General features: G+C 61.0%; 28 protein-coding genes, 3 long non-coding RNA genes and 1 pseudogene across 80 annotated transcripts; 13 read left to right on the top strand and 19 right to left on the bottom strand.

Moving 5' to 3' along the window:
• Positions 1-4,199: 4,199 nt before the first annotated feature.
• On the top strand, positions 4,200-11,512 carry PANX2 (pannexin 2). Of its 2 annotated transcripts, none has more exons than XM_045834916.1 (3): positions 4,200-4,425; positions 8,340-9,782; positions 10,258-11,512. In XM_045834916.1, exons 1-3 carry the CDS (start codon positions 4,200-4,202, stop codon positions 10,599-10,601), a joined length of 2,013 nt encoding a protein of 670 aa, XP_045690872.1. In that variant the 3' UTR covers positions 10,602-11,512. The 2 variants fall into 2 exon arrangements, with proteins under 2 accessions (XP_045690872.1, XP_045690873.1); XM_045834917.1 differs by having other exon boundaries at positions 4,205-4,425; positions 10,297-11,512.
• Positions 11,513-14,486: 2,974 nt separating this feature from the next.
• TRABD (TraB domain containing) lies at positions 14,487-23,156 on the top strand. 3 transcript variants are annotated; one of them, XM_045834882.1, is made up of 10 exons: positions 14,487-14,584; positions 19,056-19,122; positions 19,474-19,552; positions 19,851-20,017; positions 20,232-20,372; positions 20,899-21,009; positions 21,103-21,242; positions 21,486-21,658; positions 21,746-21,857; positions 21,989-23,156. In XM_045834882.1, exons 2-10 carry the CDS (start codon positions 19,090-19,092, stop codon positions 22,164-22,166), a joined length of 1,134 nt encoding a protein of 377 aa, XP_045690838.1. In that variant the 5' UTR covers positions 14,487-14,584; positions 19,056-19,089; the 3' UTR covers positions 22,167-23,156. The 3 variants fall into 3 exon arrangements, with proteins under 3 accessions (XP_045690838.1, XP_045690837.1, XP_045690839.1); XM_045834881.1 differs by having other exon boundaries at positions 19,474-19,606; XM_045834883.1 differs by having other exon boundaries at positions 14,563-14,584; positions 19,474-19,512.
• A 1,487-nt stretch (positions 23,157-24,643) lies between these two features.
• SELENOO (selenoprotein O) lies at positions 24,644-40,212 on the top strand. 4 transcript variants are annotated; one of them, XR_006785228.1, is made up of 10 exons: positions 24,652-25,297; positions 29,854-30,057; positions 31,299-31,479; positions 32,173-32,303; positions 32,760-33,040; positions 35,553-35,763; positions 38,235-38,385; positions 39,195-39,380; positions 39,504-39,660; positions 39,758-39,891. XR_006785228.1 is itself a non-coding variant. In XM_045834879.1 (9 exons), exons 1-9 carry the CDS (start codon positions 24,717-24,719, stop codon positions 39,938-39,940), a joined length of 2,055 nt encoding a protein of 684 aa, XP_045690835.1. In that variant the 5' UTR covers positions 24,660-24,716; the 3' UTR covers positions 39,941-40,212. The 4 variants fall into 4 exon arrangements, 2 of the variants coding, with proteins under 2 accessions (XP_045690836.1, XP_045690835.1); XR_006785229.1 differs by lacking the exon at positions 35,553-35,763 and having other exon boundaries at positions 24,654-25,297; positions 39,101-39,380; XM_045834879.1 differs by lacking the exon at positions 35,553-35,763 and having other exon boundaries at positions 24,660-25,297; positions 39,758-40,212.
• Positions 39,342-55,628, bottom strand: TUBGCP6 (tubulin gamma complex associated protein 6). Of its 2 annotated transcripts, XM_045834878.1 has the most exons (26): positions 54,509-55,628; positions 53,243-53,406; positions 50,583-50,793; positions 50,140-50,313; positions 49,101-49,222; positions 48,397-48,460; positions 48,172-48,281; positions 47,917-48,008; positions 47,672-47,811; positions 46,511-46,660; positions 46,068-46,149; positions 45,887-45,975; positions 45,677-45,792; positions 44,617-44,755; positions 44,239-44,310; positions 42,834-44,043; positions 42,652-42,710; positions 42,378-42,528; positions 42,087-42,267; positions 41,558-41,699; positions 41,277-41,471; positions 41,067-41,199; positions 40,775-40,988; positions 40,486-40,685; positions 40,287-40,399; positions 39,342-39,473 (listed from the first exon to the last, which is right to left on the bottom strand). In XM_045834878.1, exons 1-25 carry the CDS (start codon positions 55,247-55,249, stop codon positions 40,308-40,310), a joined length of 5,043 nt encoding a protein of 1,680 aa, XP_045690834.1. In that variant the 5' UTR covers positions 55,250-55,628; the 3' UTR covers positions 39,342-39,473; positions 40,287-40,307. The 2 variants fall into 2 exon arrangements, 1 of the variants encoding a protein (XP_045690834.1); XR_006785227.1 differs by lacking the exons at positions 39,342-39,473; positions 40,287-40,399; positions 40,486-40,685 and having other exon boundaries at positions 40,851-40,988; positions 41,284-41,471.
• A 219-nt stretch (positions 55,629-55,847) lies between these two features.
• On the bottom strand, positions 55,848-61,874 carry HDAC10 (histone deacetylase 10). 4 transcript variants are annotated; one of them, XM_045835127.1, is made up of 20 exons: positions 60,949-61,859; positions 60,745-60,879; positions 60,441-60,537; positions 60,100-60,197; positions 59,908-60,012; positions 59,685-59,753; positions 59,381-59,507; positions 59,139-59,288; positions 58,937-58,996; positions 58,768-58,857; positions 58,562-58,668; positions 58,419-58,486; positions 58,075-58,339; positions 57,872-57,956; positions 57,417-57,508; positions 57,202-57,258; positions 56,883-56,961; positions 56,498-56,680; positions 56,257-56,416; positions 55,848-56,102 (listed from the first exon to the last, which is right to left on the bottom strand). In XM_045835127.1, exons 1-20 carry the CDS (start codon positions 61,005-61,007, stop codon positions 56,092-56,094), a joined length of 2,097 nt encoding a protein of 698 aa, XP_045691083.1. In that variant the 5' UTR covers positions 61,008-61,859; the 3' UTR covers positions 55,848-56,091. The 4 variants fall into 4 exon arrangements, with proteins under 4 accessions (XP_045691083.1, XP_045691085.1, XP_045691084.1 ...); XM_045835129.1 differs by having other exon boundaries at positions 59,139-59,204; positions 60,949-61,852; XM_045835128.1 differs by lacking the exon at positions 59,685-59,753 and having other exon boundaries at positions 60,949-61,864.
• A 949-nt stretch (positions 61,875-62,823) lies between these two features.
• On the bottom strand, positions 62,824-71,266 carry MAPK12 (mitogen-activated protein kinase 12). Its single transcript, XM_045835053.1, has 12 exons — positions 70,985-71,266; positions 70,769-70,898; positions 68,338-68,396; positions 67,455-67,566; positions 67,327-67,356; positions 67,021-67,068; positions 66,381-66,495; positions 66,117-66,188; positions 65,869-65,948; positions 65,712-65,790; positions 65,448-65,621; positions 62,824-63,427 (listed from the first exon to the last, which is right to left on the bottom strand). The coding sequence occupies exons 1-12, from the start codon at positions 71,107-71,109 to the stop codon at positions 63,348-63,350; spliced, it is 1,104 nt and encodes a 367-aa protein (XP_045691009.1). The 5' UTR covers positions 71,110-71,266; the 3' UTR covers positions 62,824-63,347.
• A 1,718-nt stretch (positions 71,267-72,984) lies between these two features.
• Positions 72,985-79,725, bottom strand: MAPK11 (mitogen-activated protein kinase 11). 9 transcript variants are annotated; one of them, XM_045835123.1, is made up of 12 exons: positions 79,627-79,725; positions 76,789-76,918; positions 76,640-76,698; positions 76,449-76,560; positions 76,328-76,357; positions 76,169-76,216; positions 75,958-76,072; positions 75,558-75,632; positions 75,332-75,411; positions 74,987-75,065; positions 74,715-74,888; positions 72,987-74,353 (listed from the first exon to the last, which is right to left on the bottom strand). In XM_045835123.1, the coding sequence occupies exons 4-12, from the start codon at positions 76,539-76,541 to the stop codon at positions 74,271-74,273; spliced, it is 777 nt and encodes a 258-aa protein (XP_045691079.1). In that variant the 5' UTR covers positions 76,542-76,560; positions 76,640-76,698; positions 76,789-76,918; positions 79,627-79,725; the 3' UTR covers positions 72,987-74,270. The 9 variants fall into 9 exon arrangements, with proteins under 9 accessions (XP_045691073.1, XP_045691079.1, XP_045691077.1 ...); XM_045835121.1 differs by lacking the exon at positions 79,627-79,725 and adding an exon at positions 79,092-79,216 and having other exon boundaries at positions 75,958-76,045; XM_045835122.1 differs by lacking the exon at positions 79,627-79,725 and adding an exon at positions 79,092-79,216 and having other exon boundaries at positions 75,558-75,629; positions 75,958-76,045.
• Positions 79,726-83,385: 3,660 nt separating this feature from the next.
• On the bottom strand, positions 83,386-111,061 carry PLXNB2 (plexin B2). Of its 6 annotated transcripts, none has more exons than XM_045834728.1 (39): positions 110,924-111,002; positions 100,533-100,586; positions 100,080-100,134; positions 95,793-96,882; positions 95,390-95,572; positions 95,178-95,306; positions 94,495-94,595; positions 94,262-94,388; positions 93,774-93,948; positions 92,968-93,082; positions 92,774-92,882; positions 92,579-92,680; positions 92,090-92,179; positions 91,750-91,834; positions 91,499-91,659; positions 91,235-91,383; positions 91,000-91,108; positions 90,742-90,878; positions 90,364-90,534; positions 89,868-89,997; positions 89,529-89,756; positions 89,168-89,344; positions 88,921-89,060; positions 88,263-88,363; positions 87,938-88,167; positions 87,676-87,857; positions 87,297-87,363; positions 87,021-87,167; positions 86,663-86,819; positions 86,430-86,530; positions 86,254-86,338; positions 85,980-86,134; positions 85,638-85,798; positions 85,414-85,561; positions 84,951-85,015; positions 84,764-84,839; positions 84,360-84,434; positions 84,139-84,281; positions 83,386-83,952 (listed from the first exon to the last, which is right to left on the bottom strand). In XM_045834728.1, the coding sequence occupies exons 4-38, from the start codon at positions 96,867-96,869 to the stop codon at positions 84,177-84,179; spliced, it is 5,550 nt and encodes a 1,849-aa protein (XP_045690684.1). In that variant the 5' UTR covers positions 96,870-96,882; positions 100,080-100,134; positions 100,533-100,586; positions 110,924-111,002; the 3' UTR covers positions 83,386-83,952; positions 84,139-84,176. The 6 variants fall into 6 exon arrangements, with proteins under 6 accessions (XP_045690684.1, XP_045690685.1, XP_045690686.1 ...); XM_045834729.1 differs by lacking the exon at positions 110,924-111,002 and adding an exon at positions 103,745-103,834; XM_045834730.1 differs by lacking the exon at positions 100,533-100,586 and having other exon boundaries at positions 110,924-111,018.
• A 1,046-nt stretch (positions 111,062-112,107) lies between these two features.
• On the bottom strand, positions 112,108-123,335 carry DENND6B (DENN domain containing 6B). 3 transcript variants are annotated; one of them, XM_045835059.1, is made up of 19 exons: positions 123,053-123,335; positions 119,228-119,266; positions 119,112-119,154; positions 118,425-118,537; positions 117,892-117,972; positions 117,158-117,263; positions 116,988-117,067; positions 116,841-116,903; positions 116,507-116,562; positions 115,868-115,990; positions 115,682-115,777; positions 115,498-115,592; positions 115,309-115,374; positions 115,014-115,168; positions 114,872-114,925; positions 114,481-114,590; positions 114,258-114,360; positions 114,108-114,182; positions 112,108-114,028 (listed from the first exon to the last, which is right to left on the bottom strand). In XM_045835059.1, the coding sequence occupies exons 1-19, from the start codon at positions 123,212-123,214 to the stop codon at positions 113,906-113,908; spliced, it is 1,743 nt and encodes a 580-aa protein (XP_045691015.1). In that variant the 5' UTR covers positions 123,215-123,335; the 3' UTR covers positions 112,108-113,905. The 3 variants fall into 3 exon arrangements, with proteins under 3 accessions (XP_045691015.1, XP_045691016.1, XP_045691017.1); XM_045835060.1 differs by having other exon boundaries at positions 114,481-114,560; XM_045835061.1 differs by having other exon boundaries at positions 117,892-117,930.
• A 704-nt stretch (positions 123,336-124,039) lies between these two features.
• LOC123816212 lies at positions 124,040-127,315 on the top strand. Of its 3 annotated transcripts, XR_006785235.1 has the most exons (4): positions 124,041-124,457; positions 125,966-126,475; positions 126,591-126,659; positions 127,064-127,315. It is a non-coding gene; the product is annotated as an uncharacterized LOC123816212 (long non-coding RNA). The 3 variants fall into 3 exon arrangements; XR_006785234.1 differs by having other exon boundaries at positions 124,040-124,457; positions 125,966-126,659; XR_006785236.1 differs by lacking the exon at positions 124,041-124,457 and adding an exon at positions 125,152-125,403 and having other exon boundaries at positions 125,966-126,659.
• A 6,465-nt stretch (positions 127,316-133,780) lies between these two features.
• Positions 133,781-194,904, top strand: PPP6R2 (protein phosphatase 6 regulatory subunit 2). 3 transcript variants are annotated; one of them, XM_045834818.1, is made up of 25 exons: positions 133,781-133,995; positions 148,036-148,162; positions 154,901-154,977; positions 160,774-161,016; positions 165,314-165,500; positions 173,457-173,594; positions 174,847-174,912; positions 176,617-176,729; positions 176,931-177,044; positions 178,026-178,152; positions 179,062-179,214; positions 186,243-186,446; positions 186,869-186,933; positions 188,235-188,350; positions 189,267-189,352; positions 189,538-189,618; positions 189,899-189,996; positions 190,540-190,597; positions 190,767-190,891; positions 191,013-191,164; positions 191,525-191,687; positions 191,777-191,865; positions 192,247-192,409; positions 193,871-194,062; positions 194,143-194,904. In XM_045834818.1, exons 3-25 carry the CDS (start codon positions 154,955-154,957, stop codon positions 194,192-194,194), a joined length of 2,808 nt encoding a protein of 935 aa, XP_045690774.1. In that variant the 5' UTR covers positions 133,781-133,995; positions 148,036-148,162; positions 154,901-154,954; the 3' UTR covers positions 194,195-194,904. The 3 variants fall into 3 exon arrangements, with proteins under 3 accessions (XP_045690774.1, XP_045690775.1, XP_045690776.1); XM_045834819.1 differs by lacking the exon at positions 154,901-154,977; XM_045834820.1 differs by lacking the exon at positions 192,247-192,409.
• Positions 194,905-195,945: 1,041 nt separating this feature from the next.
• On the bottom strand, positions 195,946-219,370 carry SBF1 (SET binding factor 1). Of its 2 annotated transcripts, XM_045834800.1 has the most exons (41): positions 219,154-219,370; positions 213,672-213,757; positions 213,157-213,294; positions 212,848-213,006; positions 212,624-212,734; positions 211,959-212,064; positions 211,737-211,869; positions 211,540-211,648; positions 211,342-211,455; positions 211,148-211,225; positions 210,707-210,820; positions 210,505-210,633; positions 210,333-210,431; positions 210,036-210,240; positions 209,845-209,957; positions 208,911-209,060; positions 208,586-208,654; positions 208,356-208,514; positions 208,022-208,284; positions 207,764-207,936; positions 207,612-207,685; positions 207,334-207,529; positions 206,975-207,102; positions 206,447-206,625; positions 206,211-206,347; positions 205,846-206,053; positions 205,508-205,704; positions 205,295-205,432; positions 203,468-203,545; positions 203,047-203,228; positions 202,793-202,972; positions 202,304-202,405; positions 202,030-202,215; positions 201,824-201,950; positions 201,622-201,752; positions 201,314-201,544; positions 197,692-197,799; positions 197,390-197,601; positions 196,659-196,746; positions 196,447-196,578; positions 195,946-196,354 (listed from the first exon to the last, which is right to left on the bottom strand). In XM_045834800.1, exons 1-41 carry the CDS (start codon positions 219,206-219,208, stop codon positions 196,256-196,258), a joined length of 5,676 nt encoding a protein of 1,891 aa, XP_045690756.1. In that variant the 5' UTR covers positions 219,209-219,370; the 3' UTR covers positions 195,946-196,255. The 2 variants fall into 2 exon arrangements, with proteins under 2 accessions (XP_045690756.1, XP_045690757.1); XM_045834801.1 differs by lacking the exon at positions 203,468-203,545.
• A 3,826-nt stretch (positions 219,371-223,196) lies between these two features.
• ADM2 (adrenomedullin 2) lies at positions 223,197-224,164 on the top strand. Its single transcript, XM_045834734.1, has 2 exons — positions 223,197-223,306; positions 223,840-224,164. Exons 1-2 carry the CDS (start codon positions 223,197-223,199, stop codon positions 224,162-224,164), a joined length of 435 nt encoding a protein of 144 aa, XP_045690690.1.
• Positions 224,165-227,519: 3,355 nt separating this feature from the next.
• On the bottom strand, positions 227,520-231,055 carry LOC123816223. 2 transcript variants are annotated; one of them, XR_006785238.1, is made up of 3 exons: positions 230,812-231,055; positions 230,382-230,538; positions 227,520-227,809 (listed from the first exon to the last, which is right to left on the bottom strand). It is a non-coding gene; the product is annotated as an uncharacterized LOC123816223 (long non-coding RNA). The 2 variants fall into 2 exon arrangements; XR_006785237.1 differs by lacking the exon at positions 230,812-231,055 and having other exon boundaries at positions 230,382-230,792.
• A 1,313-nt stretch (positions 231,056-232,368) lies between these two features.
• On the top strand, positions 232,369-234,763 carry MIOX (myo-inositol oxygenase). Its single transcript, XM_045835082.1, has 10 exons — positions 232,369-232,448; positions 232,817-232,897; positions 233,124-233,204; positions 233,330-233,492; positions 233,602-233,669; positions 233,792-233,901; positions 233,985-234,052; positions 234,145-234,194; positions 234,284-234,396; positions 234,488-234,763. The coding sequence occupies exons 1-10, from the start codon at positions 232,434-232,436 to the stop codon at positions 234,594-234,596; spliced, it is 858 nt and encodes a 285-aa protein (XP_045691038.1). The 5' UTR covers positions 232,369-232,433; the 3' UTR covers positions 234,597-234,763.
• Positions 234,764-243,737: 8,974 nt separating this feature from the next.
• LMF2 (lipase maturation factor 2) lies at positions 243,738-248,431 on the bottom strand. Of its 2 annotated transcripts, none has more exons than XM_045834872.1 (14): positions 248,289-248,431; positions 247,531-247,784; positions 247,349-247,377; positions 246,998-247,215; positions 246,745-246,923; positions 246,158-246,299; positions 245,866-245,991; positions 245,687-245,792; positions 245,513-245,609; positions 245,245-245,427; positions 244,942-245,110; positions 244,742-244,822; positions 244,569-244,665; positions 243,738-244,476 (listed from the first exon to the last, which is right to left on the bottom strand). In XM_045834872.1, exons 1-14 carry the CDS (start codon positions 248,380-248,382, stop codon positions 243,756-243,758), a joined length of 2,496 nt encoding a protein of 831 aa, XP_045690828.1. In that variant the 5' UTR covers positions 248,383-248,431; the 3' UTR covers positions 243,738-243,755. The 2 variants fall into 2 exon arrangements, with proteins under 2 accessions (XP_045690828.1, XP_045690829.1); XM_045834873.1 differs by having other exon boundaries at positions 244,027-244,476; positions 244,742-244,853.
• A 176-nt stretch (positions 248,432-248,607) lies between these two features.
• On the top strand, positions 248,608-260,184 carry NCAPH2 (non-SMC condensin II complex subunit H2). Of its 6 annotated transcripts, none has more exons than XM_045834894.1 (20): positions 248,608-248,831; positions 253,267-253,368; positions 255,473-255,528; positions 255,620-255,701; positions 255,779-255,847; positions 255,973-256,052; positions 256,130-256,257; positions 256,475-256,558; positions 256,967-257,097; positions 257,733-257,804; positions 258,022-258,088; positions 258,462-258,569; positions 258,658-258,711; positions 258,851-258,921; positions 258,997-259,090; positions 259,184-259,255; positions 259,365-259,417; positions 259,500-259,601; positions 259,692-259,841; positions 259,908-260,184. In XM_045834894.1, the coding sequence occupies exons 1-20, from the start codon at positions 248,724-248,726 to the stop codon at positions 260,046-260,048; spliced, it is 1,824 nt and encodes a 607-aa protein (XP_045690850.1). In that variant the 5' UTR covers positions 248,608-248,723; the 3' UTR covers positions 260,049-260,184. The 6 variants fall into 6 exon arrangements, with proteins under 6 accessions (XP_045690850.1, XP_045690848.1, XP_045690849.1 ...); XM_045834892.1 differs by having other exon boundaries at positions 259,362-259,417; XM_045834893.1 differs by having other exon boundaries at positions 259,181-259,255.
• Positions 260,185-260,309: 125 nt separating this feature from the next.
• On the bottom strand, positions 260,310-262,241 carry LOC123816130 (protein SCO2 homolog, mitochondrial). Its single transcript, XM_045834896.1, has 3 exons — positions 262,178-262,241; positions 261,424-261,495; positions 260,310-261,149 (listed from the first exon to the last, which is right to left on the bottom strand). Exons 2-3 carry the CDS (start codon positions 261,435-261,437, stop codon positions 260,336-260,338), a joined length of 828 nt encoding a protein of 275 aa, XP_045690852.1. The 5' UTR covers positions 261,438-261,495; positions 262,178-262,241; the 3' UTR covers positions 260,310-260,335.
• Positions 262,242-262,523: 282 nt separating this feature from the next.
• On the bottom strand, positions 262,524-266,002 carry LOC123816030 (thymidine phosphorylase). Its single transcript, XM_045834751.1, is given in 10 exon segments — positions 262,524-262,681; positions 262,772-262,888; positions 263,003-263,253; positions 263,329-263,477; positions 263,954-264,072; positions 264,394-264,516; positions 264,940-265,050; positions 265,450-265,659; positions 265,818-265,959; positions 265,991-266,002. Coding segments are annotated over 10 exon segments (1,392 nt in total).
• Positions 266,003-266,409: 407 nt separating this feature from the next.
• Positions 266,410-268,092, bottom strand: ODF3B (outer dense fiber of sperm tails 3B). 2 transcript variants are annotated; one of them, XM_045835107.1, is made up of 7 exons: positions 267,984-268,092; positions 267,595-267,798; positions 267,246-267,350; positions 266,976-267,097; positions 266,692-266,842; positions 266,632-266,645; positions 266,444-266,542 (listed from the first exon to the last, which is right to left on the bottom strand). In XM_045835107.1, exons 1-7 carry the CDS (start codon positions 268,090-268,092, stop codon positions 266,453-266,455), a joined length of 795 nt encoding a protein of 264 aa, XP_045691063.1. In that variant the 3' UTR covers positions 266,444-266,452. The 2 variants fall into 2 exon arrangements, with proteins under 2 accessions (XP_045691062.1, XP_045691063.1); XM_045835106.1 differs by lacking the exon at positions 266,632-266,645 and having other exon boundaries at positions 266,410-266,542; positions 266,702-266,842.
• A 10,345-nt stretch (positions 268,093-278,437) lies between these two features.
• Positions 278,438-283,207, top strand: KLHDC7B (kelch domain containing 7B). The gene is made up of 5 exons (XM_045834750.1): positions 278,438-279,437; positions 280,173-280,375; positions 280,491-280,507; positions 280,557-280,903; positions 281,169-283,207. The coding sequence occupies exons 1-5, from the start codon at positions 278,438-278,440 to the stop codon at positions 283,205-283,207; spliced, it is 3,606 nt and encodes a 1,201-aa protein (XP_045690706.1).
• A 1,156-nt stretch (positions 283,208-284,363) lies between these two features.
• SYCE3 (synaptonemal complex central element protein 3) lies at positions 284,364-291,059 on the bottom strand. The gene is made up of 3 exons (XM_045834969.1): positions 290,723-291,059; positions 290,206-290,314; positions 284,364-284,671 (listed from the first exon to the last, which is right to left on the bottom strand). The coding sequence occupies exons 2-3, from the start codon at positions 290,312-290,314 to the stop codon at positions 284,514-284,516; spliced, it is 267 nt and encodes an 88-aa protein (XP_045690925.1). The 5' UTR covers positions 290,723-291,059; the 3' UTR covers positions 284,364-284,513.
• A 2,306-nt stretch (positions 291,060-293,365) lies between these two features.
• CPT1B (carnitine palmitoyltransferase 1B) lies at positions 293,366-301,367 on the bottom strand. Of its 2 annotated transcripts, none has more exons than XM_045834850.1 (19): positions 301,178-301,367; positions 300,598-300,757; positions 300,099-300,238; positions 299,671-299,848; positions 299,360-299,461; positions 299,038-299,175; positions 298,875-298,952; positions 297,905-298,012; positions 297,749-297,833; positions 296,979-297,174; positions 296,529-296,714; positions 296,339-296,444; positions 296,133-296,249; positions 295,709-295,873; positions 295,495-295,629; positions 295,248-295,400; positions 294,577-294,690; positions 294,032-294,124; positions 293,366-293,894 (listed from the first exon to the last, which is right to left on the bottom strand). In XM_045834850.1, exons 2-19 carry the CDS (start codon positions 300,736-300,738, stop codon positions 293,811-293,813), a joined length of 2,319 nt encoding a protein of 772 aa, XP_045690806.1. In that variant the 5' UTR covers positions 300,739-300,757; positions 301,178-301,367; the 3' UTR covers positions 293,366-293,810. The 2 variants fall into 2 exon arrangements, with proteins under 2 accessions (XP_045690806.1, XP_045690807.1); XM_045834851.1 differs by lacking the exon at positions 301,178-301,367 and adding an exon at positions 300,920-301,171.
• A 460-nt stretch (positions 301,368-301,827) lies between these two features.
• CHKB (choline kinase beta) lies at positions 301,828-305,008 on the bottom strand. The gene is made up of 11 exons (XM_045834852.1): positions 304,557-305,008; positions 304,350-304,458; positions 304,004-304,117; positions 303,716-303,849; positions 303,401-303,496; positions 303,184-303,242; positions 303,018-303,099; positions 302,806-302,914; positions 302,579-302,682; positions 302,270-302,351; positions 301,828-302,107 (listed from the first exon to the last, which is right to left on the bottom strand). Exons 1-11 carry the CDS (start codon positions 304,778-304,780, stop codon positions 302,033-302,035), a joined length of 1,188 nt encoding a protein of 395 aa, XP_045690808.1. The 5' UTR covers positions 304,781-305,008; the 3' UTR covers positions 301,828-302,032.
• Positions 305,009-305,092: 84 nt separating this feature from the next.
• LOC123816225 lies at positions 305,093-307,804 on the top strand. Its single transcript, XR_006785239.1, has 3 exons — positions 305,093-305,189; positions 306,275-306,506; positions 307,463-307,804. It is a non-coding gene; the product is annotated as an uncharacterized LOC123816225 (long non-coding RNA).
• A 3,960-nt stretch (positions 307,805-311,764) lies between these two features.
• Positions 311,765-320,885, top strand: MAPK8IP2 (mitogen-activated protein kinase 8 interacting protein 2). 2 transcript variants are annotated; one of them, XM_045835187.1, is made up of 12 exons: positions 311,765-311,923; positions 312,795-312,900; positions 314,125-314,394; positions 314,505-314,598; positions 314,787-315,881; positions 316,104-316,179; positions 316,284-316,456; positions 316,533-316,642; positions 317,241-317,345; positions 317,432-317,502; positions 319,740-319,838; positions 320,191-320,885. In XM_045835187.1, the coding sequence occupies exons 1-12, from the start codon at positions 311,859-311,861 to the stop codon at positions 320,261-320,263; spliced, it is 2,337 nt and encodes a 778-aa protein (XP_045691143.1). In that variant the 5' UTR covers positions 311,765-311,858; the 3' UTR covers positions 320,264-320,885. The 2 variants fall into 2 exon arrangements, with proteins under 2 accessions (XP_045691143.1, XP_045691142.1); XM_045835186.1 differs by having other exon boundaries at positions 314,682-315,881.
• An 8,396-nt stretch (positions 320,886-329,281) lies between these two features.
• ARSA (arylsulfatase A) lies at positions 329,282-332,257 on the bottom strand. Of its 3 annotated transcripts, none has more exons than XM_045834938.1 (9): positions 331,944-332,257; positions 331,577-331,829; positions 331,209-331,449; positions 330,904-331,122; positions 330,653-330,822; positions 330,268-330,392; positions 330,048-330,175; positions 329,780-329,882; positions 329,282-329,691 (listed from the first exon to the last, which is right to left on the bottom strand). In XM_045834938.1, the coding sequence occupies exons 2-9, from the start codon at positions 331,792-331,794 to the stop codon at positions 329,372-329,374; spliced, it is 1,524 nt and encodes a 507-aa protein (XP_045690894.1). In that variant the 5' UTR covers positions 331,795-331,829; positions 331,944-332,257; the 3' UTR covers positions 329,282-329,371. The 3 variants fall into 3 exon arrangements, with proteins under 3 accessions (XP_045690894.1, XP_045690893.1, XP_045690895.1); XM_045834937.1 differs by having other exon boundaries at positions 331,990-332,257; XM_045834939.1 differs by having other exon boundaries at positions 332,117-332,257.
• A 16,715-nt stretch (positions 332,258-348,972) lies between these two features.
• Positions 348,973-394,407, top strand: SHANK3 (SH3 and multiple ankyrin repeat domains 3). 4 transcript variants are annotated; one of them, XM_045834844.1, is made up of 23 exons: positions 348,973-349,257; positions 349,593-349,796; positions 350,648-350,719; positions 352,612-352,720; positions 352,795-352,946; positions 353,042-353,209; positions 353,374-353,490; positions 353,862-353,939; positions 354,611-354,677; positions 359,986-360,259; positions 362,930-363,150; positions 364,159-364,272; positions 369,250-369,325; positions 369,579-369,661; positions 370,186-370,310; positions 370,413-370,545; positions 371,493-371,573; positions 375,672-375,695; positions 378,836-378,966; positions 379,449-379,533; positions 383,548-385,804; positions 391,040-391,067; positions 392,027-392,156. In XM_045834844.1, the coding sequence occupies exons 1-23, from the start codon at positions 348,973-348,975 to the stop codon at positions 392,045-392,047; spliced, it is 4,905 nt and encodes a 1,634-aa protein (XP_045690800.1). In that variant the 3' UTR covers positions 392,048-392,156. The 4 variants fall into 4 exon arrangements, with proteins under 4 accessions (XP_045690800.1, XP_045690797.1, XP_045690799.1 ...); XM_045834841.1 differs by lacking the exon at positions 391,040-391,067 and having other exon boundaries at positions 392,027-394,407; XM_045834843.1 differs by lacking the exon at positions 392,027-392,156 and having other exon boundaries at positions 391,040-391,968.
• Positions 394,408-398,806: 4,399 nt separating this feature from the next.
• ACR (acrosin) lies at positions 398,807-404,097 on the top strand. The gene is made up of 5 exons (XM_045834749.1): positions 398,807-398,883; positions 399,725-399,922; positions 400,126-400,409; positions 402,899-403,044; positions 403,483-404,097. The coding sequence occupies exons 1-5, from the start codon at positions 398,807-398,809 to the stop codon at positions 404,095-404,097; spliced, it is 1,320 nt and encodes a 439-aa protein (XP_045690705.1).
• Positions 404,098-418,914: 14,817 nt separating this feature from the next.
• On the bottom strand, positions 418,915-428,409 carry RABL2B (RAB, member of RAS oncogene family like 2B). Of its 4 annotated transcripts, none has more exons than XM_045835073.1 (9): positions 428,299-428,409; positions 427,008-427,150; positions 423,992-424,021; positions 422,971-423,050; positions 422,308-422,387; positions 420,674-420,785; positions 420,417-420,514; positions 420,039-420,122; positions 418,915-419,861 (listed from the first exon to the last, which is right to left on the bottom strand). In XM_045835073.1, exons 2-9 carry the CDS (start codon positions 427,112-427,114, stop codon positions 419,772-419,774), a joined length of 681 nt encoding a protein of 226 aa, XP_045691029.1. In that variant the 5' UTR covers positions 427,115-427,150; positions 428,299-428,409; the 3' UTR covers positions 418,915-419,771. The 4 variants fall into 4 exon arrangements, with proteins under 4 accessions (XP_045691029.1, XP_045691030.1, XP_045691031.1 ...); XM_045835074.1 differs by lacking the exon at positions 428,299-428,409 and adding an exon at positions 428,150-428,282; XM_045835075.1 differs by lacking the exon at positions 420,674-420,785 and having other exon boundaries at positions 422,308-422,424.
• Positions 428,410-429,463: 1,054 nt separating this feature from the next.
• LOC123816027 lies at positions 429,464-445,799 on the bottom strand (annotated as a pseudogene).
• Positions 445,800-456,218: 10,419 nt separating this feature from the next.
• On the bottom strand, positions 456,219-469,711 carry LOC123816101 (histone-lysine N-methyltransferase PRDM9-like). Of its 2 annotated transcripts, none has more exons than XM_045834848.1 (9): positions 469,649-469,711; positions 468,472-468,592; positions 467,375-467,484; positions 466,887-466,936; positions 464,490-464,591; positions 464,019-464,290; positions 463,539-463,606; positions 462,206-462,399; positions 456,219-460,061 (listed from the first exon to the last, which is right to left on the bottom strand). In XM_045834848.1, the coding sequence occupies exons 5-9, from the start codon at positions 464,572-464,574 to the stop codon at positions 458,545-458,547; spliced, it is 2,136 nt and encodes a 711-aa protein (XP_045690804.1). In that variant the 5' UTR covers positions 464,575-464,591; positions 466,887-466,936; positions 467,375-467,484; positions 468,472-468,592; positions 469,649-469,711; the 3' UTR covers positions 456,219-458,544. The 2 variants fall into 2 exon arrangements, with proteins under 2 accessions (XP_045690804.1, XP_045690805.1); XM_045834849.1 differs by having other exon boundaries at positions 456,219-460,058.
• Positions 469,712-484,790: the final 15,079 nt, after the last annotated feature.

Genomic DNA, 484,790 nt, shown 5'->3' with positions numbered 1-484,790 from the left:
GAGGGGCAGGGGCACCAGCCCCGGGGTGGCGGTAGGAGGTCCAGGCCAAGGGGCCATCCACAGGGGTGGGCTCGTGCCTGGGCCTTCAGCAGGAGGCTCCACGGAAATGGCTGGTGTGAGGGTCCCGGCCTGGCCCCCTGCCCTGGCAGGTTTCCAGAAGCTTCTCCAGAGACACCCAATGTGTCTCCTAACCTGGCGTCTCTGTAACCCATTTCCTAGAAAAGCAGCCCCTCCCTAGAGAGGCAGCCCCCTTCCGTCCTCCAGAGCTGGGGTCCGTCCAGGGACTGGCCGGTGCCGCCCACCTGCCCACACCCTGGGCTGCGGCTCCAGACGAGCGTGCACCCGTGGGGGCCTCGTGGTCATTCTGGGCCCCAGGACGTCGTCTGGGGCGCTGCTGCTGCATCCGGTGTCAGCCCTCAGCCAGGCAGCGGGCTGGCCGAGAAGTCCGTTGCGTGAAATAAAAGACATTTTTCATTTTCACCAATAACTGCTGATTTGGTATCTGAGTATGTCGGCTCCCTCCCGCTCTTGGCTTCAGTGCGGAGAGGCCAGGGGTGCTGCTCCCCGGCGTCCAGTGCGTGAGACGGCCCCGTGGCAGGGGATTCCGTGGCCCAAGTGTCAGCAGCACCGAGAAACCTCGCAACCCACTTCCGACATTCGCTCAGTCACAGCACCTTCTCCCTACACCGCACACATCTTCTTGCTTTTCAGCTGCGTTTTTACTTTTCTTGAAATAATAAAGCATGATACACTGAAGATGTTGCATATTTTTTCCCATCTTCAATATTTGAAAGGCTGCACAAAAATCCACCCATTTTGGTAAGTTTTAAATGCACGCTGACAGGACAGCGGTCACATTACAATGTAACAGAATTGTTCGGAATGAAAAAGACAACTGAGCGCTACTAGAGCCATTGTCCCGGAAAACCCACGTGAACTCGGCCGACCCAGCAACGGGCAAACTGGGTGGAGAGCTGAGCAGGGCGGTGCACCCGGCTTGGAAAAGTGGGCCCTGGAGGGGCCCTCCTTCGCGGGGGTGTCACCTGGGGCTGGGCTGCGACGGTGCCAGCACACCCTTCCCGGTTTTCCCTCCTCGGTGACACGGGAGCTGGAGGAGCTCGCTCACCCGAGGGTGGGGGGGCGGTAAAGTGCAGCCACAGCCGTCGCCTGTTCTTCCAAAACCCGAGCGTCAAAAACCACGTGTCAGTGTGAGACACACCGCTCCCCCAGTGGGGCCCGTCCCCCAAAACCCGCTCCGGGACACGTCCATGCAGTCGGGGCCACCACAGCGCTCCAATGGCTGGTGTCACCCTGTTCTCAGTCCTTTCCCACGTGTCCTCTGGGGGAGGGGACCCAGGAGGCAGGGCTGGGCTCCGGGGTCCCCACGGGATCCGAGCCCCCGTGCAGGGTGTCGTCCAGGGCCTCCGCTCTGGCCCCCCTGGGCCCCTCCGAGTGAGGACGGCGTTCGAGGGGGCTGCCACGTGGTGGGGCCAGGCTGCAGCATTCGAAGTCCAGGCCTCAGCTCTGCCCGCCCCCCACCTCACCTGGTTTGGCTGCTTCCACCTGCCGGCGTTTCCTGCCCCGTGTGCACTTGGGTGCCTGTGCCGAGCACTCAGTGTGTCCCCAGGGCAGCCCCACACCTGCTGGGGCCAGGTCCGAGGTCAGGTCAAGGTCAACAGCGTTCCCCTACCAGAGCGACCACCCAAGATGCATCACAGAAAACGGTGTGTGGGAAGCAGCCTAACCGCCCCCCCCCCCATCTGTGAGACCTGCACAGGGGTCACCCGATGCTGTCACGGCAGAGAGAGGGGCGAGTGGGGGGGGTGCTGCCGTCAGGGTGGGCTCCCACAGCACAACCCACCTTCCTCGCTTACCAGACATGCGGGGCAACCTCCCCGTCCCGGCCACACGTGACGGAGCCCCTGCAGAGCACCTGTGGAAGAGGGAAGGTGACAGGTGCCAGGGCGCAGGGGAGGAGCAGGAGGGACGAGGCCCATGTTCAGAATCCGGCAAAGCCAGGGTCGTGCAGCCACAGAGGGACGGCCCTCCCGGAGGCGGCGAGGACCCTGCTGGCCCAGGAGAGGCTGAGTGTGTCCACGGCGCCTAGCTTTCTGAGAGCTCCAAGCGGCGTCCCTGCCCTGACAGAGGCCTGCAGACGGTGACCAGGTGACCCGGTGACCAGCGACCCAGCCCAGGGGCGAGGCAGCGTGGCGTCTGCCACGGCTGGGCCTGGTGCGGCGGGCTCCCGGACAGCAGGGTCCTCAGCGGAGGAGCGGAGGGGGGGCCACAGGGCCCGTCCGGGAGGGACGCTGGGATGCCCACTGCCTCGCCTCGCAAAGGAAATCCAACGCTGTGCACATTGAAAAGAAGGGGTTTGACTACATCGAAGTGAAGGATTTCTACTCACACCCGATGGATGCATCGGGCCGACACGGTGCTCGGAGGAGTGGGGACGGCTGACGGACAAAGGAAGGTCCGAGAGCCGGAGGGACAGCGTCTTGGGAGGGGCCGACGGCCGGAGCCTGGCACCCAACGCCCTGGGAGGCGGAGACCGGCACACGCCCGCCTCAGGGTGGGAGATGCCTGAGCGCCAGCCACGTGGACGGCGCAGCCTGCTGCGGGGACAGAACCCCCTCCGCACGGAGGGAGTGTGGCCTGGCCCCTCTGGAAAGCACCAAGGAAGACCCGAAGCCCCCCCACCGGGGGCTCCCGGGAGCCTTCCCGCTGTCTGTGCCAGGTTGGGGGTCTGGGCTGACAGCTGTTGAGACCAGAGGTCACCTCACTGCCTGGGAGCTTCGGGCGAGAAAACTGGGGGCAGCGGCGGGGCGCGTGACTGAGAAACACGCAGGCGTCTGAGACGCACGTGGGCCCTTAAGAACCCACCGGCACAGGTGCGGGACTGTGGCGCCTGCACAGGCCGCCCTCCCTCCCGGCCCTGGCCTCCACCCCCCCAGCCCCCACCCACCCCCGCTGGCTGACTCGCTCCTGCCCTGAGCGACCCGGGCTGCAAACGCCTGCGCTCAGCCGTCTGTCTGTCGGGTGAATTACTGAGTGCAGCTAAAACCCCAACCACACGATTTTTTTTTTTTTTTACAAAGCTGGCACGTGCATTTCCTACCACCGCGGCAAGGGGACCCGCGGGAGCCAACAGAAAAAAACGCGGAACCTCAGCGAGCCTTGCTGGCAGCTGCGCTGTGCTGAGACCTAAGTGTTGTCGCAATTGTTCCGCGGGCGACGGCGGGAATGGATGACATGGGGGGTCGCAATGGGAGGGTGAAGGGCGCAAAGGCGGCAGGGAGCCGCTGCCAGAAGCACCGGGACCCCAGCGCCCACCCCAGGGACTGGCTCGGCCGCGCGGCGGGAGTGACGCCTGGGGTGACAGCCGGAGGTCAGGACGGGAGAGCGGGCGGCCCCGCGGGCAGGTGATGTGGGGACGCTGGCGCGCGCGGTGGGCACCGCTGGGGGCGGAAAGACGCCCCGATCCGGGGAAGGGGTGCCCAGTTCCCCCTCCGTGTCCGCAGCACCCCCGACTTTGGGGGGGCCCGGCACCCACAGTGGCGGCCAGGCTTGGGGTAGCGAAGAGGCGACAGCGCAGGACGCAGGACGAGGAGCCCCGTCCTCGCCGGGCTGGGCGATCCGGGCCCGGGATGCGGCGGGTCGGGCCCCAGCCCTCCCCTCCCCCCGCCCCCGCCGGCGCCCCCGCCCCGGAGGGCAGCCCCGACCCAGCCTCGCCGGACGCCCGCGGTCCCGAGGGAGAGGAGGAACCGGTCCTCGTTCGTTTATCTTACGGAATTTAAACCTTTTCTGCAAAGTCATCGCCGGCGCCGCATTCTGCGTGGCGGGAGGGGGGTGGGGGGCGGAGCCAGGCCGCGAGTCGCCGCCGGTAAACAGCCCCCTCCCCGCGGCGGGAGCGGGGCCGCGGCCCCAGCCTGGGACACCGCCGCCCCCGCCGGAGGACACGCCAGGCGGGCCGGGCTGCAGCCCAGCGGGGGCGGCGGGGCCCGGCGGCCCGACCCCTGCCCGCAGGGGCAGCGGCGACGGCGGCGCGCCCCCCACCTCGCCGTCCGTCCCGCGCCCCCTGCGCCCCTCCCCACGCGCCCCTCCCCCGGCGCCCCGGTGATTCCCCCGGCGCCCCTCCCCCTGCCCGGCGCCCCCGCGCCCCCCGGCGCCCCCCGCGCCCCGCCCCTCGCCCGCCCCCCATGCACCACCTCCTGGAGCAGCCCGCGGACATGGCGACGGCGCTGCTGGCCGGCGAGAAGCTGCGCGAGCTCATCCTGCCCGGCGCGCAGGACGACAAGGCGGGCGCGCTGGCCGCGCTGCTGCTGCAGCTCAAGCTCGAGCTGCCGTTCGACCGCGTGGTCACCATCGGCACCGTCCTCGTCCCCATCCTGCTGGTCACCCTGGTCTTCACCAAGAACTTCGCAGGTGAGGCCGCCGGGAGGGGCGCGCGGGCGGAGGGGGGGGCGCGTCCGCAGGTGTCCGCGGGGGCCGGGCCGTGATGGCCGCGCCAGGGCTCTCCCAGCAGATCCTCGCCACCACCCACCCTTGTTTGTGTCGCCGGCCGCTCGGGCTGCTCCCCCACCCCCCCCGCCCGGCGCCTCTGCTCCATGTATCGTTTTTACCTTCCGTTTGCTCACCCGCAGCTCAGGGCGCACCCCACCCTGGGCCTGGACGTCCAAGCACAGATGAGACCGGGGTCTGGCGTGGGAAGGGAAGACCGGGAGGGGGAGTGGGCAGGGTCTGAGGAAGGAGGAGGGGCCAGGTGAGGACCAGAAAACGACGTTACAGGTGATGGATGAGGATAGCAGAGCCGGCTGCTGGGCGCGCGGGGCCTGATTGCACCGAGGTCCCCCGAGAAGCAGGCTGGTTCTGATTAGCCACAGGGTGAGGCCACCCCCTGCCCCAGGCCAGCGGCTGAAGCCCGGAAATGTCCCCCTAGAGTGGAGCTGGCGAGGGGTCTCAGGACCCGGGTGTCTGAAGGGGCCCCTCCCCAGCCCACCCACCATGTTTGAGGGCCCCCTGAGCCAGTGCAGGGCACCCGGGGACTCCTGGAGGAGGGAGGAGGGCCATGTGGCTCTGCCCCCCGAGTGACATTGGCACCGTTCTTGCACCCTGCATCGGTTCCCTCACAAAGGTCTCCCCTTTCAGGGGTCCCCGTGGGCAGAGGACACCCTACCTGAGGGCAGACACTGTCCAGGCTGCTTAACCCTCCCCCCCAGGCTGGGGGGCGAGCGCCAGTGCCCACACACTCCTGGGGCGGGGACATGCGCACAGTGGGTGAACAAATCGGTACAAACTCGGTGCTCAAACCGCAGAACTTGACTCCCTCCGCCGGGTCCGAGCTCCCAGGACCTCCAGGGCAGGGCCCCGCCTGCCTCCCCAGCCCCCGCCGCCGCCCCCCGCCCCCCCGCCGCCCCCCCCGTGCTCGGCGTCACGGAGGCCGCACCTCCCCGTTTCTGTCTTCTCCCGGGCACCTGCTCCGTGTGCGCCTGCATCCAAACTTCCCCCGACGACGCGTGAGCTCACCGGTCGCCAGATCGGGGACCACTCCGGGTGCCCTCGTCCTGCTTCCAAACGAGCTCATGTTCACGGATTCCGGGGGGTGGGACTTGGACATCTCTTGGGGGACGTGATTCTCCCCACCCCGGATGCACACAGGAGGGAGGGCAGGTCCAGGACCCGGTTGCCCTCAGCTGACCTCCTGGGACGAGGCCGGGAGTCGAGCTCAGCCAGGTGGGGCCTTGGCTCCCCTCCGCGTCCAGCTGGCCTGCGTGCATCCCGGCCCTGGCAGGCCCGCCCCTCGGCGCCCACGGAGATTCGTGTGCGCCCGCCTGGGCCTGCTGCCGGTGTGGGGAGGGGGCCCGGGGCTTCCAGAGCAGCGGCAGATGGGTGCTGGCACCCGCCCCCCGGCCCATGGGACCCAGGTCACAGAACGAACGGAGGGGGGTTGGCGGCGGTTCCTCAGGACCGCTCTGAGTCACTGTGCCGCTCTTGTCCCTGCCGCCCCCACGGTTTGGGAGAACAGGAGCTGCTTCTCTCGCTCACCTGGACTGCGGTCCAGGGAAGACCAGTGGCTCCGTCAGGGCCTGCCTGCCTGGCACTCGGGGGTCTCAGGTGCCTCAGGCAGAACTCAGACGGGCCCCACGGCCCCTTCCCCAGACACAAGGACGACAGGGGTGCAGGGAAAGGGGCCGCGCAGGGGGGAACCACAGGTGAGCTCCCGGGGCCGCCCTGCTGGCGTGTGGCGCCAGAACGGGAGGGTGGTGAGGTCAGAAGCGCTGGCCCTCGGGGGGGACCCCTTGGCCCTCCCCCCCTCCCCCCCTGGACAGGAACTGGTCCCGGGACCCCATCCCCACGGCACTGGCCAGCATCTGTCTGCGAGCGTCTGAGCCCACGGCCTGGGGCCAGCAGGCCGTCTGCTGCCCGAAGGACCCACAGCCCGCCCGCCGGGGGCCCAGCCTGAGCGGGGCCTCCTGTGCTCGCCCCACTGAACACACCCGGTGGGTGTCCTGGGGCAGGGAGGTCGACCTCTCTGCGTCCTGGCTCGCTCGTCAGGGACACGTGGGGCGCACGCACTGGCGCTGGGGGGGGGGGGGCGGTGAGGGGCCAGTCAGGCGCTGCTGGCCTCCTGGCCGGGGACCTGCCCGAACATCAGGGCCTTGCATCCCCAGCCTTGGGGGGGCAGACGGCGGAAGACCCCCACTGCTCTCGGCCAGGGCTGCCGTGACTCCCACCGCAGGGACCACTCATGGGTGGCGGAGGGGGTCAGACGGGTGTGTGACCACGGGTGGGGGAGAGAGTTGAAGGGTTACTGGGGTCCCTGGACGTTGTGCAGCCCGGGCAGGTGACCGACGTCTCCTGAAACAGCCCGGTGAGCAGGCCCCAGCCCAGCCCTCCACCTCCCTCTTCTGAAAGGACGGGGGGCAAGTGATCTGCCCCCCAAGGACTCAGAGCTGCAGGGCAGGCCTGTGAGAGAGGAGCCCCCACCCCCCGCGCCAGTTCTCAGGGTCTCCCTCGCCCTCTCGTGTGGCCCCGCACCCTGGGAGCGTGTCTGTTCGGGCCCCTGGGGGAGGCTCGGGGCGGGGGTCCTGGGGGCCGGGGGGAGGCCAGCCACCCCCACAGGCACAGCCTAGAGGCCGCCCTCGGGTCCCTCAGCTCGGGAGTCAGAACCGAGTGGTGTGGGGCGGAGACCCCGGGGCCAGCAGGGCCCCTTCCTTCCAGAGGCTCCTGGGAGAACCCACCTGGCCCTTCCCGCTCCCAGAGGCCCCCCCACCCCTGGGCTTCCGGTCCTTGCCCAGCCTCTGTCTCCTTCCCTACGCCTCCCCAACTGGAGCACCGACCCTCCGGCCTCCTCCTCACAAGGGCCCCCGTGACCACACGGGCCCCTCGATGACCCAGGCCCATTGCCCCCGCAAGAGCCCGAACCTGACCCGCCCGCAGTCTGTAGACAACCCGGCTGCAACTTCTGGGGAGCGGCTGCAGCACCCCGTGCGGGGCCTGCAAGGGCTGTGGGGTCCGGGAAGGGTCCGGACCTCCCCTGGGGTGAGGGGCTGAGAGGCAGAGGTGGGGGCCGTGAGCCAGGCCTGGGGTGGCCGGGTGGGGTCCCGCTGGCCCAAAGAGCAGCCTCCTTGGAGCCGGGCACTGGGAGGGGCAGCAGCCGGCAGGGCACCCCAAGGCAGCGTGGAGCGAGTCAGCTTCCCCTGGGGACGGGCGCGGGCGGTGGGGTGCAGGCTGGGAGCCCGACGTGGGGGGTGGGGCTGGGGGCCGGGAGCACTCAGAACCCCGGGGGCAGGTGTGCGCTCGGAAGCAGGGGCAGGGTGCTCCTCCCCGGAGCTGCACCTCCGGCGTCCGGCTCTCCTCCGACAGGGCTTCTCGGGGTGCTGCCCCTGGCCCTGGGCGCGCAGCAGTGGGGTTTCCAGGGATCCCTGGGGCTCTGAGGACCCGTGGGCCACGGTGTCCCCTCTCAGGGGACAGTCAGGGGCACCGGGGGCAGTGCAAGGGCAGGGGGCTGGTCCAGCGGTGCCACTGGATGAGGGACCCTGGCTGAGGAGTGTGGCCTGACCCACTCTTCTCGGGACTTGGTTTCCCCTGCGTACACGCCAACACCTTGCGGTAGATTGGTCCTGCAGGTGCAGGGGGCACCGCGGTGTCCCTCCTCACCTGTGGGGCAGCCGGCTGCCGAGTGTAGGGGGTGCCCAGGGTGCGACCCCCCCACAGCTGGGACATGGGGCTGGGGAAGCCACCAGGCTTGGGGCGGGCGTCGCTGTGTGGGAGGGGCCGGGGGCGAGCGGCGGGGGCGGGGTCTGGCGCCCCAGCCCGCGTCTCCTCTCTGCCCCCAGAGGAGCCCATTTACTGCTACACCCCGCACAACTTCACCCGCGACCAGGCGCTGTACGCCCGCGGCTACTGCTGGACGGAGCTGCGGGACGCGCTGCCCGGCGTGGACGCCAGCCTGTGGCCGTCGCTGTTTGAGCACAAGCTGCTGCCCTACTCGCTGCTGGCCTTCGCGGCCATCATGTACGTGCCCGCGCTGGGCTGGGAGTTCCTGGCCTCCACCCGCCTCACCTCCGAGCTCAACTTCTTGCTGCAGGAGATCGACAACTGCTACCACCGGGCGGCCGAGGGCCGCGCGCCCAAGATCGAGAAGCAGATCCAGTCCAAGGGGCCCGGCATCACGGAGCGCGAGCGGCGCGAGATCATCGAGAACGCGGAGAAGGAGAAGAGCCCCGAGCAGAACCTGTTCGAGAAGTACTTGGAGCGCCGCGGGCGCAGCAACTTCCTTGCCAAGCTGTACCTGGCGCGGCACCTGCTCATCCTGCTGCTCAGCGTGGCGCCCATCTCCTACCTGTGCACCTACTACGCCACCCAGAAGCAGAACGAGTTCACCTGCGCGCTGGGCGCGTCCCCGGACGGGCCCGCGGGCGGCGGGGGCTGGGCGGTGCGCGTGAGCTGCAAGCTGCCGTCCGTGCAGCTGCAGCGCATCGTGGCGGGCGTGGACATCGTGCTCCTCTGCTCCATGAACCTCATCATCCTCGTCAACCTCATCCACCTCTTCATCTTCCGCAAGAGCAACTTCATCTTCGACAAGCTGCACAAGGTGGGCATCAAGACGCGCAGGCAGTGGCGCGGCTCCCAGTTCTGCGACATCAACATCCTGGCCATGTTCTGCAACGAGAACCGTGACCACATCAAGTCGCTCAACCGGCTGGACTTCATCACCAACGAGAGCGACCTCATGTACGACAACGTGGTGCGGCAGCTGCTGGCGGCGCTGGCGCAGTCCAACCACGACGCCACGCCCACCGTGCGCAGCGCCGGCGTCCAGACGCTCGACCCCAGCGCCGACCCCGCGGAGCCCGACGGCGCCGCCGAGCCGCCCGTGGTCAAGCGGCCCCGCAAGAAGATGAAGTGGATCCCCACCAGCAACCCGCTGCCCCAGCCCTTCAAGGAGCAGCTGGCCATCATGCGCGTGGAGAACAGCAAGGCCGACAAGCCCAAGCCCGTGCGCCGCAAGACCGCCACCGACACGCTCATCGCGCCGCTGCTGGATGCGGGCGCGCGCGGGGCGCCCCACGACAAGGGCGGGGGCGACGCCGGCCCCGCCACCGACAAGAAGCACGCACGCCACTTCTCCCTGGACGTGCACCCGTACATCCTGGGTTCCAAGAAGGCCAAGCCCGAGGCCGTTCCCGCCGCCCTGCCCGCCTCCCGCAGCCAGGAAGGGGTCTTCCTGTCCCAGGCGGAGGAGCGGGGGCTGGGCCTGCCCGCCCCACCCACCAAAGGTAGGAGGAGGGGCGGACCCTGCAGCGAGGTTCCAGGACAGGGGGCACCGCCCACCGCCTTCCCCAGACTGGGCACCTGGGAACCCTGTGAAAGGGGTTAGGGAGTCAGCCTGCTGGGGGCAGGGGGTGGGGGGCGGCGAGGGGAGCAACCGGTTGCAGGCGGCTGGGTGCTGGGCTGCGTGCGGGCAGGGCCTAGAGCCGGGGGAGGCGGACAGGTCGAGGCCTGGCCCCGAGGGCTGGAGGGGACGTGGGGGAAAGGTTGCCTGGGCCCTTGAGAATGTGCTGGAAATCTGGTGCAGCGGGTCTGGCCCAGCCCCTGCCTGCCCGGCGAGGCTGAGAGAGGGATGACGGATCCCTCCCAGGACGCTTCAGAGCCACCGGCCCCAGCTGGTCCTCGGTGGGGACCGGGAGGGGCGGCGGAGGCGGACAGACGGCCCGCGGGGCTGTGACGCGCCTGTGTCCTTGGCTTCGGCAGACGCTTCGCTCCCTGAGAAGGACACCCTGTACCCAGCAGAGCCCGCCCGGACCGCGCTTCCCGCCGGGGGCCCCTTCCGCGTCTGCACGCCCCCTGCCGTCCCCGCCGCGGCGCCGCTGTCGCCGGCCGGCCTGGGCAAGGCCGACTCCCTCACCATCCTGAGCCGCAACGCCACGCACCCGCTGCTGCACATCAGCACCCTGTACGAGGCCCGGGAGGAGGAGGACGGGCCCCCGCGGGCGTCCCCGGAGGTGGGGAACCTCATCACCATCCCCCCGCCCCAGCAGATCCTCATCGCCACCTTCGACGAGCCGAGGACAGTAGTGAGTACAGTGGAGTTCTGAGGGGACAGGGCTGCCCGCCCCCACAGGCCCCTCTGCATGGCTGGGGCGCGCCACCGGCCCCGGCCCCGGCCCCACGTGGACACGGCCTCGTTTCCACCCGGCGCTGCCCGCCCCGGCCTCCCGTCCGCATGCCTCAGGGCTCCGCACCCGTCCCTCCTGCCCCGCACGGCACTCCCAGGGTGCCGGCTGGGCCAGGGGCTGGCTGTGACCCCCGGAGCCGCCCCTCCCCCCTGCATCAGGCGCTCGGCTGTGAGATGAAGAGTTTATTTTTGTAGTCAGTTTGGTCTTGGGCCCGGGATGCCGGCCATGAGGGGATGGTCTGGTGGGGGGACAGCTGGGCTCCCAGGTGTGGAAGGAAGCTGGGGACAGTGGCACCGCAGGCGTGGGCACCCCGAAGGGGCCGTGCTCAGGGCTCGCCCTGTCAGGGACCTGGAGCCCTGGGTCAGAGGTCGACATGCACTTTCTCCTTGTACCCGACTACCTGTACTTCACCATGGTTACTGTAACTAGCGAGCATCTTTACTGTCAGGAGACTTAGGGTGCATTTAACACAAAGGGTGTGTGTGCGTGTGTGTGTATGAGAGTGAGTGTCGGGGAGGGCGCCTGTGTGCAAGTGGATGTGTGCGAGTGTGCAAGTGGGCACCAGCATGTAAGCAGGTGTGTGTGAGCAGGCCCAGGGGAGCGAGCACGTGTGAGACCGGCCGTGGGCGCCGGCGTGTGAGCGAGGAGAGGAGTCTAACGCAATAACCACGTCCCCCACTGGCCTCGGCCCCCCGGCCCGGGGCCCACTCGGTTCTCCGTGGGAGCCCAGGGCCGGCGCGGCAGGCCTGTCCCTATTACCTCAGCCACGGCGACAACGGGACAGTACTAACAAGGTAGCACCGAGCATATCAATAAATGCTATTCTGATACTGCCTGCGTCCCGCATGGTCCATGCTGCAGGGGGCTGTGCTCCAGCCCAAGTCTCCTGTGTCCCGGCACCTCCTCCCAACTGCATGCCCACCCCTGACCTGTCCCAGGCCGTGGGAGGCACCCCTCTGCCCTCCAGGACGCCCTGGGGTCTGCTGCTGCTGGCCCACAGCAGCGCTGAAGCATGTGGCCGTCACTCATGCTGGGCACGTCACGGCCTCTGCCGACGGATGCGTGCACCCTGGGCCACGGGCATCGGGCGAGTCCTCCGGGGCTTGTAGGCTCAGCAGAGACAAGACACGTGCCCCCAGGAAGCAGTCCCCTCTGTAAGATGTGTGGGGACGGGACTATCGGCTGCACTTGGCTGAACAGGCTTCCGGGCGGAGGCACCTTGATACGGCGTGGAGGTGCTGCTGACGTGCTGGGGGGATCCGGGTGCTGGGGGGATCCAGGACAGGGGTCTTCACCACCAAGCCCAGGACTCAGGTGGGCATAAAGCTGAGCTTCCGGGTGCACCATGGAGACACACGCCCTGCAGGCCATGGCAGGTGACCCTCGGGGTCTGAGTGGACACTCCGAGCAGGCAGTCACTGGGGCGCAGCGGGGCCAGAGACCCACCGGGGTGAGAGCAGACGGGTGCAGGCCTCGGAGGCAGGGAGGGCTTCGCCGAGGGCGCTGCCCACACAGGCCTGCCTGCCTGCCTCCCCGGGCAGCCCCTCGGCACCCGCCCCCAGCAGCCCTCGGTGGGCGGGCGGACGGACCCAGGAGTCGGACGGTGGATCCTGCAGGGGCTGTACCCACCGTGTGTTTGAAATGTGGGTTTTACCGTTCGGGTGGGCCAGGCCACAGAGCAGGGGACACCGGGCCATTGAAACAACAGTTGACTCACACAGTGCCCAAGAGGGGGCCACATGGGCGGCAGGTGTGGGTGGGTCAGGAGGCAGAGGGAGCCTTAGCTGGGGCTTCCTGGGGAGGAGTGGGCTGGGGGCAGCAGGCTGGGGACCGGCCGTGTGAACGATGTCGGGGCTCAGGCAGAGGGGCTGCCCCTGGTGGTCGGGTCCCTGGCCCGGGTGCCGAGGGCAGGTGCAGGGTGGCCCCAAGGAGAGACATGCCCCTTGAAGCAAATGCAGTGACCCTGGTGTGAGCTGGTCTTGTGGAGTCAATGTGCCGCAGGAGCAAACATTTCACTGCAAGGGTGTTGGGGGGTGCTGCCTCGCCCCCGCCTGTGCAGGGGGGTGTCTGTGGGCTCCAGGGTCCCTTGACACCCTCCTGCTCACTCCTCTTGGCCCCTGGCAGGGTGAGTGGAGGCTGCTGTCCCTCTCTCGGAAGAGGAGAGGCTTGGGGGAAGCCACGCAGCCTCTCCTGCAGCCAGGCCCGGCACGGGCGAGCCTCTCAGTTGGCACTTGGTCAGGTGCCCCAGAGCCCCCCAGGGCACGGCCCCAAGTGAAACACCACTCCTCTCCTGTGTGGAGGCAGCCAGCGTGGCCGGGAGGGCAGAAGTGATCTGTGCTAGTAACGACTAGAACCAGACAGAAGGCGGGGACTGGAGGCCTGTGACCCAGGAGAGCAGAGACTGCCCTGAGGGCAGCCAGGCCCCTTGGGGACTAGGAAGCTGGACTGGAGAGGTGGTGGCAGCCTGGCAGACAGCCCAGCCTGCTGGCCTGGAAGGATTATGTCCCCCGTCAGCCAGAGCACAGGGGACCACCCGCAGACTCGGACGTGGGAACCTGTGACCCCTCTATGGTACCTGGGGCTGTCTTCCTGGAACCAGAAGGGAAATCCAGCATCCAGCCCTGACTGCTGGTGGGCTGGACCATCCCTTCCCTCCCAGGGCGGGCAGGTGGTCCTCTAGCTCCAGGCTGAGGGGAGGACAACCTGATGGTACAGTCGTGCCAGGGACCCCAGAATGGCTTGTCCTAGGGTCCCTTTCCCTCCTTTTCTAAAGGGAGCCCCTTGCACTGGCCGGCAACCCTGCAGGACACAGCAGCTTTCTGCAGTGCCCAGGGTCCTGGCCCAAGGCTGGCACAAATCCGAATCAGAGGGCGCCTGGGCTGCGGGCAGTGTCCAGGTGGTGGGCACGCGCTTCAGGGGAGCTGGCTGGAGGGCGAGGCCGCAGGTGAGGTGCACGGGCGCGGCCCGGAGGAAGATATCAGCAGGCCCACCACCGTCAAGGCGCTGGGTCCCCGTGCCTGGGACGGCCCCTTGAGGCGGGGGATCGGGGCCGAGCAGGAGTCGGGCAAGTGGACGGGCCTCCGGTCGTCCCCCTCGCCCGCTCGCCCCCGCGCTCCGAGGCCCTGGACGCTACCCGCTCGGCCCAAAGAGGACAAGTGTCCAGCGTTATGGGGTAGCCACGCCAGCTCGGGCGCTGCGGAGAGAGGAGGTCCAGGGACCGTCCGCTGGCAGCGAACCGAGGGCTCCAGACCGCCAGGTCCAGCCGTCCTGAGGCCCCACCGAGAGTTGGGGTCCCGGGACCCCCGCCGCGGCGCCGGGGGAAGGCCGGGGCGCATTCGGGGCGCCCCTCCCCGCGCAGCCGGCCGCGCGTCCCGAGGGCTGGCCCCGCCCACGGGGCGCGCTGCGGAGCTCGAGCTCTCCGCTCCTCGCATCCTCCCCGGGGTCGTCCCGTTCGTTCTGCACCACTGGACGCAAAGCCACCGTGTGGACACCATGCGAACATCATCCCCATTTTACAGACTGGGGACTGTCATCAGAGAACTTAATGGCGCTTCGCAAGGCCTTCCGGCTCGGGCGGCGGGCCGGGGACTCGAAGTTGTGTCACCAGAGCCGCTGCCTGCGTCCTAGGACCGCAGGGTCCCGAGCGAAGCGGCGCTTTCTCTCGCACGGCCCTCTGGGAATTGTAGTCTTCGTACGTTCGCGCGCCGCCCTCTGGGAAATGTAGTCCGTAAGTGCGTCGCTCCGGCGAGCGGGCGGCGAGCGGAACTGCGCTTCCCGGCATGCCGCGCGCTCCGGGCCCGGCCGCCGGCCTGTCCGGCCGCCCCGCCCCGCGGCCCCGGCCCGCCCCGTCCGGTGGGGCGACTAGCCGCATGGAGACCGGCTGAGGAGCGCCTCCCGTCTCGGTACGTCGCGCGGGCCTGGGGCGGGGGTGGAGCGGGCGCGGCGGCGAGGGTCGCCAGGGCCCGGGAGGCGCAGCTCGGGAGGGGGCGGGGTCCTCGCGCGGCGGGGACAGCGTCTCGCGGGGACCCGGGCCGTCCCGGCGGCGGCTTCGAGCGCAGGGAGAGCAAAGCGGTGCTGCCATATGGCGGGGGAGCCCGAGGACCCGGTGGCCGTCGGGGCTCGCCTCGTCTCTGGGGAGCAGCCTGGTCGACATGTAACTTACGGGCCACAAAGTTCGCGTCTGCGTCTGCGTCTGCGTCCTGGTGCAAAAGGGCCCGAGAGAGGGAGTCGGGGCTGCCGGGGCAAACGCACGTCACAGCCTCGGGGATCTCGCGGGGGAGCCCTCGGCTGGCTTAGGGGGTCGGGACAAGCTCTTTCGGGACTGGGTTGGTGCGGGGGGACCCTCCCGGAGAAATAGGCCCCGGGCCCACTGCGCTCGTGGGGTTCCCAATGGTTTTTGCGGCAGCTGCCCCCCCCCCCTTGCAAACGTGATCGGCAGGGAGCCCTGACCCTGGGGTCCCCGGTCAGCCTTGCGGGACGGCCGCAGTGCTGCGCGTCTGAGGCTGCCGGGCAAAACTGCCAGGGGAGGGCCGGGCCGGCGTCCCCAGTGCCCTGCAGTGGTGGTCAGTGTGGGCACCAGCCCTGGACAGGTTCCTGGAGGGCCGGCCCAGGTGTGCTGGACAAGGAGCCGTTGGGGCCTCCAGCTCCGGCTGGAGCTGGCGTGTGTCTTTCGCAGCGACCGACCGCGAAGGTGGCCGCGCCCCCCTGAAGCCGGGCCCGCGGGGCCGGGTCTTCTCCAGGGGCCCAGGCTCCACAAGGGGGGGCAGAGGGCAGGGCCTCAGGGCACCCTGCTGTCTCCCAGCCAGTCGGTCCTTCCGCTGGTCTGTCCAGTCTGGGACCCTCGGCTTTCTGAGCCGGCCCGGAGAGTCGATCGGGAGACAAGTTTTTCTGGAAACTGCGTTCGGTGCTGGTCAGTCCCTGGGAAGCCAGGCCGGCGCCCGGGAGGCGGTTTCGGGGCGAGGGGAAGAGCACCGGCGTCTCGGTCGTCCTGGGGCCACAGCAGAGCCCCACAGCTCCGGAGGCTGGGGGGCCGAGACCCCGGTGTCGGCTGCCTTTGTGGCCAGGGAGGACCTTCCTGGCGGTGGACAGCTGGCCGTTTCCCACTGTGTCCTCAGTCGGCTGGCTCTCGGGGGCCTCCCCTCGTGGGCACCGATCCCCTGGGGGGCACCGATCCCCTGGGGGGCACCCCTCCTGACTTCATCTGAGCCGACACCTGCCAGGGACCCCACCTGCCGGAACCGTCACGTGGGGGCCAGGCTCCCACGTGTGCTGACAGGAATGTGCGGGATGGAATTCAGCCCCTCACAGAGGGGCTCAGGGGAGGGGACAGCTGCCTGGGCCGGACAGGTGGGAGCCTGTGGCCCGCCGGCCCTGCAGCGAGCGGCCTGATGTCCTGGGGCTCTGCCCCGTCCCCGGGTCACGTCGTCCCACCCAGGACAACTGAGTGTGTCCCTCTGCCGTGTCCCAGGGCTACGCGCCCCGGGGAGGGGGGGCCTGAGGGAAGCGGGGCCCCTCCTGCCGCTGGAGTCCGCGCCTGCAGCGGTGACCTCGCCGAGACGGGTCCTCCGGGCTGTCGGGAGTTCCCACGGAGTCGGAGCTTGTTTTCCCGGAAGCACGTGGGCGACCCCGCTGCTGTCCTCTGTGGGGGTTACCCCTTCCAGAACCAGGCTCGGGGCTGGCCGTCTGCCGACGAGGTTCGACCCAGCGGAGGGGTGCCCAGAGGGTCCCGAGTTCGTGGGCCGACATGGCGTCTCAGTGGGCCCTGCAGCCGGGGGCGGCCCCAGGATGTGTGGACAGGTGGGACAGCCGGGTGGCTGCTCCAAGCGCCCGGGCCCTGGAGGCCGGAGCTGAGCCTGAGCGAGCACACACGTCCCGCCCTGCCCAGGGCCACGCAGTGCCGGGCGGGGGCTGCCCGAGTCCTGGCTGACCCCGTGGCCGTCGCCTGCAGCCTGGTGCTGGCAGGTGGCAGAGCAGCCGGCCCGTGTGCCTGATGGACTGGCTGCCAGGGGCCTTGCTCAGGGAGCCCCTTCTGACAGCCGTGCCCAGCACCCGCCCACCTGGGCTGCGCCCCGTGGACAGGAGTGAAGACCAGGTGCGGCAGGATTGTCCTCCCGCCGCGTGCTGGGCCCCGCAGGCTGCCTGGAGTTCTGCCACGGGCCAGGCCTGGGCTCTGGACCCTGGATCTAGGAGGGGCACCTTGATGCCCCCTTGCGGGCGTCGGCCAGGGTGTGCTGGCCGCTGCAGCGCGCAGTGGTGAGAGGAACTGCGGGGGCCCTCAGCCCAAGGCTTCGAGGCAGGAAACGGGGAGGGACGCAGAGGCTCCTGGCCCGGCGGCGGGGGCGGGAGATGAGGGTTGGGCCCCTCCGCTCCCTCCAGGCTCCCTCCAGGCTCCCTCCAGGCGGCTGGGACAGGCTCGGGGCCCCGCCGTGTCATTCGGAGATACACAGGAGGGAGCAGGGAGGGGTGGAGGGGTACTGCTCCCCTGAGTCACGTCCTGTGTGGGCATCCCCAGGCCCCCCCCCCCGCCCCCGAGGGCAAGGGGCCAGGCAGAGTTAGAAGGTGATGTTCGGGCATGCTGGCGTCAGAGAGAGGTGCCGCTCAGGATCAGCCTCGGTGCTGACAGGGCCTCGGAGGCCTCCCTGCCTGCCCCTGCCCCTGCCCCTGGGGAGCGGCTGCAGGGTGCGTAAGGGGACCCAGGTCCTGGTGCTGCAGCTGGGTGGCCCGGCCACCACCGTGCTTAAAGCCTGCCCGGCCCCCACGGGCTTCCGAGGGCGGGTCTGGCCGAGGGTGGGTGAGGGCGCAGCCCCGGGGCCCCCGAGGGTGTGGGAGAGCAGACCGAGGCAGCGGGTGGCCTCCTGCCTGGTGGTGCCGGCAGTGCCTTTCTGAACCTGCTTTCGTCCTCGGCCGCCTTGTGGCTGCTCGGAGTCAGGCCTGCCGCCCCCCCAGCGCAGCAGGGTGAGGGTGGTCCCGCCCCACCGCACCTCGGCGGCTGGGGAGCCTGGGCGGGGACACCCCGCCCCGCTGCGCACAGGCCCCGCTTCCTGTCTCTGTTCCGGCGGCGCCCGCGAGGGGAGGGCTCTGCCCTGGCGAGCCGGGTGGAGGCACTGGGAGGGGCGGGCCCAGGTGAGCCACGGCCCTGGGCCAGGGGCCCCGGGCGTTCCCGCCAGAGGGACCCCCAGCGGGAGGCCGAGCCAGACTCTGCTCCGCCGGCTCCCCTTGCTGTTCCACCCGCTGCAGCTGCAGGCGGCAGAACGGAAGCTCCCAGGGGCCCTGAGCTGCCAGGTCGCGGCGGGCCGGGCACAGAGCCTGGGGTGTCGCGCTGGTTCTGTCCCTGGTTTTTCCTCTGAATCGTGAAAGCTCTGGAAAGCACAGCGCTGGCGAGCCTGCAGTCAGCCCTGGGCACTCCTGCAGCCGGGGGCTCCCCGCACTGTCCCCCAGGGGCGGCCGCAGAAGCACGTCCCAGAGGTCAGAAGGCAGGTCCGACGGGCTCCGGACCAGACCACGGCATCGCACCACTGAAGTGGAAGGGAGCAGCCCCGCCTGCGGCGGTCCAGGCCCTGCGGGTTCTGCGGGGGGCTCTCACTTCAGTTCAGCGTTCCCCACGAGCCCTTTCCACTTCTGCGTGCCGGCCGGCGGGGCCCTGGCTCCTTCAGGCCTGGGCCAGGGAGGGGCAGGGCGGCGATGGGACAGCCACGCGGCCAGAAGCATGTGCCGCTCCCGCGGCCCTCACACCAGGGTCCCCGGGGAAGGGCCAGCGTCCAGGGAGCCGCACCCCGACACACGCGCCTGGCCCAGGGGCCCCGACAGCCCGCCGTCCGCGGCCGCCCTGTGGTCTGGGCCTGTTTCCCCCGTCCCACCAGGCCCGCGTCTCGGGGGGACCTCGCAAGGGGCTGGCGCACTGCCAGGGTCTGGTCGGGGTTTCGAGGGCTCTTCACGTTCGCCCACCCCCCGGCCAGACGGCGAGCCTGGGCTCCGCGCGTCCCGGCCCCCGCACGCCCCCCGAGTCTGTCCCGGCACCGTGTGCGTGTGGTGACGGCGTGGCGTCCGGTCACTCGCACTCAGTGTGGACGGCAGCTCCGTCCCCAGGCCCCGGGACGGCCCCCGGAGGGGGGTGGCCAGCCCTGGTGGGACCAGCAGACGCATGTCTCCTGCTGGTGTCTCTCCTGGCGGGGAGCTCTGGGGACTGGGTTTCAGTCCAAAGTCGGGAAGGGGCCCCGTCCGCCCGGCTGTCGTCTCCCGCTCCGGCTGGACGGGCAGGGGGGTGGCGAGCCGGGGCTGCAGGGCTGGCCCCGGGGACTCTGGTGGCTGGGGCTCCTTGGAGATGGGCCTGTGGTCGCCGGGGCTCCGGGCGAGGACACACCTGTGTCTCCTCAGGCTTCACTGGTCGCGCCGGAGCCTCCAGGCAGCCATGGAGGAGGGGGAGGAGCAGCCGCCACAGGAGGTGAGAGGCCTGGAGGGCGTGGTGGGGGGCAGTGGGGGGGGGGCCGGGGCCTGCTCCCTGACCAGCCTCAGGCTCCGGCCAGGCCAGCTTCTCGGTGGGGGCCCAGAACGTGCCCCCCAGTGAGGCCCTGGGTTGTTCTGGGCGCCCCCGTGTGTGGAAGAGCCTCCTGGGGCCTTGCTGGGCAGGCGGGTGGCCCCAAGAGTGACTGTCATGCAGAGACTCCCGTCCCAGGGGGTGGGTGGCCGGGGCCCAGGAGTGCACGGGCGGCACAGGGGGAGGGCAGACATGGAGCTCGGGCGGCCCCGGGGAGGCGGCGGGCACCCCACCCGAACCCACCCCTGCCCCCTGCAGGCCAGCGCGGAGCCCGCTGCGACCCCAGGAGCTTCGGAGGTGGTGCCCAGGGTGCTTCCCGGAGAATCCCAGAACCTGTGTTTGTGTCCCCAAGAACACTCAGTGCTGGGCAGCAGGGGTGGACAGCTCCCAAGTTGGTGGTGACGGGCCCGGCCACCCTGGGGCGTTGGGGGGGGCCCTGAGCCCAGTGGGTGAGCAGAGCTGAGGCCGGCTCCCCGGCGGGCAGCCGTCCTGGGCGCGCCCCCGGGGGGTTCTGCTCTGAGCAGGGCCGCCAGCCCCGAGGGACCCCCGCGGATGCCCGCCCCCCCCCCCCAGTCCTGTGTGCGTCCGGGCTGCCCGGCGCGGCGCCGCCCAAGCTGGGCCTCGTGTCCTTGCAGCTGACGTGGACGCTTTCAACCTGCTCCTGGAGATGAAGCTGAAGCGGCGGCGAGAACGGCCCCGCCTGCCCCGCACGGTGACCGAGCTGGTGGCCGAGGACGGCAGCCGCGTGTACGTGGTGGGCACGGCCCACTTCAGCGACGACAGCAAGAAGGACGTTGTCAAGGTGACAGTGGCCTGAGCCCCACAGGACCGGCTCCCCCGGGTGCCCCCCCTCCCCCCCGGGGCAGCCGGGCCTGTTCCGGAAGGAACTCGCTCCTGGCAGTGGCTTGAAGAGCTGAGTTGTCACCACGGTCGGGGGGCCTCACTGGGGCCGCGGGGGGCCGCGCCCCGGGGCCGGGGGCGCGGGGCGGGGCCCAGGGTGACGGCTGTCCTTGCAGACCATCCGGGCGGTGCAGCCCGACGTGGTGGTGGTGGAGCTCTGCCAGTACCGCGTGTCCATGCTGAAGATGGACGAGCGCGCGCTGCTGCGGGAGGCCCGGGAGATCAGCCTGGAGAAGCTGCAGCAGGCTGTGCGGCAGGTGCGAGCCCCGGGCACCGCCCGGTCGTCCGCCGCGCTGCCGACCCCAGGGGGTGGACGGGTCACGTCCCCCGCTCTGCCCGCCCTGGGGCTCCGTCTGCTGCGCATCCTTCCCTGCCGCCTGTGGGGGGGGCGGGGGGAGCTCTCGTTCACCAGGTGTCAGGCAGAGGAGGACGTGGGGGCCCCGGGGCCCTGGGGATGGCAGTGGTCTCGGTGCCGTCTGGCCCACCCGCCAGCCCGAAGCAGTGGCCACAGTGCGTCCCCCGCACGTGGGCCCCCAGCGCACGGTGCGCGCCCACTGCGCTGACGGTGGGTGGAGGGGCCGGCTCTGGGCTGGAGCGGACAGGAGCAGACAGAGACGTCCAGGGCAGAGGCCGGGCAGCCATCCCCGTGGCGGCCTTCTGGTGGGCCTGCCCTGGGAAGGCTCTCCAAGTGGCCCAGAGGGGCCTCGGGGTGTCTGTGGGGGGTGTGGGCCCCTTGCCCGGATCCCGGCTCGCAGCTGGCTGACCCGGGCCGTCTGTCCGCAGAACGGGCTCATGTCCGGGCTGATGCAGATGCTGCTGCTGAAGGTGTCGGCCCACATCACCGAGCAGCTGGGCATGGCCCCCGGCGGCGAGTTCAGGGAGGCCTTCAAGGAGGTGAGCCTGGGCTCGCCCGCGGTGTGGGGGCATGGGGCTTGGGGGCCGCCCCGGGGCCTGTGGCCTCCCCGCCAACCCCGACCTCCGTGGCAGGCCAGCAAGGTGCCCTTCTGCAAGTTCCACCTGGGGGACCGGCCCATCCCCGTCACTTTCAAGAGGGCCATCGCGGCGCTCTCCCTCTGGCAGAAGGTCAAGCTGGCCTGGGGCCTGTGCTTCCTGTCCGACCCTATCAGGTAGGGCCCCCTCAGCCTCCGGCCCGCGGGCCAACGGGTGGCTGCAGGGCTCCGGCCCGGGCGTGGCCAGACTGCGCCGGGAGGCCTGGCCCCATCCCCTTGGCTGAGCCTCCAGCGGGGCCTCCCAGCCCCTCCCCGCACGGCAGCCCGAACCACGGGGTCTCCGCCCCAGGGCGGTGGGGGGGAGCCCCAGCCCCGCTGGCGCCCGTCCCCACGGGGCTGCAGCCGCCCTCCCGCCCCCAGCAAGGACGACGTGGAGCGCTGCAAGCAGAAGGACCTGCTGGAGCAGATGATGGCGGAGATGATCGGCGAGTTCCCCGACCTGCACCGCACCATCGTCTCCGAGCGCGACGTCTACCTGACCTACATGCTGCGGCAGGCCGCCCGGCGCCTCGAGCTGCCGCGCTCCTCCGACGGTGGGGGCGGCGGCCCGTGGGCGGGCCGGGGGGGCCTCGGGGGCCCGGCGCTGACGAGCTGGTGCTGACGGGTTGCTCCCCCCGCAGCTGAGCCCAGGAAGTGCGTCCCCTCTGTGGTGGTGGGCGTCGTGGGCATGGGCCACGTCCCCGGCATCGAGAAGAACTGGACCACCGACCTCAACATCCACGAGATCATGACGTGAGTGCCGCCCGCCCCGAGCGCTGAGCTAGGCTGGGACGTGGGGACGGTGTGGGGGACGTGGCAGGGCCTGGGCCGGGGCTGGGGCCCACGTTTCCTGAACCAGACCCCGCCTGCCCTCCCTCCCCCAGCGTCCCCCCGCCGTCCATCTCCGGCAGAGTGTCCCGGCTGGCCGTGAAAGTTGCCTTCCTGGGCCTGCTGGGCTACGGCCTGTACTGGATGGGGCGCCGCACCGCCAGCCTGGTCCTGTCCCTGCCTGCCGCCCAGTACTGCCTGCAGAGGGTGTCCTCAGCCCAGCCCAGCAAATAGGAAGGACCAGGGGCGCCACCGCGGCCGAGGGGCCGCACCAGCTGAAGGGTGCAGGCCGGCCCCCCGAGGAGCTCCTGGATGCCACCCCCATGGGGTCCAGCCCAGCCTCACCTGCCCTCCCGACCCACCCAAATAAAGAATTATTTAACTGCTCTGAGCTCAGGCTTCCCAGAGCCCTCCCCCCGGGGCCGTTCATGGGGTTTGTGGGCGTCAGGGCGAGGGTCAGGGGAGGGGCTGAGGTGCACGCTGCCCCCTGGGCTGCCTGGCGGCGGGCCGAGGTGGGTCACTGCCGGCCAGCCCCTCCCTCACTGTGCCTTCGCGCCGGGCGCCCACGGCGGGAGCGGGCCTCTGGGTTCTGCCGCAGCGTTGGGAAGGCGTGGCCGACCTCGGTGGCCCTGATGCGCACCAGCACCGCTCTGCCTGCAGAGATTGTGTGTTTCGGGCTTTTTTAAAATTCTGAAATTTTTCTACTCAGGAAATTTTAACTTAAAAAACTGAAGCAAACGTCAGGAAACACTAGCCTTATGTCTGGCGTGGACAGAGAAGGTCTCGGCCCTGAGGGGGCAAGTGTGGAGTGGGGTCGGCCTTGGCCGTGGGCCCAGACACGGCCCCTCCAGCTGCCCCTCCGTCTGCCCCCTGCCCAGGGACACCAGGGGCGGGGGCCTGCCTCCTGCACACCTGCTGGGGGGCCCTCCTGCACGCCCACCCCAGGGTGGCAGAGACAGGCTCAAGGTCGGCCGGCCCCGCATGGCGCTGCTGGCACCTCCGCCAGCACTGGTGCCTGTGGTCACTGGGTCCTGGCTGTCTCTCTGTGCCACAGTCCGTGCAGCCAGCTGGGCCACGGTCGCTTGTGCTGACCCAGTGTCCGTCCAGATCTGGCGACGCCCTGGCCACAAGCTGGGCGTGGGCGCCTTATGCCGGACTGCGTCCTCCCTGTCACTCACGCTGGTGTACATGTTCCCTGGAAATGAATAAAAGCTAGTTTTTGAAGCTCGTTATGTGAAGTGTGTGCAAGTGGGATGGGGGTGTCCTCGGTGGGCTGGGGGGCAGGATGCCAGGGCACTGCCTTGAGTTCGGAGAGGCGTCACGCCAGCACCCGAGAGGGCGCAGGGACCCTGGCACCAGCACAGATCGCAGGCCAGTGAGGGTGCGGCCAAGGGGAGGTGCTCTGGGAGGACACTCCTGCCCTGGTCCGTGCCCACCCTGGCAGCTGGGGGCGGGGGGCGGGGGGGCGGGGCAGGGTCCAGTGCCTTGAGCAGAAACAGAAAGCTCATCAGGGCCCGGCCACTCCCACCTGCCGAGAAAGACCACAGTGAGCACAGGGTGGCTCGGGCGTCTGCAGGCAGGTATGGAGGGAGCTTGGCTGGTGGGGTGGGCCCTTCCCCTGGGACGCCTGCCCTGTCCTGGGCCTCGCTGCTCTCTGCTGCGGCCCTGGTGCAGCACCAAAGTCCAGGAAGAGGGGCCAGCAGGCCAGGGAGTCTCACTAACCCAGGGTGGGCTGGGGGTCTCAAGCCTCCCAAGATGGGGTCTTCTCCCATAAGTCCAGGTGGTGTGGCTGGAACACAGAGGTCCAGTGCGTGTTGGGCAGCCTCTGAGCTCTGACCCCTCACCTGCAGGTCTGCACCCTGCAGGCCTCTTAGTTCCCATGAGACCTGCCTCGGGGAAGGACAGACATGGACAAGGTCCTGCTCTAGGCAGGTGTTGGGAGGGGCTGGCTGGGCTCGGGGCAGCACCCAAACACTGCCCAGCCAGGAGGAAGGGAGGGAAGTCCAGGCTGACCCTCCAGGCACCACAGGTGAGGTCCCTGCTGGACATGCTGGGGAGACGTGGTGTCCGGGGCTGAGGGGGTGGTGGCTCCCTGTCTGCCGGGAACCGGGTTGTGTGGGCTGCTGGGTTACCATGACAGCCTGTGGGGGCTCTGGTCCAGTCACCCTGAGAGCACTGCCCCTTCCCAGGCCCTGACCCCTCCTGGCCCTCATCCGCCACTGGAAGGAACCACTCTCAGATCTGGACCAACCGCGGGGCTCCCAGTGGGGCTCCGCCCTGAGGCTCTTCCGGGCCAGAACGGCCCTCACCGCCCCTCGGCCAGATCTGGGGAAACGCTGCCCCTCCGGTCCCGGTGCACGGCGCTGCAGACTACAACCAGGGCCCGACCCTCGGCATCACCCTCCTCTGGCGCTCAGCCTGGACTGCCAGGCGTCGCCCGGGTGGCACTTCCAGGGACCTGCCAGCTGTTACGCCGGACAGGCATTCTGGACGGCCGGGTCCCCTCTGCCCAGCCCAGCCCCCGGCCGCAGCCCTGCGGACCTGGGCGCGCGCGCGCGCGAGGTCCGGGAGGCAGGACCCGAGGCAAACCCTTCCGGCACGGCCGCGGTGCCAAATCGCAGAAGCGGGCTAAGGGACGACATAACCAATCAGAATCCAGCTTTGGTGGGCGCGTCCCGCGCAGGCGCAGCGACGGACACCGCCCCTCCGGCTATTGGGCCGGGAGGCACGTGGGGTGGGGCTTCCTGTCGGGGCCGGGAGGTTTCCGCCGAAGCGGCGCCGCTTATGGCCTCGCTCAAAGCCGCGATCGGGGAGTCTCTCGCGGCTGCCCGCACCCTGTCGCCGCTTCTCGGCTGCCGCCCGCCACCCGCGCTCTGCTCCACCTCGGCCGCCGCCCACGGCGCCGCCATGGAGCCGGCGCCCCGTTGGCTGGCGGGGCTGCGCTTCGACAACCGTGCACTGCGCGCACTGCCGGTGGAGACGCCTCCACCGGACCCTGAGGGCGCAGCGACCGTGCCGCGGCTGGTGCCCGGGGCCTGCTTCAGCCGCGTGCGGCCCGCGCCCCTGCGGCAGCCGCGCCTCGTGGCGCTGTCGGAGCCCGCGCTGGCGCTGCTGGGCCTGGGCGCGCCGCCCGCCGACGCCGCCGCCCGCGAGGCGCGCGAGGCCGAGGCCGCGCTGTTCTTCAGCGGCAACGCCCTGCTGCCGGGCGCCGAGCCGGCCGCGCACTGCTACTGCGGCCACCAGTTCGGCCAGTTCGCCGGGCAGCTCGGGGACGGCGCCGCCATGTATCTGGGCGAGGTGTGCACGGAGGCCGGCGAGCGCTGGGAGCTGCAGCTCAAGGGCGCCGGCCCCACGCCCTTCTCCAGGTGGGCGCCTCTCCAGGTGTACGTGGGGGACGGACACGTGCTCAGAGTTATCCCCCCCCCCCCGCGTTGGGGTGAGATGTCACTCCGGAAAGTTCGAGCTAGGGACGGAGGACTTGTGGGTGGTGGCGTCCTGGCGAAGGGAGCAGCTGGAGGGGAGGTTCAGGCCTGAAGGCAGGCGCTGGGCCGGGCTCCTGCCCCGGCTGGCCTCAGCCCCGCGGAGCGGCTGATCCCCGCAGCACGGGCAGCGCCCACGCTGTTCTCGCAGGCCGTCCGAGGACTTGAGCGCGGAGCGTACTGCCCACGGGGAGCGCGGGGGAGCCGGGGTGACCTGACAGGCAAACTCCGGACAGGCCTCGCTGGCCCTGCTCCGCAGGCTGGGGCCCCAGCGCCCCCAGCCTCTTGCTGCGCCCAGGCCCAGCCCCTTCCCAGCAGAGGATACCGGCAGCAGGTGCACCCCAGGCGCCTCCACTCCACCTTCGTTTCCCACCCGGTGAGATGGAAGTTGTGCTCCTTGTCTTCCCACAGAATTCCGTTCTATTCTTGGAGGACTGTCTAAGGTGTTGCAGACGCCTTACCGCGTGGGAGTGTCCTGGGCCAGGCCTGGCTCTGGAGCGCAAAGATCCAACTCGTTTGTTTGGGTGTTTGTTTGCTAGAGGGGGCTCCCGGAGGTCAGAGCGTCCAGCCCCCCGATCTTACAAGGAGGGTGGAGAACGTGACTCTTGGAGGCCAGCCGTTCCCGGGCTGCGACCACTTTCCTTTTTCAAGTTAAAAAAGCAATAGTGTTTCCAGTCCAGCAAATCTCCAGTTCGTTTGGACAAGTAGAAAGTGGAACAAAATGACAAGCCGACCCTCCTAGCTCTGTCAGAGAATGCGCAGGGCACAGCTCTACCCCCAGGTCGCAGAGAGTGATGGGCAGAAACGGAGAATCACAACTTTCCAGAGTAGGGTGGCCCTCCCAGGACCCTTGCTCTGTAAGTGATGGAGGCTCGGTGTGGACAGCTCACTTAAAAACTCCAGGGGGGCCGGTCGTGAGGGGGCGCCACAGCTCTGTGAGTTTTCCCTCCTGGAGTTCTGTTCGGGAATAACCCCTGCGTTTCGGGAAGGGGCGGGGAACTGCTGGGAAGTCACGGCACTGTGTCTGACCGTGCTTGTGTGTGTACACTTACGTGTGCCTGTGCCAGAGTGAAACTGGCGACATAAGGGATGGGAGGGGGCAGCTGGGACTATTTTCTTGTTACAAGGCAGTCACACTACCCGGAAGTGGTATAGTGTTATTTCAAAGCGGACTCGGATTAGTGGTGTGTATTACAAAATCTAGGGCAACCACCTTAAGTAAGTAGAAACGTGTATAACTATATGTGTATGACTGATACGGTAGGAGAGAACTGATGAAAAGAGAGAAGAACGGAATCACAAAATGCTCAGTTAAGACCAGAAAAGGAGTGGAAGACAAAAACAAAACAAAAGGCGACAAACAGGAAATAACCACAGATGTGGTGGAATTTAATGCACGTATGTCGATGTCACTGTGAATGTCAGTGGTCTAAATGCCACAATTAACACACGAGAGGTTGTCAGAGTAGATAAAAAATTAGGACCCAATACATGTTGTCTGTAAGAAACCCGCTTTAAATATGAAGACATTGAGGGTTAAAAGTAACTCCACCACGCTAATCAGAAGAAAAGCTGGGGCAGCTGAATGAACTCCAGACAGAAGACGCCAGAGCTTGGGGGGCGGGGGGGGGCAGTGCTCCGGGGAGACGTCATGGTCTCTGATGTGTGCGCCCGCCCCTGACAGCGGAGCGCTGGCCTACCTGGGCCAGACACAGTGGAGCTGCGAGGAGAAACACATGCATCCAATATCATGTCGGGACTGCAAAACCCGTCTGTCGGAAAGGGTCAGGTTCAGCAGCCAGAAGACCAGTGAAGGTAACTGAATGCAGCAGCACCGCCAGCCAGCCACGTGGCCGACGTCTCCGGACCCCTCCCCCCAGCAGCAGCAGCAGCAGCGCAGGCCTTCTCAAGCCCACTGAACACGCCGCCCAGGCCGAGCGTCCTGGGCCCCGAGCTCCCCTGGACAGATGGGGACGGGCAGGAGGCAAACCGAGTCTGCGCTCAGACACAGTGGGAGCAAACTAGGAATCCGTGAGAGAAGGGGAAGAAGCCGGGAGATCCCAAAGTACTTTGAGATTAGGACACACATACCTGGTCAAAGAGGAAATCTCAAGAGAGATTCTTAAATATTTTGAACGAAATGGAAACAACTTAAAATTTGTGGGAAATACATAGCATTGAATGCAAATGTTGGTAAGGAAGAAAGATCTAAAACTGATTATCTAGTCTTTCACCTTAGGGAATTAGAAAAAGCAAATCAAACCCAAAGTAAGCAGAAGAAAAAAAATAAAAATTAGAGCAGAAATTGAAATAGGAAATAGAGAAAATCAACTAGACCAGAAGCTGATTTTTTAAAAAGGTTTTATTTATATTTTAGAAGTGACGGGAGAGAGACAGAGAAATATCATTGTGTTGGCTCACAACCCAGGCAGGTGCCCTGACTGGGGATCGAACCAGCACCTTTCCAGTTCACAGGCCGGCGCTCAGTCCAGTGAACCACACCAGCCGGGGTCAAAAGCCGACTCTTTGAGCGGAGGAGTGGAATCGGTCCTCCTCCAGCCAGGCTCACCGAGAAAAGCGGAGGACACCAACCACCAGTGACTGCAGTGGGAGGAGGGTGTCCCTGTGGACCCCAGGACGCCGAGAGGACGGGGCAGGAGTGTTCCGGGCCCCACTGTGCCCACCCACGCAGGGGTGACGACAGGATGCAGCGGACCACGTCCCTGAGAGGCGCGACTTGCCAGGACTCTCGCGGGACAAGGGAGACCACGGCACAGGCCTACGGCTGTCTGAGCCGACGGTTAACAAACAGCCTTCCGGAGCAGAGAGCGCCCGGTCCAGGGGGGGCCCCGGTGAGCCCCCCAGGCACTCCAGAAGGGGCGGTGCCGGTTCTGCTCAATCCCTCCCCGAGTCTGGGGGCAGAGGGGAGGCTTCTGGCTCGTCCTGGGAGGCTAGTGTTACCCAGCGACACCAAACCCGGACCGAGAAACACGGAACACGGCAGAGCAGCATCACACATGAACACGGACGCAGAATCTTCAACGGAGTTTCAGTAAAGACCAGGTCCCGCCCTGTGTGAGGGGAGCTGTGCCCCACGGCCACGCGGGGTTTGCCTCAGGGACGCCAGCCGCTTCGGCGGTCAGATGCCGGTCACGTGACCCGCCCCGTCACCGGGCCGTAGGAAGAAAACACACACAATCATCGCAACAGAGGCAGAGAAAGCGTTTGACAAGATTCAACACTAGGGCTGGAGGGAAATGCCCTCAACTTGATAAAGAACTTCTACGAAAACCTGCAGCTTACAACCACTCAGGCTGTAACTCCTCGGCATTACCCTGGAAGGCCCAGTTAAAGCAATAAGATAAAAAAGGAACTCAACCCTGGCTGGTGCGGCTCAGTGGGTTGAGTGCCCACCTGCAAATCGAAGGGTCACCAGTTCGATTCCCCGTCAGGGCACAGGCCTGGGTTGCGGGCCAGGTCCCCAGTAGGGGGCGTGAGAAGGGCAACTCACAATGATGCTTCTCTCTTCATCCCTTCCCCTCTCTAAAAATAAATAATTTCTAAAAGGAAGTAGTGTGTGTGTGTGTGTGTTTTAAAGAAAAGACGAGGAGGACACTAGCTCTGACGACTGAGTGAGAGCAGCCGTCTGCAGGGCCCCGCACACGGTGCGACTCCGCTCTGGCCTCTGGGGAGGGCAGACCCTGTGGAGACTGGAAGACCGGGGGCCGCAGGGCAGGGCGAGTGGTCGGCTCCCGGGACGTCCGGGCAGCGAGGCTCCGTGTGACGGTCGCTGGTGGGGGCAGCGCGTCCTCCCTCACGTCTGCCCAGCCCCGCAGAGTGCAGGGCGGCCGTGGCGCCTCTGGGCTGCGGGCTCGCCCGTCCCGGGGGGCCACCTGGTAGGCACGTCGGCGGCGGGGAGGCTGCGAGTGTGGGGGCGCAGGGCGGGTGTGGGAGCTCTCTGTGCCTCCACCCGGTTTTCCCGAGACCCTGACGCTGCTCTGGGAAGCGGCCTGTCAGAAGTAACAGAGGCTTCGCGTAAAACACCTTGAGGTCGCAGCGGGCTGTCCCAGGTGGCCTGAGGTCGCCCCGCCCCCACTGCAGGGCGTGCTGCCGTGCGTGCGTCCCTGGGTGGCGGTGGCGAGCGTTTCTGTGAAAGGGACGCGTGAAGACAGCCGCAGGTGCACAGGCGCGTGTGTGGGGGCGAGGGGGCCAGCGGCTGGGCCCCGTGTCCTCGGCCTCCAGCCTCGGGCTGGGGCTGGCCCTGCGGCCGCAGACCCGGGCCGGCGCTGGGGCCGGCCCGCACCTGCTGTCCCATAGGAAGGGCTCTGGGTGGTGACGTGGCCGCTGCCCGGGACGCTGGCGTGCTTTCTCTCCCGGCCCCCACGCCTCCGTGCGGAGCAGCACCCGCCAAGCCGTGCGGTGACCCCCATGTGTGCTTCCAGACAGGCCGACGGCCGCAAGGTGCTGCGGTCCAGCATCCGGGAGTTCCTGTGCAGCGAGGCCATGTTCCACCTGGGGGTGCCCAGCACGCGGGCGGGCGCCTGCGTCACGTCCGAGTCCACGGTCGTGCGCGACGTGTTCTACGACGGCAACCCCAAGCCGGAGCCGTGCGCGGTCGTGCTGCGGATAGCCCCCACCTTCCTCAGGTACTGGGGCTCCCGCGGGCCTGTGCCCACGTGTGCGATCCCCCCACCCCCTCCGTCGCAGGAGCCGTGCTTAGGCAGCTCAGGCACACGCTCGGGGCCGGCCCTGGCCAGTCCCTCGAACAGTGGAGCCAGGACGGCCCGGGCAGGAGACGCTCTGACCCACCGGTGGGACGTCCCAGCAGCAGGCACCTGGCGGTCCCTGGGTCAGAGGCCTTGTCCTGCGTGGGGACAGCCGAGCCCAGCCCGCCCACCGCCCTGGCGCGGGGCCCTGTTGCCGCTGGGAGAGCTGGCGGTGGCGGCTGCAGCGCCCAGAAGCTCCAGCGAGGGGTGCGGGGCCTCGGGCCGTCAGAGGCCGGGCTGTCCAGGCCGGGCTGTGGGGAGGCGGTGGACAGCGCTGTGGACGTGGGGTCCGTGACAGGAGCCACGTGAAGCCCACCAGGGAAGTGGCCTCGCGTGGCCATCCCGAGAAAGGGGCTGTTCCCGCCGGGTGCGCCTGCGGCCTGCCCACCTGCCCACGGACCCGACTCCTTTCTGGCCCCGCCCCTGACGTGATGCCGCCGGGTCGCGTGGCATCCAACCCAGAGCTGTCAGAGGGCCGCAGGGCCTCACTGACCCTGGACATGCATGTCGTAGCAGCCAAGGTGGCCCAGGCCGGTCTCTAGTGTTCCCTCGGGTCACCTGGGGATGGCAGGAGCCAGGGCAGGGGCCGGGCCCAGGAGAGGTCCCCCCACAGTGGCACCACTGGCATCTCGGCCCATCGCCCTGCGCTGGGGGGCCGGCCTGGGCCTGGTCGGGGGCCGGGCAGCATCCCTGGCCTCCACCCCCCGGCTGCTGGTGGTGGCCCATCAGGACAACCAAACACGTCTCCAGACAGCCCTTCCTGCCCCCGGGGACAAAGTGCCTGTGGTGGAGAACTGGGTGGTGTCCTGCTGGTCACTGCGCTGCCGGACGCAGAGGGACAGACCCGCCCTAGGTGTGGGCGGACGAGCCCAGAGCCCTTCCTGTCGGGTGGGGTCGGGGGCAGGGACAGCTGGGGCCTTTGGGGGTGCGTGGGACCTGGCGGAGCCCGAGGTGGGAGACAGTGGGCACCCGGAGCTGGTTCTGCGTGGATCAGGGCGTCCGCTCCTCCCACTGCTGGCCACGCATCCAGCAGCCGGACTTCTCCCCCTTCCTTGTCTCCCGGGGGACGGGGGGGTGGCGCACACGGCTAACCTGTTGAAAACCTGGCCCCCCCCCCCCAGGTTCGGGTCCTTTGAGATCTTCAAGCCCGAGGACGAGGACACGGGGCGCGCAGGCCCCAGCGTGGGGAGGAACGACATCCGAGTGCAGATGCTGGACTACGCCATCGGCACGTTCTACCCTGAGATCCAGGCCGCTCACGCCGGCGACCCCGTGCAGAGGAACGCCGCCTTCTTCCGCGAGGTGGGCGCCGGAGGCCGGCCCGCCCTGCCCTGCTTGTCCCCGAGCCCCTGCTGCTGCACTCCTCCCCTTCTGTCTTGCTGGGACGGTGCCAGGGTGCCAGGCCGGGGCGCCATGTGGTCCGGCGGCTGCGCCGTCTCCGTCGGTGAAGCTCGGGGCGGGGGTTGCTGCCCGTGCCTGGACTGTCCCTGCCTCACGCGAGGTGAGGCACCTGCAGGCCGGTGTCTGGGCAGTGGGCAGTGGGCTGCGGCCTGTGGGGCCCCTGCTCTCCCTGTGGCCGGCACGTCCTCGGGGCTGTGTGGGGCGCCGGGCGGTGGGCCCGGGGGGCAGAGCACAACCAGGGCCGCGGTGGGCAGGTCTCGCCCGCCAGCGAGGTGACGTTCTTGCTTCCACGTGTCGTCCTGCTGGGCGTGAACCGTGGGAACGCTGGGTTCCGGGGCGTCCCGGGTGGAAGCCGGGTCAGCGAGCACGTGCAGCAGGTGGGTGGCGTGGGCGGTGCCCGGAGCCCTCGCACGCCGCTCGTCCAGAGTGTGCTCCCGGGTGCCCTCAGGCGTGCCCCCGCCCGGCCCAGCGCTGGTCGCCGTGGCGGGGTCTGGGACGGGACCCCTCGAAGGGGCACAGCTCTCCAGGGAGGGAAACGGCGGGCGGGGGGCGGGGGGGGAGCTGCAGGCAGCAACCAGGCCCGTCCCGCCCCAGGTGACGCGGCGCACGGCCCGGCTGGTGGCCGAGTGGCAGTGTGTCGGCTTCTGCCACGGCGTGCTCAACACGGACAACATGAGCATCGTGGGGCTCACCATCGACTACGGGCCCTTCGGCTTCCTGGACAGGTGGGCGCGCACCCCCACGGCGCCCACGGCCTGGGAGCGGGGAGGGCCTGCAGGCTCACGTGGCTGCCCCCGGGAGCTCCTGGTTGGTGTTCCCGGTGTGGAGTCCCCCGAAGGGCCTCACGCCGAGAAAAGCACTTTAACGGGTGCCCCCCCTCCCCCCCGGTGGGCGAGGAATGGACGAGAGGCAAGGACAGAGGCCGGGGGTGCGCAGAAAAGGGCGGCACCGGCAAGGGGCGGGGCCAAGGCGCGTGCTTCCTGCTCCCACGGTGCAAGCGGCAGGGCTGGTGGCCGGCAGTGGGCGGGGGAGTGGGGGAGCCACAGGGCCCTCGAGCTGAGCCTGCAGGGCCCGGGCCCCGGGGCAGCACGCGGGAGCCGTGGCCGCACGAGCCCTCTGGGCACCCACCCACAGCCCCCTCGACAGGCCCCCGTGGGCGGCGCCTTCCCCCCGTGTGGCAGGTACGACCCCGACCACGTGTGCAACGCCTCGGACAGCGCCGGGCGCTACGCCTACAGCGAGCAGCCCGAGGTGTGCAAGTGGAACCTGCAGAAGCTGGCCGAGGCCCTGCAGCCCGAGCTGCCCCTGGAGGCGGGCGAGGCCATCCTGGCCGAGGAGTTCGACGCCGAGTTCCGCAGGCACCACCTGCACAAGATGCGCCGGAAGCTGGGGCTCGTGCAGGCCGAGCGGGAGGAGGACGCGGCCCTGGCGGCCAAGCTCCTGGAGACCATGCAGCTGACCGGTGAGTGGGGCCGCGCCTGCGCTGGGGCGAGGCGCACCTGGCGTGAGGTGTGCCCTTCGGACCCCTCTTCGTGCACGGCGCAGGGGCACCGTGCGTGTTACTCACACCGCAGTGCGGCCGCTGCTGCCACCATCCATCCAGAACCTTCCATCGCCCCCAACTGAGACTCAGACCCAGTAAACACTCCACGTGACCCTCCGGCACCCACCTTCCTGCCCGCGTCCCTGTGAACTTGACCCCTCTGGGCCCTCACCGCGGTGCAGTCCTGCGTGTCCGGCTGATGTCACCAAGCGTCACGTCCGCCAGGCCTGTGAAGGCCAAGTGACACTGCCTGCCCTGACGGGCCTGCTGTGCTCAGCCCCCGCCCGCCACCCATGGGTGCGGTGGGGCCGCCGCTCCCTCAGCCCCTGTGGAGTCGGACGTGCAGACGCCCGCGTGCGCCTCCAGCCCTCCGGGCCGCTCGCCGACGGGTGGGGCCTCGGGCCGCGTCGACTCACCCGGTGCTCTGGCTGGCGCTCTGGCTGGCGCGGAGGGGAGGCATGCTGTCCTCTACCCCCCCCCCCCCCACGGCCTCACTCTGGGCCTCTCGCGCCCTCGCGGGCCCTTCGCCGGGTTCCGGGTCTCCTCCCATTTCCAGCTTGTTTGTCCCCTTCCGCACCGTGGAGCTGACGCGGTCTCACTCCTTCACCCGTGGCTCCTGTTAACCCACTTAAGCTGCTGGGATGAGTGGCCACAGCCGGGGCCTCAGGGGACGGGCATGGACCTCGGTCCTGGAGGCCGGGGGTCCGAGACCGGGGGCCAGCACGGGGGGCCTGGTGACGCCTCTTCCTCGTTCACAGACAGCCGGTCCCGTGCGGGGCCCTCACAGGGCAGGGCAGGGCAGGACAGGGTGGATCTCTGTGTCTCTTCCTTTTTTATTTTAATATACTTTATGGATTGTGCTGTTACAGTTGTCCCATTTCCCCCCTTCACTCCCCTCCACCCTGCACCCCCTCCCACCCACATCTCCCCCCTTTAGTTCATGTCCGTGGGTCATACATATCAGTTCTTGGGCTTCTACATTTCCTACACTATTCTTGCCCTCCCCCTGTCTATTTTCTACCTACCATCTATGCTGCTTATTCTCTGTACCTGTTCCCTCTCTCTCCCCCTCCCCGCTGATAACCCTCCATGTGATCTCCATTTCTGTGATCCTGTTCCTGATCTAGTTGCTTGGTTTGCTTTTGTTTTTGTTTTAGGTTTAGTTGTTAATAATTGTGAGTTTGCTGTCATTTAATTGTTCATATTTTTTATCTTCTTTTTCTTAGATAAGTCCCTTTAACATTTCCTATAATAAAGGCTTGGTGATGAACTCCTTTAGTTTGACCTTATCTGAGAAGCACTTTATCTGCCCTTCCATGCTAAATGAAAGCTTTGCTGGATAGAGCAATCTTGGATGTAGGTCCTTGCCTTTCATGACCTGGAATACTTCTTTCCAGCCCCTTCTTGCCTGTAAGGTCTCTTTTGAGAAATCAGCTGACAGTCTGCTGGGAACTCCTTGGTAGGTAACTGTCTCCTTTTCTCCTGCTGCCTCTAAGACTGTTTCCTTATCTTTAATCTTGGCTAATGTAATTATGATGTGCTTTGGTGTATGCTTCCTTGGGTCCAACTTTTTGGGGACTCTCTGAGCTTCCTGGACTTCCTGGAAGTCTATTTCCTTTGCCAGATTGGGGAAGTTCTCCTTTATTATTTGTTCCAATAACTTTTCCACTTGTTTCTCTTCCTCTTCTCCCTCTGGCACCCCTGTGATTCAGATGTTGGAATGTTTAAAGATGTCCTGGAGGTTCCCAAGCCTCTCCTCATTTTTAAAAATTGTTTCTTCATTCTTTTCTAGTTGGATGTTTCTTTCTTCCTTCTGGTCCACACTGTTGACTTGAGTCCTAGTTTCCTTCCCATCACTGTTGGTTCCCTGTGCATTTTCCTTTATTTCACTTTTCATAGCCTTCATTTTTTCATCTAATTTGCAACCAAATTCAACCAATTCTGTGAGCATACTGATCACCAGTGTTTTGAACTGTGCATCTGATAGGCTGGCTGTTTGTCGCTTAGTTGTATTTTTTTCTGGAGCTTTAATCTGCTCTTTGATTTGGGCCTTTTTGTCTTGACGCACCTGTTACATGGTGAGGGGCAGAGCCTTAAGTGTTCACCAGGGCGGGCAATGCACATCTCCGCATTGTGATGCTGTACGTGGGGGCGGGATCCGAGAGGGAACAATGCCGCTTGCTCCGCTCTCTGCTGGATTCCAGTCCCTTCCCCCACTTCCCCACAAGCACACTGGGCCCTTCTGGTGCTGATTCCCGGGTGGGTGGGCTTGTGTACGTTCCAGGACCCTGTGGGTCTCCCCATCAGACTCTCCTGTGCGGCTGGGAGTTTGTACAGCTGCCTCAACCCCCACAGGTGTTTCCAATCAGTGGCTTGCGGCTTTATTTCCCTCACTGGGGCCCTGGATTCAGCGGCCCATCCCGCTTCCCAGGTGTTTCTCCTGGTTTCTCTGCGCACAAACGTGGGACCGCCCAGTCTGCCATCCGCTGCCTCGCAGGGTCCGCCTGCTGCTGCCTTGCCGGCCGGCTGGCGCCGTGCAAACCCCGCTCCACAACCCACCACCTCCCCGGGTCCTCCAGCCACCGCCTTGCTGTGAGTCCGCTCTGCCCGGCTGCCCGTCTCCACCCCTCCCGCTGGTCTGGGTGAGTGTGTCTTCTTTAACGCCTTGGTTGTCGGACTTCCATGCAGTTCGGTTTTCTGGCAGTTCTGGTTGTTTTTTGTTTTTAAATCGTTCTCCTTTCGGCTGTGCGAGGAGGCACAGTGTTGTCCTCTCGGCTGTGCGAGGAGGCGCAGTGTTGTCCTTTCGGCTGTGCGAGGAGGCACAGTGTTGTCCTTTCGGTTGTGCGAGGAGGCACAGTGTGCCTACCTACGCCTCCATCTTGGCTGTGTCCCTTCTTGCACGGACACGAGTCCCTCTGAGGCCCCACCCTCACGGCCTGCCGGCCTCCCTAAGGCTGGCCTCCTGACCCCGTCCCCTTGGGGAGGGAGGCCCCGTGCACGGACACGGGGAACACAAATGTGCAGCCCACGGGACGGCCCCGTGGGGTCCTGGGACAGCCCTGGCCCCTTCTGACGCGCTGGCTGTGGTCTGCAGCGTCCTGCGGGGGACTTCGCCCCCGTGCTCCTCGGGCTCGCCGGCCCGCAGTCTTCTCCCCCTGCAGCGTCCGCTGGCTCTGGGACCAGGGCCCGGCTGGTCTCGGAGGGAGGGAGGGAGGGAGGGAGGGAGGGCGGGCTCCCGGTGTTTTAGGCGAGTTTGGGAGGCGTCGTGTCAGTCCTGCCGTGAGTGTTTGACGGAACTCCCCGGAGAAGCTGCAGGTCCCGGCTGTTCCGGCTCGGGGCACTGGGCCAGCGAGTCTGCGTCCTTACTGGGCAGGGACTACCCAGATTTCCTTTTCTCGCGTCGGTCTGATGTGCTTGTTGGCAGGACTTTGTCCGTTTCACCTGTTACCTGATTTACTGGCGGGTAACCTTTCATTGTGCGCTCAGTCTCCTACTTCCGTGTGGTCAACAAGGTCCACACTTGGGTTTCTGACTTGGGCTGTCTTCTCCTCTCGCCGGTGTATCTGAGTTCGTCAACTTGGCTGACCTTTCTAAGGAACCGACTTTGTCTCACTGACCCTTCTGTGTTTCGTCTCTCTGCTCTGATCATTCTTTCCTTCCGTTCTGCTGACTTTGGTCGTGCTTGGTTTTCCTCCTCCTCTAGTTACATTGGGTTTGGCCTTGAGGTTTTTCTAACCGACACGAGACGTGCAGCACGTTCACCTCAGCGACCTCCGTGGATCGCATCTCACCACAGTGGCCACTGGCTCTGAGCTGAGACCCGCCCTTTCCGCGGCGGCGTCTGCAGCCCCGGGGCTGTGCGCAGTGGCGTGCACCTTGCTTGAGTGTTGGATGATCTCCTTTAGAAGCTCTTTGTTGGGCCCGTTGGTCACGTGGATGTTCACACGGTTTGTGATTGCTAGTTCCACCGCCCCGTGGCTGGAGAGGACACCCGTCCTTGAGGGGAGCGGAGCTCGTCCGTGGCCTCACGTGGCCGTCAGGGAGCCTGTGCCTTCAGGCCCGGTGTCACGGTCCAGATGGCCTGCCGGTCAGGCTCCCTGTGCCCCTGCTCTGTCCGGACGCCACACCCGCTCGCTTGTGTTTGGACCCTCCCCCGGGGGAGGGCGTGTTTGCGGGCGTGGGGGGGCGGGCAGAGAGACACCGACGCGGCGCTGGCCCACTCCCCGACGGGGCGGGCCAGTGAGCTCACAGCCTTCTGGTGTTCAGGACGGTGCTCCGGCCACGGCCCCTGGCCAGGGCATCACACCCACCCACGGGTGAAAGTGGGCCGTGCCTGTTGCTTCTCCCTCCGGTCTGGGGATGTTCGCCTTGCGGGTCCCGGAGCTCCGCTCGGGGTGTGCGTCCACAGACATTGGACTCGAATGCTCTTCCTCGTCTCCTCCACGCTGCTCCACGTAAAGCCCGTTCTGCCCGACGCTGGAGCCTCCGAGCTCTTCCAGGTCGTCTGCACGGGCCATCCCCCATCCCTGCACCCCCATCCCTGCACTCGCACCTTCCCGGGGCCCAGAGGACCACTTCCAAGTCCATCCCGCCAGTCTCCGCTTTCTGGTTGGAGTCCAGCTCCCCGCCAGAGCGATGACTGACCGGGAGGCACACGGCCGTCTCGCCATCCCACTCTGCGGCGGCTCGCCCCTCGTCTCCTCCATGACCGCGCTCATGCTCAGCTCGTTTTTCGGTGGCAGCAGCATGTGGTCTCCCCCTCGCTTCCCTGTGCACTTTTCTGCTGTTTCCTTAGGGGACGTGGTGACCGTCCTAACCAGTCAGGCTGAGGCTCACGGACACTGCGGCTCGAGGGCCCGGGCCGCCCTGCTGCACCCCCTTTACAGAGCAGGGGACCGGGGCTGGAGGCCTTGCCGTGCCCAGGGTGGTGCCTGAGCTGGGTGGCGGGTGGGTGGGGGCCAGGGAACAGGCCAGAGGAGACCCCGGCGCTGGCGCAGAGTGGAGTTCCCACCGCGGTGGCAGGACAGGGGCGGGCCGGCCTGTGAGGACACGGAGCTACAGGAGGGACACGCGGGACCCGGGACCTGGCCCCCAGCGCAGCTGTGTGTTCCAGGTGCCGACTTCACGAACACCTTCCGCCTGCTGAGCTCCTGCCCCATGGGGCCGGAGCCCGTGGACTTGGCCGAGTTCCTGACCGCACTGACGGAGCAGTGTGCCTCCCTGGAGGAGCTGAGGCTCGCCTTCCGACCCCAGATGGACCCCCGGTGGGTGCTCGAGTCTCGCTTCCTTGGAATTTGCGTCCGGAAAGGGGGAAGCCTTGAGAATGGGGGAGGGGTGCACACTTGCAGGCCCAGTTGGCCACCCGGCTCCCCGGAGCAGTGGAGGGTCAGAGGAAGGGACCACAGTGCTGACCGGGGGCGGGGGGGGGGCCAGGTGACACGGGCTGGGGCACAGACGTCTCTGCCCTGGGGAGGCTTCCCAGACCTGCTCTCAGGTCTGCCCAGGGAGAGCCTGGGGGCACTCAGGTCTCCACCAGGCCATGCTTTCTGCACAGCCTCCCAGGTCCCTGGGGCGCAGCCCGCACTCTGGACAAGACACAGGAGATAGCGCTGGATTTTGACAAACAAGCCAACAGACTGAGATCAGGGGGCCTTTAGTGCAGCAGTGGGGGGAGTGGGCCGGGAGCTCCAAGCACACAGGGAGAACCGGCCAGCAGGCCCTGTCCTCGGCGGCAGTGACCTCCCAGGTCGGTGCTGCGTGGGACAGAGGTGGGTGCCAAGCAGAGGTGGTCCCGTACCCTCCCCCACCCCCCAGAGGTCTGCACCTAGTCGGTCACTGGCATCCACTCTGTGGCTGCTGCACACGGCGGGCAGCTGGTAGGTGCCTTTGCATCTGCCAGGCCTGCACGCCCCCTCTGGTCCAGCTGCAGGCAGCGGGTTAGCAGGGCAGCTGAGGTCATTTCCTCCTCCTCCGGGACAGCCTTCCTCGAGGTGTCCAGCGGTCGCAGGCCACGGCCCACAGCCAGGGGTGGGGACGCTGCAGCCTCCTGGACTCGCTCGTACCCCGCCCCCAGGCAGCTGTCCATGATGCTGATGCTGGCGCAGTCGAACCCGCAGCTCTTCGCGCTCATGGGCACGCGGGCCGGCATCACCAGGGAGCTGGAGCGGGTGGAGCAGCAGTCGCGGCTGCAGCAGCTGAGCCCGGCCGAGCTGCTGAGCAGGAACAGGAGCCACTGGGCCGACTGGCTCCGGGAGTACAGGTGAGGCTGGCCTGCCGCCGCGGCGGCGAGGCGCTCCCCTCCCCCGGCACGGTCTCCAGGGGCCAGATGGGGGGGGCGGGGGTGCTGCAGCTGCTGCAAAGGTGGGTGTGGGTGTCATTCTAGAGCCAGACTGGAGAAGGACAGGGATGCTGCCGGTGACGCCGACGCCTGGCAGGCCGAGCACGTGCGTGTCATGCACGCCAACAACCCCAGATACGTCCTGCGGAACTACATCGCGCAGAACGCCATCGAAGCTGCCGAGAACGGCGACTTTTCAGAGGCAAGGCCACGCCCACCCCTCTATCCCTGGGTCCCGTGGCAGAGGGGGACCATGGGGGGAGGGGCGCCCCAACGACCTCCCCCTTGCTCCTCTCCAGGTGCGGCGGGTGCTGAAGCTGCTGGAGGCCCCGTACCAGAGGGAGGGGGAGGCCGCCGAGGTGCCCGAGGTGCCCGAGGCCGCCGAGCCCGAGGGAGCCGGCGGGGCGGCGGAGAGGCGGCGCTCCTACAGCAGCAAGCCCCCGCTCTGGGCGGCGGAGCTCTGCGTCACATGATCCTCGTAACCGCCTTGGGGACCTCCACCCGGGGAGGCCCCCAAGGCCCCAAGTCCTGCTGAGCCCACGAGGCAGGCCCAGCCGGGGGGCGGGGCAGCCCCCCCGCGCCCGTCTCTCCATGACGGCAGGGACGTCCAGTCGGCACCCGATCCGTCCCTGTCCGACCCGGACTCGGCACCTGGCGCGGGCCCGCGCCCGCACCTGCCCCAGGAGGAGCCGCGCTGTGCCAGGAGCGCTCTGCGGGGCGCCGGGCCCTAAATAAAACAGTGGCTTCCACGGCCCCTCTCCGCGTGGTCACTCGACCCCGGCCTGGCATGGGGCCCGCCCAGGAGGGGCGCCTTCGAGGGGCGCGTACCTGGGCGCTGCGGAGCGGGCCTCAGGCGTCCTGGTAGTAGTGATTGAAGTTGATGCGCAGGAGGAAGTCCTCCAGGTGTGGCTGGTAGCCCCGGTTCACCAGCTTGGTCACCACTGCGGGGGGGCGGCACGTGGCTAGGCCAGGCCCCTGCGGGCCCTGCCCTCCAGCCCCAAGCCCACCCGGCAATGGGGACGCTCACCTTTGAAGAGGAAGTGGGAGTAGTACTTGAAGGTGCTGTAGGACTGCTGCATGAGGGCGAAGTTGGGGTGCTCGGCGCCCCGGGGGCCACCGGCGGGGCGCCAGGGCTGGGAGATGAGCTGGCTGCGGAACTTGAGCACCAGGCTGAAGACGCTATGGATGACGTTCATGACCGGCGCCGCCTTCTCCGTCAGCAGGCCCCTGGGGAGCGAGGGGCGGTGCCGCAGGTGGGTGGCCCGGCCTCGGGCCGACGTCGGTGCCCTCCGCACCCGACGCGCACGCGCACGCACCTGAAGACGGCCTTGTGCAGGTATTCGGCATGGGCACGCTGGATCTCCTCGAGGTCGCCCACCGCGGCCAGCCTGGCCCGGAACTCGCACCAGGTGACGTGCAGGATCTGGTTGGCGATGTAGCCCTGGATGACCTTCACGAAGTGCTGCATCTCGTGCTTGAACAGCTGCAGCTGGCGGAACTGCACGGAGCCGGCCGCAGGGCTCACCAGGGCTGTGCAGGGGGTGGGGGTGAGCTGTGGGCGCCAGCTGCCACCGGAGGCTGCGGGGCGCAGGCTCACGCAGGCCTCACCTGTGCGCTTGAGGTGGAAGCAGACGTCCTTGAGCGTCCACATCATGAGCTTCAGCTGCAGCAGGAAGGAGAAGATCCCGCTGTACCTGCTCAGGCAGCTCTCGGTGATGACGATGTTGAGGGGCCAGTCCACCTGCGAGAAGGCGGCTCAGTGGACCTGCAGGGACGCCCGGCCCAGCCCGGCCCGCCCCTGCTGCAAGCTCTGCTGACCTTGTACCTGAGCTCCAGGCAGCTCAGCACGTCCGGGGCATTGGGGACAAAGGCCTCAGGCAAGAACTTGAGGGCGAAGGAGAGGTTGGCGGCCAGCGGGGAGTCGCCGTGCAGGCTGTACTGCAGCGCCCTGCGCAGCACCGTGTTCAGCACCAGCGGGTTCAGCAGCTCCCCGGGTGTCTGCCCTGCTCCCAGCTGCGGAGAGCCGCAGGCGCAGGGTCGGTGGCGGTCCGACACCCCGCGCCTGTCCCCGCAGCCCCACGGCCAGCCCCCGGGCTCACCTTCTCAAACAGCAGGTCGCTCAGGGACTGCGCGAACTCGCCATCCTCCATCAGCAGGAAGTGCCGCAGCGCCTCGAAGTGGGCCTCCAGCTGCAGCTCCACGAAGAAGTAGTCCACGGCGGCCTTGTTCACCAAGGCGACGCTGAGGGGCGGGGCCAGCACAGGGCGGGGCCAATCAGAGGTAGGGCGTGGGCACTCACTGGGCCTCCGGGGGCGGGGCCAGGCCAATCAGAGGTAGGGCGCGGGCACTCACTGGGCCTCCGGGGGCGGGGCCAGGCCAATCAGAGGTAGGGCGCGGGCACTCACTGGGCCTCCGGGGGCGGGGCCAGGCCAATCAGAGGTAGGGCGCGGGCACTCACTGGGCCTCCGGGGGCGGGGCTGGGGCGGGGCCAGGCCAATCAGAGGTAGGGCGCGGGCATTCACTGGGCCTCCGGGGGCGGGCCCAGGCCAATCAGAGGTAGGGCGCGGGCACTCACTGGGCCTCCGGGGGCGGGCCCAGGCCAATCAGAGGTAGGGCGCGGGCACTCACTGGGCCGCCAGCGGCGCGGTGACCGAGTGCTTCATGAGTACCGGCAGCGGCAGCAGCTCGCTCAGCTGCACGGCAGTCTCGTCCATGGCGTCATCCGCGTCCGACGGGCCTCGGGTGTCCTCGGGGAGGGCAAAGGCCCGGGGGAGCCCGTGGTGCAGGAGGCGTGCGACAGGAGGCTCTGCTGCGGGGAGAACGCAGCCCGCTGTCCACCCCAGGACTCGCCGCCGGGGGCTCGCCCGCCCGCCCCCGCCCACCCCCGCCCACCCCCGCCCACCCCCACCTGCCGCTCACACATGGCCTCGTAGCTGTCCGGGTACTGCTCCAGGCGGTACTGCCTCGCCAGGCCTGCCAGGTAGGCCTGCTCCTGGCCCAGACGCCTGGCCGCCACTGCCTCCTCCGTCTCCTCGCCGGGGTCTGGGCTGCTCGGGGCGGCGGCACTTTCCTAAGACGACCAGCCTTGAGACAGCTGCCCCTTCCTCTCGTCCGAGGGGTGGGGAGGGGTGGGGAGGGATGGCGCGGCCGTCCCAGCACACGCCCCCGCCTCCGCCCGACCGCATCCACCGACCTGTGGGCTCGGAGGCCGACCCGGAGAGCAGTCCTCGGTGTCCCCGCTTCTCCCTGCGCCTGAGGGACAGGGGCGGGTCGGAAGGGGCGTCAGGGCCCAGGGCCTGCTGTGGGGTCGCACCTCCCCGTCCCCAGCCCCACCCCCACAGACACCACCAGTGCCAGCCCCGAGGCCCCACTGACCTGGCTCACCGGGGACGCCGTCCTCCGGAGCAGCAGGCGCAGCAAGTGCAGAGGGCGGGGCCTGGGCGCCGCTTTCTTCCGAGGGGACGGAGCCCGCTGCCTCCAGAGCGCAGCCGTCGGAGGGCGGTCCTGGCAGCAGCTTCGACTCGCCCTCCCAGGCCGGGCTCTGTGCTCGCGGGCTGAGGCTCGCCTGGGACTCGTGGTCCCGGGGCCTCCACAGAGGCCTGGGCATGTCAGGCTGGGCTTCCCCTGGGAGCACCCCCAGTATCACCTGGGACTGAGACACATGGCCGTGGGCATTCCACCGTGGCCGGGAGGGGGCCACGTCCCACACGTTCTCCCCCACCCTGATGCTGGCGTCAGACACGTGGCCGTGGATGTTCCACCGTGGCCGGGAGGGGGCCACGTCCCACACGCTCTCCCCCACCCTGATGCTGGCGTCAGACACGTGGCCGTGGGCATTCCACCGTGGCCGGGAGGGGGCCACGTCCCACACGTTCTCCCCCACCCTGATGCTGGCGTCAGACACGTGGCCGTGGGCGTTCCACCGTGGCCGGGAGGGGGCTATTCCAGAAGCAGAATCCCCTGTGAGAATACCACCCTCTGGCACGTGCCCAAGGGGCCGCCCCGCAGCTGGGCTGCTCCCCTCCTGGGGGCGGCTGCTCCTGGGCAAGTGTGGATAAGGCAGAGCCACCTGCCCATCTGTGACACAGGTGTCCAGCTGTGTGTCGATGTTCCGCCACAGCTGCAGCTCCTCACAGCCGAAGCTGCCTCCTGGAGTCTGGAGGGACCCAGGGGAGGCTGAGGGGACCACGGTCGGCCTCAGGACGGTTCTGAAATCGTATTCCTGTGGCGTGGAGCACCCTGTGTCCGTCACTGCGGAGGAAGCCGAGGCAGGCAGGTCCGAGCCGATGGTCTGCAGTGCCTCCTCCAGGACAGAGGCCTCCTCAGTGTCCACAGGCTGCCCCACACCCTGGCCCGTGGGCAGGAAATCCTGGATGCTGAGGCCTGCAGAGAACAGTCGTGGGCCCTCCACCTGCCCCGGCTGCGACCCGGCTCCCAGCTCTGAGCCGCAGGCCTGCGCGGCTGGAGGCTCCAGGGGCTGTGGCCTCGGCGTGCTCGGGCCCTCCCGGGCAGCCACGTGCTGCTCTGCACACCCAGAATCACAGCTGCCACCTCCGCCGGGGTGCTCGGGACCTGGAGACGAGGCCTGAGACACAGTGCACACCGGTGCCTCTGGTCACCTAGCTGTCCCCGAGCTCAGTGCTGCAGCCACACCAACACCCGCACACTGGGGGCCGCGGGGATGCAGGGCAGGCACCCACTGCGCTCCCCAGGCGGCACCAGCCTCAGCGCCCAACTCAGCTGCCCGCTACACGCCCTGGGTCCTGCCCCGGCCGCTCACCCGGCAGCGTGCACTCGGCAGGGCCGTCGGTGGCTCCGGGGGCTTTCCCTCCGACACGGCTTTCAGCAGGGCCTGCAATTCAATTAGCGGGATGGGAGGCAGCAGCTGTGTGGGGGAGGGGCGGGCCCGACACTCAACCCAGACCACCTGGCCCAGAGCCTCCGCGCCCACCAGCCACAGCTGCCGCAGCAGCGAGACACGGCGAGGTCTGCGCAGCACCCTGCTCTCGGCCCACGCAGCACGCACAGCCCCTTCCCGGCCACGTCTCCGAGCAGCTGAGGAGAGCCACCCCCCGCCCCAGAAGGGCGCACAGGTCTCCGTGAAGTTGCAGGGGACCCTGAGTCCCCCAGCCCAGGGAAGAGCCGCCCCAGCACACACCTGAATGCTCTCCTGCTCGTCTCGGAGGAAGCGAGCCCGCGCACCCGCCAGCCTGTGCCTCTGGATCTTCCACAGAGCCCTCTGCTCCCGACGGGCCGCCTCGGCAGACAGCTTGCTGTAGTGGTCGACCAGCGCCTGCCTGAAGCCATGCCCAGAGAGTGCAGTCACCAGTCACCCCACAGCACACCGTCCAGCTGTCTCCCCACGGGGGTGGCTCTCTACGACAGAGGCCCCCGTGGGTGGTCTGCACAGCCTGGCACCTTCCCCAGGCCACCAGCCGGCCCCTCCACACCTGCACAGCTCCTGCAGGGGACCCAGCAGGCTGGTCATTCCGCCCACCGGGCAGCACCCACCCAGGGCTTGCTGAGTGAACGCCAGGTGAGTCCCTGCGCAGCCTGAGGCTTAGGGCCCTCGGCAGCAAGGCCTCCCTTTCTCAGCTGCACAGAAAGAATAGCACCTACCACACACACACACCCACAGCACACACCACACAGACGTGTGCCACACACACATGCAGACGTGTGTGCCCAGACACAGGCATGTGTGCACATCGCTCTGGCTCCAGGCCACAGCTCTGCAAACAGGATGAGGTCAGAATGGCCCAGGCCACGAGCAGGCAGGGTCAGCCCCTCCCACAAAGACAGACGCCCTGAGGGTGGTTACGGACACCTGAGCGTGCAAAGGCCCATGTCCAGCACCACTGAGGCCAAGTGGATGCTTGGCGTCAAGATGACTAATTGAAATTGTCAAATTAAAAAGCAAAACGAGCCCTGGCTGGTGCGGCTCAGTGGACTGAGCACCGGCCTGTGAACCAAAGGGTTGCTGGTTCGATTCCCAGTCAGGGCACATGCCTGGGTTGTGGGCCAGGTCCCCAGTGGGGGGTGCACAAGAGGCAATCACACACTGATGTTTCTCTCTTTCTCCCTTACTTCCCCTCTGTCTAAAAGTAAATAGATAAAATCTTTAAAAAAAAAAAGGTTAAATGACCATCACGAAGGTCAAGCCAGTCACGTGGCCCTGCCCCGCCCTCACCGGAGGAGGCCCGGCCCGGCCGCCCTACCGCGCCCTCCTCTCCAGCTGCTCCTCCAGGGCCTTCAGTCTCCTCTCCCGGTCCCGGCGCTCTCGGGCGTAGCTGAAGTCGTCGTCCAGCTCCTCCTGTCGGGCCGCCCGGCGACGCTGCACAACACGCCCACATGGGGCCTCCTCAGTCAACCCTGACCCCTCCCGACCCTGGAGCCCGCCCCTGCCCCCAGGGCCTGCCCCGCCCCACCTCCTGGTCCTTCACAAACTGCTCCTTCAGCCTCTGAAACTGCTCTCGCTTCCGGGCGTCCAAGGCCATCCGCTCGGACAGCTGCCGATCTGCGAGGAGACGGAGAACGCGCCAGTGAGGGGGGCCCCCCAGCAGGCGGCCCCCAGAACCCCGGAGGGGGGAGCACCTGAGCCACACGCACCGCTCAGCGCGCTTAGGACCCTGGATGCGGCTTCTCGGGCCTGGACGATTAGCTCTTGCTTAGCGATTTCCATTCGTAATTCCTGCAGAAGACCGGCAGCGATCACACCCCAACCCTGTCCCCTCCCCCAGGCCGCACGGCCTTCTTCGAGGGGAGGCGCCGCGTCCTCAGCCCCGACAAGGACGGCTCCCAGGGCAGCTGGCACGGTCTTGCACGGCACTCCGGGCCAAGACCCCAGGCCTGAGTGTGCTCGCCTCATGGGCGACCAAGGAGCTCAGGGAGTGCCTGCCCCCTCTCCAGCGTCCGGTGAGCCCGGTGGGAGGAGGGCAGAGCCCCTGCCCCGGGCAGCCCACCCACAGGACGGAGACCCCCAGGGGCAGGGCCGGCTGCGGCCCTGGGAGGGCAGGACGGGGCCAGGGAAGGCCCCGGCTGGGGTCCCGGACCTTCTCCTCCTTGCTGACCGAGCTGCGGCAGGCCACCCTCTCCATGCGCCCCGCGTAGACGGCACAATCCTTCTCGACCTCCTTCAGCTCCTCGAGGGAGAAGACCACTGAGATCCGGGGCACGGGGACGTCGGACCAGCAGAGGTAGTGCTGCGAGGAGCAGGACCTGCCGTGAGCCGGTGACATGCGGCTCCGCTGCCCGGCTCCTCGCCACCCACGCGGACGGTCCGCTCCGCAGCCGAGGGCGCCACACCCTCCCCGTCTCTGAGGACACCGGACCGGCCGCACGGGCCCTGCCCAGGGCCCTGCAGCAGAGGCACATCTGCCACCTGGACGACCGTCCGAGGGTCCTCCAGGAACGGGAGGTCCAGAGCCTCCCTCACCGGGCGCCACCCACAGAGACTGGGCAGACCGGGCCCTGTACCAGGCCACCCCCGGAGGCTCACTTGCGGCCAATCTTGGGGGCAGCTCCTGGGTGCCCCCCTGCCAATCTTATGTGTATGGCCCCTGCACCTGTCCTGGCCACTCAAGTCTGTTCCCAGCCCAGCACTGGAGGGACGCCATTGGCCACAGGCTGAACCTGCCCGCCCCCCCACCCTGGCCCAGACCCTGCCCAGCCCCGCACTGGCGCCTGGTCTGGCTTCCACCTGCTGGGCCTGGCGCCCCAGGTCCACACGGCCAGTCCTCCCGCCTCTCTGCTCAGATGCCACACAGCACCTCCTAGCAGAGGCTGCCCATCCACCCACGCCCCACCGCTGCCACCTGGGCCCTGGCCACACAGACGCTGGCACAGGCCTCGGTCCAGGCCTCTGCTCCAGAGCACGGCCAGCCCCCGGGCCAGGAGACACAGCCCCCTCAGCCAGCTGGTCTGCCTTCCTGCAGCTGCAGCCCACCCACCGGCCAGGAGGCCTCCCACGAGGAGGGTCGGGGGAGGAAAGGGCCCACTGCCCCTTGGCCCTGGGAATACCTGCGATTCTCCTCCCGTCTTGGACCAGGTGCCCAGAGGCAGGGCCCCCCGAGAAACTCCCAGGGGACACTGAGGGAGAAGTCCCCACGCGCCCAGCTCCAGCGTGCCGGCCCAGAGCTGAGGACCAACGGCCAGGTCTCGGGGAACGGGGGCAGCAGGCTGCAGGCAGGCGGGCGTGGGGGGGCCCTCCTCACCCGGGGGCAGCAGAGCTTCAGCAGGTTGATGGTCTTCCCGCAGACGTAGGCGTCGCGAGCGACGTGCTTCAGGAACTCGGGCGCGCAGTCCCCCACCTCCTTGGAGACGAGCACGTAGCCGTGCGTCCAGTAAGACTTGTCTGGACGGGGGCGGGGCACACGGCTGTCCTGCGTCCCGGACCGCCCAGCCCACCTGACCGCCCAGCCCACCTGACCGCCCAGCCCGGGAGCTAGCCGCCACCTACCTCTGCAGCCCAGGTACTCGTGATTCACCTGGATCATGAACTCGCCGTAGGTGTCTCTGAAGACCCCACTGTACACCCAGTCGTGGATAAACCTGCCAGGGAGAGCGTGGTGGGCACCAGGGTGGGCGTGGCAGCCAAAGGGTGGGGCAGTCTGCCTGGGGAGCCAAGTCCTAGCCCCCCCCCCCCGCCCCCCGCCGTGCTCGGCAGCTGTCTGCCGAGCCCGAGCGTGGCCCTCGCCCCGGGCCCCGGCCCCACCTCGTGTAGGGCTCGCAGCTGGTCTTGAGCAGGGACAGCAGCACGGGGTAGTGCTCGTTGCTGCAGTTGTCCAGGGCCTCCTGGTAGAGGTAGGAGAGCAGCTTCACCCCCTGGAGACAGCAAGGAGGGGGACTCAGTGCGTGCGCTCTGCAGAGAGGGGGCCTGCCGCCCCACCCAGGCGGCCACGCCCGGCCATGCCCCCTCCCTGGAGCCAGCAGGACTCACGGTGGGGAAGGCTGCCCTGGGCTCCCCTCCGCAGGTGCCGACACCACACAGCTCGGCCAGGTACCTAGACACGGAGGCCGGGGGTCAGACGGTGAGCAGGCACAGAGGTCCCACCAGGTGAAGGCAGAACATGGCGTGGGCCCTTCCCTGCCCAACCTCCTGCTCCGGCGTTACGACCAGCTGCACCGCGAGGGTCTCAGCTTCCAGCGTCCCGCTGACCGTGCCCACCTGGGTCCCCTCGCAGCTCGGCCCTGGTCCCTCACTCCGAGCGCCGGCCCTTCCCCTGCCCCAGCTCTGCCCCGAGCCCCTCCTGTGCCCCCCCTCAGGCCCTCGTCCTCCCCGCCCCCTGGGGTCCACAGCAGCACAGCACCTGCTGCGCCCCCACTTCCCTCCCTGGGCCCGTCTCCAGCCCTCGGGGCCTCCACGCTCCTCCACTCAGCCTGGAGGCTGCCCTCCCACTGCACCCCCTCCCAGGGCCCCCCACCCCTCCCTCCCTCTCCTCCAGAGGGCACCTGGGCCAACGAGCTGGTCCCCGAGTGCCAGGGCCAGAGCTGTGTGGACCGTGTGCCCTCAGGTGGGAGCCCCCACCGGGGCGAGCCGCCGGCACACCAAGCCCAGCCCTGGGGGAGCCCAGCTGGTGTGGGGGCCGGCCAGACCCCACGCTGGGGGTGGGGGGGAGTGCGGCCCTCCAGGCCGCGGCTCACCTGAGCTGCCGGCCCAGCTTCTTGAAGAGAAAGCTGATGGTGAGGAGGCTCAGGGTGGACGGGGTGGAGAGCACGCAGGCCCGGTAGTACTGCAGGTACCTCCTCAGGCCGCTGGTGAAGGCCTGGTGGGCGAAGGGACGGAGGGGCTGTGGCCGGGCACGCAGGCATGGCCGTGAGCTCGGGGCTGGAGCTGGGGACGGGCCTGGCTGCCTCCCTCCAGCCCTGGGCTCCGCTTCCCCGGGAAGGGGCGCCTACGGGCGCCCCCCCCCACCCCAGCGAGGACCCAGGCCCTCTGCAAACCCTGTCCCTGCAGCCTGGGCCAGCCACACCGGGAGGCTGGGGACGGTGGGTCTCAGGGGCACGTCCGTCCCAGGCAGCAGGCACTGCGGCAGCAGGGCCCCCCAGAGCTCACGCCTTTGCAGGGCGCCTGCAGGCGACCCTCCAGACCCCACACCGTCCACCCGCCGGCGAAGGGACGGCTGTCCCACCCTCACTCACGCCCCGGATGGAGGGCACTCCTGCCGCGTCCGTTCCCTCCTGCCTCCTGCTCTCCATGCCAGGCCTGCGCCTGGCCCTCACGGTGTCACCCAGACCCCCCCTGCAGTGCCCGGGGCACAGTGCCCGCCCCCTCCCCCCTCCCTGACAGCCTCTGTCCCAGAAGGCCCAGCGCATCTGGACGCCCACCCCAGCCTCGAAGCTGCACCTGCTGTCCAGGGGCAGGGCCCAGCGCAGGGGCGGCGGGGAGGCTCGCGGGGAGACCTGGCTCAGCCCCAGCTCTTGGGGCTCGACTCGACAAGGGGGGGGGGCGTGTGTCGATCACCACCCGTCTCCTCCCTGGGGACCCTCGGGGAAGAACGGTGAGTGCCCGCCCCGCCCCCACCCCACCCCCACCCCACCCGGGCCTCGCCCGGGCCCCTGAATGTGGGCCACGCCTGCCTCCCACTGTCCCGCGGCCCCGACGCGTCTGCCCAGGTCTGCGGCAGAGTGACGGCAGCAGAGCACCAGACCCTGCAGCCCCGGGCGAGGCCCCGGGCCCTACCTGGAACACGAGGCCCTTGCTGCACGAGGCGTCCAGCACGGGCTGCAGGGAGAAGTGGCTCAGGCGCGCGTAGTGGGTCCCGCACTCGGCCACCTCCGCCAGGAGGCTGCTGACGCTCTCGGGGGAGGTCCCCAGGACGTGGACGCCCCGCTTCACCACGAAGGCCTGTGTCAGCTGGGGCGGGGGGGCAGGCAGAGGGCGCTAAGGCCAGACACCCGGGGCCCCTTCCAGCCACGCTCCAGCCACGGCTCGGCCCCGACAGCCCCGGGACTGGGGGGCCCGCGCCCAAGACGCAAGCACAGCAAGCTCCAAAGGCAGACCCAGCCGCCCCCCCCAGCGATGAAAACACTCAGAACCAGGCACCGCTTTGCACTGGCTGCGCCGCAGGGCCCCACCACCAGGCGCTCACGGTGCCGGCCCCCCTGCCCGCGCCGTGCCCCTACCTGGCAGAGGGGAAAGGTGGCAGACACGACCCCAATCAAGACGTTCAGCGCGTCCTTCACCAGCTCGCACTCCTTCACCAGGACGGGCTGCGCAGCGGCTGGCAGGCCCGCGCCCAGCGCCTGCAGCTCCCCGCGGCACAGCCGGCAGAGCCTGTCGAAGGCGTCCCTTCCCGCCTCCGTGAGGTAGGGCTCCTCTCTGCGGCCAGGGGGGCTGTGGAGACAGAGCCGCGGGCACCTCAGCTGCGTGAACAGAAGGCAGGAGGCGGTGACCCCGCAGCGGGCACCCCTCACCAGCCGCCGGCCTCCCGGTCAGCTCTGCGGGCTCCGCGGGAACCGCCCCCCACGCCCACGCAGGACGCCCCCAGCACCAGGGCGCGCACACGCAGGGCGGCCCTGCGGGAGCACAGTCACCGCAGCGGGGCCTCGGGCGAGGGCAGCGCCAGTCTGCACGCCCGTGCATCGGGTGGCCCCCGGCAACGGCCCACAGGCGGAGGCAGCCTGCGTGCCGTCGGGGGTGAGTGGCTTGGAGACGTGACCCACCCCCGGGACGGGACACTCGGCGTCTGCCCCGACAGGGACGGGCCATGGGGCCCTGGGGCTCCGGGAGCTCCGCCGGTTCCCGCGGGGCAGATGCCGCAGCGGACCCCACTTACGGGGGCCCCTGCAACGGCAGGTTCGGCACGGGGGTCACCGGTGTCCAGTGGGGACAGAGTCTCGTCTGGGGAGGCGGGAGGTTCTGGAGACCACGGTGTGAGGGCCTCACAACGGCGTGAACGCGTCTAACGCCACTGACTGTCACTTAGAAACGACCGAAGTGTCCAGTTTTATGTCGCACAGACTTTACTCGAGAGACAGCACAAGGGGCGAGCGTGGCAGAGCGCGCCGTGCTTGCTTTAGTGCAAAACGAGCTTGCGGCCCCCCCCACCCCGAGGAGCTCGGCTCGGGGGCCCAGATGGCCCCCAGGGGCTTCGCCTCCGCAGAACCCGGCGCAGCAAGTTCACCCGACAGGCGTGCATTCGTCTGTCCAAACACGGGGTCTTCAAAACACGCCTCTGAAAACCCCGAACCTCTACTGGAAAGTGTGAAAGCTGTCTTTCAGAATCCACCGGGAAAGCCCTGGCCGGGCGGCTCAGCAGGTTGGGGCGTCGCCCCGTCCGCCTGAAGTGCCGTCCGGTCCCCAGTCCCGGCGAGAGCCTGGGCTGCTGCTTCAGTCCCCGGCCAGGGTGACGTTTCTCTCTCTCCCTCCCTCCCTCTCTCTCTAAGACCCGTAAACATATCGTTTTAAGTTTTTTAAACCCACCCTGGCTGCTGTGGCTCAGTGGACTGAATGCTGGCCTGCAAACCAAAGGGTCGCTGGTTTGATTCCCAGTCAGGGCACATGCCTGGGTTGCGGGCCAGGTCCCCAGTGGGGGGCCATGAGAAGCAACCACACACTGATGTTTCTCTCCCTCAATCCCCCTTCCCCACAGTCTAAAAGTAAACAAAATCTTGTAAACAAATGTTTAAACCCACTGAAAAAAGTAATTTTTTAATAGAGCCTGACAATACAGGCCTTTCTGAACACTTTCTTCTCATTTTCAAATCCTGACCAGCTCTTTTCTCCTCCTCCCAAAAAACCCGTTTTTCAGTCTAGCGAATCAAAACAGTGTCATTCGTTTTTCAAAGACAAAACTCCTTTTCCACGGGGCGGGAAACGGGCCTCAGGCTGCGGGGGGCATCCTCCTGTGGACGAGACTCGGAGCCCCGGCCCGCTTCCGCCTCCTCGCTGGCGCCGCGCCCGGGGCTCGCGAGCACCACATCTCAGGACGCGTTCAAGTCTCGTGCTTGCTTGCCGACGATGCCCTGTGCTGCGCCCTTCACCCCTCGCCACCGGCCGAGCACAGGGGAGCTCCTGCCCCCTCTTCCAGGGTGGCCCCCTGACTCGACACAGAAGGAGAAGAGCCCGTGCGGGACCCACCAAATCCCTGCCCGCCCCCGCCGAAACTCAGCCCCTGACGGAGGGAGCGGCTCCCCCAGAGTGGCTGGCAGGGCGGAGCAGCAGCAGAGGACGTCCTGTGGACCGACCGGCTCCAGGGCGGGTGCAGGGGCAGCGCTCACAGCCCTGGGGTGCGGGTGGACAGGGGGCTCTGCTTCTGGCGGGAGCTCAGCTTCCCCGCCCGCCCGAGGGTGGCTGGGGTTAGACGGGAATGAGCTCTGGAGACGCGGCAGAGGCCCTAGACCCGGAGAAGCGGCGGTCAGGGCGCTGCCAGGACCACAGCCGGCCGGGGGGCAGCAGCACGCCCGTCCTCCCACACGTGCACGATGGTGGGCACGGGTTGTCTCCCCCCAGCTGCGGCCACACTGCCAGCCAGGAGCCCCCGGACGCCTCGGGCTGGGAGCCCTCCTGGGGAGGACGCGAACTCAGGTGCGAGGGACGCTCTCACTGCAGAGTGTGATCTGCGGAGCTGCCGGCCTCCGTGAAGCCCGGAGTCCCCGCCCCAAGCACTTCTGCCAACTCCCAGGGCAGAGACAAGGCTGCGCCCTCCCCCAACCAGGACTTCCAAGCCCCCCGTCCCGTCCCAGCAGCTTCTGCCAGAGCTGCCGGGGCTCTCGGGCAGCGCGTGCCCTAACCCACGCGCCGGAGGAGGCCAGCGCCTCCGACGACGGCAAAGCTTACGCACCAGCCGACGTGCTCCCAGCACCTCTGCCTGCTGGGCTCGTAGGTGAGCGCCGCGTCCCACAGGTCGACCTCGGGGGTCGTGCCCGGCTCAGACTGGGAGTCGGGGGTCAGGTTGGATGCCGACTGGAACCCTTCATCTTCGGACGGATCCACGCTCTGAGGCACCTGGGGACAGGGGAGGAAGGGACCAGCACGTGTGCCTCTGGGTCTCAGCCTCGCCCGTGCGATGGAGGCGCAGGACTTCACGCGCTCGCTCACCCGGGAAAGGCCCGGCAGAACGCCTCCCTGCTTCTCTCTCTGGCACGCACGCACTACTACCGTGTTTTCGTATCCATTAAACCGTCTAAGGAATTGAACTTAAACCACAAAGGTTATCAGTTCACGATTCCATGCAACACGTAAGCCCCGACACGCCGTGCAACGAAATGCGTCCAACCTGCAAATTCCGTTTGGGGGAACCCCGCACAGGAACCGCACTAGAGACAGAAAAACCGGCGTAGGCCAGGCTGCTCGCTGCAGCCCCGTCTGAGCCTGCAAACCCCCCGGGCGTCTCGGAGCAAGGGGCCAACGGGGGCGCGCCCTCCGGGGACACGCACGCAGCCATAGAGCACAAGGCCCGAGGCCGACACGCTTCATCCCGTAGGAGAAGCCCTTGTTAAAGGTGCGGAAAAGCACCGAAAGCTGCGTGGGCAGTAGGAACAAGCATTCTTTTTTTTTTTTTTTTTTTGCCACATGTGGCTGCTAAGCACTTGAAATGTGGCGTATGCAACCGAGGAACAAAACTTTTTACCTCACCTTAGTTAACTTAGGCCCTGGCTGGTGTGGCCCTGTGGACTGAGCGCGGGCCTGCAAACCGCAAGGTCACGGGTTCGATTCCCAGTCAGGGCACAGGCCTGGGTTGCAGGCCAGGTCCCCAGCAGGGGGCGCGTGAGAGAGGTAACCACACATGGATGTTCCTCCCCCCTCTATCTAAAAATAAATACATAAAATCTTAAGTAATAATAATAGTAATAACTAACTTAGGCTTAAGGAGCACCTCTAGGGGACAGAATGAGCAACTTAGCGACATGTCCTACCAGGTACCTGCAGGGGTGCAGCTGCGTCCTTGCCCTGGAAGGTGGGCGCCAGCACCGGCCTCACCACGGCGCAGCCACCGAGTGGCGGGCACTCCACAGCTGTCCTACCCCTCCCGTGACAACAGGAAAGTCAGGGAGGCACTTCCAAGGGCCCGGGGGTGGGGCCCAGGGGCAGGAGAGCTGCACCCTACCTTTATGGTCAGTCCGCAGAGGTCCGCGCTGTCCGGCACCGGGGGCAAGTCCAGGCGGACGTCCATGTCGTAGGTGCGACTGTGCACAAGGGCTCCGAAGAGCGACAGGCGGGTGTCCCTCTCAAACCTGTCACCACAGGGCTCACCATACGAGAAGAGCTGGGCAGTGGGCAGGCCGGTGCCCGGCGCGGCCTCCATCACCTGAAGCGCCTTCTGGATCGCGTCCTGACACAGATACTCCTCCCTGGAGATCCGAGTCTGCACGTCCATCTCGAACACACTCAGGTCATAGCAGTCGTAGCCGCTGTAGGGCACGTTCCTGCCGACGTGCTTGTTGTGGAAAAAGTAGTCCCGCTTCCGGGGCAGGACTTGCGGGGGCCCACTGCCCGCCAGCTGCACCAGCAGGTCCAAAGCCGACCCCACCTCCACCAGCGGGCAGCCAGGGGCTGCTTCGAGTTTCTCCACGAGCTCCTCCAGCCGGTCGGCCTCGGGGCCCAGGCCGCCCACTCTCAGGTCGAAGGACAGCATGAGGATCTTGTTTTTCACGGGGAGTCTTGGGGGGTCAGGCTGCAGCTTGGGAGCCTCGTCTTGGAAAAGATTTGCGAACAGAGCGTTGTAGGCCACCCGCTTGAGGCTCTGCTTCGCTCTCCTGCGGCTCGGGCCGCGCTGGCCCAGGTGAGCCTTCGCGGCCGGCAGGAGGGCCTCGCACAGGTCGTCCAGCAGCTGCGTGATGCTGGCCATGCCCACCGCTCTCGGCTCCCCGAGGCCTGACAGCCGGGGGCGGGGCCGACTGGGCCGACAGGCAGGAGGCCTTCTCGACGGCGGCAGAAGGATCCGAACTGGAATGAAACCGGGCCCGCGGTGGCCCTGCCCCCGCCGGCGGGCCCGCAGCGGTCCGCAACCCGCCGCGCTCACAGAAGCGCGACAAACCGCAGGACACGCGCGCGCGCCGTACGCAGCGGACGCGACAGCTCCGCACTCTCCCGGGGCCCGAAAAGGGGCGGCCAGGAGAGACGCCGCCCGTGGACGGTCCGCGGGGACCGGGAAGGGTCCGCGGGGTCAAGCCGCAGGGTTGCCCTCTCACCACACCTCGGCCGGGGCAGCGCGCGCGGCTGCAGCTCCCGCCGCCGCACGTCACTGCTGCGCGCCCTGCCAAACCGCGGGAGCCGGCGCGCGGGAATTGCGTAACGGAGGTGGGCGGTGACCTGCGTGAAGGGGGCGGGGCCTTGGTGGCCGCCGTCGGCAGCGCACTTCCGGCTTGGGGCCCCAATCCCGCGAGTGGGAACGCTGAGGCCGGACGCAGCGGGCGCAATAACGGAGGCGGAGTCAGACTTTCGCGTAAACGTTTACTGATTGGAGCGGAGGGAGCCGGGGCGGGGCCTTCCGTGTGGAGGCGGGTGCACGGGGTGCGGACTCTGCAGCCGACAAACGCTCCTGAACCTGCGCCCGCGCGCGGGACGTCGGGAACGAGGCCCCGGTGTGCCAGTGAATAATGTTTAACAGCGGGCTCCGGTCTGCGGTGTCATTTCCAGGGTGCAAATACCTCCACCCTGGCTGGTGTCAAGCAGCCAGGTCAGCAGCACTCAAGCGGGAGCTGCGAAGAGGCGCGCAATCCGCTTGGCACTGCTGTGCCGGTTCAGGGCAGCGCCCCGCTCTCAGGACGCAGCCCCTGTCCACACGGAGCTCTAAAGCAGGATTGTCCCCCAGGGTCCCAGGCATTCCGTGTAAGCCGTATCCCCTAGTCTCACCGGCCACCTGCAGCATCTTCCACCGAGACTCCAGCTGCCTTCTCAGGTGCATCAGGGCCTGCTTGTCCCCTGGGGAGGCCACGCAGAAAGGGCCCAGGCTGGGGGGCGCCTCTCCATGCAGCACCTGGGCCAGGACGCCTGCCAGCTGGGGTGCGGATTCCTGGGCCAGGGGCAGAGTAAAGCGGTGAATCACTTGTCTCCCCGTCTGCCACCCCACAGCACATCCACCTGCCCACCTCACCTCAACCAGGAGGGCCAAGACTCGGCCCCCTGCCGGCACCCGCAACAGCGCCGCCAGCAATGCAGCTTGGGACTCCCGCAGGCCGTGGGCTGGCCCCAAGGCCAGGAGCACCAGGTCGGGTTGGAAGCCATAGGCCAGGGGCAGCACCAGCGCCAGGACAAAGTTCAGGAACCCACCAGTCGTCTGTGTGAGGGACAGCAGCATAGCCCCCTCCCCTCATGCTGGCGACACCCCTCCCACCAGCTCAGGCCACCCCACCTCCAAGGATCAGGTGGGCGGCCACACCATCAGGAAGCCAGGAAGGGTGGGTGAAAGGCCAGGGGCCTGGCCCTCATGATGATGCCAGTGAGCAGCCACAGCCTGCCCCCGGGACGCCGACACTCACCCCCGGCAGTGGCATGGAGACATGGAACATGGACAGGGCAGCTGCCTCCTTGCCCCTGACGCTCAGCCACAGAGTCCTCCTTCCAGGGGAAGGTGGGCATATGGACAGGAGTGGTGTGAGTGAGGTACCCACCCTCCAGAGCCAGGGTGACAGAGGGGGAGGTGCAGGAGAGGTTGCGGGTAGGGGTCCTGGGAGGGCTCACCCTCTGTGCTGGAGACCCTCCTGGCCTTGCTCCCAGGGCCCTTGGCCCACCCACCCATCTCTCCCGGGGACCCACCCACAGGCAGGACTGGATGTACACATGACCCAAGGGGCATACCCATCGTCAGCAAGGTCCGATGGCCGATCCAGCTGTCCCACGGCCACGCAGAGAAGCCTACAAGGAAAGGTGGTCCCAGGACGGGCAGTACTCTCCCCACTAGGAGTCCGTTCTCAGATCCCGCCCCCCCGCCCCCCGGCCCCCGGGGCCCAGCCAGGGTGAGGATGCCCACAAGCCACGCCTTCACACGCTCAGGCCAGCCAGCTGCAGCTCACCTCTGGGCTCCCCGGGAAAGGCCGTGCCGGAGGGCCACGTCCAGAATGGCCGTTGCGGCCGGGGCCAGGGTGGCTGCGAGGCCGCTGCTCACCTGTGGGGTGGATACAAGCAGGGGAGGGCCACTCCCAAGCCAGGTCAACAGACCCATCCTCAATTCTTCCCTTGGTCCCTGTCTCTGTGGCTGTCATCTGTGCACTGAGGTCAAATCGCCCCATTTCTGAAAATAAGGTGCTTAAAACCATTTAAAGTCTCCGCCTTCCCTCCTTTGCCAAAGAGCATTTAGTTGAGGGGGCCAAGGGACCGCTCGGGACTCTCTAGGGGCTCTCCTGGGAAGGGTCCCAGGCACAAGGCCACACTCATGTTCACTTGGTCCTGCACCCCCATCCCTCCCCTGGACAGGCCACCTATCATGGGCAGCTCCACAGCCATCCCCAGCCCCTCCTGGTGCCCCCACCTGCCCATCCAAGATCCCATCCAAGAGATACAGGATCTTCCCAAGGGCAGTGACAGCCTCCTCCGTGGCCAGGGCCTCGTGTAGCCTGGGGTGGGCAAGCCAGAGGAACACAGACACCGGGTGACGCACGGGTCACAGGCGAGTCATGCGAGGGTGCGTGGTGGGCACGGCCCCACTTCTCTCCCCAGGCCCACTCTGCCCACCTGGCCCAGGCCTGTGTCTCCTCCTTTGGGCTTGACCCCTCCTGATGGAGGACATTGGGGGGCAGGACCAGGGCAGTGTCCAGGGGAGTCAGAGCAACAGCTGTGCGGACAGGTGGTGTGGGGCGCAGGTGCAGCTGGTCCAGGAGGGCCCTTAGTGCCACTGTGGCTTGGGCTGCTGCAGCCTTCAGTTCAGGGCCCCCAGGCAGCAGAGGCGAGGGCCTCCCCTCCGGGGAGCAGGTGCTGGGACTCAGGACAGGGGCGGAGTCTAGGAAGTGGCTCGGAGTCACAACCACGTTGTGGAAGCCCGAGGTACAATCCCACCACCCGGCCCAGGCCACACTGACCTTGCTGCTGGAGGCTCAGCCAGTGAGGGGCATGGGCTGCCCGCACGCTCTGGATGGACTCCAAGGCACTGCAGGGAGAGGCAGGAGCGGCAGTGAGGCCTGGCCTTGCACCCCCCAGCCTCCCAGCCTCCTACCCCTTGCACCTGTAACATGGCACCATGGGCCCTGACAGGGGTGGGGCGGGGTCACCCAGCAGGGCCCGCACCGTCATGCACACGGACTCAGAGAGCGACTCCAGATGGTAGCCACCCTGGGAAGAGGCAGGAGGGCAGGGTGTCACCGGGGCAACAGGCCTCTCCAACTGACCCTCAGCCTCTGGCCCGTGGACCCTCCCTGTGGCCACAGTCACCTCCAGCATGGCGCAGACCCGGCCGCCAGCCAGCACCTGCAGCAGCTGCGTGAGGTGGGCGAAGCACTCTGGCGTGGCCTGCATCTGCCCCTGGAACCAGAGCCAGGTGTGACGGGCCCGGCTGCTGGACGCCAGGGGCCCTCCCGGCCAGGCCAGGCCAGGCCCTCACCTCGGGATCCCCGATCGCTGAGTCGAATCCTGCTGACACTAGCACCAGCTCAGGATCAAACTGCAGAGAGGGGGTGAAGGGCAGACCCCTTAGAGAGACCCCTCCCACCCTCATTCTGTGCCCGTGGCGGGGGGTGGGGGGACTCTGGGCATTAAGCCGCCCCCTCCCTCCTGCGGTCGAGGCAGCCCCCCCGCATACTCACCTCGAGAGCCAGAGGGAGCAGCACGTGCAGGAAGGCGGCCACGTAGTCTGCGTTTCCCATCCCGACCTGCAGCCACAAGCACCGGCGTTGGGCCCTGCCGGGGCGGGCCGTGGGGCCTGCACCCCCGCAGCCCAGGCTCCGGGGGTGGCCCTGGACAGACACCCTGGACGACACTCCGGAGGCCCAGAGCTGTGGGGCGGGGGATCGGGGTGGGGGGCAGGAGCGGGTGGGGAGGGCAGCACCTGGTTCCAGGGCAGGTTGACCGTGAAGCCTCGGCCCCGCCCCTGCCCGACGGCGTCTGCGTCGGACTCTGGCAGGTAGGGCCAGAAGCGCCCGTGCTCGTAGCGGTGCCAGGAGAAGTAAAGCACACTGCAGACAACCAGTCGGGGTCAAAGGTCAGAGGTTAGGAAGCACAGCCCCATGGCCCCTCACAGAACCCCAACCCTTGAGCACACAGCTACGTCCAGCTAGGAATTTCCCAGGCCAGGCCGTGTGCCCCAAAGAGCGGGGTCAAGGTGAAGGATTGTATCCCCACCCCTAACTCACCTGGGGTCGTCCTCAAAAATATACTGGATGCCCTGGCCATGATGGATGTCCCAGTCAACAATGAGGATCCTGGGGACACACAGCACTGGGCTCGTGGTGCAGGGGGGACAGGGCCCCGCCCAGGGTGGGGAGGGACTGGGTGTGTCTTAGAGAAGCCTGCTCCTCTCAGCCCTCCCCGTGAGGGCCCCCACCCCCGCCAGCAGCCAGCCAGCCCAGCACACACCTGTGCAGCCCATGTTCCTGCTGGGCGTGCTTGGCCGCTATGGCCACATTATTGAACATACAGAATCCATTGGCGGCGGCCCTCTGGCTGTGGTGCCCAGGAGGCCTGAGGGCGAGAGGGGGCATGGGGCATGTCAGGGTCCTCCTGTGCCCACATGGGGGGGGGCAGCCAGGGCAGAGGGGCAGCTCTCACCTCACCAGGGCAAGCCCGTTGTGCACAGCCCCCGTCAGCACTGCGTCCACCAGCTGCAGCCCAGCCCCCGCGGCCAGCCGGGCACCGTGGAAGGTACTCTGTTGGGGCAGGGGAGCAGATGAACCCCGCACCGGCTGCTCCCCACAGACTCTGCCCAGGTCTGTGCCAGGCCGCAAGACACCAAGTGCTGAGTGCAACGGGCCAGGACAGTCCCAGGTGCCAGCAGCAGCAGGTGTGCAAGGCACTGGCACGTCCATGAACACAGGGACACTGGGCAGGTGGGCGGCCATGGCCATGAGCAGGCATGAGGATGGGTGGGGGGCGTGTCCCAGGGTACACACCGGATGGAAGTAGACAGCATCGAACCGTCCCGACAGTGCCTGGAGCTCCTCCGTGCTCAAGGCCTGGGTCCCCCGCAACAGGGCCACATACTCTGGGCTGCAGGGGGGGCAGGGAGGCAAAGCAGAGTCACCAGCGGACCTGGAGAGGGGAGGACCGCCCACCTCACTGCTCCCTCACCCACCCACCCACCCAGTGGTGAGGCTCTGGGGGAGGGGCACTGGCTGTGGGGCACTGGCTGGCAGGGGGTGGGCTCAGGTCCCAGGGTGTGTCCTCCAGGACCTGTGGCCTCCCCCCGGGTCTGACCTGTGCACCAGGCCCAGCTCCGTTTCCGAGGCCTCTCGGGCCGTCAATCGTAGACACCTCTGCTCCAGGCCCCGCTGCTGCAGGCGTCCCAGGGCAGTGGTCAGGCGCTCAGGACACTCGATCTCACACTCGGGACTGAGTGGACAGAGAGCTCAGACTCAAGGGTCCCCTCCCCAGCCCGCACCTCTGCCAGGTCACACTTACTCGTCCCAGAGCAGCCTGGCGGCCTTCATGTCCTCGTGGTACACGAGTGCCGTCCTCATGGCTCAGACGTGGGTGCGAGGGCCGGACGCCCAGCCCGGGTTGACTGCGTTGTCCGTCCTCACCTTGCAGCCCCAGGGAGCAGCGAACGTGTGGCCACAGCGAGTGCGGCCAGCACCCAGCCTGGGCAGGAGCACGCAGCGCCCAGGCAGGAAGGAGTCCCAAGGCTACAGCCCGGCTGGGACGGAGTGGAGGTCGGCAAGGTGGCACCTACGGTCAGGCTTCCGGCTTCCTGCGAGACTCGCACTGGAGCCGTCCCGCCCCCTCGCCGCTCCAGCTCCTCCTACCTGGAGCCGGGCGGGTCGCCGGCCTCGTTCCCCTTTAGCGATAAGAGGGGACGCGAGTGAGGGCCGAGGGCTAGTGTGCCCGGACCCACGCGGAAGTCTCGGCGGTCACACAGCGTGCCATGGACGGTGCCCCTGCACCCCAACACCCCCAGACCCATGCGGGCTCCAGGAGCAGCAGCGAGGGAAGGAGCACGGATCCGGGGCCTCAGGAGGCAGGCCGCGCGGCAGGAGAGCGCCCCGTCGCCCGGGGCCTGGCCTGGGCTGCCCGCTACAGGGCGCTGCCCCCGGGGTTTAAGAAGGAAGTGACAAAGGTCCGATTTAAGCTCCAGGAGGGTCCCCGGCCAAAGAGCTGGCGGCAAGCTGGCCAGGAGACGCGGCAGCGTGGGGCGCAGGAAAGGCGGGCGGAGAGAGGGTCTGGGCGAGGGGTGGACGACTGAATGATGAATGAAGCCAGCGAAGCCTGCGAGTACCGCAGGAGCCGGGAGCCCGAACCGCTGGGCTCTGGAAGTGGGCTCTGGGGGCGGGTCTCTCGGAGGAGGGGCGTGGGCGTGGCGTGGTGGGAGATGGAACCCTGGGGGCGTGGTCCTGGGCAGGGCCTTGGTGGGAGGTAGCGCCTTAGAGCTAGGGTGCTCCCCCGTCGCGATCCTAGGTCGTCCCGACCCTACAAGGGGCTCTGGGAAGACTCCAAACAGGTCATTTGGGGTCAGGTGCACTCCAATCACGGCGGGGCTAGGGAATGACGTGCTCTGATTGGCCGTCCTGGGACACGTGTCTACGGGGGCGTGGTCAGCGGCCGGAGGCCTTACTTGGCTGCTGCAGAGCAGAGGGCCCCAGCAGGAGTCTGTCCCAAAAGCACGGGAAGACCTCTGGAAGAGAAGGCCGGTGTCCGCGGCGGCAACTCCTCTGGCCAGCCTGTGCCCAGCCCAACTCCAGGCCGGGAGAACCCCCTGGCCCGCTTCGGGGGCACCTACTCCGGGGACAGGTGGGAGGAGCCAAGGCGGGGACAGGTGGGAGGAGCCAAGGCGGCCGCTGGAGCCCTGGAGTGGCTACCGACTGCGCTGCCGACTCTCGAAGACGTCGAATGGCCAGCAGAGGGCCCTGTGGGCTCGGCGATGGCGCTGGGAAGTGGCCGTGAGAGAGAACAGAAACCCTTCTCTCCAGACACACCAGGCCCGAGGCTTGGGGTGCCTCTTCCCGTCCAGCATGGCTCCCCCTCCCTAGGAACCTGGTCTTGGAGAGAGCAAGGACTCAAACGGCTGGGAGTGAGCCCCAGGTTGGACCCTAACCACCCCAATTCTCATCAGGCCCTGCCCCAAGGTCGGGCTCCAGAATCCAAGCCATTAGAGGAAGGCCACCTTAAAAGCTCCAGGCTCTGGGCTCCCTGGCACAGGCCAGGGGAAGTGGGCACCAGCTTTGTGGCCCAGGAAGCAGGGCTGAGGCTCCCAGGCTGGCCTCCTTCCCCTGCGTAAGGCTGCAGCTCAGACGCCTAAAGGCGGAGGTCCAGCCCAGGAATCAGGAAGTGAAGCCAGAGTGGAAGCGCTACAAAAGGGTTTATTTCCTCCCAGCCTTGTGGGCACACGAGGACAGCTTACATTCCGGGCTGGGCATGCAGGAGAACCCACACCAGCGCCCGCCCCCCCAGGAGAGAAGACCCTGAGTCAGCGCCTGCGCCCTCCCTGTCCTTCCTTCCCAGCCGCGTGTGCTGGGCCTCAGCACGGTCCAGAGCAGGCAGGGTCCGAGGCCAGGCCTCGACCCCGAGCCCCCCACCCCCACCCCACTCCGAAGGCTCTGAGGCCTCTTGCAGCCGCCTGCTCAGGGGACGGCTGCTCAGGGGCTCAGAGGCCAGCGCGGGCCCAGGGGGCAGGGTCCGGCCCAGAAAGTCCAAATGCTCCTCCAAGGTGAGGCTGAGGTGGGGCCTGACAGCAGGGTCACAGGCTTGGAATAAGGAGTCTCCTGGGACGCAAGCACCAGCCGAGGTCACCGCATCTCTCTTCCGGGTGGAAGCCCCCGCCAGGGTCCCCACAGCGTCCCCACCACCCTCAGGGCCCAGGGTCTTCACAGGGCCGTCTCCTTGGAGGCCTTGGCCCCCAGCTGCCGGGGAGGCTTGAAGCTGAGCACCTCTTTGTACGTGTCACCTGGGGTGGGGTGTGGGAGAGATGGGGAGTCATGAGAGAAGGGCCCCAGCCACCCATCAGAATCAACCCCCCTAGCTCGCACCACGTCCAGCAACAGCGCCCTGGGGTAAGCACGGGGCCAGCCTACCAGTGCTCGCCCTGCCCAGCGAGGAGTGTCGGAAGACCCCACTCAGAGTGGTAGTGGGCAGAGCTCCCAGGCCCAACCACTGACTAGGAGGCCACTGCCCCCAAAACCTCGGGGTCAGAGGTCACCACTGGGGTGTGGCCGCCAGGTGGGCTCCTTTGTCCCCTCCATGTGGCTCCCTCCCAGACCACAGTCCCTGTCAGCCCGCCAGAGTTCGTCCACAGCGCCTGTCCCCTCTGAGGGCGCTCCTGGAGCTCAGAACCTCTGTCCCCGAGGCCGCGGCCCCACAGCCCGCCGTTGTGGACAAACAACATGACCCGTGTGCTCACCCAGGCCACTGCTCGAGGGCCCATGGAGACACCGCCCAGTCCCTGGATCCAGAGTACCCAGGGGAATCCCCACCAACGACCCCAAGTGTCCGCCTTCCTTGCCAGGTGGCCACGTTCCCTGCGCTGTGTGCCTGGAGCCAGCCATCTCAAGGCGGGGGAGGGGGGCCTGCTCCACCTGCCTCCGCCCAGTCTGCAAACGGGCAGGTTCCACTCTGCCCACCCCGGCCTTTCATGCTCAGCTGGCTAGGGGGGTGCCAGTCTGGGGGACACAGTCCTCCCCCAGCCCAGCTCAGGACACACTGCCATTAGAGGGTCTGTGGGGTTTGCTCTGCCTGCGGCTAAGTGTGTGCATTCCCTCCGACCCCACAGTGGGGGCCACCGGCACAGGGAAGGGGTGTGGGAAGAGGCCCTGCCGCAGAGCTGGCTTTTCCCAGGGAAACGGGAGGCGATGAAAGCTTGCATCCTGACCTGGGGCTCAGCCACAAACATGCCACGTGTCCGCCCTGGGCTGCAGTCAAAGCAAAGCTCTCAGCGTGGTTTGTGTGGGCGGGGACCACAGAGAGGATCCTGTGGCCCGTGGTTTGATGAGCTCTTTTTTTAGCAACAGAAAACTTTCATCAAACCAAACTTACAAACACAAAACAGCACAGATAAGGCTGGAGCCCCTGCTGAAGCCGTCAAGGACCCCGGTGGTTCTAAGGAAAGATGGTTCGGGAACCACAACCGGTCTGGCCCCGCCCGCACCCCCAGTGCAGGAGGACTAAGGCCCTGGGTCTGAGGCAGAGTCAGGAGAGGCCTATGACCGTGGCAGCCATGTGAGGTGGTCCCAGTGGTGCTAGCTGCTGCCCTCGGGGATCCCTGAACCCCCAGGCAGCTCCAGCAGCCACCGGAAGGCACCTGGCCCAGCCCCCATGGCCCGCCATGGGAACAAACGGACAGATGGAGGACAGACGGACAAGGCCAGGTCCAGCACGGGGTGTCTGGGCCACAGCTGAGGGAGGCCTGGGGCCTGACTGCAGAGCCACCCTTGACCCCGGCGTGAGGCTGAGGAGGTGTAGTTTGACCCCCAGAAATGAGAGGAGGGGCCGGGTGTGAGGGTCTGGCCGGTGCAAAGCCTGGAGGTGAGGAACAGTGCCGGGGTCTGAACTGCTCAGAGGGCGGGAGGGCGCCGGCCGGGAGGGGCAAGGTGCCGTGGGCGGGCCGGGTGGCCCTCACCCCACGGGTAGGACACGAGGGGTGTGCAGTTGTCCAGGTGACAGGGACAAGCAGAAGGCGAGTTCCAGAGGAGTGAGCAGAGGCCTGGGGACAGGCGGGTGTGGAGGAGCCGGCCTGGCCAGAGAGACGAGGTGTTCACAGCCGCCCCGCGCTTGGGCTGGCCGCGGTGAACCCCAGAGCTCAGCTCAGGCTCCTGCGTGTGCCTCCACGCCCTTCCTTCCATCCCTCGGCTCCGGCCAGAGGTCACCTGGCCAGGATGCCCCACTGCCCTCTGACCTCCTGCTGTGTCCCTCGCCCGGCCACCTGTGCACGGTCCACGGGGCCGCAGGCCCCGCCCAGAGCCCCCACTCACGCTTCCACTCGTCCAGCGTGCGGTCCACGTCATCGAAGGACTCGTCGTACTTCTGGGCCTTGGACTCGTCCTCCGCGTCCTGCAGCGACTCGAAGTAGGGGTGGGCCAGCGCCTCGGCCGCCGTCACCCGCCGCTCCGCGTCCAGCACCAGCATTTTCTCCAGGAGGTTCACGGCTGCCGGGAGGGCGGGTCAGCGTGGGCAGGGGGGGGCGCCACACCCCACACCCGGCCACTGAGCCCACGCTCCCCCGAGTCCGGCCCTACCCAGAGGGCTCGCATTGGTCAGGATGGAGGCAAAATCCTTCTTCTCCAGCTCGGGGAGGCCCTTCATGTAGTCCTTCGCCTGGGCAGGAAGAAACAGTGAGGGGCCGGCCCCTGGGCCTGGCCGGGGCCCCCCAGCCCCTGCCCAGCCCCCACTGACATCGGCACTCTTCAGCCTCTGCACGAAGTCGTCCGGGGGTGTCCCTGTCACCTTCAAGATCTCCTTCAGCTGGTCCAGGTCTCAGCCGAGCTCAGGAGCTCAACGTGGGCTAGGGTGCAGGGCTTAGCACCGCCCCCCCCCCAGCCTGGACAAGGCACCCAGCCGCCCCCCGACCCGCCGGGCCCCGCAGGTGCCGGATGAGCCCCTGAGCCCCGCCCAGCCCGCCGGGCCCCACAGGTGCAGGATACGGTCGTTGCCCTTGAACAGTATCTTCCCTGTGATCATCTCAGCCATGATGCAGCCCGCAGACCAGATGTCCACTGAGACAGAAGGCCCCTCGTCAGGGCTCTGTGGGCCGGGGGAGGGACGCACGGGGGGACATGGACATAGGGGCCATCTGGCCTGCCACACCCTCCTAGCTCCATCCCACCTCGGCGGGCTCCAGAGGAGCAGCCTCGGGCCGGGAAGGTGGGGTGCCCGGGCGGTAGCCCCATCTCTGGGCAGTCTCTCACCTGTCTGCGTGTAGTGCATCCAGTTCAAAATGACCTCAGGTGCCCGGTACCACCGGGTCACCACATACCCAGTCATCTCGCTGTCTGCCTGCCTGGCCAGGCCGAAGTCCAGGATCTGCGGCCAGAATCGGGAGGGCGGGGCAGAGGGGCCCCCGGGGAGTGAGTGAGTGGGCCAGCCCATGGTCCGGGGGGCCCCCAGGGACTGTGCACACCGGGGTTCCTGCCAGCCCTCTGGGGCCTGGGGTCACAGCCACAGAGCCACAGCCTCCCCGTGGGTGCCCGCCCAGCCAGTGCACCCAGCCCCACAGAACCCGCCTTGGGACCCCGCACCCCAGGGGTCTCCTCTCCCTGGTCCTCCACTCCCTGCTGACCCCCTAGGTCCTGGCAGGCACCTCTGAGGAGGCCTTTTGGGCCCTCCCTGGCTCAGGCAGGAGGCACTTGGGGGCTGCCTCCTGCCCCTCACCTCAGGCAGGTGCGGGAATGGGCCCCATGCTGCCCCATCAAGTGCCTCCCCAGGGTGCATCTGGCCATCAGCCGCTGGGCCACAGGCTCACAGCCAGCCCTCCTCCAGGTTCGAGGACCAAGAGCGCCGTGGGCAGGCGGGATGGTGGGAGGGGGCCCAGCTGCACCGGACACTCACCTTCAGCTCACAGTCCTCATTCACCGCCAGGTTGCTGGGCTTCAGGTCCTGCAGGCAGAGGAGAGGTGGCTGTGTGGCCCGCCCGTGGGGGCGCAGGGGCAGGAGCCGGGGCAGCGGCTGAGCCCGGGAGCAGGCAGACTGGGGAGGGCAGGGGGTGCCCGGGCCCCAGGGCTGTGTGCAGACGCTGCGTGGCCTCCCCACGGGACCCCCTCATGCCCCCTGCGGGGAGAACCAGAGGCTCCCAGGAGTCGAGCCCCTTGAATGCCCACACGCATGGGGGAAGCTCCCACCAGCTCCGGGACTCACCCTGTGAATGACGCCGGCAGCGTGGATGTACTGTGGGGACAGAGAGAGGGTCAGCGTGTCCACCCGCTGGTGCCTCACAGCCACAGGCCAGCCAGCAGCCTCCCCGCCCCCCACCAGTTCACCCTCACCTTCAGCCCCTTCAGCATCTGGTACACGAGGAACTGGATCCGGTCCTCGCTCAGCTTCTCCAGCTTCATGAGCTTGCCCAGGTCGGTGCCCATGAACGGCATGACCAGGTAGCTGTGGGGCAGGGCCGGCTCAGGCCCCGAAAGACCCCCATGCCCACCTCCCAAGCATCCCCACTCCCCAGGACGGGCAGGGACTGTGCCTGCTGAGGGTCTGGGGACGTCTGTGCTGACAGTGGGGGGAGGGAAGTGCCTGTGGGACAGCAGGACATCGGGGTCCGGAGCCAGGCTGGGTGGGTGGAGGGAGACGGAGGGGCGGAGCCCTCAGCACCCAGCCTGGACAGTGCAGCCTGGACAGTGCAGCCAGCGCGGGCCCTCGACCTCTGCAAGGCCAGGCAGCAGGAGGCCGGTCCTCCCGCCCTTCACAGGCCGGGACCCTGGCTCTTGGCCATCAGCAGCGGGAGCCCAGGGGCTGCTGCCCCGGGGGCAGGCGCCCTGCCGCCCTCCAGCCAAGGTCAGCAGCTCCAGTTACGGCCGCACACTTAGTGCCTGGCCCAGAGCCTGGGACCTGCCGGCTCACAAACCCCAGGTCCAAGGGTCACACCTCCAGTCCCAGACACAGCCCGGTGCCCGGCGTGACGAGAAGTGGAGGCCAGGGCTCCACCTGGCCGTGCCAGTGTCGTGGGTCCCGGTGGCACGTGGAGGGGAGTGGACTGGGGTGTGAAGATGGGGATGGGGTGGGGGGGTGCCTTCCCACCCCCATCCCGGCTACAGGGGGACGCCTGCCTCCTGCTGGCCCTCATGCCAACCCAGAGCCCCAAACGGGCACCCAGGGGTGACCCAACACCCACCCGCCCTGCCCAGCCAGCCCCAGGCTGGCACTCACAAATCTGTAAAATCATCCAGGGTCTCGTCGGGCGTGAACACGTCCAGCAGCCCGATCACCTGGGGAGGAGGCCAGGGCACCAGGTGGGATGGGTGGGCCACCCGCCCGGCTGGCACTGTGCTCCAGGCAGGAAAGTCCCCCACAGCTGTCCTCGTCTTCCCCCACTGTCCACAGCGCCGGCTCTGCCCGCTGGCAGCACCGCCCGGCCTGGCACACCTGCCCCAGACGCGGGCTATTTTTGGCCGGTGACAGCTGGGATCCTCTGGGGGAAGGGCGGCCCTGAGTCTGGATCCGCGCCCGGCGGTCCAAGGAGCTCCAGTTCCTTGGCCCTCCCTCCCTCCCCGTCTTCCTGTCCCCATTGAAAACCTGGGACCGGGGTGGGGACAGCCTCCCGGGGGAGAGCCAACATCCGGCAGGTACTTCCCGGGGCTGGGCCTCTGTGGGGGAGGCCCGGAGAGGCAGCGCTGTGACCAACCCAACAGTCAGGCCTGGGCCCGCAGACCCCTGGTGGGGGCGAGGGGCAGCAGACAGGGAACGTGGCACCTGGGGCCCGGGGCTCAGGGCGACAGGGACCCGGGGGGCCTGCGCATTCGAGCAGCAAGCAGAGGGACGGGCAGGTGTGCCGTGGGGGCAGGGGCGGGGGGGGGACGACACCCGGCCGGGGCCACGAGAATGGTGGCGGAGGCAGAAGGGAGAGCCCTCGGAGCGTGCGAGGAGCACGGGGAGGGAGGCCGGGTGGCCAAGGCCCGGGCCCGGGAGAGCCAAGCAGAGGCCAGAGGGAGCCCGAGCGGGCCTCGCTCGCCGGACCCAGGCTTCCCTTCGGTCCCACAGCCGAGGGGGAAGGGCTGACGCAGGCATCACACCAGACCACGGCGGGGCGAGGGGGGCCCCCGAGGTGAGGGCGTGGCCACGTGAGCACCGTGGCCTCCGGGGGCAGAGCCACAGCAGGCAGGAGGGAAGGGGGCGGGTGGGACGTCCGGAGAGGGCTCTGGAGGCAGGTAGGGCCCGGGCGCCGGGAAGGGCTGAGCAAGAGGAAGACAGAGTCCTGGAGGTTCGGGGCCACGGGGTGGGAATGCCTTAGCAGCGCCTGAGGCTGGAGGCAGGGGCGGGAGACCTGCCGTGGGGGTGGGGGGCGGCGGGGTCTCCGGCAACTCCTCCACCTGCCACTGGACTCAGCCTCTGCAGCCGGTTTCCTCTCGGGAAAGGGCGTCCGAGACAGGCCGAGTCTCCTCGCTTGTGCGCGGGTGCCGCGGGGGCGGCAGCACCCACCCGCTGGTGGGGCAGGAGCTTGGGGAGCATGGCAGGACCCACTGGCACTGTGGAGAGTCCCCCGGGGGCGCAGGCCCAAGGCGGGGCCCGCCAGGGCAGGGGCAGGATGAGCAGGACGGGTGGGTGCGCCTGGGGGCCGGTGAGCGAGAGGCCGGATGAGGGCTGGGGCTGGGGCAGGAGCCTGCCCTCGCCAGGACACGGCTCACGTGCGAGCAGGTGTGACCCAGAGGGAGTGCAGCCCAGCCTGGGCTGGTGTCCCCCATGAATGGATTTCACCCCAGGAAGAGGGGACCAGTTCCCTGGGGGACTCCTTTTCCAGAGGGGAGGCTGGGGTCTGGGTGCCCGCACCACCAGCCCTCACCCTGGGCCCAGAGGGGAGTGAGGCAGGTGTGGCCGGGGTGGGGTCGGGGAGCAGAGTTCTTGGCCCCAACGGGTCTGCCCCGAGATGGTCCTCACAGCCACCAGAGAGGCCCGCGCTGCCGAGAGCGGCGTTCTGTGGGCCGGTCTTTTCCCGGTGGGGACCCAGATCCACCACTCCCCACTGTGCACGAAACCCCAGCCAGAGACCTGTGTCCAGTGCCCTTCACGCACCAACCCCGAACCGTCCCTCACCGGGGACCCCCAGTGCCTGGGTGACAGGACCAGGCTGCCCGCTCCCATTCCCTGTCTACCCCTGTGTCCCCAGGGTCCCCAGGTCCTCAGGCCTCGTGGGAGGCGGACTGGGGCAGGGAGGCTTCCACAAAGGGCTGGAAAAGCCACCTGGGCTGGGGCCGCAGGAGATGCCCGGAAACAGGGAAGAGGCCGAGTGGCCCTTCCAGAAAGTAGGTCCACAGAAGTTGAGGTGAGACCTGGGCCCTTCCCTGACCAGGGCCTGGGCTGCGGAGCTGGGTGGGGCCCGGCGAGAGCATGGTGGGTGCTGTGCCCCTTCGGGCCTGGCCTGGGCGGAGAGGACTGGAGCCCAGGAAGCAACCTCTCTCCCGGGGAAGGCCCCGGCCTGCCCTCCCCGCCTGGAGCACTCCGGCTCCCGACAGTCTGTGGATGCTGCCCTGATCCCCGACCCGGGGATGCCCAAGTGGCCGGGTGAGGGACAGGTCTTCTGGGGCAGATTCTGGAAGGGACCCCGGGGGGGCCCGGAGGCGAGCAGGGGCGCCGGCGCACTCACGTTCTCGTGGCGCATGTGCTTCAGGAGACGCAGCTCGCGGTAGGCGCGCTTGGCGTACAGCTCGGACTGGAAGGGTCGGTACAGCTTCTTGATGGCCACCTTGGCGCCTGTGCGGCTGTCCACGGCCGAGCTGAGGGACGCACGGCTTAGCGGGAGGGTCGACCACCCCGCCAGGCCACCTGCCCTCGGCGCGCCACCCGCCCGGCCTGCGCTCACCACACTGCGCCATAGGCGCCCGAGCCCACGGGCTGCAGGTCTTGGTACACGGCGCGCACCTCCCAGGCGGTCTTGGTCACCTCCTGGCGGTAAAAGCCCCTGCGGGCGGGCGGCGGAGAGCTCATGGATCGGCGCGACTCCCCGGGCCACCGCGCTGGCACTCCGCTCCCAGTTCTTCCCTCCGGCGCTCCGGAGCCGCCGACCCCGACCCGGGCCGGAGTGGCACGCGGTCCCACCCCGGCCGGCGGACCAACCGGCCCCAGGGCCGGGCGCACGTGACGACCCGCCCGCCTGCCCGCCCTCCGGCCCCTCCGGAAACCCGAGGCGGCGGCCGCCGGGAAGGCCCGGGGCGGGGAGAGGGGGACGCGGGGGGAGGGGAGCGCCGCCGTCTGAGAAGCCCCAGCTGTAAGCGGACGAGGGCCTCCGACCCGGCGCCTCCGCGCTCAGGCTGAACTGCGGCTTCCTGACCCGAGTGTCTTACGGGGGTGCCAAGGGGCCCTGTCTCCTGCTTACTAACCATGCCCCCAGGGTGCGGGCCCACGGGACTCGTATCTAGGCCTGGTCACTGTCGACCAGGTCCGCCGGCTTCCACTTCCCCTGACCCCGGTCCCCTAACTCTGAGGTCCCTGAGCTGGGCACCGAGTTCTTGCCCCTGTTCGGCTCCCCACACCCCAAGATGCCCCCCTCCCCTGGGGCTGACGCGACCAAGCCCCAGGTGTGCGGCCCCCCAGGGTCTGTCTGGTCCACATCGTCCTTTCTCACGGGGCGGCCGGTTGTGTCCCACGCGTAGGCTGCACCCCCAGCACCCCTCCCTGTGACCACTGACCCCAGGCCTCCCCCCCCCACCCCCAGCCAGAGGGGTGATCCTATCCTGCAGGGCCCCCTTGGGCCCTGTGGGCACCCCAGCTCCCTCCTCACCCCTCAGGGGGCACTGGGGAGCCTGCTCCAAGCATTTGCAAGTCCGTCTGCCTGTCCAGCCCACCCCCCGCCCATTCGCCCCTCAGAGTCCTGCCTGAGCCTCCCGCTCCCTCCAGAAAGGTGCGCCTGACCCCAGGTGGAGGGCCCTACTCCAGCTCAGCGCCCCCTCACTCCTCTCCCCGGGGGCGTCATCCTCCCATGAGTCACACCCCACGAGGGACCAGGGGTGTTTGAAGGGCAGAGCCCCGGGCCCCCTCCCGTGTCCTCCCCAGCCCAGCGACCCAGGTCTGAGCAGGGTGGGCTGCCAGGGTCCCGGGCCCCTGCCCGCCCTCTCTGTGTGCTGCCACCATGAGTCAGCAGCTCCTGCCCGGCCAGAGCAGCTTTGCACCCGGGGCGCTGGCTGGTGAGGCTGAGCGCTCGGAGCTGGGGGTGGTCAGCAGGGGCCGCCGGGAGTCACCGGAGCCACAACTGCCTGTGCCCCGAGCCCTGCGCACCCTGGGCTGTGGCTGGCACTCCACCTGTCTCCTCCGGGAGGCCCCCAGCTGCCCCCCTTTGTTTATTCAGAGGGCCCAGGGGTCTAGCAGGGTCCCCATGGGGACCAGACCCCCAGGTGGGGCGTGCCCCAGTTCTGCCGGCCCCCACCCCCAGGACTTGGCACAGCTGGGCCTCCAGGGGTTCCCAGGACCTGAAACCTGGTAGCCACACTGCCCAGGACCCTGGAGATTCAGCTCCCGGTGGTCTCCACCCCCCAGGCCCGGGGTGTGGTGCGGAAGGTCCCCGTCCTGGAGACACTCCGCCCGACACTCCCTGGGGCCAGGCCCTCGCCCACCCACCCGCACTGCTCAGGCTGTGCTGGGAGCTGAGGCGGCCTCTTCCCCTTAATCCGGGAGGAAGCTGTTCTCTCCCCCCTGTCCAGCCCCAGGCGAGCCCCACTCACCCCTCAGCTGTCCCCCACCACACACAGCCTCCCTGGCCCCTGAGTGAAGGGGCAGGTCCGGATCTGACCCCATGCAGGTTGGTCTGTGGGAGGCCGTCACACCGCCCCGCCCCGGCCCCCTGGAGCCCCTTGGCCTGGGGGAAGTAGGGAGGGGGCTGAAAGACGGCTGCTTGTCCGACTGGGACCCAAGGGACCTGGGTGTCTGGTGCGGCTGGGCCAGCTGGGGGTGTGACGCACGGAGCCCCGGCCGCCCCTCCCGGCAGCGGGAGGGCAAGACAGCACCCGGCGCCGGGACACAAGCTGAGCAAGAGGAAACCTCCTTTACTGAGACTCTGGTGCAGGCACTTGACAGTCTGACCCCCCGGGGGGCGTGCGAGGTCGGAGGTCACCACCCGAGGCCACACCTCCAACACCTCTGGAGCAGGGCCTGGCCCAGAGGTCACGGGTCAGCTCCGTCCCGGAAGGAGCGCAGCGCCCCGACTGTCGGCCCAGGGCCAGCGAGCGGGCAGGGGCGTCTTCACCAGCCCCCGGCCCCGGCCCAGGGCCCAAGTCCAAGTCCGCCTCAGTGGGTGCCAGCCCCCCACGCCTCCCCCCGCCCCCCCTGCTCGCCAGCTCCCCGGCTGGCTGGCTCCGCGCCCTGGTGCTTGGGACCCCGAGGACAGCGCCCCGGCTGTGGTTCCCGAGGTTGCTCCTTGCCCACCTGAGCCCCTCGAGTGGGACACAGCACATGCCCCGTGACGTCAGACACTGGGGGGGCGGGGGGGAGGCACGCAGCTACCCCACCTTGGGCCTCCTGCTGGCCACAGCCACTGGCCCTGGGACACCGTCGCCTGCCTGGACATGTAAATGCCAGGAGCACACATGCCACACAGCTCCGGGGAGCATGTGGCTGCAGGAGGGGTCCGACTTGACACTTTGTGGCTGTCGCCACCCTGCCCCCCCCCCAGGGAAGACCCTGTCCCGCTCTCAGGGCTTTGGGTCTCAGCATTTCTCAGGGTAGCCCCCAGTTCCAGGCTGAGCAGCTTGGACCACAGACACTCCACCCTCTGAGTCTCCAGCGGGCCCTGGTCCCAGTGCACCACCTCCCAGAGACAGCCCGCTGGGCCTGAGGTCCGGAGACAGACACGCTGCCTGGGGGACCGACCCCTAAGCATCCAGGTCCTCTACGGTGAGGTCCCAGGGGAGGCCCTGGTTGTTGGGAGGTGGGAGAAGGGCCAAGGACACGCTGTCCATACTCCTCCGCCCACGGCTTGCACAAGGGCACACGTTCATGCGTTCATACGTGTGCGCAGACTCCCACAGGGAGCAGCATGCAGACCGGGGGTCCCAGGACAGGGGTCGAGCGGTGGGGGCAACCCCCTGGCAGCTGGGGAGCCGGGGGGGGGGGCAGGGGGCAGGCCCAGCCCCACTGTGAGCTCCGTCCGGCGCAGCTCACTGCTCGACGACGTCCCGGCCGCCCGGCGGCTGCGGTGGCTCCGGGGGCTTGAAGCTGAGGACTTCCTGGTAGGTGAGTTCTGGGGGGTGAGGGGGAAGGCGAGCTCATGCTGCCGCCGCCCGGCACTGCCCAGCACTGCCCACCGCTGTGTGGTGCCAGCCGCCCGGCCCAGGCCCACCCCCTGCTGAGGCTGCCCCAGGAGGCTTCCGCATCTGCCCACGACCCTTCCAGAGCCCGGCCGGTGCCGTCCCCACGTCCTGCCGGCCCCACCAACCCCATCTCCGCCTGCTGCACCCTGGAGCGGGGGGCATGCCGTCCCCCTCCCAGACCACCCTGAGCAGGGATGAGCAGGACACAGGGGACGCCGGCCTCCCTGGGGAGGCAGCCCTCGGGCCCCGGGGCTCCCCCGCCCCCGCGTCCGGCCGCCCTCCCCGGCCCACCCTTCCACTCCTCCACAGAGCGCTCCTTCTCCTCCACGCTCTCGTCGTACGGCTCGGCCTCGGGCTCGTCGTCCGGGTCGTGGTACTGGCTGAAGTAGGCGTGGGCCAGCGCCTCGGCCGCACTGACCCTCTGGTCGCTGTCCAGCACCAGCATCCTTCCCAAGAGGTCCACGGCTGCAGAGCGGCCAGGAGGGCAGGAGGTCGGCAGGTCAGCTCCGAGTCCAGGGCCAGACGCGGCGGGAGCCCAGCCCCGACCCGGGGCCCGACCTCACCCAGGGGGTTGGCTCCGCGGAAGATGCTCCGGAGGTCCTTCTGGGGCATGGGGGGCAGCGACTGGAGGTACGTCCGGGCCTGTGGGCACAGGGGGCCTGTGGGGGCTGCTCCCTCCCTCCCTCCCCTGGCCCTGTGCCAGGCCGGGGCCACCCCCCCACCCAGGGCACTGCTGTGGGTGCTGCCATTTTGCCCTCGCTGTCCCTCAGGCCCGGAGGTCTTCCCCGTGCCCCCCCAAGGGTCAGGTGCTGCCCGTCCCGTGGTGGCCCCTGCTCCCAACCACACTGCCCTTCCTCTCGAGCTCGGGGGCGGGGCGGCCTGGCCGGCCGAGGAAGCTGGTGACTCACATGTTCCGACGATATCTTGGCCAGAACCTCGGGGCTGGGTGTGCCCACCACCTCCATGATGCGCTTCAGCTGGTCGATGTCTGCCTGGCTCAGGAAATGCCCGCTGGCCAGGCGCGAACCCTTCTCGGGCCCCCAGACCCCAGGCCCCAGGCGCTGCCTGGACCCCGCTCTCGGGAAGGCAGGGCTCCTGGCCCGGCCCCCCCCCCTCGCCCCGGGCCAAGGATACAGTCGCTGCCCGGGAAGAGGGCCTTCCCCTGGAGGAGCTCCGCCATGATGCACCCCACAGACCAGATGTCCACTGCTGGGGGCGAAATCTCCATCAGCCTGCCCCCCCCCGCAGTCCCTTCTCGGGGAGCTGGGGGGCTGCCTGGGCTGCGCCAGCCCCGCGGGCCCAGCCGGACCCAGCCCCCCTCCCCCTCTAGATAAAACCCTGGGCAGGGGGAGGGGCTAGCCCAAGACCACCAGGCTCTGCCCCCCTGAAGGTCAGTTTCTGAGTGCCGGCCCCAGGCCGGGGGACCCACGAGATTGGAACCCCCCATCCTCGGCTTTGCCCCCCACACCCTGACTCCTGGCCTCGGCATGTGCTCTGCCCGCGCACCCGGCCCCACAGTGCGGGGCGGCGTCACCTGTCTGGTTGTAGTGCATCCAGTTGAGCATGATCTCAGGGGCGCGGTACCAGCGGGTGGCCACGTAGCCGGTCATCTCCTCCTCCGCCTGGCGGGCCAGCCCGAAGTCCAGGATCTGGGGCCAGCACCCCGGGGGGCGGGCGGGCGGTCAGGGCCCCAGGAGCACTTTCTCCACGCCCTGCGCCCCTCCCCCGCCCCGGGGGGCACTCACCCTGAGCTCGCAGTCCTCATTCACCGCCACGTTGCTGGGCTTCAGGTCCTGCAGGGTCGGGTCGGGGTCAGGGTCGGGGTCGGGGTCAGGTGGCAAGGGTGGGAGCACGGGAGGAACGCAGGCGGCCCCGCGGAGCCCGGCCCTCGCCCCCGCACCTACCCGGTGGATGATCCCGGCCGAGTGGATGTACTGCAGGGGGGAGACGGAGGTCAGGTTCCCGCCCCCACGATGTGCTTGCTCGCCCGCCCGCCCGCCCGTCCGCCCGCCCGCGGGCGCCCACCTTCAGCCCGCGCAGCAGCTGGTACACGAGGAACTGGACGTGCTCGTCGCTCAGCACCTGGCACTTCACCACGTTGTTCAGGTCGGCGCCCATCAGCGTGGTCACCAGGTACCTGGGCCGGGGCAGCGTCAGGCCCGAGCCCCGCGCCCCGCCCCACCCCGCACCCCCGCGCCGCGCCCGGGGCCGCTTACACTTCGCTGAAGTCCTCTACGGAGGTGGCCGGGGTGAAGACGTCCAGCAGCCCGATGACCTGGCGGGAGGGGTCAGGATGGCCGAGCGGCCCAGGCCCACCCCGCGCGCATGCGCAGCCCCCGCGGGGGTGGGGGGGGTCCCCGCTCACGTTCTCGTGCTTCAGGTGCTTGAGCAGCCGCAGCTCCCGGTAGGTCCGCCTGGCGTGCACCAGCGACTGGAAGGGGCGCGACAGCTTCTTCACCGCCACCTTCTGGCGGAGCCGCGTGTCGTACGCCGAGCTGCAAGGGGGCAGGCGGGGCTGCACCAGCGCCCGGCCGCGCCTCCTCCGGCCGCGCCTCCTCCGTGGGGGCCGGCCCTTTCCGCCACCCCTGCCCGCGCGCCCTCTGCTCCGGCGGACCCCGGGGGCTGGGCCGCCATCCAGGTGCCGCTCAGGCCCCCCAGGGATGAGACGGAGACTGGCACTTCCTCTGAACCGCCTCCGGCCCTGCTCCTTCCTGGAGAGAAGCTGATCCCCCTCCTGCCCACCCCTGCACCCAGGCCCTCCCAACACTCAGGGCCAGCCCGTCCCACCTGGGAGCCCCCTGGAAGGACCCGATGTCTCGTCCTTCCCCCCACTGACTCTCGCCCCAGACCCAGAGCGAGGCTGGGGAGTCTCCACCGGCCAGGGTGGAGAAGACACCCCAGAGAAAGAAACAGCAGGAGCTGTTCCCACAGCGCTCGGTCCCCCCACCCCCATGGGCTAGGGGTCCACAGGCTCCTCCAAAGCCTCTGGCATCACTGCCGGGGACAGCGAGGAACCAGGCCCCAGGAAACATCCAGCAGGGGTGCGGCCTGCACCCACACACCTATCCCCGCCGAGCCCCAGCACACCAGGTCCCGGCCCTCCACCCCCACAGCCACCTCCTCACAGGGGAGTCTGCAGTCACTGGCACCATCTCAGAAGCAAACAGCCCAGTCACCGTCCCACCCCCCAGTCCCACTGCACCCCCTGGCTCTGGGGTCTTGCCCCCCCACCAAGAGTGAGCTGCACCCACACAGTGCTGGGAGCCGCTCCTGCAAACCAGGGGTGCTCGTGGGCCCAGCTGGGGGTGGGGGAAAGCCTGGGGCCTCTGTCCCCTCCCCTCACGGACCACCGGCTGGGGAAGGTCCAAGTCCCCCTGGGGGCGGGGAGTGGGACTGGCCCCTCAGACAGAGCAGCCGATCCCTTTCCCTGACCCTGGCTGTGCACCCTCGGGACGGCGGCATCAGGGGAATGGGGAAGGACCACGGGAGCCACGGCCCGCCCCAGGCGGGCGCAGCAGCAGAGAGGGACCCGGGCTGCCCTCAGGAAGCTCACACTCCCGGGGAGCCCTCCCCACCCCACCAGGATACAGCTGCAGCGGGCGCTCCGTCAGGCCTCCCAGAGGCCCTCCCCGCGCCCTTGGTGTCTCAGAGATGAGGACAGAGGCCAGTGGCTGTGGCCCTGCCCAAAGGGGCCTGCCTGAGGCTCCCGACCGACAGACCACAGGATCAGATGCGATCGGAGCCACTGGGGCCTCACGCCCCTGCTCCAGGCTCCAGGCTCCAGGCTCCGGCTCCGGGCCTCAGGCAGGGCTCGGGGAAGTCCCCTTCTTAACCCTCTGCCACAGCCTGCGGCAGTGGTGTTTCCCTGAGGGCCTCGGCGTCCCCACCCCCATGACCCCTGCAGTGGACAGTGGCCACCTGTCACTGGCCTTGGTGAGGAACCCACTGGGTGCTGTGGGAGGGGGGACCTCTCCGAACATCCACACCCACCGTCAGCCTCGGGCCAGCATTCCAACCGACAGCAGGACTTCCTGCAACCACCTCACCGCCAGCCCCTCCGGCCTCGGCACCCCCCCAGGGCAACAGGCCTCAGCCAAAGGAAGGGCGGACCCTCCTCCCCGCCTCCAGACTGTGTCCTCCGTCTGGGCCCCAGGGCCTAACTGCAGGGCTGTAGTCAGAGCTCTCTGGGTTGGAGAAAGAATGCGGTGGGGTGTAGAGCCCCCGAAGGACTGTAGGGGTCACGACAGCGTGTTTTCTTAGCCCGAGACCCCATCTGAGTTCCCAGGCAAAACGGGAGCCGCCTGAGGCCATCCTAGGGGGAGGGGTCTTGCCCTGGGCCCCGGCTTTTCTTTCCCCCCAAAGAGCAGACCCACCCTACGGCGGAGCGTCTGCCAGAGCCCGGGGCTGCCTGACCCTCCACCAGGAGCACTTCAGGCGCGCGCTCAGACCTTCTGGCCCGGGAGACCCGCCCTTTCCCCGCTGCTGTGACGCCGCAGGATTAGGGCCTGGTGGGGGACACTCCGGAAAGACGGGGCAGGAGGACGACCGGGCGCGGCGTCCGGTAGGCAAGTTTCCTTCACGCTCCCCACCCCCCATTCATTCCACCGACCTGCCAGCCGCGCAGAGCCCGGGGTTCCCGGCCCCCGCCCCGCCCCGCCCCGCCCCTACCAGACGGAGCCGTAGGCGCCCGAGCCCACCGGGCGCAGCCCCCGCAGTCGCTGCGGCACCTCCCACACTGTCTTGTTCAGCTCCTGCCGATAGAAGCCGGCGCGCGGGCCGGACATGTCCGCCGCGCCCCCCGCCGCGGCGGAGCGCGAGCCGGGCGCACGGAGGGCGGTGCACGGGGCGGGGCTGGCGAGGGGTTCCCGGAGACAAGGCGTCTTCCTGCCCCTCGGAGGCGCTGCCGAGCGGAAACCAGCCCTCCTCTCCCCTCCCGGGGCGGTCCCGGGAGCAGGGCCGCGGGTGTGGGGGAGGCGGGGGCGGCCAGGGCCCCACGCACCTCCCCAAATATCCTTCCACGTCCGGTCCCGGCCCGGGCGCCGCGGATCCAGGCCGCCGCGGATCCAGGCCGCCGCCTCCACCTCTCCGCCCCACTCCCGCCCCGCACCGTCCCCCCCCGCCCCCGCCAGCGGCTCCCATGAAATCAAGATGCCAGTGTGCACCGTCGCCAACTTGGAAAATGACACCTAACGCAACTACGCACCGGCCGGCTCTGGAGGGCCCCTCTACGGTGGGCAGATGGCGCCACGGGTCCCGGGCCGCCGTCCTGGCCGTGGTGGGGCGCGGCCTCCGGCAGCCCCTCCCGACTGGCGGCCCACCGGCGTCTCCCGGGGCAACCGGGACCGCCCCGCCAGGCCTGGAGACCTGCCCCGTCAGGACCAGGGACAGCGCCACCGCCAGGGGGCCTTCGGGGTGTTGTGCCCACAAGAAACTTTCCCCAGATGGATCTTCCTCGGTGCCTGGCATCCTTCCTCCTTCTGCGACTGCCCCCCTCAGCTGTCACCTCCTCCAGGAAGCCCACCCTGACGTGCCTGGGTTCAGAGGAGCCCCTGGAATCAGCACCCGCCCGTCCCCAGGGGCTGCGAGCTCCTCCCGCCCCGCGCTGCGCTCTCGCGGTTCAGCCCCCACCAGCCGGCCTGCCCGGCGCTCTGGGCTCCCGCTGGTACATCCCGCTGCGCAGTGGAGAGAGGCGCCTCCTGACCCCCGCCCTGGGCCGGCGGAGAGATGGAAACACGCTAAAGCCTGGGTTTTTATGGAAGTCACCTGATGTGTAAATATGGACGAACAAATGAGAGTAATGCATGCCAAAGCAGTACCGGGCAAATGGGCACACCGGACAGAGGGTCCGGACCCCGGGGCAGCGGGCCCTGAGTCCCAGCCGCAAAGGCCACCCTCGCGTGACCTCGGCCCAGTCCGGAGCCGGCCCCGCCACTCCCGCCCCGGCTCCAGTTTCCCCTCTGGGAGCGGGGTCCCTGCCCCCGCGGCCCGCTCTGGGTCTCCTCGAGGGCCCCGCCCTGGGGCGCCCTTCTCCGGCGGCTAAGGTTTTGTGCGGAGTTAATGAGGCTTCAGCGAAAGCCGGGGGAGGGGCGGGAGCGGGGCCCAGGCTGTGGGAACCGGGCCTCGCGGCCGCCGGGAGACCAGCCTTTGTCTGCACCCCAGGCGAGCTGGCGCGCGTTCCCGTGGCGACCGGCACCGCCCCTGCGCGGGGCTGGGGCACAGCGACGCTCTCCCAGGGGTTGGGGTCTGCCCATCCAAGGGAACCCCCGCCGGGCCTCCCCCGGGATCCGGGGGGTGAGTGGTCGAAGGTGACTAGAGTGGGGGGGCCTCCCTGTGGGGCTCAGGGGTCCTCGGAAGCACAGCTCCTCTCCTTCGAGGAAACCCGCCCTGGACACACCCAGCCCAGCCTGTGAACCGGCCTGGGGCAGACGGGCGCCCCTCACTGCGTTCCGGGGAGGGCCCGGTTCTAACTGCCTGGGAGTGACCAGGGAGAGTTTCCCGGGGGTCAGGGGCAGGGAGAAGCCCCCTGGAGAGGTGACAATGGACAGTCCTGCCTCTCAGGACAGAGCGTGACTTAAGGGACTGTAGGAGGGTGGCCCCGCAGGGAGCTGTGGCAGACTGGGGGCAGCCACGGTCAGATTTCGGAGTTTTGTTTCCTGGGGGCACGGCTGGACATTTTCAGTGTCACGCAGGCCAGCAGGTGAAGGTTGCTTTGTCTAGGTGAGAGGGCTGGGCTCGGGCTGTCGGCCGTGTGGGGTGGGGCGGGGCACCAGCCAGGCGTCGGTGGGGGGGGGGGCACAGGGGTGAGTGTGGGGGGCTGGGAGAAGGGCCTTCTACCCAGGCCTGGGCCCTGGCCTCCCCCACCCTCTACCGGGCGGGACTCAGCGTCAGCCCTGAAGGTGGAGAACCCAGCCCTTTTCCCCATGTCCACTGTCCCCTCCACTGGCCCGGGTCACCCCCTTTCCAGCCCCTCACCAGTCTGGTTGTCCTTCTCCCTGAGGTTCAACTGAACTCCCTGACAACGTGCTGGTCCGCCTGTTTCCGGGGACAGGGGCCTCGTGCTCTTCATGAGCAGTGGGGTGTGCCTGCAGTGTGGACGGAGAGGTCCAGGTTGCTGCTGGCCGCCTCACCGAGGCCAGCGTCCTGACCACCCAGGGCTGGCCTGCCCACCCTGTGCCTCTGAACCGGGGCCCACGAAAGGACAAGCCCCTGGATCCTGTCACGCACCTTCCTCCAAGGGCGGGGGCCCACCCGGGGGGGCCGCCCGCTGGACCTGCAGCCCTTCCCCCGTCTTCTCGCCCAGCCGCCCAGGCAGCAGCGGGCAGGAGTGGCCTGCTGGGGTCCGGCCTGGAAGCCAGGCCTCCAGCCCCCCTTCAAGCTCAGCACTCCCAGACACCCCCCTGCTCTGACTTCCTGCCGTGCTGGGTGTCTGCCAAGGGGGGACCCAGTGTGGACCACAGCACTGCAGTTGCAGGGGTCCCCGGGGGGCTTGTCTGCTGTTCGCCCAGTGCCCTTCCTTGTGGGGACACCACCCTTGCTCCAAGCGGCTTGACTGCGGCTAGGCAGCCGGGCTCCTGACCCAGGCCTCCGCGCGCACACCCCCCAGCCACAGGAGTTTGCCCCAGGCGGAGGAGTCCCTGCCTGGTGCTGCTTGCTGCCCAGGACAAACCAGCAGGTGTCGGGAAGAAGTTCGGACTTGTGAGCACCGGTCCACCCATCGCTGGGGCTGGACCACCTCCTGTTCCAGAGCCATCACACCCCTTTCTGCGTCATTAGTATTCATTTTAATCTTCACTGGAGGATATGTTTATCAAATTTTTAGAGAGAAACATCAACGGGTTACCTCCCAAAATTGCCCTGACCGGGGATCCGACCACAGATTGAACCCACAACCCTCTGGGGTATGGGACGACACTCCAGCCGAGTCACCGGCCACTGAAAGGTCGCTGGTTTGATTCTTGGTCAGGGCACACGCCTGGGTTGTGGGCCAGGTCCCCAGTTGGGGGCACAAGAGAGGCAACTGACCCATGTGTCTCTCTCTCCCTCCCTTCTCCTGCCTGTAAAAAATAAATTAAGTATTTAATGAAGCGACCCTGAAACACACTGATGGTGTGTGCGAGCATGCACACTGTGTGCCCAGGGCCACAGGGTGACACACTTTATACCTCCTGCCCTACATGGGACTCAGGCTGGGAGCAATGCTCCTTCCCCCTCACCAGATTCCCAGACAAGCACCAGCAAGGTGCCACCTGCTCCCAGGTCCAGGGCCCTTGAGCCCTACTCAGGCCCTGAGTCACCCTGGGGCAGTTCACGGGACAGACGCCCACCCCAGTGGCCCCACAGCCTCGAGCAGGGGGACGCAGGGCCCTCTATCCCGGAGCCACCCCAGGGCCCCGTGGGTTCTGCATACAGTAGGGGCTTACTAAATGTGCACTGGATGGAGCATGCCTGTGAGGTGCCCCCACGTCAGGGAGGAGGAAACAGGTCCCCGGGCTTAGGGGGGTTTATTCGGAGATGCCACCAGTGAGGGTCTGGCTCTTCACACCCGCCCCTCAGCCTGGGGCGGAGCTCAGCATAACAAGGAGGACGGGGGTGCTGTGGCCACCTGTGGGTGCCCCAGCCAGCCCAGCCCCCTCACTACCCCACCTCCTTGCACCCCTCTGTCGCCATAACCCGTTCCAGGATCACCTCCAGGCCCAGCGTGCCCCAGCTCCTCTCCACGCCGGAGGCCGGGCCTCTCAGCCCTCGACCATCCTCCAGGGTGGACCCCACTCAGCTCCCGGCTGTGGGGACAGTGGCCGCTGCACGCCCCACCCCCGCCCCGCCCAGGGCCTGGTCCAGAGGAACTGGTGGGGGAGGGGAGTAAAGCCACAGCAGCCGACCTGAGGGTGAGGTCTCTGTCCGAGGGCCAAAGGGCGTCTGGGGCTGAGGGCTGGACAGGCCCAGGAAGAACCCAGCCAACCAGCAGAATGAAAAACACAGCTGTATTTGATTTACAATGAACAAGATTTACAAAAAGGGGGGAGGGGGGGTGACCTAGCTGAGCTGCCGGCCCCCCAGACAGGGCAGAGCCTCCAGGACAGCCTGTCTGACAGGCTGAGGCCAGGCCCCCCAGTCTGATGGGTCCCCTCTGGCCGCCTGGGCCTCGACGTCTGACATCCAGCTTGACCTTCGAGGTGAGGCCGGCGGCGCAGAGCCCGCCCAGGGCGCCGTGGCGCCGCAGAGCGGGCCAGGTGAGGTCAGGAAGGCATCGTACCGCTTTTCTCCTCCCGTCTGGGCGGGCGGGCGGGCAGTCTGGGCGCGAGGGCCTGGGGGCTGCAGGCACTCAGAGCCCCGAGGAGGCCAAACCCACGTGTCTGAGGCGGCTGCTGGTGCTTGTCGGGAAGGGGGCTGAGGCCCGACCGCCCCTAGCGACGCAGGCGGCGCCGGGGGCTAAAGGCACATTTGCGAAGAGCTCAGGGGACTCCACTCGGAGACGGCGCCCGGTGCTGGTTCTTCAGGAGGAGCTGGTGCTGGAGGGCGCCGGGCACTGCTGCTCGGGGGAGAGACGCCGTGTGGCCGCGGACGCGGAGGCGGGGATCCCCTCCGCGCGCGCGCGCACGCGCACCCGCACGCCCTGGGGGGCTCCTCCGCGGCCAGCGAGAGGGAGGGGCGGGGCCCACCACCCGGGTCTCATTGGTCAGGGCACGCAGTGCCAGCGGCGTCCGGCATCACGCACCTGCGCCCCGACCGAGACCACGTGGCGGGGCCTGAAGGTCAGAGGTCCGTGACCTTGTTCTCGAGTGCGGCCGCGATCTGCTGCAGGCGGAAGGCCAGCTGCATCTTCTGGGCAGCGGGGTCCTCCTCCAGGGCGTTGATGATCTGAGGGCGGCTCGTGTCAGGCGCCGGGTGGGGAGGGGGCTGCCCGGCTCGGCCCCCCAGGAGGGCGGGACCACCTACCTCGTCGTAGTACTTCTGTGTGTACTGGTAGAGCTGGTGCAGGGCCACCAGGGTGTTCAGGGAGTCCGTGTGCGCCTGCGGAGGGGGCAGTGTGACCCAGGGCGGGGCGGGGCAGGGCAGGGCAGGAAGCAGTCCCCCCGCGGAGCAAGCCGCGGGCTCTGACAGGGGGCGCAGGCAGACACAGCGCCACAGCCTCAGAGCACGCAGACGCGCGGGGCAGCCACGGCCCCATCCACGCCGCTGCGTAGCCGATAAGGGCGGCTTGTAGCCGACCGTCCCCCAAGTGCACGCGTGGCCACATACAGGCCGCGGCCCAATGGGCATCGCCCCCTGCCTCTCTCCTGGGGGCAGGACACCCCTCACCCTGCAGTGCAGTCTGCTGCCCGAGAGAGGGCCCCCCTCACCCGGGAAATCTCCGCCAAGTGTGTGTTCATGTCCTGGTCGCTGACTTGCACCATCTGGCGGATCCCCTTGTAGTAGCTGCGGGAAAGGGCGGGTGCAATGGGCGCCGGAGTCCAGACCCAGCTGCCCAACAGGGTGCTGCTCCCGGGCCCGCAGGGTGGGGGCGGGGGTGGGGGCGGGGTCACTCACTCCTCCACCATCTTCTTGTAGGTGGAGATCTCCTTGGCGTAGAGCAGCTTGTTGCTGGGTGAGTCCTATGGAGGCAGAGCCAGGTGACGCCCGGGCCAGGGTGGGCAGGCGGGTGTCCCTGCCCACGGGCCCTGAGGGAGCAGGGCCCCACCACTGGGGAGCAGGAGGCAGGACCCCGCCCAGCTAGACCGGACCCACGTCCCACACCGACATCAGTTTTCATCTGCAACAAAACTTGGTTTCTCTGCTGGTGTGAGTGTAGGGTCCCCACGGAGGGAGAAAAGGACCCGTTTACCCCGCACCTGCCGTCTCCTGAGCTCCAGTTCCAAATGCACAAATCGACACCCCAGACAAAACCCCCGGCCAGGCCCGGCCCCGCCCAGCCGCGGCTCTCCCGTGGGCTCTGCCCCGGGCGGCCCTCCTGCCCCGGCCAGACTGTGGCCGCCGCCGTGGGGCCACTCACGCGGCTCAGCTTGTGCTCCGTGCGCGTGCAGGCGTCCATGAAGGTCTGCGCGATGACGGACAGCGAGGCGTCCACCACCTCATGGACGTGCACGTCGAAGATGAAGTGGGGGTTCTTGAGGATGTTCACCCAGAACCGCAGCGGTAAACTGAGGCAGAGAGACAGCGGGTGAGCGGCCCCCGGGACCGCGCGGCGGGCGGGGGGCGGGGCAGAGGGACCCCCACCTGTTGGTCTTCCAGATGTGGATGGTGTCCTCGTCCCTGATGTCGTGCTTCTCCGCCTGCTCGTCCAGGAAGTCGAAGAAGTACTTCACGGCGGGCGGCACGGCCAGGCCGGGAGCCAGCACGCTGTGGAAGAAGTTGTCCACGAACTGCTGCAGTGTGCCCTGTGGGGGGGAGGGGGAGGGCTCAGCGCTCTGGCCCCGCCCACTGCCCGCCCTGTGGGGGAGGGCTCCACCCTTTGGTCCCGCCCACTGCCCGCCCTGTGGGGGAGGGCTCCACCCTTTGGTCCCGCCCACTGCCCTCCGGCAGCCTGCCTGCCTGCCTGCCCGCCCGCTCTTTGCCCACCTTGACGGAGAGCAGGCGGGTCAGGTAGATCTCCGTGATGGCCTTGGTGCGCTCTTTCTCCTTCACGCTGCCGCGCTTGGACTTGCCCTCCTCCACCTCGTCCGCCGGCCGCACCAGGTGCCACACGCGGTTCTCGTCCTCCAGGAGGGCGTGGCCTGTGGGAGGGCGCACACCGAGGGTCGGCACGGGAGCACCGGCCCCCAGACGGCACCTGGAGGTGGACGCTGGTTCACGCCGAGGGGCCGGACACAACAGGCAAGAGGAAGGGACTCACGCTCCCCGGGCAGGTCCTGCTGGCTGTCCTCAGGCTGCTGGGAGACCCCCACCTTGGACAGGATGAGAGTGGCTCCGTCCCGGACCTGGGGAACACAGGCAGGTGGTGAGGGCCCGCCTGGCCCTGCAGCCCTCAGGGGTCCACGGGGAGCCTGGCCCCCAGCCGCCCGCACTCACGTTGTAGTGCATGAGGGTGTTGATGCGTCTCCACCGGCCCTCCCGCTGGGAGGTCAGGTCCAGGTCCGACAGGATCTGGGCGGTGGACCCAGGGCGCCACTCTGCGGGGCGACACGACACGGCCGAGCTCCTGGGACCCAGCCACAGAGCACCCGGCGGGGCCCCCTGTGCTGCCCCCCCACCCCGCCCGCCCCACCGGCACGAGGAGCGGGGCACAGGGGGCCCGTGCTCACCGAGGACCACGCTGTCCGCCTTGGGCCAGCGGGAGCACGGCTGCGTGCGGTACACCTGGTCGATGATCTTCTCCTTGACCTGTGAGATGGTGTCGCAGTTGAGGACCTTGACGGGGACGGCGTCTGCCCCTTCGTCCTGGACGATCACGTTCACCGTCTGCAGGGAGGTGGGACGGACATGGGATGAAGGACCGGAAGGCGGGCCCGGAGCTCCCCACACACACCCTGGCCACCCCGGCCTCGCCTCCCTCGCGGCCCTGGCTCCGCCGGCGTGCCCTCGCAGCGCACGCAGCACATGCCAGCAGACGCCCTCGGAGGAGCCCGGCCCCACCCACGCGGGCAGCAGGTCGGGGCTCACCAGGGGTGCGTACTCCACGTCGTCCCCCAGCAGCCCTGTGTCGTTGAGGGTGTACTTGGCCTTCTTCTGCACGGCGTCCACCGGGCCCTTCTCCACCTGGTGCTTGATGGCCTTGAAGAGCTTGTACAGGGGCTCACCAGCGCTGTCCTGGGGCAACATGGGCTGCTCAGCCGCTGGTGGGGGGCTGACCACACACCCCCGGGTGCTTCTGGGCCACTGGCTATGGGGAACAACACCCCCCCAGCCCTGACCCCCCGCCAGCCCCATGAAGCCCACCTTGAGGTACTGGTACAGGCAAATAGACATCCAGTTGGACAGCATCCTCTCCACCACCGTCTCAGACCTGGAGGGGCAGGCAGGCCTGGCACTGAGGGACCCCGCAGTGCCCCTTGCCCAGCTGGCTCTTCCGGCACCCAGACCAGCCTCCCTGGCCAGGCACCTGGCAGGATGCCCACGCCCAGCTTCCAGTGACCAAGTGCCCAGCCCCCTTGTGTTGGGCATGTCGCTGCGTCCTGCAGAGGGCTGATGCTGAGGGGGGCAGTCAGTGGCCAGTGGGGACGCTGCCCCTGCTGTCCCTCGCCCGACTCACTCAGGGGCCCTGGCTGCCCCGGCCAGCACACCGCCCGCTCGGCCTCCGCGCCCTGCCCCCACGCACCTGCGCAGCATCAGCTTGGGGTTCTTGGCAACCACGTACTGCTCCATGAGCTCCAGGAAGAGCGTGCGCATGATGTCGGTGTAGTACTCCAGCTTCCCGTGCAGCGCCACCGTCAGCAGCGACGCAAAGTAGACCTTGGCGCGGGCCGAGAACTCCCGCTGGTTCTCCAGGGTGTGGATGAACTGTGGGGGCGGCCGGTCAGAGCCCCCGTCTCCCGGCCCTCCGCCCCTCCCGACCCCGGCCACCCACCCGGCCCGCTCACGTTGATGAGGAAGGACTTGCTGTTGAGCAGGTTGGAAAACTGGTAGAGGGCCTGCTCCACCACGGGCCGCCGGGACTCGGGGATGTCCAGCTTGCCCGTGATCATCACGTCCTTGTCGCCGTCCTTGGAGGGCAGGAAGAAGACGCGGTCGGTGTACGTCTTGTAGTCCAGCACGGGGATGCCCGCCTCGTGCACGTCGCTCGTCTGGTCCTCCATCTCAATCATCAGGTCTGGAGGGACAGCGCCGCTGACGCCTCGCCCTCTACGGCCGCTTCCCAGGCCCCCCCCCCGGGCGCCCCTCTCCCCGCGTGCCCCGCGGCCGCACCCGTGAACTCCTTTTTGCAGCGGTCACGCACGCTCTCCTCCAGGCCCTCTAGCTGGGACTTGATCTTCTCGTACTCGCGCTCCGCCTGCTGGCTCTTCCTCCTGCGCACAGGGAGGCTCCTGGGACCCGGCTCGCGCCCTCCCAGAGCTGGGCGGGGGGTGCGGCCAGAGGGCGGAGTAGGAGCGGGAGGGGCGGGACCGGGACCTGTGGGGGCGGGGCCGAGGCTGCGGGAGGCGGGGCCGAGGCTGCGAGAGGGGCGGGGCCTAGACTGAGGGGGCGGGCCGAAGCTGCGGGAGGGGCGGGACCGGGACTGTGGGGGCGGGGCCGAGGCTGCAAGAGGGGCGGGGCCTAGACTGAGGGGCGGGCCGAAGCTGCGGGAGGGGCGGGACCGGGACTGTGGGGGCGGGGCCGAGGCTGCGGGAGGGGCGGGGCCGGGACTGTGGGGGCGGGCCGAGGCTGCGGGAGGGGCGGGGCCGAAGCTGCGGGAGGGGCGGGCCGAAGCTGCGGGAGGGGCGGGGCCGGGACCTGTGGGGGCGGGGCCGAGGCTGCGGGAGGGCGGGGCTGAGACTGTGGGGGCGGGCCGAAGCTGCTGGAGGGGCGGGGCCGAGACTGTGAGAGGGGCGGGGCCGAGGCTGCGGGAGGGGCGGGGCCGGCTCACCAATAGCAGTAGACAAACAGGGCGATGAGGACGCCCATGGGCAGTATGACCAGCGGCAGGATGACACCGAGAGACACTTCACTCGCACGGCTGTCATACTCCACGCGACCCAGCACCCACTCCCGGGAGCCAAACTTCACCTGCGCGGAGCGGAGAGCTCAGCACGGGGTGGCTGAGGCCAGGGCGCCCGGCGCCCAGAGGCACAGCCCGGGGCCCCCCCGCCGGCCCGGCCGGCCCCCACACGCACGATGAACTCCGGCAGGTTGAGCGTGGTGTCTCGCTTCTGCCGCCGCTTGGGAGGGGGCTGCACCTCCGGCGGCTCGCAGTACAGGTCGGTCTCCGTCAGCGTCTTCATGATGCAGCGCTCGGCACCCACGAAGGCCTCCGCCTCGTGCAGCGTCATGGCCTTGTTCAGGTTGGTGCCCTGCGCGGGCGGGGCGGAGCAGGGCGGGCTCAGCGCGACCTTCCCGGGAAGGACGCGGGCACCCCCGGACCCGCTGCGTCCAGACCCTGAGCGGCCTCCCCATGGGCACGGCCGGCTGCCCAGGACCCTGACCCCCGGACCCGCTGCCCAGGACCCGGACCCCCGGACTGCTGCTGGCCCTCACCTGGGCGTGGATGAGCTTGTTGACCTGCTTCTTGACGCCCCCTGTGAAGTTCTTGAAGGTGGGGTCAGCCACGTACTCAAAGGCCACAGCGCCACACCTAAGCGGGATGCGGTGCCCGTCCATCTGAAGGAGCACCGTGAGGTTGTAGGCCTCCGGCTCCACGGGGACGGTCGGGGACAGGAACACGACCCTGGAGTCGTTGTAGAACGTGTAGTCCGTGCCCACCACCTGCAGGGCGAGGCCAGGCCGTCAGGACCCTCGTCACAGGCCCCGCCCCTCCCGCGCCGGTCCCCGGCGCGCAGCTGCGGCGCTGAGCCCGCCGCCGGCGGCAGCACTGACCAGGGTGGGTTCCAGGGGTCTGGCGTCCCGCTGGTGCCGCCAGGGCTGCAGGGGCACGGCGAGGACCACCATGGAGAACTTCTGGATCAGGCTGAAGCCCTGCCCGGTCACGTTGATGCTGCGGCCGCCGCTGTGGGGGCGGGGAGCGCCTGAGTGAGCACGGCTGGCACAGGAGGAGCACGGCCGGCTCCAGAGCAGGCTCCCTGCGGGGCCGGGCCCCCAGCTCCACGTGGGCCACGTGGTGGGCTCGGGAAGGCAGGATTGGAGCCCCAGACCCAACTCCTCCGGTGGTGGGCGCCCCCACCGGTCTCCGTGAGTGTGTGTGCCTGCCACAGGGCGGGGCGTGCCAGGAGCACAGGTGACTCTCCCTGGGCCGGCCCCAGGCCCGCCCGCCCGCCCGGTGTTCTAACAGGGAGCCAACCTGGGGGTGCCGTGGGGTTTCCCAGGGGCTTCTGGAGGGGAGGGTGGGGGCGGGGTGGGGCGGGGCGGGGCACACCTGACGAAGCTGCGCAGGGGTTCGAAGGTCTGCAGCACCGGGTTCTCGCGGTAGGTGAAGGTGACCCCGGCGCTGGGCACCTCGGAGCCCCCGTAGTCGATCTTCAGGGGCAGCTCCCCCAGGGCTGCCTGGGGGCCGGTGACACACTGGAGCTGCGCCCCGAACTGCGTCCTGGAGGTGCGGGTGGCCGGTCAGCCAGTGGTCGTTCAGTGTCACCCGCACGCTGGGACCGCCCGGCCCCAGATGAGGTCGGAGCCGATGGGCCAGGATGGGGGCAGCCCTGCTCCCCCCAGGACCCACTCGGGGTCGCGGCCAGAACACCCCCCCCCCGGGGACTGGGGCAGACCAGAGCTGCGCTGGCCCGCAGGTGACACCCACACATTACAAGGGACGTTATTGATGGTCACCCGCACGTCTTCCTCGGAGCCTGTGTCCAGGTGGGCGCCGCTGATGGTCAGCGTGGTGCCACCCGCCTGCGGCCCCTGCCTGGGCTCCACGCTGAGGGGCTGGGGCTCCTGGGGGAGAGGGGGCGGCACCGGTGTCAGGGCCGGGGCAGCAGCCCCACAGCTGACCTTGACCGTCGCGAGAAGGCGGCAAGGGCCCAGCCCGCCCGGTCCTCGGGCGCCAGGTACTCGCCTGGTAGGTGAACTGGACGTGCGGCGGCGAGCGGCCGAGCTTCCCGTTGACGTCCACCTCGACGCCCCCCGTGAGGGGCGCCCCCGCGGCCTCGACGGCGCACACGATCCTGGAGGGCAGCAGGCGGTGGGGGCGCGTTCTCCGGGGACACGGGTCCCCCCGACGCCTGCTCCCGGCCTCCCGGGGCAGGGGCCGCCCCGACCCACGGGGCCCAGGCCACGGGCTGCCCACTCACCGGGTGGACACAGAGTACCGTTCTGGGTCAAAGGCGCAGTCCCGGCCAGCCACAGTGACCCTCTTGACGTCGTCCGCCCGGACCCCCAGGTTCGAGCCCAGGATGGTGACGCGGACGCCGCCGCCCAGGGGGCCCGTCTCCGGCTGGATCTGAAACCCACAGAGCCCGGCTGACCCAGCGGCGGGGCCGGCGGCGGCTCTGCAGCCGGGCCGGGCTCGGCCGGGCCCCCCTGCCCCCCACACTGGGTGGCCCCCCGCGGCTCACCCTGGTGACGACGGGCGGCGGGCACTCGGAGGTGGCGTTGCTGCACAGCGCCTGGTACACACAGCCGCTCCGCCCGCCGCACCACACGCACTGGTAGGCGGGGTCGGCGGCCAGGCACAGGCTGCAGTCGCTGCGGCCGAAGGAGCAGTTGTAGAGAGTCACTGCGGGAGGGGACGCCGGGGGTCAGCAGGGCCGCCCCCTCCCTGCCCAGCCTCCCCGCGCCGACCGGCCCCACCGCCCGCCCCGCCCACCTTGGAGCTTGCTGTCCACGTTCCTGCCGCCGTCAGACTTGACGTACAGGTTCAGGGGCAGCGTCTCGTTCCCATTGTGGGACAGCTGGGGGGACACGCAGGGACACACTGCACTCCGCTGCCACCCGAGCGCTAGCGGGGGACCTCGTGGCCCCCCTTCTGGCCGAGGGGCAGCAGAAGAGGGGTTAGAACCGCAGAGACACCGGCGAGCACTCTGCTCCCCAGAGACGGGGACACGGACACCCTGCCCGGCCAGCCACCCTGCTTTCTCCTCCCCCCGGAGGTCACTGGGCTGCCCTCGGGGCCCAGCAGCCCGCCCTGCCCGCCCTGGGAGCCGTACCTTTGGGGTCCGAAAGAAGAAGGTTCCTTTCTCCCGCGTGCTCACCGGCACCTCAAACTTGGGCGAGTCGCTGCCCACGACCAGGGAGCCCTGCGAGGCCACGCACATGGGCACGCGGTGAGGACGCCCGGCACAGGCCGGCCCTCCCCGCCCCACCGCTCACTGCTGACGCCGGCCCACGTGTGCCCCACTCCCCCGGGCCGGCTCAGGCCCTCCCACCCCACGGACCACCAGGACACAGCCCACCACGGTCCAGGCCCCAGCAACGTGCTGCCCCCACGCGACGTGGCACTTGGTGTCCGGCCGTCGGCCGCCCAGCCCGCCCCCTCTCCTCGGTGCGAGTTTCCAAGGCCTCTCAGAGAGCCCCCGCGCGGCCCCGGACCTCTGCGCCTCCTTCCGTCCCCAGCAGTGTGTTCACAGCGCCGGGGGCCCCAGCATGCCAGACACCAGTGTGCAGGGCGGGGCAGCACTGCGCTGAGGAAGCCCCACCTGCACCGTGTCCAGGTTCTTGCCCTGGAAGACCACCTCCGTCTCGTGGTTCACGGGGACGACTAGCGGGCTGGGGTCCAGGAACTGGGGGCAGCTGTCCTCCTGTAGAGGGAGGCTGGTCAGGTGCCACCGGGCCGCGGCCGAGCAGCCAGGCCCCCCCCCCCGCCGCCCCCCGCAGCCCCCGCGGCCCCTCACCGTGTGAGCGGGCACGACGCCGTCCTCGGGGTCGCTGGAGGCCTCCTGACACTGGTGGGCGCGCAAGTCCCACTGGCAGGTCCAGCGGCTGCTGGCGCAGGAGATGCACCTGGGGGAGAGGGCGGCGGGGAGTGCGGGGCCTGAGGCGGGGGCGGGCGGGGGGCGCTGGGGGCGGGCGCGGGCGGGACACTCACGGCAGGTTCTCCGCCAGGCTCGTGGCGTTGCGGCAGTCGTAGAAGGGGTACTGGTGGGAGGTGAGGAAGATGCCGCCGCGCAGGAAGAGGAGCTGGATGTTCACGTCCACGTGGTCTGCAGCGGGCAGGCGGGGAAGGGGTCAGGCGGGGGCCCCCGGGCACAGAGGGTCTACAGCGTGGCGGCCGTAGGGGGCCGGGAGGGCCTGGACCTGGGCCTCTGTCAGCCCGAGTCCTCCTCTGCTCACGGCACCCAACAGGCCGCCACGCACAGAACCTGAGCTGGACGGTGCGGGGCCCCGGTGTGGGCCTCTGACGTGCGCCCGACCCCACGACCTGCCACCCGCTGTCAGATGGCGGCGGCTCAGGTGTCAGCACCCACCCTCGGGGTCCGCACCTCCAGCCTCCCCGTCCCTGCAGGGCTCCTCCGTGTCTGGGGCAGAGCGCCCGCCAGGTCCCTGCGCGTCACTGCACGGCCCCCGCCCATCCCAGCGGGCTCCCGTCCCCGGCCCTGAGGGCTCAGGGGACAGAGGCTTGGCGCCTGCCCTGGCCCACTTTCACAGCCCGCCAGCCGCTGCGGGGGCGGGGGGGTGGGGGGCGGCCCCGAGGAGATCTGGCAGAGAAGCGCAGGGAAGGGCTCGGGAGGCCCCAGGGAGGGGTGGGGGTGCGAGGCTGCGCAGCCCGGCAGCTCAGGGCACCCAGAGCCCCAGCTGCCCTCGGGTCCCTGCCCTCCCTCCGCCGCAGCCTGCACCCCCTGGGGATGGGGTCACGGGAGGGGTCGATGGGCGGGGGAAGGAAGGAGGACGTACCGGGTGGCCGGCGGGCCTCACCCTGGCCGGGGGGTGTGCCGGGCACGATGCTGGTGGAGTTGCAGACGACCACGTCGCCCTGCACGAGGGCAGGGTGAGGCGGCGAGTCCCCGAAACGGCACAGCAGCTTGTCCTCCTCGCCGAGGGCCGGGAGGGGGCTGACCGTCAGCTGCACCTGGGGGAGGCCGAGCCACTCATGCCGCCCAGTCCGGACGCCGCTGCCCGGCCCTGGGGGCAGGGAGACCAGCACCCGCCCCGTGACGGCTTCTCCGGCAGGGCCCTGCGGGCGTGCAGGCCGGCCCCCAGAGGTGGGGGACCCCAGGACCTGGCCCTGTTGCCCCCACCTTCCCAGGACAGGGCACACAGGGGCTGGGGGGCTCCCCGGCCTCAGGCTCAGCACCCAGATGCTGTGGGGGTCTCCCGCCCGCCCCAGGAGCTGGGGCCCCAGCCCGGCTCTGCCCTGCGCCCCGCCACAGCCAGCCACGCACCTCGCCCCGGGCCCACCAGCTCATGTTCTGGGGGCGGGCCCCAGTAACGGTCACGCAGGCCTCCCCGCGGCTCCACAGCCAGTGTCCGCTCTCGTCAGCCCGCGAGCACTCGGCTCTCCTGGTGCACCTGCAGGGGCGGGGGCAGCCTCAGCCCTGGCACCTGCCCACCCCGGGACAGGGCCCCCCCTCCCCGAGTCCCCAGGGTGGGCCGGGACCCCGGCCATGGCGCTCACCGGCCCTCCACGATGCACCAGCCGCAGTAGGGGTCCTGGGAGCCGAGGCACTGGGTGCAGTTTTCGTAGCTCAGACACTCCTGCACGGGAAGCCGGAAGGCCTGGGGACAGCGGGGCAGTGAGTAGGGCCACAGCCCCGGGGACGCCCTCAGGCCCCGGATTTTCCTGGGGCCACCGGCTTCACCCCCATCCGTATCTTGAAGCCTTTATTAAAGGCCAATGAGGGATCCATGTGGCCCTGGCCCGGTGACTGCCTCTGCCCGGGACGCACGGTGCCGGATCCCAGGAAGCCATGGTGTGCAGGGTCCCGCCACCCCGAGCCCAGGCCCTCCAACCCCAATCCCTGGGAGGGACCCTTGGGTGCTGCAGTTCTCCTGAGCAGCCCCTGATAGGCCGCCCTGTGTCCCCACTGGTCAAGCTCACAGGGGCTGCAGGGGGCCCGAGCCGCTCTGCCCACTGTTGGGGAAGCCCGCTCAGAGCCCTGCCCCGTCGCTCCCACCAGGGCGGGGCTGGGGCGGGACCAGAGACACGGCATGGACAGGGCAGGGGCCAGTGACGGGGACGGAGACGCTGCCAGGACCCCAAGGAGAGGAGTGTGGGCCCCTCCCGGTCCCCGCCTGCACCCCCAGGCCCGTCGCAGTGGCCCGGCCAGCAGGCCGCCCCTCTCGGGCCCCGAGCCCCACCTTGTCCTGCGTCATGGCGTACAGACTGGCCTGGTCTGCAGACAGCACCAGGTCCTGCTTGATCCTCTTGTTGATCTCCACGGGGATGGAGCCGTACTCCACGAAGCTGCCGTCCGGCGCCAGGTACACCTGCCGGCGGCGGCGGTGTGAGGCGGGCGTTCGCGCGAGGGCAGCCCCTCCGGCCCCCGGCCCGCCCCCGCCCCGGGCCTCACCTTGAGGACCTGGCCGTCGGAGGTGCCCAGGAAGGCGATGGTGTGGCCGTTCTCGGCGGTCACGGTCACGGCCGTCAGGTTCAGGCCTCGGCGCTGCAGCACGGCCGTGGCGGTGAGGCCCTCCCGGCTGCCCAGGGGGTAGGGCAGGTGCTCTGAGCCGCACAGGAAGCTCTGGCTGGCGTCCTGCGGACCATGGCGTCAAGAGCGGGCACAGACACCCCCATCCTGCCGAGGCCTCTCCCCACCAGGGCTCCCAGCGCTTTCGTGGCCCTGCGCAGGTCCCCGAGAACAGGGGCCCTGCCTGCGCGTGCCGACCCCACCTCGGAGACCCCGCCCACGGGCACCCCTCCCACGCCGGCAAGGGCTGGGACGCGCCCTCGCGGGAGCCGCCGGGGCCACGTACCGGGCCGTGGCCGCCACACTGGATGTCGCCGTGGAAGGGCTTGTAGAAGGTGTCGTGGCCGGCCTTGGCGTGGCCCGTGTAGCACGCGTTGCGGTTGGCCTGCATCTGGGCGTTGACCTGGGCCAGCGGGAACAGGCAGAGGCCCGCACGAGGCCCCCCGCCTTTCTGCTCGTCCCTGGTGAAGACGGCGTAGAGCACCCTGCCGGCGCCCGACGTGGCCACCGAGGCCGCCAGGCAGGTGCTGAAGGCGGCGGCCGGGCCGTCGCCGTCCCCGGGGTCCAGGCACCGCAGGTCCATCTCCAGGTAGGAGTAGTAGTAGGAGTCGTCCTTGCACATGCGGGCCACCAGCGTGCGGTTCTGCGGCGGGTGCTTGTCGTGCTGGTTGAAGACGAAGAAGACGTAGAGGCCGTCCTCGAAGGCGGCCACGAACTGCTGGGTGTTGCTGGACATGTACCCGGCCTTGTAGGTGGCCTGGTCGCTGTAGGCCTCGAAGGGCTCCCGGCCGCCGGCCCGGTCCAGCAGGCGGGTGCTCACGATGACGCCGTTGTCGAACGGCCCGTTGCCTTTGCCCACGAACAGCAGGGGCTCGCGGCCGGGCTGCGGGGCGCTCACCAGCCCCACCGTGGCCACGCCCTCGTCGTTGCTGGCCACGAAGGAGCGCTCGCCGCTGCTGTCCTCGTAGTGGAGGCGCACGGAGATGTTGCCCGGGGAGCGCAGGGCGCAGATGCCCTTGAAGAGGCTGCCGCACTCGATGAGGCGCCCCCGCAGCGGGTCCAGCAGCAGCAGCTGGTTGACGTTGTCGGTCAGCTCGGCCTCGTGGCACTGGCTGTGCTCGATGGGCGGGGTGCACTTCTTGTGGTCCAGGGCCGGGCCCGTGGCCACCTGCTGCTCCAGCTGCAGGGCGGCGCTCAGCTGGTAGAGCGCGTTCACGGCCCCCAGGTACACCGTGCCCGACGTCTCATTCACGGCCAGGTGGTTCAGGTCCGTCTCGCTGCGGAAGAAGTCCAGCTTCCGGGGGGACTGCAGGCCCGCGCCCGCCAGGCCCAGCAGGGCCAGGGCCCAGAGCCGCACTGCCATCGTCCCCGGCCCCCTGTGGGGAGAGGGGCGGGTCAGAGAGGCCCAGCCCGGCGGGCCCCCCTTCTGGACCCTACCTGCATGACCAGAATGCCGGCCAGGGAGGCGCACAGCTGCCCAGCGTGCCCTGTGTGCCCAGGCCCGTCCCCACCTCCCACGAGCGGCCAGACACCCCCCCATCTTCAAGGAGACCACCCCCAGCCCTTCGCAAGAAGCCCGCCGGGGAGGCTGCCCCGTGACTGGGGCCCGGCCCCCGCAGCTGCTCGCTGCAGGTGCAGCTGCAGCCGCCCCAGGGGACGGTGTCCCGGCCTCTGCCTCCAGAGGTCTCCTGGGCACACCCCCACGCCCCGTGACCCCCAGGAGCTCCAGGTGGTCCGAGGGGCACCATCTCCAGAGTGTAAGCCCTACCAGAGGGCCAGGCTGACCGGCAGCCGTGGACACGCACACAGGTGGACCGCACGCCCGCCCTGCACCTGACTCTCGGGCACAGGGTGCCACCTGGCAGCAAGCAGACCGGAGCTGCAGCCTAAAGGGAGCTGAAGCTCATGCCTCTCAGACACGCCCGCTGGAGCCGCTTGGCCACAGCCCGGCCCTGCCTCCCGGACCCCCTCCCCCTGATGACCCAGCCAGGGTCCACTGGGAGCGGCTGAATCCACAAGGCCTAAGACCGAAGACCCCGAAGACCCCGGAGACCGTGGTGGGGGCGCCACCTGCAGGGCGGGCAGGGCGAGACGGTGTGCGGGTGTCTGCCTGAGCACCGTCCCCCTGCGTGTATTCAGGCCCCCACGCGTGTCCGCACGTGAGGGATGGACTGCTGAGGCCCAGGCTGGCCTCAGGCTCCCCGAGTTGGAGGGCGGACCCAAGGCCCCACAGGCGGCCCCAGAGCGCACCTCTCCCCCCAGCGCAGGCAGGGCCACCCTGCCCCTGGCCTCTTCCACCTGGGGGCAGCCCCACACGCCCTCACGCTCAGGACCCCGTGTGCTGTCCTGGCCAGAACCTCCGCGCCAGCGCCCCCTGCTGCCCCCACGGGCTACCCTCTCCTGGAGCTAGCACCAGCCCCGGGAAGCCAGGCCTGACACCTAGGGCTGCCCCGCACATGCCGTGAGCTCGCTCAGCGGAGGGTAAGGAGGGGCCAGCACGGCCCAGCCTGCACCTCCAGAGTAGCTAGTGCACCCCCTGCGGCCACCTCAGACAGCACCCCCGGGCTCTCTCCTTCCCTCCAGGAACAATCGCTCTTCCACTGCCCTTGGGCGGCGCTGTCCCCTGCCCGCGTCCACCCATCGCCTCTGGGAGCGCTCTGCGGCCCGGAGGTTTCCCTGGGGCACTGGCTGGGGACTGTGGCCGCTGGAGCAGACCCTGCACCTCGCAGCAAGTCACAACTTCCTTCTTCGCTTGGGCCGCCGGGCAGCCCCGCAGCCGGGCAGCTGCCACCTCCTGCCCCACCACTGGGCGAGGACCCCCGGCGAGCAGGAGGGTGGTCCAGGAGGGGACAGGGCAGGGACCTGGGGAGGAGCCCCTGACGGCCCGCAGGCAGAGGCTGGGCGGGGAGAGGAGAAGGGGGCCCCCAAAGGGGGGCCGTCAGAGGAGGGGCCCGGGCAGGGAGGCGACGGTGGCTGTGCTCGGTCAGGACAACGTCGCGAGCCCCTCAGGGCTGTGTCGGCGGGATGGCCGGGCCTTCTACCGGTCACCGATGACCGGTCCCTGCTACCACTGCGGACGCTGCCTGGGTCTGGCTGCCTGTCCAGAGGGTGGAGGGGGGCGCGGTTGGGGAGATTCCCCGAGACTGGGGCAGGGAGGCCCGTGACTCAGACTCTGCGCAGAACCGGGAGACCGGGAGCGGCCCTGGACTCTGGGGCACCAGCCGGCCGTCACGCCGTGGGCCCTCCCGGGGAAGGGAAGGCCCTGCCTCCCTCACGTGCTCGCCTGGGTCCAAAGTCCACTGGGCGGCGAGGTGCCGCCAGGTCCCCCGGCCTTTAGACTGGGCTGGCCCTCCCTGCCCGGCCCCACTCACCCAAGTGCCCCCGTCACAGCGGTGACCCTGCCCGCTTGGCTGCCGGCTGCGGTTCTGGCCCAGGGAGCCGGGAATGAATGGAATGTTCCCTGGCCTGGGAGGGAGCCCTGGCGGCAGGGGCGGGGCAGGGGGTGGGGCGGAGCCAGGCCAGCCAGAACCCAGCCCCCCCCCCCAGGCGTCTGGAGCTCCCAAGCTCCCTCTGCGGGTCCCGGCCAGCGTGCGAACCCGGAGCCACCCGTTGGGGGGCCCGGGGGGCACCCACCTTCTGGGAAAGCTCTCAGCTCTGGCCCAGGGCCCGCCCCAGCCTCGCCGGCCCACAGCGCCGCTGCCCCACTGTGTGGAGAGGACGCTGAGGACTCTCTCCGGTTAATGGTCCACTCGACCAAGGCCCCAGGACTGGCGACCCCGCGTGCTCCGCGAGCACCTCCCGTGCGGCCAAGGAGCTGGCCCAGATGCCAAGCCACCGCCCAGCCCCTCCCCTCCCGGGGCAGCAGGCAGGGGCGAAGCCGGGCTCCCTGCCCCAGGGACCCTTCGGGCTTCAGGCCGAGGGCAGCGGGCGTCTCCACCCCCCCTGCCGGGGGAGCCCAGGCCCCTCGGGTTGGCAGGAGGGGCTCGGACAGGGGGGTGGGGGTGGGGGCAGCGGCTCTCCTCCACTTCCTGAACAAACAAAGCTTCAAGTGACCTGCCCGGCCGGCCCAGGAGCAAAGGGTGACCTGCCAGCCAGGCTTCCTGCCGCTGGAGTTCCTGGAATATGGGCGCTTCCTACGTCGAAGGTGGCGGGACCTCTGCTTCCCCGGCAGCGGGCAGTGGGGATTTCCTCGGGGGCACCAGAGGCCCTTCCTGGCTGGAGTCCGGAGGTGCGCTTCCCAGAAGTCACACTGACTCCGGCCCGCGGCTGGCCCAGAAAGCGTCTGGACGGGCGCCCCTTCCCACCGAGCCCAAATTCCCGGCCCTGATGTCCCAGAACCTAGCACTCCGGCGCCCAAACGCCGCCCCGTCTCCCTGCGGAACCCTCCACCCAAGCGAAACCTGGCTCAGGAACCTGCGGGCCCCGGCCCTCGGGTTGGGGAGCAGGCATGCCCACACGGGTCCTGGCAGGGCCAGCGCCCCGACACCTCACAGCCGGGGAAAGGCACCTCCGGCCGCCCTGAGCAGCTGCGGCGCCCGCTGCCGTCCCCAGGTGGGGCCCGGCCCCCACTCACCACGCTCTGGCGGTCCAGCTCAGGCTCTGCTCCCCGCCGCCGGCATCAAAATCCTCTAGGAAGCAAAGGAGAGGCAGCGGTCTCACCACAAGCCTGGCCTGCTTCCACCTGTCTCCTCCGCCCCATGTCGGGGACGGGGAGTGGTCCCGGGGACCCCAGTGGCCCCTGCCACCCCGAGGCAGAAGACCCTCAGCCTCCTCTGCCTATTCCGTGCCCCTCGACCGGCACCCCACCGGGGGGCACACACCCCAACTCCAGAAGGCAAGCCCGACACTGCTTTCTCTCCTCTGCTCAAAAAGGCAGAAAAAAAGGGGAAGGAACCGTGTGCTATTATTACAAGTCTATTGTCACTTTCCGCCTTCTAAAAGTAGGCACATGTATCACTCAGATTAAAATAAAATGGCTTTTTTAAAAAAAAACGTGCACACCCGTGTCCCCTGCAGTTCTACTTACTAGCTGTGTGATCTTGGGCAAATTACTTAACGTCTCTGTGCCTCATGTCCCCATCTGTGAAATGGAGACAGTCACAGTGAGCTCCCCCAGGGGTGTGTAAGGACTGAATGATTCATTCAGGAAAAGCCTCTGGAGAGCTTGTTACACTGTAGCACTGGGCAATGCTTGCTATTGTATCCTCTCCTGGATAAACACCCCAGGATACCCGCAGGGAGGACCCGTCCAAGGATACTTTTCAGCGTAGTTTATTACACTGAAAATCTGGCAACTACCCAGCCTCCAAGCCAGGACCTGACGCAGGTGGGTGGTCCACGCTGACCTCCAGGGCGCCCAGCATGGCTGTGGCCCAGGACTCTAGGTGTGCCCACAGGTGTCTATGTGGGCACCCGGGGTTAACTGCTGAGCTGTTCGAGAGGCTCCCTTCCTCCAGACAGAAAACAGCGGTAAAGCCCAAGGGGCAGGGGGGAGGAGGGGCTAGGGCAGCAAAGCAACTTCATTTGCCACTTTCTGAAAGTTTTTATAATTTATTCATGCATTACTTGACTAAGTAAAAAGAGAAGTGTTCCCCGTCCCCCCCGGCTCTACTTTACCTTCCGGGCTCTCGAGGACCACGCCCCCGCGGGACTCCCCTGGCCGGTGGCAGCCCCCCACGTCCAGGCTCAGCCACGAACCCCAATGGGGTGCCACCTCCCCCACCAGGCCCAGCCCCCACCGGCCTACACTCCCCAACATGGCCGCCCTCCACCCACACCCCGGGGAGCAGGACGGGATCCACGGTGGGTCCCGGGGGCCACAGGGCCCCAGGAGGGCGGCGACAGCAGCACTTCCCTGTGGCAGGAAATCCTTCCGGTTTCCTCAGCCCCTGGCTGAGCAGGAAGGGGTTAACCTGGACAGAGGGACCCAGGAGAGACCCCCGGAGGGGAGTGGAGGCCGAGAGGTGTCCTGCTCAAAGCGGCCTTTGTGAAAGGAGCAGAGGCCGCTCCCAGGCAATCAGGGGCCAGACCGCAGGGTGCTGCTGGGTCGGAGAGTGGGGCCTGCCTGGCCTGGGGCTGAGGCAGGAGCAGGTGGAGGCGGAGCTCGGTCAAGGGCACAGCCCACGGCGACAGGGCCCGGGGCGCACACCCGCCACTCTACAGGGGAGGTCGGGTCGCCCCCCTTCCGCGTGCCCCTGCGCCTGCAACTCCCTCAGCCTCCTTCAGCCCCCCACTTGCCCCCAGCCCTCCACTGGCCCATGGCCTTGGTGGTGTGTCCGCGGCAGGCAAGGCCGAGGGAAGCTGGTCTCTTCCAAAGGACGTCACCCAGAGCCCTCCCATGCCCACCCACCCCCACCCGGGGCCGGGCCCACCGCTCAGCCCCGCAGCCCCGAGCTCCTCCAGGCCACGCTTCCCCCAGAACGAGCCTGGCCCCCAGCGCTCCTGGGCCCCGAGTCCTGGGGCCGCCCTAACTCGGGGGGCCGGCTCTCAGCCACCCCGTCCCGCCCCAGCGCTCCCGGCTGTCTCCGCCCTCTGCCAGGAGCCGGCCTCGGTCTCCCCCCACAGCCCCCCACACCCCTACCTGGGCTGCACGCAGCGGCCTCAGAGCAGAGGTCACAGCCAGGCTACGGGGTTCAAACCCCGGCTCTGTCCTTTCCTCCCTGGGTTCATGGGCAAGGCTACGACGCCCTGCCCCGGTCTCCCCGTGCGCGACCAGGGTCAGTGGCAGCCCGAGGGACCCCGTGTGCGGACATCCGAGCGCCATGTCTCGGCCTTCACTGTGCCCCCGGGAAACTCCCACCCCAGCCCCAGAGCCCTCGGACTCTCGCCCCGTGGGCCCTGTGCGCGGTCACTTGTCCTTCACGGCCTCTGGTCCTCACGGACGGGCCCTCCGTGAGCAAGGTCTGAGCTCAGGACCCAGCCTCTGTGGGTCCGAACCCGGAGAACCAGCAGGGGTGACGCGTAGGGGAGGGAATCAAGAGCTGTGGGCCCCCTGCAGCTGGGCCCCAGACTCCACCCACACAGTGCGGTCTGGCCCCCCAGCCAGAGCACTGGGGGGCGGGGCCTCTCCTCCACAGCCCTGTCCCCCTGGGGACCAGTAGGAGCCCCCACCGGCTCCGCCGTGGCTCCCTCCTCAGGTCCCACCTTCCTCTGAGCAGCGGCGGCCAGGCCCCTGGAACAGGGGGGCTCTGCCCCCACCCCAACAGGCGAGGCTACACGGAGGTGCCCAGCGAGGAAGGGCAGAGTCCTCACTCCAGACCCGGGGCCAAGGCTGTAGGCTGTCCACCGCCCCCTTCCCCAGGTCTTCCCGCACCCGGAGGACGGCTCTGGGGTGCAGGCTGCAGTTGGGGGTCTCTCGGTGCCACTGTGTTCAAGCAAACACGGAGGGAGCGACTTCTGAGCACAAAAACCAGAGCAAGGGAGAGCAGCAGGCCAGGGGAAGCAGGGCTCCGGCAGGGGCAGCCAGAGGCCGCGGGGGGGACTCGGGACCTGCGGACAGGTATCGGCCGGGCCAGGCAGGCGCAGGTGCCCGTGAGGGCAGCTACAGCACCCCCCCACTCCGCGCTGTGTGTGTTTGGGGGCGTTCCCAGCGCTGTGGCGGCCACCGACGACCTGCGCGCGGGGGAGGGGCGAGGGGGCCAAGCGGGACAAGAAGGGCGGGGCCCGGCCCTCACCGGGCCGGCCCGGGGCCACCTGGCCTCGGCGGCAGGGCCCACAGGGAAGCGGAGGCCGCCCCTCCCCCGCGGGGCAGCTGGCGGCCTGGGGACCCGGCCTCCGTTCCCGCGACGAAAACGCGGATCTGCAATGAGCCGCGAGCGCAACACAAATCAGAGGAGACGAAACAGCCCAGCGCCGCCACCTCGGGCCTCGGCTGTTTTCCAGACCAGCGCCGGGTGGCGGGGGGGGGGAGGGGGGGCTATCTGCGCGGCTGGGGTCGTGGCCCGGGTCGCAGTTCGGCGCCGGAAGCCGCCCCCGCCAGGGAGGCCGGTCCTGCGCGCCGGTTCCCGCCAGGCCGGGTGGCAGAGCCCCTCCCGGCGCCGGCGCCACCAGACTCCCCGGGGAGCGACCCGGGGCCGCGGTGGCTCTCGGGGCGCCGCCCCCGCCCGGCCGCACACTGGGAGGGGAGCACGTGGCCGCCGCGCGAGCCTCACTCGCGACCCCGGACGCGCCGGACCTCCACTAAGGAGGACGGCGCAGCGGCCACGTGCGCGCACGGCACCGGCCCCGCACAGCGCTCACCTGCAGTCTGGCGCGGCCGAGCGCCCGACAGCCATTACCTGCGCTAGGCCTCTCGACTCCGCCCCTGGCCCCGGGGTCAGCCCCGGGGCTCGGCCCTCCGCTGCCGGCCAATCCCGCGCGACTTCGGCCCCAGCCGCCGCCTGCAGGACCCACAACCCCGGGCTGCGTGCGCCAGCGACCTGACTCACCCGAGGAAGGCCAAGGTCTCCCCGAACCACACCACCTAGGAGCCGGGTGGGGCTGGGCGGGGCTCCGGGGACACTCTGACGTCTAGCCCGTGCCTCGCGCCCGCGCCACCCGAGCCTCCCCCAGGACCCCTCCCAGGTGTCGAGTGTCACCGCCCCCTCCCACCAGCCCCGGCTTCTGGGGCCGGGTGCTCGCTCCAGCCCAGCCTGGGCTGGGGAGGGCTGGCCAGCTCTCCCCTGCCGTCCAGGCTCTGGGTTCCAGCAGGAAGAGTCGCCCCAAGCGGGTGGCAGTGAGAAGGTCCCAGGCTGGACACCAGAGGCCACGGGGAGCATGCCCGGAGACCCGCCCCCCGCCCCCCAGGCCCCCGCCGCGGGCTCAGCAACAAGGGCCAGAAAGCCCCGCCCCTCCCAGCCCTGAGGTCCCGCCAGCGAGGAGGTTTGCATCTAGCTCCCGCCCTCAGGTGTCTCCAGAGGGCGCGTGCTGGCCCTCCTTGTCTCTGTGACAACCGCTGCCGCAGTGACGACTGTGACCACCCAGCCTGGGACTCGCTGCTAGCCACTGGGCCACTCTCTGGTCCCCGTCGCTGCCTAACTGCTGGCAAGGGCGGCCCAGAAAAGCCTGGAACACGGTCTTAGCACATTGTTCAGTCACTCAAGAGTAACCCCATGCGCCCCGCCCACCCAGGACAAGGTAGATCCCCCCGGCCCCGACGCCTGCCCCCGCCAGCCGTGCTGGAGGCCCACCTCTCTCCTCACCGGCCCTGCCTCCATCGCGTCCCACCCGGACACAGTGTGGGGCCCCCTCCTTGGTCTCCCCACCCCAGCCCCACCCCGTGGGCCTCCTCCGGGAGGCCCTCCCCTGGACGGGAACGTCTGGCAGTTCAGTGCCCCCTGCGACTTCCCCCTGAGCACGAGGAGCACGAAACGGGCCTGGTGACCTGACCCGTCCGCCGGGCCCAAAGCTTCCTCAGCACTTCCTGCGTGCCACCCAAGGCGCTGTGCCCCAGCCAGGGAGAGGAGTGCCGCCCTCTGGTGTCCGGTGTCCGAGAGCCCCTGCGGGGCCCCAGCGGCCGGAGGGGCCTGGGCACCCGCGGCGGCAGCTCCTGCCGGGCCCGCACACGGCAAGGCTGAGAGGACGGGGCTGGCCCTGAGGCAGGTGTGCACATGACCTCGAGACACCCCCCCAGTCCTGTTTGACGGGGACAGGAGGAGGGAGTCAGAGGTTGGAAGGGGCCAGGCTTGGGCTGGGGCCGGCGCGGGGAGGAGGGGGCACTGCAGGCTGTCCGCAGCGTGACCCAAGGTCCCCTCCGGCCAGGCCACCGCTGGGGAAGAGGCAGTCCACAGGCGAGCTGGGAGAGTCTGGGGGCAGTCCCGCGGGCAACTGGGGGTCCACGACAGGCACGGGCCCCAGGTGTCTGCCTCCCTGCCCAAGGGCCCCCACCCCGCCTCTGAGCCGCCTACACAGGTCTCCTCCTTCTCAGGCTCACCTCCCAGCTGGCTGGACGCTGCTTGCCAGGCAGCCTGAGGCTCCGGTGGCTGCAGCTGGCCCAGAACCAGCCCCCGCCTGAAGCCCCCTTCCTGGGCCCTGTGCAGGCGGTGGGGGTGGGCGTGAGGGGCCGGCGGTGAAGGGCGTGCGCGAGTGGGGAGCACGCGAGGCCTGTAATCTCCCCATCAGGCTGTCAGCGCCTCGGCGGTCACCCCGGCCCTGCCTCCTCCATCACAGCCGAACCCCACAATTAGCCTGGGGCGCTGTGCCAAACTGGCATGCCAGCCCCCACTCACACCCTCGTGACCACACATGTGCAGGCACAGGGGCCTGTGATGGCAGTGGGGGCCCTGCCCACACCCCGAGAGTGTCCCCAGGGCAGGGAGCCGAGGGGAGCACCCCAGACCCAGGTGCTTGAGCTGTGGGAGGCTGTGGGCGGGAGGCGTTTGTGCAGCCCCGGTGCTGGGTCAGCCCAGATGCCCAGGCGCCCCAACCTGACCCAAGGGTGCTGGGAGCTGGCCTGGAGGGAGGGGCCCGCTGTGGGAACGGCGGGGGCAGAGAGAGAGGCGCCCGGGACGGTGCCAGTCTCCCTGCCGGAGGAGGCTGGGTGCCCGGTGAGGTACATGGTGCTTGGGGTGCAGGGCAGGGCCTGGAGTCCTGGCTGGTGGGACAGCGGTCAGGGACCCACACTTGGGGAGCGCAGAGGCTAGGGCTTCCCAGTGAGGAAATGCCCCAGCTCGGAGGGAGGTGGGCCCCTGGCGGGTTGTGGTAGAAGAAGAGAGCCCCGGATTGCATGGGAGGAGGTGGGCACCCCGCCTTCCCATGGTGCACCCGGGAAGGAGCCCCCGCTCCCTGGGGTCAGGCCCTCCCCCGTCCCCATGCAGTGGGCCACTCAGCTGAGCGAGGAGCTGCCACACCCAGGGGTGCGGCCAGAGGCCACCTCCAGGGAGCACCTGCCGGGCTGGGGAGATGGGCCTGCCTGGGTCTCCCCCAGGTCCCGCCCCGGGGCTTCCCACCCCCAACCCTGACATCCTCTCCTGGGTCCTCAGGTGCCTGAGGGCAGCCCCCTAAATCAGGCCGGATGCCAAGATGGATAGGGAAGGCCACGCCCCCCAAGTCCCCTGGCCAGGGTGGGGAGCCTCTGCAGGGCTGAGGGGGAGCAGGGGGGCCAAGCTGGGGCCCCTCCACCCACAGCACCCCCCCCCCCGCACCAGCCCCCTGGCTGGGCTGAACACTGTTCTCCCCTCCTCCCCCTCCCTGCAGAGGGCGCCAGCCTGGCCTTGCAGTGTCCCGGGCCCCATTCTGAACACACCGTGGGGTGGGGTGGGGGATTAGAACCCACAAGGGCTGGAGCCTCATGCCCACCTCCTCGAGCTCGGCCTGCACTGCCAAGCACCACCCATGGCCTCTGCCCCACCACTGCCCCAGGCCCCTTGCACCACAAGACACAGCCATGGTCCCTGGCCTCTCAGGGCTGGGGCTGTTTCCAGGCCCCACCCAGCACCCCTTGTCCAGTACTCAAAGACCCAGGTGAGCACAGCCCCAGCCCCAGGTGGGCACCAAGCCAGTCATCCCTGCCCCCGGTCACCCACATGGCCAGAGTGCTCCTGCCGTGGCCTCTGGACAGCCTCAGCCACGGGCAGCCCAGCAGGGTGTCTGGAGGAGGTACCCCTCGCAAGGCCCCAGCCCCCAGGCCGGAGCGGAAGGCCGGCAGGCCGGCCAGCCAGCCGGCGGCATCCCCGCCGGGGAGCAGCCGCGCCAGTCTGACCGCTCTGTTGACACAGGTGCCTCCTGCAAGGCCGACATCAAACCCTTTTCCGCTCCCTTGCTCTTCCTGAGGGGGGGCCCAGCTGCGGCAGAGATCTGCTTGCCACCGGGCCTCTCGGCCCCGAGCTCCCGTGGGAACCGCCGAGGGGACTGGGGGTGGCACCCAGGAGTCCGGCATCCACGCCCAGGAGTGAAACGTCGGGGGCGGGGCTGACGGCAGAGCTGGGGCAGAAGCTGGACGGCTCCCCAAAGGCCCCCTGCCCTCCGGTCGCCAAGGCCCTCGGCCCCGCCTGGGCCAGGACCCATCTGGCACCCAGATGGGGAGCCTTCAGGAGCCGCACAGTCTCAGGGGAGGAGGAGAGGCCGTGGGCGCCGAGCTGGGCCCTGACGCCCTGACGCCCTGCTCCCAGCCCGGCCCGGCCCACTGGGTCCCAGGCGCCGAGGTGGGCAGAAGCCCCGGCGGGGGGTGGAGGGAGGGCAGTGGTCGGCGAGCCATCTCCGTGTGCAAAGGGTGGAGAGAGGGTGACAGGGAGGGTAGGCAGAAATCCCAGCCCCAGGCCAGCCTGTGGGGTCACACCCGGGCCGCAGCCGACGGGCAGGTGTCCTCTGAGCAGCCTGGCCGCCAAGCCTGGCCAAGGCCACGGGGCTGGTGAGGAGCAGAGCAATGCCGACCCCACTCGGGTGGGCCCTGGGGCAGAGCCACAGAGGTGGCCGGCCCTCTGGGTGCCGCAGAGGTGTGGCGAGGTGTGGGACAGCCGGCGGTGAGCCCAGGATGTGGCTGGTGGCTGGGTTCTTGCCTCAACAACCCCCCCGCCCCCCGCCGCCGGGGTGGGAGGCGGGAGCGAAGCAGGAGCCTGTCTAGGATGTGAAACCACCAAGGGGAAGAGCTGGAGAGAAAAGGGAAGGCGAGGTGCCACCCCCGCTGCCCCCCACAGCCAAAGACAGGCCACGGGTCCTACCTCCCCCAAACCCGGGTTTCAGACCAAAGACAAGTAGTTGGAGGCCCCACCCCAAACACAAATAGCCATTAACCTCGGGGAGAGGGACTCTGTCCGGCCCCCACCTCCCGAGAGTGACTCAACCTGCTCGCCCTGAACCTGCCTGCACCTCACAGAGGCAGTTGAGGCTGGGAGGAGGCGCTCTGGCTTTGCTGGGCCAGGCCTGGAGGACAGCTCCCCCCTCCCCAGCCCCTCACAACGGGCCCCCCAGCTCTCCTGGCACTAGTCCAAGGCGGCTCCACAGGGAAGACAGGCTCGCTCCCTCCCAGCCCAGGAGGCCAGGGGCCTGGTGCTCCAGCAAGAAGGACTGAGGCAGGACGCGAACTAGAGCCTCCTGCTCGCGGGAGGACAGCCCTGGTGGTAGAGGGCCTGGCGCCTCGGTCCCCCCCCCCGCCGTCAGGGCACCCCCAGCCTCACCTACGTCCCTGGGGACCACTGGCCGGGTAGGGAACAGGACCCCCTGATGCCTCCAGGATGGCCTGGGTCCCGGAGCGGCTCCTGGGGGAGGGGGCCTGTGCCATACGGACCCTCGCCAGGCTGCCAGCCCGCCCCAGTGCCTTCCAATCCCATCTCTTCTGCTCCACTGGCCTGGGCCGGGGCCAGGCCCCTGGGCTCCCTGCACCCGGCCCAGCTTTTTGCTCTGACTCTCCCGAGGGGTCCCTACAGGGCTACGGGGACCCAGGGAGCCCAGTCGGCAGAGACGCATTAATGGTCTCGGTACCCTCGGCTGTGGGACCGGCGGGGAGGCCCCACGTCCGAGGTGGGCCGCGCGAGGGGCGAGAGCTGGGTGGGCAGAGCAGCTTGGAGGGAGGCTGCGCACGTCAGCTGCCGGCCAGGTGGGCGGGTCAGCCAGGGGCAGGTGGGTGGCCTGAGCTCCGGTGCCCACGGGAGACCCCGGCGCCCCACCCCAGGCGGCCTCAGTCACGCCGTACCTGCTCCCTGTCATCTCTGGGAAGCACAGGGTGTGAGGAACCCACCACAGGCGTGGCCCTGAGCCCAGCTCAAGGCCACGGCCCCGGGGCCTCTGCGGACGGAGGGGGTCCTCCCGCTGTCCCCTTGGGTAAGACCCAGGGCTCCTTCTGCCCCCCAGGCCCCCCCAGGCTGGCTCCACAGGCCTACCGGGGCCAACCTTGGGCTTTCTCCAACCCGAGGGTGACGCATCCCCTCCCACCCCGCCCCGCCTCCGACCGGCTGAGCAGCTTGGGAGGGCCTGGGGGAAGGGGGGAGCTGCCCAGACTCGCCCCTCTTCCTCCTGAGGCGCTCACCCCACGGCCCCGGAAGTGGGTCCCTCTCTCCCAGGCTGCAGCCCCCCGCCCCCCCTTGGGTGGCTGGACACGGCTGGATAATCCAAAATAATTCCTTCTTGGCAGGCGGCCGGTGGGGGAGGGTGACTCGAATGCCAAACCCTGTTTTTCTCAGTAACTTCCCTCCCCTTCTGTGGCGAGGAACCCCTGGTCAGACCCCGGGCGCCCCCCCACCCTCAGACGGGGCCCCCAGTAAGCACGGGGGGAGGGGGTGGGGGGCTCAGATTGGCTGGGCCCACCTGCCTGTGCTCAGTCTTCTCTGGGAATTCCTCAAAGCTGCCCCCGAAAGACCCAGCAGGCCGGCCTGTCCCAGGCAGACCTCACCCTCCCGGGACCGTCCCACCCTCTGTCCAACTCTCAGACCTTCCGAAGGCTCCTCCTCCAAACTGGGGGTGACATCTGGGCACAGGGGTGGGCTGAGACCGCCCCCCCACCTCTGGGAGTGCAGGGGCTGAGGTCAGACAGGAGAGGGGACCTCTCCAGAGAGCCTCTGGAGCCCCAGAACATTCCACCAGCTTTCAGGCCCAGCCTCGCCCTCAGTCCTGAACCCCACCAGGAGCCACGGTGGGCCCAGAGGGACCCTTCACTCCTTTTCCAAGTTGCTAGGAAGAGGAGTCCGCTGGCAGGAAGCTCGGGCCCTTGAGGCCAGGGACCCCCAAACCAGCCGCACAGCCTGAGCACAGAGGGGTGGGGAGGGCCTGCCTGAGAGAGCTTCCTTCCAGAGGCAGTCAGAGGCGCGGGGCCCAAGCACTGCCCAGTCCTTCCTGGGTCGCAGGGGGTCCACCCACGCACCACACCAACAAAACACAACAGGAACTGTCCAACCAGGCCCCGGGAAGAAGCAGGCCCAGGGCCCCGGCGCCCCTAGTCCCAGCCCCGAGCCCTGCGCCACTTTCCAGCCTGGACAGGCCCAGCCCGAGCCCTCCTCGCAGAAAGTCCCAGGGAGCGCGGGGGCTGCCCGGCCCGCCGACAGGGCCGGCCCCTGGGAGAAGCCGGGCTTGGCCACCCCGAAACCGCGGCTGGGTGGGTGGGTGCGTGAGCTCAGGCACCACCGGGGCGACCTCTGCCCTGGGCAAGGATCTCGGATCTCGGCGGCCGGAGAGGGGGCATGGGCGGGGAGGGAGCCTAGGAAATCAGAGCGGGAGCAAGACGCTCTGGAGAGACACAGGCGGCGGGAGGGGTCCCTGGGGACCCTCGGCTCAGCCAGACCCGCTCCCCCCGGCACCGCAGCCCTCGCCCCGGAAGACAGTGGGTCGGGAGCGGCCCGTCCCAGCCGATCGGGCACATGGACGGGGCCGAGGCCCGAGGTACCCTGGGCAGAGTGCAGCTGCCCCGCGTCCCCGCGCCCCGAGCGCAGCAGGCAGGGCGCAGCAGCGCCGATGGCGAAGCCCCCAGCCCAGCGCGTCCGCCCCGCGGGCCCCGAACCGGGATCTCGGTACCTGCACGTCCTCCGCCAAGGCTCGATGGCGCCCGGGCCGCGATCGGCGCTGCGCTCCGGCCCGCGCGGCTGCCATGGAGACGGGCCTTTGTGTGGCCGAGGAGGGGCCGGAGCGCGCGGGAGCAGCGGCCCCGCCCCCAACGGGGGGCGGGCGGGGCGAGGGCGGGGGAAGGAGGGGCGGCCGGCTGGTAGCGCCCTGCGCGCCCCTCGCGCCCCGGACCCCAGTGGGGCGTCGCAGCACCAGGCAGGTTCGGGCCGGTTCGGGCCCAGGTTCGCGTCAGGCAGCGACGCCCGTCGGCCCGACCCACACGCCGGGCGCGCCCGGGGTCACAGGGGAGCCCAGTCCTCGGCGCTGCGGGAGCGCGCGGGGCCAGAGGCGGGCCCGGGTGCCCTCGCGGTTCTCTCCGAGCACCCCAGCCCTCCGCCTGGGAGTAGGCCAGCCACACCCTGCCCTTTCCCGGATGGCGGCTTCCGGGCCTTAACCGTTCCCGGGAGCCTCAGCACCCCAAGCTCCCGGGGAAGGCAGCGCCCGTGAGTCTCCTGGCAGACGAACCTGTGGCTCCCGGCTGCCCGCCCGCTTTGGGCCCCCGGGGACGCCCCGGGCCCCACCAGCGGGTCTTTCAGCGCCCGGAGGAAGGTGGTGAGCCCCGGGGCTGTGAGCTCTGCGCTTGAGCTGGCCCTGCTTCTGGCCTGGGGCCTCCTGGGCTTGAGAGGAGGTGGGGGCCCTGCCCGCTCCTGCTGGCTCCTGGCTGGCCGTCTCAGGACAGGACAGGACAGGTGGCAGCAGCTGGGCCCAGGGGGGAAGATCGGCACCATTCCCCAAACCCTAACCCGCACCCCGCACTGGACACCCCCTCCCCTCCTCGGGGGCCCTCCCTCCACCCAGACTTGTCCCCTTTGCAGTCAGTCTGCTTCCTCCCGCCCGCTCCCCCCCCCCCCAGGCATCTATCTCCTCCTCCCAGGGTGCTCCCCACCCCAGACCTGCCCCCGGAGGAAGCATGTAGGCCAGGAGGCTGCCCTCCCGCCCCAGCCAGCCAGCCAGCCAGCCCTGCCCGCCTTCAGCCCTGAACCTCACCCACACCGGCCCACCCAGCACCCACCACAAGGCCCCCCAACACTTCCAGTATCTCACAGGGATGCCAGCTTTTATCAAAAAAGGAAGTTGAGACAAGCGTTGTGGTCACAGGACATTTTACTACCAAACATGTGGGAAGGCCAGTATCCCAGACTAAAGGAATCTTTAAATAGAGCGCAGGAAGCTTGGGGGTGAACTGTCCTTCCTGTCCCCAGGGCGACCGGCTGCGTCTCTGCCCCACCCCCCCCCAGGCCCTCCAGCCTCAGGAGGCCACGGTGGGCCCACCAGCACTGGCCACCCCGGGGAAGTCACCCGGCTTCTGCCCATCTGGGCCCTTCTGTCCCCAGGGCTCTGCTAGGGGCAGGTTTGCTGCTTCTGGCCCAGCTGCCCCTTCCTCTCCCCTGGGTGGCCTCCCCACCCCCCCACAGTGGGTTATAGTGAGGGGCCGGGCCCAGGACTGGCACCGCCTCCAGCCAGTGGAGTTAGGTTTGAGGTTAGGGGTTAGGGGTCAGGACTAGCTGAGTGAGGGCAGCTGACAGTAGGGCCTCACAGTCCCCTCAGCCCTTTCCTGTGGGGGTCGGAGAGCCCACCAGCCCTGAGGACAGTCCGGTGTCCTTGCAGACTGTGTGGCAAGCGCCCCCCCCCCCTCCAGAGCACACAGCCGGGGGCAGGCCCCGAGAGTGGCACTCAGGGCCAACGGGGGACCCCTCTCGCTGCGGGGCCTCCAGCCCGTTCCCTCTGCAAACGTGCGTTTGCTGCCTCTGCTGTGCTCTGTGGAGTGGGGCCCGTGACAGGCCGTCCTGGGCGGAGGGCAGGGCCAGGCAGGCTGGCAGGGGAGGCTCTGAGACCATCCGGCCCCGGGGCGGGGGGCGGAGGGGCGGGGAGCGCTCTCCCCCCACCCCCAGGCCTGGGCGGAGTGGGGCTTCAGAAGCGACCCAGTGCCTACCCGGCCGTGCCCACCCCTCACTCTGCGAGCACCTGCTACAGCGCGAGGCCCAGCGCCCCCTCTAGTGAGGGGCCTGAGGGTGGGGGGCTGGGAGGCGGCAGACCTGAAGGCCCACACCTCTGGGTCCGTGCCTCACACCCGCCCTCCCACTGGCCACTGGGTGCTGAGTCCTGACAGTGCTGCGGCAGCTGGGGGCCTGGCTGGGGAGTGGACCCCCCTCTGAGAGCTCGGTGCCAGAGGCTGCCTCGGCTGTGGAGGGCCCTGGCTGGGGGGTGGGGGGGGCAGGGAGGGCTCAAGTGTCACCAGGGGCAGATGCAACAGTCCCTCCGTGGGGTGCTCCGGGGATGGGACCTGGGACAAGGCCCCCGAGGGTGGGGGACCCTGATGGCCGGGCCCCACACTGCCCCCTGGTGGCCTCCCCAGGAACCACATGGCCGAGCTCCTCACCCTCCCAAGCCCAGCCAGTCAGGGACTACCCCAGCTGCAGTGTGAGGGGGGCAGTCTGCTGGTCGGCTGCCTCTCCCTCTCCTGAGCCCGGCGGCCTGATGGGGCTCAAGGACACATCAAACGCAGCGTCTGGGGACCTGCTGGGCTCGGGCAGATGGGTGCCTGGAGGGGGCGGTGGCCCCAGGCCCAGAACAGCAAGGGCTCGCAGCCAGCCCCGCCCCCCCAGCCTGCAGCCCTGCAGAGGGCAGCTGGGGCTCCGGGGGAGGTGAGGTTCTGGCCAACAGAGGGCCCGCCACCAGTCAGAGGCTAGGCTGTCGTTCCAAGTGCCACCTTTACTGCGGGGACAAAGCGGTGCTTTGGGGTGCAAAGTGGTGCTGCGGGGCAGGGGGCCCGGATGGGGGAGCTCATGCCTGATGCGGGGCCGCCCCTCCCCACACCGGGCCAGTCCCAGGCCCCCCCGGGGGGGCAGAGAGGCCCCGTCCCAGGGCTCACCCCGACCTAGGGCTGGGCCCGACCTAGGGCGGGCACAGGACGGCCTGCAGGTCCTGGGGCAGGGAGCGGACGGCGGCCTCGATGCGCAGCCGGGCCCGCTGCAGCGTCTCCTCCTTCACAGGCAGCTGGTGGCCCCGGGCCCGCACCTGCAGGGGCAGGGCTGGTCAGGGGTGGGCGGCCCGTGCGCACCCCGGGCCCTGGCGGGGCAGGACGGGAGCCTCTCACCAGCTTCTCCCGCAGCTTGAGGACCAGGTCCACGACCTCCACCTCTGACTTGCCCTGCATCCAGGTCTCGACGTTCTGCCTCGGGAAGATGGGGCCACCCGTCACCGAGGCCCCCAGCCCCAGGCTCCCCTCGGCCACAGCCCTCCTTACCGCCTCACAGATGGCCTCCAGGTGCAGGGCCTCCAGCTTGCGGGCCATCTCTCTGCGCCGCTGCCGGTACCAGCCATCAAAGTGGGGGGACTTGAAGAACCGCCTGTGGGTGATGAGGGGCCATGGCTGTGGGTGGGGCCGACTCTGTGCGCCGCTGGGTGGGCACGGGCACCCTGCACCCACAGCAGCAGGAGCCTCAGGCCCCCCACTGGGGTCCACCCACCTGTAGAGGCCCAGCCAGTCACCCTTGAGGATGCAGGTGAGCTGGGGCCCAGCATGCTCCAGGCTGCACAGGAAGTCGTCCTGGTGGAAGGGGCGGATCTGGGGAGGAGTCTGAGACAGCGGCCAGGTGAGCCCTGGTGCCCAGGCAGGTGCAGCCTCACAGGCCTGTGTGTGTCCCAGGCCCTGGACACGTCCCAGGCCCGCGCCTGGGCCGCCTCCCTGCTGGAGACAGTCCCTCCGTGCCCCCCCCTTCTCCGCGCTGTAAGGGAGGTCCGCTCGGTGCGGGGACTGGGGCCCAGTCTCCCCTCCCAGACCTTCCCGCCTCTAGAACTGGGACTGCAGCCCGCCCGCCCGGCCCCTCCCCCATGGCCCCACCCGGACCGGACACCCACCTTCCAGGGCGTGATGCTCTTCTGCAGGGGCATGAGGCTGGCCACGTAGTGCTCCTGGGGCGGGGAGGGGAGTGAGCCCGGGGCCTCGGCCCAGGGGCCTCAGCCCCAGCGCCCCTGCCCCTGCCCCTGCCCTGGGCCTCACCAGCGGAATGATGAAGCTCTGCGTGAGCTCCAGGAGGTGCCGCCGCAGCAGCGTGGTCAGCACCCCTGCCGGCCGCTTCTTCTGCAGGCCCTTGAGCAGCCGCTTGAGCAGCGCCTTGTCGCGGCGCAGGTGCGCGGTGTACTCGGTGTACAGGCCTGGTGGAAGGGCGGGGCTGCGGTCCTGGGGCCCCTCCCACACCGCCACAGCCCGCCCCCTCCGCTACTCCCGCAGAGAATCCCGGCCCCCCATCCCCCAGGATGCAGAGCCCCCGCCTGGGTCCTGGAGAGGCCCACACCTGGTTTGGTGTCGAGGGTCTTCAGCCTCGAGGGCTTTTTCAGCTTGACCTGTTTAGGAAGACCCCCTACAAAACAGGAAACACTGGGGGGCAGGCCTCAGTGCCGGCAGCTCGGACCAGGGTGGGCCTGAGCGGCCCGCCCTGTCCCGCCCCCCCAGGACCGCGGAGCAGGGGCCGGGCCAGCCTCACCTGACATCTTGGGCTCCCCGACGCGGAGGATGTGGGGCCAGTGCTGGAGCGTCTTGATAAAGAAAGGGTTTGTGACTCCCAGGACCACGTTGGGTCTAGAGAGAGGAGAGCGAGGAGAGAGAGGGGGCCGTGGCGGCTCAGTTGGCAGCCGGCGGGGGAGGGGCAGAGGGGACAGGGCACTTACGGGGCCTGCGTGCGCGTGGTGAACTCCTTGAACTCGCTGTCGTGGATGGTAAAGTAGGGGCGGTAGTCGCAGCAGAACCTGAGGGGCTGCAGGCAGCTGCGGGGGCGGGTGAAGCAGGCAGCAGGCCGGTGAGCTCAGCAGGGCAGGCCCCGCCCCCGCTGACGCTCCGCCCACCCAGCGGCCTACCTGGTCAAGGCCAGCACCATCTCCGAGGACACGGCCGGCGAGGGCGCCAGCACCACCAGGGGCTCCCCGAGGAGCATGAGCTCCCACAGCGTCTGCACGTGGGTGAGCACCGGCTGCAAGCACCTGGGCCGGGCAGGGGAGGTTGGGGGTTCAGGGCGGCTGGGCGGGGCGGAGGCTCCTCCCCAGGGCGCAGGAGAATGCACTGCCCCGATGGGAACAGGGCTCCCAGATGCGGAGGGTGCACAGAGTCCACCGACACGGACAGTCCACCCAGGTTGGCCTGGCCCTGCGCCCCAGCCTGAGCCGGCTGCCCTGGCTCCCGCGGGGCCCAGCCCGGTCTCCAGCCTGGCTCCCTCCAAGAGTCGCCCGCAGAGGGGCAGCCTCAGGCAGTGAGTGCCCCCCGACACAGCCCTCCCCCTCACGCCCGCCTGCCGGCACCTCCCTGCCCGCTGCGCCCATTTCCTCGCAGCGCAGACACCAGGCTCTGGGTTCCTCTTCTGGACTTTTCCGGGGCAGAACTGGCCCGGGGTGAGTGTCCGGTAGGCAGTGTCCCGGGAGCTCCCGACCCTGCCCAGGCCCGAGCCTTGTGGGCTCCCCCAGGGTCTATGTGGGCAGCAAGCAGCAGCCCACAGGGCTCACCTGAGCAGGTCCAGCTCGTGGACACTGGTGAGGACCAGTGGCGCTGGCAGCAGGTTCTGCGGGGGGGGGGGTGGCGGCGTCAGGCTGAGGGCGAGGCTGCCACGCCCCAAGCAGCCCCCTCACCCCAGGGACGGCAGCCCCTGTCCCCGCAGCTCCACATCCCCACCCCCGAGGCACAGGAGGGGACGTTCCCAGCCCTGCACCCACACACGAGCCCCTGGGTCTGGCTGGTGTCTGGCCACCCCAGCGGGCCCCCGGCAGGTGGGTGGGGAGGCCCAGACAGGTGGCAGGGTTGATGCAGGTGCCGTGCCACTGACCCAGGAGGGGCCCCCACCTCTTGGCCACACTGCGTCAGAGGACTGGACTCCGGCTTGTCCGCCCTGGATGGGATGTGCACCTGTGGACGGAGGGGGCAGCTGCCGGTCACCAGTGGGCACCGCCGTGCCCTCGGAGCCTCCTGCCCCAGCTGGCCAACCCTCACCTGCAGGACGACTCCCACGACAGGGAGGTTCAGGGTCTGCCCGGGCACGGGGGCCGGCCACTGGTCGATCTCGTTACACACTGCGGGCGCAGGCGGTTGGCGTCAGGGGCCTGCAGCCGCAGCCGCTGGGCTCTGCGGCCGACGATGAGGCCTCTCTGGCGGCCACTCACCTGCTTCCAGGCAGGGTGCCAGCTTGTCAAAGAACTCGGGGGCCACCAGGCTCAGCAGTGCCTGGAACAGCCGGACGAAGGGCAGACGGGACACCAGCACCAGAGACTGCAGGGCCCGTGGGGCCGGAGAGAGGTCACCCAGCCCCTCAGGAGTCTGCAGGGACCCCTGAGGCCTGGCTCATGCAGAGCCCACCCAACTACATAGGACAACTGTGCCCAGGACGGCCCCACGCAGACCTCAGGACCCCAGACAGGAGAGGGCCCCAGTGACACCAGGGAGGGCTGGACCCTGGCTGTCAGAGGGAAATGCTCGTGGCCAGGACGTCTGGGGTGACCTCCTGGCAATTAAGCAGCTTTTGCTTTGAGAGTCTGAGTTCAAGGCTGAAGTTGCCTAATCCTGGAAGAGTGACCAGGCCCCCTCTGGCCAGCAGTGAGAAGGAGGGGTGTCCGGGGCCCAGGACACAAAGGCCATGGGTGCCGTGCTGGGCAAGGAAGGGGCAGTGGGACCCACACACCAGAGGGGCTGCAGCGAGAGCTGGGCGCCGGGGCAGCCCCACCACCCGCCCGCGGCCCAGGTCAGGTGGCCCATGGGGCCCAGGGGAGTGCGCTCCCCTGGTACCAACTGGCTGCAGGAGGGGTGCTCCTGGAGGCTCGGGACCCCAGCCCCTCAGCCCCTCCATGGCCACCGGCCCCTCCTCTCAGAGGTGCCGCCCCAGAGGGACCAGGTGGCTCACCTTCTGGAAGTAGCCCCTCTTCACGGAGCTGTCCTTCACCTGCCGGAAGTACACGTAGCCGAAGTAGTGCGCCGATTCCCTCTGGAAGAGGCAGTCAGCCAGGCTGCACCCGCTCTCCCTGTGCCACTCCCCCACCCCCGCCTCCCAGACCGCCCGCTCTGCAGCGGCTGCCCCACCCACGGACCCCACCGGTTGTGGGGTCGTGGGCTCAAGCCTGGGCGTCCTGGGCTCCGACAGTGGGCACCACCTCTCCAGGGAGCACCTCCCAGGCACCGTGGGGAGTGGCCCGGGCCAGAAGCCCCCGAGGGCTCCCGCAGGCCTCTGCACACCCAGCCACACCCTGCTGCCTGCGTGGTACACGGAAAGAGCACCAGGGACCCCGGGGAGTCCCCAGGAGAGCAGGCCCACCCCTGTGCCAGGAGGGGGCTGGGGCTGGCCAGTGCCTCTCCTGCCACGTGGGGCCCCGGCACCTGGGAAGAACCGCCCCACCAGCCTGTCCCCGGCTGCCGGCGGCAGAGGCAGCCCGCACGCACCTGCAGCGTCACGGGGGCCTCACTGTCATAGCGCCCGTCGTCGGCGCGCCAGGGGCTCCTCTGCCCTCCGCACTGACGGATTCGGAAGCTGAACTGCGTGTCTCCGAGGCAGCCTGGGGAGGGAGGCAGCCCCCGCCACTCGCCGTCAGGGCTGGAGCCCCTCCTGCCCCTGTGCATGGTGGGGACGCAGCGACGGGCAAGGACCCTGTGAGTCTGGCTTCCGATGGGCTATGGAGGCCCCAGAGAGAACCCCGGTGCCGGGCCCTGTCCTCCCGGTGGGAGCCCCTGTGTCCTCGCCCCTGCACCCCTTCACTTCATCTCAGAGTGAAGTCCCAACGCAGACGCACCAGCAGCTGCCCACCGTCCAAGCACAGGCGGGCAGCTGGGGGCCCGAGGTGTGGCAGCCTGAGCCTGCCCAGAACCTGCGGCCCTGGGAGGAGCAGAGACAGCTCCAGGGGGCCACAGTGGCGGGGTCGAGCAGCCCAGACCCTGCCGGTCCCTCTTCCACACAAACAAGGGGAACCCGGCTGCCTCTGCTGCATCGTGGGGCTCTGGGTGTCTCCACCGAGCGGGGGTGGGGCCTGGGCCCCAGGGGCCCCAGGACAGCCTGCCCCACCGCCCCACCGTCTTCCTCTCCCCATCCCCGCCCGGCCCCGGCCCCAGAGGGGGAGAGTAGGAGCACCCTACCGGAGTGGGAGTCAGGGAAGGACAGGTAGCAGATGCTGCTTTTCTGAAACACACGAGACCCGGTGAGGGCTGGCTTTCTCCTGGGTGAGGTCTGCTCCCCGGGCCGCGGGACCCACCTCCTTATCCGTGAGCCGGAAGTCGCCGGGATACACCAGCTGTGGGGACACAGAGCACTCAGTGAGGCCAGGCGGCCGCGGGGCTGGGCCGCAGGTGTGCTCCTCTCCGCTCCGGCCCCTCCTAGAGCACATCGTCCCTGGGCAGACCCTGCTGCCCTCCTCCACCTTTGGCGCCCCAGGCCCCCCCCCCACCAGCACGAGGCTGCTCCAGACTCCCCTTGCCTTGGCCAGCACACACCTGGGGGAGCTCCCTGACTCCCTTCCTGCCCCCCTTGCCCTCCAGGCTGCTCGCCCAGACTGGGGGCTGCTGTGCCCTGGGCTCCAGGGTGGCTGTGGCCTGCGTGCAGAAACCCTGGACCCCACTCCAGGAAGTGGCTGGGCAGGGAGCCTGTGTGGGCCAGGCTCCCAGGGCCAGCACCCCGAGCCCCCAGCTCCCTGCATCTGCCCAAGTCCTGCCCTGAGCAGGAGTCAGGTTTTGGCTGAAACCAGGCTTCTTCCGGGGCGCGCCCCGGGCCCCTGCGCAGGGCGAGGCGCTGTGCCCTGGAACGCCCGCTGCGGCAGTGACGCCACACCTTGTCGGCGTTTGCTCGGGGCTGCGCCTGTGGTCCCCTCCTGCTCCTGTCCCGAGGACCGGCACTGCACCCGGGGCGCTCTTGTCCCCCAGCCCCTGGCCGGGAGCAGACATCCCCAGATGTGCACTCGCCCAGGGGGACAGCGCATCCGCGAGTCACGACAGGAAGGGGCATCACGTGGAGACCTCCGGGAGATATCAGCTAAGGAGGCGCCGAGGAGGAAGGGCCCCGAGGGAGGGGGCAGAGGGTGCCACAGAGGCGGGCCTGGGGGGTGGCTCCGTGAGTGGGAGGGGCCACAGGACAGGTCCCCGTGTTGCCTGGGAGAGGCGGGGGCCTGGTGGGCAGCGAAGCTGTGGTGGACCCTCTGCACTGAGGTCCGCAGTCTGAACCTGGTCTGGCACCCCCGGGAGGCCCTCGGCCTCTGAGCAGGCCCCCAGGACCTGCAGACTCCATGTCCATGCCAGGAACCCCACGAGAGCAGGGGTGGGGACCCACATGCAGGGGCTGGTGCATCCTGTCCCGGAAGCAGAGGCCGGAGTGGGGCTGGCCCAGCCGGACCATGCCCCGGTGGGGGAAGAAGTGCGGTGGGCCCTCTGAGAGTGGCAGAGACCGAGGCTGTGCCACGGGGTGACAGCGCCCGGCCCCAGGCAGGCCTCGCCGAGCCAGCCCGCACAGGGTGCTGCCCCTGCACCCGCTCGGCCCTGCGGGAGAGACAGACGGTCGTGGGGCACTGGCTGCAGGAGCTGAGGTGAAGGTCCAGCTGCTTGCTATTTGGTCAGATATTGAAAGGCTTGTAAAAGAGTCAAACGATGCTCACAAATTTCATTTTGCAAAATATGGTTGTTTTCATGAAAATATTAATATTTATATTAACTCATGGGGTATGTTTCTTTTGGATTAATAAATATTAAACATTTTTGTTTTAATTGCTAGTAAACATGGGTCGACGTGACCTCACAAAGAGCTCCCTGGGGTCCTCAGTGACACGAAGGCTGAAAGGGGTCCAGAGCCACATCAGCGCCGTGGTGGGAGAGGGGTCTTTGGGGCCTCGGGGCACAGTTCGCCCCATGGGCCTCCCGGACTGGCTGAGGCCCGGAGAAGAGAGTTTCCGAGGGCAGAGAGGGCGGAGCCAGGCCCTTCTCTCAGCTGAGCCGCCCGCAGGCTCAGTGCAGCCATCCATGCGGGACCCCGCACATCGCCGGGGGGTGGGGGGTCCTGAATCCCTCGTCTGTGTCTCGGGCGCAGAGTGTGAACTCCTGGAGAGCACGGCATTGTCTTCGCATTTGCTCCGTGTCCCCGTGTCCAGCACCAGCACCACAGGGCCCGGCTGGTGGCCGCTGCTCCAGCTTGACTCACAGAACAGGTGAACGACAGCTCCTTGCCTCTGCTTTGGCTGGTGTTTTGTGGGCAGGGACCGTGCAGGTCAGGTCCCTGAAATAGCTTGCTCTCCACGGCCCAGCTGCCTCTTTCCCATCCACCAAGACTGGCCACACCGCATTCCTTCCCCGGAGCTGCTTCTGTTCATGGAGCTTCTGGATGGCGGCCCCTGGGTCTTCCGTCCGTGTCCCAGCGCCACGCACAGTGCCGGGGCCGTTGCAGGGCTCAGCAAGGCTGAGCTGTGCCCACGGGAGCCCAGGGCAGGTGCTCCCTGAACTGTGTGGGCCCAGCCCAAACGCCCCTTGATCTTCGGCAGGACTTCCGGGGGAGGGAGGAAAGATGAGGCAAACCTGGGGGGCGCTGTGAGCTGCACTGCCCCGTGGATCCGCGGCTGGGCCTCTGCACAGACCGGACGATTCCGGAGGGCGCTTGGTTCCCAACGGCCCCTCCCTGGACCGAGCCTCATCGACAGCTCGGAAGCCGGTGCACACAGGACCCACGCCATGAAGGCTACTTGCTTAGAATTAGCTTTCTGGATGATTGCATCCTAGAAAGTTATACATGAGAATGTCTCAAGGAAACAAAAGAATCTCTTAACTTCTCTTGTGATTAAAAAAACCCTTAATTTTATTTTATCTTTTTACAGGTATTTTATTTCTTTATTTTTAGAGAAGGGAAAGGAGGGAGAAAGAGGGAGAGAAACATCAATGTATAGTTGTTTCTCATGGGCCCCCTACTGGGGACCTGGCCCCACAACCCATGCAGGTGCCCCCACCAGGAATCGAACTCGTGACCCTTTGGTTTGCAGGCTGACGCTCAACCCACTGAGCAGTTCAGCCAGGGCCTTCTCTCGTGATTTTGTGGAGAACAGAATGGGCAACAGTGAGAAGGTGGGCTCTGCAACACGGGGCAGCTCAGCTCAGCTCTCTGCTCAGGCCCCTTGGTCAGGTGGGGCGGTCACAATACTGCACGCCAGGTGGGGGGTGGGGGTGGCGGATGGGGTCTCCACGGGGCCAGGACCCGAGTCCTCATTAGGAGTCAGTCCCTTCTGTCTCAAAGACGGCTTGTGGAGTTCAGCAAGGCCTCGAACCAAAACAACCCCCACCCCCATCCGCCTCCCAGGATGGCTGTGTGGCCTTGGCTTGGCCAGCCCTGGCCTCAGCGGGCCCTGCCCCCGCAGCGCCCGGGACGACCCTGACAGTGTGGTGAGGTCTACGCCACCACTTTCAGGGCGTAGAGACCATCCTGACAGCCCTGCGTTAGGCCTCCTCCCTGAGCCCGCCACACTGTCATCTACACTGGGAGGGAGAGAAGCTGCCTCTGGGGGTGGGGGTGGGGGCACCCCAGACCCCCCCAGCTGGGTGCAGCTGGTGAAGAGAAAGGCAGCCAGTATGGCTGGAATGGCACCCACACAGGTCTGGACCTGAGCCTAAGTGAACCAAGAGGGGCCGAAGGCTTCCAGCAGGGCGGCCACAAAGGAGGGTCGGTAGCAGAGGGAATGATCCCTGGCCGGCGGAACTGCCAGCCTTGCCCACCGAGGAGAGGTGGAGTGGTGGGAGGGGAAAGTCCAGGGTGACCCCTGGGATTCTGGCTGCAGCAACGAAGGGGACAAGGTGCCGCAGCTAACGTGGGGAAGGGGGAAATGAGACAGATTTTCCTCGACAAAAGGTCAGGGGTATCCAAAGTGCAGGGCCCCTACCTCCTCCATCCCAATGGGAAGTCGGCCATTGGTCCCTTTGCTGGAAAGCGCCCCTTTCAGGAGGCGACAGGCGCAGGGTTCCGGAGGAGGGTCAGGACACCCAGATATCTGCCCGACTTCCCCCCACGCGCAGAGGGCGGGCAGGCGCGCGATGACCCGCCCCCCTGGCCCGCTCACCTCCAGCGCCTGGCCCAGCTCCAGGTCGAAGGTGACCACGCACACGCACTCCAGCCAGGCCGAGAAGCGCGCCCAGGGCGTTGCCGCAGCCCGCGACCCGGAGGACCTCACCCCGAGGCGGTCGCGAGGCCGGCGGGGCCCGGCGCTAGACAGCGAGTCCATGGCGGAGACTGCCGCGGCCGGCCGCGCGTTGCCGGGGGAAACGGCCGGGAGGCGTTGCCCGGGAAACGGCCAGGGGGCGGCAACCTTAGGGGGCCAAAGGACCACGCTGCGGAGCAGTCGAGAGGCCGTCGCGGGCTAGAGCGGCCCTCCCGTGGTCCCGCCCTCCCCTGACGGCCGGAGAAGCGTAGTGCACCGAAGAGGCGACAAGCCCACCAGCGAGAAGGGCCGAGCGGGCCAGGGCGGCCCAGAGCGTGGAGGCGGGGCTTCTGGGCCGGCCAGGGTGGGGGATCTCGGAGTTGCAACATGCTGGGGTCGGGGCGGTGATTGCGGATCTTGCTCTGCTGCTTTCACCACCGCGTTCTGTCGTTCCTGACTTCGCATTCTACCAGTCTCGCTCCCTGGGGTCGCCCACGGGCGCGGGTCCTGCTGAGCGGGCACAGGCCTGGGGTCGCTGCTGCCCAGGGGTCGCCCTTGTCTCGCGTGGCCTGGCCCTCGGTGCGTGCGACCGCCTAGGCGGCGTCCCCGAGTGTATCTGTGCCGGTCCAGATGCCTGGTTCGCGGTCCCCAGCGCGACCGCTGAAGCCAGCCGGGACGCGGCTGGGAAACACGCTGCGAGCAGCCTCCGCCGTTTCCGCGCTGGAGGAGCGTGGCCCCACCGGTGTCACCGCCGAGCAAATAAGGGCGAGTTTGGAGCTGAGACAGTAACTTAACTGATATGCCACATATTTTAGTGTTTTGTTTTGTTTTGTTTTTTTAAGTAAAAGCCCTCTCCGATTCCTCCCCCCGCCCCACCCACCCACACACACACTCCCCAGCGTTAGGCGGGCAGGGCTAGGCTGCAGTGACAACCCCCGTTCGTGACCATGGGAGAGTCAGGTGCCTCTGCTTCACTAGCACAGGGCCTCCTGCGGTCACGGGCAGTGGGAGAGAGATAACGAGGCCTTCTAGCTGTTAATTTCCTTGGCCTACACGTGGTATATCCGTCATTTCTACTTAGAGGCCCATGGACCAAAACTAGCAATGCGGCCCCAAAGTAACTGTAAGGGAGCCTGAGAAATGAAGGACTTGGATTATCTGGGGAGCCACAAAATTATTCTCCTTTGTAATTTCCATGTGTCACTGAACTTAAGATACCATTATTTTATAAATCATCAAGGTAGAGAAACTGCTACCAGTTACAACAGCGATGAGCAATCAAGTGTTTTCAAGAGTCTATTATGAAATGTGCAAACATGCAGAAAAGGTAAGCCAGACAGTAACCATCCATTACCTACTACCTGGAATCCACATAAATAATTAATCCTTTGTTATATCAATTTTATATCTTATCTCTACATCTGTCCTATCCATCCATCAAATCAGCTTATTTTTAAAATATTTTATTTTTTAGAGAGAGGGGAAGGGAAGGAGAAAGAGAAGGAGGGAGAGAAACATCAGTGTGTGGTTGCCTCTCACGTGCCCAGCACAGGGACCTGGCCTGCAACTCAGGCATGTACCCTCACTGGGAATTGAACTGGCGACCCTTTGGTTTGCAGGCTGACACTCAATCCTTTGAACCACACCAGCCAGGGCCAACTCATTTTTAAATTAAGCGATTAACTCCAAAGCCAGTTGCAGATATCAGTGCTCTCACCCTTAAATACTTCAGTCTGTATACCGTTAACTGCCGCTGTTTTTCGTTTCATTTGTTTCTTTGGTGGGTGGGGGGGATAAAACATAGTGAAATGCATGAATCTATGTTTTGTTTTTTTTCCTCTATTTGAAATGTATGAATACTTACCTTAGCAGGAGAGCTACCATGATCTGGAAATGCATGAGTCTTTTCTTAAATGTTTGTTTATTGATTTTTAGAGAGAGAGAGAAAGAATCATCAATTCGTTGTTACACTTATTTATGCGTTCATTGCCCTCGCTGGGGATTCAACCTGCAACCTTTGCATACGGGGTCGATGCTCTAACCAACGATGCTCTATCCAACGGAGCCACCTGGCCAGGGTGAACGGCATGAATCTTAAATGTGTGTGGCTATTAACCCAAAGCACCGGCGGGATATGGAACATTAGCATCACCCCGGAAAGCTCCCTCGTGCCTCCTTCCAGTCAGTCTCCCCACCCACACCCCACTGTTGCAATTCTTTGCACCATGGGTCACCTTGTTCTGGAACTTCGTAAAAACGGACCCATACGATAGGTAGTCTTTCGTATCTGACCTCTCACTCACATAATGTTTTTGAGATCCGTTTTGTAGTGTGTTGCATGAGTTCATCCCTTCCCACTGCCGTGGACTTGTCCACGTTGTTGTGAATAGACTGCAGTTTGCTTATTCGTTCTCCCATAGTGAATGCTGGAGCTCTGCCCGGTTTTCGTTTGTGAGAAACAGAACTGCTGTGAAGGCTCCTGTACAGACTCTTTGTGGAGTTACATTTTAATTTCTCTTGGGTGAACACCTAGGAACTGGATTGCTGAGTCATAGCAATAGTCATAAAGAAATATATTTAGCCTTTTAAAGAAACTGCCAGACTTCCTTAAAGCAACCATACATTTTTTTATTGCCACCAACAACGATGTAATTCTGTTTGCTCCACATCCTTGCCAACATTTGTTGTTGCCAATCTCCTTAATTTTAGCCAGTCCAGTAGGTGGGCAGTGATAGCTAATTGCAGTTTTCATTTGAATTTCCCTGATAATGGTGTTGAGCATTTTTTCATGTGCATACTTCATACCATTAATTGTAAGGTGTATTCTGATTTCAGGTGTTAAATTGTGGGGAAAGTGTGCCTCTTAAAACCAGCGAATTACAGCAATCTCCAAGATCCTTTGTGCCTCTGCGTGGCCCACCCCTCCTCGCAATGGCGGACCTGGGATTTACTGACCTGTGATCTGTCTCTAGGCTGCCTTTTCTCAACATTTGTCTATAAATGGAAAGTACAATGTAGGAGGCTGAATCACTACCCCCAAAGGTGTTCACATTCTAATCCCTAGAACCTGTCAATCTGTGCTACCTGACGGGAGGGAAACGGGGTTTTGCCCATGTGATTAAGGACCTCGAGATAGGGAGGTTATCCTGGATTAGCCCGGAAGACCGGATGTTCAGGGTCCTTTCCAGAGTGAGGCAGAAGGATGGCAGTCAGAGAAGGACATGTGATCCGCGTGATGACAAAATCACAGAGAAACTGGAGGCTGCAGGTACAGAGAGGTCCAATCAGATCAGATCACCAGGGAGAAGCAGGCAGGCGCTGCAGGAGGAGGTTGCCGAGAAAATGGTAAATAGCCCAGGACCAGATTGGCTGGGAAACCGCCTGCCTCCAGAGCACATGGAATTATGGGCAAGAAGATCTGAAATAAAAGAAGGGCTCTCTGTGGCTCTTCTCCCTCCAGGATGGCCGGGGAGCTTGCTGGAGCTGCCTGCGTTTCTCAGCGGAGGGTAATTTGGATGGATTTTGGATGGTAAGGAACCCTGAGCACAGCATGGGGTCGGGCGGTCCTGGCCGGAGGTGGCAGGTTAATTCTTCGGGTGTTCTAGAGGGAAAGGGCTCTGGGGCAGAGGCTGGCCATTTTTCCAAAATTGTGTAGCTTTTGTATCTTATGTTGTTTTAGTGTGTAAACTAACCCTATGGGAATAAAATAATGGAAACTAACGGGGAATGCTAGGAGAGCTCAGGTGTTAAAAAGGTAAGCCTTAATTAATGGGTTTAAGTGATTAAAGCTGTGACTAAAGAAAGAGTTTAAGCTTAATTGATAGGCTTAAGTGGCTGATGCCTGTGGCAAGCTGTTATTCCAAAATTGTGCAGCTTGTGAGTAAAGACTCTTTTCCTTTATCACCAAACCTCTGCCCGTGGAATTTTACCCAGAGGGCGGCGGCAGGCAGCGGGTCGCCAGTTGCTGTTCGGTAACGGGACCACTCGGCTGGCTTTGAAGACGGAGGCAGGGCCCCCGAGCCAAGGGATGCAGTCGCCTCCAGCGCAGGACCCCGCCAAGACACGGAGCGCCCCCTGGAGCCCGCCGAGGAAACAGCTCCCCTAACGCCTTGACTGTGGCCACAGGAGACTGGCTCCCGGTCTCTGCCTGGGAGGAGTGTAGGAAGAAAATAAACGTGTGTTGTCTTAAACCACCGCACGAGTTTGTGGTGATTTGTTACAGTTCCAGTAGAAAAGAAAGACATGCAATGTGTGGTCCTTTTCTGTCTGGTGTATCCGTGTTGTCACCCCTATCGACAGTGCATTCCTTTTCATGAATGGTACTCCTCTGTCTGCGACGCTGACCCTTTCTCGATCTATTCACCAATGGATGAACGTTTGGAATGTTTTCAGTTTTTGCTTCTCATGCGTGAAGCTGCTCCGTACATTTCGTGTGCAAGCCTTTGCGTGGACACACGTTTCTCTTGGGTAAATACTTAAGAGTGGAAGTGTAGGCTCATGCATAACTTGTAACAAACTGGTAGACTATTTTCCAAAGGGAATGCACCAGGTTACACTGCCACCGGCCGGGAGGAGGTTTCCGCACACCCTCAGAGGAACTCGGTCTCGTCCTCCCGTCTCTGCTTTTAGTCTCCAGGGGGTGTGTGGTGGTATCTCCTGTGGGTTAGTTTAGTGTTTCCCTGATGACCACTGGTGTCGGTCATCTTTCATGTGCTCGTACTCCATTTGTAAGTATCTTCTTTGCTGAAATGTTTATTTAAATCTTTTGTTTATTTTAATTGAGTAAGGGTTTTTAAAAAATAACCATGCGTGGTTGCAAGAGAGGCAACCACACATGGATGTTTCTCCCCCTCTCTTTCTCCCTCCCTTCCCCTCTCTAAAAATAAATAAAATCTTTTTTAAAAAATCTATTGATCATATTTGTGAGAGTTTTTCTCTGTTGTGTTCCATTGACTTGCAGGCCTGTCTTTATGCCAGTTCTGTGTTGTCTGGATTGTCTTAGCTGTATAGTATATTTTGAAATCAAGTGTAGCCCTCCAACTTTTTCCTTTTCAAAATTGTTTTGGGTATCTTGATCCTTTGCATTTCTACATAAATTTTTAAAAATATTTACCTATTTTTAGAGAGAGAGAGGAAGGGAGAGAGAAACAGAGGGAGAGAAACAGCAATGTGTGGTTGCCTCTCATGTGCCCCCAGCTGGGGACCTGGTCTGCAACCCAGGCTTATGCTCTGACTGGGAATCGGACCAGTGACCCTTTGGTTTGCAGGCTGGTGCTCGATCCCCTGAACCACACCAGCCAAGGCTCTATATACATTTTGTATCAGCTTGTTAGCTTCTACCAAAGCAAGATGACCTGCTGAAATTTTACCAGGTATTGCATTGAATGTATTGGTCCGTTTGGGGAGAATTGTGATCTTAGCAATACTGTCTTCTAATTCATACACATGGCATGTGTCTCTATTTTTTTTAGGTCTCCTCTAATTTTTCTCAGCAATGCTTTGTCATTTTCATTGCATGAGAATTGCAAGACCATTCCCAGGTCTGCTACGAGGGCTCATCAGGACTAGGCACATAGGCATTCTCATGGCCATGATTTATTATAATAAAAGGCTACAAAGTAGAATCAACAAAAGGGAAAGGCTCCAGGGGCAGAGTTTGGGGGAGACCAGGCACCCCCTTCCAGGATCCTCTCACTCAGTGGAGTCACACAGGAGGTGCTCAGTTGTCCTGGAAAGTTGGGACAAGGTTGTGAAATGTCGCCAAACAGGAGCTCATGTTTCTTTCCTAAAAGTGCTGTAACAAATTGATTCCTACTAGGTGGCTTAAAACAACAGACACTTATTCTCACACAGTTCCAGAGGCCAGAAGTCCGAAATCCGGAAGTCAGCAGGTTGGCTCCTTCCGGAGGCTCTGAGAGAGGCTCCGCTCCAGGCCCCTCCGCTGACCTGTGGTTGCGCTGACCACCCTTGGAGGACCGTGGCTGGTCACTGTATCACTCCGGTCTCTGAGTCTGTCTCCACACCCCTTCTCTGTGTCTTCTCTCCTTTTCTTAGGACACTCGTCATTGGACCTGACCCAGGATGTTCTGTCTCAAGATCTTCAATAATCTGCAAAGACCTTTTTTTTTCAAAATTATTTTTATTGTATTTTTAAGTCCCATCACCATTTAAGTCCCCTTATAACCCCCTTCCCGCAATCACCACAGTGTTATCCATGTCCATGACTCTTTTCTCCTTTCTGCTCCATCCCTCCTCCCCCTTCCCCTCCCCCCTACCCTCGGCTGTCATCTGCTCTCCATCTGTGAGTCTGTGTCTGTTTTGCTTGTGAGTTCAGCTTGTTCATTGGATTCCACAGATGAGCGAGATCATATGGTGTTTGTCTTTCTCGGACTGGCTTGTTTCACTTAGCAGAATATTCTCCAGGTCCACCCATACCAGTGCAAGGGGTCATTTTTCTTCTTTTTTGCAGCCGAGTAGTATTCCATTCTGTAAATGTCCCACGGTGGTTTCACCCGCTCACCTGCTGGTGGGCGCTGGGCTGCTTCTGCAGTTCGACAGGCGTGAATAACGCTGCAGCGAACACAGGGGGGCTGGTGTCCTGCTGAGATAGCGTTGTGGGTCCCTCTGGACAGACTCCCAGAGGTGGGGTCGCCGGGTGAAAAGGCAGACCCGTCTTTAGTATTTTGAGGTATTTCCACACTGCTCCCCACAGTGGCTGCCCCGGTCTGCGTTCATCCCCACTGACAGTGGAAAGGAGGTCCCCTCTCTCCACATCCTCGCCAGCACTCGCTGTTTGCTGATGGACTGATGACGGCCATTCCGACCCGTGGGAGGTGGCGTCCCATTGTGGTTTTAATGTGCATCTCTCTGATGATTAGTGATGTTGAGCATCTCTTCATATGCCTATTGGCCATCTGTGTGTCCTCTTTGGAGAAGTGTCTATTCAGGTCTTTTGCCCATTTTCTAATTAGGTTTTTGTTTGTTTTGGTGTGCAGTGTTATAATTTCTTTATAAATTTTCGATATTAACCCCTTATCAGATGTATCGGCAAATATGTTCTCCCATTCTGTGGGTTGTCTTTGTATTTCATTGTTGTCCCTTGCTGTGCAAAAACTTTTCAGTTTGATGTAGTCCCATTTGTTTACCTTTCCTTTTGTTTCTCTTGTCCCAGGGAGATATAGCTGATAAAATATTGCTACAAGCTGTGTCTGAGATTTTGCCCCCTTAAGCTTTCATCTAGTATTTTTATGGTTTCTAGTCTAATATTTAAATCTTTAATCCATTTTGAATGTATTCTTGTGTGTGGTACAAGAAGGTGGTTTAGTTTCAATTTTTTCTGTACTTAGCTGTCCAATTTTCCCAATACCATTTACTGAGTAAACTGTCTTTAGCCCATTGGTGTGCTTGCTTCCTCTGTCTAATATTAATTGACTGTAAAGGCACGGGCTTATTTCTGGGCTCTCTATTCTGTTCCATTGAGCTTGTGTCTGTTTTTATGCCAGTACCATGCTGTTTTGATTACTACAGCTCTGTAGTACAGTTTGATATTAGGAAGGTCACATGCACAGGTTGTGAGTAGATGTCACCACCATTCAACCCGTTAGAGCACTGGTCAGAGAGGTTGTCTGCTTGTGCCTGCCAAACTTCCAGACACCAGGAAGAAAGCAGATGCTGAGAATGAATCATATTGCTTGTACAAACAGTGGACATAATGAACCACTCTGGTCACTCCTGGGACTGGTGGCCACCCTCCTGAAGTCAGGCTCCCAGATATTAGCCAAGGGCTAACCTGGTGGGCGAGTCTTTCAGGCTAAGCCGTACCCTGCTGCATCAACCCTTTTTTGTACACACCCCTTTGTTGTATTTATTCCTAAGTTTTTTATCTGTTTTGATGCAATTGTGTACAGAACTTTTTTCTTTTTTAGATATTATTTATTTTTAGGAAGGGGAAGCGAGGGAGAAAGAGAGGGAGAGAAACATCAGTGTGTGGTTGCCTCTCGCACGCACCCCCACCCCCACCACTGGGGACCTGGACTGCAGCCCAGACATGTGCCCTGACTGGAAATCCAACCAGCGAGCCTTTGGTTTGCAGGCCGCCAGGGCCAGAATTTTTTAAATTTCACTTTCAGATTGTTTGTTGCTCTTATATAGAAATATAACTGTTGTTCATGTATTAATACTGTATCTTGTGACCTCATTAAACTAGCTTACTGTTTTTAGTAGATTTGTTTGGTGCATTTCTTAGGATTTTCTAAATAGATAATCATGTCATTTGTGAATAAAAACAAATTTGCTTCTTCCTTTCTAATCCGTGTGACTTTGTTTTGTTACATTGTTGCACAGGCTAGAACTTTCAGTACAATGTAGCTTCATTTCAAATGTTTTTCTGTTTCTTCCTATCTCTTCTCTTTCTGGTGTTCCCATTATGTGTCTGTCACACCGTTTGCAGTGAATATCCACCGTCCTTGGATATTCTGCGTGGGATTTTTTGTTTTTAAATATTTGTTCTCTTTTTCTTTTGTTTTTGAGGATTCTGTTGGCAGATCCTCTGGCTTGGAGGTTCTTTGCTCCGCTGCCTCCAGTCTGCTGATGAGCCCTTCAGAGGCATTCTCCGTGTCTGCCGCAGTGTCTCCTACCGCTAGCTTTTCTTCTGTCTTCTTTCTTTTTTTTTAAGATTTTATTTATTTAGTTTTAGAGAGGGGAGAGAGAGAGAGACATCGATGTGTGGTTGCTGGGGGCCGTGGCCTGCAACCCAGGCATGTGCCCTGACTGGGAATCGAACCTGCGACACTTTGGTTTGCAGCCCTCGCTCAATCCACTGAGCTACGCCAGCCAGGGCTCTGTCTTCTTTCTTAGGATTTCCATCTCTGCTCACATCACTCATGCGCTCCTGCATCCTGCCTACTCTATCCATTAGAGTCCTTAGCGTGTTAATCATAGTTGCTTTAAATTCCCGTGTGATAGTTCCCACATCTTGCTGTGCCTGGTTCTGACGCTGGCTCTGTCTCTTCAATCTGTGTGTTTTGCCTTGTCATTTTTTCTTGAGAGCTGGACGTGGCGCACCGGGTGCGAGGAGCTGACGTCAACAGGCCTAGAGACGTGGTGGTGAGGTGTGGAGAGGGGACCGCTCTGCGGTCCTACGATCAGGCTCAGGCTTCGGTGCAGTCGGTGGTCTGCGCTGCGACCGTCACAGGAGTGTCTCAGTTCTCTGCTCCCCCTCGGCTGGGGCAGGTGGTGCGGGTGGAGCTGGGTGTTTCCCTTCCCCCATCAGTTTTGCTCTGGTGTGGTAGTTTCTCTCCTGAGCCGTCCTTGTTAAGAACCTAGTGCTCTGCTCGCCCTGGCCAGGTTGCTCAGTCATTAGAGTGTTGCCCCCATACCCAAGGCTGACGGTCCGATCCCTGGGCAGGGCACACACAAGAATCCACAAATGAATGCATGAATGAGTGGAACAACAAATCAGTGTCTTCTCTCTTTCCTTCTCTCCATTCCTCATTCTAAAATCAATCAATACAGTTTTTTAAGTAAAAAAAAAAAAGAACAGAGTGCTCTGGTATCTTTTGAATGACTCCTTTTCCCTTCCCCCTGCTGGAAACACAGTGGTATTTGTCTCTGATATGTACTGCGGGAACCTGCTCATACTCCTGGAAGAAAATCTTGCTATAGGGTGCGGCATCGTAAAACTGGGTCCCCCTGGACTTTTTAACTCTCAGCCGTATTATCGCTGAGCCTCCAGAAACTTAACAATCACGGCTCAGGAAATCACTGGCGCAGGTTCCCTTGGCGGTTTCTGCCGGTGAGTCTGCCCCGGGAGGCCAAGCAGCCCCAGCCGGTGCCTGCAACCTGCGGAGCAAGGCCCGGAGCAAACCCTCTCGCGCCCCCTGGTGACCGAGCTCTGCAGCAGCAAGTCCACGTCCGCGTCTGCAGGTGGCTTGGGAGCTGGAAACTGCTGTTCAGTAGGAGATATTCCTTAATCGTTCAATTTCATTTTCCAGCATTTTACCACGGTTCACGCTGACACCCGAAATAATAATTCTCATTTTAGAGATTAGTTTAATTGAAGTATACAATTCCAGCAAATGTTAAGTGGGCACATATTTTAATATGCAAAACGCATTAAATCTGTGAAACACCTGGGAAAAACAGTAAGCCTGGTGGCTGCTGCTCAGGCGCTCCCAGTTCAATTAAGAAACGACCGTAGACGAGGGAGGGGGATCCACATCCACTCTTGCTCTGGCCGAGTCCAGGCCACGTGCCCGAGAAGTTCAGAGGTCATCCAGATGTCCCAGGGGGAGAGGATTTCAGCCAGAGCGGGAGGCACCCCTAGAGAACAGGGACACACCTGCCTCGGGTGTGTGACTCTTTGGAAGGGTTCTTTTTTGTTGCAGACGTTGCATTAGAAAACTTATTACCGCAAATGCATTGTCTCATAAGAAGTTGATTATGCTCGCACAGAAATTCAGCAATACCTCAGGGGGAAAAGCAAAAACGGAAAGCCGTCCCCCAGCCACCGGGCTCCCGCCACAGTCTCGCTTTGCTGCCGGACGCTGTCACCGAAGTGCGCGGACTCCGCCCCTGATGGCCCCGCCCCCCGCGCGAGCGAGCGCGGCCCGTGAGGCCACGCCCCCAGCGCGCGCGCGCCCGACAGCGCAGCCGCCATTTTGGAGCGACCGGAGCGCCGCTCGCGGCCCCAGCGGGTCCCCAGGCGCCGGCCGGCCCGCGCAGTGTTCGTGGGCGCCGTGTCAGTAGGCGCCGCGCCCGGCCGGGCCCATGTGCGTGCGGCCCGCCCCGGGGCTTCGCCACCGCCAGCGCCCTGGCCTCCACCCGGGCCTCCGAGGAGCCGCCGCGACGCCCGGCCCACGGGGCAGGTGAGTGCGGCCGCCCGCGGGCTCCTCAGCGCCCGCGCCCGTCCGTGCGCCGGGAGTGCACCGCGCCGTCGGCGCCCGCCGCCCCGTCCCGTCAGTGACCCCCTTCAGTGACACGCCGTCTGCGTTCACCCCGTCACGTCCGCCCCGTCCGCGTCCCCCACCTCTCGCCACCGCACGGCGTCCACGCGCCAGCGCCCCCCGGTCAGCACCCCGCCGCCTGCCGGCCCCCACCCGGGACCCGCGTCAGGACCCTGCTCGCCAGCGCCCTGACCCGCGCCCCCCGCTCGCAGCCGGGGACTCCGCCCTCCGTCGGCGTGCGCTCCGGGGTCGCGCCGCACCGCCGCCCGTCCGCTGTCCCTTCGCAGGTGCCGCTCACCGCCGCCCCTTCCCGGCCCCCGAATGCCCCCGGCCGTCGCCGCGCTGCCTCCCGCTCGCCCTTCCGGCCACTTCCCCGTCCTCCCCACCTGCACGGCCTTCCTCCTCGCTTCTGAGCGCTCGCGGCCGCCCCCGGCCCGGCCCGGCCCGGCCTCTCCCACCGCCTCGCCCCCAGCAGGGGTCCGCCGGCCGCCGCGGCGCCGGGCCCCGTTGGGTTGCCGGGTCCGGTCCCCGGCGCCTTCTCCAGGCTGTCACTCTCCCAGCCCCCTGTCCCCTCCCCTCGGCCTCCCCGGCCGGGCCGTCACCCACACTGCCGGCTGTTCGGTCTCCGCCGCGGCCCTTCCTTCTGGGTCCCTCCCGGCCGGGCTCCTCTAACTCCGCCAGCCGGCCCTGCTGGGGGAGGAGCGGGGACGGCGCCTGCTAAGGCCCCGGGGCGGTGGGGGGTGGGGGCGGCTCCTGCGGGACCCAGACAGCGGAGGCCCGCGGGGCCGAGGAGGGGGTGCCCGGAGCCGGCCTCGGAGCGCTGGCCCACGCGCCAGGCAGTGCCCTGCGGGTCGCGCGCCCAGTCCCGAGGGGCCCTGGGCGGGAGCTGGCGTCTCGGAGCGCCGTCCTCGTGACGTGGGACGTGGGGCGCGCGCGAGACAGGGGAGAGGGGCGCTGGGAGTGGCCGTGGCTGTGGTGTACACCTGGGTGGCCGGCTTGGGGACGCTTTGGGGGCAGAGCTGCCGGGGCTGGCCGGCCTGAGGGGGAGCGTGGACTCTGGCTGGCGGAGCAGGTGGGTGGCCCAAGACCCTGTTTAAGGCGGGTGGCGGCCGGTGGGGGCGGGCCGGTGGGGGCGTCCGTGCAGACCGGAGGTGGAAGGTAGGGCTTTCTCCGGGCCGGTGGAGGTCGGGTTCTCGCGGGAGAAGGTGGACCAGAGGGCAGCCAGGCTGCAGGCATCACCCCGGCAGGGACGGTGCTCGAAGCCCTGGGCATGGCTGTTGACTCCACACGCACACGCGTGTGCGCGCAGGAAACAAGAACCTATCATTCACTGCGCGCGGCTGTGTTAAACGCTTGTGTGAACAAGAACCCAGAAGGAGAAACTGAGCTCTGACTGTGAAAATACTGTTTTAAGTTTTTGGATAATAATGATAACTGACTGTGTACCAGGTACTTTTGTGTGTGCACATATGTGTATTCCAATAAAGCTTTATTTAAAAAAAAAGACAAGCCCAGTGCTTTGCCTTTATTATCGTTGTATCCTTGTGAGATGCACCCTTTTGACATAAAGTAGGCACACGATTGGGTGGCGTTGACTCTAAACCAGAGTGAAAACCAGTGCTGAGTTCTGCGTTTCGACCTCAGACCCAGCAGTCACTTCATTCGGAAAACAACACAGAGATGTCGTTACTCTTGATGCTCCTGTTAATGTTCATGCGGGAACACCGAGGCGCAGACGAACAGCCATCCCCGGGGTCACGGTACAGGAGCGGGCGGGCCCTGTTCCCGGGGATCTGTGCGCCGAGCGCGGTGCAGAAAACCCCAAGTGCGTGTCCGGAAGTCAGCCTCCCTCCCACCCCACCCCTGGGCCATCTGCTTCCTCTGGGGGCTCCCGTCATTCCACGCACAGTAGCTGTCCTCTTTTGTTGGCACGGAATGTGCAAGTGTCGAGTCTTGCATTTCTTTAAAAATATTCCCCCGTCTGAAGTGGTTGACTCTCTCACTCCCAGTGTAATAAATGATGTACAGATCTTGAGAACATGCACACGGAGAACTGGAGCAAGTGTCCGTCACGCGTGCCCAGTTTCAGTCACCCCTCCACGTTTCCTCGTGTTCCTTTCCGTTGTCACGGCACCCTGGAGATCCCGAAGCAGCCAGACTGCTGGTCTGTGTCACTGTAGACTGATTTTGCAGGATCTTGAACTTCATGTAAATGGAGTCATAAAGCATACGCTCTTTTGTGTCTTTTTTTGCTCAGTGTGATGTTTCTGTGATTTATTGATTTCGATGCCTGTATCTGTAGTGTGCTTTTTATTTGAGTAGTATTTCTTTGTATGAAAATGTCATTTGCTTATCTCTTTTCCTTTTGATGGAATTGGGGTTGCTTTAACTTTTCGGCTGTCATGACTAAAGTCATTGACAGTTCTTAACGCACGTTTTTTGGGGACACGTGTTATTTCTTCTGGGTAAATATTTAGGGGTGGGGTTGCTGGGTCATAGCATATATGTGTGTTTTACTTTTTTAGAAACTGCCCAACAGTTTTCAAAAGAGGGTACCACTTTACACTCCCGCCAGTCATACACGAGAGTCCCGGCTTCTCTACCCCATGTCAGCACTTGGTATATTCCGTGGTGTTAATTTTAGCCATTCAGGGGGCAGTGGTACCTCACTGGGGGTTTAATTTGCATTTCTCTGATGAATAACAACGGCAAGCAGCTTTCCCTGTGCTTATTGGCCATTTGTATATCTCTGGTGAAGTGCCAGGGCTTTTGCCCACTTTTTATTGATATGTTTGTTTTTTTATTATTCATTTTTAGGAGTTTTAAAAATACATTCTAGTTGAGACCTTCATGACGGTATGTGTGCAGACATATGTAGTGAGGGAGAAGGAGGAGGAGAGGAAGTGAGGGGAATATATTTTCCTATTTATGGTTTGCCTGCTTATTTCTTAATGGTGTCTTTTGATGAACAGGAAATTTTAGTTTGGATGAAGTAAAAGTTTGTCAGTATTTTTCTTTTATTTAGGTTTATGGTTCATCTTTTTTAAACAGCTTTGTTGAGACAAGATTAATGTGCAATAAACTACATGTTTAGAGTGTAAAATGTGGTAAGTTTTGATACATGTATACACATGTAAAATCATCACAGTTAAGCTGGTGTGCATATCTGCCCTGAGCAGTGTGGCTCAGTGGATTGGGCATTATCCTGAAAAGCAAAAGGTGGCTGGTTTGATTCCTGGTCAGGGTACGTGCCTGGGTCGCAGGTTCGGTCCCAGGTTGGGGTATATCCAAGAGGCAACTGATCGATGTTTCTCTCCCTGTCTTTCTCTCTCTGTTTCCCTCCCACTAAAAATAAATAAATGAAACCTTGTTAAAAGTGTATATGTGTACATAGTGTACATATCCATCACCCCTCGAATTTCCTCATGCCCTTTGGGATTCCCCCCCACCCTTTCCTGCCAGTCTACCTCCGAGCAAACACTGGTCTACTCTCTGAGGGGCCATCCTGCATTGTTTTTTGGGTGAGGTGGAATCAGGGTGCTTTTTCCCCATACGTGTTATAGAATCACTCACATCGTTTGTTGAAAGACACTCTTTCTCCATTAAATTGCATTGGAACCTTTGTAATAAATTACGTGAAGATATGTGTTTAAGCTTATTTCTGGGTTTTCTGTTTTGTTCCATTGGTCTAATTTTCAACACCACACGCACTCTCTGAATTACTGTAACTTAATGGTAAGTCTTAAAATCAGGTGCAAGACCTTCACTTTACCTCACTTTATTTATATATTTGAGATATTTTATATCTATCTATATCTATATCTATATATCTTTGTTGTTCTAGTTATTTATGCACTCATTGGTTGCTTCTTGTATGTGCCCTGACCGGGGATTGAACCTGGAGCTTCGCGTATCCAGACAACGCTCTAGACAGCTGACCACTTGGTCAGGGCAAGACCTTCACTTTTATTTCTCTATAAAATGTTCTGCCAGTTTTGGAATACATTTTTCAGTTTGTACAAATTTTTTCTCGGGAGTTTGTTTGGGGTTACATTGAATCTATGGATCAATTTTAGAATTGAATTAACGTCAGGTCTTCTGGTCTGTGCACGTGGTATAGCTCTCCTTTTATTTAAACCTTTGATTTTTCTCAGCTTTTTTTTGGTAGTTTTCAGTGTGATGGTATACTTTTTTCCATTCAGAATATTTGTAGATATTTGATATTTTTGACGTTATTTAAAATATTCTATATTGTTTTTAGATTATTTGTTAGTAACATACAAAAACACAGTTGGTTTACGTGTGCTGATCGTGTACCCTGCGACTTCGCACAACTCACTCACCAGCCCTTCCAGTGAGTGTGTGTTACTTTGGGTTTTCTGTGTGCGTAATCATATTACCTACCAATAAAGACGGTCCTGCTTTCCCTCCCCGGTTGTACGCCTCTCATTTCTCTCTCCCGCACTGCTGTGCTGGCTAGCGCCTCTAGTCCGGTGCTGACTGGGAGTGGCGACGGTGAGTCTTCGGTGGTTGAGGAAGGTGCGCGCCAGTCCGATTGTGGGGGGTGTTTTTACCATGAAAGGTGCTGGGTTTTGTCCAGTGCCTCTCTTGAGATTGTTTGGTTTCTGTCTGTTATTCTATGGAAAAGCTACCTTATGTTAGTTGATTTTCAGGTTTTACAGCAATCTTGCATTCTTTTTAAAAATAAAAAGATTTTATTTATTTATTTTTAGAGAGCGGGAAAAGGAGGGAAAAAGAGAGGGAGAAAAATGTGTCAGAGAGAAACATCGATCAGTTGCCTCTTATACACGGCCTGACGGGGACCAAACCTGCAACCCAGGCGTGTGCCCTGACCAGGAATCGAACCAGTGAGCTTTCGCTTTGCGGAACTGAAGCTCAGCCAACTGAACTACGCTGATCAGGGCAAAGCAACCTTGCATTCTTAGGAAAAATCTCTTTGGTGTAGTGTATAAATAACCCTTTTTGTGTGTGGCTGGCCTTTGTTTGCTAGTGTTTTGTTGAGGATTTTTGCGTCTATTCATAAGGGATATTTGCTTACACGTGATTCTGTTTTCTGATGATATCATTGGTTTTGGTATCGGGATAACCGGCCCCATAGGATGTGTTGGGAAATTCTTCACTGTTTTTGCAGATAACATTTCTAGATGGGAGCATTTCTTTCTTCTTTAAAAAAAGTTATTTATTTATTTTGGGGAGAGAGAGACATCTATTTGTTATTCCACTTATTTATGCATTTATTGGTTGATTCTTGTATGTGCCATGACTGGGGATCAAACCCACCACTTGGGTGTACCTGGATGACTGAGCTACCTTGCCAGGGCCTTCCTTCCGTGTTTCTTATGCTGTGGGTTTCCTGGGGACAGACTCCCTCAGCTTTTGTTTGTCCGAAAAGGTCTTTATTTACCCGTAGGCATTGGAGGATGTTTTTGATGGATATAGAATTCTACGTGGGCAGTTTTTCTTTTACCCCTTTACAGAAGTTACTCCATTATCTTTGAGTGTCTGTTGTTTCTGAACAGGTGAAAAGTCAGCTGTCATTTTATCATTCACCTATACCTTTTCCTCCTGTGTTTACGATATTTTATATTTTTTTATTAAGTAAATTCTCTTTTGATTTCTTTTTTCTTTTTCAGTTTGATGATAATTTTCTAAGCTTGGTGTTTTGGTACTTACCCTACCTGGGATTTATTTAGTCCTTTGGCTCTCTGAGTTGACATATTTAATTAATTTTGGAAACTTTTGGCTATTGCCTTGTTCTCCTTTCCCTTTGGCATTCCATTCTATTTTAGGTTGTTCAATATTGTCCCACAGGTGCTGAGATGACAGTATTTTAAAAATTATTTTATCTCACTGCTTATATGAGTATATTTTGTAAATTTATTGCTTTTCTTCTCTGTGTTCATTCTGTTATTAATTCCATCCAGTGACATTCAATTCCAGGTACTGTATTTTTAGTTCTAGCATTTCCTTTTGGTTCTTCTTTCAAATTTGCAAGTCTTTGCTAATTTCCCACCTGTTTATCCCTTCTGCCCTTTTCCCCCAGAATCCTTTAACACATATTTAATTGCTGTTTTGAAGTTCTCATCTGCCACGTCCAACATATGGTCATTTGTGGGTTCTGCAGATTTTTTCCCCTCTGGATCAGGGGTCATGACTTTTCTTCTTTGCGCGTGTAGCGACTTTTGGCTGTATTGTGTAATGGACATCGAGGACGGTACATTCTGGAGACCCCGTTTGAGCTGACCCTCTCTTAGAGAGGGCTGCGTTCTGCTCGGGCCAGCTGTGAGGTTACTGGGAGGTCACCTTGGTCCTGCAGACACTTCTCCAGGGTGGGTCTGTGTTGTTTCTGCCGAAGTGTCAGAGTGCAGCCCCTCGCTCTGGACTGTGGTTTCCAGTCCTAAGGCCTGACCCTTCCAGGGTTTCCATGGAAAACCCTTCTTGTGGAAGAACTTAAACTGCAAACTCGGTCTCCCACTGTTGGACAGCTGCTGGAATCCTGGCTTATCTCTTGGGCCTCCCAACAACCGCTTTCTGCTTGGTTGTTTGGTATCTGTCTGTCTGTGTGTCTCCCCCGTCTGTTTTCTTTCTCAGCTTTATTGAGGTATAATTGGCCAATAAAATTGTAAGACATTTAAAGCACGTGACAGCGTTATAAACGTATGCGTTGTGAAAGGATTCTCCCCGTCTAGCTCATGATCATATCGGCCACTTCGTGTGGCCTTACTTCTTTGTGGGAACATCTGAGTTGTGCCCCCTTAGCGAATTTCAGTCGCCCCGCACGGTGCCCGCCATCGGCCACACTCCCCGAGTCGGGCCAGCTTCCACTCCAGCTGAGTGTGTGTGCCTCTTGCCAGCCTCTTCCCACCCCCCATCCCGGCCGCCACTCTCTGCTCTGTTTCTGTGAGTTTGACTTTTTTCTGTTTGGTCTCTTGGCGTCTCATCCCACTGTGTGTGGTTTAGGAGCCAGCCAAGGATTTGGGAAGAATTTCAATGCAGATGTTGGGGGTTTTCCCTTTGGCTTTCAGCTGTTCTGTGCCTCGACCTCTGACCTTCTGCTTCTGTCCTCCAGTGGTGAGATGGTGGAGGCGCTGTCTGTCCCACTGACCGCAGCAGCGCAGCACCGCAGCGCTGAGCCACGGGGCGCCCCGGTGCGGAGCTCACAGCCCTGCTCCCTTCTGCCCATGATGCCGGTCCCCCCAGTTTCTGCGTGTCTTCAGTGGGTCTGCAATGCCTTGTTAATATTTTAGCTCTTGCTAATATTTTGTCCGTGATTTTTTTTTGTTTTGTTTTGTTTTGTTTTTTGTCCGTGATTTATAATTATTATCAGCAAGCTGGTCCATCAGAACTCTCAGGCTGGACTTGTCAGCCCGGCACTGAATGTGCCCAACAGAGGGAGAGGAGAGAGACTAGGACCGGACGAGGGGCACGTCCACTTGCAGAGGAGGTGGAGGCTGACGGGCGGTAGCTCTGCAGGAGGGGGTGGTGTCCCGGAGCCTGAGAGAGGCCGCGACTTCCACCACGTCAGGCTGTGAGGTGTTGGCTAAGGTGAGGACGAGGGGTAGTCCGCAGAGGTGGTCCGCGTAGCTCCTGGCATCCCTGACAGAAGCAGTTTGGGAGATGGTGGGGTGAGAGGCCCTACAGGAGGAGAAGGATTGAGGGCAGTAAGAGGAGACCGTTCCTTGAGGAAGCTTTGCTGTGAAGAGGGACTGGAGAAATGTCTGTGGAGCAGGGTGTGTGTGCACGTGTGTGCAAGCCTGTGCACGTGTGTGCAAGCGCACATAGACAGGAGAGCACTGTAGGTGCTAGAGGGAGCAGCACAGAGGAGCAGCCTTGGGAAGGGAGAGGGGTGGGGACTGGAGAGTGGGGGAGGGGCTGGCCTTTGGGAGCGAGGATCCTTTTCTATCATAACAGGAGGGACCTTTTGCTTTTTCTGTGATTTCAGGTGTGAGGATGCTGGAGGATGGAGGAAAGAGTAGAAGGAATAGAATGGTGGTTACGTTCGTTGCCTATTGCAGCAGACCGCTCCAATAACTAGTGACTTAAAACAACGATCTTCATTTCGCATTGTGGGTCTGTGGGCTGAGCCCAGCTGGGCTCCGCTGGATGACTCCTCTCTGCTTCGTACGTGACGGGGGTGGGGGGTTCTAGACTGGACGTTCAGGCCTCTCTGCAGGGTCTTGCCGCCCTAGGGAGGCTGGATGGGTCTTCGCACACTGGTCACAGGATTCCACTGGTCAGAGGCTGAGGGTGGAAACTGTGAGGCCTCTTGACGCAGAGGCTCAACCTGCAGCTGTCCCTCTGCCCCTGTCATGCCGGCTTCTGGTGGTGACAGCAGGTCGCAGGAGCCGCGGGACGGGCAGGTGCCAGGAGCTGTGCCGACCTCGTGCTCACCTGAGGTTTGTCAGGGCTGTTTTAGCAGGGGGCGAGCTTCCTGGCGAGAGTGGGTTGTCCGGCTGTATTCAGTGTACACTCGAGGTCTGTGGTCACGGATGTGACGTGAGGGAAGCTCAAGCCAGGCGTCCTCAGGGAAGCCTCCTCTGGCTGGCGGCCCCTGCTCCCCGGTGGTAACGGCCTCGGACACTCACCAGGCACTCACTGCTGGCCCGGCTTGTGCTGAGTGTTTTATACAGAGTGCCTCGTTTCCTAGTGGCAGTGACCCCTGAGGCGTGCACTGCCGTCATCCGCGCTTTGCACTGGGGAGGCTGACACACAGACAGTTCCAGAGACTCAGGTCAGTAAGTGGCGGGGCCGTGGAGCCGAGGTCTCAGTAGCCAGGCACACCACCTCCGCAGAAGTCACGCCTCCCACTGCGCAAGCACCACCAAAGCCAGCAGCACCAGGCACTCCCTGCACTTTGCCCCAGTCAGCCCTTCCGCCCACCCCGAGCTCAGTGTTTTTACCCACGTCTCTAGGGACGCCCCGAGGCACGGGAAACTGGGTGGCTTGGTCCTGGGGGGAAAGATAGGATGCGCTGGGCCTGCGAGCCTGCCAGGCCCCCGCCCTCAGAGGGGCCCCCGCGGAGCCTTGCCGGACCTGTCCTCTCTGCTAGAGGTCTTGCCCTGTGGGGTCTGGCTCTCGTTCTCTCTCCACACCTTGGGGTCTCTGTCTGGGCCGCTTTTGATGGTCAGACCTTTTGGAGGGCCTCTTCAGGAGTTCGACTCCCACCTGTCACCCTACTGACTGCTCCAGTTTTTCTTAGTTAGATATAGTTCACATAGAATCCACCCTTTTAAAGTGTGCAGTTCAGTGTCTTAGTATATTTACAAATTTGTGCAGCCATCACCGCTAACTCCAGAACATTTTGTCACCCACAAAGAAACCGTTGCTCCCCTCTGGAGACCTTTCTCCCTAGGCCTTCGTGTCCCCTCGAGACCGCGAGCCCTGCTCTGTCCCTGGCCCGTGCAGCCCTGGGTAGTGCCTTCCTGTGATTTCTTTCCACCTGCTTCACTGCTTCTGCACCTGCGTGGGCACCTCCTTTTTTCCTTTACCGACTGGGCTAGAATTTGGTGTCACGTGGAGACAGAGAACATGGACTTTGCTGTCAGCCAGCCTGGGTTCAAGTTGGAGAACTGACATTTATTAACCTGTGGCCTGGGCCAGTCTCTTGGTTTTCCCCTGTGAACTGGGGTTGTGCTGGACTGCCTGCGTGTGGGCCGCGCGGTGCTGGTGCACAGAGTTCGTGAAGCACTCTGGAGGCGACGGGCCCACGTCTGCCGGCCTGGAAGGCGTCCGTCCTGTGAGCTAGCGGTTCCACACCCGGGAGAGTACAAGCTGAGGCGTACTCAGTGTGCAAAAGCGTGCGTGTTTGGAATGTCCAGGCAGCCTCGTGTGTGACAGCGATACACCAGGAACAGCCTGAAAGTGCCTCAGTGGGAATATGGGCAAAAAATACCTTTTCATATGAAGGTATTGTGCCTGCCATATTTGAAACGAAAGCATTGAAACTACCTGTACCAGTACAGATAATTTTCTGAAGTATGAAGTTGAGCTTAAAACAGTTGGAGAGCCCATGTATATGTTACAGCAGTATTTCAGTATATTCGTAAAACAGTGCGTTACTTATAGGTGCATGAGTAGCGAAAGAATGCAATTACAGATACTACGAGTTAAATTAAAGATTATCTTTGAGGAGGAAGGGAGTGGAATGGGTTGTGGTTCCTCAATGTACTAGAATTTTTTTTCCCCAACTGATGTGGCTCTGTTGGTGTCATCCCATAAAGCAAGGGAGCAAAGGGTTGGTGGTTCGATTCCCTGTGGGGACACATGCCTGGGTTGCAGGTTCAGTCCCAGGTCAGGGTGTGTACGGGAGGTAGCCTATTTATGTTTCTTTCTCATACTGATGTTTCTCTCCCTCTCTTCCTCCCTCCTTCCCCTCTTTCTAAAAATAAATGAATACAATTTTTTAAAAAATAGAAAAAAATTTTTGAGTAGGAGGCATGTGTGAAAAGTGGTTAACATTTATTAAATCTTAATGTATGGGTATTTGTCATACTCTTCTGTGTGCCTTTTTGTATTCTAAAATTTTTTATAGTTTAAAATAAATAAAACATTTAAACCAGGTTATTGTGATGTGGTTCTCTAAGAGGGGTGTAAGCAGACTCTCGTGTGGGTGCTGAGGAAGAACTCGGGAAAGCTCGCCCGGAGTGGCAGTGGTTGAAGTTTGGACTGAAGAGCAGGCAGGGCTGTGCCACGCAGGGCAGGCGGGAGGAGGGGCGTTTCAGGCAGAGGGCCCTGGTGCAGTGCTGGCTGCCAGAGAGCTCGGCGTGTTTCGGAAGTGGTAAGTGCTGGTGTGGTTGGAGAGCCAGGGGCGGGAGGAGGGAACAGACCGAAACCCTATCATGTGCGGCCCTGCCTAAGGTGCCCCGGAGGGGAGGGTTATAGGGAACGGACAGTGTGTTCTTTGTTCCCTTTTCCTCTTTTTCTGCCTTTTTTTGGGTTGCGTATTTTTATGATTCTGTTTGGGTCTTTGTGTATCTTTCATGTCTGCATTTAACACGTCTAATCTGTCCTCTAGGTTTTTGAAGATACAGAATACAGTAACAACTGTTTAAATGTCTGTCCACTAATTCTGTCATCTTGGTCATTTCTGGGTTCATTCTGATGGGTTTTCCCATCATTATAGTGCTTGGTTTCCTGCTTGCTTGCACGCCTGGTAATTTCTGATTGGATGCCAAGACACTGAATTTATGTTGTTGGATGCTGGGTATTTTTGTGTTTCTATAAATATTCTTGACCTTTGTTCTGGGATGGGGTTAAATTACTTGGAAACAGTTTGGTTCGGGTGGGTCTTACTTGTAAGCTTTGTTAGGTGGGGCCAGAGTAATGTTTAGTCTAGGGCTCATTTTGTCCCGACCTGAGGCAGAAGTGTTCTGAGCACTTTGTCCAGTTCCCCGAGAATTGGGAAGTTTTCCACTGCGACTGTGCGTGTGACTGTCCCTGGCTCCGTGTGAACCCCGGGGATGGTTTGCATTAACTCTCCCGAGTGATGTGTTGCCCGGCTGGGATGTCTGCCTCACACTTGGGCGCCAGTCGGGCCCTGGCTGGAGCCTGCGCCCCTCGGTGCTGCTCTGTGCTCTGCAGTGCTGTGCCCGCGAGGCAGCACCTTGGCCTCGTGACACTGGGGGACTCCAGGGCTCCGCCACTGTGGCCCGGGACTGCTGTCCAGGCAGAAAGCGGGGCAGGGAAAGGGCTCCTCCTGTGTCCCTTCTGTCAGGGACCACTGCTCTTCATTGCCCGGTGTCCCGAGTCTTGAAAATCATTTCATGTGTTTTACCCTTTAATTGTTGTTGTTGTTGTTGTTGTTGTTTTAGTTGTTGCAGGTGGGAAGGTGAATCTGCTCCCTGTTAATCTGATCTTAGCCAGAAACAAAAGGGTCAAAAACAGGTTTTAGAATGAAACCTTTAAAATCGTGGGACCTATGAGAATGTTGACCCCCTCCCTGGTTGGGAGGGCCGGGAGGGAGGGCAGAGGTGGCCTTTGCCTGGGTGGCCATCAGGGCATCCTTGTGTTTAGGGAAGGAGACAGGGACAGGGCTTGGGAGAAGGGCTTCATGGGAAACCCCAGGGCTGTGAATGAGATCCTGGGGGCACGGTAAGCAGACAGGCCCGCCATCGGTGATGGCAGAGTCCAGGCTGGAGGACACAGGTAGCAGGAGGCTGTGCGCTGCAGTGGGAGGGTATGGCAGGGGGTGACAGTGCTCAGGACGCGTGCCCGTTGCGCAGAAGGTACCCTTATTCCCTGGCTGCGTGTCCCTCCTGATGTGGCCGTTTGGGGCACAGGTGCCCATTCGTCCTGCAGTTCCTGCTGAGTCAAATTTGTGCTTGCTTTTTTTTTTTAAAGAAGGATTTTATTGATTTATTTTTGGAGAGAGGGAAGGGAGGGAGAAAGAGAGGGAGGGAAACATTAATGTGCAAGAGATACATTGATCCATTACCTCTCACACGCCCTCAACTGGGGACCTGGCCCACAACCCAGGCACATGCCCTGACTGGGAATCGAACCAGCGACCTTCTGGTTCACAGGCTGGCACTCAGTTCACTGAGCCATACCGGTCAGGGCTGGAAATACTTCCTTATTTTGAAAACTTTGTATAAAGTGCTGAAAAGGCAGTTTTGTTGACTTATTTACCTTAATAATTTGAATAATGAAATGTTAGATGTAAGATTTACCTATTTTAGAAGATGATAATGTTGACTCATTTCTGGCTTACTAACACACCTTCGATTGCTCTTTTTTGTTTGATTTTTTATGTGAAATTTAAAAACACGCAAATGTACACCTGAAACCTGTGTGATTTTATTAACCAGTGCCACCCCGATATATTCAACTAAAAAAAAGCACACAGATGTGGAGAACACGTTATAATGACCGCAGTGCACGTTCGCGTGGCTGCCGTGGTGACTGGCCTTTTGCCATTTCTTGTTCATCTGTCCCTTTCCCTCTGACGCTTAAACTTTGGTTCTTGTTTTTTAAAGTATTTAAAAAGCAGATCCCAGGAATAATGTCACTTCATCATGAATATTTCACTTTTTCTAATACGGGCAGTTTTTATTTTTGAAGACACAGCTACCGTCTCATTATTCAGCTAAGGGAATTCACGGTTATTCCTTAACGTCAGCTAATGCCAGCCCATACTCCTCAATAGCTTCAAAAATATTTCTTTCCATTAGATTTCTTCTAATTGAATCCAAAATGATGTAAATATTAGTTTTGATGATTGCCTCATATTCTAGAATAGTATCCCTCGCTGTTGCCAAAGTCTGATTTTCAAAAGGCAACATCCTGACCGGTTCCTGCAGATGCACAGGGAGTGGTCCCAGCCTCCGCGTGATGCTGCTTTTGCATTAGGCCTTGAAGTCAGTCGCTAACCTCTCAGTGCTGGTCACTCGACGTGGAAATGGTGTGCAGGGATGTTGTGATGGAGTACCTGTCACCTCGGGACCAGGAATGTACATTGCTTTTTTTGAAAAAAATTTTTGTTTATTGATTTTAGAGAGAGAGAAACATCGATTTGTGGTTCTGCTTACTCATACGCTCATTGGTTGCTTCGTGTATGTGCCCCGGCTGGGGATCAAACCCGTGGCCTTGCCATGTCAGGATGATGCTCGAACCCGTTGAGCTGCCTGGCGAGGGCAGGGATATGTGTTTCTCGAGGTGATGGTGCACGGTTGGGAAACAGGACAGCTCCGCAGAGCTCCTCCCCACGTCCTTGATGTCCATGCGTGACGGCCCAGCCACCGGGCCAGCCACCCCGACAGGGCGATGGGTCCCTGTCGTCGGTGCCCGGCTCTCTGGAAGCGAAACGGCAGGGGCCTCTGTGGCTCCTTCATCCTGGAGTGTTCTGTAAAGACGCTGACTTTTGTTTTCCTTTTTCATACCATTTTGGTGATTTACTTTACAATAGCAGACTTCGAAAGAACATTTTTCTCTTTTATTTTTCAGGTGAAGAGATTATAAATCTACTGAATGACAATTTTTTTCTTAAAGTTGCATATACTCCAAGAAAAAACGCCAAATGTTTTTATATTGTGCCTGAATATAAAATTTAAACAAGAAGTTTCCACAGAAGGTAAGATGATTTTCCTTTTTGATTGTGCTTCCCTGTGAAATTTGTGCGAATGTGCTGTGTAAGGGGGAGTTCAAAGATGGGCGAGAGCAGAGATTCAGTTTTGAGTGTACAAACAGTCTGTTGTCTTTTGGTTGTGTTCTGATCCTTCTGAGCCTGGTTTTGAGGTGCTGTGTTGAGGAAAAACGACTTGGCCTCTCCAAGCCAGAGTGTGACCCAGATGAAATGGGCACAGTCACGCATGAGGTACAACCGTGTGTGTGTTGTGGGAGGCAGCCGTGCGCTTAATGAGGTGTTGTCGCATATGTGTAGTGAGGTGCAGCTATGCATGTGCAGTGAGGCACACGTGAGCCAGAGCCTTACACTGTCGTGGTGCCTTGCGGAACACACGGTCCTTGTAAGAGATGAGAAAGGGAGGGAGAGACTCGTGCATCCGGTGGGTGGGGTGCTCCTGAAAAGCTCTCACATTGCACTCCAGTTAGGTGCTGGATGAATGACAGTAAAGATAGTTTCTTGTGATCACTTCGGTGCATTAAAAACTCAGATACTGCTTTACAGGCCAAAAGAGGCAAAGACAAAGGATCAGTGAACACTGTGACAACACTCCTTTGCTCCTTGCTGAAGAAAACATAAACCCTCCTCGGGGGAAAGCACAGCAGTGTAGGCCCTTGAGATTTCATAGATGACCTGTCAGCAAACTTGGACTTACCATCAGAAAACACATGCACCGCTGCAAGGAGGAGTTAGCAGACTTCGATGCCCTGAAGCCTGCAGATCCTGAGTAAGCAGATGTAGTGGGTATAATAACATATGAAATGTTTGAAGAGTTACATACAGAATAAAAGTTAGTAATGCAAAGTAAAATATCACAATGACCCAAGCAGAACTTTCAGAAATGAAAAAGAGTTAAAATTAAAAACTCAGTATATATGGATTAGATAAACATGCTGAAGACAAGTGTGAACTGGAATGCGTGTCTGAAGTTGCACAGCGTGCAGCCCTGAGAGACAAGAGATGGAAAGTGAGATGAAGAGAATATGGAGGATGGGGGAAATGTCAGGAAATGTGTCATTGGGATCCCAGAAGGGAAGCTCCCTGTGTCCCAAGCAGTGTCAGTAAGAACCGCCCACCGTACATTGGACCCGTGCAGCCCGAAAAGGCAGTGACCTCTTGGGGGCGCTAAGAGACCATGTGCAAAGGCACATCTGTTAGGCGGACTGTCAGCGTCTCATCAGCAGGAGTGGAGGCCAACTGAAAATAGAATGATTCTTCAAAGTGATGAGAGAATATAAATTTCAGTGTACAGAGTTATGTATCAGGTATATTTTGCAAGAAAAACAACAATGTCTTATGTTTGATAAGTGTTAAGCTGGTTTATTTGCACTACCCTCTATCTTTCCAGTCCTATCCTATGGAAAGCAACTAAAATTGTTGGATTCTAAAAAGAAAAGAAGAAATTAAGGAACTGACAATATAGCAAGGAAGTTCTAGACCAAAATATAACAAAAAGTAGGAACCCAGAAAGTCACTTTAAGCACAATGGGATGGAATCGGACTTTGCCCTGAGGGCATTCGGTCATCTGGACCAAGCAGGACCTTGACCTCAGAGGCCTGCTGGGTGTGAACCGAAGCTGAGGTCTGCAGTCACGTCCTGGTGAGAGCCTGAGGGAAGCCATCCCTGTGCCAGACGGGCGCTGAAGGTTGTCTGCATCCTCAGGATTAGGGTGAGCTAGAGGCATGCCTGCCTCACTCCATCCCTGCTCCCGCCTGGTGACCTTTTTACTAATGTGGCAGGAAAACGGGGAAAGTAGGGCAACTCTTGTGGCTCTGGGTTGACCTTCGTGAAGATCTATGGTCCAGGTTTATACTGCCTGGTTGTTCATGAATTTAGTTTGTTTTCTGGTTTCACAATGCCTTCAGGCATCCTACAGACACAACCTCTCTGGAGGAAGGTACCAGCTCCCTAAGATGCGAAATGTCCACACAGGTATTGTTTAGGATATTGATTAGTACACAGACAAAACGGAGCAAGCACACGAGGAAATAAGGCACCGTGAGTGAAAACCAGGAGACACAGAGCCTGCAGGAAGCTCTGAAAGGCGACCTGTATTATTTGAAAAAGAATTGTCTAGAAATGAAGAATATTATATAAGGTAGGGCAAGAGTAGGGTTACAATTGTGAGTATGCAGAGCAGGTTATGCTTATTCTTGTATTATTATTTATTAACCATTGTATCACCTTCCATATAAACATCTGTAAACTCATTTCTGCGCCACCCTGAAGGTGGGTTTGCTGTTGCACCATTTACAGCGCGGAGGACGTCAGTCATCCAGGACACGGGCAGTCCCGGGACGGGGCCTGGCGAGGAGGTGGAAACACAGGGCAGGGGGAGGCGGTGTGGAGGGGGAGGGAGAATCTCTACAGTGTGTTTAATTGGTGTTTTACGAGGAGATGTGAGGACAGGGGCAGATTTACTATTTGAAAAGATAAAGGCTAAAGATTTTCAAGAATTGGTGAAAAAACCCAGCCTGCAGATTCCAAGAGACAAATGAAGCATAAACAGGGTAAATAAAAATTTAATTTACAGCTAGACCAGAGAGAGTAACCCTGCAGAGCACCAAGGACAAAGACCGACCTGAAGACACACAGGAAGAAGGCCGGTTAGTGACGTCTGCGCAGTGGGGCGACAGCCGCTGCTTCCTCCCGGGCAGCCATGGACACGAGAAGCGTGGGCTCGTGTCCTCACTGTTCCCCGTGCCGCCTCCCCTCTGCCCTGTGCTCCCACCTCCTCTCCAGGCTCCGTCCCCGGCGACTCCCCCTCGTCTGGCCCACGGATGGCCTCTGCACTGTAAAGGATTCGATTCTGAGCCCTTACACTGTAGTCTTTATTTCTAGACATCCTGTTTGGTTCTTCTCTGGGGAAAATGTCTTTCAAGAACGAGGAGGAAATAAAGACATTTTTAGGAAAACAAAAACTGAAGAGTCGGTCATCGGCAGTCCTTTACCAAAGATACTTCTAAATAACGTGCAGAAGAAGTGACCCAGTGGAAGAACTGAGATTCAAGAGAGAATGAGGAGCAAATAGAATTGACAGTTGTTTGTAATAAGGACAGGAGCAGTGGCTTATGGAGTAAAATCAAGGTCAAGTTGCGTAAGACGCGGCAGTAGCATGTGAGTCGAGAAGGAGGGGTAAGTGGAGGTAGACACACTCCAAGGCCTTTGCGACAGCTGGGTTTGGGGGAGGCGTCGATTCACTGCAGATTTTAGTAAGTACAGGCTACAACCTCTGAGGAGCCACTATAGAGTAGAAATAGCATATAACTTCTAGAGTAGTGGGAAAAGTGGTGGAGCTTTCTTTATTCTGACAAAAGAAACTTTTAGCAGCCCCTGTGCTTGGTGGCACAGTGAGTGCTCCCCTGTGGAATGGGAAGACAGGGCTGTTTGCTCTGGATACCCCTGCTAAGGGCCATGGTGCAGGTGGTAGCCAGACCAGTGGATCAGAAAACTGGGAAAGAAGATAAAAGAATCCGAATAGAAGAAACACAACTTGTTACTCATTGACGATGCTATTATATTTGTAGAAAGCCCCAAACACTCTAACGATAACCTACTGAAATTAATAGTCATGTAGGAAGTTGCTGGATACAAAATTAGCTTATAAAAAAAGTATTAGTTATTGTATGCCGTCAACAAACACATTGCAGTTAAAAAGTCTTACGTATAGTAGCATTATGAATAAAAAGTGCCTAGGAATAAATATAACAAAAGATGTGAAACCTCTATGGAGAACACTATAAATTTTTAGAGAAATTAAAGAAGGCTTGAGTAAAGAGACAGATACACCCGGTTTTGCATTGGAAAACTTAACACTGTAAAAGTGCCAGCTCTCCCAAAACTGGTCTAGACATTCACCATAATTTCAATCCAAAAACTCAAGGGATGTGTGTGGGCTCGAGAGGGTGGAATTGATAAGATGACTTAAAAATTATATGAGCGTGAAAGGGTCCACGAAAATTTAAGGCCTTTCTGGAGAATCCCAGTGTGTTCTGTGGGCGGAAGACCTGGCTGGGGCAGCGTTTTGGGAGCCTGGGATGCTGGTGTTCTTGGTGTCAGCAGTGTGTCTGCAGCCTGGGGCTGCCCGCGCCAGTCCTGGTCTCGTCATCAACTGCATGCCCTTTGCTCACGAGTTCCTGTGAAAGTCTCGCCCTGCAGCTTTGGAAGGGGTGACCACTCCGTTTAGTTTCTGTGTGTGTTTCGTTGCTCCTGTTGGAGTTGCTCAGGTTTCCCCCAGCGTGCAGCCCTGAGCCAAGGGACGGCACCTGCTGGTGGCAAGGGGGTGGTGGTCACGAGGGAGCGCCAGGCCACACCACGCCCAGGCCTGTCCAGCGTAGGGGCTCCTCACGCAGGCACTCAGAGCACGCAGCCTGCACAGGCCTCTTAGCCTCCCCCCGTCTTGCTGTGCTTAAGATGAGCAGCCACATGGACGCGTATTAAAACTCGTGTTAAAAGGGCAAGGAGCGAAGCCTCATTGAGCATGCAATACACGTCAGTGATGTCACATTTCTTTCACCCGTTCAGTAAGTTCGGGTATTGGTTGAGCACTCATTAGATGCCTCGTGTATTTTTTTTTTATTTTAAAAGATTTTATTTCTTTTTGGAGGGAGGGTGAGGGAGGGAGAAACAGGGAGAAAAACATCAGTGTGTGGTTGCCCCTCGCACACCCCCAGCTAGGGACCCGGTCCGCAGCCCAGGCACGTCGCCTGCCTACGCCTCTGGCTCTCAGTTGTGGAGTCCGAAGGGTTGCTGTGCCTCTCGCCATCTCCCAGCGGGCAGAAGGGCCAGAGGGACCCAGGAGCTCACAGTCAGGAAGGCCTGAGGTCTCACCGTCACTTCGGCGATCGTCCCTGCCCCGGAGCTGAGTCAGGAGCTGAGTCACCGACTAGCTGGCTGCGAGGGGAGGTGGGACAGTTAGGGTGAAGGAGGTGGCCAAGTACCACCTAAACCTCTGTGCTGTTGAGGGGGCAGTGGAAAGTGGGCTCAGCTGGACTCGCCCACACCTGTCGAGTCACACGGACGGGAGCTGTGACCCTGGCCCTGTGCTCCTGTCTGCGTGGCTCCTTGCCCTGCTTGTCCACTGCACACCCCACGGCCGTCTCAGGAAGAGCCAGCCTTTCGGAGCTCATAGTGAGTTTGTTGACTGGCTGATTTGGTGAGCCACCAGGGGGTGCCAGCTGCATGTCCAGCCTGGAGCTACAGGCCGGGATGTAAAGGGGCTGTAGGGTGCAGCCCGGCCCTAGAGGAGCTCACAGTGTGTGCTGGGGCCCTGCAGGCGGAGCCCCGGCCTCTGCCCAGGGCGTGGGCGGGGTTTGCAGGTGGTTCAGGCTGCTTTGAACGCATGAGCATGGGCTCGTGTGAACTACTGTCTTTATAATCGTTTTTAATTCACCTCTCTGTCAGTGGTTATTTCTTCTTTTCACTTCTGATTTTGGATTTTTATTCATCTGTTTCAGTAAGGCCATTTTTTGTCGTCGCCCTGCCCCCGCCCTTTTAGACACAGTCTCGTTTGTTGATCAGCTGATGGCACAGACACTGCCCCCGTGGACTCCCATCTTCTCCACTTGTCCAGGCCAAGTAGACTCTCAGTGGTGTTCGGGTGAAAGTTAGACCACTGGCTCTTGGGAAGAGTCAGAGAGCCTCCTGGTTTGTAGCATTTGTCGATTTCTAGTGCAGACAGTTCCGTCGTGTTCAATTTAAGCTGCCGCTGAAGGTGGGCTTGGGAGAGGCGCGCCCCCAGCCCGGGGAGCAGCGCGTGCCACCCCAGCCCCCACGGAGCCCGTTCTCTGCTGCAGGGCAGCCTCGTGTCTTTCCTTCTCTCTTCCGCAGTCAGGCTTTGTGCGGGTGACGCGTGTGGGCCCCTGTTCTTCGCCCTTTAGGTGGGGTTCACAGCAGCTCTGCTCCACGAGACAGGGATGCTCAGTGTTCCCAGTGTATAGGCGAGGAGACCAAGGTACCAGAGGTCATTACCTGGCTTCAGGTCACCCCGCACCGCAGATCCAGGACTTTGATTGTAAGTCCTTCAGATTCTAATTTCTCTTAGCAACAGTCTGCACCTCAGAGTGTTCTGTTGTGAAGGGCTCCATTTGGAGCTGATGGCCATATGGCAGCATTTCTCTTTGGAACCTACCTTCTGTCTGATGATCGTGCTAACTGGAAAAACTAAATCGAGAAGCAGAACTTCAGGTTCCGTTTGGTGGCTGTTGGATAGGCGCCTGAAAGGTGTTGGTGATACTTTGCTTGGCATTCCAGAGAGACTGGAGGGCGGAGGGTGTTGTGGGTGCAGCAGGAACCCTTCTGGTGCCCAGTGTCCTCTAGGGGAGCAGGAGCCAGAGAGCCCTCCCTGGGGGGAGGCCAGCTAAGCAGATGCAGGCATTTCTGCGGGGCGGCGAGTGGGTGCCGGGATGTGAGGAGCATCTGGAAAAGAAGCAGGCAGTGTTGCCTGGGAGCAGCCCCTGTGGCTTGGAAGGTAGCTCTGGCTAAAGGAGGGCCATGATAATGAGCTTGTCAAAGGATGCCCAGATGCAACCAGTGTTTCTTAAAATGCGTAGGTAGCTGACGGAAACAGAAATGTTGTTTCACAGAGGTTTTTGACTTAACGGTGTTGCAGAATGTACAGATAAGAGCTAGTGAGCTGATGGCCTGAAAAAGGGTTAAGAGTAACCTAGTGTTATTTCCCACGTCAGGGTGATGGTAAGACCGACAGAGGTTCTCAAGTGCTGGTCTGTAACATTGGCGAGATGAACAAAATAGGCGTAATGAGGTGAGTTTTTCTTAAAAATACATTGTTTCAAAGTGAGGCCTTATCCTTAATCCCAAAATTATGGTGTCCCTTTTTTTATATTTAAAAAGTCATTATTTTCTGAAATTAAGGTAATTGTAGAGTTTAGTTTATTCTTTCCTTTTTTAAAATGATGAACTTTAAAAAAAGATTTTATTTACTTTTAGAGAGGGGGGAAGGAGGGAGAAAGAGAGGGAGAGAAACAGCAATGTGCAAGAGAAACATTGGTTGGTTGCCTCTCACACATGCCCAATTGGGGCTTGGCCTGCAACCCAGGCACGTGCCCTGACTGGGAATCAGACTGGTGACCTTTGGTCCATAGGCTGGTACTCTGTCCACTGAGCCACACCAGCCAGGGCTTTTTCTTTTTTCTCGTGTCTCTTTTTTTTTCCTCTCTCTTTCTGTGGAGCCAGTCCTCAAACTCCACTGCTGCCCTGTCACCTACGCTTGTGCGACGTTCTGAGTCTGATGCCAGGGCACCGTCTTCACAGCGTCTCCGCCGGGAGGGAGGGGACTCCATCTCGAGCCGCCCCTCCCTGCTCACCCGTGAGCACCTCCTCCTCCGCTCACGTCTGTCACAAGACCGTAGCGATCCGGCCCCGTCTTCGGGCGCCACTCCCAGCTGCAGCGCTCCTGCTGCTTTCTCTGCGCCCCGAGCTCCTCCCCACGGAAGTCGTGACCCCTCAAAGCCAGCCCAGGGCGCTGGAATCACCTCCTTCCAAACTCTTGTTACCGTTTCGACCGCTTCCCACGAATCGCTCATGTTCTTGATGGCACCTAGAACGGTGAGTGCTTTTCAGCTGATTTCGCCCCGATCCATCCGAGGAATCACTGTGGCAGCTAAGGTTTACGAAATGTATTTCTTAAACAATAAGACTGGAAAGTCAGAGTGAGTCCGTGATCCACGAGCTACGGAAAGGCGGGAAAGCAGCGCTCCTCTTGTCCGTCTCCGTGAGCGAGCCCTTGGGTGACTGGGTGCGCGGTCCGAGAGCGTGCCCTTTGGGAGGAGCCCTCTCTTCCGAGCAGCAGCAGGTCTGCACCGCGGGCTCCTGTCACTCCGCAAACCGTCCTGGGCCCAGGCGAGCTGTCACCCAGGCTCTGGTGTCCGTCGGCAGAGCAGGGGCAGAGCGGGTGTCCCGGCTGCACGAGCCCCTCACAGGAGAGCCGGCCTGTCCCTGGAGCCCCTCACAGGAGAGCCGGCCTGTCCCCGGAGCCCCTCACAGGAGAGCTGGCCTGTCCCCAATGCCGCAGCGAAGCCAGCAGGGGCTTCCCCGCCCCAGCTTTGAACGTCCTGGGCGGCGACCTCTTCCAACGCGAGGCTGTTCGTCTGCACTAGGGGGCTGTTTGGAAGCGGGTCGAGGAGCGTAGCCGCCCTCAGCGGCATCTCAGTGAACCTTCTGGACACCTCGCTGCGGCTCCCAGCCCAGCGCTCGCTGCCTCTCGGGCACGTGCCTGTTGTGGAGACGGCTTCTCTCCCCGGGCCTCGCCCGCCAGCCTCCGCCGGCTTCCGGCGTTCCTCCTACGGCCTCCCCGCCTCCCAGCCTTCGCAGAACCGGGAGAGTGGGGGCCTTGCTCTGGAGTGGGCTCCGGCTCAAGGGAATGTGTGTCTGGTTTGATCTTCCGCCCGGACCGCCAGACCCGCCTCCCTCTCAGCAGTACGGCTGTTTACCTTCTGGTCACTCGCGCGGTCACTGCAGTAGCACTTCTGGTTTCCTTCGAGAACCTCTCCTCAGCTCTCACGACTTGGCTGTTTGCTGCAGGAGGCCTGGCTTCAGTCTTATCTCGGCTTCGCACTCGCCTTCCTCACCGCACCATCGTCCCCTCCTCACCGGACCATTGTCCCTAGCTTCTGATCTAAAGTGAGAACCCTGCGACTCCCTTCCACTTGACCGCTGGAGGCCGAGGCGGGGCGTTCGCTGGCCTGGTTTCAATACTGTTGTGTCTCCGGGGACCGACCAGGAGGCCCGCGATGAGGGAGGGGGGTGGTGGCGGGTCAGTGGGGCAGTGAGAACGCGTCACATCTACCCCCGAAGTTCGCCGTCTTCTGTGGGCACAGTTTGGGGAGCCCCAAAGCAGTTACAGTAGTAACGCCGACCAAGGCCACCGGTCACAGGTCACCGTGACAGTGAGAGAGCAGGGACGAGGGTGGAGACCCTGGGAGAAGGACCCTGAGCACAGGCGGTTGGGACCGTGGTGCCGGGAGGGTTGCTCGGCCCCGGGCTGCACAGCCCTTCAGCGCGTGCGCACGCACGCGGGGTCCGCCCGGCGTGGTCGGGCGTGATTGCCAGTGTTGCCAGAGGGGATGTGGGGCATCTCAAGGGGATCAGGGAGGCTGCTCATCAGGAAGACATAACAATCCTAAACATGTATACACATGACAAAATAAATTCGAAATGCATGAAGCAAAAATTTTCACATCAAAAGGAGAGGTAAATAAATCCGCTGTTAAAGTTGAAGATGGCAGTTCTCCTCTCAGCTTTTGGCAGAAGTATCCACAAATCAGTAGATTTTACCTGTTATTATATTATCATTATCCACCCACTCACCAACCGACCGAGCCGGCAGCGGCAGAGGGAGCCCTGCTCCCTGTGCGTGCGCCACGTCCCCGGGAGGGGCTGTGTCACGGGCAGGGCCGCCAGGGAGGCCCCTGCAGCCCACGCTGGCCGGCCCTGCTGGGCTGTCTGTTGCAGATTGGGAATGACTTGTGTATTTTGAAGAGTCGTCAGGAAGAAGGAGAAGGACATGCAGCAGAGACCCCACACCGCCTGCAGAGCTGAAAATAATGGCTGCTTAGCTCCTCACAGGAGAAGCCGGCTGACCCCGCCTCGGCCATAAACCAAGAGCCAGTGTGTTTGGAGGAGGGCGGCCATGCCAGCCTGCTCTTTGAGCACAGCACAAGTTAGATGGTCAGTCATGAAGACCAGTTGGAAAGCCCCCAAATAATTAGAAAACTAAGGGTTATACTTCTAAATAACCTAGCAGTCAAAGAAAAACAAGGGAAATTAGAAATATCAAAACCTGTTAGGTGCAGCTAAAGCAGTACTTGAAGGAAACTTTGTAGCTCTACATGCTTATAATAGAAAAGAAGTCTAAACAATCAGTGACTTAAAAAGCTTCTACCTTAAGAAGCTAGAAAGAGAAGAACAAATTAAACCCAGAGTATGCAATAGAGAGGAAATTACAGAGACAAAGGAGGAAACCAGTGAAATAGAAAATGAACAACTAATAGAGAAAAAAATGAAGACAAAAGCTGGTTACTTGAAAAAAAAGACCCATAATCCCTGGCTGGTGTGGCTCAGTGGATTGAGTACTAGCCTGTGAACCAAAAGGTTGCTGGTTTGATTCCCAGTCAAGGCACATGCCTGGGTGCAGGCCAGGTCCCCAGCTGGGGGTGCTTGAGAGGCAACCAGTCAGTGTATCTTTCACACATCGATATTTCTTTCCTTCTTCCCATCTCTCTAAAAATAAATGAATAAAATCTTTATTAAAAAACAATAAAATTAATAAGCTTTAGTTGCAGTGATGAAGAAAAAAGGAGGACAGGCATTACTAATACAAAACAATGAAAGGTGTGTTGCTATAGGAACAACTTGACATTAAAGGTTGCAAGGTCGTATGAAAAACCGCATTTGACGAATCCTTCAGCAGTGCCAATTACCAGAATGGGAGCAAGTAGATAGAAAATACCTGTTAAAGAAGTGGAATTCATGATTTGAACCATCACCAAAGAAAACCTTAGACCCTGGTGAAATCTGTCAAACGTTTTAAGAGGAAGTGGTTCCAGCCCTGTGTGGACGCCCACGTGGAGGAAGGGGACCGTCCCCAGCATATTGCGCAGGGCAGCACTCGCCCTGCACCCGGGGGTGTGGGGGCGGCATGGCAAGAGCAAACTGGGCAGAAAAGGGGCGTTTGCATGCTGTGTCTGTCCTTCTGACCTTTTAAAGCGGTTCTAGTCTGTGTCTTTGTATTTAAAATTATGTTTCTATACTCAGCACATAGTTCTTGCTTTTTAAAGTCTAGTCTGACCATTTCTGTCTGTAACTGAAATTATCAATCTGTACGCACTCTCCGATGTGGTTGAATTCATCCTCTGAGTGCGGGAAGCACGTGCGGGCACGTCAGCTAGTCTGGCGGGAGGTGGGGTTCTGTCAGAGGAGGGCTTGTTGGAGCGCAAGAGCAAGTGCAGGATGACGAGGCGGGAGAGGGGGCACTGTGTCCTTGTGGCCAGGGTGGGCTCAGCAGTGGGGGTCAGGGGTGGCCAGGGCCTGGCGGCCCCTCTAAAGCAGCCTGGTGCATGGAGGGCGCCGGGCCCCGGTGGTTTGAAGTGAGATGAGGGGAGTGTGGAGTGGGGGCGGCTTGGAGAGGGGAACCTGTGCCTCAGGGACAAGAGGCTGCCGGAGGGACGGCTGGACAGTGGAGCCTGTCATGTGGGCAAGTGGGGCTCACTCACATCACGCGGGTAGCTTTACTGCTGTAAATCTGACATGGAGAATCCATCCACTATTATCATAACTTCGCCAATGGTGATTCTTGTAACGGTGCCAAGATTTGTAGTCTCTAAGCACAGGTTTCCTTTGTGAAAGACCGAGGCTTTATGTTTTCCATTTTGTGTCGAACAGGGAGCTGGGCCACCGCCTGACAGGTGAGGCTCCCTCTGCACCATCCTGGCAGGGACAGCAGGAGCCTGGACTGGCGTGTGGGACGCAGAGGAAGGGCTGGGTTGGTAGAATGTCCTGGGGCCCCGTGGTGTGTGAGGGACAGAGTGGTTTCAAGGACAACCCTGGGTTATTCAGCAAGGCTGGAACGGTAAAAGGAGCGGCCGGAGGGTGGGGTGGCGGAGGAGCGAGAGGGTCCAGCGAAGCCAGCTGGCGTGAGTGTGACTCGCTGAGCTTGCATCCTGTGAGGTGTCCTGGGTTCTTGTAGGGGATGATTAGCCGGGTGTGGCCACGAGTGGAGACGTAGGAGGAGAGTCTCAGGGAAACAAAGGTGCTGCACTCACAGGTCCTAGAGGAGGCTCAGTCCTTATGTGGGGCCATGGGGGGAAGCCCCAGGAGTGTCTGGGGCAGAGGACTGGTGTTGGAGTGCTTAGGCACAGCCCTTACGGGGTCCCGCGGAGAAGGAGGCAGGGCCTGTGCATAGGGCAGGCTGGCTGGTAGGTGCAATTCCAGCAGGCGCTACGCCACAGGGTGGTCCCTCATGGCCTGGTCCGGCCCTGGGATGAGGGCAGGGGTATTGCCTGGAGGGTGGGGAAGGGGTAGGCATAGGGGAGGAGCCACTCTGGATGGACGTACGCAGAGGGTCACAGGCCTGCTGCTGCTGGGCCCTTTGCTGTCTCTAAGAATGGACCAGCCCCGGGAGGGGCTGTCTATCCCCAACCAGAAAGGAGTTCTGAGCTGCCAGAGCATCATGTACAGAGAATCAAGAGTATACACGATACAGACACCTGGGCAGATGTGTCCAGTGCTCCCTCAGGAGGGGCCAGATGCTGGGGACAGGGCTTGTGAGTCATTGCCTTTCTTGGGGTGGAGGGGCATCCAGGTCTGACACGAAGGAGACGCACCTCCTAAGGGAGCCAGGGAGTGAGAGTACCCCGGGGGGCCAAAGGACAGCACGGAAGGCGGGTCAGCCAGCAGGGAACCAGGGCCGGGACGTCCCTGCTGACCTGGGAGCCTGACCCAGACAGGTGTGGTCAGAGGGGCCTGGCCATGCTGGGGACAGGCTTCCTGGGCTTCGGGGCAGAGCTGCTGGGAGGAGTGACCCTCCTGGGCTTGCTTGCAGCTCGGTGGCCGTCACCATGTTCTGGAAGTTCGACTTGAACACCACATCGCACGTCGACAAGCTGCTGGATAAGGAGGACGTGACGCTGCGGGAGCTGATGGACGAGGATGACATTTTGCAGGAGTGCAAAGCTCAGAACCGGAAGCTGCTGGACTTCCTGTGCCAGCCTCAGTGCATGGAGGAGCTGGTGAGCCTCGTCACCCAGGAGCCGCCCCTGGACATGGAGGAGAAGGTCCGCTTCAAGTACGTGCCGGGCAGGGCCGAAGGGAGGCAGCGGGGGGTGGGGGGTATGTGTTTCTGATGGAGAAGCCGTGCACCACTCCTGGGGGGGTGACTTTTCAGTCTGGGTCGTGGTAAGTCAAACGGCGTGTTGTACTCTTTGGAGGGAAAATATGCTGGAAGACGAAGATAGACCCTATGGCAGAGCTGCAGGTAGAGTTGCAGCATTAGCCTGACAGACAGACGGATGGATGGGGCTGCACCCCCCACAAGAGGTGGTCCCTGCCTGGTGAGACACCACTTGGGAGGGACTGTGGGAAATGCTTCACTCTGGGGCCCTGGGCTCATGGAACCGTGTCACGTTGTCAGTGACCAAAACGTCCCACTCAGCAGTTGACCCGTCTGCCACAAGAAGACAGAAGGGCGGGGGTGCTGTGGCAAGGGCTTGGGATGAGGGCAGAGGGTATGAGGACGGGGGACCTTGGGTGACAGGAAGGACAGAGTGGACCCAGCCTCCGGCTCTAAGGGTGCCCCCTGGGGCCTGCGTAGGCGTGTCAGGTCAGACAGGCATCTGGACAGCAGGTGCTGGGAGGTCTTAGAACAGGGTCAGCAAACCAAGGCCCGCAGGTCACATCCTGTTTTGTGTGGCTTGTAAGCTAAGAACGGGTCTCTGTCTTTAAATGGTTGTTACACCGAATTTGCATTTCACTGTTCACAAATAACGTCTCTCTGTTGGAACATTAGCACACCAAAGCCTGTGCTGTGACCAGAGATCACCTCCAGCCCTCACCTCTGCCCTTCACTCCCAGTGTGCTGGACCCTGCAGTCAGGCCAGTGGGAAGTGCCTGGGCTGGGACCATCGACCCTTTGGAAGGCAGGGGACTGCTCTGTGGAGGGGTCAGGGCTGAGGTCCTGGTGACCACCACCTGTGGAAGGTCACGTAGACGCCGCTGTGTGTGGGATGCTCCTGGTCAGTGCGTGTGGCCTCCGCACCACCATTCACAGCTGCCGTCCTTTTCACCCTCTCCCTCCCCAGTGCGTCCCGTTGGGTGTCTAGAGTGCATCGGTGACGGGTCTGACGGGAAGAGCGGGGAACTGGGCCGAGGGGTCCCGGGGCAGTGTCAGCGAGCCAGGAGCGTTTTCTAGTCTGAGTGTCCGGGAGAAACGAGCACCAGGTGCCCAGCTGGGCAGACCGAGCAGGCGAAGCTGTTGGCTCCAGTGGAGGGAACCGTGGAGGTCAGCACCTGTGCCCGGAGCACGGAGGCCAGCTCAGCAGTAGACGCTCTTGACCTGTGCACACTAAGGCACGCACGCTCCAGATGTTAGAGTTTCTCACTCCTTGTGCTTGGTGCCCCACGGCCCTTCCAGGCTGTGAGTCCATGGCCGTCAGCCCAGGGAACTTCTTGCGTTCTCTCCTGGGTCCCCCCCCCCGCCCCCCACCGCCCCAGTTCTCCCTCTGTTTTCCCTGGGACGCCACACGGTGTCAGATCGCCCGAATGCATGCTGTCGTCTTATACCTGCCCCGAACGTCTTCTCTTTGCCTTTTTGTCTTACATCTGAGAGGTTTCTTCCGATTTCATCTTCCTGTCCTTTGTTGATTTAAAAAACGTTCTGCTGTCTTTTTTGATTCCTAAGAGGCCTTTCTTATTCTCAGACATTTTAAACACAAGCCTCCAGTTCTCGTTTGTGGCTGCTCTCTCGGTGTGTAGCTTTTGGGCAGTTTCCCCCTGTCTGTCCCACGCGCCGCGTTTCCTGGTGGTGGTTCCATCAGCACTGGGCTCCCGCTGGGAGAGGCACTAAGGCCTGTGCGGTCTGGGGTCTGTGTGGGGCTTGCTCACCATGCTTCCCTGGGCGACAGGTGCTGGCCACCTGGTTAGGTGACAGCTGCTTGACTTTTGTCTCTGTCCCATCAGTTTCTCCAGCAAAGAACCCTTCCAGCTCCCACCTGTGGCAGGTCAACCCGGCAGCACCTTCAGTCGGTGTTGTCTGGGACGGGCCCTGCGTCTGGACAGGGTCTCATCGCCCCTCAGCTGTGCCTGGCGGTGGTGAGTTGGGAGCTGCTCGGGTGCACTTCCTCCCAGGGACCCCGGAGCCCCTGAGTCCTGCGCCTGTGCCAGCACGCACCCAGAGAGGGAGGGCGGGAGCCTCCTGCTCCCCAGAGCTTCCAGGGCGGCCCCGCCTCTACCCAGGCCTCGTGCTTGGCTGTCTCTCTCCCTGGGACCTTCCTGGGTGTCAGTTGTCCTCGCCGGGCCACCACTTTCCATCCTCCAGGCGTCACACAGCATCATGTCCCCTCCTGGGCTTTTTTCTCCGCATCGTTGGAGTCACTTCGAGAGGGAACAGTGACAGATCCGTGGGCCTGGTCTGCCCTAACTGGAATTCCTCCTCTTTGTGTGAATTTTATCAACTAGTAAAGCAGTCTCCTTTTTTGACAAATGATGTAAAAGCACTGATAAAATCACAGTCCCTCTACCTAGCTGCAGCCCGAGAGGGCCAGGGCAGCGTGCACACGTGGGCCTGGGCGTGAGGGCAGGCCTGGGCGCTGCAGGGCTCCCCGGGGGGCGTGGCCGTGCTCTGGCCTGACTCTGCCTGTGCCCGGTGCGGCTTCTCCCGCTTGGAGGCTGGTGGACACCTCTCTGCTGGCTGACGTGGCGCTCTGCTCCAGCTGCGGTGCTGCTGCCCTGGCCCTCCTGCCCTGCCCTGGAGCCCACGCTCTGTGGCCTCCTGCTCCTGGCGGCCACGTGCCCTCCGCCGTGCTGGTTGTCACCGTTCACTACACGGTAGTGCCGAGCCACCTTGTCTGATCCTTGTCCCAGTCCCCCGAGGTAGGCACTGGGCACCTCTCTCTGGGACTGGCCACACCTCCGTCTGGGCCCCTCTTAAGCCGGGGCCTGCCTGTTAACCGGCCCCTCCAGTGAACCTGCAGGGCCCTCACTCCCTGCGGCGATGCACGCAGCCCTGTCTCTGTGAGCCCCGGGAGGCCCTGTCTATGGACCAGTGAGGACACTGCTCACAGCCGCGTGGGGTCACTCCCTGCCCCTCCGTGCCTCGGCAGCTTTTCCTGCAGAGTCTCAGACCGGGCCCCTCCAGCGGGTCCACAGCCACCGTGGGGCTTAGGCCTGTGTCAGGCCTACGTTGGTGGCTACCAGGCAGGAGGATTGCAGTGGCTGACCTTGACGCTGCTCAGCTCACCTTGACATTCCTTGGCTTCACACACAGCCTGAAGGGAGCTGGGTGCTCACACCTCCATGTTTAGAGGAGGAAGCCCAGGCACAGAGATGTCAGGTCACGTGCCTACGGCTGCACAGCTTGTCCCTTGTCATGCCAGGTGTGTGCCGGTCAGCCCACAGGGCACTCACCCCCGGGTCCCTGTCTCCTCTGGGCATGGCTGCCTCCCTGTGTTCCCAGGTGTGTCCCCCCAGACACAGCACTGGGCGTTATGACTGGCACTGTGGCCTCGGGCTCTGACCTGGACGCGGCGGGGTGTTCAGTAGGCGGCCTCTCCCCGGGCGCAGCAGCGAGCCCATGTGTGTCGTACAGGAAGGCCGGGAGCCAGTGGGGGCCTGGGGTCACCTGGAATGGGATGAGGATGATTGTGTATTTGGTCATAGGGCATCGCTTACAGACGTTGGTGTCACTCAGTGACAATTTGCCTGCACAACACCCCTCACTAGTACTGCATGGTAAGCTTCCATCTAGGGACAGACTGGGCCTGTGCTGTTTTTTTCTTTGATCTCTCGCCCAAGGATATGTTCACTGACTTCAGCGAGGAAGGGGGGGAGAGAGACAAAGAGAAGCATTGATGCGGGGGAGGAACATCAACCCGCTCCCCCCCCCCCACCCCCCCGCATCCACATGTCCTGACCAGGGGTAGAACCCGCAACCCAGGCACGGGCCCCAACCAGGAACCAAAGTAGCTGCCCCTCGGTGTACAGGGTGCCGCTCTGACAAGCTGAGCCTCCTGGCCCGGGCTGGACCTGTGCTTTTTGATACGTGGGGATAGAAAGGGCGTGGAGAAGAGGGAGGACAGACATGACGGGGACCTGGGCTCAGCGACTGGTGGTGACAGGTGGTGAGAGACCTAGCAGGTCCGGAGAGACTGCAGGGCGAGAAGGGCCAGGAAGTCGTGGGTTAGAAATGCTGACCTGGTGGTCAGGAATACCAGCCGGCCACAGGCTCAGAGCACTTCCGTCCTGCTCCGAGGCCCGCCGGGGACCGCTCTCACCAGGGGTCTGCTTCTGTGGCAGCGGATGGTCGGAGTGGCTCCCCGGGGTTGGAGAGGTCTTGTTTCACTGCCGGGTGCTGGCGCTCTGCCCTCCAGGTACCCGAACACGGCCTGCGAGCTGCTGACGTGCGACGTGCCGCAGATCAACGACCGTCTGGGGGGCGACGAGGCTCTGCTGGACCTGCTCTACGACTTCCTGGGCCGAGAGCCACCTCTCAACCCCCTGCTCGCCAGCTTTTTCAGCAAGACCATCGGCAATCTCATCGCGAGGAAGACGGAGCAGGTACCGAGTCTGCCAGGCCCGCGGGGTCTGCGGGCTGGCCTGGCAGCGCCACGTAGCTTGCTGTCAGCTGCCTTGGTGTGGCCGGGTCTGCAGGCCGTGGGGACCCTGCTCCCAGCCGTGTCATGGGGCTCGGTGGGGCGGTGCGGGCTGCTGTCACATGAGTTGCAGTTCGAGCAAACAAGTGGCTTCCCTGGAGGTATTTCTGCTGCCGACTCCGGACACGCGCACTTCCTGCCGTCCCCGGGAACTCTGCAGGACCCAGGCTGGGATGGCCCGTCCCGTCGCCAGCCAGTCCAGGGACGTGCCCGGGTCGTGGCAGGGTTGCAGCACGTCCACGCTCTAAGGTCTGTTGTCCCTCCGTGTGGATGGCGGTGTCTTTGTCCAGGGCACTTACTGTTTCGAGGCAAGTAGGAGAAAACCTCCGTGAATGCAGTGGGCGACTTTGTTTCACCCTGCTGGCCGTGGTCTTCCTGGAGTCTGTGTTGCTTCGGCATCACCTCCTGTCTGGCACGTGCTCAGGGCTGTCCAGTCTAGGCGCACCGCATGGGGCGCGGGCGAGAGCCGGCAGTGGTGCCCGGCCCGGCTCCAGCCCGGAGCCGGTCTTCCGTCTCGTGACCCCTGCCCCCTGCCCGCCACACAGTTCCCAGTGAGCGCGTCATTCCTGTAGACCTGTCAGTGTGCGTCTCTGAAAGAGGAGGATGGTTTTCCCTTAAATACGACTGTGTAGACTGGGAGGAGACCAGACTGTGTTAACGAGCAGGTTACATGATCTTACCCCAAAAACATCAGCCATAGGTGTTTGGTGTCGCCCAGGACCCGGGCAGGGGGCTGCCGACGTGCGGAAACCGTCGGCCTGTCGTGGCTCTCCAGTGGACTGTCCCCTTTCCTGCGCCGTGAGCCCTAGCTTCGCCGGGACCTGAGAGCTGTGGGTCACCTCAGACGCTTTCTGCAAACTGGTGCAGTGTGAAGGGAGAGTGGTGGCGGTGAGCCGCAGTCCCAGGAGTGACAGTGCCCCTGGGGTGGGGCCGCCGCCCGAGCCGAGGGCTGTCCTGGGCCCCGAGAGCATCTGGTCCAGCGCTCTGGCCCACGCCTGCACTCGTGTGTCCATCGCAGGTGCGCCTCCGCAGCTTTCGGGTGTCGTTCGGGTTTCCTGCCGCCTGTAGCACTTCCCTTGCCCAGTAACGTGGACTGCGCCCTTAACATACGTGTTCTCTGCTGACGGGTGTGATACATTTGTGTGAAATTCGAGCAAGACAGAAATCCAGGAGACAGCCTCCTGTGATACTCTGGAGGCCACCAGGTCCCCGCAGCCCCCTCCTGGAGTTCAGTCAGTTTGCTGGAACATCTCACGGAACTCAGCCCACTTGCTGGGCCACAGATGTATTAAAAAGGCTTTAAAGGGTTCGAATCGGCAGCCAGTTGCAGAGATGTGGTGCAAGGTCCCTGAAGAGGGAGCTCGGGGTCTGGCCCAGTTGTGCCTGGGAGTGCTCCCAAACGAGGGCCGATGTGTCCTCGGGGGGGTTTATGGAGGCTGCATTGCACAGCTGCTTGTGACCGAGTCGTGGGCCTTTGGTGACTGAGGCAGCCTCCAGCCCCCCTTCCTGCTCTGGGAGTTGGGACGGGTCCGGTCGGCTGGAAGCGTAGCTCTCTAACCACGTGGTTGGTCCCTGCTGGTAACCAGCCCCCACCCTTGGGCGGGGTCCCAAAGTCACCTCATTAGCATAACAAAATACCCTTATCACTCTCTACACTTGGGAAATTCCAAGGGTTTTAGGATCTGTGAGCCAGAAACTAGAAGGGGGGATAAATAAGTACTTCTTACAAATCCTGCTGCCGCACCCAGAGTGATTATTCCCCCGTTTGCATAAGAGAGGTGGTCGTCAGTGGGAGGGCCGGTGGCATCTTCTGGACGCCTCATTGCAGAGTGTTTCAAACCCCAGTCTGAGACTGGCGTGTGGAGCCCTGTGTCCCTGTGACACAGCTGACACGCATCTGTTCGTGGGCAGTCCGGTTTCTTCCGTGCCCTTATTTCCAGCCCCCGTCCCAGGCGCCGTCCCACTTTGCACGCAAGCATGTCAGCACACGTGTCTGCAGGGGGAGGTCTCTCTCCACGGGCTGGGTCAGGGCTCCTGTCCTCTGCCGTGCAGTGTGGGGGCACCGCGGTTAGTTCGGCCGCCCGCCCCCTGAGGAGCCTCGTCTGGGTCACACCGTCTCCGTGTGTCACGGTCAGGCTGCCGTGAGCACCGTGCCCAGGCTCGTGCGTGGGTTGTTCCGTCAGAGAGGGGTTTCTTGTAGAAGACAGGTGGTCACGGGTTTTGTCTGCTGTGTCCCTCCGTCTTCAATGGGCGTATTTGGGCCATTCACGTTTAATGTGAGTATCAGTATGTTGGGGCTCACAGCTCCTGCTGTGTGTGTAGTTTTTCTGTTTATCCCCACTGCTTTTCGTTTCTCTGATTCTTTCTTCTGCCTCCTGTGAGTCACTGGACCATTTAAATGTCTTCGTTCTGACTTGTCTGTAGTGTTGATGAGCAACCTCCGTGAGTTGTGAGTGGCCACCGATGAGGTGTTCCTGACCCAGGCGTGTGGTCTTGCAGGGGCGACGCGAAAGCAGCTGAGCCGCAGCAGAGGACAGTGGTTCCTGTCTCTCCCCGTGCTCCCCCGCCGGTCCTCTTATCTCAGCCCTGCTGGTGGGCTTCTGTGATGCCGCGTTCTGGCTTTAGTTTGCATCCCCCTGGTGACCACTGAGGACGAGTAGCTTTTCTTACGTTAATGAGCCTTTGGGTATTTTCCTTTGTGAAGTCTGTTGTCCATTTTCTGTTAGGCTGTCTCTTCTCTTTTTGGTTTGTAGGAATTCTCTCTGTTTTGTGGATACAACTGTTAAGTTGATTTTCACGTTGCAAACATTTCCCACTCTAGCTTGCCTTTCTTATTCTCTTTACTCTCCCAATGAGCAGAGGTTCTGATTTTCATGTAATCCAACTCAAAACTCTTTTCACTCACGGTTGGTGGGTTTTGTTGTTGTTCTGTTAAGAAACCATGCCCTGGCTTGTGTGGTCCAGTGGGTTGGATGTTGGCCTGCTGACCGGAAGGTCTCCTCCGGTCCGATGCCTCATCGGGGCGCGTGCCTGGGCTGCAGGCTGGGTCTCTGGTTGGGGGCATGTGAGAGGCAATCGATGGATGTCTCTCTCACACATCGATGTCTCGCTCCCTCTCTTCTCTCTCCCTTTCCCCCTCTCTAAAAGGAAATAAATGAAGTCTTAAAAAAAAGAAAGAAACCTTTGTCTACCTCAAAGTTATGAAGATATTTTTCTGTATTAACTTTTAGATCAGGGGTGTCAAACTTATTTTCCCGGTGGGGGGTGCATATCAGCCTCTTGGTTGCCTTCAAAGGGCCAAAATAATTTTAGGACTGTATAAATGTAACTACTCCTAACTGTTAAGGAGTTGAAATTACATTTGGTCCTTTGAAGGCAACCTCGAGGCTGATGAGGCCCCCGGTGAAAATGCATTTGACACCCCGTTTTAGAAACTTCATTATTTTACCTTTCATACTTTCATCTATAATCCACCTGGAATTGGTTCTTGTAAATGGCATATGGTTGAAGTATTTTTTAAAAATACACATATCCAGCCCCAGCTGGTGTGGCTCAGTGGATTGAGGGCTGACCTGTGAACCAAAGGGTCGCTGGTTTGATTCCTAGTCGGGGCACATGCCTGGGTTGCGGGCCAGGTCCCCAGTAGGGGGCGCATGAGAGGCAACCACTCAGTGATGTTTCTCTCCCTCTCTTTCTCCCTTCTTTTTCCTCTCTAAAAATAAATAAAATCTAAAATTTAAAAAAAAATGCATGTCTGATGGACCCAGCACCCTTTACTGATAAGGCCTTTCTTTCTCAGTTGCTTTACGGTGCCCCCTTGAGGTAGCGTGCGTCTGTGTCCACTTCTGACCCTCCCCCGCCTGCTGTTCGGGCTGGAGCTGCTGTGTCTTGACGGGTGTTGATATTCCACAGAGCTAGTCCTGTCACTTTTTTTTCTTCAAGATTGTTTTTACTGTTTTTTGCCTTTTGCATTAGTTTAGAAATAGCAGATTTTAGGATACATTTGTCAGTTTCCACGTTCTTCCCTTCCCCTCTCCAAAAACAAACAAAAAACAAAACAGCCTACTGGTATTTTGATAAGGCTTGTATTGGCTATAGGTTAAGATTGACAAATTATGGTCCATAGGCCAAAACCAGCCTGTCACTTGTTTTTTGGTAAGTGAAGTTTTACCAAAAGACAGCCACTCCTGCTCGTTTGCATCTCGTCTGTGTCTGCTTCTGCGTCTCCGGGCCGGGCGGCGCAGCACGGGCCCTCCCGCAGGGACACGTTACGCCTCCTGCAGCCAGCCCCCAGGTGTTCTCTTAGGGGGTTGACACTTGCACGTTTTTCTAGATGGCATCTTTTCTACTGAGATGTGCGAGATATTTGCAGATTCACATGCAGTCGTATGAACAGGAAGAGATCCTTGGAGTACTCTGCCCCAGTTCCTTCCACGGTGACACTTTCCAAGCACCAGCAGAACATCGAAACCAGGATGTCGACGTGCACGCACTTCACCGATGTGACTCGGGTCTCTCTGGTGTTCCGTGTGGTCGCCGTGTGTGCGTTAAATTCTGTGCATGGTGTTACCTGTGTCGGTGGGTGTCTCCACTGTCGCAGGCCAGGCGCAAACGGCTCCAGATCCCCAGGGGCCCCAGGGTTGCCCTAAACTTTTCCCACCTTTCTCCGGCCCCGTCTCTTCGCTCCTCACTGGCCCAGCAACCACTGACCGATCTGTTCCTGTTTCTAAAATTTTGTCATTTCAAAATGTTATTTAAATTAAATCATACAATATGTAGCCTTTAGGGATTAGTTTTTTATCTTTTTCAGCATAATTCCCCTGTCGTGTTTGTATGTCAGGGGTACATTAGTACACTCCTTTTTAGTTTTACTTATTTTCACTGTCTTATCCTCACCTGAAGACCTATCTTCCTTACGTGTAGAGAGAGAGGAAGGGGGAGAGAGAGAGGGGAGGGAGGGGAACATCCGTGTGCGAGAGAAACACCGATCGGTTGCCTTCTCAAACATGCCCCAGCCAGGGATGGAACCTGCACCCTTTCGGTGTGTGGGGCGGCACTCCGCCTGCTTCCCTGCGCCGGCAGCGCCGTGTCCTGTGTTCTGTCTGGGCCGACTGCAGTTTCAGGCAGTTACCAGTGAAGCTGCCGTTCTGATCGTCTGCCTTTGTACTCTTTATGTACAGAATGTATCATCTGCGATTAATGGCAATTTTGTTTTGCCTTTTATAATTCTTAGACCTTTTAGACCCTTTGTCTCTTTTTCTTGGCTTACTGCATTGGCTGGAACCTTTAGTACAATGTCAAATGAGGTGGAGAAAGTGGGTTTCCTTGTTTTATTTTTTATTGTTTTTTAAAGATCTTATTTATATATTTTTATTTTTTTTTTCAAAAGATTATTTATTTTTAGAGAGGGAAGGGAGGGAGAAAAAGAGAGAGAGAGAAATATCAATGTGTGGTTGCTGGGGGCCATGGCCTGCAACCCAGGCATGTGCCCTGACTGGGAATCGAACCTGCGACCCTTTGGTTCCCAGCTCACGCTCAGTCCACTGAGCTACGCCAGCCAGGGCAAGATCTTATTTATATATTTTTAGACAGAGGGGAAGGGAGGGACAAAGAGAGGGGGAGAAACATCAGTGTGTGGTTGCCTCTCGTGTGCTCCCTGCTGGGACCTGGCCCACAACCCAGGCATGTGCCCTGACTGGGATTTGAACTGGTGACCCTTTGGTTCGCAGGCTGGTGCTCAGTCCACTGAGAGCCACACCAGCCAGGGCCTCCATGTTTTATTGTCTTGGAGGAAGTGCTTTCCACATTTCACAGTTAAGTATGATGCTTGTGGGGTTTTTGTATTTTTTTAAATCAGATTAAGGGAATTTTCTTTATTTCTAGTCTTTTTAGTTTACAACTTGAATGGTTGTTAAAATGTATTGAATTTTTTCCCTGGTCAGCATGGCCCAGTTGGTTGGGCATCATCCTGCAAACCTAAAGGTCGCTGGTTCAGTTCCCAGTCAGGGCACATATCTGGGTTGTGGACCCGGTCCCTGGTCAGGGCCCGTGTGAGAGGTAACTGATGTTTTTCTCCTTCTCTTTCTCCTCTCTTCCCCTCTCTTTAAGAATAAATAATAAATAACATTTTTTTTAATTTATTGAATTTTTTTACTTTATGTATTTACTTGATCATACGGTTTTTCCCCCTCTATTCTGTAAATAGGTACATTTCACTGAATAGTTTTTAATGTTAAAATAACCTTGATTTCTTAGAATATAGCCAACTTGATTGTGATATGCTTTCTTTCTGTCTTTTTTCTTTTTTAAAGGTTTTATTTATTTTCAGAGAGAAGAAAAGGGAGGGAGAAAGAGAGAGAAACATCAACTGTGGTTGCCTCTCCCTCGCCTCCTGTAGGGGACCTGGCTTGCAACACAGGCATGTGACCTGACTGGGAATTGAACCAGAGACTGGTTCCCAGGCTGATTCTCAACCCACAGAGCCACACCAGCCAGGGCTGCTTTTTTTCATAGCGTTGCAGTTTTTTACCTGTGGTCATCAGTGAAATTGGCTTATAATTTCCCTTTCTTATAATGCCCTAATCAGGTTTTTAGGTTGAAGGTCTTATGTTGGTATGCAATGACGTGGGGCATGTTCTCATGTTTTGTGTCCCTGGAAGACTGTATGTAAGTGTGGGGTTCTTCCTGTCTCGGGGTTTGGTAGAGTTCACGAAGGCCACTGGAGCCTGGAGTTTTCTTACAGAAAGCAGATTTTGTGTCTTTTGGTACTCCAGAGCTGTTCAGGTTTTTTATTTCTTCCTGTCAGTTTAGGTACATATATTTTTCAAGGAAACTTTTTTATTTTTCTGAGTGGGTATAAATTGGCATAACGTCCCTAATAACCTTGCATAATAGCTTTTGTATCTGTAGGATCTGTAGTGATGTCCCTTGTTTTATTCCTAATAATCTTTCTCTCATTTTAAACAACCCTCCTCCCACCTCTTTCCTTTTTACCTTTCTCCCTCTTTCTCCTCCTCCTCCTCCTCCTCCCCTTCCTCCTAGCTCCGTGTGAGTGTGGCTGACACCCCCCAGCTGGTGGTTCCTCTCCCTGACCCCACCGTTCCCAACGGGGTCCTGGGTCCGCCCGGCGCGGTGGCCGGGACGTGCAGGTGCTCCGTCTTTGGCTGGGCGGAGTGCAGCTGAGGGTGCAGACGCGCAGCCCAGGCGGACCCGCCCGGCCGCCTCCTCCGCCTGCACACTCGCCGGCAGCCGCCTCCTGAACAGCCCGCCCACAGTGCTGGCTGCGGAGCCTGCTCCCCTGTGACTTCATGCTTCATACTCAGCCGTTTCCCTCTCCTTGGCCGTGGCCCCCAGCTGGGCAGTGGCGGTGCCTCGTCTTCCTCAGACTCGGCCCTGGTTCCCTGCGGCCTCTCCTGGGGCTGTGGGCGCCTGGTTGTCTTGTGTGCTCTGTGCTCTCGGGGTCAGCATCCCAGGTCCAGGGGCTGTCCCCGGTGACCGTCATCTGCTGGCTCGTCTCTTCCGCACCTGTCATTTCTGTTGACACCTTGAGCCCGTGTGTCCTGGGGGGTTGCTGTGTACGGCGGCCGGCGTGGTGTCACTCGGGCTCTTTGTGTCCTGTTCTCATGGGGGCTCACCTGCCAGCACACCTGCCAGCCCCGGGCGCCCCCCTTCCTGGCCTCTAGGGGGGCCCTGTGTGCGGGTCTCTGCCGTCCTGGAAGAGGTCTCTCTCATGCCTGCTTCAGGTCTTCCTGTCATTGCTGCGCAAGGTCACTGAAAACCAGTCTTCCTCAGGGGCTTCCTTCGGGGGTGTCTCCTGGTGCGGGGACCAGTCCCCGTCGCTCACCAGTGGGTTTGACTTCAGGTGGTCGTGTTCCTGAAGAAGAAAGACAAGTTCATCAGCCTGGTCCTGAAGCACATCGGCACCTCGGCCCTCATGGACCTGCTGCTTCGCCTGGTCAGCTGTGTGGAGCCAGCCGGGCTCAGGCAGGAAGTGCTGCGGGTGAGTGTGTGGGCTCTGCCCACGGAGCCGTGCCCCCGCCGGCCGTGTCTGCGGACTCTGAGTGGGCGGTGAGCCCCCCTGGTGCTCCTAGCCCCCCAGCCCCGTGGTGTCCTCCTTCTGGCGTCATCAGGGCACTTGGCAGGGCGCACGCCCGGGGCTGGTCTGCACTCCGCACCTGCTCCCTCGTCTTCGCCAGTCCGTTGAGAAGCAGAGGGGCTCCTTCTCCCTCAGAACCCTGGCCGCTGCTCTGTGAGGGGGCAGAAAGGATCTTCTTCACTGCCATCCAGCGCGGCCCAGCCCAGCCCAGCCCAGCCTGCTGGGCCCGGACCCGAGAGGAAAGCACAGGCTGACGGGGTGCCATGCAGGGACCACGGTGGCTGTCGTTTGTCCCGGGCGCATGAGCGCGTCTGTCCTGCCCAGTGTTGACGGCACGAGGAGCTGCCCGTGGCTCTTTGAGGGCTTTCCCAGAAAAGGGGGCTCTCAAGCCAGAGAAGCCCAGGAAAGCTGTTCCCAGGTGTGTGGCGGTTTTGTTTGCCATGCACTTTAAAATAAACTGTTGGTCCTTGCCCATTTTCCAGCTCCTGGAAGTGGGTGACAGTTGTCCTCAAGGTGGCAGTGCTCAGTCTTAGGCTAATAATAACTGCATCCCTGGGAGAGCCTCCCACTGAGAGTCAGTCACAGTGGCCAGTGGCCCCCAGCATGTGGGGCAGCCTCAGCGGCCCCTCGAGCTGAGGGGCAGCCTGTGCTGACCTGTGCCGCACAGTCCTGAGCATGGCTCACCTCCTTTCTGGATGAGGAGGTGTCCCGTGGAACCAGGCGCGACCCAGGGCTTCCTGGTTTACCTCACCCTTGACCTCCAGCAGTGCCTAGCATGTCAGTTCTCATGGTGCTCCTGCAGCCTCACCAGGGTCCTTCTGCTCCTGCTCCTGGCAAGGCCCTGATGTCCCGGGGCCAGAGGCTGAGCTGGGCCAGCACTGGGAGAACCCCTGGTGCTCAGGTGGTTCCTAAAGACAGAGCTTGCAGATGTTAAGGAGCCTGCTCCATTTGGACGCAGACGGTGCTCCCCTCCTGTGTAAACTTTGGTTCCCTCCAGAACGCGGTCACTGCTGTTCTTTCTGGCTCCGGGTGGGCGTACACGCTGGGCATAGAGCCTGCCGTGGAACCTGGAGTCCGGCTCTCTGCTGCACGGAAAGGCTCTTTTCCACCAGTTAGATGTGAGCAGAGTCATCGACAGGCCTTTTTCCCCTTCCAGTGGCTGAACGAGGAGAAGACCATCCAGAGGCTGGTGGAGCTGGTCCATCCGGGTGAGGATGAAGATGTGAGTAGGCGCTCCCCGGCCCTCGTCGCAGGAGCCCCTCACTCGGGCTGTTGGACAGCGCCCTCTGCTGCTGTCTGAGGGGCAAGTCAGCCTGTCCTCAGATGAGGACAGGGACACACTTTTTTCCTTTTCTTTAATCAAGCACTGACTTCTAGATTTTTTTTTTACTAAAAAATAATGCATACATATTATAAAAAACAATTTGATCAGAATCGTATTAGTTTTGTGTGGCTCAGTAACAGACTACCCTGAAACTTACTTGCACATAACAAGTTGTTTTTTTTTTTTTTAATCCTCTCCCAAGGATTTGTTTATTGATCATAACATGAGGGGAAGGGCCCCGGGAGGGAGAAACATCGATCAGTTGCTTCCCATACATGCCCTGGCCTGGGACTGAACCTGTAAACCAGGTCCGTGCCCTGACCAGGGGTCGAAACCACAACCTTTCAGTGTGCAGGGCGGCACTCCCGCCTGGTGAGCCGCCTGGCCGGGGCGCCGGTGTTTGTAGTCGCAGTCTCTGCAGGCCAGGGGTCTGGACACGGCGCCTCGGGACTCACCCGGGGGAGGCTTGCTTCTGGGGCCGCCCTCGGCACCGTGCTGCGGGGACCCACGGGCAGGTGCAAGGCCACAGAGCCAACCCAGCTGCTTTCATTTTCCCTGAAGTGGTGGTGCAAGCACTTCTTGCAGCCCAAGGGGGCTGCCGCATGCGCAGCACGCTTCCTGCCAGGGGCCGGGCTGCGTCTCTGGCTGTGGTCACCTGCCCCGAGGAGAACCCCGCTTGGTCGGCAAGTGAGTCAGATTCCACGTTTCCATGCGGTTCGCGTTCCCCTGAAAGGGGCATCCATCGTTTTCTCTGTGGCAACGCCTGTATTTTTACGAGCCCACAGGATTCACTCTGAATATTAGTAGCTCCTTGTTATTTTAAAATACAGTATCAGGCCCTGACCAGTGTGGCTTAGTGGGTTGGATGTTGTACCACAAACCAGAAGGTCGCCGGTTCAGTTCCTGGTCCAGGCACAGGCCTGCACTGCAGGCCCAGGTCCCGCAGCTGGGGCTGTGCAAGAGGCGACCAGTTGAGGTTTCGCTTTCATATGAATGTTTCTCCCCCTCCCTCTCTTCCCCCTCTGCCCTCCCTCTGAAATCAGGAAGCATATCCTCAGGTGAGAATAACAAACAAGTAAGTAAGTAAAAAGCAGTTGGCTGGACTACACAACCCTGTAAAAGATTCAGCTCTTTTTAAAAATAAATACACACACACACACAGTATCGGGCCCTGTCCAGGCAGCTCCGTTGGCTACAGTGTCATCCCAGTGCACCAAGGTTGCAGGTTAGATCCCTGGTCAGGACTCACGCAAGAATCAACCAATAAATGCATCAACAAGTGGAACACCAAATTGATGTTTCTCTGTCTCTAAACTGACTAAAAGAAAATACATGGTCCCATGCAGTGCAGCTCAGCAGGGGTCTGATCACAGCCATTCCTGTGGGGCCCAGAGCCCCTGTGAGCTCAGGATCGCTGTGCGGCAGGAAGCCCGAGCAGACCTGCGTCTCCTTGGTGGGCGTGCAGAGCAGGCACCTCGGGAGTGAGCTGGCGGGGAGATCCTGCAGCTCTCCGAGCTGGCGCAGCGGGGCTCTGCCTGTTCGGCAGGCTGGCTCTGCTGGCTCCTCCGGGCCCGACGCAGTGCGGTGTCCCCGTCTCTGCAGAGGCAGTCCAACGCTTCCCAGACGCTCTGTGACATCATCCGGCTGGGCAGGGAGCAGCTCGGCCAGCTGCCAGAGGCCCCGGAGCCGGACCCCCTCCTCGCAGTGCTGGAGTCGTGAGTGCTGGCCAGGGCGTGGCCCGTGGGTGGTGCAGGGTGCTCCCAGTCGCGACGACGGCCCCAAGCCCGCTCTGAACACCGGCAGGTGGCAGACGCAGCCGCCGCCTCTGGCTCAGACTCTGAGGAGCTGGTGGTGAGACACTGCCCCCGCCCCCGCTCCAGAGCTGCGCGGAGGCGGTGACCAGGTGTGTCCCACAGGCAGGACTGTGTGGAGCAGCTCCTGGGGAACATGTTCGACGGAGACCAGACCGAGAGCTGCCTCGTCGGCGGGACTCAGGTGTTGCTGGCCTTGCTGGAAGTGCGGCGGGCTGGGTGAGCGCCTCTCCCGGGGGGACCGCTGCGCCGCAGCCAAGGGGTGCGGCGGCGCCGGGGCTCGAAGGGGCCGCCTGGCGCGTTGCTCTTCACCGGCGTTCGGCTGCGCACCTGAGCTCGCAGACAGACTCTCCTGGCTGAAAAGGTGGATCTGCGGCTGTGGCCAGGTCCCCTCCGACCTCAGCCGTCAGCCACAGTCCCACCTCAGCCTGTGGTTGTGCACTGCCACCTGTTTGCATGGTGTCTGTAGACGCGTCTGCGCAGCAGGTGTGGCTGGTGGACTTCCCACACGCTGTCCCGATGCGTGTGCTTGCGGGTAGCTCAGCGCTGGTAGCTTAAACTTTTTTAAAAAGGAAAGAACGAGAAAATGACAGATTGGCTTAATTTTGGTGGTGAGATTATTAGTTTCTCCCTCTCTCTGATACCAGTACACGTTTACCAGATTTTACCTAAAAAGAGAATTGCAGCACTGTCACCGTTCTCTCCGGTTAAGTGACCAGAACGTGGGGTTTGCACCTTTGTGACTGCGGGGAGCCCAGACCCTTCCGCAGGCAGTGGGGCCGCTGTGGGCCGGGCCCCGGCGTGCGTGGGAGGAAGGGGCAGCGTGATGGTGAGGGGGACCCTGGAGCCAGCAGAGTCCTTCTCCTGTGACGGCTGGTGTTACTTTTACACCTGGGCCTCAGAGGGACAGGGTGGGCTGGTCCCGTCTCCTGTTTCTTGGGGTGGGGGGGGGGCAGCGGTGGATCTTTTCAAAGCAGGAGGGGAGCAGAGGTGACACCACCAGCTTGTCAGGGGCCAGCCGAGCGCCAGAGCTCTAGGCCGTCCCCTGGGAACCTTTTCTGCAGGCCTCGGGCGCCCCCCTGCTCTCCGTGCAGTCACGCACCACCCCCCGGAGGGACGCGTGGGGACGCTGGCTGGGAGGAGCGGGGGGTGTGCGTGTCCCGGGCGTGTCCCCGTCTCCATCTGCCTCCTCGTCCACAGGACAGAGGGCCCGGTGGACTCCTTTTCTCAGGGACGGGAGAGGCTGTGCCCTGTCAGCGACAGTGTCCTGCGCGGCATCGAGCCACGGCTGAAGGACTTCCACCAGCTCCTGCTCCACCCACCAAAGGTCAGGACCTCACGCACGGAAAGCACCCCACGGTCTACCCGGGACTAGTGAGCACGCTCAAACGCTGCTGCTGCCCCCCGGCCCGGACGCGGGAGCCACCAGGCAGATGCCAGAGGCCTGTTTTCAGACCCACATCTGCCGAGTGTCCACCTGCTCTTAGGGGGAACCTGGGGGCTGGACGTTTTGCAGCCCCCTAGGTGACTTGCTTTCTGAAATAGGGGTTATCCAAGAATCTGAGTTCCTTGTCTCCGAGGACCTGGCCTCTGAGTCAGGGTCCCAGTGGAGGCCCTTTGCTCAGCTCAGCAGCCTGAGGGGGGCTCACTCCCTTACCACCACCCTGGCCTGCCTCCCTGCCCACCCAAGTCAACTTAGCCCCTCCCCCAGTCTCAGCCCTTTCCTCTCCTTGGTGCTTCTCGTTAGCACCCACCATGGTCTGTTGTACTGTTTTACTTATGAACTCGCTTACTGTCTCCCTCCCCCACTGGAAAGTGAACTTCACCAAGGCAGGGATTCTGGAACATTCAGGTAGATGGCATCATGCTGCCTGTGCAGAGTAAGAACAGACCCATGTGCAGTCTGGCTCTCTCATTGGTCTCTCCCAAGAGTGCACACAGGTGTCCCCCAAGAGCACAGGCCCCGGCTCGTGCACGTGGCTCCTACGCCAAGGTGCGCACCCTGTGGCTGGCAGACCAAGACCCCAGTGCCCTGGGCTCCTGGGCACGGTGGACCCCCTCCCGCACTCTGGGATCTGTCATTTCCTCCAGCAGGCGGTGCTGCCTTGAGGAAGGCCCACACTACCCTCCTCCCCAGGCCGTGCCCCATTGTGAAGCAGCAGCCCTGGCCCTTTGAGCAGTGGCCATGCGGCACGGGGCTGCAAGGCTCCAGTGGGCGGTGCTTCTGTGTTTGCAGAAAGAAGCGATCCTGACCACCATCGGCGTGCTGGAGGAGCCCCTAGGGAACGCACGTCTGCACGGTGCCCGCCTCGTGGCCGCCCTGCTGCACACGAACACGCCCAGCATCAACCAGGAGCTCTGCCGGCTCGACACCATGGGCTTGCTGCTGGTGAGCAGGCGCTGCCGCCGCCCCCTCCCCACGCCCCCACACCAGTGGGTCCAGCTGGCAGACTCCACAAGGCAGGGCCCATCGCAGGCAGGCAGCTGCTTGTTCGGCACAAGGCCACCTCACACTTGTCAAAGTCAGCGGGAACACTCCCCCATTCCGCAGACACCCCCAGTGGCCTGGAGGATGCCCCGACGCTCTGAGCAGAGGGCCAGGTAGGCAGAAGGCTGAGTGGGTGGGCATCGCAGCTGCCCTGAGTGCGCCCCAGGCAGATGTGGTCCCAGGCTCCTCCTCGGCCTTGGCCTCGGGCCGCTGCTCCCCGGGAGCTGAGCTCTCCCAGAAGGAGCTGGCCGCGGGGCTGGGCCTGGAGTGCTGGCCCCTGTGAGTTCATCCAGCATTTGGAAATCCCAGCAGATTATGAGAGACCTTTCCTTTTCTTCTCTTAAAAAAAATTCTCCCTCTTCTCCACCCCCTTTTTTACTTTTATTGTGATCAAAAAATCCGTAACCTAAAATTTACCAACTTAATAGTTTTTAAGTGTATAATTAGTTCAGTGACATTAGGTACATTCACAGTTTATACAGCCGTTCCACTGTCTTGTTGCAGAACTCGTCCGTCTTCTCCAACAGAAACATTGATTGCTAAGCAGCCAGGCCCCGTGCCCCTCCCCCAGCCCCTGGCGTCCACCACACCACGTTCTGTCTCTGCGTTTGACCACTCCTGGGAGCTCATATAAGTGGAACCTCATACCGTGCTCGGCCTTGTGTGTCGTGCTCATTTCACGGAGCATGGTGTCTTCAGGGTTCGTCCCCGTGGTAGCAGGCGTCAGGGCTCCTTCCTTTTTATGGCTGAGCGACCTCCTGTCGTGCGGGCAGACTGCACTTCTCTCGCCCCTCAGCAGCTGGGGGGCGCAGCGTCGCGAACCACACTGCTGCGGCCGCGGGTGCACAGACACCTGTTCGGGCCCCTGCGTTCACCACTGCTGAGTCCCCCCCAGAAGTGGGGTTGCCGGGCAGCATAGTGACCCTGTGTTCGGCCTTTTGAGGAACCAGCCATTTTCCACATCGGCTCCGTCGTTTCACATTCCCACCGGCGATGTGGGAAGGCTCCAGTTTCTCCGCGTGCTCACCAAAATTTGTTTTTCGTTCTTCTTTAATGGCCGCCGTCATAGTTGTGAAGTGGTGTCTCGTGGCGGTTAGGATTGGTGATGTTGAGCATCTTTTCACGCGCTTTGGTTGGCCGTGTGTATGTCTGCTCGGAACAGCTGTCTACGTCCTCTGCCGTTCTTGAATCAGTTGATTGATTTTTTGGTGTTTTTTTTGAGGTGTAGGAGTTCTATACATATTCTAGATCAAGGTTTTATCAGATACATGAATTTCTCTCATTCTGTAGGTTGTCTTTTCTTTCTGTTGGTAGTGCCCTTTGACACACAAGTTTTTAATTGTAATGAAGTCCAATGTATCCATTGGTGTCATATTCAAGAAATCATTGCCAAATCCACTGTCATGAAACTTACCCCTATGTTTTCTTCAAGAGTTTTATAATTTAGCTCTATCGTATCTTCAATCCATTTTGAGTTAATTTGTATATGAGTTCTGTCCAGAAGTCCAGCCCATGGTTAATGTCACGAGAACAGTTTGGGCGACACCAGCGTGGCCCGGCAGCCGAGGCGCGTGGACTGGAGTGCTCACGTGTGGACAGCGGCGACCTCACTGTGCCGGTGAGTGCAGCGGCAGCCGCCACCGAGTGAGCACGCGTGCTGTGTGGCGGCTGCACTCAAAATGACCGAGGGAGTAGAGCGACAAACCTGCATCAGACTTTGTGTTAAGTCTGCATATTCCTCCATGGAAACTATTTGGATGACTCAGAAGGCTTTTGGGGACAATGCAATGAGTTCAATGCAAATGAAAGTGCGGCACAGACGCTTCGAAGAGGGTTGAGAATCTGTTGAGAGTGACCCACGTTCTGCAAGGCCTGCAACCAGCCGGGCACCTGAGAGTGCTGAACAGGTACGGGCTGCAGCCAGCAAAGATCGGCAGCCCAGGTGACTCAGCCCAGCTACAGCCCTGATGTGGTGCCCTGCAACTTCTGGCCTTCCCCGAGCTGAAATCACCTTTGAGAGGGAAGAGACTTCAGACGGTTGATGAGATTCAGGAAACGACGACGGGGCGGCTGGTGGCGACTCCAACAAGGGATTTTGCAGAGTGCTTTGAACTGTGGGAGAGACGCTGGGGGAGCTGTGTGAGGTCTCAAGGTGCCGACTTTGAAGGGGTCTGAAGTGCTGTTGTCCTGTGTACAATGTGTCTCGTATTTTTTTAAAGATTTTATTTATTTACTTTTAGAAAGAGGAGAAAGGAGAGAGGGAAACATCAATGTGTGAGAAACGCACCCCTGAAGTGGGGACCTGGCCCGTGTTCTCTCTTCTCTGGTAAAGGTGTCTGTTTCATAGTGCCAGGCTGGACACCTCTGGACAGGCCTCGCGTGTAGCGTGAGGTAAGGGGCCGACTTCTTCTGCGTGTGATACCCGGTTTCCCAGCCCCCTCGGTTGAAAAGACTGTCCTTCCCTCACTGCAGCGGTCATTTCTGTACGTCTGTCCTCATAGCAGGTTTTGAACTCAGGACGTATGAGTCCAACTTTGGTCTTTTTTTTCAAGATGTTTTCTTTTGGGCCCTGGATGGTGGGGCTCAGTCGGTTGGGCCCTGCCCTGCACACCGAGGAGGGCTTGCCGGTTCGATTCCCGGTCGGGGCCCACACCTGGTCTGTGGGTTCGGCTCTGGGGAGTGTCTGATGGTGCTTCTCTCTCGCTCCTTGTCCCTCCCCTTTTCTCTAAAAATAGATGGTAAAATCTTTATAAAATTTATGTCATTTAGGTCTCCCTTGTGATTCCACATGAATTTTAGGGTGGGCTTTTCTATTTCTACAAAAAAATGCCATTGGGTGAGATTTTGACAGATGGTGTTGTATCCGTAGGTCAGATACTTGGGTGGTGTTTTCACCAGGACAAAATTAATCTTCCAGCCCATGAACATGGGTATCTTTCCATTTATTTAGGTCTTTAATTTCTTTTAGCAGTGTTTTGTAGTTTTCAGTGTATACATCTTTTACCTCCTAGGATAAATTTATTCCTAAGTATTTTATTCCTTTGGGTGCTGTTGTAAGTGGAATTTTCTTAATTTTTTTGGATTGTTGATTATTAGCATCTAGAAATGCGATTGGTTTTTCTGTGTTGATTTTGTATCTTGAAACTGGTTTATTAGATCTAACAGTTATGTGAAATTTGTAGAATTTTCTTTATACAAGATCATGTCATCTGGGAAAAGATCATTTTACTGCTTCCTTTCCAGTTTGGATACCTTTTATTTCTTTTTCTTTCCTGATTGCTCTGGCTGCACTCTGCAGTGCTGTGCAGAACAGAAGTGGCTCCTGACCTTGGGGGGTGGGCTTCCAGCCTGTCCCCATGGTGTTAGTGCAGCGTTTGCTGTGGGCTCATCCTAGGAGCCCTTTATCATGGGCAGGAACCTTGAGGAAGGTTCCTTCTATTCCTGGTTTATTAAGTGTTTTATTTAAAAAGTGTTGAATTTTGTCAAATGCTTTTCAGTGTCATTTGAGATAATGATCGCATGGTTGTTGTCCTTTGGTCAGTGGACACCGACCGGATTGACTGTTCGGTTGTCATGGTGAACGGTCCTTATGTTCCGGAAGTGACTCCCACTCAGCCATGGTGTGTGGTCCGTTCAACATGCTGCTGGCTTCCTTTTTCTAGTATTTCGTTGAGGATTTTCTGATCAGTGCTCGTAAAGGGCCTTGGTCTGCACTTCCGGCCAAGATGGAGGCCTGGGTGGACATACTCTGCCTCCTCGCACAACCAGAAGAAGGACAACAAATTTAAAAAACAAAAACCAACCAGAACAGCCAGAAAACTGAACTGTATGGAAGTCCCACAACCAAGGAGTTAAAGAAGACACACTCATCCAGACCGGTGGGAGGGGCGGAGACGGGCAGCGGGGCGGAGAGGACTCCCAGGAAGGCGGTGGCTTCTGGAGCAGGCGGCCCCACATTCGTGTGCAGATAAACTGGGAGGAGCAACTGGGGAGCGAGACAGACCACACAACCCAGGGTCCCAGCAGGGAAATAAAGCCTCAAACCTCTGACTGAAAACACCCGTGGGGGTTGATGCGGAAGGAGAAACTCCCAGCCTCCCAGGAGAGTTCACTGGAGAGACCCACAGGGTCGTAGAACATAACAAACCACCCACCCGGGAATCAGCACCAGAAGGGCCCAGTGTGCTTGTGGATAGTGGAAGTGACTGAAAACCAGCAGACAGCCCAGCAAACAGCACTGGTCCCTCTCGGACCCCTGCCCCACGTACAATGTCATAACGCAGCCACGTGGGTTTCCCCGCCCCAGTGAACACCTAAGGCTCCGCCCCTTACTATGTAACAGGTGTGCCAAGACAAAAAAAAAATGGCCCAAATGAAAGATAAAAGCTCCAGAAAAAATACAACTAAGTGACAAATAGATAGCCAACCTATCAGATGCACAGTTCAAAACACTGGTAATCAGGATGCTCACAGAATTGGTTGAATGGTCACACTTTTTTCATCAAATTAGATGAAAAAAATGAAGGCTACACTAAATTAAATAAAGGAAAATGCACAGGGAATCAACAGTGATGGGAAGGAAACTGGGACTCATATCTATGGTGTGGACCAGAAGGAAGAAATATTGAACCAGAACAGAATGAAGAAACAAGAATTTAAAAAAATGAGGAGAGGCTGAGGAACCTCCAGGACATCTTTAAATGTTCCTACATCTGAATCATAGGGGTGCCAGAAGGAGAAGAGGAAGAGCAAGAAATGGAAAACTTATTTGAAAAAGCAATGAAGGAGAACTTCCCCAATCTGGCAAAGGAAATAGATGTCTAGCAAGTCCAGGAAGCTCAGTGTCCCAAAGAAGTTGGACCCAAGGAAGCACACACCAAGGCACATCATTAAGTTACCCAAGATTAAAGGAGAGAATCTTAAAAGCAGCAAGAGGAAAGGAGATATTTACCTACAAAGGAGTTCCCATGAGACTATCAGCTGATTTCTCAAAAGAAACCTTACAGGCAAGAAGGGGCTGGAAAGAAGTATTCCAAGTCATGAAAGGTAAGGACCTACATCCAAAATTTACTGCATCCAGCATTTAGAATAGAAGAGAAGATAAAGTGCTTCCCAGATAAGGTCAAGTTAAAGGAATTCATCATCACCAAGCCCTTATTACACGAAAGGTTAAAGGGACTTATCCAAGAAAAAGAAGATTAAAAAATATGAACAGTAAAATGACAACAAACTCAGTTATTAACAACCAAACCTAAAACAGAAACGAAGTAAGCAAACACCTGGAACAGGAACAGAACCACAGAAATGGAGATCACGTGGAGGGTTATCAGCAGGGGAGGGGGAGGAGAAAAGGTACAGAGAATAAGTAGCATAGATGGCAGGTATAAAATAGACAGGGAGGGTGAGACTAGTATGGGAAACGTAGAAGCCAAAGAACTTATATGTGTGGCCCATGGACGTGAACTAAAAGGTGAGAATGCAGGTGGGAGGGGGTGTGCAGGGTGGAGAGGAATAAAGGGGGGAAAATGGGAGGACTAAAAGCATAATCCATAAGATATATATTTTTAAAAAGGTCATTGGCCTGTAGTTTCCTTTTCTTGTGATGTCTGTCTGGCTTTGGTGTCGGGATGATGCTGGCCTCATAGGAGGAGTCAGGGAGCGGTCCTCTTCAGCTTTGGGGAAGAGTTTGAGGAGGGCCGATGTTGTTATGTCTTATCCTTAAGTGTTTGGTGGATAGAGTGCACCGGTGAAGCCGTCTGGTCTGGGCTTTCTGTTCTGGGGAGCGGGTCTGACTGTTGCACGACGAAGCCACCTGCAAGATTCTCAAGGTCACATGGGCAGGTGGGCTTTCTGCCTTCATCCCACAGCCATGTCCATGGGTGAAGGAGGGGCCCAAACTCACCCCCAGTGGAGTCTGCAGCCCGCCCTCCTGCCCCCTCCCCACCCCCCTTCCCAGCCCGTCCTCTGCGTAGGCAGCAGAGTCTGGGACCAGGGTGGCTGTGGCCCCTGCTCCGTGCGAGGTGGCGTGGCCGTGGGGGTGTGCAGAGAGGTGCGCCTGTGTCAGCTCTCCCCCGCCAGTGCCTCACTACCGGCTTACGGGGTCAGAGGCTCCAGGGCACGCTGCCATTGCTGCCTGTCCACCCCTCACCGGAAGAGGCTGTGAGGGGCGGGGTGCCGCGTCCTCGCCCAGCCCGTCGGGCTTCAGTGGGTGCAGCTCAGGGTCGGGCCCCTCCAGGTTCCCGAGGGCAGTGTCTGCCAGTGCGTCTCCTGACTTCACGTCCCTCCTGTCTGCCTGAGGGTTTAACACACTTCCAGTGGCCCGTGGGTCACGATGAAATCACAGAGGAGGAATAAAAGTCCTACCTAGTAGAAGGTGTAGAAGGTAGCTACAGTAGACTTTATCGGGAAATACACAGCCTTTTAAAACACACACTGATAAAGAGAGGCCAAACACGAGTTACGCTCTGCCCGGGCCGGGTGGGTCCGTTGGTGGGAGCGTCCTCTCTCTCATCAGAGGGTGTGGGTGTGGTCCCCCCACCGGGCTCGGGGGCCCCCATCAGGCACGCTCGGGAAGCCACCAGTCGGTGCTTCTGTCTCTTCTCTCCTCGCCCCCTTCCTCCCCCCCTAAAATCCATAAACATATTCTCAGGTGAGTGATGTGTGTATATATAGAGACAGAGACAGAGACAGAGCGGGGGCGGAGGGAGGGAGAGAGAGAGGGATGGACGGATAGAACGAGTTACGTGGCTGACCCGCCGGCGGCAGGCTGGCCCGCAGGCCGCGCTCTGGTGCGAGCAGAGACCAGGCTCCTGGGGAAGGTTCTCCCAGAGCAGCGCCTGCCCGGCCTGCGGGGCGGCGTGCTGCCCCCAGTGGTCCCACTGTTGGGAGAAAACCCGTCCAGGACTGCCTTCCGTCCCCCGTTTCCGCAGGACCTGTTTTTCAAGTACACCTGGAACAACTTCCTGCACTTCCAAGTGGAGCTGTGCGTGGCCGCTATCCTCTCCCACGCTGTCCGGGAGGACAGGGCGGAAGCCTGTGCGCCCGAGGGCGGGGCGGAGCCTCCGCCTGGGAACGGGGGCTCCGAGACCCCCCAGGCTGCTGCCGGCCCCCCCGAGAACACGATGGTGACCCATGTAAGTCGAGCCAGTGTCTGGCGTGTTGTTGCATGTTGCTGCGTGCCCAGCCCCACCCAGACCACGGGGTCCCTGACGTCGAGACAGGCCACCTGAGGCCCCCACCCCGCCCCTGCGCGCGCTTTTCTGACCGTCACGTGCCGCGGGCGAGCTGCCCCCCCCCGCCCCCCGCCCCCCGTGAGTGGAGAGCACAAAGACAGGGCGAACCCTTCCTTGGGTCTTGGGCCTTCTGCGTCCACATGCACGTGTCCTCGGCATGACGTGCCTCTTCTTTCCTGCTCCCCGGGGAGCGCTCCCGTGATACTCCCTTTTGGGCCACCTGCTCGCTCGCTCGCTCGCCTGCGAAGCCCACTTGGTCCCGGGAGGGTGGAGGGGAGCATGCAGCCCCCCAGATGCTGACCCACGTCCACCTGTGCCCCCAGCTGTTCCAGAAGTGCTGCCTGGTCCAAAGGATCCTGGAGGCCTGGGAGGCCAACGACCACACACAGTGAGAACCCCCCGAGCGTTTGTGGGATGGGGCCCACCAGCTCTGTGGGGTCCCTGGGGTCCCAGGGCTGCCAGGGAGGGCTGCTTTCCAGAAAGGGGTCCTGCTACTGAAGAAACAGCTGCTGGGACTGCTGGGGAGGCCGGGGAGCTGAGCAGCAGAGCCAGGCAGGGTCACCCGGCCAGGGCTGCGCTCTGGGGTGTCTCGCCTGTCCTGGCCTGCATTGTGTCACATTCCCCTGTCCCAGATCCCAGCACCAGCCGTTTCTCACTGAGCCCTCGAACCCTCAGGAGTGTCCAGGCCACTTCCTGCTTCCTCCCGCCCCACCTGGCCTCTCTTTCTGAGACATTCAGGTGGTATCCCTCCTGCCTGAAAGTCTTGACCATCCAGGTCCCCAGGGCGCCCGCAGGGTCCAGTGTGGGCAGCCCCACCCCCCACCCTGGTCTGACCACTGCCTCCGGCTTCCTCCTTCACGTCCTGCTCTTACGGAGCCCTCCGGTTCGTGTCTGTCCTCTCCTGCCAGCGCGCTGGGAGGGGCTGGCGGCCTCCCCTGTGGCCGGGCCCTCTTCCCGCTTCCTCCTGACCCTCCTCTGCTTGGCCAGCGTCTCCAGCTCAGGCGTGCTTGCTCGCTCACCTCAGCTTCCTCTTCTGGGCATTCTCAGGGTCTTGGGGGAGAGTGCGTGGTTGAAAGCAGGCTCTCCATCCGGTTCAAGGGCTGTTTGTGGACCTGTGAACATTTCACGCTGAAGCTCTTCCTGGTTGTTGGGACACTGGGACTTGCTCTGCTGTGGGGTCACGTGCGGGGCAGATGCGAAGCTGCACACAGCCACGTGTCCGTGGCCAAGTAGGGAACAATGCACAGAAGCCAGGAAGAGCGACACCCCCTTGCCCAGAGCTCAGTGAGGGAGGTGACTTGCGCGGCTGGAGAGCCTGTGCGAGGCCCCGGGTCCCCAGAGCCGGGAGCAGGGCTTGCTCCATCTGCGTGTGCCACAGGGGTGTGCCAGTGTCTCCCTGTGTGTCTGCTGCTGCTGCTGCTGCTGCTGGGCTGGCGCCCCCTGGGCGCTGGGCTCCGGGTCATGCTGGGACGGGCTCTGGGAGCGGGGGCAGCTGGAGCGATCTAAGTGCTGGCAAGGGGCCGCCGGGCGGCCTTGCCTGGCAGCAGAGGCTGAGAGGGTCTTACAGGGAGGGTGGGGAGCTCAGGCCTTGAGCCCCACTGCTGCCCGGTGGAGGCGGGGCAGGTGCCCTGGGTCCCGCAGGTGAGGCCCAGGACCAGCAGCCGCCCGCAAGCCGCCCTCCACTTTCAGGGCAGCCGGTGGCATGAGGCGCGGGAACATGGGCCACCTCACCCGGATCGCCAATGCGGTGGTACGGAACCTGGAGAGGGGCCCCGTGCAGACGCCAGTCAGCGAGGTCATCCGAGGTGAGCCCTGTTGCAGGTCTGGCTGCCCAAGGCTGCCTTGCCTCCCCTCCAGCCAGTGGCAGCGGCATGGGTACTGGATGGTCGGCCTGCCTTCCCGTGGGGTCTCCCTGTGGGTGGGCCTGGGCCTCGGAGCCCAGGTGTCTGCACGGCTGAGGCTCGACTCCCAGACGCAAGAGCGTGCTCGAGTCCCGCCCTTGGCGGCGGCTCTCTGAACTCTCGCTGCCCTGCCCCGGCCCAGCCTCACCTTCGCCCTGGGCCTGCCCCCCCACCCCGGCCCCTGGGGCTTCCTCCGAATCATGCTGTAGGCCCCCACCTTGGGGAGCTGTGACCCTGCCCCTTCCCATCCTTCATACCCTGGGCACGCGGTCTGCGGCGCTGGGCTTCAGGGGCGGAGCCAGGCAGGGCCCCAGGTGGCGCCAGTGAGGCAGCCCCCAGCCACAGAGCAAGTGCAAGCCAGAGGAGTTCTGGGGACAGTTGGGTGTTCTCAGTCTGTGGTTTCTGGGTGGGGGTCAGGCCCCAGGTCCCTGGGTGCCCCTGACAAGGGCCGGGGCCCGTGAAGGCCCCAGTGTGGGGGCGACAGGCACGTGGGGGGCTCCTCGCCGTGCCTTCCCTCCATGTTTCCGGGGTGTGGGTCTCTGAGGCTCTGACTCCCCAGGAGAACGGACACAGGCCCGTGGGTGGTCGGCCACTTTGTCACAGAGGCCTGTGCCACTGCTCTGTGGCTGGGGCCCCCTGGGGGTCCCTTGTGCACCAAGGAGGTTTAGGTCTCTGACACACTGCAGGCAGGCTCTGTGCCTGCACGACCCCTTGAGGCCCTGCAGGCCCCAGCAGCTCTCAGCTGTCACCCAGGGGCCCTCCAGGACCCTCCAGGTCCCTCCACAGGGGCACTTGGAAGCCAGCAGTGCTTCTCTCACAGGACTCCCTGCAGATTGCCGCGGGCGCTGGGAGAGCTTCGTGGAGGAGACGCTGACGGAGACCAACCGCAGAAATGCCGTGGACCTGGTAAGGAGGCTCGTCTGGTGTGTGCAGGTGCGGGTGCAGGTGCGGCCTCTGTGTGTCCTGCAGCCTCTGCTCCGAGTGTGGCCTTGGAGGCCCAGTCGTGCCCAGGCCCTGTGTGGGCTACCTGGGGAGCGGGCTGGGTCCTGGTCCCGGGGCCCAGGCTCACGCCCACCCCCCTGCTGCCACAGGTGAGCACCCACCACCTCCACCCCTCGAGTGAGGACGAGGACATGGAGGGCGTGTTCCCCAACGAGCTGTCCCTTCAGCAGGTGGGTGTGGCCAGGCCCTTGCCCACGGTCTTGGCAGCGCGGAGGCCTCCAGGGGTCCCCGGGCGGCACCACCAGACTGCCGTGGGAGATGGCCACCGGGAAGGTGCTCACTCTCCCCGAGAGCCACGTGCACTGATAGGACCTTTGGGGACATACGGGCCAACTAAAGGTTAAATAGGTAGTTTGAATGTGACTCACGTGAGCACGTGTCCTGAGTGGCCAGTGGTGGGGAGGAGCCTGGGTCCGAGGCCCGCCCCCTGACGCTGTCTCTGCCTCCCAGGCGTTCTCCGAGTACCAGGTCCAGCAGATGACAGCCGCCTTCGTGGACCAGTTCGGCTTCAATGACGAGGAGTTTGCAGACCAGGACGACAGTGTCAAGTGAGCCCCCGGGCCCACCCAGCATCCTGCGCGTCACTTGAGGCTGCCTCCCTTGTGCACCGTGACCCCGATCTGTGCCTCGCACCCCCTTTCTCAGTCCCTTTGGAAGGATGGAGTTGGGCTCTCAGGCTGACCAGGTCCCAGGCCTGTGGCTCAGCCCTGCCTGGCCCCAGAGGCCACGCCACCCAACCCCCCATTTCCTCAGCTGAGAGCCAGGTGTGGCTCACGTGGGCAGGCGCGGCGGAGTGTGCCCCCACAGGCCCCCGACACCCTCAGACCAGACACTGCAGCCAGGCGGGAGCCACCCAGGTATTCCTCCCAGAGCTGGAGGGAAAGCAGGTGTGCACAGGGTGGGGCCCCACCCCAGTGACAGCCGTGCTCCTGGACTGGCCATGGAGCTCTGGCCTCGCACTCGGCCACCACCTGCTCTGGGCCCCAGACTCCTTCGGGTCTCCAGCCCGGCTCCAGTCGGCATGTGCAGCCGGTGCCCTCATGAGGTGATGCCACCTGCCCAGGTGCTGAGTGTCCACACTGTCCTTTCAGCGCTCCGTTTGACCGGATTGCAGAGATCAACTTCAGCATCGACGCTGACGAGGACAGCGTGAGTCCCCGGTTTGGTGTGCGTTGGAGAGGGACAGGGACACGGCGGTGGTGGGCAGCGCGGAAGAGGGGCTGCTCCGTGGGGGCCCTGTCCCTCCCAGCGGGGGCCCGTCCTGGGAGGCTGTGGGCTGGGCCCCTGGGAGCCGAGTGGAACTCGTGGGGTCCCGCAGCCCAGCACGGCTCTGTTTGAGGCCTGCTGCAGCGACCACATCCAGCCCTTTGACGACGACGAGGACGACGACCTCTGGGAGGACAAGGAGACTCACTGCGCCGCCCGGGTCATGGCCAGAGCCAGGTGTGTGGCCTGCCCACCTTTCCCGGGCCTCCTTGAAACTCGGGGAAGCCCGTGGGCGCTCGTGCACCCCCGCCCCGCCCAGCTGTGACGCCCCATGGCCCTGACCGTACCTCTCCTCCAGGTTTGGGGGCCCCCCTGCCTCCGAGAGCTGCCCGGAGAACAGCCCGGCCCGGGGAGGCCCAGACCGGAAGGAAGCTGATGGGGATGTGGCTCGGGCGGGGGCTCCTCCAGCCACTGCCCAGGACGGTCCCCGCACAGAGGGTGGCTCAGAAGGTGCACACCTGGGGTGCTGAGTTCCGGCCGGGTGGGGGACCTGGGTGATGGAGGATGGAGCGCCCTGCCTGTGCCTGGTGGGTGCTCCCCGGAGCCCGACACCCACTGAGCTGTCAGGGGAGGTCACGACCCTGCAGGCAGTGGCTTCCCCATGCCACGGACTGCGAGGACACGGGGCTGGTGGCCACTGCTGTGGCTCAGTCCTCAGCAGCTCCTCTCAGCCACGTCAGCCACCAGGCCCACTGGGAAGATGGCTCTTCTCGTGGGGCCCCCCTTGCTGCCTCTGGGCTGGGGGTGCGGAGGGCAAGAGGGGCCGACCTCCTGGTCAAGGGCCTGGCCCACTGCGTCTCGCCCTGGCAGGCTCCACATGGACAGCGTTTGATGAACCCGTGAGTCCGACTGCTCCAGCCCCAGGAGTAGCAATGGATGTGGGTTCCAGTGTGTGGGCAGCCAGCACCCGCGGCGCCTCGGCTCTGGAGGAGAAAGGCTGGGCCAAGTTCACTGACTTCCAGCCTTTCTGCTGGTAAGGAAGGCAGGGCAGGCCGGAGCAAGCTCGTCCGCCTCTGGGACAGTGTCTCCCCGGCACGGCCTCAGCCTCGGCTTCATCCACAGCTCCGAGTCGGGGCCCGGGTGCAGCTCCCCGGTGGGCACAGGACGTGGCGATGCCCAGGGTGGCCTGAGCCAGGGCCTGGAGAGAACCCGTGAGTCAGCAGCCGTGAGGGCGGGGCAGTGGGAGGCGGCGGCGCCGGCCCAGGATGGGGGTGGCAGGCCTTCGGGCCCCCTGGGGGTGCGGGTCGGGCCCTGCATTCATCTGTGCTGCTGCGACCACTGGCCGCCTGCCTCGTGCCACTGAATGCCCGCCGCGCCGCCTTGTGTCGTCTGTGCAGCCTGCCCCGAGCCCCCGGCCCCGCGCCCCCTCCAGACAGGCGTGGAGACCCCAGTGTGTCGGGGCCACACAGGGAGGGGTGGGAGTGGGCAGCCGCAGGGGAGGGCAGTGCCAGGATTTCAGGCTGGACTCTCGAGTGCCCGCATGCATTTGGGGCCTCTCCACCCTCACCAGTGTCCCTGGCCCTGTCTTGCAGCCGACCCTGCTGCCCCGTGCGCCTGGAGTGTGTGTGTCTCCAGGGACGCCCCTCTGGTGGCCTCAGACAGCAACAAGGACGAGCAGGAGGCAGCTGTTGCCTCACAGGCTGCCAGCACGGGTCCCAGTCGGGAGGCTCCCCCAGTGCCCGCATCAGCCCCCAGGTGTGCGGGGCGGGGTGGGTGCAGGCACCTGCGGGTCTCGTCTCCATAGCACTCGGCTTGCCCAGGAGCGGGCAGAGCCTGCTGCCTGATGGCCCCGCGACCCCATGGAGGGAGCTCTGTAGGGAGGGATGGCCCCGGATGATGGGTGTTGAGATAGCACAGAGGGCCTGAATGTCCCACCCCAGGGTCCTGGGAGTGGGGCCGCCCCACCCATAGGCCCACCTTGGAGAGAATGGCCAGGCCTGTGGAGCTCTGGCCCAGCAGAGCCACCACTCCAGGTTCCGGGGTGGCCCCAGGGGGTGGGAAGGGCACTCGGCTTCCGTCCTGTCTGGTGTGTATTGAGTTGTGGGCACATGCCCCGCTAAGCCGGCACCCGGGAAACGCCCATCACACTCCGTCAGGAGGATGGGGGTGTTAGGACTTTGCCACTGAACCCCGATGGGCGGGTGTCCTCCCTGCAAGCTCAGCCCCCACCGTGTTCCACCCCCATAATCAAGAAGCAGGTCTTGCCTTTGGGATTCCTTGATGGACAGACAGACCTCCCCTGGCTGGACTAGGTGGGGGAGGGGACGACTTGGGGAGCTGTGTTTCGGAAACTAGGGAAGGAGGGGCAGGTGGTCTGCTGGCCTGACCCCACCAAGAGAGGTCAGGGAGCAGACAGGCGACACAGGAGGGGGTGTTCTCTGAGGGAGACGGGCCCTCGGTGGTTTTTGCCACAGGTGGGGCAGGCCGGCCCCTGGCAGGGCCCCCCACCCCTGGTCCCCACGTGACTGTGGAGCTCTGTGCAACCTGTTGTTGGGGTCCCACTCTGGCTCACAGCACACTTAGTCCTGGGACCCCAGATGACATGGCCTGTTCCCTTGGGCCCCCCTGCCCCCCCACCGTTTCCTTGAGGAATCATACAATTCTTAAATTTCTTCCTAAGTCTCCCCTCTCCAAAAACAACTGTGCTCTGAAAAGTACATTATGTCATTCTGAAAGCAAACTGCCCACTTCCATGGGGCCGTCTGCACGGGCCTCATCGTGCCCACTCTGGCTGGCGTGGGCTTGCACCTTCCCTAGTCCCTTCAGTGGTCGGCAAGCTCCAGTGGGTCTGTCCCTTAGCTGCCCCACGCACCTGGCGCGGCCCCCACCATGAGGCCCCTGCCCTGACCCTGCCCTTGCAGGCTCCCAGGGCTCCTGGTGCAGCTGGAGTTGGCACATTCAGGGGAAGCGATTGCTGGCCAGGTGTGCGCCAGGCTGGGGAGTCCCCAGCTGGGAGGGAGCTTCTGGGCAGACATGCGTGTGGGCTGTCAGGGCAGTGCCAGGGCCCATGTCCTTCACGGTAACGGGGAGCATGTCTGTGCCGGTGGGGTGGGGGCTGCCTGGAGGAGGCTGGAGGCCTCAAGGGCAGGTGGGCTGTCTCTGGCATGTTGGGAACTCGGGACAGCCCAGGCAGCTGAGCCCTCGCCTGCCACACAGGGCCACCAGCACGCTGCCAGGCCCCACCTCCCCTGCACCTGCTGAAGCCACCTCTGCCCTGGCTGGGGCTGTGCCCCCTGCGGCAGCCACCACAACGGTCCCCCCAGGGCCCATGGTGGCTGTCACCACTGCAGCCACAGCCGGCCCAGCCGTCTCTACAGTGGCCGTTCTGGGGACAGTGACAAAGGACAGGTGAGCAGGTCGGGCCAGGGAGAGGGGTCTGGACAGGGACCCTCGGACCGTTGGGCTCCAACCCCACCCTCTTCCTGCAGGAAGGTGGACGTGCCACCACCCACAGGAGCCACCGCCAACGGCCCCGCGTGATGCTGCCACGCAGCCGTGGCACCCTGAATCAGAACCTACCTGGTGATGCGATTTGTCTTTTTTAATTTAATTTAATTTTAAAATAAATGCTGCATTGGTAAAGCTGGCAGTGGGACCCAGTTGGACGGCCCAGCTTGCGTCACTCCTGCCTGCCAGACCCCACGCACAGCAATAAGGCTTCAGGCGTGCACTCTGCCCGCCGGGGCCGGGGCCGTGGCCCTGAGGTGCCACGAGGACCGAGGGCGTGCCGGGTGGACGCCGCAGGCTGCCGGTCGGTTTCTACTGACTTTTAACCAACGCAGGAAGAGCCGTGTTTGCACTTTGTACCCAGCTGCGGTGAAGGGGTCCCCTGTCTCGGGACGAATGTTTGTCCAGAGCTGCCCAGTGGCCGTGGGAGCTGGCCTTGGAGCCAGGATGCAAAATCTGACTGCCTTAAAAACACCTCTCGGCCTGGCGGGGGTGTGCCAGCCCCAGCGCTCTGGGGTGGGGCGTTCGGGCACCCGGCAGGAGCTGGCCGCGGGCGTGCGGGAGCGGGCGGGGTGGAGGTTGGCCGCAGCCGTGCTGGCGGAGGGGTGGGGGGGGCCCGCACCTGTCCAGGGCAGGGCCACCACCCCGGCAGGCCTGCAGGGTTGTGTGATGTTCGTTTCCAGCATTCTGATCTGACAGGGCACCTGAAACCCCAGCTCCCAATAAAGCTGTGTTCTTACTGACAAGCCTGCGTGGTGTTCAACTGCAGGCCCTAGAGCCCTAACCCCACCAGCAGGGCGCGAGGGTGGGCAGTGTCTGCTGCCAAGTCTCACCCCAATGAGCACATGGGGAGCTTTCTCTTCCTGTGCTCTGCCTGGGCCGGGGAGGGGGGGCGTGGGGAGTGTGGCTGCCCCAGCAGGGTCTGACACTGGCTGCTCGGGGCCTCGGCGAGGACCTCCGAAGAGGCCGTAGTGCTCTGGGGACCTTGCCCTAGGCACCTGTGCATTGGTGACTGCTGGCCCCGTGACCTAGCACCCCCCGCCCCAAACCCCATGGTTCCCCAGATCCAGACGTGTGGGTTTCCTGGGTGTTGGGAACTGCGGTTCCACTGCTGTCCACGTGACCTAGAGAACCTGGGTGTCCCTCTCATGGCCCAGCTGAGGGCCCCCCATGCCTGCAGAGGCCCCACCTGCACCTGTGTCTGCACCTGCTGCTTACCTTCCACTTGACAGGTGCTGTGTCTGCGGTGTCCACACCCCATCTGCTGCCCACCCCACACGAGGGAGGCCCTGGGTGTTGTGGGGCAGGAGCCCACTGTCACCGAGATGAGCTGGGAGGGGGAGGGCACGTGGAACGGACTTCCTAGGACAGGGGCCTCAGGTAACAGCCTGCCGCGCAGGACTGTGCCCCCCGCCCCCACGTGTAAACCCTTTCCCCATGCCCTGGAGCACCTGGATTCCCGGCCCACCCTCGGCGTCTCCATCCTATCTGACCAGGGACCAGCGCATCTCCATGACCCCATCCTCCGGAGCCACCCCCACAGATCCAGCACCACCTCCCCTTTCGGAAACTGTCCCTCCTCACAACACCGGGCACTGCCCGGGCAGGGAGGGAAGTCTCCGTCTCTGGCTGTGCCGGCCCCAGGACCACCCCGGCAGGGGCCCCCGGGGCCATGGACGACCAGCCACCAGCACTCAGCCCTCCCGCAGTGGACCTGGGTCCTGGACAATGGCTGGCAGGTAGGGGGACCTCCGGGGGTGCCGAGGAGACGCAGGCATGTGGCACATAGTTAGTTCTCTTTATAGACTCTGGGTGTAGGAACAGGTTGGCTGCGGGCCGGCCAGGGCCACCACGCGGCTGGGGCTGGGCTATTTACAGGCCCGCGGAGAGGGCTGTACCATGGTGCCGCCCGGCCGGCGCTCAGCCAGGACTCGGACGTGAGCGAGGGCTGGCCGGGCGGGCGGGGGCTGTACACATGAGTTTGGGGACGGGGCCACAATACTGTCGAGGGCGGGGGCTGTAAACATGGCCGGGGGGCCCTGCCCACCCCTAGTGGTCTGTCACGGGACGCAGAGCGGCTGCGCAGGGCCAGGCTCAGGCGTCCGACAGGCAGCTCTGGATCTGGTCCACCCACTGCTGGGCCGACAGCACGTCCTGGGCACAGAAGTTGTAAACACGGCGCGTCGTCTTCACCTGCGGAGGGCGGGCGGCTGACTCCACGGCCCCATCTGTGGAGCACCCCCCCATGCCCCCCACCCCCACCCCCACCCCCTGCCACAGCTCACATCAAAGAAGGCCTTCTCATCCACGGTCTTGGGGGCACCCATGGTGGGCGTGCCTGGCGCCACGGCCTCCACCTCCGCCAGGTCGATGATGCCCTTGTACTCCGTGTCCACGCGGTGGTCGTAGTAGCGCAGCTGAGGGGGACAGGATGTCAGGGCGGGGTCCCCCACCCCGTGCCCACCCCGTGCCCACGCCGTGCCCACTGCCCACTCACCTGGTGCTTGGTCTTGTCCAGCACGAACCAGCGAGCCTTCCAGGGTTTCATGAAGGCCCCCTTCTTGTAGAGGGTGCCCTCGTAGGACCTGCGTTTGCGGTGAAACCAGGGCAGGGCTGGCCATCGGGGCCCAGCAAGCCCAAACCACAGTCCCTGCCCTTCCCCCACGCAGACCCAGTCGGGCAGCAAGACCATGGGCCCTGCCCCCAAACTGACCCAAGCTGGGGCACTGGACGGGGCCCTGAAGAAGCCCTGGGGATGTACGCGGAAGGGGGGAGGAGGCCCCCCACCACCCTCGCTCAGCAGACACGTGATCCCACGTCAGAGCCTCAGGGTGTCAGAGCAGCAGCCCCCACGTGCGGCTCAGGTGCCGCGGACGAGGAGGAGCACACGGCAGGCAAGCTGAGGGAGGTGGCTGTGCAGCGCGGCCCCCAGGCCCCGAGGGTGGGGTGCAGTCTGCCGGGCCCTGGCCTCACCGAGAACCACCTCAGCCTCACCTGGCAGCTCACCTGCCCTCATGGCACCTGCAGCCCGTCCCCATTCTAGAGCCCCCGTGGCCTGGCTGCGGTCACTGGTTCTACGACCTGCCAAGCCCACCCGCCGCTCCCCAGCACCGTGAGCCTACGCCCGGGCCCCCTGAGAACCACCGGAAGCTCCCCCTCCATGGGCCCCGGCTCCCATCCAAGGGCCGCCCGCTCGGCAGCGCCCACGGCGCGGGGCAGCCCTCGCACCTGTTCTCACTCTCGGCGGTCTGGAACTGGCTGTACAGGGTGCTGGTGCTGCGGCGGGCGGCCTGGCGGGAGCCGGACGTGGTCGAGCCACTGCTCTGGTCGCTGTCCAGGCTGAGGCTCAGGGTGGAGCCCACGGGCCCCTCCTGCAGGTACACACCCAGCGAGCGGCGGTGGTGGGGCACACTGGACACCAGCAGGGAGCTGGGGGCGCCCTGGGGACCGGAGGCGGGCCTGCGTCAGCCGGGCGGCCCCTCCTGCGCCTGCCGCGAGCCCCCGCCCACCCCACACACACGCCCGCTCACCCGTCTGTCCAGCCGGCCTTCCAGGCGCTGCGCGGCCTTCACCCGGTCCCAGGTGTCCTTCCAGCGCTCGGGGGGCCGGCCCAGCTCCACCTCCAGCCGCTGCAGCTCCTGGCGGAGAGGCGGTGAACGTCACCCAGAAGGAAACACCCAGCCCGGGGCAGGAAAAGACGAACAGGAAGGAAACCTCGGAAAATGGAGGCTGCAAGGAGCGGTCCTACGCGGGCAGCTGAGAGCAGGAGAAGGCGGCGGGGAGGCGGAGCCCCAGGTTTGGGGACGACGGCCGCAGCAGCACCAGACTGACAAGGGGTGTCCCACGACCCAGCCGAGGGCACTGCAAACCCAGACCGCGCACCAGAGGAAAACGGCCGGAACGCACGAGAGAAACCCCCGAACCTACCAGGGAAAAGACGCGCTGTCTCCGAACACGGGACAACTTGAACACAGAGATGGCTGGACTTCCACCTCGGCCGTGACCCTGGGCAGTCCCCGGCTAGCCCGCCGTGAACAGCCGTGAACTGGGCAACAGGGTGGCACCGAGACCCCGAGGCAGGGTGACCCCAGGGCCACGGCCACGGTGTGGGGAGGCAGAGCCCAAGCAGAGCGCTGCGGGGTGGCCATGGGCACGCACCTGCGGGGCGGCGTCCGCGTGGAGGGACCCGCACGGCTCCAAAGATCCACCCACACGGAGGCCGCCCGAGCATCTGGCCCAATTGAAGGGTCACGTGCCCGGCGACGGCACCCGGCCTCGGCAGCTGCTGAGAAGCTGCAAGCGAGACCCACACTCTGGAGGGTCCGTGCCGCAGGGAAGTGAGGGGTGCCGGGCCGGGCCTGTGGGGGGGGCCCCTGGAGCCGAGGGGGCGGTGCCCCTGCAGCTGCGCTAACGAAGCTGAGACGCGCCCCCTGAGAAGACCCAGCCAACACGCGAGTCTGTTGACAGCCCACAAGACCGAGGCTTGAGACTCCCCAGAGGAGGACAGCACAACCCTGACGCTCAGCAAGGCAGAGGCCACAACGTCCAGCTCGTAGAAGAAACATTAGACAAGCAAAAAGGAAGATTAGATCCATGCTTAGGGGAAAAGTTCAAAGAAACAGACCCGGAAGTGAAATTGTAATTACCGTACAAGAAATGGAAAAGCTGCAAATGTAAGTTTAAGGTTTTAAGAAAAAGATGGACACAATGGTTGAACAGGTAGGGACTCTCCACAGTCCATAACTATTAAAGAATCCAGTGGAAATCCTAGAGCTGAAAAAGAAATACTTAAAATGAGAAATCCATCAGATAGACTTGACCAGGACCATGACCGTGACCATAAGAAACAGAAGCCAACCTGACGACAAGCTAACGGAAACCATCCCGAGTGAACTGCAGACAGGAGGGAGAAAATGGCCGGGGTGGCCCATGGGACAGGGAAGGCCCAGGGGACGTGGGGAGAGATTGTGCAGAGAAAAAACTTCTAAAAGAAGTAACAGCCTGAAGTGGAAAACTGTCACCCCTAGATTAAAGAGACGTGCAGAGCTCTAAGCAGGAGGAACACAGAGGAAAGCCAGGTGGGGGTCAAACCGGCGCAACCAGGGGTGAAGAGAAGCCCTTGACCTTGACCTTGACGACAGCGAGAGGAACCGGGCGGCGCCCGTGCTGCTTGCAGGCGGCAGAGTGAGCACCGACTTTCCAGCAGAAACCCTCAGAGCCCGACGAGAGCCGTCCAGCGGCAATCCGACACCTCAGGAAAGCGCCTTCGGTAAGAGAAGGCGCAACGCAGGCGCCCTCGGGGGCGCACGCAGCAGCGAGGAAAGGCCCCGCAGCCCTGCACCTGCGGACGCGCGGAGGGCGGCGGCCCGAGGTCCGAGCCGCGCCGAGGGCGGGACGGCCACTGGGAACGGCGAAGGGAGAAGGCTGCCGCCGGCTCCCTCGTCTGGTTAAAATCCAGGGCCCACGTGTGTTTACACCACAGGTGGACGTGAACCGCGACAGCGTGACAGACAGACAGACGAGGACGCGTGGGGAGACGCCACCTGGCAGGCGGCGCAGGAAACTCGGGGCAGACGGAGCCCCTTCGGCCATCCTCCCCCCCCAAGGGGCGGAGTCCCAGGCCCGACCCCCGGCGGATGCCGGAGGCTGCGAGCCGCACTGAGCGCCGTGCCGTCGCGCTCCGTCTCCTCCTCGGGCGCGTGCGCGCCGGGACGAAGTTCGGTTTACACGCTGGGCGCAGGCGGGGCTGCCGACGGCCACTCGTGAGGAGACGCGCTGCGCTGCGGCGGGAGTCCCGCGCACGGCTCCGGCCCTCCTCCCGCGCCGGGGGGCGGCCGCACGAGCTCTGGGCCGCCGCGATGGGCAGCCCGATCGATCGCCAAGACGACGATGAACCGGCCCTCAGACGCCGGCCCCGACGCTGGGCCAGGGAGGGTTGGTTCACGGCCCAGCTGGGCGGGGCGGGGCGGGATTCCATCACACGACTCGGAAGGACGCACAACTTAAGACTTGAGAGGTACTGGGGCCTCTTTCACTTAATGTTTCTGGACCCTGGTCGAGCCCGGGTAGCTGGGACCGTGGACGACGGTGAGGGGAGACGCCTGTGGTCTCTCACAGCCACTAGGAGCCACGCAAGGAGGCCCAGCCCCAAAGCCCAGCGGAGCAGGTAGCAGGGAACGCGAAAACATTCTCGACTGCCAGGGGAAAAGAAAGGAGCAAAAAGCAAATAAGTAGAACACAAACAAGCTACAAGACTTCCACCAAACCGCGATACCCAGTGAGTGCGGAGAGACGGGACCGTCAGAACAGGTGAGGCGGAGACCCGCCCACACCCCGAGCACGAGGAACTCAGCTTCAGGGCGGAGGCAGACGGTCGGAGCCCGGGCGGAGACGTGCCCCACGGGGGTCGGCCACACGGGCGTCGGCGGCGCGGTTCACCCCGACCCCGAGTCTGCGAGTGCCGCCCGAGTCTCTGCCGGGGGCCTGGGGGCCGCCTTCGTCGCTGCACTGTGACCCTGCGCTCCCCAGGCCCCCAGGGCCAGTGCCTTCAGGCCAGGACCCAGGAGCCAGCACCGCTCCCCTCCCCGACGAGGGAACAGAAGCGCCGAGGGGCTCCGACGCCCCCCACAGCCGCAGGGCCCACGGCGGGCAGCGCAGCCTTCCCGTGGCCGCCGACCGCTCAGCCGCCGCAGAGGGTCCGGGCTGCTGCCACCCAGTCCCACTGCAGCCTCCCCCCGGCTCACAGGGCGCCTTCCCGGGGTGCCCGCCCCTATGGGTCCTCGCTCCTGAGGCAGAGGAGACAGGACGTCCGAGGAGGGCAGAGGCCCGGAGTCCACCCCAGGCCTCCAGGCCCACAGGCTCGGTTCCCTCTGAAGGGGACCCGAGGCAGGCAGGCAGGAAGAGCCGCTGCTCACGGCACGGGGCCGGAGCCACCGTGGACCTGAGAAAGCCGTCTCCCTGCAGGGCTGACCTCACAGGTGGCCGGGGGAGCACACCTGCCCGGAGCACCCGGCAGGTCACGAAAGCAGCCCCGGGGAGCCTTGGCCACCGCAGGCCGGCGGGCAGTTTGCAGGTGGGTGCCGCGCAGGGCCACCGGACCGCCAGGCGCATGCACAAACACGGGCTCGCACAGCGGCCGAGGGCCACACGCACCTCCAGCAGACGGGAGATGGCGTCGGGCTGGGCGCGGGGGCGGCTGTCGTAGCAGGGCCACACCACACGGCGCCTGCTCTGGGGGGCGCCCCCGTCCGGCCGCTCCTCCTCCAGGGGCTCTGGCGGCCCCTGGGCCAGCTCCCAGTCGTAGGGGGGGCCCTCGGACAGCGCCTCCTCCGTGTAGAAGTCCCACACCCTCAGGTTGGACACGTTGCTGTAGGGCCGCAGGACCTGGGGGCGGGCGGGGGTGGCGTGAGTGCCGGGGCTGGGGAGGGCCCGCCGGCCCGCCCCGGCCCCGCCCCGCTCACCTCCGAGTCCTCAGGTGCGTACATGTAGTTGTAGAACGCCGGCGTCCGCTTGCTCAGCCGGTCCACGTACTCCCACACGGACCTGCAGGGCTGCGGGCCCCTGCGCTCCCCCTTCTCCTCATACAGCAGCCCTGCAGGGGGCAGCGGTGAGCCCCGCCAGCCAGCCTGCGCCCGCCTGTCCCCCCTGCCACCTGCACCCTACCCAGCTCGATGCGCTCGTAATCCGAGTCCAGCAGGAAGGTCCGGAAGCGGCGGGACACGTGGTGGTAGCCGAGAAACTTGAGGTAGAAGGGGCTGAACTCGAACTCCATGGGGAACTGCAGATGGACCTGTGTGGGGTCAGGGGTCAGGAGCCCGCCTGTCTGAGCAGGCCCTGGGGCTTGTCCCCCCACCACACCGCCCGCTCACCTGGTGCACACAGTCCAGGAACTGCAGGAACACGGGCGTGAAGCCACTGCTCTGCCCGGCCAGCGTGTGGGCCCCGCGGTGGCTGAAGCGGTGGCCGAAGGACAGCCACTCCTTCTCGACCAGCAGGCGGAAGCCATCCAGGGTGCGGTAGAAGGGGTCTGAGAGCAGCTGCACCAGGGACACCACCTGCAGGCACCACCGGCTCTCAGGGGGGCTCCCGGGGCACGCCGGCCCACCCGGCCCAGGGTCCGCCAGCCCGGGGTCCGCCGCGCACCTGGGTGGTGATGTCCCAGCCATCCTCCAGGCTCACCAGGACGGAGGAGCCCGAGTCCAGGAGCTCCACCACCAGCACCGACACCTGCAGCAGCTTGTGTATCTGCAGGACCGACCGGCAGCCCTCAGGCCCCGGCCCCGACCAGTCCCCCGCCCGCACGTCCCCAGGAGTGGCGGGCACGCGGGGACAGCTGGCGAGGGGTGCCGCGCCAGTGGGCGGGCTCCGCTCTGCACACTGACCGCCGCTGCCTCCCCCTCCGGAGCCCCTGGACTGCAGGGCCCCCTGTCCAGGCGATGCTCAGCCACCTCCCAATGACAGCAGTGGCCCGACCCAGGTGGGGAGTGGCCACCCCCCCGCCCAGGGCCCCGAGGGTCCTGTGGAAAGTGCGCCCAGGCCCCGTCTGCCCGACCGCAGCAACAGGCGGGAGGAGGCCTCACACCCACCCCGCATGGCCCTCGGCTGTGGTGGGGGCAGGGGCGGGGCAGAGACCTGGGTCAGCCACTCGGAGTCCTCCAGCGAGCGCAGGAAGGAGGCCGGGCTGGGCTCGGTGGCGGGACAGCCTGGGACACACGCCTTCAGCAGCTTCTTGAAGCTGGTCTTCACCTGCCGCACCTCGAACACCTCGATGGGCACCAGCTCCCACTGCTGCAGGGGGTCCGGCCGCACTCCCTGGGGGAGGCCTGACGGTGAGCTGCGTGCGGCCCAGGCGCCCGCCCGGCCCCGGGCCCCTCCCCCCCAGTCACCTTGAGCTGGGCCTTGTCCCCGATGATGTAGAGGGCTGCACGCTGGGGCCGCAGAAAGCCTGGGTCGGGGGGAGCCCCGTTGGCCTGGGGGGGTGCCAGCGTGTCCCTGCCTGCTAGCCGAGAGCCCACGTCACCGCTGAGCCCACCGCTGCGCCCGCTGGCACGGACACTGCCCCATTTACCTGCACAGAGACCACAGGTGAGCAGGCGAGCTAGGCCTGGGCACCACTTACCTGGGGGGGCGGGGCCTGTGCCTGCATTCGTGTTGGGGGGGCAGGACTCAGTGCCGGGGAGTTAGTGCCCAGGGCGGTGGGGGGCCGTTAGTGCAGGCATGGGGGGGCGTTAGTGCCCACGACGACTCAGTCACACGGGGGCGTCTGTGCCAGGTGTGGGGGGGCCAGCCCGCCGGCCGGTACAATACCTCGGGGAGCGGTCCGTCTGGAGGCCGAGGCCGCCATGGGGTTGGACAGCGTGGTGACCCTGGCTCGGGGGCTGGGCACTGGAGGCACAGCAGAGAGGAGGCTCAGGCCTGGCCCAGGCTCACGTCCGTGCCCAGCATGGGGGGTTCTGTGGCCCAAAGGGCCAGGTGCAGGGCTGCGTTCCCCCCCAAGCCCCAGGGGGCCCCGTGGACGGCAGGGGTCAGCACCAAGGCCCTCTGGGCCCCTGGGGGTCTGGCCAGAAAGTGGAGGGCTGGGGGTGGGTAGAAGGGGTCAAAGGAGGCAGAAGCCCTGGACTTCCCTGCAAATACCTCCTCTGTGACCCGTGCCTGGGCCCGCAGACTCCGCGGCCCCACGCGGCCTCGACCCGGGTAGAGCGGCAGGGGAGGCCCGGAGCCTGGGAGCTCCCAGCAAGCAGACCGGGGAGGGGTGCAGTCGAGGACACAGGCCAGCACCGCACCAGCCCCTCTAGGCAGGAGGCACAGCCACCCTCAGCAAGGACACGGCATGTCCCTGTGACACGGGCAGAGCCTGGGCTGGGACCCACGTGCTCCTGAGCTTTGGGGGACGGCGGGAGGTGGCAGGAGGGGCGGGGACAGAAGGCCCTGCGGGGTGGCAGCACTCAAGACCTCTGGCGGGACGGACGGAGCGAGACAGCAGGACCACGGGTCCCACTGGAAGGGGGCTCTGCCGTCTGGAAAACCGAAGCCATTGAACCAGAGACGCTCCTGGTGGGGGAACACGGGGGAGCTTGGTCTGCGCCCCCAGAGGGGAGCCATTGGCCAGCCGGCCCAGCTTGTGCCCGTGGGGGCCCTCGGCCCAGGGTGAGGCGGACGGAGCGTGGAGCCCCAGGAAGAGGCTGCGACCGCAGCGTGGACGCCATGGGGCAGGCGGGGGGTGTGCGGGACCCTCAGGGCTCCCTGGGAGGACGAGGCCCCCGTGGACTCTAGAGCCCCTCCGCCACAGGAAGGGGCGTGGGGCCCGGGCCGGGCCGGGGGTGCTGGCGGCAGGAGGCCCACAGACTCAGGACCCAGGGCGGGCAGCAGGAAGACTCGGGACCTCGCCCGGGCTCCTGGAGGGCTGGGCCCGGGGTGAAGGCGGCGGCGCCCGGGCGGAGCCACAGCGGCCAGCCAGCTGCAGGGGTGGACCTGCCAGCACCCGCCTGCCTCGCCTCCCCAGCAGGTTCCTGCCTGTTGCCAGACCTGACCACCCTCCACAGGCCCACCCCCTCTGTGGACAGCAGCGAGTGCCCTCGAATCGCCCGGCACCCGGGGTCCCTGTGGCAAGGTGGGTACGTGGACGGGCCCTGGGCCCCCGCCCTGACCTCCAGGCCCTGGAGCCTTCCCTGCAGACGGGACGACAGGACCCCGTGCAGCACGGAGGGCCGTCGGGAGGGGTGCAGGCCCACGGGCAGGGCCGGGTGGGGTGTGGGCAGACGCAAGGAGAAGGGTGGGCACAGCCCCACCGGGGACAGTGGGTCCAGCGGGCATGAAGGGGCCCGTGGCGAGGACAGAGAAACCAGTCTAGACATGGCTTAAGGGGCCTGGTCAGGCAAGGAGGTCAGATGGGCCGGTCAGGCGGGGCCTGAGAGGAAGGGTGAGGAGGGCCGTACCCCCCCAGGAAGATGGGGAGGTCGAGGAGCTCGGTGGGTCGGGGAGGAGTGGTCAGGGCAGGGGCTCCGGGAACTTACCTGGTCCCGTGCTAGGCCCTCTGCTCGTCTTACACCCCAGACGTTGTGCCCCCTCACCAGCCTGCCCTCCACAAATGTCACCACGACCCCCAGAGCCCTCCTGCCCTGGAGCACCCCTCACCGTGGCCGCCCAGGTGGGCCGAGGAGAAGCCGCTGAGGGTGTTGCGGCCCGACATGTCGGCGTAGCGGGGCATGGAGCTGACCACGGCCTGCAGGTACTTCTCCTGCTCCAGGCTGCTGGAGTCCGCCTGGGACTGGCCTGGGGGAGGCAGAGCTGCAGTGGGCAGGGGCATGGGCGCGGGTGCGGGGCACGCAGGGGGACGGGGCCAGGTACCTGGAGAAGGCGCATTCTGGGCCTTGAAGAGGCCGACGACCCCCTTGCCATGCAGGCCTCCCGAGCGCAGCAGCACGGCCTTCGAGCGCCCGCTGCGCCAGCAGACCACGGGGAAGCGGTTCTGGCGGTAGCAGCGGGAGACGCGCTGCAGGGCGTTGTCCTGGACGCTCTGGGGCACGATCAGCAGCCCCGGGTAGCTGCCGGGAGGGGACGTGAGGTGAGGGGGCTCGCGGGGGGTGGGCCGGAGGTCCTCTCCCACACCCGCAGGCCAAGGGCACCCCCAGCGCCGTGACCAGAGGCCTCGGGGAGGGCGGCGGCGGCCCTGCGCCAGCACTCACCTGCGGCAGATGGCGTACATGCGGTTGACCGGAGAGACGCGGAAGGGCTCTGACTTGGCGCGGCTCAGGCTGCTGCTCAGCGTGCCCAGGCCCAGGCGCTGGTAGTCCCGGCAGCACGCCCGCTCCACCAGGCTGCTCATGGTCATGCGGTCAGAGGGCTTCAGGGCGGAAGTCGGGGTCAGCGTGCTGGGCTCCAGCTCCTCCGACACTGGGCAGGGCAGGCACAGGGGTGTCACTCACTCTCGGGGGTGCCAGGCCCCGCCCTGCCAGGCCGCCCGGCCCCGCCCAACAAGCCCCGCCCGGTCCCAGGCCCCGCCCCCCACAAAAGGGTCTTCAGGAGACCACGAAGGCCGCCGGTCCCCCACCTGAGATCTCATCCTCCTGGTCCTCGGGGGGCGGCTGACCCCGGTGCTCCCAGCTGGGGGGGTTGTACTTCTTCCGAGTGACGTACTGCCGCCCAATGGTCTTCTTGGCGTTCTTCACGAGGTTCCGGGACAGGGTCCTGGGCGCACAGGGTCCGAGTGAGGACGGGCTCGGGGATGCCTGCGCACACAGTGCTGCTAGGAGGGGTGGGGTCCCCGGCCCGGGGCCCGCCCCGCACCTGAGGGAGGGCGCCTTGTCCTTGGTAGCCCGCGGAGGCCGGCCGGGGGTGTGCGCAGAGCCCAGCGTGAAGGCGAAGGTGCCCCTGATGTCCGGCGGGAACCGCAGCCGGTGCAGCTGCTTGCGGAAGAGCTCGGCGCTGTCGGACCCCACCTCCTCGTCGAAGGCCATCCGCAGCAGCTGCATCAGACACGCGGCCTCAGAGGGCGGGCGGCCGAGCGGCCTTTCCAATGAGGACCTGTGCCCTAGGGACCCCGGGGCAGGGCAGGCCCACTGCATGGCCGGGAAGGGCAGCCCCGCCTCTCGTGACATGGCAGACACACCGGGACCTGAGGGCTGCGCCCACCAGACTGGCCTGCAGCCGAGGAACACGGGCCTTTGCCGTGTTTCCTCTGCTGCGTGAATCCCAGCTGTGCCGCACACTCCCGACCTGGCTCCAGGCTCCGGGCAGAGCCCCGCAGGGGAGACAGGCGCTCCCGTGGCCGCCCCCCCCACCCCCCGGCCCACCCAGCCCCCCCCGCCGGCCCACCTGGAATGTGCAGGAGCGCAGCTGCAGCCCGTCCTGCAGGAGCTGGTCCACGGGGGTCTGCACGCTGATGCGCTTCTCCTTGGTCAGCGCAGCCACCGGGAAGGAGCGGACCACCACCTGCTCCCCCACTGAGGACAGGCCGGGCACAGAGTCAGGGAGACGAGAGGGGACAGTCCCAGCCTCAGGGTCCCAGAGCTCAGGGTCCCAGAGCTCAGGGGCCCGGGCGGGTGGCGAGAGTCAGGGACCTATGCCCCACAGAGACCCCGCAGCCCGAGGGGGAGGAGAGGCAGGGAGAGTCCCGCTCTCCCCAGACTACCTGGCGTGGGGCCGGGGCGGAGCGGCGTCCGGGGCTCGCTTACCCAGGGGGTCGGTGGGCATCCCCGTGAAGATGACCCGGTAGGTGGTGAGAAAGACAGCCCCCTCTGCTGGCAGCAGCGCGGGGCCGCCCCCGCTGCCGCCCGAGCCCTCCTCGCGCCCGTCGGGCAGCAGGTAGACGCGCAGGCCGTCCAGCATACACTCCTCGCCGGGCAGCAGGCGTGGCCGCAGCAGTTTCGGCTGCGCAGACACAGGAGCGGCGCTCAGGATGCAGCCCGGCCCCCGCCCCGCCGCCCCGCCGCCCCTCCGGGCCCCCACGCACCTTCTGGATGGGGGGCAGCCTCTTGCTCTCCCGGTGCACGGCCTCCAGGGTCTCGATGTGCATCTGGACGATGTCTGGGAGACAGCAGTCCTCACCCTGGGGCCCCGCCCCCACCACCCCAGGGAGCGTCTCCACACCCAGACCCCGTGTACCTGGCACCATGACATGCAGCCCCTTGAGGTGCTCGCTGGTGACCCCACTCTCTGTGCAGACCTTGTCCACGAAGCGGTTGATGAAGCGGACAACAGCCCCGGCCACGTCACAGGTCTCTGCGTCCTCAAAGCCGCTTTCGGTGTCGTAGCTCTCTGCCACGCTGCCTGCCATGCTGGGCCGGGAGGGCACCGTGGACAGTGGGCACAGGCCCCGCCCACCCGAGCCCCCGCCCTCCCGGCCCTGGGAGTCCCGCCCACCTGCTGGTGACCAGGCTGTTGCTGGCGCTCTCGGGGTCACCCAGCCCCGCGCGCTCGCGCAGCAGGCGGCTCTTGCTGGAGTCCAAGGGCAGCAGCAGGTAGCTCATGCGGTTGGCGTAGTGGATGGCCTGGCTGAACACCGTGCTCTCCTCTTTCTGCACCAGCTCCTGCTGCTTTTCCCGGCTCAGCGTCGGCCACAGACGCCTCTGCTCGGACGCCACATCCAGGGCGGAGCGCTCGTCCTCTGCCGGTGCCTCCGCAACCTGCCGATACGCTGGGGGTGAGCCAGCGACAGGCCCGCCCCCACCCCTGGGGCCCTCGGGTCCCCACACACCTGGGAGGGGCCCCAGTCCTCGGCCGGCTCCAGGTAGAGGGCCCGGATGTGGGCCTGCACGTCCCCGTAGAACATGGACTCCCAGAACTGCGGGGTGCTCCACACCACGTGCTCCTGCACGCAGCTGTACGCGAACTGCGTCACCCCCGGGCTCAGCTTCTGCAGGGGCAGGCGGCTGTCAGTGGGGGCGCGGAGCGGGGCGGGCACCCCCGGGGCCACCCAGGACTCACCCGGCAGAAGGCTGTGACCAGGGGCAGCAGTGCGGCGGCGATGCCGTGCTCGTCCAGGGAGGTGCAGTCCTGCGGGCACCGGGCGCTATCAGGACTGCCCTCCCCCAGTTCCAGAACCTTCCCCAAGGCTGCCCAGGGCTCTTCAGAGGACCCGGGCAGGGCACCCCAGCGCCTGCCCCAACAAGGGTTCTGCCCAATGGACCCCCGCCCACCAGGGCTGCCCCCGCCCACTGGCGCTGCCGGAAGCGCTACGGGCCCGCCCACTGGCGCTGCCCCCGCCCACCGGCGCTGCCAGACGCACTGCGGGCCCCGCTTGCCGCCTCACCTGCAGGCAGCAGTTCATCATGCGGACGACGAAGTCAAACTGCTGGTGGTCCAGCACGGCCCGGTTCTGCTGCACGTGCAGGTGCAGCTCCTGGACCAGGCAGCGGCGGGCGGCGCGCCCCTTCAGGGCCCGCAGCACAGCTGGGAGCAGCTGGAATGGGGCACAGAGATATATGGGGGCCGCCCTGGCAGAGTCCCGGAGAGGGAGCAGGGCGCGCCCGGGGCTGGAGCCCGGGCTCCGAGCACAGGACACCCGGAGGCGTCCAGGCCAGGTGTGCCCGGACGCTTGAGGGCCCCTCGCACAAGAGCACTCCCGGTGGGGACGGGGGTGGGGGTGGCGGGGGGATGGGACGGGTGGAGGACAGGTCGACCGCGGGTGCACGGCCAGTATGTGGACGGCTCTGCTGGGAGGCCCCGCAGCCCGAGCACCAGCGTTCCCGAGTCCAGCCCGGGCCTCAGCGTCCAAGCACAAGCCTGCTGTTTGAGGCCCGACAACTGGGGACCCGCGGCCCCGAGGAAGGGGCTGGCGAACAGCTGTGGGACGCGAGGGAGGCTCCGACCGCCTGCCGGTCCGCGGACACCACAGAGGGCAGGGCAGCAGGTGGTTCCCTTTCCCATCTTTTCTTTAAAAAATGACAAGTGTGGCCGGCACTCTCTTCACAAGAGGTGAACAGCAGGAACCTTTACGGGGGGCGCGAGGGCGGGCAGGAAGGGTCGAGGAGCCGAATGTGAGTGGGCGGGGGCGGCGGGCACACAGTGCGACCCACACGCAGGCCACGTGTCACAGACACGCACGCTCCAGCCCGACGTGGCCGTCGGCCGACGCCACCCCGACGAGCTCCGCCCGGAAGGACGCCCCCGCCGGGCCTGACGTCTGCACGCTGACAGGCCTAGACGCCGCCCCCGCAGGCGAGGGAGGGGCCGAGAGCTCGCACCTTCTTGGCCTCGAGCATCTTCCCCTCGAACACGTAGGAGATGCAGTTCCGAACCACCTCCAGCCGGCGAGCACTGTTGCCGTGGAGCCCACTGCTCCGCTCCAGGATGGCGGCTGGGGGCAGAGAACACACTCACCTCTGACCTCTCCCCCACCCCGGGCCGCACTCAGGACCCCTGCCCCGTCACGTACTCATGGGGGGGCCCGAGGGCACGGTGGTCCTCCTCTCGGCCTTCACAGCCGGGGGTGCGCCCTGCATCTTGGCCGTGGCCTGGTCCACGATCCACTGCACCACACCCTCGTCCAGCCGGGGGAAGGGCCGGGGCGCCCGCCGCAGGTGGCTGGCCTCGCCCGGCCTCTGCACCTTGTGCATGGCCACGGCGGGGTATGGGTTCTCCTGGGGGGACACCGGCAGGTGGGTGAGCAGCCCAGGGCCAGGGCGGCACCACGACCTCCCTGGCCCAGCCCGACCCCGGGCCACCGCCGTACGTTCTTGTAGAGCTGTTCCGCCAGCTCCTTGACGTGACGCAGGACTCGCTGGGGGTGGCTCTCGTCCGCCCGCATCCGCGCCACCTCGTGGGCCACCAGCTGGGGGAGCAGGCGGGGTCAGCCACTGGCCAGGACGGGGGGGGGGGCTCCCCCCAGCCGGGCCCGGGCACACCTCATCGAACAGGTCCGTCGGGCGGTAGGGGACCCCGCGCTCCGACACGAAGCCGGCGAAGGCCATGCCCTCCAGCACCTTCATCAGGAAGTCGTCCTCCACCAGCCCGCGCTGGCCCAGGAAGGCTGCCTGGGGGGCACGGGGCGGTCAGCCCCTGGGCCCCGGCCCTCCCCCTCCCCCACCGCCCCAGCCCCGCGCCCACCTTGTGAAAGCGGATGACGGGCTCTGGGTGGATGCGGACCATGTGCAGACACCAGCGGTAGCCCTGCAGGAGCTGAGCGAAGAGCCGCAGGAAGACGGCACGCAGCTCCTTGTCCTGGGCCCCGGGGGTGCCGGTGAGGGCCGGGGTGAGCGCAGGCAGCCCTCACCGTCCACACACCCCAGGCTCCGCCCCGAGCCCACACCCTGTGCCGGCCCTGCCCAGGCCTCCCCAGGCCCCTCCGCCCCTCCTCTCCCTCCAGCCTCCCTCCCCACGGAGCCCAGGGACGCCCCCGAGACAGTGCGGGTGCCATGCCTGCGCAGGACACTCAGGGCGCAACGTCCCACGACCCTGGGAACACCGGTCGTCTGCAGCAGCAGACGGCACAGGGGGGCATGGGGGCCACAGGGGCCAGGACCCTGCGGGAGCCGCAGTGACCCCCACCTGCATCTTCAGGGAGGAGGGGGACGCTGCGGGGGGCGGGAAGGCGAGGTCGGCCAGCTCCAGCTCTGGGTCCAGGACCTGCGGCAGCAGGGAGGGCGTGGTCGGCGGCAGGGAGGGCGTGGCCGGCGGCAGCACCGCCCTGGGCTCTGCCCCGCCCCCCTGCCCCGGCCCCCCAAGGCCCGGCCCTGCCTCACCATGCTCAGGACACTGTGTGTCTGGCTCTGCAGCGGCTCTGGCAGCGGGGGGACGCTCACACACTCGGGAACAGTCACTGTCCCTCCGTCCAGGTCAGCCACAATCACATCCAGCTGTGGGCCGAGGGCAGCGTGGGGTCAGGGACCCACAGGCCGGTCAGCACGGCCCGGGCCCCAGGCGGACACAAAGACCCTCACCAGCTCCTGGGTCTCTGCCTGGAAGGCCGCATTGACGCCGATGATGAAGGGCGTGGGCGTGCTGAGGACCTCCAGCAGCTGGGCCGGCAGGATGGGCACGTAGGTGAAGCTGCGACAGGCCAGGGCTCAGCGCGGCAGGAGCCACGGGGAGGGGACAGGCGGAGGGACGGGGTGGGGGCGGGGGCAGGGGCAGGCACCTGTATCGGAGAGGGAACAGCAGCGCCAGGAGGCCACGGCAGGCGTCGGCGAGGCGCTGGTAGCTGCGGGACAGGAAGAGCACCTTGTGCTCCGTGAGGGCGGCGCAGAACAGAGACAGCACGTTGCTGATGCCTGGGTGGGGGGAGGACAGGCTTGCAGGCCCTGCCTCTGGCCGCGGGGGGGGGGAGGAACGGGGGGGCAGGGCGAGACGCCAGGCTCACCTAGCTGGCGGAAGAGCAGGGCCACGCTGCAGCGGCTGACGGGCAGTGACTCCGTGAGCGGGGTCTGGATGACCTGCCGGTCACCGGCCCCCAGAGAGATGGTTCTCTGTGGGAGACAGAGACCACAGCTCAGTGACTCTGACCAGACCCCCAGCAGCCCAGAGCCCCGCAGCCCCAGCAGGCCTGGTGGACCGACAGGGCCCGAGGCGGGACTGGCCGGAGGGCGAGGCCACGCCGGCCTCTGCGGCCTGCGCCGAGCTGCAGAGAGAGCGCCGGGCCTCTGACCTGGGGCGGGGTGGGCCGGGGTGGGCAGAAGAAACAAAGAGTCCGTACCACTCCGTCCTCAACAGAGTCCAGCTGCACAGGACAGACGGGCAGAGAGACACAGTTAGACACACGGACCAGAGGGGCGCAGACAGGGAGGCCGACACCCAGGACCGGAGACAGTGCGCCCGGCAGCGAGAGGACAGAGACAGCAGAGGGCCCGGCGGAGCCAGGCGAGACGCAGCACACACAGGGGCGGGCGGGCAGGGCCCAGGAGGTGACAGCTGACAGTGGCACCAAGACACACGCGTGTGCAGCGCGTGGGCCGTGCTTGGCCCAGGCTGGACTTGGGGAGCCTACCAGACCCACCCCCACAGCCAGCGGCTGCCCCCAAGCCCCACCTGTGAGCCCCCCGCCAGGGGGATAACGCAGGTGAGCAGGTTCCCGACCACGCTCTCCAGGCCCACGTTGAGGCCCTCCACGTGGATGGTGTAGATGAGCCCCAGGCTGTTCTGCAAGGACCGAGGGCGGGCATGGCAGCGGCTGGCGGGAGGCCCCCGCCCCGCCCCCGCCCCGCCCCCGCCCCGCCTCACCCCACCTCACCCCGCCTCACCCCGAGCCTCACCCTGAACACGTCCGCGTGGTCCAGCCGCGACACCAGCACCAGGGTCTTGGGAGCGAACAGCGGGCCCGGCGGGCCGGACGCCGCGGGTGAGAGGCGCCCGGAGCCTCCCTCGTCCGCCTCCTCGTCCCGCCCCGCGGCGTCCTCGGCGCCCGCAGCCGCCTGCGCAAAGAAGCCCGTTCGCCCCATTCGCTCGGCTGGCAGGCAGGTCCCGGGGGCCCGCGGGCACTCTGGGCTCCGCGGGGCCAGGCACCAGGACCGGCCGCAGCCGAGGGGACCCGCCCGGGGCCGGCCGCGCGGGGCGGTGCTGACCTGCGCGGGCTCCGCCGGCTCCCAGAAGGTCAGGCAGGCGCAGTAGTGCCGCTCCGAGTTGATGTCGGTGAGGACGGCGACGAAGAAGGTCGGCGGGTTCCTCTCAGGACACAGCTGCCACCCGCTGGGCTGGCAGAACTGGGGGGGCCGCAGGAGTCAGGGGTCCGCCCCCTCTGCACCCTGCGTGCAGCACGCGCACCGCCCAGGCCTGGGCGCCAGGTGCCAGCACGCAGGCAGCCCTCCCCCTCCGCCCCCCGGGCGCACCCTGCCTCCCCAGGCCGGCCCACCCCCCACCCCCCACGGCAGGGAGCACGCCTGGGTGGGTGCAGACCCTGTGGCGCAGGCCTCGGTCCCGTCGTGAGGAGGGAGCGGTGACCGGACGGGGCCCCCAGTCCTTCGCCAGCCAGGCGGCGCCCCTGCTCCCTGGCCCCGAGGGGCTCCTTGCAAGCAGTCCTGCAGGGCACAGGCGGGGCTCTGGCCTGGCCCCCCACAGCCCAGGCCCGCTCCCCACTCACCAGCTCGATGCCCTGGGGGAAGGGGTTGTCCTCCCAGTCCTTCTCGGGGAAGCGCTGCAGGATCTGGCCCTGGCCTTCCCCGCTCCCTGAGGACAGGGGCAGGTGGTCAGGGGCCCCGCCGCTCCCCACAGCCCGCTCCCAGCCCGCTCAGACGGGAGCCCGGAGGGTCTCAGAGGACGTCCCCTACACCTGCCCTAACCCGCACCAGACCAGCCTCAGCTCCCGAAAACCGGTCCTGTGAGAGGCCACTAGGCAGCCACAGACCCCAGGGCCCCCAGAGGGCACAGAGAGAAGCCAGGCTGTGGGACTGGGGCCCTTGCTGCTCCTGCTCCCACTCCCAGGCCTGCCCCCCACGCTGACACCCCCAGCCCGACCCCACCCCTCCGACGGAACAGAACTTCCAGACTGCTCCGCAGCCAGCCCCCGGCTTAGGCACTAGGCCTCTCGACAGCCCGGCCTGATGGGCGGTCAGCACCAGGCCCGTGGGTGCCCGGCCCCACTCCCCAGCCGGGCCGAGCCTGAGAGGTGCGGGGTCTCGCACACAGCCGGGCACGCGGCCCCGCCGCCTCAGCGACAGGACGCCCACTGAAGGCGCGCCTGCGGGGCACTGGGCCCAGCAGCTCCGGGAAGCGCCGGGGTGGGGAGCGTGCAGGCCACTGCGGCCACAGACCAGGGCCAGGGAGGAGCCGGGCGGGAGGCCCCTGTCCCTGCTCATGCCCCTGGGCACACGGCCTCCCCAGCCAGCTCGTTCCCCGTGTGGTCCCCAGAGACCCCCCAGTCCCTGGAACCCCGGGGCACACTAAGCCCCATCTCGTCTGTGTCCCCCACCCCCTGCCCAGGGCGCTCCACTCCCAGGAAAGGCCACCCCCGCTGGGCCTCCCACAGCAGGCCCCGGCCTGCGGCTCACCCCCCAGGGCCAAACCAGGAGGCCGGAGCGGGTGCGATGGGGAACCGCTCGCCTCTCGGGGCCCTTGGAGAACGGACGGTGGTCTGTGCTTCTCTCCCCGCCCCCCGCCGCCCCTCGCTGCCCCCCAGCAGAGCTGCCCCCCAGCAGAGCGGCGGCACAGTGAACTCCACCTTCCCCTCCCGCGGGCCCCTCCCTCTGCTGGGCCGCTCCAACAGGGCCCCGCCCAGGCAGCAGAGAGCTGGGCCCAGCGCGGGCGGACAGGTGAGGGGAGGGTGCGTGGCAGAAAGAGCACCTCCAGGAGGCAACACCAAGGTTAGGGTTAGGGTTAGGGCGGCAGGCAGGTCCCCGCCTGGCTGGAGGTGGCGGGAGACGGGTGAGGGGCCGTGACTCACAAACCTCAGCTTCCTGCTCCCCTGCCCCTCCCCCCACCGACACCCTGAGATGAGGCGGCAGACGAGGAGAAGTGGGCGAGAGGGACAGGTGTCTGCTAGCGCCACACCTACCTACACACCTGCCCACAGCCCCCAAGACAAAGCCCTGGGGGGTCCCTCCAGGCCCACCCCCAAGGACCATGCTTGGCCCCACCAGGCTGGCCCCGCCCCCGTCCGTCCCCCCCCCCCAGGGCGGGGCGGGGCCCCCCCTGACTCGCGTAGGGCCCCAAACCACCGGCTGGGCCCAGGTCTGGCCGGCACCCAGGGCTCCCCCAGCTCTTGCCACGAGGCAGCAGGCAGAGGCAGGAAGAGCAGTGCCCGGACGGGCCGGCTGCTTCTGAACCGTGGGCCTGGCCCTCGGGGGGGGGGGGGCCCTGCTCCGAGGTCCCCCCCAGGAGCATGGACAGCGCAGCTGGCCACTGTGCACAGCTCCCCCTCCCCACGCCCTCGCCCCATGCCCTGTGTGAGACGTCAGCTCCCCCTTTCCGGCTGTGCTCTCCAAAGAACAAACTGGAGACTTTCCCTGAGGTGTCCCAGCTTCCTGTGGGGGTTGGTGGCTGGGCAGGGCGAGTGGGCATCCCCCTACCAGCCTTCTCTCTGGGCCATGATGACCTCAAACCTGACCTTCAGGTCCAGCCCAAAGAGCGTCCCCTCCTCTAGGCAGCTGTCTGCACAGTGTGCAGGCCTGGGGCCTGCAGTGAGCCCCCAGGACCCCCTCCCCCCATCGTGATTCCTGGGGCGCCTGCTGGCCACCTGGGCCAGGTGGGGGCTCTGTCTGTGCCCCCTCACACGCCTGTGTCCAGCACAGGCCACGACCTCCCCAGGGCCTATCAGGCGCACGCAGCTGGCCGAGAAGCCGTCCTCCCACTCACACCCCATGAGCAAACAGGTTCCCCAGACAGCCGTGCAGGGCAGCTTCCTGAGCCCCGGCCACAGCGGGCCCTCCCTGGAACTGGAGGGAGCCCACCCCCACCCCTTCTCGGAGCCCAGCCCACACCTCGGCTCTGGGCTCTGGGTGGTGGGGAGCAGGCTGCGGCCTGGCTGTGGGCCGGCATCCTGCGGTCTCCTCCCCCTGGAGCCCTTGTGGCCATGCAGGGGGGACCTGTGCTGCTGCTGCCACCGCCGCCCCACTGTGACCGGCGCAGCCATGGGCCACGGGGCATGCCTCCTTGGGGTCCTGGGAGGAAGAGCACTGAGGTCCCCTGAGGCCCAGACGGGGACGGGAGCTTCCTGCCTGCCGCAGCCACATCCCCACAGCCAGGCCCCTCGGGCTGCAGGCCCCACGGGGCGCGAGGGCACACAGAGCGTGCGCTCTGTCATCTGCTGGCAGCGCCCGTCACTGGTGCCAGGCTCCGGTGCCTTGGGGGCCGCCTGGCCAGCAGCACTGTGGGCAGAGGCACGGGAGGGTGTGCTCGCCCAGGGAACAGAATGAGAAAAGGCAGGCTGGAGCCTCCTGCCGCTCCCTCCCCCACCCCCACCCCAGCCACACTCGCCGAGGGGCTGTGGCCGCGCCCGGGGTGCTCCCCAGCCCCCCCAGTCAGACCAGACCAGGTCTGACCCAAGGCCTTGGACCCTGCTGCTCCCAAGGTGGGGGCAGGGAACCACCTGCGGCCACCCCAAACAGCCCCAACCTGCTCCAGAGGGCGGGCGGGAACGTGGGTGGGGAGAGGGATGGGGCAGAGGAACGTGGCCAGCTCAGCGCAGTCAGGGCTGAGAGCGGCCTGGCAGGGAGGTGGGAGGTGAGCCCTCCTCTCCCGTGCTGGGGTAAGGGGCGTGCCCCCGGCACCAGGTGGGGTCCCGCTCCTGCTTCCTGGCAGACACTCACTCACCATCTGGCCAGGTCAGGTGCATCTCCGACTCCCAAAGACACACCCCGGCACCGGTCACACAGTGTTAAATCAGCTGACCCCTGCCAGGCCTTCCCAGGCCAGGAGCTGGACAGAGGTGGTCTGTCCGGGCCCTGAGATGTTTCCAGGCTGGGCCCAGGGTGCCCATGTTCTTGGGAAGGAGATGCCCCCACTCACAGGGGAGAGGCCGGAACCCCCCGCCTGGAGAGGTCTGCCAGGGGTGACCCAGGAACCAGGATGCTTCCTCTGGCAGGCTCCGGGACTCAGCACCCAGGCCCTGCATCCAGCAGCTCCGACAGGATGTCCAGGTCCAGGCCAAGGACAAGTCGCCCGCCACTCCCCAGACCCCTCCACCAAACCCAAAGATGCCACATCGCCGCCTGAGGCCCTAGGCCCGCCTGGGCCTCCGCCTCCCGCAGAGGCGGCCCCTCCGTCTGAGCCTAGGGGTGTCCGCACGCCTGCTGTTGACCACTGACGAGACGCCCCCACTGCCCAGAGCCTCCTGTGCAAATATCTCCGCGTGTGTCCACCTGGCGCTCATGGCAGCCGGCGGGGGGCAGGGGGTCGTCTGTGTGACTCAGACCACCTCCAGATGAGGAATGCGAGGGGCAGGGAGCTGAAGGACGGCCCCGAGGCCACAGGCCATCAGGTGGTAAAGCAGAGACCACTGACCCCTGTGCTGTGCTCCTCTGCTTCAGAAGGCGCCCCCCACTGGCTGGCACTGCCCTGGGGCCCGCAGCCCCGGCCCCAGCCCGTGGGCCCGTCCCTCGCTGGGACGGATGAGGCCGCCAAGAGAGGCCCTGAGGCTGGGGACTGGCCAGCCGCGAAGAGCAGTGCTCCTTCCTGCCATCGGTGGTGAGTGGACACTGTCCTGCTCGAAGGTCACCCACGCCTGGGGTGCGCACCCCGAGACACACAGTCACAGCCAGCCTGCTGCGGAGCCCACCCACACCTGCTCGCGCCTCCCTCACGTCTGCCCCCCACCCCCCACCCCTGCTGCCCCGAGTCCACATGCTTCCCACCAGCCTCTGCCTCCACAGGCCCTCCCCACACCACCCTCGCACCATCAGCCTCCAAGCCTGCGCTGCACACCCAGCCCAGGCCCCGCACACGGGGGCAGCCTGGCGGCCGGCCTTGTTCCCCCTCTGGGGCCTGCGCAACACTGACAGCAGCCCACCACAGGCAGACTGGTCTTCGCAGCGAGAACTCCATCTCTGGGTAGAAAGACATGCTCACGCATGTGCCCGGGCAGAGCCAGAGGAGGGGCAAGTCCCCAGCAGAGGGCCCTGAGGAGGGTCCGCAGTGTGCAGGGCCCAGCAGGCAGAGGGGAGAGAGTCTGGGTCCTGGGTGGTGACAGTGACGGCTGGGCTGACAAGCAGGGCAGACTACAGGCTCAGGGGTCACCCAGCCTGACCACACAGTCACCCCCCTACCCCTGCTGGCACAGGCACACACGGCCCACAGCAGCGCCAGCCCCTCTCGTGGGGCTCAGACCAAGCACTGGTCTCGCTGCCCTGAACCTGAGCGGTGGACGGCGCCTCAGAGGGAGCCTGGGTGGGCTGCGGGGAGGAGTGCGCTCGCGCGCACAAAGGGCTGTGCGGGGCCTGGCACCCAGCTCCCTCGCCAGGCGGCTGTCTCCAGGGCCGTTGCTGATGTCATTACCAGACTCTGTTTTCTCCCACCCCCTGGGCTGAAGGGCTCTTGGACACGGCCGCTGACCCCAGATACTGCCCTCCCGGACACGGACGCCGGTGGCCACACTGATGCTCCCGCCCCCAGCGTTTGACCGTAGGCCCTCTGCCAGAAATGCCCTCCTCTCTCCCCCCACACTTCCTCCTGAAAGCCTCCAGCCCCAGCTCGAACGCCACCTCTCCGTGAAGGAGCTCTGAACCCCGCGCCCTCTTCTGCATCCACCGAACCTCCTGGACCTGGCGCACCGCCGTCGGGCCTGCGCGTGAGACCGGAGGCACCGGGGTCAGAGGCGAGCTTTGCGTCCCTGGAGGCAGAGCCGCCCGGCAGTCGGCCAAGGCGGAGAGCCCGTCCCACCCAACGCGGAGCCAGGAGGCCGACCGCCCCGGCCCTCCCACCTCCCCGGCGACCCCGGGGTGCGCCTGGCGCGGTTCTGCTCTGAGTGCGGAGGTCAGGCGCGGCCCGCCCCGTCTCACCGGCCAGCCCGCCTCGGACCCCGGACCGGACCCTGGCGCAGCAGGAGCCCCGGACGACCGTGGCGCTGACCCAGCGCTTCGGGCCCGCCCGCCCCGACCGATCCTCGCTGGTCCCCGGTCCCCGGCACTCACCGCGCGGGTGCGGCCCGAACGCCACCAGCACGAAGTAGTCCGCGAGCCGCGCCATGGCTAGGGGCGCGGGCGGGCTCCGCGGCTCCGGGACGCGAGGGCGGCGCGCTCATGGCCCGGCCCCGGCCCCGATGGGCGCACGCCGGACGCCCCGGGCCCTCTCCGCGGCGGCGGCCAGGGCTCCCGCCGCCATCTTCCCAGCCAGCCGGCCCGCCCGGCCGCGCCGCGCGCCTGCGCGGCCTCGCTCCGCCCCGGAGGCGGGGAGCCCCAGAACAACGCGCTCCCATTGGTTCAGCCGCCCGGGCTCGGCCCCTGGGGCGGGGCCTAGCCTACCACCGCCCCCTCCGGGTCTGGGCACCGGCCCCCGGGCTGTGACAGCGACGGCGGCTCCCGCGGGTCAGAGGCAGGCGCGGCCGGGTCTCCGAGGCTCAGTTCCTGGGCGCTGTCAGCCTGGAGGAAGGCCGAGGGCCCGGGCCTGCCTGCAGGTCTCCCAGATGGGGGCGTCCCCTCGGACCCTGCGGAGGGGCAGGGCCCAGGCCAATTGGGTGGGGTTCCCAGCCCGAGGAGGACTCGAGCCCCACCTGGTCCAGGTGGGGTGAGATTTAACACGTGTCCTTTAAAAAGGCACGCTGCACGTCCCGCTGTAAAGAGCCGTGTTGAAGACACGAGGCCCTGGAGGCCCAGCTGGGTGCTGGGCGAAGGCTGCACCCTTCCAAGTACCCTGACAGTGCCCACCGCCCCCAAGGGTAGGGCTGGGCGGGGAGAATGAATGACGCCAAACCCAGAGACAAGAGCTGAGCCCACCAGACTCGACTCCCCTCCCCTCCCGGGCGCACCGGCTGCCACAGCCTCCTCTGTTGGGTGCTGTCAGCTCTGCTCGAGCTGGCTTCTCCACCTCAGCCAAAAGGGGCTGGGCACCCGGTAGCCCCGCACTGAGCCTGTGCACGGCTGGGCAGGGTCCCTGGCCAGTCCTCCGGCTGGCGTCTGGCCCTCCCCACCCTCCTGCCCTAAGGAGCCTGTTTCTGCTCAGAGACACCCTAGGGTCACGGGAAGCTGGAGGGCCCTTCTGAACCAGGATGCCTCTCCCAAGTTTTTTTGCCATCAAGTTTCCTGCCCTCTGCACTGCCCAGGCCACCCTGCCTGCCTCCTCCCCTGTGAAGAGACTGTGCCTTCCCTGCTCTCCTCCCCAGGCCTTCTTGTGGGGAGTGGCCCTCCCTGATCGATTCTCCTTCGGTCCCTTCACCCGACCCCGCGTGTCTCCCACTACCTGTCATCTGCCAATGCTGTTGGCCCCACCGCCTAGCCTGGTTTTTGTTGTCCCCATCAGGCACACCTCAGCCACACACATGCAGTCCCGCCCATCTGCCCTTCCCTGCACCACCCACAGTGGCCACTGTGGGCACCATGGCCCCAGCCACAGTAGGACACCCCCCCGCCCCCGCCCAGCCTGCTGAGGTCTGGTCAGCTCTCTTGCACTCTGCAGTCTCCGCAAGCCTCTTCCCCCACCTCCTGTGTCTCAGAGGCGGACCCACTACCCTCCTTCCTGGAGAACACAGACGCCATCCCACGGGGGGCCCAAGTGTTGCATCAGCAAACCCCGACCCGCCTCCCTCATCCCTGCCTCCTTCTGCGGTGGCCAGAGGCTCTGCCCCTCTCTCCTCCTCCCTGCCTCTTGCTGCTGCTCCCCGGCGGCCCCAGCCTCAATCTCTCCCTCGCTGAAATCCTTGTCAACAGGGTCAGACTCACGCTCACCTTCAAATGCTCTGCAAAACCGCCCTCGAAGCTGTCAGCCCACCATGGCTTCTCTTGGCCTACACGGATGTCTCTCAGGCAGCCTCCCTGCCTGCTGTGGCCCAGCTCCCGCTCTCCAGGGGAGACGCCATCCCCGAGTGGCTCCCAGCAGCCAGCCCACCACTCCCCGGAGGCAGCTCCTCCAACTAAGGACGAATGAAGGGACCCCTGGGTCCCCCCGGGGGGGCACAAGGACATTACAGCTCATGTGCTGTGCAGGAGGCTGTGGCATCAAAGGAAGGGACCTCTCATCCAGTTGGCAAAATAAGCAGCCTGAGGCCAGAGGACACAGGACACGGTGGCCATCCTTGGGCTTTCAGGGAGATGGGACCTTGGGCCCAAGGTGGCAGTAGGTGTCCCGACAGGAGGCATGCGGTGAGCCCTGGGCCCACACACCTACCCGAGTCTCGCCTGCACCCTGCACCGCCCAGGTAGAAACCTCCCGGAGACAGGGGATTTGGGTGCTTGTCTCTCATTGGTGGGCTGAGTGATGGGATCACATTTGTGTTTGGAAGGGTGGTTCTGGCCCCAGCGTGGAAGACAGAATTGTCCGGGTCCTCTGCCCTCCCCTCCCCACTCCTCCACAGCTGGCACGCAGGGTCTGTCCTCCCTGCACTCTCCACAGACAGTGCTCGCTCGCCCCTGCCTGCCAGAGCCCCGCCGGCTCCGAAACTCCCCGGACCGTGTTTCCCTCCGTGCCCCACTTCAGCCCCGGGCCCGTGAGGGTGGGGGCCCGCCAGACACCCCTGCCAGGGTGGGCCCAGGCTGCTCACCTTCCGTTCTCTCCAGGGACCCCCCACCCTGCGCAGTGTCTCTCCGATGCATCCGCTCGTCCCCATGGCCCCTCCCCCAGTCCCCCCCCCCGCACCCACCTCCCTGCTGACCTCCACTTTTCTAGTGCAAACGTGAGCACCTCGCTGCCCCTCCTCCGCACACGGGTACAAGTAAACAGCAGGAGGACCTGCTGACGCTTCCCACCTTCCCCAGGGTGGACGCAGGCTGGCTGGGGTGGGCCCGTCCACACTTGTGGACTCGTTCACCCGGCGAGTGTTTGCCCAGCCCCGGTGGAGTGCGCCGTGGGAGGGCTGGAGGGGGCACAGAGGGGGCACGGAGGGAGGGAGCCGGGGGCAGGATGCCCCCGCCCCCCGCTGTGAGGGAAGGCAGGTGAACACAGAGATGCTCGGTCAGCCAGGAAAGGGGCACGGACCATCGTCCCCTCTCCGAGGGTCGAAGAGGCAAAGACCCCCCTAACACCAGGTCCACCAGGGGTTGACGGTGGATTGGCTCGAGCTTCGTGGAGAACAAGTTGGCACTAACTGTTGACACAGGCACGGCTCACCCTCACCCAGCATTCCCACTTCTAAGACAGTGCCCCGTGGAGACACGTCTATGAGCCCGCAATGCAAGGGTCCCTCTGGAGACTGGCTACTTGCTGGTCACTGAGGGGCCAGTTAAGTAAGTCACAGAACACCTGCACGTTGGAGCAAGGCCAACAGCAAGACAGTCGGGAGAGCTCCATGTCTGCGTGTGTTTTTAGCTCTGCGTGCGTGTTGTGTGTGCGTAACATACAGGAGAAAGTCAGGAGTGGGGCGTCCACCCCATCTGGTGCAGGAGCCCACAGTGGGTGGCAAGGGGGGGTCTCCCTTTTTACTCGTTCAAATTTCTGACAAAAACCAGTTAGTACAACACTTCCGTACGGAGGGGGAAACGGTCTGGACTTCCAGAGGATCCTGAGGGGCCTTGAAACTGTGTCTGTGGGGAACACAACCGCCCACCTGCTGTGCTCCCCAGCAGAGATGCTGGCTGGGCGCCGAGACGCACCCCAGGAGGAGAGGTGGGGGTGGGGGTCGGGGGTGGGCAGCAGCCCTGTGCCCAGCTCCTGCCACCCAGGAGGTCGGGCCCCACCTCCAGGCTCCAGGAAAGTGTCCCCCACCGGAGGGATGGGGTCCCGGGGCTCAGCCCCTTCGGCCACCCCTTCCCTGAGCCGGCAGTGCCGCCCCACAGGCTGTGCGGGACTGGGGAGCTGGGGGGGGGGATGGGGTAGGGAGCCCTGGCTCAGCCCGCCTAGTTGCCACCTCCTCCTGGAAGGGCTATTTAGCTCAGCAGGTGCCGAGGCTGCGTCCCAAGCTCAGCGGACAGACACAGGCGCCAGCCTGCCTGCCCCCACGTGGAGGGCTCCCCACGGAAGGGTGGCTCCCGGCCAGCCCCTGCCCCAACTCTGCACCCTCTGGCTCGCTGGCCTCCAGCCCCACGGCATGGCCCAGCTCCTGCTGGTTACCCTCGGTTGCATCAGCCTCCTCTACCTGCAGCTCCCCGATGCGCTGTCTGGCTGCCAGGGCAGGAGCCCGCGGCCCGCCCAGCCCAGGTGAGTGGGCCCCAGGCCTGCCCTCCCCTGGATGGAGCCGCAGAAGCCGGAGTGCCTGGGGAGGCCCCCTTCTCTCCCGACTGCTTCCCGTTCCCCCGCCTCTGCGTTGGGGAAGATACCCCCAAATCGAGAGCCAGCCCCCCATGCCTTCAGCAACCCCTGAGCGGGGCAAGAGTCCCCTCTTTCCTTGCCTCCCTTCCCAGGGCAGCCCTCTGCCCCCGTGCTTGAGAGTAGCCCCCTCCACAGAGAGGTCAGCAAGGGCGCCAGAGGCTGGAGGGGTCCCCTGGCCTGCCCACGTCCTCTGAAGTACCCCGGGAAGGGCTGGGGGGGGGCAGTCACTGGACCTGAGCATAGTGACCCACCGAAGCCAGGGGTGCCCTTGGCCCTGGGAGGCCCCAGTGAGTGAGACGTGGGGCCTGAGCTCCTGAGAGGGTGGAGGAGCCGGGCCCCACGCCCTGGCAGTGCTCCAGGCCGGCAGTGGGGATCCCTGAAAGGCTGTGTCCTCAGGTTTGCTTGCTCCATCTACCCTGCAGGGCACCTCCCGCCCGGACGCCCTGCAGCAGGCTGCAGCCCCAGCACCCCGCACCGTGGCCCAAGACCCGGAAGCCAGGCCAGACCCCGCGCCTGCAGCCATCGAGGAGTGCCAGCCTGTCCCCTGCTGCGGGCCAGCCTCTCCAGAAGGTTCCCTGCCGACCCTCGGGCCCCCCGAGGCCCAGAGCCCCGCTCCTGCGGGCGGGCTGTGTGCTGGCCACCTGCCAAGTGCAGAACCTCAGCCACCGCCTGTGGCAGCTGGTCGCCTCGGCCGGCCCCCAGGACTCGGCTCCCGTTGACCCCAGCAGCCCCCGCAGCTATGGCTGAGGCGGGGCAGGCCACCCCCCGCCCGTCCCAGCCAGGGGCTGTACCCCACCCCAGAGCAGCCCCCCGCCCAGTCTCCTGCAGGCAGCGACCACTCCATCAGTGGGGGGAGGGGACACGGAGGAGACCTAGCCACACACCCACCAGGTGCAGCAGCCTTGAGGGGCTTTGGACAGGTGGACGCAGGTACACGCATGACCCCAGGCAGGTCTGTGGGCAGAGCCCAGACGCCTGGGGCTCTGTGCACGTCAGGGGTGGGCCCCCCCTCTGGGGGCCAGTCTGATGCGGAGGCGGCCAGCGCACTGAAGGGCTTCAGGGGGGAGAAGTCTGCTGCAGGACATGGGCGGGCATCGGCCCCTGCCGCGCAGCGCCAGCCACCTCTGGGCGAGCAGGGCACAGGGGCCCGGCGGGCCCGGCGGCACGACCCTTTCCTGCTGGGCCCACTGTCAAATCAAACGCAGCTTTGGGCCCGCCTGGTGCCCGGCCCTAGGTCCCCCTGCCCCCGCCGTGGGACTGGGAGGGCAGCAGGGAGGCGGACCCCACTCGGGGCCCCAGGGCTGGCTGAGGGGCGCAGGCTGTGCTGTGAGCAGAGCCTGGGCCCAGGCTGCAGCGAGGCCCCGTCCGCACCCGCTGCGGGGAGCTCCGGAGGAGGGCCAGGGGTTCAAGAGCCACTCGGGGTGTTCTGGGGCAGAGCAGAGAGGAACACCCCTCCCCTCCTCAGGCCAGGCAGGCTGGCTTGGGGACACGATCTCCCAGCCGAAATAGCTCAGTGCAATCAGAACCAACCGCCAGCACTGCCGGGGGTGGGGTGGGGAAGGCCGACGGGGGTGGGGGGGGCACACAGGCTCCCTCCCCCCACCCCACCCCCGGCAGTGGTGAGGACTCAGTGGGACCAGGTGTGGGGACAGCAGGAGGGTGGACCCAGCGCGTCAGGAACCTGAGGAGGGGGCCGGTGCACAGCCAGCCTGCCCATTGAGCTCTTATGTGTGTCCCCGGGGGGGGGGCTTTACCTGTGGGGACAATAGAGGCTGTCGGGTACCCCGAGGTGCTGACACCCATGCCAGAAGGGCACAACCCAGGGTTCAGAAAGGTGGCCTCTTTCATTTAGCAAACCCTCACACGGCACTTAGCGTGTCAGCATTCAGCTGTGTCGCCCTTTCGGCCGCCCCACGAAGGGGCACGATCATTACCCCAACTTCAGGGACAGAGACTGCAGCCACCGAGGTCGGGGACAAAGCCACGTCCGTGCAGGGCCCACCCACGGAGCCCAAGCTCTGGGTCAAGGGCAGGAGACTCCAGACGCACCTGGGCAACCTGGGCCTCCCCTGGGCTTGCTCCTCCACCTCAGGGATCGCCTGGCCAGGTCGAGCACCTGCCCCCCCGCAGGCCCTGGGGAACGAGTTCGGGCTGCCCCCTGGCCCGCCGGCGCAGCCGGAGACCTCCAGGCTGAGGGGGACGGGCTGAGGACTGCAGGGTCCCCGGGGAGGGGCCGGGCCCCTCACCCACAGGACGCGCCAGTGCAGCTGGGGAGGCCGGGGGAGGCCCCCAAACAGCAGCTCCACGAGGCTGGAACTTGTGGGCGGGCCTCGGAGCCACGTGCCTGCGGTCACGGAGGGGTGTCAGCGGGGGCAGGCGGGCAGGGAGGGCAGTGAGGAGGGGCCAGGAGGCCCACGCTGGGCGAAGTCCCGGGCCTGCCTGGGGTCTGGTCCTGCACACGGGGCGTTCCCTCTGCCAGGGGCCTGAGGGCACCCTGCTCACTGGGGAGGCCCCTCGGTGTCCTCGCTGAGACACCCCCGGGCGTTGGGCTGCTCCTCCTTGAAGCAGGATGGACTGTTGACCTGAATGCATCACTTTGTCATGTCACCTGCCGTGAGGTCACCTGCGTGAGGTCACCTGTCGTGGTCAAAGCCTCTCCCCTGGGGTCCGCTGCCCCGAGCTCCAGTCCAGCTCTGGCCAGCCGCCGACCTGACACCCCCCGAGGGGGCCGACCCAAGCTCCCCGCCCCCCACCCACCCACTGCCTTCCTGCAGCCCCTGCTTCTGGCCAAACCTTTTGTGAACCTAAAAAATAAAAGGCCTTTCAAAACGAGAGGCAACAAGTGTTTACTGAAGATCAAAGGAGAGCTGATCCCGAATCACGATTCCAGCATAAGCCCCAAGCGTCCCTGTTAGGACACGGAGGCGGCGGGCACGCGAGAGGAGGGGCGGTGCGGGGGCAGTGACGCCCGCGGCAGGAAGGCGTCACCGTGGGCGCAGACACCGCGCGCAGCCAGCGAGGCTGCTGCTGAACCCCGTGCAGATCCTTCAGTGCCGTGGCCGTCCCGTCTGCTTCCTCGCCAAGTCTTTGCGAACGGTTCTTTGGAGCACGGGGCTGCCCAGGCCCACGGGGCCGCGGAGGCCAGCCTGCCCTGCGTCGACCCCCAGAGGTCCGAGGCACGTGGTGCGCGAGGCAGGCGGTCCCTCTGGGGCGGCTCTCCCCGTTCTAGCCCGGGCCTTCCTTCGGAAGCTTTGCGGGTCCGGTTCCGGAAAGCGGCTCTGGTCCGTTTGCAAGGCTCCGCGGTCGGGGTGGGTGGGGGCTCGTCTGGCACCTCTGCCTGCTTCCGCCTCCTGTCTCCGCGCAGGCTCGCGCGCGCTGCGTCGTGCCCCACGCGGGAGGGAAAGCGGGTTTTTAGGGGCATCAGGCCACCCTGGAGCAGCGAGCACGCGGGGGGGGGGGCTACCTTCACGTGGACGCCCGCACCGGTCTTTTCCCGCCGGTTCTCCTGGGCGGTCCTAGAGGCCGCGGCGGTCACCTCCGCGCGCGCCGAGCGGCGGGGTCAGAGAGAGGCCGCTAGGACGCGGAGCTGAGCCGAACGAGGGTGTGGGACCCCCAGCGGTTCCCCAAGAACCAACGAAACGCTGAGTTCAACTGGGAGGACAGAGCTGGAGCAGGCGGCCAAGCCTGCGGGCCGTGGGGGAAGACTAGGAGGACCTCCGGGGGCGGGGGGGGGGGGGTGCTGCGTGCAACCGTGTGGCCAGGCCCGGACTTCACCCAGTTTCATCCCCGCTCGACCCCAGGTGTTTGATCACAGCAGGCGCACCCGCTCGTTCAGCGAGGGTGCAGCCAGGGGCAGATCTGTTCTCACAGCGCTCGCGCGAGGGACCGTTAAGGCTTTGCTGCCGGCTCCTGCGGTGTCCGTGTCCGTGTCCGTGTCCAAGGAAGGGCGCCCCCGACCCCCACTGGGGCCCACCCCGCCAGGCACCGGGCACCCCCGACGCCCCGCGGGACCAGCTGTCTGCTCTGGCCTGGGAAGTAGGTTAAAGCTGAGGTCCAATGTGAACCTTCCGGCCAGAAATTAAGGGGGAAAGGAAACAAGGACTGCTCGTAGGGAGTGCTTGGTCTCCGTGTTCCGTTTGGGAGACGAGAGGGGACGGAAGGAAGGAAGGAAGGAAGGGCAGGTGTAGAACGGCGCAGGCCTGGTCCGGAATCCGGGGCTGGCCGCCCCCCAGCGGGCGCCGCCTGCTGCGCTCCCAGCGACGTCGAACTCCCTTCCCTCTGCTGGGCGGGCCGTCCAGTCGCCGACGGAGCTTCCTTTCCCCGGAAACCCGAGCCCGAGACTCAGCGCCTTTCATGTGGCCGCTCGTGGGTCAGTGAAGAGCGCCCTAAGTTCTGCCGGGATCGGGTAGGCAGGAGAAGAGAAATGTTTTAATTTTTTTTTTTTTACAAAGGCATAATTTATCAAATTGCTACAGGTCATAGGTAGCTTAGGAAGAAAAAACTTTTATCTGAAACACGAGGATCGGAAACCAGTAACATTTAATATAAAGAGTCAAAATTAGCCCTGGCTGGCGTAGCTCAGTGGATTGAGCGCAGGCTGCTCACCAAAGCATCGCAGGTTCGATTCCCAGCCAGGGCACATGCCTGGGTTGCAGGCCACGGCCCCCAGCAACAGCACATGGATGTCTCTCTCTCTCTCTATTTCTCCCTCCCTTCTCTCTCTAAAAATAAATAAATAAAATCTTTTAAAAAAAGAGTCACAAAATTATAATCATCGGTATTGGTTCATTTACTCCAAGGGCATCTTATTGCCCTTGATCTTTTTGCTAAGTTTTTTATTTTATTTTATTTTATTTATTTCTAGACAGAGGGCAAGGGAGGGAGAGAGAAACATCAGTGTGTGAGAGAGACGTTGGTCTGTTGCCTCTCACACGCCCTCACTGGGGACCTGGCCCGCAACCCAGGCGTGTGCCCTGACCGGGAGTTGAACCGCTGACCTTCCTGTTCGCAGGCCCGCACTCACCACACCAGCCAGGGCTTGTTAACAGTTTTATGATACAGTTTTCCCTTAGAGCTCTCTAAATCTTTAGTCAGTTCAGTGTTACACTCTTAAAGCTGTCAGAAACCCGTATGTTAGAGCACTTGTCGCTCTGTTTTTACGACTCTGAAGGTGATACCCACTGGTAGGAACGCGTCTGTCTAAACATCGTACTGAAACACTAACAGTCTGCAAACGACAAAGGACTTAAAACCGGACTCGGGGAGAGACTTGGTGGGAGCCCCCCCCCACACACACAAATGACATGATTGACCAAGCGACCCATCCCACTCTTTGTGTGACCTGTACATACTCACATGGATTTATATAGAAACGATAGAATACTTTTTCTCACCCCCCCAAAAAAATCCCGCACAAACCTTCTGCAAATCTCCTACACCTCCTACAACATACACAGACCTTTCAGTTTTTGTCCTATTATTTCCTCTCACTTTTTTAAGTTTTTTATCTTGACATGAAGATATTTTTTCATCACTTTTAGAGAGAGAGAAAGGGAGAGAGACGGGGCGACATTAATTGTTTGCCTTCTCACATGCGTCCCCACCAGGATCGAGCCTGAAACCTGGGTGTGTGCCCTGACCAGGTATCAAAACCACGACCTTTCCGTCTGCTTGACAAAGCTCTAAGCTGCTGCGCCATGCCAGCCAGGGATTCTTTCTTAGTTTGAAACATTTTTTTAAAGATTTTATTTATTTATTTTTAGAGAGGGAAAGGAGGAGGAAAGAGAGGGAGAGAAACATCAGTGTGTGGTTGCCTCTCAAGCGCCTCCTCCTACTGGGCACCTGGCCCACAGCCCAGGCCTGTGCCCTGACTGGGTTTCCAACCAGCGACCCTTCGGTTCACAGGCCGGCGCTCAATCCACTGAGCCACACCAGTATTTCATATCGTATCGTATTTTTCATATACAGTCATGTTGTTTCATCCTTATTGGTTTTTAGTAGTTTTATAGAAAACTGTTTTACAAATTAATTTTAGCAAGGGAATTTATACACAGTTTGCGTTTTAAAAAGGTCTCTCTTTTGCAATGTCCATGGACAGTGTTTTGGTAAGTTCCTGCGTGTTTACAGTTCAAAGGCATGGTAAGAGTCACAACTTTAAAACTAAGGTTTTTAGTTTCATACTAGGACATGTCAGAATTTTATGTAATTTTTGGAACATTTATATTAATGACACATGTACATAAATATAAGCAAAGGCTTCATGTCACTTATTTGGCAATGTCTCCGGTGTAATTTCACACACCAAGTGAGCTTAATTAGTTTAATGTCTCTCTTTTATAAAGAGAGAACGTAAATATTTTGAGGTGTTTCAGGGGCCCTCTGGAAGACCTCAAACTTATTCTTTGGTAAGACTTAATTTAGAATCTGATTTGGGGAAGTCTGTTAAAATATCAAAAAATTTTAAACATTGGGTCAAAGAGATTAATTGCAGGTCATCGTGGGACAACACTCCGTGAAACAATATTTCATCACCTAATTAACCAAAGTGAGAATAACAGGTTGCAAAGACAATCACAGAAGGTTACAGAGTTGTAAGCAAAAGTTTAGCTCTTTGAGTATGGACAAGAGTCCGTTCACTTGAGCGGTTAAAGGCCTGGAGGGAAAGAACACAGAAGAGCATTGGAATGAAACATAAAAATCTTGGCTTTCCCTTTACAATTTCTTACCAAGAGCATGCCAATAGTATGGGGAAATTTTGTTCTGTTAGCAGAGAAACAACACTAAGTTTTAACTTCACATAAACACAAGCTTGATACTAAAGTTGAATTTTTTAACCATTATAATAACAATTTAATTTTAGCCAGCTGAATTATGAGGTAAAACTAAAAAATAACGAGGACAACATTGTTTCCATTTCCCTTCACGAAAACATATCTTTATACATGTTCTCTTACTGAAAACTCACATTAATTTTTTCCACCCTCTGCGACCACCTCTTCAGGACACAGGTGGCTTCCGGCCGGGTGCACAGGTCGCTTTCCCTGTTTCAACATCCCAGAGGTTTGAGGCGTCAGTAGTGCCAGGCTGTTCCTGGCGTCCGGGGGGCGGTGTGGCAGCTTCCCCTTCATTTTAAAGGGGCTCCGTTTATATCTTTGTTCGCAGTCCTCACCCCCCTCCCACCTGCGTCACCCAAACCCTCTCCGCCGGCCATTCGCTCCTTCTCCTGGGCCAGGCCACCCCCTGCTTTGGGGGCGATGGCACAATGGCTCCTGCCTCCTCCCTGGACCCCGTTCTCTGTCCCTCTGGCAAACGCGGGAAGCATCACGGAATAAAACACGCCCCCCTCCCCCCTGCCGAGCTGGCACTCTGGTGGGAGGCCACAGAGGGAGACAAACCTCCAAGGTCAAGTAAGCACGCGGCGCCCGCCGTGTGAGAAGTTCAAGGTGCTGGGGGGCACAGAGCAGCTGAGAGCCCCGAGACAGGCTGTCCTCCGCCAGTTTACACGGTGGGCGGCGGGGGGGCGGTGCCCCCACCTGTTTGCAGCGCCGGCAGGAGGAGTCCGAGGCAGTAGGAGCAGCCCGCAGCGGGGGCTCTGGCCCACTCGCCCACCGGCCCCGCGAGCGGCGGCGTCTGTCGGGACGAGGTGACGACCGTCTCGGTGTTCGTCTGCTCTTCTCCGGAGAGCGAGCCTTGGTCCCAGGCGAGCGTGCTGGTCAGGCTGGGTCCTGCCGTGTCCGCAGGAGCCGGGCCCCGCCACGCGTGACCAGTGCGCTTTGATTCGGCTCTGCCCAGACTCGGAACGGAGCCTCTCACCCCGGGCGCCTGGCACAGACCCACCCGGACCAGGCCCTCCGCGCCCCGCGGCCCGGCCGCCCCCCCCGCCTGGCCGCGGAGTCTCCGCGCCCCGCCCCGTCTTCAGCCGGAGTCCTGTCGGGTCAGGCGAGCGGGACGCCCCTGCTCCTGCGTCCCCTCCGGCCAGTCTTCCTTCCACGGACCCCCACCCCCGCCCGCCGGCCCAGGAGAGACCGTTCCACACCCTGACCGCCGCCCGACCCGAACGCCCCGGGCCAGGGGGGGCGGCTGCCTACTGCAGAGCCCACGTGGAGGCTGGCTGTAGCTGGCGGCCCTCCCGGCCCCCTGCTGAGCGCCGCTCGCCGAACCGGCGGGGGGGAGGGGGGGGCGGGCGCTGGCCTGGCCAAGCGTGGGTCACGCAGTTCCTGCCCCCGGAGCACTCCTGCAGGAGCGCCCCAGACCGGCGCCCGGGGCCAAGGCCCGCCTCAGCCTGCATGCCCTTCGGCCCCTGCCGGGCGGTGCAGGGGTCCGACTGCTCCTGCAGCTGCCCAGGTGACCCACCTCCCGCGTGAGGTGCCCGGAACAAACTCTGCTAATTACCAGAGCGGAGTGGCAGCCTCTTCCTGCGGGCCCCCTGCCCCCGCACGCGCAGAGCCGGGGCTGCCGTGGGGGGGGGGGGGCTGTCCTCAGGTCTGCGCACAAACCCTGCTCCCCACTCTGCTCCCGGCTGTCCTGGCTGCATTCGGGAGGAGCCCCAGGCCCACAGCAACCACGGCCGCCGTCAGCGAGCCCTGCCTCCCCGTTTCAGCGAGGGTCAGAGCAACTTTCCGGAACCCGCCGCTGCCCAGAACCCCAGGGGCCTGAGGACTCGGGGGTGGCGTCCCGGTCCCACCCCCGCTCCGGAGGGGCCCACGCTGGGTGTGGCAGCGTTTGACGGGAGTGGGGCAAAGCGACCGGACATCCTAAGCAGGCCAGCTGGCCGGGGTGGGGGCGGGGGTGGGGGGAAGGGGGGCGTCTGAGCTCAGGAAGAAGGGGCTGGGACCGCTCCAGTGCTGACACATTAATTCGCTGAGGCTGGCGGGGGGGGGGGGCGTTGTCATTCATTACCAAGGGTCCAGGTCAAGGGGCTGCGTGGTGTCGGCCACTTACGTAACCTGTGAGCACACATATAGGGGCACAGGGCCGGTGGGACTCTTGCCCCCTGGCAGCTCGGCCCGGTCTCAGGATGAAGGTGGCTATGGTGAGTCCCCAGACCCCGCACAGACCGGTCCCCCTGGCTGCTCACTGGTGGCCAGCTGTTCCTCGCGGAAAGGGCCGATGCCCAGGCTCCCGGCGCGCCCAGAGCTCCGGAAGGAAGGGCACGTGGAGTCCCTGCCCCTCACAGCGACGCTGGGGAGCAGGCACGGGCCGCCGTGCCCTCCGTGGAGCAGGACTGGCCGAGGCTGCCGGCCGGTGCGGGGCTGGGCTCGGGTGTGCTGCGGTGCGGCTGTGCTCTGGGGCGACCACTGGCCTCGGGTGGTCTCGCGCCCCCAGTCGGTGGGGGACGGGGAGGGAGTGTCCTCACAGAGCTGGCGTCGTAGTGAAATGGGTGCAATCCCCACCCACCAGGGTGCAGACCCTTCCCTGGTCTACAGGCCTGAGGTAGACCCGGAGGCGGCCAAGGACAAGGGCAGCTTCCGCAATTACACCGTGAGCACCTCGCCCCGCCCCGCCCCGCCCCCCCAGCCCACTGGCCTACCCCAGGCCCCAGCCCTCCCGCAGGAGGGTGACACCCCTCGTGGCACAGGTCCAGGGCTGGCCCCGGGAAGCGGCCCTGAGCACCTGTGAGGCCCGCCCTGGGAGAGGGGAGGCGGTGGGCCCCCTGGGCGTGAAGCGCAGGGACGGGGCCCCACCTGGCCGACCCTCTGGCCCGCAGTCCGGCCCGCTCCTGGACCGCGTCGTCACCACCTACAAGCTCATGCACACGCGGCAGACGGTGGACTTCGTCAGGAGGAAGGTACCCGGCTGACGCCTCCGGGCGGCTCCAAGGGCGGGGCTGCCCTGCCGGAGAGGCAGAGGGGACGGAAAGGGATCGGGCCTGGTCCGCCCGAGCCCCTGCTGACCCCGCCCTTCCTGGCCCAGCGCGCCCAGTTCATGACCTTCTCCTACAAGAGGATGACCGTCATGGAGGCTGTGGACATGCTGGACGAGCTGGTGGACGAGTCGGACCCGGACGTGGACTTCCCCAACTCCTTCCACGCCTTCCAGACGGCCGAGGGCATCCGGAAGGCCCACCCAGACAAGGGTGCGACCCCGCCCCGTCCCGCCCCGCCCACACCCTGCCCAGACCTGTTCCTCCCCTTCCCTGGCCCAGCACCCCCACCAGCCTGCCCGCCCTGTTTCTCTCCTCCCAGACTGGTTCCACCTCGTGGGGCTCCTGCATGACCTGGGGAAGGTCCTGGCCCTGGCCGGGGAGCCCCAGGTGAGGGCAGGGGCAGAGGGCGTTCGGCAGGGCAGGGCCGGGACATCCTCAGCTCTGGGCTCAGGCACTCGCTTGGTGGGCAGGCCTGTCAGGCCCACCCACGGCTGCCTGTCCTTCCCCAGTGGGCGGTCGTGGGAGACACCTTCCCGGTTGGCTGCCGTCCCCAGGCCTCTGTGGTTTTCTGTGACTCCACCTTCCAGGACAACCCCGACCTCCAGGACCCTCGATACAGGTGCCCCTCCACACTGCCTGGCCCCCCCCCCGCCCCTGTTCCCAGGGGGCTTCTGAGCCCTCACCCTCCACCTCTCCCCGCAGCACGGAGCTGGGCATGTACCAGCCGCACTGTGGGCTGGAGAACGTCCTCATGTCCTGGGGCCACGACGGTGAGGCTGGGTAGAGGCAGCAGCAGGGACGGTCTGCCCGAGGCGGGGGCGGCCCCTTTGGGTGCCTGGTGGTGACGCCCTCTCTGTCACAGAGTACATGTACCAGATGATGAAGTTCAACAACTTCTCCCTGCCCACAGAGGTAAGTTGGGCGGGATGGGGGGGGGGCGGCCGCACTGAGCGCCCAGCCCAGCCTGGCCCACGCTGGGTGTGGCCTCCTTCTGTCCCCAGGCCTTCTACATGATCCGGTTCCACTCCTTCTACCCGTGGCACACCGGGGGCGACTACCGGCAGCTGTGCAGCGCGCAGGACCTGGCCATGCTGCCCTGGGTGCAGGAGTTCAAGTACGGCCAAACCCTCGGAGACTGCGAGGGGTGGGGGAGGGCACGGGGCCGGGGGGCTTCTCCACCGGTCACTGTCCCTTCCTTGCTGCAGCAAGTTTGACCTGTACACCAAGTGTCCTGACCTGCCGGACGTGGATAAGCTGCGGCCCTACTACCAGGGGCTCATTGACAAGTACTGTCCCGGGGTCCTGAGCTGGTGACCAGCCTGCCTGCCCTGCTCGGGCCCGTCCCAGTGCTCCAGGGTGACCGCTGCTGTCGGGCACAGTGACACCCCAGCCTCTCTGGGGGACTCCAGACACCCGTCTGCGCTCTGTGCTCCCCACCCTAGTAGCCTCTCGCTCGGGGGCAATAAAGACCTTGACTCGTGGCCCTGGTCGGGTAGCTCAGGTGGTTACGGCGTCGTCCCGATGCACCAAGGTCGTGGGTTCAGCCCCCGGTCAGGGCACATGCAAGAATCGACCAAGGCATGCATGAATGGATGGAACGACAAATCGATGTCTCCCTTTCTCTCTCTCTCTCTCACTTCCTCTAAATCAATTAAAAAAAAAAAAAAAAGACCTTGACACAGCTACAGTCTGTCCTCCCCGAGCCGCGGTGCGGCCCATCAGGCTGCATGGTGGTCTGCGGGCAGGGAGACCAGACCGTGGCCTCTTGGACATGTGTCCTGCTGTGCCTGTCGCCGTAAAGATCTTTCTCATCCTCCCAGCTCCCACGTCCAAACCTGGGGTCACCCTAGTGCCCTCCCTTTCTCAAAACGGTCACCAAGCCTTTTAGTTCAGCCTCCTTAAACAAAACCAAAACAGAACAGCTCAGCTAAAAGAAGGCACTCCAGAAACATGCAACAAGGGCACCGGATGACTGCTGTGAACCAGCCCCATGGGTACCCACCCCTGCCCCTCCCGTGTCCAGGTGCAGCCCCACCTTGGCTCAGCCAATCACCTCCCCACATGTGGTTTCCTCCCCTTGGGGTGCCCCCAGGGCCACAGCTTAGCTGGCTTCCCCTCGACCAGCAGCAGTTTATCTCTTTGAAAGAAGTAGCTCATTTGTCTCAGGGAATTTCCTTCTGTCGAAATTTGCCCATCGCAGCCCCGCGGCATCTAGCAATATTCCCTCGGTATTTCCTGCTCCTTGGTAAATAAACGCAGAGACCCCATCCGATTCAGGTGTGGCTCGTGGGGGGCAAGAGCGCCTCAGAGGCGGCGGCGAGTTCTCTGAAGGAGGCTCAGCAATGTCAGTGTCACCTAAGACCGTCCCTAACCGTTAGGAGGCTGGACAGCGACGGCCCGCCGCCTCCCCCCTCCCCCCTCCGGGCAGTCCCCAGAAGCTCCTCCTCCTGCTGCTGACTGCTCGTGCCCGCCGGGCAAGTACGTGCTCGCTCGTCTGTCTCAGAGTTTGCAGGTTTGCGACGTCCTTCAGGGACGACCAAGTCGTCTGTTTCTGTGTTATGAACACAGAGGTTTCAGCACATGTACGCTTCGGAACAGTGAATTATGATCCTTACCGGCGCTCAGACAGCCCGTCCTCGCGTCCCGTGACTCGACCGCAACTGCCTCTGGGGACAGCTTGCTGCCTGTCTGCTGCGACAGGCGCCCAGGCTGCTAGTTTCCTGTGTCCCACCTAAGTCATCACAAACTTGTGGGCTTGAAACAACAGAAATGTATTCTCTCGAGTTCTGGAAGCCAAGGTGTCACCTCTGAGACCAAGGCGTCGGCAGGGCCTGCTGCCCCCAGGGGCTCCTTGCTTTCTCCAGCTCCCAGCGGCTGCCCCAGCCACGGCTGCATCTCTCCGCCCTGTGTCTGCCTCTGTCTTATGAAGACATCTCCGTGGCATGCAGGCCCCCTGCCCTGATAATCCAGGATGATCTCAAGATCCTTAACTTAATCATATTTGCAAGATGCTTTTTCCAAATAAGTCACACTCCCAAGTTCCCCAGGGTTTGATGTGGATGAGTCTTGGGGGCCATTTACCAGCTCACACAGAGGCTGCCCCCCAGACCTGGGATCTCTCCCCAAGGACCCCTGGCTTCTCTGAGTGGGAAGTGGCATTTCAAGTGCACAGGTGGGGCTGGAGACTCTGGCACCTCTTGAACACCCACCTCCACTCTGACCCCTCCTTGAGGCCACAGCAGGCGGTGTTACCCACTGCCCGCCCCCGACCCCCTCCGCCCTGCTCAGGCTGCTGTGAGACCACGTCCTCCAGTCCTGCCCGAAGCCCACGCTGGCCTCCACGGGTTCCCCAGAGCTGCTGCGTGCTGGCGTCAGGAGAGAAAGGGCTCAGGTGCTTTTCAGAGACTTTGCCAAAGCTCTTCTGCGTTCATGTGCTTCCTTTCAGAAAACTCCTGCCTGCCCTGGGCTCCCCCCACTGTCACTGGGCAGCCTCTCCAAGAGTCTGTGGCTGTCCCCCACGGCCCCCTCCCTGCCTGTGAGATCCCACAGGGCAGGTGCAGGGCGGCAAGGGGATCCCCCCCAGGAGCTGCTCCCTGGCACGTGTGGGGTGTTGGAGAGGCAGGCAGGAGAGATCCGAGCCTGGACCGGACCTGGGCAATGGGGCCGTGGAGTGGACAGGCCTCTGCCTTCCCCGAATCAGGGAAGAGGCAGGTCTGACAGAAGGCCAGAGGAGGATTAGCAAGAGTCCCAGGGTTGGGGTGGGGGTGCTTGGCGAGCTGTCCCCTGGGTCCAAAGTTGCCATCCCCATGCCACCCCTGGGGGGGCTCCCTGTGCAGAGCAGGAGCGGCCACCTTTGCCCCTGCCCCCAGCCCCCAGCCCCCAGAGCCTCTCTGTGCCCCTGGCAGACCCTAACCGGCCCCCTCCAGGAAGGCCCAGGTTGAGGGGAGGGCAGTGGAGGCTACAGCTCCACATTCCTGCCCACCCAGGGAGCTGCCAGGCCTCATGGGGGGCACAGGGCATTGGGACAGCTGCCATCCCACCGCCCTGGCTCCTTCCTGCCAGCGCCCCGCCTCCAGCTCTCCGACCTAACCCCGGTTTCCACCCGTTTCCACCTCCGGGGCTCAGGCCGTGCAGCGACCTTTCTCATCAGTAATGTTTCTCTTTGAATGAGCCATTTTGCCCTGAGAAAGTGGGTTGCAAGCGGCAGACTTCGAGGAGTCTAGAGTTCGTCTGCAGGCCCGCTGCGGGCCGGAAGTTGGGAACGCGGCTGGGACTGGAACTCCGGCGGCCACGCCCTGCAGGAGCAGCTAATAACAGCCTTCGCCACTCTGGATGGAAGAAGCTGCTGGAGGTGTGAGGATTAACAAACAGAAACCTCCTCTTCTCACGCCGCCCCCTCGCTTGCTCTGCCTCCCCCGCAGGAAGCAGGAGGCTCTCCTGCCCGGCAACCACTCAGCCAATGAGGAGCCGCGACACTTCCAGCCCCACGTTTCCTCCAACGCTCCCTCCGCTCACAGCAGCCCCTCGGACCGCCCCCCTTCCCTCTGCAAAAGAACGTTCCTCTGCTTTGGACTACGGACTCGCCCGTGGTTTGCCTTGAGGTTGGCTGCCTCCCGGAATTGCAATTCTTTGTTTTCCCGGAATAAACCCATTTTGCCGAAGAAATATCTATCTTTTTGCCTAAGGTCAACAAGGGCCAGGCGCTGCGGGCTGTACGCCAGCCGTAGAGGAAGTGGGGACTGCTTCGGAAGGTACGGGCGGCCCCAGAGCCCCGTCTGGTGCGGCTCCGTGGGTGCAGCGCCCGCCTGCGAACCAGAGGCTCGCTGGTTCGGTTCGCAGTCAGGGCCCCGCCTGGGTTGTGGGCCAGGTGCCTTTCCCTCTCTGAAAGTAAATAAAATATTAAAAAATCACTTAGGTGGTTGAGTTTCCAGCTCAACCTGTCAGTTTTACTTGGAAATACCGACAGACAAATTACAGTCATTCAGTCTTGGTCAGTTGCAGGCATTGTCTTTTAAAGATTGTATTTATTTATTTTTAGAGAGAGGGGAAGGGAGGGAGAGAGGGATGGAAGCATCGACGTCTGGTTGCCTCTCGCACGTCCCCTGCTGGGGGCCTGGCCTGCAACTCAGGCGTGTGCCTTCACAGGGACTCAACTGGCGACCGTTTGGTTTCCCAGTGGGCTCTTAAGCCACTGAGCCACACCAGCCACGGCTATTAAAACAAAAACAAAAACAAAAACAAAAACAAAACCAGTAACAAAGTGAGCCTCTCACTTCCAGGGAAACAATGACAGCATTTGTTGCCAATGATAACCTTTAGCTTTTAAGCAAACTTGAGAATTTGGGAAAACCTGTGTGTAATGCAAGCTCCGATAGTTGGCTCTTGTTAATGCAAGTGCCTGGCTTAGACTCTGCTGGCAGCAGCCTCCATTTCAAAGAGGCGGGACTTCCAAGAAGGTTCTGGAAGGAACAGACGACAGCCACGGGACTCGAAAAAAAGCAGGGCTAACTCGCCCCAACCCGACTTCCTTTGCTGCAAGAGATGTTTGATTTTGATAACTGACCATCTCAGCTACTTGTCTTTTTTCTCTCTTCCTGCAGTCTAGATATCTGTCTTATGCTTTAAATTCACCAAAGGGTGAGCCCACAGAACCCTAGGACCCGCCTCAACACCCATGAAAGGAGCACCTGGCCCCCTGGAGGCTCCCGAACCTCATGTGCACCCCTTGGCATGCCTTGTATACCCGCAGGGCCTGGAAGTAAAAACTCTCCCCTTCTCACCCCAGAGTTATTGGTGAAGGGCGCCTCACAAGCCTAACCACCAAAGGGTCCCCTCGGCAGTGACCCTGGCTGGGAAGGGAAGATGCTGGGGGACCTGACTTTGGCCCAGCTGAGTGCCACCGGGCGTTTCTGGCTGGTAGCGTTACTATCCGTGGACTGAGACCAGCAGCTGTGTCCACTCCCGTGAACGTGACGGCTTCCTCATCCTTAAAGGTTTTTTGATGAGATCAGCGCGCCTCTGACTGTATTAGTAAATGTGCGATTTTTTTAAGGCTGTGCAATGGGACGGGTCGACATGTGGAAGATCTGCATAATTTAATGAACTAATATTTTTCAAGTGACCAGTATATGATGTTCAAAATCATGCAAGATGCACCAGTGGATCTGCGTGAGACCAGAAACCTCTCTGGTCGCCCTGGCTGTGCTGGCTCAGTGGACTGAGCGCCGGCCGGAGAACCCAGGTGTCACCCATTGGACTCCCAGTCAGCGCACAAGGCTGGGCTGGGCCAAGTCCCCAGCAGGGGGCGTGAGAGAGGCAACCACACACTGATGTTTCCCTCTCTTTCTTCCTCCCTTCCCCTCTGTCTAAAAATAAATTTTAAAACATCTTTTTAAAAAAGGCTCACTGGTGTGGTTTCAAATCCCAAATTGCAGTGAGTCCCTAGGAAAGTGCTACTTAGAGCCTTGATGCGGTGTGAGAGAGTCTGCGATGATCCCAAGCTTCTAAAACACTCTCCCCTTTTCCAGCCACGTCTGGGGGAGGCCAGGTTTTCTTCGTGTGCTTCGATCAGAAAGACATTGGGACAGACGGACCAGAAGTCAGGCATTAAATATTACGTTGCAAAAGGGCACATCTGTGCCACTCTTCTCACAGTCTTTTGGGAAATGCAGTTCATTTTCGTTCAAACATTTGCTATTACTGAGGCATGTTATTAATTTATTTTTATGTTTAAATAAAACGGTCCTGCATAGTTTTTAGGATGGTGAAGGCATCCGGGCCAGATGACTGAGTCCACGGGTGCCCGTCAACTCCTTCCTGCTGGCTGCTGACCTCGGTCCAGCGGGTCCACGAGGGCAGAGGAGGAGGTCACGTGGGCATTGATCACCCAAGCCAGGGGTCCCCCGGCATGGCCACCCCAGAGCCCACAGTGTGCACCCCTCCCACGGGGAGCAGCCGGCCAGCACCGTGGGTAGGGACTGGACATTAACACCCCTCTGTGTGTATTTGGACCTGCTGTCCCTGTCCCCTGTGCTTCCTCCCACTGATGCAGGGGACGCCCATCGCCCAGGTAGCCTGCCCAACGGCCTTCTTCCCAGCGAACGACCTATAAGCCCCAAGTCAACGGCCTGATGAAAGGTGGCTGGCCAGCTGAAGACTCAGCCATGGTGCCAGCTTGGCGACAGCACCCTTGCTGTCAGGACGCTGCAAGTACAGTGCCGAGCCCTCAGTGCAGCGCCCGGGAGCCATCAGGGAAGTGCGTCTCACTCCCGCCCGCAGCGCCCCCAGTGAAACTGTTGCTGCCTGCTCCGGGGACGCGGTGCCTCTCGGTGAGGCTGCGTCGTGGAATGTGGTTCCCAGGGAAGCAGGGCTTCCTCCAGGACACGCAGCAGCTCTTTGCTGGAGCCAGGCGGCCAGCCACGTGGCTGTTCCGAGCGCCTCCGCCAGCGGCCGAGAGGCGGGGCGGGTGGGGAGGCGGGCCCGGTGCCGGCTTCCTCTGGGAGGGGCTGCGGGTACGGGCTGCAAGGCTGGCGAGGGGCCGCGGGACAGGATCTGGGAGATCCCCAGATGCCGCAAGGACCACCAAATCCAGTGGCCAGAGCCAGTGGAAGCCGGTGGCTCCTGCCCACACTGGCCTTGGCTCAGACTCCTCCGCCCCGCGCGCAGGGAGGGCGCCCAGCCGGTGGCTGTTGCAGGAACGAGCGTGGCCTCAGCTCCTGTCTTTCAGACACTAATGAATTTTCAGTATCTTTCTTGGTGGGCCAGCTTCACAGTTCAACGTGTGAAATACAGAATTTTGAGACAGTTTGTGCTGAGCTCAAAGGGGTGGGTGTCCATCCAGACCTGGAGGTGATGTGGGTGTCTCCCCACCTCCGCATGAGTGAGGGCTTTTGTGGGGGGTGTTCAGTGGCCTTCTCGTGTTAGTGAAGTTTCAGGGGGCAGACGGTAAGGGAGTATAAATCAGAAAGATGGATTCTCCAGGGTCCTGGGCACCCCAAGGGGTGGGAACCACGCCAGATCCCTCAGTATCTAAACTCCTGTGGTGGGGATCCATCCTCTCACGAGTCTGGGCGGGCTGCAGGGCTGCGCCTCCTTCTGCTTTTCCCTTTGGAAACTAAAAAGGGGGGAAACTTGGTGCCACCCTGGCAGCTCCCGGGGCCTGTGTTCCAACCTGGCCACCGCACTGGCCACCGAATTTGAACCAGGGAGCCGGCTGGACACAGTGCTGTGCCCAGACACAATGTGACCTCAGGAGGCCCTGCTGTGGCAAGGTTTTGCTCCTGGTCAGTCTTGGTTTACTCATGGCACAGGGACATGCAAGATAATTGTTGGCTCACTACAGCAATACGTTTATGCATTTACGTCTTTTCAAGGCTTGAAAAGATTGTGTTAGGTCAGATAACTGGACACTTAAAATATAAGTTAAAATGAAATTTGCAAAGCAGTTAATATATTTTAGGCATTTAAAATTTAATTTATTTTAAAGATTTTATTTCTTTTTAGACATAAGAGAAGGGAGGGAGAAAGACAGGGAGAGAAACATGTGTGTGTTTGCCTCTCATGCGCCCCCTACTGGGGACCTGGCCCAGAACCCAAGCATGTGCCCTGACTGGGAATCGAACCTGTGACTCCTTGGTTTGCAGGCTGGTGCTCAGCCCACTGAGCCTCACCAGCCAGGGCTGATACAGGATTGATATCCAGAATATATAAAAAACTACAACTCAACAACAACAACAAAAAAGAATCAATTAAAAATGGGCAGGGGACTTGAATAGACATTTCTTCAAAGACACACAAGTGGCCAGCAAGCATGTGAGAAGATGCTCAGCACCATTCGTCTTCGGGCAAAAGCAAATCCAAACAACCACGAGATACTGTTTCACACCCGGAAGGATGGCTGTCACAAAAAAAGGGAAAATCGGTTGTGAAGAAAGTGCAAACACTGCCTGAGGAAACGTAAGAGGGGTTCCCTGTGTGCAGAACTGTTTGGTGACTCCCCAAAAAGCAAACCCAGAGTTGCTGCGGGTCCTGTAATTCCACTCCCAGCCGCCGACCCAAACTGCACACCCACGCCCACAGCAAAGGTTTCTGGGACCGCCGAAGCCGGGACACCCAGATGCCCCGGTGCATAACTGCACAAGCCAGGCGGGGTGCGCACACGCAGAGCGATGTCACCAGCCACGGAACGGAGCAAAGCTCCGGTAGGCGGGGCCGCCTGAACGTGCCTCAAAAACCCCGTGCTCCGTGAGAGAAGCCAGATGTGAGAGCGCGACTGTGCAGTCCTGTTCACGTCGGGTGTCCCGGATAGGCACCTCTACGGAGACAGAAGCCACAGCAGTGGGTGGCGAGGGCGAGGTGTGGGCAGGGTTGCGAGATGCCCGCGGAGGCGAGCGGGGTTTCTTCTGGAGGTGGCGGAAAGGGTTTACACTTGGCCGCGGTGACAGACGCACCACTCCGGGAGTCTGTGAGGGCTGCTGACTGGTGCACTCGGAGCGGGCGAGTTACGTGGCGTGGCGTGTGAATTGTATCTCAAGAGAGCTGTCTCAGAGAACAAACCACCACCTCTCAAGAGAAATTCATCAACTGACTTTAAAAGCCTCAGAAAAACCCAACATTTTGAATTTGGGGTGTATTGTTGTCCTAACCCAAAAGTCAGCTTACAGATCACTTACTCCAGGTGTCAGAGCACTTTGAAGCCACCTGCAAGCTCCGGTCGCAGGCCCCCTGGAGTCACGAGTGGCTGTGGGCACAGGCTGGACATGTAGCTCCGTCTGCCTGGGTTGGTCAGAGGGGCCAGTGACATGGCAAGGAGCCCGCCTGGGGCTCCGCGGGCAGGCACGGGGGGCAGAGCGGGTGCTGAGCTAAGTGCCCACGGAGGTCAGCAGCCTGACTGACCCCAAAAGGAAGCCTGGACAGTGCCCTCTTCCGCCTGGACCCAGGGCCCCAGCTCCTGTCCCTCCCTGTCCCCACCCGCTGCTAACCCTAACCCTAACCTCCCCCGCTCCTCGGGCCGCCTTTCAGCCTCAGGCCTTCCCTTGCCTAGCGGTGCTCCGTGCTCCCCCGACCTGCCCCCCGTGCTGCTCTCGCCACCTCCCCAGCTCCCCTCCACTCCCGGCCCAGGCAACGTCCAGCACTCCGACATTCTTCCCCGAGATGCGGAGGCTGAAGCAGGAAAGACGGCAGGGGCCGAGTTCTGGTGAGTTCTCTGGCTCTCGGGTGGCTCCGGGTCCCACGTTCTGGGACTGGCCCGGAAGCCTTGATGTGTGGACCTGACAAGCCAGCCACCAGGCCGTGCCGGCCTGAGGCTCAGGGGCTCGGGCGGGGCCGGGCCCTCGTGCCCACTTTAGAGAGGGGAACACCGAGGGCGGGAGAGCAGAGGCACCCAGGAAGCCAGGTCGGCGACAGGCGGACAACACAACACCGTCCCCAGGCTCCCCGGCGGGAAGAAACCACACGTCAGGCACAGAGAAGCCTTTATTGGCTCACGGACCGAGTGACGGGGCGGGCGCGTGTGGAGACGGCGTGCCAAGGCTGTCTCTTCTTTCCCCAGCAGGTGCCGGGGTCATGGCACCAGATCTGGGCCCCCGCAGACCCGAACACCCACAGTCCTGACGACCACATCCTGGGAAGGGCCTTGAGCTGGTCACAGAGCCGCCTCTGGGGCCGCTGTCCAGGCCGGAAGGTGCGCTGGGGAGGGACGTGGTTGGCACCGGGGACACGTGGGCCCTGGAAGCAGCAGAGTGGACAGAGCCTGCCCCCGAGGGCGACACCCCAGCCCGCATCTGCCTGGACAGCTGGCCCAGGCTCGGTGGCCGGGCTGCACGCTGCTCCAGAAGGCTGGAGGTGTGCCAGGGACCCCACCCTCTCTGCACACGCGGCCGACAGAGTGCGGCTACTTTTTCCGCCGGGTGGTCTGGGAGCTGCTGTTGCAGTTGCTGGGGGCTGGAGCGGCCTGCTCGGTGGCAGCCCCCGGGTCCTTCTTGGGGGCCGGCCTGTGCTTCTCCTCCCTGGGGGGAGGGGAGGACCGGGAGGGACGGGGTCCCAGCAGGGCCTGCACGACCCTGACGGCCCCCACGGCGAGGATGAGTCCCCAGAGCAGAGCAGGGGCCTCCAGCGGGGAGAGCTGCTCCCGCACCCAGAGGAGGGCCCGGGCGAGGGGGTTGCCAGAGCTGCGGGCCCGGGGCGGGCTCTTGTCCTGTGGGGCAGGGTTGAGGCGAGTCAGGGGGGTCGAGTTGTGGGTGGAGGTCAGCCCTGCCACCTCGCCCAGCCTGGCCAGCGCCTTTGTACCTGGAGGCCGAACTGCCTGAGCAGCGTGTCCAGCGTCGGGTCCCCCAGGGACACAGGTGGGAAGAATTCCTCCACCCACTGGCGTCGCCACCACCGGCTGCAGTAGGACACCGCGGTTTAGGGGGTGCCCAGCGAGGTCCCGGCCCCCAGCCCCGAGGGCGCCCCAGCCTTACCCCTGCTCCCCAGGCTGTGAGAACCAGTACTTGTAACGCTGGGCCCGCACGTAGGTGGGCGGCTGCTTGTGGAAGGGGTACCTGGCCACGTTGTGCTGGATGAGGCGGATCACTGCGGGGGAGGGGGGTCAGCGGGTGGCTCCCTCAGCACCGCCCACAAGCCCACAAGCCAAAAGCCCCGGCCCCTCCGAGGGCCTCACCTGGCTCCTTGCCCTGCAGCAGGCAGAGCACCAGGCTGGTGAACCACGGGCTGTGCGTGTGTGGGCCCAGGGCGGCAAACCACATCTGCCAGTCAAGGCGTGGCTGGTGGGGTGCCACGAGCGGGGGCGGCCAGCTCACGTTCCCAGGCTTGTACATGAACTCGATCTCCTGCACCGGGGCCGATCTGGGCTCACGAGGGCAGCTGGGCCCGGGTTTCCCCCTTCTCCCCCAACCCCACTCCACTGGGTTCCCCACCCGAGGAGCCCCCCAAGGGCCCCAAGCAGGGCTCCTGGAGCGCTTACTGTCCAGTGGTGCCCGTCGTAGCTGCCCTCCAGCACCACCTCAGGCCGCCCACCCAGACCGGTCATCCGTCGGAAGAGGCCATAGGAGTTGGCCAGCTGCAGGTGCTCCACGGCGCCAAACAGGCGGTGGGCCTCTGTCCAGAGGCGCCCGTGGGTGGAGGGCTCCACATAGGAGTACGGCACCTGGAGGCAAAGGGGCAGAGACTCAGTGTGCTCTTCCGGCCCCTTCCCAACCCCCTCTCCCTGTCCTCTGTGAAGCGCTACCCACCAGGCTGACCAGGAACATGGCCACGGTGGCGGAGCCAAAGATGGACAGCTGGACTGCAGCCCAGAGCTTCCGCAGCCACCCTCGCACCTGGGTCCACCTGAGGGGCGGGAGCCGAGCACGGTCAGCCCTGCTCTGCACACCAGCCCAGCACCCCTACCCCAGCCCCGCGTGTACCTCCAGAGGGCGGCCAGCAGTTCCCAGGCGAGGGAGGCACCCCCCAGCCACATGGTGGGCAGGGTCACCGTCTTCAGCCACTGGGAGAACTGGTGGAAGGTGAAGGCTGTGCAAGGGAGGGGTGTGAGGGGGGGCGGTCCAGCCCAGCCCCTGCACCCTGGCACCCAGCTGGCACTCACTGGTTCTGGAGCGGATGGCGTGGTGCTCCCAGTCGACCTCCAGGCCAAAGTAGTGCACGGTGCCATAGGCCAGCAACCCATAGACGGTCAGTTCCAGCAGCAGGGCCAGCAGGGCCTTGGGCCGGGCTGCAGGGCGAGAGAGTCATGGTCAGCTGGGAACGGGGTGGAGGGGGGAAGCCAGGGGGCTGGGGAGCCAGGGGAGAGGCCAGTGGGGGCTGCTGGGGGAAGGAGACAGACACCCTGCTGGCCGTTCGGGGGAGGAGGGCTGGCTGTCCAGACAGGGGACACTCACAGGCAGGTGTCTTTCTGCGGTGGCTGTTGCCAGACCTGGCAGCCAGGTGCTGGTCATCCAGAAGGGCAGTGGTGAGCACCAGGGTGAGCAGGTTGAAGAAGTTGTAGTTGCCGGTGACGATGATCAGGACTTGTAGCAGGACCTGGGCGAGCATCTGTGCTCAGAGCTCAGGCCGCACCCCCCGCCTGATCCTTCAGATCCTGGCCACGGCCCACAGCCCGCGGCGCACCCCCCCGCCCCCCGCGTAGATCTTTCTTACAGGCACCTGCCCCTTCTTCAGCATGTCTATGCCTTCATCCTGTCCCCACTCCTCTACCTTCTACTCATACTCCCCACGGCTCCTCCGCGCCACCCTGAGAAAGACCAAGGTCCTCACGCCCCCTGCCCTGCTTACTGGAGCCTGATGCCCTCCAGCAGGGCTGTGCCCTGCCCCCGAGGCACACCTGCACACCTTGAGCTACCTAGGCCCCCTGCCTGCAAGGCCTTCTGACTGTCAGCAGCAGCTAACCTGTTCCCAGTGGGACCACGGAGCTGTGTGGAAGGAGGCCACACCCTGCCTGTCTCCGGATGGCCGACGCCCCACCCACCTGGGAGTAGAAGGCAGCCAGGCGCAGGCGGCGCACGGGGGCGAAGAACAGAGCGGGCACGGCGATCTCGATGAGGAAGGTGGCCACCACGCTGAGCTTGTGCAGCCAGACGGGCAGGTGGTGGGCGAACCAGGCGGCAGGCGTGGGCAGGCACTGCGTCTCGTAGTGGTAGGTGAGGGCTGTAGGTGACGGTGGGCGGTCAGGGCTGGGCAGAGCCCCCAGGATTGCCCCGTGGGCAGGCTGGGACCCTCACCAGTGAGCCCCCACCACGCGGGGCAACGGCTGGTCAGCTTGACCACACCCGAGGCGAACATGAGGCGAAACAGCAGCCAGCGCACGAGCCAGAAGGGGAGGGCTTCATGGGGCAAGGCCCCGGCCAGCCCACCCTGGGGGAGCTGCTTATGGTGGGGGGGTTGCCACAGGGGGGCCACCAGCACAGCCAGGAAGCCAGTCTCCAGCAGCAGGGAGTCCCTAAGGGGAGAAGGAAGAGCACAAAGGGCCCCCCCATCAAGGCGGCTCCCCCAGAGGGTCCCCCCGAGGGAAAGGCAAACACATCCTGCCCCACCCCCAGCCTCCTGAAGCCCCTCCCCCAAAAGTCACTCACCACTGGAAATAAAGGAACACCTGGCCCACCTGCAGAGAGAGGGGTTGTCAGGGAGCAGGGGGTGTGTGTCCGGGGAGGCAGGCCAGGCAGAGACGGGTGGGGTGGAGGGTGGACGGGGCTGAAGTGAGCTGGTGACAAGGTTTGCAGTGGTGGTGGGGGGACAGCAGGCAGCCCCCACTTGCCTGGCAGACAGACAGGTAGGCAGCCCAGAGCAGCAGGTAGACGAGGAGGTGGCGAAGCTGGGGCAGCAGCAGGGCACCCAGGGCCAGCAGGGCGCCCAGCAGGCTCAGCAGCTCCAAGCCCTGTGCTGTGTCCAGCCCGAGTCTAGGTGCCTCCCACAGCAGCGTCGGGGTCTCCCACAGCTGCTGCCAGGGCCCCTTGCCCTGAGGCCGCAGTGTCCTCCGTGCAGGCAGGATGCCCTCGGTGCCATACAGGCCTGTGGAAGGGGACATAAGGCCCAGGTCCCGGACCCTGCCCTGGGAGGCCCGACTCCCCCCACCATCCTGGCCTGCACATCCGCCTCCTCAGGTCAAGACCTGCAGCCCTTCCCCCCCAGCCTAGGTCAGGACGGGCAGTCTCGAACCCCAACAGGTCAGCACCTGAGGACTGCCCCTGCCCCCGGGTCAGCTTCCGCCCCACCCCGGACTCCCCAGGCCAGGATCTCCGGCTTGGCACAGCCCAGTCTGCTACCTGCCCCGCCAGATATGGGCCCACGTGCCTCTGGCTCTGTGCCTCGCCAGGTCAGAGCCCGAGCCCTGTGGGAACGGAACACTGCAAGCCCTCCTACCCCCAAACTCTGCGGCCCGCGGGACACGAACCGCAGCCCCCGCCCCACGCGGCAAGGCCTGGACCTCACTCCCGCCCCAGGACAGCGGAGTGCCACCGGGGAGATCAGAGGGCACGGGCGCGGGTTGGGGGGGTCCGCGCTCGGCGCCCTCACCCGGGATCTGTGTGTAGAGGGACGCGAAGGCGAACAAGAACACGGCGGCCACGCCCTGGAGGAAGAGCTGCCGCGGGAGCCGGGAGCCCGCCATGTCCGCTACGCGGCCCGCTGGACGAGAGCCGGCTTGCCCGCCCGACCACGCCCCGCCGGCGCAACGGCACGCCCCGCCCACCCGGGCCCGCCCCCACCAGCCCTCGCCCCGCCCCCACGCCTGCCCCGCCCCCACGCCTGCCCCGCCCCCGGCGCGCCGGCCGCGCGGCGCCCGGGTTCGACTTCGCCGCGGACGTCATAGGTGTGCGCGCGGCGCCGCGCGCTGCGTACTTTCCTGGGCGGGAACAGCAAAATGGCGCCAGAACTAGTGGCGGGCTGAGGACACTGGCCCCCCTCGAAACCGGCTCCGCGGTCCCCGGGCCGCCCCGGCCCCTCCCGGACATGGAGGACGTGGAGGCGCGCTTCGCCCACCTCCTGCAGCCCATCCGCGACCTCACCAAGAACTGGGAGGTGGACGTGGCGGCCCAGCTGGGCGAGTATCTGGAGGAGGTGAGGGCGGCCCGGGGCAGTGGCGCGGGGCTGGCGGGCGGGGCGCCGGGCCTGGGCTGCTGGGCCTCCCGCCGCCTCCGGGGCTGTACATCGGGCGCTCTGGCCGCACTCGTCCTGCGGCTCCCGGCACCGTCACTACCTCCGCGCACCATCCCTTGGTCGCCTAGCCTGGAGCTGTCATTGCAGGTCGCGCGCCACCCATTAGCGAACCATGAAATCGATTTAGTAGGTGATGACCGCCGTTTTCTTTAATGTAATGGGATAGAACTTATGTGCACGTTTGGGTGTTTGAGAGAGCTGGGTGACGATGTGGGGGTTTTTTTCTTTTACTTAAGTTTGACTGTAACTGGCATGCAGTATCAGTGTAAGGTGCGCAACATAGTGAGGAGCTGCCTGCTCTGTTTCCGCGCTTCGCTTTGATTTTTAAGCTCGGGTCTGCTCTCGTTTTGATCAGTAATGCCCTCCATCCTATCAACTCCGGGGGACACTAGAATTAGTGTCCTCTGATTCAGTTCAGCAGCATTTGTTGGGTTGACCACTCCCTCCTTTTTCGTTGATGGATTTTAGGGAGGGAGCGAGAGAAAGAGACAGCGGTTTGTCCCACTTATTCATGCATTCATTGGTTGATTCCCGCATGCGCCCTGACCGGGGAGCAAACCTGCAGCCTTGGCATATGGGAATGACACTGTAACCCACGGAGAGACGTTGCCAGGCCCCACCACTCCCTCCTCTTCAAAACAGGTTTTGGGTTCTGATTTTCGTCTGATTGCATTGCCTACTTTTTCTTTCCTGTCAACCTCGCAGTGTGCAGCTCCTCGGGTGGGTCCCGGGCCATCTCCTTACTCATGTCCCTTCAGTGAGCTCATCTGTTTCCACGATTGCAAAGGTCACCTGTGTGAGGCCAGCTCCCAGGCTTACATCTCCATCCTGCATATTTCCTCTGAGTCTATGTTGTGTAGCCAGCTGCATACTTGACATTTACTTAGATGTCACAAGGCATCTCAGATTTCACAGACGCAACGTGCAGCTCTTTATTTTTCTGTGGAAATCCCAGTTTTCCTGACCTTGGTAAATGGCACCACTATTCAACCAGAGGTGAACGCTCAGAGCCGTTCTGGTGAAACCCTACATGCCACAGCTTGTCCACCCGTGAAGTCACTCACATCTGTGTGTTCTCCCTGGCTTACGGTCCCGGCCACCATCTGACTCAGGTTCACCTAAAACCTTCCTCCTGGGCTCCCTGTCACTGTTTGGCCCCATCCAATTCATGCTCCATCCGGCAGCAAGTGTGACTCTTACAGAGTCACACCAGGCTGCAGCACGGCCCTGCCTAGACCCCCCGGCAAGGCTTCCATTGCTCTCAGAGTGAAATCCAAGCTCTGTGCTCTGAATCCGGTCCTGCTTCCCGTCTCAGCCTTCACTGGGGCCCTTCACCCGGTATTTCGAGCCAGCCAGCCTGCAAGACCCAAACTCCTTCTTGGCTGAGAGTGTATTTTCCGTCCCTGCTGGAGTGTAGTCCTCACCCGGTTGTTTTTCTGCACGTCATTGCTGCTTATCCTTTATGTCTCTGTTTCAGTGTGAGCTGACTGTTCTATCTAAAGTAGTTTTCTTTGTCACCGTGTGTTACGTACTTCAGAATGTTTATCACAAGCTGTTGAGTTATTTAGGGTCTATTTTCACCCCAGAATGTAAATTCTTCAAGGGCAGGGACCATAGTTATGCTCTCTTCCTTTTGCTTAACACAACGTCCAGCACTTAGTAGGTGCAGAACGAACGTTTGTTAGACGAACGCCCGATGTGGCGACAGGCCTCCGGCTGGACACACTCTGCCGAGACAGTGCCGAGGGCGGTGCCGGGCTGGCTGTTGCGGGTGCAGGCCCCGAGCAGGGCCCTTGGGTGCCCGGTGGATCTACTTCCTGCCTCCTGTGTCTGCTCTCCCAGACCTTCTCCGCCCACCCCACCCCACAACTCAGGTGCTGTCTGTCTTCTCCTTTCTTGTCCGCACAGCTACCAGAATGTTCTTTTCCAAAAAGCAGCTATTACTCTGTTGCTAAATTCTCTCATCCGTTGATTTACTCCTTGCTGAGTGCCTCCTGTTTGCTAAAGTCCTGTTAACCCTTTGGAGAAGAGTGGCGAGCGGACAGCGGTCCTGGCTTCCCTCTTGTGGGAGATGCCTGGATCCCAAGGCAGCAAACCCTGGAGCTATGATAAACATCATGCGTTCCGCACGGGCTCCTGCTCAGCCCTGTTGCGTGTGCTCTGTACGTGTGGGCTCACGTAGTCCTCCCAGGAGGCCTGCTGGCACGGGTATCAGTTCTGCAGAGAGGGCGAGCGACACGCACGGAGTCCCAGCTAGTGGGCGGCAGAGTGGGGCCCACCGCCTCCCCACTGTGGGTGTGTTTGCGCAGCCACAGACTGACGAGGGGTTCGGAGGGAGGTTGGGGGTCCCCTGAGGGTGTGACTGGGGACCTCACTCAGGCCGGGGTGAAAGGAGCTGTCCGGTCGCAGTGAGCTGAAGAAAGACCCAGGCTCCGAGAGTGTGTCCAGGGTTCTGAGGTGGGGCAGCACCAGTTCCGTGAGGGCCAGGAGGGGGCCGGGTGGCTGCCGTGCAGCTTGCAAGGGACATGGGCCGTGGAGAGGGGGCTGCTCAGCGTGGGAGGCTCCACTTGGGACTTTGGGTTTCTTCCTAAGAGTGGCCGAGAGCCATTAGGATGGAGTACCGTGATGCAGTCCCACTTAGGTGTGGAGACAAGCGCTGGCTGCTGTGTGGAGAGTGGGCCGGAGGGAAGTGGAGGGCTGGAGCAGCGGTGGTCTCTGTGCACAGGTCAGCGTGGGCAGGGAGCTGGGCAGGGCTGCACGGGCTTCGGCGGGGGAGCTAGGACCCCGACTTCCGGGCCGTGGGGTGGGTAGGGGACCACTAGGGTTCAGGGGGTCCTGACTCGGTGTGAGCCTCGGGTAAGCCATCCCACTGGTACTTGAAGAAGGCGGTTGGACATACAGGTTTGGGCGTCGATGGCAGGTGCAGCCTGGGAGCATGCATTTGGGAGCCGTCGGAAGGAGAGTGGAATGTGAGGTCCTGGGAGTAGGGGACCAGCCGGGACGAGAGTGTCACTGAAGAGAAGGGCCGCCACCCCTGCCGCCCAGGGTCTGGGGGGCCTGGCTGCCCCCTCTGCCTGCTCCCTTCTCTCAGGCCTGTGTCCATTTGCTCGGACTTTCTGGCTCTCCTGCTCCTGTCTCCTCTCCCTCCCTGGCCCACTGACTCCCTGTCCTTCAGAGACCAGTAGAGGTCGCGCCCTGGTGGAGTCCACCCAGACTGCCCCTTCTGGGCGCCACCCTGGGGCCTAATGGCTTGCTCAGCTCGCCCTACCCTTCGGACGTGTTTGCATGATACTCCTTCTCCTAAACAGCTGAGCCCTGCCAGCAAACAGCCTTTGTGCGGTGGTTGCTCCTCCCGAAAAGCCAGTCCCTTCATCGAGGGACGGGGACCACGAAAGGCACCGGGTCCGTCTTCAGGCTTAGCTCTGGCGTCATCATCGCCCGTTCATCAAACATTCATTGGGCACCAGCATCAGGCGCCAAGCTGCCGGCTGGAATTACCCCGAGTGCTGACTGTGCACGGAGGGAGGGGAGCTCAGGCTGGGCCAGACCAGCCTACGGAGTGGCAGGGAGCCCGAGCGAGACTGCAGGAGCTCCACCCGTGGGGCCCCGGGCAGAGAGTTTGACAGACACGAGAGGGCGCCCAGGCCCTGCTGGCTGAGGGCCGGGCACAGGGAATGTCCCGAGGGAAGGGTGGGGAGCAGACAGGATGCGTGGGCGTCTCAGAGACACCTGGACTGCAGCTGCGGACTCGCCCTGCTGCTTCGGGAAGGGCGCTGGTCTCCACGGCTTTGGGAGCCGTGGGCCTTGGGTCAGGGGCCGCTGGCACTGAAGAGGTGATGGGCGCTGGGGTTCAGGGGTCACAGGAAGGGGGAGAACTCACTCAGCAGTGTTTCCTGAGTTTTCCACTCAGAGCGCGGAGACCCCCACATTTTGTCTCTGTCTTCCCTGCCCCTGAGGCCCCCCGCCTCTCGGGGTGCGGGACCTTCCTGCCGGTCCCTCCGAGTCCAACTCGCAGGGGCGCTGCACCGAGCACCCGCGGCAGGGAGCTGGCGCACACCGCAGGCCATTTGTGGTTGGTGCACTTGGGGTCTCCCTCTTCCAAACACCAGGCTCGGAGGTTACAGGGGTGGGGGACAGCACACAGACCCCCCCCAGAACAACGGGCAAGTGGTGAACCCCAGGCAGAGCCAGACCCGCCCGTTGGGGGGCTGCTCACGGAGACTGGAGACCGGAGACCGCACTGGCCTGCGGTGCTGGGGGAGGCGGCTGGCAGGTGGGCGGCCCTGGGCAGATCCCTGCGCGCTCGGCTCCCTGCTGAGCCGGCCGTGTCTTGCAGCTGGACCAGATCTGCATTTCCTTTGACGAGGGCAAAACCACAATGAACTTCGTGGAGGCCGCGCTGCTGATCCAGGGCTCTGCCTGTGTCTACAGCAAGAAGGTGGGTGTCCCCTGACCCTGGTCTGGGGGGTTCGGTGTCGAGCAGGGCCCAGGTCCTCTGTGCTGCTGGAGCAGGTGGCAGGCTCACCCTGTCTCTGACCTGCCTTGTCAACCCCTCCCGTCTCCTTTCTCCCGTCCTCGCCGCCTTTTAGCGCTGAACAAGTGGCTTATATTTAAAGTCGCAGTGCCTGCCTCTGTGCATCCGCCAACGTGCAGGAGAGCCCCGTGCTGCGAAGGATTACCCAGCCCACAGTGCCTGGTCCCCAGCCTGAGAGCCTGTTGCAGAGCAAGAGGAAGAGCAGGAAGGAGGGACACTGAGGGGAAACCAGTGGTGGGGGGCACCCTCAAGAGGAGAAGCCAGAGAGAGGCAATAGAGACAGTGTCCCCCCGGCAGGGAGTTAGAGCAGGGGAGAGTTTCCGGGACCAAAAATGTTCAGCCCAGTGAACTGGACGCATATGCTAAATATCCCCGCGTGTCAGCGGAGGCCTGCAGTTAGGAGGGCCCTGGGGCTTGGGAGAGGAGGCCAGACCCCTGGCGCGGGGGAGCCCGGAGGCGCGAGAAAGGGCCCAGAGTCAGCGTGGACCCGGCTTCAGACAGTGCGCTGGAAAGGGGAGGAGGGAGCCTGGGCCGCAACCGAAGCCGGGGCTCTGAGCCCAGGCTGCAGTCCAGACGGTTCCCAGTGGCTGGCCCCTCCCCGGAGTGATGAAATCGGAACTGGGGTGGGGTGGGGGGTGGTGTTGGCATCCGTATTTTTTTTCTAACTAAGAGAAAGTTCATTCAGAGAGTCACAGTGGTAGGAGAAGTGAACTGTAGAAGAAACGGGCTCAGGAAACCAATCACAGACGCAGAAGAAGGGCCCTGGAGCTGGGGAGGGGGGGGCAAAGGGGACGCGCAGGGCGGGGGGCAGGCACCCGTGTGCCCCCAAGAGGGAGCACAGGCCTCGGGATTTCTTAAGACACCCTCAGCGACAGCAGGATTGCAAACCACGGAGCCACACCGCGGAAGGGCAGCTGGGGAAGTGGGGGCTGCAGGGAGACGTGAATCCTGGTCCAGAGAAGTTGGGCGCAGGGACTCTGGGGGGCCTGGCGCCGGGCCCAGAGCCGACAGAGAAGGGACAGGGACGGGACTGCAGCTGAGCAGGCACAGGGCAGTGGTGGGCGAGCCTCTGGGCACCTCGGGCTGTTCAGACCGTCAAAGGTTTCATTGGTCTTTGTCCCAGATAATCCCCTTAAATCGAATTCCTGTACCCTGTGTTTGTCCTGAATCAGACTGTCTGCAGCTGGCCCTGAGGGCACAGAGCTGAGGTGAAGTGCCAGGCGGGCAGACGGGCAGATGCTTGGAGACGGTCCGGGGATTCAGGGGCTGAGCCGGGCGAGCTCCGCTGCCCACTGCCCCACTGGCTGCAAGGCTCCTGGGGACCCTAACAGTCTGGGAGGCGCAGGCCTGCGGGGGCAGAGCAGCAGGGAGGGGGCGTGCTCTGGGAGGGCGAGGTGCCCGGGGTTCATCCTCTTACAAACGGAGAGCAGCAGTGGCCCCTGATTCAGGCAGGCTGAGACGCAGCACGGCCCCAGCGTGTCTCTTGCTCACCCCGGTGCCTGGTGCCCCGTGTGTGAGAGGAAGGGCAGGCTGAGCAGAGCGGGCCGTGTGTGCTCTCCCGTGCTGTCCCCTGGGGGACATGGCCCAGAGGCCGCACGTGTACGCACCCTGCTGGTGGGGCCCCCGGGGGCCGGAGGCTCCTGGAGGTGGGGTGAAGCCAGGGAGGGGGAGGAGCCAGCGAGGGTTGCAGGGTGGGACTGTGCAGGCCGCACGCAGGCTGGTGCGTGGGCTGCACAAGGCGTGTGGCGGGTGTGCGGCCTCCAGGGGCCCCCCGCTCCCCTGCTGCTGTGTCGCGTGTGGGGCAGAGGAGGGCCTGGGTGCTGGGAGAGACCGTGTTCAACCAGAGAAGCACTTTGGTGGCCGCAGGGGCAGGACTTGTGCTGGAGGTTGTGGAGGGGCCAGCGGGCTTCTCTGCTCGGACGTTCGGGTCGGAAAGTCCCAGGGAGGACCCTGGGGCGCCGAGGGTGGGCTCCTTCCTGCGTCCTCACCTCCTGCTCCCGGCCTCCAGGTGGAGTACCTCTACTCGCTGGTCTACCAGGCCCTGGACTTCATCTCTGGCAAGAGGTGAGTCCTGGAGGCGGGGCCCGGAGGAGGAGCCTGCGTGCCCCCCCCCCCCCCCCAGTCTCCACACGCCCACTCATCAGTTCTCTCCCAGGCGGGCCAGGCAGCTGCTGGTGCGGGAAGACGGGGCCGGCAGGGATGCCAGCTCCAGGGCTGCCCAGCCGGTGGAGGACGAGGTGAGGTCTTCTGGGCGCAGGGCGGCTGCCTGCTGCGTGCTGGTGGTGCCACTGCTCAGCCCGCTGTGTCCCCCCAGTTCCTGTCGCTGGACGACCTGCCCGACACCCGAGCTAATGTGGACCTCAGGCACGAGCAGGCCCCCACCGTGAGTGCCCCGCCCGGGGTGGGGCCGGGGGGGCCTGGGAGGGTGTGCTGGGTGGTGTGGCATGTGTGTTGCCCACCCGGAGCCCATGGGACCCAGGGCTCAACTCTCTCTCGGCCCCTGTGCAGGAGGTTGTCATCGTCCCCCTCCTGCCCATGGCCCTGGTCGCCCTGGACGAGACGGAGAAGAACAACAACCCCCTGTACAGGTTCGGGCCTGGCCTGGTGTGGGGTGGCGGGGCACCACCGGGGGGTCTCTGCAGCGGCCGTGTTTCTGCCTGCACAGCTGTCAGGGGGAGGTCCTGGCCAGCCGCAAGGATTTCAGGATGAACACATGCACCCCTCACCCCGGAGGAGCCTTCGTGCTGGAGCCGGAGGGCCTGTCCCCCAGGGAGACCCTGCCGCCGAGGAAGGGTGAGGGCCTGGGTGTGGGCCTGGGCTCTGGACCCTGTCCCCTGCCCCGCGTGGACTGGCCTGCTGGAGCTGGCTGCTTGGCCCTGTCCCCTGTCTTGGCCTACGTGTGGCTGAGTCCAGGGCCCTGCTCCCCTCCCCAGCTCTGGCCCCTCAGGGCCTGGGAGGGGCGTTCTGCAGGAGCGCCTGGGCTGACCCGTCCAACCCCCGTCTCTCCCAGAGGCTGGGGGTGCTGAGGAGCAGCCAATGGAAATCTCCGTGAACAAGAGTCCGGCTGCTGTGCCCAGCAGACCTCAGGAGCCAGGTGAGAAGAGGTCACCCTGGTGGACCTGCAGGTGGGGGTGGGGACGTGGCTCTGTGCTCAGCAGACCCAGCCTGCCTGCCCCTCCACCTGTGCTGGGGGGGTGTGGGGGCGGTGATGCCTTGGAGCTGGCCCGTGCGCCCGGCCAGGCCTTGCCCCGTGTACCTGCTGTCCTGTCTGCCGTCTGCCCGTCCCCAGGCCGCCTCTGTGGGCAGACACATATGGCAGCATTTAGAAGGGAAACTAGCTAAGAAAAAATGGGCCCAACACCACAGCGGCACGGCGAGGAGAGTGTCAAACGCCTCGCCCTGTTCTCTGGGTCCCCGAATGGGGCTGAGACGGGGCAGCCCCCACCTGCTGCCTGGTCTTCGGGCTCCTCTGGGCTGACAGGCCTCTCGCTCCCCTGCCCAGGCACCTCTCCGGAAGGCCCGATGCCCGGAGGCGGGGGTGAGGATGAGGATGCAGAGGGGGCAGCAGAGCTCCCTGAGGCCATGACCCCTGAGGTCCCCCTGGAGCCCCAGGAGCCCAGGAGCCCGCAGCAGGTGGGACCCACACTGAGGCCTGCAAAGCCTGAGCCGTCTGCTGGGCAGCCCTAGGTCTGCAGCAGGCACGCTTCACCTGGGAGGGCGGCCCTGGGGTCGTGCTCCCGGGTCGTGCTCCCCCGGCCCTTCCCCTTCCACGTCCCCCCCCATCCCCGGCAGAGCAGTTGCTGCTCCTCGGGGGTGGGCTTGCCTCCACGGGCCTGCGCCCGGTGTGCTCTCTGACCCGCGCAGAGTGGCAGCTGGTATGGAGCTGCCTCTTCTGAGGCCGGGCTGACGGGAGGCCGTGCCCTGGAGGCCCTGGCCGCCTCCCTCGGCCCCAGAGGAAGCTACAGCTGCGTGCTGTAGCCCCAGAGCTCAGAAATCTTCCCTGTCATGAGGCAAACCTGCCACCTAAGGAAATGATGTTCACTCGTTAATTCTGGCTGGCAGCTGCATGGGCATTCATCAGATTACTCTGTTCTTTGTTTTTCCCTGTGGCCACTGGTTCACTGATTTGGGTGTTTTCCTGAAGTTTTTCTTAGAGGGTTTACTTTTTAGTCCTTGAGCTGTTTGAAATTCTTGCCCCCAAAGACAGTCTCTGCAGGGTATTTGCCCCCGAGCAGAGGAGGGGCATCCCCGCGGCTGTTTCTTTGCAGGGCACTGCCCAGCCCAGGAGGTTTGAGCTCCGGGAGAGGCGAGAGGCCCTGGAGCCTGTGTCCCTGCCGAAGGTGAGGCGGTGGGGCCCGGACCCCCGACCCAGCTGGCAGGGAGGGTGCGCCTGGGGCCTCACCACCCCCCCTTTCTCCTGCCTGCACGAGGCCCTCCACACTGGCGTCCTGGACTGAGTGTGGCCGGACCTTCCCTGGCTGTCACTGTGTTCAGTGTGGGGCTGTGGGGGCAGGTGGGTGTCCCCGCTCTCCCTGAGCCTGCCTGCATTCTGCTTAGGAGACGCCAGACCCCTGGCAGAGCCTGGACCCCTTCAACTCTCTGGACTGTAAGCCCTTCAAGAAAGGTAATTGGGCCCTGGCTGCTGTGGCTCAGTGGACTCAGTGCCAGCCTGTGAACCAAAGGGTCGCCGGTCTGATCCCCAGTCAGGGCACATGCCTGGGTTTCAGGCCAGGTCCCCAGTAGGGGGCACATGAGAGACAGCCACACATTGATGTTTCCCTCCCCCTCATTCCCTTCCACTCTAAAAATGAATTAAAATCTTTAAAAAAAAGGGTAATTGGGTGGAGGGACACTTCCACCTGGGGTCCATGGCTGGTCTGCCGGGGCGCAGATGCTGTGGGCGGGGTGTGCCCTGTGCCCACCAGGAGCCTGCTGTGGGCCGTGAGCAGCCCTGGGGCCCACAGCTGGGCGTTGAGACACCGTCTCCTTGCCTCCAGGTAGGCCCTTCTCTGTGCCCCCCTGTGTGGAGGAGGCACCAGGGCAGAAGCGCAAGAGGAAGGGTGCTACCAAGCTGCAGGACTTCCACCAGTGGTACCTGGCCACCTGTGAGTGGGCGGGCAGGGCTGGGGCAGGAGGGCACAGGTGGGGCAGGGGGAGCTTTGCCTGGCTGCTGATGACCCAGTTCCCTCGCAGATGCCGACCACGCTGACAGCCGGCGGCCCCGGAGGAAGGGCCCGTCCTTTGCAGGTGAGGCTGGGGCCCCGAGTGGGCTCTGAGGGCTGATGATGCCGTGCTGTGCCCACTTCCCCTCCGCCCCGGGAAGCCCCAGGTGCTGGGTGGGCTGTCAGGACACACACGGAACCCCTCACGAGGCCTGTGCACACAGACATGGAGGTCCTGTACTGGAGACACGTGAAGGAGCAGCTGGAGACGCTCCAGAAGCTGCGGAGGCGGGAGGCAAGTACTGGCCGAGGCGGGCCCCAGACAGCCCTGGGGGTGGGAGACGGCAGTGGCCTCACGGTCTCTGCACAGGTGGCCGAGCAGTGGCTGCCGAGGGCCGAGGAGGGGCTGTGGCCTGCAGAGGAGGACCGCCTGGAGGACTCCCTGGAGGAGCTGGGGGAAGCAGGTGGGTGCACAGGGAGCGGGGTGGGGGCAGGGCAGCTCAGGACGCGCACGGGGTTGACCTGCCTCCCGCTGGGGCCGCTCTGTCTCCCAGCAGACGACTTTCTAGAGCCTGAAGAGTACACCGATGAGCCTGAGGGGGCACAGCCTGTGGAAGCTGCAGACCTGGGTGGGTCTGGGAGTGGGCTGCCGGCCAGTAGGTCGGGAGCGACCCCGTTGAGGACAGGGGAGGGAGAGGTGGGTGTGGCCCGTGGCTCACACTGTCCCTTTTCCAGAAGCAGAGGCCGCGCCAGCGTCCCTGAGCTACGAGGAGCTGGTCCGAAGGAACGTGGTAGGCCCTGGCTGGAGCGGGTGGGGAGCTGGGAGGGGGGGGCGGCCACAGACAAAAGGCTGTAGCCCCTGGGCCTCCGTAGGAACTCTTCATCACGACGTCTCAGAAGTTCGTCCAGGAGACGGAGCTGAGCCAGCGTGTGAGGGACTGGGAGACCAGCATCCAGCCCCTGCTGCAGGAGCAGGTGAGGGGGGCTGGGCCAGCTGCTGCCGGGGGGGTGGGAGCCGCCCTGCTGCCCGCAGTTTTGCCTCAGGACCGTGCCTTCCCCTTGAAGGAGCAGCACGCGCCCTTTGACATCCACACTTACGGGGACCAGGTGGTCTCGAGGTTCAGCCAGCTCAACCAGTGGTGTCCCTTTGCGAAGCTGGTGGCCGGCCAGCCTGCCTTCGAGGTGTGCCGTGCCATGCTGGCCTCCCTGCAACTGGTGAGTGGCCCTTGGGAGCCGGGAGGGAAGCGGTCCCTGGGTCCTGCTGACGCACTCTCCTTGCAGGCCAATGACCACACAGTAGAGATCACCCAGCAGCCGGGGCTGGAGGCGGCTGTGGACACCATGTCCCTAAGGCTACTCACACACCAGCGGGCTCACAAGCGCTTCCAGACCTACGCCGCCCCTTCCATGGTTCAGCCCTGAGTGGGGAGTGCTGGGACCGGGGGGGTGGGCCTGGAAGCCCCGTCCCCCCGGACACTGGGCAACACCTGCTCACTGCACACGTGCTTCCTGGCTGGCCCAGCCTAATAAAGTGTTGTCATCCCACCGACCCCTTAAAGAGGCTCCTGCTCTGTGCAGAGAAGACGAGACGGCTGCCCACCTCCGGGGCCCCCGCCAGCAGCCAGGCCCCTCTTGTGCCATGGCCTCCAAGGGCCGCTGGCACAGCTCATGCGCACACACTGCTCCACCACACCCTTTATTGGCCCGGCTCAGCCCAGGACGCTGCGGAAGGCAGCCATGTGGCGCCGCACGCTGTCCGCGATCTGCTCGGCAGACCTGCTCCGGCCGTAGTAGTCTGTGAAGAGGCCATCGGGGCTGAGCAGGTAGATGGCGATGGAGTGGTCCACAATGTAGTCCTGGTCCTCGTCCTTGGGGCCGGCACTGTAGTACACACGGTAGCTGCGGCTGACCTGGGCGACCTGCTCCGCGGAGCCCGTCAGGCCCAGCAGCCGCGGGTGGAAGTCTCGCACGTAGCGGGCCATGGCTGCAACGTCATCCCGCTCAGGGTCCACGGTGACGAAGACGGGCTGCACAGGGGGCAGGCCCGGCTCGGCCTCCAGCCGCCGCACCACCTGCACCAGCTTCTCCAGCTCGTCGGGGCAGATGTCGGGACAGTGAGTGAAGCCGAAGTACATCAGCACCCACTGGCCCCGGAAGTCGGCTTTGCATCGGGCCTGGCCCTGGTGGTCCAGCAGGCTGAAGTCGCCCTGGCCCACGGCGGCCTGCCGCAGGGCCTCTGTCCGCTGTTGCTGCCGCAGCTTCTCCTTCTCAGTCCTCAGGGCCAGCCAGACCCCGCCCAGGCCAGCCCCAAGCATGGCCGTGACCAGCAGCCTGGTTCGCAGCCCAGGGCCCCGGGGCTTGCCCGCCCCGCCTGCCTCTGCAGGGCCCTGCTTTGACGAGAGCTGGCACCTTGCGTGGAAGGCCTCACCTCCAGGGGTCCTAGGGAGGGCTGGGGGCTTGAGCTGAGAGAGCCCATGTCGAGCCTTGGTTGTCCGAGCCAGCAGCAGCATGGGCCTGATGCTCCTGGAAAAGAGCCGAAGATGTCTTGGCCTTCTGGGTCGTCTCCCATCACTCCTGAGACAGCTCCACACCGAGGCTCACAGCCTCCCGGACTGGCCACCCAGTGCTCGGCTGAGCTCCAAACCACTTCGCCTCTGAAGCCTCAAACTCCAGCTTGGGCGGCGACAGGTGCACGCCCGTCCCTCGTCCCTCCAGTCCGCGGGCGGGGAGTCTTTGCATCTCGCCCCTCCGTGGCCTGCCCCTGTCAGCGCTTGCAGCTCCAGACCCCGACACTCACCTGTATTGTAGCATCTGAGCTGACGAAGAGCATCCCACGTGCACGGCCTCCCCGGTTTCTGAGCGCGCGTATCTGTTTGCAATAAACCCCCTGTCAGAGCGGGCTGGTGAGTCTGGCTTCAACCCTCCAAGACGGGCTCCTCCGCCTCCCACTTCAGAGACCACTTCAGCCACGGGCTCCGGGCCCCTCCCCAGTCTGCCCACAGTTAACTCCCCGCCCACGCCGCGCCATCCCTCGGGGTCCCCCGGGCTGACCCTCCTTTCCCGCGCTCACGCGGGCGGGGAAACAAGGTCTCCACTGGCCACACAACCCACCCTCTTCGCTCCCAGGTTTCCGATGGCAGCCCGAGCCCCGCCGCTGCTTCGCTGACCTCCGTGCCTTTCCCAGGGACTCCTCGGAGCGTCCAGGTAGAGGCCCGAGTAGCCCCGCACCCGTTCGGCTGCCGCCGAGGGCCCTCTCGAGGACCCCTAAGGGCCGGGCCTCCACCCCCGTCCCACTGTTCTCGGTTCGGGCCCCGGGCGGCTGACCTTGGGCACGCCCCTTCTCCTCTGAGCCCGCTTCCTCCTTCAGGAGACGGGCTCCAGGCGGGGCACGAGATGGGCCTGGCAAGCGAACGCACCTGCGGACGCTCCCCGGGCGCCCTCCCGGAACGCGCCTGTGTCTGCCCAGCGGCGGTCACGCACGGAGCACGCCCCAGGCGCCCGCCCGCCCGCCCCTCCGTCCTCTGCACTCTGGGTCTTCCCAGAGCACGCACCTCAGGCCGTCCGGAGTCGGGACCCTCGAGTCCGGGAACGCAGCCTTGAGCGCGCGGCCCCGCTCTTTCAGGGCCGGTAGCGGACCAAGGATCTGCCGGGTCGCCGCGCTCGACGACAGTGCGCACGCGTCGGCGGGCTGCGCACGCGCAATCTAATTGCCGTGGCCAGAGCATGCGGGCGGTGGAAGGGCCCGCCGCAGTCACGTGCCTGGGTGGGGCTTCGTGTAGCCCCGCCCCAAACCGACCCACCCCTCGCTCTGAGCTGCCCTCTCACAGGCGGGTCCCGCCCTCCGGCTCCCGCCCAGCTGATTGCCAGGCACGGAAACTGCTTTGCCGTTCTCGGGCTTTATTGCTGCCCGTTGGTCTGCGGCAAGATGAGCTCAGCGAAGGGCGAGGGGTCCCCGAAGGGCTCGCGGTCCGAGAGCACGAGCACCTCCTGCAGGGCGCGGCGCTGCGGGCCGCTGAGCGCTGGATTGTCCAAGTGCACTCGGAGCCACCGCGTCCCTGCGGAAGGCGGAACTGGCAGTTAGTGGGCGGGGCGGCCGGCGGACAGGCACGATCCGCAGGCGGGGAGGGGCCGGAATCTGCGCTCACCAAGTCGCAGCCTCTGGCCCACCCAGAGTCGAAGCGGCTCCCCGGCACGGCTGTGCCCGGCTCCGAGTTCGTGCAGCACGTGCGCCAGCGGCAGGGCCCGGATGAGTTCCCTGGTGCCTGCGGGGAGAGGGCTCGGCGGGATGGGGCGGGCAGGGGCAGGGCCGGGGACTTAGGAACGGAGGGACCGGGGCAGGGGATGGGGCGTGGGTCTGCACGCCCGTGGGAGTTCACCGTCGACGGGCGCGAGCAGCTCCTCTTGCTTCCAGGCGCGGGGTAGCAGCTGCCGGCGCTGCGCAGGGGTTGCGGAACTTAGGGCTCCGGCCAGGCCCGGGTCTACACCCTGCATCGCAAGCATTCGCTCGAAGTGGTCCCGGGCTGAGACGTCATCCAGCGTCGCAGCCACCCGGCCAGCGCCCTCCTCCTGGGCCTCCGCCTGTCCGCTGAGCCAGAGCAGGGCGCCCCCTGCCGGCGGGAGTCCGGGGCTTAGGTGCAGCGGGGGTGGTTTTGCAACCCAGGTCTCCACACCTCTTACGCGTTCTCTCACCAAGCCTAGTTACCAGTCTCGCAGGTCCGGTGGCCCAGCGCCATCCAAGCAAAGCAGAGCCTCCTCCACCTCCAGGGTGTGGCCCACACTACGGCCCAGGGGCTTGTCTGTAGCGGTCAGAGCCGCTGCAACTCGAAGCCCCAGGCCTGCCCGTGCAGCAACCTGCGGAGGCACGGTTCAGTGTGGCCCCTGACCGGTGTCCCGCGGGGTCTCTTGTAGCCTGCATGTTATCAAACTCCAGCAGGCGCTGCACCCTTGCTTGCCAGTTCCCGAGGAGTGAGGGGCTCATAGAAGGCTTTGGGCGTTGGGGGTCAGGAATATCTTGTACCTGGCCTGGGGCAGAGAGCCATGGCAGGCTCTCCAGACCTGAGGCCAGGTCAGCCTTGCTGGGGTCAGGCCACTGAGTGGGGGAGGGGGGGAGGGACGGACTAGCAGCGCGGACGCCAGGTCTGGCAGAGGCCAGGACCACCCGGGGCCACCGAGTGGAGGTGGACTGAGAAGCACAGAGGGAGCACAGTGCTCCAGTATGAAGGGGTGGCCCGGCCCCCAGGAGGCGGCTCCCCATCAGAGAAGCCACACCCACAGGAGGCGGCTCTCCATCAGAGAAGCCACACAGGGCTGTGGGCACAGCTGCTCACCGGTCCTCTTGCCAGCTCCCAGGCCTACGTCCGGCTAGGGAAGGTGGCGGCCCCTCTGAACTTCACATCCACCACCAGAGAAGACAGGCTCTCCGCCACCTTCTTCCTGAGGGGGGAGGCTGGGGGAGGGGGCTGGGCACAAAGGGCAGCCTGGTGCTTCCTGGAGGCGTTCCACCTCCGGGCAGCCTGTTCGAGGAGTCAGGGACCCTGAACACTGAGTGTCAAGTCCCTTGTGATGGGGGCCCCAGGGCGGGACCATTGTGCATCAGCCAGGTCTCCCTCTTGCGCTAGTGGCCAGACATCCTATGATGGGGGGACACTGACCCTGGGGCTGGGGGAGGCCCCGCAGTCCCCTGGTGAGAACACCCCTTACTGTCCCGTCAGAGGCCAGGGACTTTTCACGCGCAGAAGGTGGACCCAGAGTTGTGGGGTCGGGTCACCGGTGACGAGGGGCGGGCTGTGGACAGTTGCTGTCACGTCTCTGGCTTCATACAGGACTCCATCCGCAGGAACCAGCTTCCTGCTCTGACCCACGATGCAGCCGCCCACTCCCTCCAGCAGATCTCGCATCCGGCGATCCCCTTCCCTCGGGATGCCCAGTGACAGTCGTGACCTCTGGTCGAGGACCCCCCACTAGTCCCGGTCAAGGACTCACCAGCAACCTTGACAAATGTTCAAAACCATGACCAGTATCTTATGAATAGTTCTGATAAGTCCTCATCAATGACTGGCTCAACCCATCAGGGATGTTGATCAATGTCCTGTGGCCCATTAGTGATCCATCAGAGGCCCATCAGTGACTTTAAACAAGTCCCAGTAATGACTCCAATCAAAGTCTCATTGATGACCTTCACCAAAACCCAATGATGCATGAATAACTTTGGTTAGTATCCTTTAGTTACCCTGATTAATAACCCATCAGTGATCCTTTAGTGATCCTGGTTAATGTTTCCATCAATAGCCCAGGTCAGTCACCAATCAGTGGCCCACAGGTACCTGTTCTGGGCTCTGGATGGCGGTGAATCCAGGAATAGACTCTAGTGTATCCAAGGTGCCCCCTGTGTGCCCCAAACCATGTGCGCTGATCATGGGTACCTGCGGGACAGGGGCACTGAGTGCACCTGCACTCACTCCCTCACCTTCCCTGGTTAGGACTTCAGGAGCTAAGTATTTACTAAGGGCTGCAGTGGGTGTTCAGCTAGTGGGGAGGAATGGAAAATAAATTGTCCTGGTTTGGGTTTGGGGGGGACTGAGGGAGGAGAATCAAGCTTTTCCCTTGGGGGTCCTTTCTGGGGTACTGGAGGGGAAGGGGTGCTCAATGACTTGGTCCTGTTGTGGGGGCTGGTGGGAAGGGGAGCCAAGTTCTGTCCCGGGGTGGGGGCAAGAAACCTGGGCTCTGCCTTTGGGGGCTCTGCCTGCACCAAGTTAGAGGTTGGGCGCTGCCGGCCTCTCTGAGGTCAGATTGCCTGGTCTGGAGTGGCGTCTCCTCCTCCTCTTGCAGCCACAGGCAGCCAGGGCAGGTACCAGGACCGGGCTGACCTCGCCACCCACTCCCCCTGCGGAGTGTTTGTCCACGAGCTGCTGGCGCCAGGCCTCTGGCCACTCCAGCCTTCGCCCAGAGTTGGCCAGGGCCTGGGTTAGCGCCCCAGTCTCCTTCAGACCCACGCCTCGCAGTCGGATGGCCGTGAGCATGGCCCCCAGGCGTGGGGGACCGAGGGGCGAGCAGCGCCAAGGGGCGTTGCCACAGTGATGGGCCGTCCTGGGGACGGTGGCAGTGGCGGGCTGCTACGGTGCGTTCAGGGCAGGAAGTAAGTCTCCGGGTTGGAGTCAGGAGCGCCCAGCCGGCCCCACGCCCCTGTTTGCCCGCCCTGCGCGCTCCCGTGCACCACCACGCGCACGAAGCCCTTTATGTCCCCCTCACTCAGGCGGCCTCCGTCTCGCTTAAGGGCGGTCAGCTCCGGGAGCTGCTTGGGCTCCGGTCCCGCCGCCCCGTGAGAGGTCACCGGCTGGGGTGGGTGCCGGGGGACCTGAGGTCACCGGGGTCGCCATCACTCCAGGCCTGGCAGGGTGCGAGACGCAGCCAGACTCTGCTGCCGCCCTGCCTCGGACAGTGTGGCCTGGGGCACTTGTCCCCACGCTGTTCCCAACTTTTTCGTGTGTCCCCCCCCCCGTCCTGTGTCTGTGTCGCCGGTGTGCGCGTCTCTGCGTGTGGACCCCGGCCCGTGCCTGTCCCGAGCAGCAGCCCTCGGCCTTCCCGCCTGGGCTTTCCCGTGAGGGGCTCCCCGGTGATTGCCCCTAGCCGCTGGCTGGTCCGCGAGACTTCTGGGACTTCGGGGGCCCTTCCAGCTAAGCCCCGCCCACTCCCAGCAGTGCCCGCCCCGCCTGCCCCCCAGCCCCGCGGCCGCCGAGCTCGCCCCCGACGCTGGCACAGAGAGGCGGACACAAGTCTGGCTCCGGAAGCTTTGAGCAGATGTTTGTGGCGCCGCGCCCGTCGGCCCTTCAGTCATCCAGGTCGGGCACGTTGGCCACGGTCGGGGCCAGGTAGTCCGAGTGCCGGATCCCGAAGCTCCAGCCGCCGGGCTTCCGCGGCTGTGGACCCGGGAAACTTGGCTGACCTGGCGCACCCGCCTGTGCGGCTCCGCGCCGGGACCCCCGTTCCCAAACCTCGGGCCTCGGACCCTCCACCCTGGGCCTGGACCCTCATTCCCCCGCATCCGACCCTGTCCCTGTCCCTGGACCCCAGATCACCTGGTCCACGTTGTAGGCTGCGGGCCCCGGATTCAGGCTGTTGTCTTTGGGGAGTGAAGTCCGCGGCAGCATCGTGAACTGAGGGGCCCGAGACTTGTAGACCCCAGGGTTCACCACGTGGTAGGCGCACGGACCTGGGGTCTGCGGGAGCGCGGAAGGGGCGCTGGGTCCGACCTCCACTCTCCGCTGTCCCCTGGCCGCCGCCCCTCCCTGGCTCTCTGCGGCCCGCCCGGCAGACCCCAGCGCCGCACCGTGCCCGCAGCCCCTCCTCCACCTTGTTGAGGTCCTCGAAGACACTGCCCACCGCGCTGCGGCCGTAGATGGAGTAAGTTGGGGCCGAGACTTTACCGATGACGCGCGGGCCCAGGAGCGAGGGCACTGTGTAGGTCCCCGGACCTGGAAGCAGCCAGCGGCGGGGGTGGGGTGTCTTTGTAGACGGGCCAGGGTCTCCCGGCCTCTGGGAGTGCCGGGTGGTCCCAGCGCCTGGCGAGGGCTCTGGGTCGGGGTGGGAAGGGCGTCGGGGCCGGAACCTTCGCGGTCTCACCTGGCGTGTGCTGCTCCGTGCGGGCGCCCCAGGTTCTGGAGGCGATGGTGTGCCGAGGCGCGCTGGGGTACGTCGCGTTCCCCGCTCGCTCCGGGAAGTACCTGCCTGTGGGGCGAGCCAGGGGTGTAGGCGGAACCGGGCTGAGGTTCTGGGGTTAGGCCCTAATCATTACAGGAAACCAAGCCGCGATTTGTCAGAACCCGGTGGGGCTTGAAATTCTTTGGAGGTCCGACGTGGGGGAGCCGAATTTGGAGCGTGAGGGTACCAAGGCTGAGCTTGAGGATCAGGTGGGGGGTTTCAAGGTCAGCCGCCCTGGCTCTAGGGAGGCTGGGGTCCGAGGGGTCCTGACCCGGTCCGGGGGTGAGGCTAGGCGCGGCCTGGCGTGGGCGGCCGTGGATGGAGTAGGCGGGGGTGCAGTCGCGGCCGCGCATGGTCATGCGCGGCGGCACCAGGTGGCTGGGCCCGGGTCCGCACGAGGTCTGCTGCGCGGGGAGGCGCAGGCCGAAGGTGAAGGCCGGGGCGCGGGTCCGCGACGGATCGTGCAGGGTGTAGCCTGCGGGGTGTCTCAGCATCACCCTGGGCCCCGCCACTCTCGCCCCCTCACAGCCCCCCACCCCGTCCCCCCAGAATAGACCCCCGGCTCTCCTGCCTGGAGTACAGCGGCCCCCCTCAAGGCACTGACCCCACTAGCCCCTTTCTCTCCACCCCCACCCGCACAGCCCCGCGCGGCGCTGGTACCGGTGTTGGAGGGCAGCTTGTATTTGGGCCCCGGGCCGCTGTGCAGCGCCGCGATGGGGCCGCGGGGCCGGTGCGGCCGCCAAGGACCGACCCAGACGTCTGAACCCATGGCGCGTCCGGTGCTCACGGCCTGCAGCACCTGTGGACAGAAGGTGGCGGCCCGGCCCCTCTCCCCGGACCCGCAGGGGACGCACGTCGCGGTCCCGCTCCGGGGGCGGGGCTCCACCGTATCCCAGGAGCCGGGAAAACAAACGCGAGCTTTCCCAGCTCGCGGGGTGGGGGGCTCGGGGCAGGGCCCGGGCTCCAGGGCCACCTCCCATCCCCTTCCCCCAAACCGAGTGAGTCCGGCAAGGGGGTGTGGGCCCGCGCCACGTCTGGGCTAAACTCCAGGGGAAGGGAATTCCCCCAGGGCCCCGGGGGGCGGGGGGGCGCGGGGCATTTTGAGGGCGCCGGGTGAAGGCACTGCAGGGGGTGGGGGGCGGCATTGGAAGCCTGGTCCCGGGAAGGGTGCCCCCTGGAAGCCAAGGCACTAACCTGCCCGTGAGGCCAGCGGGGTGCCCGCGTCCCCGCCCCCTCCTGGCCCAACTCCCAGACCCCATTGTGTCCGTCCCGCCTCCTGGCAACCGGACCGGCCGCCCCGGCTCCGCCCTCTACCCCCGGCCCGCCCCCCACACCCGCTGCGCCCCGGCTCCGCGCCTCCACCCTTGGCCTCCGAGCCTTGGAGCCCCGCGAGCAGGTAAGAGAATGAAAAACTTGAATAATGCGAACGGCTCGCACAGTTTGTTGCTATGTGTAGAGAGAACTTTGCATCTACTTAAGTCCCTGGAGTATTTGCAAAAAGTAATCACGGCGTGGGCCGGGCGCACCTAGAGAACCCCACACACACGTGGGATGAAGAGGTGTAGAGGACACACGATGTGATCAACAATCCTAAGCAAATGTTAAAAAAAAAAAAAGCAAACGTAAGTAATTGGAGATTAGCAAATTCCCTTAAAAAACCCCACAACCACCCTGGGTCAAAGAGAAATTCAAAGATGAAGTTTCAACCTAGAACTGCAAAGGTTGGCACCTGCGTACCCAGCGCTGTGGGAGATAGCTAAATCTGCGTTCGGGGGGAAACAAAGCTTCAGAGGAGTTCACTGTTAGGGAAGAATAAGTTAGGCGAATCTAACGTTTGTCTTACACACAGCAGGAGAAAGAATGGTGACGTGAACCGAAAGAACGGGCCTGCCCTGCCCAGCCTGGCCCTCGCCGGCGGCCCCGGAAGAGAAATGGCGGGAGGGGGCGTCCAGCCCGCCCTCCGCGGGGAACGCGGGGCCTGTGCCCAGGGAGTGCTGAGCTTTGGGGCCCGGGAGCCAGGGTGGACTGCGGGGCCACTCTCCTGAGGCCTCCGTGGGGCTCTGAGGGCTGAAACGGGGAGGCGTCATCTGCCGAGGGTTTAAAAAGCACTCAGAGTGCTGCCGTTGACTCGCGTGTTTTACAGGTTTTTTCACCCTCACCCGAAGACATTTTTTCATTGCTTTTTAGGGAGAGAGAAACATGGATGTGAGAGAGGCATCAGCTGGTTGCTTCTCGTAGGTGACTGGACCGGGGATCTTAGGTGCCCCAGTACCTGCCTGAACTGGGGATCTAACCCGGCACCTAGGTTTGTACCCTGACCGGGAATCAAACCCACAACCTTTCAGTTATGGGAGGATGCTCCTGCCAACTGAGCTACACCTGCCAGGGCTAGTCTGCTTTTCATTATCCTGGTGAACCCAGCAATTCTAAAGAAGGTTGGAGGTAAAAATGGATATCTAGTGGGTTGGCCAAAAAGCTTGTCCGGTCATTTTCCATAAGCTGGCTCTAATAGCACTTAGTTGTCTGTAACTTCACTCAAAACAGTTGTGTTAGATTGTATGGTGACAGCTGTTGTATCAGCGTGCATTTAAAAAAACATCAAAGTTGGTGAATTTTTGTGTAGCCATTTTAATATTGAAGACGGAAAATACACCACATTTTTGGCATATCATGCTTTATTATTTCAAGAAAGGTAAAAACGCAACTGAAACACACAAAAAGATTTGTTCAGTGTTTGCAGAAGGCGCTGTGACTGATGGAACGTGAGGAAAGAGGTTTGTGCAGTTCCGTGCCGGGGGCTTCTCCCGGGACGGTGCTCCGTGGTTGGGTGGACCGGGTGAGGTCGGTAGTGATCCCACTGAGACATTAACTGAGAACAGTCAGCATTCTCCCCCCGGGACATAGCGATGCACTCAAAGTATCCAAAGTGAATGAAGTTACTGGTGAAAATGAAAACTGTCTTTTATTTTACAGAAAAAAAACATGGACTTTTTGGCCAGCCCCATACTTCCCCAAACCTTTTGTTGGTCGAGTTTTAAGCGATACTGTGGATACTGCTGAGATTTAGTAGCATTTATGTAAGTTTTAAGTTGGCAATTTTTTAGCATTTCCCCTTTAGTGAACATTACATTCTGTGTGGAAGCTCATTCAGAGGACTTCGGCTTCATGGTTGACAGGCTTCCCTTGGGCTGAGGACCTCGCGCCCGGGCCTCCTGAGGCCCCTCCGAGCGCAGGGCCAGGCGGCCGGGTCCTCCTGCGGCGACACACACTCCCCCCTTCAAGGGGAGGACCTGAGGTGAGTGGTGACACCAGAGCCACCGTAGCGAGGGAGAAGCCACATGTGTTCACTCGGTTCTGTGATGATGATCAGGAGTTTTCATTTGGGTTTTGTTTGGTGGTGCCAACTTTATTTCACATGTGAGATATGTTACTGAATTTGGATATTTAAAAATCGTTCACCCAGGCAAGATGGCCTCCGCCTTTCTGAGCAAAAGAACGGTGCTGGGATGTGCAGGAGTTCAGAGAGCAGAGCAGGCGGGGGCCTGAGGGGAGGAAAGTACCAGGGAGAGAGGAAACACCGGCAGCCGGTGGGCCGGCAGCAGACCCGGAGATGGGTGAGAAGGGGAAACATGTCGAGTGGCGAGCCTTCACGCGCCCAGACCAGACGCGCACCAGGGAGGTTAAGCTGCGTGGAACCTCGGTTCTCAGACCTAACCCGTCCCAGAAGGCCGTCCGAGAAGCGGTTTGTTCGAACACCGAGTCACACACGCAGACAGGGTGCAGTCTCTCCTTTGTCACCCGAGAGACCCTGACCTGTCGTGCGGGCAGCAGCGGGAAAGGGTCGTGGGGCAGAGACAACCAAGACGTGTTTTCCGTGACCAGCCTGGTCACGAACCCAAGTATCCGAGAGGGGAGATGTCCGACCTCAGCGAACCCGGATGCGGAGGGAGAGAGAGGCGAACTCGTTCTGAACTTGAGCTTCGCACGGGGGTGGGTGGGCAGAAAGGGTGGGCGAGGAGGGAGAGGGGGACCCCAGAGGCTTTGTCTTGCTGGGAGAAGGCCCTATGCGCCTTGTTTACCAGCGAAGGGGTACAGAGAGCAGGGAAAGGAGAGCCAGCAGCAGAGGAGCAGGGCTCAGCAGCGTTTCCAAACCAAAAGTCGAGGCACCGGAGAGCGGGCAGAAATGGACACAAGCCCCAAATCCATCCCCCGGGTGGGGGTGGGGGAAGGAGAGGAAATGTTGTGAAGTTAGAAACGCGGTTCAATGTGAAGAGTGAAACCAGTGGGCCCTCGCGCCAGGTGTGAGTGGGCAACAGGCCGCGCGAGAAGCAGCTGTAGCAGGAAAAGAAGAAGAAACGTTACTCACAAACCACGTGCAAACGCATTTGTGTGCTGTAGCTGTGGGGTGCGTATTTTTTCAAGTTACTTGAAATGCATGCAAAGAAAACGGTTGTGTCCCTGTGTGGCATGCTTTTCAATCGATGGATTTGAAAGATCACATGTGAATCATACTGAGGGAGGAAAGCAAGCAGCAGGGAAATTCCTGGGCAAGTGGGTAGGGAAACTGAGGCACGATAATCAAATAAAGCCAAACAAATTGAACAAGGTACACCCAGCCAGTGGCTCACAAGACCATGTGTCCCCAAACCAAGGACACAGAGAGTGAATGGTTTATGTCTCTCTTCCCCGACCAGAGGATACTTAGCTTAACTCTTCCTGGCCCAGGAGATAGAGGACAGAGACCCAGATAACGCCATTTGTGGAAGGTAAACCCAAGGACAGATGAAGTCAGGGGAACAAGTAGCAAAAACCTGCTAGAACCAGACAGACCCAAGATAAAGGTCAAACAGTAAAGCTGACCAGAGCATAACCCCAGACTCCTCCATAGGCTCATTTGGGTGCATCAGCCTATTAGAAACACACTTGGAAAGCTGGTGAATACTCTACTGACACCCTCCCCTAAGGTTCTTGCTTACGGAAAAAAGATAAAACCCCCAAGGCAAACGCCCAGCCCAGTGTGGGATACCTCTGGAGCACGCCCATGCCCTTCCTGGGCCTGAACTTTTTACTTGCTCCTAAACTCTGAGGGTCCCCAGGAGCCTTGCAGCCAGGCAGCAGAGGGGCAGCAGCAGCTTCTCCGGGCCTTACCCCCTGAACCTGTCTCCAAGCCCCGCCCCCTTCCCCGTGGGCTGACAGCAGCCCTGCCCAGGCTCTCCCCTGCTGGTTCTAACTGTGGTCCTTCCTTTGCTTCACGGGCCCCAGCTTTAATAAACATCCTCTCAAAATCACCTGGCCTCGGCGTGTGAAACCTTTCCTTCACAAAGTCAAGAACCCACGCACCACCAGCCGGCCTGAGGCAGACCCGCTCTGGGCCAGTCCGTGTCTGGTGACGATGCAAACGCTGGAATTTCTCATACCCAGTGATAGATATGTTCACTTTGAAATGCATGAGCATTTATTTTTTGCTTTCTGTTTATTCTACTTTTAATTATTCTTCCTTTCTTTTAGACACTTAAAACCTTTTTCGCTAGTGTCAGGCACCCCATGCCCATTTTAGAATTCCTTGGCCCAGTAAACCTCTAGGGTCATTTGTCAGCCCCTCCTGTGGCCACGGGCCTGCGGCACCTGCTCCTCACCTCCGGGCACCCTGGACATGCAGGAAGTTCACGCTTCCTGGGGGAGACCTTTGACTGGACTAATTCCTTTCTCTTCCCACCCTGGACGACAGTACTGAGAAATGGCGAGTTTGTCTGGGGAGCCTCGGGGAGGCTGGTCCCGTGAGAAGGAGCAGTGAGCGTGCCCCGTACGCCTGCTCCCTGGGCTCATGCCCTAACAGAGCCGTGCACACGCGAGTTGTCGCCTCAGCTTTGCTTCCCTAAGGGACCCACGCCCAGTCAGCTCGTTTCTCAGTCTTCTTCCTTCACTCATAACGGCATTCAAAGCTGTGGCCATGGGTTTTCCCTAAATACAGTTTTAATTATATCCGTGGTTGAGGATACACAACATTATTGTCATTAATTTAAAAATAGCTTGGCTATTAAAAATTAAACTCTCATGAACACCAGTGTGTGGGTGTTTTTGTAGACATTTTATTTCTCTGGGATTGGTATAAATGCCCAGGAGTGCCGTGGCTGGGTGGATGGTGTGTGTTTTTTTAAGAAACTGCCCAACTTTTCAGAGTATTGAACCATTTTACATCCCCCACCGTCTAACTTACTTTTAAAAATCCACATTATGCTGCTGAGAGTTGTCCACACTGTTGATGTCGCCTTCATTAATTCATCTTCACTGCTTACAGTGGGAAGTACCAGCCAGTGTGAGGAGGCGCGATGGGGTGCCACGAGTGAATTACAGGTGTGCTTGGAGCTATTAATGGATATCCGTTTTCACGGATATAAATTATAATCCCGTTTTAACAAAGCTACTTAACATTTGACATCGGTTCAGATCACGTCCCTTGAACACCGTTTCTGTGCCCCCCCCCCCAAACTTGCGTCGTTTTGGAGGACGGCATGCAGAGAACCCACCACCAGAGGGCGCTCTGTATACGCTGCGCCACCTGGCTCCTCCCCTCCTCTCCTTCCCATCAGTGGCACACTTTGTCTATTAGTTAAGATGTGTTTATTATCGGTGAAATCTTTTGTAATATTTGTTAAGGAAAAGATATAGTTTTTATTTTGGTTTACTTTGTTCTTGTTCTTCACAAAATTTAAAACCAGTACCTGTGGTGTGTGTGACTTCGGCCTTCCATACCATCGTCGGCGTCACTGGGGCACCCCGCTCCTCCCGCTCCGGCACCAAATGCTCTAAAGGAGATTTGTGGTTTGGTTTGTTTTCCCAACGGTTACTTTTTCTGGGTTGCTCATTTGTTAACTATTGGTTGTTGACGCTAATGACTAGCCTAGTGATTCTCAGTTTCTGAGTTGTTGAGACGCGAGCCTAGACATTGCTTCCCTCTCCGGGTGGCTTGGCTCAGAACCCATGCATCTGGTCAGAGCCGGTCTGCGGAGGTGGCGGGGCCTCGACTGAGTTAGGTCCTGCTGCCAGCCCTCGGATGCACACCGCGCCTCTGGGGGCACACTCCTGAGTGTGCCCCCATTCCCAGGCCTGCAAATTCTCTGATGCATTTCATGTTGCTTGGAGAAACTAGGTGTCCAGTCCCTATTGGGGCAACCTGCATATGCATAACGTGATGAGTGCTCCTGGTGCCCCTCGCTGTTGGGGCTTCCATGATGCTTTTAGAACATCTGCTACTGGCCCATGACACGGAATAAAGGCAGTTTGACGACTGTGTGACAATAGGCATCATTTCAACCATTTGTAAGGGTGCAGCTCAGTGGCACAGAATCCATTCCCAGTGTGACGCAAGATCACCAGTGTCTGTACGTACCCAGAGCTTTTCCATCTCCCCAAAGTAAACTCCGCGCCTGCTGAACAGCAGCTCCCCCCTCTCCTGCCGGTCCCGATGACCTCGAATCTGCTGCTTGTCTCTGGGCATTTGCCTGCTGTACGTGCCTCATTTAAGTGAACTCGTACAATGTGGGTCCTTCTGTGTCTGGCTTATTGCACTTAGCACAATCCATGGCTCATCCAGTGTATGTGCATACTGCAGTTTGTCCGTCTGTCTATGGACATTTGTTCTGGCTGCTGTGCCCAGAGCTATGAACGTGTGTACGCATACACATTTGAGTTCCTGTTTTCAGTTCTTTTGGCTATACGCCCTAAATTGCTGGGTCACATGGTAATTCTATGTTTGGCTTTCTGGGGACTTTCCACACTGCGTTCCACAGTGGCTGGATTGCTTCACACTCCCCCAGCTGTGTGCGAGAGGTTGTCCGCCCAGTTCCCCAGCACTTTGACGAGCTCTTTCCTCTGCAGCTGTCTCGGTGGCTGTGAAGTGGGACTTCGTGGTTTAGGCTGCATTTTCCTAGCAAGGAATGATGTGGGGCATCTTTTCATGTGCTTACTGGTCATTAATATAGTTTCTTTCACGAAATGCCTGTTCAAGTCCTTGCCCATTAAAAAATGTGGGTTGTGTGTTTTTGTTGTTGAGTTGTAAGAGTTCTTTATACACTCGGGACACTAGGCTCCTCATGAATATTTGTATTAAACTTCACAGCCACTTTATCAATCATTATTTAAGTTTTTCAGTACCACATTTTAAAGTCATGTGAATGTTTTCTTCATCATTCCCATACTGTTGAATACTTACATTTTTTCATTTTTCCACTATAAATCATACTGTATTTTCTTTTCTTAAAATAACTTTTTGTTTTGCATACACCTTTCCCCACATCAGATTAATTCCTTACAAGGTATGTTGGGTGTAATTATAAAATATGGGATTTATATTTTCTAAGCCCTAAATATTATTCTAGATTTATTTATACATAAATAAAAATACATATATGCTCCTAACATGAATAGGGCTACATATTCTTTATTGTGTATCATTACACAGTATTATACAGTATTTCTTGCTTAAACAATTTCAGTTATGGAGAAACCCTACATGTGATGGGGTTTGCTGTTCTGTACGATCTTATGTATATTAGCTGTCCACTGTATTTATCTTGGAATTATGTCTTCATTTCACTATGCTTTTCCTCCAGTAAATGTTTCAGAAAGTCAATGGTGGTGACTAGGGCACCGTTAGCTTTGCTGGGGCTGGATGACCAGGTTGTGGGGGGCTCCTGTGGGCAGGGCCCAGGACCAGGGGCCGCGTGGACGTGCTCCCCCTTTAGGGCTCTCACACACATGCAGGTGCGGAGAGTTGCTGGCAGGCGGAGACAGCCTCGTTCTTGTTTCGCTCACGTCCCCACCTAGGTGCAGACCCTCCTTACTCCTTGTATAGGTGGTGGCAGGGTTCCCGCTCAGCAGGTGGTTGGAGAAGGAGCTCCTAGGAGGCCACCAACAGTCAGACCTTCTGGGGACCTGTTTTCTTGATTAACCTTGAAGGGATTTGCGGAATCTATGCTATCACAGCACAACAAGAGCAATGACTGATGTGCTGCTGAAGTCCCGGCCCCTTGCCAGAGGCACATTTACTGTCTGGAAGGTTAGGGGTCAACCTCCCACAGCTCAGGAAGGGCGAATGTCCTTGGTCACCTTCCCAACAGCCCCCCATACAGGGCAGAGCTTCACCCCCGATCTGGACTTGACAGAGGGAAGTGTTTTCTTTCCATGGAGGACGGGACCAGACCCCTCCTGGGTCGCCGGTGTGTGCCTAGGACCCACCGCAGCCCTCGGCCCCTTGGGGAGTTGGTCGGGGTGATCTCCGGGGCCCAGTTCCTCTCCGCCAGGCGGCCGGAGGTGCCACTCGGTGGACGCTTGTCCTGTTCTCTGAAGCAACCTGCAGCTCAGAGCAACGCTCGGGTCTTTGGGAGCCGATGGGGCACGGCATGGCCCAGAGGGGTGCATGCGGGGTGTCTTTGCACCCCTCAAGGTATCGGATCCCACACGGAACCAAGAGGCAGCAGAACCTGGGAAGGAGGTCGAGGGCAGCATCCACAAAGCCCACCCCCAACCTGAGGTCCACCTTAAGGCACAGGCCCCCTCCCCACCCTCTGTCTGTCACCTGATCTGCTCGGGGAGCCATGAGACAACCGACACACCTGAGGCTCAGCAGAGCCCAGGCTGGGTGCCAGGGACGCTCCTTGGCCGTCTCCTCGCTGCTGTGTCAGGGAGGAGTCCGTGTCCCAGAGGAAGGGACAAGTCCATGCTGTGGGGGCCCTGCTTTGTACCAGGGACTTCAGTCTCCTTTTCACGTCTGGGCCCGCCTGGCACCTGTCCCAAGAGTTACTCCTGAGATCAGTTAGGTGAGACGCATATGAGCAGACAAAGCTGATCCCCAGGCTCAGAGGGAGGCAGAGGCCGGCCCGCGGGCCCTCCCTGCCGGCCAGCCTTCGAGGGGCTCAAGTCCCACAGAGGAGGTGGGAGTGGAGCGATTGGGCGCAGATGGGGGGGGGGGCTTGAGATGGGACAACGGGAAGTCAGGCCGACAGACAGAACGCCGAGGGCCGGAGGAAGGTTCCTGAAGAACCCGGGGCTGGCTGCGGGGAGCAGGAGAGAGCACGTCCGGCTGACACAGAGCTCTGCAGGGCAGGGGTGGGGGGGGCAGCTGGGCAGTCAGGGCGCCAAAGGTGCAGTGGGCGGCCCAGGAGGCTCTGGAAAGGCCAGCTGGGCTGTAACAAGCCAGGCCAATAAATAGGAAAATACAACTTCTTTTTCCCCTCTTGACAACTTAGAGAGTGGCTTTTAAAAACTATTTCATCTCTGTTGAACTCAGGTAGGAGACAGCCCAGAGGCTGGCGTCGGAGAGGGTAAGGGGGCTCAGCCTTGACCCTCCCAGCCCCCTGCTGTCTCCCGGGAGAGAGCGGTGGCCGGGCCCCTCTGCACACCTGTGGAGGGCGCACCTGTCAAGCAGCCCCCTCCGCGCTGGACAGCGCTCGGTGTCTGCACCTGCGTCCTCCTCTCTCCTTAGTCTGCAGGCTTGGCTCAGGTGAAGGCCCCCCACCCCCCCCACGGGCCCTCAGAGGGATCGTCTTCTCCAGTTTCTGGTAACTGTATCGGGGCCGCATCATGTTGCTAAGCTACAGATACCATCTCCCTAAGGTAACTCTTCCCCGCCAGAGCCCCCTCCCCCCCCAGGCTGGACCCAGGCACAGAGGAGGGCCACCGGGGAGTGGGTGGAGTTTGGGGTGTGAGGGTCTGTTAGGCAGAAGCAGGTTGGCTGGGGTGCCGGAACAGTGTTGAGGTACACCGCCATTTGCCACTGGAGCCTATGGCACAGGGGGGCCAGGAGCTGGGTGGGGGTCCTGGAGAGGCCCCCCAAGTTCCTGGAGCTGTTGCAGATTGTCTTCTGATAGCTGCAGCTCGGCCCTACTGACAAACCCCCAGTCCTGGGTGCAGGCACAGAGAGCCACCTCCTCCTGGGCCAGGACGAGCGACAGGCCCCCGGCACAGGTCCACCTTAACTGGGCAACCCTCTGGGCGGGGCGCAACCCTGATGCCATCTGCGCAGACGGTCCGGGTGCAGGGCAGGCTTGCACGCGGTGCGCACAGCTTCCTGCCGGACGCCCTGGCTCCTCACGCCGGGTTTGCAGCCCAGCACCATGATCCAGGGTGCCTCAGAGCCTGATGGCTCCAGCTGGGGCTGGGGCTGGGACGGGGACGGGGACGATGACTGGGACAGTGCTGTGCTCACCCTGCTGGCGCTGGCTGTGGTGGCTGCCACGGCGCTGGCCTTGCACTGGTTCGGCTCTGGGCAGGACCAGGAGGCAGCAGGCCCTGCGTCCACAGGCCCCCGAGCGCAGCCTTCTCCGGCAGGAGGAGCCAGGCCAGCCCTGCCTCCAAAAGCCAAGGTCAGTGGTGGCGTCGAGGGACATAACTCAGGGCTGAGGAAGCCAGACCCTCCAGGACTCAGCCAGGGGAGTGCAGCTGCAGCAGGCGTCCGGGACCACCAGCCCCCGGGAAGTGGAGATCTGACCACCACAGCTGCACCTCCACTCAAGACACCTGGCGAGGCGGCCCGTGCGGGGGCCTTGGGACAGCAGCAGGGTAACTCTACCCCAGAAGTCCCCCGAGGCGAAGCAAAGGAGCACCTCAGCCCAGGCGCTGCCCTCCTGGGTAGGAGCAAAGTAGGGGGGACGCCTGCCCCTCTCCTGATACACTTCACTCCCCGGAGTCCAGACAGCGAAGTGGAGGTACCGGCGGAGGCAGGAGGCATCCACGCCAAGGCGCTGGCTCACCAGGCCCCAGCCCACACGGTGGAACAGGACACCAGCTCCTGGAAACAAGGAGTGGGGCCGCCCCGCTCAACGGGGAGAGGTTCAGGCAGTCGGCGGTGGCAAGTGGGTGACAGCTCAGGAGATAGAGCCTGCCGCTCCCCAAAACTGGACCCTCTACGCCTGGGCACTGTGGTGAGTGTGTGGGATGCTGTGGATGCAGCCAGCAGCCTCTCTGCAGGTGCCCAGAGGCCCCCTCATCCCCAGGAGCTGCCCCCACCAGACTCTGTGCAGACTGGGCGCCTGGCAGATGGCTCAGAAAGGGGATGCAGGAAAAGCGGCCCCCAACCAGCCCCAGTTTTAGCTCTGGATTCAGGGGCCAAAGCTGGTGAGAGCAGTGAGGTTGGGCCCGGGGCCCCCAGGGAGTTTCAGGGGTCCCCACCCTCAGTGGAAGGCTGGCCCTGGGCAAGGAGGGAAGTCCTTGTCACCAGGAGCTTCAACCAGACCTCAGGCTCCGTGGGCCTGCGGCCAGAGGAGCAGCAGTGGGGACGCCCACTCTTGTTCCAAGGACAGGAGACCACAGTGGCCTCCATCATGGAAAAGGCTGGGGTCTCTGGAGACCACTCTTTCTTTAGCTCAGGGCCAGGCAGGACAGAAAAGCAAGAGGCTCACAGTGTTGGGGAAGGGGGGGGACCGCAGCGAGGCCAGGGGGCACTGAGCAGAGGGCAGGGTGCTGGCGGTCTGGGCGCAGGAAAGCCAGCTGCAGACAGCCTCAGCTGTGCCCCCTGTCCATCACCTTCAGCCACCACCCCCCTACGCACCGGTAAGTCCACCTCACCTTCAGCTAACTCAACAGAAGCACATCCCCACCGAGACCGCTTACCTGCAGACCCAGCTCCAGCTGCTTCCCCAGCCCCAGCTGCAGCCCCAGTACCAACTGCTTCCCCAGCCCCAGTTGCAGCCCCAGTACCAACTGCTTCCCCAGCCCCAGCTGCAGCCCTAGTACCAACTGCTTCCCCAGCCTCAGCCCCAGTACCAACTGCTTCCCCAGCCCCAGCTGCAGCCCCAGTACCAACTGCTTCCCCAGCCCTAGCTGCAGCCCCAGTACTAACTGCATCCCCAGTCCCAGCTGCAGCCCCAGTACCAACTGCTTCCCCAGCCTCAGCTGCAGCCACATCCTCAGCCCCAGTACCAACTGCATCCCCAGCCCCAGCTGCAGCCCCAGTACTAACTGCATCCCCAGCCCCAGCTGCAGCCCTAGTACCAACTGCTTCCCCAGCCTCAGTCCCAGTACCAACTGCTTCCCCAGCCCCAGCTGCAGCCCTAGTACCAACTGCTTCCCCAGCCTCAGCCCCAGTACCAACTGCTTCCCCAGCCCTAGCTGCAGCCCCAGTACTAACTGCATCCCCAGCCTCAGTCCCAGTACCAACTGCTTCCCCAGCCCCAGCTGCAGCCCCAGTACCAACTGCTTCCCCAGCCTCAGCCCCAGTACCAACTGCTTCCCCAGCCCCAGCTGCAGCCCTAGTACCAACTGCTTCCCCAGCCTCAGCTGCAGCCACATCCTCAGCCCCAGTACCAACTGCATCCCCAGCCCCAGCTGCAGCCCCAGTACCAACTGCATCCCCAGCCTCAGCTACATCCTCAGCCCCAGTACCAACTGCTTCCCCAGCCCCAGCTGCAGCCCCAGTACCAACTGCTTCCCTAGCCCCAGCTGCAGCCCCAGTACCAACTGCATCCCCAGCCTCAGCTACATCCTCAGCCCCAGTACCAACTGCTTCCCCAGCCCCAGTACCAACTGCATCCCCAGCCTCAGCTACATCCTCAGCCCCAGTACCAACTGCATCCCCAGCCCCAGTACCAACTGCATCCCCAGCCCCAGCTGCAGCTTCAACCCCAGCAGCATCCTCAGCCCCAACTGAAGCTTCAGTTCCAGCCCCAGCTGCAGCCCCAGTACCAACTGCACCCCCAGCCTCAGCTACATCCTCAGCCCCAGCTGTAGTCTCAGTTGCTACTTCAGCCCCAGCCCCAGCCCCAGCTGCAGCCTCAGCCACAACTTCAGCCCCAGCCCCAACCCCAGCTGCAGCCTCAGCCACAGCCTCAGCCACAACTTCGACCCCAGTCCGAGCCACGGCCCCAGCTCCTGCCCCAGCCCCAGTTGCAGACAGTTTTCCAGTTGTAGCCCCAGCTGCAGCCCCTGCCCCAGTCCCAGCTACAGCCCCAGCCCCAGCTGCAGTTCCTCCTCCATCTGTAGCCCCAGTCCCAGCTGCAACCCCAGCTCCAGCCCCAGTCCCAGCCGCAACCCCTGCCCCTACTGGTAAGTCAATGCCTGCATGTCAGGAGCCTAGTGTGGCTATCTGCAAGGGCAACCAGGAGGGGCAGGTCTCAACTAGCTGGGGAAACCTTATTTCAATGGTTCTTAGGAGTCACCCCTTCCCCAGGCAAGAGAAGCCTCAAGGGACAGCCCAAAGGGCAGCTCTGGAGAGCTCTAGAGAGCCCAGCACGCCCACAGCCTTGGAGAACATGGAGCCTGGTTCTCCCTCTGAAAGAGTCACTCCGGGTCTCAAGGACGGGCAGGACTCCCCAGCTGAGATGGCCACAGGGGCAGGCACAGGGGGGCTGGCTGAGGCTGGATGTCAGCCACAGCAGAGAAGCTCCGAGACAAACGAGGCTGCGGTGCCCAGGGCCCCATCACGGCTGCCTGAGAAGACGAAGCCTGGGCCTGCACTGTCCCTCACTGCCAGGGCAGACCCACAGCCTGTCCCCAGGCCACGGAAACGCAGCATGTGCGAAATGGAAACCTCAGAGAGCTCTGAGCAGAAGGTCAGCCAGGCGGCCCCAGGAGAGGCGCCAGGGGAGAGGCCCAGCCCTGTAAGCAGCAGGGGTGTCCTCACGGAGAAACAGAGGGAGGCCCGCAAGCTCATGGTGTTTCTGCAGAAGCCTGGGAGCTGGGGGGTGGTGGAGGGGCCCCGGAAGCCCAGCTCCCTGGCCCGGGAGGCTGCCTTGGCAGCAGCTCTGCAGTGGCGGCTAGACCTGGGCAGCTGCCTCGATGTACTAGCTTTTGCCCAGCGGCACGGGAAGACCGGCCTGGCCCAGGAGACCTATGCCTTGATGAGTGACAATCTGCTGCACGTGCTGGGGGACCCGAACCTCTACCGGCAGCTGAGTGGGACTGACCGAGAGCGCATCCTGAGCCTTCGGACTGGCAGGGGCCAGGCCGTGCTGGGGGTCCTCGTGCTGCCCAGCCTCTACCAGGTGAGCCGCTCAGGGCTTACAAGGGGCCCTCACATGGAGGAGGCTCCTGCCGCCGGTCCTGGGCCCCTGCCTCCTCCATCGCACCTGCATATGTTCAACCCCCAGGAGAACACATGGCGGCTCCTGACCCAGGTGCCGGAGGAGGTCCCTCTGCGGGGCTGCGGTCTCTGCACCATGTACAACTACCTGTTCCTGGCGGGCGGCATCCGTGGCTCTGGTGCCAAGGCTGTCTGTTCCAATGAGGTCTTCTGCTACAACCCGTTGACCAACATCTGGAGCCAGGTGCGGCCCATGCAGCAGGCCCGGGCCCAGCTCAAACTGGTGGCCCTGGATGGACTGCTCTACGCCATTGGGGGCGAGTGCCTGTACAGCATGGAGTGCTACGACCCCCGCACAGACACCTGGGCCTCGCGTGCGCCCCTCCCCGCGGGCACCTTCCCTGTGGCACACGAGGCCGTGGCCTGCCGTGGCGACATCTATGTCACCGGGGGCCACCTCTTCTACCGCCTGCTCAGGTACAGCCCTGCGAAGGATGCGTGGGACGAGTGCCCCTACAGCGCCAGCCACAGGCGTTCCAGCGACATGGTGGCACTGGGGGGCTTCCTCTACCGCTTCGACCTGCTGCGTGGTGTGGGTGCTGCCGTCATGCGCTACAACACGGTGACGGGCTCCTGGAGCCGAGCCGCCCCCCTGCCCCTGCCGGACCCAGTCCCGCTCCGCTGCACCGCGCTGGGCAACACCATCTACTGTCTCAACCACCAGGTCACCGCCACCTTCACGGTCTCCGAGGGGACTGCCCAGTTCCAGGCCAAGGAGCTGCAGCCCTTTCCCCTGGGGAGTAAAGGGGTCCTCTGTCCATTCATCCTGACTCTGCCCCCTGCGGACCCACTGCAGACTGCCCTCTGAGCCACTTCGCACCAGGACTGCAGCTGCTGTCTCCATGCAGACTGTGGTGGGGCTCCGAGGCCAGGGGGGCACAGGGAGGTGGCCGCTCTTCTTTCTGGGACAACTTCCCTTTCTGTTATAAGCCTCATGCTTTCCCTCCCCACTTCCCCTCCTGCGAGAGAGCCCAGGCTCCCTGAACCTGTGAGCTGGTCGCTGGGTGTCCCTACCACACCCGAGTCCTCCTGCCTGTGTGAGTGAGTCCCAGCCCCAGTGCCTCAGCTCACTCACACGAACCCTCCTCGAGACAGTGGGCTCCCATGGCCGGGCTCCCCTGCCACAGCACCAAACACACTGCCTGCACCCCCAAGGACCTGGACTTGGCTGGCTGAGGAGTCAGCGACTGCTCAGCCCAGGAAGGAGATGGCTTCCTTAGGGCTCAAAGCCAGGCCAAGGGGCCCATGAGGGGCTGGGAAGAGGAACAGGAGCAAAGAAGCCCCTGGGAAAACATCCTTGCATCTGGGGTTTTCTGCCCGTCCTGAGGCCTTGGGGACCCTGGCATAGCCATCCCCAGAAACAACTCTGAGCTCTCCTTTGTCAGGTTGGTCTTCGGGGGCCCGGAACCCTTGTCTGTGACCCTGTTCTGTTGTCTGCAACGCCTGCTCATTACCCAGCCCAGGCCTGGCCAGGACCCCTGGGTCTCATGCCCTTCTGCAGCCTTGTGGGGTCTCTCCCACATGCTCAGCCCCTCCACTTCCCACCCCACTTCCCACCAACCCTTCTTAAATGGGACCTGGGCTGCACCCTAGCTCTGTCTCTCATTAGCTATGCGGACTTGGGCAAGACACCTAACTCTGTATTCTCACCTGTGATGTGGGGACAATGGACATGTCACTCATGAGAATTGTGAGAACATAGGTCACATATATGAGCACCTGGCGCAACCCCAGATACATAACAATAGTGTTGCCCTTGACCCACTTTGGAACACTCCACAGGAAAGTAAATAAATCTGAATCTGGCTGCCCGTCCCACCCTCTGACCTGGTTTGTCCCCAGCTGCCCTTTTTGCTTTTCTTTCTGTGCTTGGCGCTAAATACGCTTAATTCACTGGCAGCATCGGCATCTTACACTTCCTGTGTTTTGTTCGTGGCGGGGAGGGATGAACAGGAATCATCAGGTTGTGCTTGAAAATAAGTTTATAGAGAAACAAGTGCTGTGCACACAGCTGTGTATTTGGGTCGCTGTTTCTCCACCAGGCAGAGAAGGCTCCACCCCGCAGTGACTCAGCACATAGGCAGACAGCGGCCTGGCGGCAGTGGGGTGGGGGCCTACTGCGTGCGCTTGGTCTCACTGAGCAGCTCTTGCCAGTTCTTCTCCATCTCTTCCTTGCAGTTGAGGAAGGCGTCCTCCAGCCGGCGCATGGCCTCTGCCAGCGTGGGGTTGGTGCGTATCACCACCATGTCATAGGCCATCCACGTGGCCTGCACTGCAACAACCAGACAGGCTCTGGTCAGGCCACAGGGTGGGGCTGTGGCTTTAGAGCACCCCGGGGGCCTGGGCCTGGCTGAGTCACCCAATTATTCTATGGAGAGAAAGCTGGTCAGATACTTGTTACAGGGCTCACAACCCCCCCTATTAAAACTCCTCCCTGCACAGAGCAGCGGTGAAGCTTCCCTCATCTCACACAAGCCTTACCTTCTGGGTGCATCAGCCCATGGCACTACAAGCCTGGAGACCATTCTGCTAGAAAATGCCAGGAAAAATTAGAGCAAACACAGGTCCCTACCTACCCACAGTTCACAGCTCTTGGGTGCAAGCAGGCCTCAAGGAGTGATAACACCCACCAAGCTCAACTGCGTGTTCAGGTAGGGCTGACCACTCCCTCCTGCACGGCCCTACGCCTCAGGTGGTTGTGCTCAGTGGCCTGGGATACCTGTCCACCTCCACCTGGGCACCTCCGGACTTTCATTAAGGCCAGTCCAGAGCTCCTCCTTCTGGTAAGTCTTGCTGAATCCACGTTAGGTGTCCTTTGCTGCTCTCCACTGCACTGCCCAACTTTCTTGTTCTTTCCCTCTGAGGGCAACTGGAGGGCAGCGTCCCCCAGGCCTATAGGTAAACGCGTGCTGCTGGCACTGAAACCCCACGTCCACACCCTTCCCTCTGCAGTCCCCACCCCGTTGCCGCGGCTCTACCTTCTAGAACTACAAAAAACAAAGGTCCTAGCCCTTCTGCATGACAGGGAGAAGTTGTTAGACAAGGTATGTGCAATATCTCAGCACCGAGAAGGCCAGCGATCCTTGAACTTTGGGAAGCATGGCAGTTACCCTACGGAGCAGCTGGAGCTCAGATGGAGTCAGACTTTTCCTCCAGCTCAGCACTTGCCGGCTGTGTGACCTACAACAGTGACTCAGAATTGCTCCCCTTGGGTTTCCATCTGTAAGGGACAGAGAGTGTCCTAATCTCGGCTCCCTGTGAGGATTAAATGAATGATAGTAAACTGCCTAGTATATATCAGGTGATCAAGAAAGAATAAACTCTTACTACAAAATAAGTAATTGAGGTATGTAGGGCAAAGGGTTAAGGTAGGTAAGAAATTACAATGCATAGGAAAAAACAGCTCGCAGAAGTGGATTTCACCTAAACCTACATAGCAGCTGGAATTCCAGCTCTGCGATTCCTAAGGCCAAAGCACAAAAGAAAACACACTTAGATACAAAACTCAGTGACGATAAAATAAAAAGAAGTCCATTGTGTAAGACACTTTTATCCTGAGAAAAACGGACATATTGGTATATTTCGTGAGAAGTGGAATGCAGCTGGAAACACCCTTGATTATGGTGATGGTGAGCCCTTAGCTTAAACGTGAGGTGAAAGAAAGAGAAAGCTGGCAGCACAGCACCGAAGCACCGGCAGAAAAGGCAGTTCAACGAGACACCAACACACTGCAGCAAGCGCATAGCCCTCTTCTGACTGATGCAAGGAAAGGTATTTAGAACACACGGAACAGGAAGGACTCATAATCACCGGACACCCTCCAGCCACGTATGCCTCTTGAGCTTTTCCCTCCTTCAGCATTTGTTGAAGCCTTCCTTGTGCAGCACCTCTCTAAGGCAGCCCCCGCGACACAGCAGTGGGCAGGACAGACGCTCCCCTGCCCTCATGGAGTGTCTATGGCAGTTGCAGTGGGTAAACACATCGGGCAATTCCAAACGGTGAAAGGCGCTGTGCAGGAAATAAGCAGCGTGTTGTTGACAGGGAGATGGGGTGGGAGGAGCCTTATTACAGACCAGGTGGTGAGGGCAGGCCCCCTCCACGGATTTGAGGTGAGGTCTGCAGAGTGGCAAAGCCAAGGTCATAATCTGCGAAGGGGCCTGAACAGACATGATCCGAGAGGCTAATCAGGGCTCGCCCTGTACCCTCCGATAACCTGCTGGGTAGGACCAAGATCCACACACAGAAATGAAGAAAAAATGGTTAAGATGTGCACTGTGAACCGTGGGGACTAAGAAGGGCTCCTGGTAGCTATCTGGGCTTAAAGAAGAAAAAAAGAAAAGCCGAGCCTAGCACTCATTTCTGCCGGAGACCTCTCCCTTCCAGCCTCCCCCGCGCGGGCGCCGGCACTGCTTCCCGCCGCCCTTGCGGCCCTTAAAGAGGAGTCCCTGGGATCCTGTTTCAGCCAATAGGGCCGAGGCTCTCCCCACCCAATGGGAGCTGCCCAGCTGTGCCCAATTGGAGCAGCCACATCCTGGCCAATCGGGGGCCGGGGCGGGGACTTCCGTCCAAACAGTCAGCTCCCCTGCGGCTCCCAGGAAGCACTTTCCTCCCAGGAGAGACGGTTAGGTTTTCCGGGCTGGGGCTGGGGCTGGGGATGCGGCTGGGGCTGGGGCTGGGGATGCGGCTGGGGATGCGGCTGGGGCTGGGGCTGGGGCTGGGGCTGGGGCTGGGGCTGGGCTCGCGGCTGGAGCGCGAAGATGACTCCTGAACCAGCAGCGCCATGCTGTTTTCACACGTTTCCGCGGCGGTGCCGGTTTCACAGCTCTGCTGCATGGCTGTGGAGCTGCTTGTTTGCACTAACTAAAGTTTCCTTTTCCACTGCACCCCAAAGTGGCGTTTGGATTGGTGACAGTGACCACTGAGGGACAGCACCTAGACACAAAATTTAGTAAAGGATGGGGATGAAGTGTCCCCAAACTCTGTTTAGGAGATGGGAGGACTAACTAGGGACGCAGCGAGTTTGCCTTTGCCTCGAGGGCCTGGCAAGTGAAAGTGCGCGACAGGGAGCACAGCGAAGGAGAGCGAGGCCCGGTGACAGAGGATAACGACAAGCCTGGACGTCACAGTCCGCAGGCTAATTTACATAATCGGGGAAAGAGACCAAGCGACATTTAAAAACGTAAATGATGTTCTACTTCCCCGAACCTCAGGTCCGAGGTAATCTTACAGATGAGTTCTTACCAAATTTTGGAAGAACAGTTAATGCTTATGTAAGACAAGTGATTCCAGAGATTAGGAAGACTGGTAACCTCACTATATGGACTGGTGTAGCTTTTAAAGAAAGTATTTATAGAAGCATTTTATTTATATTGTAGAACATTTGAGAGTAGAGATAAAGAAAAATAAAAACATAATTTTCTCTGAGCTGGTTTATTTTAAAACCAAAGGCCATATGAGAAAAATGACAGATTTCACATGGATGTAGATGTGAAACCCTAACTGTAACATGGGCTAGGCAACTCTAACAGTGCTTTAAGACAATATGTTATGATTGGGCAGAGTTGGTAAAAGAAATTCAAGGATGGTGGAATATCAGAAAACCAATCACTCTAATTAACCACAGTACTAAAAAGAAGGAAATCATAAGAATATCTCACTTAATGCAAAAGAGGCAGTTAAAAAATTTTACCTCTTTTTAATTTTAAACAATCAAACTCTAACAAATTACGAATAGAAGGAGACATCTTTTACTCACCAAAGCAATATACCAACAACTTAGAGTAAACATTACACATAATAGAGAAACTGTGGATACATCCCCTATAAGACTGGTATCAAAAAAGGATACCTCTAATAATGTTACTGGTATTGGAGATGCTGGTAAATGGAATAGAAAAAAAGAAATAAATGGTGTAAGGATTGGAAGGTAAAAGAGAAAATTATCAGTTTTTGTAAATTGTAAAAATATACATGAAAGAATAAAGGCCTACTAAGTCAATCTTTTTAAAAAATAAAAGTTAAAGGTGGGGAACAAGCCCTACTAGATATCAAGACAACTTATAAATCCCTATTTTGAAAATAGTATGGTACAGACAAATAAACCAATGGAAGAAAGTAGTAAGCTCAGAGATAAACCTAAGGATTTATGGAAATTTAGTACACGATGAAATAATATCAAAAATCAATGAAAAAGGGGAGTGTACTCCAGCTGTATTAAAGATATAAATATGGAAGATAAAATAACACTTATAAATCAAAATTTAGCACTCCAATGTCTCCCTCTCACTTAGACAAGAAAGGTCAACTCCTTAGTTTGAAATTGTAGACGCTTCTCACCTTGCAGCCTCTTTGGCCTACTACCTTGTGAACCCTGCACTGATCTGGCTCCCTGACGGCCCCAGGCTTTCCCTCGCGACACAGGCCTTGACCACCCCTCCTGCTGGATGGCCCTCCTCTCTGCCCCCGCACATCCCCTCACCTGCCCAATCTCTGCTCCTGTCCCAGCGCTCTGTGTAGAGCCTCTGCTGCCTCCCCAGACAGCCTCTTTTGCCTCTGCTCCCGTCCCAGTACTTGGTGTACTCCGTTAGCATTTGCCAGATTTTTATTTTAATATAAAATTAACATGTGTTTTAATTTTAATTTATATATTTAAATTATAATTAGTCATGTTGATGACTGTTTCTGGCTTCCACCCACTTCTGTAATGAATGAGCATCTCTTCAACTTTATATTCCTAGAATAACACAGAGTAGATGCTCAGCAAATGCTGTTAAATAGAATATTTAATTAGATGGAAGGAATTATATAGCTTATAGAGAAAATGAATCACAGAAGTTTTTTTAAGGGTAGTTTTAAAAAATATAAAAAAATTTGTCCTGGCTGGTGGTGCTCAATGGATTGAGCTCCAGTTTGTGAACCAAAGGGGTCGCCAGTTCAGTTCCCCGTCAGGGCACACGCCTGGGTTGCGGGCCAGACCCCCAGTAGGGGGCGCAGGAGAGGCAAGCACACACTGATGTTTCTCTCCTCTTTCTTCTTCCCTTCTCTCTAAAAATAAATGAAACCTCTTTAAAAATATAAAGAACTTTCGAGTACACAGGCAAAAATATTGCAAACATTTCCAGACAGAAATTTTCTGAAGCACGTCGAAATAAATGGAGATTACTTTCAAATTAATAATGTCTTTAAAAATATTTTTTTCACTTAGAGTATGCATCCTTTCTAAAATTTGTTTTACATTATGATTTTCTCTAGCAAAACTTAGGCTCATAAATTATAAGAATTACACATGTTCTTATAATTTGTAAGGTAAAAAATAAATGAGAGAAATTATAATGGTATTACCGCCACTGCTGGCTACCACTTAGTGGAAGCGCGGAATACAACAGCAGGCTAATACTGTGCAAAAATGGAGACATTTGTTCAAGTCCGTTGCTGCTTCACACCCCCGGGCCGCGCCTGCCCCCCACGCCTTACCCGTGTTGGCACTAGTGGTCGAGTCGCGCGCGGGAGAGGGCGCCAAGGCTGCGCACAGGGGCCGCGTTTGCCGCTCGCTGCGGGCCGGGGCCCGGGGGGGGGGGGGCGGGGGCCGGGGCCGGGGCCGGGGTCCGCACTGCGCGCAGGCACCTCTCCGCCCGCAGCAGGACAGCAGCCCCTCCGCAGGACTAGGGTGCGGCGCGCGAAGCAACCGCAAGGCGGCGCTCAGCGCTGGGAGTCAAACTCTGGGCGCCCTGGCGACACGCGGGTGGTCGGGAGGCGCGGCGGGCCCCGGCCGGGGTTGCGGGGGCGGGGCGGGGGGGGGCGGCCTACCGGAGATCTTCTCCATCTCCTCCAGGACCTTCTCCAGGTCCTTGTTCAGGTCCGACAGCATTCTCAGCATGTCGTCGTAGCTCCTCTCCCCGGGCTCGGACGCGGCCATCTGGGCGGGGTGCGCAGGAAGGAGCGGCGTGACTCCCCCCACGACCTCTCGGCCCCGCTCCTCCGCCCACCCCCAGGAGGCCCACGCCGCGCCCACGCCGCCCCCCCACCGCGAGGTCACCCTCCGGCCCCTGCCTTCCCGACCTGGGGGTCACTGACACGGACCGACGGTGTCTGCCCCCGGAAGGAACATGTAACACGCCCCACCGTGAGTCCGAAGACCCGGTCAGTGCTTGGGCGCCGCCAGGGAACTGGATCCTGCTCTTGCGGGGGGGGTGGGGGGGGGGTGGGGGGGGTCGGGGAGGTGGCTGGGGTGAGGGGTGGGGGTTGGGCACAAGGCGCCGGGCACAGCCGGGGTCAGGGCACACCCGGGTCCGGAGCGCTCGAGCTGGGGGCCGCCCTCACTCACCTCCTGCTCCGCCAGCGCTCTGTCCACTCGCTCCGGCCTCTGCTCTTCCGCCCTCTCAGGGCTGGGGCCTGAGGAGGCGCCTCTGAGGGAAGCCCCACCCCTTTCTGTTACCAGACCCGCCCCCGGAGCGGGCCTCTTGTCCTCATTGGCTGGCACTCTTGGGGCACGAAGGGTGGGGCTGTGAGCGTGTGGCTGTACCAACCCGGCAGGTCGGCACGCGGACCTCGAGGCCTCATTGGCTGGTCTCCAGCGGAAAAGGTGGAGCCATCCCAGGCGTCCCAGGGCGGGAGAGGTTTTCACTGGTGGGCGAGGACAGCACCGCCGTCACTGGGATCCTTCCCACGTGCTAGTGGAGGGAGACTCGCTTGGGCCGGTGAACGCGCAACACAGTGTACACATGATGTGCTGTAGACCTGGGTACCTGATACCTGCTTTATTAAGCACTGTCACCTCAATAAATTCAATTTTTAAAAAGGTCTCGGAATGAAAACAGGCCTCAGTGGGCCTTGGTGGAGGAGGGGTGAGGCCGAGGGAGCGTGGAGCTGGGATGAGAGGTCACTCGTGTCCTGAAACTGGTGCTCCTCCTCTTGTCTCTTCGCGGGTGTGTGTGGCCCTGCGCCCAGGGCCCTGCCTGCCCGCTGCGCCGTGGCGTCGCCGTGTCCAAGGCAGCACTTGGCACGGCAGGTGCTAACAAGCATTTGTTGAGTGAATAGCTGGATGCCCGAGCATTTGTGGTCTTCATAACCACCACACGTTGCTGTCATTGTTGCATCATAAGTCCTAACAGAGGAGGAAGCCGAGGCTCAGGGAGATGAGGCAGGTAGGACCCGGGTACGAGCCAATGGGAAGGGAAGCATTGCTTCCAGCCCAGGTCTGCCAGGCCCTGGCTGGCCTTGGGGCAGTAGAAGCACGGGTCGCCAAGCAAGGACAGGGAGAAAGCTCTTGGTCCATGAGAGGGTGCACATACAGCTGTGGCCGGGAGGAGGCTGAACAAGCTGTCTTTGTTTAGAGGGGGCCGGGCCCCTTAGAAAGGCAGTAAGCAGAGCAGTGGTGTGGGGAAGAGGCCTCTCAGGGCAGACGGAGATGGAGCCGGCTGTTGCTGTTGTTTGGATGAGTAATGATGGAGGAGTGGGCAGGGGAGGTGGTGGTCACGGTGGAGGGAAGTAAAACTAGACCCGGCTTGGGATGTGGCCAGGTGAGGGAGAAGGTAGGAATGGGTTGGAATGGGTTAGTGGCTGGAGTGCGACACCACTGGCTGAGATGGGGGAGAGGAGGAGAGAGGCCAGTTCAGAAGGTTGTTAACTTCGTATTTAAACACCTTGTGTTTGACATTCCTGATGAATCTGGGACCCACTAAATTTTCTCTCAGGGATTCCAATCCTTAGTCCACTGATTGCAGAGCAGAAAAAACAGCTAGCGTTGAGCCAGACCGTTCTGGGCACAGAGCCAGTCCCCACCTATCTATTGAAGAGGCTGCTGCCTGGGCCACGCACCCTCCACTTTGGTTCTCAAGTTGTCCCTTCCCACCTGTGAGTCACCCTGCATACTTCCACTCCCTCTGCCATTTGCTTGGACTGCCCAGAAAAACACAAGTCAGAAATAACTCTAGTGGGCAATGCAGTTTGCCAGGCTGAGGAAGGGCACAGGACTCCAGACAGAAGATTCTGTGAAGGAACAGGCAAGGGATGGATGAGCCTACCAACTTCAGTGAGTGTGGTTGGGGCTCCGGGTTCTTGGGGAGTGGCAGAGGACACTGAGAGCAGCTGGGCTGGAGTGTGAGGGGCCTGGAGGTGGCTTCTCAAACATGTCCCAGGGCCCAGGCCCAGAAGGGTGGGCTCTCAGGGAGCCCACAGACTTCAGTCTGGTCTGTCCATGCCCTCGTGCGTCACACCAGGTAACTGTTCACCAAATATTTCCTTTATAGCCTGGACTCACAGCTAGACTACATTTTCCAGCCTGTCTTGCAGTGTGAGTCCAGGCCAGTGGGATGTAGGTGGAAGTGCTCTGTGTCACGGTCAGGCCAGGCCCATCCTGCGTCTTGTCTCATGTACCTGCTGGAGGCTGATGTCCGAGGCAACTTGGGAACTAGCTGAGAAAGCCAGAGGCTCTGTCAGCATGTCTTTGAACAATGGTCTGGAGCAGAGTCTGTCTCAGCCAAGTGAGCAGGAGTTAAACCTCTATTGAGATTTCAAGGTTTATCTGTTATGACTGCCAGCCCTAACTAGCGCAGACCTGCAAACCCAGAGGGCTCAAAGGGCTTGTTTGGGTGCGGTGGGTTGTCACCAGAAGTTTACCCGCTGGTTGTACATGATGGTTTCTCTTATCTTAACCAAGGACAGATAAGATAACTTTGGCTGAATTTCAACATTAATCAGCCAGTTGAGCCCTAACTGGTGCGGCTCAGTGGATTGAGCGCCGGCCTATGAACCAAAGGGTCGAAGGTCCAATTCCCAGTCAGGACACATGCCTAGGTTGTGGGCCAGGTCCCCAGTAGGGGGGCACACAAGAGGCAACCACACACTGATGTTTCTCTTTCTCCCTTCCCCTCTCTGAAAATAAATAAATAAATAAATAAATAAATAAATAAATAAAATCTTTAAAAGACAAAAAAGCAGACAAACACAAGTGACCCTGGAGGACAGGTAAAGTTTCTGAAGGAAGAATTTATTCCAAATGCGCATAGTGGGTGTGCAGAGTGACCTCAGCAGAGACACATTTTAAAGCCAGTCACGGCCTCTCCTCTCCCAGCCCCAGTTCCGTCATTGCCACCTCTCTGGCCTGAGCTGGGGCAGGGGTGAGGGGTCTCCTAGTCTCCAAACAAAACACAGGAATCTAAAAGCTAAGAGAATTACACAGCCTTATGTTTATTAGTATCTAGCAAGAAAAAAAGTCAAAATTTCCTCCCTGCTCCAACCCCACCTCCACCAGGCGGGCCTCAGGGAGCAGTGTTGGCCCAGAGAGCACGTGCTGCCAGTGCTGTCCTTGGAACCTGGGCACCCGTGCACGGCCACCCTGGTGCCTGTGAGCTGATCACAGGCCCGTTCCTCCACACGCGGGGACAAAAGGGCAGCTGGCCTTTCTCCAGCCCTCAGCTGTCAGCCTTGAGAACTTGGAAAAGGTCAGCGATGTCCAGCAGAGCTTGACGGATGTGGTTCCCAAAGCGCTGGGCATTCTGTGGGAGCCAAAAGCTCAGGCCAACCTCCAGGCAAGCCCCTGTCCCTCTGTCCCCACAAACAAGGACCCTTCCCTAGCCAGACGGGGCCCAGCTGGTGCCCCCTCCTCGGGTCTGAGCTGGAGCAGGGGACTCACCGTCTCTGAGCTAGAGAACTTGCTGGAGACATGGAAGAAGATGGTGTTCTCGCCTGCAATCATGTAGGAGACCCCATAGCCATCGTCCGCTACCTGAGAGCAGCACGGGGTGGGAAGCAGAGGTTAACCAAATCTCGAAGATCCAAAGCCAGGGTGGTGCTCCCAGAGATTCTCAGGAAGGGCCCCACCCCCAGGGAACAGTGTGAAAACCGTACAACTTTGTCCTCCTCCCCTCGTTCACCGGGGATCTAGGACCTCAGGCTCCCCTCGAGGAGCCTCCTCCCAGGGGCGTCTCCAAAACCCTGACAAATGGGCCCACGGGAGGGTCCTGGGGAGGAGTCGCACACTCTCCTCCAGAGGTGGCAGAGGGGACGCCAGCCCCGAGCAACGTCATGCTCAGCAGAGGTGCTGGCACAGGTGGGGTCCCACGCAGGGCAGGTCCAAGGCTGTGCTCTGGCCTCTCTTCTGACCTCAAGGCCCTGCCCTCTCCACGGAGACACACCCCGTTCCTGTCCAATCACACATTCCCCTTCTGGGGCACTTACGGGGCCAAAGCCACCACCAGCGGCCAGGTGATTGGGGTACTTGTTTGGGTCAAACATGCGGATCTGGAATTGAGCAGTCTGGCTGGTAGAAAGGCGCCAGGGCTCTGACAGCACCTGCAAGAGGGACACTGCAGTGGTCAGACACCATGCGCTCAGTGCACACCTGCTGACAGGTGGTGCCTGAGCACCTGCAAGAGCCAGGTGTTGTCCTGGCTGAGGATGCAGGAGGAAAGCAGTGCAGGGCCTTGCTGACTGCTGCCCCTGGTGTCCCCCATCTGTTCTCACCATCACGGCATCTGCACAACCCGTCAATCTTGTGTGGAGGCCAGCTGGCCTGCCGCCCCTCTGGCCTCCGCTCCTCTACCGCTTTCTCCATCGGCTCCACCCCTCCCCTCCTCCCTTCCTGCCGTCCCCTCCAAGAGTGTGCTGCCAGCCGGATCCTCCCCCACCTCCCCACTTTTCTCAGGAGCCCCGCTGCCACCTGCCATGTCACACATTTGTCCATCTGCCCTGCTCACAGAAACACCAACTCTGCTCTGAGCGCCAGGACAATGGGCCCAGGCGCAGTATGGACGGGGCACCTGCCCCAGCCCTCCAGTGAAACAGAAACAGGCCAAGACCCAAGAGACGAGGTCGAGGGGACAGAGAACACAGCCGCATACAACACTGACCTCCGCCAGGAAAGGGGAGCTGACCCCCAGGTACTTGGAGACCACGTAAAGGCAGAAGAGGTGCCTGTCGATGCCAGCGCCCGTCATGGCCAAGCGGTACATGCTCTGGTGCTTCTCAGAGGCTTTCCGGAAGAGTTTCTGGAGGTCTGCTCTCTGGGGGGCAGGAGGGGAGCAGTGAGGAGCAGCCCCAACCCCCAAAGGTGCAGGAGTGGAGGGCCGCCTCATCGTGGGGCCGCAGGGAGCTCACCGTGTGGGACCCCTGCACCATGGCCCGGACGAAGGCCGTGGACTCGTTGGTGCAGGAACGTACAGTCTCGGTCCGTCCCTCCCGGAAGAGTCTCGTCATCGAGGCTTCATAGGTCAAGCAGAACTTGCCCCTGTCCTGGGGAACACAGAGGCGTGAACTTGGCAGGTGGACAGCAGGGTCGCCCTGCACCCGCGGCACCCTGCAGAGCTCCTACCCGGAAGTGCGCCAGCTGCAGAGCAATCTGCACAAAGGCGTCGGGGCTGGTCCGGCACTTCTTGATGAGGCCTTTGCCAAAAGGCATGAACTGGAAGCAGTACAGCTCCACGTCGTCTGCCAGCGCCTTGGCCACCTGGTAGGAGCTCTCGATGGCCGCCTGGCACTGCGGGGACATGGGAAGGGCCTGGGGGCTGGGCCGGGCTGTCTCAGGGCCTCGACAACTCCAGTGGGGGAGGCACTGATGCCTGCCCCAGGGACAGAGGCCCCCCTCACAGTGTCTCTACCCACCACCTTGCCCACAGGTCCCCTCACCCTGGGGCCACACCCCTGTGGGCGGGGCTGGCGGGAGGAGAGGAGGCAGCAGGGCATCCAGGTACTTGTCACTATCCCAGACTATCCCTGCCCCTTCCCGGACTGCGCACCCGCTCAGGAATGTCCCACTGCAGCCGCTGAGGAGGTGGCAGCATGGGGTTTGGCTCGCCCAGGCAATGCCCCGTCTCCGTGTAGCCCAGGTGAAAGACATCCGTGCCCAGGACAAACTGCAGGGAGAAGGCCAGGCTGAGAGGCCGTCCTCGTCCCCTGCTCTGTCCCCCACAGCCTGCCCACACGACTCTTCCGGCCCTGTTACCTCCCAGAGGTGCCCTATGATAGGGGCGTCGGCCCACGCGTGCTCTGTGTTGAGGCCCAGATGGCCGTTCTTGAAGGAGATGAGAGTGAAGGACTTGTCAAACCACCTGCCGGGGCAAGAGACGGCGATGACGGCAGGCAGGTGAGGAGCCAGGCAGGGCGGCGGCGGCCCCGGCAGGGCGGCGCAGTACCTGTTGTAGCAGTTGCCGTGCAGCAGGGCCTTGCCGTAGAGGCTGAGGCTGGCCTCGTCCCCGGGGTCGTAGCCGTGAGACTCCTCGTCCAGGGCCACGAAGAAAGCCGCACGCTCAATGGCATCGAGGGCAGCCCTGTTCTTGCCGGAGCTGAAGAAGGTCTGGCGTGCCTGTGCCCACTCCACTCTGGGGCGTGAGGGCGGGGTGAGTGCAGGCCACCTGGCCGCAGACGAGGGCACCCCCTGGGCCTCGCAGGGCCCGCAGCTGGGGCAGGTGGAGTCCCTGCCCTTTGCACACCTCAGTGAGAGGTGACGGCAGCCCCTCCACTGCCACGGCCACCAGTGCCCCTCCCTGCTACGGGGCCCAGTCAGGATGGAGGACACTGTGTCGGGGGCGCCCCTCCCCCAGGGGCCCGAACCTCAGCCAGGACGGCCCCGCCTGCGAGGGTACCTGCCGCCTGCAGTGAGGGCCGCCAGCTTCTCCTCCCCGGGCTGGGCTGGAGACGGGTCGTCCAGGATCCTCTGGAACTGCAGCTCCAGCTCCCGGGGCTGCAGCAGGCGGGAGCCGTCGTAGAGCCACACCTTGAAGAAGCGGCCCCTGTGGTAGACGGCCACGTGCCTGCTCTCCGCGAGGTGCTGCAGCACGTCTGCGATGGAGGCCAGCATGCGGGCTGAGGCAGGGGGGCGGAGGGCAGGGGGCACCTCCCTTCCTGACGCCCCCTGGCCTGGGCACCCCGGCCACAGGATCGCCGGGTGGCTCCCGTGGCCCCTGCTCAGCCAGGCCTCCGCCTGGGCGTCCTTCCCGGGGCGGAGTTGCCCACAGGGAGCTTCCGTACCTCTCGGTTATGCCAACGACAGTCCCAGGAGGCATTTCATAGAGGAGGGACCCAGAGCTCGAGGAAAGGACACAGACTACCTGTGTCAGAAACGCAGGCTGCTGCCCTGTCCCCGCCCGCCGCCTGGCGAGCCCGCCCTCCTCTTGGAGGGGCAGCCACACTCCCTCCTGTGGGTGCTCCTTACTCGGGGTGCACCAGCGCCGTGCCTGCTCGCAGCAGGGGTCTGGTGTTGGTCAGAAGCTGGCTATCAATCAGACTGCTCTGCACCCCAGGACAGCGAGGACACAGTGATGAGCAGGCAGTAGGCACCTGGCCATGGTGGGCCCACAGCGGGGAGCAAGGGGGCTCTGTCCCATCAGCCCCATCCCGGGCGCTGTGGCTGTACCTGTCTCCTTGCCCGGGATCCGAGTGGTGTTAAACATCCTCTCCATCTGGTAGGAGCACATGGGCACGATGCCCAGCGCCATCACCTGGGAGGGAGGCAAGGCAGGGCTAAGACAGGGCCTCCTCCCCCTTCAGCCCCCGACCCGGCACCACTCACAGGCTTGATGTCCTCCCGGTCCAGTTTACGGCGGTAGGTGATCATGGCGTGGACGACGTTTCCCAAGCGGGCGGCCTGCACGTCCGTGTTCCTGATGAGCACGAAGTCCTGCGAGACAGAGCCGAGGCCGCAGGGTAGCCGTGACAGGTGCAGGCTGTCCCCTGGGCTCCCTGCTCACGGCCTGGGGGGCCTTGTCCCTCACCCCCTGTCCAGCCCGCACTGTCAGGTGGCCCGCCAGAGATGAAATGCCCGACTGACCACATCCCTCCTTGGCCCCAGCTCTGATTTCAACTGCTTTTCCATAACCTGTTTGGTCATGCTTTGTTAATTTTGCTTTGAGAAGGGGGTCCCCACCACTAGAAAAACTACTTAAAATCTCAGGTGCAGACGAGCTGTGCGTGTCTCTGGGAGGACAGGCTTGGGGAGGAGGGGCACCCAGCCTGCCAGTCAGGGTGCTCTCCGGACAGCGGAAGAGCGCCATGCGCACCGTGCGGCCCATGGCTGGGGTGGGGGAGTGCCAGGCACACAGCGGAGGGAGACAGTGGGGTCCCGGGTGCTAAGAGAAGGAGCTCTGGATCCGCAGGGCGACCAAAGGAAGGCCCGTCTAAGGAGATTCCCTGGTGATGGCTTCAGGGAAGCTAAGGGCCCACAGCCAGGAGGCCTCTGAGGGAACCGAGGGAGGAGGCGGTGGCAAAGGGAGCCCCAGGGCCCCTGAGAGTGACCGCGTCAGGCTGCAGGGCTGCTGGATTCTGGACCCTCAGTATCCCCATCGCCCCTCTGCTGTTTCCTGACCATGTTCTCCCAGGACCTCCCCCCCCCCCGCCCCTTCCCCTGGGCCTCACTCCAGAGCACCCCCTCGCCTGTGGAAACCACCACCAGGGCTCTGGGCTGTCCCCCAGGCCCTCTGCCCAGAGACCCACAGCCGGGGACAGAGCTGACCACACAGTGCCACCTTTGCTCTACCTCTTACCATGACGTAATAGTTGCTGTTCACCATGATGGGCGTCCTGCCTCGAAGGTAGATGTACTCTTCCCACCAGTCACTCACCTGTGGGAGGGCGGGAGCTGAGGGCTGTGGCGGCCAGGCGGCAGACAGGAGTAAAGTGGGGGAGGGGAAGTCTGGGGGGACTCACATAGTTGGTTGCCCACCACGACTTCAGTACCAGGTACTTCTGCAGCCTGGGGGCAGTCTTGTCCTGGAATTCCTTGGCCAGTGTCTCCATGCGGTGATACTGCTTGTCGTCCAACAAGGGCCGCACGGACTCCAGGTACTATTGAGCCAGGTTCCCGTCAGCGTGGGGGCCGGACAGCAATGGCTGTCCCTTTCCCACCCCTGTGCTGCCCCCAGCCCCACCTCCCTCAAATCCATTCTTTGAAGGGGAGGGTCCCTCACATGTGGACAAGTCCTGACTCCAGACTACTCTGCCCACCAGGATGCCTGACCCAGGCCCTCACCCGCTGAATTGTGGCCGGCACACTGGGCACGGGGAGCTTGGGCAGGGACGTCTGGAAGCTGTACAGCATGGGCCGCCCACTGGACAGAAGGCGGACACATATCTGGGGGTGCAGAGCAGAGGGTGTCAGGCTGGGAAGCAGGGAAGAGAACGGAAACAAACCAGGGAACACTGAGGAGCTGGGCCCCGAGTTCTCAGGACCAGGACACGCCCATGTGCCAGGCACCAGGGCCCCCTGCCTGTCCCTCAAGCCCAGGACCCTCGGTGAGGTCCCGGGGTCTCACACCGGGCCCCTCCCCCACTTCTGCTCACAGCCCAGGCTTTGGTGAAGCGGCTGGTCTTGCCGTGCATCTCGAACATCCAGCCGTGGTAGGAGAGCAGCAGCTTCAGGGTTTGGCGGAAGAAGAAGATGCCCGTCACCCAGACCCCCGTGGAGAAGACGGCCATGCTGACCAGTGCCCGCGTCTGGGGGGTGTGGTAGGGGCCGTATCTGTCAGAGAAGGGAGAGGGCTGCAGGTGTCCACTGGAGCAGCCTCGGGGGATCCTGGCCCTGCACTCTCCACGGTGCTGAGCCACCTCAGAGGAGGCACCGAAGAAGAGCCCCCCCGGGCACCTTCACAACGAGGTGGCCGGGGTCGGGGGCTGCCCCATGACCTCTGATGGCGATTGTCCTGTGTCTGCCCAGCTGAGGAACCCGGGCCTTGGAGCCCACCCAACCTCCCTTGCAGCCCGTTCCTCACCCCTGAGGGAGGTGTCTCTGGATGTAACAGACCAGCCCCTTGGAAATGTCCAGGTTACAGTAGGAAGAGCCCACTGTTGTCAGGACGACGGCCAGCCAGCTGGTGGGGCTGCCAGGGTACACGCCCCTGAGGATGCCATTCTGTGGGGCAGAAACAGGGCATGGGAGCACGTGTCAGGTCCTGGCTTTTGCCTGGAAGGCTTTCTCCTTTGTTCCCCTACTGTGTCCTTACTCCTGTCTTCCCCTCCTCCTCAGCCCCACACCTGCAGCCCCCCACTGCTCAGTCCCCACGGCCACTTCTTCACACCTGTCTCCTCCCCTCAGCCAGCCCTCTGGTCTCTGCACCACTAGAGCCTGTTCCCCGGCAGAACTGCCAGCCAAGGTGGAGACGGAGCACCTGCACAATGGAGCAGCTCACGACACCTGGCCTCTGCCTCCAGAAGGCTCTATTCTGCTGCACCTGCCGGCAGGAAGAGGCCAGGATAGCCAGTTGCGCCCACCTTGATTCGAATCAGGCGTTTCTTCCAGGAGTTGAGCCCAGACACATAGATGTGTTTCAGGGCCTCCCTACTGAGCCGAAAATCAACCCCATCTGGGGTCACGGTAAACTGGAAGGCCACAGCCTGATGCGCTTCCGCCATCCTGGTGGTTGGCCGGCACCTGGGAGGGGGGCGGAAGGGTGTTCTGGCGGGCTCAGGCCTACCCCACCCCCATCGAGGCCCTATCTGCGGCCCGCCCCCGCCCCCTCCCTGTTAGCAGCAGCCCCGCCAGCGCCCCAGGCCCGCCGCCACCCAGACCCCAGCCCGGCCAACGGCCGCAAACCCTTGCGCCCGCGTTCAGGGCAGGACCCGCCACAGCGGTGCAGGGCTCAGGTGGGGGGTGGGTTCAAGGCCTTGAAAACTTCAGGATCCCGGAGGGCAGTGAAGGGCGGCGTCGGGAGGTGCCCCAGGAAGCCTTGTGGTCCGGAGCGAGGCGCGTTCGGGTGCCCCCAGCCCTGACCGCGTGGGGCCTCGTGCGCCCTCGCCCACGCACAGTGCTCTGAGTCCGGCGGGGCCCTGTGTTGTTCCCCACTCCACTCACAGCACAGCTCGGGCTCACTCCTGTCTGCGTGTGGGGCCAGTCACTCTGGCCCGTGTCCCCACGTCCTTCAGGCTGGCCACCCCCGCCCCGCCCTCACCAGGAACCTGACACCAACTCCCAAATTTGGGCTGAGAAAACAGAAGCGGGGGCCACCAGACTCCGCTCCCCTCCCTAGCGGAACTCAGGGTCGGGGCGGGGGCGGAGGGCCAGGCTTCCGCAAGGGGAAGACTGCTCCAAGGTCTGGGAACCTGGGGTGGGGGTGGGGTAAAGGGTCTCACGTGAGGATGGTGGCATTAGAGCTAAAAATAGTCGAATGTAGGGAAAAGGTCATCTGTGTCAGCTGTGCGGCTGGTCCCCTGATCTCCAGAGCGCAGGGCTGGGCAGCCCCACCCAGGGCATTCTTTGCACCCTCAGTTGCTCCCCAGTCCCCTACGCAGTTCCTTGAGCATTTGTCACTTCCAAGCTGGATCCAGGAAGGGCAGAGGGGAGGGGCCTCCCACTGGCAGGGCGGACCCTTAACTTTCAAACCCACAGCACTGAAAGCCACGCTTTTCAGGAGGGGAAACTGAGGCTCAGAGCAGTGGTTACTCTGTCAATTTGAGTCTTCAGCTGGTACTTTCTGCTGGACTGAGCAGGACTAGGATAGGATGTGAAGGAAGCTTGTTTATTGTTTCAAGGTGCACAGTTCAGGGGTTCCTGCCCGCGGGGACCTGCTCAAACTGGGGGAGAGGTCAGCCACCTCAACCCGTCCCCCAGGGGGCTCAGCCCAGTCGCAGGGCCTCCTGCTCTTGGCCCCTCCCTCCAAGGTCCTGCCCTGGAGGCTCAGGGAACGTCCAAGGAGCTGGGGGTGGAGAGTCAGGATGGGGGGTGGAGGCTGGTCAGCTGCCCCTTCTGCTGGAAGTACAACTGGAACCGAGACTGGGCGTACTCCTGGGGAGGAGACCACCCCACACACTGGTGAGCAGGGCCGGGACGAGCACCCACAGCCCCCCAGTGTGCCCACAGCATCCCAGGACTGCCCAGAGCTCCTGGAGGCCCAGAGGCCCCTGCTGCTCCCCCGGCCCCACCCACCTCATCACCTGGGTTACTCACCAGGTAACCGAATTCTATGGTGGACATGGATGCCTGCAGGGTGGACCAGAGACCCCAAAAGAAATGGGATGCCAGAGCGTACCTGAGGGTGGGGAGAGCGGGGGGATGGGGGCACATCTGGCCTTGCCTACGTCCCGGAACTCCAACTTCTCCCCCACCACCCTAACCCACACCCTGCGCCCACTCCTCTGCCAGTCTCGACAGGACCCTTGTGCTCCCCAACCCCACTCAGCACTGGCACTGGCCTGCTTCTTGCCCTGCCCCCACCCCCTGCCGCCCGGCTCTACTCTGCCACCCAGTGAACCTCACCGATTAGCCTCCACCAGCAAATCTTCTTCCAGTTTCTTCTGCTCCTCTTGGGAGACAGTCTCACCTTTCTTTACCTCTGCCAGATAATGGCGAATGAAATGGAGCTGGGACCAACAGACCCGAGTCAGGAAAGGGGGAGAATGGAGCACTTCCCAGTGAGCACCCTTTCTCACTGTTCGGTCCTGGCTCTGCCTTCCTCCCTGCTCACACGCCTCCGGCCCCCATACCTGCTGTCCCCGGGTGGGGTAGTCTGCGGGTTGTGCTTTGTAGAAAGGCCACTCCTCGTGCGTGTAATCATAAACCCACTCACAAAAATGGTTCCCGATGTCAAAGCCCCTGGGGGAATAAGGCGGACACTCAGTTCCCAAGTCCCCTGGGCGGCTGGGAGGCAGAGATGGAGGCCTGGTCTGCTTCCCAGGGCGGGGGCCACGGGCCTCACCTGTAGTTGTAGCTGCTGTACTCAAAGTCGACCAACATGAGGCTGTCAGCGTTTTCTGGCTCTGAGAGCAGCAAGATGTTCCCTGTGGGGGTGCAGTGTGTTCTGGTCACCCAGGGCCCCCCGGTCCCTTCGCCTTAGGTTGGAAGGCTCACACGACTTCTCCTACCTTCCTGGATGTCGTTGTGGCAGAAGACCACTGGCGACGGGGTAGAGTCCAGCAACTTCCTGCAAGGGACAGGCCATGCGCCTGAGCAGGAGTGCCAGAGGAGGGCCAGAGCCACCCTCGTGGGCCCTCAGCAGGCCCTGGGGAGGGTGCTGTGGGCTCCCAGCTGCGCCTCCTGTGCTCTTGCACCCTCTGCCCATACTGTCCTGCCTGTCCTCACCTGAGGGTGCCCATCTCCTCCTTGAGGCTGTACATCTCCAGCAGATTCACCTGGGGGCGGCCAGTGCGGGGCAGGTCCAGGATCTGCTTTAGGTACCTGAGGTCCAAAGAAGAGGATGCACATGCTCTGTGCCCCACTCTCCCTCTCCACCCCTGGGCCGGGCTGTCCCTGCTGTTCTCCTGTCACTGCTCTGCCTGTTTGGCGGACGTTTGCAAACCTGTTCTGTGAAAGATGGTGCTAGACCCCGGGGTGCCTCAGCCACTCGACCCACTGCCGCAGTCGGGGGTACGGAGCCCTGCAGAGGCCCCAACTCGCCTCTCCATGGTCCCAAACAGCCAGCGGGGCTCCTTGGTGAAGGGCATCTCCATGCCGTGGAACCGGGCCATCTTCGTGGCGATGGCTGCCGACAACACCGGCTCTCGAAGGTCTCCCGTTTTCAGTGGCCGGCTCTGCACCCAGGAACCTCTCAGAGTGGTGAGTGGGCTGGGGCAGGAGCGGGGAGGGATGGGGTCGTGGGGAGAGGTCGGGGTCTCGGGTCAGGGAGTGAGGGCTGACCCTGGGGATGGGTCGGGGGGAGGGGCTGGGGAAGGAGGTGCCTCCTACTGGGATGTACTGTTCCAGGCGGCCCTCTGGAAAGACTCCATAGAGCTGGGGCCCCAGGGACCTCTCCGCAAGGATGGCGAACATCACACTTTCCAGGACCAAGGAGTCCACGCCCTGAGGGATGACAACAAGGGGCAGTAGTCACGCACAAAGCAGCAAGGATGCGCAGAGGGTCTGCTTCCTGCTCCTGGCACCGCTGGGGCTCCTTCTGCCAAGGGGAAGCTCCACAACGGAGGCTGCAGCATGAAACGGGCACGCCCCTCAGCCCCTGAGCCTCGGCGCCTCATCCTCGGCGGGGCTGTACCACCCGCCAGGCTTCGGCGGGAAGCCCTCACTGCGTCCTCACCTGCAGGATGGCCCCATACAGCCGCAGCAGCACCTCCCGGGGCTCCTCGCCAACGCTGGGCAGATGGTCCGGCAGCGCGCAGCGGAAGAGCAGGTTGCTGAGACCCCCGCTGCGGAGCACACCGGGGTCTCAGTCTGCCGCGGGGTCCCCACCCCGGACTGTCCTTCCCGTCCCGCACGTCGGAGGGGATGACCCCTGACTTCCCACCTCACGGGGTCAACCCTCAGCTCCTCCGGCCGGACTCGGCGCCAGGCACCACCTAGGTACTCCCGGCACCACTGGTAGGCTCGGCGCTCGGCCTCACGGGACTGCGACGAGCCGCGCCGCCGGCTCGGGATCGCGTCGGGGCACTTAGACTGCCGCAAGCTGTCCTGGGCCAGGCGGCCGCCGACAGTCCCACCCCTGACCACATCAGTGCCTTCCGCCGCCATGCCTCGGGCTCTCCGGGGCCCAACGCCCAGCGCGCTCAGCCCACTTCGGGCTTGCGCGGCTGCGCCCGGCTGTACTTCCGGCCCGCCTGCGCTACTCCGGTCGGACTCGGGTCTCTCCGGCTGTGTCCGTCTCTTTACTGCGCCACTCGGCCCCGTCCGCGACCCTGGCCCGGAGCCCTGCCGAGGGTCGAATGCTGCGCGTCTCCACTTTGCCCCGCCCCTGCTCCCTCGCCCTGTGGGCGGGGTCGCTGGAAAGGCCGGAAGTGGCGTGCGCCAATCAGAAGCGTCGTGAGCGTCAGGGCGGGCTGCCAACGGCGGGTCTGGCTGGCCAGTCACGTGGGCGGAGGTGTGCGTCTCGGGAGCGCGCTGTCCCGGGCGCCCGGGGTGCCGCGGCAGGTTTGCTCTAAGGGTAGGTTCGGCGGGGAAGTCAGGCGGTCTCCGGGTGCGGAGCGGACGGGGCCATGCGGGCGGTGGTGGCGGTGGCGGCCCCTCATGGGGGCAGCCGGCAGGAAGAGAGCCCTCGTGTGAGTGCGAGTGCGGCCCGTCCCGAACGTGGGTCACACTTGGGGGGAGGCGGAGAGTGCGTGTAGGTGCTGTATAAACACTGGACGTGAATGAAACATTGGGACCCTTGGGACAACTCCAATGGCGTCACGTGTCTTAAATTCCCAATCACCGCTGGGCCCCATGTCGGAGGAAGCGCACCTCCGAGAGGAGGTGCTTGTACTGCTTGAAACTACGCCTCTTGTCTCCAGATCTAGAATCAGGTACAAAATCAGAACCAGCTACAAAATCAAACCCAGAGGGACAGGCTCGCACCTGGAGCAGACACCTAGGTCTGCGTCACGTCCCCTTGCCCCCTTGGCCTCCCGTGCTGTCCCCGGCTTCAGAGGCAGCCCCAGGGAGCAGTGACAGGCCTGTTGGACCCTGGGGTTTTGGGGCGGGGTGGGGTGGGGGGGTGGTGTGATTTGAATAACCAGAAAGAAATCAAGAGCTGGTGATCAGAAGGCGAAGGTCAGTTGCTACTGTGGAAAACCAGGATAAACCTTGCCCTGTTTGAATCTGAGCCAGGCCTGAGGCCTGGAGTTCACTGGGTGAAAGAGAGTCCTGCGATGTCACCATAAGTATATTAAAAAATACTCCTCCTCAGTTCTTCCCCAGAGGGACCTAGAGCCACTTAAAGTAACTACTTAAAGTGATCTGCTCTGGAAAAAGGACTCTCCAGACCTTTCAGGGGCTGTTAGGCACAGGATCTGAGCTGACCTGGTGTGGGGTACCTGGAGCATGGGGAGCCACTGGTTCTGGGACAAGATGAGAAGTGGAATCCTGGTGCAAGCCCTGCAGGTGCTTCTCTGGCCCCGGTGCACTCTTGGGTGGGCGACTGTGCCCGCGCAGGCACAGCTGCACAGGGATCCCTGGCCTGTTCCTAAGAACCATGCTAACAATAGCACAGGGGCAGCCCTTGGAACTCCCCACCGCACTCACCCTCTCCAGGACCGTGGATCAGAAGTGATGCTGCTTCCCAGGTGGGATTGCAGAGGTGGTGTCTCTCTGATACATAAAGTGGTGGTCCCCAGAACACCGCCTTCCATTCACCTGGACGACCCCTGCAAAAATCCAGAGGCATTCAAGTGAATGGAACAAGATCAGTGCCCGCTGTAGAGATGTGAATGAAGAAGCAGTGGTTCATACAATGGAATATAATGCAACCTTTAAAAAGAACAAGGTAGATCTACAAGCCCAGAAAGAATAGCCAGGGTATATTACTGTCTTGAGAGAATGAATTGTGGACAAATGTGTATGGGAAAATCTTGTTTTTTATGAGAAAAATGCCTGTGTGTGTCTGTGTAAATATATAGGTATAAAGAAGAATGTAGTGGAAAAATCAGAGTACAATTCCTTTCCATTTTTATTTTCTTAGAAATAACTTTCCCACTTTTCAATCTCATTGTTGGAAAAATAAAAATTCAGAGCACATGGCTAATTGGATATAATGCTTTTTAGGTCATATATTCCTTATACTTTTCATGTAAGCTTTTAGCCTGTCACTCCTTAGATGGAGTCTGGAATCACTGAGAGTATTTGGGAGTCTGGAACTCACACGTTTATTGAGAAAGGGAAGGAAAACGAATGTTCCAGCGACAGCTGGACAGATCACAACTTTGGGGAAAATTAAGGCAGAGGTAGAGGGGTTAATATGCCACAATTCAAAGATGCATTCATTCATTCATTTAGTTCAGCGATTTTCAAGTGGTGTGCCACAAGAATTTTTAAAACATGCAGTACCCGACTATGTAGTCAGGGGCCCTGACCTCTTTTCCCTTAGATTGTCAAATAAAAAAATGACAACAGCCAACACAACAATAGCTAACAGATGTGAGTGAACCAAAATTAAACTTACTTTTTGGTCATATCAGCAAAAAATATATATTTTTGGTTTGCTACAAAATTTTAGTGATTACTTTGTGTGTGCCATGACATGAAAAAGGTTGAAAATCATGGATTTAATCAGCAATTTTTAATTTAGTGTCTGTTGTACTTAATAGTATGGTGAAAATTCTTTTCAATCTCAGTAGTAAAGAATACATTTCCAAAAGCAGTTCATGTTTATATGGGAAGGGTAGACAAACACATTCGTTGTCTTGCTTGTGGCTGTTTTAACTCTCCTGCTCTCCGTCACAGTACAGAGACTTTGATCATCCAGACATCACATCATGTGATGACATGCTAACTGGACATGGTGCAGAAGGAAGTGACCAGTGTGCTGTCCCTGGTAAGACAATGCTCATCAATGCACGTCAGATAAGCCCTCAGAAGTTCTGGAGTCTGCCCTGGCTGGTGTGGCTCAGTGGATTGAGTGCCAGCCTGCGAACCGAAAGGTCGCTGGTTCGATTGCCAGTCAGGGCACATGCCTGGGTTGCAGTTGGGAGCCTGTGGTAGGCAACTAATCACACATCAATGTTTCTCTCCCTTTCTCCCTCTTTTTCCCTCTCTCTAAAAATAAATCAATGAAGTTCTATTCCCAGTCAGGGTACATGCCTGGGTTGCAGGCCATGGCCCCCAGCAACTGCACATTGATGTTTCTCTCTCTTTCTCCATCCCTTCCCCCTCTAAAAATAAATAAATAAAATCTTTAAAAAAGTAAATTTAAAAAATGAATAAAAATTAAAATAAATCAATAAAATCTTAAGACGAAGGAGTTCTGGAGTCTGTCAGCAGTAAAGTCTTCAGGGGTGCAGTGCTGTGGGGCAAACCAGGTCGTCACCTCCAAGATAAGAGCAAGTTACTGCACCTTGCATCTCTGTCATGGAGAAGGGGGGCATGGCTCTTGATGGACGTCTGGATTTTGGAATCAACATGCACCACACTTGGGGTGGGAATACTGTGGTGACCCATTTATTGGATGACTTGGAAGACTGCCAGTTTTGAATGGGACCCAGAGCAAAGGGGTATGTTGAAGGTGGAGATTGGAGGATGGGTCCCCCCCCCCCACTTGGCAGAACCCGTGGGTTACAGTCGGGCTCATTTGTGCTAGATGAGGGCCTGAGTGGCTGCTCTGGCAGGACCCACCAGGAGGTTTGTGATGCACGGCCCTAGGGGTCAGAAGCACGGCCACGCCTGGTGCAGTGCAGGGCTACTCACCAACTAAAAGCAGCTTCTGGCAGACTGCTGGGCCCGGGCAGAGACTAAGTGCCGGACTACGGGACATCCAGCGACCATGTGATCAAATCTGCCTGTTCTGAGCTAGATACTGACCCACCACCAAGCCAATAGGTTAGACAGGCTCAGTAGCAGTTCTCTGCATGGTGAGAAACAGCTGGACCCAAGCTTGTCCAGAGGGCCGTTTACAGGAAGGAATCCTAAGGTCTAGTTCACAGACGGGTTAACCTGGTGAATTGATATGAGCTGAAAATGAACCACTGCTGCACTGAAGTCCCCTTCAAGGTGGGGTGGCTCTAAAAAAACAGTAATGAGGGACGTCCTCCAGGCAGAGCTTCAAGCAGCACACCTGGATGTCCACCTCGTAGGGTGGGAGTGTAGACAGAGTAGGGGTGGGCTAAGGGAGGAATGCACATGGCAGATGTGTCATGACGGATGTCTTGCTGCTGTTGGTCAGGGAGTTCCTGACCAACAGGGAAGAGCAAGAGACAATATTGGAGATGAGGAGGGCTGGGGAGGAAGGACCTGTGGGGGTGCTCACGAGTGCCCGTGTCTTTGTGCCTCATGTTGAGGGCACTGCAGAGGGTCACTCAACAACGAAGCAGATAGACATCAGGCAGCTTCCATCCTTGGCACCCCTGTGCTTGTGCAGTGGGCCTGAGAACGGAGTTGCGGGGTGGACAGGTGCTGGGTATGTCCACCAAACAGGCTCTCTTATCAAGGCTGATGGAGTGACCCCTGCTGCTGAATGGCCTGTTAGCAGCCAAGCTCAGCGTTGAGCTCCTGATGTGGTACCATCCCTAGACAACCCGGTGACCAGAAGTCCACAGCAGATCCTTCCCACCCAGGGATGGACACCTCTGGGTGTGGGTTTGCCTCCCCTCTCCGCAGTGTCTCAGAGGAGCATCACTCTGCAGGACCTGGGACAATGCACGCTAAGCCAACATGGGATCGTGTACGACATTAGCTCATTTTAAGGTGAAAGGGATGCACGTATGGGTTGCCACTGGATACAGTGCTTCTTTAATTTCCAGTGTTGTCTACAGACAACCAGTCTGATAGGAAGATGGAATGACCTCTTAAACACTTAGCTAATGTTCCAGCTCTCGCCACTGGCGTCTGGCCACTGGTGCAGGGGCCAGGGGGCCCTGGAGTGACCAGACCCATGCATAAGCCTGTGCCTGGGGCTCACACATGCTGTCTCAGGTGGTCCTTGTGGGGGTCAGTGTCCAGAGGAAGAAACAGCTCTATGGGATTAAGTAACTTGTTCATGTTGAGAAACTTGATGGCCAGGTAAAGATGGCTACCACAGCTTCTCAGGCCATGAGGCTGGTGACTTTCTCTGTGCTTTGGGGACGCATGGAAGACTTCACAGATACAATGGGAGGTGGAGCCCCCACTTCAGGACCTTTGCCTTCCTGGGGCTGAACTGTCAGATGAAAGGAGGGGAGGGGAGAGGAGGGTGAATCTGAGATGGAATTTAGGGGTGGAAGGCTTCAAGGCTGGTGCAGTCCCAGGTGGAGGTGAATCCTGAGGCCTGTAGGGGAGCGGTCACCAGAGTCTAAAGAGCCAAAGGCTGATCCGAAGTTAAGGGCCTGGCTGACCAGGGTGTTGGAGGGGTCATTTATGAGAATGTTCAAGTCACCGGCTTGATGGCGAGACTCAGGATCACAAGAAAATCTGGGAAGTTGGGGTCACATTCTGAATTCTGGGAAGAGATCTAGAGTTCTGTGGACTCTAGAGATCTAGAGTCAGGGAGTGGTTAACGTGTTAGACTCTTCAGAAATTGGGAGTGTCCTCAGTGGCCCTAAAACTGGAAAGCCAGCATGATGACAAGGACTTAATGCCCCAGACCTGCTAGGGCCGGTAAACTCGGCCATTCATTCCGTCATTCATTCCGACATCTGCTAGCACGTGCTCTGTGCCAGGCCCTGCAGCTGGCCGTGGAGGTCCAAGGTAGGTAGGTAGTGCCTCTGCCTTCACGCAGCTCTCAGTCATCGGGGTGGGGGGGTGGGGGTGGGGGGAACACACCGCTGGATGCCATTCTTAGAAAAACACTGCAGTCAGATGAAATGCAGACTGTGTTGGGGGCACAACCTGGTGTGATCTGCCCTGGCCGTTCCCTCTGGGCTGGCACGGTGGCCACTGGAGGATGGGCGGTGTTGCCCTTCCCAGCAGGCGAGGGCTCCTTCTGCCCTGGCCTCCGGGCAGTCACCTCTCTGGTTGTTCACCCTTCCCTCAGAAATACCTTTTCACAGAAATGATTTGGACAGAGAAATGTCAGGGCTCAAGAACTCCACTGAGGGGGAAAAAGGGAATGTTCACAGTTCCACTCTTGTTGGATCCCCCACTTCCTGCCTTAGCTAAATCTCCGGAAAGCCTGCCCACCCTGTTGTTATCAGCCGTCCTCCTGGCCCTGGTCGGCCTTCCCCCTCCCCCACGCCGGCCGACCCGCCTGAGCCCAGCTCCTGAGCTGGACTGCAGACATCGCTGGCCTCACACGGGTTCGTGTCCTGAATGGCGCCGGTCACAGCTGCGGCTGGAGGACATTCTCCATTGGAATGGACACAGCCTCCCGGCTGCAGCTTCACCCAGTGCCCACCAGGACCTCTGTCCAGCCTGCGTGGTCCGCACTATGTCCCAACAGTCCAGCTTTAGCCCCAGGCACCATCCTGATTGTGGTCCACTCCGCGTCCCACAGAGGTCAGCATCCTCAGCAGAGGTCCCTGTTCTTCCCCGGTCAGCACCCAAGGGCGGACAGCTCCCGCGGCCCCGGTCAGCACCCAGAGGCGGACAGCTCCTGAGGCCCGGGCGAGGCACGCCCAGAGCGGCCACAGCGCCTTGCGCCAGGCCCGGGACCCCAGCTCCTCCATTCTGGCGCCTTGAGACGTCGGTGCAGGTGCCGGGGCCGCCGTCCCCCACGAGCCCCTGCCCCCAAACCCCAGTTCCCTGCGCTCTGCGAGCCCAGGCCGCTGCCTTCCTGCCACCGGCCCGCGCAGGGTCCTCGTCGTGGGCCGCCCCCGGCCTGTCCCCGCGCGCGGACCGTCCTGGACTCCAACCCGATCCCCCATCTCCGCCAGTCCACTTCTCTCCTGCTCCCTGAAAACAAGCCGCGCGCCCGCTCCTTCCCGGACCGGGGCCTCTGGGCCCGACCAACGTCCCCCCCCCTCAATCGGCCTCCCCGCCCGCCCGCTGTCCCCTCCCCTGTCCCCTCCCCGGCCCCTCCCCCGTCCCCTCCCGGATCCTCGCCCCTCCCCCTCCCCCTGCGGCGTCCGCTCCGGCTGCCGCGGTGTCCTGCGGGCGGGCGAGGTGTGTGGCGGGCGGGGTGTCGCAGGGCGTGTCACGAGGTGAGGGCGCGAGCGCCGAGGGGACCCCGCGGCCGGCGCGCCCCGCCCCGCCGCGGCCGCTCCCGGGGAAGATGGCGGACCGCGCGCAGATGTTCGCCCTCTCCACCTTCCACTCGCTGTCGCCGCCCGGCTGCAGGTACGCGGCGCGCCCGCCCGCCGCCCCTTCCGCGGCCCCGCTCGGCCCCCTCCCCGGCCGCTCGCCGGCCGGCCTTCGCCCCGCGCCCCCCGGCCCGGCCCCGAGCCCCGAGCCCCGGCCCGCCTGGTCCCGAGGCCCGGACTCCTGACCGCCGGGCTCCCCGTTCCTGTCCTCCCCTCACCCCCCTACTCCAGCCCCAGCGGGCCCCCGCCCCCACCTCCCCCGCATTTCCCGCCGGGGTCCAGGGCCGCACCCCACCCGGCCAGCTGACCCTTCAAGGGTGGAGGTCCCGGCCCAGGCCCTGCGGGGGGCCCGCGGCCAGGACCTGAGCCCCGCTCTGCGTGCGGCCTGCCCCTCGGGCTTTGTGGGGCCTCGCTCGCCGGAGGCCTGGCGCCCAGGGGAAGGGGCTGCGGTGCGGAGAGGGCTGGGCCTCTGGGTGTAGGCCTGCCCTGGGCTGGGAAGGGGAGACAAACTGGCAGACGGGGCCCCAGAGGGGCTGACCCCTCCCTCTCCTGCTGCTGCTGCTGGAGCCTCGGCTCCCCTCCCCCGCTCGGCGCAGCCCGACTCCCCCGAGGCCCAAGCTGAGCTCCGGAGGGGCCTGGGGCGGAGCAGGGGAGGTGAACGGGAAGGAGGGCTGAACAGACCAGGGCCCCCTGCGGGCTGGCGGGGGCTCAGGTCCTGGGAAACATCCCCTGGAGAACGGAGCTTGGGTCTCACAGAGCCGGCAGAATGGGCATCTGGAAGTCACCGGCTGTGGAGACCCTGAGGCCTAGGAGCTGGGCCCACTAGGACCAGCTCCTGCACAGGGCCCTGGGGCTGCCGACTCTTTCCGGAGCCCTGCCCTTGCTGTCTGACCCGCTCTGCTCCCCAGGCCTCCCCAGGACATCAGCCTGGAGGAGTTTGACGACGAAGACCTGTCTGAGATCACTGATGACTGCGGCCTGGGCCTCAGCTACGACTCGGACCACTGCGAGAAGGTGGGGGGGGCGGGGGGGAAGGGGGGGGCAACTCTCTCAGGGAGCGATGCTCTGGCTGCCCCCTCCCCTTGGCCTGGGGTCTTCCCAGACATCAAACCTCTCTCTCTACCCTCCCCCGAGGGTCTTCCCAAGCAGGCCTCGCTTGACCCCCCTCAGCAGGCCAGCTTCAGGCAGCCGGGCTTGCCTGGGCCTTGGGCACCCTGTGGGCCGAGAGCACCCCCAACAGATGTCACCCTTCCAGCTCCCCCTGCCTCCTTCCCAGTCCCGCCCCCCCGCCTCCCCCTGCCCCACGTCCCCACCCCTGCAACCCTTTCTCCCCATCTCCTCCCTCCTGTTCTCCTCCCTCCTGTCTCCCCATCCGTTTCTGTTTTCGTTCCTTCAAGAACATTTCTGAGCTGCTGCCATGTGGCAGGTGCCAGCAGCTCCCAGGGGCTTGAGAGGACAGGACAGGTGTGCCCTTGCCTTCGGGAGTTTGTAGCCCAGCGGGGGAGAGGGACGTGGCAGAGAGGAGGCTGTCTGAGTGTCAAGGGCCGGTCCCGCCCGGGGGACCCTGGGTGCAGCGAGGGGGAGGAGAACCCAACCGAGGCTCCCCGGTGGAAACGCCACACAGGCATGCCCTCAGGGAGGGCTCGCCAGAGCTGGGCTGATGAGGGCATAGGCAGGAGGGGCTAGAGGAGAGAAACTGCCCCCGCGGAGCAACTGTGTCAGAGGCCCTGAGGCGGGTGCTAGCTTGGCGGTCCTGGGTGCTGGCTGGGTCGTCCTTCCCGCACTCACTGGACATTTGCTGAGCGCCTGCCATGGGTGGGTCCTGCTCAGTGCAGACTGTGGGCTCTGGTCTGAGAAGCGGGGCTCGCGGCCCGGTGGGCGAGGCAGACCAAACAGGGCCCAGCTCCTGTGTGCCGTGTCGAACTGCAGTGGAGGGGAGCGGGGCTGCCCGATGTGGGGGCTCTGGGCGTGAGACGCGGCCGGCAGCAGCGGGGCCAGGGCTACTCCGAGACTCCCTGTCGCCCAGGCTCGGGAGCTGGGGCTCCCACCCAGACCCGGAGTGACCCCCACGTGTCTGCAGCAGGTGAAAAACAACAGAGCTGCCCCGCCGGGGAGCAGAGGGACCGGGGGGCTCCTCTGCCTGGACTCGCGGCTCGCTGCTTTCCCCTGCTCTGACACTGGGGCCCTGAGCCACCGCCACACTCGCGCCCAGCTCCGCCCTGTCCCTCCTTCCTGCAGGACAGCCTCTCCCTGGGGCGCTCGGAGCAGCTGCACCCCATCTGCTCCTTCCAGGATGACTTCCAGGAGTTTGAGATGATCGATGACAATGAAGAGGAGGAGGAGGAGGAAGAGGAGGAGGATGAGGAGGAGGAAGAAGGGGAGGGCAAGGATCTGGGAAGCCCCTGCTCAGAAGCCCCTGCTCTGGAGCTGCGGAGCCCCTCCCCCTCCCTGGAGGAGCCCCACAAGCATCGGCCCACCACGCTCAGCCTGACCATGCTGGGCACCCAGGTGAGGGCCCAGACCTTTCATCCAGGATGCTGCTGCCCTCGGCAGCCTGTGGCTCCTGCCCCTGACAGCTGGAGCACCCCCACTTAGCGGCTTTTTCATCCCTGCCACAGGACTCCCTGAACAACAACGGAGGCTTTGCCCCACCACCTCCAGCTTCCTGGCAAGAGACAGGGCTGTGCTCACACCCCCAGGAGCCCCTCCGAGGTGAGCAGGGCCCTGGGGACCAGGAGGCAAGGGGAGGAGGAGGGGCCGGCAGTGGGCTGGCTGACGCACGCCCCTCTCTGCAGAGCCGCCTGCACGACGCCTGCCCGCTGACGCCTGTCCCCGTGGGGGGCAGTCACCTGTGGGCCCAGGCTGTGACTGCGAGGGGAACCGACCCGGGGACCCCCCAGCCCCCAGTGGGGCCTCTCCCACCTCAGATCCCGGCATCGAGGTGGACCTGGGGAGCGGCTCCAGCGCGGGCCTCGGGGTCCGGCGCAGCAGCCAGGAGCTGTCGTCGCCGGGCTCCGACTCGGAGGACGCCGGGGCCGCGCGCCTGGGGCGCATGATCTCGTCCATCTCGGAGACGGAGCTGGAGCTCAGCAGCAGCAGCGGCCGCTCCTCGCACCTCACCAACTCCATCGAGGAGGCTTCGTCGCCTGCCTCGGAGCCCGAGCCCGAGCCGGAGCCCGCGAGCGAGCCCCCTCGCCGTCCGGCCTTCTTACCCGTGGGCCAGGATGACACCAACAGCGAGTACGAGTCCGGCTCCGAGTCAGAGCCGGACCTCAGCGAGGACGCCGACTCGCCCTGGCTGCTCAGCAACCTCGTGAGCCGCATGATCTCCGAGGGGTCCTCGCCCATCCTCTGCCCTGGCCAGTGCCTGTCTCCCGCGCAGCGTCCTCCCGGGGAGGCCGCATCACCTGCCGGCGGGGCTCCCGAGGCTGCGGTGCGGGGCGGTGTGGAGCTGGTGGACATGGAGACGCTGTGCGGGCCGCCGCCCCCCGCGCCCCCCGCGCCGCGGCCTGGTCCCGCGCAGCCCGGGCCCTGCCTCTTCCTCAGCAACCCCACGCGCGACACCATCACACCGCTGTGGGCCACCCCGGGCCGCGCGGCCCGCCCCGGCCGCGCCTGCTCTGCTGCCTGCTCGGAGGAGGAGGATGAAGACGACGAGGACGAGGATGAGTCGGAGGACAAGGTGGGGCCCCCTGGGGGCAGGGGCGGGGGCCCGGAAGCCCCGCTGGACGCCTCGCTGGTGTACGACGCGGTCAAGTACACGCTGGTGGTGGACGAGCACACGCAGCTGGAGCTGGTGAGCCTGCGGCGCTGCGCGGGCCTGGGCGAGGACGGCAGCGAGGAGGACAGCGGCAGCGAGGCCAGCGAGGACGAGGCGGGAGCTGCTCTGCTGGGTGTCGGTCAGGGCCCAGAGGGCGCCTCCCCGGACAGCCCCGACCTCACCTTCTCCAAGAAGTTCCTCAACGTCTTCGTCAACAGCACGTCTCGGTCCTCCAGTGAGTGGGAGGTGGGGGAGGGGTGCCAGCGTGCCCAGGGCACCCTGAGGGCCCGGGGCTGGCCGGCTGGACTTCCCCCAGACCCCCGGGAGGCTGCCCAGGGGTGGGAAAGGCTGCCCCCCTCCCCCCCGACGCAAGGCCGGGCGCTGAGGGAGGTGACCTTGGCCAGGCCTGGAAGCGCTTCCCTTCCCTCTTTCTGAGCGTCCACGTCCTGTCTCTCAGGCACCGAGTCCTTTGGCCTCTTCTCCTGTCTGGTCAACGGGGAGGAGAGAGAGCAAACCCATCGGGCTGTCTTCAGGTACGGCCCCTGTCTCTTCGCCGCGCTCCAGACTCGGGACACCGGTGGCCGCACGCCGCCGCTCCCCTCCCGCCCCGTGACTCCCGCCTCTGCCCTGGCTGCAGATTCATCCCCCGCCACCCCGACGAACTGGAGCTGGACGTGGACGACCCGCTGCTGGTGGAGGCCGAGGAGGACGACTTCTGGTTCCGCGGCTTCAACATGCGCACGGGGGAGCGGGGCGTCTTCCCTGCCTTCTACGCCCACGCAGTGCCGGGCCCTGCCAAGGAGCTGCTGGGTAGGGCCCCGTCTCCAAGGGGCATCTGGTCCCCTCAGGCCCCCCACCCCTGACCTGGGTGCCTTGTAACCCCCAGGGAGCAAGCGGAGCCCCTGCTGGGTGGAGCGCTTCGACGTGCAGTTCCTGGGCTCCGTGGAGGTGCCCTGTCACCAGGGCAACGGGATCCTGTGCGCCGCCATGCAGAAGGTCAGTGCGGAGGTGCTGCCCGCGGCAGCCTGCAGGGGGCGCAGCCCGCGGGGCCCCAGGCTTCCACGGAGGCTGAGGGGGGGCCTGGGGCCTCAGAGGCAGCCCCCACCCTGAGTCAGGGGCCCGGATCCGGTTCAGTGGGGCCTCTGCCCGCCTCTAACCCATTCTCCTCCTCTTGTCTGCAAGTCGAGACCCGCGCTCACCGCGCCTTCCTGCCGGTCGCCTGCTCACTCGCTCCCGGCCTCGGCGGGCATTTCGTGACCAGCAGCAGCTCATCTGCTGGCCCTGCGGTTCAGCAAGACAGACTGCCCTTGAGACTGCCAGCACCCCCGCCCCAGGCCAGGCCATGGGGACGGGTGGGGAAGGCAGGGGTGCTGGGGGCCGCGACCCTGGCCGGAGGGACAGAAGGGAGACAAGTCCCGCCGAGTGCAGACAGGCGACCGGCTGGTCCCGAGTCTGAGGAAGGGCGGGGCCCCTGGCTCACATGCTCCAGAACCAATGCTGAGAACCCGCAGAGCAGTCTGTAGTGGCCCGCTGACGGCAGGGCTGGGCGGCGGGAGGTCCCCTGAGACCCTCTCCTTCTCCTCCGTCCCCCCAGATCGCCACTGCCCGGAAACTGACTGTCCACCTGCGTCCCCCTGCCTCCTGCGACCTGGAGATTTCTCTCCGGGGGGTCAAGCTGAGTCTGAGCGGTGGACCCGAGGTGGGGCCGGGGCCGGGGCCCGGGCTGGAGGGACGGCCTGCAGGGTGGCGGGGTGTCTGACTGGCCTGTCTGTCCCCTCCGCCCAGTTTCAGCACTGCAGCCACTTCTTCCAGATGAAGAACATCTCCTTCTGTGGCTGCCACCCCCGCAACAGCTGGTGAGAGCCTTCCCTCTGCAGGTCCCACAGCCCTGAGGGCGGCGGCCCCGGGGCCCAGGAGACACAGGTCAGGCAGGCTCCCTGCTGGTCTGCGGTGCAGACGGACAGGCCCACTGGCCGGCGAACGCTGCGACCGGAGGGGGCGGGCGGACGTCTGTCTGGGGCCCCAGGGGGCAGACGTGTGGAGGGGAGGGGTGCCTGGCATCCAGGAGGCAGCTAACGGCAAGTGGGAGACCGGTGGTTCTTCTGGGAGGACGGCTGAGCCCAGGCTGCCGGTGAGGGGTCTTGGAGAGTGGTCCGGTGACTTGTGCCTGACCCACTGGCGACCGGGCTGCAGCGCAGCACAGTCAGGCGGGCACGCTGGCTCTGGTTGCTGTGCGGAGGGGGCGCCCCAGGGGCAGGCCGGCTCGTGGCTGAGGTCATCCTGGCGCTATGTCCTGGAGGCCCTGTGTTGATGGGATGTAGCAGGTGGCGTGGCGTCTGGGCGATGGGCAGGCAGTGACCACTTGCCCCGAAGGAGGGCTGACAGCCTGAAGCGCAGCGTTTGCCTGAAGGTGCAGGGGGACTGAGTGGCCATTGGTCACCTGAGTCTGGAGCATGGGAGAGAGACCTGGGGGGACGGTACCCATTGGGAGCAGGTGGTTAACTGCGGCCATGAGGCGAGCGAGGTAGCTTGTCAGAGCGAGGAGTGACAGATGTGACCACGGAGGGTCAGTGCTGTCATGGTTACCCACGGGTGTGGGGGCTGCAGGCTCCCTGCCCGGCCAGCGGCTGCCCATTGGGTCCCCGTGTCCTCGAGGAAGGAGATGGGAGGAGGCAGTCAGAGGGACAGGGCCCAGCAGGGGCTCACGAGGACGCACTGGGCTGCTGGAGGAAGGACACGGTGGCCCTGGGGCTGTGCTGGCGACAGCTGTTGAGGCCAGCATGTGCATCATCTGGACACTTCTGTGGTCACGAGAGCGAGGGGGGCTCTGCTGCCTGGGGGCGGTGTCAGCCCTCGGCAGGTCAGAGCCAGCTTGCCGACCTGGGACCAGACGGTGCGACGGGACCCAGGGTCTGGAGGGGTGGGGAGCCCAGGCCGGACGTGCGGATGGGGGCCTCGGCCCGCAGCAGCCAGAGGGGCAAAGAGCACCCTATGTGTCAACCGAGGGGGCCTGGCCCCTGCCCCCAGGCGGTGACCGGGAACAATTCCGTGAGAGCAGGGGCCGGGCCGGTGGCTCCAGATCCAGATGAGGAGGCAGTGGGGGAGGGGGGGAGACCTCACTGCTCGTCACTCCAGGACCCAGCCCAGCCCCCGGAGGGGAGCACGCACTGGCGAAGTCGTTTTAGGGGGCCACTTAACTCGCTTTGTGGCGAGGCTGGTGGCAGAGCAGACGTGTGCGGGCATGTGTGCTTGGGCGAGGGAGCCTCCCAGCCCCTCTGCGCCGTCGGCCCCGCGTCGTGTAGGGCTGCCGTGCGGTTCCGTGAGTGAACAACCTGAAGCACGCAGAACGGTGCCCAGCCCCGGGGCCCCAGCCCCGAGGTGGTGGCGCGCGGGAGCGAGGTTTCCGGCCAGGGCCCAGGAGACGCGCCCGGAGCGTGTTCGAGGGCAACATGGGCACGTGTGTGGGCCCTGACGCCGTCCCGTGGGTCCCGCCGGGGGGACCACAGACCCCGGCTCCGTCGGTGTGGGTCGGACTGGCCTCAGCTGGGGGGTCGAGCCTCGTGCCCTGGTGCCCTGGGTGAGAAGAAAGGCGGAAGGGAGTCAGGCGGGGACTGGATGGGTGGCGGCCAAGTGCGAGGCTCTTCTCCAGGAGGAGGCTCTCGTGGCTGCAGGGACCACCGTCCAGCACCCCCTCCCTGTTAGAGCTCAGAAAGCAGCTGTGGGCTTGTGGGACCCCAGGTGGGGCGGGGCGGGCTCAGGGTGTGGGAGTGGGCTGAGATGCGCACCCAGGAGACAGGGTGTGGCTGTGCCGTGGGCTGCGCTCCGGGGCGGGCGCAGGGTGGGGGCCGCAGCGCTGGCTGGAGGCAGGAAGAGGCGGCTGGACACCCCGAGCGAGCAGCAGTCAGCGCGGGTCACCGACTCCTCGGAGGTGCTCGTGCTGGAGCCCGACCCAAAGGGCTCCTTCGAGTCTCCAAGTCCTGTGACCCACACATTTCTCTGGTCCCTGCCCTCTGCCCGAGCCCTCTGCCCAGGTTGCTGGGGGCCCTGAGGGGGGGTGGCCACGCTCTGACACCCCCACGCCGACCCCCTGCAGCTATTTTGGCTTCATCACAAAACACCCTCTACTGAGCCGGTTCGCCTGCCATGTCTTCGTCTCCCAGGAGTCCATGCGGCCTGTGGCCCAGAGTGTGGGGTGAGTTGGGTCGGGGGGTGGGGCCCGGCCGGGGAGGTGGACCCAGAGGCGAGGTCTGGAGGACGTGGGGACGGGGGAGGGGATGTGCAGGGTTTGGACAAAGGTGACAGGGAAGGTCAGATGAGAAGCGGTAGGCGGGTGGGAACTCGGGACAAGGGCTGGGGGGAGTGGCGACCGGGCGTGGGAAGGTGCAGGCACCTTGCCCAGAGAGGGGGTCGGGTGGGAACGGGGCTTTGAGGCCTTAGTGGCCAGGACCGCTGAGGAGTGACTTCTGGGGGTCACAGGCAGACCCAGGCGGGGAGGAGGGCGGGCGGTGGCCCCGCGAGGCAGGTGGCCGGCACTGTCTCCGCAGCCGCGCCTTCCTGGAGTACTACCAGGAGCACCTGGAGTACGCCTGCCCCACAGAGGACATCTACCTGGAGTAGCCGCCGTGCACCCCGCCCCCGGCAGCTGGGCCCGGTGTCTCGGAGACCACGCGGCTTTGGCAAGGACTGGATTGGGGGCGCGTGGGACCTGCTGTCCAGGGAGTCTCGGGGACTCCCTCTGCTCTGCAGAGGCTGCGGGAGGCGGGGCATGCCCCTCACCGCCCCTCTGGTCTTCTTCCTCTCTGTGTGCCTCCCTCCTCGTGTCTGCCCCTGCCCCTGTGCCTGCAAACTCGCCCTCTGCTCTTTACTCTGGGGTCAGGGCCGGGAGGGCGCGGGGGACGGCAGGGCTCTAGGTGACTGGTGACAGCGGGCTCCCAGGTGACCCTCCCACCCTCCCCGGTAATTTAAAAGGAATTTTAATTTTTATAGCGAATCTCAAGGGGTCACCCCATCCTTGGCCACAGGGACAAAGAGAAGGACCCCCACGCCGCCCCACACGGCGCTGGAGGGGAGCAGGGAGGGGTTCCCCAGAAGGGCCTTGGGGACACGAGGAGTAGTTCCTGAGACTCACCCCGAGCCCCAGACCTTGCTTGGACGGGGGTGCCCCCTGCCCCCCGCCCCGTGCCCCGCCATGCCAGCGTCCGCTTCGCCGCTGCAAACCCCCCACAGTCCAGAACCTCAATAAACTCTCTGCTTGGTGTGACCCTGTTTATTTCTGGGGGGACACATAATGGGCTGGGGGCCCCCGTGCCATCCACAACAGTGGGCACCACGACCCCTGGGCAATGGAGGCACAAGAAGCCCCACCGACATCATGCCAGGGGTCCTGGTGGTGCCACACTGGGCCCCTGGGGAGTCTCCCTGATGCACCCACTGGGTGCCTGCATGGGCGTGAGGCTGGGGAGTGGCGGTGGCAGGGGAGCCTCGCGGCTCAGGGCAGGGCATGTGCGCCTGGGGACAGTGTGTGGGAGGGGGCATCGGTCAGTCTGCTTAGACCTGAAAACTGGTATTTAAAAACTCCTGCACAGAGAACCGGAAGGAAGGAGTCGACGCCTTGCACTGTGCCCTTAGGTTCTCGTAGATGCCGCCTCCTGGAGAAAGGGCTTCTTTGCCCCTCACCACCCCCTCCCCGCCCTGGACCCCCAGGGTGCTGAGGTCAGCATGGCCACGGGTGCCTTCCTGAGGGTGGCCAGGACCCCTCCTCCAGCCCAAGACGGCACAAGGCTGGATGCCAGGAGGTGGAGGTTATGAAGTGAGAGTGAGCAGAGACACAGATTTGTTATGGGACAGCTAAGAGCTGTGCACACCTGTGCTCCCTCGAAGGGCGGCTGACAGAAATGGGGTCACAGTGTCCAGGGTCAGTGAATGGCCTGGCCCTTCAGCCTGTGGACACAGCCTCTAACAGGCCAGGGACCCAGCGGAAATGCAGCTTGTGGGCCACACCCCGGGCACGCAGCCCCACCGGACAAGACCACAGAGCACAGGGTTCGTGGGGAAACCTTCCTGCCGGTTAAGATTGTGGACAAGCAGGTGCCCCTCTGCACATGGGCACAGGGCGTGGCCAGCAGACCTCCGGCCGCACCGCTCTGGGCACCCGCCACCCACCCACCTCTCTCCGTCCGCTGGGGGGTTCTCCCGCCCTGCTCCCCCCCGCCCCCACCCCCACCCCTCTCAGAGCACCATGTGCCCAGCCGTCCTGACCCGTGTGGGTCTCGCCGCTCCTCCACCGTGTCTCCCCATTTTTCTGGATGGTTCATATTTCCCTCCCGCCTGGCGCTTCAGGTCAGCTGTTGGACATGCTTGGGTGTCCTTTACCTGGGCCCTTCCCGCACCTGCCTGCCTTCCCGTCCAGCTGCTCCTCAGCTCTCAAGCCCCCTCCTCGCTCTGCTGAGCTCCAGACCCCAGCTGGGCTCAGCCCAGGACCCCCCTCCCTCCCTCCCTCGCTGTGCATCAACCCACCAGCTCCAGCTGACCTGCAGGGCACCCCCGGCCGGTCTCCGGGCTGGTGCTTTGCCGCACTCTCTGGAGGTAATGGTGCTGAGGGCCCAAACCGCCGGACGCTGACCCTGACACGAGCCTCCTCTCCTGCTGCTCCTGTCCGGCTGTGTCCTGGCTTGTACGTTCTCCTGGAGTCTCCCCACAGGCCCCTGCTCGCACCACCCTCACTGGGTGCCCAAATCTGCCCCTCCCCCGAACTCTGCCTGGATAATACCACCTGGCCTTTCCTGCAGCCCCCTGCCTCCACCTGTGTCCACACATCCACCTTCACTTACAACCAACCTGGGTTTTTCAACAGAGACCTGAGCAGGCCACTCTCCCTCAAACCTGCAGGGGGTCCCGGCTGAACCCCCGCCCAGCCTGTGCTTGCCCCTCCCCAGCTCCCTGTATCCCACCTCATTTCTGCCCAGGGAATCTCTGCTCTCCCCAGGGGCGTCTGGCACCTGGCCAGGCCACCTCCTGTCCTGGTCCCTGGGGAGGGCGAGGCACCACTCCTGCCTGCTGCCCTGCACAGGCTGCCAGTCCAGGGCCTGCGGCGGGGCCTTGCCGGGCCTGCTGAGGCCTCAGGACCTTGGGGGATGAGCGAGCGAGGCTCCTGGCCAGGACTGCAACTTCCAGAACCCTGTCTCTAAACAAAAAGCTTTGTACATATTTTTGTTTGAAAATATGGGCAGCATAACAATAATCTGGACCAGCTGGAATAACTAAATTAACGTATATTCACCTAATTGGAATATTGGGCAGATACGAAAAAGTGAGCTTGCTAACATTTAGTAAACATCGGAAAAATGATAGTCTTGGCAACGGAGTCCCTAATTATGAGCCTACAGACCAAGAAACAGGATCCAACATGTTTGAGTGTCAAGAAACCAGGAAACATAATCGCAGAGATGTGTTGTAACTTCTGATCACTTCACAACATACGACCGGTCTGGAAGTACAATGAATAAGGTGAAACTAGTCGGTGCACGCCCTGGGTGTTGTTCCCCAGACAGGGAACGCAGCTCGCTTCGGTCGTCGGGGGACGTATTTCAACCACGGACCCTGTAACGTTTGCGGAAGCAAAGCATTCGGCTCCAGGAGAAAAACCCAGGAAGACCCGTGTGGTAGACCAGGGCAGCGGGAGGGGCGGGAGGGGAAGTGGCTGCTGGCCTGGGCCCTGGCCCCGGTGGGCAGCCCCTGGTCTCACGACCACGTGAGGGCTGCTGTGGCTCCAGCGCCTCGTGTGTTCCCACTAGGGGGAGTGCAGGTGAAGGGGCGGGCGGCCGGTTCTGCAGAGCCCCAGCGAGTGCTGTCGGCGGGTGAGGCAACGAGGAAAGCGGTCCTCAGGCTGGGTGCCCCCAGGGGAGCCAAGTTCCTCCCTGAGCCGTCGGCCAGAAGGACGGGAAGTGGGACCTCGGCCCACCAGGAGAAGCAGCAGCCCTCAGGGACCCCCTAGGCAGCTGCGGCTGAGCAGAGAAGACCCTCCCCGGCTACTGAGCCTTTGCACCTGGGGAGCAGTCCTGCTGTCCTCAAGAGAGGGACAGAGAACACGGCCCGCGACCAGAGATCCTGGAGGAAGACCCTCCACCCACCAGGTGGAGGCCCCAGGTGCCCACACGGGGGTGGGGTGGGGGGGTACGAGGAAATGCATGGTACCCCGTGAAGAGGGAATGTGAAGGAACACTGCCTTGGTGCTGGGCCGGGAAGGGCTCCCGGCTCGCTCCCCTCGCCCGGTCAGCTGGCGTGGCAGGAGGGGACGTGCGCAGGGGTGAGGTGTACGTGCCCGGTCAGCCGGCGTGGCAGGAGGGACGTGCGCAGGGGTGAGGTGTACGTGGGACGGGAGTTGACGGGCAGCAGGGGCACTCTCCTCGAACGCGCCCCCACACCTCGCTGAGGACCAGTGCTGCAGAGCTGGCGTAGAACCCAGCATGCAGCCCATCTGACGGCCTGAGCCCTGCCCTGCAGCAGCACCCACCCAAGCAGCATCCAGCCACGGCGCCTGGGCACCTATGAGTACCCGTGAGCGAAGTCCTCACACACTCAGAGCTTTGCAGAGCTCAGAGGGTTGTGCCCTAAGGGCGTCTCAGCCATCATTTCAGTTGATGATAAGACACCTTTGATTTTATTTCTTTTTATTTTATTTATTTATTTATTTTTAGAGAAGGGAGGGGAAGGAGAAAGAGAGGGAGAAACATCAATGTGTGGTTGCCTCTCATGCGCCCCCTACTGGAGACCTGGCCCACAACCCAGCATGTGCCCTGACTGGGAATTGAACCCGTGATGCTTTGGTTTGCAGGCTGGCGCTCAATCCACTGAGCCACACCAGCAGGGGCCTTTGATTTTATTTCTTATTTCCTTTGTGCCAATGTGGAGCAGACGGATGAGAGCAGCCATCCCCTGGTACTCACCTGGCAGACAGGGGCCTGGTGCCCGCCCTGCAGGGCCCCGCCCACTGCCCCGAGGGCCCGCTGCTCCAAGCCTGTGTCTGGGCAGAGCGTGCCACCCTGAGGAGCGTGACCCATGGGTACTCCTCTGGGGCGCCCTGCGTGGGATTTACCTGGAGAGGAGGCTGAGGGCCCCTCCGTGTCTCAGCCCCTCCAGCCTCCAGGCCCTTATTGGACGCCCAGTGAGGGACCAGCCTGTTGAGCTCCCGGGGGAGGTGTCTCAGGGCAGGTGACTTGTTCAGTCAGAGGTGGCAGAGGTGGACACATCCCCAGAGAGGGCAGGGCGGGCTCAGGCAGAGCCTCAGGGTCTCTGGGAAACAGGCCCTGCCCTCCCCCTCCATCGCAGGTGCTCAGCATCTGCCCCTGGGTGGGTGGGGCCGGCGTGTGTGCCTGCCCCTCTGCAGCCCCTCCCTCCGGCCCACGTTTGCTGGGACTGGGTTGGGATACGACGTTCTTCCCCTTCGGCTGCCCCAGCCAGCCCGGGGAAACCGCCTCTGGGTAACTTGACTGGGAAGGAATGTATTGGGCGGGTGCTGGGCACTCCCAGCGTGGGGAAGAAGACGAGACAAGGGCACTCAGCGACGGGGACTGCCTGGCCCTGAGCCGGGGGGCAGAAGACCGGACCCTCTCCCCTGCCCCGCGGGTCCCCGTGCCCTGAGGGTCACCGCTGTCCCTCCAGCGGCGGGGGTCTGCAGCCCCCAGCACGGAGCTGGTTGCTCCCCGGGTCCGGCAGGCTCTGGGCACTCAGCACGCAAAGGGGCTGCTTGCTCATTAAGAGATGGCAAAGCACTCCCACTCTTGCTGTGGAATCCGGGGCCCTGCCACCCCCAAACTGCTCCCTCCGTCAGGGCCCTGACTGCCGGTCTGCTCAGGTGACACCCCTCAGCCCTCTGCCCCTTTGGCCCCTTCTCCTGAGACACCTGAGGGGCGGGGCTCCGCTCTCCCTCCTCCCTGGGGAGGTCATGCCGTGGGCCCCACGGCTGTGACCGTCCTGCAGAGTGGTCCACTCCTCCACCAGGCCGGCGGCAGGAGGCGCCAGTCCTCGCGACATGGAAAGGCAGCGGCCAGAGTGCGGAGCGAGGAGGAGGCAAGAGCTACGCTACTCCATGGAAACGTCCTCTTTAGCTCCCCCTTCTGGTCACTTGGGGAAGAGGCGAGCCAGAGAAGGAGCAAGCAGGGGTGGCCAGGAGGGTGCTGTGGGTCCCTTCCGAACACACCGGGGTGGGGGGGGGGACCCACAGCACCAACATGTTCGTCTGTCTGTTCCCACTCAGCCCCTCTGGCCTGGGGAGAGGGTGACCTCAGGCTCCCAGGACAGGGGCTGGGTTTCAGATCAACAGCAGAGAGCAGGAAAGGGAAGACCCGGGACCCAGGATGATGCAGACACTGGCCTGCGCTGTCCGCGGCGATATGGACGAGGTGAGACACATTCACACGGACTGCCGAGTCCTGTGGAGGAAAAGGGACGGCACGGCCACTCCCTGAAGAGGAGAGCGCGCTGACCCTTGCCTTGACAAGCTTTTATTGGCTTTCAATTTGCACGGGAATACAGGTAAAGCTCATTAATCACTCTCAGGCAGTGATGACCAAACAATAGATAGCATACAGAGAACTACGAGGGCTTGCTTATTCTGAGTCAGGGTCTGTTAGCTAAGGGGCTGCGAAACTTTGGGAAACAAACTCATTTCCTGCTCGGACCCTTATCATTTAATTGAGAGCATTCTAAACAAAGCAGATTTCACAGGATTTTATGTATTATTTCTCAGGTCTGATTGCCCAGGGAACAGCCCCCCCGCCCCCCCGCCCTTTCCAGCAAAGGACTGCACTGCCCTCTGTCATTGTTTCAGGCTTAAGTCTGGCAGGGGAAGTAAGGCAGCCAAGAGGTTAGGAGACTTCTTGCAGACAGAATGAGGACTCAGGCTGTGTCAAAGCCGAGGGCAAGGGTCCATCACCCCGTTTTGCTGTAGCCCCCAAAGTCCTTCCCTGGGGCCTCCCCGTGATCATTCCTGTCTTAGGTCGTTCCCCCCTTGGGGAATCTCACCCGTCACTGGCTAACTGACCAAGCACTGGGGGCCAGCTATGGATGAAGGAAAAGGAGCAGAAGTGGTGCCCCTGCCAGGGAGATAAGCTGTGTCTCCTCAGTGGCTCATGGTCCAAAGGTTGCTCACTCAGCCCTAGCCATGGGGGGTTACAGCTTCTGACACCAGGAGGGCGGCTGCCAACACTAGGACAGTGTGTGAGGCTGTGGTGAGCATGTATAAACGTGTGTGTGCACATGTCTGTGCATGTGTGTGCACACGAGTGGCTGCACGAGGAGGGCACATTGCACTAATGCAGCTGAAACAGCAAACACACATCTTCGCTCCCGAAAGCATCCCAGCCAAACCCCAGTGTGAGGGCGCGGGGACCTGCGTCCCACTGCAGCCCCGGGTGCCGACGTGGCCTTGAACGCAGGGGTCCGAGTCTCCGAATCTCAGCAGGGAGGGACCCCTGCCTGGGTCAGTGACCCTCCCCCTCCCCCACCAAGGGTGACACTCTCCTAGGACCAAGTCCTCCCCCCACCCCCATGGCATTTGTCACCATCAACTCTTCGTTTTCACTGAAGTGCAAGATACACACATGGCATCATAAAGGGCACAGGCCTTGAGTGTGCGGCTCGCCTGCTTGACACATTCGCCTGCACCCCCGGCCAAGATGAGAACATTGGACACACGCTGCGGTCCCCACGTCCTTCCCAGGCACCACCCTCACCCGCCCACAAACGCTGCAGGCCTCCCTCCCTGGGGCCCACGGTGGCGTCTGAGAGCCCAGCGAGCGCGCCTGCCCTTTGCGGGCAGTGGGCACCCCGGGGCAGGGAGGGGCCGCCTCTGGAGACCTGTGCCCCAGCACTGCGTGCGGCCCTGGGCGGCGAACGAATGAGGGAACCAACGAGGGGCTGCTCGCTGCTGGGGGGGGGGGGCGGGTGGCAGGCCCGCAGAGGAGCCTGCAGGCTGCGCGGGGGGCAGGCACTGGTTTGGTTCTTGCTGAGTGTTTGGCCTTGGGGTCTGATGCACAGACTGTGCCCCGAAGCACAGATTGCGCCTCAGGACCCCCGTCCTTCTTCCCGAAACCGAGGAGCCTAGTGGGGACGTGGGCCCCCCGGGATGGGAGGCCGCAGCCGTCAGGAAGTGTGCGTGCCCAGCCCACACAGCCCGGTCCCTCTGTCTGACCATGCGTGCAGGTGGCCCTCCCGGTGCCAGCCTCCGGGGCTGCACGGTCCCCACGCGAACTGTGCCCTGTGGGCGGGGCTCGGGGCGTGGTCAGCACATCCCCCGAACCAGACCGGCAGCAGCGGTGGGAGTCACGCGGAGAGCACAGGCGGCTGTGACACCGCAGGCCCCCTCAGGGGCCCGCCTGCACGCGCCCGGGTGCCTGCTGCACGTCCCAGTCGCTCGTCACTTGGGAAGGCTCTTCCCACCGTGAGTGACAGGCAGTCCACCGGCAGCAGGGTTATTTCTTACACTGTGAGCTCTGGAGGCCGACGGCTGGAGACATGGGCTTGGCAGCTGCACGAGGTCTGGTTGGGCCCAGGGGTGCCAGGGACCCGTCCACACGGCCCCCAGGGGACCCCGGTCCCAGCAGACCTCGCACCTGACCTTGTACCGACCAGGACTCTCATCACGACCCGTCTGGATTGGCCATGGCCCTGTGGCAGGACCCCGTCTCCTGGGACAGGGCGAGGCTGCACCTCCAAGACGCAGGGCCTCTGCCCACCATGGAGAGGACAAGGCCGGCAAATGAGGGAGGGCATGGATCGCCCCCGGAGGGCCTTGAGCACCCAGATGGTGCCCGTCTCATCCAGCCCACACCAGGGAGCATGTGGGGCCCACCTGCACCCCGGGAGCACACCTGGCCCCGCCATCATCAGCATACCATGGGGACTCAGGTGTGCAGATGCGGGCAGGTGGCCAGGAGGTCCCCTCTGCAGAGCCCCAACCTGATGGGGTTCAGGCAGGTTGAGGAGGTCGGGGTGGGAAGAGTGCAGGCCTCGCAGGGCATGGCGCCACTCTAGGGGCCTGGATGGTACCCGGGGCCTGCAGTTCGGGGCAGCGACGGGACAAGCTGGACGTGTCTTCCAGAGCACCTTGCGGGAGAGCAGCTTGAGCTGGGTCACAGGGGAAGCCCGGGGACAGGACGTGTGTGCGCTCTGTGGGGCCGGGGCTGGGGTGTGGCGGGGCGGGGGGCTGTCTCAGAGGCCGCCTGTGCGCCTGCCTGAGTCTGGCGGGCCCGGGGCCCCCCAACCCCTCAGAACGTGCAGCTCACCGCCCGCCTCAGACAGGTTTCTGACGAGAGCCGGCGCTGCCTGGTCCCTGTGCCTGCGGGGCCCCCCGGCGCTCTTGGGCGCACAGCCCCTGTGGGGTCTTCTGCCCTCGGGCCCCCACACCCTCCCCGCCCCGTGCCAGGGGCACACAACCACCCAGCGCAGCTCCCGTGAACCGACTGGCACTCGCCGAAGCCGTGATGCCTGGGCACGGCTCCCAACCCAACCTGTCCCTGGCTGGGTGACCTCAGGCGTGTTGCTGGATCACCCCATGCCTCCGTTTCCTCACTGTGCACAGGCAGAGTAGCACCTGCCTCTGGCCATCCCAAGGATCAGATGAATCGTCACACCTACAAGTGTCGGCTGGTGTTATTAGGTCACAGGCACCCCCACTCCATGCACCCCAGCCCCTGCAATGGGAGGGCGAGGCCTGGGCTGGCGCCCTCAGGGTGGGGTCTCTGGGCAGTGGCAGCAGGTTGGCCAGGGACTGCAGCCTGGCTTGCAGCACATCTGCAGGGCAGGGTCCTCGCCCAGGGCCATCTGGCTGGGGCCGAAGTTCACGCCAGCATCAAACTGGGCCTTGAGCAGCTGCAGCTGCTTCAGCGCCTCCAGGGCCTCCGGGGAGACCTCAGCCCCGCTCCTCAGAAGGTTGTAGTTCTCACCGGGGTCCTCGGATAGGTCAAAGAGCAGTGGGGGCTCATGGGCAGTCAGAAGGCTGGAGGCGTGGCAGGCGGGGTCTGCGGTGGTGTCGCTGTGGGCGGAGCCTGGGGAGGGGGGCAGGTCTGTGCACAGGGCAGGAGGGCAGGGGCAGGCCCTGGGGCCAGGAGGTGTAAGGGGTGGGGTGGCAGTTACCCTGGGTGAAGAAGTGGGCTTTGTACTTTCCCTTCCGCACAGCAAAGACCCCGCGAATCTCGTCTGGGTAGGCTGAGTAGAAGACCATAGTCTGCCGGGGGCTCTGGGGGCAAAGTCGGGGACCACCGGGTGGGGCCCCAGCGCCAGTCAGCCTGCAGTGGCCCCTGAATGTGCCCATCCAGGAGCCCCAGGGGCAGCAGCACTTGGATGGCAAAGGTGGGCTGCCCACAGTCCCTCCCGGGCTGGGCTGTGGGGCCGCCAGCCCTACCTTGCCTATGCCCAGCAGCAGGGAGCTGAGGTCCACGCCGTCCAAGGTGACGTTGGGCAGCGGGGCCCCGGCCAGGGCCGCCAGAGTGGGCAGTAGGTCCAGGGAGCTGGCCAGCTCATGGGTCACTCCTGGGGGCAGAGGGCTGTGTGGTCACTCAGCCCACCATTAGTGCTGGGGAAGTGGGGCCGGGGCTCCACGAGGAGAGGGCCTGCAGACTGACCAGGGCTGATGTGGCCTGGCCAGAAGGCCAAGGCCGGCTCTCGGACGCCGCCCTCGAAGGTGGTTCCCTTTCCGCACCGCAGGAGGCCGGAGCAGCCGCCGTGGGACATCCGCATGGTCTCCGGCCTGGGGCACACAGGGGCCGTCAGCGTCTCCGGCCCGCCCTGGTGGCCCCGCCCCCGGCTTCTAAGGCACAGGCACAGCGACGGCCTGCAGGTGCCCGTCCTCTCCCCGCGCGACGAGGACCAGCTCCCGCGTGCACTCGCTAGTCACTGTGGCATGGCCAGCGTTTTCTGAGACTCCTCATCCCGCCCTGCCCCCGGCCGGCAGTGGGACAGGGAGGCCCCAGACCACCCCTGAACCTGCGCCCGGCCCTGCCGGCGCACCCGTTGTCTGCCGTGAAGATGACCAGCGTCTGTCGGAGCAGCCCCAGGTCCTGCAGGGCCGCCATCAGGGCGCCCACAGCCGCGTCCAGCTCCATCAGGGAGTCCCCGAACGGCCCGCGGCCCGAGCGCCCGGCGGAGCTCTGCCCGCTGAACTGCGGGTAGTGGGTGTGCTGGGGGCAGAGGCCGGAGTCAGCACCGGGTGGGGGCCAGGGCGGCCCGGGCGGCCCGGGCCGGGGATCAGGGTCACTCACGTGGGAGGCGTAGTACAGGAAGAAGGGGCGGCCCTGGCGCTGCGCGTCGGTCATGAGGTCGCGGGCGAAGGCCACGTAGCGGGCCTCCAGGCCAGGCAGCCAGGGCGGCTGCGCCTCCACAGACAGGTTGGCCAGCAGCGGGACCGGGACCAGGCCCTGGTCACAGATGCCGTCGCAGGGGGTGGCCGGTGGGAAGCAGGTCAGGTTCTGGCAAGGGCCCTGGGGGGCAGCTCCGATTAGGGCCTGGGCTGGGGGCGGGGGGCTGGGAGGTCGGGGGAAGGCGAGGGCGGAAGTGCAGTCCCTACCTGGTCGTGGGAGTACGGGATGCCCAGGAACCGATGGAAGCCCTGGCGGGTCGGCAGAAAGGCCCCCTCAGGCCCAACCCCGAGATGCCACTTGCCAGCCATGCCCGTGAGGTAGCCTCGGGCCGCCAGGACCTCAGCCAGCGTCACCTCCTCCAGGGGCAGGCCCCCTTGGGATCCAGGCTCCAGCACTCCAGGGTACAGACCCGACCGGACTGGGAGTCGGCCGGTCAGGAGGGCAGCCCTGCAGAGCAGGGCAGAGAGAACCGGAGACTGAGGGGCCCACAGGAGGCAGGAGAGGGCTGACCCTCCTCCGACCTGGGGTGGTCAGGGTGGGTGTGCGGGGAGGGCTCCCCTGCCCCCCCGCTCACCGCGAGGGCGTGCACAGGGACACGGGCACATAAAAGTCCGTGAACCGCAGCCCTGCTGCGGCCAGCTGGTCCAGGTTGGGGGTGGCGGAGCTGGGGTGGCCGTAGGAGCCCAGGTCCCCGTAGCCCAGGTCATCAGCAAAGATCAGCACGATGTTGGGTGGGCAGGCGGTGGCCAGACCTGCAGCCAAGGCCAGCGGGAGGGCCCACAGCACCACCATGGCACTCGGCACAGACAGCCTTGTCACAGAAGACCCTTCGGAAAGGAAGGCAAACTGGCTCCAGCAAGCTCTTCCCTAGTGCCCCAGACCAGGCGCTACCCCTGACCCCTGGAGTCCCCAGACTCAAATAATCCTAAGTCAGATGATACCCTTTCTAACGGCCCGAAGGACTTGGTGACCGGAGGCTCCCCACACCTGCAACAGTAGCCTGGGATATGATTCCCTGTAGACCGTCCGGGACCGGGACACCTACAGATTCCCTCTTCACCTAGGGGTCCCGACCCAGGCTCGAGGTCGGAAGCCGAAGTCACATGACACTGACCCTCCGGGTCCGGCGCAGCGGAGAGAGCAGGACAGAGACAAGGGGAGGATCCGAACAGCCGGCAGCGGGCAGCGGGCAGCGGGCAGCGGGCAGCGGGCAGCTGGGGCCTCCACTGCACTTCCGCCTCGCCCCGCCCCCGCGGCCCGCCCCGCGCTCCGGTGACGCGCCACGCGCTGGGCCGAGCAGAGGCGGGGCGGGGCTCAGGGTCCCGGGCCGGCGGGGCGGGGCGCAGGGCGGAGCGCAGTGTCCGGACCCTGCAGGGCCCACTTGGGGGTGCGGGTCGGAGCCCCGGGCTCCCGGCCGGGGCGCCGGCGCTGCGGGCTCGGGGCAGAGCTGGGTGGGTGCGCGCGGGCCCCCTGTGCTTCCGAGACCGTTGGCAACGGGGACGCGGGCCTGAGCAGTGGCGCGAGTTGCGCGGGGCTCCCGGCGTTCGCAGCCGTTGCTCGGGGGCTGCCCCGGCCTCCTCGTCACGCGGGGCTGGGCAATGTCCTTAGAGAACCTGAGCTCGGGGCGTGTCCCGGGCGCCCAGGGAAGCAGCAGACCTCTCCTGGCTTTTCCTTCAACACCAATTGTGCTGGTCTTGAAACACAAGACAGCGCGTTCTCTCAAACCCATCCCCTCCGTGCACGTTTCTGTGTGGTGTGTGATGTGTGTCAGTGTGTGTCCTGTGTGGGGTGTCCTGTGTGTGGCATGTGCGTGGCATGTGGTGCGGCATGTGGTGTGTCATGTGGGGCATGCAGATGAGCATCAGTGTGTCATGTGTGCTGTATGACAGCGTGTTGGTGTGTGGCATGTGAGTGTGGTGTGTGTGTCCATGTGTGTGCCGGGCACCTGGGGTCTGGCATGTCTCCAGGGTAGACCAGTGGGAAGGGGCCGTCAGAAGAGAGGATGCCAGGCCTGGTCCTGGCTCCGTCACTGGACAGACAGCCTTGGACAGATGACTTCATCTTTTGGCCCCCACTTTGTTTAGCTGTCTCAAAGTTAGAGAGGGGCCCCGAGGATTGTTAGGTGGGTGTGTACTCAGTGCAGTGCCCCCTGCAGCTCCCCTGAGGGCCCCTGCCCCCTGGAGAACTCTCTCCAGGGCAGCCTTCTGGCCTCAGGTGCCCCCACAAGCCAGGACACCTGTCTGGGGTCTCTGAGCTCAGGATGAGTAGGGCCTAGGCTACTGTGGCTCCTTACCCTGGAGCTGCTGGGAGAGAAGACAGGGCCGTGGGACTGGAGTCAGGGCCAGGACACAGCTTTCACGGAAGGCCAGCCCTGTCTGGGGAGCTGGCATTTTCCTGGCGCAACGTGGACTCACAACCAGGGACAGTGTGGGAGCAAACTTTGAAGGGCACACACTCCCAGAGATGGGGCTGAAGACCTCATCGGGGAAGGGGGGGCCAGTCTCCTGGAGCCATCCCCTCGAGGTCCCCTTCCAGTGCGGGCTTTGGGCTTGTGCGTGGGAGCGGAATGGGGTGGGTGGCCAGGACAGAAAGTTTTTCCCTGGCCCAGAAATCTTTGAACCTGTAATTGGAGCGATCACGGCTGGTGGGTGCTGTGAATTACAGTTTAAAAGAAGCCAACCAAAGGCACTTTCTGTGGCAAGCTGGGAGCTACCCCAGACAGCCAGGACCTGCCCTGATTCTCAGAAAGAGCCTGCCCGTGGTTGTAATGTTACGCAAATGGCTGGCACTGTCCCCCGTGGTTCCTGGAGGCTGCTCAGGTGTGCGAACACGGGACTCGAAGGCAGCCCAGCCCCGACCTCCGGGTGGGGGAGGAGCCGTGTGTGCCGTCAGCTGTGTTTGTTCAAAGCCAAGGCTCTGCAGGCATCTCAGCCTTTGAGATGGGAGCTCTTTTTTTGGCGTTGCTGCAGAGGGTCAGCTTGGGCCACAGGCCGGGGTATGGGGGGAGGCAGCCCACTGGGGTGCAGGAAGTGGCTCCGGACCCCTGGGCCATGGCTAATTTGGAACTAGTGCCCACAGTCGGCAGAGGCACCCCGCAAGGAGTGGTGCAGGACTTGTCCTTCTGCCCCAGGACCAGAGCTGAGCGAGGCCTCCTCCTGGGCCTGCGTGGTGGGGGTGGGAATGGGGGTGGGGGAACTGCTTCAGCAGGAACAGGGCCCCCTGAAGGGTTCCTGCATTTTTTCCTGGGCCCGCTGATGCAGGGACCTGGGACACAGGAGGCCCCTGCCTCCCCCCCTCTGCCTGCCTGACCTCCTTGCTCTCAGCAAGCACCATCCCCCTTCCCCACCTGGCCACCTGAGGCCCTGTGACGGGTCCCAGTTCCAGAGGACGCTGCTGGTAGGTACGTGCATGCCTCAGCCAAGGGGAGGAGGCAGGTGACAAAGGTTCTTTGCTTGACCCAACTTCAGTCAAGCTCCTGGACCCTCACCCAGTCCTGTCTGTGCCCTTCTTGGTAAAATCCAGTTTTAACAAGAACCCTGCCGAGTCAGCGCAGCCAGAACCCCTCCACCCAATACCCGAGCAGCTTCTCTACCCCCGCTCCCCATGCCCAGGGCTGTGTGCTCACCTGCCTGCCTTCAGAGAGAGCCCAGGACTCCCCTCACCCCTGGCATTCCTCACAGTAACTTCCCACCCACTGACCCCCACCTGCTCTGTGGCTCTTGCAGGGGAGGCACAGTCTCCCTTGACCTTACAGGGCCCCTGGCTGGGCCTGAAAACGAAGCTGAGAATCATCAGGAAAAAAGCACACACACTTATTTAATGTTATGAGTTTTATGGGACATGGGAGAATTGGGGACCGAAGAAACGGTTCAACCCGAGCTGGCTTGGTGGGGAGGGGACAGCCGGGGGGGGGGGCGCGGCTGGTGCCGTGAGCCCAGGGGAGCCTCGCCATGCCATCGCCCGGCTCCTCCCTGCCCTTGGCGCGAGGTGGCTCCTTCCCTCTGGGGGTGGGGACACTTCTCCCGTGAGGATCTGATGGCCTGTGTTGGGGGGAAGTGCAAGGGGGGTCATGACCTGATTCTCAAACTCCTTGTTAAAATACTCAACGTGCCCAGCGGCCAGGCTCTGGGGTGACGTGTCCTGAACCCCATCACGGTATGTTCCTGCCTGCCCCTGCTGTGCTGACGGAGCCCCTGCCACCCACTGGAGGCTGGAGTGTCATCGCAGTGGTCCCTGCACCGGACGTGACAGTGAGGCTCTGCCCGGGAGCGCTGTGGCTGGTGGGAGGTGGCTCCGGGTGCCGCTGGCCCTCAGCCCCCCACCCCGGCACTGCCCATGGGTTGTGTTTCCCAGCCTCCAGGAGCCGGCCTTGCTGTGCCCTGCCTGGAATTCTTGGCCCCTACCGGCCTGGCGAGCTCCTTCCCTTCCTTCCCGCCCACGGAGATGCCACTTCTCAGTGGGAACGTCCCTGGCCCCTGGTTCCCTGTCCCACCCCTCCGCCCGGGTGCGAGCTCCTGCTCTTGGGCTCCTGTGCACAGAGGGTAATAATCTCACACACTCAGCCTGTCGGTGGCTGGCGCCAACTAATGAACGTGGGCAGGACTTGGACTCCACCGGCATGTGGCGAGTCTATTTTTATTACTGTGGTCGTCATGTGGGTGCTGGGTGGCGCAGGGCCATGGAAACATCCAGACGAGGGAGGGTCTCCCGAAGGGGGCTGAGGCCCGGGGAGGAAAGGGGACAAGAGGCTCTTTCATGGGGTCAGAAGAAACGCATTCTGGGGACCCACACATGGGCCGCTGGGGGAAGACTCATCGCGGTGAACTGGGTGGCGGCGCCCAGGTTCCCGATGTCCCATCTCCGTCCGCGCAGCTGTGAAAGAAGTCCCCCCTGGTCTTCATCAAGCCCAGAGCCAAGGCCAGCGTCCAAAAGCTCCGTGCCGTGCGAAGTCGGGGGCAGTTTAGTCCCTGTCTGCGCCCATCTGGTTCGCTAGTCTGTTCCCTCCTGCACTGCGGTTGGTGCTGCGTCGCGGGGCCCCGGCGGCTGCCCTGGGGAGGGCACGCAGGAACCGTGCGGCAGGGCAGGGACGCGCCGCGCGAGCGCCTGCTGCTGCGGTACCTTGTCTTGGGCTTCGGGCGGACCCGGCGCTTTTTGAAACCAACCAATCAGAGTCCCAATCTTTTGCGGGCTTCTGCTGGTCCCTCCCCCTAACCAATCCATTTCCCAGATCTTCGGGGCTCTGCGTCCCTTATCCAATCCGGTCCTTGTCCCAGGCTAGACAGACAGGCCTCGACGGTCGCCACCTGGGCTCCGACTGCCTGCGCCTCCTAGTAGAAGCACCTCCCCCTCCGCCATATCGGCTTCTGCTGGGCGTTCGCCTGGCCGAAGAATTTCCCCTTTATTGTTCTTCCCCTCCCCCAGGTAGTCTGCAGGGAACAGACTGATGGTGCCCTGGGGCGTGTGTGAAGCTGTAGCTTCCTGGTGAAGGGGGCCCAATGTTGGATTCAGCTGCCCAGTTATTAGGCTTCTTAATGTCTGATTCCCTCTGCTCCCTTCCTTTATTAACAACTAGCTCCCTGTGCCAACTGTCGCACAGTCGAGTTCCAAGCGGGGGTCACGGTTCGTGACCACGGTGCCTGCAGGGGAAGGGCCCTGAGAGGCCGCACCGGAGACGCACTCAGGGCGGAGGGGAGAAGCAGTCTCAGACCAGACACACCCACTCTCCGGCAAGGACGGGTGGGCTGGGGGCTGTTTCCCAGAACAAACCGCGCCAGCACTGAAGTTTACCAGGTCATCGCAGGAGGATTTCAGCAGGGGCGCTAACCCCCCGCCCCAAGGAAGTTCTGCCCCGACCAAATGCGGGGCAATTTTCAAGGAGCTAGATGGAGCCGAGAGAGTCTTCTGCAGCAGATCCAACATTTGGCCCCCAAAGTGGCTGCAGGCAGCAGCCTGGAGACTCACTGTCTGGCAGCCAGCTTGCCCCTGCACTCTGGCCGAGGTGGCCACAGGCGGCTGCCGTCCCAGGGGGTCCCAGGCCCTGCGGAAGGCATGTGGCTCGCAGCCCAGCCTTCCGGGCAGGGCAGGGGAAGTGTCCAGTAAACACAGGAAGAGAAGACTCAGACTCTAAGGAAAACTGCACTCTTTCTCGGAGTCCCAGGAATGGGGATTGGGGGAAGATGCTGCTGTGCTGGGTTCTGGATCTGAAGGGCCGGGATGGGGCGCACAGTTTGTGCTCTCATTAAACCCGGGGCTCACGGCAGCTCAGGTGAGGGAAGCTGAGAGATGCTAAAGCTCCCTGGTTTAATGTAGAAAAAGGCAGCCGAACACTGAGAAAGACTGGAATGTACTGTGCTTGACCTGCTCAGTGGTGGCCTACCTGTCCCCTGGCAGGGCCTGAGGACCTGCCCTCACCAGGACTTTGGGGACACACTTTGGTGTAGGGAGGGGGCAGCAGCACCTTTGAAGGACTCTGGGGAGGCTGGCCTCTGTGGGGAGGAAATGAAATGGGGTGAAGAGATACTGGGGTGGCAGAGAGCATGTGGCCAGGCGAGTGTGGGGACCGTCAGTGGAGAAGAAAGACACGGCCTCAGAGACCTGTGGTTCACTGGCCATGGAGTCACCCTTAGGGCACAAACAGGACACTGTCCGTGGGGGAGGGGCCAGTGCTAGCAAGACCCCTGCGTCTCAGGAACAGGACCCGAGCGTGACTCACAGCAGTCACGGCTCCTCTTCCAATTCCTGGACGTGAGTCATCGCGGGCCAGAGCCCTCTGCCAGAGGGTAAGTCCTGGCGGAAATGCTCAAGGCCGCGTGGTCTTCCCCTGGTCTCCCCTGCAGGGAGGTGCAGACTCTGGCCAGGATGGCCAAGCACGAGGGTGGCGCGGGGGGATGCCTGACTCCCAGGGACGGCTGGGCTCTGGCTCTGAGCTACTGAGGCGTCTCAGACTCTCTGATGCCCCCATCTGCCCGTAGCCTGCTGATGGGTAGGGGCAGATGAGACACACCTTTTGGGTCTCAGCCCATCTCACAGTGGACACAGTGGGCATGTGGGTCTGTCTTGCGTCAATCTCCCCGGTTCCCGAGGCACACGGCTTGGACAGGTGTACCGAGGAGCAGGCCAGTGCCACACACTTGCTGATCCCGGCAAGGGCTCAGGTGTGAGGCCCAGAGGAGGCTCCCAGGGCTCCCTCCTGTATCAGCTGAGGAAACGCCAGCTACTCTGACAGACGGCCGCCAATTGCCAGTGACTTCCTGCAGTTAACGTTTATTTCATGGCCACAGAGAGTCCAGTTTCCAGCGTGGGTGGGCAGGAGGCCCTCTGCCCCACCCAGTCACTGAGGGGCGGGGCCAAAGGCAGTGCTGCCGTTTCCCTTGCGTGGATTTCAGGTGGTCCCAGAGGGGCAAAGGGAACACACACAGGATGGAGCGATGGGTATTTGTGGATTCAACGCAACACCCATAAAATTTCCAGCAGGTTATTTCTGTAGAGATTGACAACCTGATCCTAAAATTTACATAGAAACGAAAATGACCTAGAAGAGCCAACATAAGTTTAAAAAGGACAGAGTTGTAGGACTTATACTCTCTGATTTCAAGACTTACTATAAAGTGATAGAAATGAAGACAGTGTGGTACTGAAAAATTTTATGAGTACCTATAAAAGGAAAAGAATAGAAATTTTAGGAATGGACCCACATATATGCAGTCAGTTGATTTTCAACAAAGGTGCAAAGTGGGACAGGAACGGCTTTTCAAAAGTGGTGCTGGGAGTGCCTCGAATAAGGAAATGCTCAGAGATGGAAAGTAGGACAGTGGGCTGCAGGGGCCGGGGAAGGGGACTGGCCAGTCACTGTCTGAGAGACACAGGGAGTCCGTCTGGGGAGATGGGCGTGTTCCGGAGATGGACAGTGGGGATGGTCACACAGCAGTGCAAACGCGCTTCATGCCACAGAACTACACACCTAAAAGTGGCCAAGATGGTAAATTTATTTTTATTGATTTGAGAGAGAGAAAAAGAAACATCGATGTTTTTTGTTCCACTTACTGATGCACTCATTGGTTGATTCTTGTACGTGCCCTGGCCGGGGATCAAACCTGCCCCGGCGTGTTGGGATGCTGCCTTAACCAACCGAGCCACCTGGCCAGGGCTAAAATGGTGCATTTTATGCTATATATTATATATTACCACAATAAAAATATTTTAAAATATTTTAAAAAATGGCCTGAAACAATTGGATGTGCATGAAGGGAAAATACAAATATCAACCTTTTCTTGATACCAGAAACAAAAATTAACTTTAAATTAAATCATAGGCCTAAATGTAAAAATTAAAACTACAAGTTTTTGAGAAAACAAAGATGACAATTTTTGTGATCTGGCAGTAGGCAAAATTTTTCTAACTCGACCACAAAGAATATGAATAATGAAGGAAACACAAGATAAATGGCTTCTGTAATCATGAAAAACTTCTGTGTTTTGAAAGGGACTACTGTGAAAGTGAAAGACAAGCCACACAATTAGAGAACGTTTGCAATACACACATCTCACAAAAAGAAACCCCCCTCGTATCCAGTTTGTATGAAGAACTCCGAAACTTCCCAAAAGTCAAAGTACCCAGCTCTTAAACAGTAGGCAGTGGACGGGAGCAGGGGTACGGCCAACATGCATGTGGAAAGAGCTCAGTGTGACTAGCCATCTGGGAAACACACATTCAAACACACGAGGAGATACCGATACCCACTCATGAGAATGGCTAAAATTAAAGAGACAGGCACCACCAAGTGCTGACAAGGATGTGGGGGAAATGGAACGATCTGAACGTAAAATGATAGCACCATTTGGAACACTGCTTTTTCAAATTTCTTAGAAAATCCAGGTAGACGCGCACAGCTAAGACGCAGCCATTCCATTCGTAGGTATTCCCCCAGGAGACAGGAAAGCACAAGTCCACACCACCACTTGTCACAAATGCTCATCACTGTCCCAGCAGGGACACAGCCCACTGCACACTGACTGAGGAACCAATGAGCGAAATGTGGTCATTCCATAAAGCAGGACACTCCTCAAGACAAGGAGAGTGAACTGAGTGGGGGTGGAGGGTGGGGATGGGGTGGAAGGGCACCCTGGCAGGAAGGAGGCCAGGGACCCCCAGGCCTTGAGACCGCTGAGGAGGAGGAGCGAGGACTCACCTTTCTGGAAAAGCCCTGCCTGCAGCCGCCCCTCTCCTCTGACCCAGGGGTCTCTCTAGCTCCACCCCCTCCACTATATTTAGGGGGCAGCTCTGTGTCCTGCGGCTGGAGCCAGCGAGCCCACCCCAGGCCAGCAGGCCCCGTGCTGAATCTGCTGAATCCCATCGCCTCCCCAGCAGCCCCATGGCCCTTGGGCTGTGCGGCCCACTCTTCAGCTTCTGTTGTCTTCTGCATTTCCTGACCCCATCTGCACCGTGAATCCAGAGATCCCTTAGAGTGCCAGCCCATGCGTAACCCATGCGCCTGTCTTTCAACACTGGGATGAATTTATTATTTTAAAATCTATATTGTTCTTTACGATCCTACCATACTGCACACTTAAAAATGGCCAACATGATAAGTTTTGTTATGTATTCTTTACCATAATAATAAAAAACCTGCCCCGGCTGCTGTGGTTCAGTGGACTAAGTGCTAGCTTGTGAGCCAAAGGGTCACTGGTTCAGTTCCCAGTCGGGGCACAGGCCTGGGTTGCCAGCCAGTTTCCCAGTAGGGGGCGTGCGAGAAGCAACCACACATGGATGTTTCTCTCCTTCTTTTCTCTCTCCCTTCCTCTCCTTAAAAATAAATAAGTAAAATCTTAAAAAAGCAAACAAACAACCTTCTTCTTGAGCTGTCAGTGCCTTTTGGGAGGAAGGACGACAGGTAAACGTGAGCAAAATGCCCAGTCCTGAGTGAAAAGGTAATTGAAAATCTTCATGTGAAATTAACGAGGTAGGTATTTCTCACTTTCCACTTCACTGTTAAAATAATACTCTAAGTCTAATGCTCTTGCTAAGAACATACAACACTGGTCAGCTCGCTCTACGCTTTGACGCAATATTGAAGAATATTTATGAGAAGGCATTTCTTTGGTTGGGATGACAGAAACCAAACTAGCTAGATGTGAACTAGCTTTAGGATAATAAAAACTTGAGTATTTATTCAAAAACAAGTCCTGAGCTAGTGGTGCTCCTCTGAGGTTTACTACACACCAGGCATATGGTAAGCGTTTTACATCCACTGTGTCACCTGGCCCACACAATGGGCCAGCAAGCCAGGCCCCGACCTGTGAGCACCTGAAGGCAGGTACCTGCCTCCCGCCCAGCACTGGAAACAGTGCCTGGCATGAGGCCACAATGAATGAGGGTGTGAAACCATTCTTGCCATCTTCCCCAACTTACTAGAGCACACACAGAGACCCAGGGAGGCTAAGCAGCTTTCCCCGGCCACCTGGGGGTTTGGTGGCTGAGCTGGGATTCTACTCCAGGCACCTGCTCCAAGGCCAGTCCTTCACCGTGTCCACTGTGTGGGCTTCCAACCAAGTGCTGAATGGTTTCAGGGCCTCAGTTTAGGGACTCAAGCCCCTTCAGGGCCTCCCTGGCCTCCTGTGTCACTATGCTTCCAGTGTGCTGTCTTCTAGGGCCGAAACCGTGGTCACCAGCAGCTGCTGAGTTCACATCTCTCCTGTGTACCCCAAGAGTGGAAAAAGAGCTTCTTCCCTCACTTATGAGAGGTAAAATCCCAGGGCACGATTCTGACTGGCTCTGCGTGGGTCACACGCCAACTGCCAGAGTTCAAATCCTGGTTTCCTCGCAGACTAGCCACATGTAAATTAGGACAGGCTCAGTTGTGTCCTCCTGTGTGCTTCTGTTCTCTGACCTGCAGGGTGAGGACAATGGCAGGGGCGTGGGCCGTGCCTTCTGACCACTGAATGAGTTAACACATGTCCTTCTCTAAGAACAACACGTAGCACTCAAAAATCTGAGTGAGTAATCCATTCTCATAATTCTTACTGCATATTTCTTTTAAAATTTTTATTTATTTATTTATTTTTAGAGACGGGGGAGGGAAGGAGAAAGAGGGGGAGAGAAACAGCAATGTGTGGTTGCCTCTCATGTGCCCCCAGCTGGGGACCTGCCATGCAACCCAGGCTTGTGCCCTGACTGGGAATCGAACCAGTGACTCTGGTTCGCAGGCCTGTGCTCAATCCACTGAGCCACAGCAGCCAGGGCTGCATATTTCTTTTTTTTACTTAAGCAATTTTCATAAAGCTTTGTGGTGGCGTCCTTGTGGAAAAATCTCTGCAAAGTTGCAACTGTTGCCTGTTCCCATCCATTCTGGAGTTAGAATTATATTATCCTTTTTTAAAAAGATTTTATTTATTTATTTTTAGAGAGTAGAGGGAGAAAGAGAGAGAGAGAGAGAAACATCAATGTGCGGTTTCTGGGGGGCCGTGGCCTGCAACCCAGGCATGTGCTCTGACTGGGAATCGAACCTGCTATGCTTTGGTTCACAGTCCATGCTCAATCCACTGAGCTACGCCAGCCAGGGCTATATTATTCTTTGTAGTCCCCGGGACTGCCAAGCCAAGATGTCAACATAAAAGAAGTCCTGGGCTAGTGGCGCTCCTCTGAAGGGACACCTCTAGGTTGCTCTGGATTCCCACATACATATGGCCCCAATGAATTCATGACCCCAAATCTCAAAAGTTCCCACAGAGACAATCTACCATGAGTGAGAGTTAGTACCCAGCACAAGGAGCAGGATTAGACCACCCAAAATTTCACACAGTGGAACTATTGACTGGAAATTAAAAAGCAAATATTTTAAGTGGTTAAAGACAAAAGAAGTTTTAAAATTGTATTACATTTTTTATTATTTTTAAAAACATTTCATTTATTTTATTTTTAGAGAAGGGAGGGAGGGAGAAAGAGAGAGAGAGAGAAACATCAATGTGCGGTTGCTGGGGGCCGTGGCCTGCAACCCAGGCATGTGCCCTGACTGGGAATCAAACCTGCGATGCTTTGGTTCGCAGTCCGTGCTCAATCCACTGAGCTACGCCAGCCAGGGCTGTATTACATTTTTAAAAACAGTACAAAGGAAGAGTAGGCTGATTTGACAATGGGCCTCTAGAAATAAAATCTATGGCTACTGACATCGAAAACACCGTGGAAAAAAGTCAATGGATGGGATTAACAGCAGATTAAACAGAGGCAAAGGAAGAATTAGTGAAATGGAAGTCAGAATTGGGAAAATTACCCAGAATACAGCACACAGAAAGGAGAATCTTCAAAGTATTGAGAGGAAAATAATAGTCACTTTACAATTCTCTACCGATTAGACCCAGCTGCTGTGGCTCAGTGCATTGAGCGCCAGCCTCTGAAGCAAAGGGTAGCCAGTTCCATTCCCAGTCAGAGCACATGCTGGGTTGTGGGCCAGGTCCCCAGTAGGGGGCGCACGAGAGGCAACCACACAGTGATGTTTCTGTCCCTCTCTTTCTCTCTCCCTTCCCCTGTCTAAAAATTAAAAAGTAAAATATTTTTAAGAATTCTACATTGATTAAATTATCATTCAACAATGGGGTGAAATAAGATATTTCAAAGACTGAAAGAATTTGTTAGTACTGGGCATTCATTAAAAATAAATCTACAACGTAAATACTTTCAGGAAGGAGCAACTCCAACCCAGAAGGAGGGCGTGGCATGCAGGAGGGAACGGTGAGCGGAGGAGAACTCGGCGGACTGGCGCCTGGGTCAGCGCAGCGCTCGCCGCTGGATGGCGGGAGGAAGAGCCGGAGGGCGGACGAGCGACGCGCCGAGGGCTGATGCCGGCTGGGTGCGGAGTGACGGCAGCGAGGGTTTCTGAGTTCCCAGTGCACGGAAGGAAGGCAGAGATGTTAACCAACTTTGTTAATTATGCAGATAGACACTTTAAGTTCATGTGTAAAAGCCATTGACAGAGAATGCATAGCTTCCAAACCAATGGGAGTGGAGGAAAAGTGGGATAAAGAACTTGATCGGCCAGATGGAGGGCAGAAATAAAAGGGTAAGTCACCCTGGCTGGCATAGCTCAGTGGACTGAGCACGGGCTGGGAATCAAAGTGTCCCAGGTTCGATTCCCAGCCAGGGTACATTCCTGGGTTGCAGGCCAGAACCCCCAGCAACCGCACATTGATGTCTCTCTCTCTCTCTCTCTCTTCCCCCCGCCCCCCTCTCTCCCCCTCCCTCTCCCTTCCCTCTCTAAAAAAAAAAAGGGTAAGTCACTTAAAACATATTAATCATAACGAACACACTGTTAAAGGCTGAAAATTGTAAGATTAAAACAAATCTAGCTCCACGGGCTGTCCACCAGGAGCACACCTAAGCCACGACCCACGAAGGGTAAAAGGAAAACCACGAGGAAGGTGCGTGAGGCCGATACTCGCAAAAAAATGCTGTGGGTGTGTGATTTATTGAAAAACTTCAATCAAGGCCAAAGGCATTATTAGGGATAAAGAGGACTACCATTTAATGATAAAAGGAACAATTTATCAGGAAGCTGTTATAATCCTAAACCTGTCAGCATTTAAACACAAATAAAAACCAAACTGGGAAAACTTCACGGACAGGCTGCTCACCCTCGGTCCCGGCGGCGGGACTGTAACCCTAGCCTCTCCTGGTGACTTAGAAATCAGGCAGATGGGGAGCCACGAGGGGCACAGAGTAACGCGACGAACAGACTTGTGATGTGTATGTGCGTGTGCATCTCCCACAATTCCTGTTGAGCAGATAGCAAAGCTTTCCAGAACTAGACCATATACATGGTTACAAAAATGTCTTCACAAAATCCCCAAAGGTCAGTATTACTGAGACCACCTCCTCTGCCCACAATGCAATGAAACAGGAGGTCAGTGTCCAAGGGCTAGTCCTCCTTTAAAAAAGTAACCTAGTACACATTTGAAGACTTAAATAAGCATACTTTCCTGCAATTCTCAGGCCAAGAAATGTAACTGATATTAGAAGATCAGAACAAGAAATTTAAAATACTACTTACCAAAACTTAAGGGGCAGAACTAAAGTAGCATTTGGAAACTTATGGCCTTAAATACTCGTCCGAGAAGACAAAGACTAAAAATAGATTTAAGTGTGCATTGAAGAAATTAGAAAAGGGGTCACAGCAAAATAAAAGGAAAAGCAGAGAAAAATAAACAGACAAATAAAACACATAGAAAATACAGGCGATTAACAAGATGAGAATCGGATTCTGTAGAAATAGATTTACATTCCTAGAAAAATAAAATTTAACAGATCAGACTCGGGATGAAAGGGAACCTAAATATACTGATGGATATTAATAACTACGAGCAATAAAAAGTCTACCCACAGAAAAGACACCAGATCCAGACAGTTTCATAGCCAACGGAACCTTCCAGGATTCCTGCCTCCCACCGGCTGCTCTGGAGTCGAGGGGACGGCCGACCCGAAGGAAGGTGGGTGTGAGCAGCCTAGAAATGAGGGTGGAAGCTTTGATTTCTCCACTCAGCAAGGGTATGCTGAGCGAGCCCCCCCCACCCCCGTGTGCCACGCACCATCTCAGGGCCTGGACACATGCGAACCAGACAGGCCAGGCCCCCTCTGCCCAGAGGGCCTGCACGGCGGCAGGTAGGAGACAGCAGGTGCCGCCCACAGACAGCAGGTGCTGTGGGAAAACTGCACGCTGGAGTGAGTGGCGGCGGGGGTGGGGCGGGGACACTTCAGAGAGAGATCATGGACTGGGGAGAAAGGAAAGGCAGGCAGGAGGGCTCGATTACACACGCCCTCGCCCCCATGAGTTGTCTGGGGAACCAAGGGGGTGAGGGTTCGAGGGGGCATCAGGTGAGACAGGAGAGAAAGCTTGTGGGGTCGGTCCAGGGGCACTGTGGGGCCAGGCCCTGGTGGCCGAGGCCTGAGGAAGGGCAGTGTTGGGATTCAGGGGAGGAAGTGGTGCCCACCCAAGGGGGTAGGAGGCCGGAGGGAGGGAGGGGGAATGCAGGGGGGGCACATGGGGCTGCAGCGGGGCTCAGAGGAGGGGAACACCGGCCAGCAGAGGAGTGGGCCGGCCAGAGGCACCTGGGTCCTCGAGGGTGGGGAGTGGGTGCTGAGGCGGGGGGCCGGTGCCGTGGGTGCTGGGCATGCCCAGGTGCTGTTCTGGGTGTTCAGCCCACATGAGTTCCTCCAGGCCCCGGGAAGCCTGTCTGTGGTGGGAGAATGTGGGGAGGAAGTGGGGATGGTGAGAACAATGGATCTTTCTGGCATTCTGGTCCTGATGAAAGAAAGGAGGCAATGATGAGGCGGGTCCTCACCTTCGAGGACAGCGACCATGGAGCCAGGGGGGAGGGGCTGGGCCAGGAAGGTGGCAAAGGTGGGCCTCCTGAGGCAGGCGGCCAGGTGGTGTAGGGGAGGTGGCCAGGGGCCTGGGGGTCTTCCAGTCTCAACAAAATGAAGAGCAGAGACCCCGTCCCGTGGCTTCCTGCTCTGTAAACCCGCCCCATGGGAGGGACGGTGCAAGGATGAGGCCGAGAGGTGGGCACAGCGCTTCTGGGTGTGTTATTTTTGCTGTTGCCGGGGTGGTGGAGGCGCTGGGGGAGTGCAGGCCGGGATTGCATGCATTCGGTGCCATCCTGTGTGCCAGGCGCTTTGTGGCGCCCGCGCCGGGTGAGGGCCCTGGTACCTCTGGGCTGTGCTGGGCCTCTGGGCCCAGAGGCCAGGAGCCCCACGGCCGTTCTCTCCAGTGGGGAGGCCCTGGGGGGCTGAAGGGGCCCCCACGAGGTCCAGGCTGGGTGGGCAGGTGGGCGTGTGCTCAGGGCAGGTTTGCAGGGAGATGGCAGAGGCCTAGGGCTCCTGGGAGTCTAGGTAGGGAAGGGGTGCGGCCTCCCCGCCTTGGCCGGTCAGTCAAGGACTCTGGTGACCTTGTCCATGGTCTTGCAGGTGCCTCAGGGGGAGCAGAGGCAGGTGGAGGTGGTGGTGGGAGGGGTGGGGGCGGCAAGTAAGCTGTGGTGCTGGGGGCCTGGGTGGCCTGGGGAGGGGGGAAGCGGGAAGGGGCAGGCAGATGGTGGAGGCACAGACTGCCGGAAGCAGTAGTTTCCTCTCTCCAGGGCTGGGCCAGGAAAGCCAGCCCTCAGGCTTCCCAAGGTGCTTCCTGCAGATAAGTGGGCTTCCAACCACCCCTTCCTGCTCCCCGCTTCCCCCACCCCTCCCATCCTGCTCCAGCCCCCAGGGGACCCTCAGTTCCCTCACTCAGGCCAGGCCAGTGGCCTTGGAAGAGCCTGGACAGGGGGTGGGAGATCTGGGCATCCTGGGGCCAGCCTTCTGGGCGGGGAGTGCCCGAGCAGAGAGCAGGACAAGCCCCGCAGACAGCGCTGGAGACTCGGCTCTGAGGGGTCAGTGGAATCCTCGGAGGCAGAGATTTCCCCTGAGTACGGTCGGTGGGAGAGGCGGTGAAACTCAGGCCTCCCTCAGGGGTCAGGGCTGGTCCTTGGGAGGCGGCCCTGCTCCCCGGGGGGGGGGGGGTGTCTGGGGGCAATGGGTGGGTATGGGGGTTGTGGCGGGCAGGTAGTGGTCAAGGCAGCTCTGTGGGCTGCGGGCTGTTCTTGGAGGGGGTGCCACCACTTCCCCGTGGGGCTGGGCGTTTCCAGGTTGTCATGGGGAGGGGCAGGGAGGTTTTCTGTGTGTGGGTTCATTCAAGTTTATACTCGGGAGGCTCAGAAAACCCCGGCTGCTCTGGGGAAGGCTGGGGTCCGCGCTACCGCCCCCCCCAACCCCAGGTGCCAGAGGCTGTCCCGCGAAGGTTGTCAGGGTGCCCGCTGTGCGAGGGGGTCAGGGCATCTTTTATCTTTTTCGGGGAAGAACGAGGGTGCGCGGGGGGAGGTCTGTGGGAGCCCGGGGCTGTTTCTCCCGAGTTCAGGGACATCGCTACGTCGAGCCGCTGCGCTGCGCTCCCGCGGCCCTGGGGTCACAGTGCCCGCAGCACTGGGGTGGCTTCTGGGGGGCTCTCGGGGCGAGGGGCCTGGCACGCGCCGATGGGGCGGTGGTGCCTGAGCCACTTTCTTCGCCGCGCTCCCCGCTCCTCCGCCCACTCGTCACCCCCGCCCGCGTTGCCACGACAACGGGTGAAACTAAAATTCACTTCCTGCCGCAGGTGGAGTCTAGTAGCGCCCCCTCCCCTAAGCCCTTTCTCGTAGGTCGCGCCCCCTCCTGTCGTCTCTAAGGTGACGGGGAGGGGGCGACAGGCGCTGGATCCGGGAAACCCGGGTCCCGCAGGGAGGGGGAGGCGAGTCTCACAGTCCGGAGAGAACTCCCTAAAGTCGGCCACGGGTGGGGGGGGGGCGCGGGAACGCCGTGGCCCTGAGGGTCCAGTCTCGCGGTGAAGCGGCTCCGACAGTGGGAGCCCCGAGGCCTCCGCCTTCCCACCCCCAGGACCGGGGCAGGTCCGGCACCTGCCCCGTGCCCCGGCCTGGGGTGGAGTGGGGCGCGGAGGTCGTTGGAGTGGGGGAGAAGCCGCTACTCCTGGAGACTAATGCTCCGGATTTTCTCTCCCCTCCCGGCCTCTCCTCCGGCCCTGGCGCCCGACGCGACCCCCACTCCAGCTCCAGGAGCCCCGCGCCGCAACCTCCGCGGCGGTCCGCGGACGCCCGCTAGCAGCCGAAGCGCGTGCAGCCCTAGCTGCTCAGCCACTCCCCCGCCGCGAGGCCTAGGGCGCCCCGCACCCCGGCACAGCCCCCGGGGCCCCCGCCCGGTGGCGCGGCCCCACCCTCCGCGCGAACCCTCCCACCTCACCCCGAACCCCCGCAGGCCCCCCTCGCCCCCGCCCCAGGGCTGCCCTGAGGCCGGCCGGCCCCCGCCGCCGGCGCAGCCCCCCGGCCGCCCCCGCTTCCCGCGCCGCGCAGGCCCCCTCCCCCCGCCGCCCCCGCCCCCGGGGAAGGCAGCGCCGCGCGGAGCCGGGGCCCATGCAGCCGAGCCGTGCTGCCGCCGCTACCAACGCCGCCGCCCCTGCGGAGCCCTCGGCGCCGCTGCCCCCCGCGCCGGCCCCGGCCCCGGCCCCCCCCGGCCCCCTCCCGCACAGCGCGGCCAACGGGGCTCCGGCGGGGGGCGAGGGGGGGCCGGGGCGCCCCGTGGAGTCCCCGTGCGCCCCTCTCCCTGCAGCGATCAGCCCCGGCCCCGGCGCGGGGATGGACGGCCCCGGGGCCAGCTTCGTGGTCGTGCGCGTAGGCATCCCGGACCTCCAGCAGACGGTGAGCCCCGCTGCCCGGGTCTCGGCAGCGCCCCCGCCATCCTCATCCCAGCCCCCGACCCCACCCGCGCGCTGGGAGCTGGGCGCCGGAGACCCCAGGCCCGCGGCTGCTCACCCCTCCCCCGCCGCCTCCGCCGGGACCCTCCCCATCACCCCGGCGGGGCGGGGCCCTGGAAGCACCGCCCTTGGGGCGGGGCCTCGCCCGCTAGCCGCGGAGGCGCGGGGTCCGCGGCTTGGGGCTCCTGCGCCCCGGAATCCCGCGGGGACCCCGGGACTCGGTGCCCTGCGCGCCGCTTGGCAGGGCCGGCCCGAGCTCATGAGCTCGCTCCACCGCAGAAGTGCCTGCGCCTGGACCCGACCGCGCCCGTGTGGGCCGCCAAGCAGCGCGTGCTCTGCGCCCTCAACCACAGCCTCCAGGACGCGCTCAACTACGGGCTCTTCCAGCCGCCCTCCCGGGGCCGCGCCGGCAAGTTCCTGGACGAGGAGCGGCTCCTGCAGGAGTACCCGCCTAACCTGGACACGCCCCTGCCCTACCTGGAGGTGAGCGGCGGGCCGGGGGCGGAGGAGGGCGCGCGTGGCGCGACCACCTAGCTCCGAGGCAGGAGCAGTGAAGGGCTCGGCCGTGAGGAACCCCCGCGGGGGAGGCGTGTGGAAGCGGGGGTCTGTGTGCGGCGAGCGCAGGGAGCGATGCGTGTGGTGTGCGCGGGGCCTGCAGGGAGCCATGTGTGCGGTGTGCGGTGAGCGGCGTGCCGGGCCTGCAGGCGGCAGCGTGCGGCGGGAGCTCTGAACGTGGCGCTGCGGGGTGGGGTGTGAGCCGGCGTGCGCCCGGAGCGTGTGTGGAGTAAGCCGGCGCGCTATCTGTGTGTCCGTCTGCCCCCCTCCTGGGAGTTCGGGAAGACAAAGCCAAGCGTTCCTCACTGGCTCACCCGTGCCTGCTGTGCAGGCCATCGAGTGCCCTGTTGGGCTTGGGGCTGAGACAGAGGCGGTGCCCTGAGCAGTGAGCAATGAAATAGGCATTATGGTGGCTGAGCTCCACGTCGGCTTGGCCTCTGGGGTGGCCCAGGGGAGCAGGGTCAGTTTTACTGAGAGAGGGGGTGTCGCGGAAGGTAAACCTGAAACAGGGTCTAGGAAGAGAAGTGGGGTTGTCCTGGGACAGGAAGACCACGCAGGCCATGGACAGCTGGGCGTGTGTCTCCCCTGAGCTCGGTGTAGGCTGTGTCCTTGGCTGTGTGGGTGGGGTCTGTGGCTGGCCTGGGGGGAGGGGTGGCCTGTGATGGAGGGTGGGCCATCAGTAGAGGCCTGAACGGCAGAGCGCGCAGGGCTCGGTTCTGTGCCTGCATCCACTCAGCCCGGGTGGACGCCTCTTCCCTGCCTTGCCTTTTCCTGAGCAGTTCCGATACAAGAGGCGAGTTTATGCCCAGAACCTCATCGATGACAAGCAGTTTGCAAAGCTTCACACCAAGGTAAGGGGGCAGCCTCGGGGAGGGGGCGGTGGCCCGTATTTCCCCGCCTCAGTGTGGACTGGGTTTTGTGGTGTCAAAAACGGCCTCCAAAAGCCCCTCCTTGAGGCCCGCCCACCCCAGCTCTCCTCCCTGCACCCCCACCCCAGCCTGGGGCTGACCACAGTCCCCCCAGCTTTGACTCCGCCTCCTTTCCCCTGTGCTCGGAGCAGGTGTAGGGGGTGGCTGGAGGGCTGGGTGCAGGCTCTGGGCACCGTGGCTGTGGGTGGGCAGTCTGGTGATGGGTTCCGGTCAGATCAGAATCTTGTTGACCCCTCTGGTCCACCCTTGGCTTAGTGGGGGTGGGGTGCGACAGGGCACGTACCCCCGTGAGAATCTGGGTGGGAGAGAAGTGGACAAGCACCCGATGTGGTCACTGGGGGAGAGCAAGGAGCCCAGCACGTGGTGGCTGCCAGCACTGGGCTCTTGGAATCAGGCGTCTCATTAGCCACCTCCTGGGAGGAACTGTTGCCCCATTTTGCACCCGAAGGTGCTGAGACCCAGAGCAGTTGAGCGACCTGCTGGCAGCTGTGTGGCCGGGGAGGCTGGGGCTGCCCCCACACCTGCCTGGCTGCAGGCCCTGTGCAGAGGTGCACCTGCGGGCACCATTGCTGGGGGGCACCTTGCTGCCCTCTCCAGATGCAGGAGGGGCAGGTGGGGGCTGTGGGCCCTCCTCACAGGTGGACCCCCTCAGGCTCCTGTCGACCAGGGGACGTTTGCTCTTCTCTGGAGCTGAAAAGAGGCCTCTGAGCAGGGCCACCCCTGTGCCCCAGCGACCCCTCTGTGACCCCTCTGCAGCCACTCCGGGGCTACGGAGACTGCTGTGGAAAGGTCTCCCCTCCCTCCACTGGCCCCTGTGTGGCCTGTCACCCTTGGTTTCTCCCGTGGTTCCTACTGTCTTCCTCCAAAACTGTCCTCAGTGACCCACAGGACACTGGTGACTCTTGACCTTCAGTGAGTGCCACCCTTTTTTGGGATGAGGCTTGGGTCTCCGCCTGCCGGGGCCCCAGCTGCCCACCGTCATGCCGCCCACCTGGGGTGCGGCTGAGGTCTCTCCCTCAGTCGTCCTGACCCGCGGTGACCCGAGGAGACCTTCTCCGGGGGCATGGTCCCTGTGGCGCCCTCTCCTCTTCCTGGTGCGCACTGAGTGCCTCTGGAAGGCCTGGGGCCTCCGGCCAGGGCACCCTGCCTGGGCATGGAGCTCCTGTGGCACCAGCCGGGGCTCAGGGAGGCTTTTTTAATGTTTATTTTTTAAAAGTTGATGTCACTTTTTTAAGATTTTGTTTATTTTTAGACAGAAGGGAAGGGAGGGGAAAAGAGAAGGAGAGAAACATCAATGTGTGGTTGCGTCTCACGCGCCCCTTACTAGGGATCTGGTCTGCAACCTAGGAATGTGCCCTGACTGAGAATCGAACCGGTGACTCTTTGGTTCACAGGCTGGCACTCAGTCCACTGAGCCACAACAGCCAGGGCAGGGAGGCTTTGTTGCGTGAAGTCACATGTGGTTGGGCTCATGAATGAAAGGCAGGCAAAGTCCTGCCGCAGGGAGGGGGGACCCCTGCCGGTGGGGCGGGCCCCGGGGGTAGAGGTCCTCCGTGGGGCGGGCGAGTGTGCGAGAAGGAAGCGCCAGAGAAGGAGCAGGCCCCCTGGGGAGTGACGAGGTTGTGGGGCTGGTCCCCGCCTGGGCGGCCTGGGCTCCTCCAGGCTGGGCACGCTGGGGGGCTGGGGCCAGACGGAGGCGCTGGGCAGTGCAGTAGGTGTCAGTAAGTGGCCGGTAGGCCAGCTGGCGGAAGGCGGGTGGCAGTCAGCAGCCGGCAGCTGTGATGCAGACTGACCAGGGCGGGTGGGTGTTCCAGGCGAACCTGAAGAAGTTCATGGACTACATCCAGCTGCACAGCACGGAGAAGGTGGCCCGCCTGCTGGACAAGGGGCTGGACCCCAACTTCCACGACCCTGACTCTGGAGGTGAGGTGCAGAGCAGGAAGGGGCACGGCCGTGGGGTGGCCGGGACGTGACCTTCCTCTGTTCCTTGAACCCAGAGTGCCCCCTGAGCCTGGCGGCCCAGCTGGACAACGCCACGGACCTGCTGAAGGTGCTGAGGAACGGCGGCGCTCACCTGGACTTCCGCACGCGCGACGGGCTCACTGCCGTGCACTGCGCCACCCGCCAGCGGAATGCAGAGGCTCTGACGGTCGGTGCCGGGGGTCCTGGCCCTGCTGGGGGGGCCTGTGGGCCGGGGCAGGGAGGAAGCGGGCCCAGTGTGGACACTGCGCTCCTCACCCTCAGACCCTGCTGGACCTGGGCGCTTCGCCTGACTACAAGGATAGCCGTGGCCTGACACCCTTGTACCACAGCGCCCTGGGGGGCGGGGACGCCCTCTGCTGTGAGCTGCTGCTGCATGACCATGCCCAGCTGGGGACCAGCGATGAGAACGGCTGGCAGGAGATCCACCAGGTGGGCGGAGCCGGTGCGGGTGGGCGCCCCGCCCTGTCCAGGCGTGCGAGGGTGGGGCGTTCCCAGCTCTCTCTGCAGGAGAGGGGATTCCCAGCTCCGTCGGCAAGCTCTGGGGGGCCCCGGGCTCTGTCGGGGGACCCAGCGGCACCTCCCTCCGCCCCCAGGCCTGCCGCTTCGGGCACGTGCAGCACCTGGAGCACCTGCTGTTCTACGGAGCCGACATGGGGGCCCAGAACGCCTCGGGGAACACCGCCCTGCACATCTGTGCCCTGTACAACCAGGTGTGCCTGCAGGTGGACACGTGTGTGTGCACAGTTGACCCGGGGCAGCGACTACACGTGTGCGCGCCTCTGACCTTGTGCCCCTCCACACATGTGTGTTCTATGTGCTGCAGCGAGCTGTGGCCCTGAAGGCCTGTGTGGGCACGTCTGTTCCCCGAACACGCGTGTGTTCTGAGCAACCAGGTGTGAATGGCGTGCGTCTGGGCCCTCTGGGCCAGGTGGGACGTGATGTGTACCCCTGACCGGCTCCTCCTGTGCTAGGCGTGTGTGCCCCGGGTGTGTGGGTGGGGTGTGTGTGCCCCGCACCCCCGAGCGTGCATCCCGTGTGTGCGTGTATGTCACACCCGGACCCCCACTCCAACCCCCCACAGGAGAGCTGTGCTCGCGTCCTGCTCTTCCGTGGAGCCAACAAGGACGTCCGCAACTTCAACAGCCAGACGGCCTTCCAGGTACCGGCGAGGGGCCGCCCCGGGGGGTGGCTGCCTGGGTCTTCGTGGCTCTGAGTCTGTGGGCCTCGGCCCTGCCCTTGAGGCGACTGCCCCAGGGCGAGGTGGGGGACGGAGTGGCCAGCAGTGATGGCTCACAGGGGCAGTCCCTGCAGAGGGTGAGCTCTTTCACTTCCGGGGAGAGAGGAGGGTGCGAGGACGCTGGGGCCAGGGGAGCACAGGTGTGGGCCTGACCTTCCAGGGACAGGCAGGGTCAGAGGGGTGGTCCCTGCTCCTGACTTGGTTTGGGTGATGCTCCCGAGCCCTTTCCCTGGCCCTGCTCGGTTCTTGGCGCCCGGATGACCAGGTGGGCGGGGTCCACGTGGTCTGCAATGTGTGGGGGGAGTTGGGGACCTTCGGACCACGGGGGCAGCTGGAGCCTACAGAGGAGGTGTGGGGAGACCAGGTCAGGGGGCCGGTGGGCCCCGGGGTACCCCAGGCTGCCCTGGTTTTAGCTCTGCGGGTCTCGTGCCCCAGGAGGTTCCTGAGTCCGGGGCAGATGCGGGTGGTGGGTCGGGCAGGGGCAGGGTCCGAGCTCGGGGCCACCATCCACAGGAGACAGGAGCCCGAGGAGCCCCGGGCGGGCGGTGGGGTGGAGAGGGTGGTGCCGCTGAGCCTCCTCGCTGCCCCCACAGGTGGCCATCATCGCAGGGAACTTTGAGCTGGCAGAGGTCATCAAGACCCACAAAGACTCGGACGTTGGTGAGTTCTGCCCACCCGAGGTCTAGGTGGAATGTGGGTCTGTGGGGGGGGTTCTCGGGGGTCCCTGGGGACAATACAAGGGAGGCCCCGTGCCCAGGCGTCTTCTTCCAGCCCCGGCTGCCAGCTGTACTCTGTTCCGCCAGTTTGTCTGCGGCCCCTGCAGGGGGAGGGAGTATGCTGAGGGGAGGGCCAGTGCAGAGTGGTCAAAGCGTCAGGGTCAGGGTCAGGGTCAGGGTCAAGGGCGTGGTTAGCTCAGAGCTGCTGGCTGGGGCCAGTGCTGGGTCTCGGCGTCGGCTGAGGCTGGGAGGGGTTGAGTTGGGGCCTGCCGGGGGTGCGGGACGGTGGGTGCCGGCTCCCGCGCCTCCGCATTCCGCCCCAGTCCAGACCGAGGGCGGGGTCAGCGGGCACAGTGTGCCTCCTCCGGACAGGGTCACCTCGGTGTGCTCACAGGGAAACCTGCAGGGGTGGGGTGCTGTCCTCGGGGCCTGGTGCGTGTGCGACTCGTGGTCCCAGAAGAAAAAGCAGGACGGGCCACCTAGTCTCGACTCCTGGGCAGGAGGAGGCTGGGCACAGCCGTCTAGGGTGGCTTCAGGGAGGTCCCAGCCACTCCCAGGTCACTGGTGGGTGTGGGGCTGGTCTGGGGCCTGTCCTCGGAACCCTGCTATCCTGCCCCAGTGGGGGTGGCTGGGGCCACGGGAGTGGGTGCGCCTCCCTTTCTGGAAAAAGTATTTTCTGGCCCGAGGCACCCCTGCAGGGGCCGGGCCACAGAGGGTCTCCCCGCTTGGCTCCCGTGTCCCGGTCGACCCAGGCGTGCCCGCCGTGGCGCAGCCTGGAGCACAGACTCTGAGCGACGGAGAAGAGCTGAGGTCTGGGACTGGCCCTGGGGTCAGGCCCTTCTCAGCTCTGACGCGAGGTTACCGCCAGGGCTGGGGTTGAACTTTGGACTGGGGTTGAGATCAATACCCTGTTCGTGGTTAAGGGCTTTTTCGGGAGGGCTCCCCTGAGTGGACCTCCTGCGAAGGCTGGGCTGTGGGCCTCTGGTGCCCCAGGCGGGGTGCACACGGCGGCAGCCGATGGTGGCAGGTCCGGGGTGTGGGAGGGTCCAGGGCAGCAGCGCCAGCCGAGGGCAGTGCGGCGGGGTCGGGGCCCGGCGCCCGCGGGGAGAGAGCTGCGATGAGCTGGAGGCTGGGTGAGGGCAGGAGGCAGCCCCAGGCCGGCTGGGGCCGCGTGTCGTCCGCGGGGAGCCCCTGGGCTGGTGGACGGGCGGGGTGTCTCCCCTGCTCGTGGCCACCCGACCGCGGGAGAGCTGCCGAGGGCCTCTGTGCCTGCAGCCCTCTTGAGCAGAAAGGGGCTCTCGTGGTTACCTGCGTCTGCTCCTTCCCTCTGCCCTCCCGCGAGGCTCCTCGGCTCCGGCTCCATGGGCCCGGACTCCGGCCCCGGCCTCGCTGCCTCTGCTTGGAGGGAGGGGCTCGCCTGACCCCGGCCGAGCGTGGGAAGGCCCCGCCACCTCTCGTGTCTGTGGTGTGGACAGAGACGCTCAGGCTCCCGGGGGCGCCGCGGCTGCCACGGGCTGCTCCTTGCACACGCCGGGGGTGGGGGGTGCGGCCCTGAGCTGCAGGGTGGTGTCATCACGGGCATTTACTCTGAACACTGTTGTCGCCTTTTCATTTGTCCCCACCCGAAGACACACTTACTGAGTTTAGAGAGAGGGGAAGGACGGGGGGAGAGAGAGAGAGAAAAACATTGATGTGAGAGAGGAACGTCGACCGGTTGCCTCCTGTATGAAGCCCCCTGACCAGGGACTGCACTCGCAACCCAGGCACATGCCCCGACCGGGAATCGAACCAGCGATCTTTCAGTGTGCTGGACGATGCTCCGACCAGCCAAGCCTCCCGGCCAGGGCCGCGCTATCTTAACTCACCCTGTCAGCACCCCACGCATGGTCACTGGTCCGTGTTCACAGAGGAGGAAACTGAGGCACGGTGGCGTGCCTCAGAGCCTGTCTTCAGACCTGGGCCGTGGAGGGTCTGTGCCTGTCACCCCCACCCCGTCTGCACCCCTCGCTGCAGGAACACCCCCTCAGTGACAGATGCGTCGCTCTGCCCCATCCCAGCCCAGGGTCCCCACTGGGGCTGCCTGCACAGGAGGAGCCGGAGCAGGTTCCTCGAACCCGCCCCCTTGCTCTGCCTCAGCCTGGGACTTGCAGCAGCCCCACCTGCCCCTCCGGACCCACAGGCCTGAAGCAGGGCCCTGGCCGGCCCGGGAGCTGCCGCCCGGGGCCCCTCCAGCCCTCCCCCCCCCCCCGCACGCACAGTGTCGAGCACGCACAGTGTCGAGCACGTGCTCTCCACGTGTGTCCCGCGACGCTCGGACCGGGGCACGGGGGCAGTGCTGCTCACACCTGGGTCACGGCGGGCTCCGAGGGTCCGGGCGGCGCCCGAGACCCTGCGTCCCTCACGAGGCCCAGCCTGCGGAGCAGGAGTCTGGGGCAGGGCTGGGCGATAGCGCCCGGCAGGCCCAACCCCGGCCCCGGGCTGCTGTTTTGTTTTTACGTTGAGGCCTTAAAATCGAGGATTTAAATTTCATTTAAAATTACATAATGTACAATGAGCTACTTTAAATTGAATAAATCAGGGATGTTTCGTGCCTTCACCCTGTTGCACAACCAACTTTATTGTGTTCCAGAATGTTTTTGTCCCCTGAACCCCCTGGAAGACCCAGCAGTGGGCCCACAGCCCCTCCTTCAGCCCCGGTCAGCTGGGAGCACGCTCGCTCTCTGTGCGGCCTCACCGCCCCGGTGTCCCGCGTGGACAGACACCACCACGCGGCGTGCGACCCCCGGTGTCCCACCCGGGCTGTGGGACGTCACGGCCGCGTCCCTTCGCGCGGCCGAGCTACGCTCCACAGTTCGCTTCTGCCGGCGTCTTCCACGGACGCTGGGAAGGGCTCTGCCCCTGGGCTGTGGCGAGCACGTGAGCACGCGTGTTAGGCGTTGGCGTGAACGCCTCCTTTCGGCTCTTTCGCGCTGTAGACTTAGGGGTGGAATTGCTGGGTCGTGTGGCGGCAATTCTGTATTTAACTTTTTGACGAACAGCCGGACTGTCTTCCACCACGTCACACTTCCACCAGCAATGGGGGAGGGCTCTAAATCCGTCAGACCCTTGCCAGCACTCGTTCTGATCAGGTTTTTTCAAATGTACAGCTGTTCTGATCAGTGTGAATCGATATCGCACTGTGGCTCTCAGACTGTGTTTCCCCGACGGCCGAGGGTGCCGAGCGTCTGCCCTGTGCCGTCGGCCCCTCCTGCTCTTTCTCTGGAGAGCCGTCCACTCATGCCCTGGCCCCTCACCGAGGGAGCTAGGGAGGGTCCTTCCTCTTCCCTGGCTTGGAACAGTTTGAAGGGGGTTGGTGTTCGTTCCTTAAATGTTGGGTAGAATTGATCAGCAATGCTGTCTGATGCTGGACTTTCCTGTGTCGGGAGATTCGTGATTATTGATCCAGTCTCTGTGCTTGTTCTGGGCCTGTTTAGATTTTCTGCTGCTTCTTGAGTCGGTTCTGGAAACGTGTCCACCTCCTCTAGCGAGTCTGTGTCTGCTGGCATTTAATCGTCCGTAGTATTCTCTGGTGTGCGCTTTCAACCTGCAAGACGGTAGTAACTCTGTGCGTTTCATTTCTGATTGTAGTTGTGTGTGTCCGTCTTTTCCTTTGGTTGTTAGTCTAGTTAAAGTTTTATCAATTTTGTTGATGCTTTCAAAGAAACAACTATGGTTTCATTGATTCTCTCTGTAATTCTATTTATTTCGTTTATCTCTAACTTTTATTGTTTCTTTCCTTCTGCCAGCTTTGGGTTTGGTTTGCTTCTCTTTCTCTAGTTTCTTAAGATGTGTAATTAGGATATTGAGTTGGACCTGTCTCCTTTCTAAATGCAGCTGTTTACAGCCATAATTGTTCCTCTTAGAACCACCTTTGCTGAATCTCGTAAGTTCTGGTACATTGTGAAAGCTGTGTATAGCTTTTGTTTTCTCAAAGTGTTTTCTAGTTTTCCTTGTGATTTCTACTTTGACACACTGGTTATTTAAAATTTTGTTTAATTAAGACATATTTGTGAATTTTCAAGGTTTTTTTTCTGTACTTGATTTCTAGTTTCATTCCGTTGGAGAAGATGCTTTGTATGCTTTCAGTCTTTTCAAATTCACGGAGCCTTGCTTTGGTCTGTCCTGGGGAATGTTCCCCGTGCATTTGAGAAGAGTGTGCGTCACACTGTTGTTCTGTGGAGTGTTCGCTCCCGCTCCCCCTCTCCCTGTCTCCACGCAGACGCAGACGCAGGGTCCGGCAGAAGCAGCACCACTGAGTGTGGTGCGTGGTTGTCTCCCACGCGACGGACGGCAATGTGGACATTGCACCTCCAACGTCACATGGCGTGCTTGAGTGTGACGTTGTTATGTTACAGAATTGCATGCTTACGACTTCATAATAAACTCTTTTTATGTAATCAAAAAGGGGCATTATTTGTGCCAGGCCCTGTATATCTCTCGTTAGGTCTATCGATTCAAGTCTTCTGTGTCCTTATTGACCTTCTCTCTAGATATTCTATTCATTATTGAACGTGAGGTGTTGGATTCTTACCGTAGAACTATCTATTTCTCTGAACGTGTCAGTGTTTGTTTTGTATTTTTGTTTGATTCTCTGTTGTTGAATGAATATACGCGAACAGTTGTCAATCTATTAATGAGTCAATTAATGAATCAACACTTTTATTATATCATGCCCTCTGTCTCTTGTAACACTTTTTATCTTTAAGTCTATTTTGTCTGGTAGTAGTATAGATACTTAGATCTCTTTTGGTTACTATTTATGTGAAATATCTTCCTATTTACTCTTATTTTACTTTTTAAAACCTACTTGTGTCTTTGAAAATGAGGTCACTTTCGTAAATAGCATATAGTTGGATCATGGTCTCTGAATCCTTATCTGCTTTTTGAATAAAGTTTTATTGGCACTCGGCCACACCCATTTGCTTCCCTATGGTTTGTGGCCGTCGCTGTGCTGTGGTGGCAGTGCTGGGTCCTGCGGCAGAGACCGCCGTGTGCGGCTCACAGAGTCTGGATGGCGGCGCGGACTTTTTACAAAAGTTTGCCAGCCTTTAGGGGTCTGGACTGGGCGGCCCACTGTCCTGCTCTGCTTGGGACTCGGGCAGTTCCCTGGACATAGGGTTTTAGTTTTAGAATCTGGAAAGCCCAGGCAGCTCAGGACAGGGTGGCCACCCTCTCTGGCTGCCCGGAGCCTCACCGATGCGCCTCCTCTCCAGTTCCGTTCAGGGAGACCCCCAGCTATGCGAAGCGGCGGCGGCTGGCCGGCCCCAGTGGTCTGGCCTCCCCCCGGCCCCTGCAGCGCTCAGCCAGCGACGTCAACCTGAAGGGTGAGGGGCAGCCCGCAGCTTCTCCCGGACCCTCGCTGCGAAGCCTCCCCCACCAGCTGCTGCTCCAGCGTCTGCAGGAGGAGAAGGACCGGGACCGGGACGGTGGCCAAGAGAAGGACGTCGGTGGCCCCGACGCGGGCAGGGGCAGCCAGAGCAGCATCAGGTAGGAGGCGCTGGGGGCCCGGGCAGGTCCAGGCCAGGGTCCGGGCCAGGACCCATGCTGAGGGAGCCAGCACAAGGCCGGCAGAGGTGTGGCGTCTAGCACCTGTGCAGTGGGGGGGCTCAGGCTTGCGGAGGGGGCCCCAAGCCCCCCAGTCGGACCTCCCTGGATGGGGAAGGAAAGAAGGTACAGTGGCTGGCGCAGGCTCCCTGATGCCACTCTGTGGTTGGAACTGGACCTGCCCTGCCCTGGGGACAGTGGGCGGCTCAGGAAACACGCTGGGAGGAGAGGGACTGGTCAGCATGAGCGACGGGACTCAGAGAACCAGGGGCACGTGAGGGGCGTGGCGTCCCCAGGACGCAGGGCAGAGAGCCCGGCCAGGGCCCAGCCGGAGCCCACGGGTCGTCGAGGCCGTGCAGTGGGAGAGGGAGGCGGGCTCTGGGTCTGCAGACAGTGGGCCGGGTCCTTGCACCTGCTGACTGTAGCCTAGGACAGGTCAGCCAACCCCTCTGTGCCTGGGGTTAGGGTGAGTCCCTCCTTATAAGTGAGCAGGACTAATTCTTCCAAAGTTGATTCCTTCTGGAAGCCTTCTGAAACCTGGGCCGGTGATCGGTCCCAGTTGGGAGCCCCTGGCCCACAGCCCGGGCCAGCCACCGCCGCTGGCGAAGGCACCCCCCCTCCCTGCACCTGGAGGGCAGGAAGCACCATCCCTGCTTCCTTGTTTCCCCAGAGCTCGGTCACAGGGGAGGTGCTCAGGCACGTCGTTGGGAGGCGGTCACACCAACAGCACCCTGTTTCTGTGATGGCAGCTGGGCCGTCGCGTCTCAGCCTGGACCCTGCCTGAGGCTGTGCTCTGTTAGGGTCGATTTTAGAGAAGGGTCCTGGCTCAGGCGCCCCGCGGAGGGTTGGGGTGCAGCAGGAGCTTGTCCTTTGCCATTGTCCCTGCTCATGCAGTCTTGATTCCGGATGCCGTCTCTGTCTGTGTGTCTTGCCCAGACTCCAAGGCCGTCTGCCCTGCCCCAAATCATATCGGCTCTTCCCGAAGCCTCCGCACGCCCATGGGTTTTCCGGGGGGTGGGTGGTCAAGTGGCCAGAAGAACAAGCTTCTGCGTGGCTCCGTTTTGCAGAGGGTGGTGCCTGCGTAGGAGCTGTGTGCATGCCCTGCTTTCATCTGTGTTTTGTGCATTCATCCACCTTTCAGCAAACACAAAACCAAGACCCGCTCTGTGTGGGTTCCGGCTCCCTGCTCTGTGAGGATGGCAGAATTATCCGTATTATCTTAATGGGAACATTTAGTTGGTGCCTGGGTTGCCCGGAGTGGTGGGAACCAACAGCACAAGGTCCTGAAGGTTTCAGAAGGACTTGGGCAGCTGGGGCCAGCGCTGAGAAGCAGCTAGGTAGGCAGGGGTCTTGGTGAGGGGCGCCCTGTGAGTGGCCAGGAGAGGGCGGAGGCAGTGGGGTGCATCTGGAAGGAGAGGGTTTCTGGAGGAGAGGCCACTCTGGTCCTAGGAGAGAGAGTGGCATTTAAGCTGACTTGGGGGGCCTGGAGGTGGGGGGGTCCCTTTGTGCCCCCTGCTGGGAGAGCCTGGCACAGAGCCCCTGGCCCCCCAGAAATGTGGCCCCAGAGTTCCCGCCAGCGTCAGAGAGCAGGGCAGAGAGAGGTGGGCCTGAGGCTGAGAGACAGCACGGCCGGCCGGAACGGTGTGATAGAACAGCCCAGGTGGTGGGCACGCCATCGGGAACAGCCGGGAGGAGGGACAAGAAGGTACCGAGTGCGTGACGGGCCTGGGCTGATTCTCAGCCCCACAGAGCTCCGCGCTTGGCTGCGAACGCGAACCTGGCCGGCTCAGGTACTGGGGAGCCAGTGCAGGCTTTTGAGCAGCGCACCAGTGGAGGACCGAGGCCTCAGGCTCGCTGCCCAGGTGGGGACAGCGGGCCGGGTCGGCGGGTCAACACCAGTGTGTGTGGGCCTCGCGGGCAGCTGTCCAAGGAGGAGAGGACCCGGGTCTGCAGGGGGCTCAGGCGCCCCACACATGGCAGCGGTCAGGTGTGAGCAGGGGCGGACGTGGGGTGGGGGCACAGACTCGGGATGGAGCCTTCTCCAGGCGGCTTTTCCGCGGTCTGAAGCGCACCAGCGTTCCCCCAACCCGCCCCCGGGTCCCACCTGGTCGCTCCGACCAAGACCCGCCTCCCCTTCCCCGCCCTCCTGTGCCCGACACCCCTCCGCCCTCCTAGCACCGCAGTCCCCTCGCCCCGTGGACTGCCCCCCGTGGGGGCGCGCGGGGGGCCGAGGAGGAGGCGGGGAGGCCGGCCGCCACCGCCCGCAGAGGGTGGAGTCGGGCCGCGGAGGAGGCGGGGCGCGCGGAGATCCGCGGCATGGAGCGAGCCCGGCGCGCCCGGGAGCGCAGCCCCGCGGTCCCGGAGCCCTGAGCGGGCGCGGCTCGTGCGCTGGCGGGAGCGGGCCGGGCGCGGCGGCGCGGCCCATGGAGCGGCCCCGGGCCGGGCTCCCCGGCGGGCGGGCGGGCGGCGGCGGGCGGCGGGCAGCGGGCGCTGCGGCGGCTGCGGTGAGGCCGGCGGCGGGGCCGGGCCGCGCGCCATGGAGGCCCCGGGCGCCGGCTTCGCGTGTCCGCTGCCCCCCGGCATCGCGTCCGTCACCTACGTGTTCGTCTACAGCCCGAGCGGGCCTGGCGGCCCCGGCGGCCCCGGCGGCCCTGGCCCCGCTCCCGGCCCGGGCCCGGCGCCCCCCGCGCCCCCTGCGCCCCCCGCGCCGCCGCCCCGGGGCCCGAAGCGGAAACTTTACAGCGCAGTCCCCGGCCGCAAGTTCATCGCGGTGAAGGCGCACAGCCCGCAGGGCGAAGGCGAGATCCCGCTGCACCGCGGCGAGGCCGTGAAGGGTGAGGGGCGCGGGGGGCGGGGTCGCGGGGGCGCCGGGCCGGGGCGCCGCGATCCTGTGGGGACTGATGCCATTTTGGGGTCTCCCTGGGCACTGGAGCCAGGGTGTTCATTATGGGATGCATCTGCCGCTGGGGATTCCTTGTGTCGCTGTGAAGGGCTCCGTGTCAGGGAGGGGTGTCTCTGTTTATGGGGTTCCTACCCACCCTCTGTCATCATGGGTTCCCTGTGACACCACAGGCTCGCCTCGTCTGGGGCTGTTTCTGTGTCACGGGCGCTGGTGTCGTTGGGGTTCTGTGTGTTCCGAGGACCCCATCCCAGTACAGAGTTCCCTAGAATTATGGGGTTCCTGTGTCACTTCTGAGACTTCTTCACTGGAAATCCTTGTGCTCCGTGGGGGCCCTGGGCCACCAGTGTGTGTGTGTCTGCCGGTTCAGAGGGCTTCTGCCACCGGCTCCCTCCGCTCTAGGGCCCCGGGGCCCCAGCAGGCTCCTCTCAGCCTGGGCTCTCTCCATGCCCGGGGCCCTGTCCTCGTGGGTGCTGTGTGTCCGCGGGAGCCTCAGGGAGGGGCAGTGGGGGGTCAGACCTCCCTGGTCCGCCTGTGGCCTGACCGCTGGCCGCAGGCAGCGACCCTGAGTGTTTGGCCCCCAGGGAGGGGCAGCAGCAGGGCAGGTGGGAGGAGGGGCCCCCGGAGGGCAGGAGCCACGCTCTGGCCCCTGCCTCTGCCTCCTGCCCCCGCCCCCCGCCCCGAGTGTGTCCATCTGCGTGTCTCTCTGTCCCCCACATGCCCGTCCTGTGCTGCGCCCATCTGCTTGTTTCTGTTCCTTGTGGATCCCGAAATCTTTCCAGGGAGAAAGCCGGGAGGGGAGGGTGAAGGGGGGGACCAGAGGAAGGGTGCCTGGTGGGCGGGCAGAACCTTAGCCTGAGGGGGCGGTGGGAGAGGGGCTGGGGGGTGGGCTCCCGCCCCACCTGCCCCCGCCTGACCGCCTCTCTGGCCTCTGTCCCCCCAGTGCTCAGCATCGGGGAGGGCGGCTTCTGGGAGGGGACCGTGAAAGGCCGCACGGGCTGGTTCCCGGCCGACTGCGTGGAGGAGGTGCAGATGCGGCAGCACGACGCGCGGCACGGTGAGTGGCCCTCGCGCTCCCCGGGCTGCTGCCCGCTCCCTCTGACCTTGCTTGGAGCCGAATCCAGGTGGGCGTTCCGGGAAGAGCCGGGGGTCCGACCCAGACACACGCTGGGGGTGGAGCAAACGGAGTGCCCGACAGACGCACAACACGCACACGCCCTGCACGTGCGCACGGACGCCCCACGGCAGCGGGGACGGGCGCGATGTGCCCGCAGGACACACACGGGCGGGCCCGAGTCTGCGGGTGCCGAGGGTGCCTCCCAGGGACCACACGCTGCCCACACGCGACCCTCACAGAGACACTGTGCGTGGGGTGCACGGCTCCCGCGTGGCTGGCAGACAGGCAATGAGGTCAGCGTGAGAAAAGAGATGCGTTTCCAAAGTGGACAGATTGTCCAGGTGGGCAGTGCGGGGAGGCCTGGATCCGCCGAGAGGAAATGAGGCCAGCTGGGCCCGGAGGGGCCAGGGGCAGCAGGTGGAGACGGCCTTGGCCACCAGGCAGGGCCCCTCTGGCGGCTGCGGCCTGAGGGGGTCCTGGCAGTGCAAAGGGTTTCTTTTCAGTCCCCAGGCCTGACGGCTGGTGGGGCAGGGAGTCCTTTCCCGAGTGGTGGCCAGCGGGGGTCACCAGCGGTGTCTCTGGAGCAAGGGTTCCGGGCCCCTTCTCTTCACGGGACTCGGGCTCAGGGCCACCGTGCCCTCCAAACCGGGTGTGGGAGTGTCCGGGGGCAGGGAGCCCACCACTGTGTGGCCCGGACTCCTGCCCCCTGCGGAGTGTGGCCGCTGACCTGCTCCAGAGCAGGTAGGTGCCTTTACCTATGTGCTCAGCCGTTCCCTGCCCTGCCTTCTCCAGGGCTGGGAGTGTGGCAGGGACACACCCCTTGCTGTGTGCCTGTGGAGGGTTGTGGGGCAGCCTGTGCAGGTGGGAAGTGATTCCGGGGTTTGGGGCCTTGGTGCCAACCTGATGGGGGGGGTGGGGAGGGGAGAGGGAGGCAGGGCCTCCAGACCCGTGGAGCTGAGCGCGGCTCTGCCCTGCCCGGGGTGGCGGCGAAGGGCCTGGTTTGAGGCCGGGAACGGAGTCGGAACCCAGGAACAGCTCGGAGTTGTCTGGTGTGTGTCGGGCCCTGTCTGGGGGCGGGGGCACGGCAGGGCCGCACGGTGGTTACACCAGAGACATTTGCGTATGGCCGGGCCGCAGGTGTGAGCCACGCAGGCGTGTGTGCGGATCACACCCTGGGTTGGCCTGAGGGTCAGGAGGGCTTCAGGGCAGAGGCATTGGAACTGAGCCTGAGAGGATGACAAGGGACCCTGCAGGCGGTCAGGCGGCGGCGGCGGCGCGGCAGAGCCGGTGTCCCTCCCGGGGCACTCAGGGCAGCGAGGCGTTCCGGCCCCGCACGTGCTGGCACCGAGCGTGCTCTGAACAGCGCCCTGGTGCTGGTCTGCTTTTGAGCTCTTCACATGCAGAAATCGACTTGTCCTAGCGGGTCCTACAGTGAGGACAGTGGATGTTGCTCCATTTCTAGGAGGGCCCGTCCCGAGGCCCAGGGGGCGGAGTCTTCTCTGTGACGCTGGCAGTGGCTGCAGGGTCTGTGCTGGGGCCGACTCTGTCCAGGGACCCTGGGCGAGTGAGCCCCGTGCGTGCAGGGCAGGTGGCGGGGCTGGGGCGGGGTGTGCGGCCCACTGGGTGGCTGTGGATCCGGGGGGGCGACGGTGGGACCGGAGTGTGTGGCAGGAGGAGATGGGGCGTCATCTTGAGTGTGCAGGCCGCTGCAGGTCAGGGCGAGGGCCAGGCGGGCAGATGGAGGTGGCGGCTAGGGGTGGGCGGGGTGGAGTGGAGCCTCGGAGAAGGGAGAGCGCACTCGGGGCCCTGGCGCGGGAGCTGGAGGCCTCGGGCCGCTGCCCGGCCCCTAGATGGGGGTGGCTTTGGGGCTCGTCACCTGCTAGCATGTCAGGAGGCGCCTGGGCAGGCGGGAGCATCTTGTGCGTGGACAGAGTGGGAGAGGCCTGCGGAAGCTGCCTGCCAGGGTCGGGGAGTAACGCCTGCCCTCGGCGCAGACCGGGCTGCCAGCTGCTCTGGACAGAGTCTGATCCGGGACCCAGGGTCCGGGCTGTGCCAGAGGCAGCCCAGGAATGAGCACCTGCTTCCAACAGGCTCGGATCCAAAGAGAGATCCGTTGCTAAGCCTGGAGTGGGGACAGAGAGGACTCGGAGGCCAGGAGGGGGCGGTGTGCCAGCACCCGGGGCAGGGTGATGCCCCGGGCGGCAGCGAGGGGCCTCCTGCAGCCCCTGCCTGGAGCCCGGGCGAAGGAGCCGCCGCCGCTGGGCGAGCTGAGCGGTGGCGATGGGGGGCGGCGAGGCTGCTCTAGGACACCTGGAAAGCTGCGGCTCCGGCAGCCGGCCTCCCCCTCCCCCTCCCCCGCCCCCTTGCCGCCCTCCCTTTCTTTCCAGTACTTGGGGGGGTCATGCTGCGTGTTTTCACTTTGGCTGGCTTTTATGTGTCTGATTAATGAAACTGGGAAGTGAATTTGTGTTATGTAATAAATACAATTTGTTTGGTCGACAAAATCTGAAAATGGGAGGCCAGGGAACTGTGGAGTTGGGAGTCCCTTTGCAGGCCGGCGCCGTGACCGTGGCTGCAGTTGGGTCGACGTGAGAAGAGTGAGGTGGAGGCGGGGAGGGTCTGGCACGCAGCCTGGGCGGCGAGGAGGCCTGGCCCGGACGGCGGGTGCAGGGGCGTCCAGGGGGCCCCGGTCCTGAGAGGCAGTGTGTGGCAAGAGAGGAGGGAGCAGGTCAGCATCAGGGAGGGTGCTGCGGTGATGGAATCGCAGGCCGCCGGCACCCGGGAGACCCTCCGCGGTGCGTTCTCCTGCTCTGCGAGGAGGGGCTCTCGGGGGGCTGACTGGCTGAGGACACGCGGTGGGGGCAGGGCCCTGAGACCCAGACGGACACTGTTCCTGACGCCTGTGTCTGCTGAGGTACGGGGAGCTCTTTCTCCTCCCCATCCGGCCTCTGCTTCCCCTGCTCCCCTCCCCACGCACCCTCGACGCACCCACGCATCCTGCCGTCACCTGCGCACCCGTCACCCATCCCGACAGCCAGTGCACCAACCCTCCTTCCTTCCTTCCTTCCACCCACCCGCCCATCCGTCTGTCCGTCTGTCCTTCCGTCCATTCGTCTGTCCATCCATCCATCCACCCATCCCTCTGTCCATCCATTTTTCCGTCCATCCATCCATCCATCCATCCACCCACTGACTGACCCATCCATCCATCCATCCATCTGTCCATCTGTCCATCCGTCCATCCATCTGCCCGTCCGTCCATCCGTCTGTTCATTGGCCCCGCCAGCCGCCCACCCCCCATTCATCTGGGTGTCCATCTCCCCTTCCGTCCACCCGCCGGTGTAGGTGCCCCTTTCCATCACACTGCTCGGTCCTCCCCCCACTTGTCGATGCACCCGCTGCCCCGTGACCCCTCTGTGCGTCCGTCCTGCTCTCCGTCCCTCCCTCCGTCTCTCGCTCCGCCCATCCTTCCCGCCGTCCGTCCTGCGTTCTTTGGCTCACCGCCCCCAGCCAGATGTCCGCCCATCTGTCCTCCCAGCCAGCACGGGGCGTGCTCATCACGTGCCAGGTGCTACGCTAGGTGCTCCGATCCCAGGAATAGACGAGACGCGGCCCTAACCCACGCAGGGCTCACGCGCAGCGCAAGAGACAGGGCGTGAGAACCCACAGTTTCTCCTGGGATCACGTTCCCGACCTCTCGCTCTCGCTCCCTCTGCCCCAGTGGCCCGGGCTGCTGGCCACCCCTGGAGCACGCCGCCGGCCAGTGGGCTCTGGCCTGAGTGCCTGACCCCCGTCCTCTGTGGCGGCCGCCTCGTGGCCTTGGCCTTTGCTCAGCTGTCTCTTCCTGGGGCGGCCTTCCCACGCCCCCCCCCACCCACCGCCCCCAGAGCTGGGAACTCTCTCTGTGCACCACCCGTCCTGCTTTCTCTCGGCCCTGACCAGCCCCCGGCAGGTTGTGCTCGTCCCCGTTTCCTGTCTCTCTCCTCCGTCTGTGAGCAGGTCGTGAACTCCGTGGGGCAGGGGCTTTGCTCTGCCCTCTGCTGTATTCTCAGAGCCTGAAACAAACAGTCCCTGGTACATAGTAGGCGCTCAATAAACGCGGAACAAACAAATTAATCTTGAGACGTGCTGACGCAATAGAGAAGGAGGGAGGAGTTGAGGGGTGAGATGTGAGTGGTGGTGGGACAGTCTTGGGGGAGCCCCCCTGCAGGGAGAGGTGCTGCGAGGCCGGGGGGGGGGGCCGCAGGAGAAGGGAGCCCGGCGTGGGGCGGGCTGTGCCGGCGGGGGGGGCCGCCAGAGAGAACCTGCGGGCTTGCAGGAAGTCCGGGGAGACGGCGGGCCGCCCCTGCGGGGGCTTCGAGGGGGCTGAGCTCGAGTACGGGTGGGACAGGGCTCCGTGCGGTGCAGTGACCAGAGGGGAGGGGGCCCAGCCCCCAGCACCAGGGCCGCTGCTGGCACACTCAGGGCGGGACCCCAGGGAGGCAGCCCGTGAGGTCGAGCCCCCGTGGGCCGTGTGAGTGGCTCACTGAGGACGTACATGGCTTCCGTGGCAGTGCACGTGGGCACATGACTCTTCAGGCACACACAGACCTGCAGGTACACAAGCACGCGTGCGAGCACAGCACTCACTCGCGACCGGGGGCCACGTGCCCACATCCATGCGTCCTTGTCGGGAGGTCTGGGGCCCTGGCCGCGTGCGGTCCGCCCCCCACACTGGGGCGAGATGACCATCCCCTCAGCCCTCTGACCCCAGGACCTCTGGGCCCAGGGCCCAGCGTCCCCCCTCCCCAGCCACTTCCATGAGGCACAGCCAGGCCAGGGGAGTGTGTGGGCAGAGGCCGGTGACCACGAGGGTGGAGGGCCAGTTCAGGCCACCTGGAGGATGTGACCCTCCACCAGCAACTGAATTCCCCTCAGAAACCCGGGAGGACCGGACGAAGCGACTTTTCCGCCACTACACAGTGGGCTCCTACGACAGCCTCACCTCGCACAGGTACGGGCAGGGCGGCTGGGTAGGCGGGCAGGTGGAGGGAGGCCGAGAGCTGCTGGCCGGGGAGGTCTGGGGTGAAGAGGTCAGAGGACCGGGCAGTGGCGCCTGGCCCTCCCCTGCCTGCTGCCCTCCTGGGTCAGTCCGAGAGCAACTCCAAGGGGCGGGCCGTGCCTGAGGGCCATGCCGGGCCCGCGTGGGGGCAGCCCTGCGGCCGTGCTGCCCTCCTCACCGCCCCCCCCCCCGCCTCCTCCCCCAGTGACTACGTCATCGACGACAAGGTGGCCATCCTGCAGAAACGGGACCATGAGGGCTTTGGTTTCGTGCTCCGGGGGGCCAAAGGTAACGAAGGGGGGGGCAGCGTGCGTGTGGGTGGGGCTGGCGTCACGCCGGCAGGGACTACCGACCTCGAGGGGCGTCCCCTCTGTCTTGCCTCTGTTCAGCCCCTCTGCCCTCCTCCCTGCCTGCCCTGCCCCCTGCGCAAGCCCCACCCCCTGCTCCACCCGCCCCTTCCCATCCAGCCCTGCCCCCGCTCTTCCCTCGGCTGTGCTACGCCCGACCCTGTGCCTGGGTTGGAAAGTCTCACTGCGTGGCCCTGAGTCGCCCTGCGTCGCCCTGCGTCCCCCACGTGGGACGCCCAGGGTCTCTGCAGGTGTGCCCCGTGCCTGGGGCCCTTCTGGTGTCTCGGGGGGGTGTGCCCTGGACTCCCGGGCTGGCTCTTCTTGCCCTGGGCGGCCCCCACCCCAGGCCACTCTGCCCACCGTCTGCTGGGCGTGTTGAGGTGGTCTCTGGCTCTGCGGCAGCCGCCTGCACCTGGACACACGGGGGAAGCATCCTCCTAACTGCCCCGCCCCCTGCCCCCGCAGCGGAGACCCCCATCGAGGAGTTCACCCCCACGCCAGCCTTCCCCGCGCTGCAGTACCTCGAGTCGGTGGACGTGGAGGGCGTGGCCTGGAGGGCTGGGCTGCGCACAGGAGACTTCCTCATCGAGGTGAGGCTCTTCCTCCCCTGTGCGGCCGGCCAGGTGGGGCGCCGACCCCCAGCCCGAGGAGGACACACCAGGACCACCCTGCCCCCTGCCTGTCTGTCCCAGGTGAACGGAGTGAACGTGGTGAAGGTTGGACACAAGCAGGTGGTGGCTCTGATCCGCCAGGGCGGGAACCGTCTCGTCATGAAGGTGGTGTCGGTGACGAGGAAGCCGGAGGAGGACGGGGCTCGCCGCAGAGGTGAGGCGTCGGGCTCCGGACCCCTGTGCCCGGACCCCTGTGCCCCAGCTCCTGACCCGAGACCTGGGCCCCGGGCCCAGGCTCCTCTGCCTACCCTGGGCCCCAGGCTGCTGCCACCAGATGCCTGAACCCGGGTGAAACGCCTGCATCCGCGGCCTGGGTGCCTTCCCCGGGCCCGCTGGGAGTCGGCCACCCCGGCCCCCAGCCTCTGGCCTCTGACCCCAGGGCGCCCCTCCTCGGATGCCGCCCCCAGCTTCCTGGCATCCCCGGCTTCCCCCACCAGCCCCTGGTGTGGAAGAGCCCTCTTTCCCTGCACTGCCAGCAGCTGCCTGGAGGCCGGGGTTGCCATAGCAACTGTGAGGTTGACGCTGCCTTCCGCTCATTGTCGGAGGGAAGGGGGAGGCGGCACCTGAGGGAAGAGGAAGAGCGTCTTCTCCTCGCGCGATGTCGCGGCCCAGCCTGGGCCCAGGAGGCTTTGCTGGCCCGGCAGGCCCAGGCCCTGGCTTGGCTGACCGCTCCCTGGCCCCCTGAGGGGCAGTGGCCCCCAGGGCCTGGGGGAGCTCTGGAGCAGCAGAAGCCCAGCCTGCCGGGGCCCCCTCCCAGCCCCCACCCCATGGCTCTGGCGCCCCCTGCCCAGCCCTCGGAGCCTACCTGGCGGGCCCTCGGGCGGGAGCTGGCCCACACCGCCACCCCGACGGGGGCCCTTGACCGCCTCCTGAGGCCCCGCCCGCCCCGGCCCAGCCCGCCCCGCAGCACCCCCTGAGCCCCCAGCGCCATGAAGAAGTTCGCGTCCAGCCGCAGCCTGAACAAGATCCTGGCGCAGTGCGACGCGTCCTCCCGGGAGTACGAGGAGATCCAGGCAGTGGAGCGCAAGTGGCACCTGCACCTGGCCGCGCCGCGCTGCCTGCTGCTGGACAGGAGGTCCAAGGCCTCCCTCTTCTTTGCAGCCCCGCCGCCCCCCAAGAGGGCCCCCAGCACCACGCTGACCCTGCGCTCCAAGTCCATGACCGCCGAGCTGGAGGAACTTGGTGAGCGGCGGGGGCCAGAGGAGGTGGGCAGCCCGGTGGGGGGAGGCCGGGCGGAGGGAGCTGGGCCAAGGCCAGGCAGAGGCAGGGGGCAGGAAGGACAGACAGATGGACAGCGCCCTACAGGCAAAGGGGCGGGTGCAGGAGTGGGCGGGTAAGGAGGGGGACGGCAGTCCCGGGGACGGGGTGCGAGCCTGGGGGCTGGCTGACGGGGCTGGAGTCAGACAGTGGGACAGCCAGGACCGTGGCGGCGGCGGCAGGCCCGCCAGCGTGTCTGCATGCGTGTGCACGTGCTGCCTGGGCTCTCTGCCCGACTGGGCTTCTTCCTTCGTCCGAGAGAGCAGTGGGCAGGGGTCGGGGGCCCTGGGCTCTGCCCCCAGCTCTGCTGGGCACTGGCTGGGGGGCTCTGGCAGTCATGTGACCCTCTCCCAGCACCTGCCCGCTCGCTGGTTAACAAGCAGGGCCGTCCCAGTGGGCGGCCAGCCTCGTGGGCAGTGTGGGCCTGGCCGGCATGGTGGTAGCCCAGGCTCTCGGGGGCGCAGTGCGTCGGGGCTTAGATGGGGCATGTTGTGGGCACGGCCCCAGATGACTCTCGGTGGCCTCATCGTGGGAGTGTCTCCAGCTCTGTGACCGTTACTAGCCTCATCATTGGTGTGTCCACTTGTATGTAACCACGTCCTGATGTTCGTGACCGTCCGTGTCTCCGTCACGGGCCTGTCCCTGTACCCGTGCCTGTCGGCGTGCTCCGTCCTGCCGTCCACACCCCACCCCAGTCCCAGGCGTGCCCCTGGCTCCAGCCGTAGTAGGGACGCTGACGCTGGTCCCTAGGCCGGGAGCTGACCCACTCCTGCCCCTGCCCCTGGCTCCAGGCTCGGCTCCTCCCCGGGCCAAGGCCGTCCAAGCAGGTGCTCCTCACTGCAGTTTAGTTAAATGTGGAGGACATCCAGGAAGATCGACTGGGCTGACGTGGTCAGGATTTTCTCTGTAAATACTACGAATAAAGTAAAAATGTGGAAGCAAATAATCAGTTCGAAACAAAGGAACAGGAATTCCCCGGGTCTCAGAAATGAAGAAGCCGAGAGAGCGAGAGGGAGCTGCTCCATGGTCTGCAAGGGCTCGGGCAGCTGCAGATTCTCAGGGTGGGGCCGGGGGTCCTGATGCCTCCACCGGCCAGGAGGTGTGGCTGTGGGCCCCTGGGAAGGGGGAGACCTAGATCAGAGGGCAAGAACTGGAATTAGCATCAAAACAACTGGAAATCACAAGCATATGAAAGAGACAAAGTAAAGTGTCTAAATACAACATTTAAGAGAAATAACAGGATTCATAGTGAAAGAACAGGGCAGTACCAAAAGGGAAAAAAAAGATAAAGAACAGCAGATTTTGAAAGGATTTCTAAAGAACCGTTATTTAAACAAAACGCGTGGCCACTGAGGTTTAAAAATGTCTGGGATGAACAGGATTGTCCTGCAGACCCAGCTGGAGAAGAAGCCAGTGAATCAGAAGACGAGTCTGAGGAGAGCGCCCAGACTTCAGCACGGGAGCCGAGGGGATGCCAGCCAGCACAGGGCAGCGAGGAGGCCAAGCCGAGCGGGGAGAGTAACAAGGTTAGGGAAGAGGCAATGTCTGAAGAATAAATGGCTAATAATTTTCCAAAATTGAAAAAGGAGAGGAGACTCCAGTTTGTAGGAGCATGAGTCCCAAGCAAGGAAATATGAAACAAACCTACATGGAGACTTGTCACAGTGAAACTTCGCAGCACTGAGGCTGGATGGTTTAGGAAGGACAGGAAGACTGACAGCCGACTTCTCATCAGCAATAGTAGCTGCTAGAAGACAATGGAACAATGACCTCCAAGTCTCGTGTGAAAATGCTTTTCCACCTAAAATTCTGCACCTAGCTAGGCCTGCTCCTTCAAGAGTGAGGCAGAGAAACCAGCAAATGTCTGGCCCCAGGGTCACAAGGGTCCAAGGCTAGTCATGGGGAGCCGATCCGTCACACTGATGGAGGATCCAAACTGGTCAATAAACCAATACCCCTAGGAAGCTGGGCCTGGCGACACTCCTTCCCAAGGCTCTGGTGGGCTGGTTCCAGGAGCCTCCCTCCAGGGGGGCTCCTCTGTGGCCATGCTCAGCTGCATGTGCCAAGGGGATCCTCCCCGTTCTGCACAGGGAGGCACTCAGGCAACCTGAGCTCTGTATGCAGGGACCCAGGGGCTCTCCGGGCTCCCTCTGTCTGCAGAAACTGGAGAGCAGCAGAGCCTCCTTCCTCTTTGCTCTGGCCCAGGGCGCCCTCTGCCACTGCTGTGGGTTCCCTGTTCCCCAGGGGCTGACTCTCGCAGCCTCAGGTCAGCACCTGCTTTTCCTGGATACGTTGGGGAAGGATGATGAAGGGACGTCTGCACTACTGAGTGAGGGGTCACAGCTGTGGTTGGAGCTGGACACAGGCTCTTCCCATTGCTCTGCTGGGCAGAGATGCCACTCCCACCCCAGAGTCAGCCGTCGAGGGAAGCCAGCCTTGTTGCCAACCTGCGGAAACACCTGGGTTGAGGAAGCCAGGCCAGCGTCAAGGTCCTCCCACATGCTGAAGGGTTCAGCCCACGACCCAGTGTTTGTGCCATGAAAAGGTGGAAATGAGACTTGCTGGCTCATTGCCAGCATTACCATGTCATCTCTGTCACACTGTGGAGAACGGATGAGGTCCTTCAGGGTCCTGTAGTCTATGGAGGACATGATCTGGACAGCTGGAAAAGAAGGGAAATGGGAGGTGACAGGAAAAGCAGGTGGCAAGAATGGGGGTTCATGCCCAGGTGGTGTTGGGGAGAAGAGTCCTGCAGGGGTGAGTCGACCGGCAGAAACGGGATGGAGAGGAAGGGGTGGTGTAGAGACTGCCCCCCCCCGGAGATAGGTGGTAGGAGGAGGGACGGCAGGATCCCCCACTGCTCTACTGAAAAGGGTGCGTCACGGTCCCCACCTGCCTGTCTACTCAGCGTGAGCCAAGGACGTGCTGGGCTGCAGAGGCCAGTGAGGGCCCTGGTGGGTCTGGTCCTCTCCTGCTCCTCCACTTTCCCACAATCCATCAGGAACTTCTGGGTCCCCTTTCCTTTGTGATGAGGAGGCCAGAGCAGGTGCTGTGCCCACGTGCAACCTCTGACTGGCTGTGGTGTGGCACACAGGGACCTGCCTTTGGTCAGGACACTGTGCAGAAAGCTCAGGGGTGAACAGTGTGGCCACCAGTGGCCTCCAAGCGTGATTCTTACAAGGTTTTGCCCTTTCTCTGAAAAATTTAATTGTAGATATCTCCACCTGTGTGTACATGTCTGTGTGTGCATGTGTGTGGGCGTGTATGAACACACATGTGTGCACATGCATGCCTGGATAGGTGTATGTGCATAACCATGGGTGTGGTGTGCACAAGTGTGTGAAAACCATGCAAGTGGGTTGTACAAGCATGTGAACACGTGTGTGTGGACATGCACAAATGTGCGCACGTGTGGGCGTGCACGAGTAACATATGTGCGTGTGTTGATGCTCACAAGTGTGGGCGTGTGTGCCTGGGCATCACATGTGCACGTGTGTGTGTGGGTGGACTGCGAGCATGTGTGTGCACATGTGTGCATGGACTCCAAGCATGTGTGCATGTGTGCGGGCCGCAAACATACATGCGTTGACTGCAAAGCATGCATGTGTGCACATGTGTGGAATGCAAGTGTGTGCGCATGTGAGTGGACTGCAAACGTGTGAGTGGACTGCAAACGTGTGTGCATGTGTGTGTGTGGAATGCAGGCATGTGTGCTCGTGTGAGTGGACTGCACGTGTGTGTGTGTGTGTGTGTGTGTACTGCATGCATGTGTGTGTGCATGTACACAAAAGTATATGTCTCTGCTTGTGGTTGTTTCCGCCTTGAGTTTCAAGTTGTGTCAGGCATTGGGCAGACTTGCCTCTCCAGTCTGGTTGGGAGTGTAGGTCTGGGGTTGAGGGGTCTGGGGGGTCATGGTGTGGGAGGGAATGGGGGGCGATGGGGCGAAGGGAGTGGGGTCTGGGGCCCGGGTTCCGATCATGAAGCCTGCCTCTCACCCCCTTTGCTCTGTTTCTTGATTCCAAGCCTCCATTCGGAGAAGGAAAGGGGGTGAGTCACCTGCTGTGTCCCCAGCGCCCCAGCCTTGCCTGACCCCTGTGCAGGGAAGTGCTGGTGTGTGAGGAGGTTCCAGGTCGAGCCAGGGTGGTCTTGGCCTGGTACAGCCTGGACTGTCCCCTCCTGATGGCCTTCTCTCTAAGATCTGGTGGGGGCCCACAGAAGGGCCCGATGAAGGACACACGGGGAGTGCCCAGGGCGTGGCCACCTGGGGATGTGACGGGCCCAGCCCAGCCCTGCAGCGGCTGGGGAGGCGGGGCTGGGAAAGTCCCCTGGTGGGCGGAGCCCTGGAGCCGGGGAAGGAGGGGTCAGAGATCCAGCTGTGGTGCTTTGGGGGTGGGGGGGTCTGGTGCTTGACTTGGCCCATGTTGCTTCTCTCTGGCTGCTCTGGGGGCCCCCTTGTGCCTGGTGTGTGGGCCCCGTTTCCATGCTGATCTGTTTTGGGGTCAAGCCTAATGCTGACGGCCCATTCAGAGCAAGAGTCGGCCCCACAGCACTGGGGAGAAAGCTTGCCGTTCCACTGCCCAACATCGCCCGCCCGCCCGCCCGCCGGCTTCCCCGCCCCTCGCTGCTGCCTTCAGGCTCATCTGCCGTGTCCTCCGTGGCTGCTTCCTGGGTGCCCTGGGTGCCCGGCCTGGCTGCCAGGGACGCAGCATCCGTGTGGGGACGGAGTCTGGACCTGGGCACTGAGGTCCAGCGTCTGGTCCGATCTCAGGGCCCGGCCTCTGCCAGCTTCCTCCCCCACCGTGAACCAGAGTCCTGCCAGATGGGAGCCCGGGTGGCTCTGTGGCCCCTCATTGTCCACGGGCCTGGAGCCCACGGGCCCTCCCCACGCCGGCACACACCCGCCGGCCTGCAGCCTGGCCCTCTGGGTCCTTGCCGCCCCCTCCCCAGTCCACGGGAAGCGCTTGCCCCGGCGTCTTTTCGGGCATGAAAACCGGAGGTGAGGCCTCCTCCGGGCACAGTTTTGTGCGCACCTTTGAGGCCGACACACGAGCTATTTCTGGAGCCTGTTGGTTCTGTCCTCAGCTCGTTAGCGGGCTCCCGGGGTGCTGTGCTGCAGCCCGGCCCGCACACTTCCTCCAGCTGCAGGGGCAGTGTCGGGCCCGCGCCCCGCAGGCCCCGCTGTTCAGACGGCCGTGCGCGCCCGCTGTGTGCGTGCGTGCGTGCGTGCGTGCGTGCGTGCGTGCGGCCGGTGGCGGTGCCTCCCGGCGGCCCAGCCCTGCTTCCCAGTGTCCTGCTTCGTTTCCTGGCTCAAGTGTCTGAAGTGACTTCTTTAAGGGCACATTTTCTGGTTTCCTTGGGGGTGGGCGTCAGCCTTACCAGCTTGTGGTGCGCCGAGTTCTCGATTCCTCCCCCCGGGGAAGGATCCCGGTCTGGCCCAGCCCCGTGCCCACCCGCCCGCCCGCCCGCGGGGGACAGTCGCCTCGGGTCCCGGACTGAGTGCCGGACCTGCACGTGCGGCCTCTAAATCCACGGCTCAGGTGAGTGTGCGCCCCGCGACTCCCCAGGAAACGCTTCTCTCCACTCCGGCCTCCCTGTCCGTGGTTTCGGGGCAGCCGGGCTGCCGAGTCTGACCTGCCACTTCCTGGGTCTGCGATCCGATCCGATTCGGAGCAGCTGGTCTCCGGCAGCTCCAGCTGCCCCAGGCGGAGCGAGGGCAGTGGCAGTGCCGCCACGTGGCTGTGGCGGGAGGAGAGGAGAGGGTTCTGGGAATCGCCTGGGACGCAGGTGGTGACGGTGGCCTCGGCTCCAAAGAGAAGTCCCCTCTTTACGAAAATGGGGGGACGTCTGACAGGCCTCCCCGTGAGCACCTGGCCTGGGAGCTGGCCTGCACGGGCCGTGTCTGGTGGTGAGTTGGAACCTCGGCAGAGCTGTGTGGGGGCCTGGCTGGGCGCCCGGGGCCGTGTGGCGGGCGGCACTTGCTCTCTCCCCGGCCCCCCGCCGGAGCCGCCAGCTGTCTGGGAGCCGAGGCCTGCGGACAGGAAGGGCTGTGGCGGACGTGCTCAGGGCCGGGCCTTGGGGCGGCGCCTCCCGGGTGCGGGCTGGTTCTCACAACTCCGAAGCAGGTGCCGTTCGTGTGCCATGGTGTCGGGCGGGGAAACTGAGCCACAGGTGAAGCCAGGACAGTCAGTGTGCAGGGTGGGCCTGGCCTGTGCTGGGCGCTGGACACCTCAGGGGTGTTATCACTCGGCGCGGCCGGGACGGGCGGCTGCAGAGGCGGAGCAGAGACGGCCTCCAGGGTTGGCACAGCCCCGTGTCCGGGGAGCTCAGGGTCCTCGAGGCTGAGGGAAGGGTGCAGTGGGTGGGTTTCCGAGTGAGAGGGTCCCTGTGGCGGCAGGGGGACACCCTGCTGCACCCCACCCCGTGTGCTGGCCTGACAGGACCCAACCTGACCTGGTAGTCGAACAAAGCTTCCAAGTCACATTAATGATCAAAACTACTTTTGAAAGCATCAAACAGCCTGAATGAAGACAAATTTTCTCTTTTATAATGGATTTGAGAAGAACGGTGCCCAAGACCACCTGCCACCCGGTGCCTTTCCCCTTGGGCCGCCTTCAGGCCCCGGCCCCCTAGGTGCCCCCTGCCCTTCTTCCCCACGGCCCCCCTCCCCCTCCTCTCAGCACCTCCCACCCTGAAGGAAGGTTGTTTCGCTTCCTGACCAGCCTGGGGCGGTGAGCTGTCTTCGGGAAGTGCCCCATCCATCCACTCTTGATGGATGCAGCATCCTCCGTGGGCACCTGCCACACCCCTGGTCTGTCCGGCTGCCGTGGGGCTGCACGGCGGTGCTTCATGCAGAGGAGGGAAGTGAAAGGCAAAGGGAACAGGGGACCTTGGGAAGACCCTGGGCTCTTAGCAGGGTATCCGCAGAGGCCTCCACAGAGCGGCCAGCCTGTCCCTGGAGGGGGTGTCCAGGGTCCCCTGGAGCCTCCTGAGGACGGAGAGGCAGGCGGGGCAGGGTCGGGGTTCCGGTGTGTGAGGCCCCGCCCCAAGCCTGGGAGCTTGCCCTGGGAGTGAGGGACCTCCGGTGGCCTCAGCAGCACGGGGTGGACTGGCCTTGCCCCTGGGGAGGACAGCGCAGCAAGGCTGCCCACAGTCCTGGTGGCTGAAACGGCCCCTGCTTGGCTGTGCAGAGAAACTGGACGAGATCCTGGCCGCCGCCGCGGAGCCCGCGCTGAGGCCGGACGCCATGGATGCCGATTCGAGGGCGGCCACCGTCAGGCAGCGGCCCAGCAGTCGGAGGGTCACGCCGGCCGAGATCAGTGTAAGCGGGGGCAGGGGCCAGACCCGCCTCAGGTGTCTGCATTTCTGGGCTGGGGTCCATCTCTGGGACCCCCCTCTCCAGGGGTGGTTGACGGGGGACCCCACGGCCTCTCCCAGGGACATGTGGGGCCACCTCAGCCCCCAGGACAGCCATGGCCGGCCACGTACTGGGCAGCCCTCAGTGCCTCTGGCAGGCTCTGCGCCGGCCCCGTTCACGCCGCATGCACTGTGCCTCTGTCCCCCAGCCTCCCCGGGCCACTCCCAGGGCCACCGTCTGCTCTGGCCAGCTGTGCACCAAGCCCGCCCAGCACCGTCCGTGCCCAGGCCCCTGCTGGCTGGCCCTGCCCGGGTCTCAGGTGCCGGGCAGCAGCACGCTGGCCCTAGTGCATGGGGGGTGTGGCCGTAGGCTCAGGAAGAGCGTGGGGGGGGCGCCTGGGGGCCCGGTGCCCAGGAACCTCCATGTGCCCTCCCCGACTCCCACAGTCCTTGTTTGAGCGCCAGGGCCTCCCAGGCCCCGAGAAGCTGCCGGGCTCCCTGCGGAAGGGGATTCCACGGACCAAGTCTGTAGGTACGGCTGGGCCGGGGTCTGCACGGGGCCGGGGTGGACGCGGGCTGAAGGACCCTCTCTCCCCACTTTCAGCTGGGGTTCCAGCCTCCCTCCGAGCCCGCCTCTCCCTGGCCCCAGCTCGGGGCCTCAGGTTGGCGCACCTGCCATGGGAGGGGGGGCGCATCCTTCACCAGCCCCAGAGTGGCGTGGCCGAAACAGGTCCCTGAGCCCCCCCACCGCACGGCTCCCCGTCCACGGCTCCCCGTCCAGCGGGTGCCCTCCACGCCCCGCCCGCAGACACCCGCATCCCAGCCCTGGGTCTTCCGTGTGGGTGCTGCGCGGGTGTCTGACAACTCATACTCCCGACCCTGAAACCACCCCCCCTTGAACTTGGCCCCCACCCCACCCCCCAGGCCCTTCACAGCCTGTTTTCTGCCATAGTCAGCTGTGCTCCCCCCCGCCCCCACCTCCTCCGCAGCCCCAGGAAGGGTGGCTCCGTGTGTCCCCGAGACGACTCCCCTGGGGCACCCCCCCCCCTCACTGTGGGCCTCTGCCTGCCCGTCCCTTTCTGATCTCCGTCGGCGTTTGATTTTTCCGTCCGTTGGGCTCTTCTCCCAGTTTCGGGGCCACTCCTGCTGGCTTCCCCCGTGGGTCTCAGCGGCACCTGTCGGCCCTCCCCCAGGCCCGCACCACGCCAGCGAGGGTTCCTCAAGGCTGTGTCCTCGGTCTCCCAGCCTCTGCACCCGCCCCCCCGGCAGCTCATCACACACCGGGCGCTGTCCTTGCGCCCCGCACGTGGCCAAGTGCTCTCTTGACCCTGGGCCTGCTCACCTAACTAGCCCCCCCACCCCGCCCGCTGCTCATTCCCCTAGGCCTCCGGTGCCCTGTCCTGCTCACCGGTCCACCGTGCACCCCAGACCTGGCCCCGAGTCCACCCACCTGTCCTCACCACACCCACCTTCTGTCGGCCAGGGAATGCCCACTCGGCACCCGGACACTGTTTCACGCTTGCTGCTTCAGAGAGTACTCAGGGCAACACTGTGGCGGCCACACTACTAGTTCTTTTGTGTTACAGACATGGAAACTGAGGCAGAGAGGCCCAGTGGCTTGCCCAAGGTCACACAGCTGTCTCACCTGTCTTCTCTTCACCTGTCTGGCCAACCAGCTGCCCAAACCCTAATCCCTCATTCACCCCAGGACCTCTGACGACCGATGCGCACTCTGGGCTGACCCTGGGCCAGGTGTGGGGGCTCAGGTGGGGGAGGTGACATGTGTGCAGGCAGCTCAGCCTGGCAGTGACCTGGTGAGTGTGAGGGAGACATGCAGTGGACATGGCTGGAGGGCCCCAGCCATACCTGGGTGTCCCGGAAGGCTGGAGGGCTGTCTGAGCTCAGACATGCAGGATGAGTGGGTGTTTCTGGGAGATCGTGTGGTGAGTTGCTGATAAGGGCCATCCCTCCCGTGTGGCATGGTCCTTTCTGTAGGGGGGAGGGTGGGGAGGAGGGTAGGTGAGACTGCAGCCACTTTGGAGCTCAGAGGCACTCCCCCCTCCCCGCCGGCCAGAGCCCTGAGTGTCCTCCACAGTTTCCTCCTTATTCTCTGCTTCCTCCGACAAATCAGGGGTAGACTGCTGTCTTAGACGCCTTGCGCCCAACTTCTCACCGTCCTTGCAGCCCCACCTGGCCAGGCCTCGGGGTCTTGCCCTCGGACTACAGCAGTGGTGTCCTCCTGACCTCCTGCCCTAGCCTCAGCCTCTGGTCAACTGGGGCCTTCTGCAGAGCAGACACCAGCCCTTGCCCTTGCCCCTGCAGCTGACCCGCTACGGGCTCTGCATTGCTTGGGGTTGTGGGGACCAGCCCCCTCTGGCTTCGTCCGGGGACATCTGTCTCCACGTCCCTCTCGCTCGGGCTTGCCCTTGGTCACACCCGGTTTCAAGGCCGATGGGGTTGCATCTAAGTGCCTGCCCACGGGGACTTGAGTCCTGGTGGGGATGCAGCTCTTCCCCACTCACCCTCCCAGGCCCTCCTGTGCTTGGGCCACACGAGAGCTGAGAGGGGCTTGTCCCTGACCCCTGGCCACGGCCGCCGTGGGAGCTCGCCCCTTGTCCTGGGTGTGTGGTCCTGGGCGCAGAATTCAACCCTTGAGACCTCAGGGTCCTAATCCATACGCATGGGGACCGCGAGGACCTCCCTACCTGCAGGGCCGCCCTGAGGCTCCCCAGTGGGCTGCAGTCACAGCTGAGGACCGAGCGCGAGGGCCACGGCTCATGCTCGTGGCATCAGTCCAGGGGCTCGGGGTCTCGGGGCCCCTCAGACACTGGGGAGTGCTCGCCGAGCCTGTATGGGCAGAGGTCCCCGCCCACCCCAGAAGGCGTCAGGACAGACGCCCCCTGCCACCCTGAGGCAAGTGACGTGCGTTCGCCCGAGGTTAGAGTGGGGCCCACCAGACCCCAGGAACGCCGGCTCCTCCCGCGCGGCTGCCTCATGCACTGGCTCGTGGGCGTCTCCGTGCTGCGTTCCCATGTCCAGCAGTGGGGGTGGCAGGCAGACCTAAAATTGACGCTGACGGCAGCCTCGGCTGCCCGCGGTGCTGCTTCTCGGTGCTAGGCCCCCTGCTGCGGGCTTCAGGTGGCTCCAGCCCTCACGGGGGCGGGCAGTGCCCGGAGACAGGGAGACAGGGAGACAGGTGCCGAGAGGGCGAGGAGCGTGAGACAGTGGAGGCCCGCCACACGGGAGCCCTTCCTGGCTCTGCTCGGACGGGAGCTGTTGTGCAGGGCGAGACGCACGCCAGGCACAGGCAGCCTGGCGAGAGCCCTGGGCTGGCTGACGGAGTGGGGTGGGCACAGGCGAGCAGCCTCGGGGTGCGTTCTTAGAAGCCTCCCTGAGCCCAGAAGGAGGCCCTCCCCAGAGACCTGTGTGTGTTTGCACGGAGGAGGCGTTCATCCACTCCGCTTGGGCTGGGCAGGTGTCCACGATGCGTCCACAAGGAGGTCCGGCCAGGTTCTGGGTGGGCAGCCGGGACGAGGGCCTGGGCGTGCCCACCCTGCTTGAGCTTGGGACTAACGCCGTCGGAGGCAGGCAGGGCAGGGCCCGTCGTAGCTGACCCTGTGGAGCCCAGGGGAGAGCTGAGGCTCCGAGGGGCACGGGCTGGTCCTGGGGCCCCGAGGGCAGCAGGGCCTGGAACTGGACCGTGTCGGGTGGTCAGCCTGAAGTTCACGGTCGCCTCCCGCCTGCTCTGCGGTGACTTGCGCCGGCCTCCCTGAGTGGGCGGCGCGAGGGCGGCAGCGGTGCCCAGCAGCCTCCCCGAGCCCAGGGAGCCCCCAGGGCTCTGGACTGGACGTGCACACAGTGCCCTCCCCTGGGCCTCAGCCCTCTGCCCACCAGAGGCCGGGCTCTGCTGGCCGGCGCCCTGCTGGCACCAGTCCTGCTCCGGGAGTGCCCCTCTCGCTTCTGACCACCTCCCGCCCGCCTGCCTCTGGCCGCCACCAGGCCTCCCCCTGAGACCTGCTTGTCCCACGGCTGGTGTTTGAGATGTGCTGTCTCCGGGGGGGGGGGGGCCTGCACGTGTGCCCCCCCAGACTGGGGGGCCGCCCTTCTTCCCCTGGGTGTCTGTCACCTTTGGGCCGTCTCCACGTCCAGGCTTTGGTAGGTCTTGGCCCCAAGCTGTGTGGTCAGAGTTTGGGTCCTTCCTCAGGACCTCTGTTGGTGGGGTCCCCCTGTACTCTGTCTCCGTGCTTCTCAAGAACACCCCCGAGCCAACAGTAGTCTTGGGGTGCAGATTCCGGGCCTTGCCCAGATCCCCTGCTCTGGGCTCCCCAAGTCCCCTCTGCTCTCCAGCCCCAGACCCCACACCCGCCCAATCCCATCCTCTGGTCAGGCCCGCACTTCCCACTAACCTTGCAGCTTTGGGCTGCTCTGTGGTGGAGCTGGGGCGGGCGGCCTCTGCGGAGGGTGGGCGCTGGGGTCCAGAGGGCCCTCCTGGAAGACGCTGGCTCCCGGCGCCTCGGCCAGTCTCACTGGGGCCCTCTGTCCGCAGGGGAGGATGAAAAGCTGGCGTCCCTGCTGGAAGGGCGCTTCCCGCGCAGTACGTCGATGCAGGACACGGTGCGCGAGGGCCGCGGCATCCCGCCGCCGCCACAGACCGCGCCTCCGCCCCCGCCCGCGCCCTATTACTTCGACTCGGGGCCGCCCCCTGCCTTCTCACCGCCGCCTCCGCCAGGCCGGGCCTACGACACGGTGCGCTCCAGCTTTAAACCCGGCCTGGAGGCGCGCCTGGGCGCAGGGGGCGCTGGCCTTTATGAGTCCGGCGCGCCCCTGGGGCCGCTGCCCTACCCCGAGCGGCAGAAGCGCGCGCGCTCCATGATCATCCTGCAGGACTCGGCGCCAGACGTGGGCGACACCTCCCGGCCCCCACCAGCGGCCACCCCACCTGAGCGCCCCAAGCGCCGGCCGAGGCCGCCAGGCCCGGATAGCCCCTACGCCAACCTGGGCGCCTTCAGCGCCAGCCTCTTCGCGCCGTCCAAGCCTCAGCGCCGCAAGAGCCCCCTGGTGAAGCAGCTGCAGGTGGAAGACGCCCAGGAGCGGGCGGCCCTGGCCGTGGGCAGTCCCGGCCCGGTGGTCGGCAGCTTTGCCCGAGAGCCCTCGCCAACGCACCGCGGGCCTCGGCCGAGCGGCCTGGACTACAGCCCTGGGGACAGCCCCGGGCTTGCGTTCGGGGGCCCGGCCCCGCCCAAGGACCGGCGGCTGGAAGAGCGGCGCCGCTCCACCGTGTTCCTGTCCGTGGGAGCCATCGAGGGCAGCCCCCCCAGCACGGACATGCCCTCCCTGCAGCCCTCCCGCTCCATCGATGAGCGCATTCTGGGGGCCGGAGCCCCCACCGGCCGCGACCTGCTGCTGCCCTCCCCCGTCTCTGCTCTGAAGCCATTGGTCAGCGGCCCGAGCCTGGGGCCTTCCGGCTCCACCTTCATCCACCCACTCACCGGCAAACCCCTGGACCCCAGCTCGCCCCTGGCCCTGGCCCTGGCCGCCCGGGAGCGGGCCCTGGCCTCCCAGACGCCCTCCCGGTCCCCCACGCCTGTGCACAGCCCGGACGCCGACCGCGCGGGGCCCCTGTTCGTGGACGTTCAAGCCCGCGACGCCGAGCGCGGAGCCCTGGCCTCCCCGGCCTTCTCCCCGAGGAGCCCAGCCTGGGCCCCTGTGCCGGCGCGCAGGGAGCCGGAGAAAGCCCCCCGGGAGGAGCGGAAGTCTCCCGAGGACAAGAAGTCCATGATCCTCAGCGTCCTGGACGCGTCCCAGCAGCGGCCGGCGGGCCTCATTGTTGTCCACGCCACCAGCAACGGACAGGAGCCCGGCAGGCTGGGGCCCGGAGAGGAGCGCCCAGGCACCCCTGAGCTGGCTCCGGCGCCCGCACAGTCCGCAGTGGTGGCGGAGCCCCTGCCCAGCCCCCGGGCCCAGCCCCCTGGCAGCACCCCGAAAGACCCGGGGCAGGGCCAGGGGAGCTCCGAGGAGGAGCCGGAGCTGATCTTCGCTGTGAACCTGCCGCCCGCCCAGCTGTCCTCCAGCGACGAGGAGACCAGAGAGGAGCTGGCTCGCATCGGGCTGGTGCCACCCCCCGAAGAGTTTGCCAACGGGCTCCTGGCCACCCCACTGCCCGGCCCAGGCCCCTCACCCACCTCGGTGCCAGGCCCGGCCTCAGGGAAGCCCAGCAGCGAGCTGCCCCCGGCCCCCGAGTCTGCCGCCGACTCCGGGGTGGAGGAGGCGGACACGCGCAGCTCCAGCGACCCCCACCTGGAGACCACGAGCACCATCTCCACCGTGTCCAGCATGTCCACCCTGAGCTCCGAGAGCGGGGAGCTCACCGACACCCACACCTCCTTCGCCGACGGACACACTTTTCTACTCGAGAAGCCACCAGTGCCTCCCAAGCCCAAGCTCAAGTCCCCGCTGGGGAAGGGGCCGGTGACCTTCAGGGACCCTCTGCTGAAGCAGTCCTCGGACAGCGAGCTCATGGCCCAGCAGCACCACGCCGCCTCCGCCGGGCTGGCCTCCGCCGCCGGGCCCGCTCGCCCTCGCTACCTCTTCCAGAGAAGGTCCAAGCTGTGGGGGGACCCCATGGAGAGCCGGGGGCTCCCCGGGCCCGAAGACGACAAACCAACTGTGATCAGTGAGCTCAGCTCCCGCCTGCAGCAGCTCAACAAAGACACCCGCTCCCTGGGGGAGGAGCCGGTCGGCGGCCTGGGCGGCCTGGGCGGCCTGCTGGACCCCTCCAAGAAGTCGCCCATCGCGGCAGCTCGGTGAGCAGGGCAGCGGGGAGGGTCCTGTCCCACGCCCACGGGCCTCCCCGTCTTCCTCTTGTCCGTCAGGGCTCCCTCCGCCCCACCCCCTCCCGCCCTCCCCGTCTGCGCCTCTGTCCTTCACCCGGCCTTGCTCTGTCTGTCCGTCCGTCCCAGACAGACGGCAGGCGCTCTCGGGGGTCTGCAGCGTCAGGCTGCGGCTCTCTCCACCTGCTGGTGCTGCGCGTGGGAGCCGGGCACCCATTCCGGGCCCGGGGTGGGTGTGAGCCCCTCCACAGCCCTGCTGGAGGCCCCCCACCTGGGGGCTCCTGCTGCTCTCCCTCCGGGCCGGAGCCGCCTCTCCCGTTGCGGCCATCTGCGGTCTGCTCTGGAGTCCCTGCCCGGCTGTTTGGCTGCCCTGGGGCCCCATCCCCCGGTGTGTGCCTGGCTGCCCCCTGGCTGGTGCCACCTTCCCGTAGTTGCCTCTTGCCGAGTCCTTTTCCTTGGGGGGGCCCCAGGAACGTTTCTGTCTCAGCACCACCCGAGTCCTCTGGACGCAGACTCCTGCGTGCGACCTCGAAGGCGCGCAGGGAAGCCATCCTTAGGCGGAAGTCGCGCCATCTCTCTGTGCCCTTCCTCTGCCCTCGTGCCTTCCCCACGCGCCCCTCGCCCTCTGTTCTCTGTAGGTGCTGCCCTCCCACCTCCTGCCCAAGGCGGGGACCTGAAGGGGCCACGTTGCCCTGGAAACGGGGGCAGGGGCTGCTCCTGCCCCCAAGGCCCAGCCCCCCACGCCCCAGGGGAGGGGTTCTGCGCCCCTTAGGCCCCCCTCCCCCTTCGGGCTCCTTCCTGCCCACTTGGAAGGCAGAGTTCTAAAGCAGCGAGGGGTCGGGTCTTGCTTGCAAGGGCTTGTCTGATCTGCCTTCTTCCAGTTCAGGGTTCGAAAGATAAGTGGGGGCGTGGACCCATTGGTGGTCCAGGAGTGGGGGGCCCTTGCCCCTCCCTCTACCCACGCCCAGTAGCATGTGAAAGGCTCTTCCCAGCCGCGCAGTGTGAGCCCGCCCGCTGCGTGGGCGTGGCCGGCGTGGTGGGCGTGGCCGGCGCCTGGGTGGGAGGAGCGCCGGATCCTCTGCCTCTGCAGCCCAGGTTCCGCGGCGGTGGGCTTCGCTGACCAGCTTCCGCCAGCCGCATCTTGTCTGCTGCTTCCCTCTCTGTCCCCGGCGGAGATTAAAGCCACCGGAAGTGGGCAGCACAGTGCCTGGCACCGTGCAGACCCTCCCCAGACACGCGCTGGCCAGAAGCCAGGGCCGCTGCTGTCCCAAGGGGCTGGCGGTTAGGGCGGCGGCTCGGCCCAGACCCACGCGTGGGCGGGCACGTGGCTCCGATTTCCCGGTTCTTGAGCCCAGATCTCGTCCTTCGCTGTGGGACCGCGGGGACGGCCCCGGGGCAGCACGGGGTCAGTTAGCTGGCCCCTCCCGGCACACCCCCCGCCCCCAAACTCGCCGTCTGTCGGCGTCCGGGGCTTTTGTCCCCCGGCTCTGGGCTGTGTTGCTTCTTCCTTACGCCCGGGCTTGGGAGGGCCCGGTGCTCCCATCCTGCCAGCCCCACGCCCACTGGAGAGTGAGCTCCTCCACTCAGTGGTTCCTGAGGAACTCCAGCTTCTGACCGGCTTCGCGTGGCTCCCTGCCGAGCCGGGCTCTGGGGTCAGGGACACACGGCTGTCATCGGCCGGGCCTGAGTCCTGCGCTGCCTTCCTTCTGCGCTTCCCTGGGCTCCGCTCCCACTTCCTCCCTCTGCCTCGTGCTCCCTGCGCACCCTCCGAGCCAGAGACCCGCCGCCCTCCGAGCAGGGTGCCGGGGCCACCCTGCGTCACTCTCTCCGCAGCCGGGTCCCGTCAGGGCTGCTCTTGTCCTGCAGCCGGTGGTGGCTGGAGTTTGGTGGTTGTTTCTCATTCAGCGACAAAACCTCTGCCTTCTAGAGAGACATCCAGAGTGCGGGAAGTTCTCAAGTTCAGGGGCGGTTGCTGTCTTCACAGGACTGTTCCTGGCAGAGGCCCTAGGGCCGGGGCCTTAGCCCCCTGGGGCGTCTCAGTCCCCAGTGCCCCACGGGTCCCAGGTCCCCCTTCCTTTTCACCTGCCCTCCTCCCCACGGACAGTGCGGTCCGAGGTCTGATGTTCTGCAGCCACGAGATGCTCAGGGGCCTGAGGTCTTTCGGGGCGCACTGAGCTGCCCTGTGTGTCGTGGACTGGAAGCTTGGTACCTTGGGGGCACGGTCAGCTCTGCCGCTCGGGGCGTTCCCTGCTTTCTGGGTGAAGCTGGAGGACGCAGCGCCCGGTGCCGCCTCTGGAAGGGTCAGGGCCCGTGGCCTTGGGCACCGTCGACCCTGGGACATCGATCCACCTGCTCTGTGCCTCCAGCTCGTGGTCTGGCCAGGGGCACCGGGCGCCCGTCTGCCCTGAGCCCCACGCTGTGTCGAGGCCCCCATCTGCTCTGACTCCGTTTGTCTTCCAGGCTGTGGCCTCATCTGACCCCACAGATGGTGGGGCCTCCGTGGCCACTCCGAGCCCACGGCAGCACTCCGCTCTGCCGTGGCTCAGCGCCACCACTGTGTGACTCCCACTGGGGTTTGTAGGGAGAAGCTCGTTGGGACAGAGCTTTGGGAACAAGAGTGAAAGGGTTCTTCCCAGCAGCCCCCCTCGTGCCTGTGTGCTGTGTGCGGGGGTCCCCGCCGTCGGCTTCGTCAGTGGCCCCTTGTCGATGTCTCGCAGACGTCCCCGCGGTGCTGGGCCCTGTCCCGCCCGCCCGTCTGACCAGGGTTTGGAGAAAGCCCGGTCTGACCACGGCTGCCAGAGGGCCCGTTCTGGACTGATGTCGCTGCGTGCTGGCCGTGGGGGCGCGGGGGCCAGGCCGTCCTCTCGGGTCACGCGAGGTCAGGGGCGCGTGCAGGTGTGTCCCTGGGGCGGCAGGAGGGGCTGCAGAGGAGGGATGCGGGGACGCTGGCGGCAAGTCGAGGCGGCAGCCTTCAGCAGGCGCGGGTGCTGCGACCAGAGCACCTGGAGCTTGCGGGCGTGTGTCCAGTCCGTGCTCCTACTCAGGGTGGTCGCGCAAAACAGGGCCCCCAGCTGGCAGAGGCCTCGAGCCTCCAGCCGTCCGGCTTCTGCTCCTCTGAAGCCTGGTCAGCCCCGAGTCCGGACTTCTTCTTGCCTGTTGGTGCCGACGGGCCGATGAGCAGGCAAACCTGGGAGTTCCGTGCCCTGTTGCTCTTGTTGGACGACACTTTCCCAGGGCATCTGTGTTCCTGACCGAGCGGCAGGCATGGGGGGCTCAGCAGAACGGTGAGGCAGTAAGGGAAGGTCCTGGGTGGACCTTCAAAGCCCTGGGCCGCTGGGAGCGGGTGGCGCGTCAGCTGCAAGCTGGACGGCGGCCCCCAGGCCCTGGTGCAAGAAGGACGGGGGTGGGAGGTGTGCCAGGAGGCCCAGCAAAGCGCAGGAGAGACTGACTGGGCTGCCTCGTGGCATTCTGAGCACATCGGCCGCAGCAAACGGGGGTCAGGGAGGCCCCACTGAGGGGGCCGCTGGGGAGGAAGGTGGAGGAAACCGCGGGCAGGTCAGCAGGGGTTCCTGCTGGCCACCTGGCAACGGCAGAACAGTGGGACGAGGCCGCACGTGGCTGCAGCCTAACTAGGGGACGGTGACACAGCGGGGGGGTGGGGGGGTGGACAGCACTGGGCGTGCAGGCATGGCTGGCAACCTGCCGTGGGGACAATGCCATGTCCCCAGAAGGGAGGGAGGGAGGAGCAGACACTCGGGTCTTGGTGCCTGAGGCCCGTCCCTGGGCCCCTCGTGGCTCTTGCCTCCTCCAGCCTCGGGAGTGTGGCTGGCCCTCTCCCTGCCCTCCGGCCATGGCCCCTCTGCCCCTCACTGCCAGCACCTCCTGCCACCAGCACTGGTCTCGGCCTGGCGCCCACCTCCCTGCACCCAGTGCCTCCCCAGGGGAGAGTCTCCTTAGGTCCTCTGGGGCCTGCCCACCCTCACCCCAGGCCCCCCGCTCGTCCCTGTCGGGCAGGAGGGCCCCGGTGCTGTCCAGACAGGCCTCCAGGAGCCCCCACTGCCCCAGACTCAAGCCAAGCCCACCCGCTGTGAGGCCCCGCGCCCACCCTGTTCTCTCCACCTCTGTGGGTCGGCTGCGGCCCTACGGACTTGCCGGGATGCTTCTGTCGCACCTCAGACTCCGGTGCCCCTAAAACGGTGCCCCTGAACTTGATTTTCAGGGTGGAGCCAGGCAGGGAACCGCCTTCTGCGCGTCCTGGGCCAGGCTGCTTGGGGGGGTGGGGGACTCTGAGCATCATCACAGCACTGCCCCCTCCTTTGTCACCACGACCGCCAGGCACCTCCGGGCGCCCACCACACCCTTGCCGTGCCCCTTGGTCGTCCCTGCCGCTGCCACTGCCTGGCTCCGTGGAGACCGGGTGCGGCGAGGCAGGGGCTGCTTCTGGTTGGTGTCTGTTCCCTGGGCCATCCCAGATGTCCCTGGGGCTCCTCGGCATGAGGGTGGGGCGCAGGGCCTGGTCCCTTGAAGAGGCTCCGCTCAGGGTCTGAGCAGCTGGGAGGAGGCCGCAGAAACGGTGGCTGGGGGGGGCGGAGCCAGTGGAGGGCGAGGGAAGCAGGTCCCATGGGGAGGACTGAGCCAGGTGTCCAGGTGCCCTGCACAGGTAGGAGGCAAAAGGACAAAACCTGCCTGTAGGGGAGGAAGGACCCCGAGGGCCCCTGTGCAGTGAGGGGTGGGTGCCAGTCAGCACAGGGGCGGGAGGGGACCTGGAGCCCGGCCAGGGGCGGGGAGAAGCAGGCCGGACGGACGGGAGCTGGAGAGAGGCCGGCAGAGCGTGCAGGAGCGCACTGGACATCACCGCGGGCCCGGTGCCTGCCAGGCGCCTGTCTCACGCGTGGGTGTCCCGAGTGCAGCCCGTGGGTGGGTGTCTGCACCTCACAGGCCGGACAGCAGGTTGCTCAGACAAACCAGGAGCCACCCGCTCTGCCCCAGTCTGGCCCCGCCCCGCCCCTGGCGGCTGCAGATGTGCCTCCTCCCGTCACGGCAGGGCCCACCGCACCCGAGTCCCTCCCTCACGGGGTGCCTGGCCAGGGGTCCCCGCCCCTGGCCGCCCTCACTGTGGCCGTGGCTGTGGCCGTGGCTGTGGCCGTGCTGCTAACACTCTCTCTCACTGCTCTCTCCCGCCCATCTGCATGTGGCTGCTCTGTCTAGCTGCGCGGCGGTCCTGAGCGCCGGCTGTGTAAGTGAGCATGCTCATCCCATGCCTCTGCCCACCCCTGCGCCCGGCCACCGGCTCTCCGCTCCGCTTCACAGGGCCCCATGCCACGGTGGCGCCTCCCGAGGCTCCCCTGGCCCCGCCCAGGGGGTGGGGGTGTGAGAGGGGCTGTGTCTGGAGGAGCCCCGGGCAGGCCTCGCGCCACGGCCACCCTGGCGAGGGGCTGGAGTGTCCCGCCAGCGGACGCTGAGGAGCGAGGCGCCATCCATGGGGATGTGTGTGTGTGTGTGTGTGTGCGCCTGTGCATGCCCGCACATGCGTGCTGCATCCCTGTCATGAGCAGGCCCCTGCCACTCCCGACACTGCTGCTGCACGTGTGTGGCACTCGTGGGTGCTGTCGCTGCCGCCCCGTGCCGCCCTGTGCGGGGGGCCGGGCGCCATGTGTGTCCCTGCCGCGGACCTGCCCTGCATGCGCTGCTGTCGCCCAGCCTGCCGGCCGCCCCGGGCTTGTCGCCGCTCGGGCTCCCCCGAGCCAGCCCAGGTTCCTCTGGGTCTCCTGAGCAGAGCTGTGTGAGGGGCCTGTGAGGGTTCTGCCCGAGTCTGGCCCCGCAGGGCCTGGGGGGACGGGCAGCGCCCAGAGCCGGTGCCTGGCCGTCCGGGAGGGGCTGTCAGCCTCCACCTTCAGAGGCTGGTTCCTCTGGCGGGCGGGCTGGAGTGGAGGGGGCTGCTGGTTTTATTCCCCGTTGTTCCACGCAGTCTCGGGGTTGCCCTGCCCAGCGCAGCAGCAGAGCACTTGCCCACACAGGGGCCGTGAACTAGTGGGAGTAGCCACGGGACCCCACCCTCTTTCTTCCTCTGGCCCCAAGGCTGCTCACCAGCCCCAGCGCCCCCTGAGCATCCTCCTGGCCACTGGCCCCGCCCCCGCCCCGCCCCCGCCCCGCCTGACGCCCCTCACCTGGCCTTGACCCCCTCTCCCTCCGCAGGCTCTTCAGCAGCCTCAGTGAGCTGAGCACCATCTCAGCGCAGCGCAGCCCTGGGGGCCCGGGCGGCGGGGCCTCCTACCAGGTGCGGCCCGGCGGCCGGTACCCCGTGGCGCGGCGCGCCCCGAGCCCAGTGAAGCCCGCGTCGCTGGAGCGGGTGGAGGGGCTGGGGGCGGGCGCGGGGGGCGCGGGGCGGCCCTTCGGCCTCACGCCTCCCACCATCCTCAAGTCGTCCAGCCTCTCCATCCCGCACGAGCCGAAGGAGGTGCGTTTTGTGGTGCGCAGCGTGAGCGCGCGCAGCCGCTCACCCTCCCCGTCGCCGCTGCCCTCGCCAACACCCGGCCCCGGCCCCGGGGCCCCCGGCCCGCGCCGGCCCTTCCAGCAAAAGCCGCTGCAGCTGTGGAGCAAGTTCGACGTGGGCGACTGGCTGGAGAGCATCCACCTGGGCGAGCACCGCGACCGCTTCGAGGACCACGAGATTGAGGGCGCGCACCTGCCGGCCCTCACCAAGGACGACTTCGTGGAGCTGGGCGTCACGCGCGTGGGCCACCGCATGAACATCGAGCGCGCGCTCAGGCAGCTGGATGGCAGCTGACGCCCCGTCCTCACCCGCGCCCCGGCCGCGCCCTGCGGGCAGGGCTCCCCCACATCCGCCCCGCCCCCCGGGCCGCGGGCTCGGCCTGCCCCCCACTGCGGCGCCCGGGCCAGGAATGTTGCATGAATCGTCCCGTCTGCTGTTGCTCGGAGACCTGCCCTGTACATTGCTTAGCGCCCTCCCCGGCCAGCGGGCGAGCTCCCCCAGCACACCGTCAGGAAGGGTGCAGGCCCGGAGCCTGGGGTGGGGGGGTCAGGGTGGGGCTCCCCAGCCTGACTGTCTCCCATGCAGCTCCCGGACACGACTCCCCAGAGTGGGGACCTGGTCCAGCATGCGAGGTCAGGACACACCTTGGTGACTGGGGGGAGGGGGGAGACATTGGGGTTCTCCGTTGGGGGCCAAGGAGCCCCCTTGTTTTGCATATTTTAATCCACTCTATATTTGGAACGAGAAAAGGAACAAATATCTCTGTCCTTAATAGCTCCCCGTCCCTTCCCCCAGCCCCCGCTGGTTCCCTTGTGGCTGCCCGGTCTTCCATCCCGGCCCCTCACTGCCACGGCCACCCCACGTGGGGCAGGGGCGCTCCAGCTGGTCTGGGGTGGGCCAGGGTCTCGGCAGCCGCCCTGGGGCCCTGCCTCGGCCTTCTCCCCTTGCTGAGCTGGAGCGTGCCCCACGACCCTTCAGGTGCTGCGTGGAGGAGGGGCGGTGGGCAGCCAGGCCAGCTGGGCACTAGCAAGGTCTGGTGGTCCCGGAGGCCACGGCCCCTGGGGTAGGGGCAGGGCCCCGGCACCCTCGGCACCCTCGACGGGGGCCCTCCCGCCATCTCCCTCACGGGTCCCCTCCAGAGGGGGGTGTCGCCTCCTCCCCACACTGCTGGGCAACCACAGCAGAGAAGCCCCCGCCCCCAAGCCTCCCGCCCCCACCGTGTGTGCATGCACACACACGTGCACGTGTGCGAGACTCGGTGTGGCCCAGGGTGCCGGAGCCCGGTGTGAGGGCTGCGTGCGCGCCCAGCCTCCCTTCCAAAGAAAGCCAGGGGCCCTGCTGCCCCCGGACCTGCGTCTGTCCTGCCCGCCCTCCTGGAGCCTCACCGAGCCTGAGCAGGCTGCCCTGGGGAAGCCCCCCAGGGCCCCGGGAGGCAGTGCCCAGCCCCCGCCAGGCTTCCGGGGGGATCCTAGGGAGGCCCTGTGGAGTCAGGCCACTGTAAGACCCCAGAGGGCGCCCCAGCCCCCCGTACTGTGACTCCTCACACTCAGCAGTGGCCTGTGGGGTGGGGGGCCTGGGACGTTTTTAAACCTAGGGTTTGGCGTCTGGACTAAGCTCCATCCACGTCACTCACAAGTTTCTGTTATATTTCTAGCTTTTTTTAATAAAAATTAAAAAAAACAGAAAACACAAGTTTTCACAGCCCAGGGGCCCGGCACGCCGGTCTGTGCCCGCCCGCCCTGCCCCAGCCGCCGGCGCCGCCCCTGGGCAGAGTTGCACCCAGCGCCCACCACTGACGCCCCGGCCCGCTCCGCGGCAGTCGCTGTAACAGGCTGCCACACACACACTCGGCCTCACACTCACCTGTGGGTTTTTGGTTCCGTTCAATTTGGGTTTTTAACTTTACAGGGTCAGTACCGCTTCACCCCTCCTTTTGTATGGAGCTCCACCCGGGGGTTCCCCTGCTCCGGTCCTGAGGCCGCCTGACCCTGACGTTGTGATACACCCCACAGAGATCTATGTTTCTTATATTATTATTATTGATAATTATTATAATATTATGTAATAAATTTATAAGAAATGAGACTGTCCCTCCGTTGCCTGTGTGAGGAGATACTGGGAGGGCAAACCCCGCTTTCCCCGGGGACCCCGGGGGCAGCCCCGGCCTCGACGGGGTCGTCCGCCACGTGCACGGGCCACGCGGGCGTCTTCGCCTGCGTCTTCGCCCGCTTCCATGCCCATGTGGCCGGTTTCTCGCATCTTCCTGCGTCTGACTGGACCCCAGCCTGTGCTCCCCACACGGAAGCTTCCCTTCCTGCCCAGTGAGTGGTCACTCCCGAGCTAGAAGCCCGGCCACCCTCTGCGGCCCTGTCCCCTTTCCACCCAGGGTCCAGTGTCCAACCCTGCGGCTCCTGCCCGTCGTCCTGTGCCCACGGCTGCTGCCTGCGTTTGGGCCTCATGTCTCCCCGAGCGGCCGCCTGCACGGCCAGCTGCCCCTTGGCAGGTGCGGGGTGGCTCTCGGTGTTGGGCCACTGGCGGCAGGAGGGGGTACAGAGGTGAGTGGGAGGACGCGTCCTGTGGAGTGGGAGGCGGCGACTGCAGGGTCTGGGCTAGGGAGGGCCGGGGCCTGAAGGACGCACTGTCGCCTGGCCGGGTCGCAGGGGGGGCGGTGGGTGCAGAGCCTGGCCACATGGGGGCGGGGCGGTGTGAACGCCACACCCCCAGGTCCTGGCCCAGGGGGCGGGGCCTGTGGGAGGTGCCTCCAGGACCCAGGGGGAGTCGGGGGGTGGGCTGTGAGAGGAGCGGTGGGTTCGGGGTGTTTTCCCAGAGGCTGCACAGGCAGAGGTGCCTTGGGGAGCCAGGTGGGGAGGTGACAGGAAGACGAGGAGGAGACACTGCCTGAAGGGTGATGGGACCTCGACAGGCCGCCACCTGTCACGTTTTCTCGTTTCATTTTCAGGTTAGAAACTGTGGTCACCATGGGAAGGGACCAGGAGGGAAGCCAGGAGTGGGTCCTTGGGAGGGTCTGGTGTGGGGGGAGGCTCCGACGGGCCGGGTCCCTCTGCAACGGGCCTGCAGCGGGGCAGGAAGGAAGAGCCGGAGCGAGCAGCCAGCCCCGCAGTGATGGCACGGCCCCCAGGCTCCCCAGGGGCCAGGGGGAGAAGACGAGTGTCCCCGCAGGTCTGAAGCCACCCCCATGGCTCAGAGGGACCCCCGGGGTGTGCACCGGGGGACCACGTGCGAGAGGAGCTGAAGCCCCAGTGCCTTTGAACCGAGTCTTCCTCACGCCAAGTGGGGCCTCCCTTGCCCCTTCTGGTCTCCCCCTGACCTCAGAATGTTCCAGTTCTACCCTCTCAGGGGCCCTCAGCAACTGCCCAACACTCTCTCTGGAGCCTGGAAGCCCCTCCCTCAGCTCCAGCCACCCCCTCGGCCCTGTGGCCCACTCTGGTGGGCCTGGGTGCAAGGCCAGGTGGACAGAGAAGGTGTCTGCCCAGCAGAGGCCGGGCTGGAGACCAGGGACGGGGAGCGGGACTGGGAGAGGTGAGATGGGGGCAGGCGGGGACCAGAGGGGGTTAGAGGTCAGGGTGAGCAGGGGCAGGAGAAGGGCCGGGGGTGTGTCTGGCGGGAAGGGTGTGGGAGCAGAGGCCTGGGGGGCGGGGCCGGGGCTGGGAGCTCCACGTGAGCCTGAGCCCCCAGAGGCCACGGGGACCCCGTGCCGTAGCCCCAGCGTCCAGGCTGTCCCGCCCACTTGCGCGTGTGGGAACAGCACGGAGAAGGCCCAGAGAAGTCGCTCTTCACTGAGAGGTTCGCTGCTTGCATTAGGGCCCACGACAGACCAGGTGAAACCTGGGTGGGCCGCATGGCTGTCCCTCCACCCTGTCCTGGGGTCCGGGGCAGGTGGGACGCCTGGAGCCCCTCATGGGGCGGGAAGTTTCCTGGAGTCCAGGTGCCAGGCTGTCCGTCCCGTCGCCGCGTGGCCCTCAGCGTTTGTCTCACATTACGCGACACCCAGCATTCTGATCCACGGTTGGAATACGTGCAGAGCTGTGATTTGCAGAAAATTGTGCATGTTAACATTTGAAATAAACGGTCACCTCATGCTGGGAAAAGATTCTCAAGAGTCTAAATGCCATATCCATCCGACACCCACCAAAATCCTGTGAGAACACCCGCACTGCCTTTTCTGCAACGGTCCCCCCCACCCCCCGGTCACGTCACGAGTTCCCGTGGCCTTTTCTTGAACTCTATTCCCAAAGCCTCCGTCGGCTCACTGATCTGGTGCATCTGACACGTTGAAAACAGGCAAGGCCGGGTCACACTCACAGGTGAGCTGCAAGCTGGTCACACTCAGGATGGTGAGCACAGGATGTCCTGACCTTCCAACAGAGGAGGGGAGACCGCCTGGCATAAAGGGGGAGGGAGGGAGGAGGGGAAAGACGAGGAGACCACCTTAGGCCTCATGTGGGGAGCAGAGGCCTCCTGAAACCCTCTCAGGAGACACGCACCCGTGGGATGTGCAGGCCTGGGGAGGAGGAGACCCCATCGGCCAGGTAAGGGGCCCGAGCGCCCTGAGCTGAGGGAGGGAGACGGGCCCTCTTCGCAGGCAGGTGGGAGAGAGGGACCTCCTGGCGTGTGGGCAGCAGAGACAAAGAGAAAGTCTCGGGACCCAAATAGTTGAGGCCTGACTGCGTTCCCCCAGGGAACCGAAGTCCCGTGGGAAGAAGGGGAAACGATGCAGGTCCCGACCCGAGTGGTGTCGGTGGGTTACCCTGCCACGCGGGCCGGGGGGTGAGGCCTCGTCACCCGCTGGGAAACGAAGGTGGGGTGTCCTGGCCCTGTCGAGGGAGAGACTAGACCTCCCGACCCGCAGGGAGACCTCACAGCGAGGTGTGCGAGGTGGGGCCTCTGGACACCCCTCGGGGCCGCTCGACGTCCGGACCCTCGGCTAGGGGAGTGGGGGCGCCCAGCACCCCGGTCGGGAGCTCAGACCTTGGGACTCTCAAAGAGGGGAGATGAGACCCCTGGTCCCTCAGAAGAAGGGGTGGCCATCAGGGAGGAGTCCCCCCGACACCAGGTGGAGGACACCCCGGGTTGTGACCTTCGGGAAGGGTGTAGAAGGTGTCCCTCCACTCCAGTGGGGGCGACGAGCTTTCCTGACCCCCAGGCAGGGAGACGAGGCCTCGCCAACAGCCAGGAAGGGGAGAGGGAAGCTGCAGACAGCCAGGGAGGCGGCATGAGGGTCCCAGACGTGTCTGTGGGTCCGAGGAGGCCGTGGGGTGAGCAGGGGGGGCAGGTGGCAGCCCCCGACACGCAGGAGGAAACCCACGGCCTCGCCCACCGGGGGCCGGGGCACTTCCTGGCAGCAGGGGGCGGGCCGGGGGTGGGGGCCGGGTAACCTCCCTCAGGCCAGAACTGCAGGTGAGCTCTCAGAGCCCTCACGAGGGTGAGAGGGGACCCACGCGCGCTCTCTCGGCTCCCAGGGAGAGGTGCGCCCGAGGGACCCTCTGGGGGCGGGGAGAAGGCCTCTGGCGCTGGGGTGGAAAGAAAGAGGCCTTCTCACACTCGGGGCCAGGAGATGGTAGCCGGCTGGCACTCAGGGGAGACCCACGAGACCCACGGGGCATGCGGAGGCAGGAGTGTGACCCTGAGGGTGACCTGCGGTGAGGACGTGTGGCGCCCAGTTAGAGGGGGTGCTCCCAGGGTGGGCCGGGGGCCAGCGGACAGCCCGAAGCCCTCCGAGCGGGACGGGAGCTCCCCACGCCCGACGCCGGGGCGGCGAGGGGGCCTGCCACGCGCCGACGGGCGGCTGGACTGGACTCCCCGGGGCAGGCGACACTGTTCAGAGGCCAGGAGTGGGGGGGGGGCGCTGGTGGTTCTCAGAAGGGAGGGCACGTGGCGATGTTCAGGGGCCCCTGGTGACGGGGCCCCTGGTGACTGCAGGTCAAGAGAGAGAGGGGGCCGGAGCACAGGCCAGCAGAAAGCGGGGCCCCTGTGACACTCGGGGGGACCGAGGAAGGCGGCCTCCCTCGCAGCCCTCAACTGGGGAGAGTCCAAGTGGCTTTGAAGTAAGCAGGCGGCATGTTCCCGGGACGGGTGGAGCCACCCACGCGGCGCTCGGCCGCGGTGCTGAGCCGGCTCCCTCCACCTGCTGCAGGGGAGGAGCCAGGCTGCCGGCTTTGACCTGGGGCCGGGCCTTTGGTGACATTTTGAGGGGCGGGCAGACCCTGAACCCCCACAAAGATACGCCCTCAGGTGAGGGGGGACCGGACCGGACTGGACCGGAGAGAGGAATGCAGAGGCTGGCTGGGCCTGGGGATGAGGGCGGGACTGCCCAAGAGGTCAGCCCCGGGGAGCAGGGTGACCCAGCGGCGCCGGCTCCCACAGGCCTGACTGCGGGGGTGGGGGGCCCGTGGCCCTGCTGATTGGCCGGGACACCCCAGAGCTTTGTGAGGTCAGCGGGCTTCCGGGCCCGGGGCAGGACGATGGCGGAGATGCTGCCAACTGCCGCTCTGCTGGTCCTGGCAGCGTCTGTAGTCGCCAGAGATAACAGCACGTGTGAGTAAGTGTCGGGGCCTCGGCGGGGGCAGAGAGCCTTCCGGAGCGCAGACCCGCTGCCTCCATCCAGGGCCGGAGGGAAAGCCAGGGTGGGGCCTTGGACGTCCCAAGGGCCTCCCAGCTCCCGGGACCCCCGGGACCCACAGCCCCAAGTCAGACCCTCCCGGGCCCAGCAGCCTCAGCCTGAGGACCCCCGGGCCACTGCTGCCCCCCTGTCCGGAGACAGACCATCAGCTCTGAAGATGCGGGCGGCGGGCGATCTGTGCGCCCTGCCCTCGCCCAAAACTCTGGGTGCTCAGGAGGCCCTGTCTTCCCAGGGACAGGCCGAGCCCGCCCATGGTGGCCCCACAGGGCCCCGGGCGTTGTCCTGCTGAGCTCCAGGGCCTCCAGGCCCCTTGGGCCCCCACAGCCTCCGGGGTGCCCTGCCACGCCTCTCGCCCGTGAGCGGCTCCCAGAGCCTCCTCGGCTTCCACCCCAGCGCCCCCCAGACCCCCGGTCCCGGGGCCCTGCCCCTGCCTGCGGTCCTTCTCTCCCCGTCACCGCGCAGGCTGCGCCTGCTCCCGAGACTGGCCACGAAGACCTCAGGCCGGGCCACCCTGCCCCCCACGTTAGCCTCGCCCGGCCCGGGGTCCCACACCTCTCAGGTGTCCCCGCTGCCCGTGGCCCCTCTCTCCCCACGGGTGACGACGCCCACGGGGCCCTGGATGTCACACGCCTCCCAGGTCCTGGAGGCTGTGGCTGCGTCAGCCCCCGCAAGCACGGCCCCAGCCCCACGGCCCCGCCCTCTGCGGAGGCGCGAGGACCGGCTGGGCCTGCTCCCGGTCTGACCCGCGGTCTCTCCCCAGCGGCCCCTGCGGGCTGCGGAACCGGGAAGGGACCATGCGCGTCGTGGGCGGCCAGGCTGCCGTGCACGGGTCCTGGCCCTGGATGGTCAGCCTGCAGGTCTTCAGCTACCACGACAGCCGGCGGTACCATGCCTGCGGGGGCTCCTTGCTGAACGCCCAGTGGGTGCTCACCGCCGCCCACTGCTTCAGGCTCAAGAAGTACGTGTGGGAGCGCCGGGAGGGGCTCTTCCGAAGGCCCCCGGCCAGGGGCATTCTCCCGGGGTCTCTGCCCCGTGTCCCCGGGGCTCTGGGCCTGGCGGCGACAAGACCGTCAGCGTGCAGACCGTGACCCCTGCTGGGGGAGGCTCTGAGGGTCGTGGCTGCAGCCCAGGGAGGACGCCCAGCTCCCCCTGTGCCCACAGGAAAGCCCAGGACTGGAGGCTGGTTTTCGGGGCGAGGGAAATCGAGTACGGCAGCAACCAGCCGGTGAAGCCGCCCCTCCAGGAGAGGTTTGTTGAGAAAATCGTCCTCCACGAGAGCTACTCGCCCGTCTTGGAGGCCAACGACATCGCGCTCGTGAAGATCACCCCTCCCGTCGTCTGCAGCTCCTTCATCGGGCCCGGCTGCCTGCCCCAGTTCTCGGCAGGCCCGCCCCGCGTGTCCCAGTCCTGCTGGGTGACCGGCTGGGGGTTCCTGAGGGAGAACGGTGAGCACGGGAGGGGCTCCCGGGGGCACGGCGGGTCCTGCCCGGGGTTCACGTTGAGGGGGAACAGGAGTGGTCAAGGCCCGGCGGAGCAGCTGTCCTCGCATGGTGCCCGGGCAGCTCCCATCCCGGCCCCTTTCCAGCTGGAGAAGCTGTGGGCCGGGCCGCAGCTGCGCCCGGTGGGGGCCGCGGAGCACGCACAGGGGTGACCCTGCATTCTGAGAGCGGGGTCCAGGCTGTCTGTCCTCGGGGCCTGGAGCCCAGGAGCTGCATTCCGGATCTGCGGGGGAAGCTCAGGCAGGGTTTTGTGGCTGTAGGCCAGTCTTTCCTCTCTCTGGGCCTCAGTTTCCCCGCCTGTGAGCAGAAGGGCCGGAGCCCAGCGCCTCTGCCCCCTTCCCTGGCAGGCCCAGCCCCCACGTGCACCCCACTCATTGCCGCTGTGTGGGTGTGTCTGGACAGGTGGGGGCGTCACGGGGGCAAGCAGGGCCTGGCCGCGGGCAGGTGCACGCCCCAGCGGCCTCTGCACGCACAAGCAGCTGCCTGAGTTGTCACCCCAGGGTCACACTAGGGGCCTGGATGTGGATGACACTGACTTGGTCCTCAGCATCTGCTGTTGCTTCCGTGACAGAAAACGTAGGTTTCCGGATCAAAGGTGGTTCAGCCACGTGGGGTTTCACACGCCGCCTTTTTTGGTGACTCCCCAAACCAGCCATTTCAGGGTTCCTCGCCAGCTCGTCCTCCCCTCCCTGACGCTTGCGCCCGGGTTCTGGCAGGGCCGCCGCCGCCTGCTCCCTGGAAGGGGCCCTGCCTCTCCTGGCTCCAGCCGACCCCCCGGCCTGCCTCCTGGCCGGGCGACCGTCTCTGGCCGTGCTGCTGTTGTCCGAGGCTCTGCCATGGGCGTGCCTGTGTTCTGGGACTCCCCCCGACACCCGTCCCCCACCGGGCCCTCCCTGCTCTGCTCCTCCCTCGACCCCCACCCCGCCTCACCCGTTGCCACTGTGGGCTCCCGAGGGGCGCAGGCTCCCAGCTACACCCTGGGCCTCCCCGAGACCTCTTTTGTTCCAGAATCCCTCTCAGCTAACTTAAAGGGACTTCTGTCGTTTTTGACACCCACATTTCCCTCTCCCACACCCGCACCTCCAAGGACAAGTCTTGAAGGGATCTCGGGCTCTGAGCCCTGGGGCCGTCCTGGCCTTCCCTTCCTCCTGCTGCCTGGCGCCCTCCCCGTTCCCTATGAGGCTCAGCTCCCGAGCTGGTCGTGTAAAACAGGCGTTGGGGTTGAGAACGTCCCTTTTGGAGGACACCTGGCTCCTAACACAAGGCCCAGGCTTTCCCGACCCAGGGCTGGGTCACCTTGGTGACTCACAGGCCCAGCTGGATGTGGGCACCTCCTTGTCACCCCTCCTCCAGGGCAGGGCTCATGCATGCTGTCACTGCTGCCCCCACGCGGGGCAGGAGGGCACTGAAGGCACCGGAAGCCAGCCACGCCTCCTGCCGTGTGCCTGGCCCTGCGCGGGGCTCGCTGGGCTCCTGCCTCCCGATCAGCCCAGGAGCTCCTTCCAGCCCCGCCCGCACCAGGCCCCACCCGCCTGCTCCCCACCTGCATGGCAGCGGGTGTCCAAACCCACCTCCTAGGCTGTGGGGCCACAGCGGCGGCTGCTGTCAGGGCCCCGTCATCTGTGGGGCCACGTGACCCCGAGGACACAGCTGCGTCGGCTGTGGGGCCGTCTCTGCCGTCTCCGCCTGACGCAGTGCGCCCTGTTCGGGGTCACCCTGGCCAGGCCCCTCTTCACCCCCGGACCCCAAGAGAGCTTCTGGGGCGTGAGGCAGCCCTGACCTGGCCCGAGAGCTGTGCCTCTGTGTGGAGGCCCGGCCACAGCTCTGCCTTCCCATGACCTGCTCGGGACAGAGGGGGCCCTTGGGGAAGGACTCCCCTGCCCAACCGGGGGGCCTGTCCACGGGGGCGGAGGAGTCCTGGCAGGGAGAGTGGGGAGGGCGCCTTCCAGCCAGACCCTGGGCTTGGTCCTGGAGAGGGACTCCCGGGCCTGAACCCAAGCCACACTGCAGCCCTGTGTGACCTTGGAGAGGGGAGCCCCAGCCCCTGGGCAGGGGGGCAGGGAGGTCACGGGGGTCACAGGGGCTGCGAGGACTAAGATGACGTCTGTGTGGCTCATCGTGCACGTCCGCTCACGCCTGCTGATCTTACCAGCAGCCTCCGTGAGCCACCGGCCACCACTCGTGCACAGCCCCCTGCGGCCGCACCCGTCCTCCCCCGAGGCCCCGCGGCCCCTCGTCTGGGCTCTTCCTCTGTCCGTCCGCCCTGTCTCTCGTCCGCGTGTGCAAGCACAGGCCAGGGCCTCGGGCTCTCCTGGCTGTTAGGTCTGAACAGAGCCTCACGGACGACCAGGGTTCAGGGGAGGGAGGAGGCGGGGCTTTCCCAGACGCAGGGGCGTGTCTCCTGAGACCACTGACCACCGAGTCGCCTGTTGCAGCCCAAAAGATGTCGCCCGTGCTGCAGGAGGCCCTTGTGAGTATCCTCGACCTCGGCCTGTGCAACTCGACCCTGTGGTACCGAGGCCGCATGCGCTCCACCAACGTGTGTGCAGGGCAGCCCGAGGGCTACGTGGACACCTGCCAGGTGACGGTCCCTGGGTGCCGGGCCCCTGCGGACCCCACTTTCTTGGGTCCCTCAGCTCCACATGCTCCAGGGCCCCACTCTGGTGACCCTTTTCCTGGCCCCATGTCTGCAGTCACCATGAACATGGAGGTGACCCCCACCAGCTGCCCCTGCAATGGACCGGTCACCACGTGCAGCCTCTCTCTCACCCTAACACAGAGACCACACCACCCAAGCAGCACCCCGAGCGTTCAACTCCACGTGCACACACACACGCTCATGTGGGCCTGTGAAGCCACACTTGGGCACGCGTGGGCTCCTCCCCTTCCCTCCTCTCCGCAAGGAAGCCCGGGACCGTCGCACCCTCCCCACCCCGGCTGGCCCTTCACCACAGCCCCTGTGGTCCTGGGAGCAGGGACAGCGGCTCAGCACAGTGTGCGTCCTGTGTCCTCCTGGCAGGGGGACAGTGGCGGGCCTCTCATGTGCAGAAGAAGGGCAGAGGACCCCTACGTGATCGCCGGAATCACGAGCTGGGGGGTGGGCTGTGCCCGAGCGAAGCGCCCTGGGATCTACACCAGCACCTGGCCCTACCTGAGCTGGATCGCTTCCAAGATCGGTTCCAAGGCCTTGGAGAGGCTTCAGCCGAGCACCCCTCCCCCTCCCAGCGCCGCCACAGGCCCCGGCTCAGCCTCCTCCTCCCCCCGCCCTTCTGCCCGCCCTCCTTGGTACTTCCAATACCCTTCCCAACAGCCTCCCTTTCGACCAGCTGCATCCCAACCCACACCCCGGCCCCCCCTGCAGGTCCCCTCCCTGCAGCCTCCTCCACGCCCACCCCCGCCACCCCCACCTCCCCCACCTCCCCCACCCCCGCCTCCCACCAAACCTTCCGAAGCCCCTTCTTTTGCCAAACGACTGCAGCAGCTCATAGAGACCCTGAAGGGGAAGACCCTTTCCAGCGGGAGAAGCAGTGATGACGCGGAGGTCGCAGGCTTCCCAGAGCTGGTCTCGCTGTCCACAGACCCAGGGAGCCTGTCACGCCTGAAAGGGAAAGAGAAAGATGAAATGAATAAATAAACAAGTATTTCTGTAATAAGAGATGTTTTCTGGACTCCTTATCTGCCCCCGCAACTCCACCCAAACCCACATGGACTCCACCTGCCTCCTCCACCCGCCGGCAGACGGGCCGCTGCACAACGCCCGGCACACGGGATGTCAGTGGCATTTCTTAAACGCTGACTTTTGAAACGAACAAGTTGACCCGGGCACGTGGGCCAGGTCTGGTCTTCACTTCCCACGGGGTCTCCGCCCCTGAAATCAGTGGGGGTGGCTCCGAAGCAGCTCCCGTGGGGGTGACCGCCTGGGCGGGAGACACGCCGTCCTGCGGTGTGGAGAGAGGACCCACGAGAGGACTGTGTGTGGAGGGCAGGGTCCCCGGGCGGCCGAGCGGTGAGCGTCGACCGCAGCGCCCGACTCCGCTTGTGGGCCCGGGGGTGGACTGCACGCCGTCCGTCCAAGCTCTTTTCCGGCCTGCGGCGAAACCCTGTCACGTCCCGGGTTCAAGCCAGCCGGAAAAACTGTTTGCCCAGGCTTTCCAGGGATTGCGGCGGGGTGCCTCGGGGTGCCCGGGAGCTTCTGATGGCTTCCTCACCCCTTGGGAGCCCTATTTTAAGGTCTTCCCTGGCGGGGAGCAGAGCCCGGCGTGAGCTGGTTCACTCAGAAGGGAAACTGTGAACCGCGAGGTGTCCCATGGGCGCAGGAGGAAGGGCCCGCGGCAGACACCAAACGGCACGCACTGTGGTTTTTGCCAAGTGGCCGACCCACCGGCACACAGCCCAGATCGCTCGTGGCCCTTTGCAGATTCCTGTGACACGGACCCCGATGGGCTCAGGCCCGCGCCCCACCCTGGCCAGGGAGGAAACACAGCGTTTCCGTGGAGGAACTCCTCGTGGGAGGAAGAACACTCCCCGACCCTGGCTGAGGGGCTGCTGCAGGTCGCGGCCACGCTGCGTGCCCAGAAAGCTGACGCACGTCCAGTGTGAGACGGTCCCAGCAGGGCCGTGCGGAGAAGGCGCAGGAGCCCTGGGCCAGGGAGGCTGAGGGGCCAGCGCCTTTCTGCCGGGGGCCGGGCCTGGGATGAGGAGCAGCCAGAGTCTTCGCCCACCCGTGGGACTCACCGTCTGCCTGCCCAGGCTCTGGCCTCAGGAGCCCTGTGCAGAGCGGTCAGAGCAGAGCTGACGTCTGCAAATGCGCACACTGGGGCTGCGGGGGAGGTGCTGCTGAACAGCCTTAGGCTTACGGGCAAGGGGCGCTTTGGTGTGACTTCGGTAACTCGCTGTGACCCCTGAAATGCTTGGGCCACACAGGAGGGCTCGCACATTCGTCCGTGTACGGTAGTGACATTGGCTTAAATGAAAAAAAATTCTGTCTGCCTTGGCTAGGAGCTGGCATTGCTGAGACTGGAGCCAGCCTGGTTATTCATTTCCTTGCCTTTGGGCTGTCTCCTCTAAAGCTTGTTTCCTAATGTCTCCAGCAGGGATACACTCCTCGCACTCTGGGGCTGGACACTAGTCACCCTCTCCACACCGGGTGAAACCCAGGGTGCTGGTCACAGAGCAAGACAGAAGCCAGATTACAAGCCACATGGTCCAAAGAGCAGGAACAGCAATGGCAGCAGCTCAGAACCCGCGGGGCCCTCGCCCGCCATTTGTCAGCCAGAGCCGGGGCCTGCCTGTGGGGGCCCCTCCCACAGCTCCCAGTGGCCCTTCCTGAGCCCTCCCCGCCTGTGCCCCAGCCCCAGCCCCAGCCCTAGGCAACCTCAGATTTGCTTTCTCTCACTGCAGATCAGTTTGCATTTCTAAGAAAGAAAACGGAGTCATATAGCCAGTACCCTTTTCCTGTCCAGCCCCTTTCAGTCCCCACAGGCGCCGAGACCCTGGTGTGGCAGAGCGTGTCAGTGTCGGTCCCTTGCTGCTGCTGGCTGTCACACTCTGTGCCTGGACCACATTTGTGTTTCTGTTCGGCTGTGGCTGGATATTTGCTTGTTTCCGTTTGGGCTCTTACAGATGGAGCAGCTGTGTGCATTCCCTTTTTTTTCTAAAGATTTTTAAAATTTATTTTTAGACAGGGGGAAGGGAGGGAGAAACAGGGAGAGAAACATGAGTGCATGGTTGCCTCTCGCGCTCCCCCTACTGGGGACCTGACCCGCAACCCAGGCTTGTGCCCCAGCTGGGAATCAAACCCATGACCCTTTGGTTCACAGGCCGGCACTCGGTCCACTGAGCCGCACCAGCCAGGGCGCATTCCTTTTATTTTTATTTTTAAATCCTTAACTGAGGAAATGTTTATAGATTTGGGAAAGAGAAGTGGGGTGGGTGGGGGAGAGAGGGGGGTTAGAGGAACATCGACCAACTGCCTCTCATGCACTCGAACCCACAACCTTTTGCTGTAGGTGACAACGCTCCGACCCACGGAGCTGCCTGGCCAGGGAGCCTGTGAGCTTTCCGTGCAAGTCTTGGCGGCACAAGGGCTTTCATGAGTCTTGGCTAAGTACCTGCATGCGGAATGGCTGGATCATATGGTAGGTGTATGTTTAGCATTTTAAAAAGCTGCCCTTTTTTTTCCCCCAAAGAGGCTGCAATATGCTCCATCCCCAGCAGCTTGTGCGCAGGCTCCAGATCCACCAGCTCCTCGCCAGCTCTCGGCATGGGCAGTCCTCCTCACCGCAGCTGTGCTGACGGGGGTGCGGCTGCGTCCTCCTCCTGGGCTTCCGCCCTGGATGGAGTGGTCTGTGAACAGGTGGAGAGCATCTGAGCGGCGGCAGCTGAGACTCCCGTCGGGGGGGTAGGAGGACGACCGCTGCTGACGCTGACGACATGGGCAGGGAGGCGGCGAAAAGAACACCCAGAATTAAATTTGTCCACGTGGAACTGAGGTTTTTCAGGCATTACTAGCTTGGGTGGAAAACATGGGAAAGGAACAGCGGCAGCGGCAGTCCAAGGGCGATTTCGCCGTCAAACTCCACCTGATGTCTTTGCCGAGTCGATTCCAGGAGCAACCGGCCTGAGAAATAGCAGGTCTGTTTCCTATATAAAGATATCCAGCCCCAGCTGGTGTGGCTCAGTGGACTGGGTGCCGGCCTGTGAACCAAAGGGTCGCCCAGGACACGTGCCTGGGTTGCGGGTCAGGTCCCCAGTAGGGGGTGCCTGAGAGGCAACCACCGCACACTGATGTTTCTTCCTCTCTCTTTCTCCTTCCCCTCCCCTCTCTAAAGTAAATAAATAAAATCTTAAAAAAAAAAAGATATGCCAAAGTACCCAGTCTCCCAGAACCTCTCTTAAGTTACTGCATCCAAATAACAATGTATTTAAAACAAAATCCTCATGATTTGAAGAGAAGAGGGCGGTGAGGTGCGGGGGAGTGGGTTCCACTCCCCCCTGCACATGGGAGAGAAACCTAGCCGATCTACGGAGAAACAGAGCAAACAGCCAGCAGTACCCCAGCATATACAAAGGTAGGAGACCAACAATTGTAGCGGACACTGAAAAAACAGATGGTAAGGGGAGTGCTTCAGGACAATAAGGTCCCAGGGACCAGCGCTGGGTGTGTGTGTGGGGGGGTCCAGGGCAGCTGCAGGGCTGGGTCTGCCACAGGGTCCTTGGGAGAGAGCCGGGTCAACGGCTCCTTCCCCAGCCAAACAAGGCTTGAGCAGCACCCGGAGAGGCCTGGTTGCTTGAAGTCGCAGAGAGGGGGATAAGGTCTAAGTGGCAAACACACAGGGACTGTGAGCACCCACGGAGTCTGTGGGCCCGGCTGGGGAGAGCTGAGAGTTGAGCTGGTCCTGGCCCTGACCCGGATAGTCCTGGTCTGGCTGGAGAATTGGGCTGTGCGAGAGGCCAGGCCGCTGTAGAGCAGCAGGCTTGAGTAGGAGGAATTTCTCAAAGAGAGAAAGTGAAAAAAGAGTCCCTGTTTGGAGAATTCTCTTGCAGCAGCCGCTCCGGCCTCCTCCCCACCCAGCTGGGCAGTGCTCCGAGGTGGCGCGGAAGGCCCTGCGCGCCCCCATAGCTCTGGGAAGAGCACGCCCCCCGAACCTGAGAGACCGGAGGTGTCCTGGCTGAGCGCGCACACCTGCAACCCAGGGAGAGTGCGCCCTGAGGAAGGCCTGGATCCCACACCCAAAGGCCCTGGGAGAGGCACCCGGCTAGCCCTGGGGAGAGTGCGCACCCGCACTGTGGGACTCGAGGGACCAGAGGCTGCTGGGGAGCTGCGCTGGAGGCTGACTGACTGCGGATCAGGAAGGGAGAAAAGCAAAACCAGTCGTCCCTCAGCCTGCTGCAGCCAGGGAGACCAGCAGAACCGGTTTGGCCAGATTGGAGCCAGCAAGAAGCTCTTTTTTTTTTTGTAATTCTTTTAAAAAATGTTTTATTATTATTCTTTTATCTTTCAACTCCTTTTTCCTCTCTTCCCTTCTTTCTTGTTTTATTCCTTCTTCCTTTCTTTCCCATTTTATCTCTTCTTCCTTCCTTTTTTTTTTTTTCAATTCCTACAAGTGAGTAAAAAAACCCCCTGGAACTGTGAAAAGACCAGAGTTGGACCCAAAGAGGGGTCATCCCAAAAGCTGAGACAAGTGAGACAAATTACACTTTGCTACTACAGAGAACCTAAAAGTTATTGCATATTTGTATTATTATTTTTCATTATTCTTACATCTTTTATTTTATCAGTATTTTTGTATTCCTCTTCTTTGTGTTTAGTCTTCTTTGCTTGGCTGGTTAAATTGTATTGTTTCACAGGTTTCCCCTGTTCTCTCTTTCATAGTATATTGCTAATTTACTGTCCCTCACTTCACTTGTGTTCCATTAGCACACTACTCGAGGTGTAGGGTGCTATACTTCCTATTCTTGTTATCCAGATTCTGTCACATAAATTCTGTCATGTGATTGTTGCTCCATTATTATTGTAAATAATAGCTGTTCCATACAATTGTAAATACTACACAACACCCCTTCCAGATCTTAGCCCACTTCACGGTTTCCTGAACTCTATTACTGTAGTGGCTAACTCTATTCTCTTACACACTACACCTATTTACTATCCTTTACTCTCACCTTACCTCAGAATCTGACCTCCCACAACCTCACTGCTTTATAGATCCAACTCACAATCCTTTCCTCCCCAACAAGAGTCTTATCTTCTTTCTACCCTTTCTAAAAAGTGGCTAGTTGGGTGGAATATATCACAGTTAACGCTATACATAGCCAAAGGATCTCCTATCTCTTCTCTACTGGATGCTACTGTAAATATCATAGAATACACTCTTGCTGTCTTAAACCATTTTGCCTTCCTCCTCCAACTGATCACAAAAAAGACTAGGTAGAAGCTGTGAACACCAGGATACCTGCTGGAAGAGGAAACACAACAACAAAGGAACCACCAACAGATAACAACAGAAGGTGAAGGAGGGAATGGAAACCACACAAACCTCAATCCAGGGCCTATCTGGAAACACAACTAAATAGTGAAGAAATTACCCAGAACAAACAACTGAATAAAAGCAAGAGAGAATCCTCAAAACCTTGTACACATGGAAGAACCAGCTTCAACACAACCTGCCCTCACCAGCACAACAAATTATAAGAGGCGGTAGACAGAGTGACCCTCAGTTAACCAGCTGGTGGGAAGGACCCACCAAAGAAAGACCCAACAACAATCAAAACCCAAAGACAAACACGGAGCCAACATAAACGACAGCCCAAGACCAGTGAGCTCAGGAGACCAAGGAGACTGCACCACTGAATCTCACAGGTATTCTACCATAGAAATTCACACCATAAACCCAGGGAGTCAGAACAGATAAATTTAAGAAGCTGAGGCTAACAAGAAGAGTCTCACAAACAATGGTAAGACAAGAAACAATCCCCAAATGAAAGGAAAGGAGGAAGCCTCAGAAAGAATGCTAAATGTAGAGGCAACTCAACTATCAGATATTGAGTTCAAAGCAATGATCATCAGGAAGCTCAATGAGCTCACAATGAGCTACCAGAAACTACAGGGAAACTGCAATGAACTCACTGAAAACTATATCAACATGAAAAAGGAAATAGAAACTATCAACAAGGGCCAAGAGGAAATGAAGAATACAATTTCTGAACTGAAGAACACAGTAGAAGGAATCAAAAGAAGGATCGATGAAGCAGAAGATTGGATCAGTAAGCTGGAGAACAAAGTAGAAAAAAATACCCAGAAAGAGCAAGTAAAGGAAAAGAGGCTCAGAAAGAATGAAGAGGGATTAAGGGCAATGCAGGACAATATGAAATGTAATAATATCTGTATAATAGGCATAGCAGAAGGAGAAGGAGAAGAGCAAGGGATAGAAAACCTGTTTGAAAAAGTACTGATGGAAAACTTCCCTAATTTGATGAGAGAAAAAGTCACACAAATCCAGGAAACACAGAGAGTCCCAATCAAGAGGAACACAAAGAGGCCCACTTCAAGACACATCATAATTAAAATGGTAAAATTTGCAAGACAAAAGAGAGAATCTTAAAGGCAGCAAGGGAGAAACAGGAAGTAACAAACAAGGGAACCCCGATAAGGTTAGCAGCTGACTTCTCAATGGAAATGCTCCAAGCCAGAAGAGAGTGGCAAGAAATATTCCAAGTAATGAGAACCAGAGGCCTGCAACCAAGGCTACTTTACCCAGCAAGGCTCCCAATCAAGATAGAAGGCCAAATAAGAAGCTTACTAGACAAAAGAAGTCTAAAAGAATACACCTCCAACAAGCCAGCTCTGCAAGTGATGCTAAAGGGACTGCTTTAAGGAAAGGAAGGAGGGGAGAGAGAGAGAGAGAGAGAGAGAGAGAGAGAGACAGGTACGAAAATGGCAATGAATAAGTACCTATCAGTAATAACTTTAAATGTAAATGGATTAAATGTTCCAATCAAAAGACATAGAACAGCTGAATGGATAAGAAAGCAAGACCCACACAAATGTTGCCTATGAGAGACCCACCTCAGGACAAAAGACCTACACAGACTGAAAGTGAAGGGCTGGAAATAAATTTTCCAAGCAAACAGACAGGAAAAAAAGCTGGGGTAGCAATACTCATATCAGACAAAACAGATTTAAAAAAGGGCCGTAAAGAGAGACCCAGAAGGTCACTACATAATACTCCAGGGAAGAATCCACCAAGAAGACATAAACATTGTAAATATATATGCACCCAACATAGGGGCACCCAAATATATAAAGAAAATCTTAGAGGACTTCAAGAAAGATATTGACAGCAACACAATTATAGTAGGGGATTTTAACACCCCACTGTAAAAAATGGACAGATCTTCCAAACAAAATATCAACAAACATATTGTGGCACTGAACAATGCCCTAGATGAAGTGGACTTAACTGATTTATATATAGAGCCTTTCATTCCAAAGAAGCTACATACACATTCTTTTCAAACGCACATGGAATATTTCAAAGAGAAACCACATGATAGGACCCAAAACAAGCCTCAACAAATTCAAGAAAATTGAAATGATATCAAGCATTTTCTCCTACCACAAGGGACTGAAACTAGAAACCAACCCCAAGGAAAAATACCCAAACACTCAAAATCATGGAGATTGAATAGCATACTATTAAAAAATGAATGGGTCAAGAATGAAATTAGGGAAGAAATCAAAGTGTTTCTGGAAACAAACAAAAATGAACTCACAACAACTCAAAACTTATGGGACAAGCAAAGGCAGTCCTGAGAGGGAAGTTCATAGCAATACAGGCCAACCTAACTAAGATAGAAACATTTCAAACAAACAACATAACCCTTTGCCTACAAGGACTCAATGAACAACAACAAAAACAGCCCAGAGCAACTAGAAGGAAGCAAATAACCAAGATCAGAGCAGAACTAAAAATACAATCCTAAGGATCAATGAATTTTGGAGCTGGTTCTTTGAAAAGTTAAACAAAATTGACAAGCCTTTAAGCAGGCTCATCAAGAAGAAAAGAGAGAGGACCCAATTAAACACAATCAGAAATGAAAGAGAAGAGATTACAACTGATACCACAGAAATACAAAGGATTGTAAGTAATTACTACAAAGAACAGTAGGCCAAGAAATTTTAAAACCTAGGTGAAATGGACAAATTTCTAGAAAAATATAATCTTCCAAAACTCAGTGAAGAAGAAGCAGAAAGCCTGAACAGACCAATAACAGCAGATGAAATTGAAGCACTAATAAAAAAAACTCCCGACACACAAAAGCCCTGGACTGGATGGTTTCACAGGAGAATTCTACAAAGCATTTAAAGAAGAGCTAACCCCTATTTTTCACAGAGTATTCCAAAAAATCCAAAATGATGGAAAACTCCCAAACTCTTTTTCTGAAGCCAGCATCATCCTAAACCCCAAACCAGTTAAAGACACAACAAAGAAAGAAAACTTCAGGCCAATATCACTAATGAACATAGACACTAAAATCCTCAACAAACTATTGGCAAACTGCATCCAACAATACATTAAAAAGATCATACACCATGACCAAGTGGGATTCATCCCAGGGATGCAAGGATGGTACAATATTTGCAAATCAATAAATGTAATACATCACATAAACAAAAGCAAAGACCAAAATCACATGATCATATCAATAGATGCGGAAAAAGCATTTGATAAAGTACAGCACCCATTTATGATAAAAGCACTCAGCAAAGTGGGAATAGAGGGAGCATTCCTCAACATAATAAAAGCCATATATGAGAGACCTACAGTCAACAACATACTCAATGGGTAAAAACTGGAATCTTTTCCACTAAGATCAGGAACAAGACAAGGTTGTCCACTTTCACCACTTTTATTCAACATAGTATTGGAAGTTTTAGCCACAGCGATCAGCCAAGAAAAGGAAATGAAAGGCATCCAAATCAAAAAGGAGGAAGCAAAACTGTCATTGTTTGTAGATGACATGATAGTGTATATAGAAAGTCCTATAGACTCGGCCAAAAAACTGCTGGACCTAATAAATGAATTTGGCAAAACAGTGGGATACAAAGTCAATATGCAGAAATCAAAGGCATTTTTGTATACCAACAATGGAACATCAGAAGCAGAAATCAAGAAAAAAAATCCCATTTGCTGTAGCAACGAGAAAAATAAAATCCTAGGAATAAATCTAACCAAGGAAGTAAAAGACCTGTACTCAGAAAACTACACAGCACTGAAGAAAGAAATCAAGGACAACACAAACAAATGGAAACATATACCATGTTCACAGATTGGAAGAATTAACATCATCAAAATGTCGATAATACTCAAAGCAATTTACAGATTCAATGCAATACCTATTAAAGTACCAATGGCATAAGTCACAGACATAGAACAAACACTTCAAAAAATTTATATGGAACCATAAACAACCCTGAATAGCTGCTGCAATTTTGAGAATGAAGAGCAAAGTAGGAAGGATCACAATACCTGATACCAAACTGTATTACAAGGCCACTGTAATCCAGACAGCCTGGTACTGGTATAAAAACAGGTACATAGACCAATGGAACAGCATAGAGAGCCCAGAAATAAACCCAAGTCTCTACAGTCAATTAGTATTCGACAAGGGGGCAGCAATATAAAATGGAGTAAAAATAGCCTCTTCAACAAATCGTGTTGGGAGAGCTAGACAGCTACATGCAAAAAAATGAAACTCAAGCACCAACTTACACCACACACAAAAATAAATTCAAGGTGGATAGAAGATTTAAATATAAGTCATGACACCATAAAAGTCCTAGAGGAGAACATAGGCAGGAAAATCTCAGACATTCCACACAGCAATATTTTCGCTGGTATGTCCCCTGGGGCAAGGGGCATAAAGGAAACAATGAACAAATGGGATCTCATCAAAATAAAAAGCTTCTGCATGACTAAAGAAAATAGTATTAAAGTAAAAAGAGAACTAATCATATGGAAAAACATATTTGCCAATGATACCTCAGACAAGGGTGTAATCTCCAAAATATATAAAGAACTCACATGACTCCACTCTAAGAAGACAAGCAACCCAATTAAAAAGTGGGCAAAGGACTTGAACAGACACTTCTCCCAGGAGGACATACAGAGGATCCAGAGACACATGAAATGATGCTCAGTATTGCCAGCTATCAGAGAGATGCAAATTAAAACCACAATGAGATACCACTTCACACCAGTCAGAATAGTCATCATAAACAAAGCAACAAACGACAAGTGCTGGAGAGGATGTGGAGAAAAGGGGACCCTAGTGCACTGCTGGTGGGACTGTAGACTGGTGCAGCCACTGTGGAAAGTAGTATGGAATTTCCTCAGAAAACTAGAAATGGAACTACCTTTTGACCCAGCAATTCCACTGTTAGGATTATATCCTAAGAACCCTGAAACACCAATCCAAAAGAACCTATGCACCCCAATGTTCATACCTGCACAATTTACAACAGCCAAGTGCTGGAAGCAACCTCGATGCCCATCAGAAAATGAGTGGATCAAAAAACTATGGGACATTCACACAATGGAATTCTATGCAGCAGAGAGAAAGAAGGAGCTCCTACCCTTTGCAACAGCGTGGATGGAGCTGGAGAGCATGATGCTAAGTGAAATAAGCCACGCGGTGAGAGACAAATACCATACAATCTCACCTTTAACAGGAACCTAAACAACAAAACAAAGAAACAAGCAAAATATAATCAAAGACAATGAAATTGAGAACAGGTTGACAGTGCCCACAGGGGAGAGGGAAGGGAATTTCAGGGGAAGAGGGGAAGAGTTTGCAGGAACAAGTATAAAGGACACATGGACCATAACAAGGGGGGTAGAGACGGGAGGGAGGAGGGGAGGGATGGGGAGGTGGGCTGGGATGGGGGTAAAGGGCAGGAAACTTGAACAACAATTAAAAAGAAAAAAGAAAAAAGAAAACAAAATCCTCAAATGACTCATCATGCCATGTGATTCTTCAAGATGAACAAAATTGTGGTCCAGTCTCAATTTGCCAGGTTAAATTAAAAATAACACCCAGCCCTGGCTGGCATAGCTCAGTGGATTGAGTGCAGGCTGCGAACCGAAGGGTCGTCAGTTCGATTCCTACTCAGGGCACATGCCTGAGTTTCAGGCCAGGTCCCCAGTGGGAGCCACGTGAGAAGGCAACCACACATTGATTTTTCTCCCCCTCTCTTTCTCCCTCCCTTCCCTTCTCTCTAAAAATAAATAAATAAAATCTTTTTTAAAAGTTAACAACAACAAATAACATCCAAGCAGGTCTTTATTTGTTGCTCTCACTCATTCATTACAGAAAATATACAAAACTATACTGTGAGCTCCGTTTTTCCAGGTATGGAGCAAAATTCAGAAAGGTACTCCCAGTGTACCTCATGACATCATCTTTGTCACAACCTGAGGTTTTAAAAACAAGTGTTGGGAGGAACCTTAAAAAGCCATTCAGTATATTTCTTAATATTTAAATTTTTATTCTCTTAAAAGTAAAAAAGATTTCAAATAGAAGACTTCATGATGATTCCTGCCCAAGAAGTTCCCAAATCTTAACTGTTCATGTTGCCCTTTTGCTGTACGATCCTTGTTCCCTTGTGTTCTGTCCTCCTGGAGATGGAGAGCAGCTTGTTATCTCATTTCTCCCTTTGAGCCCTTTAGTAAAAGCCCCAATTAATAACCTAAGGCTATTCAACCATGCCAACAGCTTCTTTTTCCTCTCCAGATGCTTTTTCTCCGAGGTCTTACTTTATAACCTGTGTTTCATTCCTCTATGTCTCTGCTCTCTCTCTGCGGAGTTCCAGAGCCCAGCGTCCCAGCTGGGACTGAGTCAGCAGAAAGTGCCTGTTCTCACCTCCTGGGGCCAGGTTTCTTGTGAGTGGTCGTGATGCAGGAGAGCCCTGGCTCGCTGTCTATCTGCTAGCCAGCCATCGGCACCACCACTCACAACACAGGCTTGTGGGTGACTGCTGCTTTCACGGTGACAGGGCTGTTCCCTTCCCAGGAAGCATTTCCTGGGCCGCCTGATTGACCTTTCCAGTCCTTGCTCATTTTTGCTGCTTATTTCCAACAAATGCTTTAGTCTTGCTCTACTGATTCTTTTCTGCCCCCCAAACGTGTAAAAAACCCCAGTTTTGATCAACAGTTCAATGAGAATTTATTCATTTCCACGATATTGTTCATTAAGAAAAAGATAAAGAAAGAGCATGCAGAGCCCAGGAGAGAGCCCCACCAGCGCTGTGTGTCTGCACCTCCCTGCTGGCCTAGCGGTCACTTCACTGCATCATGCACATGTGTACTCGAAGCCCAGTTCACGCTCAGTTTGCTCCGACACACATCAGCTTGGCTGGAATCAAAGGATCCCTCAGCCTATATACTTCAGGGACATTTGTAATATTTCATTAATTTTCGAAGTAGGGATCCAAGCTTCAGTAAGTTTCCACCTTGGTCAAGACGACCTAAATGTTGCATTATATTAGTCAAATAAAACTCTTCTCTTCGCACACGCTGACCGCCATGCCCTGCTGTAGTGAATCTCCGGAAGGGAAGTTCCACACAGAAAACCAACAGGCTGCAGATGTAAATGGACTTCTTTCCCCTTTTCTAGGAGGTGTTTTAGTGACTTCCAGTCCATTTAAAACCTGGTAATGATTCTTCAGAATGAAGTCCCTGTTGAAGTGCAATCAGCTTCAGAATTTTTGGAGAAGCTCTGGTGGCTGACACACAAACACCGCCAGCGATCGATGACCCACGCTACCCCCCACCCCGCACCGTGAGCCTGCCAGTCATCCCCCAGGAACACACCCCGGCACCCCATCCTGAAGTCCTGCTGCCACTAGTAGGTCTCAGAGAGAGTCCCGCAGGGGCTCTCCCGCTTCAGGATGTGGGCGTTTATTTCACAGCAGAAAAGTCTGGATCAGGGTGTTTCTGTTCTGGTCGTAGAAGCTGCACGTGGTCACGTCTGGTAGAAAGATGCATGCGCACAGCTCATGGGGGTCCTGTCAGTGCCCTGTGGGGACAGGTCTCTCCAGCCCTTCCCTGTGTCTCCTGCCGATGTCTCATAGAGGTCACCCTCAGGGGCTGACCCACGTGGCCATCACAACATGGCAGCGCCACGGTCCTCCACATGGTGTCTGCGTGTTTCTGAGTTTCCTGATCATGAGGGGGTGTGTTCTGAACACAGCTTCCCAATAAAACATGGGTCTTTAGAAGGAAATTAAGGTTAAACGAGGTCCTAAGAGTGGATCCCTAACCCAGATGTCAGGACAGGGTGATCAGATGTGTGGTCTTCCAGGAGGATTGACCTCTCTCTCTCCCCCTCCCGCCCTCTCTCGGTTTGAACAAAAGGCAGAGGCCATGTGAGCGCACAGTCAGACGGCAGCTGCCTGCAAGCTAAGCCAGAGGCTTCAGCGTGAACTCCGCCTCGCCAGCACCTCGGAGCTTCCAGCCTCCAGAGCAGCGAGGAGCAAACACCTGCTGCAGGTCGTCGGGTCTGTGGGGAGTCGTCTCAGCCGCCCAACTGGCTCGGCCCCAGAGAGCTGAAAGCTGGCGCTCACGTGAGTGCCCGCACGAGCCTGTTCACGGCACCACTGGTCACCGCAGCCACCAGGCAGAAACCGCCCAAATGCCTGCCAACAGTGGGAGGGCACACAGATGGATGTGTTTAAACGCACTGGACCGTTATTCAGCCGTACAAAGGAGCGGGGTCCGTGATACATGGGTATGTCTGGAAAACATTATGCCAAGTGACAGACAGACACCAAAGGTGAGCTGTGGTATTATTCCATTTATATGCAGTGTCCACAGGAGAGAAATCCAGAGTTGGAATCAGACTTATACCTGCCAGGAGCTGAAGGGAGAAACCACTTAATGAGCAAAGGGTTTTCCTTTCAAGTGATGGAAATGTGTTTTATTTATTTTTTACAATTTATAGAGAGGGGAAAGGAGGGAAAGATACATTGATATGTGACCGATTCCATCAGTTGCCTTTTGCACAGCCCCTACTGGGGATGTAGCCTGCAACCTGGGCATGTGCCCTGACTGGGAATCAAACTCGTGACATTTCGGTTTGCAGGCTGGTGTTCAACCCACTGAGCCACACCAGCCAGGGCTGGAAAGGGTTTAAAACTAGGGCAATAGTTGCTCAACACTGGAACTATATATATATGGCATTGTACTGGTTACTTTAAAATAGTTAATTTTGTTACATAAATTCCACTTCAGAAGAGTTCAGGGGTGGCGTTCCTTGTGTGGGGCAGGATGAACTTTAAGAAGCAGGTGAATCTGAGCAGAGTCAGGGTGGTGGCCATGGCCGTGGTCATGGCTGACATCCTGCCCAGCACTTGGCTCCCCGTTGCTCTGTGCTGAGGGACGGCTCATGGCCGTCCTGGTCCCGTCCACCCTGCTGAGAGGACTGCCCTGGGCGGGGGGGTGTGAACAAGAACCGCCTCCTCACGCCCTGCCTCTTGGGATCCTGAGGCGAGACGGCTCTGTGAAACCGACACGGACGGTGAATGGTAGGGTGTTTGAGTTAGACCTCGGTGAGGCCGTTGTATGAGAAAGTCCCTGTTATTTCCGGTAACCCTGGGTGGGTTTCTCGTGGCTTTTAAAAGCCCACCTCAACAGGGTAACACATTCTTGAAAAACCCTGGTCAGGTTTAATTTCTAAAATTGAAATTGTAAGCATCATAATTTAAAGTTTGTTCTCCCAAAATTCAGTCTTTCAAAGCCCCCGAATGACAGTGAAATGGTCCCCGGACCAGCACATCGGGAGCTGACCTGGGCGACCCCGGACACCACTTCCCTCCCTCACGCGGTTGAGGTTCTTTTGTGCGTTTGCCCAGTGACATCCAGACGCACAGGACGCACACGTGTGCTCCATGTTCATGTAGTTCAACCTTTACTGTGAGCGGGAACACAGGAAATAAACACACACGACGGAGATGACATACAGAATGATTGGTAAAACCCATGGGAGAGCCGCAGGCTTTGTGGAGACGGGGACGGGGCAGTGGGGCCTGTCCCGGCACTGCGCCCACGGTGGCACTCAGGCTCTGAGGCAGCGCCTAGCACTGAGGTTGGGATTTTCAGTGACACTCTCCTTGCAGGGTCTCTCATCCAAAATGGCACGGCACGCCTCACAGAGCCTGTTCTGACCCTCCATGTTTACCAGCAATGATGTCTGTGCACCAGGTACGGCATACCTGTCACCTGCTCACTGGATCTTGATGGCACGCCTGTGCCTGTGACCCTGGCCCGGCACTGATGTTCTGGTCGTACCTAGAAGGGCTCCTGAAACACCTGTGGCATGAACAGCTCTCTGCTCAAACCCAGTGTTTAAAAAGGTTGGCTTGGAAACTGGAAGTAGAAAAGGATGGAGCCCCCACTTTCTGCAGGGATGGGAACGGGCAGTCAGGGTTAGAAGTCACGCCCTCGGTGGACATGCAACGAACAGGCTGAGGTCAGTTCTGGGAGACGAAACAGCGGCCAAAGTGTCCTTTCATCTCAGACACACACCAAGCATGCTCCTGGAGCCTCTCGCGATTGACCCTGGGGAGAGGGAGCGGTTCCTCAGTCTGCCTCGGGGCCTGGGGCGGACCTCCTCTCCGTGTCAATGGTGCTTGCTGGGGCTGGGCCCCCCCGCCCCGGCCTGAAGTGCAGGAGGGGCTCCCGGTGGAAGGGTTGGTGGCTGGGCAGGCTGGAGGGCTGCCGGAGGGTGGGAGGCGCCTTCTTCTGGGACTCAGGAGGGGGCCGGGCTCTCGGGGCGGCCATGCTGCTCTTGCTCTTGGTCGGGCCGGTCTTCCTCGTCCTCCGGCTCCAAATCAATGTTCTGTGGACAAGGCTGCTGGTGAGGCCTGGCCCTGTACCTGTCCACCTGCAGTGACACCTCCTGGGGCGGGGCACCCCCCCACAGGTGCTGTCTGCCAGAGCTGCTGTATTGGCTCACATCCCACACCCTCCGACGAGGAGCCACTCCTGGGTCCCACCCGACACTGGCCTGACCTACCTCAAGCTCCTGCAAAACCTCATCCATGAAGTCCTGGGAATTCTGCTTGTAAGACACGGCCAATCGAATCGCATCGTTGAAGAGCTGTGGGAGGAGGGGGAAGAAGGAAACCTCCGCTGTGGGTGCCAGGGACCTGGGCTCTGCCTGTCTCGGACCCACTGGCACCATCCTAGGTCCACACAACACTGCACCTCTCAATGCACCTGCTTCCCATCACCCTGCCTCCACACCTGGTCCGTGGGCCCACCAGCCCCTCTGTCAGTAGTTACAGGGACCTTGCCTGTCACAGGCGCAGCCACTGCTCCAGGGCCCCGCCCCCTGCAGTCAGCCTGGCCCTGCCCCGTGCATCCCCACCTGACCGGCTGCCTCTGTCATTACCTTGACGACGTTGGTGCCGTCCGCAGCTGAGACAAAGTACAGGGGCAGGGAGAACTTCTTGGCAAAGCTGAAGCTTTTCTGGGTCATCTTTATGTCGGCTGCAGAGAGGAGGCAGGACACCAGTCATTGAGGGGAAGAGAGGGGCTGGCGGGGTGTTTACTGGGAGGGACGTGACAGCGTGTGACCACGGGTGTGTCAACAAGGGTGTGTCTCGGGCCCCCGGGAACCTCGGGCACCAGAGGCAGGGAGGGCCCCACCGTCGATTTTATTGGCCACCAGGACACAAGGGATCTCCGGCCTGAACTCCCGAAGCTCCGCGTACCAGGTACCCAGGTTCCTGTAGGTGACCTTCCTCTGCACGTCAAACACCTGCAGTGAGCAGAGGAAGACAGCGCAGGGGAGTCGAGGTCCCAGCACGCCGCCCAGGTGCCTCGCCCCACAGAGGCCGGCAGGGGAGCGCAGACTGGGCACTGCTCCGAGGGGCGGCACCTGTGCCCACCCTCCCTGAGGACGCCTCTCAGGACCTCCAGTCCCAAGAGTGGTTTCAAGAGTCTCCATTCCTTTCTTCTTACCTGGTCACCCAATTTTATTTACCTATTTTAACAAGTTGTATCATCTTACTGATCAATAGTTTATTACAAATTGTAAACTTTTTTCCTTAGTCTACTATTTTCATTGCTTAAACTTTTTAAAAGTTCCTTTGTAATCATTTTAAATGTCTCCAGAATTTCCCTTTATTTACTATTATTTACTTTTAAAGTCTAAGCTTTTGTTTAGCCTTCTGTTCAGTTTGTATTTTAAACTTTTTTTTAAAGATTTTATTTATTTTTTAGACAGAGGAGAAGAGGGAGAGAAACATGAAAGAACTGTGTGGCTGCCTCTCACACACCCCCCACTGGGGACCTGGCCCACAACCCAGGCCTGTGCCCTGACTGGGAATCAAACCTGTGACCGTTTGGTCCACGGGCCAGCACTCAGTCCACCGAGCCACACCAGCCAGGGCTGTATTTTAAACTTATTAAAAGTAATTTTTTAAAGTATTCTTGTAACGAAACTTCTGGTATCTGGTCCGCACCAGGCTGCCTCCTGTGATCACCACCCGACAGCCACCCTGTGCCCAAGCCTGGTGTCCGGAGCCCCTCTGCTTGTGGCGAGTGCGGGGACCATCCCTGCGGGGTTTCAAGGGGAGGGTGCAACCCCAGCTCCCTCTGGGGCTATTGGAGTTCCTCCCACGTGGTCATCGGGGACAGGTGTCATGCAGCAGGCTGGGGCAACCCCAGCTTCAGAAGAGGGTCCAAGAGGAGGCCCTGGGGATGTGTCAGAGGGAGGAGGGGGCCACTCCCCGAGGGAGGGGAGTGAGTGCAGAGCACCGAAGGCCAGTCCAGAATGGACCCCGGACGGCTGGGACCTCTCCAGCTCTCCCATCTCTGATGCTGTCACTTCTGGCATGACACTGCCTCACCCTGTCACCCTCTTTGGTTTTGTCTCCTTACACGGACTAGTTAACATTTTGGAAGATATCGAGGGCTTTTGTATTTAAGGGACAGTAAGGCCTGAGAACGGAGCCCGGGAGTTCAGGGGCAGGCCCTAAAGGACACAGGCAGACACGAACCTTCTCCCCTGTCTCGGCTCTTCCCGCGGCTGAGTTGTGTCCTGTTGGGACACTGTTCTCTGGCCGCGGACGCCCGGTGCAAGGCTGTGTTCTGGACAGAAAGTGAAGGCTGGGAGGGAGAGTCCTCTCAGCCCCAGCGTCTGCCCCCAGCGAGAGCACCAGGCGGTGGTCATGGGAGGCCTTGGGAGCCCCCTCAGCACTGCTGGGCCCCTGTCCCCCCAGCAGCCCTCAGGCCAGACTTGCCCTGAGCCTCTGCCCGCGCCCCCGCTGGACTCGTACCATGATGCAGGCGTGGGCCTTGTGGTAGTAGGAGGCGTGCATGCTCTGGAACCGCTCCTGGCCTGCTGTGTCCCAAAAGTCTGCAACGTGAACACAGCTCTGATCGCCTGACGGGAGCTGGAGGGAAGAGACGCTGTGCATCTCCACGCAGGTCTCTGTGCAGAGGCTCGGGGACCCCACAGTGTGCAGGTGTGTGTTGTCAGGACCCGGACAGGCCCCGTGTGCCCCGTGGGCCTGTGCACTGCTGTGTGCATGTGGGCAGCTGAGAGGAGACATGGGCCAGGGGGACAGAGAATGCAGCCCGGAAGCCCATGAGGGAGAAGGCAGGCGCCCCCCGGCTCCATCCCACAAGATGTGGGGCCCTCCAAGGCCAAAACCAGGTCGACGTCCCCGTTGGGTGACCGCAGACGGTGGCCACAGCTGGGTAGGATTTGAGGCCTGGCCAGGGGCAGGCCTGTCACCTTACTGACAGTCGGAACCCTTTGGGGAAGAGGACACTGGGACCACACTGCTCTTTCTGCATACCAGCTAGCTCGGGACCCCAGGCCGGAGCGCAGGAACGAGCCCCGTGCCGCCTGTTCCCCAGGCCTCCAGGCCCTTGGCGTCCTCCCTCCCACCCCCATGCCCCGCCCGAGCATCACAGGAGCTGGCCTTGTCGCTCACCCACAAGCACCGTCCTGCCGTCCACTGTGGCCGTGTGCTTGTACAGGGTCAGGGCGTAGGTGGACAGCTGCTGGGGCCGACTGCCGCCAGGTCAAGGAGTGAGGATGCACAAGGGAGGAAAGGGGGTATGGAATGGGCCCTCTCTCTCCTTTTCTTTTCAGCATCGTTTAGATTTTAAACTGAAAGGATGTTGGGTCAGGGGATCAGCCTCAGGTGTCTCTGGCACCGGCTTCCTGGAAGGCGAGGGGCGGGCGCAGCTGGCAGCATGCCCGGCCACCCAGGTCCGGGGGACCCTGGAGCAGAATGTCACAGACTGGCTGTCGTGAATGCCATCCCGTGCTTGGAAACGGCGACTGGAGCGGGACGGTGCTCCGGGAAGAAAGCCTGCACAGGCCAGCAGCGCACCAGCTCGCCTGGGTGTGAGCCTGCAGGAACACCGGGACTACCCTGCCGGACGCTGCAGGACGCTGCGTGGGCGGCCCGGTGAAGCTGGGACACGTAGGTGGGTGAAGGGGAGACCTGATGGGAGGTGCGGCAGGACACACTCCGACTGCCCAAGGCTCTCAGGGGCTCACCTGGGCAGCTGGGGAAACCGCCCCTTTGCCAGGTAGGCCTCCCTCCAAACCCGCAGCGCGCGACTACTTGTGGGAGGAGGGGAGCTGGCAGCTTGTGTTTTATGAAGCTCATTCCCACAGAGAATTTCTAAGTACTAGGGAGCCTGAGCTTGGTGGTCAGAGAGGCTACATGACCTGCACACAATTCCAGGCGTCTGGCCAGCACGACAGCTACTGCAGCACCCTCCCGGCGCAGAGCAAAGGCAAGGACGAGTGAGCGCCGAACACGCGGCAGCGAGCACATGTGGTGCCACGCAGGTTGGGGAGAAGCCGGCAGGATGGAGCCAGTGCGTTCTCCCATCTGCCCCCCAGTGCCCGGGCCCAGGGGCACAGGGGTCGGCCTCGGGTGGGCTGGCCAGAGGGCGGGGAAGGCGCAGGGCAGCAGCATGTCAGTCCTCGAAGGATACAATCCGTCCAGGAGAAACCTCTCCATGAGTCTGTAAGGAGACCGTGCAGGTGGTCAGGTGCAGCCCCCAGGTCCCCCAGTTCCCCCAGCTGACGTCCCCTGTGCCCCCCAGTTCACTCCACGACCACACAGGATGCCCTTTCCTGACTGCCCCAGGGTCCCCCGCAGCCTGTCACCAGCACCGACCGAAGAAAGAGAGGCCCGTCGTCTCAGCTCTGCTGTGAGTCTGCACCGGAGACCGTTGGAGCCGTGGTGAACTCCACAGGCCTAAGGCAGTTTGTGTGACCAGCCGACCCTGATCCCGCCAGAGTGCGCGAGTCCGCGCCACCGGGCCTTTCCCAGCCCCCGGGCCCGGGGCTCGCCATGCCCGATTCTCACAGCACACAGCTCACTGCTGCGAGCCTGAGTACCAGCGTGCGTGGCTGAGGTCCGCACTGTCCACCTCTGCACACCGTGGGCACCACGGCCACCCCTGCTCTGCACATGGGACACCGAGGCCGGGGGCTGTGCCCTCGGCCTGAAAGCTGATCTCCAGCATTGTGCGGGTCTTCCCGGCCAGGAGTCACCTGAGCACCGTGACCTTAACCAGCACCAAGCTCGCTGTCACCGTGTGCTCGATCACAGCCCTGCAGGCGACACCCACTGAAACAGCAGTCTTTCCCTTACCGACTCTCTCTCAGGTAGAGGGGATGCTCATGAAACCAGGATTTGAATGTTTTGTGTATCATTGCATCCCAGGGCCTAGGTCAAAAACGCATTGGCTCTAACCACCATCCAAACACCACAGAAAAACCGGCAGCCACGCCTCCGTCCCCACGAGTAACGGCTGAATGACAGGCCTAGACTTCCTCACTTCGGAGACTGACGAGGCTCCCAACCACAGCCCCAAGCCGGTGGGTGTCCAACAAGGCCAAGGGGGGAACAGACTCCTGCCTGCTACAGCGTCCGCTGAGACCACAGCAGTCAGGGGTGGTGGGCGTGTGTGGTGTGGCCTCTTGGTGAAATAACATGATGTTCAGAATGTCCAAGTTGCAGCGGAAAACCATTCCTCACACCAAGAACCAGGAAACCCTCCAACAGGATGCAGCGCCCTGGCTGGTGTGGCTCAGTGGACTGAGCACCGGCCTGCAGACCAAAAGGTCACTGGTTTGATTCCCAGTTAGGGCACCTGCCTGGGTTGCAGGCCAGGTCCCCAGCTAGGGGCATGCAAGAGGCAACCAATAGATGTTTCTTTTGTACATCGATATTTCTCTCCTCTTTCTCCCTCCCTTCCCCTCTCTCTAAAAATTAAAAAGCAAAATGACAACCCGCAGGCGCCACCATTGTGAGGAGGATCCAGATGTTAGTCATCTGACAAGGCCACTGATGCAGGTTCATGAAAACGCACCACTGGGCAAGGGCAGATGTGCTGGAGGGAAATGGAAATGTACACTTCTTCAATAGACTATTTTTCTGCACAGAAATAGGAAACATAAGTAAGGACTCAATGAGAGGAAGAATTAATGTCGTTAAAATGTCCACATTGCCCCGAGCAACCCATAGATTCAACAGAATTCCAATGAAAATACCAATGGCAGTTTTCACAGAACTAGGACAAATAATCCTGCAATTTACATGGAACCACAAAACACCCAAATAGCCACAGCAATCTGAGAAAGAATGAAGTTGGAGGTATCACACTACCTAATACCAAACTGTACCACAAGGCCATTGTAATCAAAACAGCCTGGCATCGGCATAAAAACAGACACGCAGACCAATGGGGCAGAAGAGAGAGCCCAGAAATAAACCCTCGCCTGTGTGGCCAATTAACCTATGACAAAGGAGGCAAGAACATACAATGGGGTAAAGACAGTTTCTTCAACAAAGGTGTTGGGAAAGCTGGACAGATACACACACAAAAACGAAAGCAGGCCACTTTCCTACTCCATATACAAAACCAACTAAAAATGGATTAAAAACTTATATGTAAAACTTAAAACCACAAAACTCCAATAAGAAAACATAGGCAACAAACTCTCTGACATTGTTTTTCGTAATTTTTTTTGGATGTCTCCTTGGTCAAGGGGAATAAAGGAAAAAATAAGCAAACGGGACCACATCAGACTAAGCCAGAGCTGCACTGGGTGCTGGGGGCGTGAATTCGTGAAGACGGCCTGACACCAGCAAAACCTAAGCAGGGGTGTCCAAACCGCGGCCTGCATGCAGCACAGGATGACTGTGAATGCAGCCCAACACAAAATCGTAAATTTACTTGAAACATTATGAAATTTTTTTTGTGATTACATGTCATGATGTATTTCCAGTGTTGCCCAGAGACGCCCAAAGATTGGACACCCTGCCCTAGAGAATCATTCACCGCTACTTGAGTCCAAGGACATGTTAGTGAAAGGCGAAGGCGGAATCCTACGTGGTTCTGGAGCCCCTGGGAGGTCAGACCACACGAGACACCTGCCGGGGGCAGGTCCGCCTTTATCCTTTGACGGCAGAAATGGCCACGGGCCCCCGCTGAGTGAGCAACAGCACCGCAGAGCCTCCGGTCCAGTCTCCACCTGGGGGGCTCCACCCCCTGTGCACGTGGCCACCGGCATCAGGTAGGAGACTAAACCAACCTTCACACTGAGTGTGCTCAGTCTTCCTTTTTACCGGCTTTCCTCGGTCTCAGTGAGGCCCTCTAGGAAAAGGCATTTTGGCAACCTGAACTCAGTCTGTCACTGGTTGTGCTGGTCACACCGGTCACACATTCCTCTCGGCTCTCCCACGGCTTCCACCTTCGGTCTCTCAGTTCACGACCACTTACAGGTCTCGGTTCCCTGCCCCGGACAGCTGCGCCAGGGCCCACTCTGGTGCCGTCCGGGGCCCTGCTCTCTCGTCACTTCCCCAGGGCACACCTGGGCTCCCACAGGGACTACACTCAGGGCTCCCCCAAAAGCCGGGCTCCTCTGCCCCCGGAGGGCTTTCCCAGCGGCTCAGACCCACTGTGGGCCTGGTCCTCCTTCCCCAGTCCCCCAACATACTTGGACTTGCCCACAGCGCTGTCCCCCAGGCAGATGATCTTCACACTGTCTTCCGCATCGTATTTCTCCTGGTCCAACTCAAAGGGTTTGGCTGTGTCCCCCGCCATCTGCTCTTGGGTCAGCTCCAGGGAGGGGGCTTTTGTCTGTATGGGCAGGGCAGAGAAGAGCAGATGAGAGGGGCCCAAGGACACACTGGCATCCTTCTCTAGTCCGTACCACCAGGCTGCCACCTGCTGAACTGCGGGCGGAAATCTCACACCCAGCGAGACCCTCTCAGGCAGTCTACTCTGCCGTCTCCTTCCTCCAGCCGCACACAGTGCCACCGTGCCCGCTGCTCTGGGAGAGGCAGTACAAGCCTCATAATGCAAGGCTTCCTTCTCGCTTGTGAAACCGGGACACACAACAGTGTGTCGTATGAACAGTGTGAGATACCTTTCGGCAAAGACACAGAGCTCTGGAAGTCTGAACTGTCCCCACTGAATGGCAATGACAGTCCCCTCACCCCTGGTCAAAGAGCCTACCCGGTCCTCCGGATTCTGCCTCCTGCCTCGCACCCCGACAAGGGCACTCTCACATCCATCCCTGGGGTTTCTCAACCTCCTACTAGTTTAAGTGCTGTCTTTGCTTAAGCCAAAGTGGACATCCACCACGATTGCTTCTCTAGGACCGGACTCGGATGCACAACTGCCGAGCGGCGCTGGGCCTGCGCCGGAGGCACACACCACGCGTGAAACACAGACCCAGGAATCCCGCACGCCCCGCCCCTCCCTTGCGCGCGGACACCTGGGCAACAGCCCGTCTCCTCACGCCACGGTCTCTCTGCAAACGTTGCGGCGCCCGGGACGCCTCCGACGCGGAGCTGGCTGCGCCGGCACCACGCGCGCGAGGTCGGGGACCTGAGACCCAGCTGCCGCAGTATCCCTGCGGCTGTGACCGCTACCGGGGCGCGCACCGGCCGTGACTCCGCGACGGCGCTCTGCTGGACTCCCGCCCGTACTCCGGCAGAGGCTCCGCCTGGGTAACTCAGGGCGCCCCTGACCTCGCCTCCCGCAGCCCCCCACCAGCCAAACACAGCGCGAGGCTCGAAGCTCTGCAGTGGTTGCGTGCTGCTTTCCGACCCACTCAACTCTCACTCAACAGACCCTTGGGGGCGGTGACCAAGTCTTGGGACCACCGCCCGGTCCGCCGCGCGCCGCCCTCCGTCCCGCCACCGCAGGGGCTGCGTCCACTCCGGCAGAGCTGCGCACCGCGGACGCCTCGGGCCTCCCCCCACCACCACCCGGGCCCGCACCTGCTGGGACACGCCCCAATCGGCCCGCCCCGAGGGGCTCGAGCAGTGCCGCACTCCGCTTCCAACCCAGCCGCGTCGCCGCAGCTGCTACGCAACCGTGGAAGGACCCCGACGCGGACTGCCCGGGCGAAGGCCTGAAGGACCCCGCGAGGCGTGGCTGGCTAGAGCGGTGCCGGCGAGAGGACAGTGGGGAGGACGCCGGGGCCGGCCGGCCTGGGCTCCAACCAGCGGGAAGCGGGCGGTGGGGGTGGCGGGCCGGGACTGAGTCAGGGCTCTGCGCCGCAGGCCTCGTGGGGTGGCGGGGCAACGGACTTCAGAGGAGGGGGGCGGGACCCGAGGTGAGGGGGCACAAGACTGGCGATTTCTAAAGTTTGCAGTTCTCTGATGAAGTGAATTCGAGCTAATCTCTCCACCTGTCAACGTCTGTGGTTACCAAGAATCGATCGAGACGGTCGCGCCCCAGCCAGAATCAGCAGGGGGCCCAGCGCTCCCTCTGGCCCAGGTGCGCGGAGCGCGTGGGTGCCAGGCCAGCCGCCCTCCCTGGGCCGAGGCTCCAGCCGAGAGCAGGGCAGAGCTGCCCCGCCGCAGTTGAGCGCCCAGAGGGGCAGACAGTTGCAAATCAAATCCTGCACTAAATCCGTTCCGGAGGGGGGAAACAGTATTTGAAGAGATAATGCAATTTCCACTAAAAAGACATGCAAACTCTACGATCCCAAGCAGAAAAAGGACAGCACTTTTACACAAGCCATAATAGAGTGTTCAACTCCAAAACAAATGAGAAGATGTTAAAAACAGTGAAAGATAAAGATAACGATTAAACGAGCCAAAGGAACACGGGCAGCTGCCTCGCTGGTGCAAACAGCGGAAGACGGACACCAGGGGGCGCCGTCTCTGAGGCGCTGAGACCCTGTGAACAGGACTCCGCGGGGCGGCGCCCGGAGCCTGGGGTGCGGAGGCTCTGCTAGGACAGCCGTCCGTAGTTCTGGGTGCAGCTGGTCCGTGTGGCTGTGACAAGTCGGACAAAGGCAGGTGAGAGCTGGGATCAAGTTCTGCAGTGACAGCTAAGTTGGGGTGACTGTCAGGGTTGGTTCAGGACTGGGTTTAGGGTTGGGGCTGTGAATTAGCAGTTACATGAAGACACGACGTGTGGGGCTGGGCTTCAAGGCTAGAGGTTGGATGTACAGGTTACAGGTTCCGATTTCGAGGTCAGAGTCTGGTATTTGGGGTTGGGGTCATGGAACAGGTGAATGTGAAGGCTGTGGGTTAGGTTTAGGGTTACGGAGTCTGGCTAGGGGTGAGGGTGGGGGTGAGAGGTAGGGGTTTGGGTTCAGGGGTTAGGGTAAGGATCAAGGTAAGGGTCAAGATCTAGTTCAAGGGTCAGGGCTATGGGTTATGGTCAGAACCAGAGGTTTAGAGTCAGGATCAGGTCTTAAGGGTTAGGGGTTAGAGTTAGGGGTTTTAGGCTGTGTGAGGAAAGGTGAGGAGAAGTAGGACAGATGCATGAGGAGGGGGAGAAGCCTGCCACAGCAGCCACTGAGGGGCTGATGTGGATGGTGGGGTCCGAGCAGTGCACCCGAACCCGGTGACCACATGCTGAGATGTGAGTGTCTCTGCGAGGCCCCTGCCTTATGCCGGTGCCACCACGTTTGGCATCAGTGGGTGTGGTTGCTCCCAGAAGAACTTCAGTCCCAGTAATGTCTCGTACACAAGACCCACAGCATCAGCACAAAGTGCCCTTGCTCTGTCACTCGGTCCCACTGTCCCGAGGTGGCATACAGGTCCCCAACACGAATGCTCAGGAGGGTGCACCCTGGTTGGGCACTTCCACAGAGGCCCACGTAGGCTCCAGTGAGGACGGCAGGGTGGCCTCAGTGTCACCACCCAGCCCCAGGCTCACCTCACCTTCCACACCTGCCCCTGGGGTAGGAAATACCGTGCTTTACTCTGACCCAGCTTTCCTGGAACGGTCCCTGAGACTGCTCCCCATCCTCACCCCTTGATGGATATGAAGGGCACAGATGGCTCTGGCCCAGGCCCGGGCCCGACTACTGTCTCCTCCTGTGCAGACTGGGCCCTGCGTTCCTGCAGGGACAGCTGGCCTGATGCTGCGACTGCCCAGGGCCACCCACACAGAGGATCCCCTGCATTCGCAATGTGCAACCACCTGTTTGCAGAACCTTCTTTTCACCCCCACAGGGAGCCCCTACCACTCAGCTGTCACTGCCCTTTCCCTCCCCTGAGCCCCAGGCAACAGCCAATGCACTTTGCATCTGTGTGGACCTGACCCTTCCGGTCATTTTATGTAAATGGAATTGCACACCGTGTGTCCCTCTGGGACTGGCTTCTCTCGCTGAGCATCGCGTCTTCAGGGCCCAGCCTCCTTGTAGCCTGTGTCAGAGCTGCGCTCCTTGTTATGGCAGAGGAATGTTCAGTATGTGGCTGCACCCCTCCTGCCTGTCTGTCATCATCCGTCAACCAACACTCGAGTTGAGCTCACCTTTGGGTTTGAACTCACCTTCCCATTTGAAGTTACCGTGCAGCTGTGAGCATGAGTGTGCAGGTCTCTGTTCAAGTCCCTGTTCTCAGTTTCGTGAGGCGTGCACCCAGAAGTGCAAGTGAATGGTAACTTCATAGTTTCTGGTGAACCACCATGTTTTCTGCAGCAGCTGCACCACTTTGCATTTGTGACTTCCTTTTTACGACGGAATAGTATGGTATTCTATGGAGAGGCTATGTTTCGTTTATCTATGCCTTTGAGGGTGGACATTGGGGTGGTGTCCACCTTTCTGCTACGTGAATAATGCATTACAAACATGAACAAATTTTGTGTGGGAAACCTGTTTTAAATTTTGAGAAGTAGTTAACTAGGAATGGAATTGAGTTAAAAGGTAACTATTTTTAACTTCTTGAAGACACATTAAACTGTTTACATTCCTACAGCACAAGAGTGTTTTAATCTCTGCACATACTAGTCAAAACTTATCTTCAATTTCTTAATTATATTCATCCTATTGTATGTGGAAACGGATATCTCATTGTGGCTTTAATGTTCATATTAATAATGATTATTTTTTTCATTTTTTTACTTGTTGTTCAAACACAGTTTTCTTTCTTTTACTCCTATCCCAGCCCACCCCCCCAGTGCTCCCCACCTCCCTCCCATTTCCACCCCCCCCCTTAGTTTTTGTCCGTGAGTTCTTTAAACTTGTTCCTGTATAACAATGATTATTTCCTTGGCTGGTGTGGCTCACTGCATTGAGCACTGGCCTGCAAACCAAAGGCTGGCATGTTCGATTCCCAGTCAGGGCACAGGCCTGGGTTGTGGGCCAGGTCCCCAGTGGGGGCGCGTGAGAGGCAACCCCTCACTGATGTTTATCTCCTTCTCTATCTACCTCCCTTCCCCTTTCTCTAAAAATAAAATCTTTAAGAAAAAGAAAAAAGAGAGAGAGAAGGAAATAATAGTGGATATTTATTATTATTATTAAAACCCAAGAAAGACACTTTCCTTTAAAAAAGCATAAAAGGAATTAATAGTGGGTATTTATTATTGAAATCCACATAGTTTATGTAGACACTCTTCTTCACAAGACTGGCACTGGGAGGACAGAAAGGTCATTGTTCCAGGTGATGGGGTTGGGTGTCCCCCTTTGGTGAACCCACTTCAGCAGGAACAGGGTGGGTCATGCTTAGGTTTCCCTCATGCAGGAGAGGGTACAACGGGGTCCTCACTAATTGTTTGCCATCTCTGTATTGAATTCAGCTCTGGTTCTAAGAAAAGTGCCACCTCTGGAATCTGTTAGCACCCTTCCTAATGCTTATACAGATGTAGATGTTTACCATGTTCTCACCCTGAGTCTCGCTGGACTCCCACCCATTGGGATCATGGGAATTTTGTGCTCTTGGGCCATTGTGGACAATATCTGGGAATGGGTGGCCAGGAATGACCAACATTGTTCATGTCCATTATCCCATTACACTTCACAAAAAAAAGTTTAAAGATACAATAAGTAATAATTTTGGGACGGTGTCATTGATGTATGAAGCCCTGTGGGTCCCAGGCACAAGGAAAGTGCATTACAGAAGCTCCTGTGTTGTGCGCTTCATGAATGCCATATGCAGACTGGGTGCTCCTGTAACAGGAGAAATTCAATTCTTGCCAATGCAGTGAAGGATTACAGATCAGCAAGTGTATTAGCGTGCAAGCAGGGTTTATTAGTGATATGTTCTCATGGAAGAGGACAGGTCTTGCTGAGGTGGGAGTGAAAGGCAAGAGCACCAGCTCCTTTGCCCTGAGGACTTATGTACCGGTAGTTGTTGGGATAGGGGAGAAGTTACATATTGATTGGTGGGTAAAAGTGGTGTCAGCTTCCACGGGGACTGTGACTGACTACCCAAACGCAGGTATGTGTGGGAGATTTTAGCCTGAATCCTTATCTCGCTTCAGACCCCATTTGGTCATCTTGTAAAATAGATCTGTGACAGGAGAGTTCAATTGAGGCAGTTACCCAAAGTTACCAGTAGGGTCTCTCTGTAAGCACTAGGGATCCTCTCATTAAACAGATAGTGAACAGAGGAAAGCTATTACCCGAATTTGTTTTATGGGTCCTTTCCTTGAGTGCTGTGGACCTCCTCCCATCTTCTAGGCCTTGGGATGAATAGTTTCAAAGCCTTTCTTTCCAAGATGGTGGAAATGATACCTAAAATTTGAACATGTTAGCATAGTATTTTTTGTGATGCTGGATCATCTGGCAATAGAATGGAACCAGGCTCAGGACTGCTGGGTTAGTGGGTGACACACATCTTCCTCATCCTCCCTGCTTTGGCTTACCATCTACACTAACACACCAGTGCAGTTAGACAGTGCTCCCAGTGTCAGTTCTCAGCAAGGGGCGGGCTAGGGTCTTGTTTCACAGGTCACCCCCAGTAGCACCTGCCTGTGTTGAGGAAGCTCTGAGGGTGTGCAGATCAGGGAGGGTGGTGACCTGGAGGGAAGCAATTCCCCAACCTCAGGCCTCCTTCTCAGGGCAGCTGAGTCTATGTGGGGAAAGCAGTGGTATCTGCTCAAATTCTGAATTTGGTTACAGACCCCTACCCTGTCCTTATCTTCCTTTGTCCAGCACTCAAGACCCAGAGGACATGAGCACTAAAGGCTGTTCAGCAGGACTTGCAATCTCAGTGATCCTCTTACCAGATTCTGTCTGTGCTGACTCAACTTTGAATGTCATACAGAAAGTCTGGAGTTTCCCATTTCCAGTGTACAGACTAGGAAGCAGGCAGAGAGAAGTTGAGAATCTTGCCTTGGGTCACACAGCTGGAGAAGACAGCTGAGATTCAAACCCACTATGGACAGATGTGGAATCTGTATGCTGTGCACCAGGAAATGCTGACCCTGAAGGGGCAGAAAGGAATGAGGAAGACCAGGTGCCCAGATGTGAGCCAAGCTCACGTCCATGCAAAAGCATACACCCCTCCCTGCTGTTCACCGCTGAGATTTCCAGAGATTGTAGGAAACTAGAAGAGCCAAGAGAAGCCAAGGGAGGAGGGTAGGGAGCTGATTAGGAGAAAAAGGCCCCTTTCCCAGGAGTCCGGGGAATTCCCTTCCCTGGTGAGTCTGTCTCAAATCCCTCTCTCTGGGCAGTAACCAAAGTAGACTGACTTCAGATTTACACATTTGCAGGAGTTGAATTTCTGCGGCTGAGAGTATGGTTTCTTTGTGGCTCTTCAGAAACTCTCTGCTTTTAGTGATGGGCAGAATGAGGTATTGGGCTTCATTATGTGTATGGAGATAAACATTTTAGAATAGCTCAAAAACCCAGGAACGAGATTGGTGCTGACATCCCCATATCACTATGGAACTGGTTGTCCATCTCATCTCTTGTCATGAAACTGGAGGGTTTGTTTTACCAGTTACTTCTGTACTAATTGCAATCTTGGGGAGTGTAAGGGTCTGTAGAGTTCTATGGGTATTGATATTGGACTTAATGCTAATAACTCACTCACTCCACCTGTAAATATAGGGAGTCTCCCCAGAGTGTGTCCTCTGGTGTCTGATGAGATATGACTTGTGTAAAGCCTCTCCCACACTCCCTGCAAACATAGGGCTTCTCCCCAGAGTGTGTCCTCTGGTGTCTGATGAGAACTGACTTCCAGGTAAAGCCTCTCCCACACTCCCTGCAAACATAGGGCTTTTCCCCTGAGTGTGTCCTCTGGTGTGTGATGAGACCTGACTTGCATGTAAAGCCTCGCCTGCATTCTCTGCAAACACAGAGCTTCTCACCAGAGTGTGTCTTCTGGTGTGTGATGAGATATGACTTCTGTGTAAAGCCTCGCCCGCACTCTCTGCAAACATAGGGCTTCTCCCCTGAGTGTGTCTTCTGGTGTCTGATGAGATTTGACTTGTATGTAAAGCCTCTCCCACACTCCCTGCAAACATAGGGCTTCTCCCCAGAGTGTGTCATCTGGTGTACAATGAGACTTGACTTCCAGGTAAAGCCTCTCCCACACTCCCTGCAAACATAGGGCTTTTCCCCTGAGTGTGTCCTCTGGTGTCTGATGAGAACTGACTTCCAGGTAAAGCCTCGCCCACACTCCCTGCAAACATAGGGCTTCTCCCCAGAGTGTGTCCTCTGGTGTGTGATGAGACCTGACTTGCATGTAAAGCCTCGCCTGCATTCTCTGCAAACACAGAGCTTCTCACCAGAGTGTGTCCTCTGGTGTGTGATGAGACTATGACTTCTAGTGTAAAGCCTCGCCCGCACTCCCTGCAAACATAGGGCTTTCTCCCCTGAGTGTGTCCTCTGGTGTCTGATGAGAGCTGACTTCTCTGTAAAGCCTCTGCCCACACTCCCTGCAAACATAGGGCTTCTCCCCAGAGTGTGTCCTCTGGTGTACAATGAGACTGTGACTTCGCAGTGTAAAGCCTCTCCCACACTCCCCTGCAAACATAGGGCTTTCTCCCCAGAGTGTGTCCTCTGGTGTCTGATGAGATATGACTTCCAGTGTAAAGGCTCGCCCACACTCCCTGCAAACATAGGGCTTCTCCCCTGAGTGTGTCCTCTGGTGTGTGATGAGATGTGACTTCTGTGTAAAGCCTCTCCCACACTCCCTGCAAACATAGGGCTTCTCCCCAGAGTGTGTCCTCTGGTGTACAATGAGACTTGACTTCCAGGTAAAGCCTCTCCCACACTCCCTGCAAACATAGGGCTTTTCCCCTGAGTGTGTCCTCTGGTGTCTGATGAGAGCTGACCTCTCTGTAAAGCCTTGCCCACACTCCCTGCAAACATAGGGCTTCTCCCCAGAGTGTGTCCTCTGGTGTACAATGAGATGTGACCGCTGTGTAAAGCCTCTCCCACACTCCCTGCAAACATAGGGCTTCTCCCCAGAGTGTGTCCTCTGGTGTCTGAGGAGATATGACTTCCAGGTAAAGGCTCGCCCACACTCCCTGCAAACATAGGGCTTCTCTCCTGAGTGTGTCCTCTGGTGTGTGATGAGATGTGACCCATCATTGAAGCCTTGCCAACACCCTCCGTGCTCTATTGTTACAATTTTTGACATTCCTGCTTTCACAAATACCTTGCCTGTGTCCTCTGGACTGTCTTCCTGGCCTCTGCAGGGCTCTTCCTCCATCATTCTCTCATGCTCAGTAAAGCTCTTCATTTGTCCTTTGGAAGGTTGGAAAAAGGGTCTTAAGATTCTCCTCTGATTGATCCTTTTAAGGAAAGGTTTGGACATTTCTTTGACCTCTTGACCTTCAGCTTTATCATTCCAGCTGTGTGTACGAGTATGTTCCTGCTGCTGATTCTGATCCTCTGGACAGGGGTCCTCTGCTTGGAGGTGTTTTCTTGCAGATGTTCCCGGGAGAATCTGAGAGGGATGATTGAGTTTCACGTGTTGGCTGAGGAATTTCTGACTGGAGAAGGCCAGAGAGCAGGAGGGACATGGGTGGACCTCTGGCTTTGGTTCTGCTGAAAGAGAAAGGTTTGGTCAGGGCAAATGTTGATGAGAATGCCTGGGCCGCACCTGTCTCCTGGTAAGACCTGCCCCATGAATCCTTCTGACTGCGGTGACAACGCAAGCTCTATCGCCCACAAAGTGTCCACTTGCAGTCTATTTTCCTTTTTATTTTTATGCAGTGCATTTTCTTTAGAAGTCCAGAAAGCCCACATCAAGGGTCTTTGCTAATATTGCTCAGACTAGGGACTTTCAATCGGCAGGAAGGGCAATTTTACTCCGTGAACTGCAGTGAGCTTTCCCAATGATAGGTATTGTCTACATCATGTTAAAGAAGAAAACTAGGAATTGCTTCTTTTTCAGTTTTTCAAAACTATAAAATAATGTCTTTCTTTCCTTTGCTTGTGTGGCTCAGTGGATTGAGTGCCTGCCTGCGAAGCAAAGACTCACAGGTTAGATTCCCAGTCAGGGCACATGCCTGGGCTGTGGGTCAGGTCCCCAGTAGGGGGCGTGTGAGAGGCAACCAGGCATTGATGTTTCCCTGTCTTTCTCCCTCATCCCCTCTAAAAATAAATAAATAAAATCTTTAAAAAAGTCATTCCTCAAGGCTCACACCAAATATTTATGCTTCACTTCGTTCAGTGTTAGTCCATTTAAAATATCCTAAGAAGTACTGTTTGAAAATTTTTCTCCAACCACACGTCTTACACGCCTGACTCCTGTTCCTCTCTGGTCAATGCACCATGTGCTCTCACTTGGAGATGAAGTAATCTGAGGGGATTCCCCACTGGAGTTTATTTTCTAAAAATTAACAAAGCATGATCAGAACAGAGAACACACCACTCTACAGCTGACAACTGCACACTTTCAGGGAAGTCCCAAGTGTCTGAACTCGGGTCATTGGCACTGCATTGCTGGGCTGCTAATCCATCTGATCTCCACACTGTCTCTGTGCTGAGACAAGACCCGAGTGACCCTCAGCCAACTGAATGCCCCACCTCTTTTCTGCCTGGCACTAGCTGCTCCCTCTGCCTGGGATCCTTTGCCTGCAGGTAATTTTGTAAATGTTATCTCCTGAGGGAGCCCTTCTCGGACTACCTTTAGGCACTTGTCCTGGATTAGTTTTCTCCAAAGCACTAACCACTGTGTACTGTTATGCACATGCAAGCACATGGGCCTGGGTTTCCCTCCTTCATCTGTCAGCTCCTCAAGAGCAGTGATTCTCATCCTCATGTTAATCTGTATTTCCAGGTCCCAGGACCTGTGTGCCACAGAGTAGGATCTCTAATGATAATTCACTGAAGTGATGAACGAATGTGCCCTGCCTGAATGGTGTGACTCGGTGGTTGGGTGTTGTCCCACAAACTGAAAGGTTACAAGTTGGATTCCCAGTCAGGTCACATGCCAGGGTTGTGGGCCAGTTGGGGGTGTGCCAGAGACAACAGATTAATGTTTCCCTTGCACATTGATTTTTTTCTCCCTCCTTTCCACCCTCTTTAAAAATAAATAAAATATTTTTTAAAGATTTGATTTATTTATTTTCAGAAAAGAGGGATAAGAGGGAGTGAGAGGGAGAGGGAAACATCAATGTGTGGTTGCCTCTCACATGCCCCCTACTGGGGACCTGGCCCAAAACCCAGGCATGTGCTCTGACTAGGGTTGGCAACACTTTGGTTTTTAAGCTGGCACTCAATCCACTGAGTAACACCAGCCAGGGCAAAATCTTTAAAAAATAATGAATGCCTATAAAAAACGTTTTATTTAGGAGTATGGGAGAAAGTTAAGAAGAAACAGGTATAAAAATGTTAGAAAAACCGCCTTGGTGAGACAGCTGGTTAGTGCTTGAAAACTTTTTTTTTTTGCCTCTCAGCCTCACAGCACTAAAAGTGGTTGTATATTTTGGGCATGAAATATTTTCAAAATAAAAAATATAAAAATTTTGCCTAAGAGTCAAAGACATATGAATGAATTGTGAATTTCTGAAGCATCTGATTTGAAACTTTACTGACTTCAGAGTGGATTTTACTCTACTTAGGAGCTGGATCATGAATATTTCTATGGAGAATTCTCTCTTTTCTTTCTGTTTTGAAGAACAGTAGTGCCCACCTCTTCCAGCCGTGAGCTCTCTCTTCCACTTGCTGCCCCACTTGCTGCCCAGCTCCTGGCCATACTCGTCCCCGAACCAGACCAGCAGCTCACAGCCCAGCCCGATGACCCGGCAGGTTCGGTAGAAAATCTGCCCGTGGTATTGAAAAGCCACCAGGTTCTGTTCTTCATCATCCTGGGCACAGTTCACATACCTGGGATTGAGGCAGAGGAAGGGAAAGAAAACCACAGTGATGAGTTCCCACTACCTGTTACATCCATGTCCAGCTCCTCACTGATTCTTAAGACCCTCAGGCTCTGGTGTTGCCCCTAATGCTCCTGGGGAACCTTCTGTTCAGTGTCTGAGCATCTGTCAGCATGTCATATGAATTCCTACCTCCAAGTCCTGCTTGCAGTGCGAATGCTGCCTAATACCATTTTCTAAAACCCAATTCTAAACTTAGCTTCTGCCATAATATCCAGTGATCTCTGGCTTCTCCAAACTCTAAATCAAGTTGTCTCACACCATAGAACCTGGTGCTTGATCTAGGGCTCTGCTTCTAAATTAGCTCACTAATTATCCAGTTTTCAGCCCACATCTATTTTCTCTTGTGAGGCCTTTCTCCACCCCCCCTTCACTTTATTTAGGGTACCATTCACTTGCCTGCCCGAGGTTACTATAGAAAACTAGAGGTCTTTTTGCCTTAGTAAAATGAAATAGAACAATAGTAGTTGATTCACATTCAGGTAACCCTGGTAAAAGAGAGCCCCTCTCAGGAAAGGGGCCCATGACCATTCCTCTGCAGGCCTCAGAACCCAGTTCTAGTTAGAAGTGAGGCCGGGATGGTTTGCTGCCCTCACAGGTTTACACCATCCTTGGTTGGTGCTATCTTGACACTGCACTTCTTGGAAATTATAGTTAAATGTTTCTAAAAACAATTGTTTTATGTTTGTCTGTGAGAAGTCCTCCATAAGGACTTGGGTTGTGTGATCTGTTTAAGTAATGTATTCCATCATCTAAACTGGAATATAGTCAGTGCTTAATTAATGCTCATTTGATAAATTAAAGTGTAATCCAGTGTCCCTGGTGAATCTAGGCTCTTCAAGGTCCTTTCCAGTGTCCACATTGTGTCTATTAGAGAGCTTTACATTTTGAGGACATATGCTGTACTTTTCCCCTCAATGTCCCCTGAAATGAAAGAACACTGTATAGAGAAAAAGAGGAAAAAAGGATTAAAGGACAGCACTGAGGGAGACATGATGAGAGGGAAATTTATATATGGGCTGTGGGGGATGAGAGTCCCCTTTGGCACCCAGTGACCTGTTGACCTCACCTCATCCAGTTGGCCCAGGATCTGTCCTTTCCATCCACATACTCATAGCAGTTTCTCCCTTTTGCGATCTGTGTTTCAGAAAAGAAGTTAAAGACCTTTTATTTATTTATTTTTTTGTGGGGAGGTAGTAGTCAGAAGAATTATTTTACTCTACTGTCATCAAAGCTCTTCCAGCCTGCATGGGGATTCAACTGCCAACTGTGACCATATGATAATTTTGTTACCATCTACACATCTGAGTCTACCTGTCCAATCAGAGTGGGAGAGCCACTCTTTTGTGTCTGTACCACTTTGCTCCCACTTACCTTGTGATCCTGAAAAGGAGCTCTGTGTTCATATGAAGTTCAGTCAGTATACAGAGCTAATCATATTGTCCCCTCCATATCTAGCACATAAGAGGTGAGGTCCCTCCAAGCCTCAGAAGGCATGTGGGAAGCCAGAGGACAGTGGAAGAGGTAAATAGTTCTCACCAGCCAGGAGTATCTGCTCTTGGCTGCCTCTCCATCTTCTGTGATGTGTCCTTCATAAGGGCCAAAGTGCAGACCCACTGGCAAGTCAGCTGCCTCATTCCACACTCCAAGCCCAGCCTCAGGGATGCCCGAGGGCCCGATTCTCAATCCAGGGGGCAGGGTGAGGGCTGAGCGGTGGGGATGCCCCTTGGCCACTGCAGTGTCCTTTATAAATGTAGGTGGCCCATGCACAGCACAACTGTCGATGAAGAAGTTCCAACACTTCTCACAGTCTGGAGGGGAGAGCAACAGGGGTTAGGGAAGGTTTAGCACATGTTCCTGGACACAAAGAGCTTCAGAGGGAGTCCAGCACTCACATCATTGAGACTCAATCCTGTACTCCAGGTCACTAGAGGAAGGGGGTGATTTGGGGACCAAAGGACTAGATGAAACTATTTTATCATAACATGCTTCTTAGTGAAGGTCACTTACAAAGGTAGTCATCATCCTGGGGCTCGTTGACCTCTTGGTACACGTGGCCCTTTCTTTCTTGTATGGTATTCATCTTCATGTCCATCTGCTTTCTCTGGAGTTCTAAGTTGGAGAAGGCCAGGTGAGCGAGGCTGGTAGGGTCTGGAGTGTTAGTTCCCGTTTTGTCAGATAACACACAATCTCCTCCCATCAATTTATTATCTGTCCTTTTGCATACTCTGATATTTTACTGTTAACTATTGGTTGAGAAGAGTAAGACTCCACACTAACTACAGATGACTGATTCAATTTTGGCTTTAAATCTTCCCATTACCAGGTCTAACTTGCCAACCTGTAATCATTCATAAAATACTTATTGAGTACGCTTTATGTGTTAGGCATTGAGTAAAGGCCTGGGCACACAACACCAATAAAGTGTGGTTGCCATTAACACAGTGGATTTATTGGACAAGTTGCATTTGTCAATTGTTTTAAATTTAATTTAATGTTTTCAAATAATGTATGAGTGATGTTTCTTTATCTCCACTTTACACATTAGCATTCAGGAGCTCAGAGAATTTATAGGATTTGCCCAAAGCTCCATTGCTAACTTCAGTCTCAGGTAAGCCCAGCTTAAATCCAGGCCCATCCAAACTCCGCCTTATATACCTAGGTCATACTTATCAGCCCTTCTATAGGACTTAGAAGAACTAAGTTTCCAAATTATTTTTTCTTACCCAATTTTTGTCTAGTGTGCTTTCCAAAGGCACATGCTTCTCCAAGAGGGGACACTAGTTTCTGGGCATGCTCTGAGTCACTTGCAGTCATCCAATTTGCTGTTCCTGACAATTCCTTCAAGCTATATTCCTTGCTTAATGGCACCCTGGATGCCATATGTTGCCTCCAATATAAGAGTCACATATTAAAAGATAACATGTATTTAATTTTTCAAGGCTTAGGATACATTTCACATGCATGTCTTTAATACTTCAACCCTTGGAAATACCTAGGGAGTATGAGTATCAGAGGAGATAGGGCTATTGTGGGTACCAAGATTAGAACTCATGCCTAATGGCTCTTTTCTTTCAACTGTCTCTATAATATTGAGAGTGAAGGATACTGGGGAGAGAATAAAGAAATAGTTGGCAGAAACATATCTGTACAATAAATAAAATGGTGATAAAATCTGCAATGCCTTAGAAAGAATATTTGTACTTAGATTAGCTGGTTCCCACCAATTCTTTTTGAATAAGGCTGTATTGGTAGCTACTGTTCTTCAGTTTCATGATCTGTCACATGCTAATTTTGAATGTTCTAGTGAACGTGCCATTAAATAATGCTGACCAGTGTTGTGTGAATTGTGTAACAGTATGAATGTGAGATTACAGTCCTGCTATCAATTTACCTCTCAGCTCTCTCCATATTTCAAATCTCACAGAAATTACCTTCAGCATTCATTGATCATCTTCTAGTTTAGTTTGTAATTGTGAAATCATTCATTCAGCAAACATTCAGGGGCCCTGACCTGGGTCTGTGACCCTTGAGAAGAATCGGGTATGGACCAGACTCTCAAAGAGCTCACAACGCAGAGGTAGGCGGACTGAACAAATGATTCTAAACAGGATCGAGTGGCCTCATTGGAACTCAGAGAAAGAAGCTGTTACTTCACCTTATAAGAAACGGCACTTGAAATCAGTTCCAGACAGATGACTTTCTGTTGAAGAGTGTGTAACCTATATGAAGTCCTTAAGTCATTTTATTATTTGTTGTTTCTCCATCATGAAACCTGAAGCTTCTCAGGGGTGGGAGATGCTCTTTGATTAGAGTGGGAGGCTGTGATCCTGGACATTTTATATTATTCTTCATCTGGGACCATCCACTGTACAAACTGCCTATACAATGTACGCTTTCCTTAGTCGGTGGGTGTTAGTGAATATCTCACTCCAGCATAGCAGAAAAGAACTTCCGCTGAAATCATCAGTCAGATGAATGATGTAATGACATATGGATAAGACAATGCAAACTTCAGAAAACTATGAAAGTTTATTTTTCTAATTTTTAAAAAAAGATTTTATTTTTTTTGAGAGAGGGGAAGGGAGGGAGCAAGAGGGAGAGAAACATCGATGTGAGAGAGAAACATTGATCACTTGCCTCTCACACACACCCCACCTGGGAACCTGCCCACAACCCAGGCATGTGCCCTGACCAGGAATCAAACTGGCCATCTTTTGCTTTGCAGGATGACACCCCACTGCGGCACGGTGTCCAGGGTAAAACCATGAAAGTTTTAATGAGTTTGTAAGTGGTTTAGAGAAGCAAGTATGGGTTAGATTGCACTATCTCTCATACTGTGATCTTAAGACACGTAATCAAACATTTCTGTATCTCTGAAAGCTCACTTCCCTCATCATAAATGGTAAGTTATAGTATGTATCTCATCAGGTTGTTGTAACGTTTAAGTGAGTTTATTCACATAGAATTCTTAAAGTCTGAAACAACTGGTAGTTACTATTGTTGCTGTAGTTGGTAACTATTAAGATGATGATGAACCCTGGTTGTTGTGGCTCAGTGGATTGAGCGCTGGCCTGCAGACTGAAAGGTCACCAGTTCCATTCCTGGTCAGGGCACATGTCTGGGTTGTGGACCAGGTCCCCCCACTTGGAGGTGTGAGAGAGGAAACCTACTCATGTTTCTCTCCCTCTCTTTCTCCTTCCTTCCCCTCTCTCTAAAAAATCGATAAATAAAATCTTTTAAAAAATGATAATGTTGGACAATGTGTTGAAGAGACCAGGAAAGGAAGGTGGCAGTTCCTAGGATACTTTCTGCATTTCCCTGCTCTTACCTGCATTTCTCTCCATGAGGAAAATTTTGTTGTCAACAGGATATGGGAAATACTCACCTTCTGATGTTTACTGTTCCCTTCTGAAGGCCACCCAGGGTTTCACTGAAAGATGATGAGAAATCAGTGTTTTGGTTGGTAAATATTTCCAAAACCTGGAGATTCTTATTAGGGACACAGAATTCTGAATGAGAGTAGTCCAAGAACAATCCCAGGATGACTGGAAAGTGTTTCTGATGTATCATTAAGGCCTAGGCTTCTACTGGGGCCACCCACTAATTTCATTAGAATGTAAAAAAAATAGGCAAAGTGTCATCTATGCTTCATCCTATGTTCATAAAGCATCTATTACATTTATTAAAAAATAAATTGGCCTCTCTTGACAAAAATGTAATGAAAGTAACTGCACAGAAACTCCACATCTTCAACATAACCCTTTCTCCGTCCTGTTTTCTTCATTCAAACTGGCCTTGTCCCGGCTGAGGGCACCGGGACCACCCGGCCTCCTTTCTCTGGTATCCTCCCCGCGGGGCACATACTGGCCACCCACGCCCTTCCTCAGTCATTAGACTCCGGTCAGCACCCACAGTCTGTCGACCCCAGAAACAGAATTCCAGTCACATTAAAGATCACATCTTGACCTCAGCTGTGTGTCAAGCCCAGACCCATGAAAGTGGACCAACCCCACCCTCTGAACATTCATCATACCGGACAGAATGGCACCATGGCCGGTATCAGGAAATGACCCGGTGACCAACCCCTCCCGACCCCGGCCCTCCCCCACTCCCGTCATCACCACAGTTAACACTGTCCTCCGTCCGTCTCCATGCGGGCCATCAGCCAGGCGTGGGGACACTCCTCACCCGCCAGACCCGCCCCCTCCCTTGCGATGACGACCCTTCTGAATTAGTTATTTCTCGCTCACTTTATGTTCTTACACATTCACTGCTTACTAATGCGTCTATAAATATGTGATTATGTTGCACACGTGAAAGTTGACGGGAACAGCCCCTCACTGTGCGACACACTGTTGTGCCTCTTGCTTGTTCGCTGCACCAGCAAACCTGTTCCCTGGTGACGTCCTGAGATGCCGCCCGACCCACACCAGGTCCGAGCCGGGAGGGCAGCGCTGGCTGCTCCCGCCGCTCACCGTGCTGCCTCGGAGTCCGTTCTTCATCGGAGTCCTCAGGGTCGTCCTCCTCCTGGAGCTCGGTGGCCCGCCCGCCTGCGGCGGTGACCCAGGAAAGCCGGTCGCGGGGCCCTGAGACCTGGGAAGAGACGAAACCTCTGTCCTGAGGCAGAGAGCGTGGGGGAGGGACACGCCCAGGAAGCCCGTGGGGCTGGCTCCGATGGGACGGGAGAGTCTGCAGTGAGCTGCCGTGAGCCCCGCACCCCGCACCGTCAGCGCCGGCCCCGCTGACTGAAGGAGCAGACTCCCTGCGACCCCTGTCCGTGCGGGAGGGAGCTGCAGGCGCACGGAGCCGCCTGAGCCGGGGCCAGCCCAGCGCCTGCCGGGTCTCCAGGCCCCCGGGACCAGCGCCTGCGCGCGCGCTTCCTGGGCTGGTGAGCGGGTCGGAAGTTCCTCCTCACGTCCCCGGTACTCGGCCTTCCTCCCTGTGGGCAGGGCTTCCAGCGAGAGGGGTCGCGGGGCTAGATGGGCCCGGGCCAGCGCAGCCCGCAGGGGCGCGCCCTCGTTCCCGCCCGCTCCCTCCGCGCGTCGCCTCAGGGCGGGCTCCCTAAGCCTCTGCCAGGGGGTCTGAGGGGCCCGTGGGCCGGGCGGGCCTGTGGCGGCGCAGGAAACGCTCTTCTCCCAGGGAAGGGCCGGGAGGCGCCCCGGGGTCCGGAGAAGCCCGCGCGAGGCGCGGGTGCAGTGTCCGGCAGGCAGACCGCCGTCTCTCGGGCTGAGAGGCCCGGGGATCCCTCAGGACTCGATCTGCGTCTTCCGGGCGGAGGACACTCAGCGTCCTGGGGGAGAGGGCCAGACCGCCGCGGCTGAGGGGGGGTTGGGGCGTCTCACGAGGGGCATCCGGGTCCCCTCCACTGAGTCGGTTTCCAGGCCGACGGCATTCGGGGTCTCTGGGTTTGGGGAGGTTTGGTCTTTCCGGGCGGGCGGGCTGCAGGAAGCGCGCCCCGAGCTGAGGGGACCTGGGGTTCCAGGCTGTTTGGGGGTCTGAGCGTTGGGGGTCAGGAGACGTGGGGTCCTCCGGGTTAGCGGACGCGGCCCCTGGGTGCTGAGGGGTTTGGGCCCCTCGGGATGAGGGCATCTGGGGTCTCTCTGGCTGGACTTGGAAGGTCTCGGGCTGAGGGTTCCCCAGGGCAGGGCTCCCCGCTTACCGGTCCGTCTCCCGGGGCCCCTGCCGCGCTGCCCACCTCTGCGGAGCGTCCTCTCGGAGCTCCCGGGCTTCCCGCCCTGGGGAGGAGGCTCCACCCTGGACAGTCGCGTGGACACAATCCGCCAATCAGTGCTGGGGTCCCAGGGCCCTGCCCGCCAATGGGCGGTCAGAAGAAGCTGAAAAGGTGGGGCAGGAGGTGGAGCCCCCTCGGGTGCGGGACTGGCCAGTGGAAGACCCGCCCCGCCCGGCGGGGATTGGCTGCTCTGGGTCTCCCGAGCGCCTGTCAGCATCCTGCAGCGAGGACCACCTTGGCGGTTGCCGTGGCTAGTTTTCCAGCGGCTGGTGAGGGACCCGACCCTCATGAGCTGGGAGCTCCAAGCCCGGGTAGGTGTTTAGGGTGGATGTGGTCCTCCTGCCCCCTGACAAAGTGTCTTTGTTGCACCGGACTGTAGTCGGGATCCCCAACTTTCGTCTAGACCCCTCCATGCCCTCCCTTGTCAAACCCACTTTCAGAAAGAGCAGCATAACCAGTGAGGACAGGGTCAAGACTGCACTGCATTCCGGGAAACTGTTGTCAGTAAATTCTGACCACGCAATTCACAGACACAAAATAAGTCCCAGAGGGCTCAAATATGTAAACACAACAGATGACATAATAAGTGTACTGGAAAACACACTGGGAGAATTTCATGTCTCAAAGAAGTGGTGTTATGATTAATAAGTATGTTTAAGTCAGGTCTAAAAACATTTCAGAAATAGGAAGACAAGATAAAACCAAACCAAATTAAATAAAATTTTAATATGCTAAGGAAACCTACAAGTATTTTGCATAAAAATAAGATATCGAGTTTTGAGGACAGGGGTCCACAGAGCAGTGTCATTAGCTGCTACTGGCTTTCTTAAGTGCACAGCGTGCCTCTGGTCCTTACCTCGTTTTGAGCACGTACATATAACTTGATTTCCATGGACCTGAAATGAGCCAACTAACTAATTATTACTGTGAAAGTGCATAAAGGGAACCACACTATAGTGGAGTTGGGGGTCAGTGGGGGGAATGCTGTCATTAGCACCACCCGGGGTCAATTACAGAAAAGATTGTCACAGGCCCCAACATGAAGATGTACTGTGTGCTCCCAGGAGAAACCAACTCCCCAGCAACTCAGCCAGAAAGAAACCATCGTCACCGTGAACTGAGGATTTTCTGCACTGCACTGTCATTTGAAATGACCCCTGTCAACTTCCTCTTTTTTTCCCTGTAAAAAATGTTCCTCTCATTTACTTGTGGAACTTGCTTATGATTTTTGCTACAGCTTGCTTGTCCTAAATTGCAATTTTTTTTTTACTGTTTCCGAATAAACCCCTTATCTGCTGGTAAAATAACTGAATGCTATATTTTTAATGTCAACATAATTTGGTGGCCCGCATGGGGATCCAGAGGACTCCTGACATGTCTGAGGCTGATGAGCAAGCAGGTGCAGTGTCCTTGTTCTGAAAGACTTGGGGAAGGGTTCTTTGGTGCAGATTCCCCAGTGATCATTTTGAGAATAGCCATCCAGAAATAACATGGTCATACCCCCTGACCCAGAAATTCTACTCTTCAAAAATTTCTCCTAGTAGCTCTGGCCTGGTAGTTCAGTTGGTTAGAGTGTTCTGCCTATATGCCAAGGTGGTCAGTTCATTCTCCAATCAGGGCACATACAAGAAGCAATGAATGAATACATAAGAGGAACAACCAACTCTCTCTCTCTCTTTCAGATTAATAAATGAAATGAAATGAAAAGAAAAGCATTAAAAATTCCTCCAGTTATGCTTCCATGTGTATGAAATGGAGTATGTTTAATATATTTTATTCAGCACATAATAACATATAATTTTAAAGTTTTCAGTAGAAGAGAATTTGTTAAATTATGGTTTTCTCACACTGTAAAATATTACAGAACATTAAAAATGGGTGAGAATATATGATATTTCATTAAAGAAATAAAACTTAGTGAGGTGGTTCTAATGGATTTTAACAGAGAATGATTTCTAAATAATGTTATTATGTGAGAAAAGTATCCTGCAAAACAAATTATGTTAAAAAAAAAACAGGCAGAGGACGTGCTGAGAGGAGACACAGGCACTAGTCACAGGGATCAGGGTCTGGGCAATGTGCAGGGGAAAACTTGCTTTTCCTTCATGTCATTTGTAATGTTGTGTCATTTGTTTTCTCCTTTCCTTAAAATAAATGTATCTATAACTATTTTTGTATAGAAAAGAAGGGATGAGAAGTAGTTGGTTATATATGTATGCGTTTAAAAATGATTCAACAAAATTTCTGCACACCCTCATTAAATCCAGTGGCCTGTGCTGCCTTCCTTATCTGAATAGCACCTTGACCACCCAAAGTGTCCAATTTGCATCCAAAACTGGATTCTAGCAGGAACATTTCCATAGTGAAAAATATATGGTGTCATACACTTACTGTTTGTGAGATGAAAACCATTTATTATAAAAACAATGAATTTTATATTTAAGTATTGAATCCAAGGTCACTTATAGAATGCTATTAAGAATATTACAAGCCCTGAGTAGTGTGGTTCAGCTTGTGTGTCTGGCATCTGGCAACTAGGATTCATTGTCCAGCTCCAACTCTGGAGTCTGGCTGTGGGGTCTTACGGATCTGGGGTCTGAGGTCTGTGGCCTCAGTTTGAATCTATTTGGCTATGGGTCTCAGATCTGGGGTCTCTTTGGGTGTGGCTTTGGGGTCTCTGGGTTTGTGTGTGGGGTCCATGTGCCTGTCTATAAATTTATAGGCATTAGCTCCAAGTCAATGCCAGGAGAAGTTCCGAGGTTGGGGTGTGGTGAAGGAGGAAACTTTAGTGCAAATACCTGAATTTTAATACAGAATGGCTGTGAGTACAGAAGAGTTGTTAAGAAACTCAGTATTGTTAAAGGTGAATTATGAAGCACCACACTGTATCAGCTCAGTAGTGTTGCTTCTTAGTTACTTGGCATCAGGGCCCTGATGAAGAGGCCCTGAAGTGAGGCAGCCCTGGGGCAAGTCCCTCTCCTGCTGTGCTGCTTAGGGTTTCTCTGCTTATGTATAGGACTTCTCTTCATTTCCTCTGCATTTGCACATGAAGAAGTGAAAATTGGAAAAGGAGCCCCTCTGAGCGAGGAGATCAGGCTGGATGAGCAAAGAAAAGGCCTCTGGTGTTGTCATCACAACAGACTAGATTATTACTATTTTTAAATTATGCCATGTTTTCCCATAGTAGTTTTTGTTGCTGTTGCTTCTTACTTAAATTATATATAAAAATAAAAATAATTGAAAATCCTACCCAGACAGGTAATATCTGCTATTATATTAAGTATATGAGCTTCTAAACAAGGTGGGGGTGTGTGGGGTGGGATGGGCAGAGGAAGGCAAAGGGGAAAAATTGGGAAACTATAATAGAATAACAATAAAAAATCATTTAATAAAAAATAGTATATACCCTTCCAGACATCACTACTTGCACATTTCCATTCTTCCACTTTCTCTGGATTTAATTTATTACTTCGGATTTGTAATATGATGCAAAATTTGTAAAGTTTCAGGCTTTCTCTCTAATGTGTGGATTTATCAATACATTTTCCCAGATCATTCTTTATGTGCTATTTTTATTATCATTCACTTTAAATTATTTTTTAACTGCAATTGTAATTTAATTTGTGGGTTATTTAGAAGCGTATTTTACAATTTTTAAATATCAGCACTTTCTAGTTATCTTTTCTTACTGATTGCTAGATTAGCTTCAATGAGAGCAAGAAACATACTTTATATAATTTCAACCCTTTGATATATTTTTTTGAAACTTGCTTCACAGTATGATATGGTCAATGTAAAAAAAAAAAAGCTCCAAGCATGATTCTGTGTTGCCATCTGTTGTTCATTTTGGGAATAACACCTTAGTGCTGGTCAACAATAAAAGTGATGAATTCTGGTGGAATCTCAATGGCTGTTGATGGCAATGGTATTTAGAATCGTATTTTACAATGTCTCAAGGTGTGGACCGTCCAGTTACCTTGTGACTAGTTTCCAGATTAGGGCAAAGAAAGCAGTAAACATGTTGTATGTGCCATTTGTTGGAACTTGCTTTACAATGTAATAGAGTCAGGTTTTTAGAAGTTCCAAGTGTGCTTGACAATCATTTGTAATTTGCTTTGTTTGTTGCTGCTTCCTTAAACAATGAAGAAAGTAAAATCTATATAAAATAAATTTTAACCCAATAGCTTAAAAAAATATAAAACCGCTATCATTTTAAAAGTAAAAATTGAATGAACTGTTTGCCCAAGCCACTAATACATGTCCCAAGTGTGCATCTCTGCTGCCATCTTGTGGGAATTTTGAGGACTAACAGCTTAGGATAGGTCAGCAGGAAAAATTGTTCACTGTAGTGGAATATCAGTGACTATTGATTTTTTTCAAAGACTTTCGAGGTACAAGTCTCAGGTCCCAATGTCAGTGATCAGTTCCTTGGGATCACTTTTTATGATCACATCATCTAGACCAGACACTAGATTTTGGAGTGCACCATGGGTTCTTTTCTTTGATTCTATCTTTAAATTACTCTTTGTGAATATAAAAGATGTTTATTTCTGCATGTTATCTACCACACAATTTACTAAGTTATATTATTTATGACAACTTTAAGTTGATATTCATGAGTTGTTAAAGTAAATAAGATATCATGCAATGATAAAATTACATTAGTTTAGCTGTATAAAGCATGAACATATAGTTAAAACTTGGAATAAAACATGAAGACAAGAAGAGTTAAAATGTGTTAGTTATAAGTTGACTAATAATTAAATAAGAGAGTAACATGATTCTTAGCATTGTAAATGAGTTCAGGACCTGGAGCAGTGGTGTTTTAGAAATCAGAAGTATTTTTTAAGTAAAATTGTGCCCCTTGTAGGGCACAATTTGTAGGTTATCTGAGGAACTCACAATATGGCAAATGTACACATTTATTCAAAGAGGAGAATGTTTGATGGTGAGCTCTGGAACCTAAAAGAGTAATATTGTAGATTCTAAGTTATTTTAAGAAACAATTATTGCAGAGTGATTTATGGGCAGCGAAAAGGGACAGTGACCCTCAGTGCTGTGGTTTATCACAGTGTGATGCAGTCTCTCAAGGTGTCATATCTTCCTTGGCTTCTGAGCTTTTACAGGTGTCTTCTAGCCAAGGACATTCCCCCCCAGTCTTTGCAACGTGGCCGGCATTTAATTAATTGATTGATTGATTGATTAATTTATTTATTTCTGTTGTTGTTCTTTAGCTCTCAGCCTGCAGGCTGCCTGTCCAGAGAGGGGCGTGATTTCAGATCGAGAGTGCAAAGTCACATGCTGTTTGTATTCTAATTGACTCTTCATTGTGCTCCATATAGAGTAGGGTTTCTCATTGCTGTGGATAATTCTTTCTCTTGGGAGATTTTTCTCTGTATTGTAGGTGCTTATTAGCAATCCTTATCTCTGTTCAGTGCATGCCAGTAACTCCCACCTTAACCCCACCCCAAGGACAACCTGAAAGGTCTCCATAAATATGTGAAATGTCCCCTTGGGGGAAAAGTCAGCCTGAGGTTGAAAACCACTGATCTTGAAGCTGTGATTGGTAAGAAGTGATTTTACTGTCATTCCATGCAAATTATTTTCTAACTCCAATTGTGATTTATTTTAGGTGGTTATTTAGAAGTGTATTTCATAATTTGTAAATATAAGTACTTTCTAGTTATCTGCTGTTACTGATTTCTGGATTAATGACAGTGAGAGCAAGAAATATATATATATTTCTTATGGGAAGAAATATATATATATATGGGAAGGGGAGTGGGGCACATTCCACCCAGTATTTCAGCAGTCCTACATGGGGTCAGGTGAGGTTTTCAGAGGTTCCAAGGTCACAAGAGAGACCAGGATGAGCGCAGCAGCAGCTGGAGGGGAGCCTTTGAAATTCTATGTACCATTTTCTCTATTGGGAAAGGAAGCCTTTGAAACTGTGTGTTAATCCCAAGGTTGGGAGAAGGGCTGGGAGAAGGGATGCAGAGGGGAAGCCTGGAGGCTCGCTGCAAACATGAAAGCACTGAAACCCCAGCAGGTGGCGCACTTAGACTAGCTGGGGGCAAGCTTGCAGGTTCCTGTCAAGTGCATTTCCCAAATAAACCTGCTACCTCACTTTCAGTATACTTATTGTCCCTTGTCTAAATCCATTTTTTCAAGCAGGAGAAGAACTGAGGAGGGGAAGTGCCCTAACTCCCCTCACCTGGGTCTTCCCAGTAACAGTACTGATGACCTTTTGGGCCAGTAATTCTTTCTCCTGTTTTTTTTTCTTCTGCATTGTTGGTGCTTGTTAGCATCCATTATCTCTATTTACTGCTAGCTAGTTATACCGTCCCTCACCTGCACCCTCATGACAATCTGAAATGTGTCCCTGCTTTACTTAATGTCCCCCTGGGGGCAAAACCACTTGTGCTTGAGAACCACTGACCTTGACTGCTTGTGGAACATGAATGATCTGGCTTTGGTATGCAGTATTTTTATTATCACTCAGTTTAAGTTATTTCTAACTCCAATTGTGATTTGTTTTGGGGGGTTATTTAGAAGTGTATTTTATAACATACAAATAAAGGACTTCTAGTTACCCCCTGTTTCTGATTTCTAGATTATCAGCAATGATAGCAAGTAACATACCTTATATAATTTCATTGAATTGAAATTTGTTGGAACTTGCTTTATAGCACAGTATGGTTAATTTTTTCTATTTATGTTATTTTATTTTTGCTCTTTGTAGTCCAAAATTGTAACCATGGGCATTTAGAGTTGTCACAGGTGGGCACAGGTAACCAGGTTGTTGGTGATTGTGGTCAAAGAATTGAACTGAACACCCAGAGTTTACAGCAGACAGAGAGAGCAGATTTAGTAAGCGATAATACACTCCACAGAACATGGGAGCGGGCCAACTCTGAGCCAAGATTGACCTCAGAGGCTGGAGGGCTTCTGTTCTTATAGGGTGGATCCTTCCTGGGTAGTTTTGGTGGGCTTTTATTGCGCATGTACAAATAGTTGTATTACTTTAAAGCTATTGCGCATGTGCTCTCCCATGATTTTCCTTGACTGGCCACTGGAGAAGGGGGTTGCTCAATGTTAATTTATTATAATGCTATTATGATGAAGCAGGGGTCATGTAGCATCTTCTGTGCAGATGCATTCATGAGTCATCATGATTCAGTGCTTTTCCAGAAAGCAGAAACAACCAATCTTAGAACAGGATCTCTGTGCTGTATGGATGTCCTTTGTCATAGCCCTCTGGCACCTCTGGAGTTTCCTCCTTCCTGACCGTCTCCTGCCTCAGAGTTATACAAATGACACTTACAAAGAAAAAAAAGAGATGACAAAATACCAAGACACCCAAGTGAGATGCTTGGCAGAGACAAACCACAGTCAGGGGCATTGGCAGGGGCAGGGCTTGGAGCCTGGGCTCAGGGGCTGGGTGGCTCCTCACAGGCTCCTGGCTGACAGTCAGCTTCATCCCACCCCAAGACCCAGAGTCCAGTCAAATAAAGAGCACTGATCCTGCCAGCAGGGGCCGAACACCTCACAGCCCTGATCCCAGGTATTCTGCTGGTAGGATGAGGAGACAGCAGTGGCTGTGAGAGGCTGTGCCAAGACTGAAGACCCTCAGGCCCTGAGTCTTGTTGTCAGCCCTGCAGGGCTGGGAGTGGAGCCAGAAGTCAGGCCTGGAATATCTCCTGCTGCCAGTCCCCCACTACCACCACCTCCCAGTCACAGCCCTTCTGACTGTGTTTCTGAGGAGAGCAAATTTCTCCATCCTGAGCCAGGCCTGTGCAATCTTAGGTAGAGCCCAGCTGGAATGCCCGACAACCTCAGGTGAGATCCTGACACCTGCCTGTCACCTTGGTGGCAGAGCTGGGTTTACTGCTCAGGACCATTTAGACGAGAGAGTAGTGTCCTGATGTGCCTGCACATTTCTGTTGCTGGGAATCAGGGCACAAACCCCTGCCATTCTCTGTCTGTGTCCTGGTGATGCGGTCCCCACCCCATGTGGTCTGTGAGTTGTAGCTCTGAGGGACAAATTCACACGGACTACAGAAGTCCCGTGGAGAAAAAGGGATGGTATGGGCCCTCTCTACGTGAGAGAGAGGGCCCTGACCCCTGCCTGGACAGGCTTTTATTGCTTTTCTGGGTACATTACATTGAGGATGCTCTTCATTTACTATGCACAGGTTGCTGTAGGTGATTACCTTTTACAGATAACAAAGGAAAGAATTTTGCTGGTTACTTCAAAGACAAGAATGTTGCAGATCAAGGGGAAAAGTCGTCGAACCAGTTACACTCCATACTGGGGAGGTTTAGCACAGATTTTAGGAAGTTAAAGATATGCAGTAAACATTTGCCACCTAAATTCAGGGTGAGGGAGTTTTAACAAAAGCAAGCCTCATAGCAGCCTAGGTACAATGTAGGCCTGATTCTCACAGGAAAACCTATCCATGGGCGTGGGTCCTGTGTGCCAACCTCACTCCCCACTGGCCTTTCCGAGTAGGGGCTAGGCTGCGTTCCCCAGGCCACGTGGAGCAGTTCCCTATTTCCTGGCTTCTCTGTCTTGGGATAAAAGGACACAAACTATGGCTTCATCCAGAGTGGGGAGGGCTTTCCAACTGCAATAAGCCCCACAGTAGTGGCCTCCCAGTTCAAAGAAAACTGGCTTCCACCCTCCTTGCTTCCTGTCTCTGGGACTGGACGAGTGTGATGCTGGAAGTGCAGGAGGCCCCTGCTACCAGGAGGACAAAACTGAGGCCCAGGAAGACAGAGCAGAAAGACAGCTGAAGGAGTGTGCCTGGTGCTGCTGCTGGGCTGCCTGGCAGCCAGGTCTCTGGGCCTGGACTGAGTGCCAGAGCCTTAGTGCAGTTGTGCTCTTGATCCATCTTGCTGACATTTCTGGGCATGTGAAGGTGTTTCTGCCTCACAGATTTGAGACCATGAAGGTAGAACATGCTGCTAAGTAATCTGGAGCTGATAGTTCTTGGTATTCAAGACCCTGAGCAGAGATCTGAGAACTTTGCTAGTCTTGCTGATGTCTGGACAAGTACCGACCACAGGGAGGCCCGCACATGATGGCGGCTGGACTGTGACAGGAAGGATGCCTGTGCCCATCCCTGATGCCACTGTGATGGGAATTTGTGGTTGGAGGCAGAGCCCCTCTCCTGACCCCAGAGCAACTGCAGCTGGATTTTGTCATGGACTCTGTCTGCTTCACTGGTCTCCCTGTTCGAGTCATTGCCCAGGCTGGAGATGGCTGCCCTTGTCCTGGGACAGAGAGTCAGTCAGTGTGTCCCAATGAGACCCAGAGGGTTCTAACAAGCCACCTGGCTAGGGCCAAAGGCCTGGGCAACAATGCAGCTCAACACAGTGACACATGAGCCACCAGGGAACAGAGTTGACAGGATGTGCACTGGTCCCTGCTAGATATGGTCAGGCTGGAGATGGGAGGTTGGCTGTTGCTGTCAGTGAGTGTGAGTCCAGCTTTCACTGTAGAATTAAACTCGTCACCTTGGAGGCCGTCACCTTAGACTGTCAGGCTGTACACGGGCACACTCTGTAGACAGACACATGGTGCTCCGCTCTGAGGATCAGAGGCAGGTTTGGCTCATCTACCCAGTGCCACCCAGAGAGCAGATGAGGAGCCCCTGAGGCACCCACCTAGAAGGACCATGCTCTCCATTAAACAAGCAGCTTCTGGGGAAGTGCAGGAGACTCAGCATCCAGCAGATGTCAGGCTGTAGTCACTTCTTGGAGCCTGCACTTCAAAACAAGGATGGTGGCTGCCAGCCACTGCCAGGTGGGCAGGGGTGGGGCTTGTGTAAACACCCAGCTCCCTGCACAAGGTGGTCTGAGATTGTGTGAACTATACAAGCAAGGCTGAAACAAGTTTCTATTTCTGACTTAGCTTTGAGAGCCACACAGCATTTTCATAACAGACCAGCTTGGTTGTGTGGAGGGACTGTACAGACAGGGGTGACAGCATGTGCATTTGGGGGACACCTTGGAGGCTGGCAGCTATATTAGGAATGTGCTTTGCTGCTGAAGGGGAGGGAAAGGGAACAGACCTCTACTCATCTTGAATCACTAAGGCTTCTGGGAGAACTCCAGGGTCTGTCCTGGTGGGGGGGGGGGCAATGGTGAGCATCATGTGGCAGTCTGTGGGTTCCCTTTCCCACTGTATTCAATGCCAGCCCCTCTGTGAGCATTACACCAGGACTCTGCCACTCTCACATGGCCCATGCTGAAAGCCACAGAATATTGAATTTATGATATTCTCTCTGGGCTGTGGTGGTGGGGGAGAAAAAGGGAAGGGAAACAAAACTCAAGAAAGACACTTTCCTTTCAAAAAGCATAAAAGAACACAATAGTGGATATTTATTATTGAAATCCATATAGTTTATGTAGACACTCTTCTTCATAAGCATGGCACTGGAAGGACAGAAAGGTCATCGTTCCAAGTCATGGGGGTAGGTGGCCCCCTTTGGTGAACCCACTCCAGCAGGAATAGGGTGGGTTATGCTTAGGTCATGTCCCTCATGCAGGAGAGGATTTGATGGGGTCCTCACTAATTGTCATCTCTCTGTATTGAACTCAGCTCTGGTTCTAAGAAAAGTGTGACCTCTGGGAGCTGTTAGCACCCTTCCCTGTGTTTATGCAGATGTAGATGTTTACCCTGTTCTCACCTTGAGTCTTGCTGAACTACCACCCATTGGGTCCACTGGAATTTTGTCCTCCTGGGCCACTGTGGACATTACCTGGGAATGGGTGGCCAGGAATGACCAACATTGTGCATATCCATGAACCCATCAGGGTTTATATCACAAACACAACTTTGAAGATACAATAAGCACTAATTTCGAGATGGTGTCAGTGGTGTATTAAGCCCTGTGGGGCCCAGGTACAAGGAAGGTGCATTATAGAGGCTCCTGCATTGTGGGCTTCATGAATGCCATATGCAGATTGAGTGCACCTGTCACAGGAGAAACTCGGTCGTTCTTGCCAACACAGTATAGGGTTACAGATCAGCAAGTGTATTGGTGTGCAAGCAGGGCTTATCAGTGATACATTCTCATGGAAGGGGACAGGTCTTGCTGAGATGGGAGTGAAAGCCAAGAACTTGGGTTGCAAGAGCACCAGATCCTTTGTCCTGAGGACTTATATAGTTGGTGGGAAGGGGGCAAAGAAGTTCCACATTGATTGACGGGTAAAAGTGGTACCAGCTTCCATGGGGGATGAGACTACTGAAACGTAGGTATGTGTGGGGGTCATTAGCTCAAATCCTTATCTGGTTTCAGACCCCATTTTGCCATCTTATAAAACAGATACATGACAGGAGACAGTTAAAGTTACGGCAGTTACCCAGTTATCTATGGTCTCTTTCTATAAGCACTAGGGACCCTCTCATAAGTGTCCAGAGGCAAGCAATTAACCAAAGTTGTTTTATGGGTCCTTTCCATGAGTGCTGTGGACCCCCTCCCATCTTCTAGGCCTTGGGATGAATAGTTTCAAAGCCTTTCTTTCCGAGATGGTGGAAACAATACCTAAATTTGAACACGTTAGCCTAGTATTTTTTGTGATGCTGGATCATCTGGCAATAGAACTGAACCAGGCTCAGGACTGCTGAGTTAGTGGGTGACACACATCTTCCTCATCCTCCCTGTTTTGGGTCATCATCTATCCTAACATACCAGTGCAGGTAGATGCTGTTCCCAGTGTCAGTTCTCAGCAAGGGGTGAGTGAGGGTAATTTCACAGGTTATTTTCAGTACCACCTGCCTGTGTAGAGGAGGCTCTGAGGGTGCCCAGGCTCAGTGAGAAGGTGGTAATCTGGAGGGAGGCACACCCCCAACCTCATGCTTCCTTCTCAGGGCAGTTGAGTCTATGTGGGGAAAGCAGTGGGGTCTTCTGCTTTCTAGTGAGTTCCCATTTCCATTGCACAGACTAGGAAGCAGGCAGAGAGAAGTTGAGAATCTTGTCTTGGGTCACACAGCTGGAGAAGACAGAGCTGAGACTAACACCCACTATGGACTGGTGTGGAATCTGTGTGCTGTGCACCAGGAAATGCTGACTCTGAAGGGGCAGCAAGGAGAGTGAGAAAGACCAGGTGTCCAGACTGAGCCAGGCTCACATCCGTGCACAAGCATACATCCCTCCCTGCCGTTCACCTCTGAGGTTCCGGAGGTTGTAGGAAACTAGAAGAGCCAAGAGAAACTAAGTGAGGAGGGTAGGGAGCCTATTAAGAGAAAAGACCCCACTTCCCAGGAGTCTGGGGAATTCCCTTTCCTGGTGAGTCTGTCTCAAATCCTTCTCTCTGGGAAGTAATCACAGTAGATTGACTCCAGACTTATGCATTTGTAGTTGAATTTCTGTTGGCTGAGACTATGACTTCTTTGTGGCTCTTCCCAAACTGCTTTCAGTGACGGGGGGAATGAGTGATGTGGGTTTCATAGTTGTATGGAGACAAAACTTTTTAGGATGGGACATCAAAAAACCAGGAATGAGATTGGTGCTGACATCCCCATATCACTATGGAACTGTTTGTCCATCTCATCTGTTGTCATGAAACTGGAGGGTTTGTTTAACCAGTTACTTCTGTACTAATTACAATCTTGGGGAGAATAAGGTTCCGTAGACTACTTATGGCTATTGACATGTGATTTAAGGGTAATGATTTATTCACTTGACCTGCAAACATAGGGTTTCTACCCAGAATGTGTCCTCTGGTGTCTGAAGAGATGTGCCTTCTGTGTAAAGCGTTGCCCACACTCTATACAAACATAGTGCTTTTCCCCTGAGTGTGTCCTCTGGTGTCTGATGAGATTTGACCTCCCTGTAAAACCTTGCTCACACTCCCTGCAAACATAGGGCTTCTCTCCTGAGTGAGTCCTCTGGTGTCTGATGAGATTTGACCTTCCTGTAAAACCTTGCCCACACTCCCTGCAAACAAAGGGCTTCTCCCCTGAGTGAGTCCTCTGGTGTCTGATGAGATTTGACCTCTGTGTAAAGCCTTGCCCACACTCCCTGCAAACATAGGGCTTCTCCCCTGAGTGTGTCCTCTGGTGTCTGATGAGATTTGACCTCCCTGTAAAACCTTGCCCACACTCCCTGCAAACATAGGGCTTCTCCCCTGAGTGTGTCCTCTGGTGTCTGATGAGGTTTGACCACTGTGTAAAACCTTGCCCACACTCCCTGCAAACATAGGGCTTCTCCCCTGAGTGTGTCCTCTGGTGTGTGATGAGATGTGACTTCCGTGTAAAGCCTCTCCCACACTCCCTGCAAACAAAGGACTTCTCCCCTAAGTGTGTCCTCTGGTGTGCAATGAGAACTGACTTCCATATAAAGCCTCGCCCACACTCCCTGCAGACATGAGGCTTCTCCCCTGAGTGTGTCTCCTGGTGTCTGAGGTGATGTGACCGCTGTGTAAAGCCTTGCCCACACTCCCTGCAAACATAGGGCTTCTCCCCTGAGTGTGTCCTCTGGTGTGTGATGAGATTTGACTGCTGTGTAAAGCCTCGCCCGCACTCCCTGCAGACATAGGGTTTCTCCCCTGAGTGTGTCCTCTGGTGTGCAATGAGAACTGACTTCCAGGTAAAGCCTCGCCCACACTCCCTGCAGACATAGGGCTTCTCCCCTGAGTGTGTCCTCTGGTGTGCAATGAGAACTGACTTCCAGGTAAAGCCTCGCCCACACTCCCTGCAGACATAGGGCTTCTCCCCAGAGTGTGTCTTCTGGTGTGTGATGCGATGTGACCCATCACTGAAGCCTTGCCAACACCCTCCGTGCTGTATTGTTACAATTCTTGACATTCCTACATTCACAAATAACTTGCCTGTGTCCTCTGGACTCTCCTTCTGGCCTTTACGGGGCTTGTCCTCCATCATTCTCTCATGCTTACTAGAGCTCCTCATTTGTTCTTTGGAAGTTTGGAAGAAGGGTCTTGAGATTCTCCTCTGACTGACCCTTTTAAGCAAAAGTTTGGACCTTTCTTTGACCTCTTGACCTTCAGCTTTATCATTCCAGCTGTGTGTATGAGTACGTTGTTGCTGCTGCTGATTCTGATCCTCTGGACAGGGGTCCTCTGCTTGGAGGTGTTTTCTTGCAGATGCTCCGGGGTGAATCTGACAGGGATGATTGAGTTTCACATGTCGGCTGAGGAATTTCTGACTGGAGAAGGCCAGAGAGCAGGAGGGACATGGGTGGACCTCTGGCTTTGGTTCTGCTGAAAGAGAAAGGTTTGGTCAGGGCAGTTGTTGATGAGAATGCCTGGGCTCTATGATTAGTCTCCTGATAAGACCTGCCCCATGAATCCTTCTTACTGCGGTGACAACACAAGCTGTGTCTCCCATAAAGTGTATACTCGCAGTCTACTTTCCTTTTTACTTTTTGCAGTGCATCTTCTTCAGAAATCCAGAAAGCCCATATCAAGGGTCTTTTCTAATATTGCCCAGACTAGGGGCTTTCAAGGAGCATGAGGCCATTTCACTCCCTGTGTGGATGGAACTGTAGTGACCTTCCCCTTCTATCATTATCTTCTAAGTCATGCTGAAGATGAAAACCACAGGCCCCAACTAGGCATTGCTTCTCTTGGTTTCCAAAACAGTAAAATAAAACATCCTTTCTGCCTTTGCTCGTGTGGCTCAGTGGATTGAGTGGCAGCCTGTGAAGCAGAGTCACAGGTTTGATTCCCAGTCAGGGCATGTGCCTGGGTTGTGGGCCAGGTCCCCAGTAGGGGGCGTGTCAGAGGCAACCACACATTAATGGTTCTCTCTTTCTCCCTCTTCCCGTCTAAAAATAAAGAAATAAAATCTTTTTAAAAAGTCCTTCCTCAAGCCTCACACCAGATGTTTATGCTTCATTTCATTCAGGGTTAGCCCATTTCAAATACACTAAGTCCTGTTTCAAAATATTTCTCCAACTACACGTCTTACACGCCCGACTCCTGTTTCTCTCTGGCCAATCCACCATGCCACTTGGAGATGAAGTGATGTCTGAGGGGATTCCCCACTGGAGTTTATTTTCTAAAAATTAACAAAGCACAATTGCAACAGAGAACACACCGCTCTACAGCTGATGACTGTACACTTTCACTCAGGAAAGTCCCGAGTGTTTCAACTCAGATCATCAACACTGTACTTTGGGGCTGCTAAACATCTGAACTCAGTTCTTATTCCCTATGCTGAGACGAGACCTGAGTGACCCTCAGCCAATTCAACGCCCCCTCTGTTTTCTTCTCTGCACTAGATGCTCCCTCTGTCTGGGATCCTCTGCCTGCAGGTGTTTTTGTAAATGTTATCTCCTGAGAGCCCTTCCCAGACCACCTGCCATACTGCACCTCCCCTCACACTGATCTCTAGGCCCTTGTCCTGGATTAGTTTTCTCCAAAGCACTAACCCCTATGTAGTGTTATGCACATGCAAGCACGTGAGCCTGGTTTTCCCTCCATCACTCTTCAGCTCCTCAAGAGCAGTGAATCTCATCTTCAGGTTAATCTGTATTTCCAGGTCCCAGGACACTGTGCACCACAGAGTAGGATCTCACATAATTCACTGAAATAATGAACGAACGTGCCCTGCCTGAATGGTGTTGCTCAGTGGATTGTGTGTTGTCCCAAAATGGAAAGGTTATAAGTTTGATTCCCAGTAAGGGCACATGCCAGGGTTGTGGGCCAGTTGGGGGTATGCCAGAGACAACCGATGAATGCTTCCCTTCCACATTGATTTTTCTTTCTCCTTCCTTTCCACTCTATGCAAAAATAAGTACAATTTTGTTTAAAAAGATTTATGTATTTATTTTCAGAAAAGGAGGAAGGGAGGGAGGGAGAAGGAGAGAAACATCAATGTGTGGTTGCCTCTCACATGCCCCGTACTGGGGACCTGGCCCCAAATCCAGGCATGTGTCCCAACTGGGAATCAAACCGGCAACCCTTTGGTTCACAGGCCAGCACACAATCCTCTGAGCCATACCAGCCAGGGCAAAATCTTTAAAAAATAATGAATGCCTATAAACGAAAACATCTTATTTAGAAGTATAAAGGAAAGTTAACAAGAAAAAAACAGCTATAAAAGTTTCAGAAAAACTACATTGGTGAGAGAACTGGTTAATGATTGAAAATTTCTTTTCTGCCTTTGAGTCTTTCAGCACTATATGCGGTTGTGTATTTTGCTCACAAAATATTTTTAAAATAAAAAATATAAATATTTTCCTTAAGAGTCAAAGACATATGAATGAATTGTGAGTTTCTGAAGCATCTTAGTTGAAACTTTACTGACTTTAGAGTGGATTTTACTCTACTGAAGAGTTGGATCATGGTATTTCTATGGAGAATTCTCTTTTCTTTTTGTTTTGAAGAACAGTGGTGCCCACCTGTCCCAGCCATGAGCTCTCTCTTCCACTTGCTGCCCCACTTGCTGCCCAGCTCCTGGCCATACTCGTCCCCGAACCAGACCAGCAGCTCACAGCCTGGCCTGATGACCCGGCAGGTTCGGTAGAAAATCTGCCCATGGTATTGAAAGGCCACCAGGTTCTGTTCTTCATCATCCCGGGCACAGTTCACATACCTGGGATTGAGGCAGAGGAAGGGAAAGAAAACCACAGTGATGAGTTCCCACTACCTGTTACATCCATGTCCAGCTCCTCACTGATTCTTAAGGCCCTCAGGCTCTGGTGTTGCCCACTGCCCCTCATGTTCCCAGGGAACCTTCTGTTCAGTGTCTGAGCATCTGTCAGCATGTCATATGAATTCCTGCCTCCAAGTCCTGCTTGCAAGTGTTCATCCTGCCTAAGACCATTTTCTAAAACCCAGTTCTAGACTTAACCTCCACCTTGACTGGCCATAATATCCAGTGATCTCTGGCTTCTCCAAACTCTAAATCAACTTGTCTCATACCACAGAACCTGGTGCTTGATCTAGAGCTCTGCTTCTAAATTAGCTCACTAATTATTCAGTACCCAGCCCACATCTGCTTTCTCTTGACAGGCCTTTCTCCAACCCCCCTACACTTTATTTAGGGTACCATTCACTTGCTTGCTCAAAGTGATCATAGAAAATTGGAGGTCTTTTTGTCTTAGTTAAAATAAAACAGAAGAATAGTAGTTGATTCATATTGTTATCCCTGATAAAAGAGAGCCCCTCTCAAGAAAGGGGCCCATGACCATTCTTCTGCAGGCCCCAGAGCCCAGCTCTAGTTAGAAGGCAGGCCAGGATGGTTTGCTGCCCTCACAGGTTTAGGCCACCCTTGGGTTGTGCTATCTTGACACTGTGCACTTCTTGGAAATTATAGTTAAATGTTTCTAAACGCAATTGTTTTATGTCTGTCTGCAAGAAGTCCACCATAAAGACATGGGTTGTGTGATCTGTTTAAGTAATTTATTCCTTCACCTAAACTGGAATATAGTCAGTGCTTAATTAATGCTCATTTGATAAGTGAAAGTGTAATCCAGTGTCCCTGGTGAATCTAGGCTCTTCAAGGTCCTTTCCACCACCCACATTGTGTCTAGCAATGAGCTTTATATTTTGAGAACATATGCTATACTTTTTTTCCTAAATGTCCCCTGAAATGAAAGAACACTATATGGAGAAAAACAGGAAAAAAGAATTAAGGGAGACCACTGACAGAGGCATGATGAGAGGGAAATTTATATATGGGTAGTGGGGGATGAGAGTTCCCTCTGGCACCCAGAGACCTGTTGACCTCACCTCATCCAGTTGGCCCAGGATCTGTCCTTTCCATCCACATACTCGTAGCAATGTCTCCCTTCGGTGATCTACATCTCAGAAAAGAAGTTAAAGACCTTTTATTTATTTTTTGTGGGGAGGTAATAGTCAGAAGAATTATTTTACTCTACTGTCATCAAAGCTCTTCTAGCCTACATGGGGATTCAACTGCCAGTTGTGACATGATATTTGTCTTACTCACCATCTACACATCTGAGTGTACCTGTTCATCAGAGCAGGAGCCTCACAAGGGAGGAGCCACTCTTTTGTGTCTGTACCACTTTGCTCCCACTTACCTTCTGCTCCTTAAACAGGAGCTCTGTGTTCATGTAAAGTCCAGTCAGTACACAGAGCTAATCATACTGTCCCCTCCATGTCTAGCACAGAAGAGGAGAGGTCCCTCCAAGCCTCAGAAGGAATGTGGGAAGGCAGAGGACAGTGGAAGAGGTAAATAGTTCTCACCAGCCAGGAGTATCTGCTCTTAGCTGCCTCTTCATCTTCTGTGATGTGTCCTTCATAAGGGCCAAAGTGCAGACCCACTGGCAAGTCTGCTGCCTCATTCCACACTCCAAGCCCAGCCTCAGGGATGCCCGAGGGCCCGATTCTCAATCCAGGGGGCAGGGTGAGGGCTGAGCGGTGGGGATGCCCCTTGTCCATTGCACTGTCCTTTACAAATGTAGGGGGTCCATGCACCGCACAGCTGTTGATGAAGAAGTTCTGACACTTCTCACAGTCTGGAGGTGAGAGCAACAGGGGTTAGGGAAGGTATAGCACATGTTCCTGGACACAAAGAGCTTCAGAGGGAGTCCCGCAATCACATCATTGAGACTCAATCCTGTACTCCAGGTCACTAGAGGAAGGGAATGATTTGGGGACCAAAGGACTAGATGAAACTATTCTATCGTAACATGTTTCTCAGTGAGGGTCACTTACAAAGGTAGTCATCATCCTGGGGCTCGTTGACCTCTTGGTACACACAGTCCTTTCTTTCTTGTAGGCTGTACCTCTTCATATCCATCTCCTTTCTCCTCAGTTCTAAGTTGGAGAAGAACAGAGGAGCAAGGTTGGTGGGGTCTGGAGTGTTAGTTCCCATTTTGTCAGATAACACACAATGTCCTCCCATCAAGTTATTACCCACCCTTTTGCATAGTTTGGTATTTTACTCCATTCACTATTGGTTGAGAAGAGTAAGACTCCACACTAACTACAGATGACTGATCAATTTTAGTTTCTAGATCTTCCTATTACCAGGTTTACTTGCCAACCTTTAATCATTCATAAAATACTTATTGAGTACGCTTTATGTGTTAGGCATTGAGTAAAGGCCTGGGCACCCAACACCAATAAAGTGTGGTTGCTATTATCACAGATGGATTTGTTGGACAAGTTGCATGTGTTGTTTTAAATTTAATTTAATGTTATCAAAGAATATATGAGCGACGTTTCCCTATCTTCTCTTTACACATTAGCATTCAGGAGCTCAGAGAATTTATAGGATTTGCCCAAAGCTCCAGTGCTAACTTCAGTCTCAGTTTAGCCCAGCTTAAGTCCAGGCCTACCCAAAGTCCGCCCCACATACCTAGGTCATACTTATCAGCCCTTCTATAGGACTTAGAGGAACTAAAGTTTCCAAATTTTGTTCTGTTACTCGATATTTTTCTAGTGTGATTTTCAAGGGCACATGCTTCTCCAGGAGGGGACACTGGTTTCTGGGCATGCTCTGAGTTGGTTGCAGTCATTCAATTTGCTGTTCCTGACAATTCCTTCAAACTGTATTCATTGCTTAATGGCACCCTGGATGTTGCCTTCAATGTAACATATTAAAACATAACATATTTAATTTTTAAGACTTATGATACATTTTACATGTATGTCTTTAATACTTTGATCCTTGGAAATACCTAGGGAGTATGGATATCAGAGGGGATAGGGCCAATGTGGGTAATGAGTCCAAGATTAGAACTTATGCCTAATGGCTTTTTTCTTTCAACTGTCTCTATAATATTGAGAGTGAGGGAAAATTGGAAGAGAATAAAGAAATAGTTGGCAGAAACATATCTGTACAATAAATAAAATGGTGATAAAATCTGCAATATTTCTTAGAAAAAATATTTGTACTTAGATTAGCCAGTTCCCGCCAATTCTGTTTGAATAAGGCTGTATCAGTAGCTAGTTGTCTTTAGTTTCATGATCTATAACATGCTAATTTTCAATGTTACAGTGAATGTGCAATTAAATAATGCTCACCTAAGTGTTCTCTGAATTGTGTAATACAGTGTGAAGTACGATTACAGTCCTGCTCTCAATTTACCCCTCAGCTCTCTCCGTATTTTGAATGTCACATAAATTACCTTCAGCATTCATAGATCATCTTCTAGTTTAATTTGTAACTGTGAAATCATTCATTCAGCACATATTCAGGGGCCCTCAGGGGCCCTGATCTGGGGCTGTGACCTCTGAGAAGACTCAGGGATGGACCAGCCTCTCAAAGAGCTCACAACGCAGAGGTAGGCAGGCTGAACAAATGATTCTAAACAGGATTAGAACAGCCTCCTTGGAACTCAGAGAAAGAAGCTGTTACTTCACCTTACAAGAAATGGCATTTGAAATCAGTTCCAGACGGATGAGTTTCTGTTGAATAGTTCAACCTATATGAAGTCCTTAAGTCATTTTATTATTTGTTGTTTCTTAGTCATCAAACCTTAAGCTATTCAGGGGTGGGAGATACTCTTTGATTAGAGTGGGAGGCTGTGATCCTGGACATTTTATTTTCTTCTTCACCTGGGACCTTCACTGTACCAACTGCCTGCACAGTGTACATTTTCCTTAGTCATAGGGTCTTAGTGCATCTCTCACTTCAGCACAGCAGAGAAGAACTTCGGTTGAAATCATCAGTTAGATGAATGATGTAATCACATATGGATAAGACAATGTAAACTTTAGAAAACTATGAAAGTTTATTTTTCTAAGTTCTAAAAAAGATTTTGTTTATTTTCTTGAGAGAGGAAGGGAGGAAGAGAGGGAAAGAAATATCAGTCACTTGCCTCTTGCAAATGCCTGAACCAGGAACCTGGCCCACAACCCAGGCATGTGCCCTGATCAGGAATCAAACTGGCTTTACTTTTGCTTTGCAGGATGACACCCAACTGAGTCATGGTGGCCAGGGTAAAACTATGAAGGTTTTAATGAATTTGTAAGTGGTTTAGAGAAAGAACTATGGGTTGGATTGCACTACCACTGATACTGAGACCCTAGACATATAGTCAAACATTTCTATATCTCTGAAAGCTCACTTCCCTCATCATAAATGGTGACAGTTATAGTACCTACCTCATAGGGTTGTTGTAATGTTCGAGTTAATTCAGATAGATTCTTAAAGTCTGAAACATTGTGAGAATGAAACAAATGTTAGTTACTACTGTTGCTGTAGTTGGTAACTATTAAGATGATGATGAGCCTTGGCTGGTGTGGCTCAGTGGATTGAGCACTGGCCTGCAGACTGAAAGGTTACCAGTTCCATTCCTGGTCAGGGCACATGCCTGGGTTGTGGACCAGGTCCCCACTTGGGGGTGTGTGAGAGGCAACCTATATAAGTGTGTCTCGCACATGTTTCTCTCCCTCACTTTCTCCCTCCATTCCCCTCACTCTAAAAAACTGATAAAATCTTAAAAAAATTATGATAATGTCGGACAGTGTGTTGAAGAGACCAGGAAAGGAAGGCATCAGTCCCTAGGATACTTTCTGCAGTTTCCTACATTTACCTGCATTTTTATCTATGAGGAAAATTTTGTTGTCAACAGGATTTGGGAAATACTCACCTTTTGGTGTTTACTCTGTTCCTCTCTGAAGGCCACCCAAGGTTTCACTGAAAGATGATGAGAAATCAGTGTTTTGGTTGGTAAGTATTTCCAAAATCTGGCGATTCTTCCTAGGGACACAGAATTCTGAATGACAGTAGTCCAAGAACAATCCCAGGATGATTGGAAAATGTTTTCTGATGTATCATTAAGGCCTAGGCTTCTATTTGGGCCATCCACTAATTTCATTAGAATGATAAAAAACATAGACAAAGTGTCATCTACATTTCCTCCTATGTTCATAAAGCATCTATTACATTTATTAAAAAATAAATTGGCCTCTCCTGACAAAAATGTAATAAAAGCAACTGCACACAAAACTCCACGTCTTCAACATAACCCTTTCTCTGTCCTGTTTTCTTCATTCACACTGGCCTTGTCCCGGCTGAGGGCACCTCGACCACCTGGCCTCCTTTCTCTGGTATCCTCCCCGCACTGGGCACATACCGGCCACCCACGCCCTTCCTCAGTCATTAGACTCTGGTCAGCACCCACAGTCTGCTGACCCCAGAAACAGAATTCCAGTGAAGTTGAAGATCACATCTTGTCTTCAGCCGTGTGTCAACCCCAGACCCATGAAAGTGGACCGACCCCACCCTCCGAACACTCACGATACTGGACAGAACATGGGGCCGACATCAGGAAACCACACGGAGATCAACCCCTCCCGACCCCGGCCCCCCCACTCCCGTCATCACCAGGTGAACACTGCTCCCAGCCCGTCTCCATGCAGGCCACCGCACAGCCAGGTGTGGGGACCCTCCTCACTGGCCAGACCCGCCCCCTCTCTTGCGATGACGACTCTTCTGAATTAGTTACTTTCTCGCTCACTTTATGTTCTTACACATTCACTGCTTACTAATGCATCTATAAATACATGTGATTACGTTGCCCACGTGAAAGTTGACGGGAACAGCCCCTCACTGTACGACACACTGCTGTGCCTCTTGCTTGTTCGCTGCACCAGCAAACCTGCTCCCTGGTGACGTCCTGAGATGCCGCCCGACCCACACCAGGTCCGAGCCGGGAGGGCAGCGCTGGCTCCTCCCGCCGCTCACCGTGCTGCCTCGGGAGCCCGTTCTTCATCGGAGTCCTCAGGGTCGTCCTCCTCCTGGAGCTCGGTGGGCCCGCCTGCCTGCGGCGGTGACCCAGGAAAGCCGGTCGTGGGGCCCCTGAGACCTGGGAAGAGACGAAACCTCTGTCCTGAGGCAGAGAGCGTGGGGGAGGGACAAGCCCAGGAAGCCCGTGGGGCTGGCTCCGATGGGACGGGAGAGTCTGCAGCGAGCTGCCGTGAGCCCCGCACCCCGCACCGTCAGCGCCGGCCCCGCTCTGACTGAAGGAGCAAACTCCCTGCGACCCCTGTCCGTGCGGGAGGGAGCTGCAGGCGCACGGAGCCGCCTGAGCCGGGGCCAGCCCAGCGCCTGCCGGGTCTCCAGGCCCCCGGGACCAGCGCCTGCGCGCGCGCTTCCTGGGCTGGTGAACGGGTGGAAGTTCCTCCTCACGTCCCGGTACCGGCCTTTCTCCCTGTGGGCAGGGCTTCCAGCGAGGGGGTCGCGGGGCTAGATGGGCCCGGGCGAGCCGCCCGCGGGGGCGCCCTCGTTCCCGCCCCTCCCTCCGCGCGTCGCCTCAGGGCGGGCTCCCTAAGCCTCTGCCAGGGGGTCTGAGGGCCCCGTGGGCCGGGCGGGCCTGTGACGGCGCAGGAAACGCGCTTCTCCCAGGGAAGGGCCCGGAGGCGACCCGGGGTCCGGAGAAGCCCGCGCGAGGCGCGGGTGCAGTGTCCGGCACTCCGCCGTCCCTCGGGCTGAGAGGCCCGGGGTCCCTCAGGACTCGATCTGCGTCTTCCGGGCGGAGGACACTCAGCATCCCCGGGGGAGAGGGTCGGACCGCCGCGGCTGAGGGGGGTTGGGGCGTCTCACGAGGGGCTTCCGGGTCCCCTCCACTGAGTCGGTTTCCAGGACGACGGCATTCGGGGGTCTCTGCGTTTGGGGAGATTTGGTCTTTCTGGGCGGGTGAGCTGCAGGAAGGGCGCCCCTGAGCTGAGGGGAACTGGGGTTCCAGGCTGTTTGGGGGTCTGAGCGTTGGGGGTCAGGAGACGTGGGGTCCTCCGGGTTAGCGGACGCGGCCCCTGGGTGCTGAGGGGTTTGGGCCCCTCGGGATGAGGGCATCTGGGGTCTCTCTGGCTGGACTTGGAAGGTCTCGGGCTGAGGGTTCCCCAGGGCAGGGCTCCCCGCTTACCGGCCAGTCCCCCGGGGTCCCTGCCGTGCCGCCCACCTCGGTCGAGCGCCCTCTAGGAGTTCCTGGGCTTCCCGCCCTAGGGAGGAGGTTCCATCCGCCAATCAGTGCTGGGGTCCCAGGGCACTGCCCGCCAATGGGCCGTCAGGAGAAGCTGACAGGGCGGGGCAAAGGGGGCAGAGCCCTCTGGGTTCGGGATTGGCCAGCGGAAGACCCGCCCCGCCCCGCGGGGATTGGCTACCCTGGGTCTCCCGAGCGCCAGTGCTCAGCCTGCAGCTCTGGGGCTCGTTTTCCCGCAGCTGGTGAGGGGTGCGCCCCGCAGGAGCTGGGAGTCCCGAGCCGGGCCGGACCTTAGGGTGGACGTGGCCCTCCTGCCGCCGGGCAAGTGTCTTTGTTCCTCCAGACTGTGGTCGGGATCCCCAACTTACATGTAGCCCCGTCCGTGCCCCCCGTCACCCCCTTTTCAAACCCACTTTCAGCTAGAGCTGCCCAAGCAGTGAGGACGCGGTCAAGACTGCATTGCATTCCGTGGAACTTTAAGTCAGTAAATCCTGACCATGCAATTCATAGACACAAAATAACTCCCAGAGGGCCCAAACATTTAAACACAACAAGTAGAATAATAAGTATACTGGAAAACACACTGGGAGAATTTCATGTCTCAACGAAGTGGTGTTATGATTAATGGGTGTGTTTAACTCAGGTGTAAAAACATTTCAGAATTAGGAAGAAGAGATAAAACCAAAAAAAAACTAAATAGATGTAGAAATGCTGGAAAAACCTACAAGTATTTTGTGTAAAAATAACATAAAAATGTGAGTACAGGGGTCCACAGAGCAGGGTCAGTTTTGCTGCTACTGGCTTTCACGGAATACAGTGGGAAGAGTGTTTCTGGTCCTTACCTCGTTTTGAGCACGTAAATATAACTTGATTTCCATGGATCTGAAATGAGCCAACTAGCTGTAATTATTACTGTGAAATTGCATAAAGGGAAACTTCACTGAAGTGGAGTTGGGGGTCAGTAGGGGTGCTGTCACATAGCACCACCTGGGATCAATTACAGGAAACATTGTCTGTCTCACAGGCCCCAACATGAAGATGATACTGTGTGCTCCCAGGAGGAGCCGACTCCCCAGCACCTAAGCCAGAGAGAAACCACCCTCACCCTGAACTGACACTTTTCTGCAATGTACTTTCATTTTAAGTGACCCCTCCCAACTTCCTCCTTTCTGCCTGTTAAATACATTCCTCTCCTTTACTTGTGGAGCTGGCCTATGATTTTTGCTACAGCTTGCTTGTCCTAAATTGCAATTTTTTTTTTTTACTGTTTCCGAATAAACCCCTTATCTGCTGGTAAAATAACTGACTGTGATATTTTTAAGGTCAACATAATTTGGTGGCCTGTATGGGGATCCAGAGGACTCCTGACATCTCTGAGGTTGATGAGCAAGCAGGTGCAGTGTCCTTGCTCTGAAAGACTAGAGGAAGGGTCCTTCGGTACAGACTTTCCAGTGATCATTTTGAGAATAGCCATCCAGAAATAACATCCTCATACCCTCTGACCCAGAAATTCCACTTTCAAAATTTTCTCCTAGTGTCCCTGGCTTGGTAGCTCAGTTGCTTACAGTGTTCTGCCTATATGCCAAGGTGGTCAGTTCATTCTCCAGTCAGGGCACCTATAAGAAGCAACCAATGAATGAATACATAAGGGGAACAACTAAGTTTCTCTCTCTCTTTCAAATTAATACATGAAATGAAAAGAAAAGTATTAAAAATTTCCCCCTAGTTATGCTTCCCTGTGTATGAAATGAAGTATGTTGCATGTATTTTATCCAACACATATAATAACAGATATAAAGTTTTCAGTAGAAGAGAAATTGTTAAATTATGATTTGCTCACAATGTTGAAGCAGGAGACAGCATAGAAAGAACTCTGAGACTGCAATGCTGTCACTGGCCAGCATTTATCAGCCTGGTTGCCAGGAAACACCTTTTACCAATTAAGTAGAATAAATAGTAAACCGAGGCAGGGAGGAAGAAGGAGACAAGTCTCACATGCTAATTCAGCAGTCCTAAGCCTGTTCTGATAATATTGCCATGTGTTTCAATATCACAAGAAACACTATATTAGCAAGAAAGAACCCTTGAAATTCTATGTAACATTTCCAGTATCTGGGAAAGAAAGCCTTGAAACTGTGCTTTCATCCCAAGGCCTGAATGTGGGAGAGGGTCCCTGGTGACCAAAGAAAGAGCCCATAAAACAACTTTGGTTAATTGCCTACTTCTGGTCACTATCTGTTTTAAGAGGGAGTCCCTGATGCTTACAGAAAGAGTCCATAAATAACCTTGGAAAGTGCCCCAATTTTAATTAACTGCCTCCTGTCACATATTTGTTTTACAACAAGATGAAAAAATAGGGTCTGGAGCAAGATAAGAATTGGGGCTAACAGACCCCCACACATACCTAAGTGTGGGTAGTCACATTCCCCCAGGAAAGCTGGCACTGCATTTACCTGTTAATCAATTTGTAACTTTTTTTCCTCCCATCCCACCAACTATATAAGTCTTCAGAACAAAGCGATCTCTCTCTCTCTCTCTCTCTCTCTCTCTCCCTCCCTCCCTCCCTCTCTCTCTCTCTCTCTCTCTCTCTCTCAGGCTTGGGGTGCTCTTGGCTCTCAGGCCACAAGGCTTCTGGCCACCTGGCATCAGGCTGCCCAGGGGCTTGCCACCCTGGTCTTCAGCTGCTCTTGCTTTTGCTGTCTTGCTTTGCCCTGAAACTTTGCCTTTCATCCCCAACTCTATCCATTCCTGTTCTCTTCCATGGGAACAGGCCAATAATAAACTGGTTACATACTACTAGATTTGTAATTCTTTACCTGCGTCAGCAAGAAGAACCAGGTCTCTCCCATTAACAACACTATGTATCAGCTCAGTAGTCCTGCTTCTTAGTTACATAGCATCAGACCTGATAGGAGGCCCTAAAGTGAGGCAGCCCTGGGGGAAACTCCCTCTCCTGCTGTGCTGATTAGGGCTTCTCTGCTCATCTACAGGACTTCTCATCTAGACCTTCGTTTCCTCTTTGCTCGGCTGCATTTGCACATGAAGACGTGAAAACTGGAAGAGGAGCCCCTCTGAACAATGAGATCAGGCTGGGTGAGCAAAGAAAAGGCCTCTGGCGTTGTCCCCACAACAGACTAGATTATTATTATTCTTAAATTATGCTGTGTTTTCCTGTAGTGCTTTTTAAGCCCAAACTGAGACGGCCTTTTTGTTGTTGTTGCTGCTTACTTAAATTATATATAAAAATAAAAATAATTGAAATCCTACCCAAACAGGTAATATCTGCTGTTATATTAAGTATATATGCTTCTAAAGAAGGTGGGGATGTGTGGGCTGGGATGGGTGGAGGAGGATCAAAGGGAAGAGTTGGGAAAGTGTAATAGAATAACAATAAAACATCACCTGGCTGGCGTAGCTCAGTGGATTGAGCGCAGGCTAGGAACCAAAGTGTCCCAGGTTCGATTCCCAGCTATGGTACATTCCTGGGTTGCAGGCCATAACCTCCAGCAACTGCACATTGATGTTTCTCTGTTTCTCTCTCTCTCTCTCCTTCCCTCCCGTCCCTCTCTAAAAATAAATAATAAAATAAGATCTTTAAAAAAAAAGAATAACAATGAAAAATCATTTAATGAAACAAAGTGTATACCCTTCCAGACATCACTACTTGCATATTTCCATTCTTCCACTTTCTCTGGATTTAATTTATTATTCCGGGTCTGTAAGATGATGCAAAATGTGTGAATTTTCAGGCTCTGTCCCTAATGTGTGGATTTATCAATATATTTTTTCCCAGAGTGTTTTTTATGTACTATTTTTATTACCATTCGTTTCAAATTATTTTTTAACTGCAATTGTAATATAATTTGCGGGTCGTTTAGAAGTGTATTTTATAATTTTTAAATATAAGGACTTTCTAGTTATCTTTTAGTACTGATGGCTAGATTAGGTGCAATAATAGCATGAAACATACTTTATATAATTTCAATCTACCTTCGATATACTTTTTTTGAAACTTGATCCTTAGCACAATGCCGTAAATGGAAAAAAAAAAAAAAGCTCCTAGCGTGGTTGTCTGCTGCCATCTTGTGTTCATTTTCGGAATAACACTGTAGTGCAGGTCATCAGGGAAAGTGCATAGTCGGATGGTTCTTTGTGAATGTTGAATCCAATTTGCTGCTCATGGTGTTTCTTACACCCTTACTGAATTTTGTGAGGTGGTCTCTTGTTTCTGAAAGAGGTATGCTCTAACTCTGGTGAGAGAGGTTTGTTAAATCTATTATGATTATAAAGTTTTCTTTGTGTCTCTGTTCTATATAATTTAAGTTTATGATATTAAGTACATGGTGAATTTGGATCTTCTGGGTCAATTAAGCTTTCTGAAGCACTCACCACCTCTAGTCATGCTTTTTACCTCGAAGTCTACTGCATATTATGTAATTTTCATGTGATTCATGTTTCTGATTAAAGCTACTTTTGCACCATCCTATGTATCTTTTCCTATTCTTTCTCTTTTGATCTTCTGTCACATTTGATCCCTGATGTTTTAGGTAATTCATATTTTCTCCCAGTTTGTGTATTTTATTTATATTGTCCAAACAAGTTCTTTTTCAGAGTTGTCTTTCATTTTATGAAGTATATGTTATTAATGTATTCGTTACTTAATGTATTTTGTTACATTAGTATATTATGTACATTAATATATAATGCACACAATGTAATATTACAAATACATAATGTGTTATGTACATAAAGTATATATATTAATAATGTATTCATTACATTAATGCATTTAATGTATGCATTAAACTGCATGTCCACTAGTATACTTGATTCCTGGCTACTTTTGTTTAAATGGACCACTATTAATCAAACCTACGGATGAGGGGTGGAGTCTAAGGTCAGAGGCAGGACTGGGCTGGAGGTGAGAGGGGGCCACAGATGTGGGTGGGGCTGGGTGGGAGGCGTATTTAGGCTGGCAGGCGTGAGGGGCAGGCGGTTCTGGTGGAGAGACAAACAACTACGCGGACTGGAGTTTAGGCACCGCCTCCGCCAGTCTCCATGGTCACGAGGTGACGCTCACAGGCTAATGCGATGCAAGCAAGGCGGTCCAGGGACAGGAGGTGAGCTGCGTGTGGGCTGTGAGGTGAGAGGGGTGGCAGGCAGATACAGCCACCCTGTGGGGAACAGGAAAGGGGTCCAGACTGCGGTATACATCTCAGGTCCCATTTTAACTGACCACTTCCTGTGAGACCACTTTTCTATATTAATCTACATTATATTACATTTATAGACAAGTTTGGTAAATGAGTATCATTGTGTGTTTTTTCTGAAATCTAAGAACATGATAATACTTTTCATTTGTTAAAGTTTCTGTTATTGGGTAGCAATTTCCAATTTTCTTCACACAGATCCTATATATTTTATTTCTAGGTTTGTTTTTTTTTAAAACCTGCTTTGTTACTAGCAAGTCTTGTTAAAAAATGTCTTTAACTTAGTATCTCTACATATTTATTTCTGCATGTTATTTCCCCATCATTGTACTAAATTCTGTTTGTGACACTTTTCCGTTGATTCTCATGAGTTACGAAGGTAAACTTGCTCTCATGCAATAATGATCATTCCATGGTTGTAGCTGTATGTGAACTAGAAATAGTTAAAGCTTGAAAGAAAACAAGAAGTGAGGTAATGTGAGGAGCTAGAAAAATTCTCTTTGTTATTTATGAATATATTAATGACTAAATAAAAAAGTAACATCCTTCTTAGCATTTTAAATGAGTTTAGGGCCTGGAAGCACGGTGTCCTAGAAATCAGAAGTATGTTGTCACAGGAAGTGTGCCCCCAGGTAGGTAATCTGAAGAACACAGAATGAAGCAAATGTCCACATTTTGAAAGAAAAAACTTGAGATGGTAAAATCTGGAATCTAACAGAGTAAGACTCTTTGTTCTAAGTGACATTATGAATCAGTTATTACAGTGATGTGTGAGCAATGGAAAGAAACAGGGATCCTCAGATGGCTACTCTGTTTATTCACAGTGTGATCTGGTCTCCTAAGTGGACAGATCTTCCTTTGCCTCCTGAGGTACAGGCTTGTTTACAATGGGAGGATCCGGTTCAGTTCCTGCCTCAGGCCTCTGGCAATGGGGGCGGGTGTCTGGCTCCAACTCCAAATTCTGGCCAGGGCATCCTGGTTACAGATCTGTGTCCTGTGTCCAGGGCCTGTGCTTGAGAGTCAAAATGTATTCGGTTGTGTGTCTGCAGTCTTGCACCTCTTAGGATGTGGCTTTGTGTCCTGGGTTCACATGTGAGGTCCATGTGCAGATGAAGATTTAGGTTGTGGTGTATGGAATCTGGTATTAAGGGTCTGGTGTCAATCCCTGACATCTGGTGTTTGGCCTTCAAACTGCATGGTCTGGGTTGGGTGTGAGCCCACGGCTTTGGGTTTGGGGCTTTTGGCCTGGAGTCCTGGTTTTGGTTTGGGTCTGCTCCAGGGTCCAGCTTTTGGATTCAAGGGTCTGTGTCCAAGGTCCTGAGTTTGGCTCTGATGTCTGGTATCTGTCAAGAGATGATCATTGTGTCAAATTCAAAACCAATATGAGTCCCCAGGTTTATGGAGTTGAGGCAGGTTAATAGAAAAGGTAGGAAAATTCCTTGGAAATGGAATGGGAAAACTGACCTTGATGGTTAACTAAGGCCTAGCAATTTATAGCCAGGTAATAAATTTGAGGATCTTATGTTTCCCAACCATGGACATTGGAGAGCAAATGGTTCAGACATGCCAGACCACGCTGGGGAAGACCCACCTCAGTCCCAGCCCTTCTCTGGTGACTTTTCTGAAGGAGAAATTCACCAGAGAAGGACCCTGACCACTCTGTGTGGTCACTGAGTTGCATCAGCACATCAAAGGGCGCCCCTGGAAAGCTGAGTATTCTGTGGAGATGACTCTTCTGAGACCTCCTCTAAAGTCCTCAACGTTAGAAAACAGGTAAAACCCTAAAGACAGAGCACCCAGCACGCACTGTTTGTTGAGCACACATGTGCCTTCCCTGCTCTTCTTTGCTGCGTGTCTTCACTGTGTTTCTCCTTATCTCCTTATCCCTGTGGGACTTGCAGCCAGGGGAGCAGTGGGCAGCGGCAGCTCGTCTTAGGCTCACCCCCGATTGTGTCTCCAAGGACCTTCTTTGTGTCTAACTTTTCTGTTTCCCAAGAAGCTACTCCGCCCATGCTAGCTCTTGTTGCTGTGATTTCACCTCTTCTATCTGAAGCCCCTTCTTTGTTTCACTGTCCTTACATTTAATATACAAACTCTCAAAATTCCCTAGCTTTGTGTCATGAAATTTTTACCACATGAAGTCAAGACTTTACACATATGACACCTTGCCAGAGCAAAACTGCCTTGGGTCCAGTACTTTCTTGGTGACAGAATAACCAAATTTTGTTTATTCATTTACCTGTGGATGGACATTTGAATGCTTTCCACCTTTCAGTTGTTGTTAACAGTGTTGTTGTGAATAATCATGTTTAAGTTTGTTATAACATCTGTCTTCAATTTTGCAGATATGTGTTTCAAAGTGGAGTTATTGGACACAGTAGGGTAATTTTCTCAGGAAATGCCAAACCATGTTATATAGGATCTGCAATATTTCACATTTAGAAAAGAAATGGTCAATTGTTCTAATTTTTGTTTGTGATTATAAACATTTCTCAGTTTTGCTTTCTCAAGTATAGCCTTTGTAGTGACTGGGAAGTGTATTGCGCAGTGATATAGCCATTGAATGTTCTCTCTGATTTTTTTTTACCACTCATACATATATATTCTCTCTACAAGGGACTATTCAAGTTCTTTAAAAATATAGATATCTCTCCATTGATGAGTTATACGGTTCTTTGATGTGGTAACAAGAGTCTTATCGAGAGTATGATGTGCAGCCATTTTCTTCAGTTCCATGGGTGGTTTTCTTACTCTGGGAATACCTTCTCCTGTGATTCAGAATTTTTTAATCAGGAGGATACCACATTTACTCATTTACTTTCATCGATTTTGCTTTGGAAGAGTATGCTATGATATGCCAACAGCAGTCTTATGCATCTCTTGTCTAATATGCGTCATCATTGCATCATTTAGTTTGCTTGATTTAATATACCATTTTTTAAACAGAAACCTGCTTTATATTTTTAGACATTAGATGTTTATATTTCAAAGGTTTACAGGTTTAAATAGGAGGACAGACTGCTCTCTGGAGCATGATGTTCAGAGCCAGGCATCTGGAGTCAGAGACAGGCTTCGGACATGCAGTCCAGTGTCTGGTGTGTGGCATGGTTTGGGGTTAGGGTTAGGGGTTGGGGTTGTGGTTGATGCCATGACTTGTCTTTAACTTCATTTGATACCTTTATTTGGACTTTACTATGACAGCTGTCGTCTCAGCATGCATTAAAAAATCTGACCAGAACTCATGAATATTTGTATAGCCATTGTCGTATTGAAGATGGATGAACATAGCACCATTATTGGCACGTTAGGCTTTGTCACTTCAAGAAAGGTGAAAACTCAAGTGAAATGCAAACAAAGGTTTGTAGTGTGTGTGGAGAAGGTGCTGTGACTGACCAAACATGTCAGCAGTGGTTTGTGAAGTTTCATGCTGCAGACTTCTCATGTGTAGTTGCTCCTTTGGTCATATGGACCAGCTGCAGTGCAGAGCCATCCAGTCCAGACGTTAACTGAGGACAGACCACGTTATGGCACATGGGAGCAGGTGACATACTCAAAGTATCCTCATCAATAGCATCGAAAATCATTTGCACTGGCACAGTTATGTTAATTGCTTTGATGTTTGTGTCCCACGGAAGTTAAGCAGGGAGGAGGGGGGAACCTTCTTAGCCGCATTTCCAAATGAATTCTCTACTGAAAAGTAAGGAAAACCTTCCAATTTCAAGACAAATTGGGGGAGGGGATGAACTGTTGATATTTGACACTAATGTGGAACAGGAGAGACTGTGGGCACAGGGAGGGAACCACCACCACCCACTCTGAAGGGCGGTCTGCACCCAAAGGAGGCCATGCTGTGTATGTGGTGGGGTCCTTAGGGAGTCCTGTAGTAGGAGTTCCTCACCAGAAACCAGGCGGTTACTTCCAACAAATACTGCTCCCTGTCAGACCAATGGAAAGCACCACCTGAGGGAAAGAGTCCTGAATTTGTCAGCAGAAGACACGTGATCTTCAGAGAGGATAAGGCGAGAGCACACGTTTCTCTGCGGTGACCAGGAGAAAACAGTTGCAGCCTGGCTGTTCCGATTCATCCCACAGCACTCACCCACACACCCCTTTGGATTGCCATTTATTTCAGCCTTTCCGAAGTTCTCCTAATTGAGAAAAATTTCCATTCTGTGGAATGGCACCTGGGAGATGTCTCTGCTCCAATATATAAAGATGTGGGAAGATGGAATGGTGAAATAGTCTGAAAGATGGCAGAGGGCAGTGGAACAAAGGGGTGAACATGCTGTCTATTCACGTTGTTGGGGAAAATAGAAAATGGGCCTGCCATTGCATCTCACAGTAAAAAACGAAGGAACCTGGTGGCCAGGCCCCTGGTAGAGTGTGTTCTGAGTGTGCATCTTGGCTGCCATCTCGTGGTCATTTTGGGGAATGACACCTCAGTGCAGGTCAGCAGGAAATGTGGCTGATTCCAGTGGAATATCAGTGAGTTTTGATGGCAGTGGTATTACCAGGTGCATTTGAACACGTCTGAATGTAAGGACTGTCCCGGTAACTTGTGACTGGTTTCCAGATTAAGGGTGAAAGGAGGAATAAGCATGTCTTATGTGACATTTGTTGTAACTGGCTTTGTAGCATAATAAAGTCAGGTTTTTAAAATTGCCAAATGTGCTTGAAAATTGTTTGTAATTGGCTTTGTCAGTTGCAGCTTCATTAAGCAATGAGAAAAGTAAAATTTATTCAAAACTTTCCACCCAGAGGTAAAAAAAAAATAAAAGCACTCTCTTTTCATGTACGTGCCTCTCCGCACATGTGTGTGGGAGTGTTTCCTCCACTGCGCCTGGACTTTGCTTGCCCTTTCAGGTTCCTTGTGCAGGTGCAACACTTGTACATTTCCACTTCTGTTTGTGACATGTGCATTTAAGGGTGAAGATTTCTTTCTGAAGTTTTAGAGTCATTCAGCTCAAATAATTTGTAACTCAAATAGTTGCATTTGAGTTATGACCTCCAAAATGAACCATTTTGAAGGTTATTTATGAAGCTATTTCATAAGTACCAAATGACAGAATTTTCCAGTCCCTCACTTTTAGGGAATTCCAGCTTCAGTGCTATGAGAGCAAAACACACACTGTACATGATCTCAGTGCTGCAGTCGATGCTGGGTGAAGCCTGCTTTGTGCCTGGTTGGCCAAAAAGTTTGTTTGGTCCCTACCACCCCCGCCTTTATCCCCATCTTCCCATCCCTGACACGTGGCTGTGGTTCACGTACTTGTCTTTAACTTCATTCGAAACCATTTTGTTATGCTGTATCACGACAAATGTATCAGCGTGGGTTAAGAAAAACTCATCAAAATTGTTGAGTGTCTGTGTGGCCATTTTCATATTGAAGGTGGATAAACATAGTAATATTTTTGGTACATTAGGCTTTGGTATTTCAAGAAGGATGAAAATGCCAGTAAACAGAAGAAAAGATTTGTGGCATGTACGAGAAGGTGTTGTGGCAGATTGAACATGTCGGGAGTGGTTTGCAGCATTTTGTGCCGGAGGTTTCTCAGACACAGATGCCCCAGGGGCGAACAGACCAGGTGCAGTGCAGAGCCATCAAGTCCAGATGTTCGCTGAGGACAGACCATGTGAGGCCACACGGGAGACAGAACACATATTCAAAATACCCAAATCAGTTGTCAGAAATCATTTGCACCAGGATGGTTACGGTAATTGTTTTGGTGTTTGGGTTCCACACTAGTGAAGTGGGGAAAAAACCCAACCACCATTCTTGACAGCATTTCCATGTGGGATTTTCTTCGGAAACATAAGGAAATTCTGTTTCTATTTCCAAGACAAATTGTGAGGGTGGATGAACAGTTGATACTTTACAACAACATAGAACTGGAGAGATGCGGGGCGGGGGCGGGGGGAGGTGGTGCAAAAGAATGGAACCACCACTGCCACTCAAAAGGGTGGTTTTCATCCAAAGTGTAGTATAAACGGTAGGTTAGGGTTAAGGTCAGGGTCAGGGTTAGGTTTAGGGTTAGGGACCTTGTGAGTGGGCCCGCACTCACCTGGCCTTTATTGTCAAACCAACTGTCAGGTTGAAGTGAAATGTCCAGGGTAAGGCCAGCCCATGGAAAATTAGGCGAGCAGTGGGTGGATGTGGGGTTGTGGGAGGGGGTGTTTGAAGTGAGTGGGGGCAGGGAGCAGCTTCAGCTGGTCTGTGAGGAGCTGAAAAGGGTGCTCAGACTCTTTGTGGGGTGTGAGTGTGAGGTCTCTATGTAAGTGAGCCATTCCTGTGGGACCACTTCTCGCGAGCACGTCTCATAGACCACATACCAGCTTTGGGAGAGCATGACTTCTGGTCCCAGTTCAGTGAGTATTGCCAGGGCCAGCCTCACAGGCTCTCAGGAGGCAATGCTGAGTCTGAAGTTGAGGTACTTCGGGGGTAAGTGTTGTAAGCTACAAAACGAGAAATGTTACATGTGACAAAGCAAAGGCCCTGGGAGGCTTCTTCCATGTCCCAAAGAATGTAGCTTGTAAATGGCAGACCCAGGCTCACATCACTGTTAGCTAACAAAAGGTTAGGAGTTTCCTCTGTCAGAACTGCTGCAATGCACACGAAGAAGTGCAAATAACAAAAGGAGCCATTTTGGCCTAAACGGGTAGAATTTTTTCCTTCTGACTGTCAAGAGACCCGGCTGGATGAGTAAAGAAAAGGCTTCTGGTGTCCTCACAACAGTCTAGATTATTCTAATTCAATTGTTACAAGTATTCTCTATAGAATTATTTATAATTCTATAAAACTATTCCACATTTTTCTGTGGTACTTTTCCCCTTAAATGAAAATGCCCTTGTTTGTTGCAGCTTACTGAAACTATACAGGAAAATGAAGTTAATTAAAATTCTACCCCAGGGAACATTAACTGCTACCACTTTGAGTGTATCCCTCCCAGACATCTGCATGTGCACATTTCCTTTCTGCTACTTTCCCTGGATTTGACTCACTACGCGGGGGTCTTTGTGTGGGTTCAGAGCCATTGGAGCGCCAGCTTTTGTCCTTTCCTGCTGTGCGCACTGAAGATGACACGTTTCCCTGTAATGCCTTTCAGTTGAAATTACTTTCCGACTGCAATAGTGACTTAGTTGCGGGTTAATTAGAAGTGCGTTTCATAACTTCCAAATATAAGGTCTTTCCGGTTACCTTCTGTTACTGAAATCTACATTAACTGCAATGAGAGCAAGAAAGGTTACATTATATAATTCCAATCCTTTGAAGTTTGTTGAAACTTGCTTCATGGTACCAGTGTGCTTCTCTGCTGCCATCTGGTGTTCAACTTGGGAATAATGCAGTGCAGGTCCCCAGGAAAAGTTGTGAGTATAGTGGATCTTCTAGGAATGTGGAATCCAATGTTATTTAGATGTGCGTTTCATCAGTTTTAAAACTAAGGACTTTTTAGAAACGTTTTGTTACTGATTTCTATATTAATCGCAATTAGTGCCAACAATATGCTTTACATAATTTCAATTTTTTGAAGTTTGTTGAAACTTGCTCTACAGTACAATGTGATCACTGAAAAAATGTTCCCAGTGCGCCTCTCTTCTGCCATCTGGTGTTCACGTTGGGAAAACACCTTGGTGCAGACCAGAAGGAAACGTTGGGAATCGTGGATCATCCCTAAATGTTGAATCCAACTTTGCTGCTCATGTTAAGTTTATTTTTTTAGGATTCTATTTATTTATTTTCAGAGAGAAGGGATGGGAAGGGAGGGAGGGAGAAAGAAAGGGAGAGAAACATCAATGTGTAGATGGATGTTAGAGATACATCACTCTGTTGCCTCTCACACACCCCAGACTGAGAATCTGGCCCACAACCCAGGCATGTGCCCTGACTGGGAACCCAGCTGTCACTGTTCAGTTTGTAAGCTGGTGCTCACTGTGCTGATCCACACCAGCCAAGGCTCATGTGAAGTTTTGTATATCTCTACAGGGTTTGTTTCTTTGTTTTTGGTTTTGAGGTTTTTTTGTGTGTTTGGGGTGGGGGACAAGGTTGCAGGTTTGATCCCTGGACAAACCACATGCAAGACTCAGGCAATGGCTCTGACTGGTGTGGCTCAGTGGGCTGGGTGTCTGCCTGCCAACCAAAAGGTTGCCAGTTCTATTCCCAGTCAGAGCACATGCCTGGGTTTGAGGAAGGAGACAGTCAGGAGGAAATTCCGGAGGTTCTCCAGGGACAAGATAAAGGACATTGGTACAGGACAGAGACTGTGTTCTGAGACCAGTTGTTCCTGCTTTCTGGGAAAGTGCTGAATTATGGTGAATCATAACTGTACCTGTGCAGAAGATGCTACCTGACCCCTGCCTCATTATAATAGCATTATAATAAACCAGCATTGTGGGACCCCCTTCCCTCATTGTCAATTAAGGAAGATCATGGGAGACCACATGTACAGTAGGTTTACACTAATATAATGATGTGGGCAATAAAACCCTGCCAAAACTAGCCAAGAAATATCACCCTGTGAGTATAGAATCCCTGCAGCCCCTGAGATCAGTCTCTCCTCCAAGTCGACTCCCATGTTCTGTGGAGTGTACTATCGCTTAATAAATCTGCTCTCTGTCTGTCTGATATAAACTGTGTTCAGTTCTTTGTTTGCTATCATCAAGAACCTAGTTACCTGTGCCCACCTGTGACAGGTTGTGGGCCAAGTTGCCAGTTGAGAGCATGTGAGAGGCAAATGATAGATGTTCCAAATGAAAAATATATCAACTAATTAAAAAACTTAAACGAAATGAAGCACAATTTTTTATGTGGATCTCTATGTATTAATGGACCCTGTATTCTTTTCTATCAATCTGTCTATTCACAGGGCATTACTCCATTGTGGTACTTACTGTGGCTTCATAATACAATGTACCTTTTAATTCTTCCTTATTTTAACAGGTAAACTTAAATTGAGCTTCTTTTACTTTAAAATATTTTGCTGAGCCCTGGGCAATGTGGCTCAGTTGGTTGGAGCTTTGTCCTGTTAGGTAGGATAGATAGCAAACTGAGGCAAGGAGGAGGAGTAGGGAGACAAGTCTCACCCAGTGACTCAGTCGTCCTGGGACTGATCTGATAATAGTGCCAGGTGTTCGGAACATCACAAGAAACACCATGGTGGCACAGGAAGAGGGAGCCCTTGAAATTCTAGGTGTCGTTTCCACTGTCTGGGAAAAAAGCCTTTGAAACTGTGTGTTAATTCCAAGGTCTGGTTGGTGGGTGGGAGGGGGTCCACAGAGCCCAAAGAAGAAGCCCACAAAACAACTTTGGTTACTTGCCTACCTCTGGTCACCATCTGTTTTATGAGGGAGTCCCTAATGTTTACAAAAAGAGCCTGTAAATAACTTTGGGTGACTGCCGCAACTTTAACTGGCTCTTGTCACGTTTCTGTTTTACAACAAGAGGAACATATGGGGTCTGGAGTGAGATAAGGATTCAGGCGAACAGACCCCCACACATACCTAAGTTTGGGTAGTCACATCCCCCGTGGAAGCTGGTACCACCTTTACCCACCAATCAATATGTAAATTCTTCCCCCGCCCCCCATCCCGCCAACTACATAAGTCCTCAGGACCAAGGACCAAAGACACTCTTGCCCTTGCCTGTTGCTGCCCTTACCTTGCCCTGCCCGGAATCTGCACCTTTCACGCCACCTTGGCAAGGCCCGTTGTCTTCCATGAGAACGTATCACTAGTGAACCCTGCTTGCTCACTAGTAGACTGGCTGATCTGTAATTCTCTACTGCATCGGCAAGAAGAACTGAGTTTCTCCCATAACAATCCCATGAACCAAAAGGTCGTAGTTCGAGCTCTAGTCAGGGCACAGGCCTAAGTTTCAGGTT

The sequence above is a fragment of the Phyllostomus hastatus genome, unplaced genomic scaffold (assembly GCF_019186645.2).
Source record: "Phyllostomus hastatus isolate PE091 unplaced genomic scaffold, TTU_PhHast_1.1 phas_contig_198, whole genome shotgun sequence".
NCBI lineage: Eukaryota > Metazoa > Chordata > Mammalia > Chiroptera > Phyllostomidae > Phyllostomus > Phyllostomus hastatus.
The sequence above is the reverse complement of the archived record's forward strand: the minus strand, read 5'-3'. Positions and strand labels throughout refer to the sequence as shown.

Bases quoted from the DNA above. Each gene is read 5' to 3' on its own strand.
- PANX2 (XM_045834916.1), top strand. From the start codon at position 4,200: ATGCACCACCTCCTGGAGCAGCCCGCGGACATGGCGACGGCGCTGCTG. The intron at 4,426-8,339 runs GTGAGGCCGCCG...CTCTGCCCCCAG, and splicing joins CTTCACCAAGAACTTCGCAG to AGGAGCCCATTTACTGCTAC. The intron at 9,783-10,257 runs GTAGGAGGAGGG...TGGCTTCGGCAG, and splicing joins GCCCGCCCCACCCACCAAAG to ACGCTTCGCTCCCTGAGAAG.
- TRABD (XM_045834881.1), top strand. From the start codon at position 19,090: ATGGAGGAGGGGGAGGAGCAGCCGCCACAGGAG. The intron at 20,018-20,231 runs GTGACAGTGGCC...CTGTCCTTGCAG, and splicing joins GCAAGAAGGACGTTGTCAAG to ACCATCCGGGCGGTGCAGCC. The intron at 21,010-21,102 runs GTGAGCCTGGGC...CCTCCGTGGCAG, and splicing joins TCAGGGAGGCCTTCAAGGAG to GCCAGCAAGGTGCCCTTCTG.
- SELENOO (XM_045834880.1), top strand. From the start codon at position 24,717: ATGGCCTCGCTCAAAGCCGCGATCGGGGAGTCTCTCGCGGCTGCCCGC. The intron at 31,480-32,172 runs GTGGGCGCCGGA...GTCCCGCCCCAG, and splicing joins ACGCCGCCTTCTTCCGCGAG to GTGACGCGGCGCACGGCCCG. The intron at 33,041-35,552 runs GTGAGTGGGGCC...CCCGCTTCCCAG, and splicing joins GGAGACCATGCAGCTGACCG to GTGTTTCTCCTGGTTTCTCT.
- TUBGCP6 (XM_045834878.1), bottom strand. From the start codon at position 55,249: ATGGCCAGCATCACGCAGCTGCTGGACGACCTGTGCGAGGCCCTCCTG. The intron at 53,407-54,508 runs GTAGGGTGCAGC...CCCTGTCCCCAG, and splicing joins TCTGCGGACTGACCATAAAG to GTGCCTCAGAGCGTGGATCC. The intron at 47,812-47,916 runs GTAGGTGGCGGC...GCCCCCGTCCAG, and splicing joins CGAGTACCTGGGCTGCAGAG to ACAAGTCTTACTGGACGCAC.
- HDAC10 (XM_045835127.1), bottom strand. From the start codon at position 61,007: ATGAGGACGGCACTCGTGTACCACGAGGACATGAAGGCCGCCAGGCTG. The intron at 60,538-60,744 runs GTCAGACCCGGG...CCCCCCCTGCAG, and splicing joins GAGCTGGGCCTGGTGCACAG to CCCAGAGTATGTGGCCCTGT. The intron at 57,259-57,416 runs GTGAGCTGCAGC...CTTTCCTTGTAG, and splicing joins CTTTCCCGGGGAGCCCAGAG to GCTTCTCTGCGTGGCCGTGG.
- MAPK12 (XM_045835053.1), bottom strand. From the start codon at position 71,109: ATGAGCTCTCCGCCGCCCGCCCGCAGGGGCTTTTACCGCCAGGAGGTG. The intron at 67,069-67,326 runs GTGAGTCCCGGA...CTCTGCCTGCAG, and splicing joins CTGCCGGCGTCATTCACAGG to GACCTGAAGCCCAGCAACCT. The intron at 66,189-66,380 runs GTGAGAGACTGC...CTTCTGTCTCAG, and splicing joins GATGCACTACACGCAGACAG to TGGACATCTGGTCTGCGGGC.
- MAPK11 (XM_045835117.1), bottom strand. From the start codon at position 79,207: ATGTCCGGCCCGCGCGCCGGCTTCTATCGGCAGGAGCTGAACAAGACA. The intron at 76,919-79,091 runs GTAGGGGCGGGG...GCCCCCTTGCAG, and splicing joins GGCGCCTACGGCTCCGTCTG to CTCGGCGTACGACACGCGGC. The intron at 76,699-76,788 runs GTGAGCGGGGAC...CCCTCCCGCCAG, and splicing joins AGCACCTGAAGCACGAGAAC to GTCATCGGGCTGCTGGACGT.
- PLXNB2 (XM_045834732.1), bottom strand. From the start codon at position 96,869: ATGGCAGTGCGGCTCTGGGCCCTGGCCCTGCTGGGCCTGGCGGGCGCG. The intron at 92,180-92,578 runs GTGGGGCTTCCT...GTGGCCTCGCAG, and splicing joins AGAACCTGGACACGGTGCAG to GGCTCCCTGGTCGTGGGCAG. The intron at 84,840-84,950 runs GTGAGTGACCCC...CCTTTCCCGCAG, and splicing joins TACAAGAAGATGGTGGAGGA to CTACTACAAGGGGATCCGCC.
- DENND6B (XM_045835059.1), bottom strand. From the start codon at position 123,214: ATGGACTCGCTGTCTAGCGCCGGGCCCCGCCGGCCTCGCGACCGCCTC. The intron at 117,973-118,424 runs GTGCGTGCGGGC...TGCCTCTTCCAG, and splicing joins AGGCCCCCGTGACGCTGCAG to AGGGAATCGGCGCACTACTT. The intron at 115,593-115,681 runs GTAAGTGCCCTG...TCCTCTCTCTAG, and splicing joins ACCACGCGCACGCAGGCCCC to ACCCAACGTGGTCCTGGGAG.
- PPP6R2 (XM_045834818.1), top strand. From the start codon at position 154,955: ATGAACAAAATAGGCGTAATGAG. The intron at 177,045-178,025 runs GTGAGCGCCTCT...CCTCGTCCACAG, and splicing joins CTGGAAGTGCGGCGGGCTGG to GACAGAGGGCCCGGTGGACT. The intron at 189,619-189,898 runs GTGGGTGTGGCC...TCTGCCTCCCAG, and splicing joins ACGAGCTGTCCCTTCAGCAG to GCGTTCTCCGAGTACCAGGT.
- SBF1 (XM_045834800.1), bottom strand. From the start codon at position 219,208: ATGGCGCGGCTCGCGGACTACTTCGTGCTGGTGGCGTTCGGGCCGCAC. The intron at 213,758-219,153 runs GTGAGTGCCGGG...CCCTGTCCTCAG, and splicing joins GTTCGGGCCGCACCCGCGCG to GGAGCGGGGAAGGCCAGGGC. The intron at 196,355-196,446 runs GTGAGCTGTGGC...CGCCCTCCGCAG, and splicing joins ATGAGAAGGCCTTCTTTGAT to GTGAAGACGACGCGCCGTGT.
- ADM2 (XM_045834734.1), top strand. From the start codon at position 223,197: ATGGCCCAGCTCCTGCTGGTTACCCTCGGTTGCATCAGCCTCCTCTAC. The intron at 223,307-223,839 runs GTGAGTGGGCCC...TCTACCCTGCAG, and splicing joins CCGCGGCCCGCCCAGCCCAG to GGCACCTCCCGCCCGGACGC.
- MIOX (XM_045835082.1), top strand. The intron at 233,670-233,791 runs GTGAGGGCAGGG...GTCCTTCCCCAG, and splicing joins CCCTGGCCGGGGAGCCCCAG to TGGGCGGTCGTGGGAGACAC. The intron at 233,902-233,984 runs GTGCCCCTCCAC...CTCTCCCCGCAG, and splicing joins CTCCAGGACCCTCGATACAG to CACGGAGCTGGGCATGTACC.
- LMF2 (XM_045834872.1), bottom strand. From the start codon at position 248,382: ATGGCGGGCTCCCGGCTCCCGCGGCAGCTCTTCCTCCAGGGCGTGGCC. The intron at 244,823-244,941 runs GTGAGGCCCTCG...CAACGTGGCCAG, and splicing joins GCTGCAGGGCAAGGAGCCAG to GTACCCCTTCCACAAGCAGC. The intron at 244,477-244,568 runs GTACAAAGGCGC...CCTGCCCCACAG, and splicing joins TCAGGCAGTTCGGCCTCCAG to GACAAGAGCCCGCCCCGGGC.
- NCAPH2 (XM_045834890.1), top strand. From the start codon at position 248,724: ATGGAGGACGTGGAGGCGCGCTTCGCCCACCTCCTGCAGCCCATCCGC. The intron at 256,559-256,966 runs GTGAGAAGAGGT...TCCCCTGCCCAG, and splicing joins CAGCAGACCTCAGGAGCCAG to GCACCTCTCCGGAAGGCCCG. The intron at 259,256-259,361 runs GTGGGTCTGGGA...TCCCTTTTCCAG, and splicing joins TGTGGAAGCTGCAGACCTGG to AAGCAGAGGCCGCGCCAGCG.
- ODF3B (XM_045835107.1), bottom strand. From the start codon at position 268,092: ATGGGTTCAGACGTCTGGGTCGGTCCTTGGCGGCCGCACCGGCCCCGC. The intron at 267,351-267,594 runs GTCAGGACCCCT...CTCGCCCCACAG, and splicing joins TAGCCTCACCCCCGGACCGG to GCAGGTACTTCCCGGAGCGA. The intron at 267,098-267,245 runs GTGAGACCGCGA...GGCTGCTTCCAG, and splicing joins CACGGAGCAGCACACGCCAG to GTCCGGGGACCTACACAGTG.
- KLHDC7B (XM_045834750.1), top strand. From the start codon at position 278,438: ATGATCCAGGGTGCCTCAGAGCCTGATGGCTCCAGCTGGGGCTGGGGC. The intron at 279,438-280,172 runs GTGAGAGCAGTG...CTGCATCCCCAG, and splicing joins GGATTCAGGGGCCAAAGCTG to TCCCAGCTGCAGCCCCAGTA. The intron at 280,904-281,168 runs GTACCAACTGCA...CTTCGACCCCAG, and splicing joins CAACTGCATCCCCAGCCCCA to TCCGAGCCACGGCCCCAGCT.
- SYCE3 (XM_045834969.1), bottom strand. From the start codon at position 290,314: ATGGCCGCGTCCGAGCCCGGGGAGAGGAGCTACGACGACATGCTGAGA. The intron at 284,672-290,205 runs GTAGGCCGCCCC...TGGTTGTTGCAG, and splicing joins GGAGATGGAGAAGATCTCCG to TGCAGGCCACGTGGATGGCC.
- CPT1B (XM_045834850.1), bottom strand. From the start codon at position 300,738: ATGGCGGAAGCGCATCAGGCTGTGGCCTTCCAGTTTACCGTGACCCCA. The intron at 297,834-297,904 runs GTGAGTGGTGCC...CCTCCCTCCCAG, and splicing joins ACCGGGAGGACATCAAGCCT to GTGATGGCGCTGGGCATCGT. The intron at 295,401-295,494 runs GTGAGCTCCCTG...CCTGCCCCCCAG, and splicing joins TGGTGCAGGGGTCCCACACG to AGAGCAGACCTCCAGAAACT.
- CHKB (XM_045834852.1), bottom strand. From the start codon at position 304,780: ATGGCGGCGGAAGGCACTGATGTGGTCAGGGGTGGGACTGTCGGCGGC. The intron at 302,352-302,578 runs GTGAGGTTCACT...CCCCACCCTCAG, and splicing joins TTGCTGGTGGAGGCTAATCG to GTACGCTCTGGCATCCCATT. The intron at 302,108-302,269 runs GTGAGTAACCCA...TCTCCTCCCCAG, and splicing joins CCATAGAATTCGGTTACCTG to GAGTACGCCCAGTCTCGGTT.
- MAPK8IP2 (XM_045835186.1), top strand. From the start codon at position 311,859: ATGGCGGACCGCGCGCAGATGTTCGCCCTCTCCACCTTCCACTCGCTG. The intron at 314,599-314,681 runs GTGAGCAGGGCC...CCCTCTCTGCAG, and splicing joins CCCCCAGGAGCCCCTCCGAG to AGCCGCCTGCACGACGCCTG. The intron at 316,643-317,240 runs GTCAGTGCGGAG...CCGTCCCCCCAG, and splicing joins TGTGCGCCGCCATGCAGAAG to ATCGCCACTGCCCGGAAACT.
- ARSA (XM_045834938.1), bottom strand. From the start codon at position 331,794: ATGGTGGTGCTGTGGGCCCTCCCGCTGGCCTTGGCTGCAGGTCTGGCC. The intron at 329,883-330,047 runs GTAGGGCTGGCG...CTTTGCCCCCAG, and splicing joins TGCTGCTGGGCATAGGCAAG to AGCCCCCGGCAGACTATGGT. The intron at 329,692-329,779 runs GTAACTGCCACC...CCCCCTCCCCAG, and splicing joins AGCCCACTTCTTCACCCAGG to GCTCCGCCCACAGCGACACC.
- SHANK3 (XM_045834841.1), top strand. From the start codon at position 348,973: ATGCAGCCGAGCCGTGCTGCCGCCGCTACCAACGCCGCCGCCCCTGCG. The intron at 349,258-349,592 runs GTGAGCCCCGCT...GCTCCACCGCAG, and splicing joins TCCCGGACCTCCAGCAGACG to AAGTGCCTGCGCCTGGACCC. The intron at 369,326-369,578 runs GTACGGGCAGGG...CTCCTCCCCCAG, and splicing joins GACAGCCTCACCTCGCACAG to TGACTACGTCATCGACGACA.
- ACR (XM_045834749.1), top strand. From the start codon at position 398,807: ATGGCGGAGATGCTGCCAACTGCCGCTCTGCTGGTCCTGGCAGCGTCT. The intron at 400,410-402,898 runs GTGAGCACGGGA...CGCCTGTTGCAG, and splicing joins GGGGTTCCTGAGGGAGAACG to CCCAAAAGATGTCGCCCGTG. The intron at 403,045-403,482 runs GTGACGGTCCCT...TCCTCCTGGCAG, and splicing joins GCTACGTGGACACCTGCCAG to GGGGACAGTGGCGGGCCTCT.
- RABL2B (XM_045835073.1), bottom strand. From the start codon at position 427,114: ATGGCGGGGGACACAGCCAAACCCTTTGAGTTGGACCAGGAGAAATAC. The intron at 424,022-427,007 runs GTATGTTGGGGG...GTCTCCTTACAG, and splicing joins AGCGCTGTGGGCAAGTCCAA to ACTCATGGAGAGGTTTCTCC. The intron at 422,388-422,970 runs GTGAGCGACAAG...TTCACGTTGCAG, and splicing joins CGGCAGGACGGTGCTTGTGG to ACTTTTGGGACACAGCAGGC.
- LOC123816101 (XM_045834848.1), bottom strand. From the start codon at position 464,574: ATGGATATGAAGAGGTACAGCCTACAAGAAAGAAAGGACTGTGTGTAC. The intron at 464,291-464,489 runs GTAAGTGACCCT...TCTCACCTCCAG, and splicing joins CCAGGATGATGACTACCTTT to ACTGTGAGAAGTGTCAGAAC. The intron at 463,607-464,018 runs GTGAGAACTATT...TCTGAGATGTAG, and splicing joins AGAGCAGATACTCCTGGCTG to ATCACCGAAGGGAGACATTG.